The sequence below is a fragment of the Callithrix jacchus genome, chromosome 19 (assembly GCF_049354715.1).
Source record: "Callithrix jacchus isolate 240 chromosome 19, calJac240_pri, whole genome shotgun sequence".
NCBI classification, from domain to species: Eukaryota; Metazoa; Chordata; class Mammalia; order Primates; family Cebidae; genus Callithrix; species Callithrix jacchus.
The window spans coordinates 15,729,252-16,223,471 of NC_133520.1; the positions used below are offsets into that span (position 1 = coordinate 15,729,252).

Consider the following 494,220-nt stretch of genomic DNA (forward strand, 5'->3'; position numbering starts at 1 on the left):
CCGCCCGACCACCGCCACCGCAGCAGCAGCAGCAGGGATGGCAATCCTGAACAGACCCCAAAAACTCCGACTAATTAAAGACAAATAATTAAACACATTCAGGCGGGGGAAGGTTGGCAAAGCCCTCCTGCATTGTGTGGCCACCTTGGCACTGAAATGGTTAGAGACCAGATCCCTCCACGTCGCCTCCTCTCATTGTGGTGGAGAGCTCTTGAGAACGTTATTAGCTGGGTGTGCGCCTTGCCGTTTTTCCACACGAGGCAGATGGGTAATTACGAAGCTAATAGTCTGATTGAGAGAAATCAGATGCAGTGGTTTGCCCAATTAGATGATACATTAGCTTCCTTCTTTGTAAGCAGCTAATGTGTGAAGCAAAGTGGTATTTTCGAGGGTCAGAATCCTTAAACAAGTGCCGAGTTGCAGATTATTGTATCTCTTTTTTTTTTTTCTAATGGAGGAAAAGTGCTAAGTCTTCATTACTAAAAGCATAGAAAATGCAAATCAGCTTCTGAAACAAAAGAGAGAAGGGACAGGCGAGAATATTTGGTGTCCGATGTGTCAACCTACAACATCAATTACATTGAAATGCAATGCATGGCAGCCTAATCAAGGATAGTATAATTGTAATAATTGCGTGCTTTTGTTGGAGAGCTGCTGCTGTTGTTATTTGTCAACCATTTGTTCCTCTCTATTGTTAAGGGGGGGAAAGATTTTTTTTTAATGTAACTGAGAGATTGTGTAGGTAATGGGTGAGCGGGCGGCCATCCTCAGAATGTGGATGAGGGGTCCTGCTTCCCTGCTACATGGCGGCTCCTCCGCGGCCCTGGTGAGTTGCTACAACAGTGACATGAGCTTAGGGCAGGAAGGGACAAAGTGTCTGGCCATGAAAGGGTGGGCTTCAGTCTCTATCCAAATCCCAGTGCCCTGGGGCAGAGGCAAGCTGAGGGACAGGCCTGAGGAAACTGGGAAGAGAGCAGCGGTGGCAGAGGAAGCCTCTCATAACATCCTTCTCCTAGCAAATATCACAGGCGGGGAAGAAAGAAGGGATGGGGCTGCTACACCTCATCCTGCTTCTTGAAGTTCGGGCCTACAAAAGATCTTGGTTTATTTTGGTAAATGACCATTGCCTGCAAAATGCCCAAGAGAAAGAGGGTGGAAATCCTGGATAAAAGGACAATAAAATGAGAGTCGCGGTAGCTGGTATTCCAGCCAGGAGAGCACTGTCCATCGGGGTGCAGATGGGAGCATGGGCACTGACACTCAAATGCACCTTGACCACTCACTGGCCGGTGCCAGGCCCATGGCCTCATTACCCTCTGTAGTAACACAAGGGCACCAGCCATCCTGAGCAGAGCCGTGAGGAGAGACACAGACCTCCGACGCTCTGGAGCCTTTGGCAGCTGGAAAGAGCTCTCGAAACACGTCTAAGTTACCTAAGCCCATTTCTTCCCCTCTCCCTTCCTGCCGTCCACTTTTTTTTTTTTTTTCATGTATATAGTTGTCCCCTAAAATGTACTCATAGAGAAGGGGAAGGAGAGAAAGCCAGCTTAACAGCCACCTTTGGAAAGAACAAGAAAAGAAAACCCAAAACAAAAACAAAACAGGGATGTTCGTAGAAAGCCGAAGTTGAGTTGGAAAATTCTTCTTAGGAGCAGCTCTCAGCATTCAGATCAGATAAGAGGTTTATTTTCTCACTTCAATTGGTCTTGCCAATAGGTTGAAACAGAGGCACAATGGAAATGGGCTAAAACATTTAACAGAGCTGTTAAATCTCATTCTCCACAGCTAAAAAAGAACAATCCCGGACCGTCTTTACCAAGGGGAGGCTTCATGGGCTGTAGGAGGCTTTGCATGTATCCCTGACAATCCTGTACATACTCCAAAACTCACACTAATTAAAAGCAAATAATCAAATACATTCAATTTGAAAAGTTGGCAAACTCGAGTGTATTATTGCGTTAGCACCTTGGCATGGAAATGCTCACATCGCGCTAATCTCGTTGTGCAGAAGAGCTCTTGAGCTCACTATTCAGCGAGCCCGTGCCCCCTCCTCCTGCCGCCTCCCTTCTGGACCTGCCCTCCCCACCAGCCCCCTGCCGCTCCCCCTCCAAGGCTCCCACTTTAACAGCAAAATAAGGAAAGAAACTGTGCCTCAAGATGAGCATTTGCTAACACTTGGCGCTAACAGAGGCTTGATATAGAAAAGAAGTCCTTTCCTCTTGCTGGCTTCTTAGCTACCTAGAGAGAGAAGGTCGGCGCGATGCTGCAGTTTTTAAATAAAGTTTTCAGCAGTGAGCCTTGGCTGAGCTATTTGCAGTCAACATCCTCACCCCCCAGTGCCACCCTCCCGGGTACTCTCCTTGTCAAACTGGTGGCCAAATCTGGGCGATGAGCTGACAAAATGAGAAGAAAGCCTCAGATCTGATGCTGCCGCCTCTGGGACTTGAGTTTCTTAGGGGCTGGTTGAAGGATGAGAGGAGGGAGTTGCCCAGAGAAATACAAAACTCCTGCCATCAAGAATGGGGTGAAATGAGCCCAGACTGGCCAGAATTATTTTGGCAGATCTGCTACCTGAGGCACATTTCTCTTTCATCCTGGGCTGCTGCCAATCACAGCCTCCCAGCATCCAGGGCTCGGAGGAAGATGGGCAGCTTGTCCTCAGCTCCGAACAAAAGAAAAACAAATAAAGTCACATTCAGCCACATGACATTCATGTCAGTTGGAAAAGGAGCAGGTCATGTGGGCAGTGCATGTAGCTGGTTCCGCAAGGCCAAGAATAAACACATGAAGGAGGCACAGGTCTGCAGAGCTCCTGGGAGTAGGTGCCTGAAGAAGTCACAGGGCTGCCCTGATGGTGAAACTCCAGGTTTGTCTGTGGCTGGAAAGGCCCTCAGGGCTGTAAGTCTCACATTTCAGACCGATTTCTAACGTGTCCTGGGTCACTGTAGTAATTAAGCCAGAGCATCAACTTATTATTGGCACTTCAGTTACTTCTGGAAGAATTTTTGAGGAAAGCATTAGGCAGGTGTCTTGGTTGAATCTTTGAAGGTGTAATAAGGAGTCAATATGAACAATGTGTTGGACAGCTCCTGCAAAATCTCATCACTCCATTCTCCGTCCTTCTCATACTGTCCATGGACTGCATGGCACCCGCTGTAGGATGTCTCCCTCTCTCCTTGCCTGGTTCATTGTTTCATTCCTCATTCAACAACTCATCCAATCACTCACTGCTTAATGTATTCATTCAACAAACACTTAATAAGGTTTTATAGATACTATAATCAACCCTTAGAATACAAAGGTGAATAATGTTAACTCCAACAATTCCACTTGTGCGTATTTCCAGAATTGAAAGCAGGGACTCAAATAGACAAATAGACATTTGTACACCAATATTCAGAGTAGTCTTTTTCCAAATAGCCAAAAGGTGAAAACAAACCTGACATCCATTGACAGATGAGTGGATAAACAAAATGTGGCATATACATACCATAGAATATTCAGTCTTAAAAGGAATATAATTCTGACACATGCTACAACGTGGATGAACATTTGAAGACATTATGCTAAGTGAAATAAGCTAGTCATATAAGGACAAATACTGTGTGATTCCACTTATATGCAGTGCCTAGAAAGGTTAAATTCATAGAGACGAGGGCCAGAGGAAGGAGGGAATGGGAGTTGGTGTTTAATGGGTAGAGAGTTTCTGTCTGGGCAGATGAAAAACTTCTGGGGCTGAACAGTGGTGATGGTCACTGATTAGTGACACTGAACTGTACGCTTTCAAATGGTTTCAATGGTAACCAATAAGTATATTTTGCCACCATAAAAATAATACCCCAAAAAGTGAGTAACTTTAGTCACAGTCCTCAAGGAACTTGGTGTCTAGCAAGGGAAGAAGCAAGATTAAAACACATACATAGGAAATGCAGTCCCACGAGGTTGGCACTATCCCCACACTACGCAGAGGGTCGGCCAGAGACAGCTATGACGCTGCCTCCAGGTCAGGTCATCTCCCAGCCTGAGTGCCCAATCTGCAAGCAGAGATGGTAACAACCTTCTTTGCCTCACTGTAGTGTTGGGAGCATCTACCACACGGCAGGCAGCACACCAGGCCCTTTAGTTTATTCAACCTCGTACTCAACCAACGAAAGAGAGACTTGACCAGTCAGGGGTAAGACAGGCTGTGGGGTGGGGGTTCCACCATCACATATCTGACAAAGTGGAACCCCAGGGTTTGAACACAGCCCTGTATGAATGTCAAACCCATGTTTTTCTCACTATACTGTTTGGGGTTACATTCAAATTTTACAGGGTCTAATTGAAAAACATATGCCTAATGAAGAGACAGACTATTAGGATTTAATTGTGTCCTCCTTATAAAATAGATATTGGAGGGCTGGGCACAGTGGCTCATGCCTGTAATCCTAGCACTTTGGGAGGCTGAGGCAGGTGGATCTCCTGAGGTCAGGAGTTCAAGATCAGCCTGGCCAACATGGAAAAACCCCATCTCTACTAAAAATACAAAACATTAGCCAGGCTTCATGGTACATGCCTGTAATCCCAGGTACTCAGGAGGCTGAGGCAGAAGTGGAGGTTGCAGAGAGCTGAGATCACACCACTGCACTCCAGCCTGGGCAACAAGAGCAAACTCCATCTCAAAAAAAAAAAAAAAGATATGTTGGATTCGTAACCCCTAGTACCTCAGAATGTGACCTTGTTTGGAGACTGGGTTTTGAAGAGGCGATTAAGTGAAAACCAATCATGATTAAGTCATGAGGATGGTCCCTAATCCAATATGACTGGTGTCCTTAGCAAAGGGGGAAACTTGCACACACAGACATTGCCCAGGGGTAAAGCTGGCCGGAGACTGGGGTGATGCTGCCGTAAAGCCAACGAAGCACCAGACGCCAGGAGAGAGCCTGCATCGGGCCTGCCCTGCACGTGCAGAGGGAGCCTGGCCCTGCCAGCACCTGGATCTCAGAATTCCAGCCTCCAGGAGTGTGACCGGAAACCGCTGAGCCACCCAGTTCATGGTACTTTGTCATGGCAGCCCAAACAAACTAACTCAACGAAGGGAAACTGAGCAGGAGCCCTCTTTAAGGCTTTGAGGACATCGACCTGTGGGCCTTGGGGATTCTCGTGGACCCCAGGAGGGGGCCCTGGAGCAGAGAGCTGGGTTTACAGTTTTCCTCTCTCCTGCCATGCCTGCTCCTACTCATACCCCTCACTACCCTCTGCCAGGGTAGGTCTCCTTAAGAACCTGATCCATGATGCCTTGCTTTTGTCTTTTTGTCTTGTAAGCACTGCTGGAGCTTCATGGGCACTCCTGACAGCTGTTTCACAGTGTAAAGTTGTTTCCATCGTAAATTACAGGTGGGAGTGCACCCCTGCTCTGGACCTCACATCACATCCATACCCCACACCACATGGCTGTCCCACTTTCCCCGACATTTTCCTTCTGGGGACCTAGAACTCTAACCTGAAGGCTATGTGCTCTCTGAGAAAACCAGGACAGCTCTGGGGCTATGGTTTCAGAACATGGGTTTAAACAGAGCAGGGGCCGAGCTGCCCAGCTTAAACAGACCTGAAAGCCAAGGCACCCGGGATGCCATATTTCCTCTTCCAATCCCCCATGCAGTGGCGAGATTAAGCAGAGGGCTTTGCAAAGGAACTCCAGGAAAATACTGATAAATTGAAGAGCAATCGACAAGGCACTCAGGCTCCCTCCCCGAGCTCCACCCAGCCCCCAAATTTGTGTCAAATCTATTCTCTTCTCTGCATCAACTAAGCTCATGTGTGAATGGAAATGTTTCTGTGCATTAAAGAAAATCAATGAAAATATCTCAAAAACAATTTCAAGCTCCTCTTCCTCCCACAGGGTGGCAAAGCCAGACCCTGCCGTGCTGTGCAGGGGTGCCAAGGACAGCCAAACCCATGTAGGTGGCAGAGTTCCACTGGAACAAAACCACAGACCCTGACACATGCGGCTCCCTTTCTCTCTCCCGACACAGGACAGCATTCTACAAAGCTAGCCAGCCTAGAAAAATTCTAACTCTCTTCTTTATCCCTTTTTAGCTTCAGTCTTCAGCTCTATTTGTGTACAGTTTTTGCCCCGACCCCTGGGTAGAGCATCTTTGGTTTCAGTTGAATGTCACCTATAAGACAGGCAGGGGCAGTAGGCTGAAGGAAATTGCGTAGATTTGGGGTCCGTAGATCTGGGTTTGAACATCAGCTCTGCCACTAACTAATTGTGCCAATCACTTAACCTCTCTGCCTCTCAGGTTCCTTCTCCTTAAAGTCAGGATAGTTAGGCCGGGCGCAGTGGCTCACGCCTCCCAGCACTTTGGGAGGCTGAGGCAGGTGGATCATGAGGTCAGGAGTTCAAGACCAGCCTGGCCAAGATGATGAAACCCTGTCTCTACTAAAAATACAAAAATCAGCTGGGCATGGTGGCAGGTGCCTGTAATCCCAGCTACTCAGGAAGCTGAGGCAGGAGAATCACTTGAACCTGGGAGGCAGCAGTTGCAGTGAGCTGAGATCACACCTCAACAAATAATAATAAATAAAAATAAAGTCAGGATAGTTACACAGATCATGCCTGGTTACTGAGAGCAGAAAATGGGTCGGACCCAGCACATAGTCAGTGCTCAATCGACGGCTCGTTATCCCCATTATTTTTGTCACCAAGGAAAGAGTTGAGGCCCAACAAATTGCGCACTGATCCCAGCTAACTGCAGCTCCTTTGAGAGCAGACAAAGCCGGACAATGTGGACAACTTGGAAGGTACCTTGTGCTGCTGGCTGAGGGGGAGCGCCTGCAGGAGGGGCATCTGGGAGAAGAATGGCACACTTCAGCCTCCAGAAGACACATGGAGAGGCTGATTCAATAGCTGAAGTCGCTGCAGAGGCAGGGAAGCCGGCGGGCATACAGGAAGGATAGGGAGGCACACATGGCAGATGTCTTGGCTGAGAGAGAAGGTTCCAGAGAATGTGTCATGGGTTGGGGAACTGGGGGCTTGGGCTCTATTCAGAACAGCCCAGCTCCTTCCAGACAGGAAACGCAACACGAGAGCAGCATCCAGAGGGAGCCCCGGGAGACCCCGGCGAGCCGGGCCTGGCAGCCGGGCAGCCGAGCCGCCTGCAGCTGGGGAGAGCCGGGCGCACTCCGCCTGGACTTGGAAGCAAAGCTGTTTCACCTGAGAGGGCTAGAAAACACTTGCCCCCGGGGAGGAAAAAGAAGATGGGATTTCTCCTGGGATCGGAACGGGACCCCGCCGGCCAGAGACAAAGGCTCCAAGAGCCTCAACAACTCCACCCCTGTTGACGAGGGAACTCAACACCCTGGAGATCGGCGTGTGAAATCTGTACTGGGGAAGAGAGTCCTCATTTAGCAGAGAGAGTGCTGCGCTATCTATGTGTGAAAGCTTTTTTAACACTGTTCCCTGCTCTCCATATGGTGAACTTCACCCAAATTGGGAGGAACTAATGAACAAAGCTCCAACGACTTGAAAACGGGAGCAAGTTCCAGAAGCCCATCCCAGAGGCAGCCGCGGCCCTGCGCCCAGAGTGGGTCTAGCAGGCCAGAGCACCCAGACACCTCTCCTTGCACCCACCTTTGGTTCCCAAACACCTCCCTCAGGGTGAAGCTGTGTTCCCTCTCAGTGAATCCGGTCACCATCACCAGTAATTAAATAGTAAGAGTCACTACCTCCATTTAGTGTGCACCCACTGTGTTACACACAACACCTTGCACCTGGTCACCTTGTGCCTATTATTTAATGCACACTCATCACTTAATCCTCACAAAAACCCTGTGAATAGGTGTCTTTATGCCTACTTAAAGCTGGCAAAACCCAAGTTCCCACAGGAAGATTCCAATGCACACTGGTCCCTCAGTCAAGGTCACGGCCACATTTCTCAGCATCACCCTCCTGCTCCAAGAGTAGGCCCAGGAGCAGGAGCTGGGGGTTTGCTCCGAAGGAAGCTGGGGGAATAGGGCACTCTGTCCTTTCATCTCAGTCAGACGGCATGTGGCCAGGTCCGCTGACAGTGTCACATCGTGGGGATTTGTGGGGGCTACAAAATCAATGACCATCAGGTCTGGAAGGGAATTCAATGACCGGTATCACCTGCCTCACAGAAAAATTAAGGTGGAGAAACAACACTGAGTCATAAAGTATGTTAATAAAACAGCCAAGACCCAACCCATCCGTGTGTGTTCTTTTTTTTTTTTGAGACGGAGTTTCGCTGTTGTTACCCAGGTGCGATCTCGGCTCACTGCAACCTCCGCCTCCTGGGTTCGGGCAATTCTCCTGCCTCAGCCTCCTGAGTAGCTGGGATTACAGGCACGCGCCACCATGCCCAGCTAATTCCATGTGTGTTCTATGACACCACAAAGACATCCAGAGAAAGAGCAGCCTCCCCTGTTCATCCTTTACCTGACCTCCTCCTATCCTGGCCAAATGAGGGAGCCCGCCAAAAGCAGGTTTACTTGGAGCTACCCGCCACCTGCCTCTCCGCTGGTCTCACTCATCACCTGACCCCATGAAACGCAGCTGTTTCTGACTACAGTTCCCACCACCTCCCCTCCCACGCTGCCTCCCTCCAGCCGCACCCCGAGCCCCCACTGGCTTCCCCCCAGGGTCTGGGGGCTGCACTTTCCCCATCTCTTTCCTTCCAGCCTCCCTGGCTGAGTATAGCAGGACAAAATGAAGCTCGATGCAAAGATTTTTAGCATGTTTATCTCGGTTATTGTATTATTTACAGCAACTCCACGCTGTGCCCGGGGCATTGCGTGGTTTGAAAGACGCTATACAAACTAAAATTGTGTGGCATTGTTCCTCCACATTCTGTGAGAGAGAACCAATCTAGTAATCACTGTTTTTGCTCCTCAAATCAGGGACGCTCCATTTTGTGTGCATGGTGACTAATCTGGAAATAAAGATTCGTAGCAAATGTATAAGGAGCTCTGGAAGCAGTTGGGGCCTGGCAAATGAAAGAAAGGCAGCGAGGAGGAGGAGGAAAGACAGTGGGGGTGACGTTGACGAGGGCCTGATGATGTCCCTCCAAGGAGGGACAGCAGCCTGTCCCTGGGGTGGTGGGAAGTGCCACGCCACATATCTGTTCCTGGCAGACAGAACCGACTCCAGGGAGCACTTTGCCCCAAAGTGCACCGGGCCAGCGGCAGTCCACCTGCAAACCTCCCTGCCACTGGGTCTTCACCCCAAGGTCAGATTCTCTGGAGCTGGGGCAGCCCTTAGTCAGGGGAGGTGAGCAGGGAGGAGAGGAGAAGCTCACACCATGGATAGGAATGACCATGCACAGACAGGGCATGGCAGGAAGCGGGGAGCAGAGGGGCAGTGCCCAGGGGCTCTGGAGCCAGTCAGCTGGTTTCCAGAACCATCCTTCTGCTCTCAGGCCCTTGCCCAGCATGGCAGACCCAGCCTGACCAGCTTGTGTTCAGTCCCAGCTGGGGTAGTGTGGCAGTGGGACTGTGACAGTGAATTCACTGGAAGCATTTCCTTGGGAAAAGGGTGAATCTGGCCTCACAGCCCAGCCCGCCTTACCACCCCAGTGCCCTCTGCTCTTTTACACTCCCCTTTCCCTGCCCTCCCACAGTGCGATCCAGCCACACTGCTCACAGCTGCCTTTGCAGGCCAAGCCAGGCCTCTTGGTCACTCTGTAGCTTTGCCCTTCAGCCTGCCCAAGGCTTATACATTCTCTAATGTCCAGTTCAGAGGTCACTTTCTCCGTTATGCTTCCATCATCCCCCCAGCCCGTGGCAAGATGACTCTGTCACCACATAGCCCCAGATCTTCAATCTGAAGGTCCGCAGAACTTAGCCCAGAGTGACCTGTGAAACAGAGGTCAATGGGTTTGCTCCCGTGGGTGCACATTCCTGCAGGACAGAGACGGGCGCCCTCTTGCCTTCAGCGTTCTTCCCTTCAGCATCCAGCAGAGTATGGATTCATGCATGGGAGCCTGGAAGATCACCCCTGGCACTCTCACACCCAACTCAACACCCTCACCCCGGGCGACACAAGGCCAAGGTCCGAAGCAAAGGGGAGGTGGTCATGAGGAATCAGCTCGTGGTCCAAGATTTTGCCGACTTCTCCCTTCCAGAGCTTCTCCAACAGTTTCCAGGTTGTGCTGTAAGTTAACTATTCCCAAATAGTTCACATTCTCTCCCTTTGCCAAGTTTGACTGTGTCATCCACCGAGTTAAATTGCGACCAAGTCACATAGCAATTTAACTGGTCTGATGCATGAGGCCTCATCATCCATTACCGTGAGCATTTAGAAGCGAGGTAATTACAGGCTGCATTCCTGAAGCCTGAGGCTCCACAGCTACCGGCCTGGAGTTGATTTCAATAATGGTGATAGGGAGGGGTCCCAGGGATTCCATTTTCAGAATGTTCAGATCGGCATTAAAGAATCCCACAGGAAGGGACCGGGAACACTGCTGCCCCTCTCAAGGTCAACTCCACCCCAAGAAGAAGCCCTGGGCTGAGCTAACGGGTCTGGAAGTGAAGCTGCCCAAGGACAGGGATGTTTCCTTCAGTTTCCCTTGTTCCCAACCCCAGTCCCGCCCCACCTCACATTGTACAGAGAAGCGACCCCTTGGTCTTGTCACCAACTGACTCAAAGCAGAACCGAGTCCTCATTGCTCCAGGAATGAGGAGCTGTAGGGAAGACGGAGACTTAACCTCAACACAGCAAAGCTGAAGCCCCAGCACTGGAGAGCTGTTGTGGAGCTTTCCAGACCCCACTTTCAAAATGCAGATACCTCTGGAGAAATCCATTTGGTGATCAGTAATAATACGATTAAGTTGGAATGAATTGGGATAGCAGGTCCTTTCCACTTCCCTGGAACAGTATCAGCTTTAGGAAAAGGAGTAGGCTCAGTGAAGAAAGGGGAAGAAATCAATGGCACAGCTTCGCTCATAGTAAACCTTAAGTTAATAATGAGTTCATTGATCAGTGGATGACTCGTTAAGTCAACGAACGGGTCCCTGAAAAGAACAAGTCCCGTTTTGGCACTCTACCTTTTCCCCTGCCCCCACCTCAAAGCATCAGCAATCGTCAGCAATCACAGGGGCCTCACTGCGCAGAGCACCACTGTGTAGGGGAGGCAGGAAGGTCTGGTCGTGAACACGCTGTCCTGAGGTTTTCCAAGCTATAGAAAAAGACCACCTCTGCTTCCACCCCACCCCTCCTTCTAAGCCCTCCTCCTGCTTCCAGTTACCTATCTAAATCATGGCTGGCCTTAGAAGATCTTTCAAAGATTGTATTTGTACTCCATTTATCCATCAGTTTCCTAGGGCTCCCATAACAAATGACCAGAAACCAGGTGGCCCAAAACAATGGAAATTTATTCTCTCACAGTTCAGAAGACAAGAAGTATGACATGCAGGTGGTGAGAAGGAGCTGGTCCGTCGCGGAGGCTCTGTGGGACAAGGTGATCTGTACCTCTCTCCTGCCTTCCTGTGGCTGTTGGCAACCCTTGGTGCTCCTCGGCTGGTAGAGGCATCACCCCAGTCTCTGCCTCCTCTTCACATACCTCCTGCCCTATGTCTCTCTGTTCTATCTCTTGTGAGGACACTCTCATGGGATTTAGGGCTCACTCCAACCCAGTATGTTCTCATTTTGATTCTCACTTTATTTATATCTACAAAGACCCTATTTCCTTTCCAAATAAGGTCACATGGGCAGCCGACCTCCAGATGCACATGAATTTTGAGGGAGGACACTATTCAATCCACTCACCTTCTTAAAGCCAACCAGCAAGAGATGAACTTGGCGCCATCATAACAAGAGGGGTAAATGATAAGGAAAGTTTCTTGGGAGTGAAAGGTGTTGGTAAGGTCCCTCTGGCAGAAGCCTCCCAACTCTGCTCAGCTCACCTTTCCGCATCCCCACCTCCCGGCCTGTCAAAACCAGAGTATGAATGGCAGGGGTGAGGGGAGGTGGTCATTTGGTCTCACCAGACCCCTGGGTAAGGTCAACCACAAATAACAGACGGAGCTCCTGGCTTCCATCCTCAGAGCCATCCAGGCCAACATCATTTTTAGCTTCCCCTGTGATCTCCTAAGTATATCACTAAGCTATGCCCTGATCCTGCAACTCCATTTCTGGCTGTCTTTGCGAGTCATGCTGTGGTAGACAGCCTCCAAGATGGCCTCAGTGACTCTGACCTCCTAGTCTGTATGCACCGTGTGGTCTTTTTCACTGATAGAGCTGACCTGTGTAACCAATAGGATAGTGCAGAAATGAAGAAGGATGACTTCTGAAGCTAGATACTAAAAGACACCAACTTCTGCTTTGCACTCTCTTGGTTTACAGGCTCCGGGGGAAGTCAGCCACCATGTTATAATGATACTCAAGTAGCCCAGTGAGGATGTACACATAGAAAGAAACTCAGGGCACCTGCCAACAGACAGCACTCATTGTTGCCAGACACATGAGAGAACTATTTTGGTAGTAGATTCTCTAAATCTAGTGCAGCCTTCATAAGCCTGCAATCCCAGCCAACATGAGTGCAACCATGTGAATGAGCCACCCAGGTAAGCCACTCCAAACTCCAGCTCCTAGAAATTGTGTGAGATAATGTGCTTATTTTAAGACACTAAGTTCTAGGGTATTTGTTGTACCTCAACAGACAACTAAGGTGACTATAATTAACAATAATTTGTTATATATTTCAAGATAACTAAGAGAGTGAAATTGGAATATTTCTAATACAAGAAAATGATAAATGCTTGAGGTGATGGATACCCCATTACCCTGATCTGATCATTACATGTATACTTGTATAAAATATCACATATATCCCCTATATATGCATAACTGATCCATGAAAATTTTGAAAACATAACGAATACACATACTCTGCCACATTGTCATTCATTCATTCAATAAATATTTACAGAGCAAACAAAATGAGACAGACATTCTTGAGAAAAAAAATTTAACATGTTTGAGATCATCAAGGATCTTGAAACATAGTTAAGAAGAAAATATAACAGACCCAATTCACTCAAAGAACATTGGCCAAAGCCTGCTGAATTCAAGAATATGGAGAAAGGGCACTGTGGCAGGGGGAGGGGTGCTTCTCAGTTAGTGTTCTCAGCTGCCAACAGAACACAGTGGCTTCAATAGAAAAGACATTTGTGGGAAGGAACATGGGAGGCTCACAGAGGTTATGGGAATAACAGAAGCAGCCAACCCACAGAGCAGGAGGCAGGGAGCTGAGGATGCTGCCACCCCATCCCTGGATACAGTCAGGCCAGTGGCCCCGGGTCACTCCTGTCATATACTGGACATGCATAGACTCTACTGGATGCTCATTGCTCTCTCCAGATTGAAAGTCCACCAAACAGGCCAAGACTGCACTTGCTGTGCATGGATACCAGGAGAGAGGCAGGACACATCTTCAGCTTCTGAGGGGAGAAGCAGGGACCTCTACAAAATGTGTGAATTACCCCTAGGCAAGAAACATACAGAAGTGTGAAGAAGCCAATGCAGAGAAGGAAGGGTCATTTGGGGCATGACGTAAGGTGGTCAGGAGCTAGACCAATCTTCTGCTTCCTCGGGCTGGTCCCCCAGCATGCTGTTTCCTCATCAAAGAAATGGCACAAAAGTGTTTCCTCCCCCTCTCCTTTTCTACTTCCTTGCCCTAATTGTGAAGCCTTCTTTCTCTACTAAAGAAGGATGGATCTAAGATGGATGACTTAAACTAGAATTTGTTTCTGCAGATGAAACTTAATAGGCCTCCCTGACAGACAGGAATCCCACACCACGGCCTGTCAAGTACATAAAAAGGGAACTTAGTGGTCTCAACAGGAATCAGTGATGCTGACAATATAATAGGGAGCAGACCAGGCCCACCCTCTGCCCACCCAGGCTTCCGGGAGTCGTTGGTTGTAGCAGCCATTCTGTGCCTGCTATAAAAACAAGTGGGAACGTTGGAAGTGAGCAAAAAGACTGTGAACACCCCCAAAATATGCAAGGAGGCCAATATGATACCCTGGGCCAATCTGCAGTGTAACCAACTCACCAGGCCTGTTGCTATTCCCAGAGGAGGGCTGCCACACTCTCACCCCATGCCCATTGGTGCAGCAGCCAGAAGCCAGAAAGGAGCCCTTAGGTCTAATGCAGTCCCTGACTTCTCTGAAGCGCTGCCCCCAGCTGTGCCCATCCTACTCCACCTCCACTCCCAGGCTGTAGAAATGCACCCATGTTTAATGGCCCAGCTCCCCCAGGAACTCTTCTTTGACCACTTCAGCCTGAGAGCCCACAGCACTATCCATCTGTGCCACTCGCTTCAGCAATTAATTACACGCCACCTTGGTTTGCTGCATCATCAGCTAACCCACCCAGCCACTCAAGACCAATCTCCATCAGCCTCGATGCCCAGGCGTACCCATCCTCCATCAGGACAAATGCCAATCACATCTTCCCTCTCCACTCAGTGATAATGTCAGCCGATGTCAGAAAGCCTTGAGAATCCCAGTGTCTCCCATCCAATTCACGCCACAACAAACCCTCCAGCCCGGCAAGTCTGAACTCTACAAAGGCCCAAAGCAGTACTTCTAATGTTCTCTATGCAACTTCGAGCAAAAGCCCAGTGGCCTACTGTATCACAAGAGATGAGATACCACCTCCCAAGGGTCTGCAGCAACTCAGAAACGACTTCATGCCACAGCTCCTCCCTCTCGGCCAGGTGAGCCTTCACCTCTGCCAGCCACCTGTGCTCACAGCTGCTATGTGCTTCTTCCTTGTGTGACTTCCCTCACCTTCTAAAGTCTGGAAATCTTTACCATTATATTAAGAAGGCCTTCCGTAAAGACAGGACTAGAGAGCCAAACAGCAGGTGAATGAGCAGGGCGGAAAAAGAGACGAGTGGATGGCAGCCATCAGGATGGAGGCTGCGTGCTCTGACCTCCTATCGCCTCTCCTTGCTTATCTGGCACCTTCCTCTCCAACCTGGTCCTCCCATCATCATCCTGGGGGACTTCACAGTTCCAAGGCCAACTCTTCAGTGCTACAGCCTCATATCCCTTGACCGTCTTCATCCCATTGACTCTGACCCCTTCCAATTCTCAACTCATCCTTTCAACATCTTCAGTCTGAAAAGTCAGGCCCCTGCTCTAATCAGAGTCTTTAATTCTTTTCCTCGATTTCCCTTTAAAAAAAAATAACTGGCACTTTCTGTCCCTGACGAGTTATTTTCTCTCCATCTATCAGCTCCCTTCCAGCTTCACATCATTCCCTTTCTGAGAACTCACAGTCCATCCCTTCAATCACTTCCTCACCATTCTCTGTGCCGCCTGCATCCGTGACTTAAAGTCTGAACTGGGATCCATCAGACTGCCCTGCTTCTGCAGCCAGTTTGCTGAGGCTGGAGAAACTCACACCGTCTTTTGAGCTGGACTCATCATTGAATCTGTGGCCTCCAAATTCAATCCTACCACCAAGACCTCCCTCTCCATCTTCTTCAACAACCTTTCTTGATATTTTCTCTCTACTCAAAACCCCTGCTCTACCACTTTCCCCTCCCTGGATCTTAGCCTCGTCTCCTTCACAGAGACTTTGGCGGCCCCAGAACAAGCACTCCCTAAGCTTCCTCCCCATCACTGACCCTCCTCCACCTCAGCCTGGCCTTTCTCCTTGCTTCTGCTTCCCTCCTCCCATCCGAGGCAGACCCTTCCCCTGGGCTCTGGATTTCACCCCCCTCATCTCCTCAGGGGCCACATTCGTCTCATTTCCCCCCTCTCTTCTCTCTTTGGTCCCTTTCTGCTGCCTCTTTTCCATTGATATGCATCCTAAACGTGCTCAAGTGTCTCCATTGTTTTGTCTTGTTTGAGTCAGAGTCTCACTCTGTTTCCCAGCTGGAGTGCAGTGGCATGATCATAGCTCACTGTAGCCTCAAACTCCTGGGCTCAAGCGATCCTCCCAGTTCAGCCTCCCAAGTAGATGAGACTACAGCCACATTTGGCTAGTACTTTTCATCTCTTTAGAGATGGGGCTCCCACCATGTGGCACAGGCTGGTCTCCAACTCTTGGCCTCAAGTGATCATCCCGCCTCAGTCTCCCAGCTGGGTAGGATTTACAGGCAGGAGCCACTGCACCCAGCTCAGCAATTATAACACTGTAGTATAACAAACAATTCACCTCTCTGTCTTTCCCTGTTGGCTTATAAGCTCCTTGAAGGTAGGGCACCATATAAATTCAATTTTATATATTTCAACAGTTCCTCAAGCATGACAGACCCAGCCCTATGACACAGAGCATGCACTGAACACGTTGGAGCCATGAGCAGACTGAACCGACATGGAAAACAGCATCCATTCACAAAGCGTTGACATTCTGCTTTGCACGTGATCCCAACTCCCAACTTGCAGTTCGACTCTTTTCTTATTCAGGTCCACGTGCACTTGGTGCTCCTTTTCTTTCAACCACAGATCAGCGAAGTTGAATACTAAACATACTTTCAGAGCTGCCTGAACCTGCCTCATGCTTTTCTTCTACCTCTGTGCCTCCCTCACCACTAGGTCTCCACACCCCGGTCTTTGCCCCTCTGACCAAACGTGAGTTTTCATCCAAAACCAACTGAAACAGAGGCTCTGAAAAGGCCTGGCCCTCCCCGGCCAGAACCACCTCCCCTTCCTCGCATTCCTTAGCACTTTGCCCCTGGTCTCTCCCAGCATCCCACAACGTAGTAGGTTGGTGCAAAAGTAATTGCAGTCTTTACCATTGACTGTTACGGCAAAAACCACAATTACTTTTGCACCAATCTAACACTTTGTATTTGGTTGATTGCATGAATTTCTAGAGGACAAGCGTGGGTCTTGCCCTGGAGAGGCAGTAATAATTGCGTGGCACCAGGTTGGACGGAAAGCGGAGGTGAATCGACTCCAACACACTCTTTACATCGTCACCCCCTCCGCTCTGCACCTCCTCGAGCAGCTCTAGGCGGCCTCTAAAGAGGCCTTGAAGGACAATTCACCTCTTGAGCAGAGGAAGACCTTCCAGTGAAAATACCAGTGCTATGAGGGGATACGCCAAAGAACAGGAGAAACGAGGCGTGGTATTTCTCCACCATTCTGTAAGGCCCTGAGAGGGAGAGCCGTGGTTTTTCCTCCTTTCCCTCTGCAGCATATGGCACAGCGCAGATTACGCCTTCACTAGATTTCACACTGCGTGCTCCACAATGTGATCATTAAGCAATGATAGTAATATAATCCCTCCCTAAGAAATTATGAAAACATGTGTGTATGTGTGTGCCTGTGTGCATATGGAGAAACAGAGATTTCAGTGAATTGGCTTATGCAATGCCAGGAGCCAACAAGTTCAAAATCCACACAGCAGGTAAGTCGGAAATTTGTAGTTGAGGTCAGCAAGCTGGAAGCTCAGGCAGTAGCTGGTGCTACAGTCTTGAGGTAGAATTCCTCCTCCAGGAGACCTCAGTTTCTCCTTAGGGTCTTCCACTGATTAGACGAGGCCCATGCAAATTTTCAAGAGTAATACCCTCTATTTTAGATGCTAATCACATCTATGAAATACTTACACAACAATACCTAGATTCATATTTGATGAAATCACTAGATAGCGCAGCCTAACCAAGTTGATATGTAAAACTAACCCTCACACCATGGAAGAAGATGAGATGATTAATGGAAGCATCCAGAAGGATATAGGGACATGCTACCAACCTTGCCCATCAGCAGTGAAGAGGTGCGAGGCCCTGCATCATGGCAAGCTACACGAGGGCACCATTTTTTCCTCACATATGGACCATCTACAGAGTTTGACTTTTTTTTTTTTGAGACCAAGTTTCGCTCTTGTTACCCAGGCTGGAGTGCAATGGTGCGATCTTGGCTCACCGCAACCTCTGCCTCCTGGGTTCAGGCAATTCTCCTGCCTCAGCCTCCTGAGTAGCTGGGACTACAGGCACGTGCCACCATGCCCAGCTAATTTTTTGTATTTTGAGTAGAGACAGGGTTTCACCATGTTGACCAGGATGGTCTCGATCTCTTGACCTTGTGATCCATTAGCCTCGGCCTCCCGAAGTGCTGGAGTTACAGGTTTGAGCTACCGTGCCTGGCCCAGAGTGTGACTTTAACCTTGAGTTTTCCACTAGCCATTGTCACCCAGCCTGTTTGTGGCTAGACTGGGGAAAGATCCCCAAGTTTAAGAAAGAGACAGGCAGGTTGTCACATCATAAGAACAGAAGAATGAATGTCCTCGTGTCTCCCAGTGCTTCCAGCAGTAAGGTGAGTCCTTGAGGACACTCAGACTCAGGTCACTGATGGAGCTTCCACATCTGTAGTTACAGAAATTCATTCAATGAATTTTTATTAAGCATCTATTATGTGCCAGGCTCTACTCTAAGGGTCAGGTATACAACCATGAACAAAACTGACAAAGTCCTGACCTCATGGAGGTTATATTGTAGCAGGTCCGGTTTCACTTGCCTGAATAATGCATCATATGGAGAGTCCAGCCATAACACATATTATCTCTTTCATGCAGCCCATAGGACCTTTCTCATCTTGAAAGGCGAAACTCACACAGACCAACACGAGGCAAGAAGAGCCCCATTTTGAAAATGGGATGTTCAGAAAGAAGACTCCAAAACACTAGAACAAAAATGTATATGAGAAGAGCAATGTTAAATGCACAGTATGTTTGCCATAATCTAAAATAGTCAGTCAATGAATCAAAGGGTACTTATTAAGCATCTTGAATGTCTCAGAAAAAATAAAGTTCCCATAGTCTGCTTTCATTTCGGATACCTGTCAAAGCCCTGCACAACAACAGGCAAGCTATCTCAGGTAGTGCTAAGACCCTTCCAAATTGTGGTTGTGGATGTCAGGGATGATTTCCGCTCACTCTCAGTCCCTTCCTCTACCTCCGTTAGTCCTTTGCTTTCACTTTTATGTGAAGCGAATGAGCAAAACCTAGGGCTCCTTTAATCCATTCCATAGGGGTCCAGGGGCTTCCCAAGCAACTTATTCCAAAACACCACACCACTCTTTGTGCCCTCTCTCACTTGCTCTCTCTCTCACTCTGTGTGCATGCATGTGTGCGTGTGTGTGTGTGTGTGTGTGTGTGTGTTATGTATACATACACTCTATATTCCAGAAGCCCCAAATCCAGTGCAAAACCCAGATATAGTCCTGGGATTCAACCGCTGGCACTTGGTAGAGCAAGCCCACCTGTAGGATATCAGGCCTCCGGGTAGGACCTTGGGGGCTGGGGCCCCGGCTCCTTTCTCCCTCACCTGGGCCAGCAGAGGCACCTCAGCACCAGGACTCCCTCATTCTCTGAGGTGCTCCAGCCAGGCCTCGCAACTGAATGAACTGGGTTGAAGTCCCAGCCCTACGTGACTTTGGGAAGGTAAGGTCAAGCCTCAGCACTCTCATTTGTGAAATGAAGATAGTCATGCCCTCTCAGGATCAGCTGAGGACTCAGAGTGACAATATGGCACGACACTCAACCCAATGCGAAGTGCCGCAGGAAGGACTCCACCAGCAGAGCTGCTCCATCATCACTCCTAAGTCACCCCCATCACAATAGCTTAGTGCTGGGTTAAAGGGCTGTCAGGTATTTGGGGGGTAGAGGGTGAAGGGGTTGCTGTGCTGGCTGTTTGTTTTTATATAACCCCTTCAACACTTGCAATCCATTAGAAGAGTTGTGATTAACCAGATAAGTCAGGGAAGTAATTAATTCAACAGTGCCCTCTCTCTAGGGGAGATCAAACAAGGAGCTCTTTACACATGAGCAATTCCACCTCTCCAGGGGCCTCCCATCCCACCTTTCCTCCGACCTCCAGGCAAAGGCCGGTGGCCCTTTCATTAGTTCATGTGGCTAGTCACATGCTCATCAATCCTCCCAGTTCTATAAAGTTTCCGACCACAATCTAAAAAAAAAAGGAAAGAAAAATCTTAAAAAAAAAAAGGGCGGGGGGAAACAAATGTAGCTAAAACATAAACTGAGCAAACAGCCGTTCATCTACCACCTTCATGAAACTTCAGCTCCAGCTGTCAGGCCCATGCCCATGAGCGGGCATCTCGGGGTCATATCCCTCCTGCAGCCTGCTCACCAGACTCCTAAATATTCCAGGTGGGTCACATACACGCCGATCCCACTGCGGAGCCAGTGGAAATTCACCAGCGCCATTCCTGCTCACTCCGGGTCACTGGCCCCTCCATCTGCGTCAGCTTTTCTGACCGAGCAGCTCCTGTTTTCCAGGCAGTGTGCTGCGACCCCAGAGGGCAGACACCTCGGGACTCACCCTGTGGTCTCACTTTCCAGCACCAGGCCCCTTGGATGCTCTCCAGCCCCAGCAGGTGAGGAGTGACCCTTGACTCCTCCCTTAGCCAGGTTGGAGGAGGCTTCACTGGCATGCCTCCACACAGCCCATTTCTTCCACATCCTTACCCCCTCAGAGCCCTCCTATGCTCCCACCTACTTACGGCATGCCACCAGCTCATGTGCCTGTCATTCTATCTGGCCACATGTTCCTATTGAAGAGGAAAGATGGGCAGAAAGAGCTTACGCTTTCACTGAAAAAGACCCTGCAAGTCTCCCGAACCTCACTCCTGGCCATTCTTGTCAAACATTCGTGCGAGAGAACCAGATTGCTGCTGCTACTGCTGCTGCTGAAATTAATGGAATCTGGCAGGAAAAGCTTTTGTTTTTCCAATCCTGGATTTTGCCAAGCAAACACAGGGATCTTGTTGAAAATGGCTGCCGTTGAGGCGTCGATTTCAGTGCGGTATGGAGGCTCCCCCCACTCCGCCCTAACCCATGCACACCATATACGCAGGCACTGAATCCTGTCCTGGGAAACGCTGGTGAATTTTTTTTTAATGCAAATAAAATGTTAAACAGGAAACCTTTCAGGATCTCTGCCATGGACAATAAGCAAGTGCCAATTCCCCTTCTCTCCAATGGCAGCAGCTCCAACCCGACATTTTGTGACTTGGAGATGCTGATTACAGGTTCAGCGGATTCGAGCCAGGGAACCTGGAGAAAATCCTGTTGCCTTGAAGGATTTCTATTCTCCATATCCCAGTGCCTATCAAGCTGGCCTGAGGTTCTAGTACCCAAATGGGCAGCCCTTCTGGCACTAAAAAGATAGATAGACATGGATTGCATCAAAAGTGCACACTGATTTCCCAGGTGAAGAAAGAATCCTTTCTCCACATGCCTTGAATAGGTCAAAACTGCCATGATCTCCTCCCCCTCGCTTTTCCACCTGGTTTCATCCCACAGATAGAGCCGAAAGAGGGATTGGGTTACGCCACGGAATTGAAAGGTGGCGTTTGTGCCTCCACCTCACTCCACCACAATCTGTCCCCACCCCATTGTTTTACGGGATCTGCAGAGTCACCCCTATGGAGGCTTTTGTTGAAACAGAAACTCTGCATGGCTTAAAAGGAACTGAATTAAGTAGGAGTGTGAACTGAACACGGCATTTGTTTTCCATCGGTATCATTCTGGAAGAAAGAAAGAATCCAGCGAAGGGGAAATGGGAGGGCCTGGGTGCCATCTTTGGCACCCAGTCAGTTCACAGGTGGCTTTGGAAATGTGCTTTTACCTTTAAATCCCCTGAAATAACCCCAGTCCTCACTGATCTCTAGGTATGGCCACAAAAGTGAATAGTCAATTAAACACTGCTTCACCCGTCACCTGGTGTGGCAGGTCACAACATCCCGATGAGACAGAAAGAGGCTCCTAGAAGGAGACAATGCCTTCCGTTCCTCTTGAATGTCCCATTGGGCCTCATGTAGCATGGATTCACTGAATGTTTGTGGAAGGAAGAAAGGAAAAGAGGGAGGGGAGGAGGGATCTAAGAATAAAAAAAAGATAAAAAATATTTGTTGATTTGTCAAATGAAAATAGTGGTAATTATCTTTTGCTGAGCATGGCTAAGGCGAGTCCTGCAGTGTCCACACTCTTGGGGCTCTCCCCTAGGTCTCCTCTACTTGGCCAGTGAGTGCTCCCATCCCCCTGCTGCTATGACTGTTGGCCCACAGCTGTCTCCTTGTTCAAAGAACTTCTCTCAACTAAATAGCAGTCAGCTCACCCCCAGTGTACACCCCTCCCTGAAGGCAGCCCGTGGCCAATAACTGACTGGAGTGAAGGTGCAAAGGCAGCCCCCTTCCTCAAGGTGGGCCCCACTCACTGGGGTGATCCTGCCACCCAGGCTAAGGCAGGACTCCAGCTGAGATCATCCTAGCCCCGTGGCCATCCACATCCTTGCTTAGGGCCTACGCAGCTCTACCAGCCTCCCTCACCTGCTTTCTCAGAGGACTCTAATTAGCCAGGTGTACCCCAATCCCTGTTGCAAGCTCTGCCTCATGGGAACCCTGACAAAGACAGAAAGGTCCAGTTAGGAGAGAGCAGAAGGGAGCTCTCTCCTCCAGTTCAGTTTTCTCATGATAGAAAGGGCAGGTCTCACCCTTACATGGATTATTTCTAAATTAATTAATTTTGGGTGTGACGGTGTGTGTCTGAATGATAGAACGGCCGCTTTTCCCCCAGATTAGCGTTTATACATCTATAAAAATGAACTGGCACCTCCATCTTGACATATTTGGTGGAACCAACTAGCTCACCTACTATTAAGAACAGTCAGAAACAGGGGAGGAGCACATGGGCAAGGGTGAGCTAGGAGAAACCCTCCATGAGTGAGTGTTCACGCTGTGGGGAGCCGCACCTACCTTATCAAGGCTGCAAACCAGAAACAGATGTCGCATTCAAGTCAGCCTAATTCGATGAAGGTCTAATATAGGAACCATTTTAAAAGTGTGGGCAAGGTATAGGGAAGTCACATGGCATTGGTGTCATAGTCAGGGCTTGTAACAGAAGGGCTGTTACTATCCCTAGCCTGAAGGCATGAAGTGAGGGGAGTAGCCACAAGAAAAAAGGAGTGTCGTAAACACAGCCTGAGCGCACCCCTCGGGGAGACAGCCAGGAAAAATGCCCAGATCTCACCCACGTTTTTCCCTCTGTCTCCCAGCAGGACACCCCAGTGAGAGGCCAGTAAGCCCAAAAAGTCTCCTGAGGCTGAGGGGGGAGTTGAAAGGGTGGAGAGTGGATCTAGAAGAACAGGCAGAAGATAGCCACTTCTTTCATGTTAGATATTTTGAAAATATTTTTAATTAAAAATATTTTTTAATTACCCCATGATCTGTTCTCAAATCCAGAATGATCTCAAGTGCATTCTGTTCTTTTCTGAGCTGTCCATATTCAACTCTTTAGACACCTGTAGATCTCCTTATGAGTTTATTGGGAAGAACCCATTTAATCAATCCACTCTTAGGCACGCACCTGTTCATTCAGCGTCATACATATTTGCCATGTGCCAGAGCAAGAGCTGGGGATATAAAAATGAACAAGACAGCTCCACCTCTTAACCCCATGGAACTTAGGGCTTTCCTTCTCCTATTCTACCTGGAACCTCCATACCTGTGAAAAATTAGATCTCAGTTCTCATCATTCCCAGAGTCAGTTTAGGACCTTCAATATCATCAGGATTCTAAATGGGATGTTGGAATCTGTGTGCAATGGGTAAGTTACAGGTGCTAGACAAAGCCTAATGTGGAAGCCTGTGCCATCTGAAGAGGCTGCGGAGGGAGTGTGTGAGTGTCTCTTGGGACTTGGAGGTACCACTGGGTTGCAGTGGGGCTGGGCCCCATGGAGCGGCTTAAGGCAGTGTCAGCTCCTGCACCACCAGTTGGCGGCATCTGGGAGGCCTGGTCACCAGGATCCTTGTCTCCCTCCCTTACTAGACTGTCAACACATCGAGGCTGCCTGGAACCATGTTTGCTAAAAGAATCAGTGAGTGGCTCAAGGCTCCATCCTGTCATGAGATCTGACGACCCATGTCTGTGACACTGCTCCTGGATCCTTGGGAGGAATTTGATAAATACTCATTTGATTATAGTAACCTGAATTAAAAAAAAAATACACTCAGGCCAGATGTGGTGGCCTACACCTGAAATCCCACCCCTTTGGGAGGCTGAGGCCAGAATTCCAGACCAGCCTAAGCTAGTCTAGTGAGACCTCATCTTTGCAAAATTTTTAAAAATTAGCCAAACATAGTAGCACACACTTGTAATCCCAGCTACTTGGGAGGCTGAGGTGGGAGGATCGCTTGAGCCCAGAAGATAGAGGCTACAATGAATTATGAGCACACCCACGCCTGTAATCCCAGCACTTTGGGAGGCCAAGGTGGGTGGATCACGAGGTCAAGAAATCGAGACCATCCTGGTCAACATGGTGAAACCCATCTCTACCAAAAATACAAAAAATTCGTTGGGCATGGTGGTGCATGCCTGTAATCCCAGCTACTTGGGAGGTTGAGGCAGGAGAATTGCCTGAACCCAGGAGGCGGAGGTTACAATGAGCCAAGATCGCACCATTGCACTCCAGCCTGGGTAACAAGAGTGAAACTCCATCTCAAAAAAAAAAAAGAATTATGAGCATACCACTGCACTCCAGCCTGGGCAGCAGAGTGAGACCCTGTCTCAAAAAATAAACAAACAAATAAATAAATAAAATAAGTAAAAATAAAAATACCCTCAGGAGACAAAATATACACAGAAAGAGCTCTGAGACAAAGGTGAGAGCCCAGGAATGCCGTCGCAGCTATAAAGCAACGTTGACGGCCTAAGGAGGGAGGTGGCAGGACAGGCTGGGCCTGCTCAAGACCATTCTGGTGGGGAAAGGAGACATTTCATTTGTTAGTAATTTAAGAGTGTGATGGAGCACACATCTCCCACACTTCCATCTTCAGGATCTGTGAAAATTCAGATTGCAAGAGAATGCAGATAGCTCATTGCACCAGTCAGGGGCCCACCATAGTGACCACACCTCCAAACAACTCAGCCTTAAAAGTACTGTGAAAACATCTGGGTGTCAGTGGAAAGTGTCCTGGTCTTTGTGGCAGACAGACCTGGCTTTACATTCTGGCTCTGCCACTTGGCTGGCATTGACCTTGAGCAAACCCCCTTAGCCCCTCTGCACCTCAGTCTTCAGATCTCAAAAGGCAGGTCTGATGCCTTCCTTGCAGGTTGTTGTGAGTAATTCATAAAATAATCCATGTAAATGTACCCAGCACATGCCTTTCATGTAGTAGGTACTCAATAAATACCTAGCCAAGCAGAGGGAAACCAAAAAAGATAGCCAAGAAGGCAGTCTAAAAAACTCTCACAGCTCCAAGACTCTAAACATGGCCCTGGACCCAACCCTCAGCCCACTCCCCATCTCAGGCTGTCTGTTAAGTTCTTATTTTGTTTTGTTCATTAAGGTAAGAACAAAAGGGGCCAGGCACGATGGCTCATGCCTGTAATACCAGCACTTTGGGAGGCCAAGGTGGGTAGACCACTTAAGGTCAGGAGTTAGAGACAAGCCTGGCCAACATGGTGAAACCCCATCTCTACTAAAAACACAAAAATTAGCCAGGCATGGTGGTGTGTGCCTGTAATTCCAGCTACTCAGGAGGCTGAGGCAAGAGGATTGCTTGAACCTGGGAGGCAGAGGTTGCAGTGAGCCAAGATCACGCCACTGTACTCTAGCCTGGGTGACAGAGACAGACTCTGTCTCAAAAAATAAAAATAAAAAAAGGCAGGCAATGTAGATGTTTCCAACAATGTAAATATAGAACAACGGGGCACTTGGTGTCAGGATACCTGGGTTCCAATCCCAAAACTACTGCTAATTAGTATGACCTTGGGCAAGGTCACCTGATCTCTCTGGGCTTCAGTTTCCTCATCTCTGGAAGAGGGAGGGACGGGGTGGCGGGCAGGGAAGAGAACTAGGGAACTGGATTAAGCTGGATGATCCATATATCTTCCAGACCAAAAATTATACATTGCTGAAGCTTCAATGAATAAACGGATGGGAAAACATTTGTTCATTCAGTCATTCCTTTGAATTAATCAAAAATATATATAACTACAAATTGATTTCAAGCTTAAGAGAAAAGTTGCAACTTTCATTTCACTGCCACCTGTTCTATTCTGGTGGAGCTCAATAAATGTGGTTTTGTGGCTGGTGAGTTTCTCTTTAGTAGGTCTTCAATCTCCAGGCAATTTCCCTCCTGCCTGCCCTTCCTTCCTTCCTGGGATCAGCAGTCAGTTCTGAGGAGGAACAAGGAAACAAGATTAAAATAAAAATAAAATAAAATAAACCCCACAGGACCTGAGGGTTCTGGTTATGCAGCCCCGCCCACCTCTTTTTTCTACGAATTTCTCAGCTGAGCGTGCTGATCTTTCAAGTAATTCGGCGCCCAGCCCTCCTCGGCCATGCCTGTAATTGGAAGAACACGATGCCTCTGCCTGAAGCAGAATCTCTTCGCTAAAAATACCCTGCATTCCTGAGTGACAACAAAAGGTCTCTTGTCAAGCCAAGCTAAAAACAGTAACCGGTAGCTTCAAATGGCACAGCCTACAAAGGTAGAGGGCCTGAAAACAGCATGCCGCTCCAAGCCATCTGCCATCTTGGCCCGCCCCAGCTCCCTTCTTCCAACAGTGATGGACATCTTAGTGCCTGCCATTCATCGCCAGGCTTCTACAGCGGTGGGCACCAGGCAGTGAGCTCAGCTCCTTGGACTGAAAGAGCAGGATGGTCTGGTGCGGGGTGGGGAGGGTGGGTGATTTCATGCACCCGTTGGCCCACGTGCTGTTAGTTTGAGGTCTGTGTATCTTTTAAGAAGAAGTGACGGGGCAGGGGAGGCTCTCAGGCAACTAGAGAAAGCCATGCTACCCTCAAGCAGGGAAGTCAGGGAGTTTTAGCAGTTTTGGAGTCAACATTCTCCTCCTTAAGTAAAGCAAGAATCCACCTGTGGTAGGTGAGGAGAAACTGCTGGATTCAGTAGAGGGCAGGTAGATCTTTTAAGAGGAAGCAAATGCTCAAGGCACAACAGCTAAGGCTCACATCTTTCTGGAAGAGGTCAGGGATCTACCCGACTCTACATTTGTCTGCTAGCACAGTCTTACCAGTGTTCTCCTCCAGAGAGCTGCTCCAGTCCACTCCCTCCCAGGACTGAGTTGCATCCTGCCTGTGTGGACCAATGGCTTTATCACACGTATTGTAACTGCCTTCTGGCTTGTTTTCCCTACTACGTTGAACTCCTGGAAGGCAGGGACTATATCTTGCTCAACACTGCTGCGTAGGGAATAACCAGTGCTTCATGCACAGTCAGGACTCAGTAACGTTTCTTGGATGAATGAAGAACTAAGTGGAGCCTTTCCATTGATAATGCCTCTATAATTTTGTAGCTAAGCAGTTCTCTGAACTTGAATCTACCTGTTTTGTCTGTGACTTGGGACTAGAATCTCCTTGAGAACAGCCACTTGTTCTTTCTTTAGTAAACAGCCATATATAACCCTTAGGGCCCAAGGTTGGTTGAGATTGCATGCATTGGTTTGCAAACCATCCTGGAGACTCCAAATGGACATTTATTCAGTGAAGAGGCAGAATATTATGGGGATCACTTTTATTTAACTCTAAGTCTGATGTCTCAAAGAATTGAGGAGGATTATACACACAGAGAGATTAGGAAAAATAAGTGAGGAAATTAGAGTGAAGAAAACATAAGAGAAAAAATAGGATAAAGCTAAGGGTGAATGATAAACAAAATGGTGCCCTAATAGGCATACGTTTAGAAATTGACTACAATTTGGTTCTGAGCTTCCAAGGAAAAGAGAAAACATAAACAATTACACAAATTGCAATGCCAAAAGTAAAGTAAATAAACAAAGGAGGTCCTTTGAGTCCAGCATGACAAACATGCATCTGGGATCACAATCCAGGTGAAGAGGAAGTGTGACAGGCTCAGCAAAACCCACTCCCACGAATGAAAACACAGGCCAGAGTGTCTGTCCTCACCACCATTACATAGGTCATGCCATGTTTCTGTTTGAAGCATGGCACGTTACTATAAAAAATGTTCAGTCACCCACCGACCTGAAAAGAAGGTCTGAAACGAAAGTCAAAGGTGATGAAGCCAGGCACCGTGGCTCACGCTTGTAACGCCAGCAGTTTGGGAGGCTGAGGCAGGCAGATTGCTAGCCTGGGCAACATGGCGCCTGCAGTCCCAGCTACTCAGGAGGCTGAGGCAGGAGAATTACTTGAATCCACGAGGCAGGAGTTGCCGTGAGCCAAGATGTTGCCACTGCACTCCAGCTTGGGCAACAGAGCAAGATTCCATCTCAAAAAAAAAGGACAGTCAAAGCTGATAAAAATTTCTCTGCACCCCTGTCAATTTTGTCATTGTGTTCCATTCATGTGTCCCCTCTGGCCTAGCGCTGCCCAGGCCCTTCTGTCTCCATGGCCTGAGCAACGTGACTCCAGCAAGAAACAGAGGAAGCTTCGCTGGGATGGGAATGGCCTGGTATGAAAGACTCCCCAGAGTGTATATTCCAAACGGTGTCCTCTCCTGCTCCTGACCCGACCCCATTGGCTGTAATTACCCATGAGTTGCTCCCCTACCTAGCTCTTTGAAGCTTGAGTCCATTTGCATTTTAAATATCTATTGGGTTTCTTCTCTACCATTTTGCCTTGACCTCCGGCATTTCAGATCATCTACTAGCCTTCCTGGATTCTGATTGCCCTAACTCCAAGAGTCAAAAAGAGAGAGAGAGAGAGAGAGAGAGAGAGAGAGTGTGTGTGTGTGTTCCTGACTCCTGAGCTAGCCTCAGCACCCCTCACACCCCAGATTCCCCACCCTTTCAGGACTACCCTTGGTGCTGATAGATCCTCCTTCTTGGTGGAATGCAAGCTACCGGCAAATTGGAACTAATGCTTTGTTCTACAAGCTGAAAACAGTGCAAAAAAATTTTAACTAGGAATGAGCAATGAGTCCCCAAGAACCACTGGGGACTGAGTGGTGCCTAGAAGAGTCCTTTGAAGGTTTCTGGGGAGAAGAATTTTTTTTTACAAAAAGAAGGAAAATGGGACAAAGCATAAGAAAAGCAGGAGAAAGGAGAAGAAAGACAAGGGACACAGTCTTCGGCCAAATGCTAACTCATGTCAGAGTCGGGTCACCTGAGCAATGGGCTTCCCGGTGCTTACATGGAGCAGAATGAGCCACGATGTGGGACAGGGGAACCTGCTGCACCGAGAGAATTCTCAACCATTTAATAGCATCAATCTCTGATCTGACGTGTTGGACACTTTTAGTAAACATTTCTCAAAAGATGCAGACAGATTTGACACATGGATTTTCTTGAAAGGACTTATGTTTTGAGAATTTAGAAAGGGCTTTATGGAAGCCTCTACAAAGAGAGGCAGGAGACCCTGGCACGACCCATAAACTGGCACAATGCCCAGGCCCACATGGAGCCTGTGCCCAGGTTGGCCATGGCATGGATGCATGCCTCTATCATGGCACATAAACACTGCTTTATAACTGAGGCCCCACCCCACTTTTAGCTGAAACCTTAGGGATGTCTGTGTCACACTCCTCGTGCTACCCAGTGATGAGCACAGTTCCAGGTGCAGGGGCTCCACAAACACGTATGGAACAAGCAAAAGGACCTCCGCATGGCAGCCCCTTCCCTAACGCTGCTGCATAGAGGAGAGCATGCGCAGACAAGGAAGGGGCTGGGGAGCAGCAGCCTCCCAGGAACGCACAAAGTAACAGGCTCCACCATACCTTCACCTTCTTTTGAAGGTAGTGAGCCCAAAGCTTTCAGAGCTGCCCCCTGACACCAGTGCAGGGAAGGGCAGGGAGGGGAGGCCGTCCACACGTGCCCAGTGGCCCAGCCTCGGCACAGAGATGGGTCCTCAGTCAGAGGAGGTAGACACCCAGAATGTGCCACACCCTGTGCCAGGTGTGAAGAAGAAAGAAATGGAAGAGGCATGAAAGAAATGGTCTTGAGGTCACTGAAGCCTAGAGAGGGGGACACTGGGCAGATGGCAGTAGTAACGGCCCCACTTCATGGAGCTTCACTGACTCCAGACACCACCATGCCCACATTCTGCATCGTTACCTCATTCAATCCTCACAACAGCACTAAAGAGGAAATTGCATCTCCCCTCCATGGCACTAGGGAACAGAGGCCCAGAGAGGTGAAAACTTCCTAGCTAGAAATGATGCAACCAAGATTCAAAACTGCCTTTCTCAGGCTGAAGAGTCCAAGATTTAAGCCCCCAACTCTTAGAACCATCTAAGCATGTATGGTCTTTCTCCATGCTATTCCCATCCCACCCCTAAGCCTGACTCCAGATTTCTCCTGCAAGCCTTTGCCGATGCCATTTGGCTCCTCTTAAAAATCCAGAAGCCTTTCGCATCTGAAATGCCAGCCCAGACTCCGTCCTGAGCCTTCCTTTTATGGAATGCCATCCAATGCAAATGGTTTCTTTGCACTGCCTTGTGCCACCTTGCAACTATTCTGAAATGTTTGAGTGCTGGTTGTCATTGCTATTTGCCGTGTGTGTTCCTGGAGCCCGCCCACAAACCTGGTCTGCAGGCTCCCTGTGAACAAGTGTCTTTTCTAGGGCTTTTCTGGATCCAGCACAGGCTTGCACCAATTATTCAATCTTTAGAAAGTTTGCAAGCCAGGTATGAAACCATTGGTAGCTGAAATCAGACATGGTAAGAGAGTATTTACACTACAGAAATTGGCAATGGCTACAAACTGGGGCCATTTTTCCCCTGGGATGCTGGTTGTTAGACATTTAGCAGAAAACCGCTGCTTTTAACTCTTGCTCCCAGCTCACTCCATGCCCAGTTTCTTCTTTTTTTTTTTTTTAAACAAAAGCACACTCTGTCACCCAGGCTAGAGTGCAGTGGAGCGATCTTGGCTCACTGCAACAACCTCCACCTCTCGGGTTCAAGCGATTTTCGTGCCTCAGTCTCCTAAGTAGCTAGAATTACAGGCGCCCACCACCATGTCCAGCTAATTTTTGTATTTTTAGTAGAGACAGGGTTTCACCATGTTGGCCAGGCTGGTCTCAAACACCTGACTTCAAGTGATCCACCCACCTCAGCCTCCCAAAGTACTGGGATTACAGGTGTGAGCCACTGTGCCTGGCCTGCTCAGTTTCTTATACCACAAAATGCGTTAGGCTTTGAGCGTAATCATACAATGAAGCAGATGGACAAGGTCATTGTCAGAGGTATCAAGTGACCAGTAAGCAGGGAGAGGTAGCAAAAGTCTGGGAAGGTTTCCTGAAGAAACGCAATATCGAATTTCATAATTAATTTTCCCCATTGACCCTTCACCCAACACTCTGAGATCCTACCATGCGCCAGACTCTTTACAAACATGATCACATCTAATCTTTCACTACACAGAGCAGAACCCTGCAACTGGATATTTAAATACCTTGCACGAGCATACTGGAAAATCATCCATCAGAGCCCAAACTCAATCCCAGACCTGTGGGGCTCCAAAACTGGGTTCCTCCACCATCCCCCCAGGACTACAGACCCATGACATTTCATGTTCCACGTTCCCAACACTTGCTATTGGCCAATGGCAGCCAGGGCAAGAGCAGCTGTGGGAAGCTGTGGGAGGGGAGGGAGGGTGAGAAAGTGGGCACAGCTGCTCTGCTAGAGAAGAACTGGGAAGAAGAGAGACATTTCTAGAAGCCCACGCCAGCACTCTGTCATTAAGTTCCATGCTGCCACTGCACTGAAGGTGCTCTGAGCCTCAGCACAAGGGGCAGCTGCACTCCTTGCTTCTGTGTGTACAGTTCGGGGAGCTGGGAAGTGTGGGGAAAATCCCTCTTCCTCCAACATGCAAGTCCAGAAAGAAAACAAGCCAAAGTTTCCTAGACTTGCCAGTGGGTGGAGAGAGTAGGTGCATCCATAGAGGAGAATTTCTTCCAGAAAAGCACCCACGAACACAGCCATTCCCCCTGTGATGTTCATCCAACCCCTCGCAGAGACCAGACTCGGCTGCACGCATGGCCCAGTTCCACCTGACTTCCCAGGCTGCAAAGACCTAGGGCAAGAGAGGAAGCAGAGGCACAGGAGAGCAAAGCCATCGCACGCAGTCTAAGAGGTGTAGAGCAGCAAACGCAGGGAGGTAGGGGAACGAGTGGAAAGCAGCGCTGAGCGCTGAATGGAGGCGGGGTGGGGGTGGCAGGGGGCGGGGGTGCATTCACAGTGGGAAGGCCCTAGTTTGCAGCCATGGCCAATTTCTGTAGTATAAATACTCCCTCCCCAGGGCTGGTTTCAAACGAATAATGGTTTAATTCCTGACTTGCAAACTTCCTAAAGATTTTATCATTGGCATGAGCATGAGCTGGATCCAGAAAACCCCTGGAAAAGATGCTAGTTCACAGGGAGCGCGCAGACCAGGATTCTAGGAATCCACACGGTGAATAGCAGTGACAACGGCCAACAGCATAGCCCCATCCTGGACAGAACCTCGGCCCGCACTCAGCTAAGTGGCCATGAGGTCACCCAGCCTCCTCTGTACCCGCTTCATCCTCCTCAGCCTCGCAGCCAACCTATCCACAGCCCCGTGTCCCTTGGCCTCCCTCCCATTACATCTGTCTTCAGCCATGGCTAATCCCTACTCTAAACCACATGCCCTCGTCCTTCTCAGAGGTTAATCCTCAGCCTCTCTCTGTCTCTCTCTCTCTCTCTCTCTCTCTCTCTCTCTCTCTCTCTCTCTGCTCCTCCCCATGAGGATTTGAACATGCCTTGGGATCTTCCTTTTTTATTAAACAAGCTTCTCTTGACCTTCCATCCCACTCCCAAGTCCCCCTCCTTCTCCTCCCTTTCACAAGCAAACTTCCTGAAACCACTGTCTGTCCTTACTCAATCCTGTTCATTCCCCATCTCCAACCTTCCGGCTCCTGCCTCACCATTCCCCTGAATGCTCAGGGAAAAAAGGGTAGCAAGGACTTTCTGCAGATACAATCATCTCTTAGTCATTTCAAGGACCAAATAGAAAAAGCATAAACAAACGCTTGGCTCATCAGCATGGAAATGGCGATTATCCAAGCCCTTCCAGAAGGAATGCTAGTCAAGTCAAAAAAGAGAGTTGGTCTTTTTGGCTGAGAAGGTCTTTAAATTCCCTGTGAGCAGCAGCGTGCACGATGGTGATCATTGAGAGTGAGATTAAAAACTCCATAACTGCAAGGGGAGGAATTTGAACTTGGGAGTGAAGGGAGAAAAGACACAGGGTTAAAATTTATTGATCCAGGTAGACCAAGAGAGAAAGAAAAAGGGATTATTGGTGTAATGGCAGCACAGATACCTCCAAGAAACTGTTTGTGGACCCCAAGAGATATTTAAGAGGGTGACTATGAAGAGGCAATGTCAGCCCTCTCTATGTCTCTCCCATGAGACCCTCAGTAAATGCCATGAGGCTCACTAATGCATCAGTATGAGGGGGTTGAGGGAGGGGACACTCAAAGAGAAAAATAAGGGACAGCTGACATCTGGGTTACACCAGCTACAGCAGGGAGGAATGACAAGTGAGTTCAGCAAAAATGTTTTATTTCCACATCTATTGTCAAGTCTAATTATTGGTTGAAATTAGAGGTTCTGCCCTGATCATGGCCATGAATAAATAAAAATATGTTTGAATTTCAGCAGATGTCGTTGAATTTCACACATATTTCTCTTTCCAGAAATGAAAAAGAAAGAGCCAGCTAGCCCCCTCATACACCAATATCCACACTTTTGGTGCAGAAATGCTCTAGAAATGATTTAACTGCCCAAATAAATATCAGTGAAATCAGGATTCCTGAACTTTCCTCCAGGCTGTGGAAGATGCACACACTGGTGTTGCATCCTCAGCAAGAGAAGGTCAGTCTGTGGAAGCAGTTTTCCTTGGCACCCTACACATGTGCAATACTCACATAGTCAAGCATTTAATCACATATAGCAGGAGCAGACTCTGGGCCAGGGAAGGCAAGTGGCATTGAAATAAATACAAAGATGAATAAGATGCGGCTTTTGTTCTTGAGAAGTTCATGAGTTGATGCCCATCCACATTTTGGAAGCTATAATGCCATGTGTGACAAGATAATGTCGACATCTAAGTTGGGAATAAGGAGTACTCCATTCCTTTGCCCCCCGTAATCTGCCGTGAAGTTTTACTTGACACAAGCAGTACAGCAGTATCCCCAGCCCTGACCTCTTCCTCCCGCCTGCCAATCATCTCTGCTCACACCGCGCTACCCTGGTGCTTTTGCTGCCACTATTTGCCAGCCTCTACCACTTGAGACCAGGCTGTAGGTGCTGTGTTAACTATTTCTCCTGCCTTCCCTAGTCACACTCTTCAGCAGCTGTGCATGTGCAGTGCTGCCTGCATAGGGTGGTAAGTTTCAACAGCACCAGGAGCAGACCATCGGTTCTGCTAATAAAATTGCTTTAAAAACTGCATGTAATGACTCAACAGAACCAGACTCCCAGCTACATCCTGGGTAGGACGTTTTCTGCCTACCAATTCACCAAAAGGCATAACTGCCGCATGGCCAAGCCCTGCTAAGGCTCTTGAAGTAGAAGAATTCCAAAGATTCAAAAACCAAATTGCTAAGAGTGACAATGAGAAGTCATGCAGCCCAGCTTCCTGTCCTCAGCTGCATCATTGGAAGCAGACCTCCCTTTTAGTGGAAAGACAAGACTCTTCCTTGTCAAGGGTGATCTTAAGTAGGACAATTGACACATATTTGGCCCTGCATCTTAGACAGGAATAGAAGCAGAAATGAAGAAAAAAGCTATCAAGAATAAAAATAATTCTTTGCATGAACACTTTTGGGCACATACTTGGTTTGGTGCTAGGTACTGTGATATATTCTTTCATCTAATCTCTAAGGTAAAATTCAAAATAGGTGCCATGATTCTACCTATTTCACAGATTTGAAAACTGAGGCACTAACAGATTAAAGCCAAAGATGTCTGAATGGTGAGTGGCGGAGCCAAGACCTGATCCATGCCCAGAGCCTCTTTACCATCTGTAATTCCTCTACTAGGCCTACCAGACAGGTCTGAACTGCACAGCCCCCTGACCGAAAAATTATTCCAATGTGTCAGTCAAACCAGAAGCTAGTCACCCAAGGTCTGACACGTTTAACAAATGTTCCATGTGCACGGATTTCCGTCTCCTCTGCTTGTTTAGTTTACTCGTCAGGGTTTGATCAGTCCATCAGCAAGTTGTACTGATCTCTTGCCCCAGCACTGCATGGGGAGATGCAGCCACAATCAACCTCCCCCTAGAGCCATGGTCTCACCTCACGTCTCACTCATCAACTCCCATGGGCATGGCGCTAGCTGGCTGTTTGTCTTTCTGCATATTTAATTATTCCCATCCAGTCTCCACCAGGAAGTTTTTAAGCTACACAAGGCAAAGACCATGTTTCTGCCTTTCTCTGTTTCCTTTTGTTACTCCCAGACTGCAAACAGGTGATGGTCAATAAATACGCACAAAACTACGGAATCTACATGACCCCAAATCCCAGTGAATTCAGGAGTTGCGTATAGGCATGAGGTGACATCAGACAGTCTGATGGGGAAAAAAAACTAGAATGATACATAAATGTTATAGATAGATCAGTATCACATATACCCAATAAAGCTCACTTGGACTTCCTTTTTCCTCTATATCCAGTTGTTTAAGCAGTATGGAATTATGGTCCTTCACCCCCATACATGCTATAAACCCCTTTGTCTCCCCAGAACATAATGTATTTGGCTGCAAAATAAAGATCAAGGTCAATCCAGCTTTGCTCTGGGTCTGTAATTCCCAGGAGGGGAGGAAGCACTATATCCAGGCAAAATATAGAGCCCTCAAAACACGAGGTCCATAGATCCTTTGCAAAGTGCTTGTTTGTGTCGAGAAAATTCCAGCCCAATGAGAAACCAGATGGGTAGATGCACCGAATACTGAATGCAGGCCTCAAGGCAGAGCAGATACATGCTCTCTCTGGTGTGCACTAAACTCAGGAGCGATCCTCCAGCCGTTACAAGCAGAGAAATGTCCCACCAGAGTTTCCCAAATAGCAAACTCTTAGTCCGATGATTGTTTCTATCATTTGCCATATTTTCTGTCCAAAAGCCTCTCTAGTTCCTACATGGTTAGCAGCTTTTATAGCCCAAGATAAGTGTCCATCCCTTTTAATTTTCATTGTTGCATCTGTTTTGCCATTTCTCTGCAGCAGGTTGTATTACAACCGAAGGATTAATGAGGAAATAGATGCAAACATTTTTATTTCAAATAGCAGCTCTCAGACAAGATCTGGAAAACGGAATCAAAGCCATATGATTGTAAAAGAAAAAACCCTCGCCATCCAACTATTGGGCATTTTGCCATTATTTGTGAATAGCATGTAAATACAAACAACTTAACTGGGGTGGGGGAGAGATGTACATTTTTCATTTGTGTCTGGCTAATCATTTTTTTTATTATTAATTTGGTCCCTTTTATTTCACATAAATGTCATCTCAAGCAGCAAACATCAACAAATAAGATCGTTTATCTTGCTGGGGAAAGCAAAACATTGCATTGCCATTCAGAGAAGGCAGCTGACGTCCCTACCGCACCACTAATAAAGAAGGCCTTCAGTACGAAAAATAATCATTTTCTATTACTTTCCACCATGCCTCCTCCATAAACACAGGGCCACTGGTAATTACATTTAGCGAAGAGGCATGCTCTGTGTATTACAATTTCCTGAGATGAAAAAAAAAAAAATGAAAGAACACCCCAGACTGAGGGCTAAGATGATGAACAGGAGAGAACCCAGATTGCCCTTTGCTCGTGTGCTACTGATGGGCAGAGGACTGGAAAAGAGGGAAGCAAGGGCAGCGTTTCTGCAAGATTTTCTCTTTCCTCTTCTTGGCCTGGGTAAAAAGAAAGGGAAAGGAGCCATGGATGTTCAGGAGAGAGCAGAGACTCAGAGCACACGGGGACCTGGAGCCCAGGCCTCGGGGATGACACTGGTCTAGCTGCGGCTGCCAGCATGCCCAATCCGCCATCCGTGCACACGGATGCAGACACACGAGACGGCCACATCCACACGCGTGTGCATGCAAGCCTCTTGTCAGCGAGCAGAGAGGTGGCATGGCTGCGCTGATAAATCCGCTGCAAGCCCGCAGACTCCACGCTTCCCTGTCGCCCAAGCATTTGGCTGGCCTGCCCGCGCTGCCTCCTCTGCCAAGCAAGGCACTGACTCCACAGGAGAACCGTCCTGTCGATCTCTGCAGGAATATAAGACCTTTTTTTTCCAAGTAAAATGTTCCCCAACTCTGCAAGGGAGGTTGGCAGTACATCTCCAACTCTGGCCTGTCTTTCTAATACCCTACAATAGCTCGGTTGGACTGAGACCAGCTGTTGGTACATTACCATTTGTAAATGCTTAAAACAGCTACTCCTTGTTTTCTTGGCAACACTGACAGTGGAAAAAAAAAAAGCTAGCTCCAGCCACTTCCATTCAAACATTAAGAACCACTGACTGCCAGCTTTGGCATGCACCAGCCATTGTTTGCACAGCTCTCTTCAACAAGTTTCTTGTCACCCCACTATTCCTCCCCACACCCCCTCCCTATGAAAAGAAAGAGAGAGAAAATCAGCAGACAGCAGTCCAGTCCCTTGCACCTTCATCTTCACTCTAGCTCCCACCACCCATGTAGTCAGCCCTCATCTGAAAGAAGACAGAGGAGCCAAAGTGAACTCCCTTTGTTCAGGTCTTGTGTTTTATCTAACAGGCCCCCACTGAAGATCAGCATCTCCTGATGCCCATGGGAAGTGACTCCCAGGGTGATCTCCTCCCCATCATCCTGCCGTGTGACTGCACCTTGCCTGAACTAGTGTAGGATCCCAGTGAGGGTGATGAAAAATGGCCAAGGTCCAACTTTCCTCTCTGGATGGGGCCACCCTGAAAAGAGACTCTTGTTCCTGGTGCATCCGTCACCTCACCAAAGCCCTCAGGTTTTCATTTGCCACCGAGCCAGGTTCCCGAAGTCGATACTTGGCTATGCAAAACAGATGAAGAATTGCTTGCAGAATGTGGGAGGCTCTTTCCTGCCCCCCACCAGGCCCCCACCTGAGTGGGTGTTGGCAGGGGCAGTGTCCAGGGCCACGTGCCATCCAGCTCCTGTGCTCCAAATGCCTCGAGCAGTAGCAGCCCAGGAGAAGAGGCACTGAGGTGCCCAGCATGGCCACAGCAGGGACAATAGGCTTCGTGTGCCATGTCTCCTCTCTCGTGCCCTTCTGTTCAATGACTTCCCCCACCAAGGGCAGTGGTGGCTGCATCTGTCCTTGCTCCTTTAGTGGGATTTCCGGGCACAAGAGGGAGAGGTCTGTCAGCGTCATGCATGCTCTTGGAGATCAGTGAATCTGACTAGCCAAATGTCGCAGCAGGATTGGAATTCCACACACAAGCTCCAAGAGGAAGGTGACTGCCCAAAGTGGGGCCCGGGAGGACCAGCAGTTAGGGGACAACTCGGCCTGAGATTAAAAACTCCCCACACTGGTTTTATGCAAATATGATAGAGTCAGTTTCTCGTACTGAGATTAGGAACCCGGAACAGGTAAGGCAAACCAACAGATAACCCAGACCGACTAGAGCTGGTTTAGGAGCAGGGCACGCAGGAAGGAGTGACAGACAAAGAGCCTGACCCTGCCTCTTGCCAGCTCAGCCACCAGAAATATCCATGTCTTGAGTCAAGATCTACATCGCCTCATCTGTAAAAATCCAGAAGTTGAGTCAGATCATTGCCTGGGTCCCTCCGCTTCTAGAATGCCATGTCATTGTCTTCCCAATTTTCTTTAGCTTCTGCCAATAGGAATGCATGTATGCCCCACTCTAAAAACACCAAAGGTACAGAAAGTCAAACACTGAATTCGAAGGTTCCTTTAAAAACTACACTCTCTAGTACATTAGATATCAGAGTTACAAAAACCAACATATGCTCAACTTTTCAGGAAAAGATAGTAAGTTTCTTGGAACTGAAGCTTTCAATTTCCAGGCCTGGTACACAATAGGCTCAGTATGAACAATGTGTGTTGAATGGGACAAATTTGATGTGCAAAGTGGAATCCCAGGAAGCCTGCACAGGTGACTGAAGAAAACGGAAGTGGGAGGCCGAGGCAGGTGGATCATGAGGTCAAGAGATCGAGACCCTCTGGCCAATGTGGTGAAACCCCATCTCTACTAAAAATACCAAAATTAGCCAGGCATGGTGGCGCGTGCCTGTAATCCCAGCTACTCAGGAGGCTGAGGCAGAAGAATCGCTTGAACGGGAGAAGCAGAGATTGCAGTGAGTTGAGATCGCACCACTGCACTTCAGCCTGGTGACAGAGCAAGAGTCTGTCTCAAAAAAAAAAAAAAAAAAGAAAGAATGAAAGAAAGAAAAGAAAAAGAAAAAACAAATAAAACGGAAGTGATGGCGATAGGTCAGTCTTGGACTAAAAATTGGCCACTGGCCACTGAAAGCAATTACATTACAAATAAAAACCTTAAACCTATGGGTTTTATAAAACCTTGCAATGTGCTTATTATTACTCAGACAGAAAATGTCTAAGATTCCCTCGAACATGAGTCGGTCTGGCACATTGAATACAACTCCCTCTAGCAACCCTGCTACAGATAAAGTCTCAGTAGAGCTTTGTCTGGGATACCCTGATTAACTCTCTAAACCCTCTTCGTGGTTGCTGAACTGTCTTCCCTACTGGGTGGAAAGCTCTTTGTGGGCTGGGGCTACGTCCAGCCTGTCCATATTGTGTTCTTAGCACCTCGCACAAAAGGCACTCCAGCAATAGTTGGTTGGTACTAAGGTAGTTTGAGAGAAAAAGATGCAAGAGCTGACTCTCTGCCCTCAGATCCCTTCCTCTCATTGTGTCTAAAGGCCTTGATGACTTTACTTGTAACATCTATGGAGATGGTTTAAAAAATGTCAGAGACACCTTCTGACACCAGAGAAAACAAGCGACTCCACAGTCATTAAGAGCCAGAGGTGAACTGAAGGACCAGGCTAGGCAGGGTCTCTGACCTCAGCTCTGACATACGGCAGCCGGCCACTGATCCCTCAGCTGGTTCCATCTCAGCTCCACAGAACCATATAGGAGACCTAAGGGAGATGACTTCGCTGGATTTGAAATCCCCACCAAGACCCCCAACATCTGCCAGCAGTGATGAAGAGGCTGCATGAAAGAGGACAGGTGAGTCAGAGGCATCCCTCCCAGATGTGGAAGGAAGACCTGCAAAGCCTTCAAGCCCCAGTGGTGACTCAGCCATAAACACAAGACAGGCAGCCCCACTGGATACAAACAGCAATGAGAATGATCATACAGGCACTGTGTGCAAAGCGAGGCTCCAAGCACTTCGTCCATCTCGTCCTCATCGCAGCCCTGAGAGGGAGCTGTGCTAACAACACGCACTGCACAGATGAGGAAACTGAGTGTCTTTGTCCATTTGTTTGCCATAAAGGGACACCTGAGGCTGGGCAATCTATAAAGAAAAATGGTTTCTTTGGCTGGCGATTCTGCTGGCTGGAAAACTGGGCATCTGGTGAAAGCCTCAGGCCGCTTCCACTCATGGGGAGAATGAAGGAGAGCCAGCACATGCAGAGATCCCACAGCGAGAGAGAAAGCAAGAGAGAGTGGGACATTGCCAGTTGCTTTTTAACAACCAGCTCTTCAGGGAACAATTGGAGTGAGAACTCCTCCCTCCCTCAAGGTCATCACCAAGCCATTCACGAGGAATCCGCCCCCAAGACCCAAGCACCTCCCACAGGCCCCTCCTCCAATATTGAGGATCAAACTTCAACATGAGGTTTAGGGGCACAAAAATTCAAACTACCACACTAAGACACAGAGAGATTAGTAACCTGCCCACAATTCGGCAGCCAGCAAATAAATACCTGAGCAGATTCAAATCCTAGCAGCCTTCACTCTTAACCGCAGTGTCTTCCTGGAAGGCCACCAGCCGAGCTCAGCACCTGTGAAGAGTATCAGCCCTGAAGGCCTTGTTCGCAGCACACATAGTCCTGTAGCGTCTAAGGAAGTGAAATAGAGGCCTCAGGAAAACGCCCCAAATTGTCCCCTCTGTGCACCTGTACTGGTGAGGTCTATAATCATCAATAGCAATCTATTTGGTCAGCATGAAGCTAAGAAGAATCCTCTCTCCAAGACAGTACACATGTCCAGAATGCCACCAGCTTCTTGGACACACAGGACATATGCGTTCTACAAATCTCCACTCTGTCAAGTCCTCAGCTAGTGAGGAGAAAGGCAATATCATCCTCTTTATTTCGCCTATAGAATCCTCCACCAGGTCAGTGTTTTCATATATTATCAAATCTCCACTGAAGGCAGCATGGTATAATGGCTAGGAGGATGGAGTCAGGAGCCAGACCACCTTGGTTCAAATCCTGGCTTTACCACTTACTAGCTGTGTGGCCCTGTGCAAGCTTCTTCACATGGGAAGAATAATAGCACCAACCTCCAAGGATGTTGCAGGTATTAACCCACAAGCTTCCCCTGCAAACGCTGCCGTGCTCTTCTGCGCCCAATTTGTTGCTGCACAGTCACAGCCCTGCCACCAAAAGGCCCGGACACCACCTCTTTCCTATGTCAAGTCCCTTGTCCTCATCTTTCACCTTCACTTTTTAATGTTACTGCTGCTGTCATTGCAGCAGACCCCCACTGTTAAGAATTACATTCCTGGCTGGGCAGAGGGGCTCACACCTGTAATCCCAGCGCTTTGGGAAGCTGAGACAGGTGGATCACAAGGTCAGGAGTTCAAGACCAGCCTGCCCAACATGGTGAAACCCCTTCTCTACTAAAAATACAAAAATTAGCTGGGCATTGTGGCGTGAGCCTGCACTCCCAGCTACTCGGGAGGCTGAGGCAGGAGAATTGCTTGAGCCCAGGAGGCGGAGGTTGCAGTGAGCTGAGATCATGCCACTGCACTCCAACTTGGGTGACAGAGACTCTGTCTCAAAAAAAAAAAAGAATTACATTCCTGTCTCCAGAGCAGTATAACATCATGGGAAGTTTTGGAATCCAAGTAGAACCCAGTTCAAACCCCAGTCCAGCAATGTGGGATCTGGACCCATTATTTAGAACTGAGCACAGGCTGCAAAGTCATCTGCCTGGGTTTAAATCCCTGCGCCAGCACCACTAACGAGGTGACTCTGAGCAAGTTACTTAAAAGCACCCTGCTTCAGTGTCCTCACCTGTGAAATCAGGGCTGCTGTGAGAACTGAGTGAGAATATACCTGTAACTGGACACCTGCGAGTGGGAAGTGACTATCAGCTCTCCTCATTTGAAACCCAAGTCATTGCCTTGTCTGTAGAATGGAGATGGGGTGGCCTCCTGGGGGAGGGGGAGTGGAGAGCCAGGCAGGGGCATCTGTGTGAGGCTCTGGGCAAAGGCCTGGCGACAGTTGGCCCTTGATAAACCACAGTCCCCTCCTGCCCTCCACGCCCTCCTGTGGTGGAGCCCAGATCATAAAGGCTTCAGTTCACCTGTGCCCGCCACAGACCTCCTCACCATCATGCAAGCTTCCAACCACCCGCCTCCTCCACAGCCTGCCAAGATTCATCTAAGACATTCTAGCCCTTCCCCACTACAGACCTGGAAGCTCCTCAGTCACTCACCCCACTTCCTCCCAGCTACATGCCTTTGACCTCCCAGACCACAAATACTCGAGAAAAACGTCAAACCCTCATGATTTTCTTTATTATATGCCGAACACCACGCAGAGATTTATATTTTTATATGGATTAATTCCCCTGTCTTAGCTCAGTCTTCATAACGAAATACCATACTGGACAGCTTCAACAAAGGACATTATTTCTCATTGTTCTAGAGGCTGGGAAGTCCAATATCAAGGTACCAATTGACTCAGTTTCCCATGAGGGCTATCTTTCTGGCTTGCAGACAGTCGCCTTCTCACTCTGTCCTCAGAAGGCCTTTCCCTGTGTGTGCATGCAGGGAAGGGTGGGGGTGGGGTGGAGAGGAGTGTTCTGGTGTCTCTTCTTATAACCTCACTAATGCCCTGAGATCAGGGACACATCCACAAGGCTGCATTTCACCTTAATTCCTTCCTGAGAGGCTCCATCTCCAAATATAGTCATACTGAAGGTTTGGACTTCAACATATGACTTTGGAGTAGGGGACACAAATATTTAGTCCATAAAACCTCCCAATAATTCTCTGAAGTGGGTGTAGAGTTTACTGATGAGGATATGAAATTCTTGCCCCAGAGCTCACAACCGGCAAATGAGCAGCCATCCCAAAGGTCTACTTCCAAGGGAAGGGCCTCACACAGGCCATGTTCCCTGGGCATAGAACTCCCAAAGAGCTCCTCAAGGGCTGCGGAGATCCAGGATAAAGGGGGCTTCTGGTGGGATGGAAGGCACCAAGGAAACACCCCTCTCACCTCAGACTTTCAAGAAGCTTGCACATGACACTGTGAAAGCCTATTTTAATTTTGAAAATATCCTTTCACATTGCATCGACAGTGAACAATGCCAACCTAGTCCCCGTTCTCAGGGGACTTTTAGTATAGTTGAGGGTCACTGATGAAAAAGCAAACGCAGTACAGGGCAGACGGCATTGTGGGGGATGGCAGCAACCCAGCTTGGAGGCTCTGTGGGGCTAGAAGGAGGAACTTCACTCTTCCACAAGAGGTTTGCCTTTTGCATTGGCAAGCCTGAATGCCAATCTAACCCGTGAAGACAAAACGGGCCAATCCGTTATTCGATTGATTTGACCATCATAACAGAGGTTAAGAGTACCGAGTTGTGCCTCCCCCCAAAATGGTCTCAACTCAGTCCATTTTGCCAGACAGTCATTATCTACCAGGGACAAAGTCCCAAGCCAGGCACCAGGCAAGCACTCAGGGATACTGAAAAGAGAGTCCCTCCCCACAGGAAAATGGCTGGAACCGGTGTCCAACACAGCCATGAAAATGGCCTATGCCCTTCGGCGCCCTTTGATGGCCAAACTCTGAGATGAAAACCGAACTCAAACCTCAGGCTTGACCTTGGTTTGGACTGCTGAAGGTCAGCAACCCCTGCTGCCCTCCCAGTCTGAGCTGGAAAGGTGAGAGGAAGACAGAAGGTTTTATTATACCACCCAGGCCACGCCTGCCAAGTTCTCCCCACAACAGCTTCAAAAAAAAAAAAAAAAAAAACATGGAGTGAAAGGGAATTGGAAAAATGGAACCCCCTACATCCCAGAAATATTACTTTCATGAGCCATATGAATTATTTAACAGACAGCTGAAAAGACCAAACTCAACAGAAGAATACAAAAAACCAGCTCGCCGTACCGACACCTTCCCCGAAGCCCATGACAATGAAATGTATTTTATGCCACAGATCAACTTGCCAGAGAAGGAGGCTTCGGAGACAGATGCCCACAGGGATCATTAGCCCCTTATCTCTCAGCCCTTTGCCACCAGCATCCAGATCTCTGAGCCTGGGCAACCCAGAGGAGGGGAGAAAAGCTGAAAAGTGTGTATATTGTAAGTGTTGGTTAAACAACCCCACCGTATTCTTATTTGCTGGAGGTTTTAGGGAGCAGATGCAGGACTGGCAGAGCTTGGAGCTGGCGATATTGTTCTAGCTCAATCGGAGCCAACACGGAAGGGAAAAAAGCCACACACACACACACACAAAGCTGCATTTCGTGTGTGCGTCTCGGTGTGCACACTCGCCTCTGTGCCATCCCCTTGTCCAAGGTTCCTTGGAGTCGAGCTGACCGATGCAAAACCAGGCTGGGGCCCGGCCAAGAAAAACACAACTTCTCACAGAAGCTGCGCGAGGGGGTCTCTCTCTCCATGCGGGCTCGCTGCAAGTCTTGCCTCCTGCAGACACGAGGGGGCTGGGGCGGCGACTCGCCCACTGCAGGCTTGGTGCTAGAGAAAGGGCAAACAAATGGAGAACCAACCATAAAGGCGGCCAGCAGCAGCGAGGCAGGGCTGCAGCTGCCAGGCAATAACTTAGATAGTTACAGCTGCCATCACCTAGTTCATGCAAGCTTTTTAATATCTTTTGGCAGCTCTCGGTGTCACAGCACAAAGGGAGAGTTGGCACTTCGCAGCACACTTTGTTCGACATAACTGTAGGCAGGACCCAGCTGATACCTTCAGTAATGTGGATGGGTTTGCTCTTAAGGTGAGTTTCAGCAGATCAAACAGGGGTTTCTCCCCACCGCTGCCTCTCTCCCCACTCCTGCCACCCCCCTGCTCTCATTCAGGGCACGCAACACCCCTAAATCACATGTTGGGAACTAGATTACGTTAATGGGAGGACTCGGCAGATGCAACATAAGGTTGGCCCCGTAAGCACCCAGCTAAGGAGGAGAGGAGAGCTATGCACAGAGGACAGGAAGCAAAGGAAGGAAGGAGCGGGGAGGAGAGAGAAATACTGTGCTCCAGGACTCAACCCAAACCTCAACAGGAGATGCACTGTCTGCTCTCCCACTCCTCCACACAGAAATTTGAATAAATCAGAATCCCACCACCTTGCTTCCTGCTCGTCACTCTTTAAAGTTATTCATCAGTTGGCCACACACCCTCTTCCCAGTCCCACAAGAACCCAGCCCATTCCAGGTATCTCTCTGCCCTGTCGTGACTGTTCTGAGGGCCAATCGCGGCATCCTTGTTTGGTGGATCCGGGCGCCTTGCTGGGGCTAGAAATGGTCTTTCCTAAGACCCCACGGCACAGGTGGACATGAAGAGAACATGTGGGCAGAGGAGGAGAATAGGAGCCCCAAGATATGAGAGGGAGAGAGGTGGGCAGACGCGGTGCCCGGGCTGAGCTGCAGGTGGCAGAAACACTGCCGTGAGGAGGGATACTCATCACTGGTCTGGTCTCGGAACCCAGTCCTTTCACCCCGCGGCGCATTTTCTTTTGTTTTTCTTTTCCAGCTTCATCAAGGAATAATTAACAAATACAAATTATATATTTTCAAGGTGTACAATGTAATAATTTGATAAATATATACATTGTATAATTATCACAATTAAATTAATTAATACACCCATCACAGTACTCAGTTACCCTTTGTATGTATTTGGGTGTGTGTGTGTGTCTGTGTGTGTGTGTGTGTGTGTGTGTGTGTTTCTGGTGAAGGCACTTAAGATTTACTATTTTAGCAAATTTCTTTTTTTTTTAACTTTTAAGCTCGGGGTACATGTGCAGGATGTGCAGGTTCGTTACACAGGTAAGCATGTGTCTCATGGGGGTTTGTTGCATACATGATTTCATCGCCGAGTATTAAGCCTAGCATCTATTAGTTATTTTTCCTGATCCTCTCCCTCCTCCCACCCTCCATTCTCCAGTAGGCCCCATGTGTGTTGTTCCCCTCCCTGTGTCCACGTGTTTTCATCATTTAGCTCCCATTTACAAGTGAGAACATACAGTGTTTTTTGTTGTTGTTGTTTCTGCAATAGTTTGCTAAAGATAATGGCCTCCAGCCCCATCCATGTTTCCACAAAGGACATGATCTTATTCCTTTTTGTGGCCGCATAGTATTCCATGGTGTATCTGTACCACAGTTTCTTTATCCAGTCTACCACTGATGGGCATTTAGGGCGATTCCATGTCTTGGCTATTGTGAATAGCGTTGCAATAAACATACACAGGCATGTATCTTTATAACAGAATGATTTATATTCCTTGGGTATATGCCCAGTCACGGGATCAAATGGTATTTGGGTCAAATGGTATTTCTGTCTTTAGGTCTTTGAGGAGTTGCCACACTACCTAGTAGATTAACCACATATTTTTTTGGTCCAACCACAATGGTTGAGTTACACTCCCACCAAGAGTGTGAAAGCGTTCCTTTTTCTCTACAACCTCGCCAGCACCTGTTAGTTTTGACCCTCTAATAATAGATATTGTAACTGGTGTGAGATGGGTTTTGGCATTTCCTTCGTGCATCCCTCCAAGCAGCTGCTCCGGCTGCCTGTGGGATACTCTTGAAGGAAGGCACTAGGAAGACACAGAGAGGAGGAGCCACAGGGCGATCAAAGATGACAATGGTTATGTGTGTTTGCTAGAGCTGCCATAACAGAGTACCACAGACTGGGAGGTCCAAACAACAGAAACTCATTGTCTCACAGTTCTGGAGGGTGGAAGTCCACGGTCATGGTGTCCGCAGCAGGGGTTCCTTCTGGGGCTGAGGCAGCATCCGTCCCAGGCCTCTCCCCAAGCTCTGGTTGGCTGGCAATCTTTACCGCCTTCCTTGTAGTTACATCACTTCAATCTCTGCTTTCATCTTCAAGTGGTGCCCTCCCTGTGTGTCCATCTCCAATTTTCCCCTTTTTATAAGAATATGGATCATACTGGATTAGGGGCCTACCGTCCAATATGACTTCATCTTAACTAATTATCTCTGTAATGACTCTATATCCAAATAAGGTCACATTAAGAGGTACCAGGGATTAGGATTTCATCCTATGAATTTGGGAGAGACATAATTCAATCTAGAACAATTGAGTATCTACACGTACCAAACCTTTAATAGTCCTGTGAGGTAGGTGTTCTCATTCCCATTTCACAGAGAATGAAATCAGGGCTCAGAAAGATCAAGGGTCTTGCCTGCAGTTAGACAACAATAGGACAATCTGAACACAACCACCCAACCCTTGCTGAAAACCTGGGTGTTGGCCACTGCCACACTTCTCCCCTAGGACCCTCGCAGGGAACTCTCTCCCCCTCAGCTTCTCTTGATGAGCCACCCTGTCTAGCATAGCCCAGCCTAGGAGCTCTACTGGATCCCAGCATAAATCACTCATTGAGCTCTGTTTTCTCCAGAATGAGCATGGCAGGTGGCCTGCGAGTGTGCAGCCTTGGATGGACGTGGGAGGAAGGGTGTGTTGGGCTAGGGCCTGGTTCTCTAACGCACATGCTGCCCTTGCTGGCAAGATTCTTCACTTCTCCTCAGCTCTAAAGGAAACAAAATATTCTGTCCTTTATTCTCACATATTTATTTCATATTCAGTATGCAAGATTATTGATTAAAGAGTAAAATAATGGTGGAACAGTACCTGCTACAAAGTTTGGGCTTAGTAATCAGTTTCCTCTTTCCTTTTCAACATACCTCCATGCATTCTCTCCCCACTCTCCCTGCCCTCTGCTCAGGAAGCACAAGCTTGATGTTCTATCAAGATGAGAAAAACATGAATGCAATTTAGCAGGCAAAAGCTATGTGCCTGCCCATCTCAAAACAAATAACAAAATGTATTTACTGATCACTTCATGCCAGGTTCTAACCAATGAGTTTAATTCATCCTCATCGTCTTTGCTTTACAGATGGGGAAACAGAACAAAAAGGCAAAGTCATGTGCCATAACTCCTTGAACAAAGCCAGTTACTCTAGAACTCTATTTTTATTGTACTAACTACAGTTTTCCTTATTCAGAGGGAGAGCTAAATTAGGAGAAAGTCATAGTTGTGGCTGTCTGGTAGGAACTGCAGTTATCAGCTTACGACCACGTTCCTCAGCTCCTCAGATGGCAATGCCTCCATTAACCAAGGTTGTGGGTGGACGGCCCTCAGAGCTGCCCTAACAGGAGCTGGGGAAACAGATCTCTGAAGGGGCTTAAACCGTGTTCCTGCTCTGCTATTTGCATCATTCCTCACTTGCAAAACCCTTCCTCCCTAGATGTTGTCAAGGTATAAATCAGTATACCCAAATGCCAAGTTTTAGGACTAACATCCAAATGTGTAGGATTTTCCTATTTGTTCAAGATTTGTCGAGATGCTCTCAAGCTCAGAGACGGGGCCTCCCCACGAAGGTAAGCAGCATATTCAGCTGCCAGTTCCCTTCCTCCCAAACTGAGCAGGAGTATTTTTATTTCCTATTTTCCCACCACCAATCAGAAATGTAGCACCTCTTAGCCTTGTTGTATTGAATGATTTTAGCAGTTTCCAAAACAAAATTAAATACAGCTCCAGCTTGAGAAATGTTCCACCTCCTGGAGTCATGGCGTTTAGTATTATTATTCACTTATTACTATTCAAAACAAATAAGAATGATAAAACATCAGTTGGAGCCACTCCAGGACAGAAGGAACTGGAATATCTAATAAAAAACATAGGATTCCACAAATAGAAAGTGTTAGAAAATGCAGAAAAACAATGACAGAGGACATTCTGCCCCTTCTTCCCAAAACACAGCTCACCTGAAACAATAGAGCAGCTCTAAATGACCAGTCAATCCCACATGGAAAGAACTGTTTACGGTACCCCCAGTTAACAGGAATTCTTCGCTCTCCACTAGAAAACATCCAATGACCCCCACATTCAGGAAGTCTTGAGACCTTTAAAGCACATTTCAGCCTGAGCAGACGTTTAACTCCAACTTGGGAAAAATCACAGGATGTTGAAAACCACCAGCATCCCAAGGCTGACCTTCCCAGAGGAGAATGTGGCAGGTTAGTGGTTGGGCGACTCTTACTTGGTCCCCAGAGCAAGGTGGTTAGGAATGTCACACAGACTGAGAAGCCAATCTTTGCCGAGGTGCCCCACCCCCCACCCCCAACCCTGAGCACAAGCCCGCCACCTCGTTCCTCTTCTCCCTGAGTGTCGCCAGCCCCAGATTCTCTGGTATGACTTCCTCAGCCTCATCTGAAGAGAGCCTCATTCCTGAGATGCCTAACTTTGAGAGTGCTGAATGTTCATTCCAAGGTAGCAGAGTTTATGCGTATGGTTCACTTTACCTAGATCTATTTCCAGAAAGAAAACGCAGCAACAAGGCAAGCCTGGGGCCCCAGGGGACTCCCCGCAATTATCTGCCTGCCCATTCTCTGCAGTGCTCAGCCATCAACTCCCACTGCCATTTGTGAAGTAGGGAAGGAGAGAAAGGGAAAGAGAAGCAGAGCAGGAGGTGAAATCCGGGGAACAGTTCACATCATTGAAACAGGATGGGGAACTGTGGGGTCAAATCCTTTTTTTTTTTCACTTCGCAATAATGTACCGAATTCTTGCATGGAATCAGGAAAATTGTCTTCCACCATCGCATTACTAGCGATAGCTGAAATTTTTTCAACACCTCAAGATCATTAAGTGTGCAATTTTTTAAAAAATGGAAACCACCAAAATATGTAACAGTTGGGAATTTGCTAAGTAAATCCAAATTATTGAATATAATGCAATAATCCAAAATGCAATTTGCAAACATTTTGGGGACTGGGGAAATGCTAATGACATAACATAAAAACAAGATACATTTACATACAGTATAATGGCAGTTATGCAAATATGGAAGACATATACAGTACTAGATATTGTTTTGTCTGTCAGTGTCTACTTTCCCTGTCCTTGTTTCCAGCTTTTCTGGAAACTTCACACACAAATACACACACACACACACACACACACACACACACAAACACAGTTGTCACAAGAGGAGCCATTATATACAATATGGCTGGCCTCTGGCCATAGCTGATTGGTCCAGGGTAGCCATCTGACCCAAGCCAGGACCATTCTCTCCTTTCCCAGTAAATCTGGAATTGGAACTGAGGGGATCTTTCTCTTTCCAGCAGCAGAAATGATAGGACAGCATGCCTAGTAGTTGCAGCTGTGGGCCCATGTGTCTGGCCCTGTGGGCCAGAGACCCCTGGGCAGCCAATCCATAAAAGTAGAGCAGGGAGGAAGCAAATGCAGAGAAAGAAAGAGTTAGGGAAGGAGTGTCCTGACAACACATGGGTCCCCCCATCTTGCTGTTTCTGAGCCCTGGCCACATTTCCACCCTTGGGGTCCATGAGACAGACAACCCCAGATCCTTACAATCAAGCCACCATTTTACCTAGGCCCTTTGAATTGGATTTCTGTTGCTTATCACCAAAAGAATCCTAACCAGTAGGTGCTCCCTCAAATGCCCAATTACTTATACAACCTCCTACATCCCTCAACTTCTTCTTGGGGGTAGGGAGCCGATGGCAAGTAATTTCTTTTTGCTTTTCTGTGTTTTCCCCAAATTTTCTATTATGAACACTTTTATTATCTGGCATTTCGCCTTCACCTCTAAATTCTACCACCTTAAATCACTTACAACAGATACACACAGTTTGCACAAGGTTAAGAGAAAAACTTAGGTTATCAGAAAACATGTATTTATTAAATATGTGTGTATTTATGTGTGTGGACTGTGTATATATGTTTGTGCATGTCTATGTGTGAATGTGTGTATATGTGTGTGTGTATATGTGTATATGTGTATGCCTATGTATACATGTGTGTATATCGGTATGTATATGTGTGTATATATTTGTGTGTATGTGTGTATATGTGTGTGTATGTGTGTATATATGTATGGGTATATCCATATGTATATGTGTGTATATATTTGTGTGTATGTGTATATGTGTGTGTATGTGTGTATATATGTGTATATATGTGTGTATGCATACGTATATATGTGTGTGTATATCCGTAATGTATATGTGTGTATATATTTGTGTGTATGTGTGAATATGTGTGTGTATGTGTGTATATATGTGTGTATATCCATATGTATATGTGTGTATATATTTGTGTGTATGTGTGTATATATGTGTATATGTGTATATATGTGTGTATATCCGTATGTATATGTGTGTATATATTTGTGTGCATGTGTGTATATGTGTGTGTGTGTGTATATATGTGTGTATGTGTGTGTGTGTAGTAGTTGTCGTTGTAGTAGTAAATATATGAGACACAGAAACCAAAAATCCTGGACACGGTTCATCTTTGAAATGTTCCCTCCCCATCACATGGGTTCCTGGAGGTCCAGAGCCAAGACCTCCCTCCCAGAGGCCTCCGGAGCTCCGTTGCAGGCCCTTCCCTTGCTGTCCCCCAACCTAGTCCTGGCCTGGTCTTCGGGCCACATTTCTCATTCCAGCCACTCTGAGATTGGAAGGTTAGCCATTCGTACATCTAAACAGAAAGGGCAAGAAAAGTTCTCCCAGCTTTCCACATGGTGTGACCGCGTCTCTTTTCTTCCCTTGCTCCTCAAAGCCATTGCCATTTTGGAATTTTGGACTCTCCCGGCCTGCCGTCCCTCTCCACTGAAGCTTTCAAAAGCTCTATTCTTTGGAAGCCTAGAGCAAACCCTCTTTTCTCACAGAGAATCGGAAAACTTGGCTGGCACACCCCCTAGTGGTGGCCTAATGAATCCCCCTCAATTACTATAAGGTACAACCCCTGGGGTTTCTCAAAGTGTGTGCCATTGAACCTTAGTTCTGCAGAAAACTACCCTAAGAGAAAAGTATCACATGATAAGTCAGATTTGAAAACACTGGGATAAATGAAAGTAATCAGTTTGCTTTAGTGGAGGACACCTTCAAGTCTCCAATATACTAATGAACACTGTGACTCTCACTGATCCAGATTTATTTAATTGAACTTTTGTGAAATAATAGGATAACTATCATTTATCGAGCATTGACTATCAACCATAGTGTTCTCATTTATAAATGGGGAAATTGATACATAAAGCGGTCAAATAACTTGCTCCAGTTAGGTTTACATGATACCAAGATCCATGCTCTTAACCATTACAAGATCCTGGCTTTATGTCTGCTTCAGGATGGAGCTCTGCAAATTCTACTTACACACGCCATTCTTATTCATTGCATTACCAGTCATGCAATACTCCAGTTTCCTCTATGAAACAGGAAAAGCAGGAGCCTTCAGAGGATACAGAGGTTTCCTTCACTGCCCTTGGGAGGATTCTGGTTTCGGTGGCAATAAAGGGAAATTCAGTGTCTAAATGCCACAGACAGATCCTTCCTGAAATTCTCAGCAAAGGGAACCATGTTATGGATCCAGTGAAATCATGGAAGGTGCAATTGGCTACTTTTTATTCTAAGAGAAGCTTGCTTTCTTTTGAGCCCTAAATACTTGTTGGCCTGCTCTTTTAAGCAATAGGATATTCTACATGGATATCTGTTTTTATATCTGTTAAGATATGGAGACGATAATATGCCCCCTCACATTGTTTTAAATTTTTAAGTTGAAGTAGGTAATATGTTGTAACGCTTAACTCTTGATAGTATAGGTTACTTATGGATGGGTTTTTTTATTTGTTTTTTGATTTTTGATTTCATGTAACAGAAATCCAAAAGTAGTTTATTGACATACATAACTGAAAAACTAGGCTTCAGGAACAGCTGGATCCAAGGGCTCAGATAAGACCACCATTAAACCTGAATGCATCATGCTGTACTTACACTTTTAGAGAAAGGAAACAGCACATAGTGCTCTAATTATGTCCTGGGACCTTGTCCTGATTAACTTAAGGAGATCTTCAGATAATTGCATGGATGTCAGGCTTTGGGGATGGACCCCCACCTCCAACACTGGCCCTCCAGCTACCCTTGTTAAATATCTGTGTAAAGACTTTGATTTTTCCATCTGTAAAAATGGGCACACTACCCTTCCAGTTCCACCTCAGTGGAAGCTGAAAGATGTTGTAAAGTTTTCAAATGCTTTTTCTTTAGAGGAGTAGATATTGTGATAATTATTTTGCTATTAATGTTCACAGAGATAACACTTCACACTGGCAAATGATTTTCTAAGTATTTATTTAACAAATTTATCATTTAAAGCTCCATAATTAGTCTGTCAAACATACTCCCTGAACATTACAACCACAGTTTAAAGCCAGTCAAGCCACAAGGGGAGAGAGGGGAATATACATATTTATTTTTATATATTAAATATGTATATATTTGTATGTATATCCTTCCATATTTAAATTCACATTGTGTGTGTGTGTGTGTGTGTTTGCAAGACTCATATAAATGGCAAATAAAGAAACTTAAAAAAAAAGAAAAGGCCAATAGATGGATGGTCCCAGATTTTAATACCACCCCCAAGGTGGAACAGGTGGTGAAAATATAATAAAACATGTTGCAAGGAACTTGTCATGAATTTTAAAAACAAAAACGCCTACAGATCAAATAAACTGCTCTGACACTGGGCTAAATCTGAAGTTCCCAAACTATTTTAAATGACAAGGCAGAAGTTCCCAGGAGAAGGAGTTCAACAGAAATGGTTCGAGGGCAATTGCTGCCAAACTCACACACAGAAAAAAGCTAGGATCAACAGGCAGACACTCAGCCCGCTCCCCCTCCACAGGACAGCCACACGCAGATATGTGCCCAGTCCCCGGGGGGCCGGGCCTATCTGGGTTCAGGACCAAAGGGCCTGTTGACAAAGGCTTCAGGGAGCCTCCTGCACCTACATCCCACCTGATCGGTGGTTTCTCAGTGGATCTGAAGGCAAATATTTGGGGCATTTGCCCAGAAGCTGGGCTTGTCAACAACCACTTCCAGGTGCCCTGTTAGAAGGTGGGCTGGAGGCCCCAGCCCAGGTGGTGCAGACAGACACCCCTCTCTCAGCAGCACCCAGCTGCACAGGCTCCACCCATTTCTCCATCACCACAATCAGCGGATCCTTTATTTTCAGTCCAAGAGTTTATGAAGAGCTTGCGTTTCCGCTGCCTGTCTCCATTACCACAGACTTGCTAGGAGCTGCACAGCAAGCATGGCAGGACTGCATTTTCAGTAACGAAGAGGTGAAGTGATTGGCCCCAAATCACAGAGATGGAATGACAGACAGCTCAAGATTTCTGACTCCTGTCCGGTCCTGTGACTACTGGAGTATGTTCATGAAGACCCTCCAGGATGATGGTGAGCAGGAAGAGGGCATTCTGGTCCCCCGCCCCCGAGGCTCACAAGTTTGAATGCCTGGAGAGGTCAGGTTGGGAGTAGAGGAAGTGAGTGTGCTCTGCAGGTAACTGGAAAGTCTGTGCCCCGTTTCAATGCAGGCCACCACTGCGGCCCAGCAGACTATATTATGCAGAAGTGGCAGGGATTCTTATTTTGTCAAGTGAAGCCAGAGATCTGAATCATTATGTAAAACATCTTCATTTCTAAATATTTGCGAACCACTAGGATAGCTACTATTAAAAACAAACTACAGCAACAACCAGAAAGTAACAAGAAGACACGGAGAAACTGGAAATCTTGTGCGCTGTTGGTGGGACTGCAAAGTGGGGCAGCCACCGTGGAAAACAGCTTGGCAATTTCTCAAACCAGTCAACACAAAATTACCATAGGATCCGGCAATGCCACCATGGGGTATATACCCAAAAGAATTAAAAGCAGGCACTCAAGCAGACATTTGCACACCCATGTTCATCACAGCAGCCAAAAGATGGTTCATCACGGCTACCAAAGGTCCCACTGACAGATGAATCGATCTACAAAACGTGGTGTCTACGTAACGGCGAAATACCACTCAGCCTTAAAAAGGAAGGAAATTTTGACACGCGACAACATGATGAGCCTCGAGGACATTATAATAAGTGAAGTGAGTCAGACACAAGAAGACAAACACTCTGGTTCCTACCCGATAGGAGGTACCTAGAGGAGTCAAATTCACAGGGCCAGCAGGTAGATATGGCCGTTGACAAGGGCTGAGGGTAGGGAGGAATGGGGAGTCGTTGTTTAATGGGTATAGCTGCAGTTGTGCAAGAAGAAAAAGTTCTGGAGATTGGCTGCACAGCAGTGTGAGTAGACGTAACACTGCTGAAAGGTACGCTCAAAACAGTTAAAGTGATCAACATTATGTGTATTTTACTACAATTAAAAACAACAACACTGTAGGACTCTAACAAACCCATCTGTAGACTGCTTCAGGTCATGGGGCACAAGTTTGACATCTCTGCCCCATTCTGGCACTCAGTGCCACCGCCCTGTCCCCAACTCCGAAGGCCATGATGCAATCCATTAAAAGAGGATCAGTCTAGAGTAGAGTCTCTCTGCAAAGACAGTCAGCAAACCTGAGTTTAAATCCTGGTTCCAGCTCACACTAGCAGCAAGACCTTGAGCAAGTCAGTCATTTAATCCCTTCGACCTCAGTTTTCTCATCTATTGAATGGGACTAATAACACCTCCCTTATTTCCGCAGCCCTCTCCGGGGTCTGGCTCAGTCAGAGCGTGTTGGCCTCCAACCGCATTTAATACCCCATATCTCTCTCCTATTGAAAGCTATTTTCTCTTTTCCCATACCGCACTGCGATCATGTGTTGCCCTGTGAAGCAGGAGCCTTTCAGTTTAGGCCTGGCCATTTTATGCTTCCCAGAGTGCACAAGCCTGTCAGTGCTCAACGGTTCTCACTGAATCACGCAGTGAACCAGCCAGCTCACTGAGCACTGATCATGTGCCACAGGTTCCACTAGGTGCTGAGGAGACCCACAAAAGATCATGTTCTTAAAGACGTATCCTGGTTGTGGAGACAAGATGCATGCAAAACAACCAGAGAAACAGGTCAGGTCCAAAGTGTCTTAGTACGAGCTAGAGCCTGGGGTCTCACCACCCCTGAGAAGGAGGTAACACAAAGGAGAGCTCTTTCTCTGTCTTTTACACAGCATCTTTTTGAGCTTTGCTTGGCCCTAGAGGTAAGAAACTCACCTTCCCACATTGCAATTGGTTAGAGATAAGACTATCCTATGTCTTCAACACAGGCACCTGTGGGGTGGGGGGGGCAGTGAGAGCAGAATTAGGGCAGCTCTCCTAGATAGATTTGGCACCGTCTTCCACGCTGGTCTAGAGGGTTTCTTCAGGAAAATGCAGGCTGCGCCACTGTGGCACCTTTCTGCCTGTAACGTCAGGAGGGCCAAAGCTCTCACCTTCCCTAAACCCAGGCCCTCAATTCTCACCCTGATTAAATGGACAGTTCCCTAGGTCAACCAGGTCGCAAATATGTGCTAATTCTCTAATCTGGCTTGTCCTTGGAGGTTCCCTCCCCATCCTGCTGGCCGCACCAGCTGCCTAAGGGAGCACAACTGAGAAGAGATTTGGCAATTATCCAGTTAATTTGATCAGTGGAGACAGCCAAACAAATAATCCAGGCCAAAAATGTCCAGATCAGCTGTCTACATGGATCAAATTCCACTTCACTGACACCACGCAGGTTCAGCCCTAAAGAATGGGTTTCACTGAGAAACATCCCAGTATCCCGGCATGCCAGGCTGCACCAGCCTTTAGTGGAATTGTGAGCTTGGCTGCATTTCTCTGTGACATCTCTTTGATTCCCGCCCAGTGCCCTTCCCACCCAGAGGAGCTTGGCCCCATAGGGCCAGGGGTCTTTGGTAGCTGTCAGGGGCTAGAATATTATTGTGTCCATCTCCTACTCTGGGTATTTGAAACTCATTAGGAAGAGACTTTCAACATCTGAAATGCCTTTGAAAAGGCACTGAAAATTAAAGGAATTGGAAGGTAATGGTAGAATGTCAGGATCCCAACAAGCCAAGGTGCAGGAAGGTATGAGAAAAGAAACCTCGCTCATACCCTATAACCTTGACCATCTTAGAAGCTGCCTACTCCTTACCTCCCCCAACCCACTCTTCTCAGGTCTTATCTGTAATGTGCAGACTCCTCAGCATGACAGAAGAAAACTTTGTGTCAATTAAGATCAAGTTCCACTATAGAAACAGAAAACCCCAAATCTCAGAAGCTTAAAGACAAGGATTTAATCTCTAACATAAAGTAAGTTCAGAGGCAGACAGTACGCAACTGTGGAAGGTAACGCGCCTAATTCTGACTTTGCCATGGTGAGCCTCCACCTTATTTCCTTCTATTTTTTTTTTGAGATGGAGTTTCACTCTTGTTACCCAGGCTGGAGTGGCGCAATCTCGGCTCACCACAACCTCTGCCTCCTGGGTTCAGGCAATTCTCCTGCCTGAGTAGCTGGGATTACAGGCACACGCCACCATGCCCAGCTAATTTTTTGTATTTTTAGTAGAGACGGGGTTTCACCATGTTGATCAGTATGGTCTCGATCTCTTGACCTCGTGATCCACCCACCTCGGCCTCCCAAAGTGCTGGGATTACAGGCTTGAGCCACCGCGCCCGGCCATTTCCTTCTAAGGTGCTGGTTTGGAGATACTACAGATTAATAACTCCTGCTTCATCTTGCAGCATAAAAACCGACAAAGCTTCAAATTATAGGAATCTCAATAAACTTAGATTGCAGGCCGCAGGCTGAGAACACCTTCTGAGCAAAGCAGCATTTCTCTCCATATCTGTCACAGACTGGCCAGCTCTCTTTTGCAGGACTTTGCTAGAAGTAGCAAGAAGGAGACAGCAAGCCAACACTCTTGCTGTCACTATGAATTTTTGCTGCCATTTCCCCTAAAGCTACAGCTTCAGTCAACTTATGGTTTGTTTTCCCAGTTACAATAGGCAACAATTCAATCGAATGCTCTAACAATGCACAGCAAGAGTCATCAGATTTCCAATTTGCAAAATCTGAGCTCTAAATACCTGCCTTCCCACCTCCTCCCCTGAGTCAATAGCATATTTTAAGTTCCGTTTCTTGTAGGAGGCCGCTCCCTACAAATCAAATTCTCTATCACTTTAGGATGAGGTTTGGCTTTGCATAGCAGGAGCAGCACTCACAAGGATCTACCCTCTTGTGTAAAAGAAGCCCACAGGTAGACAGTCATCAGAGATCTGGGTTCCTTCCATCCTTCTGCCCCAAAACCCCTACAGCATAAAACCCCCGTCATTAAAGCCCCTTCGTGCTGTGAGATGATTACTGGAAATCACATGATTAAGTCTAACTGCAAAGGAGTCTGAACTATGTGGTCTTTTATCTGAGGACATGGCTGCTGTGAATACCATCAGCCTTCTGTTCCTAAGGTGAAAGCAAAGAATTACGTAGGAGGAAGCCACTAGCAGCCTCCGCCACAATTTGTTATTCGTTTGCATTTAAGGCTCTCCAGCCAGGACTCCCGCCATATCTTATTTAAATTTGTAACCCCTTACTCGGTTCCAAGCTCAATGCTTCTCACAGATTAAGAGATCAACAGATGTGCATTGAATAATCACTGAAATCGAGCCCTCATTTTAGAAATAAAAGAAACTGAAGAGGTTTTCCATTAGGTTCCTAACTTAGAATGAATCTCAAGGCTAATTTTCATCTAATCACCATAATCCTTTCTACTGCTTTTGAAGATGTTTTTTTCTTCCTATCTACCCTCCCTAAGCCAGTTAGAGTTTCGATCAAGAACTTAGCCATTTAGAGCCCTGCTAGTCAAAATGCGTGGTCTGAGAGGCCCTGCTTACCTGCCCGCTGCAAATCAGCTATGCCACAAAGCACCACGTTTAGTTCAGCTGACATTTTATTCATACCAAGACTTTCTCAAGGAAGGAAACAACGCTTTTATTTGCATTCTGGAGTAAGTGCCTTATCTTTTCGTAGACTAGTAAAAACTGAGTAGCACTGATTTAGAGGCTATATCTTCAACCACGGCAGGATTCATGGTAGGCTGTGTGAAGACATGTGGTTGATTTTACATCGCAGTCACATTCTCATTAAGTCACAGACTACCCAAAGATTGAAAAGAAGTGTAATCTCAATTCAAAAGGATTTTGACCTTGAATACAAAGCAGCCAAAGGATTTTTGCTGGAAATCCAAGTAATCCTTACTTGCACTAGTCAGGATGGGGCAGCCATAACTTTGTAGTATGAAAGAAAAGGACTTAAAAGTCTCAGTCAACATCAACTCAGTAAAATCCAGCATTGTGACGTATTCACCCAAAGAGCACACGTGACCTCAGGCTGCATGAACAGAAGCACCGAGTCTAGAACAAAGGAGGCTATGCTCCTGCTCTATATTAGTCAGAACATGCATGCAATAGTGTGCCCAATACTGGATATGCCATTTAGGAGGGAAGCTGAGAAACTGCGACTTGTGCGGAGGAGAGCAACCTGAACGGTGAAAGGTTCAAAACCATGTCATACAGAAACAGTTCCAGGAGCTGCTGATGTTCAGCCTGGTGAGGAGAAGACTTGAAGACTACGACCTCCATCTTCAAATATTCAAAGAACTGTCATATGAAGAAGAGATTAATCTGAAAGTTCTGGAAAATGCTGAGGCATAGAACTAGGACAAATGGGGGAAAGATACAGAAAGACAGATTTTGGTTGAGAATCAGCAAGAAATTTCTGACAACCAAAACTGTATGAAGATGGATCAGCCAAGAAGATCATGAACTTGACCACTGGAAGAATTAAAACTCAAGGTGGACAGTTTCCCAGAAGGGTGGTAAAGGGTAGGCTCTCTTGAGATGCCAGGTGGACTAACACCTGAAGGGGTCATTCCCATTCTGCAACTCTGGTTGCTCTATAGTTCAGCCTACTGCCTGTTTTTATAAATAAAGTTTCATTGAAACACAGCCACGCCCATTTATTTATGTGTTGTCTATGGTTACTTTTGTGCTACAATGAAGAGTTGAACAGGAATGATGGAGACTGTGTGGCCCACAAAGCCTAAAATATTTACTATCTGCCCTTCACCAAAAACATTTGCCAATCCCTGCACTAAACAGCCATATTCTGATCCACCTATGCCTTGACTTCCTCTGCTATGGGGCCCAGAAAGCAAATACTCAACTTATCAAGCAACATCTTAGTAGCTGTTATGGTTCTATGCTTTGGCGGTTTACAGTTCACAGAGTCCTTTCCCATGCATTATCTCCGTGTGTCTCGCAGCTCTTTGGGGCAGGTGGTAGAGACCATTACAGATGAGAAAATGTCATCCAGTTAAGCATCCAAGTCAGGACCTACTCCAGGTTACCTGGTTCCCTAGTCCACCCCTCTATGCGGGGGATCACTGTGAGAAACCACCCCTCTTAATGAGAGATTGAAAAGCAGGGAGAGACCACCCCCGCCCAAATAGCCCAGTAGGAGCTCCTGGTGGCTCATGGTGGCTCATCCAGCCTTCTCCCATACTGCAGGGGGCCCAATTACAAGTTAACTCCCTACCCTTTGAGACCAAGGCTCTAGATAGATGTCTACAAACTTTAATCCACAGGCCAAATCTGACCTGCCACCCGTTTATATAAAGTTTTATCAGGATACAACTTCACGCATTCATTACGTATTGTCAATTGCTATTTTCCAGCCATAAAAGGCAGAGTCCAGTAGTTAGGACAGAGTACTTATGGCTTACAAATCTAAATTACTTACGGTATGGCCCTTCACAGAAAAAGGTGGCAGACTTCTGCTCTAGAACGTCGGTGTGGAATGTGGGTTTTAGTTCATGTTCTCTATTATAATAGACAACAAAAAAATGAGGAAAAGCCTGTTGGACTGGGAACCCCATCCAGGAAGCAAAATTCCTTTCACAACTACTTCCTAACACTAGAGAAAGGGCACAAGTCTTTTGTAGGCCAAAAGTTTTTATCTTCTGTCTGTTGGGTTTTAATACACCACTGCCCTGAGAAACAGCTATTATGACTATTTAAAACAAATAATAAACCAATTGTTCCATCACATGCCTATTTTTAATAAGCACAGACAATGCACTACAGCATAGTTATGGAAAAGAACAGTGTAATTCTATGAATCAATATTAGGACCTAATTAGCCACTGAGCCCAGGCTGATAACAGCTTATCATACCTTTCAGCCCAAAGAAAGCTCAGGTGGGGGTGGGGGGAGAGAGAAAGAAGAGGGAATAAATAGCTAATTATGATAAACTGGTTTCCTTGGTAACTCTGTTTATGACTGCAATGATGTTGCCACATTTTTAATGATAAATACAAAGGTTTGATGTGAGATTATACAATGCATACTGTCTTCATACTGGTCTGCACTTGCAAAGGTAAAGTGTTGTGAAATTTTGTGAGGCTAGGAAAATTCTAGAAGATTTCTCTAACTCTAAACCCAGACATGTTATTGGTGTACTGTCTGGGTACCAAAGCACTCAAGAATATGGAAACAGATATTTATGATGCTCAACGAATCCTATGTGCCCATTCAACCCTGAGATTTTTATTGTTTTATTTTTTCAAGATAGAGTCTCACTCTATTGCCCAGGCTGGAGTGCAGTGGTGCGATCTGGGCTCACTACAACCTCCACCTCCTGGGTTCAAGTGATTCTGCTGCCTCAGCCTCCTGAGTAGCTGGGATGATAGGTGCCCACCACCATGCCCAACTAATTTTTATAATTTTTTAATAAAGACAGGGTTTTACCATGTTGGCCAGGCTGGTCTCGAACTCCTGACCTCAGGTGATCAGCCCTCCTTGACCTCTCAAAGTGCTGAGATTACAGGTGTGAGCCACTGCACTTGGCCTGATTTTCTTCTCCTGCCAAGGGATAGCTATGGTTTGAATATTTTTCTCCTCCAAAATTTATGTTAAAATTTAATCCCCAATGTGGCAATCTTGAGAAGAGGAGGCTTTAAGAAGTGATTGGGTCATGAGGCAAAGCCCTAATAGAATAGATTAATCCATCTGTGGATTAATGAGTTAATGAATTAATGGGTTATCACGGGCATGAGACTGGTAGCTTTATAGGAAAAGGATGGAAGAACTGAGCTAGTACACTCAGCCCCCTTGCCATGCGATGGACTACACTGCAATGAAGGCCCTCACCAGATGCAGCCCCTTGACCTTGGACTCTCAGCCTCTATAAGAAATAAATTTCTTTTCTTCATATATTACCCAGGTTCAGTTATTATGTTATAAGAAACAGAAAATGCCCGTTATTGTTCACTTCAGCCTGAATTGACTCATCAGAATAAAAAATATCTCTTGGGGAAAGAAGTAACAAAATGATTTTCCCAGGTCAGGGCAGGTGGGCAGTTGTGAAGTTCCAACGAGTTCATACATATGAGAGGGCTCTAATCCCTGAGCTCTACAGAAGTGGAGGGATCATTACCATCGGCACCTGTCAGCACTCAGACAACTAGGGTGGGTCAGAGCAGCAAGGTTATTAAGCATTCATTGTGCCAGGTGATGCGAAGACCTTTGTCTATTTGACCACCTTGGATTCTTCCAACAAACCCTTAGGGTAGATCCTATTAGCTTTGGTTTTACAAATGAAGAAACTGAGGCTCAGGGTAGCTTGACAATGGGCCCCAGATAGGAACGGTGCCAACAGGTAAGGGTCTCAGAACTCATGTGCTAGACACGCTCTTAGATTGCCAAAAGGGCAGATACACCAGCACTTAATGGGCTTTCTGTCAGTCCATGGGAGAAAGGGTTCCGGCTGTGAGGGACTCTGAGCAGCAGCTAACAAGGGGCCCTTTTAGCGGGCCCTCTGTACCTTTCAGGCTATTCCGTCTGCCTTTCCAGGTCATTTTCCCATGTCTCTTAACCCAACATAGGGAAGCAATAGGACCTTCCTCTGAATTTCCATATATCGATGGAAAGCTAATACGTAAGCCTGACTCATCATAAGAGCTCAGCCCTCAGAAAGGCTGATTACGCAGTCAGGCTAAAAGAGACATTAAAAGCAACCTCCTGAGTAGAAAGAGCCAGAAAGGACTAGGCCAGTTCACTTTGCTGTTTCACAGCCACAGGATGCACCTTTATGCTGAGCAGACACCTTGGACCCAAGTCCTAGAGAAGGAAAACGAAGTGATAGTGAAGATACGGATGCCAGAGCCAGGCTGCCTGGTTAGAATCTCTTTCAGCACCTGCTGGCTGGGTCACCACAGGTAAATTACTTACTCCTCTGCTTCTCTTTGCTTCAGTTGCCTCATCTATAAAATTAGAATGATAATACTAGTAGTTACATCAGAGGATTGAGCAAATGAATAAGATATGTTTAGGGCGGGAACAGTGCCTGGTGCATTTTTAGTGAGATATAGGTGTACTTATCTGTGTCAGTACAAAGGGATGGGCATTCCTGGAGAAGCACCACCAGCATTTGTTTGCTCAACAGATACTCAATGGATACTGAAACCAACTCTAGGCCAAGTATTGCTCAAGACCCTGGGAGGAAAACAAGGCAAAGATCTTCACCCTGCTGAACTTACATTCTAGCTGGTGGAGACAGAAAATACACACAGCACATTAGTAAATCCTACCGTATGAGTGAGTGTATCTGATACTTTAGAAGTCCCAGTGATGTTGTCTTGTAAATGCCTGAGGACAGTCCTCCCCTCTCACACCGTTCTGATTTCTCCCCATGCATTCACCTGGGGTCTTGAAGGGGGCTCAGCAAATAGAAGTTGGTTGACTGATTTTTAAATAGATAGCCTAAGTTCCTAGCAGTACATACCTTGCGCACCTTCTTGCATACTTTGTCAACGCCGTGGGCATTGATCTTAGGCAGAAGCGTCCATAGGTCCAGCATTGCATTTGCCTACCCCCAGTTGAGTACTGGAATCTGCCCAGGGTTAGCTTCCTGCTGTTGTTCTTGTTGTTGTCATCCGTGTCTCTTTAATCATCCAAATAGGCTTTCTGTTTCTGGCAGTGGTACCAAAGGATGGAGGTGAGAATGAGGAGTAAACTTAGTGAGGCTTTCAGCAATAGAGAATTTCTCTATAGATATAGATGATATAGATATAGACATGGATATAGAGAAATAGATCTAGATGATATAGATACAGATGGGTCTCACTGTGTTTGCCTGGCTGGTCTCGAACTCCTGGCCTCAAATAATCCTCCTCCCTTGGCCTCCCAATGCTAACATGACAGGTATGAGCCACTACACCCAGCCAAGAGTTAATATTAATCATAGATTAATCTTAAGGAGACCTCATAGTCAAACACAACTGGGTTAAACTCGGATTGACAGTCGCCTTTTGGATCTGTGTTCTTGCCCAATCTCAGACAGAAGTTGTAGAAGCCTCCTTCCAACTGAGCACCTTCAAAGAGCCGATCTTTACAGTACGAGTTTCCTTTACCTTCTATGATTACTGCATCTAATTTTCTGGGAAAAAAGACCTTCACTTCCCTTGTCTCCTAAAATATTTTGGTTCCTGAGAAACTCTCCATTCCCAGAGCCCCAGCCTTACCACCAGCACCCCCTCCAACAAGGTAGAAAATTTAGAGGATAAATTTTAAGGCAAACATATTTAATATTTCATCATTTGCATCTTTCAATTAATCATTCATACTTAGTAATTGATATGCAGCTATTATAATATTTTATTTTTAAAAACAGATTTTTCTAAATTTTAGAATCATGGTAGAGAATATTGAAGGAAGCCTCAGTTCATTTTGTACCTTTTGCAGCACTTCCACACACACTGTTTGGCTCATCAATGAAACAACACATTGTTTATTACACTGAAAATTTTTCTTGCACCTGGAGTTAAAAATTAAATAAAGGAAGGAGGGAATGGAGACACTGATATTCAATACTAAAACAATTTCAACAAATTTGGAGCTGATTTTTCCTTGCTTCTTTTCTCCATAGCCCTTTTACCAAAAACTTTATCTCCCAACCCTTAAGGGAAAGTTACCAATCTCATCATTTAAAAAAAAAAAAAAAATCCTGAAGTGTCCTCCCACCACCTCCAGCCTAGAATAGTATTTGATATTATTAAACAGAATACTCAGCATGCCCATATATACATTTGGTTCAGTTAGCCCTAAGAAAATCAGGTAGATACTTAAATCCCTTTACATGGCTAAGAAGACTCACAAAAGTGATGCCCCCACCCAAAATAAGAGAGAAGAATCTCTCCCAGAGATCAATCTCTGCTTCCATCTTTAGAGTTCCAGAAGTCACCTCGGGCAATTTGAAGAGCCCTTTTGTCACAGTTTCCAGGTACCAAGGCTTCAGAGATCCTGTGATCCCTGCTCTCAGCCCCATGCCACACAGTCAGAACACACATTCATCGCCATGTGTCACGACTGTAACATTCAGTTCTGGGCACTTGATGATACTACTTCACAATGACAAAACTCCATTCACATAGCCATTATCTAAAATCTTACAGAATCTGTCTATATTTTTAGCCAGTTGCCACTTTTCAAGGCAAAGAAGCACACAGATCTCTCTACCCAGTAAATCTCACCTTCTTTGCATGGCTCCAAAGCTACTCTCATGGAATTCCAAAAATTGCTGTGTATTTGCAATATTTCTGGATTTGGTTAGCAAATCTCTACGTGACCAATTAAAGTCCTCTGCACTTTTACAGACTTCATCTATGCCTCCATTCAGCATGCAGCTTTTCATGCTGAAAAATTTTCAGCTTCTAAACTCATTTCGTGTGTCTACTAAAATCCAGCCACAACTTTAAAAGTGTTCAAACCTAGCCCTATAATTTGACTTCTAAGAATTGATCCTAGGGAAATAATCAGAAATACCCATGAGGATTCTGGCGGAAAACATTCCATTTTAGTGTTAATTATGAAAGTAAATATGTACATGTACTTAATTAAATATAAGCTAAAAATAAGCTAAATCTAAATAAGATAAAAATAAAAAAATAAGATAAATAAGATATAAAAAAGTATGTTTTTGTAGACCTATCAATTGCTACATTAGTCATTAAAATGTTTAGAAAACATTTGATGACAAGAAAATATATACACAATCATATACAAAACCTGTACCAAATAGGATACCAAACTTAATATATGTGTGTGAATAAGTATATGTGAATATAAATATATACACTAGACATACATATATATGATACCAATTTTGTAACACATATGGTTATGTTCTAAGAAAAAGGACTAAAAGGCAATACAATAAAATGTTAAATTATCTCTGGGTAGGATAACATATCATTTCATTTGATTGTTCGCCTTGAATATCTTCCAAATTTTCTATAATGAATACGTATTACTTTTATAATCTGAAAAACAAAGTGTTTTTTAACAATCATTCCAACTCTTTAATTAATTCCGCTGCCCTATCCTGGATCTTTTCCAGCTCCATTATGTCATCCTTAAGAAGCAATAGCCAATATGGCACAGGATTTTCCAGGTGAACACTTTTGGGAAATCTGATCCTAACATTCTCAGAGGCAGTGCCCCACACTCCCGCCTCTCATGCACACGCAGATACACACACATTACCACATCTGCCCCAGAAGTGTCCGTCCTATTTACCAGGACTCCTCAATAGCTCTTTTCCTGGTAAAAGAGATTTCTGTATTTACACAAAAACACTCTGATTTTCAAAATATCAGAATACCACCCACTGCACATGCATGTGACGAACAAAAAGAACCAGGTCAGTTCCCGTTGCAAGGCTGCAAGATTCATCTCTTATTCGCTATCCATCCACATGCGACCTGAGAGGTGTAGGGCTTTAATTAGTGAGAGAGCAAGAGAGCCAGGAACTTTGTGAGTCATACGTCATCCCATGCTTCTGCAAGGGAACAGAATCCAGGATCAAGGTTTTAGCCAGGTAGAATGAAGTAACATGCCATCCTATGACTTCTCCTGGGAAGTCTAAATCCATGCCTCCCAAGTTGCTTAGTTCCCAAAGCCCTGGGGACTTAAAAAGAGTATTCAGACCACCCAGTGGTTGGCCATGAGTTGGGTGAGATAGGATATGGGGAAAGGCAGGATATAGAGTCACAGCCTTCAATATGAAACAGTCTGACATACAGCATAAATGCTGATCTTTACCATGTTAAATTCCCTGTCTCTGGGAACAGAAACGTTAATAATCCCATTCTTTAGCACATGCTCATGCCCTGTCAAGTTCCATCACCACTTCCGGGTCCAGTAGCACAACACATCCTAAGCAACTGTGCTCCCAAGGACAGGAGGCCTGTTTTTCCCATTTTATTTTTGGAATGCTGAAATACAATGTTGATTTGTTTCTCGTGTGGTCTGTGTTTTTGTGTTTGAGATGGTTTTCAGTTCTGACAAATTTCGGTTCAAACAGGACGTAACTATGAATTACCCTCCTGCTCTTCAACACCTATTTGCCCATCTATGATCCTTCTAAGCATCTGATGACCTTTAGCATTTGACTTCAGTCTGAGTTCTGCCTGTTGCAACTACAGCAAGTGGCAAAGTGTCCAGCAATCCATGCAAACCAAGGGCGTGGAAAGCGAGGATGCTCCCTAAGCATCGTGAAGATGCACCCAAGCATCACTCATATAGCCTGATCCATACCACTCTTTACTGCCCTGAATTGCCCCAGCGGTCACGCGTTACTGTCCCCCAGGACAGCCCTGGCAGTGACTAGTGAGAGAGGGTAAGGGCAGAGGGTTAGGAAAACAAGAGGGGAGAGGAAACTACTTTGAAATGTCAATAATATTTTTGGGTTATGTTCAAAGTGTGTTTGCGTAGTTTTCATAAAAGTAAAATAATTGATTCTTCTCTACTTAAAAATGAAAAAACATTCATGAGACCTGTATTTGTTTACTAAAAATATATAAACAAATAAGCAAATACTTCTTTTTTCCTAAGCTGATAGAAATTTATTTTTAAATGAGTAATGATTAGCAACAGGATGGTTTCCAAAGAAAGCCAGTGATCTTCACTCCTGATTTGAGAAAGAGACACCTAGAAATGAAAACCAGTATGTGGTTATGTTACTTCCATGTTTACCTACAGCCTTTCAACAAATTCGATCACCCATTCACTCATTCATTCAATTCAAGGAGTACTTATTAAACACTGACTCCGTCTAGACACTGTGCTAAGCACTTTAAAGATTATCTCATTGAATCCATAGGGTTTATTGTTATACAGAGGAGGAAAGAAGCCAGGAGCTATAGCTCTCTTCTTTTACCCAGGAGAATATGAAGCAGCTTGGGAAAGCTATAACCCATTCTTGCCACGTCATTTAGGAATGGTTCAGCTGCAACTTGTGGAATTCCAACCCAAATTACCTTAAAAACTATGGGAATTTATTATTTCTCTTAACAGATCATCCAAAGATATGTGAATTCAGAATAGGTTAATTCAGTCACTTAATAATGCTAAGTCCCACTTCTTTTGCATAGTCTCTCTGCGCTCCTTGGTATCCTCAAGATGGTAGAATGACAGCCGCAATAACCCAGATAGTTTTCCTTTTTAGAGCAAGAATGGTTTTGTGGAAGCAACCCTGAAAGACTTCTCTCTATGTTCCATTGACCAGAATTAGGTCGCCTGCCTTCTCCAAAATGAGGCAATGGCAAGATGAATGCCATAGAGATAAAGAAGAATTGGAAGTTTTCTTATGTTTATTATTACAGTTCTCTGTGTCATTTTCATCTACTGCAAGTAGCCATGGGCTGTAGCTTGTTCTCACCGCAATCATCTGGGATGCTTTAGAGAACATCTTGTCTCTGGGGCGTTTCCTCACAGTCATTAAATCAAATGTACATTTCAATAAGCTCCCAGTTGATTCTCATGTTCAGTGACTTTGAGCATTTTAAAACCCACCCGTGGGCCCAGTAAAGAGATGACTGAGGTCATTAGTAGGGTCTATCAAGCCCTTCATGAGCAGCTCCCATTTTCCTCTCTCATTCCAGCCACAAGGACCTCCTTGAATATGCCAATCACATTCTCACCTCAGGGTCTTTGCACTGATGTTCCTGGAGAAGGCTGAATAACCCCCAAGGATGGCCGTATTCTACTGCCATACTGCGAATATGTTTACTCCATGGTAAAACGGACTCTGCAGATGGGGTTAAGTCATGCCTGCCTTCTTCTCTTTCTCATTTCCCACCTTCACCAAGTTTTCTTTACTCTTTCATTTTTTTCTGTTGATTTGAAAGCTAGGCTTTCATTTATACTATTATTCTAATTACCCACACATTTTATTTGTTTATGTTTTAAGGACACAGTCTCACTCTGTTGCCCAGGATGGAGCACAGTGCTGTGATCATAGCTCACTGTAACCTTGAACTCCTGGGCTCAACTGATCCTCTTGCCTCAGCCTCCCAAGCACTCAGGACTGCAGGTGCATGCCCCCACACCCGGCTAATTTTTTTAAATGTTTGTGATGACAGGGTTCACTATGTTGACGGAGCTGGTCTCAAACTCCTGGTTTCAAGTGAGCCTCCTGTCTCAGCATCTCAAAGTGCTGGGATTACAGGCATAAGCCACTGTGCCCAGCCAATCCATACATTTTAATATACATGCATAACTATGTTTACCTAATTCTGAAGTTGTTTACTGTCTCTATCTCCTCCAAGATAAAGCAAGAACTGTTTATCTCCTGAAAACCGGTAACAATTATTTTCAGCTCTTTTGTAAAGAAAAAAAGAGTTTATAATAATTAATCTTATTACCAATCAATATTAATTTCATTTTAACCACCTGTTTTGTATCCAGCTCCTTGCAAGGTCACTCTTTTTCCTTTGAAATATATTTATTAATTTATTCTGGAAAGGTCTTGGAGGGTTAATTCTCCTAGTTTTTGTACCTATGAAAAGGTCTATATGTCACTTCAAATCTCAAATATCAGGGGATTTGGCTATGGAAACTGGATTAATGCCTATTGTCAGTGAGCCCTTTGAAGATATTATTCCTCTGTTTTCTGGTATTTATTGTTAGTTATGAGAAACTTGTCATCACTAAAATTATTCTTAACTTCCAGTAGTGGTAAGAGAGAACTAGGCAATTCCGATTCAGCCTGAATTTCCTGAAAGGAAGGAGGCCCTGTTCCATGTGCCTCTCATCCTCTTCCTGAGACAAACAGGCTAAACTTAAAGGATGAGAGAGCACTGTTTTCATAAGAAAGAAGCACACGGGTGCGGACACGTTTGTAAAATCTCACTGCGTATTTACATGTGCACATAGAGGTTTTATGTAAACAGTATCATATTTGTCATTTAAAATGTATTAAAGGTATTATACTATGTCGGTACACACAGACCTTACTTCATATGGTTAAAAAAAACCTAACAAAGCAGCCCGAATGTAAGAGAAGCAGAATTTGTGTCCCCTCACCATCTTCTATCCCATTACTCAGACATAACCACTTGCATTTCTTCCTGTTATGATCATTTCATCATAATTCCTATACGTCTGTATCTTGATTTATGAACTTGACAATTGCCTCTCCTCTATGAAAAAAATGGAAAAAATTAACTCCCTAATACTACTTCCTACCTCACATTTATTTCTGGAGTTTTATTGGTGATATTGTTTTTTATTATTCTACCAGTTACCTTTAGAATGTTGAATGTCCAATTTTAAGTCTTCTTTGCCTTATCTATGGGTTAATGATTTATAATTTTAAAACAACTAAATAGTAGTTCTGTTTCTAGCTGTGGTATATTAGCTTCTAATACATCAGCCCTCTTGCCAAACGTAACCAAAAAGCTGGACTTTAGGAAAAAATACATTTGTTAAATGAAATGCAAAAATTGAGGAAATCAGAATAAAGTGTGAAATTGTATTAAGAGGAATGTAGTAGTGTACGAATGTTGACTTCTTAGCCTTGACCAGTGTGCCCATGATAGTGTTACCTTTAGGGTGAGATGCATATGGGAGCTCCCTATCTCATTTCTGCAACTTTATTGTAAAGCCAAAATTATTACACAGTGAAATATTTCTTTAAAAAATTGAAGGCGCTAGACAGCTGCTAAGACAGGAGGATGTGAGAAGCCAAGATCTCAAAAAGAAAAGAAGTGCAGAAGAAAGGCCAGACCACTTTTAGCCTCAAAGTATCTGCCAATTCTTAAAGCTGCAGGTAAGAGGCCAAGGAGCAGAGTGTCAAAGGAGCAGAACAGAAAGTGCCAGCCCTAAGTCTGAGAATCTAAGCAGAGTTTTAAGCACCTCACATGGCTAAAAGAATAAAATTGGAGTTCAGGGCCCATCAAAACGGAGGAGCCCTGGAAAACATCCCAGTCATTCAAGACATCTGAAAGACAATTCCTTAGAAGTTAAGGCAAACCAAAATAGACTTGCCTTTACCGATACCGAAGCCCAGCTTCTGACAAACTTCATTCCAGCCTGAATTCAGGTGAACTGCCTGCCATCTCTGGAGGAAGAAACCACAGAGCCGCAGACGATCTGTACAATTGTTCATTTGCAACATTCAGGATTCAATAAAAAAATTACTTGATATAACAACAGGTAAGCCCAAATGACCAAAGCTACAAGAAAAAGCAAACGATAAAGTCAGACTCAAAGGAAGTTTAAATATTGGAGTTATCCAAAAGGAACTTTGAAGTAACTAAGATTATTTTGTTTGAGAAAATAAAAGAAAAGATGAATAACTTCATTACACTGAGAAGGTAATTGGGACATTTTTAAGATGCCAGTAATGTTTTGTTTCTTCACCGGGGTGTAAATATTCATCAAACTGTATCCTTATGATTTATGAATGTAGATTATATTTCAATAAAATAATGTATTCTTGAATAAATAAATGGTATTTACAATATTAACTTGAGACAAATATTATTCACTGCAGGAAGATAGATGACCCTCTGTCATTACACATGTACAACTTGAAGAAAAATACACTAAAAGTCAGGTCAAGAGAATTTGCATTTTCTTAATACACTCATTTATTCAACAAATATTGGAGTGGTCACCGTGTGCTAAGCACTCTTCCAGGTGCACAAATACAACAAGGAATGCAATAGGCTAAACTCTCTGCCCTCATGGAGCATACATTCTAGTTGGGGTATAAAAAACAAGCATAGACCGGTGCAGTGGCTCATGCCTGTAATCCCAGCACTCTGGGAGGCCGAGGTGGGTGGATTACTGAGGTCAGGAGTTCAAAACCAGCCTGGCCAATATGGCAAAACCCTGTCTCTACTAAAAATACAAAAATCAGTCAGGCGTGATATTGCATGCCTGTGGTCTCAGCAACTCGGGAGGCTGAGGATGAGAATCGCTTGTACCTGGGAGGCAGAGGTTCCAGTGAGCCTGAGATCACACCACTGCACTCCAGCCTGGGTGACAGAATGAGACTCTGTCTCAAAAAAAACAAAAAACAAAAACAAAAAGCAAGCATAATAAGTAAATAACTTACAAAGAATGTTAAAAGATGCTAAGTACCATGACAAAAAGTTGTACCTAGAATAATTCAAAATGATGCCATCTTTTAGCCAATATCATATTTGGGCCATGATTTTTAAGACAGCTTTTTATGTTTTGTGATATTTCTAAATTCTTTCACCTTCTGAGAAGAAATGCACATTTTAAAACTCATATCCATAGGGTATTACAGGCTTACAATCATACTACTTAGTAAATAAATTTACTTTTTTCTTAAAATCATTCTTCTTGGAGTTATGTGACTTCCTTTTTCTAACTTGAACTGATTGCTTTTTTCGGTGTGTTGCACAGCTGGCAAACTGGGATTTGTTCCTGATGCTGTCTATGAATTGGGTTTTGTATCTTCCTCCTCCTTCAATTTTTTACTTAAGTTTATGGATCACATGCTGAAGGTTTTGTTTGTTTGTTTTATTTTGTTTAGAAAAGCTATGTGGGAGATAAATTTCTAAATCCTTCCATCTCTGAAAATTGCTTTTATTTAGAACTCACACTTGAATGATAGTTTGTCTAGGTATAGAAACCTTGGTTCTAAATTATTTTCCCTTAGAAGCAGAAAGGTACCACGCCATCTTCATCCAGCAATTAGTGCTGTGAGGAGAAGGAGATAGAATGTGATTCTTTTTCCTTCATTAACAATACTTTTCCTCTCAAACAAATAAACAAACAAAAAAACCAGTTCTCTTTTTATCGTTTTCATTTTGTATTTATTTCTGTTGGTTTTTGGGGAAGAGGTAGTGTTTTGTTACTTGAATAAGTTCTTTAGTGGTGATTTCTGAGATTTTGGTTCACCCATCACTCAAGCAGTGTACACTGTGCCCAATGTGTAGTCTTTTACACCTCACCCCATCTCACCCTTTCCCTTGAGACACCAACCTCCACTGTATCATTTTTATGCCTTTGCATCCTCATAGCTTAGCTCCCACTTATGAGTGAGACCATACAATGTTTAGTTTCTCATTCCTTTCACTTAGGATACTGGTCCCCAATTCCATCCAGGTGGATGTGAACACCATTATTTTGTTCCTTTTTATGGTTGAGTAGTATTCCATGGTGTATATATATATATATATATATATATGATATATATGATATATGTATATATATATATATATATCACTGAAAAAAAAAGTTTAACTTCCTCTCTTTAGCCTTCATTATTTTTTTCTTGATTTCTCTGTTGTTTGTTTCTGGAATTTTTAATGAGTGGAGGCTACATTTATTGGTTTCATCATCCCTACCTCTTAACTTGTCACTGTGTCTTTACACGTTTTTCTTTTTGCTCTGTAAATAGGGAGATTTTTTCAACTTTATCTTCCAGATATCCTATTGAAATGTTTATTTCAGTATTCATATTTTTTTAAATCCAAAAATTATTTCTTGTTCTTTGGTTTCTCCTTTTTTTGGGTCCTTTTTCTTTGTTTGTTTGATTTTTTGGTTTCTCCTTATTTTTTTAAGCACTAGTTACTTTGCAATATAACATTGTCTTGTATTTCAACTAAAAATAACTAAGATCAGAGAACTGAAGGAGATAGAGACACAAAAAAACCCTTCAAAAAAATCAATAAATCCAGGAGCTGGGTTTTTGAAAAGATCAACACAATAGACCACTAGCCAGATTTATAAAAAAGAAAAGAGAAGAATCAACTAGATGCAATAAAAAACGATAAAGGGGATATCACCACTGATCCCACAGAAATACAAACTACCATAAGAGATTAATATATACAACTCTATGCATATAAACCAGTAAACCTGGAAGAAATCGATAAATTCCTGGACACTTGCACTTATCCCAAGCCTAAACCAGGAAGAAGTCAAAACCCTGAATAGACCAATAACAAGGGCTGAAGTTGAAGCAGCAATTTAAGAGCCTACCAATCAAAAAAAGCCCAGGTCCAGATGGGTTCACAGCGAAATTCTACCAGACATACAAAAAGGAGCTGGTACCACTCCTTCCGAAACTATTCTAATCAATCCAAAAAGAGGGAATCCTTCTCAAATCATTTTATGAGACCAACATCATCCTGACACCAAAACCTGGCAGAGACTCAACAAAAAAAGAAAACTTCAGGCCAATATCCATGATAACATAGATGCAAAAATCTTCAATAAAATACTGGCAAACTGATTGCAACAGCACATCAAAAAGCTTATCCTTCATGACCAGGTAGCCTGCATCCCGGGGATGCAAGGCTGGTTCAACATTCGCAAGTCTGTAAATGTAATCCACCACATAAACAGAACCAAAGACGAAACCACGTGTTTATCTCAATTGATGCAGAGAAGGCCTTTGACAAAATTCAACAGCCCTTTATGCTGAAAACTCTCAATAAACTCGGTATTGATGAAACGTATCTCAAAATAATAAAAGCTATTTACAAAAAACCTACAGCCAATATCATACTGAATGGGCAAAAACTAGAAACACTCCCTCTGAAATCTGGAACTAGACAAGGATGCCCTCTCTCACAACTCCTATTCGATATATTATTGGAAGTTCTAACCAGAGCAATCAGGCAAGAAAAAGAAATAAAGTGTATTCCATTAGGAAAGGTGGAAGTCAAACTGTCTCTATTTGCAGACAACATGATTGTATATTTAGAAGATCCCATCATCTCAGCTCAAAATCTCCTGAAACTGATAGGCAACTTCATCAAAGTCTCAGGATACAAAATCAATGCACAGAAATCACAAGTATTCCTATACACCAATAACAGACTTAAAGAGAGCCAAATCAAAAAAGAACTCCCATTCACAATTACTACAAAGAGAATAAAATACCTAAGAATATAACTAACAAAGGATGTAAAGGACCTCTTCAAGGAGAACTACAAACCACTGCTCAAGGAAATAAGAGAGAACACAAACAGATGAAGAAACATTCCATGTTCATGGTTAGGAAGAGTCAATATCGTGAAAATGACCATACTGCCCAAAGTAATTTATAGATTCAATGCTATCCCCATCCAGCTACCTATAACCCTCTTCACAGAACTGGAAAAAACCACCTTAAACTTCATATGGAACCAAAAGAGAGCCCACATAGCCAAGACAATCCTAAGCAAAAAGAACAACACTGGAGGCATCACGCTACCTGACTTCAAACTATACTACATGGCTACAGTAACCAAAACAGCATGGTACTGGTACTAAAACAGAGATATAGACCAATAGGATAGAACAGAGGTCTCGGAGGCACCACCACACGTCTAAAACCATCTGATCTTTGACAAACCTAACAAAAACAAGCAATGGGGAAAGGATTCCCTGTTTAATAAACAGTGTCACAAAAACTGGCTAACCATGTGCAGAAAGCAGAAACTGGACCCCTTCCTGACACCTTATGCTAAAATTAACTCCAGATGGATTAAAGACTTAAACATAAGACCTAACACCACTAAAAACCCTAGAAGAAAACCTAGGCAAAACCATTCAGGACATAGGCATAGGCAAGGACTTCATGATTAAAACATCAAAAGCGTTGGCAACAAAAGCCAAAATAGACAAATGGGATCTAACTAAGCTCCAGAGCTTCTGCACAGCAAAAGAAACAATCATTAGAGTGAACTAGCAACCAACAGAATGGGGAAAAATTTTTGCAATCTACCCATCTGACAAAGGGCTAACATCCAGAATCTACAAAGAAGTAAAACAGATATACAAGAGAAAAAAAAAAACCTATTCAAAAGTGGGCGAAGGATATGAACAGACACTTTTCAAAACAAGACATATATGAGGCCAACAAACATATGAAAAAATGCTCATCATCACTCGTCAAGAGAAATGCAAATCAAAACCACATTGAGATACCATCTCATGCCAGTTAGAATGGCGATCATTAAAAAATCTAGAGACAACAGATGCTGGAGAAGATGTGGAGAAATAGGAACACTTTTACACTGTTGGTGGGAGTGTAAATTAGTTCAACCATTGTGGAAGACAGTGTGGTGATTCTTCAAGGATCTAAAAATAGAAATTCCATTTGACCCAGCAATCCCATTACTTGGTATATATCCAAAGGATTATAAATCACTCTATTATAAAGACACATGCACATGTATGTTCATTGCGGCACTGTTTACAATAGCAAAGACCTGGAACCAACCCAAATGCCTATCAATGATAGACTGGACAAGGAAAATGAGGCACATATACACCAAGGAATACTATGCAGCCATAAAAAATGATGAGTTTGTGTCTTTGTGGGGACATGGATGAATCTGGAAGCCATCATTCTCAGCAAACTGACACAAGAACAGAAAATCAAACACCACATGTTCTCACTCATAAGCAGGTGTTGAACAATGAGAACACATGGACTCAGGGAGGGGAACATCACACACCGGGGTCTGTTGCAGGGAAATAGGAGAGGGACAGTGTGGGGTAGGGAGGTTGGGGAGGGATAATATGGGGAGAAATGCCAGATACAGGTGATGGGAGGATGGAGGCAGCAAACCATATTGCCATGTAGGTACCTATGCAACAATCCTGCAGGTCTCAATACAGATATATCTTTGAGACAAGGTCTCACTCTGTTGCCCAGGCTGGAGTTCAGTGGTGCAATCACAGCTCACTGCAGTCATGACCTCCTGGACTCAAGCCATCCTCACACTTCCAACTCCTGAGTTCCTGGGGCCACAGGTGTACACCACCAGGCTTGACTAATTTTTGTATTTTTCTGTAGAGACAGGGTTTCACTATGTTGCCCAGGCTGGTCTCAAACTCCTGAGCTTAAGAAGTCTGCTCACCTCAGCCTCCCAAAGTGCTAGGATTACAGATGTCAGTCACTGTGCCAAGCCAAAAAAATTTTCAAGTCCTCTTCTGTTCTCTAAATTATCTCTGTGTTCTCTGGGATCATCTCTATTTGTTGATTCTTCTCTTTTGTGCTTTATGATTTTTCTCAAATATACAGAGATTGTCTGGTGTCTCATTATTCATTTATGAATAATGGAATCACATAGACTTTTGTGTTAAAAGTCAAATATAAGTGAATGAGGCAACTTTCTTCTGATATCGTTAAAAAAAAAAAGGTTGCAAACAGTGACCATATGGAAAGGCTGCCCAATGGCTATAGTTAGGGTACATGGATGGGAGCATACAAACAGGCTGGTCCTCAACCCATTCCAAATTAAGAAAGGCTTCACTCTGAGTCACCAAGAGGCACACTAAGAACTTTTTCCTATTCCAAACAGACCATCCCCATGTCTTAAGAGAACAAGTTGTGGCCGGGCGCGGTGGCTCAAGCCTGTAATCCCAGCACTTTGGGAGGCCGAGGCGGGTGGATCACGAGGTCAAGATATCGAGACCATCCTGGTCAACATGGTGAAACCCCGTCTCTACTAAAGATACAAAAAATTAGCTGGGCATGGTGGCGCATGCCTGTAATCCCAGCTACTCAGGAGGCTGAGGCAGGAGAATTGCCTGAACCCAGGAGGCGGAGGTTGCGGTGAGCCGAGATCGCGCCATTGCACTCCCGCCTGGGTAACAAGAGCGAAACTCCGTCTCAAAAAAAAAAAAAAAAAAAGAGAACAAGTTGCTATATACCAAATATTGTTGTTGCCTACCATGCTGGAAAAGGTCCATTTTATTTTCTCAAAAGAGTTAAAAGCAATTCATATATAAATCTGCTCAATACATGAGATGATGAGACTTCTCCAGTAGAAACTGATGTGTGAATTCCAAGAAATCAACAAAATATGGCAGGAGGGGACATGTCAGTCAGACTTTGGGCAATGGCAGTATTGTCAGATCAAGTAGGTGGCTTCCCTTTTGAACGTCTTTGAAAGGGCACCACTGGTCTGATAGATCAGGTGGAATCTGACTCACCCCTCATGTCTACATCCCACATAAGCAGGAAACGCAACTTGGTGAGAAATTGACCAAGCTCTAAACCATGGAAGGTAATGGGCAATGAGGAGCATGGGAGACACTGCCTGGCCAAGAGAAGAATCAGAGAAATGAACATGCACTGACACTTGGGGCAAGAGGCAAAGTTTGATAGAATAGAGTACTTACAATGTGCTAGCAATGAGCTAAGCACTCTACCCAAGCTATCTCACATACTACCACAGCCCCATGGAGTACTATGATGATTGCCACCATCTTCATTTGAAGATGGCAGAAAACTCAGGCTGTAGAGCCAAGCATCGACATTCAAATCCAAGCTCCTCCTCTTTCTTCTATGCGACCTGGGATAGACAAGTTACTTAATATCCCTGTGCTTAAATTTTCTTATCCGTAAGACAAAGACAATAACAGCATGTACCTTGCAGAACTGTCATGAAGATTAAATATTAATACAGGTAAGGTCCTGAAGCCAGTGCCTACAACATAGTAACTGATCAATACATGCTGGCATTTTAATTCTTATTAGAAGGGCTAAGTAGCCTGTCAGTGCTAGAGCCAAGAGCTTAACCCCAGCTGTCTGGGACTCCTATTCCCACCACTCTATGTGGCTTCTCTCATGTGAAAGAACAAAGTCCTACACGGTGAGATACCATGAGTGCCCAGAAGTGCTCCTGGAGCCCAAACATTTCATTAACTACCAGTTACCTGGGAATTTTATCGGCAGGGCAGTAGTTGAAGACTTTGCTTCCTATACTCAATCATCCACCTGCTCCCAATCCTTGGAGTCATCAGTCACACTTGAGTGTGAATGAGCTCCAGATCATTTTATAAATGCTGTTCTTAATTGAGAAGATGGTATAGGCAGCTTGGTGGGTATCTGAGAGCCCTGAAGATAAAAGGGGCATGCTGAGAGGAGCAAAAGGCACAGAGATCTATGAGCAGGAGCTTAAAAGACAAACTGTGGCCAGTTACACAGGATGGCATTTGACGGTTTTACATCTGCTGTCCATAAAAGCCCTGGCATGCGAGGATTACTCTTATCCCCATTTGATACAATGAGGAAACTGAGGCCCAGCAATGCTAAGTGACTCCTCTGAGGTGGTTCAACTACCTAATAAAGGGCAGGGCAGAACTGGAGTCAGCTTGACTCTGACCGTGGCCCCACCTTGCCCCTCTCCAGCCACTGCACGACTTGGCTCTGCTGTATTCCTGCCCCCAATCACACAGGTGGAATCAGGCAGGCCCCGCCGGCCCTCACATCTCACGCTTCTGTCCATTCACGGGAAGTTTCCACAGCAGGCCCAGCATTGTCAACATAGAGGAAAGAAGAGGAAAGGTCATTGTTCCCAACCATTTGCAAGAATATCTGAGTTAAAAATGAAAGACTTGCCATTTGCATGGTGAAGGGAGGCGGGGGAGAGGAAGCATTGTTAGGTGTTGGTAATGTAAAAACATAAGTATGCTGTTATTTATGTAATTAGTTATTGCTTTCATTATGGGTGCAGTCTTAATGGTTATAGTATTTATGTATAATTACCTTAATATTCACTGAAATTTCCAAGTAGCTCCCTAATTAACTGTCTCAAATATATAATTACATTGCATCTTTACGCAAGACTTGCCTAATTAATGTAGTTACACCACTTCTTTTGTGAATGTGCATTATTAAATGCTCTTTGCATCATTCTTCTGACTTCTTGTAATTCACGCTTTACAAAAATTAAGACCCCGAATTAGAAACCTTCACAAGCAACCCAATCCAGCAGCAAAGCAGAGGCTCAGAGCTACTCTGGAAAAAACAAGGACTTGCTAAGCCTCATTATGAGTTTCTCATTATGCAACCTTCCTACATGGAGGTGAGAGAAGCCCTGGGTCACAGAGCTCATGAAAACAGGCAGCCTCAGCCGGCACAGTGGCTGATGCCTGTAATCCCAGCATTTTGGGAGGCTGAGGTGGGTAGATCACCTGAGGTCAGGAGTTTGAGACCCACCCGTCCAACATGGCGAAACCTCTTCTCTACTAAAAATTTTAAAAATTAGCTGGGCGTGGTGGCGCACACCTGTAATCCCAGCTACTCAGGAGGCTGAGGCAGGAGAATCACTTGAACTCAGGAGGTGGAGGTTGCAGTGAGCCAAGATTGTGTAACTCTAGCCTGGGTGACAGAGCAAGACTCTATCTCGAGGAAAAAAAAAAAAAAAAAAACAGGCAGCCTGAGAGTGAGACCTTCAGCTCTAACCCTCAGGGCTCAGGGCTCAGGCCCTCCGGGCTAACCTGCCCTCAACAGAGAAGCCACCATGAGTCCTAGGACCTCCATATCACAGTAGGCTGAATCCTACATCCTCTTCCAAGTAGTACATCTGAGGCAGCCTCTGTGAGCCTTAATTTCCTAACCTGTAAAATAGGCATGCTAATGATTGCTTGTCTTCTCAAAAAATCCGGCAAGAATTAAATGAGGTGATGAACATGAAAGAGATCTGAAGTGTATTACTCATACAATCAGAGTTCAAGAGATTATTTCTAGAACAACTTTGCCATGCTACCAGAATGGTCTCACTGAATGCTTATTCCATGCTGCAGAGAAAACCACCCCAAACCAGTTGCTTAAAACAACACTATTCTGTTTAGCTCAAAACTGTGTGGATGGACAATTTGGATGAGGCTTAGCTAGGTTATCTTTCTGGTCTGAACCAGGGTCAACTGTTCTTAAAGAGCATCCCTCACATGTCTGGGGCCACAGCTGTGATGGCCAAGATTTGTCTCCATGTGGTCTCTCATCTTCTTTATTTTATTTTATTTTATTTATTTATTTTATTATTTTTTGAGACAGAGTTTTGCTGTTGTCACCCAGGCTGGAGTGCAATGTGTGGTCTCAGCTCACTGCAACCTCCACCTCCCTGTTTCAAGCGATTCTCCTGTCTCAGCTGCCTGAGTAGCTGGGATTACAGGCATGTGCCACCATACCCAGCTAAGTTTTGTATTTTTAGTAGGAATGGGGTTGTACCATGTTGGAAAGAACTCCTGACCTCAGGTGATCCACCCACCTCGGCTTCCCAAAGTGCTGAGATTACAAGCGTGAGCCACCATGCCTGGCCCTGGTCTCTCATCTTCCAGGCTAGACTTGGTATGCGCAGGGTGAGAAGCATTTCCAGCCCAAGTTCAAAAGGTACAAGGAGCCAGACACAGGAGCACACATCTGTACTCTACACTACTTGCTGACACAAGTGGATCCCTTGAGCCGTGCCCTGAAGTTCAAATCCAGCCTGGGCGACATAGTGAGCCCTTGTCTCTCAGGAAAATAAAAAAAAAGAAGAAAAGAAAAAAGCAACAAGACTTCTAGACCAGAACTTGCACGTCACTTCTACCACACATTCTATTAGTCAAAACATGTCACAAAGCCAGTCCAAATTCAAGGACTGGGAAGATAGATGCCAGATCTTGATGGTAGACGTCTGTGCCGTTGTTCCCAATGTACCACATCAGGTTTACCTCCAATCTACTTTTTTGGAGAAGAAAATAATTCTTCATTAGTCAATATCCAAGGGTTTACTGAGTACCTGCTATGAACCTACCTTTGTGTAGGCCCCGTAGAAGATCCAACAGAACTTGAATACATAGCTCACTTCAAAACTACTAAGTCTCAGTTGAAGAGGCAAATCCAAGAAACATGAATGAAAAAGAAAGAAAGAATGTACGAACTATGAAGTGCAGGCCCTAAGTACAACAGGAATGCCCCGGAAAATGAGATGAGTGGAGCATGAAGCAGACAGGACTGGAGAGGCCAAGGGCAGGAGGGAATCAGCATCCAGGCCCCACAGTGCGGTGAGATAATCCCATGAAGGTGAGAGTGAAGTTCATGCGGAAAGGCCCTTGGAGGTGTTTGGACTTGATGTGAGGATCGATGTGAAAGCAAAGTGAGATTTAGGCAGAGTAGGCTCAAGATTCATTAATAATTATTTGTTTAACATTAAGCAAACATTTCCCAAGAACCTAGGAATTCAGCTTTTCCCCCAGTAACTGCAGAGTCCACTCCTCTTGGTTCAGGTCACCTCTGAGGGAGGCCTTCCCAATGATCCTACATTCACTCTCACACGTACATACACACATGCACATGCAGACACACACGCCACTCCTACACATCCGCACAGCCTCACCCCTCCCTAGCCCTGCTTCACTGTCTTCAGAGAAATTGTAACTGCCCTATGTTACTGTATTACCTACTTTTGTGTTTCTTTGTTTCTTGTATCTCTCTCCTTCTTTCCCCTAGAAGGCAATGACTTAGCCCATTTTGTGTGGAGCTGTATCATCCCTAACCCTTTGAATATACCTGGTACACAGCAGACGATAAATATCTGTTGAATGAATAAATGAGTAAATAGATATATACAATATACCAAGAACCAACCAGCTGGGTCCAGTCATCACCAAGAACAGCACCAACATTAATAACCACAGTGACCATGAGATACTGGAAGAAATGCCATGGAATTTAATGATCACTCCCTGAGTGCATTAACATGGGGCAAATCAATCAACCTCACCCATCTGCTGCCCCTACCACCTGTGTCCTCCAGAAGCCAACAGAGTGGGGTTCATATAGCATGTGATCAATGTTGTCTAGAGGCACAGAACTGGACACACACAATCTAGTAAGATAACTATACACAGTGGTAGAGCACCTCCTTCATTTACAGAGCAGAGAATGGAGAGGAGAGAACTATCCCCAAGACCATGTATCTTCATGATGAAACAGAGACTGAAATACAGGTCTTCTGGCCATATTCAGATCTAAGCCCACCACTGCAGATGCTGCTGAAATAACACAGGCTGGCTAAGTGAGAACTCTGAGCCTTAGCCTGTAGTAAGCCTGGAAGAATGAGGAGGGCGGGACTTAGGATGCAGGGGAGAGGGCAAGGTTTAACCCCTTGTCCTTTCCAGGCCTATGGTCTGGTTAAGGAGACAAAAGGAACACAAATTATTGGAACACCTACTGTACTCTGTAGTCATGCAGTGCAATTCGTTCAACAACATCAATTGATATCCCTGGCCAGGTTCCTGGGATACAGAGATAAAGAAATCATAATGCCTTCACTCAAAGAACTCCCAATGTCGAGAGAGATACTGTCACCCCTTTGCACAACGCCAAAGATACCACTGTGCTCTATGTAGATAGCCCACAACATAACTCCCTACTTTACAGTGGTAATAGTGCCCCCCAGAGTTGTGTAATACAGGAAGGGCCTAAATATGTGTATGAAAACTCAATGAGTCGGGTGACAACAAAGAACAGAGATCTGGATTTGGAACCAGAAAACACAGATTTAGCTTCAGGCCCCGCCGCTCAGTTGCCTTGTATTCTCGGGCAAGTCACTCAATTCCTTGAACTTCAGTGTCCTCACCTGTAACATGGGAATAAGAATAACATCTGCTCTAATTATTTAATAGGTTTTGAAAGGATTAAATTGGAAAAGGTATGTGATCGCACTTTCTGAATATATGAAGAGCCAAACAAATGTTAGGTATTGTTATTCCCTCCGTACCAAATAATGACTCTGTGACCCATAGGGCCCCTGTTCTCCTTCAGTAGACATACCCCATCATCAAGAAAAAGCCTTTCTATTATCAACAAATATTTAGTGAGCATCCTGTCTGCACCCAGAGTCTTCTAGGCAACACAGAGGGATTGAATAAGAAGTGTTTGCCACCTGTGCAGTGTTGGTGACTCCTAAACTTGATGTCAGCCTCATTCCACTGCCGCCTAGCTCTGGGATGCTGACCAAATCACCTCACCACTTTGGGCCTCACAATACTTGCTGTACAACGAGAAGTCTGAGTGACATTGGCTGTTTTCAAGCTCAAGTTTGAAGGGGTTCTGAAGCTATTGTATTGAATTTCATTATTAGAAGTGAACTTTAAGCTATTTATAAATCGGTGGAAACACACACACTCAAATGTATTGTGCGCAAATATTAGCACGTTAGACCCTTTAAGTTGACTCCATGTTGATTTTAAAAGAAGAAAATGCTGTGACTTTGAACTCATGAAATTCTTTTAATAATATATTGCTTTCATGTCTTACATATTGGAGTCTCCTAAAAAATTTTCTTTAAAAAATGAAATATACTGATAAAAAGAAGTTTAAAAATCACTAAGCTGGATCACCTCTTTGGCCTTTTCACATTCTCTAATTCTCTAATTCAGTGGATGAATGCAGAATAGAATCCGAACCTTCAAAGAGAATGCAATACTCTTGAGAAGATAATAAGCAAAGTATGATGAGATACAGCACATGGCAATTGTGCTAGCTATCTTCCTTTTTTACAGTGTTATCTGTGCACATGGTTGCCTTGAATAAAACCTATATTTCCCAATCTCCTTGTATCTTGGTGTGGCCACATGACCAAGTTCTTTCTGGCCAGTGGGGTTGTAGATAGGAGTGGCAGGTGTGTGCATATATGCCTGTGAATGCACACACGTACACAGTTCTCAGTAAGCGCAGTTAAAGAGAAGAAATTTGTCCTCTTTTGCCCTTCTCTCCTTTCTGCTGGTTAGAACATAGACCTCATGGTTGGAGCTATAGCAGCCACTTTGGCCCATGAGTTAGAAGTACGTGTTGAGGATGGCAGAGCAATAAAATAGATGTTGACTCCGGATGACAGTGGACCAGCTACCTGGACATTCACATTAGTGAGAAATCAGTATCCATATGATTTAAACCACTGTTATTCAGGGACTTCTGCCACTCACAGCCCCAACTAATCCTAACTAATACAACAACCTATCATTATGTACTTAACTTCCCTAAGGAGCTATAAGCTTTCTGCCATCCTATCCTCTTGAGGCCATGAAATGTGATCCTTATTTGTGCTTTTTCTACAAGCCATCATTAGTTCATATGAGTGAAAAATGACTCTCAGAGCTGGTTCTTCCCCCTGGGTGCTTCTCTAAGCCTTAGCTCCCATGAGTGCAAAATGGGAATAATAATTCCAGTCTAACAGGATTGTTATGGGGAGGGATGGCGTGAAGAAGTCATTTGATTTAAGCCTTAACATCACAAAGGGTTTCACATTATTTCCATGTGAGGTTTTATCTCTGTCACAGCAATACTCGACAGGCTGGCAGACATCCATCCAACAGCTCCAGTCTGCATCCTGTTACCATATACAGAGAGAGAGAGAGATGTATAGATAGATATGTAGATACATCTATCTCTAGCTAGATACAAGAAATGGATAGATATAGATGTCTATACTTATGATGAATAAAGGAGAGAAAGAGAGAGAAAGATCTATATCTCCCATATATACCTTAGGGCCAGGAGCAAATTTAGTGTACAGTTAATTAACAGAAGCTTCGGAGTCCCACCCTCATGCAGACCCTTGCAAAGGCCCTGGGAGGAGCCCTTGCGATGTGTTCACATGAGCAAATGTGTTTATAAAATGTGCAAAAGTAAGCAATTTTAGACTGAGTTGGTTAAGACCTCTCTCTCGTTCCACTCTGACTTCGATGGTACAGGAATGACTGCAGGTGTCTTGGGGATTCAGCTAAGGAAAAGCTGAGTTGGTGATACATTTTGTTGGATTTTGCAGGGTATATTTGTATGGTCCATGATCCTGTGAGTACGTACTACTGGTGGTCCTCGTGTTGAAATGGCTGCCAGGAGTTCTCTTAATATCATCGATTTATGGAGTCATTAAGAATAATATGAGAAAAATGTAATAAAGTTGTTCCCAAATTTGACAAAATTTGGAAGCATCTGTATGTCCTGGGAGAAACTAATCAACCTTTCTGTGCCTCAGTTTCCTCATCCATGGCATGAAGATTATAGACTGTACTTTATAGCGTTGTTGTGAAGACTACATGCGTTCATTTAAGTGAAGCATTATCAACATGGGCCTGACCTCAGTGAATGCTACCATTGTTATTATCATCCTGAAACTAGGAGAGTTTTCTAGCTGCTGCCCCCTTGGAGCCCAAGAAGTACCAATCCTGTTCTTGAAGTTCTCCACTGAGTGCCTCTTCTAAGTACTATTTAAAAACCAGTCCTGGCCAGGCATGCTGGCTCACCCCTGTAATCCCAGCACTTTGGGAGGTTGAGGAGGGCAGATCACCTGAGGTCAGGAGTTTGAGATCAGCCTGGCCAACATGGTAAAACCCCTTCTCTACTAAAAATACAAAAATTAGCCAGGTGTGGTGGTGGGTGCCTATAATCCCAGCCAGCTATTTGGGAGGCTAAGGCAGGAGAATTGCTTGAATCCAGGAGGCAGAGGTTGCAGTGAGACGAGATGGTGCCACTGTACTCCAGCCTGGGTGACAGAGCAAGACTCCGTCTAAAAAAAACTAAAATATAAAATAAAAGCCAGTGCCTCTTGTTATTGAAATGTCCCTGAACTGCAACATGCAGCGCCACAGGTACAGAGGAAAGAGCTTAGGAACAGTCCCCCAGCTCCAGCATACCTGAAGCATCACAACCTTTCCCTGAGCACCTCACAATACAATTCGACACAGCTGGAGAAATCACTGGGCTTGATTGTTCTGCAGATCCACTTGCGTCTCTAGGAAAGAACATGAGTGTTTCCACTAAACGTGAAACAATCACCACATGGGTACGTCTTATTTGCTTAACATAGTGATACGTCAGGGCTCTCCCTTAACTCACGACACACATTCCATTCCACCACATCCAGCTTTTCATTTTTAAAAACTATAGATCCCCATGTAGCAAAAGAAACACCAGGAACTATGGTCATAAAAATGACAATGTACAAGAGCGGCTGGCCGGCTCCTTCCTGTTGTAGAGACTTGATGGTTTACACCCGTTCACAAGAGAAATGCCGGAACAGCTCTTTCTCCTTAAACATGTAACTGTTAGCCCAAGACTTGCCGATGGATAGAACAGAAAGAAAAGAAACGCATTTGAGAAATCGTTTAGAAGGTGGAAACAATAAGGTTTTCTCATTGATTGGATGTGGAGTCGGGTGTTGACGAACAAGAAGAGACCTGGTGAGAAGCCCCGTGCCCTGATGTCTAGCCCACTGCTCTGCCAGCTATGCCACTTGGCCCCTAGGAACGCTGAGTTTCTTTCCAACCAAGTAACGTCTCCTCCTCCTAACCCTGCAGTAGTCAGAACAGCCTCTGAGGGGCTTGTATCATTTTCATCAATTGTCATGAGCCAGTAGTTATGCCTGGATCTGTCCTGGTGGGTATGAAAAGGTGTTATATGAGCAAGAAGTTGTCCTGCCAGCACTGTCTGAGGTGTGCCTTCTGGGCAGAAGTGTGATCTGTGGTCAGGGCAGAGAAGACACCCCCTCCACTCTAGAAGGAACCCATGACCCAGCTGTGCCTCTGCCACAGCCGCCAGCCGAGGAGCTGACTAAATGGTGTTGAAGCAAACAGTTTACCTGCCTGCAGGATCTGGCCCATGCAGAATTAACTAATGAGACTCTTCCTATAGGCCTCTCTCAGGCCAAATTCCTGGGCACTGCTGGCCGTCCCGCTGCCAGAGATGGATTAGAGTCCCCATCGGAGCAGCATATGTCTTCTGTGGCATTTCTTTTATTTTTGCATATACACACAAGCATGCCCTCCACTGCCATTTGATTGGAGCGCTGTACCATGGCTTTTTCAAAACAACAGCTAGCAGAGAAAGGGTATTTAAAAAGGACTGTGAACGCTCTTACCTAGAAATTCATCTCTGGGGAGGGTAGAACACTTAAGACACTGAATTCAACCAAAGTTTGGTGGCGCCAGCGATGTACAGTGTGCCGTGCTGGGCCCTGGGAAGGTGCCACAAAATGGTAGAATTGCATGCTTTAACGGAATTGACTACATTTCAGGTGGTTGGCTCTGTCCTTGTGATAAAACCCAAGCTATGCCTCTGAAACATTGGGACTGTCCATTATCCAACCTGCGACACATGTATGGAAATTTTTTTCCAATATAGGATTTTTCCATTGTCTTTATTTTTTTTTTAAAGATCTTGTGATGCCCAGATAGTTACCAAAATAACCAGTGGCCACACATCTGGGAGTCCAAACAGACACAGGAAAAATACAGCAGAAGGGGAAGATCCACGAAAACAGGAAACGTGGAGAGGAGAGTAAAAAGATGTCAAAACAAACGCAGCCTGGGCGGGCAGAGGGAGGAGGCCAGCAGAGAGGCCACCAGCTCAGCTGCGGGCACGAGTTCCTCAGGAGTCTTCAGAGAATTGCAGGGTGACGTAGGCCCTGGCCCACACAAAAGGACCCTGGCCTCTTCACCTCTGTTTTACACATAAAGTCATGGCCTCCTTCAAAACTAAATAACAGCCACGCTACCGACTTCCTTGTGCAGGCAGGTTTCCCAGCCCCCAAACATCAGCAGACCTGGAGTGACAGACAAGTAGCACACGGGATGCAGGTGCAAGGCCTGGCTCTACCTCGACCCGGCCTCCTCACATGCCCCATTCATCTCCTGCATCCCTGTACCTCTGCACCGGCACTGGCCAGGCCCATTCATACTGGTGGCTCAATTCACCATTGACCCATCCGAACTAAAATGGCTTTGACCCCATCACCCAATACTCTTACCACACCACTTTCATCTCTTGATCTAGGTTTTCAGTCCCAAAGATGAAAAGTACTCACGCACAGCTGAGAGGGCCAGCACGAGGAGACCCCTCTGGCACAGAGTGGGCGCCCAGTGTTGTTGATTAACTCATAAACCAGCAGAACTTTAAGACTCAGCAAGGGACCTAGAATTCACCAAGTCCCACCTTCTTCTTGAATATGAATCCTCCATAAATCACAAAATCAACAGATAGAAAAGTTTTAGCTCACAAGTCTCCTGTGCCAGGACATTGGCAGTCAGAAAGGGGCACTGGCTCGCCTCCAACCATGTACAATGCAATAGCTAAATGCTTATTTCTCTCTTTATTTTTTTTTTAACTAACAAAAGCCAACTATCACCACCTCTTCACTCTTCCTTCTTTCATGCACCAGGATAAAACGGAAGCTTCTCTTTCTGCTTTTCCAGTAGATTCGCTGGGTTGTAAATGGCTCAGCAGAAATCTGATCTCCTCTTACTTTAGTGATCACCTTCAGTGCCATGAAAGGTTCTGGTCACCTTTAGCCCCCAGTGCCATGAAAAGTTCTCCTTCTAGGAGAAAATGAAGACATTTAAACCCAAGAGCTGGTCACTCAAACCATGGAGTCCTTACCCTTCACCTTCTCAAGAAAAGTAGTGATCATGGGGAGCAAAGTGGACAGCACCCTGCTCCCGTGAGTTTGTGGAAGTTTCCTTCTCATGTTTCAAGGTGGTTTTTACCTTGTACAAGTAAAAGAAGAAGGAGCTCAGGGTGGTTCTCTATTGTTCCAATGATCATACTCAGTTTCCACACCAACTTCCCTACCCCTGAGCCCAGGGGGAGGCGGGGGCATTGCTCACCATCAGTCACCAAGATCAATGAGCCTTTGACAACACTGATTGCACAGGGTCTAGACTAGGGGCTGTACAGAGGGGAGATTCTCTCAGGGAGCTGCTGGTGTAAGCCACAGACATCCAGCCACCTGTCTCAGGCACTGTAAGCTCGTTGTTCACATCTCTTTCTTCCCTACTAGACTCCAACAGAACACTGGTTGAATTCTCTGATATCCCAGTACCCAGCAATAAATGTTTATTTGTGCTAAAGAAATACCAACCTGAGACACATACAGAGAAGCCAGTCGGTTATGGCGTTTCCAGAGAGAAGGTCAGTAACCCAACATGGAAATGAGGGGAAATAAACCCTTTCGGAACTAAAATCTTGAGTCTGTATCACAGATGGATGGGAGGGGAGATGGGAATAGGTTTCTCCTGTATCCCATGGGAATCTTTTTCTTTGGGCTGTTTAAAGTAATGGCTAAGGAGCCAGGATGGACACAATGCCCAGTGTGAATGGGCTTCCATCTCTCCGGTGCCCCTGCGGGAGGCCCTCCGCCAGGCTGGTGGAAAGGTCTGTGGCAGGAGCTTTTCCGCACAAAGCGACCTCCCTCTTGAACCCTTCTCACTTCAGGTTTCTTTGAGAGGGTGCCAAGATTTCACTTGCCGGCTCAGAGAGCAGCTCCTTCCTATGTGAAAGGCAGGGTAGGAGGAGCTTTGCCTGTGTGACTGGGAGGGGCTGGGGGGGGGCCCAACGGTGAGACCCCAATAGAAGAAGGACCCCGGACAGCTGTCTGCCAAGGCACAGAAGAATGTCTCTCTTACTTTACGAGAAAGAAAACAAATAAACAAACAAAAAGATCTAAGGAAATGGGAAAGAAAGGTAACCATGGAGCTTTTTCCAAGGAGCCTAAGACAGCAATCTCTGCCAGCCGGGAAAGTTCGGCTTTGTTCTGATGAAGGGATATGAGGCTTATTTGGACCAGAAAAAAAAAATCAACTGAATAATCAGATGCCTCTGGACGGGCTACAGAAGGCTCTATCTGGTGGTGTCCATTCTGCCTGCTGGCTTCCTGCAGAGATGAGAGCCTCCCCCAAGACAACTGCCATTCTCCAAAAGTTGAGTTCTTGGCATGGAGCTGGGGCCCTCATGATAAGGGATTAGATGGTCTGGGGCCTGGTCTGGCCTTCTTCTCCCTGCCAGCTCCACATGGAATTAAAATGCCCAGAGCCTAGCTGCTCACCCAGAACCTGCGCCTCACTCCACTTTCCACTCCCAATAAACCTGTGACTCCATGGGTCCCCTGAAGTTGGAAATAGGATCAAGGTCGTCAGGAGATGCCTCGCTGAGTTTTCTGGGAGAAAAGAGTTGTTCGATGGTAAGACTGAGGAAAATAATAAGCCCCAAGATGAATTTAATTTCCTTTTATTTCAGTCCTGGAAGTTCCAAAAAAAGAATAATTTGATTTATTTTGTTATAAAATAAAATCAAGGTGATATGCTAACCAGCAGAAAAGAACGTCTTCACTTCTCTGAAGAAAGCTACCCCTAACACCATGCCCTGGTTAGGGGGCTTGGGGCTGGAGAGGAAACTCTGAACAGCTGGCGTCTTGACTTATATAATACGCACTTTAAAAGGGCATGAGCAAACCTGTGCGACCCTCTGTTTACTCGGCTCCCAGAAAAACCAGTTAACCCGTGTCCATGCTCTGAATAGGGATCACCCTAGCATTTCACTCCATATTTAAGCCATTGTGGGGTCCTCCCCTTCTCTCGTCCCACTTTTCTCACACTGCTGAGACCTCCCAGTGGTTCCTACCCCCACCCAAAGGACTATACAGAAATATAAAGCTGACTTTACAGATGTATGTGTGTGTGTGTGTGTGTGTATATACACACACACACACACACACATATATATATATATGTGTGTGTGTGTGTGTGTGTGTGTGTGTGTGTGTGTAATGGCTTACTCTTAGCTCCCACTAGGTTGACAGAACATAGATGATGAATTCAGGAAAAGAAGTGTCTTTCCTATCTACAAAGTCAGTATCAAACTCATCCAACCAATGAGGAACAAACTTAGAAAAGTGAATTGGGGCCGGGCACGGTAGCTCACGCCTGTAATGCCAGCACTTTGGGAGGCCGAGGCGGGTGGATCACGAGGTCAAGAGATCAAGACCATCCTGGTCAACATGGTAAAACCCCATCTCTACTAAAAATACAAAAAATTAGCTGGGCACGGTGGCACGTGCCTGTAATCACAGCTACTCAGGAGGCTGAGGCAGGAGAATTGCCTGAACCCAGGAGGCGGAGGCTGCGGTGAGCCGAGATCGCGCCATTGCATTCCAGCCTGGGTAATGAGAGCGAAACTCCATCTCAAAAAAGAAAAAAAGAAAAAAAAAAAGTAAATTGGGCAAAATGTCTTTGTAATTTAAGGATAACAACGGCCTACATTTTGACCTCCAGCAAATGTTGTTATGGCATCGCAGCATAGCAAAGCGACTTGGGTAACCTTTCAGAGTCCACCATTAATGTGGCAGGACACTTAGGCAGCATTAGATTTCAGAAATAATTTGTTTAAACAACAAAAATGTCTGCATCCCTATTGAAAGCCAGATAGAAATGTAGATGGGGATATGGAGTTGAAATATTCAGGCAATGTTTCCCTGCTCTCAAGAAACCTACCTTCTAACATGGACTACAGCTACCACACATGTAAATTTAAAAAATAAATAATACTATAAAAATAAATTTTAGTTATTAGGAAGAGTTATAATAAAAATGTAGTAGCAAGAATCAGGTGGGGTGAACAGGTGACCATCAGCTAAACTTTGGTGGGCAGAGCTGGCCTCTTGAGGACATGGGACTGATGAGGAGACACGACTGATGAGACGATCAAGACTTGGAAAGATCTGGGGAAGCGATTGTCCGGCAGAGGGAACAGCAAAGCAAAGGGAGGCGGGATGGAGAAATGTCAGAACAAACCTGGGTGAATCCGCTTAGCCAATTACTTTTCAGTTTCAGTACTGGAAAAGTTACCTCTCTAAATGCTTTTTCTTCCCAAACAGAAATCAATTATAATAATTTATTTCCCAATTTCTTTCCTGTCAGTGCCTCTTGTCTTGTACTGAACCTTCCCCTCCCTCTTCCCACCCCACCCCCAAAATACACACACGCACACCCACAGGCACACACCCATGCACACCCACAGGCACACACACATGCACACCCACAGGCACACACACGCACACATACACAGGCACACACACGCACACCCACAGGCACACACACAGGCACACCCACAGGCGCACACACGCACACACACAGGCACACACACAGGCACACACACACGCACACCCACAGGCACACACAGCTAGTAGCTAGTAGCAATGCAGCAACTTCACAGAGAAAATGAAGTTCCATCTTCGAGACCTTAAGACCACCCGCAAGTCGGGCACATGACCAAAGACCTGAGTGGAATGTGTGAGTCAGAGGCCCCATGGCTGGAGGGACATGCCACAGTGCCAGAGAAAAGAGAAGGGAGCGTTTGTGAGATTGCTCTGCGTGGTTTGGTTTCTTCTTCCCTGGTTGTGTATGAACAACACTGATTAATACTGTGCTTTTTTTTTTTAATGGATTAAGAGTTAGTTTGAGGCAAGGAAGGTATCCCTGTGGTTAGAAAATAGAGCTTCTTTCTTTCTTTCTTTTCTTCCCCATTTGAGCAGCTCCTCCCTCCTCCTCCCTCCAATCTAGGGCTCACACCCCCGCACTGCAGGCCTGTGCAATCTTCCCATTTCCTGCATTTCATGTGAAGGAGCATTCAAGAGTTGGACAACAAGGGTTTAATTCAACTTGACCATCTTCTCAAAAAAGAAAATTTAAAAAAAAAGAAAAAGAAAAAAGAGGAAGAACAAAAGTTGGGAGAGGCCAGACTAAATGGATATGATCTGAATGCATATTTGTGTTACAACTAATACAACCAGCATCAGAGAGGGACCAAGATCAAATAAATGGTAAAACCTGACAAAGAGAAGAATAGATGGTATGTGGAGCCATCTGTTTTGGAGGACACCCAAATCTGTCTGAATCTGTGAGGCCAAACTACCAGCTATTCTAAGACACCCCATTCCAAGAGTGGCCTAATGCGTATCTACACAATCAGTTTCTCTCACCATCACTTTGGCTGCAACTTTTTTGTGCAATTAAGTAATTTATTCCTTTCTTCAGCCTCCTGATTCTAATGAATCCGAGCCACAAACAAGCCTCAGTTGCTCGTATTCAAGGCGTCTGATTGCATCTGGCAGTGATTGCTGCAAATCCTGAAGAGGAAACAGGGAAGGGAAGCATATTGTTTGGGGGGGTAATAGGTGAAGACCTGCCTCTCTTGACCTATAATACATTAGTGTCAGTGAACATTTGGCAGCCTTCAGATGATTAGCAATGAAGATGAATCAAGCAAAAAAGAGGTAGAAATCTGCCTCATCTGAATCACCAGAACTGCATACATTTGCATGCTGATTAGCTGTTCTTTTGTCTGTGTTCCTAATTATTATGACACATTATGTCTTCATCATGCAAGATTCTGATCTGTCTTGTTCAAAATGCATGTAGAAAAAAGTGCTGTTTATTGATTCAACATGTAACTTTTATTTTTATGTTTGCTTTAATTAAATACATATTTGATTGCCTTTGACTGCTGTCTTTTTTTTTCTTTTTTCTCTTTTTTTTTCTCTTATTTATTTCGTCTTGTTGACAAACACACAGGTAACCTTCCTCTATCACGCTCAGATCATTTGGTGCTCACAGTCTCTCTTCCCCCTCTGCCTCTCGCTCTCTCTCAGGTGCTCACTTTTATTTTCTTGAATGGGCAAAACAGAAGAGGAAAAGAAAACAAAACAGCATCCCTAGTAACACTGAAGATGAGGGAGCTGAGGGGTGGGAAAAGCCCTGAGGACGGAGGGGAAATGGCCAGTCTTAACAAGAGCAAACAAATGTTTCTGACTCTGGAGAAGGGCTTTCCAGGGGAACACGGCAGCAGAAGGGGGTGGAAGATAACACGATCCTGTGAAGAAAGAGGCCCTCTGTCATTCCCAGTTGTCTTCACACCTTACTGATGACCACGGTTTGCGAGCAGAACAGGAATATGCCTGTCTCCCAGGTCAGACCTCCAGTTCTCCCGCAGGGCCCCGTAGCGCTGACGGAACTTCCAGTAAGGAGGGGGCCTGCTTTTCCAGCGGACTCTTCTTAGAGCCACTTCCTTCCTCTTTCCCAGAAGAGGAAGTGGTAGGGGAAACTTACCATCTACCTGTGCCAGACCCCACAGGCCTCCCAGAGCAGTGGAGAATCCAACATCTCCAGGGTCAAGGGCACCAGAGAGAGAACTCTGAGAGGAAAACTTCCCCAAAAGATGCAAAGTGCATGGCCCGGGTACCCTACAGCCTGCTGGGGCTATTCCCTGCAAACCACTGCGGATTCTTTCAGTAGGAGGGTGGAAGGCAGCGTGGGCAGCAAGGGAAAGGTATTTGTTTCTGCAGGTTACAGCCAACCCAAGCCCTGCCGTCCTTATCACCCTCCACCCAGGGATATGCTAAACAGCTGTAGTTAGCACCAAGCTATTTGGACAATCCAATCAACACACTTAGAAAGCGAAAGAGGAAGGGCCGGATGCCGGAGTAATTGAGTGCGCTGAGGGTCCGTCGATGCTCAGAAAGAAAGCGGGGGCCCAACCAAATGCAAATGGCTCCTCGCTGAAGAGGCATAATGCCCACCGCTCTTCCCTGCTAATGGGCAATGATTGGCTGGAAATGTAATCAACAGCTCTGCCCCCAACATCTATCCCTACAGTGAGGGATGATGGAAATCCATATTCATGAGGGCAGGCCGGCACTGTTTACTGGGTGCAGAAAGCGGGCAGGGCTGGCCTGGGTGAGATCGAGGTCCTCGAAGAGCGATAATGAGGCTGGGAGCAGGGAAAACGGTACTGTTAAAGCCCCCACCCCACGGCAGCCCTCCCCTCACATATCTGCCCTCGCATGTGTACACATGTCCTCTGAACCTGAGACTCAAGAGAACTCTCAATGTGGCAAATCCATAATTCACCTAAGCAGAATGTCTAGCTGGGTGCCGCCATCTCACAGCTTCCTATGTGAAAGCACTCACTATCCCCCAGCCCCCTCCCCGCCAAGCCTGGCAAGATTAGTAGGAATAGAGATAAAGCAAATGGTAACAAAAGGTAGTACAGGTATAACACGGACATCTTGAAATCCATCTTGGAATTCCTCCATCATATGTTGGGTTATCTAAGCCCTTTTTTTAAAAAAGTGTATCAAGCATTACAGTGGGTTGAATAGTGTCTGTATTAGTATGCTAGGGCTGCCATAACAAAATACCACAGAGCAGTATTTTCCAATAGACCTACATTTATTTTCTCACAGTCTGGAAGCTTGGAGTCCAATATCAAGGACTTTCCATTCTGAGATCATGTCCTTTTTCTATCTTGGATGTTTAAATGCCCCACCTAAAATGAAATAAAGGCAGTAGGATATGGTAAGAATTATTCTCATTAATGCCCATTCTTAGCAAAATTAAAAGCTGACAATCTTCTGACTGGCCCCAATTAAAAAATAAAAATCCACAATCTGTTACTTCCTCCAAAAAGCTTCTCCACATTCCTCACTCCCTTAGTACTGATGCATAAATCTTAACATTTGATTTTGTACTCACTTACATTTGGCTCTATAATTGTGCTCTGATTCCAAATACACTGCAAGCTCCCAGAGACAAAGACCATGACTCTTACATCTTTTTATTTCTGCTTTTATAACACAGAGCAGTGAACTCAGCAGATGCCCAGTACATGCTAAATGAATGAATAAAAGAATAAACTGATAAAGTTAGTAAAAAGTTTCCCACAGAGGATTTTTAGGGTGATGGAAATATTCTGTATGATACTATAATGGTGGGTGCAAGTCAATAAACATTTGTCCAAACCCACAGAATGTACAACACCAAGAGTGAACCCCTATGATGATGATGGTGATGATGATGATGATGATGATGATGATGATGTGTTGACGTAGGTTCATTGATTGCAAAAAATTTGTCACTCTGGTGGGGGATATTGATGATGGAGGAGACTATGCATGGATAGGGTCATGGGGTAAATGAAAATATCTCTGTACCTGCCTCTCAAGTTTGCTGTGTGAACCTAAGACTGCTCTAAAAAAATAAAATCTTGAAAAAAGAACAACTCCCAACAAGTTTTCAATGGGCCCAGGAAAAAAGTAGGAATTTATAAAGGGGTAATAGGGACTTGATAGCTTCCATGGTCCCTTCCCACTCCAGCTGTCCAAAGTTCCTTAGCTTGTGCACGAACTATTGGGATGAGGAACAGGCACTAAATCAGTTGAAGTGATCATGGAAAGGGGGATGCCTTTGCCACAGGCCCAGCTAATTCGGAAGATTCTATACTGAAACTGGTCCAAGATGTGTGGCAGCTGGATACATCACCAGGATCCAACGGTTTCTCACCATCTTTGCCCCTGCCACCTTCATCCTTCAGCTGCATTCGTGCTTCCACCTCTGTGCTAGTCTGAATGATGGCCTCACAAAGATGTTCCCCGCCAAATCCCCAAAACTTGTGAATATGTTACCCTATGCAGCAAAAGGGACTTTGCAAATGTGATTAAGGATCTTAAAATAGGGAATGATCCTAGATTATGTGGGTCAGTCTAGTATAATCACAAAGGTCTCTATATGGGAAAGAGGAGGGTCAGAGTCAGAGAAGGCAATGGAATGACAGAAGCAGAAGTCAGAGAAAGAGATTTAAAGATGCTATTTTGCTGCCTTTGAAAATAGAGGAAGGAGTCCCAGCACAGTGGCTCATGCCTGTAATCCCGGCACTTGGGGAGGCTGAGGCGGGTGGATCACCTGAGGCCAGGAATTCGAGACCAGCCTGGCCAACATGGTGAAACTCCATCTCTACTACTACTACTACTACTACTACTAAAAAAATACAAAAAAATTTAGCCAGGCATGGTGCTAGGCAACTGAAATCCCAGTTACTTGGGAGGCTGAGGCAGGAGAGTCACTTGAACCCAGGAGGAAGAGGTTGCAGTGAGCCGAGATGGCACCATTGCACTCCATCCTGGGCAACAAGAACAAAACTCTGTCTCAAAAAAGAAAAAAGAAAGGAAGAACAAAACAAAAGGAAAGGAGAGAGAGGGAGGAAGGAAAAAAGGAAGGGAAGGGAAGGGAAGGGAAAAGGGGAGGGAAGGGGAGGGGAGGGGAGAGGAGGGGAGGGGAGGGGAGGGGAGGGAAGGGAAGGGGAGGGAAGGAAGAAAGGGAAGGGAAGGAAGAAACGGAATGGAGGAAGAAACCAGAAGCTGAGGAATTCTGGCAGTCTTTGGAAGGTGGAAAAGTCGAGAAAATTGACCCTTCTCTAGAGCCTTCAGAAGAAACACAAACTTGCTGATACCTTGATATTAAGACTTTGATCTTGAGAACAGTAAAATAGTAAATGAGTGTTGTTTTTAAGCTACTATATTTGGGGTAATTTGTTAATAGTGGCAATTAGAAGCTAATACACCCTCCTTACTGATCTCCCAGCTCTGCCCTTGTCTTCTGTGGTCTATTTCTAAAACAAAACCCAGAGTGATCCTTTAAAAACCTAAGTCACATTATGTACCTGCTCTGCCCAAAATCTTCCTATGGCACCCTATCTTATCATGAACTACAAAGTTGTTAAAATCTCCCACTAGGCCTACCTGACCTAGCCCTCGTAACGTTTTTCCTTTTCTGAGACCGAGTCTTGCTCTGTCTCCCAGGCTGGAATGCAGTGGCACCATCTTGGATCACTGCAACTTATACCTCCTGAGTTCAAGCAATTCTCCCTCCTCAGCCTCCTAAGTAGCTGGAATCACAGGCATGCACCACCACACCTGGCTAATTCTTGTATTTTTAGTAGAGATGGGATTTCACCATATTGGCCAGGCTGGTCTCAAACTCCTGACCTCAAGTGATCCTCCCACCTCAGCCTCCCAAAGGGCTGGAATTGCAGGCATGAGCCATTGTGCCTGGCCAGCCCTCATAACTTCTGAGTCTTTCTCTCCCACCACCGCCTCTCACTCATTCCACTCTGGCCCTATTGGCCTCCCTGGGGCCCTCGACATCCTTCTGTCTCAGGGCCTTCACACTTGCCTCTGTCTAGAAAGCTCTTTCTCCAGACATCCCACAGCTAGCTTCCTCAGCTCCTTCATGTCTTTGCTCAAATGGCATCTTCTCAGTAAGGCTTTCCTTAAATGTCCCATTTCAAACAGAAACCCCTTCCACTTCCTGTCTTTCTTCCCTACCTCATGTCTCTATGGCACTCAAACTCTCTGACATACTACATATCTTCCTCCCCGCTTATTTATTTCGTGTCTTCGATAGAATGCATACTTCATTAAGACTAGGATTTTTGTCTATTTTATCAGCAGCATCAAATCAGTGCCTGGCCCATAGTAGGTACTCAGTAAATATCTGCTAGAATTAATAAAGGATCACTCTGCCAGCCTTTCCCTATGGGAACAATACTAATATTGCTCCTAGGTCCCATGAAATGAGAGAACCAATACTGATAAGAACGACAATCGTATCAATCACGGATAGGTCACTGGGTGCTGACTAAGTGCTAGGCATTGTGGTAGGTGCTTTACATGGATTAACTCGGTTAACATCACAGTCGTTCTTCTCATGGGATCCTCAAGGGAACACCTCAAGGAGCAACAAAATTCAGAATACAGGGGGGAATTGCTGATTTCTGATTAAGATCTCAGATGATTCAGGGCAAAAGGGAGAAACTGTCTACCCAGAAAAACTGATACCATTACAGGAGCTTTGATAAAATAAGTTTGAGCCCATCGCCCTCTGAAAGGCTCTGAAAACTGTCTGGTCCATCATTGATGTGTAGTCAAAATTTGCTAATTAGGGTTTTTTTTTTTTACAGGAGATTCTAATATCACCTGCCAATATGGAGAAAGAGGACACAAGTTGAGAAATGGAGAAAACCTCACAAAAAATGGGCCTTCTGCTCAACACTCCACCCGTGTCCAAAGTCCCCAGGTCCTACCCACACCGTCAGGGGCCCAAATGGCACAGACTGGGCAGCTAAAACTGTAATGAGAAACAATATGGGAAAGGGGGCCGAAATGAAGATTAGGACAGGCTGCTCTAAAGGAGCCTGTACAATCTCTCGCTCCCCAAAGATTCACAGATGGAGAAATGTGCCTAACGCTGCATAAGTGAGTGAGGCTGAGGTCAGATAGGGTTAGCTCCCCATTCCTAACGCTACACTCATGGGTCTCATCTAGAAAATGCTTTCTAAAGCAACTTCACTCACTGGCCTGATGATCGGGGAGGGAGAAGAAAAGGAATCCCCGTAGAGGCTACATTAAGGGTGGGGATTTTCCTTTGTTTGCAATTGTAATCTCAGTAGTTGCTCCAGTCGATAAACAAACAAGTGAAAAGACTCAGTGAGGTGTAAAAATAGATTTGCACAGGGCAGACAACTGCGCATTCCATTTATTTACCTCTTCTAACAAACCAATACCTGGGGTGACATTTATTAATAAACGGCATTACCAGGTGCCTGATACGTGGCTCACAGAAATTAATTACCCAGCCCATGGTAAAACCATAACAAGCCTGCAGTGCTGTAACATTTGTGCTAATTGAAAATGAGATAAGTGCTGTGGGTGCAATTTGCATTCAATGCAGTGTATTAATTATCTGCAGTTCTCTTCGTGATAAATATACCTGACTGAATCACTCTCCTAATTTGCTGGGTAATAGAGTCGTAAGTGCATTCCCTTAGGTAACCAAGGGAAGGCTTTGAGTTGTAGGCAAGATGGAGGCCTTCTGCTTTTTCAGGTTCTTCAACCAGGTTAGCTCCAGTACTTTCCAGTGTTCTTAAAAATACAGTGAACTTGTTATACTCATCAAAACTCCCAGCCTCGTGCCCTTATCCTTCCCTCTTCATCTATCACACAGGCTGACTGTGCTACAAGCTCAGAGAGTGCTCAAAACATTAAGTTAGAGGGGCTATATTTCTATTTAATGACTCTACTGTACATGGAATATAATCTCTGCAAAGCAGGGCCTTTGGCTATACATTGCCCCCAATTAATTATGGATTTAATTGCATTAGGTTCTGAATGAACATGAATTGAAACTTGTATTACAATAACAATCAGGAAAACCCAGATTTAAAGATACCGGGCAGGTGCAGCAGATTAATGATTGAAGATGATGGTTTGGAGAGAGGGCTCAAATTAGGAGACGCAGAGATCTGATATGAGAGGCACAGCAAAGTTCCAGAGTTCCACCCAACAAGCAAGTCTGTCTTTCGAGAAGGAAAGCGTTAAATTCAGTGATTACGAACTGAAATTTCCCAACCACGCAGTGCTGGTACATCTGCGAAGTCTTCATCATTTCTTCAAAATTCTGGCAATGTGTTCGTCTTCCCTTCACACATTGTGCAGCATATAATAAGGGAAAGGTGACAATGGCATTAATAACAATAGTAACTATTACGAATTGAAAGCTGACCACATTTTCCCAGACCAGTCTATCATCGATGGGCATTCTGGGAAAATGTGGCACATATACACCATGGAATATTACACAGCAATCAAAAATGATGAGTTCGTGTCCTTTGTAGGGACATGGATGAATCTGGAGAACATCATTCTCAGCAAACTGACACAAGAACAGAAAATGAAACACCGCATATTCTCACTCATAGGCGGGTGAAGAACAATGAGAACACATGGACACAGGGAAGGGGGTACTACACACTGGGGTCTATTGGGGGGAATAGGGGAGGGACAGGGGGGAGTTGGGAAGGAATAGCATGGGGAGAAATGCCAAATGTGGGTGAGGGGGCGGAAGGCAGCAAAACACACTGCCATGTGTGTACCTATGCAACTATCTTATATGTTCTGCACATGTACCCCAAAACCTAAAACGCAATAAAAAATAAAAAATTAAAAAAAAAAAAAGCTGACCACATATCAGGGATCACACTAAGGACTTCATTTACATTATGTAAAGTAATTCTCTTCTTAGCTGTCTTCCTTGCCTACTCTGTCTAAAGAGCCTCCTTTCCTTCAACACATATCCAGTTACTCTGCATTATAGCACCTTGCTTGCTAATTTTTTTTCTTTTTTTTTGAGACAGTCTTGCTCTGTCACCCAAGCTGGAGTGAGGTGGTGCAATCATGGCTCACTGCAGCCTCCACCTCCTGGATTCAAGCATCAAGCTATGTAGCTGGGATTACAGGTGCCCAGCTAATTTTTGTATTTTTAGTAGAGATGGGGTTTCACCATGCAGGCCAGGCTGGTCTTGAACTCCTGACCTCAGGTGATCCACCCACCTCGGCCTTGTGTTGGGCTTACAGGCGTGAGCCACCACATCCAGCCACCTTGCTTGCTTCTTGTATGACACTTGTCCTAACTTCTAACTATCCTGCTGGTTGTTTACCTGAGAAATGTCTGAGCGTCCTTAATTAGCATGCAGACTCCTGGGGAGAGAGCCCTCGCCTGTCGGCTTCATCCCTACAACGGGCACTGATATGGTTTGGCTGTGTCCCCACCCAAAACTCATCTGGAATTGCCACATGTTGAGGGAGGGACCCAGTAGGAGGTAATTGAATCATGGAGGCAGGTCTTTTTTCTGCTGTTCTCATGATAGTGAATAAGTCTCATTAGATCTGATCGTTCTATAAGGGGGAGTTTCCCTGCACAAGCTCTCTCTTTGCCAGCTGCCATCCATATAAGACATGACTTGCTCCTCCTTGCCTTCCACTTGCTCCCCAGCCATATGGAACTGTAAGTCCATTAAACCTCTTTTCCTTCCCATCTTGGGTATGTCTTTATTAGCAGCATGAAAACAGAGTAGGAAATGCAACACATATTTGTGGAATGAATACAAATTTATTATAATTCCCCAAAATAAGGAGACCAAAACTCAATTTATGATGCAGTCCAGGCAGCACATCAAATTAATAAATTTACAAAGTATCTGAGACCACCTACAGCACTTCAGGAGGCCAGGAATCCTGCAAGACAAGGGCCTTTAGCCTAGATAATGCCTACCATGAACTTCCATCTACTTGCTAGAGGGAGGCTCTAATTTAGTTCTAAGCTAACAGTCCATAGGAAGAGGAAAGTACAGCTGTAAATATTCATAAGACAAAACAAACAAGGGGTCCAAAGGAAACAAAATGATGTCTGATACTCACACTGGAGAGAAATTTCTTCTGAGGACAAAGAAGACATTATTTGATGTTCAACTACACACTTGCAGTAAGGAAACAGCTGTTGGCCCACGGGCACTTTTGTGAATCAGAAAAGCACATCATTCTCCAGAAGAACATGGCCCCTGCCCTGCAGGTAGGCACAAAGCTGGCCAAGAGGCACCGAGGCTGGATTTTCTACCCTGCTTTCCCCGTGAGGCAGGTGCCTCTGTGTCATGCACAGCTGCCTGGGGCAGCCCTGCTCAGGGGATGCAGGTGACTGTTTCCTCCTAAAGCCCTTCGTGTTGAAGTGAAATCTGGTAAATCATCTCATGGAGACCCATGGGATGCGCTCCTGGCCCCCAGCTCTCAGTCCCCTGGTAGGTGCTACCACATCTGGCACAACTCTACTACTAGGTTATTCCTCAGTATGACCAACGATGGTGACTGCTGGGCTTCTCCTAAGAGAAAGGTTGTAGATTTCATTTTAGCTCAATGACCACACTCTTCATTGTGGGAAAAAGAACTGAACTTATTTAATATGGCACTTCCTACCTGCTATAGACTGAATGCTTTTGTCTCCCTCCCAAATTCATACATCGAAGCCCAACCCCCAATGTAACTATATTTGGAGATGGGGTCTTTATGGAAGTAATGAAGGTTAAGGAGGGTCGTCAGGGTGGACCCCTGAGCCCAGACAGGATCCCTGATAGGATTTGTGTCCTTGAGACGTGAGAGAGGTTGCGCCTTCTCTCTCTGCCATGTGCGGACAAAGTAAACAGGCAGCCATCTCCAAACCAAAAGAAGCTTCAGAGTGGACCTACCTTGCTGGCATCTTGATATTGGACTTCTGATATCCAAAATGTGAGAACTAAACATCTGTGATTTAAGGGTCTCTGTCTGCGGTGTTTTCTTACGGCAGCCTGAGCTGACTATGATACTGTTCTCAATATCAGTGATGCTGAGTGGCCCTGGGACATGGGCAGCTACAGGTGGAGAATATACAATAGGTAACTGAAGGTAAGGGCTAGGGAAAGGAGAAAAAGGCAAGCAGTGAATCAGAGAACGCCTTCTTCAGAAAGTTTTGTTTGAGAGCCTGTTATCTCAATTTACATGGACCCCAAATTACATTTGTATGTTAATATCTTATATTCTCAATACAGTAGCGAGGTTGATCTTTCTGAAATATAAGTCCATTTTATCGCTTCTCTGCTGGAAATTCACCAATGGCTCCCTTTCCCTCAGAATAAAAGCCCCAGTCTACTCTGGCTCCTGCAAGACACCCTCACCTGGCAGGCTCCTTCTCTGACGTCACCCCCCACACAATCTCCCCTTGGTTCACTCTGCCCCAGCCATGCTGGCTTTGTGTAGTTTCTCAGATAACAGCAAGCACATACCTACCACAGCACCCTTGCATTCCCTGCTCCCTGTGCCTGAAATTTATTTCCTCATTTCCTTTCTGTGTCTACTCCAATGTCACATTATTAGTGAGTCCCCCACAATCATTCTGCGTAAAATAACCCAGACCTACACACACACACACACACACACACACACACACTCTCTCTCTCTCTCTCTGTCTCTCTCTCTCTCTGCATGCCCTATCTTCCTTGTCCTGTTTTATTTTTCTCTGTAGCCATCCTCAGAACCTGACACTCTGTTTGTTCATTAATTTGTTCATCATCTGCCTCTCCCTAAATGAAAGCTTTACAACACCAGGAGCTTACTTGTTCTCTCTTATAACCCTAGCAGTTCCAGTAGTGTCTAGCACATAATAGACACTCAGTAACAATTTCTTAAAATCATCAGATTCACCAGAAAACATCTTTTAAAAATCATCCCGATTAGGTAATATAGTTATAATCTAGGCATGGCTTAACTTCCCTTGGCAATTATTCTCTTCCTCAGACTAAACACCCTACTTGAGTGGAAACTTACTGTACTAGTCCATTTCCACATTGCTATAAAGAACTGCCTGAGACTGAGTAATTTACAAAGAAAAGAGGTTTAATCAACTCCATTCAGCATGGCAGGGGAGGCCTCAGGAAACTTACAATGGTGGCAGAAGGGGAAGCAAGCACATCTTACATGGTGGCAGGTGAGAGAGGAAAGCAGGGGAAACTGCCACTTATAAACCATCAGATCTCATGAGAACTCAGTCACGATCACAAGAGCAGCATGGGTGAAACGCCCCAATATCCAATCACCTCCCGCCAGATCTCTCGCTCAACATGTGGGGATTATGTGGATTACATTTCCAGATGAGATTTGTGTGGCTACACAGAGCCTGATGATATCACTTCCTGAATAAAGAAGTAATGCCACCTTTGTCATAAAAATATAAGTATTTCTTAAATGAATTAAAAATGTGAACGAATATAAGGTAGCAGATAACAATGGTGAATGATATTTATGCTGGGCATTAAGCTAAAATCTTTACATATCAGGAACAGAGTTTAAAATACATTATCTCATTAGTTCTCACAATAACCATTTGAGGAAGGTATCATGATTCCCATTTTACAGATAAAAAAACTGAGGCTCATAGAGCAAGTTGTCTGTACAAGCCCTTAGGGGGCAGCAAGGAGTGAAGCCAGTCAGGACTTAAACTCAGGTCTGCCTGACTTAAAAGCCCATAACCACTCTCTCCCATATACTAATATAGATCTGAAAATTGGTGCTAATATCAAATATTAAAGTTTAACTGCAATATGCCAGGAGTATTTGCTATTTAAAGGGAACCTGCACCAAGGTGTATATTTTAAAAAACAAATCATGCTTCTTGTGAAATAGCTCCTAATATCTATGTGTGACAAATAAATCAGTTTTCTGTTAAACTAGGAAACATCCATGATTTTTACTTGGCTTTATGATATAAGCTGCGGCATTTTTGTCAGGAGATTGACCTTCCTAATTAGATTTTGCTCAGGCTAATGCCCAAATAAATTTGTCCCCCCAAATCATACCAATGCACAGAAAGGGAAGGGAAACAACCTCACAGGTTTGCTAAGAAGTCCACCTGGGATTCAACTTTTGCCAAAAAAAAAACACATGAAGAACTCACCTGGTGTTGAAAGGGTCAAAAAGAATATTTTGTTGTTGGTGGAAAATTATCAGTGTTATGTTCCTTTTAATGTAAGCAGAAAACCAACTTTTCCCCAGGCAGCTTGCTATTTATTCTATCACATCATTTAAAACCATCGTGATTGAAAGCACAGAATAGCACAAGGACTCACTGACTTTACTGATTTTCCTAGTTGAATTACAGAGCTCGAATGATAATGACGCGCTGCCCATTTTTAAGACCTATGCTTGTCTCCACTTTCAAGCAAGAAAGCACACCATACAGGGTCAGGAGAGGAAGCTGCGTGTGGGGAACTCACAGCTGTTCTACCTACCTTCTGGCTGAACTGGAGTATCTCTCAGAATTAAATCTTTAAAGAAATCCCTCCTATTCTTTAGCATCCATTTATGCTATAAAAAAAATACTCAACTAAATGTCATATTATCCTGTTTACCTCATTTTGGGCAATTCATACGGCAGAAAGAGCATTCAGTGGGCCTATTTCCCCCGAAGTATGTTCATTGCTGTTAATGGAGAAAACTCAGAAGGAAAAAAAAAGCCACTGTGGTCCAAAAAGCTAGTGAAGATCAGCTTAACTTAAGTGTCTTCATAACAGGATTTCTCAGAGCCTTTAACAGACTAGTGGGCATCTCAAGTCCCCAGGTCAGGGCATAGGAACAGTGTTTCTCTAATTCATTTGACAATCAGACACTCTTTTTTAAAAAGAACCTCAGGATTCCATTCCTTGCTGTTCCATAGTCAAGGTGTTAGGAAATGCTACCTACAGGGGTTCACCAAACACTCCAGGCTTCGAGAATATTCCAATTTACTGGCAGGGTGGATGGGGTATGATTGAATTGGGTCCCTCAAAAAGATATGCTGAAGTCCTAACCTGTGAATGTGGTTTGATTTGGAAATAGGGCTTTTACAGATGTAATCAAGTTAAGATGAGGTCATTAGAATGGGACGTAACCCAATATGAGTGGTGTCCTTTATAAGAAAAGGAAAATGACACAAGAAGACACAGACCAGCAGATGCCATGTGACGGCAGAGGCAGAGATGGGAGAGTATGGCCACAAGCCAAGGAAGGCCAAGGACCAGCGACCATCCCCAGAAGCTGGAAGAGGCAAGGAAGAACCTTCCCTGCCAGAGTCTCGGAGGAAGCAGCGTCCTGCCAACACCTTGACTGTGAACTTCCAGCCTCCAGAACTGAGAGAGAATAAGTTTGTGTTATGCTAAACCACCCACTTTGTGATACTTTGTCACAGCAGGATTATCAAACTAACATAAAGGACTAACATAAACCACCCATACTTTGTGATACTTTGTCACAGCAGGATTATCAAACTAACATAAAGGACTAACATAAACCACCCATACTTTGTGATACTTTGTCACAGCAGGATTATCAAACTAACATAAAGGACTAAGACCTATGAATGACTGACTGCAAAATGGACACAACGAAACCAAACAACTGAGTAGAAAACAACAGGAGAAAAGACGAGACTGGAAGGAGGTGGCATACAGGGAAGTGTCGAGAAAGGGAGATCCACAATGAAAACGCAGGGCTTGAGAGAAGAGCTCCTGCTTCCTGGGGTCCTTAGAGGTGGCTTCAAGGAGGAGAAGGGGAGGTAGGGAGGAGTGAATACACAATTCTTCTGTATCATTAGGGGGAGTTAAAAAAAAAAACAACCCACACACCTCAACTGAGTAACTAGAACAGACTGATACCTCCCTTCTGAGAGCTGCCTTCCCTGGGCACATCGGTGGCCACCTGTCTGCCTGGAAGCCTGAAGCCATCGTGTAGAACCTGGTCATCTCTCACAGACTCTTGCATGAGTTTTAGAAAATACGTGTATTTTTCATTTTTGTGAGCTTTGGATTTCTGGGTCACCTTGCAGGTCATGAAAAGAACAGATACATAAGAACAACAAAACAATTAATGATTCTAGATTGACCCAGAAACACAACCATCCTGTTTCAATAGGAAGACCCAGAAAAAGAAAAATATTTCTGAAACTTTGGAGTAAAAATCTTCATTGAATAAAACCAGTTAGGGGTTTATGTGGGGGAAGGGAAAGGAATCATGAGGACCTTAACTTTTAGCATGAAATGCATCTGTTAAATAGAACCAACTAATGGTGTTATTGTAGCTAAAAACAGCGACTTGAAAATGTTGTGTACATTATTACAGTCATTATCCACCAACTGTAAGAATGCTACGTTAAAACTAACTCAAAACACCTCGAGAAAGGTAATTGCTACTAATGGATCTGAAGTGTGCAAAATTGGACATCATTACCCTGTCCTCTATATTGTGGAGCCGGGGAAGCTGCCGGAGATGGCAGTGAGTAGGCTCACTCATCTTTCAATCAGGACTGAGGTTTGAGGAAAGGGCCAGGCTCGTTTTCATTCCACAGTGCAAGAGAAATGCCACACTGCACAATATTACAGGCAAGTGTTTACAGGACTGAGCCCAGGGCAGGAGATGGAGTTGCAGCCCCACTCCCCGAACTCTCCAAGTCAGTTCTGCTGTGGAGGAGGGGACTGGAGCTAGGATGGAGCTACCCGCCCGAAAATGCCCTTCCAGCTGCCAGTTTCTCAGATCAATTGCCACTAAACTGAGTTGTCTTGCTGACTCTGAAATTAAGGATATAACCCAGAATCAAAGAATTATAAAAGTCAAACAGGTCACCTAAAGTTGTTTTCTGCTCCCAGACACCTAAATGTCCCTGGGAAGAGAGCTACTCAGCCTGCCCATAGGGTACAGTGGCTTCCCCGCACTGGGCGGTGCCCTAAGTCTCTCTTGGTGTGCAGAATCAGAAGCTCCTCCTGAGGGCCAGGCACGGTGACTCATGCCTGTAATCCCAGCACTTTGGGAGGCCAATGCAGGTGAATGGTTTGCGGTTAGGAGTTTAAGAGCAGCCTGGCCAACATGGTGAAACCCCATCTCTACTAAAAATAAAAAAATTAGCCTGGCAAGGTGGTACATGCCTGTAGTCCCAGCTACTTGGGAGGCTCAGGCAGGAGAATCACTTGAACCCAGGAGGCAGAGATTGCAGTGAGCTGAGATCACACCACTGCACTTCAATACTCCAGCCCGAGTGACAGAGCAAGTCCCCAGCTCAAGAAAAGGAAGCTCCTCCCGAGGCTTGGCCTAACTTCCCTCATCATTAAGAACTGCTCTTACTGTGGGCTGAGTTCCCCATCTCCCCACCTCACATAACCCCAAAATTTCCTTTCTCTAGTGCTAATTGATAATAATGTTTAAAATTATTTAAAGACTTTTAAATGTTTTCAGACTTTCAAAACTAATATCCCCAAACAGCATAGCCCTTTCCATGGAGGCATCTGTTTTCTGCACATCTCTCTATACCTCCAAACATTCACCCCGTCTTCTACCCCCAACATGTACACACCAAAAAATTCCAAGAAGGCTTTGTCCAGGAGATTCCTCTTTTCCCACTGTGGGTCTGATGACTTAGACCAAATTTCTGCCCTCCCTTCTGGCCACAATACAGAAGTATGACCAGAGGGACCGAAAGACCAGAAATCAGATATGTGTAAGCCCTGATACAAAGAGCACTGCCTAAATCTAAATCTAGAATTCAAACAAACAAACAAAAACTAGTCCTTCTCCCATGTCAGGCATTTCTTCTCAGCCCCAATGGCTCTTGTTAAGGGACACTCCCAGCACCCTCCTAACCCTGAGATCCTGAGGCTCTGAACAAATGGCTTTGCCCCACTGAGTCACAAACAGGCTGCGAAGCAGGACCCAAATGGTCTGGTTCCCTGTGTGAGGCTTCACCCTAACAGAGGGGGACAGGAGCAGAGCGCAGGACGGATGGACGCAATGCTCGGTGATGTGCTGGTGTGGAGGAGGGCCAGAAACACGTGCCACCACTGCACTGGGCAAAACAGTCTGCCTCTAAGACAAATTCTTACATGAAACCTCAATATACATAACAAAATTTATTCATTTCCCTATGAATGCTATTTCTTTGTTTTTTCAAGAATTACTTATTTAACATTGACTATGTTCGTGTTCAAACAATGCATGTAAACAAAAAAGAAAGAATACCTGATGAATACATGGAAAACACATGATGAATGCAGAACTCAGACTGAAAAGGGAAGGCAGGTAATAAACACAAATATCGATCATGTCAGGTACTGATGATTTTTGTTATGAAGAAAAATTAAGTAGAAAGGGTGACAGAGTAGGGTATTCTTTTGTTTTTTATTTTATTTTTGAGATGGAGTTTTGCTGTTGTTTCCCAGACTGGAGTGCAATAGGGCGATCTCGGCTCACCACAACCTCCTCCTCCTGGGTTCAGGCAATTCTCCTGCCTCAGCCTCCTGAGTAGCTGGGATTACAGGCACGCGCCACCATGCCCAGCTAATTTTTGTATTTTTAGTAGAGATGGGGTTTCACCTTGTTGACCAGCATGGTCTTGATCTCTTGACCTCGTGATCCACCCACCTCAGCCTCCCAAAGTGCTGGGATTATAGGCGTGAGCCACCGCTCCCGGCCGTAGGGTACTCTTTTAAATAGCTTAGGTACCTGTGAAAGAACCCTTTCTCTACTAAAAATACAAAAATAAGCCAGGCATGGTGGTGGGCACCTGTAATCCTAGTTACTGGCGAGGCTGAGGCAGGAGAATTGCTTGAACCCAGGAGGTGGAGGTTGCAGTGAGCTGAGATCTCACCATGTCACTCCAGCCTGGGCAACAAAAGCAAGACTCCATCTCAAGAAAAAAAATAAATAAGAAGGGAATCAAGCACAACTTTGGCTGGAATTACCAGAAAATTAGCAAAGCAGACAGACTTGCCCAGCTCCAGTCGTGCCCATCACTAGCTTGTGACCTTGTGCAACAGCTTCAACCTCTCCGAGTCTTCTTCATCTCCAAAGTGAGATCACTGGACTAACGATTTCTAAAGTTTCTGGGAACTCTGACCCTTCTCACATTTTTGCCATGGAGTAAGATAACACAGCAGATTTTTTTTTAAATACTTGGGTACAAAAAAAAAAAAATACTTGGGTACTACATCAGTATTGTTAGGGCTCAGATATTTCTCTTGGAAAACATCTGTACTGTCCTGACCCATTCCCATCTCTCTTCTTCAGTTTTTAACTCATCCAGCTGTGCTCGATCTCCAGCCGCCAAAGGCTTTGCCCATGGCTGGAGCAGTTCTCTAATCACTACCGACGACTTTATGAAAGCTTGGGTCTTCTGCAAGATTTGCAGTTTTACGTTTTCATCCATTTACATTTTATTTGTCCTAGTGTTGTCAAATGTGCCCACACCCTGAAATTATCTGAGATCCAAAGATGTAACAGATATTGACCCAATGGGCAGGGTTAAAACTCAGTGTGAAGCAGGGAGAGATGCTCCAGTAGGGCTGACTTTATAAGTGGTCGCTTGTTAGAATGACTTTTCCTTCCATGTGCAAGTGGGGACTCAGATAATGAATACTTACAGAATAAAAGGATCCTTAAGCCCATGAAACAGTCAGCTTCAAAAAGTTTCCCATAATTGGCCTGAAATAGCTTTTAGAAGATAGACATTGATGTTTTACCATCCAGAGCCAAATATGATTGTATACATTATTGTAATTATAAATGCTAAATATTCAGTGGGCCTCAATGGAGAAAACGTTTGTATAACCTGTTCCTGGACTTGTCATATTTATCACGTGGTCACAGACCGTGACTTGCTGCCCATTGCAGACCATGAGAAGGTACCAAGCAAGTACTGTGCTCTCTGGAATGAGGGAGATGGGGGAGCCAAGAAAGGTAAGCTGATGAGAGCAGAGAAAGACAGGAGACCCGGGAGTTGACGGCGTCAGTCCTGGTGAGGCCCTGTCTGTGCAGTGTACCATTCCATTTGAGTTTCAATGTACAGATCCTATGAAGAAGCCACTCCAGGGCCCAGGCTGAGAACATGCCCCTTGGGAGACCCCACTGGTCTTTATATCACTTCTGCTGAAGGAACTGAAAAGGAAAGGTGGCATTTCTCCTGCTCCTGTCCTGGGACGGGTGAAACAATCATACTGATATCATTTCCATTTGCTAGCTGAAGTTTTCAAGAAAAGAGAAAATTCTGTGTGAGGAAATGGGATACGAGACTTTAAAAATGAGAATACACAAAGTTTTACATAGAAGCTAGAGAAATGAGCTAAGCAGAGAGAAACATAAAGGGAGATGGTACTCCCTTACGCCTTCAGTTTTCTGGAAAACATATGTCACAGGGAAGGAGCATATGGTTAGTTCTATGGGACTCATCCTGACAAGGGGGAAATCCTTCAAAACTTGCATCCTTCTTATGGGACCACATGTGAAAGACAGCAGATTAGCAATTACTTCTCTTACTTAGATCTGGCACCAACTGGCCATTGCACAGTCAAATTAGCCCAGGGATGGAAATGATGTAAATAACGCACCTCTACTTTGCTAAACCTACGCGCGCGCGCGCACACACACACACACACGCACACACACACGCACACACACACGCACGCACACACGCACACACACACACGCACGCACACACGCACACGCACACACGCACACGCACACGCACACACACGCGCGCGCACACACACACACGCACACACACACACGCACACACACACGCACACATGTCCCATGACAGACCCTGCTAAGTGATATTGATACTGTAAGTTCCATGTGGCCTGGAAGTATCAGCATTTGGTATAGAGCCTACTACTTAGTAAGTGCTTTGTAAATACTCTTTGAATGAATGGACTCTCCACTGCACTCTTCCCCGCTGAGCCTAGATGCTTCTGTAGAGTCTTTCGCAACACAGCAGTTGAGTTCCAAGCAGTCTACAACCAATCAAGCAGAGGTGGCGTGCAAATCAAAACTTACTCACCATTCTTTCCCAATGAGCTAAATCATAACATTCTCCCCTGAACTGATGCGATTTGTATCTCAAAATGTAAGTTAATGCCTGGGTTACCTTGAGCTGCATTATGACATCCAGGTTAATTTGATGCCGTGTTTCACCAGGAGGTGTATAGCTTCACATATTCGAAAACAAATTCTGTTGGAAACATACACCCTATCGAATGGATGCTCTCATCATTCCCTATTTATTAATGCTGCTTGCATATATTTAATAATGATGTTTTTCTTTAGTTACTGTGTTTAGAATATATTTTAAGGGTGGTTTTTGGTTTTTTTTTTGATAATTCAGGTAGACATAATGCTTACCAACATGTCCAGCTCTCTTTCCTTCCTGGACACACAGAGAATCAGATTTTCCTGATCCCCGGCAATTAAGTGAGGCCATATGCTTAGTTTTGACAAGACTGTGTCACTTCCAAGGTGAAGCACTTAAGAGAATGTTAATTTTCTGTACTCTCATCACCTGCTATGGTAATCCCAAAATCACATCTTAAGATCAAGGTACCCGGAAACCCAAGCAGACTGGATCACCAAGCCACTCTCCACCGAAGGAGAGCTGCCTGAATGAGAAATAAACTCGATTTATGTCAAGGTACTAAAATTTGAGTGTGTTTTGTTACCGTAGCATTACCTAGCTTATCCTGACTAATAAATACAGTAATGAATGAGGTCTGTCGGTTGTAATGGAGTACCTGTCTCCTGACCTCAGCCAAGAGTAATTTAGGAGTGGTGACTAGATTCTCAGAAGTTACAGGGTCAAGACAGTTGATGAAAAATCAGATCAACTGGTACAAAACAGAGGTGGAAATGGAGAGGGCATGGCACATGGGAGAGATGAGCTGGCAAGGACAAGGAAACATGGACAGAGAAACCTATTACTGGGAGCTTTATAGTAATATGCTTGGCCAGTGGGATTTGTTGTTATTTTAGACACTAGAAACGGTTGCCATCTAATTGAATCCCTAGCTTTTACTCCTAGCTCTTTCCCACTCTTCTACTCTGTGTTCTGATACCTCCCTCCTGCCCAGCCATGGGCACCATCTGCCTTCCACTGAGTGAAAATGAGCTAGGCAGAACACTCAGCTAAACTCAGCAGTTGGGATTTTTGACACTGCACTTTTCAAAGAACTGGTCCCATGAAGCCAGAGCAAACTGGAAACTTATTTCAGATACTGGCTGGACAAATATACAGCAAAAGTCTTAAGTTTAAATCCCCACTTGATTCAGTAATAATGATTTTGCATGTGGCCAGGCACAGTGGCTCATGCCTGTAATCCCAGCACTTTGGGAGGCTGAGGCAGGTGGATCACCTGAGGTCGGGAGTTCAAGACCAGCCTGCCCAACATGGTGAAACCCCGTCTCTACTAATAATAATTTAGCTGGGTGTGGTGTTGAGCACCTGTAATCCCAGCCACTCAGGAGGCTGAGGCAGAAGAATCACTGGAACCTGAGAGGTAGAGGTTGCAACCAGCCGACATCGCGCCACTGCACTCCAGCCTGGGCGACAGAGCAAGACTCACACACAGAGAAAGATTTCGCATGAATCTCAGACTGTTTCCCAGAGACAGTTTCTGAGAAAGGTTATTGTAGCATGACTTGTAAAAGCAAAAACTGAAAATGATCTCAGTGATGAGCAAAAGAGGAGTCATTGCAAAACAACAAAAACAGAGGACATCCATGTGATAGAACATTACAGGTAAAGCAAAGTGACATTTTCAAAGAATATTTAGTGGCACATGGAAATGTTTGTCATAATGTTAGGTGAATAAAAAGATGCAAAATTTTCTATACATAATAATTTTAATTTTATATAATAATACATACCATACATGGAAAAACTAAAAGAAAATAGATTGAAAGTGTTACCAACACTTCTCTTGGAGTGGTCAGTTATGGTGATTTTTGCTTCCTCTTTAAAAGTTGCTATATTTTTCAAATTCTTTATTTTTTTTTTTTTGAGATGGAGTCTTGCTCTGTTGCCAGGCTGGAGTGCAGTGGTGCAATCTTGGCTCACTGCTACCTCTGCCTCCTGGGTTCAAGTGATTCTTCTGCCTCAGCCTCCCGAGTAGCTGGGACCACAGGTGCGTGCCACCATGCCCGGCTAATTTTTGTATTTTTAGTAGAGACAGGGTTTCACCATATTGGCCAGGATGGTCTCGATCTCTTGACCTCGTGATCCGCCCACCTCGGCCTCCCAAAGTGCTGGGATTACAGGCGTGAGCCACCGCACCCGGCTCAAATTCTTTTTAATTAATACGTATTATTTTAAATTAGAGAAAGTGTTTTTATTCTAAGCAAAATACATTTGTATTGAGGCTTCAGTGATTTTAATTATCCCAGAGTATGTCCTGGGTTAAGGAAGGTTTTGGCTCAAGCATCTATACCTTCTACACAATTCAGGCAATGGCCATTAACGTTCAGTACAATGGCTCTATTGAGAGGATATTTTATTTTTATATTTCTCAGTTGATATATTATTAATAAAATAAAATATTATTATAACACTATTCAGAGCCTCATTGTTCAATTATTTATAAAAACTTTTCGTAATACAAAGTTATCCTCAAGTTGGCTCATTCTAAATCCTGAGGAGAAAAAAACCATGGGGATTCTTAAAATAATTCAGCAGGGCTGGGAGGAAGGTGCTGGACTCCTGGGGTTTTGGTGCATCCTACACTCGCGCCTGTGTCGGAAGAAGCACAGCCAGGGTGTGGACTGTGCTTGGGGAAGAGCCAGGTCCCACGTTCCAATCCCCACAAACAGCTCCTGCCCCACCAGAGAGAACAGACCAGCGGAGAAAGCCCTGGAGTCCAGGCAGCCACACAGCCATGACATCTGCTCTCATGTCCAAGTCACCTCAGAGCTGGGAGGAGTCTCTGATGGTGTCAAGTTTCCACGATCACGAAAGGAAAGGAGAGATCGCAAAGGCCAGTTTCAGATGGAAAAATCCTAAGATGAATATTGGAGGGAATACTAGTTTCACTATCTCAGTTTCCAAATAAGCTACAGATCCCAGGCACAAGCAAGGATGTCTTTATCCTCTCCTCTCCCCACCCATCCTGAAACTGCCGTGTTGATCCCTTTCTTCCTGCTGCAGCCTGGCTGGCCGAAGACCTAAGACGATAACCAGCAGTCAGCCAGTCCACAAATACCAAACAGCCGGCATCCACCAGGCACTGCACGACACTGACAAAGCTCTGTGGTAACAAAGCAGAAAGGCACACAGTTGAGTGCTACTCACATCTTTAGTGTGCACACACACTACCCAAGGATCCTGTTAAAAATGCAAATTCTGCTTCTGCAGACCTGGGGTAGGAACTGAGATTCTCTCAAGCTGTCAGATGATGTTGATGTTTCTGGCACATGGGCAATGTTTTAGGTATCGAAGGTCCAGTGGATGAAATATACACAAAATATATAGAACAATATATACAAAAAATACAAAATAAGCTCCTGAACACTTACAGTGTGCCAAGCACCAAGAAGCATGTTACATGGAGTCCATCCCTGAGTTTCTCCCAGTCTTGATTTTAGTGACACACGTCTGTAAGGACACTGAAGCCACTAGGACAGATAGGGGTTGCCTAGGGTTAAATCCGTGCCCACATGCGGATGAGCTACAGTTAGACCGATGGACACAGTAATCTTCCATAACACGTCAACCCCACCTTTGGGCTCTCCACATGAAGAAAATGGTCCAGTAAGCTTGGGAAGTGATGCTTAACCCATAGGAATATAAGTATTACAAATGGTACTTTGGACTACATAACTTTATTATTATTATTATCATTTGGAAAAACAGTCTCACTATGTTGCCCAGGCTGGTCTCAAACTCCTGGGCTCAAAGGATCCTCCCACATTGGCCTTGCAAAGTGTTGTGATTATGGGCGTGAGTTGCCATACCTGGTCTAGACTAGGTAACTTCTTGGGTCTCTTTCATTCCTGAGATTCTAGGAGCAAATGAACACAACAGGTGCAGAAACCTACAAAAGGCTATTAGCCAACTTCTGGCCAAGTAAAAACATTTCAGAAGCATAGACAGGCAGGGCATATTAGTAAGGGTTGCAATACAATTCATTTTCCCCTGTTCACATTGAGAGTGAAGCACTCAGAGACTGGGTTAACTCTGGGGGGAATAAAGGGGAAAGGCTTCTCTATAGGTAGAATCTCGGGCCCTATCCCAGATTTACTGAAACAGAATTACATATTCTTCTATTTTTATTTTTATAAATGGGGTCTTGGCCGGACACAGTGGTTCATGCCTATAATCCCAGCACTTAGAGAGGCCAAGGCAGGCAGATCACTTGAGGCCAGGAGTTGGAGACTTGCCTGGCTGACATGGTGAAACCCCATCTCTACTAAACATACAAAAGTTAGCAGGGCATGGTGGTGCACGCCTGTAATCTCAGCTATTCAGGAGGCTGAGGCATGAGAATTGCTTGAACTTGGGAGGTGGAGGTTGCAGTGAGCCGAGATCGTGCCACTGCACCATAGTAGCCTGGGTGATGGAGCAAGACTCTGTCTCAAAAATAAATAAATAAAATTAATAAGTAAATGAGTCTTGTCTGTCACCTAGGCTGGAGTTCAGTGGTGTGATCATAGCTCACTGCAGCCTCGAACTTCTGGGCTCAAGCAATCCTCTCACCTCAGCCTCCTGAGTAGCTGGGACTACAGGCATGTGCCACCATAACCACCTACAGAATTTGCACTTTTAACAAATCTCCAGATGACATGAGAAGCACTGGACTATAAGCCTTTTCTCCCTTGTTTACCACTGTATCCCCAGAACCTTGACAACGCTAGCATATACTAGCTGCTCACTAAATATCGACTGGCTGACTGTTGCCCACTGTCTGTAGTGAGTAATGTGTAATGCATAGTGAAATTTCACGTTAAGTTTTTATCTTAAAAGCAGCACAATTGTTGACCTAAACAGTTAGAAGTCCTAGGGCATGAAATGGCCTTGACATTCCTTCTGGTGGGCATTGTCATATTGGGCTAACTCTGCTTTCTCTTAGAATCTCACTAAAATAATAAGCAAAGACATATGCAAAGGACTAAAGAAACAGGAAAGGGGAAGACAACCGACAACAGATGTCTCCAAATATTTGGGGGGTGGAAAGTGGATATATGAGTTAGGCATAGCAGAGTAGAGAACATGTGAAACCTGAGAGCCTGTGGAGAGGACATCCCTGACATGGGATCGTATCACAGTAGAGAGCCCAGAAAGTCTCAGGACGCTTCTCAGGAAGTAGGATGAGGGTGGAGAGTGAAGAGGATCGGCTGGTTCCGCACCCTCCCTGTGGCAGTCAGGAGACCACTTCTTCCAACCCAGCAAGCCCTGGGAGCTCGATTCTTTGCATAATTAGATCAGAGAGTCTCTGGTAGAGACACCAGAAAGTTGTTCTACTGAAATGATGACATTTGGTGAATATTTAAACTATCTCTGCCTCCCCCACTGCCTCCAGAACATCCAGCCAGGTTTATATATCCTGAGGAGACCGGCTGAGCCTTCTCAGAAGAATCTGACCTAAGAGAAACAACCAGCAGATGGTGACCTGAGGTGAGTTCCCAGCAAGATGACCTGGACCCTGTCAATCACCCTTCAGTGAAGCTTTCCAAAGACAGACTTCCCCTGCACACAGAGCCTCCAATCAACCTCAAAGAGCTTCAGTCTTAATGTGAACACATTAGAATAAAGTCTCTGCCCTGAAACCTAGAGACTAAAGCAAATAAACCAGGGGAAAAGGAAACTCAGAGGGTGTGGCAGATTGCATTTTCCAAAAACAGCCACAGTGCTTCTGATTCCTTCCATATTCTCTTTAAAACATTGTCCCTTCTCCCATTAAAAGCTAGAGTTTGTCTTCTCTCCCCTTAAATCTAGGTGGGACTTCAACTAACAGAGTCACACCGTTCAATATGGATGCCAGGGGCCATTAGGCATGTGTGGCTGTTGAGTTAGTGAAAAGTAGCTATTACAACTGAAGACCTGAAGTAATAATTTTATTCAATTCTTTTTTTTTTTGGACATAGTTTTGCTCTGTCACCAAGCTGGAGTGCAGTGGCACAATCTTGGTTCACTGCAACCTCAGCCACCCGGGTTCAAGTAATTCCCCTGCCTCAGCCTCTCTAGTAGTTGGGACTATAGGTTCATGCCACCCCTAACTGGCTAATTTTTTGTATTTTTAGTAGAGATAAGGTTTAACCACATTGGCCAGGATGGTCTTGATCTCCTGACCTCATGATCTGCCCGCCTCAGCCTTCCCAAGTGCTGGGGTTACAGGCGTGAGCCACCACGTCCCACCAATTTTATTCAATTCTAAATAATTTAAATTTTAAAATTGCAACAATTGAAGTGTTTTTCTTCTAGCTTTATTATTTTGGCAGGACTATATTTCACATTAACTTTTGGAAATTCAGCATTGGAAAAAAAGAATTTATCTGATTTGAGCTGTGTTGTAAGTATGAAAATTACACTGGACTTTAAAGATAGTATGAGAAAAGAATGTAAACTAGCTCATTAACCATTTCCCATTGATTACATGTTTCAGTGATATTAGGTTAAATAAGATATATTATTCAAATTAACTTTATCTGTTTCTTTTTATATTTTTAATGTGGCTACTAGAAAGCTTGAAATTGCACATGTGGCTCGCAATTTTTTTTTTTTTTTTGAGATGGAGTCTTTCTCTGTTGCCCAGGCTGGAGTGCTGTGGTGCCATCTCAGCTCACAGCAACCTCTGCCTCCTGGGTTCAAGCGATTCTCCTGCCTCAGCCTACCAAGTAGCTGGGACCACAGGCACCCTGCCACCACGCCCAGCTAATTTTTGTATTTTTAGTAGAGACGGGGTTTCACCATGTTGGCCAGGCTGGTCTCAAACTCCTAATCGCAGGTGATCCACCCGCCTCTGCCTCCCGAAGTGCTGGGATTGCAGGTGTGAGCCACCGCCCCCAGCCACAATATATTTTAATTGGACAGCACTGCAATACAGAAAAAGGGAAATGGCAGGATGTGACTTCCGCAGCTAGGTCTTACAAAGAATGCAGCTTTCACTCGACACTTGCCCTCCTGGGATACACATCTTGGGAGCCCTGGATCATCAAATTAGAAGTCTGATTCCCGTGAAGCTTCCACGCTTGAGAGACCACATGTTGCTAGAGACAGATGCCCCAGCTGTTTGAATTGGTCCAACCCGAACACCAGACATGAGTGAAGAGGCCTTCAGGTGATTCCAGCCCTAGGGGGCACTGAATAGATCAAAGACGACCTGAACCTGCTGAGCCCTGCTCTGGTTGAAAGTTCATGAGCAGAATAAATGCTATTGTACATCATGAAGTTTGGGGAAAAAGGGGGAGAAATTTGTTACACAGCACTTGATAACCACAATAGGAGGAATCACGCTGGAAATGGAAAAAATAAAAACTAAAACTGTGGTTTCTCTCTCCTGAAGAAGATAAAAAGATTACATTAGTAAAACAAGAAAAAGATGCTATAAAATTAGCATATTCAAAGAAAAAGAATCATTGAAATTAAAAACATAATTGCTGAAAGAAAACTTTATAGAAAAACCAGAGATGAAGTTGAAGAAATTTCCAAGGAACAACGAAAGAGCAGAGATAAAAAACAGAAAAGAAAAACATTTAAAGATTATTCCAAAAGGCCCAAACTTAGCTAATAGAAATGCTCAAAAGAACAGCAAACACAACAAGTAATACGACAAACAGCCTCTAGGCTGAAGAACGTGAGAGTTCAGGTTGAAAGGGCCTACCAAGGGCTCCTGATTGGGAAATTTAGAATAATGAGCATTGAGAACAAATACTAGAAGCTTTCGCAGAGGAAAAAAAGGGTTGGCCAAAGGGTCAGAAATAGAAATGGAATCCAAAACCATTGTCGTAAAATTCTGAGTGAAACAGTTATAATTTAAATGCTGTACTGAGCCAAACTATTACATCTGAAGGAAATATATACATTTAGGCAAATACACACACAAAAATATATCTCCTACGCACCCTTATTCAAGAATTTACTAGAGGCGAGGTGCGGTGGCTCACGCCTGTAATCCCAGCACTTTGGGAGGCCAAGGCAGGCGGATCACCTAAGGTCAGGAGTTCAAGACCAGCCTAGTGAAACCCTGTCTCTGAAAAAAAAAAAAAGAAGTTCCTAGAACGTAGAAGATGAAGGCATGGGATGCCAAAATTCAAGAATTCCCAGCCTGATGTTGAAGCAAAGTCTCAGAAAAGTGGCTGGGCTCTAGCAGGCAGGCTGAAGATGCCCCCAGGTTGAACCTCACCCTGTGGCTGCCGGTCCGGGGGCACTCAGCTTGGAGCAGGGACGGCAGTGCTCAGTGGAGATCAGTAATCAAAGCCTACGAAAGAAGCAGTTTCTTAGCTAGGGAGTTAATGAAGAAGAAGAGGAAATTAACATCAAAACCAAACCTTAAGCCCTGCATGGTGGCTCATACCTGTAATCCCAGGCCTTTGGGAGGCGAAAAGATTATTTGAGGCCAGGTGTCTGAGACTAGACTAGCCTGGGCAATGTAGTGAGACCCTGTCCCTACCAAAAAAATTTTATTTTTTGTAAATTAGCTGGGTGTGGTGGTACGAGCCTGTAGTCCTAGTTACTTGGGAGGCTGAGGAGGGAGGATTACGTAAGCCCAGGAGCTTGGTTACCACTGCATTCCAGGCTGAATGACAGAGTGAGATCCTGTCTCTAAAAAAAAATACACATTAAAATAAAAACCCAAACCACATAAGTTTTTCTAGGTATATATGCTTAGGCTTAAATTACTTATTCATTAAATGGCATGCAGTTCCTTCCATAATGTGAACTCAAGTATTTTCAGCTAATCCTTTGCATTTAATTTATCCTAAGAAAGGTAAAGAGACTGTTTCCAGACCCTGTAAGCAGAGGTACCTGGACTGGGTAGTCACAATGGATGTTTGTGTTCAGATTCGCGTACTCTGAGTACTGGGCCACGGTTCACACACAGATGCATGAACAAGGCCTGTTCCTGTTTGTGTTTCTCACATTCCATGAGCAAATGCTCACGTGGCCCTAGTAGTACAGCCAAACAATGCAGACGCGTTCTCAGGCATCATTTAAGTGCAGCTCCATGCTCAGTCTGTGGAGTTCAGTCCTCTGTCCGCAAGGGCGTGGGCTCTTCTGGTTCGTTACTGTGGCATTCTGGAAGCTAAAGGAGGCGTGGTCCTGCCCAATGCCCTCTTGAATGCTTTGCACGCTGTTGTCATCTGTGGCTGCTTAGATACCACTGCATTTCTCCCTGCTGCTCTGGTTGGTTTGTGAGACGAGCAGGGTAGAGATGGGGATAGCGCATCAGGAAGAAAGGGAGATAACAACTTCCTCTGCTTTTGTAAAGAAAACAACCTCTGAGCAGAGGGCGGCCTGGAAGATTCTTCCCCCGCTTTCTCCTTACTTATCACACAGTAGTAAGCAACTTTGTTTTAAAAAAAAAAAAAAAAACTCTAAAGAACTAAAAATGTTCACTCTGACCCTCACTTGACCTTAGTCCATAAGAGTCTTCCCAATGGATCCCTTTTGATAAACCTGAACTGCCCAACCAATGGCTGCTAAACCACCAGAATGATCCCTCCTGCTTCTGAGACCCATCTCTGACCAGTTAGCCCCCAAACCAGCTGAGCTTCAGCTGGCTGTTCTTCCTCTGACTCTATAGAAATACTACCCTTCCTCCCCAAGACAGAACATCCTTTAAAGTCTTCTCATGCTGTAGCATTCAGAACAAAGGTTTATGCTAATCATGCTCTGGCCGATTATCTTCTACAGTTTCTGATGCCAAGACACTAATCACTGCCTGGACCCACTGCTGAACAGCTTAGCCACTCTGATGAGGACAGAGAATGCAAGAGACCCCCAAGTCTCTTCTGGAAGGTCCCAGGGACGGGACAGTAAAGTCCTGCCCCCACCTAATACTTGGCTCTCTGTGCATTGAAGCTCCACCTAAGCCTTTGTTCTCCCTCTGAATTATCCTTGGTGAAAAACTTTCATTCACTTTGTTTTTTAACTCAGGGCTCTCTACAATAATACGGGTGTGTATTGTCAAGATTCTGAGGGCCATTGTGAGCCATTCAATGAAACTGCCAAGTCTTTGGCTTCTTCCATGCACAAACATGATGCCAATAGCACCAAATATTTGAAGCTTTGATGGAATTTTACCAAGAACAATTTAGAGCTTCAGTGGCCACTCCGATCGGTTTGGGATATGAGTAAGACAATCCACTTGCATGACACTTAACAAACCATTCAAAGATTCCAAATACTCAATGATTGGCATTTCTTTTTACTGGCATAAAAAAGCCTTTGAAAGACAGAAATATTCCAAAATTCTTCCTTTAAGGCCTCCTTAAGAAAGGCTAATAAAAACCTGGATGATCTAAAATCCAAACTTAGGACCATCTCCTCCCTCTCCTAACAAAATCAGTTGCACACTGGCCTCCCCGCAGTCCCCTAAACCTCGACTTCCTCTTCCCTCTTGCTGTTCCTCCTTCTCCAGATCCTCCTTCCTCTCCTCCATTGCGCCTTCCTAAACATGTTCCACTCACTGGACAATATATCCGCACAATGTTTGCCTAATGTAGGTAGGAGCAAAGATCACCTTCAAGGTCAGTGACTTGGTAACTTTAATTCTTGGTCAAGATCAGATGTGCATGATCTACTTAAGGACTTACCCCTAGTTAGGAAAAACAAAACTTCACTTAAGAATTGTCCTTGAAACAAACATTCTGAGCTCCTTAGTCTCTAGCAAATAATTTCATCTCTAAAACTATATCTAATATATGAATCAAAATTTGACCATGATGGATATAAAAAGAACAGAAACCTAAGACAAGGTGTCTTGGCAGCTCTCCCTGAGATCCTTCACATCAAAAATCCAGTCTTATAAACTGGGAAAGAAAGAAGACATCCCAATCTTAGAGATCATTAACTACCTTACCTTCCGGGGTTATTCTGATCTTTCTATGACAATATGACAGTTGCCTTATCTACTTCCTGTTGGTCACAGTCTTATACCTGAGGGGTACCTCTTGGAAGAAACATTATCAGGTAGCATAAAATACAAATACTGCCATGAAATTCCAAGAAATCATCCCATTGGATTCCTGTTTCCCAAGATATCCTACACCCTCATCCTGAACTTCCATATTGACAGGATATCTTTTTTTTTTTTTTTTTTTTTTTGAGACGGAGTTTCGCTGTTGTTACCCAGGCTGGAGTGCAATGGCACAATCTCGGCTCACCGCAACCTCCACCTCCTGGATTCAATCAATTATCCTGCCTCAGCCTCCTGAGTAGCTGGGACTACAGGTGCGCACCACCGTGCCCAGCTAATTTTTGTATTTTTAGTAGAGATGGGGTTTCACCTTGTTGACCAGGATGGTCTCGATCTCTTGACCTCGTGATCCACCCGCCTCGGCCTCCCAAAGTGCTGGGATTATAGGTGTGAGCCACCGCGCCCGGCCCATATTGACAGGATATCTAAAACTGATTTCAGAATTCTTCTGAAACAAATAGCATCACAAAGGAAACAGCTTCCCAAGGAATTTCAAACCAAGTAGCAGACAGCTAGACATGGAACGCTTTTGCTCAGACCCCCCAGTCACAGGGAGCCGCTGAGTACCACACCCTTAATTGTCTTTCTTCTCCTTCTTTTCAAAACTATCTTTTCCCTTCTCCATTGGTTTAGCATTATACCAATGCCTTCAAAAAGATAGTTTTGAAGAAAAGCAGAAAGAGTAATTTTGAAAAGGAGAAGAATCGTTTTTGAAAAAAGAAGAACCTTGTTCTAACAAATGAGATTCTTAAAATTCCTTCCTATTATGATGCAATCCTGGATATCAGATATTAAACCTCGTTAAGTCAAGAAGATGAACAAAGTGGTAGGTGAGTTTACCGACATCAAACGTCTCTTCTCTCTGGGTTGGGTATGGAACTGCTCTGGCTGATCCCAGGTAGAGCAGGATTTTTACTATGGGCATTATCTGAGGCCTTCTGGTAACTCTTTCTACAGGTGTTGTCCCACAGTCACTCACTGTGCTCTCTCCAGAGTCTTAAATGCTCTGGTCAGCTACTCACTCAAAAATGACCGAAATTCAACTGTGAAGGCAGAAATCACAAGCGCATCCAATAGGAGTCATTGCCAATGAGTCTGAGACTGCAGCTGACTTGGTTATGTATTTGGAGGAGTGAACAAACCAAAAGCTGATCAAATTATGAGACTCGGCCTCTCTATTGACCAAGAGATAAGAGGCCCTAAATGGCTGACAGTATTCTACTGTGACCCCTTGCAGCTGTTTCTTCCACCCTCCTCAGCAAAACCCAGATTTCTCATCCAATGGATGGTTAACTGCGAGAACAATTCTTCCTCTTGTGAGAGCCATCTTTGATCACCTGTTACCAAAATTAACTGAGCCTCGGCTGACTTTTCTTGCTAAAGGTCTATAAAAACTTTGCCCTTCTTCCCCAAGGCAGAGTACTCACTCTCTCAAGGTCTTCTCATGCTTTGGCATTCTGAATAAAGTGCTCTGCTGTTTCACGGTGCCCAGGTTGATGTCCTTCCACACCAGCTGTGGTTTCACTCATTAGCAATTTCATGCCAAATAAAGACAAAGAATGCAAGGGGATTATGAAAAATTAAAACTTTCACTGTGCTATGGGAGTTAGATTATTAAGAATTGTTTCTCATTTTCCTAATTTTCTGTAAGGTAGTTATAGTATCTCAGTAGTAATTGAATCTCCTACTGAAAAAGGAGTAGGATGCATCACTCAGTTCCTACATAATTGCAGCCGACTCCAAGAAAAGATTTCCAAGATCTTTAAAATTTGATATTTTCCAAGAAGATACTCAAGATAAGCCTTGAGTCACCTGGGGTACAGTTTCTATAAACTTTCTTTTCTTTACTTTTAGAGACAGCATCTCCTTCTGTCACTCAGGCTGGAATGCGGTGGTGCAATCATAGCTTACTTACTGCAGCCTCGAACTCCTGGGCTCAAGCAGGAAACTTTTTCTTTACTTAAAAAAAGAGAAGAAAGAAAAATAGTCTATTTCCCCAGGAGATATGTGGTATTGGATTTAGAAATGACCAACGTCTCAAAAGGCTTTGATTCCCTGCCACCCACTCTTCTCAAAAATGCCAAATTAATGGCATCTGATCCTAACAAAGTGAGGCATCCACAGCTAAAAATGTCTCTATAATGGGGGTAGAGAGAAAGGGGGAAAAAGCAGGGGTAATTTTTTCCCAATATGTTTGTCATTATTATAGGTTATATATACAGAAGGAAAGTTAATTAAGCTTTAAAAAAATCCATCACACATCAATGGCTGCATTTTAATGAGTACAAAAAGTTGAGGTGTTTACTACCAATTAAAGTGGTTTTTAAATAAGCATTAATTAACACAGAAATTCAGAAGAAAGTTATACCTTGTCAAAGAAAGGCCAGTGTAGGCTATGCCCACTTCTGCTCCCATTCATATTCAGATAGTAATTACCACCAACCCTATATTTTCCATAATAATGAGGAGATGCTGTCATGTCTATCAAACAACAACACACACGCACGCGCACACACACACACACACACAAGCGCGCGCACAAAAGTGGTGGAATTAGAAATTCTAAACCTGAAGTAAACTTTTCACATATTTTTCCTTCTGGGTTTTTCCCTCATCCACGTCAGAGTGATTCAAAACGGTTTGCCTGATTTTAACAGTGACTTTCTTTCTTTTTCCCCTTTTGTAGAAAACATTGTGGGGGATCCCTCATTGGTCAGAGAGGTGTTATTCAAGTCTACACCAACAAATCAGAACAATTATTGGATCACGGTTTAAGAGGGCCTGCAGTTCTCCCTTTGTTTCTTAATAATCACGTGAATTTGCATAATCCTACCACTTCTATTCCACTTCCTTTTAGAAAATCACTATGATAAGTGATAAGGAGGAAAAAAACATAAAATCTTTAACACCCTCAACCTAACCAGCACACAGTCTGATGCACGGTCTCCTCCTGGAGTGAAAGGTAATGGGAAATTGCTGGAATCTGGGGAGGCACCTGTGAAGATGCCAGGCGTATCACAGGAAAGGGTTTCCCCAGCACCTCGAAGCAACGGGGCCCAGATGCTCAACCTTACTAATCAGACACCGGATTTTCTTAGTGAAAATCCTTTTTCTAACCAAATTCACATATGATTAAACAATAAATCAGCATATTAACTTCTAATTTATAATGAAGGGGTTCAGTGTTCCCTTGCTAGAGCATGGAGTTCCCAGGCTCCCTATCAAAGGGATCTTCCCAATGTCAACATGTTTAAGAAAGGAAGCTGGGTTATTAATCAGAAGTCTCCTTGGTGAACACAAAATCAGAAGAGGGAAGCAGAATGGTGTGGGAGGATTCTGCCCTAAGGAATATCCTCCATGCATTAGAGGGAGCTTCTTTGTGGTTAGCAAGCCTCCCTTCCTTATGCAGTGCTGCAAACACACTGACTTTGGTCTCTCTGGGCTCCAGTTTTCAGTGTGGATTCCTCCGCATTTCACTAACACATATTTTTCTTTACCTGACGGTACAGCACCCCTGTTGTGGTCATTTAATTAGTCAACTTCTCACCACGCACGTAACCCTGTGCAGTCACAGTCTTTAAGGATCCAAGGATAGAACAGACAAGAAAGATCCATTCCAGGAGTCTGCATCAGAAATATTTCAAAGGATCAAGTTAGCTAAGTTGCTGTAAGGTCAATTCTTGAAGATAAAGTGTGAGAGGCAGCAGGTGAAGAGACTTCATCCTCTTGCAGAGAGGGGCGGTTTCTCCTCAAAGTACAAAAAGGTGGTAGGATGCTTCCAGAACCTCACACAAAGAAGCTGGAGGGAATCTACCCTTCTTCTCAGCCTGAATTGAAACCCTGCATCATGCATGACCAAAGAGATGGATGAAGAGATGGTTTGATTATGTGGTCTTTTAGTTGCCAGAGTACCTTTTCAATGTACACTGGGAAAGCTGTGGTAGCTTCAGAGTTGCTATTCAAGTCAGGCTTAGGGAGCAATCTAGTTGGAAAGGGCTTAGAGAAATTGCCTCAAAGCCACATGTGCAAGAAAAACATCCCATTTTTACTTAGGTTAAGTGTTTCTTAGAGTGGCCTGGAGTGCTGGTGGAAACTGAAGGAGGTAAACACTGCCATTCGCAGTCAGATTACAGAAGGGTGTGGGGCGCAGCTGTAATTTATCTTTGAATCATCTACGCTGCCTAACCAGATGAGTGGTACAAGACAGGTGGTCAAATGTTTAAGTGAATGACAAGCAGGTTTTCGTGTCCCACCAGTAAGTTCATGCCTGCGTTTGGGTCCCTCACACAACCCCTGGCTTTCCTCTGTTTCTTGACTAGTGACCAGGCTCTTCCTTTGGAGCAAGCAGCTTGCACGTCTGCCCTTGTCACAACTAGACCTAGGAAAAGACTGCAAGTGGACCAGCAAAAAACCACAAACAAAAATCTAAAAACCTAAACTAAACAACAACAACAACAAAGCCCTAGGAATTTAGTCTGGAAAGAGAATAGGCTGAATTGACATACCAGAGAAGGAAGGGCTGGAAATCAATGTGGAGTCGGAAGCAGAGGCTTCCACATCTCTGAGGAGCCACAGAACACATCCTGCCATCCCAGGTGCAGGCACTCCGTGTCATTCCTTCCTCCCCGCCTTTTAAAAATATAGCTGTTCACTGCTGAACCTCACCTCAGTCTTAACCTATCCATTTGTACAGAAATAAACAGCCCGGTGGCTCACGCCTATAATCCCAGCACTTTGGGAGGCCGAGACGGGTGGATCACGAGGTCAAGAGATCAAGACCATCCTGGTCAACAAGGTGAAACCCCCTCTCTACTAAAAATACAAAAATTAGCTGGGCATGGTGGTGCACGCCTGTAGTACCAGCTACTTGGGCGGCTGAGGCAGGAGAATTGCTTGAACCCAGGAGGCAAAGGTTGCAGTGAGCCAAGATCGCGCCATTGTACTCCAGCCTGGGCAACAAGAGCGAAACTCCGTCTCAAAAAAGAAAAAAAAAAGAACAGTTAAGTACCAGTGTGCTTCTCAGGAGAGAACAGTAAAAGGTTGGCAACTTCCACATTCCAGAAGCATGAAATGAAGATCTACTGCCTAACATGGCTCACCTTGGCCTTTGCCTCTCATCCCTGTCACTGCTATTGCCTTTACAGGAAAATGCCCATTGAGGCATGATTGATTGATCGATTGATTGGTTTTTTTTGAGACGGAGTGTCGCTTTTGTCACCCAGGCTGGAGTGCAATGGTGCGATCTCAGCTCACTGCAACCTCCACCTACTGTGTTCAAGCGATTCTCCTGCCTCAGCCTCCTGCCTCCTGAGTAGCTGGGATTTACAGGCAAACACCATCATGCCTGGTTAATTTTTGTACTTTCAGTAGGGATTGGGTTTCACCAAGTTGGCCGGGCTGGTCTCAAACTCCTGATCTCAAGTGATCCACCTGCCTCAGCCTCCCTAAGTGCTGTAATTACAAGCATGAGCCGCTGCACCTGGCCAGAGGCATGATTTAAATATGCAGTCCATTGTAATTCTTTTTGGAAAAGCACATTTTTCCCAGAAAGTAGATAGAAGTAACATGCTTCCTTGGTCAAATCTGGCAAAATGAAACATCCCTTTCTCTGAAATTCTTCAGTTATGCTACACCCATTATCTTGCCTTATTAAAATGGAAAGAACTTTCCCCTCTGTGTGTCCCATTCTGCCATTTATCTGAATTGGGATAGATTGTGCCTTTCCACTCAATTTGGACAATGAAATGAGTTTCATTTTTATTTATGGGCTTCATAAATCCGTTTCACTTGCTGCTTTTCATGCCCCAGTTCCACGCTGTTGTATTGGGATTTCCCACCCTGCCAGGCAATTAAACCAAAAAGTCGTGGAAAAAAAATTTTCTTTACAAAACTCTTTTAAATCAAAAATATACATAAATCATCTCCATTCCAGGTCCAATATAGTTAAGGGATGGGATCTTTAAGTCCTTTTTTTTATGTTTTTGAGCATCCAACTCCACAGATGAATTCTTTTGCTGTCATCACCCAGTCTTCACCTGAGTTCTGAAAGCTCAAAATTCCAGGATGGAAAGAACTCTTTAATTTTAGGTTCTAAGTTTCCAGACCTGGTGCCAGGCATGTGAGAAGATGATACAGTGGCCCTGTAGCTGGGGGGGGCCTGAGGAACAGCAGGGGCCTCACAGACCAGCATTGCCCAAGTTCAGAGCAGGATGCGCTTTGTAAACCTGAAGCAGCAGCACTAAGAGTTCCATGTTCCGTGCCAGACTGAAAAAACAGACAAACAGACAAACAACCAGCCAGTCCTAATCACGCAGACCTACGGCACTAAAGGAAGGGTGGACAGATGAAGCCCGGTCGCTCTGTACTTTACCACTCTCACAGGAAGTTTCTGCTGTTTCTCTAAATACAGAACTGAATGTGGGCTTCTACTTGATAAGGCTGCATGCAGCAGGATCCAGTCCAATCTGATAAAGCTCAGGGGCTGAGTTCAGGTATAGTTCAGTCCTGTTCTACAACCACCCAAGGAAAGAAACTCAGTGAAACTTCACTTAGACAGAAACGCAGTAATATGAATTTTGTGATAGTCCAGACACAAGCCAAGCCAAGGTTTACTTTAAGGCTTTCTCTGATTCAATCACACCATGTATCTATAGGTATCAACTAGCGGAAGCAAGCAAGGAATGTTTAAATCTGGCCCTACTGGGTTATAAGTTAAGAGCAGGAACCTAATGGAAATGGGAAAGGAATGTTTGAATCTGTCCCTTCTAGAATGTAAGCTACTTAAGATCAGAAAACATTGTTGGTTCCTCCTTATATCTAGTCTACAGAAAGTGCTCCATGTGCGCTAGATTCATGTGTCTGATTCTTTGTATGCAAGGTGAGCTGGTTGCTTCAATTGTCACGCCGCTAATCACTAGGGTTGACCCAGATGCTCAGGCTGACTGGGATGGGATTCCCTTCCTTCCCCAATGTGAAGTCTGGGAAGATCAGCTAGCAAGTAAGAATGTGTAAGTGTGTGCATTGCACAATGTGACACGGTTGACACAAGTGTTTTGGTCCAGCTGGCAGGTATCTCCCTGGAGTGGAGATGGGTGGATCAGAATATGATGAGAATGTCACCAACCATTAGGATCATCCACCTTCCTTTGCAAATCACACAACCTCCTGGCTTCAAAGGTACCTGCCTATTACAGAGAGAATAGGGCTAGCATGAGCACTCCAATTCGCTTAGCAGTTACTATGATTATGAAAGATTAATAGACAGATATTCTTATTTATAGCACATCTTTTGAACTTTGGTTAATGTGGGTCAGTCTCACTGAATCTGATTAATTATGGTGAATCAAGTTCTGGACTTAGCCAAGGTGAGGTCTAGAGCCTCAGTGGTGCTACCCATAGCCGGGTACGCCATGGAACTTCCTGCCTCAGCAGACGGCCAGCCTTCTTAAACATTTTTAATACTACATAACTTCTCAGGAGTTACTTAATTCTACCTCAGGGATACTGCATGCTAAAATGAGCAAGAGAAATATTAGCTAGAAGAGCGCTTTCTGTGTCCCACTGGATTGCAAAATTGCATTGCAGTAAAATTCTTCAAAGAACAAAATGGTGCTTGCAAAAAAATATTCCTTTCCTTGATAACACTGAACAGAGATGAGCTTGAACCAGAGACCCAAGTCCGTTTTATAAAGTTGTACATGTTATACACTGGACAAGGACACCATCAAAGAGGCACTTGTTACATCCTAGGCATTGTAGATTTATTTTTACTAGGCCAATAGCAGCAAATGCCTTGAGGAATGGTGGCCGTTTCTAAGTTGCTCCAAGATACTAATACACACACACACACACATTGTATAGGCACCTTAGAAGTTCCTTCATGTGCCCCAATCAATCATAACCTCCCTTCACCCAAAGTACCAATTATCCTGTTACAGTTCTTACTTCTTTGGTTTTTTTTTTTTTTTTTTTTGGTTTGTTTGTTTGGTTTTCGAGAGAGTCTAGCTCTATCACCCAGGCTAGAGTGCAGTGATGTGATTTTGGCTCATTGCAACCTCCACCCACTGGTTAAAGAGATTCTCCTGCCTCAGGCTCCTGAGTACCTTGGATTACAAGAGCCTGCCACCATGCTCAGCTAATTTTTGTATTTTTAGTAGAGACAGCGTTTCACTGTGTTGGCCAGGCTAGTCTCAAACTCCTAACCTCGTGATCCACCCACCTTGGCCTCCCAAAGTGCTGGGATGACAAGCATAAGCCAACACACCCAACCATTTCTTTTTTGCATTTAAAAAATCATTTTATCACCCAAATGTGCATGTCTAGACACTATAGTCTTTCACTTCTTAAACATTTTTATATCTTTTAATTCATTTTTAATCTATTGGTTTCTCTTACATACTTTTCATTTCTTTACGCATTATCTGTTGAAGAGCCCAGACTATTTGCCCTATAGTTGCCCACAGTGTCTGTCACTAACTGCATATACATGGTGGCAGTCAACATGTTTCTGTGCCTTCTGTATTTCCTACAAGCTCGCAGCTCAATCCACCTCAGTTTCAAACCCAGATTGTATCCCTTTAGCAAGACCCGGGGCGGTGTCTGGTGATACTATAGGAGGCTCCTGTCTGATTGTCTTTCTTTTTGTTATCTTACCAACCATTGATGCTTAATGCCTGTACCCATCCATTGAAGACTGCAAAAATGGTAGTCTTCTATCACTTCTTTTTCATTCTGGAGCTGGAAGTTTTACAAAGACACTCTATCTCTCATTATTTGGATACTCAGTGACATGGTTCACATAAAAATCAGGATAAATGCTTGAGTCCCTTTATTTCCCAGATTTCAAGATAATGAATTGGTTCCATGTAATTCTCCAAAGGTGATCAATTCTTTTTAATATCATTATCAAATATATAGGATGTATCCATTCTTATTATTTTTGAAGGTCAAATTGTCCCATCTGTGGCCAGTAGGAGGCTCTGAGTCTTTTTGCCATGCCCCCAAAAGCTTTTGATAGTTTCTGTGTTATCTCTTATGAAATGTTTCATCTTCATTTTGTAAAATTCCTGCACCACACTTATGGCTCCAAGAAGCCCTAATTTCTTTTAGAATAAAACAGTTATTTCAAAACCACAATCTGGGTTCTAGACACTCTGCTAAGTTGGACATTGTTTCTAAGGGCTTTCAGTAGGATAAACTAGAAAATATTGATTCAAAGATAAATATATCTCATACATTTATATTGAGACTTGCTATTCAAATTCAGTACTCAGTTTTTACATAACTACTTCTCAACAACATGAGACTTTCTTTCATTCTGGTTCTTAAAAGCAGAAGAAATGGCAGAATTCAACGTTCCAATATTACTTAGCTGTTTTGTCCCAGATGTCAGACTGTTCCGCTGAGGGCTGGGTAATTTACAAACGACTTAATTCTTTTGCTCACAGTTCTGGAGGATGGGAAGCCCAGAACCAAGATACCAGTGGATTCAGGGTCTGGTGAAGGCTCACTCTCTGCTTCAGAGAGGATGCTCTCTTGCTGCATCCTCACGTGGTGGAAGGGGCAAGGCAGCTTTCTTCAGTCTCCTTTATTAGAGCATTAGTCCCATTTATCACCTAATCACTTCGCCCAAAGCCCCACATCTTAATACTATTGCATTGGGTATTAGGTTCCAACATAGGAATTTTGTGAGGACACCAAGTTTCAGATCATAGCACCATGACACAGTAAGTCTCAGAATGGCAATGCCACCAACACCAAGATTACCAAAAACATTCCAAATTGTTTGCATATACTCTTGCTACTTTCTCCACTAAGAAAAGCAGTTCTATTACACGGTCAGAACATAGAGCCATTACACACTATACTGTCTCCTTCTTAGTCCTCCTTTAGTCATAGTTCTACAGGTAACTCTTTATTTCTTGAGTTTTTATGTTGATGTCTTTCTCATTTCAGTTGTCTACAATACATTCTCCACTAGGTTTCTTAGGAAGAACTCGTGGGAACTGCAGTAGACTGACTGTTAATGTTCTCCCAAAATTCATGTTGAAATCCTACCACCCAGTATGACAGTATTAGGAGATGGGGCCTTTAAGAGGTAATAGGATAGATGAGGTCATAAGGGTAGAGCCCCAGGAATGGGATTAGTGTCCTTGTAAGAGTCACAGGGAGCTTGCTTTCTCTCTCTGCTCTCCCCTAGGTGAGGACACAGCAAGTCGGCAGTTTACAACCCAGAAGAGGGACCTCACCAGAACCCAACAAGGTTGGCCCCTTTATCTGACTTGCAGCCTGTGCAACTGTGAGAAAGAAATTTTTGTTTATAAGTCATCCAGTCTATGGCACCTTGTTATACCACTAAAGGCTTGCAGTCGCCCTGCAGAAATGCTGTCTGGTGAAAGAACAAAATAGCCCAGCATCTGATGCTTTTATTTTTTCCACTTAAAAAAAAATACACACACACACACACACACACACACACACACACACACACACACACTGTATAGGCACACCAGAAGTTCCTTTAGGTGCCCCAACCAATCATAACCTTCCTTCCCCCAAAGTACCAGTTATCCTGTTATAGTTCTTATTTCTTTGCTTTTTTTGTTGTTGTTGATACAGAGTCTAGGTCTGTCACCCAGGCTGGAATCTGAATGTCTGTGTTCTCCCAAAATTCATGTTCAAATCCTACATAGTCCAAACTAAGAGAAAAATACTTTCTGAGTTTTTGCATGTTGATAACCACATGTGCCCTTTATATGTAAGTCAGTTTTGCTGGATATAAAATCGTTGGCTCTCTCTTTCATTATGTATTTTAAATGTGTTTTTACTTTTTCCCATCTTTAAAATGCTGCTGTTGAGAAGTTTAACTATAAACATTTTCCCTTGTAAATTACGTTCTTTTTTTCTTCTAGAAGCTCAAAGTACCTTTTCCTTTTCTTAGTATTAGTCATGCTGTAAACACTCTCAGGTATGCAGTGTGCTTTTTCATATGGCGCCTTTTTTAAATTTCAGAAAAGTTTTTTTGAGTAAGTTTTTATTAGTTCAGATCCTTTGCTTTGGTTTTCTTTGTGATCTCCAAGTTCCATGTTCTTTGCCTACTACAATATCTGGCACTTTCTCCTGAATCCTTTTTTTTGAGACAGAGTCTCACTCTGTTGCCAGGCGCCAGGCTGGAGTGCAGTGGCGCGATCTCAGCTCACTGCAACCTCCACTTCCCGGGTTCAAGCAATTCTTCTGCCTCAGCTTCCCAAGTAGCTGGGACCACAGGTGCGCGCCACCACCCCCAGTTAATTTTTGTATTTTTTAGTAGAGACAGGGTTTCATCAGGGCTCGATCTTTTGACCTTGTGATCTGCCCACCTTGGCCTCCCAAAGTGCTGGGATTACAGGCTTGAGCTACCACGCCCCGCAAATCCTTTTTATTTAAAAAATTTTTTTCACCCAGCACTTTGGGAGGCCAAGGCAGGTGGATCATGAGGTCAAGAGATCAAGACCATCCTGGCCAACATGGTGAAACCCCATCTCTACTAAAAATACAAAGATGAGCTGGGTGTGGTGGCACACGCTTGTGGTCCCAGCTACTCGGGAGGCTGAAGTGGAAGAATCGCTTGAACCCAGGAGGCGGAGGTTGCAGTGAGCCGAGATTGTGCCACTGCTATCCAGCCTGGGTGACAAAGCAAGCCTCTGTCTCAAAAAAAAAAAAATTCAAATTCCTTTTTAATTTATATTTTTTAAGGTTTATTTCTGTTGTGCTTATTCACATTTCTGTTGCGATTATTATTATTATTATTTTTTGGAGACCAAGTCTGGCTCTGTCACCCAGGCTGGAGTGCAGTGCGAGATCTCGGCTCACTGCAACCTCCATCTTCTTTGCTCAAGTGATTCTCATGCTTCAGTCTCCTGAGTAGCTGAGTTTACAGGTGTGCACCACCACGCTCAGCTGTTTTTTTGTACTTCAGCAGAGACAGGGTTTTGCCATGTTGGCCATGCTGGTCTCAAACTTTTGACCCAAGTGATCCACTGGTTTCAGGCTCCCAACGTGTTGATATTACAGGTGTGAGCCACTGTTTCCAGCCTATTCACTCTTTTGGCTTCTAATTTAGTCTCCACTTCTGAAATAATAGTTTTCTTTAATTTCTAATTATTTCCTGCATTAACTCATTTCTAAGCTAATTCTAATTTTCGTTGGTTCATGTCTTCTATAATTTTTTATGTCTTTCAGCTCATTTGGAAATTGTTTCTGTTTTATTCTGTTTTGTGAACCCATCTTTCTGGAATGCTCCCATTGTTTGTAAAGATATTCTGTTCCTAATTGTCTTTTCTCTTATCTTTGAGTGGCACTTGATGCTGATTCTTTTCTGTTGTGCATTTTTACGTGAAATTAGTTTTCCTAAACTGTAAAAATAAAGTGGGTAAAGTAAAGAAAAGTTTCTAACTTCCCCGAGCTCCCTCTTCTGTTGTTGTTTTGGTGTTTCTTTAAAGCATGGCATCTTGCTTTCGGAAATTTCCCGACTGCTCTTCCCTTCCTTTGCTCTGGACCCTTCTCTTGTTGCTAGACTATTCACATTTATTCCACTCCCAGCAATCTCTCCTAAGTGTAGGATCTGGTATTAGAAGGCAGTGCTGGCAGGTCAATTTTGAGAGTTCAAAGGCCAGTCCTCTAATTCCCCCTATCTTTAGGTCTTCGCACTTAGCAGGTGTTAGAGTGGGGACAACACCTTCCGCTTTCAGCTGCTGTCCTCAAACTGGCCCACTGAGCTTCCCAGTGAATACCAGTTGGCTATTTGGGGTTCTCCTGTCCTCAGGTCAAGTTAGAAGCTACACTATTGCTTCCTTTTCACTCTCACATATCATGCAAGTCTTGTAGCTACAGGTATTTTGTCCCAAACTGCTTGTACTTTTGGGATTCATGGTTTGTCACCTAGTTTTGTTGGAAATGTTGTCAATGAATTTATTTTGCTATCCAGTTTCTCCGTATGCTGCTGCCATCTTCACTCTCTCTCCAGCGGCAGCAGTACCTCGTCTAATTCAAGCGAATTTTTCTTCCTCTTGGTTCCTTCCCTCAGCCTGACACAGGCTCAGTTCCGCTGAGTCCCCGTATTATAGCATGTATGTGTTTGGGAAGGGAGATGTACAAAGCGAGTAGAGGTTGCTAATTGTGAGTAGAGTTGCAGAAAGTTAGACACAGTTCCTGCCCTTAGCAATTTATAACCAAGACTCCAACATACATCCACTTAGTGAAGCAGAACTACAACCACGGAGTTTCCAGTCACAGCTCTTATTAGCTGGCCATGCCAACTGGAACAAGTCAACCTCCTAGGACCTTAGTTTCTCCATTTGTAAAACACAGAGCACATCACTTGCCCTAATTGTACAGGTTGTATAGAAATGAAATAAGGAAAGCATATGAAATCTGGTCCCCAGTAACCTGCATCCTTGAAGGCAGAAACCCTGTGTTCTTCATCTGTCTCTACCCCTCCATGCCTTGGACAGTGTTTGACACATTTCAGAGCACTCAGTGTTTGCACCTTGAAAAAAGTATTTAAAGCCTTATTATGTGCTCATTAATTTTAAAAGCTCCAGAGCCTCATCAATGGTGACAAGAGTTAATATGGCCATGCTTGAGGGCTAGAGAGGCTAGCCTCGAAAAGACCCTTCGCATGGAAGAAATGGCCTTCACTCCAAAAGTCAACCATCAGAAGACACGGAAGAGCTGAGTTTTTAAAATGCATTTTTTATTATTCAGCCTTCAGCAGAAATGTCACCTTTCTAAAGCAAGCTGTTATCATGCGCTCCCTGTGCCAAGCAGGCGCCTCTGAGGAGCAGGATTTTATCTCAACATTTTTAGTGATTTGTGTTTCTCTTTCAAGGAGTTCCATGCCTTAAGGCACCTGAAACACTAACAGCACAAGAAGGTAAGGTTACACAAGGAGTCGTCTCCACAACATGAAACGGAAATTTTTTTGCAAAACAGGTCCAGGATCAGCATCAAAGCTATAGTCCGCAGTCACCCTGCCCAATAATTCATGTCCTCTCCGCGCAGCTCATTGTTTTCTGGTGGGCTCCTTGGTTGAAACCATATTCTCAGAGAAACTCCGTTTTGTGGCAGGGCCCCCGTCAGCAGGCTCAGCCACATGACAGGCCTAGGAGCAGGCAGCACAACTGCCGGCAATGCTTGCCAATAAGCCAGATGCTGCCACATATTGGCATCTGGGTCCTGGAATAGCAACCATGTTCTCAGTCTGGCTAGGGATTCTGACCCTAGCTATGGAAGGAGACAAAGGAAGGAAAGAAAGAGACGGAGCAAGGGGAGGGAGGGCAGACTGTGGAAGAGTCTCTTGGTAATTTCCCTACCATGGATTTAGAGCTTCCACAACAAAAGACTCGTTGGAAAGCTGCTACCAATGCTGCAATGGGCGGGAGAGGTAGAGACGGGAGCATTCTAAACCCAGCGAGTTGTTTTGGCACCTGGGGAGTGGGGGTAGTTGATTCAAAAGGAGACAGCTGCAGCAGGCAGCAACTGCTCTCCCCTCCTTTCCCTCCAACCATGATAGCCCACAGTGGAGATAAGCTACGGGATATAGCTTAAATCTGCAGCAGAGGGACAGAGGGTGGCAACATCAGGATGGCTGTCGCTCCCCGCTCTCTGGGTGCCAAGATTTTACCAGTGCCAGCGAGGCCAACTAAATGGCAAAAGCGAGATGCAGATCGCCATCTATAATCAGGAAAGGTATGATCAGGGTGTTCTGATCACAGGAATGGCGTGCAGGCAAAAGGCAGCCCTGTGCCTTGCTGTGACTTCTGCTGCTAAGGAAGTACCAGCCTGACAGAGGCTTCAGGCCCTGCTCTAATCATATTAGGTGGAGGCATGGCCCAAAAGGGGTGGGCTGAACCCCAGTTTAAGGTTTGAAAGAAGAGATGACAATAAAAAGCATGCAGCAGTTCTTTCTCAAAATAGCAAACTGTATCCAATGTCCCCTTTCTCCCACATCACGTTTATGAAGAATTAGTCTTACGTTTGAAAGAAAGGTATATGCGCAAGGGAGAATAAGAGACAGACTACATGGTGAAAAGCACCCTAGCTCTGCTGTCAGAAGATTGAAATCATAGCCACTAAGGTAATTTACCAGCTGGAGGGTAGATTCTCCTGAGTCAAACCGGCTTCTCTCTGTTCACCAGATACTACGTTTCCTAACCAGAAACACTTGAGTGTGCCTCTGGTCATAATCAGTGTGTGGGTCGGGTCAGGAGGGGAAGGACATTTAGTGGCAATCCCTGCCCACCACTGGAAAAAAAGCAGTGCAAAGCCTGTTCTGTCAAATGGTGATTTTGGCAACAGTGTCACTTCAAAAAAAGAGCAGCACATTATCATTAATACTGAGTCCAGGCACAGGAGACCAAAGAACTGCTGACCCTGAAGTCCCACCTATTGAAGATACAACATTATCTAAACATTTTGCAGGCCCCATTGAGAGGTCAAAATACACTTTATTAAAAATCTCATCTAATAATCTTGGCCCTTTATAAACAAAAGATCCATAATTTAAAGTGAAAGACAATCACCTACGTTCCCCTCGCCCCACACATACACACTTAACTTTCAGCAAACATCTGACATCCAATTTCACTTTACTACTATGAAGACTGATGCCCATTTTTAAAAGGTAAAACCAAGCCTATCCAAAACCATCCCCAGCTGAGTTCCCCAGTTTTAAAGAGAACACAGAACAGCTCGGCTACAAGGTCAGAATCCAATGAGAACATTCTGGTATCTTTCCCAAACTTGGTTTTGAGTCTTTGCATTCAGATTTTGAACAATGCAGGGACCAAATACCGAATTTCCACTGTGGTTTTGCTTAAGAAGGAGCAAAAAACCCAAAAGTATACAAGTAACCAAAGGAATTATAACTATAATTTGATGTTTATGCCATCTATTTCTAAAATGGATAACAGAAGCTGTCTATATAGGGTGAGTTATTTGTGCCTGAATCTCTTTGGGGGAACTAAACCACTGCCCACACACGCTCGTCATTTTGCCCCCATCCCCTTGCCTTTTCCCTTCTTCCTTGTCTTCATTGTCTGTCGTCTCCTATCACTCTTTCCCCTTGATCCAAGGACTCCTGGGCTAGGATCCTAGGAAATATGATAAACACTGAGAATGTCTTCAAACTCAAAACATATACCGCAGGATAGGATGCCCACGATCAGGCATGGCAGAGGCGATAACCTGAATTGAAACAACGCCAGTAGTTCCCAAACTTGAGCAAGCATCAGAATCATCTGAAGGGGCTTGTTAAAACACAGACTGCTGTGCCCGCCCCCGGAGTTCCAATTCAGTGGGTTTGGGATGAGGAAAGAATTTGCATTTCTAACTAATTCCCAGGTAATCCTCATGTTGCCTGTCTGGGGATCACTTTTTAGAATCATTTTCCTAAAGCTTTTATTTGGAAACAATTTCAAATGTAAAGAAAAGTTGCAACAAGAGGAAAAATTATCCATATTCCCTTGACCCAGATTGGGGACCAGTTTTTGAGAACCACTGAGCTAAGTTAAATGTATGTCAGAGGTCTGGTACAAAGAGAGAAGTCACCTGGCAGGATGTAATGTCTTCTAAGAGCAAAGATCAGAACACTATCCAAATAGAAAGCAAACCAACTATTTAAAGCAAAATGTGGGAAAAAGTGCCACAAAATGATCAAAGAGTGAGTTGGGACCCAGGGGTTTAAGCTCTGAATAGTGAATATCATTATCAACCAATGGGGGAACGTGTATAAGCTTTCCTGGTTTGTCTCTCTCTGGTGATTCCTTGGGGGTGATTTTATAAACAACAGTCCATAATCTCCTAGTATAAACTGACTTCAGGAAAAAGGGAAAGCAATTATTTGATAGGAACACTCTACCTCTATACACTTGAGAGAAACAGACGAGGATGATTAAGTACCCCCTCATTTATATTCTACCACCTTAACTGCAGACTTTATCTCTTGCCTGAATTTCTGCAATAACTCCAAACTGCTTTCCCTGCCTCTAATCTCTCTTTCTCCAATTTATTATCCATTCTAACCCTAAAATTATCTTTTTAACTGTAGGCTGCAATAATGCCAGCTCTCCAAGAACCTTCACTAGTTCCCTGCAACCTAGAGAATGAAGTCCAATGTCTCAGCATGGCATTTAACCTGGCCCCAACCTACCTTTTAAATTCACGTTATCTACGAACCAGCCTAAACAGAATACGCACAGCTTTCCATTTTCCCATCTCCATGCCTTTATACACAACAGCCTTTTTGTCCCCCTGAGAACTTTCCTTCTCTCCAAACAAAATATAAAGAAAGGAAAAAAAATTCTTATGTTTAAAAATCCTATCTACACTTCAAGGTCCTGCTCCTATACAGGAAGGCTTCCTGCAGCTCCTCAGATCTCTCCTTTGTATGCTCACCATACTCTAGTTGTACTTTATAACACTTGCCACATTCTGCCCTACTTATTATTTATGCTTCTTTCTTTCCCCTGTGTTTTATAAGATCCTTGAAGGCAGGGGCCGTATCTTTTGTTCAGAGACCAGAGAGGCCTGTAATGGGAGGGAGGGGTAGATGAAGAGAGAAAGAAGAAATGAGAGGGCAGTAGAAGCACATGGTCAGGGGAAGAGTTCAATTTTAAAGAAGTTTTCTTAGTCATTTAGAATCTTTTTGCTAAAGACAAACCTTCAAATAGCTAACACATTTTCTTCTTATAACAATCCTGAGAGACTCAACTGTTCTACAAATTATCTTAAATGTCTTGCAAACATGACATCTCCTTTTCTTCTTCTTTTCTGTTGGGTCAATTTTATATGTATACCCACATGATAAGGGCAACAACACATTGCAGTCATTATATCGGCAGTGAAACAGGCTCAAATTCTTCTACAGTCCCCTTTGACATCTGCCTCTTGGGAGGGCTAATCAAATACCTGTCTTGTGATTCCTACTCAAATACTCAAATTGTAGGAAGATTTTTTCTTTAAGTCTGGATCTCACTCTGTTGCGCAGGCTGGAATACAGTGGTGTGATCATGGTTAACTGCATTCTCAACCTCCCAGGCTCAAGCGATTCTCCCACCTCAGCCTCCCAAGTCGCTGAGACTACAGCTTGCGCCACCGTGCCCAAACTAATTTTTGTATTTTTTGTAGAGACAGGGTTTCAACATGTTGCCCAGACTGGCCTCGAACTCCTGGACTCAATCAATCCGCCTACCTCAGCCTCTCAAAGTGCTGGGATTACAAGCGTGAACCACTGTGCCCAGCTTTAGGAAGAATTTGATCAACAGAGTTGATATAAAATTTTCGATATGAAACTTTTTGAGATTTACAAAGGCAAGATGCCAGCAATTCTAAATGTGCCCCAAAGCTGGCTCATTTGTCATTCTTTCCTACCACATTCAGCAAGAGGCATTCCTGCCCAAAAGAAATCACAGCAGCCCCTTACAAATACTCACGGTCTCTGCCTTAACTACCAGCCATAGCAGCTGTCTTTAGCAAGGAGATGGAAATAGAACTGACTCAGGATAAGCATGTCACTTAATTCTTTCCTAACAGGCAGGTGGGCCATCTCTTTTCCTGGGATAGTAGAAATCGTTTCAGTTTTGGCCTCACTCTTCCTTGGGGAAGAACAAGGAATTATACTTTAAGTCCAGATCGACAGAGAAGGCTCTCTATTATCCAAGGAACTGGGCAAACATGCCTGCCAAGTGCTCTGCTGCCTCTCCCTAACCCACCTCACTGGCTCAGGTTACTTTTTCACACCACCACAAATTCTCTCTGCCTCCATTTCTCCCTGAGATGAGACAGCTAGATCAAGGGGGGAAATCATGTGATAGGTACCAAAAATACAAGGCCATACCATCTACCTACATAACACAACCAGGATCATAAATCTTACCAAAAAGGAAGCTTCTCTCTGGTTTCCTATTTACTGTCCTTGAGAGAGTAAGTGATGCTGAGTCACAAAAACCTGTAGTACTTTGCTTTCCATTTCCCTACTGCTATTCTGTTTACAACTTTATTTAGAAATAGCTGACTTCACAGATTCTGCCAATTGGTAACCCTTCAATATGAGGGCTTAATATGAAATCCTTAAATTAGCCTAGTAGACATAAAATACTCAAAAATCTAAATTACCTAGACTGGTAGAAGTTAATGTTCTGCACTAAATAGGAACAAAAAGTATCAATTTTTTACTCTGATTATGCCTGTCAAGGGACAGAGTTAAATAAACACACAAAATACGATACATCAGGGCAACAGGAATAGGAATACCACCATAGTTACTGAGAAAGGTCTACGAAATAGGCAAATGTAGGTGTGCCTAACCTCCTTTCACCTCTATGTACTGCTATCTGGACCTTCAAATCTCCTTTTCCAGTATAGAACTAAATGAGAAATAACCTTTCAATGTCTAATTTTATTTTTTTTATAACCATATAACTACCAAGGGCTATGCCACTGAGCGGGTGTACGGCAGCAACCCAAGCATCTGGGACTACTAGAAAACAGTAAGAAAACAGCTAAGAACCCTTGCCTTCCCTATAATGCTGTTTTATCAAACTAGCTCACTCTGAAAAACAGAAAAGCCATCATATGCTTGTAGAGCTTAGAACTTACCTACCCTCTCACTCTACAGGTGAGGGAACAGGTCCAGAATAGTGTTATTTGATTAAGGTTGCATGGGTAATTAGTCACAGAGACATGACCAGGACACCATTCTAAGACTTTCCATTATGGCAGAATTCTCAAACAAAGAGTGAAATACCAGGCTCCCTTACACAGAGCATTTAGATATACCAGAGTTTAAATTGACTCCTCTAAAGAAAAAAAGCTGATCAGCTTTATGCTTGGTCTTTACCAGAAAGATATCCCTAAGTGAATCTAATAAATATGTTCTGAGACCTTGGGAGGCAGAGTTTTTGGGGCTACATACCTCTTTCTATTTGGATTCCAAACTTGTGGGCAGGTAAATTCAATCAAGGCATACTAGGTGTGGAGCTCTAATATACTGTTACTAGTTATAGCATGAGTATACAATTTATGCTCTTCAGTACATGCACCACAGGAAAACAGGTCAATCGTGGTTCACACTGACCTTGAAATAAGTGAGGACGAGAAAAGCGTGAAGGTCAAAACACAATGGGTATCGTAGCTGTTTAAAAGACAGGTTTAACTATATTATCAACAGTTCAGTTAATTAACAGAAGTAGAAAGTAAAATGGTGGTTACCAGGGGGGGGCAGAATGAAGGAAGGGGAGATATTGGTCAAAGGGCAAAAGTTTCAATTAGACAGGAAGAATAGATTCTGGCAATCTATTGCATAGCATGGTGACTAGTTAACAATGTATTGTCTTTTTCTATTAATTAATTAATTATTTGTTTGTTTGTTTGAGACGGAGTTTCGCTCTTGTTACCCAGGCTGGAGTGCAATGGCGCGATCTCGGCTCACCGCAACCTCCACCTCCTGGGTTCAGGCAATTCTCCTGCCTCAGCCTCCTGAGTAGCTGGGATTACAGGCACGCGCCACCATGCCCAGCTAATTTTTTGTATTTTTAGTAGAGACGGGGTTTCACCATGTTGACCAGGATGGTCTCGATCTCTTGACCTCGTGATCCACCCGCCTCGACCTTCCAAAGTGTTGGGATTACAGGCGTGAGCCACCGCACCCGGCCCTGTATTGTCTTTTTCAAAACAGCTGAAAGAGTGGACTTTACCCTCAGCACAAAGAAATGAAAAGTATTTGAGCTGATGGATGAGTTAATTAGCCTGATTTGATCATTCTACAATGCATACATGTATAGAAACATCACACTGTATACCATAAATATACATAATTATGTCAATTAAAACAAAAAATCCTTATTATAGCAAGTTGAAAAGGTCCATGTATCAAATAGTATTATTTCGTGTCATAAATTGCTAAAATAATGACATTCTCTTTACTCTTGAGAAGCTTAATTTATCCATGTTTGATATAGAAACATTTTTATATCATGTCTTAGGATAAGTGGCACTGCACCATAATGATATTTGCAATCTATCTGGAAAAACCTTTCTATAAAAAGCATGGTGGAATAATGGTCAATGATATTGGTAATTTCATATAAAAATAAAACGCAAAATTGAGAGAAAGCAGAGACTCAAACACGTATCTGTACATCAATATTCATAATGACATTATTCATAACAGCCAAAAGGTAGAAACAACCCAAATGTCTACTGACAGATGAATGGCTAAACAAATGTGGCAATACATACAATGGGATATTATTCAGCCTTAAAAGGGAGGAAACTCTGATAAATGCTACAGCATGGATAAACCTTGAAAACATTTTGCTAAGTGAAATAAGCCAGGACAAAAAAGCAAATATTGTATGATTCTGCTTAGGTGAAGTACCTAGAATAGCCAAATTCAAGTTCATAGAGACAGAAAATAGAATAGTGGTTGCTAGGAGCTGGAGTGTGGAATGGGGAGGAGTTATTGTTTACCGGTACAGAGTTTCCATTTGAGATGATGAAGTAGTCCTGGAGATGGACAGTGGTGATGCTGCATGAAAACATGAATGTACTTAATGCCACTACCAAAGTATATATTTTAAAATGGTTAAAATGGTCAATTTTATGTTATGCATATTTTAGCAAATAAAAAAATTAAATGAGAAACACTCATGGCAACTTCTTTTATGATTTTGACCCCATATTCTACTCCTCTGCTTAAACAAACAAAATATTAAAAACCAACCAGAAAAATCAGTATCATTCACAGAATTACAGCTTAAAATATGTACACATCATTAAAAAAAAAAAAAACAAAAAAAAAACTTTGGTTCATCACCCCAAAGCCAGTTATCCCATGTTTATTACTAAAATAATTCATGTCCATTATAATTATGAATGATGTATTTACATTAAGCACAAGCTCCAATCAAACATACAGAGAGAAAGGGGGAGAAACTGAAGCAATGCAATTGTGTCAACAGACTGACATAGCAACCATCTGTTGACATTGATGTCCTTTGAATCCAAGAGACTCAAATCATGTGGTAGGACAGGATCTTCACCTTAGTTGTGAAGTCCTACTTTCATGTCACAGGGCACTTCTGGAAGGAAGTTCTGTCATGGCCAGCTCTAAGTACTTGCAGATTTCCTACTAGTCCTACACAGGAAGTCATTCTTGTGTCTCACCTGCATAAGTTCCTGTTATGAGGCCAGGGGACTAGTGAGTTGAAATCTAGTTCCAGGGAGTGATGTCATCTTGACTGAACTATGATCCTGGTGACCTGTTCCCCAACCTGGTGTTGTTGCAGCCTTTCAGATGGGGTTTGGGTTATAAGGGGGCCAAAAAGGAAAAAGGGAAGTAGAATAATAGAAAAAACAAAAAGAAAAAGGGAAAATGCTTGCACATTTCCTTTGTTTCACTAGAGCATTTTCTGTTCCATTTAATTAGATGGGAGGACCTGGTTGATGGCAGATGGTAGTTGTATAGATGATCCTGGAGTGGGGGTGGGCTCTCACCCAGATCTCAAAAATACAAAGAAAATTAAAACACTTCGAAAATTTCTATTATTTCTTTTGGTTTCTAAACTGGAAATAGTGACTTCTTCTTTGGTGACAGTTTAAAAAAAAAACAGATGTTAACACTTTTAAAACAATTGTACATTTTTGCAACAATGCATAACTACAGGAGCTACCGTAGCAACAAAAAGAAGTAACAAATACAAATGTTTGGAGATGTGTGAATACTTACATTCTTTCTATAGCATGTCCAATAAGTTAGTTCAAATCTGAGAATCTTATCACCATAAGTAACAACTAGGACTGCCATTCAATTCTATTTAGATGAAATCCTTTGCTTCTTAGCATTCCAAACCAAAAAGTAAAACAAAGTCAAGCATAAGAAGCAATGGTAGAAATGTATAATATTTCACAAGGAAAGGAACAGAGGTATTTCTTTAAAAAAAAAAAAAGGTTGGGGGGGAGGGGATATTAGTTAGAAGAGGAGATCTAATGTTTCACTATGTTTATTTGACATCATGATTTCTTAGTCCTCACACAATTTGGAAAAATAAGAACTTCCTTCCCTTTTTTGTTGCATATGTGTTAGCAGGTGTAGGAAGAATGGAATATGAAGGAACAAGCAGAGGGTGCAGAAAATGGAAAGATGGCGAAAGAAAGATGCTGTTAAAAGAGAGTGAGTGTTTATATGAACCATTCTCTAAATAAGTAGTATCAACCAAGAGTACAAAGCTGACAACATGGAGTGTCTTCTCACAGAAATAATCCGGGACCACATTCAACATACATTAATTACACAGCATCAGGGTATAGGTTTTCCATCAGAAACTATGTGTATATTCTTTTTTTCCCTCACTTTCAAGTTGCATTGATAACATTATTCATGAAGTACTTTTAGTGTATTATTAAGCAAATATTTATTTGATCATATAAACCAATCCTGGTCAGCAAAAAGCACTGTTAGCTGCCATGTAAAGGTCCTTCTTTCAAGTAAAACTTCATTCTACACCCACAGCTTCCTATCAGAGGAACTTCTTGAAGAACTCTTTCAGTTGGCTTTACAACTCATCTGCAACACCAAATGTGGATTAAATTCAGATCACACCTTGGTTGAAGATATGTATATCATCGCCTCTTGCAAAATTAGCTGATATCCAGTAACTGTAAACAAATTGTTCTCTTTTAGCCATTTCCCTCCCCGTTTCCTCTAATGGTCTTTATCCAAATGCTTTGGTGCTCCATAAGTGACTGTGAGGAAGAGGTGCCTCAGTGCTGGAGATGCCCATCATGGAGAAGATCAGAATGTGTGAAAATAACCCTGCACTACATTCATCTCATCAGTTCTGCCCAATCCACAGGGGTAAAAAATGGATGAGATTTGATATCTTCAACACCAGCAACTCCAGCACCAAGTCGTTCCAGAGGATTGAACTGTAAGAGCTAAAAAAGACAGACTTAGTGAGTAACAAGAATCTAACCAGCAAATCAAAAGAAAACCAATATTTGAAAGGAAACAACTTCTAAATTCAACCCTGATAACAAATAGTCTTAATAGCCAAGTTACCATGTTTTCTTGAAAGGGAGCTATGTCTAATACCACTCTAGCTGTGGGGTATAAGAGATACCTGAACTGAGTTTACAGCTTTTCAACTGATGGGAAACATGGCCTTGAGTAAATCACTTTGTTTCCCTCATCCTCATGTATGTAGTATAATAGGATAGTTACACCTATCAATTTCCTACTCCAAAAGTACACCATGACATTAATTAGATCTTGCACTAGATTCTGAGAAGCCAGTTACTTCCTTCATGATTAGGACATTTGGGAAGCACAGTAAGTCTTTAGACCCCTAGTGAACTATGTATGTATTGAGACTAAACTTTACCTAAAGTGTGAATAAGCTGATTCGTATTCCAAAAATCACTAGTCTTTGGCATAGTCGACACAAATGAAATAATTTAATCTAATGAGTGAAACAAGTTTTGGTTTCTTCAGAAATGGGAATCATGTGTAAAATAAGTGAAAATTTTTTGTGGCTTAATAATGTTACATGTAACAGTTATTAAAAATGTGGGAAAACAGCAGTGGTCATATAACAATTACATAGGAACTCAAGGCATGCTGGAAGAATATGCCTTGTGACATTCAGGCACCCTCAAATTTTTGTGTTCAGGCACCCTCAAATTTTTGTGTTCAGGTACCCTCAAATTTTTGTGTTAACAGCTTTACTGAGAGATAGTTTACATAGCATATAATTCATCCGTTATAAGTGTACAATTTGATGCCTTTTAGTAAATTTAAAGTGTTGTACGACAATCGTTTTAGAACATTTTGATTACCCTAAATAGTTTCCTCATGCCATCTACAGTTAATCTCCACTCCCATCCCCAGTCCTAGGCAACCACTAACCTGCCTTTTGTCTCTATAAAGTTGCCCTTTCTGAACATTTCATATAAGTCCAGTCATAAAATATGCAGTCTTTTGCTGTGGCCTTCTTTCGCTCATCATACTGTTACTGAGAGTCATCCACGTTGTAGAAGGTATCAACCGTCCATTCCTTTTTCTTAGTATTCCATTGTTTGGACGCACCAGACTTCATTAATCCACTCACTAGTTTTTAGACACTTGGACTTTCTCCATTCGGGGCTATAATTAATAATGTTGCTATTAACGTTCATGTATATGTCTTTGTGTAGACATATATTTTCATTTTTGTTGATTATGTTCCTAGAAGTAGAATTGCTGGGTTACACAATGAGTTTATGTTTAACTTTTTATAAAACTGCCTAACTTTTCCAAAGCAGTTGTGCCATGTTACAGTCCCACAAACATTTATGTACGAGGGTTTCTATTTCTCTACATCCTCAGCTCTCGGTACTGTCCATCATTTTGATAATAGCCCTTCTCTCAGTATTAGTAGTATCTTATTAAGGTTTTAATTTACATCCCCAAACAACTAATAATGTTGAGCATCTTATTGTGTGCTCGTTAGCCATTCAAATAGCTTTCTTGGTGAAAATCTAACTTTCTGCCCATTTTAAAACTGAATTGTCTATCTTACTGAATTACAAGAGTTCTTTATATAAGGTCTGAATGTAAGTCCTTAATCAGATACATGATTTGCAAATATTTTCTACCAGTCTGTGGCTTGTCTCCATTTTCCTTCTTTAAAATTTTTATATTTTTATTATTTATTCATAGAGGCGGGGCCTCACTACACTGACAAGGCTAGTCTCAAACTCCGGTACTCAAGAGATCCTCCTGCCATGGCCTCCCAAAGGGCTGGGATTACAGGCATGAGCTATCCACACCCAGCCTATTGTCTTCATTTTCTTAATGGTGACTTTTGAATGCACAAGTTTTTCATTTTAAGGAAGCCTAGTTTATCAATTTTTCCTTTTGAGGACCATGCTTTTGGTATCACATTTAATTCTTCTTTGCCTAATCCAACAGCAAAGATTGCCTCCTTTGTTTTCTTCTACAAGTTTGATGGCTCTAACTCTTATATACAAGTATATGAACTACTCTGAGTTAAGTTTTGTATGTAGTATGAGGGTCTAAGTTCATTTTGTTTTTAGCATGTGCATATTCAACTTCCCAGTGCCATTTGTTAGAAAAACACTGGTCTTACAACTATTGTGGTTTTATAACTAATGTGGAAATCAGGTAGTATAAGTTCTCCAACTTTGTTATCTTGAAAATTGTTTTGGACATTACAGGTCCTTTGCCTTTTTACACACAGTTTGGAATCAGCTAAAGGTTTCCCAACTTTGCTGATCTTTACAAAGAACTACCGTGTGTGTGTGTGTGTGTGTGTGTGTTTTAATTTTACTCTTCTTCTGTTTTCTATCTTATCTGCTTTCTTTCTTCTCCTTGCTTTGGATTCACTTTGCTCTTTATAGTTTCTTTTCATAATTTCTTTCTTTTTTAAATTTAGAGGCACTATGTTGCCAGGGCTGGTCTTGAACTCCTGGCCCCAAGTGATCCTCATGCCTCAGCCTCCTAAGTAGCTGGGACTACAGTAGCACAAAACCACATCTAGCTTTGTTTCATAGTTTCTTAAGGTGCAAGCTGAGACTTTGATTTGAAACCTTCCTTTTTTTTCCTAAAACAGTTAAAGCCACAAATTTCCCTCAATAATTAATTTAGCTGCATCCTATTCATTTTGATATACTGTATTTTCCTTTTTGTTCCATTTAAAAATCTTTCTTAGCTTTTCTTGATATTTCTTCTTTGACCTATACATAACTTAGAAGTATACTGTTTAATCCTCAAACATCTGTAGGTTTAGTAGATCTCCTCTTGTTATTTCTACTTTATTTCTGTTATAGTTACTGTAATCAGTGTACAGTGTAGTTCAGAATACACTCTATGAATTCAATCCCTTTAAATGCTGAAACCTGTTTTATGGCCTAGCATGTGATATACCTTGGAGATTGTTTTGTGTATACTTGATAAGAATGTGTATTCTGTGGTTACTGGGTGAAATGTTCTAAACATGTCAGTTAGGCCTTCAATGTCCTTACTAGTTTTCCATAAACTATGGAGAATGGGGTATTGAACCTCCACTTACTATTATTAAATTGCCTATTTTTCCTTTCAATTCAGTTCAATTTTTTTCCTCTATTTTGAGGCCATTATTAGTGCATATACATTTGTAATTGTTACAGTTACCCATGTGCTGACAATCATTATAAAACATGTCTCTAATAAAACTATCTTAATATCCATTTTGTCTGATATTTAATATTGTCCCTCTAGCTCTTTTGTGGTTACTGTTGGTATGGTTTTTCCATCCTTTGCCTTTCGATCTGTGTTTTTTAATTGAAGGTGCGCCTCTCATAAACAGAAGATAGCTGGAAATCCAGCTTAACAGAATCTGCCTTTTGTTTGGCACGTTTAGATACTCAGTTTGTTGATCATCGTGGGTTTGTATTTGCTATTTTGCTACTTGTTTCCTAGATTTACTGTCTTATCTTCCTTTACTGCCTTCTTTTGTGTTAAATGCTTTTTGCTATACCATTTTAGTTTCTTTACTAGTTTCCATTTAGTATTTTGTTTTTAGGATTTTTTTTAAAGTGGTTGCTGTATCCTTACAATATGCATCTTATCACTTAACATATCACTTATCTTATAACATCATTTATCTACTTCAAAATAATAATCGAGCAAAAGGTAGAAATTTGCTCTACCACATTCCCCTTCCTTTGTCTATTATTGTCATACATATTTAGATTTTGCTTTTATATATGTTAAACCCAATAGCATGGTTTATAATTGTTGCTATATGCAATCTTTTATCTTTTAAATAAGAAAAATATATTTAGTCATTTCTATGAACTCACAGCCACAACTTTTAGTGTTCCTCATTTCCTCCTTGGACTTAAGTTACTACCTGGTATCATTTCTTTCCAGCCTGAAGAAATTACTGTGATATTTCTTATAAGGCAGTTCTGCTAGCAATAAATCCTTCCAATCTTTCTGTATTTGGGAATGTCTTTCTGCACCTTCGTTTTTGAAGGATAATTTTGCTGAATTCTTAGTTTACTGCTACTTCTTGATTTCAGTACTGACTGTGTCATTCCACTGTCTTCTGTCCTCCACTGCTTTTGATAATTAGACATTAATGCTTCCTTCTATGTAAGTTATTTTCCTTTTACTGCTTCCAAAATTTTCCTGTTTTCATCTTTCAACAATCTGTCTAAATCTGTCTAAATGTAGACCTCTTTGTATTTTCCTACATAAGGTCTGTTGAGTTTCTTGGAAGCATAAGTTAATGTTTTTCATCAAATTTGGACAGTTTTTAGCCATTATTTCTTTTTGCTGTCCCTTTCCCTTTCTTCTCTCTTTCTGGGACTACCACTATATATATATTGGTACATTTGCTATTGTCTTACAGATTTCCACAGTTCCATTCATTTTTTTTCAATTTTTGTCTATTTTTCTAATTCAATAATTTCTATTAAGTTCACTTATTCTGTCTTCTTCTATCTCAAATTTGCTGTTAGCTGCTGCAGTCATTTTTTTCCAGTGAATTTTTCATGTCAGTGATTGCATTTTTCAACTTGTGACTTCTACTTAGTTCTGTTTTTTGAACATATACTTTCTATCTCCTTATTACATAACTTTTTATTGATTGTTGTCATATTTTCCCTTAATTCTTTAAACACAGTTTCATTTAGTTCTTTGGAAATATTTATAATAGTTGCTTTAAAGTCTTTGTAAATCCAGTGTCTAGCTATACTCAGAGACAATTTCTACTCATGGCTTTTTTTTCCCCTGAATATGGGAATACTTTTTTGTTTTTGTGTATGTCTTACATTACACTTCACTGAAAACTGGACATTTTAGACAGTATATTTTAGCAACTCTGGAGTCTGATTTTTCCCCATGAAGTTTATCACTGCTGTTGAATAGTTTATTCTTTGTTAACTTGTTTCAGTTCGATCTGTAATGCTAAGTCCCCTTCCAAATGCACTGTAATGTGCAGCTGCTGACAACTTTGCACATATGTTTTTCTTTTTAAAGTTAGCTTTCTGGGGGTCACCCCTGTGTCTGCATAGCTTAGTGGTCAACCAATGACTGAACAGAGGTTGTATTCAAATATCTCAGCCCTTCAAAATTCTGTCCTCTGCCAATGCATAGGAGAATACGTTCAAAGTTTAGGTCACAAAACCATGTCTGCCCTGGCTTTTACTTTCTGCTGAGCCCATTCCCTGTTCCTGTGTACCTTTATGCAGCCTCAGGATCAGTCCTCATGGCTTAACCCACCCTAGCAGAACCTTTGCACCAGATCAAGCAAAGAGGGGAGGCTGAGAGCAGCCCTGGTCAAGAAAGCCAGAGAGTACCACTGTTCTTTCCCAGAGTTCAGCTGGTTTGTTTTTTTTTTTTTTGGTTGTTTTGTTTTTTGAGATGAAGTCTCCCTCTGTCCCCCAGGCTGGAGTGCAGTGAGTGACATGATCTTGGCTCATCGCAACCTCTACCTCCCAGGTTCAAGCAATTCTCCTGCCTCAGCCTCCTCAGTAGCTGGAACTACAGGCACCCATCACAACACCCAGCTGATTTTTGTATTTTTAGTAGAGACAGGGTTTCACCATATTGGTCAGGCTGCTCTCGAACTCCTGACCTCAGATCATCCACCCACCTTGGCCTCCCAAAGTGCTAGGATTACAGGCATGTGCCACTCACTGTGCCTGGCCAGTTCAGCTGTTTTTTTAAACATAAACACCTTTCAGATTGTTGTATCCTTCGATCCATTTCCAAAGCACTAAAATGACTGGTTTTTCAACAAATCTCTCTAACTTCATACATTTTGGGGGAAAGAAACTCTGCCAACTAACTCATAAAGCCACAGCCACTCAAATTTGAGAAGACTCACAGTAAATATTTTTTTCCATAGAATGTAGTCAAGTGCAACTGACATATTAAATTATTTATTTACAACATTTGTTGTCTAATATGTAGGAAATTCCACTCTTGGACTTTAACCAAAACTTCTATGTCTTCTCTTTGTTTTTTCATTGTTTCTAATTTTTCTTTCAATCATGATTAATTAATTCAATTATTTGTATGATAAATATCAATTGATTGCCTTTTATATGCCAGTCCACTACTTTTTTTAGAATTTTTCACCTGTGTCAACAGCAGTAGCCTCATTCTTCATCAGTAGCCCTATAATTCCAATATATGCTTCATCAAATTGCAAATTACTGTGTCATAAATGTTCATCATTGACTATCAATAATAATAACATAGCTATACATGATATCACATGCCAGGCATTATTCTAAGTGCTTACGATAGGTTAACTCATTTAACTCGCAACTCTATGAATAGCTACCGTTATCTCCACTTTATAAATGAGAAAACAGAAGCTCAGGGAAATTAAGTAACGTGATTAAGATCATACAAGTAGTAAGTAGCAAAAACAGTATTTGAATCAAGAACTCTGACTCTGGAATCCATCCTTAACAACAACAGTACACTGCCTCATGAAAGTGAGATCTGCAGATGCTAAGAATCTGTTACTTCACTTGGATAAGCATACATTTCAAAAGACTATACTAAGAGTCTTTTACTTGAAATTATGTCTAGCACTCAAATTGAACCATACTACTTTTATTAAAGCTAATTTTCAAAGAATTTTTATATTAGCAGTTGTGATCATTTGTTAGGAAAAGTTATTGTTAAAAACAAATGTCATAGGAATATCCTACAGGCACCCAATCCATTTTCACAATCAGACAAATTATGTCTACTGACTGAAAGGTGGATGGCATCAAACATTTTAATATAAATCTAATATTTCAAATATTTTAAGAATTAACTCCAATGACAGCATTACATTTTAGTATTTCAGGAAACATATAAACACGTAAGTTCTTTTTTCATTATAAACAACTGGCTTCTTTCTAAAACACTGATTTAAATGTGAAATTCCAAAGGTTCATATTTTGACTTTTACTAAAGTTAATTAGTTCATGAACTCCTCTATATATTTGCAAGTATAAATCTATAGGCAAAAGTATAATTGTTTTATCCATGACTATCTTGCTTATTCTGCCATTTTAAAGGCTGGAACACGACTCAAGAGAGGTTACACAAAGATTCTATTGCTTAAGAAAATGTCAGCCAGTAGCACATCCAAGATAATGAATCCAAGACAGTAGCTGCCAACCTCCTTTCTCCTGAAGAAGAGGCAACAGAGCCGAGCAATGAGGGCACAAAAATTTGTTTTGGTCTTTTCCTCACATAATTTCTTAAAACTGACGAAGCAACTGTGTCATAATTAACTAAATGTACTTGCTAAAGCACAAACATACATGCTCTGAGGGATTTGTTTTAAGACTGCATTATGTTTACTTTAGCACCATTCACTTAATTCAGACGGATGACTGAACCAGGGGTACAGGAGATTATGAAATCTAAGAACAAACAAGGAGCTAAAAGACCAAAGAGGAGAAAATTTCCCCCAAGTAGAATAATTATTTCCATATAAATCATTTTGTGACTTTGTTTAAAGTGACCTCTATGACCTGTGAGGTAGTGGAAAAGGAAAGTCAAAATGACAAATTGCTAATCATGCCAAGAGCCCCCTTTTCCCTTTCCTGATGATATTTCCTCAACATGAGTGGTAGTTTCCTCAGGCAGACCAATGACATAATGCTGATTTACTGCACAAGCTATACATATCTGAGTTTGGGGACTCAGCATAGCTTAAGCCTAGACTCCTTCACAGTATAACTTCTAATAAAGATGAAAGCAGAACTTGATAACTCATTATGGGGAATTCTATTTTTAATATTATGTAATAATTACTTCTTTAAGGAAGAGAAACAAAAAATAGCAGTTGCCAGTTTTTCCTAAATTATTTACTAAAAAATAATTTGATTTATCTCATGCCACAACAAATAAGATGAAATCTAATGAATAGGTGCTCTTTTTTTCCCATTAGAATGAAATGTTTTATGTATTGTGTCATTATCTCTCTTAATCTGAAGTACTCTAGGTATTCTCATCTCAGCATTTCCAACCTGACTGCTTCCTTATAGTTTACATACTCTGGGCAAATTAATCTCTCTGAAGTACAACTCTGAACCTTTTATTCTTATCCACAAATTCCAAATCTCCAATTTTAATGAATTAAATACTATCACTCTACTCTTGTATTTGTGATGATAGAAGCCCATAAGAGAAACCCAACTTACTTTTTATACTCACGTACTACCCCTTCCTCTATTTACCTCTCTACTCCAGATAAATCAAACTTTGGTTTTCTAAACTGCGTCTTTAAGACTCCTTCCTTGCCTTCGTTCAAGCCATTCATTACACTAAGACTGTTCTTCCCACATCCTACCTTGCCATGCTGAAATTCTAAGGCCCAGCAAAAGTAACACCCATTCCACAAAAACCTTCCCTAATACTACCACTGCATGGATTCTATCCGCCTCCTTCTTTCACTTGCCACAGTATTTTTTAAAACTCTTTGACAGCCTTGATCAATTTCCATGTGGTATGGTTATTTACATGTCCTACCGATACAGCTTATAGCACTGTGCCTTGTATACAATATTTGTTGAATAAAAGCAAAAATCACTCTTCAAGAGAATACTAGTTAATTATCTTCTTAATATATTCCCCCCTGCTTTTTTTTTGTTTTCCCTGATTTAAAAAAAAAACGCGTGTTTCGTCACATAGTTTTAGTTCTTGATCTTTTTCAAAGAACTTTATCCATTCTATTTTTCATAAAAGTATAAGGATCCCAGGCCTGCTTTTTCCTGCTGATAGCCCAGCAAGTGGCCTGTCACACCACAGTACTAACAACCCTCAATATACTCAGCAAAAATTCACTACACACAACTAGAGGAGTAATTTAATTATGGGGAATCAATCTAAGAAGCTCACTGGGGTTCCAAACCTGTCTCTGGGATACTGAACTTTAATTATCAATGGTCTCTTTCTTCAAAGCCACCAGAAATGTAATCACTGACACCAATGCCCAAGTTCCACCAATGATGAAGTATCTAACTTGACAAGATCTTCAATATGTCTCTCCTAAGCAACCTGAGTGTCCATTACTGTTTATAAATAAGAATTAAAAATTGAAAATAGCCATTCATATAGGGCTACAAAATGTGACTGCAAAATTAGAGAAGCCCCAGACAAGCTAAAAGCAATATTCAAATCACACATTTACACAAATATACAGAACTGACTAAATGTGAGCCCTGAATTTTGGGGAAAAAAATTAACCAAGAAGTTTTAACTATACTCTCTGATCCCATCAATAGTTTGATGATAGCAAAAACCTGAAAATATACAATATTAATTCTGAATGCATCTTTGCTTTAGGTTAAGTGGGTTATTCTTGCCTCAAACTAATCTCTTTTACAGGTGTTGGAGGTATGGGCTCTGCTAATCTGCATGCTTGATAAACCTAGCCAATAGGTCAACTAAATTACCTGTTGAATGAGTGAGCGAGCCTCTTCAGAGACACATTCTGGCATGTTCAAAGTAGTGTGAGTATTTATTCCTGCTGGATGGCATTCAACCAGAGTCTGAAACAATCAATCAGGTAAACTTCTTATCCCAAATAACATCATATTTTGTTCTATCAAAGGATTTATGGACAGCAAGTATAGAGAGCTCAACAAATGTTTTACTTGGAGGTGCAGTAATCAATACAGCGCTGCCTAAGCAGTTTAGGATGAGGGCTATGAGCCTATAGAACTTTCAACTGAAATGAAGACAATCACCATGATCACATCATAAGCTTATGCTACTGTCCCGTTGGCCTTGGTTATAAAATTAATAGCTCGGAATATTATAGAAAAGCTTAAATTATATGCAAAACTAAAAAGGAATTTGATATCTTGAAAATGTTTTAATGTTTTTAAAATCCTTCAAAGTTTAGAATTTGTTATTTGTAACACTTTACATATGTATACACTTTACAGTTTAAATGTATGTAAAGGTGATTTGTAAACTCCACAACAATCTTAGGACAGTATTATCTACAAACGTAGATAGACGACTATTTACAAAAGTATAACTGTTCACTTCCTCTGTTTTCTTCCCAAAAGGCAATCTGCACAATACTTTATTAAAATGTGCTAACTCAAACATCATAATCAAAAGTTATTGATCTGAGAGTATAATTTCTGTCCTTAAGCTAGGATAGGAAAAATGTATGGGACTGAGAAAAAGATAATGTTAATTTTAATATCTATGTTAATTTTCTTAAATAAGAATTCTCTCCTGGTTTCAGTCAAGACGTTTAAAACACCCAGGGAATTTTAATACATCCTTACATAAACCTTATAGATTTAACCCTGTTAAAGCGGAATCATGGAAAATTAAGAGGAAAAAAGGTTTAATCATATTTCACTATGAAACACTGTGACATAAAGTAATTTACCATCAATTTATTCAATGTAATGAGAGCCAACTTTTAAAAGTATCTGGAATCTTGATAAACTTGCATTTCTCTGCTTGCTTTTTGTATCGAAGTTTTTGTTGCTTGGTCCCTGATTAAAAACGAAGGTGAAGGCTGATGTTCTCAATTAGAAATCAGGGTAGCATCTGGGTAAATCTATTAAACATCCAGGTCACTGCGTACCTTGCCAGTGAGAAGTTCAAAGAGGACAGCACCCAAACTCCACCAATCACAGGCTTCAGTTTCTTCAGTGATTGCTCCAACCTCTAAACACACCAAAAAAGGTTGATATTAAAATTCCAAAGGTCAATTAAACTTTCAAAATTAACATGTATCAGCAAGGTGACCTTTTTAATGCTGAGAGAGCATATACTAAATACTACTGGGCTTTCAAAATTCCTGAAAGTTACTTATCCCTTTGGTCACCTACTGTGGCTGCATTTTTTTTTTTTTTTGATGCAGTCATATATTAAACTGAGACATTTGTTCTTCAGTTGATAGAGGGACACCTTCAAGATGTTTTACTTAAAAGTTACATGAACCTACTAGATCAGCATTTTGCTTAATTTTTTAAATTTGAGAAAGTATAGCCAATTCTACCTCATGAGTGATTTTTTTGTTTTAGAAATAGACTCTTCAGCTTCTGAAGTAACTTAAAAAATTATCTAAACCAATATTAATTATCCTTTTACATACAGGTTAGAAACCAGAGAAGTGAAATACCTTGTCCAATGTCATATTGTGGCAGAACAAAGACTTATAGTATCATCCTCCCTCTCCTATGTAATCAATTGTTTTCAACCAAAGGAGGAGCATGTGAAATGCAAATCCACCCATTTTGCTAAAGTACAGATAGATACCTTGTTTTAAGCCACAACTGAAACTATTGGGTAAGATAAGGGATTTCAGAATATCTACAAATTACTTTTATCTCTGTTATCCCTATCTCTTGCCAGCACAAGTTCCTGAAATGTAATTTGAGTTTTTAGGTGTCGTCTTTCAGGTTCCTGCACAAATCAGCACCAACTCCTCATTTCATCTTTTTTTTTTTTTTTGAGGCTTTTAGTCCTTAAGTTATCTTGTGCTTTCCTAATGGCATTAAATTAGTCCCTAAGCCTTGTCAATATCTGCCCTTTCATTTCCGTTTGACTGAAAAAACAAAAAAACTACAATTCAACTATAAGTAACCCACAATCCATAACTATTTTCAGAAGTTTGTTAAGTAGTTAGGTTGGAACTTGGAAAGTAAAACATGTAAGGGGTACTCAGGTGTCCAGCCTTTTAACCAATGCTTGGTCAATCTACTTGTGTGGGAGAATCCCCAAACTCACAAAATAGCTTGAGCAACAGTTTTAAAGCAAAGGTTATATGTACCAGAAAAAGAAAAGAGCCATCACTGCAAAACACTGAAATTACTCCATTCAGCAAACTTTTTCTACATCCCTTTTTCTGAGGTTCAAACAGCCTAAATAGAACTATATAGAACTCTACCCCTTAACAGCCCTTCCCCAGCCCACCCTCTTCCCAAAGTGCTTCATGCCAAATCAGTTTTCATTCTCCAACTAGCTCTCCAACCACCTCTCAACTATGTAATAAAAAGAAACCAGATATTAACTAATTCAAACTAGTAAATTAATGACTCAAAGTCTCCTAATTTTCTTAGAACTATTTATATTTATAAAACGCTTGTTTGAAAAATTGATAACTAACAATAAAGATTTAATCATATATGTTGTGGCACATCTATATGATGGATTACTATTACAGAAACATTTTAAAAAGGGTGGCTTACGCCTGTAATCCCAGACTTTGGGAGGCCGAAGCCAGGAGTTCAAGACCAGCCTGGCCAATGTGGCGAAGCCTCATCTCTATTAAAAATACAAAAATTAGCTGGGCATGGTGGTGGGTGCCTGTAACCCCAGCTACTCAGGAGGCTGAGGCAGGAGAATCACTGGAACCCAGGAGTCAAGAGTTTGGAGTGAGCTGAGATCACACCATTGCACTCCAGCCTGGGCAACAAGAACAAAACTCCATCTCTAAAAATAAAATAAAATAACACCTACATATACTTAAGTGAATGTTTGCATACATAATGTTTCTTAAAAAGCTGTAAAATACAATTCTAATTTTAAAAGTACACATTTACTAAAAAGACTGGTAAGAAAATATAACAAGATATTTTACTGATTTGCCTCTGGGATGGTGAATTTTTTTTTTTTTTTTTTTGAGTCGGAGTCTCACTCTGTAGCCCAAGCTGGAGTGCAGCGGCACAATCTCGGCTCACTGCAACCTTCACCACTGGGGCTCCAGTGATTCTCCTGCCTTGGCCTCCTAAGTAGTTGACAAGCAAGCAATCACTGTAAATAAAGTGTTTATGGAATACTCAAATTAAACCAACAGTTAGATGCTGGAAGAATTTGTCACATAAATAACAACACTTTATCCAAATATCAGAATGACAGGCCAATTTTAAAGCCACAGATGCATACAATGCATTAAAATGAGAATCCGTAGTTAAATATCCCGAAGTAGTCCAGAAGTAGTTGGGACTGAGGCAGGAGAATCACTTGAGCCCCAGAGGCAAAGGCTGCAGTGAGCAGAGACACTCAGTTAATTTTTTTTTTTTTTTTTAGTAGAGGCAGAGTTTCACCATGTTGCCCTGGGTGGTCTCAAACTCCTGAGCTCAAGTTATGCACCTGCCTCAGCTTCCCAAAGTACTGGGATTACAGGCATGAGCCACCATGCCTGGCTGGTGAGTTTTTTCACTATCTACATGAATATGTAATTGACACAAATTTTTAAAGTAGAGCAAGATGATATGAAAACATTCAGGCTTGTTGGAAAAGTTACTCTGGAGCAGAGAAGACAAAACTATGTAAACCAATCCTCTCTTCTGTTCATCTGGATAGTTTTTTCCACAACTTTAATGCATGAGAAAGAACGTGGAAGAAGGAGTCCTGGGTTGAGTCAAGGAATTCACTTGATCTCATCTATAACATGAGGGTTAGAGCTGAGGATCTCTACGTTAACTTCCGCTTTAAATTCTGTTCATCTGCATAGTTTTTTCCATAACTTTAATGCATGAGAAAGAACATGGAATCAGAAGTCCTAGGTTGAGTCAAGGAATTCACTTGATCTCATCTGTAACATTAGGATTAGAGCTGAAGGTCTCTAGGTCAACTTTAGCTTTAAATTCTATGATTTGATACTCAAGGATTCTCTAAAACAGTGATACTCATGAAGGACATATCCCTGAGTGCTCTCTTTCCAAGTACATACGCTACCCTTTCCAGATCAAATACACTGCCCTCACCCCCATTCCCCATTTCACAGGAAGCCACTATCACCGTTGGAAGTATACTCTTAGACTTTAGAAAGTGTGTGTGTTCTTAGAAATGTTAGGAAAGTAATAGGGAAATTTATCATAGTTCTATCATAAAATGTAAGCTTTTGTACATTTACTTCCAGTCATAGCAAGCGATGAATTACATCATGTCCCTGCTCAAAATTCTCACTGACCATTAGATAACATTCAAACTTCTTGCTTAATTAGGTATGAATATACAATTCGGCCTCCATAATAAGGTCTCAACCTATCGAATTCATTCAACCAACATACATGAAGCAGCACAAACTAGGCACTGTACTAGGCACTACTCCTCCACAGAATTCTCTGTGTTGGCCCCACTGTTAAATAATGTGAAGCAAAAATCAGTTTTCTCACCAATGTAGTTAGTGATTTTGTTTCTTAAGTATCCTTTTGTTCAAGAATGTCATTTAATCCATTTTCTTTAATCGTATCACAAGCAGTGTATATTTCTCAGTATTATAAGGATCACCTGAGGTCAGGAGTTCGAGACCAGCTTGGCCAACATGGTGAAACCCCATCTCAACTAAAAATACAAAAATTAGCTGGGTGTGGTGGTGTGGGCCTGTAGTCCCAGCTACTTTTAGAGGCTGAGACAGGAGAACTGCTTGAACCAGAAAGCAAGGGTTGCAGTGAGCTGAGATTGCACCACTGCACTCCAGCCTGGGTGACAGAGTGAGACTCTATCTCAAAAAAAAAAGTTTATGCATTTGCAATTCAAGATCCAAAGTTATCGGTCAACTATCCATTTTGAATGTGCCACTAACCAGCTTCACTTTCCATTTAGAATGTTGCTTTGTTCACAGTAGATACACACTGCATAATGATCGTAGCAATAATAAAATAGCAGCTATCATTTCCTGACTGCTCACTACAGGTAAGAAATCATGTTTAACACTTTACAAGAATTATTTGCAATTTCTAAGCAAACTTATGGAAGAACTAATTTAGGCATGGTGACTTTGGGAGAGTATTGTATGTGTGTGTCCAGGAAGAAGCAGGACATCTGATCCAGTTAGCTTAGAGAAATGTGAAAGTTAATGAGATGGTTTATAGGGTCTAACAACATGTGCGCAGGAGCTCTAGACTGAAGCCACACTCTAAGTCTCTGCTCCCTGTTAAAACTGAGCAGAGGACTGCTGAGATGGGTCTGCCTAATCAATGGCTAACATATTTACAAAGGTGCCTTTTGCCTTTTAAATTCAGCAAAAGTGCCATCCACAATGTAGCCTAGATCCTCAAAAACTACATGCTATGTTTGTTTTCCACACTACTGGGGGGAATGCCCACCCCAGATGAAATATGTTAGTGGGGAGGCATAGGGGGAGTGTGTTCTTGAAGCCACAAGATAAGCACAGGCCATGTTCCTGAGCCTCAGAGACTTCTGTATGCGGGGAGAGGATGGAGTATTGTTTTACTATTACTATTTTTTAAAAGAAACAGACCTATTACAAAACATAATGTAAAATTTGCATGGATTTGCAAGATAAAAAGACTTCAAAGAAACCTCAGAATCATATTTCACTTGTCCCCTGGGATACTCATTTCACATCACCTCCACAGTCAAGTACATAAGCAGAAAAATGTGAGAGGCTCTTCATGAGACAGACAAGGTGGATTACTTTATTGGTTTCTGTAAATTTGCTCAACTGAGGAGTCTAAGAACTAGGTTTACTGGCTTTATGCTGCTTTGAAATCCCTAGTAATAACGACCAATGTACTGCTTCAAATGTGGATTGCCACAATGTCTGATGAACCCCAATCTGAATGGGAGTTAACAGAGACAGCAGCAAGAGATCTAAAAATCCCCTAAAGGAAGCCCAGGAGGGGTCTGAATGCCACCCAATGCAAATTCGTAAACTTTCTTAAAACATTATAGATTTTTAAGCTCATCAGCTATCATTAGTGTATTTTATGTGGCCCAAGACAATTCTTCCAATGTGGCCCAGGGAAGCCAAAAGATTGGACACCTCTGCAAAGCTTACTCACATTCCCACTCTTCAGTGGGCTTGCTAGCTAGGCCAGGACACTGAGTGGCACCTGAGATAACTACCGGAGACACTTTAGTGCTGTCAACCGCAGGCTACCTCTTTCACTCCATTTCTTTTTCCATTTCCTGGATCTTCATCTCTTCTCTCTTCCACAGACAGCCTGCTTCATTTCCTCCTCATTGTCCTTCTTTCCTTCCTCCACTTTTATATGATTAATTCAGCTTTCTAACGGCGCTTAGGCCTAAGAAGACTGCTGGTCCCAACTAAGACAAACTGCTTCTGAAACCATGAAGGCACAGCTAGGCTGAATGTCATCTTTAATTTGATTGTAATAGTAGAGAAGGATAAGAACTGTAAAAAGGTAAATTGGTTTTTCATGGAGACCAGGAAAGAAGACACTGAACAATGTTTAAGTCCACCCCCTTAACAATGCAGCTTGAAACTGTTCAAAATGACTTTATACCAAGGAGGAATTCATTAATTAATGTGAAATTGATATCATGACCAACTGTCCTTGATTTTCATACATGACTCTAAGCTACAACAAAGAGTTCTGTATTTAGGTAAGATATGAAGGAGAACTTCCTAACAGCTAGGAAGCTTAACTATTAGAACAAGTGAAGGTAAGTGCTTGTAGAATTTCTTCTGTATGGGTGTTAAAACCGAAAAAAAAATTTTTTTCAATTATCAGAACAAAGGACTTTATTTGGTTGACCTTCTAACATCCTTAAATATCACTAATTCTTGGATTAAAAATCTTAAGATATACACTGAAAAACTGTATTGCCAAAAAGAAGCCTGACATTGTGTCAGGTCAAAAACCACTAAACTGAAACTACTTTACTTGTAAAATCTACCAAAAAAAGTCTAAGCATAAACCAAGGACAATGATTTATATATAAAGTGACATGATAGTTACTACAACCATCAGGTGTATGTGGCTAAAGTGACATGATAGTTACTACAACCATCAGGTGTATGTGCCTAAAGTCAAAAATAGAGAATGAAAAGAAATCCCAAGTAAGTCTCTGAGGCTATTTTGAAAGAATAACAGTGAAGTTGAGAAATCCCCTTTAACTCCTCTGCAAAGAAAAATCTCTGAACACAAGCAGAAAAACATTGTGTTTTTTCTTTTCTGTTTTTTTTAAGACAGGTTCTCATTCTGTCACATAGGCTGGAGGGCAGTGGCAGGATGATGGCTCGCTGCAGCCCCGACCTCCTGGGCTCAAGCAGTCCTCCCACCTCAGCCTCCCAAGTAGCTGAGACCACAGGCATGAACATGCAGAGCTGGCTAATTTTTAGTTTAATTTTTTGTAGACAAGAGGATTTCATCATATTGTTCAGGCTGGTCTCAAACTCCTGGGCTCAAGTAATTCTCCCACCTGGGCCCTCCAATCATTCTCATGATTACAGATATGAGCTACCATGTCTGGCCTAGAAAAATATTTTAAAGGATAAATTCTACCACGTTTTTTGCCAATTTTCAAAATATTTTTCCTAAAAAACACAAGGTATTAAGTTTCTGGACATGCCCCATTCCCTACCACAACATTCTATAATTGCAATTTCTAGGCTTGGTAAAACAGTACCCTTATTCTCCACAAGTACAGTGGCACACTACAGGCATTAAGAAACGTGATCAGAGAAAAATAAAAACTATTCCCTCAGAAAACAATTTCTTAGTTTATTCCCACAAAAACTTAAAAAGAGATGGTGATATCAAAGAATCCTGGATTTTTGTCCTTAAGTCAATCAGATGTATTGCCAGGGCTCTGTTATGCTGCTGTTTGAGCTTGGCTGAGCATATCACTATGCGTCTCTGAAAATGAGAACAGCAAGACCACTAACATTCTTTCAACCTCTTATAATCTGTAATTTTATGATCCTGAAACTGTTTTCAAAAGCACTCATGAGCCTTTCTCACAACTTCTTCTCCCTTCATTAACCTAAGATGCCCAAAGAGTGGATTATGCTAAGATGAGCAAGCATTCCTCAATCTTCTTCCTTTTCCCTTTTTCTACACAGCCACTCCTCTCTTTCCCTAAAAGACTAATGACCTGTTGGTAAGTAATCTAATCATTATCATCTTTTAATGTAATGGAGACACAGAATCAGCTCCTGATTAGATTTCAACTCATCCATAAATTTTTAAGGACATCAAACATGTGCAAACTGTTTAGTAAAATTCTAGAACTTTCTCTTCAGTACTATCAATTCTGATACTCTAACTACAATATAGAATCTTACTGATTCATACTAAGAATTCAAACTGTCATATTTTACAAGTGAATAAAGATTAAATAAAACAAAGATGTCACAACATAAAATGTGCTTTGCCTCCCTTTGCTTTACTCATGTTTAACAACTCACAGAACACTCTTCAATAAGACAGATATTTTTTAGAAAAATAATGCTGTCTTGGTAGCCCATATTGCCAAAGAGCTTGCAAAAAAAGAGAATAACCAAGTTTTACAGTCCTTATGATATTCAGAGTCTTCCAAGTCTCCCTCTTACAGCCAAAATAATGTTTACCCTAAATCCAGAACTGCAACTATAATAAGCTTAGCTCCTGAAAAGTAAAGGAGCAAAAAAGCAGAAAGCTTGGACTCAAGACAACCATAAGATATATGTATGGGAAGGGAAGGGAAAGAACAGTAGGCAGACTTGAGGAAGTCTGAAAGACATTGGAGAGACTATGTGATTCCAACATACTAAAATCATGACGTATGCTTTATGACACATGCTTACCTAAGCATGTAGGCCCTGCCTTTTAAGACTATGCAATTTAAACTGCATGGATTTGTCAAAGACATATGCAAAAAAAACCGAAGACATATCTAACATCATGCTGGAAATTGTACAGAAAATCGAAAAAACTAGAAACCGCAAGTGAAACTCAAGCTTTAAAGAAAAACTTGAGTTTCATAAACATGAAACATCTTGCATTTTAAGTAATTGTGGGGCCTTCAACATCCCAAATTCAGAATTCACTTTTCTTTAAAAGACATCACACTGTTAAAATGCTTACTAGGGGAATCTGATATTCCACATTTACAGCTATGTGTTGAGACGCACCTTCAGACTGGTGAGCCATTTGATTCACTTCCCTGGCTTTTCCACTAACGGAGATTCCACACAGGTCATCTCATTCTTCACCTTACCTTTACTAACAATATAGTTACCCATCCCCATTCCAAAAATTCCCAGAAACAAGTCCATAACCTCCCTCTGGCAATACGTTTGTTGCTGTGCTATCTTCCCTCCCCCTGATATAGCAGGAAATATAGTATGTTCAGAATTTTCTTAAAAGAGAATTTCACTTATAAAGAAATTCTATTGCAATTTAGAACTCCTACATTATTTTTATTAACTAGGTTTTTTTTTAAAATGAATAGAATCTTAACAGCCTCAACTCTTTTCACTTTTAAAGTTATAGCAACTGTGGAACTGTTATTAAGAAGTCATATAAAATTTAATTAAAAAGCAGCAATCATTGTAAATAAACTGTTTACGTAATACTCAAACCAACAGTTAGATGCTGGAAGAATCTGTCACATAAATAACAACACTTTATCCAAATATCAGAATGACAGGCCAATTTTAAAGCCACAGACGCATACAATACATTAAAACGATAATCAGTAGTAAACATACTAGGGAAGGAGGAAGATAAATAGTTTTTTAATGCCACAGGATTTTTTTTCTCAAAATAATAAAAAATTTCCCTTTGAATATCTGACCTTAAGGATTCCAAAGCTCTCTTTAGGGGTGGGGAGGGGAAACATAAGTACAAAAACATATTAACATCTAGGATCAAAGAAAGATCCCTGGTAAATTAGACAACATAAGAACAAAGGCAAATTCTTTTTTTTTTTCTTTTTCAATGATTATGCCATGAGGCAAATTGTTATAAACCTTAACATTAAGCACAATGTATACCTTTATGTATCAGAAAGCTGGAATGTCTAAACTCTCTATAAATTCTTTAAGTGTTCAATAAGATTATTAAGTAGAAATGCTGCTACAATTGGTCAAGAATTTAACTTTCTTCCAAGGGAGTCAGACTTCATTAATGGACTTAGGAGTAGTGAAAGGTTAAACAAAAATCTAATCTGTCATTAGTGACAACTTCGACCAAGGAAAAGAACATCTTTCTTTTGCAATGAGCATTCCATGTCAGCTAGGGCACAGAAACATTAGTACTGTGTTCCTACACAGACAATCTTTCCCTGCAGCATCTGTTGCTAATTGAAAGGGACTAGAATTACAAAATCCTAGTCAATTTCTCTCACCAGCTCTTGCTGTGTATAAAGATTTTCTATGCAGGGGCTGAGCATTAGTCTTCCACTGCAGCTGATAACTAAAGAGCAAAGAGAAAGAAATACAGAAGAAAGCATTTTTTTGTATCCAACAATATATGGAACTAAACTGTGGGATGGGGGACAGCTAATCATGTCTTTTGTTAGCTCAGAAAATTACCATTCTATAAACACAACTATTCACCTATAAAGGTCTATTAACATCCTAGTTAACCAATTGTATATTTCTTCTGTTTGGGTAGACTCCTTTTCATGTAAATCTTCAGAAGTAACTGTCAATATTATACCAATTATGTCTTTTATTTCTGGTTCCTAGGCACATTGCCTGGGATACAGGGGGCATTTAATAAATGTTTGTTGAATAAATATATCAATCTTGTATTTTGTAGCAATGTCCATTCAAGCCATTCAAAGCACCTCCAAAGCCTTCATCACATTTGTTTTCTTCAAGTTCCATTCAGCATGCAGATCTACATCAAGTCCTTTCGCAATCCTACAACTTGTGGGCTAAAAAGTTTAAAACATTATCTAAAGCATACTCAGCTGCAGGAAGAAATAATGATTAGAAGATTAAGAGTGGAGGCCGGTCAGCTGCCTACACTATTCCAAGCAAGAGATGAAGGCAGCCTAAACTCAGGTGGTGGAATGGACGCCTTCCAACGCTCCCCATGCAGAGCACATGACTGCCTCTGGATGGTACAGTTTGCTCTAGCAGAGGTGGCGTGTGCTACATCAAGAAAAGAAAGCTGGGCTGGGCGCGATGGTTCATGCCTGTAATCCCAGCACTTTGGGAGACTCAGGCGGGTAGATCACCTGAGGTCAGGAGTTCAAGACCAGCCTGGCCAACATAGCGAAACTCTGTCTCTACTAAAAATACAAAAAATTAGCCGGGCATGGTGGTGGGTGCCTATAATCCCAGCTACTTCAGAGGCTGAGGCAGGAGAACTGCTTGAACCCAGGAGATGGAGGTGGAGGTGGCAGTGAGCTAAGATCACCCCATCCAGCCTGGGTGACAGAACAAGACTGTGAAAAGAGAAAAAGAGGGGAGGGAGGGGAGAGGCGGGAAGGAGAGAGAGAAGGGAAGGGAAGGGAGAAGGGAAAAGAGGGGAAGGGAAGGGAGAAGGGAGGAGAAGGGAGAAGAAAGAAGAGAAGAGAAGAGAGAACAAAGGAGAAGAGGAGAAGAGAAGGCTGAAAAATCCTGGGGGAATAAAGAAGACAGGACTGGGAGATAACTCAACAGTTTTTTTTTGTCCCTGTTCAATTAAAGGAATTTAGGCAGCTAATTCCATAAAATGTGTCACAAATTTGTAAGCTGGCTATAATACCTTGCTGGTGGGCTGGTGAGATCATTTGTATCAATTAGAAATATTTTTTAAAGGTTATCAAAAACAAACTCATTTAAGTACATTTTAGGACAACTATGCTACCTAGCTGGGGTATTATTTTAGCTATAGAGACAATTTTTTTTAAGTCTTTGTGTATGACAATAGAAAACGTTACAACAAAAGCAAAACTAAAAGCCACAGCAACTATAATAAAATTTCATTTTAATTCCAGGTTTGGAATGGTCCTCTTAATAGTTATAAACTAAAATATCAAAGTTTAATAGCTTAAAGTATACAAGCTCAAAGGCGCAAAGCTGTTCACCTTTGCTTTGTATTTGAAATGAGTCACACTAGACATAAAAAACTTCCCTACAGTCTCACATCCCTGAGGCAGATCTGCATTCTTAGGTGACAGACTAACTAGAGCCTGGAATTTTCATTTGCTAGCCCATCCTTTCAAAATGGCATTTTTCTCCTTTTTTCTTATTTTATACTATTTCAGAAAACATTGACTGCCTAATTATCCATTCTATATTCCATAAAGTCCTCCAACATTGTACTCAATTGCGTATTCAAACGCTGTATTTGTTGAGCAGGGTATATGAACTGTTTGAAAGTTCCTGCAATCACATTACTCTAATTAGCCTATTATCCAGAGAAGACCAATGACAGAGACTGGCACTTGCCAGAGAGAGAAGTCTGTAGCAGCTGGGGCCCTGCTCTTCTCCCAGTGCCGCAAGGTGGCAGGGAGATGTGGTGCTGCTCCACCCTATATACACATTCGCTTTTTTGGCTCATCTCAGTCTCTAGCCTCGCTTCCTGCCACCACCTCATTATTTATTCAGTTGGTTTTCAGGTAATTCAATTACCTGAACCCCTGGGCCTGCTGTATTGTGGGGAACGGGACGTGAGTGCAGACCACACTCAGCTACTTCAGGCTAGTCTTGGCTACATACCTAATTCCGCTTTTCTCCCACTACCTAGCTCTGAATTTCTTGTTGTCGTGGTGACCTGGCAACCATGTTCTGAGCTTTCCTGCAATTATCTGTACAACTTGAGTCAAAACTCTTTAATTTCACTTGATTCAGCACTCCAGAGCCAAGAATTACTTGTTAACGGAGTTTATAGGTATCATTACTATACGGTTTTCTTGTGAGATAAAATACGAAACAGGTAACTACCACATGACTTCTGGTTGACTGACTGTAATGATAATTCTGAGCTCTATACAATCTTGCTTACTCTCTCACCCCATATTTCTAATAGGAAAGAAACCAACAGCATGCTCCATTTTCCATTGATCATATCACAACAACTCCATTCTGAATAGCCATTGGGTGTCACAGTGTTACCCAACCAAAGCCATTACAGTTGATTGATGAGCAAAAGGCTAACTGGAAATCGTGGGAATGACAGGCATAGCTCTCTCTCTCTCTCTGCTGCTCTGTTAGGCAGAGAGCTACATGCACCGCTACTAAAGAAGCTTCAGAAATCCTACTTGCATAATCCTCATTGATTTTTAAAACCTTAGCATTTTTAAACATTTATTTGAAGGAAGAATTTGTGAAGAATTGCTTAGAAGGAGTAAGTCCTGGTGACCTAAAGGAAATTAAAATTTACAAAATTTGACGGGATACAGAAACTGATGATTTGATAAAAGTAGTTAGCTAATTGTTCTGGTATATAACGTTTAAGACTCAGCATTCCATCTTTGTGTTAAATATCAGAGGCAAAAGACAGTTCATTTGCTTCTTTATAATAATGCAATAGTGAGGCCAATTACTGAAAAGTTGACAGAAGTCAACTGACATATGCAAAATAATAAGCATTAATACTGTAGCAAATACTTAAAATTCTATGTAGTCTTATGTTCCTCTTCTGTAAAAGAAATTTGCCCAAGATCATCAAGAAAAGGTTTGGTGTAAATAAAAGGTTAAAATTAACTTAATTTTAATAATCTAATCTACAGCTTGCATTAACTCTCCACTCCAAATATCAGGTGGTATTATGAAATGTACGGAGATACTGTTTTTCACCTTTTCTGTATCAAAACATGATCAATTCATTGAACTTCTCTTGGGATGTGTTAATGTGTCATTCACTAAGATGCCAAATAACAGGGACTGAACTCTTTGTTCTTACTTTGTCTCATTCTCACCACTAGAGATAAACCACATTCTGGTCTGGTAAGAGAATCATGATTTCAGAATAGTCTGTCTCAATATGGAGCAACCTTAACCAAGATGTGACCGTGACTGGCTCATGGATTCCAGGGTTCCAGACCTTCAAGTTCTCCTAAAGCGATCCTTTAATCTTCTTTGCATCAAAAGGGCCTTACCTAGACAATGTAAGACTTGTTAACTTGAAGCCTTTCTTGCTTATCCTCTATACTCATGTCACAAGCTTCATGGATAGACAGACGTGAGGTGTATCAAGAAATTTTCTTCAATGGAAAAGTCTCACTACTCTAGGGCAAACTGAAAAAATTTACTGATTCTCCTAAAGAAGAAATAGATTTGATTTTTATGACAAGAAGAATTGAGGGCAGAGGACTAAACATACTTGCTAATCATTCAAGGAAAACATTAAAATACTATGTACAAGAGGGCTAGTTATTGCTGAAGTTTTGCTTAAGAGTAAATCAAACAGTTACTGTCTGAAACATAATATTTAAATATTAACCATAAATATTTTGCTCTGAAGTTCCCTCTTGCCACCACCTTCTTTCTGTTTTAGGAAAAAAAGTCCTATCTCCTGGTTATGTCATTATTTTGAAATACACATCTATATTTATTTGCTTTCTCTATCAATCTCATATTCTTAAAATTTGATTTCTCATGTTTGCTGAAGTTATCCAGGTCCTATAAATTCTCGTATCTAAATAATTCTTTCTTCTTTAAACAATTTTGTTTGTTGAGAATCTTGACATTCTTCCACAGTGATACTAAGTTAAAAAAAAAAAAAGAGAGAGAATCTTGACATTCAACTTTCACCCCAAACAAAAGTTATTTTGGCTTCATTCCACTAAATGAAAGTATTTTCCATAAATCCCTTACTTCCACATGATATACTTCATGCACAAACTCCATAAATGAGTAAAAAATATATACTCAGAAGGTCCTCCAAATGAAATGATTTTTTAACTCTACTAACATTAGATAAGAAATCAATATTTACCCTTGAGGGGAAAACCCTGCCTTAATAAGACAAACTTCAATTTTGACTACATTTTGTTTAAGGAGGATGTCTGATGATTTGACATCTGTGATTTTATTTATACCCAACTAATCTATTTTACTACTCTTAAATTGAGGCCTAGAAAGTCTTCAATAAATTTGCTGAGATCTAGCAATGATTGTCCCCTGATCTGGGACAAATATGCAGGTTTGGCAGTTCTCAATTCCGTCTAAATGTTCTAAATCCTAAAAACTTCTGATAGCCTCAAGATATTTTAAACCATCCACAGTCTGAGTCCTAGTTTTAATTATCAGATACACAACTATTACACAGAGCTCCACGCCTAAAAAGAAACAAATGGCATGGGAAGCATGTTTATGGAGAAAGGCAGGGGAAACCACTCCCCAAAATATATTCATGGATTATTTGATAAAGTCAGGCTAGTAGAGCAAAGAAAGGTAGTCAGTAAATGGCATGCTCTAAAACTGAACTTTTACAGATAGTTTTCAGCATGATTTTTCTGTTTCACTTTTCACCGTCAGCTGTGAGCTGTTTCCAAGTGTGAAATCGCCTAAGAGAGGAAGCAAAGCTGTCATTTGACATCTGGGAGCGTGGAGATTGGGCGGCACTGAAAAGCCATTTTGGACTTCTTCAATTTACGCACATATTCACCTATACATTCTGAAGTCTGAAAAGTATTCAATGATAGATATCAATGTAAATTTCAAGCATTTAAAATTAAAGACTCAGAATGGGGCAGAAAAGTGAAGAACTCACATTGATAGGATACCGTATCAACTTAAGACTAGAATGAGAAACTTAAATGATTATATTAGGTCAACTAACACAAATAATTTTACGCACTTGTCTCAGATCATATGCTAAACTTTCAAATATCGTTTTCTTGTATTTTTGTTGAAGAGACAAGGTCTTGCTATGTTGGCCTGGCTGGAGTGCAGCAGCTATTCACAAGCATGATCATCGCACACTGCAGTTTCAAACTCAGCCTCAAGCAATCCTCCCACCTCAGACTCAGGTGTTCTTGTTGTTGTTGTTTGTATTTTATATGCTTAGTAGTACAGCTTCTATTATAGCTCTTTTTGAATAATCAAATCAAAGGAAAAAAGTGATAAGAAAAATTATCTTCTTGAAATTTTATTTCTCCTTTATACTTAAAACACTATAAACAAAAGTTTATTCTTTATTTTCATATGTTAATAGATCAAATGATAAAGTAAATAAAATCCTTTGGCTAAACTTTTGTGTATATGTGTAAAACGATATAAAATCAGAGTAACCACAAGAAAGTCATCTGGAGATTAACCAATTTACTCCAGTTTTTATTCTCTAATCTCTCACAACAAAAAAAATAGAAGAACCTGCGCAAAAGTATCCTGATAAAGTATCTAAAAGTCTCCTAATGTGGAAAGTAGACACGTTATATTTATATTGTCATGCTACACAACTGTTCCTACTGCGTGGACTATTTCTTTTGCTTTTTCTCTTCCTGAACCCCATTCTATGTTTCTATGGTATGAAAGAAACCCATTTACCACGAATGATGTTTATTTAAAATAAAACCTTTCTAGAGAATCATCCTAGATAATCTAAGGATACAAAGTGAACCTAAAAGGAATGGCTTCTACTCTGAAAACAGGGCTGGGTTTGATCAGTGAATTCGTATTCTCAAGACCCTCTTGATGGGTCTGCAGCTGCAGCCATTTATGCGCTGGCTTTTTCACAGATGTAGACAGAGAAAGCTCCATGGTTTTTGTCTTTTTGTTGTTGGATTTGTTTTCTTTAACATAAAAAAATTGGCAACTTTTTAAAAAGTTCTCCATTTCGTTATAGAAACTTGCGAATCTTGGACATCCTTGGGAGTTTACGTTGTTGAAATAATTATGACTTTTTAAAATCTAAGATCACAAAGCTGGCAGAGACTATACTTAAATAACAGAAGGTGATCATTTGCATTTCAAAATTTATCTGTCTTGCTTTTCCCCTCAATTAAACCAAAACATGTTGATTCACAGGTTTCTGTGTGTGTTTTTTCTTTTTAAAACTTATTTATAGAGCAGAATAACGGCCCCCCTGCTAGTTTGGCATTTGCTCAAGTTTCTGTCCATGCAAATCAAATCTGTTACTGGAAATTTTTCTCAAAATATAAAGGCACATCATCCACAAGATAAAAGGATACACTGCTGCTATTATAAAGTACAGGGCAGGTGGATAATGTTTTCAGGACAAATATGTGATAAGGGTTCCCAGGAGGTGAAGTGGCAGGGGTAGACGGTGCATACTGTTTAAACAGAAGTGAGTCGCTCTCATCATAATCTTGTGACAACTTTACTTTCTAACCAAACATCAGCTGCTTAGACTTGGGAAGTAAGAGGGAGGGGATCATGTGAGAAGGAATTACTTCAATCCTTAGTGTTCCTAGGGATAGATCCGAAGGTGGCTAAACACTCTATGTCCCATGCAGTTACTGATTTCTATTTTTAAGCATTGAAATATTAACATATTATCATTGCTTCCACCCTTTGAGGAGAGGAAAACCTATTTGTAGTTTTGATTTATCTGTAGCACTGCTATAAACTTTTGAGGCAAACAGTAATTCACAAATTTTTGCTCCAATTCCCCTTAATTATAAATGAGGGGTGAGAGCACGTAGACCTAACCAAGTTCTATAACTCTCTAGATTTAAGGTCATCTTAATTTGAACATTGGTATTACTTTTTTGTTGGGGCCATTACTGGTTTTGTTTTACCTGGTTGGTAAAATTAACAGGCCAAAGAAATGGAAAGCCTTTCCACATTGTTGAAAGCATGCCATAACACTAGAACACTTTCGAAACTCACAAAGCTTGAAAGTACAATTCTTTTATGTAAATAATGACAACAAAGCCCCTCTTCAGACTACAGCTTTTCTCAAATGCTAGTGAAGGACAACCTGGAAGAGGACAGCAAAAATCCATTAATGGTAGACTGCCACCTGCTGGTAAACTAAGAGAAGTGTAATTTCTGGGACAAGGCTTAAAAATTAGAACTTGGAAACTGATCTGTATTAAATTCAGTATTTCAGTATATGACACTGAAAGTATATATCTGTTGATGAATGTAATATGGTTCTGTTCCACATATATTAAAACTCTCAGAATACCAACATGTTATGGATATTAAAGTAAATGTGACTGCTTGAAAATAAAGAAAAATAATCTGCTAGAATGCCAAAGTACAGACCTACAGAGTTTCCAGTAAGTAACAATATGTATACTTATTAGGAACCAGGACAAAAGAGAAAGTAACAACAAAAGTAAGAAATAAGGAGCTAGTGACAAATATTAAACAATATTCCATAAATGTTTGGTTTTGTTACATGGTTCCTACTGTACTTCACTTGAGGATGTAACAAGCTTGACTCAAAAAAAAAACTCCCAAATTAAATTTGATTCTAAAACTGTCAAATTCATCAGAATTAACAAATATATTTCTAAGTACCCTGGAACCTAAAATGTTATTTCTTATCAAATTAGAAAGTGGGGAGGATTTGTTTTTTTAATCAAGTAACTATAATAAAGTGAATTCAACATGAAATTTTTTATCCTATCAACTAATATGATTTCAAAACATAGCATCACATAATCTACTTGACAGAAAAAATGCAGGTGTGCTCTATTGTCTCTAAGAAGAAACAAAAAACAGTCTTAATTTGAAGGAAGAAGGAGGAAAGGAAAGAAGACCCTAATGGCTGCTTTCAAGAATGTTTTAGGATATTTATTTTATAGGTTGGAAAATTTCTATTCTCTACTATGAAAATAATTCTTAACAATGAAGGTTGTAACTAGAAACAATACAGCTCTTTTAATCCTTATGATCAGCACTTCACATTATGCAGAGAAACAAGGTTAGCGTCAACACACTGGTTAAGCTGGTAAGTATTAAATACTACATTGATCAACAACTAAGCAGATTATGTCAACAACATCAGCTTCATACTCCTTTGAAGGCCAGTGGGGTGGCAGGTGAAGTAACTCTAGCCATCCAAAGAGGCTAAATGGTAAGCAAAAGGTGAACAAACCTAACAGCCCCATCTGCACTGATGAGTGAGAAAAACTAGCTCAAACGCAATTCACATGTTTATGCTACCTGTAAAAAATCTAAAACTCGCAAAAGAAATCTCTAATTTTTAAAAAACAAAAACAATTCAGGAAGGGTAAGATAAAACTGCTGTATCTAAAAACATTTGTTCTAAAATGCTAGGCTGGCACATCACTAAAATCATATTGCATTTTTTAAAATCTCCATTTTGCCAGGCACTGTGGCTCGCGCCTGTAATCTCAGCTATTCCAGGGGCTGGGGTGGGAGGATTGCTTGAGGCCAGGAATTCAGGATCAGTCTGAGCAACACAGCAAGGCCCCGTATCTACAAAAAAAAAAACAATTAAATTAGCCAGGAGTAGTGGCATGTACCTGTAATCCCAGCAACTTGTGAGGCTGAGATGGGAGAATTGCTTGAGCCCAGCAGTTCTAGACCAGCCTGAGCAACACAGAAAGACCTCATCTCTACAAAAAAAAAATGCTTTTAAAAAAAATTAACCAGGCATGGTGGTGTCCACCTGTAGTCCCAGCTACTTGGAAGCTGAGACAAGAGGACTGCTTGAGCCTAAGAATTGGAGGCTGTAGTAAGCCATAACAGCAGCACTGCACTCCAGCCCATGTGACAGAGTGAGACCTGTCTCAAAAAGAAAAAGAACAAAATCATGCATCTAAAACAGGTCAGGATATTTAAAGGTCCTTGTAAACACTAAGAAGTTAAGACATTTCTAAGAATTCACTGCAGTTCTTACTGAGATATAAACTCATTCAACAATAATAAATATGTAAACACACACATACATATATACACATATATACCTATGAATTATTTAATAAGCTTAGCCCCAAAATTTGTTTTTTGAGGGGTTAAACAGATAACCAAATCCAACACATACATAAACTGCTAGTGAAAAATACAACTTATATAGAGAAATGAGAGCTGCCGAACCACTCTTTCAAGTGAAACATTTTAGGAGATGGCTCTAACCTGGGGCACAGTACATTCTCTCTATGGCATCGCTGTCACAGGAATCTTCAACCTCACTCCACCTGCTAAAATACGTTAGCTGAATGTGTCCTAAAAACAAAACGACAGGAGAAATCAAAACATTTTTCTCTTCCATTTTCTGCAGAAGTGAACTGTAATTACTCCTTTTGTAGCTAAAAACAGTATCATTAAGAATAATGGCATCATTAAGTACTAGAAGCTATTACTGGGGGTGAATTTGCTGCACTGATAATGAAGCTCTAGACAGGAAATGAAGATACTAATTACAAGATAAAACGCCTACTCAGTTAATTGGAAGCAACAGCGAATAAAAAGAAATGCATTTGCAAAAGTTCCTGACCTCTATCATTCAATAAGATGTTGTTTGGGTTCAAATCGCGGCACACAATTCCCTCTCTATGTAAAGCATCAAGGGCTACCACCATTTCAGCTGCCCATCTTTGAATGCAGCCCTCTGGGATGTAAAACCTGGACGTTAGTGCTAATTTTTTATCAAGGTCCTCAAAAATCTGATGTATTTCCTTGTCTCCTTCTAGCGCTAAACCACTTTCTTCCTTAGTCTCAGAGTCTCTCTGGAATAAAGAAGTTGGTTCCTCTTTAGCCAAATCATCAGTTTGATCTGTAAACAGCAGTACTTCTTCTGTTTTTAAAGTGTCTGTGCTTGCAATATATTCATTAGCACCTGAGAGTGGACTGCAAATATGGAATAAGCTTTCTTCTGTGTTGTTTGCAGTTACTGCTGACTCAGCCACTCCAAGTCCTTGAAACTTAGGATCTGAGCTGGGTAACAAAGACATATCTCCCGAACTGCTATGATCAACGGCTGCTACAAATAACATCCTGGGATCCTCCTGTGCACAGTGTTTCTCTGTTACACTATGGGATTTGGGACCAGAGAGATCACTCAGTTCCTCTGTGCCTTTCTCCTCATGTGTTTGGCATTGTTCAGTACTAAGCCTGAGGCATACAACATCAGGGGTTTCTAAGAGTTTACTTTCTATTATCCCTGTATTAGTTTGTGTAAACTTAGCAGGTCCCATTGCTGCAGCTTCTCTTGTTGGCTCCAATTCACCAGGTAAATTTACAAGAAGATCAGGTCTTCCTTCATCAGTACCACTGACATCATCAAAAGCAGCATCTTTAAATGAAATAACTGGCACTGAGTCATCTGAGCCCCTGCTAATGGTGTCCTGAGCTTTAAACTCTACTTTGCTTTCACTAGTATTAAAACTCCTAGATGCACTGTCTCCATCTGGAATAGTAAAGAATGGTTTCAAAGGTTCTGATTTTAGACTATACAATTTTTCTCCAAAGTCAAGTCCCAGGAGTTCACTTGCACTATCCTTACTGTCTATCCTAAAGAATTCCATGGGGCTACTTTTTGATCTACTGAGGGAATCTGATGTTCTTGGAGAACTAACTGCTTCTGGGTCATCGTTGGGGAAGAGCTTCAGCTCGTGAGCTCTCAGCTGTGTGCTGGGTCTGTCACTGTCAGCAGCAAGGTATGTTGGGAAGCTTTTAACAGCTTTAGTATCAACACCATTCCCTTCAGTGTTCATGAAGGGCTCCTCATTCAAAGACCCTGGTTCAATCTTTTCTTGCCCATATTCATTGCATAATGTTAAATAACTAGTAGTACATTCTTCTTCTGAACTTGAACCAGAATCTGGCCATTTTGGAGAGCTATCTTGGCCATCATCTTCCTGGTTGCTGTCCTCTTGAGAACTTGGAGTAAGACTACTCTTCAAAGGCAGAGCTTTAAGCATGCTTCCACCATCACTTCCTCTGGATTCAAAGCTACTGCTGTCCTGAGGACTAGAAGCTGGCTGTTGCAGGTGAACTTTTGCAAGTGTAGATTTTTTCACTTCCTTGATGTCAATGCTTTCTTCAGGACTTCTGTTTAGAAATTTACTGACATATGACCACAGTTTGCCACCTGTGAACAAGTATAACAAAACAAACAAAATAATTAAGCGCTCCAAATTAATAGTTATTTATTAAGCCATTAGAAAAAGAAAAACTATTTTAAAAGTCAATCAAAACAAGTCACTAATACCCATTAATATCAAGTGTGCCTTAAGATAAGCATGTTTAATAAAATGCTTGTTACTGCTGACTTGGTGAGTATGGTTTCAAGCATATTTCCTGAAATCAATTATTTTTTTGAATGCCAACCTATTTCTTCCTTTGAAGAGAAATTAGTTATAACAAATACTAATATGAAATTTCATAATTAAAATTCTACTCTAAAGTTAAATATCATTTAGTTTTAGAAACATCTGATTATGTTCTGTTCTGTTTATATAATGTTTTCAAGCATGGCCCCTTGGTCAAGTGGAAATACATAAATAAGTGCTGTTTAAAATCGTATACTACAATGAGGGGAAAAAATCAACAATATTATTCTATTTTGAAAATGTCCAGTCCAGGATTGGAGGAATTTGGCATGTGGTACATAATTATGCCTTTATTAATGACATATTAATAATATATTTCCCCTTTTATGCCCTGCCATACATGTTAATACATTACATAAGTAAAGCTATTGAGGAAGATTAATTGGGCATCCCTTAATAAACAAAGCTATTGAAATTCTGACCATGTATTCTGACATATTATCTATGAAACTAAAATCCAAAAAATCAATTTTATACAAATCAGAGAAATAAAAAAAATCCAGTATTTCACCAGCAATACTTGTTACAGTTATTTTTTAACCATAGTTTTAACCATTAAAACACCTCAACCTCTTTTGTCAATTAGAATTTTTACATTAAAAAATTATAGCTAAGTATCAAAAATCTGCTATAATAGTAGTGACTAGAAACAGTTTTATAAGAAAGAATAATTCATTAAATTTGATCCACATATCTTAAAAGCAGTAACTGCATAAGTATACTTTGTGGAGACAGAATTGTAATTGCAAAAACTTGAAAATTAAGAATGATGTGTTAAAAATAAATCCCTCTATTCATATAAAGCAGGCAGTTTTTCAGCACATTTTTAGTGTAATCATTAAGCATTATATATCAAGGGCACCTAAACCTTAAGGAAAACAACCATTGACAGTCAATTGCATGTGTAAAAAAGTCAATTGAAACATTGAAAATACCTCTTCCTACTTCACATTTCATTTTAAGAAATTCAATAAATTCATATAGCACCTCACATGGTACCTAGCATAGAATAAATGCTCAATAAAGGCTAATTGTCATAACATTAATCCTAGGATTCTCATACACCTCTTTGTAGCAGCAATCTCGTAAACCATCTTCCCTATTTTACTTATTACTTATTAATTTAATTTTTTTTTTTTTTGAGACAGAGTCTCACTCTGTAGCCCAGGCTGGAGTGCAGTGGTGGGATCCGAACTCACTGCAGCCTCCACCTCCTAGGTTCAAGTGATCCTCCTGCCTCAGCCACCCAAGTATTTGGGATCAGAGGCGTGTGCCACCACAGCCGGCTAATTTTTGTATCATCTTCCCCATTTTGATAACAGTTAGTGGTACAGGACGTTATGGCATTTAGCTTTTTCCTCTCATTTTTTTCTTAGCTAATATTTTCGGTCCACTTTAGAGTATACTCAGTGTTTCACATTTCCCCATATTTCAACTGAAGTTTAAAAGGAGCTACGCATTGAGTCTATATTCTTTAGTCTGCTGACAACAATACTCACATTCCTCTTACAACAAATACCTACATTGTAGCAGTCTAACAATAATGCCTGAACCTAAAACTAAGTTTCTGGTATGCAATCCAAATAAAATAACTTGAGTGGTTTTCAATTATCCCAGATGATGAATACTTTGAGGAAAGGGCCACATCTTTTTCATCTTTGTATGCCTACTGCCTACACAATGTGCAGGACATCAAAGTCAATGCTTGTTAAATCAGATGATGAGATGTACCATACAAGCAGTACCTGCATCTGCAAAGTTCCACTGATCAGCAAGAAACAGTACCTAATGAAGTTATAAGAAAAGCATCATTCATTCCTAGGCCAATTCCACCTGAGTAAGCTACCGAACTCTAAAATTCAATGTACTTAAAGTCTCCTTTTTTGGGGATAATGCTATAGCTACAACTAGATCCTTACTTTAAGTCCCTCCAGTATCACCCTATCCTACTAATTGCTGCCTAATTAATCTTCTATTTTAGCACAGATCTTATGCCATCTCCGCATTCAAGAAGTCAAATTCCCTCCACCTACTGAATCATGTACCAACTCTGCATAGGCAATTGAACTCCTGAGTAATACAGCTATCAACCCATGATTTGGTCCTCTCTCCTTATTCAACACGAAATTCATGCTGGGCTTTTTCCTCATACCATACTTAATCTTAGAATGTTTTTTTCCTACTAGTTTCCCCAGTATCTGCTTGTGAAAATCTTACCTATTCTTGAAGGTCTCTCAGAATCTGTCCTCTTTTACTAATTTCTTTGTATCCCTTAACTGGACACAATACATATCTTCTCTGAGTCCTCTATCAACCGCCTTCATCTCGTTATGACATTTACAACATCATATTAATATTACTTTTATGCTGTTATTATCCCCTTTACCAGACTGCAAAATCTTAATAGCTGCTGGCAGAGGATTCTATCTAGCACGGAAAATAGGTATTAAATAAATATAACTGAGTTATTTTAAAAAAACTTTATAAAATAACATCTTTACAAATTTTTTGAAAACTTTTCAAGTAAAAGAATCTATAAGTACCAATAATGTCATTTTTGGGATCATATGTTCTTCCAAAGATATATATTAACCTTAAAAACAAAAAAACCTGTTATTGCTAAAGATAAAGTACCTAAAATTTGTCTAACTTTTAACACACTGACTGTAAATGATACTTTTCTAAGTCATTTTGAAGCACATAAAATTACAGATATTGAACCATTTTAAGATATAAAAATAACAATTCTTAATGTTTAATTAAAACTCTTTGTCTCTTCTCAGATTTTAAATCTATTGGTTTTCTATAAGATTGCAAAATAAGTGTGTTAATTTGCTTGGTCAAAATTAGGACTTAAATTTATATGTATGATAAAAACACTGCTATCTCAGTAATCAAAATCATCTTTTGATCAAGCAATTCAACTTGAAAAAATCTGTCCTACATATGATTCTCAAAAAATACAACCAACAAAAACATGTATGTATAAATATGTATGTTGAGCACTGGAAACAATTTAAACTCAGTAATAGCTATTTGCAAATGCATAGTGCTTACCATGTACCAGGTACTATTAAGCATTTTACATATACAACTATTTAATCCTCACATCAACCCTATAAGGTAGGTGATTAATATTATCTCTATTTTACAGATGAGGAAACTGAGGCAGAGAAAGGCTAAATAACTTGCTCAAAGTCACACTAGTAATGATGAGCCAGCATTTATATTCACACAGCATTGCTCCACAGTCCTTATTTTTAATGACTATACCGTACTGCCTCTCTTAATATAGACCCAAATATACTGATAAGGATATACTAAAGGCATCCAAGGCACACTGTTGAGATGGGGAAAAAAATGCAAGCTCAAGGCAACATGTAACACCCATTTAAGTTTTTTGAAAACAGACAGGTAGGGGGTGAATGTTTATAAACATAGAAAGTTTTTGGAAGATACATAATAAACTGTTAAAAGAGTGCCTGCTTCTGGGGATACTAGGTCTGGGCAATAAAGTGAACAGGGAGTGATAATTTTTATTTTGACTTGATACATTTTTATTTTGTTTGAATTTATTTTATTAATTAGTTTTATAATTTTTAAAAACTAATTAATAAAAGGGGTATAATTTCATTCCTTGGGGCCTTAAGTAACTTACAAATTCTTTTCCACCTCCTTTCTATTTTGTGTATCCACAGTCAGAGGCTTTTGCAACTTCTGTCTTTTAATTTGGTCTTTCATCTTTTCTCTGATTGACCCAGTATTAAACAATTATACACTAAGCATCTTCTAAATACCAAGTAGTCTGTTAATTCATCTTAAATATGATGAAAACATAATCCCTCATCTTAGAAACTTAAACACTCATGGCCTTGACTGAATACATTTTGTTTCCCCACCTTTCTTTCTCAAATAGTTTAAGAAAGAGATTAATTAAAAGGAATAGTAGACATTTTAAACCTCTCTCCTAAAATCCTGCCTGATAGATCCCAACTGTCTACTCACCATCACCTGAATATTTAATAAGCATCTCAAATTCACATGTCTAAAACGGAATCCCTGATTTTCCTCCTAAATTTACTTCTTCCACACCTCAGTAAATAGAAACTCCATTATTTGAATTATTTGAGCCAAGAACTTTGGAATCATGCAAGACAGAATCAGGACTGTTCTATCCTCAAAGTATATTCAGACTCTAATAAACATTCTTCGCCACCTATGCCAGCAGTTCCCAACTTTGTTGGTACCAGGAACCAGTTTCATGGAAGGCAATTTTTCCATGGACAAGGATGGGGTGGGGATGGGGTGGAAACGGTTTTAGGGTGAAACTACTCCACCTCAGATCATCAGGCATTAGATTCTCGTAAGGAGTGTGCGACCTAGATCCCTCGCATGTGCAGTTCACAATAGGGTTTACGTTCCTATGAGAATCTAATGCCACCCTAATCTGAGAGGAGGTGGAGCTCAGGCAGTAATGTTCACTTGTCCGCCGCTCACCTCCTGGTACCTCTCTGTGGCCTGGGGACCCCTGACCTGTACCACTTATGTCTTGTCCAAGCCATCAGCATTTTCAACTGGGGTGCTGCAACAACTTCCAAACTGGTCTCCCTGCTTTTCCTTCTGCTCTCCTACATTCTGTTTTCCATGAAGTGGCCAGTGATCCCTATCACATCACAGCTTTGCTCAGCAGGCCCCAATAACATCTTATCTCGTTCAAAATAAAAGTCCAGTTCTTAACATGGCCTACAATGCTATACAGGATCTGCCTGCCTGCCTCCTAATTTCTCTAAGCAATCTTCCTACTGATTGCCCTTTCTGTTTGGCTCCAGCTACACTGATCCTGCTGTTTCTTGTACACCAAGCACACCCCTGCCTCTAGGCCTGTGGACCTATTTGTTTTCTCTTGCCAAGACATCCTTTTCTCACATATCCACAATGCTCCCTCTCTTGCTTCCGGAAGGACTCTGGTCAAATGTCCCTTCTCAATAAGGTGGCCACCCTATATAAAATAGCAAACCACCCTTCTCACCCCTTTGGCATTCCCTTCCCCTTTCCTTTAATTTTTCTCCATGACATATTTATCCCCATCTGTCATATATTTACTTAAATATTTGCTTATTGTCCGTTCTGCTACTATAATGTAATGTATTGTAAGCTCCATGTGGGTAAGGTCTTGTTTTGTTCGTTGCTAAATTAGAACTATGCCTGTGTCTCAGCAAGCACTGAATAAATTTCTAATGAAATGAATTACAAATGCAAAGAGACTTACAGAAATCGTGAATAGTTCTGTAAGCCATAGAAAGCTAAAGCTACAAATCATATTCAAAGCATTCATGTTATGGAGAAAACAACTGTTCAAGGTTTGCTTTCTCATTAATAACTATACACACATACAAAAGTTACTTTTCTATGACACAGGCCAACTTCCTAATTTATGGAGGTGCCACAGAAAGTACCATGATGTATAAATGACAACACACTGTTTATCACCCAGTTCACACCATTGCTCAAGCCAAATCTGAGAAATTGCCGTCGATTTTCCTCTTCCTAATCTCAAATCCATCACAGGTCCCACTGACTTTCCCTCAAACATCTCCACTGGTGCCCCAGAAGGCCAAGCCAGCAGCACCTTTTGACTAGCCTCCTGTAGTCACCTTTTTACTGCATCTATTCTTGCCTTTCTACAACCCATTCCCCACACAAGAGTGGATGACCTTTTTAAAATGTAAATCAGATTCTGTCACTCCTTAAGATGTCCAATGGCTTCCCAATGCACAGGAATAAAAGCCAAAGTCCTTGCTCTGCTGTACGAGCTCCTGCCTTCTTCTCCAATAGCCTCGTACCAACATGTGTCTCATGTTGCCCTCATTCTGCTCCATTCCAACCAAAGGATGCCTTTCTTGGTTATGAAACATTCCAAGTCTGTTTTTACACTCATCCCTGTACCTGTATCTTACATTCAAATGGTTCTTCTGCCGTTCAGAACTCCTCCTAAATGCCACCTTCTCAGATAGGGCTCCCTTGGCTACCAATTCAACATAGTCCCCAGTTGTTATTTGTTAGATCTCCCTGTATTAAAGATCTGTATAGTTCCTTTTATTATCCAATGTTCTCTTGCTTTCTGATTTTCTGTTTGACTTTTCACAACGAGAATTAAAGTTTCAGGCCTGGCGTGGTGGCTCAGAGCTGCAATCCCAACATTGTGGGAGGCCAAGGTGGGAGGATCACTAGAGGCCAGGAGTTTGAGACCAACCTGGGCAACATACAGAGAACCAATCTCCACAAAACATTTAAAACTTAGCCAGATGTATTGGTGCACACATGTAGTCCGAGCTGAGGCGGGATATCACTTGAGTCCAAGAGTTGAAAGTTACAGTGAGCTATAATTGTACCACAGCCCTCCAACCTAGGAGACAGAGCAAGACTCTGACCACCATCCTTACAAAAAAATAGAATCTGAATTTTACAAGGGGAAGCTCTTTCCTTGTTTTGTTCATGTAAAAAGGAGCCTACGGTATAGTACAGGCCCAAGAAATTTGCTGAATATTTAATTAATTCAGAGTTATTTGTACTATAATTTACTATTTTTATATTATAAAACTGTCTTAAAATTACACAAGAGACACCTAAAATGAATGGTCAAAAGAGACAAATTTTATGGTCACGTGACCATTCAAAGTCAGGTATGGTCAATAGTAAAGGAAGAATCTAAAACAGTTTAAAAGTACTAAGTCTATGACTTTAAGAGATTATAAAAATTTTCTACACTATTTAAGTACAATCAATTGAAACATCAGCTTCAAGAGGTATAAGGGAAGGTGAGAAGATGGTAGAAAAAAAAACGAAAAATGATTTGGAGAAGGAACAGGAAGAAGAAGATAAAGCTACAAATAACAGGAGTAACCTAAGATTGAAAATTTTGCCATAGATAATCTCCAACATGAATAATCCACATTGGGTAATAGAATATTGACTATAATTACATTCATCCTACTGACCTTGTTCTAAATTATTATGGATTATTACTACGCAAGTTATTTTGTTCCACACCAGAGGTGGCTGTATTTCGCTATCAGATGACATGACCTCTAATTCAATAATGTCTGTAATGCACTGGTATCCTCAGATAAAAGCTGTCTATAATGTCTGAACAAAGGTGAATTAGTTATCCAATTCACACACACAATTAACTCTCTTAATACCTGAGAGACCACAGAGCCCCTTCTGAATTTCCTATTAAATACTGCATATGGAGGTCTTCCCTCCATCTGTAGTTATCTTGTGCTGTACTTCACAATAAACAATATTAATAGTTTATTGCCCCCATCAAAAATCTTGCATTTGTTATCATATAAGACCTCATTCCAGAAAGCAATGACTCCTTTTCCTAAAAAAATTGTATTAAATACAAATGTTATGCCTATTAGAAAAGTGCATTAGTTTTATAAAAATCATAATGCCTTCATGAAATATGGAAAACAATTAAATTTTTTTTTACTATTTTATGAACACCTCTTAAAAGCCAAATGGCAATATATATTAAGTGAATTCATATTTATAGGCTGTTTTCAGTCATTCTAAATAAAAGACTATTTATTTAAATTTAGGTATTAAAGGGCAAACACAAATCAAAACATAATATTTTTTGCCACCTGCTCCCTGTACAAAGTTGAAATTTCATAAATAGTTTGAAGGCAGAGAATAGCTTTGTACCCATATGTGATGCCAATGGCTATATTCATAAAAACTCAGATCAGAATAACTAGGTAATGTCAAATGTTAAACAAACACCCTTGCCTTCTAAAAGAAGGAGGTAATTAATTAATTCTTCAGGGGATGCTTTTCATTTTACTCATCTAACATAAATGTATCTTTTTAGCAGAGAACAAGCGAACAAAATATCCCTAAAATAAAATCTAGCTCTCTTAATACACATTCACATTAAAGTTCTCATTATATTAGGTAAATTCTATGAAAAAGTAAGCAGTGAAGTAAATCTACAAATGGTACCATAGTTCAAATGAAATCTGCTGTTCACCTGGGTTTTCATTTTCCCTCACAACATAAAGTAGGGAGGTAGAGCAGAGGAACAGAAAATGGTTTCTTCCAAGTGTTTCACATATTCTATCTGCTCATGAAATGACAGAGATGCTGGAAAGCTAAGTAGGTGATATTCTTCACTGCATAAACAATGCAAACTACAAACCAACCTTCCGCATACTGCAGCACAAGAAATACCGACTCCTCAGAGATGATGTACTTATGCAGACACACCATGTTGGGCACACAGCGGGGGATGATGGTCTTTCTGTTCCTGCTGTATTCACTGCTTTTCCTTAGACCCTGACAGAGAACAAAAAGGTCAGTTGTATCCTCAGTTGCCTTTGGAGCCTGCTGTGCTCTGTGTTTATCAACCAAACTAATCTATCCGAGTTACTCTGGGCTTCAGAGAAACCACTCATCTGCTGCTCTATGCCCCCCAGTCCCTGGAGGCTCTGCTGATGGCATCTGGCGTGAATCCAGAGAAGGAAGATGCCACAAAGCTGCCATTAAAATCAATTATGTGGGTCAGTGTTTTTATTAGAGATGCTCTCAAACTAAGTCATCAGGATGACACACAGTTATTTCTCTGTGACCTTTTCTTAAGTTTTATTTTACTTATCTACATCTCTAAAGCAGTAGACATTGTTAGATCCATGCAAACTCCTGAGACACAAAAGGTATTCTTAGATTAACCAGGCAAATTTAAAATCCTATCCCCAAAAAGTACAAAAAATATTAAGTCTTCTGACAAGGAACAAAGTTTGTCTGTTTACTGGTGTCATACTCTGTTTTTAAAAACTGGGGAAGTATCAGTGATAAAGTATATTTACCAAAAAAAAATGTGTTTCAGTATGTGTCAATGTGACCTGCCATGCCTTATCAGCAAAATAAAAAAGCATCAGAAAAAGAAATATAAAATTAATGAATTCACCTTCTGAATGCTTTGGAAATGCTTAAATTAGGATATTTTCAGAAATATGTATGATCACAGTCCATTCCAAATACAATTTCAAAATTATAAAATTGAGGGGATTTTTCTCTTATTCATTTGGTTACAAATTGGGTTCTGTATAGAACCAAAATTGAATTTAGATCAAAAAGAGGACTAGGAATGTAGGTAACACTTTCCCAAAATACCTCTAACAAGACTTTAAGGCAAAATTTTAGCTCTTAAGAACCGTAGTGATAATCCAAGATGAGATTGTGTGTAGTCTTTACAATTATACAAAAGGGTCCTGACGTATTTAAACTACACACTACACATTCAAACAACATGAGATTGTTCTTCACTTCGTCCAAATTATTTCCTCCATACTCTGTATCAAAAATCTTTTTAAATGCGTGCTATCAACTGTGATGAAAGGATAGAAAGAAAAGTAAATAAAATCACCACAAACATAAAAGAACATTCATAATCTAGGGAGGAAAAATATTAACTAAATATTAACTAAAATCTTAACTTTTCTTTCAGAAGCATAATCTGAAATTGAAATTTTAAATTCATTAAGCATACAAATTTTACTTACTTCTTGGAGACAGGGTTTGGCTCTTGTTGCCTAGGTTGGAGTGCAATGGCGTGATCTTGGCTCACTGCAATCTCCACCTCCCAGCTTCGAGTGATCCTCCTGCCTAAGCCTCCCAAGTAGCTGGGATTGTAAGTGCCCACTACCATATCCGGCTAATTTTTGTATTTTCAGTAGAGACAGGGTTTCACCATGTTGGCCAGGCTGGTCTTGAACTCCTGACCTCAGGTGATCCACCCACCTAAGCCTCCCAAAGTGCTAAAATTATAGCATAAGCCACCACGCCTGGTCACAAATTTTACTTACTTTTAAAATGAAGGTCTGTTCTGTCCTTGTGTCCATTACAAGTAAAACCTACATAAAAACAGGAGTAATAACTTCTTAACGATACAATGAAACATTAACTCTTAGCTTTAAACTAAACTTTAAAAGGTGGGAGCTGAAATTTAACCCCCTCCCCCAAATTGTTCATTTCTGAATAAATTTTTTAAGTCAGCAAATTACAGGACCAAAATAATCTTATCCAAATTAGGTTTTATTACGGTTTCCTTTTCTAAAAATGCCATATTTTAAAAACATTACTGTTTCCTAAAATATTTTAAAGTGTTATTTCTTATAAGTAAAGGAAGTATTATTTTAAACAATGAATTTTTCCTCTTGGAACATACATGGCCAAAAGGAAGTGATTCAAGAAAAATTATTCAAGTCTCAATTTTCTTCCTAAAATCTCCCATGTAGCAACTTGCTATAATGTGATCTCAGTAACTCAGGCTCTAGCCTAAGGCACCCTCTTTTGGTACCACTTACCCTGGACTCACCCTTAACACCTCTTTCCACCATCAGCAAATCCTGTCAGCTCTGTTTTCAAAATGTATCCAAATCTGAACTCACCTTACCACTTCCACAGTTATTACTCTGATTCAAGCAAAGATCAACTCTTACCTAACTTGTAACTATGGTGTCCCAACTGATCTCCCTGCTTCCATCTTTGCTGCCTGCCCTGTGATCTATCCTCAAAACAGCAGCCAGGGTTTTCTTTTTAAAACATAAGCCAGAACATGGCACTCTTCTTATCTCATTGAGAGAAAAAGCTTAAGCCCATAAAATGACCTCATGACCTCTCACATACGGCCCCCTTAAACAACTCATTCCTACCCCTCATCTTGATGGATAAAATAAGTTAACAGTAAGTATGAAATTATCCTACCCTATTAAAGGTTTATTATTTTGGAAATACTATAGCAAAGATTGGTAAACTTTTTCTTTAAAGGGCCAAACTGTAAATATTTTAGGCTCTGCAGGCCTATGCAGTCTCTATTGCAGCTTTTGAACTCTATCATTGTAGAACAAAAGCAGCCACAGACTGAAACTGGCCATGGGAGGAAGACTTGTACCACAGAAATCAGCAAACACTGCAAATGAGGCTTCTTCCCCCTACCAGAGAGCTGACTGTCAAACATTTACCAGCCCCACACCTTTTCCCTGGGTAAGGAAAGACAGAAATTAAGGATGAGAAAAAGATGTTAAGCTTGAAAAAATAAAAGAATTTTTAAAAGGTGAGAAGAAACAGGAAAGTTGAGATAGGAAACCGGTTTGAGAAGATGGAAAATTCCATTTTAGATAATAAAGTTGAAAAAATAGTTACAACTTCATCTTTGGCTCTCTTCTGAGTGTTTGACCTACACTATTTAAATTTCCATTTAATTTCAATATAATATCCTCACATGTACCTCATATCCTCTTCCCAAAGCCCTGCCTTCATCAAACAAACAAATGACCTGCTCCTCCTGTAGTACTGAATAAGATCATCTTCCATGCATGCTCCGAAACCAAACAGTGGCCTAAGTTACTCTGAACTCTCTCCTGTCTCCCACTTTCAGAACAAGTGACCAAATCAGTTCTACCTCCTAAGCACTTCTCTTATCCACCCTCTATCTGCCATGTTTTAAGCATTTCCTATGTGAAATACTTTACCCATGTGTAATCAATGTTAATCCTCTCAACAAGCCAATGATTTTTATTTTATTTTATTTCATTTTGACTGGGTCTCACTCTGCTGCCCAAGCTAGAATGCTGTGTTGTGATTTTAGCTCACTGCAGCCTCAACCTCCCATGTTCAAACAACCCAACCACTTCGGCCTCCCAAGTAGCTGGTACTATAGGCATGTGCTACCATTTTTCCCCCCAAAAAAGACAGAGGTCTCACTATATTGTCTAGGCTGATCTTGAAATCCTGGGCTCAAGAGCTCCTGCTGCCTTGGCTTCTCAAAGTGCTGGGATTACAGGGATAAGCCACCATGCCTAGCCCAAGAAATAATTTTACCACTCCTATTCTACATTAGAAGACATTACAGATATATCTTCTTATAGACATAAGACATTCTTATCATGTAGAAGCTATAATGGTCAATAATGTATCTAACACTTGTGAGGACTGCAGTAAGATAATCCTACAGAAGGACAGGCAGTTGCTATTATCGCTATCACTGTCATTGCTTCTTTTTCCCTGAAATGTTCCCCCAGCCACTTACCAAACAAGTACACATCTTTCCATACTCAGCGCAAATGTCACTCTATCTCTCAGTAACACTGACTACTTTCTTCCTTTCTTCTGCTGTTTTACACAGCACCAACTTTTATTATAGCATCTCTAACCCTTTGATTTCGGGGTCTATCTCCCAAACAAGACTTCGAGCTCTTTCTTTATGGGCATGCAGTAAGGCAGGATAATGGGAGCCAAAGATGCTCATACCCGAGGAACCCTCAGAATTTATGAATGTGTCATGTTACTGGCAAAAAAGCCTTTGCAGATGTAATTAAGGTACAGACCCTAAAACAGAGAGATTACACTGGATTACCTGGGTGGGTTCCAAAATATCACATGAATCCATTTTAAAAAACAGAAACTACCTTTATTAGAAGAAAGGCAAAGCACAGAAATGATATGGATGAAGGGGAAATCATATTCAAAGCATGAAAGGAATGCACGATTGCTGGCTCTCAAGTGCAAAGGCCCACATGCAAAAACTGGAGAGAGATTTCTAGGATCTCATAGCAAGCCTAAGAAGGAACCTAGGCAACTTCTAGGAGTATAGAACAGTCCGTGGCTGACAGCCAGCAGAGAAACACGGAGTTCAGTCCTACAACTCTATGAAAAGAACAGAGTTCAGCCAACAACCTGAATGAGCTTGGAAGCAGCTTCCTCTCCCAAGCCTCCAGTAAGGAATACAGCCTTGCCAGCACCTTGATTTCAACCCAGTAACTGTGTCAGACTTCTGACCTATAGAATTTTAATAACTTCGTTATTACAGGCTGCCAACTTTGTGATAATTTATGACAGCAACAGAAAACCAATAGCAAAAAAAATTATTCTATCACATAAACACAGTTCTTACACAGTAAATGTTCAATAAACATATGATTAGTGAGTTCAAGCCTAAAATTTTGTAAAGTAGATGATAACATGGGAATGGAGCTTAGAAAATAAGTGAGTTCTAAAGATTTATATTTGGGCATTCTCCATAAAGATAAAAACTAAAGACACAAGAATGAATCCCAGTGGAACACTTCCTTCATAGCAGGCACTGTGCTGGGCTTTAAGGAATTAAATCATGTAATTCTGTCCACATTCCAAAGAGGTAGGTATCTTTTATAAATCAAGTTTACAGATGATGAAACAAACAGAAAGCGGCTTGTACCTCTCTGGAGTGTGCTCTGAAACAGCGGGACTTCTTTAACCGCAGGACTTTCCCATACTTACAAAGCTAAGAAGTGGTAGAGGGTAGTCTGGCTCCAGGTTTCTCCCTCTTTAACTGCTAAGCTATACTATTTATTTCTGAATTTTGAAAATTATACATAGTTGGAATATCGTGAGTAAATAAGACAACAACCAAAAGTGTAGTACAAAGAGAAAACATAGCTGTTCAGATGTCAGAGAAAGAGAATGTTTAAGATGAGTGTAACCTATGCCAAACAATAGAGAGAAGCCATGAAGGATGAGGACTGAGAAACTATCACTGATTAGGGCAGTTAGGAAGTCCTGAGTAACTTCAATACAGCACTGTCCAGTAAACTGCTGAGGACAGAAGGCAGACTGCACAGAGTCAATGAGTGATGGCCAGGAGCAGTGGCTCACACCTGTATTACCAGCACTTTGGGAGGCCAAGGTGGGTGGATCACAAGGTCAAGAGGTTGAGACATTCTGGCCAACCCCATCTCTACTAAAAAACAATAATAATAATAATAATAATAATAAATACAAAAATTAGCTGGGCATGGTGGTGCACGCCTGTAGGCCCAGCTACTCCAGAGGCTGAGGCAGGAGAATGGCTTGAACCCGGGAGACGGAGGTTGCAGTGAGCCACGATCACTCCGCTGCACTCCAGCCTGGTGACAGAGTGAGACTTCATTTCAAAAAAAAAAGCAAGCAAGCAAGAAAGAAGTGATAAAAAAAAAATAGAGGGGAGGTGACATATGTAGGTCTTTCAATAGTACAGTATGTCAGAAGAAGGAAAAACACTAAAATGAAATAATGGGATCATTAGTTGAAACAAAGGTTTTGATGTTTTTAATTTTTCAGATAGGACAGACTTATTCTCTCCATAACTGCCCTTTGAGTTATAATCAACACAAATCTTGAGCCACCAAAACATAAAAACACATTTGTGAACTTTAAGAGTTAAATCAACATTTCAAGAATGTAAAAGGAGGCACTCTTTCTGCAAAGGAGAGCTCAGCAAACATCTGTTGAAATCTGTTGAATCTGTGAAGATATTTAGTGTTCCTTAAGTCTCATTTGTTTTTGTATCAGCTGTGGCTTTGAAGTTACTTACCAGAAAGTCAATTCTATTTGTGTAAGATACACCTATGTGAAGTAGAACACATCTCACTAGGTAAAAGGGATGGAAGCCATGTAATCAGAGGAAAGAACTTCTCCCTATTAATAGCCTCTTAATTGACTCAACAAAATGTATAAATCAGGAATGATATCTCTTTACTGATCTCGCTTAGCCATGAAGCACCAAGCAGATCAGATAAAAAGGTCAAATTGGCTGGGTGTGGTGGCTCACGCCTATAATCGCAGCATTTTGGGAGGCTGAGATCAGGAGTTCTAGACCAGTCTGACCAACAGGGTGAAACCTCATCTCTACTAAAAATACAAAAATTAGCTGGGCATGGTGGCGGGCACCTGTAATCCCAGCTACTCGGGAGGTGAAAGCAGGAGAATTGCTTGAACCCAGGAGGAGGAGGTTGCAGTGAGCCGAGATCACAACACTGCACTCCAGCCTGGGCAAGACAGTGAGACTCTGTCTCAAAAAAAAAAAAAAAAAAAGCCAAATTACGATGGATAAACATGGCTGGGAAATGCTGCTTTGTTTATATTTACTTTCTTCTCCTATGAAGTTTTCGTGCAACTAGACAACGTTCACATTGAGGCAATAAACACAAGAACATATGTGATTTTTTTAAATGTGCCCTTTGACTGTCAATTTCTCCCAAACAGGTGTTGGCTAAATGATTATAAATTGGCCTCTGGATACACCTCTTCAACTGAGCCGTACAGGGCTGGTGATAATATAATTAGACCCAAAAACATCAGGCTGGTGAATGCTTTCCATCTGTTTGGCAATAATATTTAGTTAACAATAGTCTTTAAAAGAAGCACCTTCAACTTGAGTTCTTGAAGTTATTTATAGAGCTATTCTTAACACACCAGCACCCCTGCTAACTAGAGCTTTAGCCACTTGGAAATTATTAGCCATACAGCTGTACACAAAGAGAAACGACTGCATTTAACATCTGTATCTTTCCAAATTTACGCGCTTCACCCTCATTTAAAGTCACTTCTTAATGAACAGTGCTATGGTGCTGCATTAATATTATAGTTGCATGCACAAAGATCATAAGGAGCCAAACATTTTTTTTAATGCTAACAGTAGGCCAATCTATAATGAAGCTGTCAGCATAAAGGACAAAATAATAGCTTCTTTAACCCTCAAACAGAATTTGTTCATTTGTAGACTAGAACACATCAATTTAAAAACTGCTCATGGGTTTGCTCACCTTTATAAAGACAAAAATCTAATTTGTACTAGCTTGATACAATTGTTTTTCCAATGAAAGGCTCCTAAAACCATCTTTTATTTCATGATAAAGCAAGTACTATAACTAAAGCTGTCATGAAATAATCACCTTGGATAGCACACCTTATACAATTAATGTATCTCTCTCTTTCATTTTTCACACTTACTTATCAGCCCTATATTAGCATATGGTCTAACAGAAGCGATTACTTCATCTTTGCCCATACTAATACATGAAATAACTGTTTCCAACTGGGTGGGGAATAAAAAAGCAGACAACTTATTCCTTAAGGATTAGCCTCATCTGTTCTTCAATTCCACCAGCATAGTGAAACTTGCCCGTGTCTCTTTCATAATAATAGTAGGAAAAGCTCCAACTGATTACAAGTTTGAGTCTTTTTGTTAACTAGAATTAAGAAAGGACTAATATTTAAGTAGGTAACCATCTTTGCAAAGAAAGGAGGGAGAAGGAGTACACCAAAAGCATCAAATATGATTATTTTTAAGCATATAAAGAAAAGTGATATGGAGAAAAGAAAAGAGATATGCTACTATGAAAACACTACAACTGTGGTGAAGAAGTATGGAGAGTTCCCTTCAGTGGAAATTAAGTGTCTCCCCATTCATGAATTTTTTTAGATATTTAATTTAAATGTTGACAATGGAAATCTAGAAGTCCCTGAAAATATGTCACCTAGGCTGGAGTGCAATGGCGTGATCTCAGCTCACTGCAACCTCCACTTCCAAGATTCAAGTGATTCTGTTGCCTCAGCCTCCTGAGTAGTTGGGTTTACAGGTACCCATCACCATGGCCAGCTAATTTTTTTCTATTTTTAGTAGAGACAGGGTTTCACCATGTTAGTCAGCCTGGTCTTGAACTCCTGACCTCAGGTGATCCGCCCACCTTGGCCTCCCAAAGTGCTGGGATCACAGGTGTGAGCCACCGAGCCCAACCCTCAATTCCTTTTAAAAGAAAAATTACTTGGATAATTTCAGGGAATGTCTGTCCCTACTTTGGTGACATTTACTTTATGGGACTCCAGAACAATTAATAGAAGTTAAAATAATGCTTAAGAAAAGTCTACAGAAAATTAGTACAACCACTATGGAAAACATTACAGAGATTCCTTAAAGAACTAAAAGTAGACCTACCATTTGATCCAGCAATCCCACTGCTGGGTAGCTACCCAAGGAAAAAGAAGTCATTATATGAAAAAGACACATGCATATACATGTTTATAGCAGCACAGTTAGCAATTGCAAAGATATGCAACCAACCTAAGTGCCCAGCGACCACTGAATGGATAAAGAAAATGTGGTATATATATACTCCATAGAATACTACTCAGCCATAAAAAGGAATGAAATAATATCTTTTGCAGCAACTTGGATGAAGGCGGAAGCCATTACTCTAAGTGAAGTAACTCAGGAATGGAAAACCAAATGTCATGTTCTCATAAGTGAGAGCTAAGCTATGAGGATGCAAAGGCCTCAGAGTGATATAATGGACTTTGGGGAACTGAAGGCAGATTGGGAGGTGGGTGAGGGATAAAAGACTATATATTGGGCACAGTGTACATTGCTAGAGTAATTGATGCACTTAAATCTCAGAAATCACCACTAAACAGTTTATTGTTTAACCAAAGCACCAGTACCCTAAAAACTAATGAAAAAAAAAAAAGAAAAGAAAAGAAACAAAAAGAGTAAAGGACAAATACAGAGCATCACTTAATGGTATCGCATATAATCTGATCTGTGTTTGCTGCATATAATCTAAATGAGATGTCAACTTGTGCAAGTTATGCTGCTGGTAATTCACATATAAATAATCATACCAGAAAGAATGATATCAACACAATAAAGAAGGTAGAGAAAATATACAAGCCCAATTTTGCAAATAAGACAGTTTTTCTCAACATACTTTCACATGAACATGATTGCACTTACTATACTCTTTCAAAAATAGTCCATACTTGACTAGTATTATATCGGAGTTTTTAACTAGATTGGGAAATTTACAAGAGCTGGTAATGTTATCCTTCTGTAGAAATGGTTTTGAACAACAAACCTAGAGTATTAAAACTTTGCTTTCCTCCCCTAACACCATACATGATTATCAAATGTTACTCATATTTTTTGCTAAAATGCATCTCATCTTTTATTCTGAAAATATTCACTGGGCATGGTGGCTCACACCTGTAATCCCAGCACTTTGAGAGGCCGAGGAGGGTGGATCACTTGAGGTCAGGAGTTCGAGACCAGCCTGGCCAACATGGTGAAACCCCATCTCTACTAAAAATACAAATTAGCTGGGTGTGGTGGCAGGTGCCTGTAATCCCAGCTACTCAGGAGGCTAAGGCAGGGGAATCGCTTGAACCTGGGAGGCAGAGGTTGCTGTGAGCCGAGACTGTGCCACTGCACTACAGCCTGGGCAACAGAGTGAGAATCTGTCTAATAAATAAATAAATAAAATATTCAAAATGTGTTTCTACTCTTAATTGTTAATTCCATACCTTATTCTCATGAGGCATCCTTACAAAAATTCAACTGCTAGAAAACAAAGAATAGTACTAGGTGACCTTTAATATCAACAATTCTCCCAACTGGGGTCTAACTTCTCTTTCTTTGTCAGCAGAAGGCCAACAATGTTCCCTGTACCATTGCCCAGCAACTCCAAAAGCAAAAGATGTTGTGGCTACAGCTTTAGTTCATCAGAAGCTGCACCATCAAGAGCATCAGCATGAACAGACTAAACAGAGACACTTCTCTCATGTTATGCCATGAACCCAATGTGTCCTTGGTTTCATAAATGTTTTCACTGATGAGAATTTAAGCATAAAGAGTAAAATTTGACATGGATACTTGTAACTCTAGTCTCAAGGATACATTTTCAAATGAGAAAAGTATAAAAAGGTACCCCTAAGATTTATGAGTAACAAACAAAATCCTTTGGAGTCTTACCAGTGTTTTATTTGTGCTAGAACTTGCAACATAGCAGATCATCATGAAATGAACGAATAATCCAAAAAGGCTAGTAATGTTCCCTATACCCACTGCCCAGTAACTCCAAAGCAAAATATGTTGCGCCTACAGCTTTAGCTCGTCAGAAGTTGCTGCATCAATTTCTGCAAAGTTAATAACGTTAAGAACAGCAGAGTCAAGAAGCACCAACTAATTTAGAACAAAATGAAATCCTCTCTGAAGCAGGTTGAGTTACTCTGGCTTCTATTTGATCAGAAATACCTTCAAAGGTACAAAAAAAACAGACCAAATCTATCAGAATTACATGAAGACTGTAGTTAAAATCCACATCTCTTCTTAGTTATTAAAATCCAGAATGCCATAATTGAAAATATACTTGTTTATCCAAACACCTGGGACTCCTAAGAATGTCCCATATTTCAATTTACATAGTTATCTTATATATCTTAACTACCAATGAAATGGGGTAGGAACGGAGGAAAAAGAACCAGGTTAGGAAGAGCAAGTAGCGTAAGACTAAACTGGGAAATAACTACTTCATCTATAAGAACACAACTAATTGTAGATTTCTTTAAATGCCCAGACATTTGCAAAGGTTTTAGTATGCTAATTTTTAATTAAAAGATATTTCAGCAGTGAAAGCTCTTTCATATGCACTACTGATTCTTCATCAAACGTTAACTTTCCAACTTAACACCAGTATAGCCGGTGGCAGCCTGAAGGTTTACCATCTGCTGCTACCCAAAGTCACTGTGGCCACCTTCAGAACATATGCATCAAAGCCCCAAGATAAGAGACTGAAGAAATATTGCCTAAGTCAGCATAAGGGGGATGACGCACCCAGAGGCAGGCAACAGGCAAGCTACCAGAAAATACAGAATATCCATCGGTTACCTTATGGAAAAAGTCCCAAGGTCACAGGGGACTCCAATGGCTGAACAAAAAGACAAGAGAAATGCTACGCCTAATGGAATATACTTAAGTCATTATGTGATCTTTCTATTAAAAAAAAAGTCTAGTCATATTTAAAATCACATGTAATTTTATTCAAAAAAAGCATTCTGATCAATAAAATGAAACGTAAACTTGAAGGTGTTTGATTCAGTCTATAGATAATAATAAAGATTGTATTTTTGATGGAGTCACAAAAATAGAGTATTTTGTTTTGAAAGGCTTGTTTTTCTGCTACTAACATACTCATACTTCAAACATAACGTAAGAAAATGAGACAGATTTAACAAAATCCACAAAATACCATGTTAAAAATCTGATGCCGTATATTTAAAATAATGATTGTGTTTACCATAATACATCATATAAAAACAACCTACTGTGGTGTCTTTTCAAAACAGAATCTCAAGAACCTAACTATATTCAATTATAACCCTGAATAACTGGCCTATATTCATCATAAATGAAACGTATTCATAGAAAATTTTCTTAGACTTCATCTTTGCTTTCTGCTTTTTAAAATGTATTTTAAATGTAGAAGAAAATAAATACGAAAGATATTTTCTAGAAAATTATAGAAAAGCATCTTTTAATTCTGGGTTTTAAAATGGCAACAGTGACTCACATCTATAATCCCAGCACTTTGGGAGGCCATGGCAGGCGGATTGCTTGAGGCCAGGAGTGTGAGACCAACCTGGCCAACATGTCGAAACCCTCTCTCTATAAAAATATAAAAATTAGGCCAGGCACAGTGGCTCATCCTGGTCAACAAGGTGAAACCCCGTCTCTACTAAAAATACAAAAATTAGCTGGGCATGTTGGTGCGCGCCTGTAGTCCCAGCTACTCGGGAGGCTGAGGCAGGAGAATTGCTTGAACCCAGGAGGTGGAGGTTGCAGTGAGCCAAGATCGCGCCATTGCACTCCATCCTGGGTAACAAAAGCGAAACTCCATCTCAAAAAAAACAAAAATTAGGCCGGGTGCGGTGGCTCGCGCCTGTAATCTCAGCACTTTGGGAGGCCAAGGCAGGCAGATCACAAGGTCAAGAGATCGAGACCATCCTGGCCAACATGGTGAAACTCCATCCCCATTAAAAATACAAAAAATAGCCGGTCATGGCGGCACATGCCTGTGGTCCCAGCTACTCCGGAGGCTGAGGCAGAAGAATCCTTTTAACCCAGGAGGCTGAGGTTGCAGTGAGCCGAGATTGTGCCACTGCACTCCAGCCTGGTGACAGAGCAAGATTCCATCTCAAAAAAAAAAAAATACAAAAATTAGTGGGGTGAGGTGGCGCATGCCTGTAACCCCAGTTATTTGGGAGGCTGAGGCAGAAGAATCACTTGAAGTTTGGAGGCAGAGGCTGCAGTGAGGTGAGACCACAGCACTGCACTCCACCCTGGGTGACAGAGCAAGACTCCAACTCAAAAAATAAAATAAAATTAAATGGCAGCAGATGCATTTTTTGCATTAATTCTAATCTTAATCCAGATTTTTAAAGATTCTTCAATATTTCCACCAAGAACTAATTACAAATTAATTTTAAAATAGGGCATTATTAAACATTTACATAACATAAAAACTGTTATAATAAAGCACATTTGTCTTACCTATATTTAAGTTTGATTAATAAAACCATAAACTTTTAAATGCCAATATCAAGAGTTTCTATAACACAATACTGTATTGTGTGTGTATATTCCATGTGAATTCAATGTATACCTATAAATACTTAGTAATTTGGATAAGCATGATGGTTTTTAAAAAAATCATAGTTTGTTACTGTGATAACAGTTGAAAACAGGGCAAATGCTACCAGAGTAAGTTTATCTTCTAAAATATGAATAAATTATGAATATTATTAGAAAAAGAAAATAAGCATATTTTAATAGTACTAAAACAGATTTACAAATAAAATTTCACAAAATTCAGAAGCTAGTCATTCCTACATTGTTTCGTTCCTCCAAAGGCCAGTGAAATATAATTAGCAAAGTTCTTCTTTGACAGATTAATATCAGGGTCATTGAAGACAAAGAACAAATTTAAACGCTTTTTAGTGGATATCAACAAACTGATTCTAAAATTTAAACGGAAATGCAAAAGACCCAGAATAGCTAACACAATACTGAAGAACAAAGCTGGAGGACTGACATTACCTGACCCCAAAGTTTACTATAAAACCACAGTAATCAAGATAGTGTGGTATTGGCTAAAGAACAGACAAATCAGCCGGGCACGGTGGCTCATGCCTATAATCGCAGCACTTTGGTGAGCCGAGGCTGGCGGATCACAAGATCAGGAGATCGAGACCATCCTGGCTAACATGGTGAAACCCTGTCTCTATTAAACACAAAACATTAGCCAGGTGTGATGGCGGGCGCTTGTAATCCCAGCTACTCAGGAGGCTGAGGCAGAAGAATTGCTTGAACCAAGGAGGCAGAAGTTGCAGTGAGCCGAGATGGTGGCTGGCACTGCACTCCAGCCTGGACAGAGCAAGACTTGTCTCAACAACAACAATAAAAAGAACAGACAATGGAACAGAACAGAGAGCCCAGAAGGAGACCCACATAAATAACTCACTTTTGACAAAAGAGCAAAAGGAATACAATGGAGCAAAGACAGGCCTTTCAAAAATGGTGCTAGACATCCACAAGCAAAAATGTGAATCTAGAACAGAACTTAGACTCTTAACAAAAATCAACAAAATGGATCATAGACCTAAATGTAAAACATAAGATTATTAAAACCCTAGAAAATAATGCAGGAGAAAACCTAGATAGCTTCAAATATGGTGAGGACTTTTTAGATATAATGTCAAAGGCAGAACCCACTCATGAAAGAAACAATTGATAAGACGGACTTCATTAAAATTAAAACTTATGCTCCATGAAAGACAATGTCAAGAGAATGAGAAAACAACCCACTACCAGAGAGAAAATATTTATAAAAGATACATCTGATAATGAACTATTAGCCAAAACATACAAAGAACTCTTAAAACAGTAATTTTTAAAACCTAATTTAAAAATGGGCCAAAGACTAACAGACACTTCACCAAACAAGACACAGGTGGCAAACAAGCACATAAAAAGATACTCAACATTGTATGTCATCAGGAAAGTGCAAATTAAAACAAGATATCACTACATACCTACCCGAAATGCCAAAATCCAGAACACTGACACCTCCAAATGCTGGCAAAGATACAGAGCAACAGAAACTTTCGTTCATTGCTGGTGGAAATACAAAATAACACATCCACTTTGGAAGACAGTTTAGCAGTTTCTTACAAAACTAAACAGATTCTCACCATAAATGAACCAGCAATTACATTCCTTGGTGTCTATTCAGGAGCTGAAAATGCACATCCACAAAACCCCTGCACATGGATGTTTACAGAAGCTTCATTCATAAGTGCCAAAACTAGAAAAAAAGACCAGTGGTTACCAGATGTTGGCATGGAATGAATAGGCAGAGGACAAAGATTTTTAGGGTGGTGAAAATACTCTATATGATACTATAATGGTGGATACACGTCATTACACATTTGTCCAAACCCACAGAATGTACAACACCAAGAATGACCTTAACATAAACTGTGAACTGTGAGTGATTATGATGTGTCAATGAAGGGTCATCGATCGTAACCAATGTACCACTCAGGTGGGTGTTGTTGGCAACAGGGGAGGCTATGCATGGGTGAGGTCAATGGGCACATGGAAAAACTGTATCTTTCCCTCAATTTTGATATGACCCTAAAACTGCCCTCAATAAATAGTCTTAAAAATGAAAATGCTTCTCCACTTCCCATCTAAGAATCACTTGGCTGGATGCTTGGATTACACATCTGTAGACAAATAACTAAATCAAGTCTTGCAGTAAAGCAATGCAAAATCCAGGTTATTCTCCAATATATAAACTACAAACACAAATTTAAAATCTCTCATATTCATACGAGCCAAAGTCAATGAACGTGAGCCATTCCTCAATGATGTCTCATACTGAAGGGTGTGAAGTTAATGGTTCAGTGAACAATAAACTTACCAAAGAAATCACTTTTCTATGTATGTAAAAGGAATTTCACTTTGTATAATTTTTCAAGTTCTAGGCCTATACATCTATTACTTCATAAAACCTGCTTCCAAAGGACATGGTTATCTTTGTAAGGAAAATGGATATAAATATAGCAGAAGGCAGAATATAAAAGACAGAGAAACTGCGTTTAAAACAGAATCGCTAAAGAACTAGGAAAAACAACCACTTAGGAGGCTCTTTTCAGATCCAAATGCTTTAAAAGCTAGATCTCTCCACACCTTTGTCATTCTCATTTTGATTGTCTATTTTCTGTTTTTGTGAAGAATCTGCCCAAGGCCATAAAGGGATTATGCTAAAGAGAGGTTAAAACTCTAAAGTTCTGGGTTTATAGGCCCAAGTTCAGCTCACGCTATTCAATCCCATAATGAATCCATTAATTCTATCTTTCTAGTTTGAATTCTGAAGTTCACTTGGGATAACTTGACACTGTTAAATTTAGATGAAAATTAATTCAATTAAAAGTATGGTCTATTGTATTTAGCTTTAGTTCCTTATTTGCATTTGCTAGAAAAACTCAATACTCTGATACAACTATTTCACTGTCCATTCATACCCTGGTTTAATATTTTCTGTGTGCTGCTAGATATGCTCTATAAATATGCTTAAAATAAGTCCCTAAAAAGCACCAAATACATCCACATAGTTCTCTTTTATAGAATCAGGGCAGTATGTAGTCAGACAGTTAATAACAGACACAGAGGCAACATTCTCAAGTCAACCAATATATATTCAACTAAGCTGCCAATGTCAAAGGTAGCCTGATTCCAATTCAGAAGGAAATGCCTGTAGGGCAAGGAAGCTTTAATGCTATTATTTTAAAATGTTTTTAATGAGTTTGTACTTTTGTAGCAGATGGAGCCAAACTTCTGGTATTGATTAAAATTTAACAGCATTTTTAAATAACCGTTTATTTAGTATAAGAACACAATGTGTTCATGTTCTGAAAAATTCCAAAATGTTTTAAAGCACATATGAAACACAAAGGCACAATATTCATTCTCAAATTGACAAGTTCACCGACTGCAACAAAGTACTCTGACAATAACCTACAGGTATACTCTGTAAGAAAAGGTAGAAATGTTTTGATAGTTTTCAGTTCATAATATCCTCTTGCTCTGATGCTGCAAGTATAATATCTTTTGAGGCACAGATTTACAGATTATTTGAAATTTTTAAGACACATGTTTTGTCTCTTTTTATTACCTTCAAACTTACTCAACAAGTATACTTGGTCATTAAGAAATCTGAAGGCTTATTGGGAAAGGCACAGAAGTAACATCAAAAACTACCGTATAATATAGATACATGTTGTTGTCAGGTGTTCAAACCAGAGCAACTCCATCTTGAACAGGGGTTGGATAGAATAAGCCTGAGACCAACTGGGGGGCATTCTCAGGAGGTCAGACATTCTCAGTCACAGATGAGATAGGAGGTTGGTACAACATACAAGTCACAGGGTCCCCACTGATAAAACAGGATGCAGTAAAGAAGCCAGCCAAAACCCACCAAAACCACTATGACAAAAGTCACCTCTGTTCGTCCTCACTGCTCATTACACACTAATTATAATGTATTCAAATGCTAAAAGACACTCTCACCAGCACCATGACAGTTTACAAATGCCATGGCAAAGTCTGCAAGTTGCCCTATATAGTCTAAAAAGGATAGGAACCTTCAATTCTGAAAAATTCCCATCCCTTTCCCAAAAAAGTCATGAATAGACTATCCCTTGTTTAGTTTCTATAATCAAGAAATAACCATAAGTATCCTCAGTCAGGCAGCCCAAGCTCCAACGCTGCATATGGAGTAGAATTCTTCTATTCCTTTACAAGCTTTTTTTTTTTAAGACAGAGTTTCGCTCTTATTGCCCAGGCTGGAGTACAGTGGCGTGTGATCTCAGTTCAATGCAACTTCACCTCCCAAGTTCAATCCAAGTAGCTGGGATTACAGGCATGTGCCACCATGCCCAGCTAATTTTGTATTTTTAGTAGAAATGGGGTTTCACCATGTTGGCCAGGCTGGTCTTGAACTCCACACCTCAGGCGATCCACCCATCTTGGCCTCCCAAAGAGCTGATATTACAAACATGAGCCACCACACCCGGCCTTCCTTACATTCTTAATAAACTTGCTTTCACTTTACTCTGTGGACTTACCCAAAATTCTTTCTTACACAAAATCCAAGAACCCTCTGTTGGGGTTTGGATCAGGATTTTTTTCAGGTAATATCATGAAAGGTAAGTTTGAGGTAGTAAAAGAATACAGGCAAAAGGTATTTAAATCAGACAGTAGATGAAAGCAAGGGGGGCTTCTAAGCGAAGACAACAATTAAGAATAAGAAATTGAGGAAGAAAAGGAAAGGAAGGCACCCCAGGTAGAGAGGTACACGACATGTGGAATGTGATGCATTTGTATCCCTCCAAGTTCAGAAGGACTGGAGCCAGATAATATGTTGTGGTGTGGTCTCAATTCATCCAGAAGGGGAAGAATCAAATTAAGAAGCAATAGAGAAAGGAAGGACTAGATCAGAAAGATCTTTAGGCTTAGCTTGGAACTTTACCTTTAAAACTATAAAAAGCTTTTAGATTTTAAGTATATCCTGAAATTACCTCCTGAAAACAGGAGGACATGAAAATAGTATATATACCTATGCCACTGCACAGCCAGTGAGACAGCCACCCTTTTCCACACAGGCAGAAGACTAAAGGTTCAACCCCCTGAAGACGTGGAATGAGACAGGTATGACAAACAGCTGAAGGTGAGACTGAGGAATGGTACTGAAAACAGGCATTATGTGAAAACCTGTACAACCAAATGGTGAGGACACCAGTCCTGTTTCCTCCACTGGGCTCCCACAATGACACTGGTCTTATACTAACTCCCTAAGTAGATTATGAGGTTCTTCTCTAAGAAAACCAATTGGTCCAAGAGATAAAATATACGGATACTGACATTTGTTTGATCTCCCAACAAAACATCTAGATTGTTACCCAAATGGAAAAAAGATGAGGAAAAGCATAGCTCAAAATATGAAAAAGAGTTCCACACTGCAACATCACTGTGAAATTACAGAACACTAAGGATAAAGGGAAAATACCATAGGCCTCCAAAGAGAAAGGCAGAGGAGGAGAAAAACAAGCCACATACAAGAATCAGTAATTGAAAAGTAATACAGAAGACTAAGAGATTCCCAGAATAACAAAAAGTGGAAATATAAAGAGGATAACTGGGTTGTATGCCAACAGAAGAAACTAATGCAGACTTGAGCAGAATAATGAAATAATTCAGAAGAGGAGGCTCTGAGGAAATCACATATATGATGGATTATTTGAGGTGTTTGTATTTGAGAGATATTTTATTTTATTTTATTTTTATTATTATTATTTTTGAGACGGAGTTTCGCTCTTATTACCCAGGCTGGAGTGCAATGGCGCAATCTCGGCTCACTGCAACCTCCGCCTCCTGGGTTCAAGCAATTCTCCTGCGTCCCCCTCCTGAGTAGCTGGGATTACAGGCACGCGTCACCATGCCCAGCTAATTTTTTTTGTATTTTTAGTAGAGATGGGGTTTCACCATGTTCACCAGGATGGTCTCGATCAGTTGACATCGTGATCCACCTGCCTCAGCCTCCCAAAGTACTGGAATTTGAGCCACCGCGCCCGGCCTTGAGAGATATTTTAAAGTTCCATCAGAGGGTTTGAGAATAGAGATTAAATACACACAAAAAATGCAACCAATGGGGGGAAAATTAAGGTATAGGAGCAAAGGGAATTTTTGTTCCTCCCTTCTGAAGGTTTGATCATTTGAATCTATAAAACAAACTGACAATAGATTAGCAGAAGAAAAGGCATACAAAGCTGGGTGCAGTGGCTTACGCCTGTAATCCCAGCACTTTGAGAGACTGAGGTGGGCAGATCACTTGAGGTAAGGAGTCCAAGACCAGCCTGGCCAACATGGTGAAACTCTGTCTCTACTAAAAAAACAAAAAAAAATTATCTGGGCATGGTGGTAGGCACCTGTAATCCCAGCTACTTGGGAGGCTGAGACAGGACAATCACTTGAACTCAGCAGGCAGAAGTTGCAATGAGCTAAAAAAAAAAAAAGGAAAGAAAAAAAAGAAAAGGTATATAAATTTATAAACATGCACACGTGCAGGGGAGCCACACAAAATACGAGACTCTAGGAAGGGCCAAACGACGGAAGTTTTTATGCCAGACAGAAAACAATCAGGGGCTTGGAGCTCCAGGGTAGCGGAAGGTAGTTTCCAGGTTGTGGAAGCATGAGGGGAGGAAATGCATGCTGAACAAAAGCTATTTTGTATTGCAAATGAGGTCTCTCAGGTAGCAGCCCTCAGAAAGAATAGATGGTAGCCTGCCAAAAAGGTTTCTGTCACACCTTTAACAGTGTCTCTTGAGAGTTATTTTTTTTTTTCTAAATCCAAATAAGGTAGATAAGGGATTCTCAAAGTCCATTTCCATCTGCTGTTTACTTTCCTAGCGTGGATTTCTACCATAGATGCAAATCTCCTCCACAAATGGACAGCTTTTCAGAGCTACTCCTCTTTCTGCAGCTTTTCTGAATAGTCATCTCAAAATATGCCAAAGCAGTATATTTTGGGGTGGTGTATTTATTCCACAGAAAAAAAAATATGTGCGTGTATGTGTGTATATATATATATATATATATATATATATATTTTTTTTTTTTTTTTTTTGAGACGGAGTCTCGCTCTGTTGCCCAGGCTGGAGTGTATTGGTGTGATCTTAGCTCACTGCAACCTCGGCTCACTGCAACCACCAGCTCCTGAAGTCAAGCGATTCTCCTTTCTCAGCCTCCCAAGTAGCTGGGATTACAGGCATGCACCACCATGCCCAGCTAATTTTGTATTTTTAGTAGAGACGGCGTTTCACCATGCTCGTCAGGCTGGTCTCAAACTCCTGACCTCATGATCACGCCTGGGATTATAGGTGTGAGCCACCACACCCAGCCCTAGAAGCAATATATTAACCCCAAGATAAAAAACTTTGTACAAAGAAGATCCAAAAATATTTAACCAACTGTAATTCAGGTCAATTTTAAGCAAAATAAAATTTTAAAGAAATTAGCATACAAACAATACAAATCAGAATGACAACCAAACTATCTGAAATAACTGAAAGATGGTCACGGCAGAAAGGCAGTATTTAGACCTAAAGAAGCAGTATTTGGCTCAAGAGAAAAAAGGACTTTCCAAGGCTTTGAACTGTGTAAAATGAAATGACTTTGTGACATTAAGTGGCTCTGTCTTTTTTCATGCTTTTTTATGGTCTCTGCTGTGCTGCTTTACAATTTATGTATTTACTTATATCTTTCCTAGACTAAAAAGAAGAACCAGGTCTGATACATTGTAGTATGGCCAGCAACTAACACAGTGCCTGCCCCAGGGCAGCATTCAAAAGGTATTTGTTAAACTGATAAATAAAAGGCCCTGAAGCTGAAGAGCCATTTAATGGGGCACTGTAGATAGACCACAAGATCTGTAATGCACTGGTTCAGATAACCTTAAAGCCCTTTCTAATCCTAAGATTATAAAACCCAAGCCATAGGAGGTAAAAGGAAACTAGTCCTTTTATTTCAAAATTACTTAAAGTTTGTCCTGTTATAAAATTGTCCATACAACACTGTCTCTAAAAAATGTTAGGAAGCCATGCTTTAAATACTAAGAGAATTTGGACTTTTTTGGAACAAAAATACCCACAAATCCAAATATAGTATCCAAATGCAAGTATAGAACGCACTGTATATACAAGTTGAGCATCTCAAATCTAAAAATCCAAAATGAAAAGAAATGTTCCAAAATCTAAAACATTTTGAGCACCAAGATGATACTCAAAGGAAATGCTCATTGGAGATTTTGGATTTGGGATGCTTAACTGGTAAATATAATGCAAACATTCCAAAAAAAGAAAACACACACACACACACACACACACACCTGAAACACTTTTGGTCCCAAGCATTTTGAATAAGAGATATTCAACTTGTATACTCTTGATTTTAAATAATATGTACATTTAACTGATAGAGATACAGATAAACATCAAAGCATTAAATATGAAGAAACATAAGTATAATTTATGTCTAAAATATAGGCTGCATTGTATTTTCTAAATAAGTATATTAGATGTAGTCCCTAAGATGATATCATTAATTATAATCAAATACTATATTGATTCTAAATATAAATCCAATGGGAATGCTACATTCTTTTGAAATATATATATACATACATATATACATAAATTAGTTTGTTATTATTAACATTATCTGCATAATCTGGTACTACAAGTAACATTTCTTAGGTTCTTGGTCATTCTTAAAGCTTTGATTAAGGGAGCTACCTCCCACCATCCACATCACAGCGATTCAAACTGCTTCGTGCATTACCTTATCACTTTCCTCACATCACAATGACTGATGCTCCATAGGACTCCTAAAAACATGACTTATCTCTATCTAACTTGCTGTCCTTCCCGAATCTCAATATGTAACAATTGTCTTCAGCAGAGCATCTCACGTGTCTCATCATGGCTGTCTAGTAATGAATAAGTAGAGTATATTAAAAAGTAGAAAGTACATTCTGACAACAACTCTATTGATCCTCAAACAGGTAAAAATTTAATGGATTAAGCAAGGTATTTAAACCACACAATTCTTCATAAAGCATGGATCCAAAAAGAGATATCCGATACTGTAACATACCATAAGCAGCCTAGGATTGGTAAAATGCTCACAATGCCAAAAACAACTTCGGGCACTAATCAAAATGAGATGTATTCATGTGCTGAATGTTAGGTTACTTTAAAAATAACCAAACTCATGTAAGTCTATTATAAAAAGTAAGGCCAGGTATGACGGTTCATGCCTGTGATCCTAGCACTTTGGGAAGTCAAAGTGGAAAAATCTCCTTGAGCCCAGGAGATTGAAGACTACCCTGGATAACAAAGCGAGATGCCATCTCTACAAAAAAAATTTAAAAATTAGCCAGCCATGGTGGCATGCACCTGTGCTCCTAGCTACACAGGAGGCTGAGGTAGGAGGATTCCTTGAGCCCAAGAGATTGAGGCTGCAGTGAGCCATAATCATGCCACTGTATTCCAGCCTGGGTGACAAAGTGAGATCCTGTCTCGAAAAATAAAAATAAAAAATGACAATTAAATTAGAAGTTGCTTAATGGTGAATTATTTAAAAATGTCTTCTTTACAACATGTGCAGATTTAGGCTGCTATAAGAGAGTTTAGAGGTGTTCATATCATCCATTCCAGTACACTCTGACAATATTGAGATTTTTCAGAAATACCAACCTGGAAAACAAACTTTATCATACTGCAAATAAATAAAGGATACCAAAACTTATCTTCTCTCTTAAAAAGACACTAATTAAGAGCACCAAAGGCAAACCATAAAGGAAAAACATAAAAAGATAAAAGAAAAAATTAACATCATATATACTGGGATGTATGATGGGAAAGAGTGCAAATTGATGGGAAGGTGTCTAACCCTCCAATCAAGTATTAAAATTCAACAAAAGTCAATTTAACACATATTTACTGAATGTCTGTTATGTACACACATTGTATTAGATATAAAGAAAGAAAAACCACGAACACAACAGATAGGGTCTGTGCTCTGCAAGAGCTTAAAATTTAGCATGGAAGAGAGGCAATTTAAAACAGTTTAAGAAGTGCTATGCAGAAGAATTGCAGGTGCAACTGGAACAAAGAAGAGGAGTGTCTAATTCAGACATGGGACCGTCAGGAAACTTCTGGAGGACTGGAAAATAGCAGAAGAACAGGAGTTGCCAGCAGACGCACATTCATTCTCAAACTTATTTGAGACCATACGCTCAGAAATACTTCCAGGGTGCGAAAGGTAGAAAAGGAGATTCCACTATTAACAGGTAAAAGCTATCAAGTCTTTATAATTTATATATTAATGTCATCATGACCTCATGTGAAAACACAGGCTAACAGAGGCTGAAAGTGTATACATGCACAGAAAGAAGACAGTAGGATTATACATCAAAATGAAAAAATAATTCTCTGAGGTAGCAGGGTTATAGGTGAATTATATCCATTTTTTTAGCTTATTGTTTGATTTTTCTACAATGAACATGCAAGAAATAGAAATAGAAAATTTCTGCCTTGAAGGAAAATGGAAAAAATAACTCCTATATATTCAAGACAAAAGTTTATATATTCTTATAAAGAGAGAGCTCCTGAAAATTCAGTAAAAAAACATAAACCTCTAAAAAAAAATTTAGGAAAAGGACTTGAAACAGGCATTTCATAAAAGAAGAAACACAGTCCATAAAAATTTGGAAAACTGCATCCTTGGCCAGGCACAGTGGCTTACGCCTGTAATCCCAGCACTTTGGAAAGCTGAGGCGGGCAGATTGCCCCAGGTCAGGAGTTCGAGACCAATCTGGCCAACCTGGTGAAACGCTGTCTCTACTAAAAATATAAAAAAATTTGCTGGGCATGGTGGCGTGCGCCTGTAATTCCAGCTACTCAGGAGGCTGAGGCAGGGAAATCGGTTGAATAAGGGAAGTGGAGGTTGCAGTGAGCCAAGATTGTGCCACTGCACTCCAGCCTCGTCAACAGAGCGAGATTCCATCTCCAAAAAAAAAGAAAAGAGAAGAAAAGAAAATTACATCCTCATTAGCAATTAAAATTGCACATTAAAATCACAGTGAAATCCAAATTTTCATCAGCAAATGGCAGATGGTGTTAGTAAGTATATGAGGAAGTAAATCTTCTCACATATATAGGTTGAGCATCCCAAATCCGAAAAATCCAAAATCCAAAACGCTCCAAAATTGGAAACTTTCTGAGCACTGACATGACGCCAACATTTATTGTAGCATTTCTAATTACAAATTTTTGGATTTGGAATGCTCAACCAGTAGGTATATATAAATATTAAATTTATATATTAAATTTATACATAATAATGAATAGAAATATCCCTAAGTCTGAAAGAATTCAAAATCTGAAACACTTCTGGTCCTAAGCACTTTGGATTAAAAAAACTCAATCTGGGCCAGGCGCGGTGGCTCAAGCCTGTAATCCCAGCACTTTGGGAGGCCGAGGTGGGTGGATCATGAGGTCAAGAGATAAAGACCATCCTGGTCAACATGGTGAAACCCAGTCTCTACTAAAAAAAAAATACAAAAAATTAGCTGGGCATAGTGGAGCGTGCCTGTAATCCCAGCTACTCTGGAGGCTGAGGCAGGAAAACTGCCTGAACCCAGGAGGTGGAGGTTGCAGTGAGCCGAGATCGCGCCATTGCACTCCAGCCTGGGTAACGAGCGAAATTTCATCTCAAAAAAAAAAAAAAAAATCTGTACTACTAGTAGGAGTTTAAAATAGTATATTATTTCTGGAGAGGTTAAAATATGTATATATACCATTTGACCCATGATCTCCAACTCTAAAAAAAAATAATAAAGAAAACATAACAGAAGATGATTTACCTCTAAGAATATTAATCACAGGCAGAAAAATCATTATAGTCACTACCATGTTTGGTGAAAGGCATGTGGCATCTTCAATAGTGTGCCTTTATCCAAAATTGTAATACTATAATTGATGCTAAAATTTTAAGAGATATAGGAGAACTTTTGAGCTGAGTGTCACAGACAGCTAGTTAGCTATTCCAGATGAAGGACAAAATCACTGTAAGTTTCTGAGTGGTTTTTAGTTTTCTTGGGGTCAAAGTCTTAGGATTACATACTACCTGTACACCACGCATGATTCTAAGCTCTCTACATAAATTATTTAATGCTCTCAAACAGTTTGCAGATAAAGAACCAGAAGCCAGAGAGCTTAAGTGTTTTGTATACACACACACTAAGTTACAGAACAAGGACTTGAACTCAGGTCTGTCTCTTTCCAAAACCATAGCTGTTTATCGTTATTTAGAATTGAATTTCTGTGATGATTATACCATTTATATTTCTCAACTTACTGTATTTCGGTATCATTATTCATTAAACTTCTTTAAAAAAATCACTGTGCCCTAATTAACAAATTTGCAATATGAATAATAGCATTCAAAAAACTATAGCAGCCCGGCATGGTGGCTCACGCCTGTAATCCCAGCACTTTGGGAGGCTGAGGTGGATAAATCACTTGAGGTCAGTAGTTTGAGACTGGCCATGTCAACATGGTAAAACCAATGGAACGTCAAGATAAAGAAAACATGGTACGTATACCACATTTGCAGGGACACAGATGGAACTGGAGGCCACTATCCTTAGTAAAGTAACGGAGGAATAGAACACCAGATACTGCATGTTCTTACTCATAAGTGGGAGCTAAAGGATGAGAACACTCAGACACATAGAGCGGAACAACAGATACTGGGGCCTGTTGGAGGCTGGAGGGTGGGAGGAGGAAGAGGCTCAAGAACAATAACTAATGGGTACTAGGCTTAAGACCTGGATGATTAAATAATCTATACAACAAATCCCCATGACACAAGTTTGCCTATGTAACAAACCTGCACATGTGCCCCTGAACTTAAAAGTTTAAAAAACCAAACTTACGTTCATACGATATCCTACACAAGGACGTTTACAGCCACTTTCTTCATAATTGCCAAAATGTGGAAACAACCAAGTTGTTCTTTGGTGGATGAATAGGTAAATCAATTGTGGTACATTTAGACAATGTCAATGTTATTCAGCAGTAAAAAAGAAATGAGCTATGAAGCCCTAAAACATGGAGAAACCTGAAATGCATATTACTAACTGAAAGATGACAGCATGAAGACGCTTTATATTATATAATTCTAATTGTATGACATTATGGAAAAGGCAAATCCATGGAGACAGTAAAGAAGTTAGTGGTTAGCAGATATTGGGCAGGAGATAGGAATGAATGGTGGAGTACAGAGGATTTTTAGGGCAGTATAACTATTCTGTATACTAGAATGGTGGACTGACCAAACCTATAGAATGTACTACAGCAAGATGGAACTCTAATAGAAACTATGAACTTCAGATGGATAATGAGGCATTGGTGTAGGTTCATCAATTGCAACGCATGTGCCACTCTGTTACAGAATGTTCCTAGTTGTGAAGGTTGTGTGTGTTTGAGGCCAAAGGAACTTTTTATTTTCTGCTCAACATTTGTATAAATCCAAAACTGTTCTTAAAAATGAAGTCTATTTAAAAGGAGAAAAATTTGAGCAGTGGTTTGCACTTGTCCTTGAAGAGGTCCTTTACATCCTTTGTTAGTTGTATTCCTAGGTCTTTTATTCTCTTTGTAGCAATTATGAATGGGAGTTTGCTCTTGATTTGGCTGTTTGGCTGTTATTGGTGTATAGGAATGCTTCTGATTTCTGCACATTGATTTTGTATCCTAAGACTTCACTGAAGTTGCTTATCAACGTAAGGAGATTTTGGGCTGAGGCAATGGGGTCTTCTAAATATACAATCATGTCATCTGCAAATAGAGACAATTTGACTTCCTCCTCTCCTAATTGAATACCCTTTATTTCTTTTTCTTGCCTGATTGTTCTGGCTAAAACTTCCAATATTATATTGAATAGGAGTGGTGAGAGGGGGCAACCTTGTCTAGTGCCAGATTTCAAAGGGAATGCTTCCAGCTTTTGCCCGTTCAGTATGATATTGGCTGTAGGTTTGTCGTAAATAGCTTTTATTATTTTGAGATATGTTCCATCTATACCTAGCTTGTTGAGAGTTTTTAGCATAAAGGGCTGTTGAATTTTGTCGAAGGCCTTCTCTGCATCTATTGAGATAATCATGGTTTTTGTCTTTGGTTCTATTTTATTTTATTTTATTTTGAAAGAAAGAGAAAGGGGGAGAGAGAACAGGAGTCTCGCTCTATTACCCAGGCTGGAATGCAATCTAAAAATAGGTATTAAAAACCTCTTTTATGCCAATAATTGTACTTAACAGCGGAGACAGGAAAGAATAAGGGAAGAAAACAACAAACAAACAGCCAACCAATATTTCATTTAAGTCTGTGAAGTGCTATGCAAATGCAGAAGAGTGATTTACTTCCAATTATGTGGTCACTTTCAAAATTGGTGTAATGTGATAGTGAGAAAAATGTATGTTCTGTGGGCCTGGGGTGAAGAATTCTATAAATATTCACTGAGTTTACTTGTTCCAGGTCTGAGTTCAAATCATAGATACCCCTGTTAATTTTCTATCTCGTTGATCTGTCAAATATTAACAACGTGGTGTCAAAGTCTCCCGCTATTATTGTGCGGGGGAGTCCAAGTCTCTTTATAAGTCATTAAGAACTTGTCTTATGTATCTGGGTGTTCCTATATTGAGTGCATATATATTTATGATCATTGACTCCTGTTGTTGCATTGATCCTTTTACCATAACGTAATGTCCTTCTTTGTTTCTTTTAGTCTTTGTTATAATTAAAGTCTATTTCGTCAGAGACAAAAGTTACAACTCCTGTTTGCTTTGTTGTTTTGTTTTGTTTTTTGGGTTTTTTTTTTGCTCTCCATTTGATAGGTAAGTCTTCCACCAACCCTTTGTTTTGAGTCTTTGCATGTCCTTGCTCATGAGATGGATCTGGACACAGCATACCGATGGGTTTTGACTTTTTATTCAATTTGCCTTTGTGTCTTTGATTGGGGCATTTAATCCATTTAAATTTAGGACTAATATTGATATTTGTGTGTTTAATATTGTCATTTAATGCTAGCTGGCTATTTTGCCCATTAGTTGATATAGATTCTTCATTATGGAGATACTCTTTACCTTTTGGTAAGTTTTTGAGATGAATGATACTGGTTGTTCCTTTCTGTGCATAGTGCTTCTTTCAGAAGCTCTTGTAAAGCAGGCCTGGTGGTGATGAAATCTCTGAGTGCTTGCTTGTTCATGAAAAAATTTTATTTTTCCTTCATTTATGAAGCTTAATTTGGCTGGATATGAGATTCTGGGTTGAAAATTCTTTGAGGCTTTTGAATATTGACTAGTCTGTAGGGTTTCAGCTGAGAGATCTGAAGTGAGTCTGACAGGCTTCCCTTTAGGGGTAACCTGACATTTCTCTCTAGCTGCCCTTAAAATTTTCTCCTTTATTTCAACCCTCGTGAATCTAACGATTATACGTCTTGGAGTTGCTCTACTTGAGGAATACCTTTGTGGTGTTCTCTGTATTACCTGGAGTTGAGTATTCTCCTGCCCTACTAGGTTAGGAAAGTTTTCCTGAATAATATCCTGAAGAATATTTTCCAGCTTGGATTCATTCTCTTCATGACATTCAGGTACACCTATCAAACGTAAATTAGGTCTTTTCACATAGTCCCATATTTCTTGGAGACTTTGCTCATTCCTTTTTAACTCTTTCTTCTCTAATCTTGTCTTCTCATTTCATTTCATTTAGTTGGTCTTCAACCTCTGATATCCTCTCTTCTGCTTGATCAATTAAGACTGTTAAAACCTGTGCATACTTCACGGAGTTCTCGTATTGTATTCTTCGGTTCCATTAATTCACTTATATTCCTCTCTAGATTGTCTATTCTCATTAGGATTTCATCAAACCTTTTTTCAAAGTTCTCAGTTTCTTTACATTGGGCTAGAACATGTTCTTTTAACTCACAGAAGTTTCTTATTATCCACCTTCTGAAGCCTAATTCTGTCAATGGAATGCACTTGTTCTCCATCAGGCCTTGTTCCCTTATGGATGAGGAACTGTGATCCCCTGTAGAGGGAGAGGCATTCTGATTTTGGGTATTCTCAGCCTTTTTACACTGGTTTCTTCCCATCATTGTAAATTTATCCACCTGTCATCTTTGTAATTACTGACTTTCAAATTAGGTCTCTGAGTGGATGTCCAACTTGTTGATTCCCAGCGCCGGAATCTGAGCAACCCACTGCACCGGCTAAAACAGTGGCGTTAAGATTGATGGTGCTTTTCTGCCCAGGAATCTCCAGTCTGGCTTCCTTCTTGAGTCCCTTTTTCAATCAGCTGAATAGGCGACTCTGCCTTCCCGGAGTTCCAAACATCGACCAAAAGGGGACCCAGTCCCATTTACTCTGCACCAAGAACCGCCACGCCGGGGCGCCAGCAAAACTGCCGCGCCAGCCACAAGAGTCACACTGGCGACCTGTGGGGCTCCTCCACTGGGTCTGTGAGCAACAAAATTCATCTGAAAGTGTGGCGTTCTCTGGTTCTCTGCACTTTCATTGGGAGCTACAATACTGAGCTGCTAGTAATCAGCAATCTTGGATCTCTCTCCTCCGTCTTTGGTTCTATTTATGTGATTAATTACATTTATAGACTTCTGTATGTTGAACCAGCCTTGCATCTCTGGGATGAAGCTTACTTGGTTGTGATGGATAAGCTTTTTGATGTGCTGTTACAATCAGTTTGCCAGTATTTTCTTCAAGATTTTTGCATCTATGTTCATCGTGGATATTGGCCTGAAATTTTCTTTTTTTGTCAAATCTCTGCCAGGTTTTGGTATCAGGACGATGTTGGTTTCGTAGAATGAGTTGGGGAGGATTCCCTCTTTTTGTATTGCTTGGAATAGTTTCAGAAGGTGTGAAACCAGCTCCTCTTTGTACTTCTGGTAAAATTCGGCTGTGAACCCATCTGGACCTGGACTTTTTTTGGTTGGTAGCTTATTAATTTCTGCCTCAACTTCAGCCCTTTTTATTGGTCTATTGAAGGTTTCAACTTCTTCCTGGTTTAGGCTTGGGAGGATGCAAGTGTCCAGGAATTTATCCATTTCTTCCACATTTACTGGCTTATGTGCATAGAGTTGTTTGTTTGTAGTAATCTCCGACGGTGGTTTATATTTCTGTGGTATTGGTGGTGATATCCCCTTTATCATTTTTTATCGCATCTATTTAATTCTTCTCTCTTTTCTTTTTTATTAATCTGGCTAGTGGTCTATTTTGTTGATCTTTTCAAAAAACCAGCTCCTGAATTTACTGATTTTTTGAAGGGTTTTTGTGTCTCTATCACCTTTATTTCTGCTCTGATCTTAGTTATTTCTTGTCTTCTGCTAGCTTTTGAGTTTTGTTTTTATCTTGCTCCTCTAGCTCTTTCAATTTTGATGATAGGGTATTGATTTTCAATCTTTCCTAGCTTCTCATGTGGGCATTATTGTTATAAATTTACCTCTAGACACTGCTTTGAATGTGTCCCAGAGATTCTGGTACATTGTGTCCTCATTCTCATTGGTTTCAAAGAACATCTTTATTTCTGCCTTCACTTCATTGTTTATCCATTTGACATTCAGGAGGCAGATGTTCAGTATTGGGTGCATATATATTTAGGATAGTTAGCTCTTCTTGTTGTATTGATTCTTTTACCGTTATGTAATACCCTTCTTTGTCTCTTTTGATCTTTGTTAAAGTCCATATTATCAGAGACTAGGATCACAACTCCTGCTTTTTTTTTTTTTTGCTCTCCATCTGCTTGGTAGATTTTCTTCCATCCCTTCATTTTGAGTCTATGTGTGTCTTTGCATGTGAGATGGGTCTCCTGAATATGGCACACTGATGAGTCTTGACTTTTTATACAGTTTGCCAGTCTGTGTCTTTCAATTGGGGCATGTAGGCTGTTTACGTTTATCGTTAATATTGCTGTGTGTGAATCTGATCCTGCCATTTTGTTACTGGTTGTTTGTTTTTCCCATTGGTCGACACAGTTTCCTCATTGTATTGTTGGTCTTTACTATTTGGTTTGTTTTTGCAGTGGCTGGTACTGGTTGTTCCTCTCCATGTTTAGTGCTTCCTTCAGGAGCTCTTGTAGGCAGGTCTGGTGGCAATGAAATCTCTCAGTAATTGCTTGTCTGTAAAGGATTTTATTTCTCCTTCACTTATGAAGCTTAGTTTGGCCAGATATAAAATTCTGGGTTGAAAGTTCTTCTCTTTAAAGATGTTGAATATTGGCCCCACTCTCTTCTGGTTTGTAGGGTTTCTGCTGCGAGATCTGCTGGGAGTCTGATGGGCTTCCCTTTGTGGGTGACCTGACCTTTCTCTCTGGCTGCCCTTAGCATTTTTTCCTTCATTTCAACCCTGGTAAATCTGATGATTATGTGCCTTGGTGTTGCTCTTCTTGAGGAATATCTTTGTGGTGTTCTTTGTATTTCCTATATATTGGCCTGCTTTGCTAGGTTGGGGAAGTTCTCCAGAGTGTTTTCCAGCTTTGATTCATTCTCCCCATCCTCTTCAGGTAGGCCAGTCAAGCACAGATTAGGTCTTTTCACATAATCCCATATTTCTCGAAGACTTTGTTCATTTCTTTTCACTCTTTTTTCTCTTTTCTTGCCTTCTCTTTTTATTTCATTGAGTTGATCTTCAATCTCTGATATCCTCTCTCCTGCTTGATCTTTTCAGTTATTGAAACTTGTGTATGCTTCACGATGTTCTCGTGCTGTTTTTCAGCTCCATCAAGTCGTTTATGTTCTTCTCTAGGCTGGTGATTCTAGTTAGCATTTCGTCTAAACTTTTTTCAAGGTTCTTAGTTTCTTTGCATTGAGTTAGAATATGATCTTTTTTTTTTTTTTTTTTTTTTTTTTGAGACGAAGTTTCACTCCTGTTACTCAGGCTGGAGTGCAATGGTGCGATCTCGGCTCACCACAACCTCCGCCTCCTGGGTTCAGGCAATTCTCCTGCCTCAGCCTCCCGAGTAGCTGGGATTACAGGCGCGCGCCACCATGCTCAGCTAACTTTTTGTATTTTTAGTAGAGATGGGGTTTCACCATGTTGACCAGGATGGTCTTGATCTCTTGACCTCGTGATCTACCCACCTCAGCCTCCCAAAGTGCTGGGATTACAGGCTTGAGCCACTGCACCCAGCAGAACATGATCTTTTAGCTCAGAGAAGTTTGTTATTACTTCTGAAGCCTGCTTCTGTCAGTTCATCAAATTCATTCTCCAACCTGTTCTGATCCCTTGCTGGGGGATCAGATCTCTCCACAGAGGAGAGGCATTCTGGAGTTTGGTGATTTCATCCTTTTTGCGCTGGTTTCTTCCCATGTTCGTGGATTTATCTATCTTTGATCTTTGAAGTTGGTGATTTTGGGTGGAATCTCTTGAGTAGACGTCCTTTTTGTTAAAGTTGGGGTTATTTCTCCTGTATGAGGCTTTTGATTTTTTTTTTTTACACAGGGGTCAGTGTGCTGCTTAAGACACTCTGTTTGTTGTCTGCCTGTGGAGGCACTGCTGCTGGGCTGCCTCAGTCTCAGCCAGGCTGCTGTTTATTTTTCTTCTGGTTTCTGCATATACAGGTGAGATTAGCCCTGCCTTCCCAACGGCGGGCGTCTTTCCCTCCACCAAGGCCACTCGGCTCGGAGAGAGCTCAGTCTGATGTGTTAACTGCGAAACTCTCCCACAACAAGGTTTCCACTTGCTGGATCTTGTGGGGGTGGCACCTGTCTTGCTGTGTCATCCAACTCCCCACTTTCAACTCTCCCTCCTTCTGTGGGACGGGCAGTTCCTTCCTGCAAGCCTTCTTGGTGTTAGTCAAAGTCTCCACCCTGGTCTGGACTGACAATTTGTGGTGCTGTCCAGCAGGGGCTGTCGACTGGGTCTGCAACTCCTGGCAGTTCTAAGCCAGGAAGCATTTTCCTGGACTGTGGGCTGCCAAAGTCACAGTAAAGTGCAGTATCTTAAGTGGAGTACCAAGAAGGTGAAGCGCCTCCATCCTCCATGCCAGATGCACTTCCCAGGTGGGGCAGTGCCCCTCCTTGCCTCAGCTCACCCTCTTTGGGCTGCTTTTGCCGCCTTTTTGGGTTAATCCCACTGGTTCCTTTCAAACCAGTCCCTTTGGAACAAACCCCAGTATCTCGTTCGGAGACGTGGATATCGCTCTAGTTCTGTGTCTCACTTGCTGGGAATTGCACTCTGGAGAAGCTCCCTTTTGGTCATCTTGGTGGAACCCCTCACTGATCTTTTCTGAAATTTTTATAATAGCCATTCTGATTGGTGTCAGATGATATCTCATTGTGGTTTTGATTTACATTTCTCTAATGATCAGTGATGTTGAGCTTTTTATCATAAGATTGTTGGCTGCATGTATGTTTTCTTTTAAAAAGTGTCTGTTCATGTCCTCTGCCCACTTTTTAATGGTTTTTTTCTTCTTGTAAATTTTTTTTTTTTATTGGATTTTAGGTTTTGGGGTTGTGAGCACTGCTGAGTACCAAGCTTGGATTTTCTAATCTTTTCAGGCAGATTCGTGGGAAGGAAAACACCAGCCGAGGTATATAGAGAAAAAGAGTTTATTTACAAAGAAAGAAAAAGAATTTATTTACAAGGATACCTAGAGACGCTCACAAACTTCAACACTGGCAATAAAGCAGCACGGGTTTTCGCAAGTCCAGACCAAATCACCATCGAAGCACAGTTCGGCTTCTGCTAAACAATCTTTTATACTTTTTAAAACAAAGAAGGGTCAAGTCAGGACACTGTCCATGTCTTCATCATGTAACTAACATCCTTGAGGTGTTTACCAAAAACTGGATCAGGGAACTGGCCAGGTTCCCAGCTCCAGCTCTTCAGAGCCTTTTTTTGCATTGGGAAAATTCTGAGCTCGGAATACTCCCAATGATAAGGAAATGAAGACAACATAAAAGTCTGTCCATGACTTGTAAACTTAATTAACTCCTTCTGTTCCATTACAGGGGTACATGAGCAGAGCATGTAAGACAGTTGCGTAGGAACACACATGGCAGTGTGCTTTTCTTTCCTTCTCCCCTTCACCCACATTTGGAATTTCTCCCCAGGCTATACCTCCCCACCCCCCCTCCCACTGGCCCTCCCCTTTTCCCCCCAATAGACCCCAGTGTTTAGTACTCCCCTTTCTGTGTCCATGTGTTCTCATTTTTCATCACCCACCTATGAGTGAGAATATGTGGTGTTTCATTTTCTGTTCTTGTGTCAGTTTGCTGAGGATGACGTTCTCCAGATTCATCCATGTCCCTACAAACGACACAAACTCATCATTTCTGATTGCTGCATAATATTCCATGGTGTATATGTGCCACATTTTTCCAATCCAGTCTATTATCAATGGGCATTTGGGTTGATTCCAGGTCTTTGCTATTGTAAACAGTGCTGCAATGAACATTCATGTACATGTGTCCTCATAGTAGAACGATTTATAGTCTTTTGGATATATACCCAGTAATGGGATTGCTGGGTCAAATAGAATTTCTATTTCTAAGGCCTTGAGGAATCGCCACACTGTCTTCCACAATGGTTGAACTAATTTACACTCCCACCAACAGTGTAAAAGTGTTCCTTTTTCTCCACATCCTCTCCAGCATCTGTTGTCTCCAGATTTTTTAATGATCGCCATTCTAACTGGCATGAGATGGTATCTCAATGTGGTTTTGATTTGCATCTCTCTGATGACCAGTGACGATGAGCATTTTTTCATATGACTGTTGGCCTCATATATGTCTTCTTTTGTAAAGTGTCTGTTCATATCCTTTGCCCACTTTTGAATGGGCTTGTTTGTTTTTTTCCTGTAAATCCGTTCTTTGTAAATTCTGGATATCAGCCCTTTGTCAGATGGGTAAACTGCAAACATTTTTTCCCATTCTGTTGGTTGCTGATCCACTCTAGTGACTGTTTCTTTTGCCGTGCAGAAGCTGTGGAGTTTCATTAGGTCCCATTTGTCTATTTTGGCTTTTGTTGCCAATGCTTTTGGTGTTTTGTTCATAAAGTCCTTGCCTACTCCTATGTCCTGGGTAGTTTTGCCTAGATTTCCTTCTAGGGTTTTTATGGTGCCAGGTCTTATGTTTAAGTCTTTAATCCATCTGGAGTTAATTTTAGTGTAAGGTGTCAGGAAGGGGTCCAGTTTCTGCTTTCTGCACATGGCTAGCCAGTTTTCCCAACCCCATTTGTTAAACAGGGAATCCTTTCCCCCTTGCTTGTTTTTGTCAGGTTTATCAAAGATTGTATAGTTGTGGATATGTTGTGTTGCCTCCGGTGCCTCTGTTTTGTTCCATTAGTCTATATCTCTGTTTTGGTACCAGTACGATGCTGTTTTGATTACTGTAGCCTTGTAGTATAGTTTGAAATATAACATATTTGTGTGATGCCCCCCGCTATGTTATTTTTGCTAAGAATTGACTTGGCTATGCGGGCTCTCTTTTGGTTCCATATGAAGTTCATGGTGGTTTTTTCCAGTTCTGTGAAGAAAGTCAATGGTAGCTTGATGGGGATAGCGTTGATTCTGTAAATTACTTTGGGCAGTATAGCCATTTTCACGATATTAATTCTTCCTAACCATGAACATGGAATGTTTCTCCATCTGTTTGTGTCCTCTCTGATTTCGTTGAGCAGTGGTTTGTAGTTCTCCTTGAAGAGGTCCCTTACGTTCCTTGTGAGTTGTATTCCAAGGTATTTTATTCTTTTTGTAGCAATTGTGAATGGCAGTTCGTTCTTGATTTGGCTCTCTTTAAGTCTGTTATTGGTGTAGACGAATGCTTGTGATTTTTGCACATTGATTTTATATCCTGAGACTTTGCTGAAGTTGCTTATCAGTTTCAGGAGTTTTTGGGCTGAGGTGATGGGGTCTTCTAGGTATACTATCATGTCGTCGGCAAATAGAGACAATTTGGCTTCCACCTTTCCTATTTGAATACCCTTTATTTCTTTTTCTTGCCTGATTGCTCTGGCTAGAACTTCCAGAACTATATTGAATAGGAGTGGTGAAAGAGGGCATCCTTGTCTAGTGCCAGATTTCAAAGGGAATGCTTCCAGTTTTTGCCCATTCAGTATGATATTGGCTGTTGGTTTGTCATAAATAGCTTTTATTACTTTGAGATACGTTCCATCGATACCGAGTTTATTGAGGGTTTTTAGCATAAAGGGCTGTTGAATTTTGTCAAATGCCTTCTCTGTGTCAATTGAGATAATCATGTGGTTTTTGTTTTTGGTTCTGTTTATGTGGTGAATTACGTTGATAGACTTGCGTATGTTGAACCAGCCTTGCATCCCCGGGATGAATCCTAATTGATCATGGTGAATAAGTTTTTTGATTTGCTGTTGCATTCGGCTTGCCAATATTTTATTGAAGATTTTTGCATCTATGTTCATCATGGATATTGGCCTGAAGTTTTCTTTTCTTGTTGGGTCTCTGCCGGGTTTTGGTATCAGGATGATGTTGGTCTCATAAAATGATTTGGGAAGTATTCCCTCTTTTTGGATTGTTTGAAATAGTTTTAGAAGGAATGGTACCAGCTCCTCTTTGTGTGTCTGGTAGAATTCGGCTGTGAACCCGTCTGGACCTGGGCTTTTTTTGTGTGGTAGGCTCTTAATTGTTGCCTCGACTTCTGACCTTGTTATTGGTCTATTCATAGTTTCAGCTTCCTCCTGGTTTAGGCTTGGGAGGACACAGGAGTCCAGGAATTTATCCATTTCTTCCAGGTTTACTAGTTTATGTGCATAGAGTTGTTTGTAATATTCTCTGATGATGGTTTGAATTTCTGTGGAATCTGTGGTGATTTCCCCTTTATCATTTTTTATTGCATCTATTTGGTTGTTCTCTCTTTTATTTTTAATCAATCTGGCTAGTGGTCTGTCTATTTTGTTGATCTTTTCAAAAAACCAGCTCTTGGATTTATTGATTTTTTGAAGGGTTTTTCGTATCTCAATCTCCTTCAGTTCAGCTCTGATCTTAGTTATTTCTTGTCTTCTGCTGGGTTTTGAGTTTTGATCTTGCTCCTCTAGCTCTTTCAATTTTGACAATAGGGTGTCAATTTTGGATCTCTCCATTCTCCTCATATGGGCACTTATTGCTATATACTTTCCTCTAGAGACTGCTTTAAATGTGTCCCAGAGGTTCTGGCACGTTGTATGTTCGTTCTCATTGGTTTCGAAGAACTTCTTTATTTCTGCCTTCATTTCGTTGCTTAGCCAGTCAACATTCAAGAGCCAGCTGTTCAGTTTCCATGAAGCTGTGCGGTTCTGGGTCGGTTTCTGAATTCTGAGTTCTAACTTGATTGCACTATGGTCTGAGAGGCTGTTTGTTATGATTTCAGTTGTTTTGCATTTGTTGAGCAGTGCTTTACTTCCAATTATGTGGTCAATTTTAGAGTAGGTGTGATGTGGTACTGAGAAGAATGTAGATTCTGTGGATTTGGGGTGGAGAGTTCTGTAAATGTCTATCAGGTTTGCTTGCTCCAGGTCTGAGTTCAAGCCCTGGATATCCTTGTTGATTTTCTGTCTGGTTGATCTGTCTAATATTGACAGTGGAGTGTTAAAGTCTCCCACTATTATTGTGTGGGAGTCTAAGTCTCTTTGTAAGTCATTAAGAACTTGCCTTATGTATCTGGGTGCTCCTGCGTTGGGTCCATATATGTTTAGGATCGTTAGCTCTTCTTGTTTTATCGATCCTTTTACCAGTATGTAATGGCCTTCTTTGTCTCTTTTGATCTTTGTTGCTTTAAAGTCTATTTTATCAGAGATGAGAATTGCAACTCCTGCTTTTTTTTGCTCTCCATTTGCTTGGTAAATCTTCCTCCATCCCTTTATTTTGAGCCTTTGTGTGTCCTTGCATGTGAGATGGGTTTCCTGGATACAGCACACTGATGGGTTTTGGATTTTTATCCAATTTGCCAGTCTGTGTCTTTTGATTGGTGCATTTAGTCCATTTACATTTAGGGTTAATATTGTTATGTGTGAATTTGATACTGCCATTTTGATGCTAAGTGGCTGTTTTGCCTGTTAGTTGTTTTAGATTCTACATTATGTTGATGCTCTTTAACTTTTAGTGTGATTTTGGAATGGCTGGTACTGGTTATTCCTTTCTATGTGTAGTACCTCTTTTAGGAGCTCTTGTAAACCTGGCCTGGTGGTGACAAAATCTCAGTTCTCGCTTGTTGGCAAAGGATTTTATTTTTCCTTCACTTCTGAAGCTCAGTTTGGCTGGATATGAAATTCTGGGTTGAAAGTTCTTTTCTTTAAGAATGTTGAATATTGGCCCCCACTCTCTTCTGGCTTGTAGTGTTTCTGCCGAGAGATCTGCTGTGAGTCTGATGGGCTTTCCTTTGTGGGTAACTCGACCTTTCTCTCTGGCTGCCCTTAGTATTTTCTCCTTTATTTCAACCTTGTTGAATCTTACTATTATGTGCCTTGGGGTTGCTCTTCTTGCAGAATATCTTTGTGGTGTTCTCTGTATTTCCTGCATTTGAGTGTTGGCCTGTCTTGCTAGGTGGGGGAAGTTTTCCTGCATGATGTCCTGAAGAGTATTTTCCAGCTTGGATTCATTCTCTTCGTCCCCTTCTGGTACACCTATCAAACGTAGATTAGGTCTTTTCACATAGTCCCACATTTCTTGGAGACTTTGTTCATTCCTTTTTGCGCTTTTTTCTCTAATCTTGGTTTCTCGTTTTATTTCATTGAGTTGGTCTTCGACTTCAGATATTCTTTCCTCTGCTTGGTCAATTCGGCTATTGAAACTTGTGCATGCTTCGTGAAGTTCTCGTATTGTGTTTTTCAGCTCCTTTATTTCATTCATATTCCTCTCTAAGTTATCCATTCTTGTTATCATTTCCTCATATCTTTTTTTAAGTTCCTTAGTTTCTTTGCATTGATTTAATACATGTTCTTTTAGCTCACAAAAGTTTCTCATTATCCACCTTCTGAAGTCTAATTCCGTCATTTCGTCACAGTCATTCTCCGTCCAGCTTTGCTCCCTTGCTGGTGAGGAGTTTTGGTCCTTTCTAGGAAGCGAGGTGTTCTGGTTTCGGGTGTTTTCCTCCTTTTTTCGCTGGTTTCTTCCCATCTTTGTGGGTTTATCCGCTTGTCGTCTGCGTAGTTGCTGACTTTTCTATTGGGTCTCTGAGTGGACACCCAGATTGTTGATGATGAAGTATTTCTGTTACTTGGTTTTCCTTCTACCAGCCTAGCCCCTTCGCTGTACGACTGCTGAGGTCCACTCCAGGCCCTGCTTGTCTGGGGTGCACCTCTAGCAGCTGTGGCACAGCGAGGGATGCTACCCGTTTCTTTTTCTGCTATCTTTGTCCCAGGATGATGCCTGCCAAATGTCAGTCTTTTGGAATATAGAGGGGTCAGGGAGCTGCTTGAGGAGACAGTCTGTACTTTTTTGGAGCTCAATTGCTGAGCTGTGAGCTCTGTTGTTCATTCAGGGCTGTTAAGCTGCTATGTTTGATTCTGCTGCAACAGAGCTCATTTAAAAAAAACCTTTTTTTCTCAAATGCTCTGTGTTGGGGGGTTCGGGCTTTATTTTTCGAGGTCCGATGAGGTGTCCTGCCCAGCTAGAAGGCAGACTAGCCACTGTTTGGCTGCCGAGGCTCCGCCCTGCTGTTTGTGATTCGCCCTGTTCCTGCAGGCTCTGCTGTGGTCTCCGCCACGCCCTGCGGTGGAGTCTCTTTGTTGTAGCGTGTTGCCTCGGCAACGGCAGGCTGCGTCAGCAGTGGGCATGTATGTCAGTAGGGACGGGTTGCCTCGGCAACGGGAGGCTGCATCAGCAGTGGGCGTGTATCTCAGTAGGGACGGGTTGCCTCGGCAACGGCTGGCTGCATCAGCAGTGGGCGTGTATCTCAGTTGGGGTGGGTTGCCTCGGTAGTGGTGGACGCCCCTCCCCCACAGAGCGTCTCGGACCGTCTGCTTGGCATAGTTTGAAATCGCGGTTTTGTTCGTCCCACTGGGTCCCCCAAACGCTCTGTCCCTGCAATCCCCTGGGCTGGCCTACTGTCCAAGTCTCATTCAGTCTCAAGTCCAGCCCTCTAAAGTCTCAGGTTGCCGGTTCAACAGGGCACCCGGACAAGTGCGCCCTGTGGGGATTGCTGGGTAGGGCCGGCCGCCGCCGCCCCGGCTGCCGGCTTCGCCAGGCAGACCTACTGCCTGGCATCCTGTGTCTTTTTTATACTTGGGAGTTTCCCCGTTCTGTGGGCAACAAAGATCAGTCTGGAAATGCAGCTCCAACTCACCGTTTGCGGATTCAACGAGAGCTCCAATCCTGGGTTGTTCTCACAGCGCCATCTTGAGTCCGCCATCTCTTCTTGTAAATTTAAGTTCCTTATAGATACTGGATATTAGACCTTTACTGGATGCCTAGTTTCCAAAATTTTCTCCCATTCCACAGGTTGTCTGTTTGTTGACAGTTTCTTTTGCTGTGCAGAAGCTCTTCAATTTAAATAGATCCCATTTGTTAATTTTTGCTTTTGTTGCTATTGCTTTTGGAATCTTTGACATAAAATCATTGTCAGTGCCTATGTCCTTACTGGTATTGCCTAGGTTGTCTTCCAGGGTTTTTATAGTTTTGTGTTTTACATTTACGTCTTTAATCCATCTTGAGTTAATTTTTGAAAATGGTATAAGAAAGGAAGCTAATTTCAATCTTCTGCATGTGGCTAGCCAGTTATCCTAGCACCATTTATTGAATAGGGAATCCTTTCCCCATTGCTTTTGTCAGGTATGTAAAAGATCAGATAGTTGTAGGCATGTAATCTTATTTCTGGGTTCTCTATTCTGTTCCATTGGTCTACGTACCTGTTTTTGTACCAGTACCATGTTGTTTTGGTTACTGTAGACTTGTAGTATAGTTTGAAGTAATGTAGCACAATGCCTACCTATAGCTTTGTTCTCTTTTCTTAGGATTGCCTTAGCTATTTCGGCTCCTTGTTGGTTTCATATTAATTTTAAAATAGTTTTTTTTCTAGTTCTGTGAAGAATCTCAATGGTAGTTTAATAGAAATAGCATTATCTATAAATTGCTTTGAGCAGAATGGCCATTTAACAATATCGATTCTTCCTATCCATGAGCATGTAACATTTTCCCATTTGTTTGCATCATCTGATTTATTTATGCAGTGGTTTACAGTTCTACTTGTAAAGATCTTTCAACTCCCTGGTTAGCTTTATTTCTAGGTATCTTATTCTTTTTGTGGCAATTGTGAATGGGATTACATTCCTGATTTGGCTTGTGACTTGACTGTTATTGGTGTATAGGAATGCTAGTGATTTTTGCACAATGATTGTGTAACCTGTGACTTTGCTGAAGTTGTTTATTGACTTAAGAAACTTTCAGGCTGAGACTGAGACTATGGGGTTTTCTATATATAGTACTGTGCAGACAGGCATAGTATGACTTCCTCTCTTTGTATTTGGATGCCCTTTATTTCTTTCTCTTGCCTGATTACCCTGACCAAGACTTCTAATACTGTATTGAGTGTGGCAAGAGAAGGCATCCTTGTCTTCCGCCAATTTTCAAGGGGAATGCTTCCAGCTTTTGCCCATTCAGTACAAGGTTGGCTGTGAGTTTGTCATGGATGGCTCTTATCATTTTGAGGTATGTTCCTTCAATACCTAGTTTGTTGAAAGTTTTTAACATGAAGGAATGCTGAATTTTATCAAAAGTATTTTCTGCATGTATTGAGATAATCATGTAGTTTTTGTCCTTTAGTTTTGTTTATGTGATGAATCAATCACGTTTATTCCTTTGTATATGTTAAACCAACCTTATATCCCAGAGATAATGCCTACTTGATTGTGGTGAATAGCTTTTTAATGTGGTGCTGGATTTGGTTTGCCAGTATTTTGTTGAGGATTTTTGCACTGATATTCATCAAAAATAATGACCCGAAGTTTTCCTTCTTGTTTTACCTTGTTGTTTGGTATAAGGATGATGCTAGCCTCATAAAATGAGTTACAGAAGAGTCCCTCCTCCTCAATTTTTTGAAATAGTTTCAGTAGGAATGGTACTAGCTCTTCTTTGTATATCTGTAGAATTTAGCTGTGAATCTATCTGATCCTGGGCTTTTCTTAGCAGGGGAGGTAGGGTAGGCTATTTATTACAGCCTCAATTTCAGGACCTGCTACTGGTCTGTTCACAAATTCGATTTCTTCCTGGTTCAGTCTTGGGTGGGTATATGTTGAGGGGACTTAAGTTTTATTTTCATTTGGGTAAATTTAAAAATTGGCAATAGAATAATGCTGGACTCATGGGATTAGTTAGAAGTATCCCTCTACCTCTGTCTTCTAAAAGAGATTGTAGAGAGCTGGTATAATTTATTCTGTAAAATGTTCTGTAAAATTCAACAATGAAACCATCTGGTTCTGGTGCTTTCTATTTTGGAAGGTTATTAATTGTTGATTTGGTTTCTTGAAAAGATATACACTTACTCAGTCTATTCTTCCCAATTATTTTGCAAGTTTGTATCTTTTCTTCCTTCCTCCCCGCTACTCTCTCTGGCATTCCCAAGGAAGAAGAGAAGTTTGAAAAACTTGTTTGAGGGAATAATCCAGGAAAACCTACCCAGGCTTACTAGAGCTCTGGACATCCAAATACAAGTAGCTCAAAGAACACCTGGGAAATTCATTGCAAAAGATCATCACATAGACACATAGTTATCAGATTACCTAAAGTCAAGACAAAGGAAACAATCTTTTTTTTTAAATTTTTTTTATTATACTTTAAGTTCTGGAGTACACGTGCAGTGCATGCAGGTTTGTCACATAGGTATACATGTGCCTTGGTGGTTTGCTGCATCCATCACCCCATCATCTACATTAGGTATTTCTCCTAATGTTATCCCTCCCCTAGCCCCCCACCCCCCAACAGGCCCTGGTGTGTGTGATGTTCCCCTCCCTGTGTCCATGTGTTCTCATTGTTCAACACCCACTTATAAGTGAGAACATAATGGTGTCTGGTTTTCTGTTCTTGTGTGACAAAGAAGCAATCTTAAGAGCTGTGAGGCAAACACATCAAGTAACCTGTAAAAGAAAATCTATTAAACTAACAGCAGATAGCTTAGCAGAAATTCTATTAGACAGAAGGAACTGGGCCAAGAATTCTGTATCCAGCAAAACTAAGCTTCATAAATGAAGGAGAAATAAAGTATTTTTCAGACAAACAAATGCTGAGAGAATGTGCCACTACCAAGCCAGCACTACAAGAAATGCTATAAGGAGTTCTAAATCTTAAAACAAAACATCCAAATACACGCAAACACAACCTTCTTAAAGCATAAACCTCACAGGGCCTATAAAACAACACAATTTTTTTAAAAGGCCATGGTATTCAGGCAACAACTAACATGAGAAACAGAATAACACCTCATAGCTCAATACTAACACTGAATGTAAATGACCTAAATGCTCCATGTACAAGATACAGAATGGCAGAATTAATAAAAATCCACTAAGTATCTGTTGTCTTCAAGAGAACTCACCTAACAAAAAATTTAAGAAAAGGGGGTGGAAAAAGATATTCCATGCAAATGAAAACCAAAAGTAAGCAGGAGTAGCTACTCATATATCAGACAAAACAGACAGATTGTATACCTAGAAAAACCTAAAGACTCATTCAAAAAGCTCCTAGATCTGATAAATGAATTCAGTAAAGTTCTAGGATACAAAATCAATGTACATAAATCAGTAGCACTGCAACATGCTAACAGTGACTAAGCCGAGAATCAAATCAAGAAGTCAACCCCTTTTACAATGGCTGCAAAAAATAAACACATATATACATACATACATACTCAAGGATATATCTAATCACGGAGATGAAAGGTCTCTACAAGGAAAACTACAAAACACTGTTGAAAGAAATCATAGATGACATGAACAACTGGAAACACATCCTATCCTGATGGATGGGTAGAATGAATACTGAGAAAATAACCATATTGCCAAAAGCAATCTATAAATTCAGTGCAATTCCCATCAAAACACCATCAACATTCTTCACAGAACTAGAAAAAAGAATCCTAAAATTCATAGGGAATCAAAAAAGAATTCACATAGCCAAAGCAAGACTATGCAAAGAGAACAAATCCGGAGGCATCAAATTACCCAACTTCAAACTGTACTAAGAGAATATAGTTAACAACACAGAATAATACTGGTATAAAAATACGCATGTAGACCAATGGAATCCAGAAATAAAGCCAAATACTTACAGTCAACTTATCTTCAATAAAACAAACAAAAACAAAGTGGGTAAAGGACATGCTAGTCAACAAACGGCGCTGGGATAATTGACAAACAACATATAGAAGAATGAAACTGGATCCTCAGATCTCTCACCTTACACAGAAGTCAACTTGAGATGCATCAAAGACTTAAATCGAAGACCCAAAACCATAAAAATTCTAGAAGATAACATCAGAAAAACTCTTCTAGACATTAGCTTAGGCAGAGTTCATGATCAAGTACCCAAAAGTAAATGCAACAAAAACAAAGATAAATAGATGGGATGTAAACTAAAAATTTCTGCACAAAGAAATAATCAGGAGAGTAAACAGACAACCCACAGAGTAGAACATATTCTCAAACTATGCAACCAACAAAGGACTAATATGCTGAATCTACAAGGAAGTCAAACAAATCAGCAAGAAAAAATAAATAATCCCATCAAAAAGTGGGCTAACGGCATGAATAGACAATTCTCAAAAGCAGATATACAAATGGCCAGCAAACATATGAAAAAATGGTCAACATCACAAATTGTCAGGGAAATGCAAATCAAAACCACAATGCAATACCACCTTACTCCTGAAAGAATAACCATAATTAAAAATCTTAAAAAAATGTTTTTGGTGTGGATGTGGTGAAAAGAGAATACTTTATACTGCTAATGGAAATGTAAATTAGTATAACCACTATGGAGATTCTTTAAAGAACTAAAACTGCCATTTGATCCAGCAATCCCAGTACTGGGTATCTACCCAGAAGAAAAGAAGTCATTATATAAAAAAGATACTTGCACACACATTTGTAGCAGCACAATTTGCCACTGCAAAAATATGAAACCAGCCCATATGTCCATTACCAACAAGTGGATAAAGAAAATATGGGTGTGTGTGTGATTTCTCTTGGGTGTGGGGGTACATGTAGGGCATGGTTTTGAGATGAAACTGTTCTACCTCAGATCATCAGGCATTAGTCTCATAAACAGCAGGCAACCTAGATCCCTTGCATTCACAGTTCACAATAGGGTTTGCGCTCCTGTGAGAATCTAATACCACTGCTGATCAGGCAGGAGGCAGAGCTCAGGTAGTAAATGCTCACTTGCCTGCTGTTCATCTCCTACTGTGTGGCCCAGTTCCTAACAGGTGATGGAGTGACACCTAATAGATGTCCTATTAAGAACCAGTCTGTGGCCCAGGGATCAGGGACCCCTGGGTTATAAGACAGTACTTGCAAGCCTCATGGTAACTTCAAATCCAAAAACATACAACAGATACGCAAAAGATAAGAAAAAATTAAATCATACCACCAGAGAAAATCACTTTCACTAATGGGAATACAGGAAGGAAGGAAAAGAAGACCACCAAACTATAGTCCTAAACTATCAATAATAACACTGAACATAAACAGACTAAACTCTCCAATGAGAAGATGTAGAGTGGCTGAATAGATTTTAAAAGACCCAATGATTGTTTTGCCTACAGGAAACCTAATTCACCTATAAAGACACACAGGTGGAAAATAAAGAGATGGAAAAAGATATTCCATGCCAATGGAAACAATGCAGAGCAAAAGTAGCTGTATTTGTATCAGACAAAATAGATTTCAAGACAAAATTATAAAAAGACACAAAGGTTATTATATAATGATAAAGGAGTTAATTCAGCAAGAGAATATAAAATTATAAATATATGCACCCAGCACTGAAGCACCTACATATATAAAGTGAATATTATTAGAGCTGAAGAAATAGACCCCAAAACAATAATAGCAGTAGACTGAGCATGGCGGCTCACTCCTGCAATCCCAGCACATGGGGAGGCTGAGGTGGGCAGATCGCTTGAATCTAAGAGTTGGAGACCATCCTAGGCAACACGGCAAAACCCCATGTCTAAAAGTACAAAATCTAGTTGGGCATGGTGGTGCACACCTGTAGTCTCAACTACTCAGGAGGCTGAGGTGGGAGAATCACTTGAGCCAGAGAAGTGGAGGCTGCAATGAACCAAGATCTTGCCACCACACTCCAGCCTGGGTGACACTGTGAGACTCCATCACAAAAAGTAAAGTAAACTATAGACCTCAATATCCACTTTCAGTATCGGACAAATATTTCAGACAGAAAATCAACAAAGAGGCCAGGCATGGTGGCTCATGCTTATAAGCTGAGCACTTTGGGAGGCTGAGGCAGGCAGATCACTTGAGGTGAGGAGTTCAAGGCCAGCCTGGCCAACATTGTGAAACCTCATCTCTACTAAAAATACAAAATAATTAACCAGGTGTGGTGACACATGCTTGTGCCTGTAATCCCAACTACTCATGAGGCTGAGGAAGGAGAATTGCTTGAACCCAGGAGGCAGAGGTTGTAGAGAGCCAAGATCGTGCCACTGCACTGCAGCCTGGGTGACAGAGCAAGTCTCTGACTCAAAAAAAAAAAATCAAATTTAATCTGTGCTATAGACCAAATGAACCTAACAAAACACTCCTTCCAATGTCTACAGAAAATGCATTCTTTGCCTCTCAGCACATGAATTATTTTCAAGGACAGACCATATTTCACAAAACAAGTCTTAAAACAGTTTTAAAAAAAAACTGGAATAATATGAAGCATCTTCTCCGACCTCAGTGGAATAAAACTAGAAATCAGTGGCCGGGTGGGGTGGCTCACACCTATAATCCAGGCACTTTGGGAGGCCGAGGCGGGTGGATCACGAGGTCAAGAGATTGAGCCCATCCTGGTCAACAAGGTGAAACCCCGTCTCTACTAAAAATACAAAAATTAGCTGGGCATGGTGGCATGCGCCTGTAGTCCCAGCTACTCGGGAGGCTGAGGCAGGAGAATTGCTTGAACCCAGAAGGCGGAAGTTGCAGTGAGCCGAGATCGCGCCATTGCACTCCAGCCTGGGTAACAAGAGCGAAACTCCGTCTCAGAAAAAAAAAAAAAAACAAAACTAGAAATCGGTAACCACAAAAATTCTGCAAACTACAGAAGTATATGGAAATTAAGAAAATGCTTCTGAATGACCAGTGGGTAACTGAAGATATTGAGAAAAAAACTGAAAAATGTCTTGACACAAATGATAATGGAAACACAACATCCCAAAATCTAGGGGGCAAGCAAATGCAGTATTGAGGGAAGTTTATACCTGTAAGTGCCTCCATCAAAAAAGAAGAAAAATGTAAAATAAACCACCTAATGATGTATCTTAATCAGAAAAGAGCAAACCAAATCCATATTCAGAAGAAAATAAATAATAAAGACTGGAGCAGAAATAAATAAACCTGAAATAAGGAAAACAATATAAGTGATCAACAAAACAAAAAGTTGGTGTTTTGAAAAGGTAAACAAAATTGACAAACCTTTAGCCAGACTGAAAAAAAAAAAAAAGAGAGAGATGACCCAAAGAAATAATACTAGAGATGCAAAAGAAGACATAACAAATGATACCACAGAAATTCAAAGGATCATTGGTGGCTACTAGGAATACCTATGTGCCCATAAATTGAAAAATCTAGTAGAAATGGATAACTTCCTAGAGACATACAACTACCAAGATTGAACCATGAAGAAATCCAAAATCTGAAGAGATCAATAGCAAGTAATGAGATTGAAAGCATAATAAAGTCCCCAGGCAAACAGAAGCTCAGGTCCCAATGGCTTCACTGCTGAATTCTCCCAAACATTTAAAGAACTAACACCAAGCCTATTGAAACTACTCTGAAAAACAGAGGTGAGAATACTTCCAAACTCAGTCTATGAGGCTAGTATTACCCAGATATGAAAATCAAAGATAAATCAAAAAAAGAAAACATCTCTGATGAATACTGATGGAAAAATCCTCAACAAAACACTACCAAAGCAAATTCAATACATTAAAAAGATTATTCATCATGCCCAAGTGGGATTTATCCCAAGGAAGCAAGGATGATTGAACATATATGCAAATAAATGAACGTCATACATCATACCAACAGAATGAAAGACAAAACCCATATTATCATTTCAACTGATGCTGAAAATCGTTTGACAAAATTCAACACCCCTCCATGATAAAAAGCCTCAAAAAACTGGGGATAGAAGAAACTTACTTCAACATAATAACCATGTAGGACAGAACCACATCTAGTATCACACTGAATGGGGAAAAACTGAAAGTCTTTCCTCTAAGATCAAGAACATGACAAGGATGCCCATTTCACCACTATTATTCAACGTAGTACTGGAATCTTCACTCGAGCAATCAGACAAGACAACAATCTGAAGAAGAAATCAAGAAAGTAACCTCATTTATAATAGCTACAAATAAAATTAAATACTTAGGAATTAACCAAAGAAGTGAAAGATACCTGCAATGAAAACTATAAAACACTGATGCAAGAAAATTGAAGACACACAAAAAAGGGAAAGATATTTCATGTTTATGAATTTGAAGACTCAACATTGTTAAAATGACCACACTACCTAAAGGAATCTCAAGATTTAATGCAATCCTTATCAAAATACTAATGGCATTCCTCATAGAAACAGAAAAGGTGATCCTAAAATTTATATGAAACAAAGACCCAGAATAGCCAACGCAATCCTAAGCAAAAAGAATAAAACTAGAAGAATTACATTATGTGACTTTAAATTACACTAAAGAGCTACAGTAACCAAAATGGCATGGTACTGGCATAAACACAGACACAAAGATCAGTGAAACAGAATAGAGAACCCAGACATAAACTCATACATCTACAGTGAACTTATTTTTGACCAAGGTGCCAAGGAAATACACTGGAGAAAGGACAGTCTCTTCAATAAATGGTGTTGGGAAAATCAAATATCCATATGCAAAAGAGTGAAACTAGATCCCTATCTCTCACCATATACAAGAATCAAATCAAAATTGATGATTAAAGATTTAACTCTAATCCCTCAAGCTATGAAACTACTAAAATAAAACATTGGAGAAACTCTCCAGGACACTGGAATAGGCAAAAATTTCTTGAGTAATATATAGAGAGAGAGCCAATATTTTCACCAGTAACAACCTGGAACTCAAATATGAATAAGATATTCCTGGAGCCATAGAGAAGTTAAAAAAAAAAAAAAAAGAAAAGAAAAAGAAGAAAAAAGAAAACAACTCTGAACAGATGGTAAGGGAATAAGACTTCCACATCTGCAACACCCCTCCCCCTCCATGCTGCCTGGCACCAAGCAGAAAATCTCCCCTCCAACTCACATTTCTATATTGGAACAGGTAAGACTGAGGTGGTCAGCCAGATTCCCCAACATCTTGAGTTCTCAAGCAGGGGACCTTCCCCCACCTTAATCCATGGGAAGCATCGTGACTGCCTAAAGAGAGACATATTCCTGAGGATACACAGAAACAAAGACAGGAGATGGGACTATCATTCTCAACCCTGAAAAATCTGAGTGGCTGCTCAGCAGAGGAAGTATGTTCCTCAGGTCTCTGGGGCACAAACCTCTAGCTAGCCTTAACACACTACCAGCCTAATCCCTTTGGTACCTCTCACCTCCAGAGTGAGCATCACTCTGATCATTTAACAGAGCTGAGGTCAACCCAAGCTTAAGGTACCTCCTAGAGCTGAAAAGAGGCAGTGACCTAGACATAAAGATTCATTAAGCAAATGTATCCAACAGAAACCAAAACAAGATGGACAGAAAAAAACTAGAATATTCTGTAAATAACTATCCTTCAATGCTAAGACATAAAATACACCCACAAGAAACCACAGCAAACAGGGAACCATAACCTCCACAAAAGGACAAAACAAAAATCCAGCAACCGATCCTAAGAAGAAGGCAATTTGTGAGTTCTCCACACAAATTCAAAATAGTAGTTATAAGGAAAGTCAGCAACCTCCAAGATAACACAACTAAAAAATTCATCGAAGAAATTTTAAAAAGAAATTAGACTGGGCACAGTGGTTCATGCTTGTAATCCCAATACTTTGGGAGGCCAAGACAGGCGGATCACTTGAGGTCATGAGTTCAAGACCAGCCAGGCCAATAGAAACCCCGTATCTACTAAAATGCCAAACATTAGCTGGGCATGGTGGCACTCGCCTGTGTTCCCAGCTACTCGGGAGGTTGAGGCAGGAGAATCACTTTTAACCTGAAAGGTGGGGCTGCAGTGAGCCAAGATCACACCACTGCACTCCAGCCTAGGTGACAGAGTGAGACCCTGTCTTAAAAAAAAAAAAAGAACAAGAAAGAAATTTTAAAAAGAAATTGAAACAATTTTTTTAAATCAAACAGAGACTAGGTATGGTATAATCCTGGCCCTTTGGGACACCAATGCAGGAGAACTGCTTGAACCCAGGAGTTCAAGACCAGTCTGGGAAACATAGGAAGACCCCATTTCTATGAAATAATTCAAAAAAATAGCCAGGCATGGTGGCACAAGCCTGTGGTTCCAGGTATTCAGGAGGCTGACATGGGAGAATCACTTGATCCTAGGCGATAAAGGCTGAAACGAGCCATGATTGTGCCACTGCAGTCCAGCCTGAGCAATATGGCATCTTTGTTGGCTGAGTGGCATAGCAGATTTTATTTCATTCCACCTGCTTGCTTTAGGTTTATTTTGTTCTTTTTCTAGTTCTTTGAGTTAGGAACCTACATCTGACTTTTCGTGTTTTCTGATATAACCGTTCAGTGCTGTAAGTGTGTCTCTGAACACTGGCTTTAGCTGTGTCTCATAAATTCCGATATGTTCTGCTTTTGTTGTCATTCAACTATATGAGTTTTTTAAATATCCTTTGAGATTTCTTCTTTAACCCATGAATTACTTAGTAGTATACTGTTTGTTTCTAGGTATTTGGAGTTTTCTATTATCTTTGTTACTGATTAATAATTTGATTCATCTACGGTCAGAGAACACACCCAGTATGACTTCAATACTTTCAAAATCGTTGAGGTTTGTTTTTTGGCCCTGGAAATGGTCTGTCTTGTACAAGTTCCATAGGCACTGAAAAAGAATGTGTAGTCTGCTGTTGTTGGATGGAGTGTTCTATAAAAGTCAGTTACATTTTGTGGACTGACAGTATTCTGGAGTTCTTTATGGTTGCTGATTTTCTGTCTATCAGTTTTTGAGAAGGAGTGTTGAAGTCTCCAACTGCAACTGCCGATTTCTCCTTTCACTTTCTATCAGCTTTTGCTTCATGTATTTTACAGCTTTGATGTCTGGTATATACATTTGTAGGATTGCTATGTCTTCTTGGTAGATTGCCCTTTTGTCATTATCTAATGTCCTCCCTGTCTCTCGTTAACTTTCTTTGGTATGAAGCATACTTTATCTTGTGTTAATATGGTCACTCCTGTGTTCTTTGATTAATGTTTGCATACGTCATTTCCACCCTTTAACTACACACACACACACACACACACACACACACACACACACACACATCACTATATTATGTTTGAAGTTTCTTATAAATACTATAAAGTTGGGTCATATATTTAATCCAATATCAATCTCTGTATTTTTTAACTGGTATATTTATAATGTGTTAGGTGTTAAGTTTGCATGTTATTTTTTACATTCTGTTTGTTCTCTTTGTTTCTGTTTTCCTGCTTTTTTGTGGGTCATTTGAACATTTTTTAGAATTCCGTTTTGGTTTATCTATAGTATTGTTTGTTTGTTTGTTTGAGGTAGAGTCTCACTCTGTTGCCCCAGCTTGAGTACAATGGCAAAATCTGGGCTCACTATAACCTCTGCCTCCCAGGTTCAAGAGATTCTCATGCCTCAGCCTCCCAAGTAGCTGGGACTACAAGCATGCACCACCATGCTGGTTAATTTTTGTATTTTTAATAGAGACAGGGTTTTACCATGTTGGTCAGACTGGTCTCAAACTCCTGACCTCAGGTGATCTGCCCACCTTGGCCTCCCAAAGTGCTGGAATTACAGGCATGGGCCACCACACTTGGCCTGTATAGTATTTTTGAGTGGATAAAAAGTTTTTTAGTGGTTGTTCTTGTTATATGATATATACATAACTTACTGCAGTCTACTGGTGTCATTTTACCATTTCAAGCTAAGCATAAAAACCTTATCTTCCTTTATATCCCTTTACTCTCCCTCATTATGGTTGCCTTAAATATTTTCTCTGCATGAACTCAGAACTACATCAGACTGTATTAGAATTTTTGCTTCAACCATAAAAGATAATTTACAAAACTAAAGAGAAAGAAAGTCCATTGTATTTACTTATATTTAACTCTTTCCAGTGTTCTTTCTTTCTTCCTAATGTGACAAGATTCTTGCATTTATTGTTTCCATTTTGTTTAGAGAATGCACTTTATTCTTTTAGGGTAGGCTTGCCAGTAACAAATTCTCTTTGTATTTTTCATCTGAGAATACCGTTATTTTCTCTTAATTCTTGGAAGATATTTTCACAGGATATGGAATTCTGGGTTGATAGATCTTTCCTTTTAGCACTTAAAAAATGTTGTGTCATGTCCTCTTGATTTAACCCAGTGTTCCCTTAATGAGCAAATACCCAAATATTGATGCTTCAGTGTTCCAAATACAGACGGTTTTTCCATGTATTATCAGAGAAGACAAATTTAGGTACCCTAGAAAATAAGTATCAATATTTCAACAGCTATTCAATTTGAGCAATTTCCCCACATTTTCTCAGTCATATTTTAGCTACAAAATAGAACTGCCTACATTTTTCCAACAGCAAGTCAACTTAAGAATTCTGCCTGGCAGGCATCACATAAAGTTTGGAAGCTATCTTGATTACAAAATGCCAAGGCATTTGACCTAGCAAATAGAGACTTACAAAGTGTGTGGTATCTTGTATCACAATGACTTGCAAAGCATCATATTTAAGGTGTTTCTCACAGTGACTAATATAAATTTGGGCAATCCAGATATATGATCTTCACTGATTTTCCTTGTGAATACCATACATGCACGTACACACAGAATGATTCAGGCTATACACAAACCAGAAGAGTTAACTGGCCATGAGGAAATCAAATCTTAGTACTATTACCCTGGGCTTCAAATAAGCAATATTCCCCTCACCCTTTTCTTTTTTTAACTCACAGGAGGCTGCAAAAACAGTATAAAAAGCCTCATGTACCCTTCACCCAGCTTCCCCCAATGGTGACACCTTATACAGTTCTAAATCGATATCAAAAGCAGGAAACTAACACCGGTACATTACAGTATACTAAACTATGGGCTCCTTTATACTTTTTATAGGTAAGTTATACAACAGTGACATTTCTCAGAAACTCTCTTAGCACTGGGCATTCTACTACCAGTCAAACTACCAATCTAGACTTCTGACACAATTACAAATTACCATATATAAGCAATATTTATACACATACAAATATAAGCACATCCCATATATTCATACCACACACATACAACAAGAATTGCATCCATGTCTGTAAAAACTTATATGGAAATAATAGTAATCCATCTTCCTCATCCCATAATTTTTCCACTAACTTCTACTCTCCCCTCCTATTGCTATACAAAGATTGTGTAAATAAACCTGTGAGATCAAAGAAATATTTAAAAATTATCTAATAAAATTCCACACAGTTCACTCTACAGCATCCCAATGATTAATCTTTCAGCCTTCACTTGAATATCTCAAATGACAGGAAACTCATCAGATATAAAGGAATCCAGTATGCCTTTGGTCAAAAATTATTTCTTATCATGAGCAAAAACCTGTTTCTCTTGAATTTGTACTAATGTGGTTCTAGTTATATGCTATGATGATATTCACATGCAATCTCTCCCCTAACTACCTTTTTCACAGAGAAGCCAGACATCCTGGTTTATCTGAGATAATTTTAGTTTGCACTTGCTGTTCTGACACAATTAATAGCCATTTTTACTCTCAAGATTTGAAAAAACATTACACAATTCCCCTATTCAGGACAGCCCTCAACTGTTTAAGGACCACACATGGCTTTTTAAAATCAAGTTAAATATCTCCTTGTTTTCGAGCTGTTCTTCATATATGATTTTTGCATACCTATGTTAATGAGGGAGTTTATAATCCCAATTCAAAAGCAGAAAGTCATTTACTTCTCTTTGAAAACTAGATCAACATACAGCATCCCTCTGGATAATGAGTAGTCACCTCATATAATGGTACCAGGTAGCAGTCTCATATTATACCAGTAGGTGTCACTCTGTATATATTTAATATTACTTAAGTTTCAATTCATTTATTCAACAATTATTTATTTAGTACCCATTATGTGCCAAGCATGATTCTAGGTACTGAGAACATAGTGGTGAACAAAAAAAGACACAATCTTGTTTTCATAGAGCTTACAGTCCAGATATTAATGAACAAATCTGCTTTATTTTTTTTCTACATAAAAAAATTGTGAAATACTAATCCTAATGCAGTTCAGTTCAGAACTGTATTTTCCTAGGTTAATATATAACACTCAAAAATAACTCATAAAAAAACCAAATACTATAATGAAACAGAATCAAAGAAACTGTTCTGCAGGACTAGATCAATACATCCTGTGTATTTTCTAGCCTTTTAAATTTATTCAACATTTCTATTTCATACTTCAAGTTTCTAAAACCCAAATTGTAAGTCGTCCTCAGTACAATGGAAAGTAACTTACCTTTAAAAACAGTTCAGCTTTCAAAAAATATACCTACTTATGTTTTTTTTTTATTTTTGAGACAGTCTGGCTCTGTTGCCTAGGCTCATTGCAACCTCCACCTCCCAGGTTCAAGCAATTCTCCCACCTCCTGAGTAGCTGGGATTACAGGCACCCGCAGCCATACCTGGTTAATTTTCGTATTTTTAGTAGATATGGGGTTTCACCATGTTGGCTAGGCTGGTCTCTAATTCCTGACCTCAGGTGATCTGCCCACCTCAGTCTCCCAAAGTGCTGGGATTACAGGCAAGGGCCACAGCTCCCACACTATACCTACTTATGTTTTTACAGGAATATGCTCTAAATTTTAAAAGACTTATTAATTCCCAAAGCTTCTTAATGTCCAAAATACATATTTCCTATCTTTACTAAGAAAAGTTAGGCCAAGTACCATGGCTCACATCTGTAATCCCAGCACTTTGGTTTGGGAGGCAGAGACTGGCAGATCACCTGAAGTCAGGAATTCAAAACCAGCCTGGCCAACATGGTACAACCCTGTCTCTACTAAAAATACAAAAAAAAAAAAAAGCCAAGTGTGGTGGTGCATGCCTTTAAGTCTTAGCTACTTGGGAGGCTGACATAGGAGAATCACTTGAACCCGGGAGGTGGAGGCTGCAGTGAGATTGTGCCACTGCACTCCAGCCTGGGTGACAGAGCAAGATTCTGTCTCCAAAGGAAAAAAGGGAAGGAAGGAAGGAAGGGAGGGAGGGAGGGAGGGAGGGAGGGAGGGAGGGAGGAAGTTAAGTGTCACTTTCTAAACAGCAAACACATTTCCCAACTAAACAGAGTAAGTAAAGACAGTACCAAATTATGCCTCTGCAGAGCTCAGCAACTCTTCCACTGTCAAGTCTTTCTACTTTATTATTTTTTTTCTTTTCGAGATGGAGTCTCAGTCTGTCATCTGGAGTGCAGTGGTGAAATCTCAGCTGACTGCAACCTCTGCCTCCCAGGTTCAAATGATTCTCCTGCCTCAACCTCCCCAAAAGCTGGGATTACAGATATGTGCCACCATGGCCAGCTAATTTTTTGTATTTTTGGTAGAGACGGGGTTTTACCATGTTGCCCAAGTTGGTCTTGAACTCCTGGCCTCAAGAGATCCACCCACCTTGGCCTCCAGAGAGCTGGGATTACAGGTATGAGCCACTGTACCCAGTTTTTTCTTTTTTTGGGAGACCTGATTTCTGTTTTTATTTTTATTTGTTTTATTTTTTGAGGTAGAGTCTCACTCTGTTTCCCAGACTGGAGTGTAGTGGTGTGATCACAGCTCACTGCAGCCTCAAACTCCCCAGGCTCAGGGGATCTTTTCACCTCAGCCTCCTGAGTAGCTGGGACTACATGCCCAGCTAATTTTTCTATTTTTTGTAGAGGCAGGTTCTCACCATGTTGCCCAGGATAGTCTCAAATTCCTGGGCTCAAGTGATTTGTCCGCCTTGGTCTCCCAAAGTGCTGGGATTTCAGGTATAAACCACCATATCTGGCAAAAGCCCTTATTTAAACAAACCTGTAAGACTCATAGCTATTACTAGGACTTCAAGGTAACTTACTTACAACATAGCAATGAAAGGCCATACTTTGTCAAAGAAATAGATCTAAGGGCGAGGGCAGACACTGTACATCAAGAAGGTATACCTGCCTGCAAAGAAATCTGAGAATGTAGGAACTACTCAATTACTATATTGTCTTCAGCTACTCTCAAATCGAATGTTTTCCAAACTGGAAAAGCCACAGAAAACACAGTTATGGAAATATTTTAGGCTCGTAAAAAAAGAAAGATCCTACTGCTTAGAAATTTATAAGTGCAAAATTCAGTAATATGAATTTGAGAAAAATGATCCTTGCCAGAACTAAGACACCAACAGCTTTATATAATCTTCAACTTCATTTTCACTTTGGAATACTTCAAACTATTAGTTACTGTCTAAATTGCTAGAGAATACTACATGTTGTTCAATTTTAGCATGAAATCACACACATACTTTACAAATACTCAATGAATATTAAGTTAAAAATGAACATTAAGGTGCTTCATAAAAAAATGGTTAATGGTGAAAAAATATCTAAATTAACTTATCTCTTAATAGTAAATAAAGCATTTTCTTTTACTTTGAATGCTAAAGTAGTAGTGAGCAACTATATTTAAAACATGGTTTGTTGTCTGTGGCTTTTAAATTACACTGTAAAGCATCTGATAGGACCAGTACTGTTAATATTTGACATATTGAGATGTCACCAAATTTGCACATACACAATGGGAGATTCTCTGTGAGGTCAGTATTTTTATCTCAAATATTAAATGTATGTGTGTGTGAAGTGAGGGGTTAGTGTACTGGAAAAAGCACAGCTTTTGAGTCACAAAAATTAATGTTCAAATCCCAGCACCTCCCTAAACTAGCTAGGTGACTTTGGGCCAAGTTATTTAATCTGCTTTAAACAAAACTTTTCCACTAAGATGCAAATAAAATTGTAAGAAAGATTAAGTTGTTCTATATAAAATGCCTAATGTAGGGTCTTCCACATAGTAGGTGCTCAATAAATGACAGTTACAGGGAGATTCCACTTTAATTTTGGACCATTAAAATGACTGTATTAATTAATGTTAAACAACGACTGCCTCATAATTAACACAAAGTACATCTTTACCCTGCTGTAACACCTAGAAAACCAAATCCCTTACTCAACTGAATGCCAACAAATATGCACCTTCTCCTTTAGCTCAAATATATTTTGCATGACCTTACATGAATTGCTTAGATAAAAGCTTTTTCTCTTCTGCTTTTGTTATTTTAAAGTACAGATGCATTTGAGTCATTTTCTCCTTTTGTTTCATATCCTTAAGATCCAAAGCTTCAAAGACAGAATGTCAGCATGCAGTCGATTTATAACTGAACTCTTGAAGAGACACTGAAGAATTACCTTGTCAATCACCCCAAGGACTCTGAAGGCCTTCAGCTCCTCGGCAGGGCTTCTTAGGTTCCAAGGGGGCCTTGAACTTAGTGATCCTGGAGGCTAATGGAAGATATCAAAGATTATACATCAATCAGGGAGGTACTTGAAGGAAGGCTGCCTGCTGAAGCAAATGCCAGGCCAAAGGAAACTAAATCATCATAAATCAGAGAATGGAAAGATGAAAGGAAGAAGTTTCTGTTTGTCGGTAATATAAGATTTTAAAAAATAAAAAATAAAGAAAAGCAAAAAGAAAAAGCAAGAAAAAAGTTGCAAGTAAATAAATCATAACATTGAAAACAAAATTTTAAAAAGAAAAATTAATGAGCTGATACAGTTTCTACAGCAATAATTCAGACCATACAGCTATCATAAAACTTTGTTACAAATGGATAACTGGCCAATAATCAATCACAGTCTTATATTTAGCCCAGACACCTCAAAACTAATTTGGAAGTAGGGGAACTAAAAAATAATATAATAATAAGCACACATGGAGAGGGAGGGGCACAAGCCATTTCCTCTCATCATGAAGCTACAGTCCTATAATTGTTACTTTATAGATGATGTGTTTTCAGAGGTACTGATCCATTCAAATTCAGCTAGAAAAATTACCAATAATGGTGAAAAATTAAGAAGCTTCATCATATAACCAATAATTACTAAAACTAAGCCTGCTTACGGAATGATTTACAAGAGAAAGAAATTTTTCTTCAAATATCTGAATATCTGTGATGGGGAAAACTATCTGTTAGCTACAAAAAAAAATCAGTGAACACGGGGGAACATTTAAATTCTGCACACAATTTTAAAATAACCCTAACTACCGCTTATTAGTTTTAGTGTTTCCCTATCAGTAAAATAAGCCATCAAATTAGATAAATTCTAAGGGGACCTCCATATGGCATTTACAACAATAAAGTATTGCTACGTGAACGCTTACATTAAAATGGTGATGCTGCAAAGGACAACAGGAGACATAAAGCCTTATTACTTAGAGCAGACCTTACTGCTATCAAAAATCTATTAGAATACAGAGGAAACATTCTGCCCTATGAAGGGAAGGTAAAATATCCTGATCAAACATCATGGTAAGAGAATTACTGAGATACCATTTTGGATCCTTTAAGTCTCTACAGACCAACATCACTAGACAGACATCTCCTTGAGAATAGAAAATGTGCCTTATTCATTTCTATATTCACAGTGTCTAGCATATTGCTAGTGTTTAGTTAGTTGGAAGATGTGAGGAAGATCAGAAATGAGGAGAGGCGGGAGGAAGGAGGTAATGTAGGGAGACAGGTTACTTGGAAAATTAGGTGTCATTTACAACTGAGAAAACCACTTACGAAATTTTCTAAAAGCAGCAATTCTAACTGCTTTCAATTTTTGATTTAGCACGCAAACAATAATTTAAATGTACCCGAAATGAGATTTAAGTTTTAAAGGAGACTTATTTCTTAAAGATACTTGAGAAAGTTGGTGATAGTGACAATTAGACTAGATAACCTTTAAAATTGATTTAATTTATACCTCTTAGATACATTTTTAAAATATTTATTTAATATCTCAGTTCATGAGGTGTTGAGCTAGGTGCCATTAAAAACAGGTATTTCTGCCTTCCTATGAGCTTAAAAACTAAGGGAAACCTTTTTAGGGCCATAAAAACATCTGGCAAGGTATTTTAGTGTTATAATATGTAAACAGACGCATAACAGAAATAATCTCTTCTGTTTTTGGGGTTTTTTTTTTTTTTTTTTTTTGAGATGGAGTTTCACTCTTGTCACCCAGGCTGGAGTGCAGTGGCATGATCTTGGCTTACTGCAACCTCTGCCTCCCAAGTTCAAGCAATCCTCCTGCCTCAGCCTCCTGAGTAGCTGGGATTATAGGTGCCTAACACCATGCCCAGCTAATTTTTTTATTTTTAGTAGAGATGTGGTTTCACCATGTTGGTCAAGCTGGTTTCAAACTCCTGACCTTAGGTGACTCACCCACCTCAGCCTCCCAAAGTGCTGGGATTACAGGCAAAGGATTACAGCCACAGCACCCAGCCAGTAGAAACAGTCTTTTCTATCTTCATTTATATTGTTTCATCTCTATTCCTCCCCCATACCAGGTGATACACTTATAGGAAGTTAGTATTACATAATTCCTACTTTACAGATGAATAAAGGGATTCTCAGAATGCTGGAGTGTTTATCTCAGGAAGAGAGACAGTGGAAGAACTCTAACTACTTACTCTAAAGCTTGCAGTCCTTTTACTAACCAACACATTCTGATAATTAAAAATTCCTGGGCCGGGCGCGGTAGCTCACACCTGTAATCCCAGCACTTTGGGAGGCCGAGGCGGGTAAATCACGAGGTCAAGAGATCGAGACCATCCTGGTCAACATGGTGAAACCCCGTCTCTACTAAAAATACAAAAAAATTGGCTGGGCATGGTGGCGCATGCCTTTAATCCAAGCTACTCAGGAGGCAGAGGGAGGAGAATTGCCTGAACCCAGGAGGCGGAGGTTGCAGTGAGCTGAGATCGCACCATTGCACTCCAGCCTGGGTCACAAGAGTGAAACTCTGTCTCAAAAAAAAAAAAAAAAAAAAAAATTCCTTTTCTGCTGCTGCTTCTTGCTACAAGAACGAGTAAGAACTGCCTGTGATTTTGTCAAAAGGAATGCTAAGGAAAAGTGATAAGGGGGAAAAATAATACTTGAAATGATATTTTATCCATTACATTTGTCTTTGAAAATATGGCCAAGTATCTCCAACATCCCTACCTCCTATTTATACCTTCTTATTCACAGATGTCACTGGACCTTTCAGTTTCCAAAGAAAGTTATTAGTTCACTTTGGCAATCTGAAGAGCAAAGAAAGCAAGCTGCAAAATCTCTACTGCATCTTTCAAGGAATAATTTCTGTGCACCTACTACGTGCATGATAACTGAAAGGGTTCAGTCTAACCTCAAGAAGTTCACCATTTATTTGAGGAGATAAGACAAATAAATGAAAAGTTAAATAACAATAAAATATTATCTTAAAAATACGGGACTACACAGATACACCATTAGTATAAAAAATCATGGTCTCAGAAAGATGGGGACTACAGGTGATTTTAAATGCTATGTGGAAATTAGATTAGGAAAAGGACAGTCTATACTGTATACAATTGGAAAGCATTAGCTTGGAGAGGAAAAGTTGTTCAAATTGGAGAACAGAGGAAAATATATACTTAGGGTCAGTTTTCACAGGCCTTGAATGTCAACAAGAAAAGTCTTGACTATATATGTTCTCCAAAGTCTAGATAACAAGTTTTTAAATGAGAAATACCCAATGAACACAGTCATTTAGTAAGGTGACTCTTACAAAGATGGGAATGGGGAAATTGAAGGGGGAATGACCAAAGGCAAAGAGATCATTAAAGTTCTCTTTCTACTTTAACCATCTGTAAAAGTTTGAGATCACAGAAATGAACAAAGAAAGATCATGAAATAAAATCATCAATAAAAAAACTGTATTTCTCATATGTAGTGCTTAAATTGGGTAGAATCCTATAGATCTAATCCTTTCTTCAGATGGCAAAAGGACATACAAATCCACATAATTTTAAGAGCAAAAAGAGACCTTATAGATCAAGTCCAATTTTTGTTTTCAGGTAAGAAAACTGAGATGCATCAAGGTTAGCAAAAGTAGGTAATAGATAAGAGGGGATTCAATCCTACTTACAAAATAATAGCATGTTGTTATGGGAAACTCAGTCCATTGTGCTATGAAGCGCAATGGGGGAAAGCAGTGTATTTCTAGGTAACATGACTGAGTTCCTTGATGGAAAAGTAACATTTTCCCTTACATTTATTAGCTCTTATAGCAGAAGATGCCTCAAGAGGCAAAGAGTAGTTGTATTTGTCTACACCAGGACTAAAGACAAAGGAAGAGAGGCAAGAATACATGATGACCCAACAATCTTCAAAAGCAGAGGTGGCAAGCACATATCAATCAACTGGTCAAGCCCATGGCAGGCATCTCTGTTAATCCCACAGCCTCACAACTCTTCTCAACACAATGTTCCTGGCAGCCAATACTCATGGATTAGAAATGGCACACTAGTTAAAATCTACTTACTATTCCTGTTCTCACTCTGTCACTGAGGCTGGAGTGCAGTGACATGATCTCAGCTCACTTCAACCTCAGCCTCCCAGGTTCAAATGATAACCTCATGTCTCAGCCTCCTGAGTAGCTGGGATTACAGGCATGTGCCATCACACCTAGATAATTTTGTTTTGTATTTTTAGTAGAGATGGAGTTTCACCATGTTGGCTAGGCTGGTCTTGAACTCCTGACCTCAAGTGATCCGCCTGCCTCAGCCTTCCAAAGTGCTGGGATTATAGGCCAGTTGTACATTCTTTAAACAGCTTTGTTCTGTTTGAGGACTTGTTTTCAAAGTTGCTGTTCAGCCTGCCCACAGTCTTTTTCACTTGATATTATTTCCTGTTCTCAATGAGATGTCTCTCTTTTCTTCCCAATCTGTTGGTGCAGTACTTCTTAAATTTTAACGTGTATGTGTCATCTGATGATCTTGTTAAAAAGAAGATTCTGATTGAGTAGGTCTGATATTCTGCATTTCCACCAAGCTCTCAGGTGATGCTGAGGCCGCTGGTTCACCAACCACATTTAGAATAGGGTTACTTACTCTTCCTCAAATAGCTTAAGAGAGAGTAATCATTACTGTGGGAAAATAAGTAATCAAGGATAAAAGGAAAGCACCACAAAGAATGTATCAAGAAATCACACTGAACTCTGATGTCTAACTGTGCCAGAGCTCCTGAATTTGGCTTCATCCATGAATGTTTACATGGCTTTACAAAGACTTTCATGGGCAATCTACCAAACCTAATACCCAGTCTTCTGAGCAGCACTAGGTCACATCTCAAGCCTGACACTTAATTGCAGGCCTATTACTGACTTAAGCACATGTCTCACTGAGGGTAAATTTAAAGTATTTTCTAAGGAATAATGGAAAAATATCAACTAATAATACAAGCAAACAAAATGCACAATAGAAAAATACTTTCAATATTATTATATCAGTTGTATTCAAAATCTACAAATATTCAGATAAGTCATATATTCTACATATTAATTTTCATTCACATCTTACTTTTTCTAAATTTGATCTTGAGTTTAAATTCCTATACCTAAAAAAAGTAAAAAAAACTATTTTCCAGGGAGATCCTCTTTGAACATTAATTCTTAAATCATTCAATGTTGTCTACAATTTTTTTTAAAGAAAGAAATCTGTCTCCTTCAGTTAAGATTTCACCTTTACTTAAAAAAACTCATTTCCTTTTTATCTGAAACCTGCTCCTAAATTTTCTTGGAGCCTTTTAATAACAAAGCAATGAAGAAAAGAGTAATAGAGTGCTTTTTTTCCTTTCTGTGCTTTTGTGAAAGGATATTAACATGAATGACTGGGAAACTTAGGACTTTTATATTTACTATATAAGAATCTCTAAAGTCCAATAAAGCAAACACTTAAAACATCAAAGAAAACCTGACTGGATGGAGTCATGGCTTACTGTACCAAAGAAGAAAACTATAATTAACAAAAATTTAAAAACCAAAAAAGGGTTCCTTCATTGTCTTCATCAACTAGGCTAGAAAGAAATGTTTGCACACTAATTTCAGAGATAAATAATATCTGCTTTGCACTGAATTTGAGCTAAAGGGGACTTTGAAATCATTTATACAAATCCTCTCATCATGTTGGTTGAAATTTAGGCCCAGTGATGGTTAAAGAAGAGAAATAATGAATTCACCAAACTAATCACAACCCTCTGGAAGACATTTAACTTGAATTATACATAAGAAAATAAGCATGCTCTTGGCCAGAAAGGGCCAGGCTTAACAAAATCACATACAAAAGGAAAATTTAAAAACAAATGTTTACCATAACAGAAAAATACTGTGCCTACTCTCTTCTAGCCTCCTTGCCTAAGAACTGAAAAAATCCTACATAACAAATGAGATTCAGAAGGCAACACTTTTTATCCTTTCTGATAGAATTTCCCATTATTCTACATGGCTCTTACCAGTCTAACTTTGTTTGCTCAACTATGTACATATATGGGTCCTCAACTATGCTACAGGATTTTCAAGAGCAGAAATCGTGCCATCATCTTTTGTATAACTTCAAAGTATATCTAGTTTGATTCTACATACAGTCTCAACACATGCTTAATGAATTACTGTATAATCAAATGTAATCAGCATTCCTACATTAGATCTCTTCTGTTTTATTTTCATTAGAAGTTATGCTTGGGCCAGGCACAGTGGCTTACACCTGTAATCTCACCATTTTGGGAGGTCGAGGTGGGTGGATCTCGAGGTCAAGAGATCGAGACCATCCTGGCCAACATGGTGAAACCCTGTCTGTACTAAAGATACAAAAGTTGGGGAGGAGTCAAGATGGCGCTGTGAGAACAACCCAGGATTGGAGCTCTTCTCGTGGAATCTGCAAAAGGTGAGTCAGAGCGGATCTCCAGACTGATCTTTGTTGCCCACAGAACGGGGAAACTCCCAAGTATAAAAAAGACACGGGACGCCAGGCAGTAGGTCTGCCTGGCGAAGCCGGCAGCCAGGGCAGCGGCCGGCCCTACCCAGCAATACCCGCAGGGCGCGCTTGTCCGGGTGCCCTGTTGAACCGGCAACCTGAGACTTGAGAGGGCTGGACTTGAGACTGAACGAGACTTGGACAATAGGCCAGCCCAGGGGATTGCAGGGATTGGGATACCCAGTGGGACAAACAAAACCGCGATTTCAAACTATCCTGAGCAGACAGTCCGAGACGCTCTGTGGGGGAGGGGCGTCCACCACTACCGAGGCAACCCGCCCCAACTGAGATACACGCCCACTGCTGACGCAGCCAGCCGTTGCCGAGGCAACCCGTCCCAACTGAGATACACGCCCAGCAGCCAGCCATTGCCGAGGCAACCCGCCCCAACTGAGATACACGCCCACTGCTGACGCAGCCAGCCGTTGCCGAGGCAACCCATCCCTACTGAGATACACGCCCACTGCTGACGCAGCCTGCCGTTGCTGAGGCAACACGCTACAACGAAGAGACTCCGCCGCAGGGCGTGGCGGAGACCACAGCAGAGCCGGCAGGAACAGCGCGAATCACACAACAGTAGGGCGGAGCCTCGGCAGCCAAACAGTGGCTAGTCTGCCTTCTAGCTGGGCAGGACACCTGATCGGTCATCCAAAAATAAAGCCCAAACCCCTCAACACAGAGCATTTGAGAAAAAAAAAAAAAAAAAGGGTTTTTTAATGAGCTCTGTTGCAGCAGAATCAAACATAGCAGCATAACAGCCCTGAATGAACAACAGAGTGCACAGCTCAGCAATTAAACCCCTATAAAGTACAAACTGTCTCCTCAAGCAGCTCCCTGACCCCTCTATATCCAAAAGACTGACATTAGGCAGGCATCATCCTGGACAAAGAGAGCAGAAAAAGAAACTGGTAGCATCCCTCGCTGTGCCACGGCTACTAGAGGTGCACCCCAGACAAGCAGGGTCTGGAGCGGACCTCAGCAGTCGTACAGTGAAGGGGCTAGACTGGTAGAAGGAAAACCAAGCAACAGAAATACTTCATCATCAACATTCTGGGTGTCCACTCAGAGACCCAAACGAAAAGTCAGCAACTACACAGACGACCAGCGGACAAATCCACAAAGATGGGAACAAACCAGCGCAAAAAGGAGGAAAACACCCAAAACCAGAACACCTCACCTCCTAGAAAGGACCAAAACTCCTCACCAGCAAGGGAGCAAAGCTGGACGGAGAATGACTGTGACGAAATGACGGAATTAGACTTCAGAAGATGGATAATGAGAAACTTTTGTGAGCTAAAAGATCATGTATTAAATCAATGCAAAGAAACTAAGAACCTTGAAAAAAGATTCGAGGAAATGATAACAAGAATGGATACCTTAGAGAGGAATATGAATGAATTAAAGGAGCTGAAAAACACAATACGAGAACTTCGCGAAGCAAACACAAGTTTCAATAGCCGAATTGACCAAGCAGAAGAAAGAATATCTGAAGTCGAAGACCAACTCAATGAAATAAAACGAGAAACCAAGATCAGAGAAAAAAGCGCAAAAAGGAATGAACAAAGTCTCCAAGAAATGTGGGACTATGTGAAAAGACCTAACCTACGTTTGATAGGTGTACCAGAAGGGGACGAAGAGAATGAATCCAAGCTGGAAAATACTCTTCAGGACATCATCCAGGAAAATTTCCCCCACCTAGCAAGACAAGCCAACACTCAATTGCAGGAAATACAGAGAACACCACAAAGATATTCCGCAAGAAGAGCAACCCCAAGGCATATAATCGTCAGATTCAACAGGGTTGAAATAAAGGAGAGAATACTAAGGGCAGCCAGAGAGAAAGGTCGGGTCACCCACAAAGGGAAGCCCATCAGACTCACAGCAGATCTCTCGGCAGAAACACTACAAGCCAGAAGAGAGTGGGGGCCAATATTCAACATTCTTAAAGAAAAGAACTTTCAACCCAGAATTTCATATCCAGCCAAACTGAGCTTCAGAAGTGAAGGAAGAATAAAATCCTTTGTGAACAAGCAAGTACTCAGAGATTTTGTCACCACCAGGCCTGCTTTACAAGAGCTCCTAAAAGAGGCACTTCACATAGAAAGGATCAATCAGTACCAGCCATTCCAAAATCACACTGAATGCTAAAGAGCTTCAACATAATGAAGAATCTACAACAACTAACAGGCAAAACAGCCACTTAGCATCAAAATCGCAGTATCAAATTCACACATAACAATATTAACCCTAAATGTAAATGGACTAAATGCACCAATCAAAAGACACAGACTGGCAAATTGGATAAAAATCCAAAACCCATCAGTGTGCTGTATCCAGGAAACCCATCTCACATGCAAGGATACACAAAGGCTCAAAATAAAGGAATGGAGGAAGATTTACCAAGCTAATGGAAAGCAAAAAAAAGCAGGAGTTGCAATTCTCATCTCTGATAAAATAGACTTTAAAGCAACAAAGATCAAAAGAGACAAAGAAGGCCATTACATAATGGTAAAAGGATCGATACAACAAGAAGAGCTAACGATCCTAAACATATATGGACCCAACACAGGAGCACCCAGATACATAAGGCAAGTTCTTAATGACTTACAAAAGGACTTAGACTCCCACACAATAATAGTGGGAGACTTTAACACTCCACTGTCAATACTAGACAGATCAACCAGACAGAAAATCAACAAGGATATCCAGGGCTTGAACTCAGACCTGGAGCAAGCAAACCTGGTGGACATTTACAGAACTCTCCACCCCAAATCCACAGAATACACATTCTTCTCAGCACCACATCACACCTACTCTAAAATTGACCACATAATTGGAAGTAAAGCACTGCTCAACAAATGCAAAACAACTGAAATCATAACAAACAGCCTCTCAGACCATAGTGCAATCAAGTTAGAACTCAGAATTCAGAAACCGACCCAGAACTGCACAGCTTCATGGAAACTGAACAACTGGCTCTTGAATGTTGACTGGGTAAACAACGAAATGAAGGCAGAAATAAAGAAGTTCTTCAAAACCAATGAGAACGAAGACACAACGTGCCAGAACCTCTGGGACACATTTAAAGCAGTCTCTAGAGGAAAGTATATAGCAATAAGTGCCCATATGAGGAGAATGGAGAGATCCAAAATTGACACCCTATCGTCAAAATTGAAAGAGCTAGAGGAGCAAGATCAAAAAAACTCAAAACCCAGCAGAAGACAAGAAATTACTAAGATCAGAGCTGAGCTGAAGGAGATTGAGACACGAAAAACCCTTCAAAAAATCAATAAATCCAAGAGCTGGTTTTTTGAAAAGATCAACAAAATAGACAGACCACTAGCCAGATTGATTAAAAAAAAGAGAGAGAACAACCAAATAGATGCAATAAAAAATGATAAAGGGGAAATCACCACAGATTCCACAGAAATTCAAACCATCATCAGAGAATATTACAAACAACTATATGCGCATAAACTAGTAAACCTGGAAGAAATGGATAAATTCCTGGACTCCTGTGTCCTCCCAAGCCTAAACCAGGAGGAAGCAGAAACTATGAATAGACCAATAACAAGGTCTGAAGTCGAGGCAGCAATTAAGAGCCTACCTCACAAAAAAAGCCCAGGTCCAGACGGGTTCACAGCCGAATTCTACCAGACACACAAGGAGGAGCTGGTACCATTCCTTCTAAAACTATTTCAAACAATCCAAAAAGAGGGAATCCTTCCCAAATCATTTTACGAGACCAACATCATCCTGATACCAAAACCCGGCAGAGACCCAACGAGAAAAGAAAACTTCAGGCCAATATCCATGATGAACATAGATGCAAAAATCTTCAATAAAATATTGGCAAGCCGATTGCAACAGCAAATCAAAAAACTAATTCATCATGATCAAGTAGGATTCATCCCAGGGATGCAAGGCTGGTTCAACATACGCAAGTCTATCAACATAATTCACCACATAAACAGAACCAAAAACAAAAACCACATGATTATCTCAATTGACGCAGAGAAGGCATTTGACAAAATTCAACAGCCCTTTATGCTAAAAACCCTCAATAAACTCGGTATCGATGGAACGTATCTCAAAGTAATAAAAGCTATTTATGACAAACCAACAGCCAATATCATACTGAATGGGCAAAAACTGGAAGCATTCCCTTTGAAATCTGGCACTAGACAAGGATGCCCTCTCTCACCACTCCTATTCAATATAGTACTGGAAGTTCTAGCCAGAGCAATCAGGCAAGAAAAAGAAATAAAGGGTATTCAAATAGGAAAGGTGGAAGCCAAATTGTCTCTATTTGCAGACGACATGATAGTATACCTAGAAGACCCCATTGCCTCAGCCCAAAAACTCCTGAAACTGATAAACAACTTCAGCAAAGTCTCAGGATATAAAATCAATGTGCAAAAATCACAAGCATTCGTCTACACCAATAACAGACTTAAAGAGAGCCAAATCAAGAGCGAACTGCCATTCGCAATTGCTACAAAAAGAATAAAATACCTTGGAATACAACTCACAAGGAACGTAAGGGACCTCTTCAAGGAGAACTACAAACCACTGCTCAACGAAATCAGAGACGACACAAACAGATGGAGAAACATTCCATGTTCATGGTTAGGAAGAATTAATATCGTGAAAATGGCTATACTGCCCAAAGTAATTTACAGAATCAACGCTATCCCCATCAAGCTACCATTGACTTTCTTCACAGAACTGGAAAAAACCACCATGAACTTCATATGGAACCAAAAGAGAGCCCGCATAGCCAAGTCAATTCTAAGCAAAAAGAACACAGCGGGGGGCATCACACTACCGGATTTCAAACTATACTACAAGGCTACAGTAATCAAAACAGCATGGTACTGGTACCAAAACAGAGATATAGACCAATGGAACAAAACAGAGGCACCGGAGGCAACACAACATACATACAACTATACAATCTTTGATAAACCTGACAAAAACAAGCAATGGGGCAAGGATTCCCTGTTTAACAAACGGTGTTGGGAAAACTGGCTAGCCATGTGCAGAAAGCAGAAACTGGACCCCTTCCTGACACCTTACACTAAAATTAACTCCAGATGGATTAAAGACTTAAACATAAGACCTGGCACCATAAAAACCCTAGAAGGAAATCTAGGCAAAACTATCCAGGACATAGGAGTAGGCAAGGACTTCATGAACAAAACACCAAAAGCATTGGCAACAAAAGCCAAAATAGACAAATGGGACCTAATGAAACTCCACAGCTTCTGCACGGCAAAAGAAACAGTCACTAGAGTGGATCGGCAACCAACAGAATGGGAAAAAATTTTCGCAGTCTACCCATCTGACAAAGGGCTGATATCCAGAATTTACAAAGAACTCAAGCAGATTCACAGGAAAAAAACAAACAAGCCCATTCAAAAGTGGGCAAAGGATACGAACAGATACTTTACGAAAGAAGACATATATGAGGCCAACAATCATATGAAAAAATGCTCATCGTCACTGGTCATCAGAGAGATGCAAATCAAAACCACATTGAGATACCATCTCACGCCAGTTAGAATGGCGATCATTAAAAAATCTGGAGACAACAGATGCTGGAGAGGATGTGGAGAAAAAGGAACACTTTTACACTGTTGGTGGGAGTGTAAATTAGTTCAACCATTGTGGAAGACAGTGTGGCGATTCCTCAAGGCCTTAGAAATAGAAATTCCATTTGACCCAGCAATCCCATTACTGGGTATATACCCAAAAGACTATAAATCGTTCTACTATAAGGACACATGTACATGAATGTTCATTGCAGCACTGTTTACAATAGCAAAGACCTGGAATCAACCCAAATGCCCATTGATAATAGACTGGATTGGAAAAATGTGGCACATATACACCATGGAATATTATGCAGCAATCAGAAATGATGAGTTCATGTTGTTTGTAGGGACATGGATGAATCTGGAGAACATTATCCTCAGCAAACTGACACAAGAACAGAAAATGAAACACCGCATATTCTCACTCATAGGTGGGTGATGAAAAATGAGAACACATGGACACAGAAAGGGGAGTACTAAACACTGGGGTCTATTGGGGGGAAAAGGGGAGGGCCAGTGGGAGGGGGAGGTGGGGAGGGATAGCCTGGGGAGAAATGCCAAATGTGGGTGAAGGGGAGAAGAAAAGCAAAGCACACTGCCATGTGTGTACCTACGCAACTGTCTCACATGCTCTGCTCATGTACCCCAAAACCTATAATCAAATAAAAAATTAAAAAAAAAAAAAAAAAAAGTTATGTGGGCATTGGTGGCATGTTCCTGGAGTCCCAGCTACTAGGGAGGCTGAGGCAGAATTGCTTGAACCCAGGAGATGGAGGTTGCAGTGAGCCGAGATCACTCCACTGTACTCCAGCCTGGTGACAGAGCAAGACTTCATCTCAAAAAAAAAGGGGGGCCAGGCATCATGGCTCACACCTGTAATCCCAGTTCTTTGGGAGGTTGAGGCGGGTGAATCACAAGGTCCAAAGTTTGAGACGAGCCTGACCAATGTGGTGAAACCTCATCTCTATTAAAAATACAAAAATTAGCCAGGCGTAGTGGTGCACACCTGTAATGCCAGCTACTCAGGAGACTGGGGCAGGAGAATCACTTGAACCTGGGAGGCAGAAGTTGCAGTGAGCCAAGATTGCATCACTGCACTCCAGCCTGGGTGACAGAGCGAGATTCTGTCTCAAAAAAAAAAAAAAAAAAAAGTTACACTTGAAGAAATTCTGACTGATGTATACTTCATGGTTCTATTCTTCTTGTCAAAATGATACAAGAGGCTCAACATATTCATTTACCTAAGAAATTACTGCTTCATAGACATGCCTACAGGAAACTAACAGAAACGCAAAAGTAGGAGGATTACATGAATAAATATAGGTAGACCATTCAAATTTAATGTTATAAGAATGAATAGAATATTGGTAATTTTAAATCCCTAAAACTTTTAGAATATATACAAGATGGATTTAGTAAAACAAGTTCACAGGGAATTATGTTAATGCTTTTATCAGTGCCACCCCCAAAATGAAATTGAGCATAACACATTAGTACTCCATAGGAGGAAGGTTGCCAATCCCATGGAAAATGGGAATTGAATCAAAGTAATGTTTACAGAAATATTCCACTTAAAAAGATAAAATTCAATGTCAAAAAGGTAAAGGAAATAAATTTAATAATATAATTACAAGAACAAATAACAGAGAATAAAATAAGATTACCAAACAGAATACAGACTAGAAGAGTCACAGTAATTCACAATCTGAAAATGAATCAGTTGAATAATGTCATTTGAAACATAATCATTATGTTCTAATAATATATTACCTGCAAGATGAAATACAATCTTTCTGTCCTATAAGAAATGGTCAGACACTTGACATCAGAATGTCTCAGAGTGTCTTACACTGATTAGCACAGTGCTAATAGCTGTTATCATTTTCAAAAAGCATACCAATCATAAAAAGAGGTGGGAAAAAGTATATAAGCAGCATATAAAGGAGAAATGAAGAATGAGGCTAAAACTTAAGTCTTTGGTTTATGGGCTGATCTTTGTGCTAGAGAGGCACTTGATTTATGTGTATATGTATAATCCACATGAGTGCTTTTTTTTTTTTTTTTTTGACACAGAGTTTCACTCCTGTTACCCAGGCTGGAGTGCAATGGGGCAATCTCAACTCACCACAACTGCTGCCTCCCAGGTTCAAGCAATTCTTCTCAGCCTCCCGAGTATCTGGGATTACAGACATGCGCCATCACACCCAGCTAATTTTGTATTTTTAGTAGAGACGGGGTTTCTCCATGTTGGTCAGGCTGGTCTTGAACTCCTGACCTCAGGTGATCCGCCCACCTCAGCCTCCCAAAATTCTGGGATTATAGGCGTGAGCCACTGCAACCAGCCTGAGCGATTTTTTTTTAACTTCATTTAATCCTAATAACTACCCAGCAAAAAATTATTATATCCTCTGACATTCAGAGTGGGATTAAGTATCTTGTCCAATCTTCTATGACTCCGAGTGGCAGAGTTGGATATAAACAAGCCTGCCTGACTCTTAGATCAATTAAGAAAGTATATACTTTTCCCATCTCCAGAAGACATAATTCTTAAATTGCATTAGAAAAACTTAGTTTGATATAAAGAAAAAATAACAGAAGTTTCCTCCAGAAATTTGTCAAATCCAAGTTGATATGGCATAAAACAAAAATAATCTTCAATGTTTCTAATGTTTTCAGCATTCATCTATATTTTAGACAAGTCTAGGGGAAGTCCCAAATAACCTTAACCATCCTTGCTAGGATTATGCTTTTATAATTCCAGGTGACCAACAGTAGAATTTACGCTTAAAATGAATAGTTTTAAGAAGAATCAATAAGACTAGAGAACAGTTGTACAAGAATCCCAATCTAACTTTAAAAATATAAATAGGTATCATAACAGTATAAATCACTGTCAATCTACAGAAGAGAGGATTAAGGGTAGAGTAAGGAACTAATGAAAGGCCAAAAAAAGGAGAAAGCAAGTCCCACTTTATTCCACTTTTGGTGGTTTGCTATAAAGCTTTTCCTTCTACCACCAACCTTTATGAAAATTATTAATAAAATTCCAAAAATAAAATCCTGTAACATTTTAATTAGAAATAAAGCGGAGACACCACACAGCAAAAAAAATCACTGACTACACAACAGACTATAGGACATACCTGAGATACATCATCAAGCTGAGGTTTCCCATAAAGACCAGAGATACTTTCTGCCCGCATGAGATACTCAGCTGTTCTTCTCTTCACAGCTTCTCGACGAGTAGGGCTTGACTCTCCTTAAAAAAAAAAAAAAAAAAAAAAAGGTCTGGGCATGTGAAAAATACACTTTCTTCAATACATTCTGAAAATTAACTTCCTTCTACCCAATACACTGCTTATTCACATTCCTAACTGAAAAGAAGAGATATTCAAAATTGGAAAAGCCATGCAAGTTAACATCAACCAAGTCTAAATATTACCCAATTAATCTCAGGTATCCGAATTCTAACATTCTCCTATTTAAATATGTATTGATAATTTGATGTATTTTAGTAGGAGTAAAATGTATAAGAAATGTGTATTTGTAAAAAGCCCTGAAGACAAAAAGTCTAGTCACAGTCCAGACATGATACAGCTAAGCAACTCAACAAATAGGACCAAATGCAACAGATGTTTGTGTGTGTGTGTGTGTGTGTGTGTGTGTGTGTGTGTGTGTGTGTGTTCAACCTTGGTTTTTCTCAAAAAAACAAATCCTTCAAAATAATGTTTCCTGGTTTGCTGAATTGAAGAGAACTGACTTATAATAAAGAAGATAATTTCCCTCAAGACCACTAGTAGAACCTTCTTCTTATTTCTGCCTGGAACAGCATCTTCTGCTTCTGGGAAATGTCCCTTTCTTCTTCCCATCATACCCTTCTACCCCTTCTCCCCATCACTAACCAGGTGGTTTAAATGAAAGCTGCTTTCTTGCTTCAGATGTCAGTCCCTCTAATCACCAATGTCCATTAGCCGATGGTGGGCCCCCCTAGTCACGAGCTGAGCCAATCACAGAACCCTATCCTCCTGGCCACAGTTGAAGAAGGGAGGAATTGTCACAACACAAACTGGACCTTCTCTGTTATTCAAGCTGTAAATAAGAGGAGTAGAAACTGCCAACATCTGGTTTCTGACAATGCAAAAAAAAAAAAAAAAAAAGTCAATCTGAAAGAATGACCTTGACACAGAAAGTAGATATGGGAGACTTAAAAAAAAAAATAGGAGGAAATTCCAGTGTTTTCAGGTGAACCTACATTCCTCTAGTGTAAATGGCATCCCTGATGTCAGGTGAAGCTATATTCCTGCCCTTCTTTCCCTGAGATAGTTCAAATTCAGATTTTGGCACATAAAAAACAAAGACTTCCGACTAAATACAGACCTCAACGAAAAGCTGCAACAAAGTCGGGACTGCAATTTTGCTAAATAACTCTCCTTCCACAGCTTGATATTACTATTTCATCTCTTCTCTACTCCATGAGGAATTCACAAATATAACATCTTGGTGTGGAAAACAATTCTATTGCTTTTTAATTGTGGAACCATGTACATTTATTAATTCTCCAACTGCTCAACCCGCAAGTAAAATGTCAGTGTACTTCTGCCTCTACTCTTACAATTTACTTCCTAAATGCAAGGTTTTAGAAGACCTTTCTACTCAGTTGAAAAATGAGTATATTCTATGAAAATCACTTAAATAACTAAACATACCTTGAGGATAAAACATGCCACATAAATAACAGCTATTCACTATTTCTACACAATACTAGTCCTTTGGTTTAGAGTTTACTGTGTCTGGAGTCTGCTATTTCCATTTTCACTAGCTCTTCTAATTTCAGATTATGCCTTCCAAGTCCTAATTTAAATCCCCCTTTTAATTCAGTGTGTTTAAGCTTTAATAAAGTTTCAAAATTTGCTTTGTTAAAGAAAATCATCTCACAAAATAATCTGGAATTCGAAAATGTCAAGATATGAAACACCTTTAACTAGCCATATTTTGTAATCTAATTATTATTTTTTAGACTTGGTTTTTCTGCAACTTTCTAGGCAGTCTACACAGTAACAGAGAAATAAGAACCAGAAGTCAGAAGTTGAAATGGACTCCTGCTGAGTATGATGGCTCCACTTCCAAGGCAACTAACAATGAAGTGATGGAAATACTGAAAGGCTTTTTAAATGCAACCTTATATATAGGCCAAGTGTGGTGGCTCACACCTATGATCCCAACACTTTGGGAGGCCGAGACAGGTGGATTACCTGAGGTCAGGAGTTTGAGACCAGCCTGGCCAATGTGGTGAAACCCCATCTCACCTAAAGATACAAAATTAGTCAGGTGTGGTGCCAGGCATGTGTAATCCTAGCTACTCACGAGGCTGAGGCAGGAGAATCATTTGAACCCGGGAGGCAGATGTTGCAGTGAGCTGAGATTGTACCACTGCACTCCAGCCTGGACAACAGAGCAAGACTCTGTCTCAAAAAAAAAAAAAAAAACCAATAACCTTACACATCAATACTATGGTTCCTTCCATATCAGTCCCTTAAAAGGAAGTTACAATCACCGCTGATCAATAGCAGCATCCAAAAATAAAAACTATGTCTTGAAGATTTCTGCTCCTGGATGCTTATTCAGGTTTGTCAGTACCAGGGGAAAAAAGAAAAAAAAGATGATTCTATAGATTTCCAGGATATTTCTAGCTAGTCAAATTATTGACAAATGTGACTTTAAACAGATTTTAATAGACTAAAAGTGTTTAATTAACTAACCTGCTTGATTTCTTGTTCTCCATTTTAAAATACACACAGACAGTCCACAATGATTATCTGTTAATCATTCATCTAGAGCAAGAATTTTCATTGGGCTTAGACATTCAAAAAAGAAAAATTAGGCTGGGCACAGTGGCTTACTCCTATAATCCCACCACTTTGGGAGGCCAAGGTGAGAGAACTGCTTGATCCCAAGAGTCCAACATCAGCCTGGGCAACATGGGAAAGACCCCATGTTTGTCTCTACTGAAAATACAAAAATCAGCCAGGCATGTTGGCATGCACCTGTGGTTCCAGCTACTTGGGAGGCTGAGGCAGGAGGATCACTTAAACCCAGGAAATGATGCATGCAGTGAACCATGTTCATGCCACTGCATAAACCACTGTGCTCCAGCCTGGGGAACAGAGCAAGACTCTATCTTTAAAGAAAAAAGGAAAGAAAAACTGTTCCCATTATTCAATAACCTTTATTTTAAAAGTTCTGGTGTACCATAAAAGATGTCTTAATGTGGACTGAGACAACCTGTGTTTCTTCACCTTCTCAATTTCTGATCAGGAGGGAGGAAAGATACCGGATGATTAGTGTGATCTCTGATAGGGAATATCTGAGTAGATATAAGGAGAAAATCCAAAGTTGTTGATGAAATTTACAGAAACACTCAACTACCCATCCTGTGTTTCTCAGGGCACCATCTCTGACTTCAGTCACTAAGAAAAGTTTTATAAGAAGGCATGGTATACAGATAATGGAATCCAGAAATTCTAACTTATCCAAGGAGCCAGCACCATTTGGTACCCTTCATTATATCATATTCTATTTATAAGAAATATATTTCATGGCCAGGCGTGGTGGCTCATGCCTGTAATCCCAGAACTTTGGGAGGCCGAGGCAGGTGGATCATGAGGTCAAGAAATCGAGACCATCCTGGCCAACATGGTGAAACCCTGTCTCTACCAAAAATACAAAAATTAGCTGGGTGTGGTGGTGTGCGCCTATAGTCCCAGCTTCTCAGGAGGCTAAGGCAGGAGAATCGCTTGAACCTGGGAAGCAGAGGTTGCAGTGAGCCAAGATCATGTCACTGCACTCAAGTGCATGCCACTGCACTCGGTCTCAAAAAAAAAAAAAAAGAGAAAAAGAAATCTATTTCCTCTCTTTCATAAGTAAGAAAATTAAGTTTCAGGAATGTGAAATGTCTTTCTCAGTTACACAGTTACTATAAGAGCCTGAACCTAAACCATGTCTTAGACTATACTTCAGGGTACTTGCCACTATCCTAAGCTACCTTTTAATACAAAGTATCATAACAGAATTTGAATTTGATTATTTTACTGTTTCTGAGTAGAACAAGAAAAATACAGAGCGCAGGAGAAGTACAGGTGAGTATGGAAACAAAGATACAGAGCAACAAACCTAGGAATCTGAGGAAGGTGCCTGTCAGGCAACAAAGCAGAGCAGAATCAGAATGGAAAGACAACAGACACAAATACAGGAAAACTGCAGCGACAAAGAGGCATATGTCACACCACGTAGAAGAGAACAAGCCTTTCTGAGAAAAACTGGTCTCTTGAACATCCTCATTACTCAAAGATTTATTTGAAAAACAATGACCTTTCCTCATTTACCCATTAAAAAAAAAAATCTGGCTGGGCACAGTGGCTCATGCCTGTAATCCCAACACTTTGGGAGGCCAAGGCAGGTGGATTACCTGAGGTCAGGAGTTTGACACCAGCCTGGCCAACCTAACGAAACCCATCTCTACTAAAAATAAAAATATTAGCCAGGCTATAATTATAGTGCCTGTAATCCCAGCTACTCGGGAGGCTGAGGCAGGAGAATTGCACTCCAGCCTATACAACAAGAGCAAAAGTCCACCTAAAACAAATAAAAAAATAATGAAAAATAAAAATCAAGAGGCATTTTTACTCATGGAACTCATAAATTCAGTTTTGCAACCTAGAATAAAAAATAGTTCTTCCAATTCTACCCTTTCTCACTAAGAAGAATATAACTAATAGCTTCATCATTTGTTCAACGAGAGAAAAGTCGTGCTAGAGGAAGAACAAGCCAATTGAAATATCTGGAAAGACAGTGTGTCTATATCTATGTTTCATAGGAAATTTTAAGGGTTATTAAGAGTATTTTGACTCTGTTTGATTTTTGCCACAAGCACAGAACTTAATTCCCACATGAGACTCTAGTTAGTCACATTTTATTATATTCTTATCTTTATTTCTCTACACTACAAATACCCTCCCAGTGGGCTCTATACCACTGTGCTTAGTCAAGCATGCTTGATTTCATTCAGATTTATCACATTAGAAAGAACATCCAAATCAAACTGGGTTTGAGTTTTTGCCTGTTGCTGTTTTTTGCTTTTTTTTTTTTTTTTTAACAACTTTAGTCACATAAAAGAAAACTCACATTTGAGATGGCCTTGGTAGTTTTTTTTTAAGAGCTGATTTATTATGTTTAATGGTGTTTTGTTCTTTTCAGGTACAGCCTACCATTCCTGCCTTATGCTAAGTGTTCTGACAACAAAAGGCAACGTTGAGAAGAACAGTAATTTATGGTTCTACACGTCTACTACAACTCTGAAGCCATCAGCCTTTCCATGTATAACATGAACCAGTCAGGGAATCTGCTTTCCATTTGCATTTAGTCAACCCCCATTAATGTTTTTTTCAAAATCAATTTTATGTGACCCCTAGAAATTCAGAGTCACCAAAGAATAAAAAAAGCAAAAGTCATAATGATATTGATGTGCAGGCAATGCCTCAATTATGATTGTTTTCAATGCTGTTCAGCAGTTTTTCTACTATCAGTAACACTAAATGAATGATATTATACATCATTATATCATAGAGTGTTAAATACCTACAGAGACAGTATTCTCTTAGATTCAACAATTTCTTCCTGCTCCCTAACCTATTTTTCCTTGTTATGCAATTTTAAACGAGGGGAATCCAAAGGACTTATTTACTCCCTTCAAAATAACATTGCTGACCAAGTATGATGACTCATACCTGTAATCTCAGCACTTTGAAAGGCTGAGGCAGGAAGATGGCTTGAGCCCAGGAGTTTGAGACCAAGCTGGGCAACACAGTGGGACCCCATCTCTACCAAAAAAAAATTTTTTTTAATTAGCCAGGCCTAGTGATACACACCTGTAGTCCCAGCTACTGGGGAGGCTGAGATGTGAAGATTGATTGAGTCCAGGAGTCCAAGGCTGCAATAAGCCATGATGGCACCACTGCACTCCAGCCAGAGACACTGGCCAGGCAATAAAAATGGTCAGTGTCTTAATGATAAGAAACTCTTATCCAAATAATAATAGCAGTCCCCTAAGTTCTCTTATGTTCTAAAGTCAAATGGCTTATAAAAAGTTAAGATTCAAACATCACAAAGAGCTAATGAGAGACGCCAAAAGAAAAAGAAACAAAGAGGCAAAACTAAGAAACTAAAATTTTTCCTTATGAGAAGGAATAAAATATAATCAGGGAAAATTTGGAAATGAAACTCCACATAAATTATGAATTTTTTAATCTGCCATACTGGTAGGCATGGAAAGTCTCCTGACCCCCATAAAGGAATACAGGGGAATAGTCCAATAAAGAATTTTGGTCATTCTTTCACTAGCCATAAGATACATCTTAAGAGAAGTAGCAAATCTATGGAAGAATCTAGAGTCCAATAGTTGTTTTCTTGATGCCATGATATTAATTCCCATTTTTTTTGAAATAATACAAAGTGATCAAGACAATTACTGATATCAATCAGTGTATTATTCTCAACCCATGAAGTTTCAGACTCCTTTAATGCATTTCTGAAAAATTAAATTGACTTTGTGTATTAATACATCAGAATTACAACAGACTCCATTCCATCTTTCTTCAGACTGCTGTAACACAAACAGATAGTCTCCATATTGAAATGATTCAAAGAATGAGGACAGGTGTGGTGGCTCACAGCTGTAATCCCAGCACTTTGGGAGGCCAAGGTGGGTGGATCATTTGAGGTCAGGAGTTCAAGGCCAGCCTGGCCAACATGGTGAAACTCTATCTCTACTAAAAATACAAAAATTAGCCAGGCATGGTGGCACACACCTGTAATCCCAGCTACTCAGGTGTTTGAGGCAGGAGAATCATTTGAACTGGGAGGCAGAAGCTGCAGTAAACAAAGATGGTGCCACTGCACTCCACCCTGGGTGATACAGTAAGACTCTGTCTTAAAAAAAAAAATTGAATGATTCAAGTAATAGTCTCAGACTACATCACATTTGAAAACTATTTCAGAGTAACAGAGAAAATCTCCCCCAGCAATTAACTTTCTTTATATAAGCCACCAGAGTTTAAATGTTCTCTATCATTTACTCCTGCCCCTCCTATCCCCTTTAAGAGATGCCTAATAGTTATCCACTATGTTCCAGGCACATGGTCATCTCAGCACTGTCATAAAACAGTACATGCAGAAGACCTTCAATAAAATTCTGTTAAACATCACACCTGTAATCCCAGCACTTTGGGAGGCTGAGGCAGGCGGATCACTGGAGGTCAGGAGTTCAAGACCAGCCTGGACAACAGGGTGAAACCCTGTCTTTACTGAAAATACAAAAATTAGCCAGGTGTGGTGGCAGTCGCCTATACTAGCTACTTGGGAAGTTGAGGCAAGAGAATCACTTGAACCCAGGAGGTGGGGGTTGCAGTGAGCCGACGTCGCACCACCGCACTCTAGCCTGTCACCTGGCAACAGCGAGACCCTGTCTCAAAAAAAAAAATAGTTATATAAAATGCATGTCAGGGAAACAGGGAAAGTATTTTTAATTATGGTCTTCATCATCTGTGTGGCTGAAATGCACACAAAAAGAATACAGGGGAACACAGTTAAAAAGAAGCACAATTGGACTTAAAAGAGAATCTATATTTTGATTTAATTTTATGAAAAATTGTCATAACATGAGGAAAATATAGCACAAATATTCTAAGTAAGTATAAATGCTGTGTAAATAGAATGATATCTACAAAAGTATCTTTTTATTGTTTGACAGTTACAATTTTGAAAGATGTGCTCCTTAATATTTTATAAAGGTAAAATATCTCTATACAATGACCTGGCTCTTTTTCAGATGAAACCCATTTTGAGAACACTAATGACAACATGGCATGCTTCTGAGAAAAAGCAGATTTACGGTTTTAATACTTCATAAGAGAGAACAAATAAGCTGAACAATTTACACATGACAAATGATAAAGCTACAGCAAGCTGTAAGTAATATAAAACTGCATAACTCAAGTAATTACAAAATAATGATTAACCCTTTCTCAAGGCACCTAATAACCTGTCAGTACTAAAATAATAGCTTTTCTTTTTGGATTTTTTTGTTTCATTTGGTTTACTCTAAAATAATCACAGATATCTACATTTCTTCTGAGCAGAATCAAAGATTTTTCAGTAATCACAGGGAATAAACCAGCCCTCTCAAATGTTTTTAAACTGCATTGCTAAAGATATAAAAATGTGGTGATACTGATGCCAGAGCTCGGGAAATAAAAAACACTTCGAGAATCCTCATCTATCTCTCTGCTTTTGCTATAGAGCAGCTGTGCCTCACAGATTCACATGAATGAAAATATTTAGATGAGAAACCACCCACTTAGTTTATTTTCCATATGACTTTCCTGTAATTATTTTGTAAACTGTTCATACAACAATACATAAAAACATCTGCAAAAACAGGTAATTAATGTGTCAAGCCAAACTAATGCATTTTTTATGGTGTCCATGCTTCGTCAACTGTAATTATAACTCTTTTTTAAGCAAATGATGATGTGTTTGTTGCAATGTGCAAGTGGTTATTTTAGATGCTCTGTTTACTGTTCATACAATCTGAATATAAAACTCCACAGCTACTTTACCCCACATCAATGCTTTACCTAGCTTTCTACTGAAGCAGGAAAGTGGCTCTCTTTTCCAAGCTATAATTTCCAGTAAACAATGTCATTAAAACAGGAAACTCTCAACATAAAATTTGACACCAAAATAGTCAACAATTTAAGAAACATATGCCAGGAAACTACTCGTCCAGACTTTCTTCCTTCAGTGGTGACCCTGTGGGAAATTCAGCGCTTTATGCCAACAGGCTATATTACACTAAGCTTCCTAAGTACCAACAGAAGTTTAAGGGTTCACTGCTGTTTTAATTGTATAAAATCCATTCCACCTAGATCCACCAAACATATATCTTGAAATGGCAAATTAAGAACCAAATCCTTTCCAAAATAAACTGTTTTGCATGTGAACTCTGGCCTTCTCGAGCTCTCACTACAGGAGAAACCATTATAACCATTATTATTACTACTACTACTATATAATAAGTAATAGTGTACACCAGTAATCATTCCCAGATGGACATCCTGAAGGCCCCAGGTAAGTAATCTCTAAAGTTCTATGTTTCCAGAGCAAATTAAATCTAAGATTAAGGAAGAACCACAAGCCTGTACTAGTTTTCTGGGTTCCTTCTCTTCCTTAAAACAGGAGGGCAAATTTTAATCAAACACAGGGTGAGATTAGCAACAAGTTACAAAACTGACTTACATGGCTTATACAGCTACAAATGTATTTAACTAATGCCATTTCAAATGGTTGAATTCCATACATTGTCCAACATTAAGTGTACATAAATCAAACATGTTAATCAAAAAGTGGAGATTATTTCAAGACTGGATTTAAAAAAAAAAACTACACAGAATTCAACTGTATCCTGGCTATAGAAGATACACATTGAATCAAAGAAACAACAGGATTGTAAATAAAAAATGGAAACATACCGTGCAAAAAGTAACCATAAGAGAGGACAGCTATACCAATATCTGACAAGATCTATTTTAAGAAAAAAAAAAAAAAAATGTTACCACAGACAGTAACATTTTATAATGTTAAAACATTGTATTAACCAGGAAGCTATAACAAGGATAAACATATCTGCATCTACTAACAGATCTCCAAAATACAGGAAGCAAAAAAAAAAAATGACAGAAATAAGGAAATAGACAATTCAACAATATTCATCAGAGATGTCTCGATAATTGCCAGAACAAGTGACAGAAAATCAGTAATACTGTAGAAAACTTGAGGAGTATTAAAAACCAAACTGAATTCTGAATTTACAGACTATTCCACACAAAAACAGCAGAATATGTGCTCCTTATAAGCACACAAAGAACACTCTCCAGGCAGACCATGTACTAGGCCTCAAAACAAGTCTCAATAAACGTAAAATAATTAAAATCATGCAAACTATATTCATCAACAATAACAATTAACTAGACATCAACAATAAAAAAATGGAAAATTCACATATATTTGAAAACTAAAGTATGCACATCTAAATAATACATGAATCAAAGAAGAAACAAAGATAACTGGAAATTATTTCAAGCTGAATGAAAATCAAAGGAATATATCTAAATTCATGGGATGTGAAAGCAGCGCTTAGAGGGACACTAACAGTTTTAAACACCTACACTGAGAACAAGATACCAAATCAATAACCTAAGCTTTCACTTCTTAAGATAAATTCTAAAAAATAAAAAGCAAACCATATAAAAGAAAACAGAGAAAGGAGAAAAAAATGAAACAGAAATAGAAAAAATATAGAGAAAACATAGGAAATTTTAAAACAAATTAGTATCAGGAGTTTGAGACCAGGCTGACCAACATGGAGAAACCCCGTTTCTCCTAAAAACACAAAAAATTAGCCAGGCATGGTGGTACATGCCTGTAATCCCAGCTACTCAGGAGGCTGAGGCAGGAGAATCACTTGAAGCTGGGAGGCGGAGGTTGCCATGAGCCGAGATCGCGCGATTGCACTCCAGCCTGGGTAACAAGAGCGAAACTCTGTCTCAAAAATAAATAAATCAATAAATAATAAAAATTTTAAAAATAAGTTCTTCAAAAAGAGCAACAAAATTGGCAAATCTTCAGGCAGGCTGACAAAAAAAAAATCAAAGTGAAAACAGAACATACTCATCATTCCCAATTAACAATTCCTTATTTTAAAGATATTTTCACTGGGTATAGAAATCTCAACTGACAGGTTTTTTTCCACCTTTTTCTCTACTCAAATATATCGATCAATTGTCATCTTGCTTACATTGTTTTCAATAGGAAATCTGATGACATTCACATTCTTGTTCATACATGAATTGTCTTTTTTCTTCTGCCTGCTGTTAATTTTCAGGTTTTTCCCTGTATCACTGGTTTTGAGCAATTCGATTATCATGTGCCTTGGTGTAGTCAGTATTCATGTTGCTTTGCTTAGAGTTTATCGAACTTCTTGGACTTATGAACTGTTTTTATCAAATGTGGAAAGCTTTCAGGCATTATTTCTTCAAATATTTTGTTTCCCCCATCCACTTTCACATGTCCCAGTTCCAAACACAGAAATTGTTCTATAGTTCAGTTAAGTCTTTTTTTTTTTTAAAAGAAAAAAAAATAATAAGTAAAGGAGAGGAAGAAAGAGGAAGAGAAAGAGGGAGAGTAAATGGAAATATTGCTTTATTTTGAAAAAAATTGGGTATTAATAATGGCCAATCAATGTTTCATTTAAACTTATGGGTAGGTGTGATGTGGTATTGACAAGAATGTATATTTTGTGTATTTGAAGTGGAGAGCTCTATAAATATTTATTAAGTTTACTTGTTCTGGATCTGAGTTCGAGTCCTTGATATCCTTATTAATTTTCTGTCTCATTGAATCTAAGTCTCCTATCTGGGTGTTAGGATCGTTAGCTCTTGTTGTTGCATTGATCCTTTTACCACTATATCTTTGTTGCTTTAAAATCTATTTTATCCGATACAAGAATTGCAACTCCTGCTTTTTATTTATTTATTATTTATTTTTGCTCTCCATTTGGTTGGTAAATCTTTCTCCATCCCTTTGATTTGAGTCTTTGTGTATCCTTGCCTGTGAAACAGGTCTGGATGTAACATGCCGTTGGGTTTTGGCTGTGTCTTTTGATTGGGAATTTAGTCAATTTAAATTTAGGGTTACTGCCATTTGATGTTGACTGGCTGTTTTATCCATGTGTTGGTGTAAATTCTTCTTTATGTTGGTGCTCTTTACTTTTTGGTGTATTTTTAGAAAGGCTAATACTGGTTGTTTCTTTCTGTGTGTAATGCTTCTTTCAGAAGCTCTTGTAAAGCAGGCCTGGTGGTAATAAAATCTCTGAGTTCTTGCTTGTTCATAAAAGATTTTATTTTTCCTTCAGTTGTGAAGCTTAGTTTGGCTGGATATGAAATTCTGGGCCGAAGGTTCTGTTCTTTGAGGATGTTGAATATTGGCCCCCACTCTCTTCTGGCCTGTAGAGTTTCTGCTGAGAGATCTGCTGTAAGTCTGATAGGCTTGCCTTTGTGGGTTATCTGACCTTTCTCTCTGGCTGCCCTTAGTATCCTCTCCTTCGTTTCAACCCTGGTGAATCTAACGATTATGTGCCTTGGGGTTGCTCTTCTTGAGGAATATCTTTGTGGTGTTCTCTGTATTACCTGGGGTTGAATACTAACCTGCTTTGCTAGTTTAGGAAAATTTTCCTGAATAATATCCTGAAGGGTATTTTCCAGCTTGGATTCATTCTCTCCGTCGCATTCAGGTACACCTATCAAACGTAAATTTGGTCTTTTCACATAGTCCCACATTTCTTGGAGACTTTGCTCATTCCTTTTTATCCTTTTTTCTCTAATCTTGTCTTCTTGTTTTATTTCATTAAGTTGGACTTTGACCTCTGATATCCCTTCTTCTGCTTGAACAATTCGAGTGTTTAAACCTGTGCATACTTCTCGGAGTTCCTGTATTGTATTCTTCAGTTCCATTAATTCACTCATACTCCTCTCTAAGTTGTCTATTCTCAATAGGATTTCATCAAACCTTTTTTCAAAGTTCCTAGTTTCTTTACGTTGGGCTACAACATGTTCTTTTAACTCACCAAAGTTTGTTATTATCCATTCCTTGAAGAGTGATTCTGTCATCAGGATGCGCTTGTTCTCCATCAAGCCTTGTTCCATTGTCGATGTGGAACTGTGATCATCTTTAGAGGGAGAGGCGTTCTGACTTTGAGTATTCTCAGCTTTTTTACGCTGGTTTCTTCCCGTCATTTTAAATTTACCCTCCTGTCGTCTTTGAAATTACCAACTTTCAGATTAGGTCTCTTGAGTGGACGTCCACGTTGTTAGTTCCCAGGGCCAGAGCAGCGGCGTTAAAACTGATGGTGCTTTTCTGCCCAGGATTCTTCTGTCGGGCTTCCTTCTTGTTTCCATAGTAGGCGACTCTGCCTTCCCGGGGCTCCAAACCTCGGTCAGAAGGGGAACCGGTCCCGTTTACTCTGCGCCGAGCACTACCGCGCCGAGGTGCCGGCGGAACCGCTGCGCCGACCACGAGAGTCGCGCTGGCGACTCATGTGTTTCCACCACTGGGGGATCTTCTGCTCCGTGAGCAACCAGACTTTGTCTGAAAGTGTGGCGTCCTCTAGTTCTCTGCGCCTTCCCTGAGAGCTGCAATCCCGGGATGTTAGCGATCGGCCATCTTGGATCGTCAAGTCTTTTTTTTTTTTTTTAAGTGTTTAAAAATACTTTTCTCTCCTTTTCATTTTGGATAGTTTCTATTGCTATGTCCTCAAGTTCATTAATCTGTCCTTATGCAAAATCTAATCTACCACAGATCAGAACCCTTGTATATTTCATTTCTGATCCTGTGGCTACTATCTGTAGAAGTTCAGTTTGGTCTTTAGTAATCGTTCTATGTCTTTACTTAACTTTTTCAAGATAATGAATAAAGTTGTAATAACTCTTAAAGTCCTTATCTGATAATTCTAACATCTCTGTCAATTCCATGTGGGATTAGACTGATTAATTTTCCCTCAGTGAAGAGGATAATTTTCCTGCTTCTATGCATGAATGGTAGCATTTTATTTCATGCCAGCCATTTGAATTTGATCCTATTGGGTGGTGGATGTTTTTCTAACTATTATCAACATTTTTGAGCTTTGTTCTAGGATACAGTAGTTTGAACATAATTTGATCCTTTCGGTCTTGCATTTAAGATTTGAGAGAGTGGGGGCAGTGGAACAAGATAGCAGAAGAGAAAGCTCTACCAAGCATCCGCAGGCCCACAAGAACACCAAGTTAACCACTATCTGCACAGATAAAAACAGCTTTATAAGAACCAAAAATCAGGTGAGCACTCACAGTACCTATCTGCACAGATAAAAACAGCTTTATAAGAACCAAAATCAGGTGAGCACTCATAGTACCTGGTTTTAACTTCATATCGCTGAAAGAGGTACTGAAAAGACACAAAAAAGGAGCCCTGAATTGCTGATGTCGCCCCCAGCAGCAGCAGCAGCATGGTACAGAGAGCATCTATGGATGCTGGGGGAGGGAGAACACAGCAACTATGAGGTACTGAACAGCAACTGCTGTCCTGTTAGAACAGAAAGGAAAACTGGACGAAACTCAACTAACGCCCACCAGGACGGGAGCATTTAAACCAACTCTATCAAGAGGGGAACTGCCAATCCTAGTGGTCAGAAATGAAGTCCCTAGAAGCCTTTCCAACAAAGGCTACAGCACTCTGTGTCTCCAAATACATTTGAAAGGTGGTTGAGGCCCTAAGGAATGCAACTTGTAGGCGAGTCCTGATACTGAACTAGGCCCAGAGACAGTGAACTGGCAGGGCACATGACATACTGAGACACCAGCTGAGGCAGCCAAGGGAGGGCTGGCCTCACCACTCCCTTAACCCCAGGCTGCACCACTCATAGCTGCAAAAGAGGTGCCATTCTTCCACTTGAGGAAAGGAAAGTGGGGAGGGCTTCGTCTTGCATCTTGGATATGACCTCAGCCACAGCAAGACAGGGCCTACATCAAAAAAGAGGAAATAACTTCAAATGAACAATCTAACAATGCATCTTAAAGAACTAGAAAAGGAAGAGCAAACCAAACCCAAATGAGTAGAAAAAGATAATAAAGATCAGGCCGAGCACAGTGGCTCACACCTATAATCCCAGCACTTTGGGAGGCCAAGGTGGGCGGATCACGAGGTCAGGACATTGAGACTATCCTGGCCAGCATGGTGAAACCCCATCTCTACTAAAATACAAAAAACTGGCCAGGCGTGGTGGCGTGCACCTGTAGTCCCAGCTTCCGAGGAGGCTGAGGCAGGAGAATTGCTTGAATCCAGGACACAGACGTTGCAGTGAGCCAAGATCATGCCATTAGCACTCCAGCCTGGTTGACAGAGTCAGACTCTATCTCAAAGTAATAATAATTATAATAACAATAAAGATCAGAGTAGTGATAAATGAACTGAAATGAAAAAAATAATACAAAAGATGAATGAAACAAAAAGTTGGTTTTCTGAAAACATAAGCAAAATTGACAGACCTTTAGCCAAACTAAGAAAAAGGAGAATATACATATAAAATCAGAAATCTAACAGAAGACATCACAACTGTTACTGCAGAAATTCAAAGGATCATTGATAGCTGCAAAGTGCAACCATATGTCAATAAATTGGAAAGTGTAGAAGAAATGAACAAATTCCATACAACCTACCAAGATTGAACCAGCAAAAAACACAAAACCTGAACAGACCAATAACAGAAAATTAGATTGAAGCCATGGTCAAAAGTTTCCCAGTAAAGAAAAGCCCAGGGCCTGATGGCTTCACTGCTGAATTCTATCAAACATTTAAGGAAGAATCAATACCAATCCTACTCAAACTATTCTGAAATATAGAGGAGGAGGGAATACTTACAAACTCATCCTATGAGGCCAGTATTACCCTGATATGAAAACCAGACAAAGATATATCAAAAAAAAAGAAAACCATAGGCCAATATCTGCTATGTATTGATGCAAAAATCCTCAACAAAATACTAACAAACTGAATTCAACAATAATTAGAAAGATAATACATACATCATGACCAAGGGATTTATCCCTTGAAATGCAAAGATGGCTCAACATATGCAAATCAATCAATGTGACACATCATATCAACAAAATGAAGGATAAAAACCATATAATTATTTCAACTGATGCTGAAAAAGTATTTGATAAAATTCGATGGCCCTTCACGATAAAACCCCTCAAAACATGGGGTATAGAAGGAACACACCTCAACCTAATAAAAGCCATATATCACAGACCTAAAGCTAGTATACTAAATGCAGAAAAATTGAAGCCTTTCCTCTAAGATCAGAAACATGACAAAGATGCCCACTCTCACCACTGTTATTCAACACAGTCTTAGCTACAGAAATCAGACAAGAGAAAGACATAAACGGCATCCAAACCGGAAAGGAAGAAGTCAAATTATCCTTGTTTGCAGATGATATAGCTGTGTATTTGGAAAAACTCAGACTCCACAAGAAAATTATTAGAACTGATAATAAATTCAGTAAAGTTGCAGGATACAAAATCAACGTACAAAAATTAGTAGCATTTCTATATGCCAACAGTGAACAATCTGAAAAAGAAACTTAAAAAGTAATCCCATTTGTAACAGTCACATATAAAATCCAATACCTACGAATTAACCAAAGAAGTGAAAGAGCTCTACAATAAAAACTATAAAACACTGATGAAAAAAACTGAAAAGGAAATCAAAATATGGAAAAATATTCCATTTTCATGGATTGGTAGAATCAACATTATTAAAATGTCCATTGACCCAAAGCAATCTACAGATCCTATGGAATCTTGATCAAAATACCAATGACATTCTTCACACACACACACACAAAAAAAAACCTAAAATTTATATGGACCCACAAAAGATCCAGAATAGCCAAAGCGATCCTAAGCAAAAAGAAGACAACTGGAGGAATCACATAACCTGACTTCAAATTATGCTACAGAGCCATTGTAACCAAAACAGCACGGTACTGGCATCAAACAGACACACAGATCAATGAAATAGAATAGAGAGCTATCATGGCCGGGCACAGTGGCTCAAGCCTGTAATCCCAGCACTTTGGGAGGCCAAGGCGGGTAGATCACGAGGTCAAGAGATCGAGACCATCCTGGTCAACATGGTGAAACCCCGTCTCTACTAAAAATACAAAAAATTAGCTGGGCATGGTGGCGCGTACCTGTAATCCCAGCTACTCAGGAGGCTGAGGCAGGAGAATTGCCTGAACCCAGGAGGTGGAGGTTGCGGTGAGCCGAGATCACGCCATTGCACTCCAGTCTGGGTAACAAGACTGAAACTCCATCTCAAAAAAAAAAAAGAATAGAGAGCTATCCACACACCTACATTGAACTGTAGAAACAAATCTACACACCTACAGTGAACTCATTTTCAACAAAGGTGCCAAGAACATGCCCTAAGGAAAAGACAGTTTCTTCAATAAATGGTACTGGGAAAACTGAATACCCATATGCAGAAGAATGCAATTACACCCCTATCTCTTGCCATATGCAAAAATCAAATCAAAATGGATTGAAGACTTAAAGTCTAAGAACTCAAACTATAAAACAACTAGAAAAAATATTGGGGAAATCTCCAGGATCCTGGTTTGGGTAAAGACTTCTTGAGCTATACTCCACAAGCACAAGCAACCAAAGCAAAAATGGAGAAGTGGGATCACATCAAGTTAAAAAGCTTCTGCATAGCAAAGGATACAAAAGAGTGAAGAGACAAACCACAGAAAGGGAGGAAATATTTACAAACTATCCATCTTACAAGGGATTAATAACCAGAATATATAAGATGCTCAAAGAACTCTATAGGGAAAAATCTAATAATCTGATTTTAAAAATGGGCATAAGATATAAACAGACATTTCTCAAAAGAAGATATACGCATGGCAAACAGGCAAAGGAAAAGGTGGTCAACATCACTGTTCAGAGAAACACAAATCAAAACTACAATGAGATATTATCCCAGCCCAGTTAAAATGGCTTATATCCAAAAGATGGTCAATAACAAACACAGGTGACTATGTGAGGAAAAGGGAACCCTGGTACATTGTTGGTAGGAATGCAAATTAGTACAACCACCATGTTGTACACAGTCGAACAGTTTGGAGGTTCCTCAAAAAAACTAAAAATTGCAATCCCACTGCTAGGTATACACTGCAAAGAAAGGAAATCAAAGAGCTATCTGCATTCCCATGTTTACCACAGCACTATTCACAATAGCCGGGATTTGGAAGCAACCTAAGTGTCCACTGACAGATGAACAGATAAAGAAAAAATGGTACATATACACAACAGAGTACCATTGAGCCATAAAAAAGAATGAGATCTTGTCATATGCAACACCATGGATGGAACTGAAAATCATCGTGCTAAGTGAAATAAGTCAAGCACAGAAAGACAAACATTACATGTTCTCACTTATTTGTGGGATCTAAATATAAAAAAAAAATTGAATTCATGAGCATAGAAAGTAGAAGAATGATTACCAGAGTCTGGGAAGGGTAGTGGGGGATTGCGGGGAGGTGGGGATGGTTACGTGTACAAAAAGAAGAACAGAATGAATTAATAAGACCTACTATTTGATAGCACAACAGGGTGACTATAGTCAATAATAACTTAATTATACATTTTTTTAAAATGTAGAGTGTAACTGGACTGTTTGTAACTCAAAGGATAAATGTTTGAGGGGATGGATACCCCATTTTCCATGATGTACTTATATGACATTACATGCCTGTATCAAAACATCTCATGCATCCCTTAAATACACGTCTACTATGTACCAAAACGATTAAAAAATAAAAATTATATATATTTTAAAAAGACTTGTGAGAGTGAGCCTAATGATTATTCTACAGTATTACTATTCCTTCTAAGTATTCTAGCCAATGCCACATGATTGAGGTTTCTGAGACTACTTCTTGGGAAGACACTATTCCCAGCCCTGTGTGAGCAACCAGAATTGTGTCCCCTAATCCTCTTGGTATATCTTTTTTTGGTCTTGAATAGTTTCCCCGCATCCATACACTAATGAGTACTCTGCTATATATTCCAGGAGACACTGCCAATCTCTGTACCATTTTCTAGACAAGACAGTGGACATCAGGCAACAATTGTAAATATCGTATCCTGCAAGCTCTAACTACAAACTCTAGCTTCATTCTTCCTTAGCCTCTCGACTTCATCTTCTTAACTCAGAGGCTCTACCAGGATCCAAATGGCTCCCTGCTCCCTGCACCACAACCTAGAAATTCAAGACAACAATCTGGGACAATCATGAGCCTCACTTCATTTGTTTCCTCTCAGAAATCACCGTCTTTCATTACCTAATGCCCAGAGTTCTGAAAATCATCGTTAAATATATTGTCTGGTATCTTTAGTTGCTCCAGGAAAGAAGGTTAATATAGTCCCTGTTACCCACCTTGGTCAGCAGCATTAATCTTTTTTTTTTAACGTTGCTACTAGAAAATTCAAGATTACATATGTATCTGATGTGATACTTCTATGGTACACTGCTGTTGTAAATGGTTATTAAAGTATGTAATCCTGAAATCACCTACGGAGAATAGGGTAAAGAGCATAAGAAGGTTGAAAACCAAGTCACAAAGAATCTCAGCATTTAAAGATCAAGTGAAGAAGCAGCTGGCAAAGTAGACTTAGAAAGGTCAACAAAGGGCCAGGTGCAGTGGCTCATGCCTGTAATAGCAACACTAGGCTGGGGCTAGAGTTCAAGACCAGCCTAGGCAACACAGTGAGCTACTCATATAAATGTTTTCACAGCTACAATCCCAGCTACTCTGAAGGCTGAGGTGGGAGGATCTCTTGAGTTCAGGAGTTTGATGCTGCAGTGAACTATGATCATGCCTCTGCCCTCCGGCCTGAGCAACAAGGCAAGACCCTATCTATAAAAAATAAAAATAAAAAAACTGAAGAACTCCAACTGCCAGAAAAGTAAACAATATGCTTATGCTATTTATGACGTGCTTCTAAGTAATTCACAGGTACAAGAGGCAGAAAAATGAGTGGACTCTTAAAGATGTTCATGCTCTAAGCCCAGAACCTGTGACTATGTTATTGTATGTGGCTAAAGAAACCTTACAAATGTGATTAAGGTTAAGGTCTTGATATAGGGCAATTATCCTAGATTATTTCATTAGCCCAACCCAATCATATAGCTTTTTAAAATCAGATAACCTTTCCTGGCTGAGAATCACTGTGAAATGTAACTATGAAAGAATGGTCAGAGCAGTGCAAAACTGCTGGCTTTGAGATGGACAAAGGGGACCATATGCAAAGGCATGTAGGTGGCCTCCAGAAGCTAGAAAACAGATATTTTTGAGTGCAGTTTCCAGGTGGGGAGAAAAAAAAGGTGCTACTCACACTTTGATTTTTCCCAGTGTGATTCATGTCAGATTTCTAACCTACAAAACCATAAAATTAAAAATTTGTTTTGAAAATCATTAAAGTCTGTGGTAAGTTGTTATGGCACCAATAGAAGACTAATAAAATGAGACTTAAAAATCAAAACGAAAAATAAAAAATATTTTGAACTGATAATAACTGAGGTTTAACATAACCAAATCTATAGAAGATAGCTAAACAAATACTTAATGGAACACTTAATAATCCTAAATATATATGGGGGGAAAAGGCCGAAACTCAAAGATGTAATCTTCTAACTCAAAAATAAAAATAATAATCAGACTTCAAGTAAGTAGAAGGAGAGAAAGGAATACAAATCTATAAAGCAGAAAACATAGAACAGCAAAATAAAAGTTAAAAGTTGATTCTTTTGAATATTTAAAAAAACTGATAAAATGCTAACATGAGTAATTAAGAAAAAATATATGTAACAAATAACCAAAATCTAGAAAAACCCAACAGACATCCAAGAGATTAGGAGATATTATTAACAATTCTACAATTAAATTTCACCTTTTATGTTAAATAGACAAATTTCTTAAAAAATGAGATTTGCTGAGGTTCATGAAAAAAGAAATATATACAACTTTAATAGTTGGATATCTACTAAAGAAACTGAACCTACTATTTTAAAACTCTTCCCATAGAATATGTTAAGTATGATAAATATATTGTTGATACAAAGAAGAATGGCTCTATATTCTATAGATATAAACTACACATTAGTAAAGGCCATGATGGCTTTAATTTACTTTTAAATTTGCCAAATATATATAATCTATGAAAATTAAAAATACATATACAGGCATATCTTTGGAGATATTGTGGGTTCTGATCCAGACCACTGCAAAAAAGTGAAAATGATAATAAAGCAAGTCACATATTGTTTCCCAGTGCATATAATTGTGTTTACACAATCCATAGTGTACCTGTGCAATAGCATTATGTCTTTAAAAACAATATACATACACCTTAATTTAAAAATAATTTATTGCTAAAAAATGCTAATGATCATCTGAGCCTTCATTAAGTGGCGATCTTTTTGCTGGTAAAGGAGTACTGCCTTTATGTTGATGGCTGCTAACTCATCAGGGTAGTGGTTGCTTAAGCGCCATCTACTGGATGGCAACGCAAACTTCAATATGAAAAATACTTTGCAACCCTGTGAAACCAATGCCAAGAACTCAGCCACAAGCAAAGACCCTGTACAAAGTTTCATCCCTCCCAACACATCCAGATATAAAGCCAACTGACTATACTCAAATTACACCACAATTAAAGGAAGATCAGCCCACACAGATGAGAAAGAACCAGTGCAAGAACTCTGGCAACTCTAGGAGCCAGAGTGCCTCCTTACATCCAAAGGACTGCACTAGCTCCCCAGCAGCAGTTCATAACCAGAAAAACATAAAGAGATTAAATGCCCCAATTAAAAGGCACAGAGTGTCAAGTTGGATAAAGAGCTAGACCCAACGATATGCTGTCTTCAAGACCCTTGTCACATGCAGTAACACCCACAGGCACAAAGTAAAGGGATGAAGAAAGATCTATCAAGCAAATGGAAAACAAAAAAGAGCAGGTTGCCATTCTCATTCCAGACAAAACTGACTTTAAATCAACAATGATCAAGAAGGACAAGGAAAGGTATTGCATAACGACAGAGGGTTCGAGTCAACAAGAAAACTTAACTCTCCTAAATATACATGCACCCAACACTGGAGCACCCAGATTCACAAAATGAGTTCTTAGAGACCAAAGAGATCTAAATAATCACACTATAATACTGGGACACTTTAACATCCCACTGACAGAACTAGACAGATAATTGAGGCAGAATACCAGCAAAGATAATCAGAACCAAAACTCAACATTTGACCAAACAGACCTAACAGATATCTACAGAATATTCAACCCAACAAAACTAATGAAAAAAAAAGATACAACATACCAAAATTTCTGGGACATAGATAGAGCAGTGTTAAAAGTGTCAAAGTTATTAGTGCTAAACATCCACATTAACCGATCTCAAATTAGCAACCTCATGTCATACCTAGAGGAACCTGAAAAACAAGAGCTAACCAATCCCAAAGGTAGCAAAAGAAAAGAAATAACCAAAATCAGAAGAGTACTGACAAGGATGCCATCTCTCACCCCTCCTATTCAACGTAGTACTTACTGGAAGTCCCAGCTAGAGCAATCAGCTAAGAGAAAGAAATAAAAAGCATCAAATAGGAAGAGAAGTCATCAAATTAGCTTTCTTCACAAGATACTATACCTAGAAAGCCCCAAAGTCTTTGCTCAAAGCCTCCTAGATTTTATGAACAGCTTCAGCAAAGTTTCAGAATACAAAAATCAGTAGCATTTCTATACACCAATCGTGTCTAAGCTGAGAGCCAAATCAAAAAGGCAGTCCCATTCACAACAGCCACAAAAATAATAAAATGCCTAGGAATACAGCTAACCAGGGAGGTAAATTATCTCTACAATGAGAATTAAAAAACGCTGCTGAAAGAAATCAGATATGACACAAACAAATAGAAAAGCATTCCATGTTCATGGATAGAAGAGTCAATATTATTAAAATTACCACACTGCCCAAAGCTATTTACAGATTCAATGCTATCCTTATTAAACTATTAATGAGATTTTTCACACAATTAGAAAAAAAAATTCTAAAACTCATTTGGAATAATAAAAGAGCCTGAATAGCCAAAGCAATTCTAAGCAAAAAGAACAAACCTGGAGGCATCACACTACCCAACTTCATATACTACAAGGCTACAGTAACAAAAACACCATGGTACTGTACAAAGACAGATACACAGACCAATGAAACTATCTGATTCACATACCTACAACTATCTGATCTTCACACACCTATAACTCTCTGATCCTGGACAAAATCAACAAGAGCAAGCAATGGGGAAAGGACTGCCTCTTCAGAAAATGGTGCTGGGAAATCTAGCCTTGTCTCCTACTTTTTACCATATATAAAATCAACTAAAGATAAATTAAAGACTTAAATGTAATATCTAAAACACCAAAGACCCTAGAAGAAAACCTAGGAAATACCATTCCACACATCAGCCCAGGCAAATACTTTATAACAAAGTCTCCAAAACAATTTGCAACAAAAACATTGACAAGTGCCTAATTAAACTCAAGAGGTTCTGCAAAGCAAAACAAACTATCAACATAATAAACAGACAACCCATAGAATATGATAAAATATTTGCACACTATGTATCTGACAAAGGTCTAATATACAGAATCTATAAGGAACTCAAATAAGTCAACAAATAAAAAACAACCCCATTTGGCCGGGTGTGGTGGCTCACACTGATAATCCCAGCACTTTGGGAGGCTGAGGCAGGTGTATCACGAGGTCAAGAGATCGAGACCATCCTGGTCAACAAGGTGAAACCCCGTCTCTACTAAAAATACAAAAATTAGCTGGGCATGGTGGTGCATGCCTGTAGTTCCAGCTACTCGGGAGGCTGAGGCAGGAGAATTGCTTGAACCCAGGAGGCGGAGGTTGTGGTGAGCCGAGATTGTGCCATTGCACTCCAGTCTGGGTAACAATAACAGAAGTCCATCTCAAAAAAAAAAAAAAAAACATTTAAAAATGGGCAAGGATGAGGCCAGGCGCAGTGGCTCACCCCTGTAATCCCAGCACTTTGGGAGGCTGAGGTGGGTGGATCACAAGGTCAGGAGTTCGAAACCAGTCTGGCCAAGATGGTGAAACCTCATCTCTACTAAAAATACAAAAATTAGCCAGGTGTAGTGGTGAGAACCTGTAATTCCAGCTACTCGGGAGGCTGAGGGAAAAGAATCACTTGAACACGGGAGGCAGAGATTGCAGTGAGCCAAGATCAGGCCACTGACCTCTAGCCTGGGCAACAGAGCAAGACTCCATCTCAAATTTAAAAAAAAATGGGCAAGGACAGGAACAGACACTTCTCAAAAGCAGCCAACAAATATACAAAAACAGGCTCCATACAGCTAATCATTAGGGAAATGCAAATCAAAACCACAATGAGACAGCATCTCATATCAGTCAGAATGGTTGTTATTACAAAGTCAAAAAATAACAGATGCAGGTGACATCACAGAAAAAAGGGAATGCTTATACACTGCTGGTGGGAATGTAATTTAGTTCAGCCACTGTGGAAAGCAGTCTGGAGATTTCTCTAAGAATGTAAAATAGAACTACCATTCAATCCAGTATAACCATTACAGGTTATATGCCCAAAGAAATATAAATTATTCTACCATAAAGACACATGTACACATGTTTATCACAACATTATTTACAATAACAAAGACATAGAATCAAGCTAAATGCCCATCAACGGTGAACTAGATAAAGAAAATATGGTGCAGATATGCTATAGAATGCTATGAAGCTATTTTTAAAAAAATGAGATTATGGCCTTTGCAACAATAAAGATGGAACTGACGGCCATCATCTAAGCAAATTAACACAGGAACAGAAAACCAACCACCACATGTTCTCACTTACAAGTGGAAGTTAAACATTCAGTACACATGGACACAGAAGGGAACAATAGACACTGAGGCCTATTTGAAGGTGGAGCGGGGGAGGAAGGTGAGGACTGGAAAACTACCTACCAAATATTATACTAGTTACCTGGGTGACAAAATTATCTGTACCCCAACCTCTGCAACACACAATTTACCCATGTAATGAACCTGCACATGTACCCCTTGAACCTAAAATGAAAGTTGTAAAGAAAAAAATGAAAAATGAAAATGGCCCCAAAAGACTTGTTCAATACAGTGTTGCCACAAAACTTCTATTTGGTTTTAAAAAAACACATAATTATCTGCAAAGTGCCATAAAGTAAAGCACAACAAAACAACGTAAGCCTGAACATAAATGAATATTGGCAATTAAATCCAATAATATAAAAAGGATCATGCATATCACAGCCAGGTCAGGTTTATTTCAGGCATACAAAAGTTGCTGAACATTCTGAAATCAATCTGTGTGAAGTCTTGGGCCTAGATGACAACAGTGGCCACCAAATTTCCAATCTCTCCACATAACCTCTCAAGAAACAAACAAAAAAACCAAGAGAGCAAATAAATCCATTTATGACTCACATTTTCAGCACCACTAGGAAACAAAGATATCATGACCTTTGGACTATCTGTAAATAGAAAAACAAATCAAATGACAACAGCACTCCCAGGGCCCCCCATTACAGACTAATGGATGCAGTGACCAGAGGAAGAAAAGCTTAAGGGGTTCCTGGCTGGGTGTGCTGGCTCATGCCTATAATCCCAGCACGTTGGGAGGCCGAGACTGGTGGAACATGCCTGTAATCCCAGCTACTTGGGAGGAAAAGGCAGGAGAATCATTTGAACCCAGGAGGCTGAGGTTGCAGTGAGCCGAGATTGTGCCATTGCACTCCAGCCTGGACAAGAAGAGCAAAACTCTGTCTCAAGAAAAAAAAAAAAAAAAAAAAGAGATTCCTTGGGAAGAAAAAAAAAAGTACATATATTGGGGTGGGAGCAAACTGGTCTTAAACCAAAGCACAGGATAAAACAAACAGAAAATGGAAGCCTAACTAAATGCCAAACACAGGTTGGCATTTGATAGTTAAAAAACAGGCTTTAGAGGGTTGAAAGTAAGGACAATCAAAAGTGAGAGCCTTGGTAAAGCCTTCCTACTGGGGAAGAATCAGATATATAGAAAATGAATGATACCTCTTCAAGACATGGCAGTGAAAGTCCAAAGAGAAAGAAGAAAAATGAGAGAAAGGTCAGGATCCTACAGAAATAAGAGAAACAAGACCCCAACGCATTCCCCATCATCATCCATAACGGAAATTGCAGAGAAGAGGGTGGAAACAACAGAAAGCAGGCTCTCAAAGCTGGAACCCTGCCCTTGTAAGGAATGGGAATAGGAAAAAGCAGACCTGAACCAGGTGCCATGGCTCACACCAGTCCCGGCTATTTAGGAAGCTGAGGCGGAAGGATTGCTTGAGGCCAGGAGTTCAAAACGGTCTGGGGAACATGGTGAGACTCCTTCTCCAAAATATTTTTTAAAAGAAAAAAGCAGACCTCCTCCACTCAACACTATTAATGATGAGGATAATAATTATCCTTGAAAAGGGGAGATGAGGAAGCTTCTAGGGTGCTGGCCAAATTCTGCTCCTTGATCTGGATGCCAGTCACATAGAAGTGTTCCATGTGTGAAAATACATTCACAGCTATATGGTTATGATACTTTCTTTTCTGTGTATATAATATACTTCCATTAAAAGTTTAAAAAACAGATACCATGCCGGTTCTCTAAAGAATTATCATCTAAGAAACACATAAGAGAACACACAGGAACAACCAAAACAATCATTTTTGTTTTTTAAGGCGAGGGGAGAAAGGATAATAAATGGCCCTATTGGGCCATGACAGATAAGCAGAAATAACATTTCAATGTGTTTTGTTCGTTTGTTTCTAGCTAACATCCCTTCCTGGTTTGGATCCACTCCTTCCACATTCCACGGTCATGCTGTTCAGTTCATGTGGTTTATCAGGGATAGCTCTGTCCGCCTTCCCAGGGATGACCAGATAACCTATGCCTAATCAGGTTACAAAGACAGAAGTGAAAGTTATGTGACTCAGGCCAGGTCTCCCTGGGGTTTTTATTGGAGTTATGGGGGAAAATGCCCTCTTCCTCTAGGATCCTGAGGACAAAGTCTTTATAAAGTTGGAGCTAGTTGGGGGTTATCTTTCATGCCATGAAGATAAAATCAAGTAAGAGAAAGGGGATGATAGCAAGTACAGGGTGTGAACAGAGACAGGGAAACAAAAAGACAGATCTGTTGGCATTTCTTGAACACCTGAATTGAGCTGTATGCAACTATTTATGAGGAATAAAACACTCTTTTTCAGATGGACTAAAACAATGTTTTCTATGTGAGCCTCTTTGAGTTGGTTAGGTTTTTGTTACCTGGAGCTGAAAATCTAGTCTTATTACAAAACTTGAAAGAGAATTACCTGAGTATAGGACAATTTAAAAAGCAACTCTCTTTTCATTTGTGAATATCAAGAACAGAGAATCTAAAGTCTTCTCTCTAAACCTATGAAATCGTTCCTTCTGAGTTCAATGCATTAGTGACTGATTTCTCCTGTTGGCAGGCACTTCCTGGATCAACTAAAGAAAGGAAAAAAACAGAATGCTGATGAGGAGGGAAGACAGAAGGCTAGGCAGCATATTTAAATCATTTTAAATCTCTTTTTAAAATCTGAGACTGTTTTAAAATGCTTCCTTCTAGCCAGTTTCAAAACAATTAAGATCTGAAAAATTCTCAACTAAGGCAATGTATTAAATCATAGTGAAAAGTACACATTTTATTTTAAAATAGAAAAGGCTGTGAAGATGTTCACGACATTCAGGTCACAGGTCACACCTGAAGGAAAAAATTTAATAAAAAGAAGAAATATTCTGTATTTGTTTAATACTGCTCCTTCTTGAAAAGTAAGATGTCAACTTCCAGACTGAGATGGACAGAAGGCTCATACTTCAATAAGCAGCCCCTCTCTTCCAACTTTATTACAATGATAAACAAAACATACAAGTGATACCAAAAGCCACAACTGGGTTCAAACTTAAGATAAAAATCTCTATGGCAAGTGGTATTTATCCTAGGAACTCAAGAAGGGTTCAATATAAGAAAATCAATGTAATATATCACACGAATAGAACAAAGAAGAAAAAAAGCACATGACTGATTCAAGTGATGCAGAAAAAGCATTTGTAAGAATCCAACACCCTTGCACGATAATAACATCCAGAAAACCAAAAACAGAACAGAACTTCCTCAACATGATAAAGGGCATCTGTGAAAAACCAACAATAACATCATATTCCACAATAAGAGTGAAATCTTTCCCCCTAAGACATCAGGAACAAGACAAGAATGCCTGCTTTCCCAATGTTATTGTACACTATACTGGAAGTTCTAGCCAGAGTATTAAGTGAGAAACAGAAATAAAAGCCATCCAAATTGAAAAGAAAGACGTTCTCAGAATCTATAATCTGTTCTCAAAATCTATGATCTTACACAGTTGCACTTCAGTATCCACAGGGTATTGGTTCCAAGACCCCCTAAATGCCAAAATCACATGACCTGTTTCCCTTTATCAACCCTCAACTTACTACCTTTTTCATATATCCATCTATTTCCAAAGGCAAAAACTTTATCCTTTGAGTTTCCAAATAGTTGAGTAACTCTGCACACAAGGTCATGGTGTTTGAAATATGTCTGGACATCCCTGAGAGCCTCGCACACATCTACCCAAGGAAAAGCTATGAAAAATGCTTTGCTGCTTATCATACCATTTACCAGATTGAAAATGGCAGAATAAAAATGTTTCCATCTCTTGTCTGAGTATTAACATGAAAAATAGTCTCTTTGGTCAAAAATATCAATAAAATCTTCAAAGAAAAATTGGATATTAACAATATCCAGAAATACATTATGAAATTTCACTCATAATGTATGCAAGAGAAGAGAAGGGGAAAGAAGGGAAGGAGAGAAGAAGGGAGAAAATGAGAGATGAAGGAAAGAAAAAGAATGAGAAGGGCAAGGGGAAAGAATGGATCATTTTTTAAGTGTGGCATCAACATCAAGTGAAAAGCCACAGGTATGACTATAGCAGCAAACCTACCAGACATTTTCAACAAGATACACACTACAAAATCATGGGTCATATTAGCATGCTATTAAGGTGACAGAAACATCTCATCTTGAAGGGCCATTGTTCAATTTTATTTTATATATTTAGAAAATAACCATTTTATATTCCCTATTACAGGGCCTGGTGCATACAAGTAGCAAATGCTTGTTGAAGGATCAACTAGATGAATTGATGACTGACTGAAAACAAACAAATGGGTAGAAGGAAAAATGATGAATACTCAAAATAAAAAAGTTTTCAAATATTCAATAATGGAGAAGATTTCCTGCTTCTCCATTTTAAAATGCTATCTAATTAGGGGGAACACGTGAGAGGTAGTATAGCACAATATGAAGGAGACACCATTTAGGTTCAGAGAGACCAAGGTTAAAATCCTAGCTCAACTCTTACTGGCTTGTGCCCTTGAGCAAATTGCTTAATTTATGTAAGGCTTACTTTCCTCCACCTATAAAGCAGGGATCACAATATCTACCTTATAAAGACATCAAACCAGCACTTTTGGCACCTGGAACCAACTACACAAAACCAGCTCTCAAATCAACTCTGTAATTCATAATGTAGCCCACAGATGGGTGTTACTAACAATGCTCGCCATCTGGTAGCTTCCTGTTTTAAATAATTATTCTTGCTAACTAGGTGCCAAGCTTTTAGAATCATTATATTAAATGTCTGCACCCTCTAAATTTTGGTGTCCTTAGACAAAGTCCAGTATGGCCAGTCATAGTTCAACTTATGGGGTCGTTTTGAAGATTAAAAATAATGTAAGAAAAGTACCTTGTACAGTGGCAGGCATGTAATAAATTGTTATTACTTAAATATTTTATTAATACCTTTATATAAACCACATGCCACTCTATATTATCACAACTACTCCAATAAGCCCACACACAGATTAATCATAACCACTTTCAGTAATATATAAACAAGATGGACAGGAAAGGGTGACATATGTTGCAACATCCTTTTCAAAAATTCGAGTTGATTCCTTCTACTCTGACTTTTGGATTTTCTCTCTTAAATCCATAAAGACATGAGAATTTAGAAGAGAGACAGTACTTTCATTCCAAGAGCCATTTCTGAAAGGGAGTAAGTAAAGTGTCAGGTTCAAAGAGAATTCAAAGTTACCACTACCAGGGTATACTTATTCTCTGCTGGATGGGCAAACAGAGCTGTTGCTATTGTGTTTTGCATGTGGTCTCAGCTGTGCAAATACCAGTTAAATAAGAAAAACATCAAGCCATCTTTATCAGACCTACTAACAACCCAGAAAAACTCCTTCAGGATGAATAGTTTAGTAACAAAATAACAAAATTTGCCAACCCTGAGTCTCTGTATAAAGCACTACTTAGCTCTGAAAGATTATTTTCTCTGAATTATCAGATATCCAGAAATACTTATTTTATTATAAGACATGCCAATCCATGCCAATAAAAGTCACAAGAACAAATGTTATGAAGAGTTCAATTTAAATGATTTATAGGTTTTACTGGTTATAGAGATCTTTCACTAACAGTTTTGTCAACCTGGAACAAACCTTGTCCAAGGAAACATCTCTTCTAAGCAAAAAAGTCAAATCAAGCTCACAACTAGAGCTCCCAGTTTCCCCACAAATTGAAGGATAATATCCATATGTCTGTTGGGTGGTGACCAATTGAAGGATAATATCCACATGTCTGTTGGGTGGTGACCAGCATGCTAGTACAGAATCCATGGACTGGAAGTACTGTCCCGGCCTTACATTTGACACTGGGTCAAATGTGTAAACAAGAGGGCTGAAACGAAGGTTCCTTTACATATTGGTTAAAAATGACAGTTCTATGACTGTGGTTCCCATAGTTAGTAGGAATAAAAATGGATCGCATTATGAATAAACAATAAAAGACTAAAATCAGTGTAATCAGTTACTAACTTTCTGGAATTGATGTCATATTAACAAGAGAAACCACTCCAGAGCAGGAATGGATATTGTGGTTTTAAAAGGACAAACATGCATTAAATACAAGATACATGTTTAAACGGAAACATTCCTTAAGATAGTAGTCTAGTAGGTTTGGTATAAAGTTCTAGTGGAGAAATAATTCACCATCATAATCAGCAAAGTAACTAACCAAACGACATATTCTTTGTTATTTTCTGACAAATATCTATAATTCTCATTCTGAAGCACAGATTTTTATTTTTCTGGTGCCATCAAGTGGTAACATTATGAAATGTTCTAAGATTAAATGCAAATAACTTAGAAAAATGTCACACTGACAACCCTGATGTGGTTTATCTATGTCAATTAAACTCCAGTGATGTTTTAGCACATAATTCTCTGAAAAGAAACAGAAAAATATCAGAGCCGATTTTTTAAATAATTCATATCCATTTTAAACTCCCAACTCAAAGTGAGAGTTAAGGCAAAGAATAAACATGAATAGATCTTTAAGATCATAATGCTCCACCAGCAAACAAAAAACCCAACAGTGGCTCACGCCTGTAATTCCAGCACTTTGGGAGGCCGAAGCAGGTGGATCACCTGAGGTCAAGACTTTGAGAACAGCCTGGCAAACATGGTGAAACCCCATCTCTACAAAAACTACAAAAATTAGCCAGGTGTGGTGGTGCACACCTGTAGTTCCAGCAACTGAGGAGGGCAAGACAGGAGAATTGCTCGAACTCCCAGAGGCAGAGGTTGCAGTGAGCTGACATTGTGCCACTGCTCCAGCCTGGGTAACAGAGTGAGACTGGGTCTCAAAAAAAAAAAAAAACCCTAACATTATAAAACCATTTGAAAAATAAAATTAGGATGAAAATGATCTTTCCAACAAAGCATGAAAACAAGTAACTTCGAAATTAGACTATCAGTTAGAAACCTTAAATGTGATAACCTATATTATATAATGATATCAAGATGACAAAATTAATGAGAAATGAATTTAGAATCAATTATTTGAAACTGTGTTAACAGATTCCAAATGGTTATATCAGCACTTCAGAAAGACAAAAACTAGTGAAAAAGGAAACAAGACTCCAGCTCCTCTTGTTGCTATACACACAAAATATTAATAGCTGTTTGATCCTCAGGCCCACCAAAATAAGTAGCAATTGTGAAATCTGAATTCCCAGTTGAAGATGGCAAATTGAACAAATTTTCTGAGCTAGTCTCCCTACTGAAACCCTATTAACATGGTAGTCAAAAAATTTCTTTAAGACAAAAATCCCACAAGGACAAAGAAACTGAGAAGATAACAGCAACAAAATTTTAGAAGATAAAAAGATATAAAACGTAAACTGCCATGGGAATATAATTAAAAAAAAAAAAAGAAAGGTAGATGGATGAGAGGTTACTAAAAGGAAACTCAGGAAAGTTGCCAAATTTACGGTAAAACTCTCCAAAAATTCAAGAATTTGGTGGGATTAGGAAGCGGGAGTGAAAGCTAAAAACAAGAAAAATGGTCAAAATCCTGGTTAAGAAGCAGTTAGGATCCTCCATATACAGGCAGGTACACCGTATTAAAAACTGAAAGTTTATACTATTTCTGGAGCCTAACAAAAGGCTTCTGGACAGCAGGATACTAGGCACAGTGAGAAGTACTGTAGTAAAAAGTGTTAGTAATACAGGCGACCGGTAATCTGAATGCTACTGACAAACCCAAGACCACAGAACAATGAAAATGGTAACCTTTTGTAAATAAAACCACTGGAAGAACGCCAATATCAATCTTTGATTACTGTATCCAAAGTCATGTAACTAAATGCAGGATGCTTCATTCTACTTCTATATAGAAAAATTAAAGGGCTAAAATGAGAGCTAATACTTCAGAAGAGTAAGCTCTACATATAGACATTCAATTACATTCAGCTCTACACGTCCCACATCACGTCCACTAATTAAATGAGAATTTACAACAGCTACAAAGAACAAAATAGTAGGCAAACCCAAGAACCTTTTATGCTCTTAGTTTAAAATCCATTTTATTTTGTCTTTCAGGTCATCGAGAATCTCTGTGAATTACTCCTGAGAGAGATGAAGGCGAGTAAAACACGGCCTTTTCAAGTCAGAAATGAAAGACTATTATTCATACAAGAGACTTGAAGATGTGCTGACTTTTTTTTAATCCTGTTTTTGTGGATTAATTGATGAAAAGCAGAGGATTAAGTACCTCCAATAATGTCTAATATCCAATATATATCCATATATAGGTCTTTAAAGCTTCAGTAATTTATCATTTTCAGTATTATCTCCATAAGACTATACAGAAGATATATGTATGTACTTTTCCCATATACCAACAAAAGACCATGCCAAAACATATCAATATATATAAAACCATACCTTGAACACCTTCTAGGAGTAAATCAACTCCCTTCCTATAAAAATCAGAAGCAGCTTCATAGTCGTCTTCTTCTTCCTTTTTTAAAGCCAGCTTTATTAATTCTCCTGCTTTCTCCAAATAATCTCTCTTGCCAAGCTTGGGTTTTAAACTGCCAGGAAAGAGGCTACGACTTTCCCGTTCTTCTGTTTTGTTCTGTTCACTCTCAGAAGCAACAGCTCCTAGTGCTGAAGAATCCAAAGAAAGACTGAGACCAAAAGTTCTAATGGGAGAATCTTGATTGGAAGCCATTCCATCATCTAACTCAGCAAGAGAATCCACATCAACAGTAAGAGATATCAGATCACTGTCACTGGAGAAGCCTAGAAATATGATCACAATAGTAAACAGATATTAAATTGAGAATCAGCCAAATGAATACAAATCATGCTAATTATTCATTTTTCATATTATCCAAGTCAATTTGGAAGGCTGTAATTTACTGATGGAAGTCAGTGTCTAGCAATTTGTTTCGGCTTAGTCCATTCATTTTATTCTCTCTATAGAACTCTGCAAGACAGCTTCCTTGACTTAAGCATCGAACTAAAATTGAAAACACATTTTCATCTAGTTTGGATGTCAAAAAGAGCCTTTACCACAAGATCCTGTAAGCAATTTACAGAAAACTGTTGCCTGTACAGAGAGTTGCTACAAACAACAGCATTTTGATAAAGGAAAAAGTACTTGAATCTTAGCTCTTTTTTTCTTTTTAAGACATCATCTTGCTATGTTGCCCAGCTGCACTCCAACTCCTGGGCTCAAGCAATCCTCTCACTTCAGCCTCCTGAGTAGCTCAGATTACAAGCATGGGCCACCATACCCAGCTGCACTCCAACTCCTGGGCTCAAGCAATCCTCTCACTTCAGCCTCCTGAGTAGCTCAGATTACAAGCATGGGCCACCATACCCAGCTGCACTCCCAACTCCGGGGCTCAAGCAATCCTCTCACTTCAGCCTCCTGAGTAGCTCAGATTACAAGCATGGGCCACCATACCCAGCTGCACTCCAACTCCTGGGCTCAAGCAATCCTCTCACTTCAGCCTCCTGAGTAGCTCAGATTACAAGCATGGGCCACCATACCCAGCTGCACTCCAACTCCTGGGCTCAAGCAATCCTCTCACTTCAGCCTCCTGAGTAGCTTAGATTACAAGCATGGGCCACCATACCCAGCTTCAGCTCTTAAAACTTACTGCGTGACCAACAGCAGGTTACTTCATAGTATTACTTACTATGTAAGACTTTAAATGAGGAATAGACTTAATGCATATAAAGCAAAAGAGACTACCATTATTTTATAACTTTTATAACAATTATATAATACAAGTTGAATATCCCTCATCTGAAATGAGGGACCAGAAGTGTTTCAGATTTCAGATTTTAGGTTAGGGATACTCAACCTGTAACTATATAACAATTATCCAATGTGTCCTCAGAAGTGTGCTTTTTGGTAACTATCCATATCTGGAAAATGTATGCTATTTAGCATTTGTTAAAGTCAGAATTATTAGACATTTTTGTCTCAGCCTCTTCCACAAGCTTTTGGAAAGGTATATTTGCACTTATGTTTTCAGACAAAAAACAAAGTAATAGGTGCTACTGACTTATTTAGCAGTGAAAATTCCTTCTCATAGTTCATGTAACTGACATCTGGTAAATGAGCATAATCCACAATACATACCAAATTTTCTGCTCTCAGGACTGCCTTTCAAAATGATTGTGGATTCTAAAAAGCTTTTGTTCATGTGAATTGAATCTGTGAATATTTATTAAATACCAATACTGACATTTAGAAAATACGTCTAGAATTGCATAAAATAAAGCATTAAGCCCCATTATATAGTAACATAATTTTTATGAAAATAACTATATTTTTCAAAACAAAAAAAGTGGCATTGTTTTACATTTTTGCAAATCTTGTTAATGTCTGGCTTAACAGAAGATGCTAGACAATCATATCTGATTCTGCTCACAATCTGTTGTCATATGTTGTTTTGGATGAAAGATACGAAGGAAATGTCACACAGATAATGTAATTCAAAGAAAAACAAGTATTAGCCTTTTCAGATAATTATGAATATGGTTCTTTGATACTACACCAAAACTCTACAATTGATAGTTTTTTAAAGCTCAGTTGTACTGTGGAATATAAAATCCTATGAATGAAATTTCTGTTTCTGTTACATTCGAAGCCATTGGTCTCTCTTGCACACTGAATAAATCTTTTACCTGTGCATGAATTTATAACATCATACATTGGTCGTCCTGAAAGTAGTGGTTCCCTTAGTTACAAAGATCTTTCAAATGTTGACAGTACATTTCATTATCCCAAAAAAATCGTATGTCAACATTTCATTATCCACCAGTCTCATCAGAAACTTTTTAAGTATTGGGAAACTGCCAAACCCAAAGTGGCAGACAGATGTGATCTAAAAATCCTGATTTTGAATTGAAAACTCCAATTTTGTTATTGGCAACAAGTAATATCAGTTGTTTTCCTTGAAGTGTCAGCTTACTTCACTCCATTTCAAAGAAAAATGTGTCAAACACAAATGTGTGAATAATGACAGTTTGGCAATTGTTCTTTTTTTTTTTTGAGACAGAGTTTCGCTCTTGTTACCCAGGCTGGAGTGCAATGGCGCAATCTCGGCTCACCGCAACCTCCGTCCCCTGGATTCAGGCAATTCTCCTGCCCCAGCCTCCTGAGTAGCTGGGATTACAGGCACGCGCCACCGTGCCCAGCTAATTTTTTGTATTTTTAGTAGAGACGGGGTTTCACCATGTTGACCAGGATGGTCTCGATCCCTTGACCTCGTGATCCACCCGCCTCGGCCTCCCAAAGTGCTGGGATTACAGGCTTGAGCCACCGCGCCCGGCCCGGCAATTGTTCTTTCAAGCAAAATGGTGTCCCATGAAAAAAGCAGCTAGTTCAACTAATGGCTCAAACAACTGAACAAGTGCTTTTCCTCAAGACAACCATGGTAGTTCAGTATGCAGAGTGCTTTACACGTAAATCTCATCTCTTCACGCAGCATATTAAAAAGACAAGTAACAAGGGTTAAGATTTAACAAAATTAACAGTGTCTACTACTTAGGAAAAATTAGCATTGGCTTTATAAGTATATGCAATGAGTTCTGTTACAGTTTGGTGTCATTGTCTTGATTCCTGCCCAACACAGCAGTTTCACCTACCATCGCTTTTGTATCATCAGGGCAAATGTCAACATGGTGAAAAGGCAAAGAATGTCCTGGTATTATTATCAAAATAGTTTTGTTTTATGGACCTCCTGAAAACATCTCAGCAACACCCAGAGATTTGAAAGCCACTGATCTAGATCATTAAATAAGACTGACAACAGGGTTATCTAAAAACTAGTTTGGAAATAACTATGAGATCTGCATCACCACTGAACATTAACTACCAAGTTTCTCAGAAAAAATTGAAAAGAAAATTATTTCCTCAACATTATATACTAAATAAAAATGAAAAATGGATTAGACTATACAATTCTAGATCAGGGATCAGTACGATCTTTCTATAAAGGGCCAAAAAGTAAATATTCTAGGCTTTGCAGGCCATATGTGGTCTCTGCCACGACTACTCAACACTGCTGCTCTAGCGCAAAAGCAGCCGCAGACAATGTATAAATGAATGAGCATGGCTATATTCCAGTAAAACTTTACGAACGTTCAAGTGTGGATTCCTTATAATTTTCCCATCACAAAAATCACAAAATCATATCCTTTTAATTTTTTAACCATTTAAAAATGTAGAAACCATTCTTAGTCTGCAGGCCATAAAAAACAGGTGGCAGGCCAGACTCAGTCCATGGACCATAGTTTTGCCAACCCCTATTTTAAATTCAAATTGCTTACTTCATATCAAATAAAGTAAGTTAGGGTAAAAACATGTTACTGGCCACTAAGCTCAAATTTCTAATCAGCTTTAGATGCTGCCTTGGCACCCTGTCAATACATATCGTCATTTTCAACCTTTTTTCAAGCCCTTAGAACGTCCAAAAAGAAGAAATTCTATTCCCAAAAAGCAAAAGATTTCATTAAACTGACAATCTCAAATGAGATTCATAGAACCTAGAGAAAATCTTTTCAATTCTCTGACATATGAGTCATACAGACAGTACGTCATAATAAGAATCTTTCATAGCAATCTACAAAGGTATTTACTATCCTATGAAATATATATAAATTTTGGGAGGTTTTTCTTAAAAATTTATGAGATTTTTCTTAATTTTAGTATATGTGCTGCAGAGGTGAGCACGATTTTTCTTAATTTTAAAATATTTTATGTATTTCAATGCAAACTTATTTCCTTAAATGATGCCAGTATATAACCTAGCCCATTGAAACTGATAAACAAATAGATAAGGTTGAAAAAAGTTCTAGTTTATACAGCTAATCACAAAAGAAAGGAAATGCTGTATTAGAGATCTCTTTTGTCTGTTCTCTGGTGTCCTGTCACTATAACCTTCACATCATCTATCACATTGTTCTGTTTCATCTTTTGCCCCATTTTCCTTTTTAACAATAACAATAACACCGAAGAGCAAGAGGGCAACGTTATATATACTCTGTTTCTTGGCTTTTGACTACAACAAACCAGTACCACAGTCATATTTCCTCTTACCTTTCAAATCACATTTTTTTTTTTTTTTTTTTTTTTTGAGACAGAGTTTCACTCTTGTGACCCAGGCTGGAGTGCAATGGCGCGACCTCAGCTCACCACAATCTCCGCCTCCTGGGTTCAGGCAATTCTCCTGCCTCAGCCTCCCGAGTAGCTGGGATTACAGGCACGCGCCACCATACCCAGCTAATTTTTTGTATCTTTAGTAGAGACGGGGTCTCACCATGTTGACCAGGATGGTCTCGATCTCTTGACCTCATGATCCACCCGCCTCGGCCTCCCAAAGTGCTGGGATTACAGGCGTGAGCCACCGCGCCCGGCCTTCAAATCACATTTTATTAGCAATGAGAATCATAAATAAATGATATTAGATCAAAAAAGTAAGACCATTTAAAATACCTAGAGACAAAGATAATAAAATTAAATAAATAAACATTCTGTAGAAAATGTTTCCTTTTCAAATTCTAATTTCTTAATTAAGCATCTTTAAAAGCAAGCAAACATACCCACATACACATACACATACACCCCAGCAGGTAAAAAAGAGAAATTTATTTAGCCAAACCGGAAGAAGAAAAGAGAAATAAAAAGATTTCCAGTTAAGCCTTTTAGAAGACAATTTGGCAATGCATATCAAAAGCACAAAACTGCTTCTTTCTCCCAGAAATTTAGCAATTTATACCAAAACCAATCAACGGTGTACAAAAAAGATCTACATACAAGAATGCCCATCACAAAAATCAGTAAAAATGTGGCAATAAATTCCTAATAGATTAGAATACCTCCTTATGATAAAATATTATACAGCTATTAAAATCACTCTATAGAAGAATATTTAATGCTAAAGTCTTATATTATGCAAAAACAACCAACTACAAATGAGTATGTATATTATAATTCTACTTTAAAAACAAACACAGAAAAAGGGCTAGAAAGATACACTATTAACAGTGATTTTCTGCGTTTGGTAGGATTACAGGTAATTCTATAATACAAAACTTAATCATATCCTTTGTGTATGGTAAACCCTTGAGCTCAGTATCTGAAACATATCAAAGGAGATGCATCAGGGGCCAACACTGGGAATGGATTTGAGTAAAAGGAAGTTATACAGACATCATTTGTGAAATATAAACCTATATGGAGCAACCAGCAGCTAGTGCCAAGAATTCCAAACTCAAAAAAGGAGTTAGATATGAGTATAGAGACAGATCTGTTTAAAGCAGGCAAACCCCTGACACCTCTTCCTTGCCCACCTTATTCCTTTAATTCTCCTCTGGAAGTTGCACCTGGCCATGCCTGGAAAGCCTAACCCTACCATATCTCCTCGACCTTATAAGGCAACTAATCATCTTCTAGTACTCACTGATGTCTTTCTCTTCCATATTTAAGCAGTTTCTAAATTCCCTTCTTCTCAATGAAGTATTCTCCAGCCAGCTCGAGGAAAATAACATTTAGAAACTCCCTTCACCACCAGAGCAATGACTCTTATTTATAAATATATTATCTGTAAATACTCAATGCCTAGTTTATTTTTACTATATACTTAACATATCTGCTTAATACAGTGCTTGTTCAACTCCCAGAAATCACACAATTTAACTTATTTTATACAAAGTGCCATATAAATATCACACAAAGCAGAAACTAGCTCCCTAAAGCCCAGAAAGGAAGTTACCAAGTAAGACACAGAGTGCAACAAGCAAGTGACAGGTTCTCAGTTTAGGTAGGAAGGACGTTGTGGATAAGGCAGGGCAACCACTGACTTTTCATATAATATAGAGACTATTTGTCAAAAGTTAAACCAACCTGAAGTCAACCCATACTTAAAGAGGCCCTCTGGGCCATCGCAAGAGTAAAAGGTGCATCCTTCACCAACACCATCAAGGCAAAAACCTAAGCTTTTTTTGGAAGTAATACAAGGGGAAAAAGTCAAAGGTTCTATGAAAGCATTCTGCCTCCAGGTTCGTATCACAGAAATTCAAGTCTCAGGGCTATTAGAGGGCCCCAGGTGACTTGTTAAAAAGCAGCTACAGACATAAGGCGTTTATTTAGCATCCCAGTTCACCTACCTACCCTTACCTCTGTGCTTTGAACTGCTCAGAGTAGGGCAGTATAGTGAAATCTGTCTAGGACACCATCTCTGAAAGACAGGCCCCAGGGGAACAGGTTGAGTTACCATAGAATAAATCTTTATACTATAAACTATCAGAAATCTGTATTTGAAGACCATCAGTAAAAAGAGATCGGTTTCCTTTAGAACAACAGGTGGTCTCTCATGGGTGACTATATATAAAATACATGGCCTCATTATTATTAGCTGATAGCTTTCACTGAGCCCTGAGGTTCAAATATTGCCATAGTCAACAAAAAGGAATTTCTATGTTTCCTAGTAGCAATGACTCATGCTCCATGCACAAAGCAAGTTATCTAGCCAGCAGAACAAAGGTTACCCTAAGGCAGAAGACATACATATCAGTTTCCATTAAGAAACAAGCACTTACAAATAAGATTTTTAAGTGAATACCTAAATTTAAAGCTTAATGCTAGTTAAGATTCCTGTATGTGATTTCCTATTCATCATTTAGTAATAGCTGTTGTGACAAAAAAGAACCTTTCCTTTAATGTTCTACATTTTTATAACGTTCTTGGGTCATGTCTATGCTTCATGCTTGAAAATGTATGAAAAGAACATCAGAATACCTCGTACAGATTTGGTAAAACAACAGAATAAGCCCAGAAAACAACAGAGCAATCTCAATTACAACCCTAATACTGCTATCTTATCATAATAAAGACCCATCATTATTTTCATTTTTTACCAAATGACCTTACTCTGCCACTCTCCAAAACTTTCTCTCGGCTCCAGGATATCAAGCCCATTACCAGTATGCAAGTAGCTCATGCTGAGTTTTCTATACAAAGTATGTCCTCTTCCTGCCTCCACTCCATAAAATAAAATCTCTTCATTTCAAAATATATTTCTGTGAGTGCTATGAAATACCTAGAGTACCTTAGGCACATGGCTTAACTTCTCTGAAATTCCAACTCTCTAATTGTAAAATAAGAGATCTGAGTCTATCATTTCTAATGTTTCCCATGGCATATCATGAATTTTCTGTTATTTGTCCCACGCTATCCCTAAACTCCTAATTTCCAACCAATATCATCCTCAACAACTCTAGAGTTTTTAAGAGTCACTATTTATCATCAGTGTCATACATATCACGTACACACACTGGTACATTCTCATTTGTGGTTATCTTGGGGGGAAAAAATGACCTGTTCTTTTCTGTCAAACTCAACTACCAAAGAAAAGTCAATTAGGGCAGAGAATAAAATTAAGTTGAGTAAACAAGCATATAACAGAAAAAAGACTCTCTTGGAGCTGAGTATGCAAGAGATATTCTAACATACATAATACCAAAGGGCCTAGAAAAATACCAGTAACAAGATTTAGAGTTCTCATGGTGCCACCTAGTGGACATTTGCACTTAATTTTACTTCAAATTACTTGTACTTTCTATAAATTTATATTTAAATTAATATTTAATACTTTCTATATTTTGTCATCTTACACCTATACTATGTAGCAAACAGACTTTAAGTTTATCTTGGAAACAGATTTAGGTTATTAAGTAGCCAATCATCTAAAAAATACTCCTATTTAAAATGCTGTTGTCTCAAAGCGTCAAGTTTAAATCTATTAAATGAAAACAACATAAATAAGATAAAACAAATGGTATTTTGATACAGAAAATTTTTTTCAAACTTAAATAACTATACACCTTTCCAATTAGACCAACCAGTCCTTTAAATATAATCAACACCATTCAATTTAACACAGTTTAATCACAATCTTCATGTCAGTCTACATATGGGAAAGAATTATTACCCTGCCATCGAATAAACATACAAACTTGAGCTTAATGTCATTTCAGGGATCTGCTACAAAGACAGCAATACAGGCTATCCTCAAACATGCTAGCCTCAAAATCTGGATGAGGTATTCTCATGTTCTTTTCATATATGTTCATACATGCTTTCCTCAAAATGTACATTTCATTTACTTTAAAATGGCTAATTCAAGACAGTTTAATAGACCCTTTCGTCTCTACAACTGTTCCAATAAGCTTTCCAGCCAAAAAAAGGTGGGGGTAGATTTTGTTTTGCCAGGAGACATTTAAGAATATTCACTCTTAAGATCTAATATATACATACAATAAGCTGATCACTTAATTTGTCTTTGTGGTTACAATCACCTAATTATTTTCTCTCATTTACTGTATAAACCAGAAAAAAAAAAAGTCCCTCCCAAAACTGAAAAGTGATGTATCAGGAAGAGGAAATGACACAGGTTACCAGATGAGACTATCCCAACATCCAAATCTCTGATATCAAGGCCAGCATGGCAGTAAAGCAATCTACACCCTTCAAAAAGGCCAAGAAGTGAGAGAAATCTACCAAGAGCTCAAGTGATATGCACAAATTTGGGCAGGTTTCCAAAAATGTCCTAGTAACTTCATGGCTAAATTTAATTCAAGAAAAAGATGTAAGTTGAAATAGACATAATGTAAATAAGATTTTAGCAACCAATTACATCTTCTTTCATCTTTGAAAATACATAGTTTAACTTCTTTGAACAAAGGAGACAAAGAGTAACCAGGATTTCATTTTTAAAATGTAAAACGATATTAACTTTTCATCTAAAAACCTACTAATTTCCTAATTTTCAATTTCATAGTAAACAAAATATATTTACCAGTTTATCACTAAATTATTTTTTACAAAACCTTAAAGGGGTTTCTCTATCCCGTGCTAGAACAAAGTAACTGTAATTTAAAAAACCAGGCCAGGCACAGTGGCTCACACCTATAATGCCAGCACTTTGGGAGGCCGAGGCAGGAGAATCACTTGCACCCAAGAATTCGAGACCAGCCTAGGCAGCAAAGTGAGATCCCATTTCTACAAAAAAAAATTTAGAAAGAAACATTAGCTAGGCATGGTTGTGCCTGTCTATAGTCCCAGCTACTCAGGAGGCTGAGGAAGGAGAATCACTCAAGCCCAGGACATCAAGGCTACAGTGAGCTGTGTTTGTGCCACTGCGTGGATAACAGACTGAGACTCCATCGCAAAATACAAAGAAATCCAGATCTTCATATTTTCCTCAGAAAACTTTCATTTCATATGAGGATCTGTTCACTGCATTTTTAAGGTTTTAAGAAAAATAATGATCACTTCACCTCTACATCTGTTCTCTGAGAAGTGATCAACTTGCCATGTCATTCTAACCGTAACTGAAGAACGCTGAAACAGCATACTCTATATCATGATTTACCCTCTCCGGCTCATTCCACCAGCTAGCTAATTCACAAATATGAAAAATGGCAATCCACCTTTAAAACGTGGTTTAAAATAGCACATTTAGAGAAGTTTTCATGGGATGAATCACTTCCTCACATTTTAGCTCTAAATCCAAAACACAAGTCTTTGTCACCACGATCCCTCTAACAACCCTCCATTTTACTGCATACCCTGACTGGCTGCTGGCTTTCCTGCTCTTTTGCTACTAGATGTCCCTCTCCCTGGTTGTCTCCAGAGTTTGCAGACCTTTTGGTATGAAGTAAATAATCCACTTTCCCACTATTACAAACAATCTCAGGATATTTAAAAGCCATTTTCCCTCTCAAATAACAATCAATTTACAAGATGTCTGACACTTTGATCTATCTGTATTTATCAACCTACTAACTTTCAGCAGGATTAATTTGCCAGGCATACAACCTTTAAAGGGAGGGGAGAAAAACAACATAACCATTAACAGCATTTCCAGTTCCACGTTTTTCATTCTTTGTGGATCACAGTGTGTTTCAGAGATGGTAATGTAATTGAAAAACTAAACTGCACTGACGGGATAAAATGTCAATATTCCTTTCAGATGTCACAGTCCTTTTCTGTGTTTCTAAGAGAAATGTTGGCCCCAATTTCTCTCATAAAAGCACATTCCCAAAAGAGAAATCCTTCCAAAGAAAATACATCTTTTGGAAAGTTCATAAACTCTGAAACAACTGCTTTCAGAAGGGTCACCCTTACAGCTCAGTTTGCCTGGGGCTGTCCTGTGTCATGTTTGTGGTCTTGGTATAATTATTAATAGCACTGTCTATAATTCTCAGAAGTGTCCCATTATGGACAATAAACCCACATGCTCACCCTAGCTTTAGGTTGTATCTCCTTTAGCATTAATATAGCAATCCATTCACCTCTAATGGCCATTAATATTTCAGAATACTATCTCAAGAAAACTCGTTCCTAATAATCATGCCGCTCCCCTTCTGTCCTAGACTATAGCAAAGAACAGAAAGATCTCTGCAGATCTTGACTGCCTTGTACTAAAGTAGGCTCCTAAGATACCCTTCTCTCACCATTGCTGAGTCCCACCTAGTAACAGAAGCTTATTAAAGATATCAGAAGAATAGAACTACTCCCATATCCCACAACCTTTGATTCTTGTATCAAAAAAATAGAGAAAAGAAACATTCTGCATTTCTGACTGTCGTACTCCTCATTGAATACTTCATACAATTCTTTTTTTTTTTTCCGAGACGGAGTCTCACTCTGTTGCCCAGGCTGGAGTGCAGTGGCATAATCTTGGCTCACTGCAATCTCTGCCCCCCTAGTTCAGGCAATTCTCATGCCTCAGCCTCCAGAGTAGCTAGGATTACAGATGCTGGCCACCTCATCTGGCTAATTTTTGTATTTTTAGTAGAGACAGGGTTTTACCACGTTGGCCAGGTTGGTCTCAAACTCCTCACCTCAAGTGATCCACCCGCCTGGGCCTCCCAAAGTGCTAGGATTCCAAGCATGAGCCACCATGCCCAGCCTCTCCTACAAATCTTTCGGACTCTCCTACTAGTCCTCTATTGGGTGTCACAGAATCAGTATATATTGCAGGTGGAAAACGTGTACTCCTCTTTCTCAAGAGTAGGGAAACTGAGGCAACAGTCAGCTTAGGTTATCTCAGAAAATTCATCTTTCAAGGAAACTAGTTCTGTAATTAGAATCACATTGGGATCCCAAGCAGGGGCAAGATTTTCCAAACCTTCGCAAGGATCTCTGATTAAAATAGGTCACCAAGACCAGACATCCCCTCCCCGGCAAAAAAAAATAACAGATTAAAGTTAAATTACTGTCAACCATGTTTTTCTATGAGCCTGCAGAATTCAAGTGGAGTCAAAGGTACTGAGAACCCAATGAAGACCCTTGGGCATGTTGCCCCCTGCATTACACACGACACTAAGTTTAAATTAATGGACCTTAAGTCAATGGGAAGCACAATGAAAAAAAATAAAAGCTAACCACTTCTCAATGTGGTAGTACCAAAAGAAAAAAAATTTAAATGCATCAGCCCTCATAATAGATAAGAACATGTTGCTCTTACCAAATCAAAACGGAAATTTACTGCAATAGATTTATGTCAGTGTGGCTGTTGCTATATGACAGCAGTATATACCCTCACAAAAACAGCACTACAGTGAGATGATAGCTACCTCTTCCTCAGAAAGCAGCCTCCTCCACCATAAACTCTTACTCATGAAAAAGATAAGAAATATTATTTAGTCTACTATTTTAACTTTAATAAACCAAATCTAAGCCACCTAAAACATCTAATTATCTGTTTTGAAAGGCCCTTCCTACCTCTGCCCCCAAATCTTTCTTTAATTCTGTAATCTCTGAAAAATAAAGTTACAGAAATCCAAAGGCTGAAATGTACATATTTAAATTTTCCTATAATTTCAAGTGTGGCTTAATAGAGGAATAAAACAAGAAATTAAGCATTTTTGAATTAAAGTGATTAAAACTTGATTCAGACTCATTTTATTTAAAAATGTATCAAAAAACACTAAAACTACCTTAGGGTTTATTCTTTCAGGTAAATGACTAACTCCCTAAAGCCAGTCTTGAAATTAATTGTCTAAAAGTCAGATGCACTAAAGAAATGAGTAAGGCATTCTTTTTTTGAGACAAAGCTTCGCTCTGTCACCCAGGCTGGAGTGCAGTGAAGCAATCTCGGCTCACTGCAACCTCTGCCTCCCCAGGTTCAAGTGATTCTCGTGCCTCAGCCTCCCCAGTAGCTGGGATTACGGGTGTGTGAGCCAGGCTGGTCTCAAACTCCTGACCTCAAGTATCTACCCGCCTCAGCCTCCCAAAGTGCTGGGATTACAGGTGTGAGCCACCGCGCCTAGCCGAGTAAGGCATGCTTACACTAGATAATACAAACTCCAAACTGCTCATTATACCATATTTCATCAACTCTAAGATGCCACTAATTGCAGGATCAATCATTATTTTGTATTCCACTAAGAAAAGAAAAGCTGCCAATGAAATGTGAGATGTCATGGACCTAATATCATGCACGCAATATCAGTGATAGCAAAATGTGAAGAAAAAAATGTATCTTAGAATCAGTGAAATACCCTCAGATTCCTATATACATCTGTCTTTTTGCAATGCAGATATGATTTATAGACTTCTGCAATCAAAAACTTTGCAATGCAAAAAAATTAAAATCTCTTACCTTCTGTACTACACTCAGGAAAGGTATCAGTGAGGGAATCTGAGTGAGCTTCAGCAGGACCAATTAATTCAGAACTATCATTAATTATTCCACCCTAAAAAGATAAGAGCAATTGCGATTCATTAGCATTAAGAGAATGAACAATACTACATAAAAAATAGTTGTCTCAACTAAGCATGTATAAAGATTTACAGAAACAACTATATTAATCTATTAAACTAGATGACAAGTGTTTTCAAAAAAATCGATAACTATGTCAGTATTGGTTCATCAACTGTAACAAATGTACTATACAAATCCGAGATATTTAACGAAAGAAACAGGGTTGGGAGGAAGAAGAGATATATGAGAAAACTATACTTTCTGCAGTTTTTCTATAAACCTAAATTGCTCTAGAAATAGACTATTGTTTTTAAAATTCAATAGGAATCTTAACATTTAGAATCCTATGTGGTTTCTTATAAAAGTATATTATTTTAATTCTGCCCAAGTACCCATTAAGCAAATGCAGAAGAAAAAAACCATGAACTAAAGAATACTGTGGCCAGGCGCAGTGGCTCATGCCTATAATCCCAGCACTTTGGGAGGCCGAAGCGGGTGGATCACAAGGTCAAGAGATCGAGACCATCCTGGTCAACATGGTGAAACCCCGTCTCTACTAAAAATACAAAAATTAGCTGGGCATGGTGGCACACGCCTGTAATCCTAGCTACTCAGGAGGCTGAGGCAGGAGAATTGCTTGAACCCAGGAGGCGAAGGTTAAGGTGAGCCGAGATCGCGCCATTGCACTCCAGCCTGGGTAACAAGAGCGAAACTCCGTCTCAAAAAAAAAAAAAAAAAAAAAAAAGAATATTGTTCAGTATCCTTAGGGACTGGTCATTTTAATTAGTGATAAATGATGGCCCATCAGGAATTCATTGAATTTTATCAAATTATACCCTACAACATACCACACAGTACCTCAGGTGATCTGAGAAGCCTTTTAAAGTTTGAGGACCACTTGCATACAATTTAAGTAAAACTAAAAATATTTAAGGTACTTTTAGTAGAGGTATTTTTTTAAATATAAAAAATAAATAAATAATTGATTTCTCTCTGTGGTTATTATTTTAATTCCCTATTGAGGTTTGTAAATTCATGCCTCAAAAAGTCATCTTACTCTACATGCAGCTAGAGAATGTTATCAGCAGACAGTAGTGGTGGGATGAGGTTGTGCTATGGCTTTGTGAAATGAATGCTCCAATCACAGATGTAAGAGCTTATTATCCTTAAATAATTAAAACAATAGCTCTTCTGCTCTTTAATATCTTCCTTTCTACCTTCCACCAACAGTTCTATGCCTCCAAACACTACTAACAGAGTAAGAAAGCTCAAAGGAATTACAAACCCACATTTTCTCTCTACTTCAGCCCAAAAAAATTCAATGACTACCTTTACCTAATCAGAAGTCTCTCCCTGTCCATTTATTTTTAAGGAATGAAATTTGAAATGGTCCTTCTCAAATTACCAAAGTTTACTTCCCTGAGTGTTACGTGAACTAAAACTTTGAAAATGATTATTCTCTTTAGGAGTAAGAATTTGTATTCTTATACTTTATTCTACCCTTTATTACAATATTCAGATTACAGCTTCTATTTAAATTTTTTTCCAAAAAGAATATCTAGTCTCGATTAAGCCATCCTTTAACAACATCCAAACCAAATCAAGATTTTCAAGTATAATAGAAAATATTAAAAGACAAAGTTAATTTTAGAAGAAAGTATCTTTCAACTATTAACTGCCTCTTCTACCACTAGGTGTGTGATTTAAGTTACCTACCTATAAAATGTCTTCTAAGACATTATTTTATTTTACATATTTCATGCAAAATAAAAAATACAAAGTATTCAGAATAGTGTAAGCACTCAATAAATGTATATTATTAGTTGACATAAGATCTTGTAAGATAAAATTCAAAATGTAAAATCTTTTACCTCATAATCCTAAATATTTTATGTATCTAGTTTAACAAACACCGTTATAAAAAATAAATGGTAAAGAACAAATCTTTAATGAAACAAAAAGTGTTACATAGGAACTAGAGGGAGGTAGCAGTAAACTAATGCCACAATCCTAATTTTTAATTCCTAATTCAAAAATAACCATTTGGGTATTTCTGGTATGCAGTATAAAAATTTCATAGAAATTTTGAGACACTATGTATCTCAAAGTTTTTTGATAATGAAGAGTCTAGCAGGGAAGGACTTCTGATATAGTGGAGTGAGAAAATCAGCAAATCTTTCCCCAAAAAGCAATTATAAATCTTTAGAAAACTGTCGAAACCACCACTGAGGGCTCTGGAAATTGACTAAAAGCATAAAGCAAATGAAACGGTGGTTACTGAGAAACCACAGAACCACAGGTAAGAACTATGAAAATCCATGATGTTCTTGCCTCGGTTCCTTCCATCCCCCAACCCAGCTGGGTGGCCACAGTAGTTCTACAAGGGCCAGGCAAGTCTTGAAAACCAGCAGGTCCACTTTTGAGGAGGCTAACATGATTTGGATTGAAGCACAGAAAAAAATAAAAAAATCCACCCCAAATATTACTGTCAATAATAATGGCAATCTCAAGGCCAAATATATGGCAAGGAAAAGTGATGGCTCAGCACACCTGAAGCTGCAGTCAGCAAAAGATCAGACAGCAGGGAGATCCAGAAAATAATATCGCCATAGGGAGTCTTAGTAAAGCTCACTACCCATCCATGTAATAGAGAACAGAGAGGGGTCAAGCTATCCACCAATACCTTGCAAACCATGAGACAGTGCACAGACATAGAGGAAATTCAAGACTTCAGAGGAAAGTAAAAGCCAGGGCAAATTTTAAAACAGCTGAGACTTTGAGAACACATTTAAAAATCACCAGCATTAAAAGAAAAGCATATAATGAATGGCACAGGTGTTTAAGCACAAGCAATGACCGAAGACTGGCTGACCACAAAGCTATGCTGACACAGGGCTAACCTCTACAGAGCCTGCCTTAAAAATAAAATTAAAATTAAATATAGGGCATGGATATCAGCAGTCACACACTTAACAGGAAACGGACTCCACAGATTGACTACAGACTAAATACACTAACAGAAAATGTTAGTTACTAAACAAACTAACGTAAAATGGCAAGAACCCACAGGGAGAAAAAAAAAATCAGAACCTAGAGTTCTATAGTATATTATCCATAATGTTCAATTTCCAACCAATAAAAAAAATTAAAAGACATGCAAAGGCACAGAAAAGCATGTGACCCAAACATGGGGGTAACCAGTCAATTGGAACTATCTGTGAGGGGACAAAGATGTTGGACTTGGCAAAAACTTCAAAGCAGCTATTATAAGTATGTTCAAATTATCAAAGGAAAACATGATTAAAGAGTTAATAGGACTATGACTCATGAAACAGCATATATAAATAAATCTAAATTATTAAAAAAGGATCAAATGAAGCATTTTTCGTAACAGCCATAAGCAACGACAATTTGAATGACTATCAACCAATGAAGAGACTAGTAAAATGTGGTATATTCATACCCATTCCATGAAATATTATTTAGTCACAATAAGAAATAAACTACTGATACATGCTACAACCTGGATGAACCTTGAAAACATAAATATATGTATACACATACATATCCTCTAAATCTAATTAAAAAAAACTTCCCACCTAAATTCCACTCCTAGATATGTATCTAAGAAAACAAAAATACATGTCTGCACAAAAACGTGTATGTCGATATTCATAACAGCACCATTCCTAACAGCCAAAAGGAGAACAACCCAAGTATGTACCAACACACACTGTAGCTAAACAAAATGTGGTATATCCATAGCCCATACACAGGAATATTATACAATCAGAAAAAGGAATAAAGCACTGATGTATGCCACAACAGGAATAAACCCTTGAAGCATAATACTATGTGAAAAGAAAACACAGTTTCATTCAAAATAGCATAAGATTAAAATGCTTACAACTAAATTTAAGGCAAGAAGCCCCAGACTTATACCCTGAAAACTACAAAACATTGCTTAAAGAATTTAGAGAATATCTGAATAAATGTAGTCATTTCATTTTCATGGATTGCAAGATAATATTGTTAAAATGACAATTTTCCCCAAACTGAACTACAGAGTCAATACAATTCCAATCAGAAATCTGAGGAGGAAGCCAAAACAGCTCAGCTGGGAGAGAATCAAACTGGAGGATTTTAGCAGGTGTTTCCAATACCTTTGGCCAGGTGTGGTGACTCACACCTGTAATCCCAGCACTTTGGGAGACTGAGGCAAGAGAATTAATTGAGGCCAGGAGTTCAAGACCAGCCTGAGAAACCAGTGAGACCCTGTCTCTCTGGGTGTGGTGGTGCATGTCCCAGCTACTTGGGAGGCTAAGGCAGGAGAATCCCTTGAGCCCAAGAGTTTGAGGTTAAAGTGAGCTATAATTGTACTACTGCATCCCTGCTTGGGTGACAAAAGCGAGACCCCAATTCTTTAAATAAATAAATAAAATAATTTTAAAATTCTATGAGAATTTTTTGTTCACATAGATAAACTGATGCTAAAAATTTTTATGGAAGTTGAAAAGTTGAAAGAACTCAAAATTGCCATAACAATTTTGAAAAAGTGGAGTAAGCAAACTTACACTAGCTGACTTCAGTACTTAAAAAGCTACAGTAATCAAGACAGTATGGTACTGGCATAAGAACAGGCACACAGATTAATAGAACACATCAACAGTCCAGAAATAAGTCATCATATTTACAGTCAACTTATTTTCAGCAAGTATGCCAAGGTGATTCAATAAGGATAATCTTTTCAACGAATGATGCTCAGAATATTAGATACACACATACCATAAGATGAATTTAAACTATTACTTCACACCCTATATAAAATGAACTAAAAAAGAATCATAGACCTAACTGTAACATTAAAACTTCCAGAAATCTAAAAATAAACACAGAAGAAAATCTTCATGATCTTGGGTTACTCGAAAAGTTCCTGGGTACGACAGGTATAACCCAAAAAAGAAAAAAATATTATAAATTATATATCATCAAAGCTAAAAGCTTTTGCACCTCAAATGACACCATTAAGAAAATTAAAAGGCTACAGATTGGGGAGAATATATTTACAAATCACTTATCCAATAAGATTGTTTATCCAGAATATATTCAGAACCCTTACAACTCAATGACAACCCAATCAAAAAAATGGGTAGATTTTAATGGACATTCTACCAAAGATATACATGAAAAAAAGCAAAGGAAAACACTTTCAACATCATTAGCCATTTGGAAACTGAAATTAATTCTACAATGAAATACCTCTGCATACATTCGAGAAGAGCTATAGTTAAAAAATCAGACAATACTAAGTGTTGGTGATTTTGTGAAAAAACCAGTAAGTTCAGACATTACTGGCTGAATACAAAATGGTACAGTCCATTTAAAAAACTGTTTAGCAATTTCTTAAAAACATGAACTTACCATAAGACCCAGCAATTCCTCTCCTCAGGAATCACCCAAGAGAAATGAAAACATATATCCACACAAAGATTTGTATGCAAATATTCACAGTAGCATTAGTCATAACAGCCAAAACTTAGAAACATCCAAGTATGTCCATCGATTTATCAACTATTGAAAAAAATGTGGTATCATCTATATAATGAAATACATTTCAGCTATACAAAGGAATGAAATACTGATATATAATATAACATGACTGAAGCTCAAAAACATTATGCTAAGTATAAGAAAACTACATACATATATTGTGAACAAAACACTACATATATTATGTAGTTCCATGTATTTAAAATGGGGAGGAAAGGCAAATCTACAGACAGAACCAGGTGGTTGCCCCAGGGTAGGGATGGAAAAGGGGATCACCATAGGGAGCTTACACAGCAGTGAGGTAATGGAAATGATCTAAAATTGAATGTTGGCTGGGCACAGTGGCTCACACCTGTAATCCCAGAATTTTGGGAAGCTGAGGCAGGTGGATCACTTGAGGTCAGGAATTCAAGACCAGACTGGCCAACACTGTGAAACCCTGTCTCTACTAAAACTACAAAAAGTGCTAGGTATGCTGGCACACACCTGTATTCCCAGCTACTCAGGAGGCAAAGGCAAGAGAATCACTGAACCCGAGAGACAAGAGGTTGCAGTGAGCCAAGATCACACCACTGCACTCCAGCCTGGACAACAGAGCAAAACTCCATCTCAGAAAAAAAAATAAAGTAAAATTGGATGTTGGTGATAGGTGCAAAACTCTATAAATTTACTGAAAATCAGTGAATTGTATACTTACAATTAATAACTGTACCAATACTAATGAACAACCAACCACTCAGTAGAGTATGAGATGGAAAGATGTAGATAAAACAAGTTTGGCAACATACCAATAACTTCTGAAACCAAGCAATGGGTCATAGAGGTTCATAATACTATTCCTTCTACTCTTAGGTATGTGTTTTTTTAAAGTCAATGTAAGCAAGTGGCTACATAGTCACTTGCATGTGGCAGCATTAATGTTTCTAAAGAGAAAAATAAACTATGATACTATAGCACACCCTGTGAATTAGCTACGCCAAAATCTTCCCACCCCACCACCTTCATCCATGATCAGAACTAGAAAGCTAAGAGTCACCTTCCCAGACTCCTTCAAATTAAGGATGGGCATGTGACCCAGTTCTGGCCAATGAGATGTAAGAAGGACTATCTCTAGATCATGTTTCTAGGAAAGCTTTTAAAAACTGACATATTTCTTTTGGCCTTTTGGCCTTAAGCCTTTTTTTGTTGTTGTTGTTCAAGTTAATGTAACAAGTTTCTTTTTCCTGCTTGGTTTCTCTTATTTAAAATGACTGAAGGCCACTGTTGTGATATTCCCAAATCGTATCCTGCTCCTGCCTAGTACACTGTTGAAGATAGTTCTAAGATACTTTCCAAGATTAGCTTGACTTCTCTTAAACTGTCCAATCTTTCAAAAACCCTGAACATGACAGTCTTGTTTCCCAGTGACTTCCAGCAACAGTTACAATCAGGAAGAAATATAATAAACAAGTAACTTTTACTTAAACTGTTTAAAGTCTTCAATCTGACTTCCATAATCCCTAATTTTTTTTTTAGCTGTATGGCATGTGGTAATTTGCATGACAGCTTTTCACAATTTCCATAAAACAATATTCTTGTTTAATAATAATGTATTTTTCCATAAAAAACAGACTCCTTGACACATAGAAACAATTATAACAAAGCACAGCAAAGAGCTAAATAGTCTATCATTTTAACTTGGCCTTTATCCTAAAGATCTGCATTGGGCCATATGCAGAAACCAAATTTATTATCTCAGTCTAATTTGCAGAATGGTGAAAAATTAAGCAACATGGTCGATCATCAGGAATGTTATTGTTACTACAAATTCTTCTATCACTTTATTTCTATTACAATGTCTTTCAACAGAACTTTCTTCAGTAGATAAAATAGATCATAAAAAATAAATTCCTGGATGACAAAGCGCTGGCAGAAAAAATACATAAAATAACTGTGTGTAGATCCAGTAGGATCAGAAGAACCAAATATCCCACTATGCATATATATCACTGGTTATATAGTCTAAGAAATTTAACTTACACAAGTGAGTAGATTTTAGTTAAAGAAGCAAAAACAATTATGGCACAATAACTTAGGTTTCTTGTTTTTAGAAGGCTAATTCAATGCAACAGGAAAAAGGTGATGATTAAATACAATGATATCAACTGTCAACATGTACAGATTCAGTTCAAAATAAATTAGAAAATTATTATTTAAAATGGTAAAAAAAACTTAAAATGAAAGCATTACATGTCTACAAACTTAAAACACTAACACCCAATGATCTCCAGTAATATAATTTGCACTGGCCTGCTCTCTTAAGCTGTGCAGTGTTATATATCTTTACAAACAAGTCAATATAATTATAACAAATTTAATATAGACTTACAATGGCTTATATTCCGAGAGGAATCTGCCACTGAAACAGACACCTCAAAAAGTAAAGGCAAGTACTGGAGTTTCTTGATACTTAACTTTTTTAATGTATTTCAATTATGACAGAGAGAGTTAAATAATCTCTAAGCTCTTCACATCAATTTTTAAAGATCTATGAATCAAAAACACTCAGGAATGTGAGGCAAGAGGAGGCTTGAAGCCAGGAAGTCAAGGCTGTAGTACGCCATGATTACACCTGTCAATGACCACTGAACAACAGCCTAAGCAACACAGCAGAACCAGTTCCAAAAAAAACAAAAAAGCATACATTTCTACATTAAAAACAGGAGCTATGCCATAAACATTATTATATAAATAATTATAATAAATATAATTATTATTATTTATTAAATTAATAAATTTCTATTTTTAAAGTAAATAACAAAATTCAAAAGTAAATGACATTTTCTATATTACTTTACTACAAATTACAAAAGTACCAAACCTTGAAGAAATCTTCAAGCTGTTTACTATTGTAAAGAGCAGGAATATTGGCAGAGAACTGTAGCAGGTCTTCAGCACACTGTCTTCTCTCTTCAATAACAGTTTCATCAAATCGCCCTACAATTAAATAAGAATCAACACTTTAAGGAAGGAATGACCAAACACTGGCTTATGATAGTTTATGTACATAGATAAGAAAGCAGCAGCAAGCCTATCACTTAGTTGTTTTGCTTGTTATGCAACCTGAAGTCAAATCTAATCTCTACAATTAGAATCAGCAGTACTCTCACTAGAAAAGAAAATGTTTCTAATCAAACAAGAGGCAGAGGTGTCAACTGATAAATAAATGGTACATTCATAATTTAGAGCCTGTCAATATAAGAAAGTTGCAATTTTAAGAAGCTGGTGATTTGAAACTAAAGTTGAAAAGAGAATTTTAGGCCGGGCGCGGTGGCTCAAGCCTGTAATCCCAGCACTTTGGGAGGCCGAGGCGGGTGGATCACGAGGTCAAGAGATCGAGACCATCCTGGTCAACATGGTGAAACCCCGTCTCTACTAAAAATTACAAAAAATTAGCTGGGCATGGTGGCGCGTGCCTGTAATCCCAGCTACTCAGGAGGCTGAGGCAGGAGAATTGCCTGAACCCAGGGGGCGGAGGTTGCGGTGAGCCGAAGCCGAGATTGCGCCATTGCACTCCAGCCTGGGTAACAAGAGCGAAACTCCGTCTCAAAAAAAAAAAAAAAAAAAAAAGAAAAAAGAAAAGAGAATTTTAAAGAACTGAAATGGTTTTCTATAGTAATCTAATACTGTAATTACTCATGTAATTTTTCCCTTTTCTACTTTTTTTGATTTATAAAGGGGCTGAAGAGAGGAAATTATGAGAACATCTGTATTATCAGTGGGGTCAAAAACCTCAGCTTGAAGCAAAAAGCTTTTATGCTAAATTCCATGTGTGATGCTGTCAGCATACATAACAGCATGCTTGTGAGAAAAAAGAACACAAACACAGTACCAGTGAGTTCTGCTTTACAAGGTGATCAAAAGGTGGTTTCCATAGAATTTTTAAATGATATATACAGTTTGAATGCTGATAAGACATTTCAAATATGATCATTTTGTATTACTCTTAGATTACCAGTTGACATTTATCATATGCCATGTATCATACTGATTGCAATGAAAAAATACAAAATCAGAAAAGTAGCATCATCACATACTTAAACATTTTAAGTGCCTTTTCGGAGTATTAACAGAAAACTGAGGCAAAAAGAGATTCCTAGTTACACAGGCACGTGCCTAAATGACTGGCAAGTGAAACTGAACCACCAAAACATCCTCTGCCCAGCGTGTCTCATGCTTATGGTTAAGTGTCTATTTCATGATAACTAACAGGACCTGAGTTCAAATACTAGCTCTATCATTCACTAGCTGTAAAATCTTAGGCAGATTATTTCCTCATTTGTAAAATGTAAGAAATGAATAATGTACTTAAGGTTCCAATTCCATGCCAGGCACACAGTAAGCACTTAATAGAATACTATGGTTCTTTGAATCTTCAAGTTCCATCATAGTGACTAAAAACAGAGCAAACTTTGACTGTGTGAGTGAATAACAAAACTTTTAAAAGCCATGTAAAAATACATAAATAACTGTCTTGCAGTGAAACACTATCACAGGTAATCTTTTTTTTTTTTTTCCAGACAGAGTTTTACTCTGTCACTCAGAGTCACAAGCTCGCTGCAGCCTCAATCTTCCAGGCTCAAGCAATCCTTCCACTTCAGTCTCCCAAGGAGCTTGGACTACAGGCACATGCCACCACAGCCAGCTAATTTTTTTGTAGAGGGAGGGTCTCACTATGCTGCCCAGGCTAGTGTCGAATTCCTCGATGCAAGTGATCCTCCCATCTAGGCCTCCCAAAGTGCTGGAATTGCAGGCATGAGCCATAGTACCCAGCCTATAACAGGAAATCTTAATAGTGGGTCCGTACACAACCTCTTAGGCAATGGTTCATGGATGGGCTCCAAAGACAACAATCCCACAGAACTCCATGCATATGTACACACAGGTGCACTTTTCTTAGGATAGGGTCTCTAACTTTTATCAGCTTCCTGAAAGAGCCCAGGACCAAATAACGGTCAGCGGGCAAGTGGTATGGTAGTCAATTAGAGGGTTCCTAACTTTCTGTATGCTGCTTTACTTACTATGGAATAGGCTATCCACTGCTATCCAAATATTTGTTCTTGCTTTCTTCCCCAATTTTTATTCAAATGGGTACATGACAGCCAGGGGTAAAAAAAAAAAACAAAAACTATAATTGCCAGCTTGCTTGGCACTTAGGTATAGATATAAACTAAGTTCTGGCAAATAGCACATAAACAAGTTATACTGTAGCTTCCCAGAAATCTTTTTAAAAGACAAATGATATACAACCTCTCTCTCCTTCTCTTCTTTGTCCCTTCTCCCTTCCAAGAAGGATCAAGAAGTGAAAGGTTAAAAATGACAGAAGCAGGGTGCAGTGGCACAAACCTATAATCCCAGCTTCTCTGGAAGCTGAGGCCAGAAGGCTCACTGGAGCTTAGGAGTTCAAGTCAGCCTAGGTAACACAGCGAGACTAAATCTCATTTAAAAAAATGACAGAGCAACAAGACAGGGGCTTAGATTCTGGATCACTGTGCAGCTGCCACTGTCCAGCTACCTCTAAACATTTTGCCATGAGGAAGAAATTGACTTCTATCTTAAGTTTTCTCACAAATAACCAAACCCAACATAATCTATTACGTTTTTGTTAGTTCTCAGTTCAAGTGTAACAATTAAACTCAACCTTCCCAATAACAATACCACACCTAAAATGACACTACTTGCTTACGTATCACTAATATTATCTAGAAACAAATTTGCAAGAACCGCAATAGGTAAAACCAATTATCTGGCTTGAAAATAATCTAAATGACTTAATCTTAGGAAAAAATCTACTGGCCAACTAGATTAAATGTTCATTATTCCTTACTTTGCATAAATAAGAAAGTATGAATCAGTGCTTATGATTATAGTCCAAGACATTTATCCCTTAAAGAAAAAAGTAAATTCGACTGCCTATAAATTAGTATTAGTAATTCTGTAAACATCTATAAGCTTAGAACAATAACTCAGAAAATGCACACATTATTTTATGTATCAATCCATTAGACGACCTGAGAATATCTTTGAATGCATTAACTGCTTGTTGAGAAATTTTAATGGAAGTCTTAATATTTGATAGTACCCTAAAAAGATCTTATTGCTATCTGAAACAAATACAAAAAAATTGGAGGCTTTTATCTTCCCCATTAAGCTAAAATAAAATGCTTAAGCAATGGAATAAATGCCAAAAGCACATCTTATTGTACTTCTATTGATTTATTGTTTCTATTCCACTAAACTTTGACAAGCAGATATGAATTAAGACATTTTTTCAGAATAGTGCACAACCAAAAATAAAGGGTTATGCATTAAAAGCTTCAATCACATTTAATCCTATTATCAGAACAAAACGATAAAGGAACATGCTCATTTCTTTGTTCCTAAAATACGTCAGAATATCAAAAGAAGAATGGTATTAAGTGGGCAAAGGACATAAACAGGAACTTCTCAAAAGAAGACATACAAGCAGCCAACATGAAAATATGCTCAACATCACTGTTCATTAGAAAAATGCAAATCAAAACCATAATGAGATACCAACTCACGCCAGTGAGAATGGCTATTATTAAAAAGGCAAAAAATAACAGATGCTAGCGAGGTTGTACAGAATAGGCAATGCTCATATGCTATTGGTGGGAGTGTAAATTAGTTCAGCCCCTGTGGAAGGCATGTTGGAGATCTCTCAAAGAACTAAAAATAAAATTACCATTTGACCCAGCAATCCCATTACTGGGTATATACCCAAAGGAAAATGAATCATTCTACCAAAAAGACAGCTGTACTCTCATGTTTATCGTAGCACTATGCACAATAGTAAAGACATAGAATCAACCTAGGTGCCCATCAACAGTGCACTGGATAAAAGAAAATATGGTACATATACATAGTACATGGAATACTACACAGCCATAAAAAAAGAACAAAATAATGTCCTTTGCAGCAACATGGATGCAGGTGGAGGCCATTATCCTAAGTGAATTAACACAAGAACAGAAAACCAAATATCACATGTTCTCACTTTAAGTAGAAGCTATACATTGGGTACACATGGACATTAAAATGGGCATAACAGACACTGGGATCTCCAAAAGTGGGGATGGAAGGAGGGAGACAACTGTTAAGAAACTATCTATTGGATGCTATATTCACTATTTGGGTGGCAAGTTCATTTGAAGCCCAGATCTCAACACCACACAATATACCCAAGTAACAAACCTTCACATGTACCCACTGAATCTCAAATAAAATAATTTTTTCCCATTTCCTGATAAGAATACAATTTTTAGAAATATATTTTTAGGAGACCATTAACACATGAACAGACAAACCACTGACTGGGAGAAAACATTTGCAAAACATCAAAGTATCTAAGATATACAAAGAATTCCAGCCCCACAAATAGGTAAAACATGGAAACAGATACTCCATAAAAATGATATATCAGTGTATAATAAACACAGGAAAAAATGTTCAGCCCATTAGTCATCAAGGAACTGAAGGTTAAAACCACAATGAAATACCATTACACACTCCCCAGACAGGCTAAAATTAAAAAGACTGATAATGCCCCATGTTGGTGAGAGTGTGAAGCTGCCAGAAATTTCATACATTGTTGATGGGAATATAAAATGATACAAGCACTTTTGGAAAGAGTCGCTTAGTTTCTTATGAAAGTAAACACATACCTATCTTATCATCCAGATATTATATTCCTAGGTATTTACCCAAGAGAACTATATGTCCATATAAAGATGTTTATAGTAATAGATTTTATAATCATGCTGAACTGGAAACATTCTAGGTGCCCGTTCACAGGACAGTGAATAAACAGACTGTGATACATTTAAACTAAACAGCAGTAAAAAGGAATGAACCCCTGATGAACACAATAGCATGGATGAATCGCAAAAACCTGCTGCATGAGGGAAGCCAGACACGAAAAGTCTGTACAGCGTGATTCCACTTATGGGAAAATCCAGGGTGTACAAAACTAACATCCAGTGGAAAAAGTTCCTTCTGGGGAGCCTGAGAGCAGGGATTGACAGGGAAGGGGCAAGAATAAATTTTAGGTGGTAATAATGCTCTATATCTTGATAGGAGTTTGGGTTATACAGGTATATGTCACATATACAATGGGACACTTAAGATTTGTCCATTTAACTGTATGTAATCTTATCTAAAAGCTGTAAACAAATACTGAACTCTTATTAATGATAATATGCTAAAATATTTATGGGCCAAGGACACTGGTATCTGCACTTTATGCTGAAATGCCTAAAAACAAGACAGATTATGGAGAGATAAAGGATAAAGAAAATATAGGAAAATGTCACTTGTACATAAACTCGTCTACATACTTGAAAATTTTGATAATAAAATGTTTCATAAATAAAGCCCACCATAAAGAAAAAAAAAAGTACTGGTAGCATAAATGAAAAAACACAGATGAATTTTAACGAAATAACTTCTAGAACTAATATATTTAATAAAGACAACCTAATTTGAAAATTTTCAAAAAAGTAGCAGCAAGATTCAATAGTCATCCTAATGGCAGACAATAATTCTCTACTTGTGCATCCTTCAACATAATCAAATTTTCACTTGAAAGGCTGTAAACAACATGAGAAATCATAATCAGGTGCTTCTTCTACTACAGCTTTGAATTTCCATTCACAGTACCAATGTTTATTTTCCTGTGAACAGAGTAGAAAAATTACAGGTAAACATAGAAAATGCAAAACAAATTTTTCCCGAGGTTTACTGTGCAATATTATATACCTCATCTTATTGAACTTCTATTTACTGCTCTTCACAGATACTGCATTTTTTACAAATTGAAGATTTGTGGCAACATCTTTCCAATAGCATGTGTTCACTTTATGTCTCTGTGTCACATTTTGGGAAATGTCACAATCGAACTTTTTCATTATTATTATATCTGTTTTAGTGATCTATGATCAGTAATCTTTGGTATGGGCATTTGTAATACAATTATAATGTTTTGAGGCACCACAAACCACAAGAATGTAAAAGGCAAACTTAATTGAAAGGTGTTGAGTGTATTCTGACTGCTCCACTAACCAGCTGTACCCAATCTCCTTTTCCTCAGTCCTCTGTATTCCCTGAGACACAGCAATATTGAAAGTACAACAATTAACCTCTACAATGGCCTCTGAATATTCAAGTGAAAGGAAAAGTTATAGGTGTCTCACTTTAAATCAAAAGCTAGAAATACGGCAGGGTGTTGTGGCTCATGCCTAAAATCCCAATACTCTGAGAGGCTGAGGTGGGCTGATTAGTTGAGCCCAGGAGTTTGAGATCAACCTAAGTAAAATCGTGAAACCCCATCTCTACAAAAAAAAAAAAAAAAAAAAAGAATTAGCTAGGCATAGTGAAACATGCCTGTAGTCCCAGATATTCAGGAGGCTGAGCTGGGAGGACTGCTTGAATCCCAGAGGTCAAGGGTGCAGTGAGCCATAATTGCGTCACTACACTCTAGCCTCAGAAACAGAGCGAGACTCTTGGTAAGGAAGGTATAACACAAACCAAGATATGCTGAAAATTAGGCCTCTTGCACCAGTTAGCCAAGTTGTGAATACAAAAAACAAGTTCTTAAAAGAAATTAAAAGTGTTACTCCAGTGAACATGTAAATGAAAAGAAAGTGAAGCAGCCTTATTGCTGACATGGATAAAGTAAACCAGCCCCAACACTCCATTAAACCAAACCCTCCTCCAGAGCAAGGCCCTAACTCTCTAATTCTATGAAGGCTGAGAGAGGTGAGGAAGCTGCAAAAGAAAAGTTGAAAGCTAGCAGAGGTTGGTACATGAGGTTTAAGGAGTGAAGCCATCACCATTAACATAAAACTGCAAGGTGAAGCAGCAAGGGCTGATCTGCAGAGGCTGCAGCAAGTTACACAGAAGATCTAGAAAAGATCATTGATAAAGACAGCTCCACTAAATAACAGATTTTTAATGGAGACAAAACAGCCTTCTTTTGGGAGAAAATGCTATCCAACACTTACATACCTAAAGAGGAGAAGTTGTACTTGGTTTCAACACTTCAAAGGACAGGCTGATTCTTTTGTCAAAAGTTAATGCAGCTGGTGACTTTTAAGTTGAAGCCAATGCTTACTGACCATTCTGAAAATCCTAGGGCCCTTAAGAAGTAGACTAAATCCACTCTGCCTGTGTTCCATCGGTGGAAAAACAAAGTCTGGATGACAGTACATCTGTTAATAGCACAGTCTATTGAATATTTTAAGACCACTGTTGAGACCTATTGCATAGAAAAAAAAAAAAGATTCCTTTAAAAAATTTTTCTTTTTTTGTTTTGAGACGGAGGCTTGCTCTGCCCCAGGCTGGAGTGCAGTGGCATTATCTCAGCTCACTGCAACCTCAGTAGCTGAGGATTACAGGCGCATGCTACCACACCCCACTAATTTTTATATTTTTAGTAGAGACAGGTTTTCACCACATTGGCCAGGCTAGTCTCGAACTCCTGACCCTGTGATCCATCTCCCTCAACCTCCCAAAGTGCTGGGATTATAGGCATGAGCCACTGTGCCCAGCCCTTTCAAAATATTATTGCTCATTGACAATGAATCTGGCTGGTTCACTTGAAACTCTGATGGAGATGTATAAGGAGATTAACATTGTTTTCATCAGCTAACACAATATCTATTCTGCAGTCCATGGGATCAAGGAGTCATTTTGTACTTTCAATTCTCCTTAAGAAATGCATTTCATAGGCTATAGATGCCATACAAGTGATTCCTCTCACGGATCTAAGCAAAGTAAGCTGAAAATCTTCTGGAAAGGATTCACCATCCTAGATGCCATGGAGAACATCTGTGATTCACAGGGGAAGGTAAAACTATCCACTTTTTTTTTTTTTTTTTTTTTTGAGACAGTGTCTCATGCTGTCACCCAGGCTGGAGTGCAGAAACACGATCTCAGCTCACTGCAACCTCCGCCTCCTGGATTCAAGTGATTCTCATGTCTCAGCCTCCCGAGTAGCTGGGATTACAGGTGTGCACTACCATGTCCAGCTAATTTTTGTATTTTTAGTATATATGGGGTTTCACCATGTTGGCCAGGCTGGTCTTGAACCCCTGACCTCAAGTGATCCACCTACCCTAGCCTCCCAAAGTGTTGGGATTAGAGGCATGATAATCCACCATGCCCGGCCTACATTAGTAAGATTTTTGAAGCTAATTCTAACCCTCATGTATGACTTTGAGAGGTTCAGGACTTCAGTGGAGGAAATAACTGCAGATGTGGTAGAAATAGCAAGAAAACTAAAACCAGAAGAGGAGCCTGAAGATGTGATTGAATTGCTGCAATCTCATGATAAAAGTTAAATGAACAAGGAGTTGCTTCTTATGGATAAGCAAAGAAAGTGGTTTCTTGAGGAGTCTACTCCTGGTGAAGATGCTGTTAATACTGTTGAAACGACAACAAAGGATTCTGAATGTCACATACACTTAGTTGATAAAGCAGTCAGGATTTGAGAACTGACTCCAATATTGAAAGAAGTTCTATGCAGGTAAAATGTTATCAAACAGCATCACATGCTACAGAGAAATCTTCTGTGAAAGGAAGAGTCAGTGAGTCAAAGAATCTTTTGTGAAAGGAAGAGCAAATCTCATTATTGTCATATTTTAAGGAATTGCCACAAACACCCCAACTTTCAGCAACCACCACTCTGATCAGACAGCAGTCATCAACATGGAGACAAGATCCTCCACCAGCAGAAAGATTACTAATATTGAAGGCTCAGATGATCACTAGCATTTTTAGCAATATAGTATTTCTTAATTAAGGTATGTACATTTTTAAAGACATAGTGCTACTGCACACTTAATAGACTACAGTATAGTGTAAACATAACCTTTATATGCACCGGGAAACCAAAATATTATGTGAGACTCACTTTATTGTAATGGTCTGAAACCAAATCTTCAACATCTCTGAGGTATACCTATATTATGTATATATATATATATATATATATTGTGTAGGTGTATTTCTGCGAGTGTGTAATACGTATAAGCTACTCCCCTACCCCCAATTACCCAACAATGGTTTATTAAAAGCTGTAGAAGGGAGGTGATTAAATCCAAACATTCTAACTAAGCTCATTAATCACTAGAAATAAAGCCTCTGTTTGATTTATAAGCTGTCTTTAATCTTCCCCATGTTGTTTTCATTACTTAGAACAACTCCTAGATAGCAGAGTTTACAACTTTTTTAAAACACGTATTAGTCATCAAAAGCTAGTTCACAGAAATAAAATTTATCCTTGACCAATATGAAATTATCTTTTAGCTTAATGCTGATGATTCTTAACTACATCAAAAATTCATTCACAGAATAAAAATAAAAAGAGAGGTCAAGATTCTGCGGATTAAATTCTCTCTGGCCAAAAGCACCAGGAACACACTTGTAGTTAAATAAGCTGAATTTATTACTTCTTTCAACTAATAAAAATACATACCATTGGGAACACTGGGGCATTTCACCGGAGGGTATCAGAAAGGACTTACAGAGTTTGGGCTTGTGTTAGGTACTTTTGGGAAAGGTTCAAGGAAGTGGGGTTCTGCCCTGGATTGGATGCTGTCAGGAAGTGGAGGTAATTCTATGACTCTCTCAATTCTAATTCTATGATTCTATGATTTTTTAATAACTCTCACTATGAGACAGGAAAAATGAAGGCTAAGGCTATAATTAGAAGGGGAAGTCATTCACTATAACCAGGATGACGATATCTGATCATTTTTGACTTGAAAAATGTTTATGTTTTCATCTGTGTTCAGACATGATTACAGGATGGTCTTGTTTTTGTCCTATATCCAGGGACACAGAGTGACCTTTTCTAATGTTCGTGTTCTATGAAATTGTATATGTTCAATAGGAGAATAACGCAGCCTAATTGCAAATTCCAACTCGAAAAAACACCAAGGTCAAACCAACATAGTGCCTGGCCAGTTCTTGGCTATCAGGGGCTGCCTTTCTCTTTCTCATAGGAAGTCATACTGATGATAGATACAATAAAACAAACAACAAACAATGATCTATTCATGAGAAAACAATCAGACAGATATAGCTTGTGAAACCTACAAAACTATTGTCCTACACTCTTTAAAAATGTCAATGTCATAAAAGACCAAAAAATAATAATAATAATGACTATTCTAGATTAAAGAAACAAACCAAGAGAGGCATGATTATGAATGAAAAAAAAAAAAGCTAAAAAGGACATTTCAAGGACAACTACAGAAATCTGAACATGGACTGCATTGTATCAATGTTAAATTTCATAGGTGTAATATGGTTACAGTCATAGCAGAAATATTGGAAGTAGGAATGAACCACCATAATATCTGCAATTTATTCTCAAATCATTCAGGAAAAAAATGAGAGAGACATATACACACAGAGAGAAATGCAGGAAATGTGGCAAATGTTAACAATCCATCAACTTCAAAAAAAAAAGGTATAGAAGTGTTCACTATACTATTCTCTTGGTGGGGCAGGGGTCTGTAAATTTGAAATTTTGTCAATTTAAAAAAAATGGAGAAAAATACATGAGTTGGGTGCTATACTGATGAGATGAAGAACCAAGAAAGGTGAACAACTAACTCAGATGAAAAGAAGCATGGCAAACTTCCTAGAAGAGACATCTTCTGAAAGGCTACCCAGAACTCCACAGCGAAGCAGCACAAAACTAAAGGAGACACAAGAGAGTAAGGTATGTTAGAGGACTGGCAAACTCACCGAGTAACAGAAAATAGCTAACACTAGCTGATATGCATTTAGCATGGAGCTAAATATAATAGATATAACTGTCAGAACAGTAGGTTATTATTCTTACCTTACCAATAAGAAAACTAGACTCAGATGTTAATCTGTATAAGATCACACTGGGAGTAAACAGTGAACAGAAGTTGTGGGTCTAAATCTATCTGACTGCAAAAAATATGTACTTCTCATCATACCACTACAACAATAACTACATCAGCTCTGATGACAGGTAAATTACAAGGGAACGCCTTTGCTTACTAAAAATGTGAGAGGACCTATAAAACGGTAGATGACTGGCCAGGTGCGGTGGCTCACACCTGTAATCCCAGCACTTTGGGAGGCTGAGGCAGGCAGATCACCTGAGATCAGGAGTTCGAAACCAGCCTGGCCAACATGGCAAAACCCCATCTCTATTAAAAATACAAAAAGTAGCCGGGAGTGGTGGTGAGCACCTGTAATCCTAGGTACTTGGGAGGCTGAGGCAGGAGAATCAGTTGAATCTGGGAGGCAGAGGTTGCAGTGAGTGGAGATGGCACCACTGCTCTCTAGCCTGGGCAACCAAGCAAGACTCCACCTCATTAAAAAAAAAAAAAAGTAGATTATTAACCAACAATTCCTTCTACATAACCACAGCTGCTGCCTACAAGGTTCATTACAGCTATCAAATATTATAAATGGACTGTACCATTTATTGAAAGAGATAAACTGCTTACTTATTAAGCTTAATTAGAAACTTTCATTATATACATGGAAGGATGTGGAGAAAAGTTTAAGATAATTCATTAGCAGTTGATAATAACAGCTAAGAACGTCAACCAATTTAAAAGCCACTCTCTTTCACCCAGTGACAAGCTTCTTTTTTAAGACGCCAGCTATGTAACCTCCAACATTAAAGACAGATGTGTTAAATTTCACAGTATAGAAATGCAAGGCAAAAAGTAAAAATATCCCTCCCACCACTCCTTCAGAGGTTACATACACTACACAAATGTATATAGCTATGATTCATATATGTTTATTTACACATACAAAGGATCTTATTAAACGTGATTATATGCAATATTCATTTTGTTTAGCTTAAAAACATATCTTGGACATCTTTCTATACAACTGTATTTCAAACAGCCCCATAATCCTGTTACTTGGCTAAATTATGGCACATCCATATAATCATAGATTGAGAAACATTCAATTTTCAGTTTTCTTCTACTGAATATAATGTTGCAATGAACACCCTTGTGTATGTGTATATATGTGCACATGTGTGTTCTCTATGAGTCATCCACAGACTGCAGGTGGTCCCTAAAGGGTCTTTCAGGCAATCAACAAAGTCAAACCATTTTCATAATCCTACAAAAGCCGTTGCATTTTTTTTTTTTTTACTGCACTGACATTTGCACTGATGGTCTAAAAGCAATGGTAATAAAACTGCTGACCTCTTAGCATGAAATCAAGGCAACACCACCGAACTACACTTACATGTAATCATATTCCTTACTGCCACTCACTCATATTTAAAAAAAGAAAAAGAAATTTAATGCCAGTTTCACTTAGAATGTCTTGATAAAGCAGTAAAAATCATTAACTTTATTAAATCTCAATCCTTGAGAACATTTCTTTTTTAAATTCTGTGAAATGAAACAAACTATAACTATTCAGATTTAGATATCTGACAGACATTTTCTCAAACATAAACAACGTGGGCCTAACAATGCCAGGAAAATAACCAAGAGTACTGTCATCAGCGATAAAATTCAAGCTGTCAAGCCATTGTGAGCTTAACAGCTTCCCAATACTTTAAAATTTTTTCCTTGGAACTCTGTGATATTAATGATTTAACACTGTATAATAAGATGGGTAAACATTTACAAAATATGCATAATTCAGGAAACCAATATTTTTCAAATGACCAATTCAGGATGTTACAAACTCATGTCCAGGTAAAAGATATATTCAAATCTAAGACAGACCAATGGATTATAATGTAACAAAGTACAAAAGGTTCATTTATACAGTTCTGATTTGCAACTAACCTTTAAGAAATTACCACACATCAAGTTTTGGTGTATCAAAGAATACCTTCAATTATCTGCAAAAGGTATTAAAACACTCCTCCCTTTTTCGCCTGTATTATCTGTGTGATCCTGAATTTTACTCATATACTTCAACCAAAACGACCTATCTCTACAGACTGAATACAAAAACAGATACAATCATCCAGTTATCTCCTATTAAGCCAGACATTAGAGATTTGTAAAAACACAAACCAACACTACCCTTCTTGCTATTTCTTTTTTGCTTTGGAAGAATCATTTTTCATAAAAATGTCCTTTTATGTTAACATGTAGTGTATTTTTTAATTTAATACAATTTTTAAAATTTCTAGCATGGTAAATATTAATAGTTATAACCCACATAAACCACAGTCCTTTGAAGTCCTCAATAATTTTTAAGAATATAAAGAAGAGAGATGTGCCACGGCTTCGGTAGCAACAGCAGCTCAAGCTTTGACTGAGCAGTGCTAGCACCTCCTCCAGGAGACTGTTGCTGTCAGCCAGCCCCCTTCTCCACAGTAACCATGTGCGACCGAAAGGCCGTGATCAAAAATGCGGACATGTCGGAAGAGATGCAACAGGACTCGGTGGAGTGCGCTACTCAGGCGCTAGAGAAATACAACATAGAGAAGGACATTGCGGCTCATATCAAGAAGGAATTTGATAAGAAGTACAATCCTACCTGGCATTGCATCGTGGGGAGGAACTTCGGTAGTTACGTGACACATGAAACCAAACACTTCATCTACTTCTACCTGGGCCAAGTGGCCATTCTTCTGTTCAAATCTGGTTAAAGGCATGGACTGAAAAGGCCGGGCGTGGTGGCTCATGCCTGTAATCCCAGCACTTTGGGAGGCCAAGGCAGGCGGATCACCTGAGGTCAGGAGTTCAAGACCAGCCTGGCCAACATGGTGAAACCCCATCTCTACTAAAAATACAAAAATTAGCCGGGCGTGGTGGTGCACACCTATAATCCCAGCTACTCGGGAGGCTGAGGCAGGAGAATCACTTGAACCTGGGAGGTGGAGGTTGCACTGAGCTGAGATCAGGCCATTGTACTCCAATCTGGGCAAAAGAGTGAGACTCCATCTCATTAAAAAAAAAAAAAGCATGGACTGTTGTGCCACACACCCAGTGATCCATCCAAAAACAAGGACTGCAGCCTAAATTCCAAATACCAGAGACTGAAATTTTCAGCCTTGCTAAGGGAACACCTTGATGTTTGAAACTTTGTGTTTTGTACAGGGCATTCTCTGTTCTAGCTTGTTGTGCTTATAAAACAATTAGCAAAAAAAAAAAGAATATAAAGAAGAATTCTAAGACCAAAACATCTAATACTCATTCATATATATCTCTCACGTAGACATGAAAATAGATGTGTAGAAAAATTAATTAAAAACAAAATAGAAAAGTTTTATTTCAAATTGCCCTCCAAAAAAACAATGTGAATTTATACTCTTCCTGTTGTATATCTATTACTCCATACTAGATATAATCAAACATTTTAATTTTGGCGTTGAGATTGACTTTCAATGACATCATTACCTATCTTTTAAATCTTAACTCATATTTTGATTTCAACTTATTTTTCAAGTATTTATATGTCAGGCACAGTCCCACATGCTGAAGATACATTCATAAGACTGAAGCAGTCTTTGGATCACACAGCTTAGGGCCTTGTCAAGGAATCAAAGAGAAAGGGAGAAAATTATAATTAAAGGGCAAGGGAGAGTTCTTACTTTTAGAACACAAGAAAACAATACTGGCTATAGGTTTAGAGGCACGATTCTTAAAACTCCTCAGATTGATGACTTTGTAAAATTGTCTTCATATTTCCAGTGCCACAAGTCTTAAAAACTTGACAGTGAGGATACCACATCCTAAAACAGTCCTCTTTCTCAACTCTGGATCGTAATGCTCACTTCTTCAACCATAAGACTCTTAAGTTTCTTAGAGGGGCTGTTTGCATCATGATATCCTCAGTGCCAGTTTTTAAAAGCTTCTTGAATTAAATGTGCCAATAAAATTTCTAGATAATTGATAGCTGGACTGAAATTAGTCAAAGAAGATATGACTGGCAATAGATTTCTGGCATGTAAACATGCTTGCCATTAACAGCAAAATGGGACTGGGCACGGTGGCTCATGCCTGTAATCCCAGCACTTTGGGAGGCCAAGGTGGGTGGATCACCTGAGGTCAGGAGTTTGAGGCCAGCCTGGTCAACATCGTGAAACCCGATCTCTACTAAAAATACAAAAATTAGCCACGCATGGTGGCACATGCCTGTAATCCCAGCTACTCAGGAGGCTGAGGCAGGAGATGGCTTGAAACCAGGAGGCAGAGGTTGCAGTGAGCTGAGATTCAGCCACTGTACTCCAACATGGACAACAAGAATGAAACTCCATCTCAAAAAAACAGAAAAGAACAGCAAAATGGTGGTCAAAAGAGGTAGTAGTTGCAATGGCAAAGAGCACATACATCTTTGAATGGGAAAGATATCAAGAAAACAGAGGAACCGCTGATTTTGGACAGTAACTGTGAACAGAAAACAGAAATGTGAAGCACCATGGCCAAAGCAGGCCAAAGATCCAAGGCCAAAAGGAGGCAGTCACATGCTAACAGCAGCCTACAATAGTAAGAGTTCATGAACTCACTAATGCTTGGTCGGGGAACAGAATAGATTGAAAACCCCATCAGAAACTAATCGTTCTATTGCTATTGACCTGTTGTTGCCCACATACCTCAATTGCTTTCAACCAAGAAAATATAAATGTATTTCTTTTTATTATGTGCCCAAGTTACTTCTATTATGTATATCTCAAGATATTAAAAATCATAAATTGTTACTATTAAATATTTGTTAAAATTAAAGAATCATAGCAACAAGCTTTTGATGATCACTTCATTCTGGCACAAATGCCACTGATGTTGCTATACTACGTGAGATTCTCTATATCTTGTCCCCAGATCTCAAGGAGGTGTAAAGCATAGAACATTCTGAAAAAGCACGTGTCAAGTTCAGTGAATACTACAGTCCTGCCATCAGCCTGGAAAAATCCTCCTTCCATGTAGATACAAGCCAATGGAAATAGGTCATTCAGAATCACTTCCCAATCATTCAGAACTCTTCCTAAATCAGAGTATCAATATAGGGTTCAATTAAGAGACAGAAAGCACACAGTAATTTGAACATGGAAAAGTTTAATATAAAAAATTATTAGCCTTGAGGCCAGGTGCAGTGGCTCATGCCTGTAATACCAGCACAGCACTTTGGGAGGCTGAGACAGGTGGATTACTTTGAGCTCAATTTGAGAACAGCCTGAGCAACATGGTGAAACCCCATCTCTACTAAAAATACAAAAATTAGTCGGGCATGGTAGCCTGTAATCCCAGCTACTCGGGAGACTAAGGCTAGAGAATCGCTTGAACCCAGAGGTGGAGGTTGCAGTAAGCCAAGATCACACCACTGCACTCCAGCCTGAGCAACAGAGCAAGACTCCATCTCAAAAAAAAATTATTAGCCATGAGAGTGGAGTAACAATAAAGGTAAAAAGAGAACACTGAAGAATATCCTAGGGTAAGGGAGAACCCTGAAGAATACCCTAGGATGAGCGAGAAGACCCAAAGAAGGAACAACTTAGAAGGAGCAACTCTTCCCCAAAGCTGGGATTCAGATCTCTGTGGAGAAGGTGTGGCTGCAGCCACTGGATGGGAAAAAAAAAGTCTGCTAGGTTACCTGAGCCATTGCCAGAAAAGCCACCGCAGTTGCCAGAAAAGCAGGAAAGACTCCTCCAGAATTCCAGCATGCCAAGGCTGGCAGGTGAGCACACAGTCATGGTGTGAGGAACCAACTCACCAGCAAGGTAATGCAAGGTGTGGGATACCTAGTATCTGCACCGGGAAGGCCATAGGAAACAAGTTTCTGGGGTTAAAGCAGGAAAGACAGCAGACAGGCATGCAGAAGGAGAGAAAGTTATTAGGAGCCCACGCTCCAGAAGGGCAACCAGGCCTAGAGTCCAAAATGTATTGGCAGGGAGAGGGAACATGGGACACAGCAAACAACTCTGCAGGGTACTAGCAGGCCAAAGCTAAGGGCAGATACACAGACGAATTCCTGGTACACAGGAGTCAGAGAGTTAGAAGCCCGGTCCCCAAGAGGCCTGTGGCACCTTGGTATCCTTAGCTAGATGCTCACCAAACTGGCTGAGCCTGCAAGCTTATCAAGAGATTACATGGCCGAAGCAGAATGGCTCTGACAACAATGCAAAAAGAGCAAGACAAAACAAAATCCACAGGACACTGGAAGGAGGGAGACAAGCCCCTACACTCCTGCAACAAGAACCCTCCACTGCTGAGCTTAACAGTGCATTCACCATAAAGAAAAAAACACTGAAAGAGTCCTACCCATTAACCAAGTGGGAAATGCAGAAAGAGATTTCAAACTAAGAAGCAATAAAGGAATAACTGGCAAGGCCTCTTAGAACCAAGAATTATCACTGTACGAGCCCCAGGAACTCCAGGCTGATCTTGAAAGGCAACAATTTTTCCAATGTTGATGAGAAATACAGCTGGTACTAGCTATCAGAACATACTCTGTAAAGCCACTGGACAAAAATCAGTGTGATATAAAAACAGGTATTTATATAAGAATAGACAAATAAATGCCACAAAAGAGAAAATCTTTAATTATTTAAAACTCATATGAGGTCTATACATAATATAGATAATAGTTCAACTTCATTGAGAAAAAGGTGGGTTATCTAACAAGTGATCTTATAAGTTCATCTGTAAAAACAAGTAAAACATCATCTGACATCCTGTTCAAATAAATTCCTCAATAATTATTTTTTAAACTTTTTTTAACCTATTACTATAATAATCATGTTGTAAAACATGTAGACATTAGGAGAAATTTCTAGTCAAGACCAGAAACCTAAAACCAGGGGGTTGGAGGAAAGTACAAAGAACGAAACATATAACTGAACATAGAAAACTCTGATTCACTAAAGCTATTATAAACAATTCTAAAATATATGTATGCTTATATAATATATACACATACATATATATATATATGCAGGCTTGCAAATGATTAGAGGTATGTGTAAATGTGTGCATTACACCTATGCACATAGATAAATGTATTTCATTTCCTAACTCTGGCTGGTAAAAATGTTTAGAAGCAAGTTGCAAGGAGCATACCTACTGTCCAGGTAGTGATTTCTATAGCAGCCAAGGTCCAGACAGAAAATGAAATCCACACAGTGACTTGAATAAGGAGTCTTATAAAGAATTATTAACTATTTACGAAGTATTAATTACTAAGAGGAAATAAAAGACAACTCTTAGGAATGCCTGGGTTGAGGAGGAGAACCAAAGGAAATACTTGAAACAGGTGCCTCCTCTCCAAGGCTGGAATTCAGATCTCACTGGAGACAATGTGGCTGTAACCCACTGGTTGCCCCAGACATAGCTGTTCTAGTAATAGGAGGGTCAAGCTTCATGGGCAAGGAACTACAGGCCGAGAGTGGCAAGCAGGAAAGTCTGCTGTGGTGTGACCAGGTCCAGACTGGAAGGCAAAGAGCCACAGGCAATATCTGACAACAAAATTTCCTAGGGGATGAGTAGCACTGGGCATCCCACATACACCACTGGCAACACAGAGCAAACAGGAATGGAAGCACACACCAAAACCCTGCTTCCTACGATGTCCTTCCAACACCCTCTACTGACTAAGCTCATCCATGACAGCTGGAAAAGGAGGTCTGAAAAGGCCATGAAGGGTGGATTTGAGCTGAAGTATCATAAACTGATAAGTGGCACAGTTTTCAACACCATTATCCACAAAAAGAAACCAGGGCTCCTTGACGAAATGGAAGATTTCAGGGCAGGAGCAGAATAAATTCATGAGCACTGAACATTTTGTTATTCCTTAAGAGAAGAAGTGCTAAAATAAAAAAAGAAAATAGGATGGGGTGAAATTACAAAGATATAGAATCCAGCTTAAAAGGGCTCCTACTGATCAAAGCTGGGACAATTTGTGCATTAAGATAATTAAAAACGTTAATGAATTCTGATGAGTCTAGATCAATTAGGGATAGATGGACAGATTCATGGATACAATAAATAGATACATAGATACAGTTACACAGCTGCACAGATAGATATGCAGAGAAACATAGATGCATAAACACAGAGACACAGATAAAGAGAGAAGGAAGGGTATAGCAAAGGTGGAGGGGTACAAGAATTGAAAATCATTATTTTGTAACTATCATATATACACATTGGATCAGGCAAGAATCATTAATGGATATTAAATCCAAGGGACAATTTTGCAGAAAAGCAAGACGTTTTCATAAACTCACAAATGTCTCCTCAAAGGTCACTTATTAGCTTTGAGAAAGAAAAGAAAAATTAATACACATTTTGGAGTAGTCTGAAAAATGGTCCCCCAAAGCTAACCCCCGGAACCTGTAAACATTATCTTATTTGGAAAAAGAGTCTTTGCAGATATGATGAAGGATCCTGAGATGGGTATATTATCCTGGATTATCTGGATGGGCACTAAATGTCTCACAAGTGTCCTAATGAAAGAGTCAGAGGGAAATTTCACAAAGAGGGAAATATGATAATGGAGCAGAGTGAGGTTTGAAGTTGAGGGCCCTGTAGACTGAAGTAATGCTGCCACAAGCAAGGAACATGGACAACTACTAAATGCTGAAAGAGGCAAGGAACAGTGTCACTCTTCTGAAAAGAGCATATCCCTGCCAACACCTTGATTTCAGCGCAGTGATACTGATTTCAGACTTCTGGCCTTCATAACTGTGAGAAAATAAATTTCCATTGTTTTACACTACCAAGTATATGGTAATCTGTTACAGCAGCCACAGGAAACTAGCACAGTGAAAAAGCTAGATAATACCTTGACCAAGTGACACAAATTCATATCACTAATGAGGGGCAGAAAGGGGCAGACAGACATCCCACGCCTTCAGATGAGATACTCTGAGGACACCTATGTAGTATCCAACCAGGAAGAATTCATAACCTAGAAGTAAACATGAGAAAACATCAAGGAACCTAAACTGAGGATTGCTCTCTTTAAAAAGACGTAAGGGGGCTTGGATAGAGAGGGGAGAAGGTATTCTTCAAAAATGCCAGTATAATGAAAAACGAAAAAAAAATAGCTATATTAAATTCCAGATTAAAGGAGACTAAAGACAGTGACTAAATAAAATACCAATCCTACAATGGATCCTATACCAGAGAGAAGAAAAATGACATTAAAAGGTCAACTGACAAAACTGGAATACAGATGGTAGATTATATCAAAGTATTGTATCAACATTAAATTTACTCAAATTGATAACTCTAATACACTGATGTAATAGAATATCCCTATTCTTAGTGAAGAACTTAAGTGCTTAGGAGTAAAGGGACATGAAGTTTGGAATAGCTCATCAAAAAATTACAGCCAGGTGTGGTAGCTCACACCTATAATCCCAGCACTTAGGGAGACTGAAGTGGGAGGATCACTTGAGCCCTGGAGGTCAAGACTGCAGTAAACCATGACTGTGACACTGCACTCCATCCTGGATAACAAAGTCAGACCCTGTCTCAAAAAAAGAAGAGTTAAAAACTTAAAATAATGTAAAATTATGTGCATATATTTTATATGTGTGCACTGGGGGAGAGAGGGGCAGAGGGAGAGAGGGGGAGATAGAGGAAAAGAGACAGAGGGAAAGAGAAAGAAGACAGGCACTAGCAAATGATAAAGTAAATGCTTCACAATAAAAGCTTAACAATAAGTGAATCTGGTTGAAAAGTATACAGGTGTTCTTGTACTATTCTTCCTCTTGCAATTTTCTGTAAGTTTGAAACATCCCTCAACTCCACAGGCAGCCTGAGTGTTGGCACCATACAGCAACCAGTTTACCCCAAAACATGTAAAGACACATGGAGGGGAGTTGGGAGCATGAGCACACAAGATGGAAGCTACATTCTTTTTTATAACTTAATCCTGGAAGTGACATACCATCCCTTCTGCATATGTCACTAGTCATACAGACTAATCCTGGTTCAATGTGGGAGGGGACTTGACAAGGACATAAATACCAGGAGACAGGAACCACTGGGGACCATCTTGGAAACTGGCCACCACAGACCACTCTTTGGCCCTCAAAGATTCACACCTCACCCACATACAAGATCTACTCACCCTCCTCACAAGGTACCCAAAAGTCTCATTCTATTATGGCAGCAACTCAAAGTCCAGAACCCGATCATGTAAGTCAGATCCATGTGTGATTCAGGTTTTCAGGTGTCATTCCTTAAGTGTAGCTCCTAAAGTACAATCTTCCTAACTTGTGAAACTATAGACAAGTTACCTCCCCTCTACCCACTCAATATACAATAGTGGGACAGTCATGGGATAACTGCTACAGACATTCCTGTATAAAAGAGCGGGTAAATGGGAGACCCAAAGAAGTCAGTGGGTCCATAGTAATTCTGAAATCCAGGAGGCAAATGTTGGAAGTTTCTGATTAAGGTTCACAGGCTGGGAATAAATTCTCCAAGGCTCTGGCTCCGTCCTCTGGGCTACTGGTTCCACCCTCTGAGTCATACCTCCTTTTCGATGAAAAACAGCAAGGTTTGTGGCTTCACAGTTGTTTTTAGCCTTCCTGCCAGTACAATTTGGGGGAGACGAAAGTCTGTTTTCACTTCGTACTGTTTTTGTGCTTGTCAGTCCAATCCAAGCTAACAATGTTTCTGCATATATAATTACCTTTAACTTTTCTGGGGGGAGTCACCTGTGACTTATTGGGGGTTTACTCAGCTAGACAAAAGTGATAGCCACAGATCTCAAGTTAAACCCTTCTGTAGCTTTGGCTGAGGCTTACTTACACTTCCACAAAGCCCTACTATTTGAGAGGATATGTAAGGCACAACCTTAATCTCTGGAGAGCTTTTGTCTGACTCAATCTTTCTGAGGCCTTAAGAAAGATTTGAGCTCACACTGAGCTTCATCTTCAGGCCACATTTGATCAGAAGTCCTTTCTTAATTTTAGTACTCTCTGCTGTCCAGAAAGACAGCATTTCCAAAACAAGACCTAGGTCTTTTTGGTTTAACAATCCTTCCTTTAGTTTCTCTCTCTCCTTTCACATTTTACTATGAACAGCAAGAAGCACCATATACTATAAACACTCTGGGTAGAAATCTCTTCAGCTAGCTTACCCAGTTCATTTGATACATTTTCAACCTTCCACATAACTTTAGGTAACAGTGTTGCTAAACTTTCTGGAACTACACAAGAGAAATCTTCCCTCCAGTTTCCAGTAACACTTACCTAACTTGCAAATCCTCACTTGCAGTCTTACCAAATACCACCAGGCTCCAATTAATCACATCTTAGAGGCACTTCAGGCACTCACCGACACTCTCCTTAAAGCTCACAGCTCATTTCAAAACCACTCTCCATATTTTCAGCTTTGTTATGAAGTCTATTAAGTAGGTATTGCTGTGTAACAAACAAATTATCTGAAAACATGGCGGCCTACAACAAACATTTACTATCTCACTCAGTCCCTGAGGGTCAGGAATTCAAAAGTGGCTTGGCTGGGTGGCTCTAGCTCCGGCCTCTCCTGAGATTGCTGTTAATTGTCAGTCAACACTGCTGTCATCTCAAAGTCCGACTGGGACTGCAGAATCTGCTCCTAAGTTTATTTACGTGGCTGTGACAAGCTTTGTGCTTACTAGGTTTTGGCTGGATGCCCCTGTTCCTCACCATGTGGGCCTCTCCATAGCCTACCAGAATGTTCTTATCATAGGAAAAGCTGGTATCCCTCAGAGTAAATTATGAGAGAAAGAGAAAGGCGGTGGGGGGGGGCGGGGGGGGAATACCTTAAGAGAGATGCCACAGTCTTTGATAAAAAAGTCTCAGGAATGAGACATAACATCATTTTTGCTATTAGTCACATAGACCAACCCTGGTACAATCTGGGAGGGTATTATGGTTTGGATATGGTTTGTTTGGTCCCACCAAGTCTGATGTTGAAATTCGGTCCCCAGTATTCAAGGTGAGGCCTGGTGTAAGGTGTTTGAATCATGGGAATGGATGCCCCATGAGTGGCTTGCTTGTTCTCACTCTTAGAGAGAACTGGTTGTGGGAAAAAGCCTGGCACCTCCTCCTCTCTCTCTTGCTTTGTTCTCTCACCATATAGTAGGTGAGTTCTCTCACCTCCCATTCCCCTTCTGCCATGAGTGGAAGCAATCTGAGGCCCTTCCTAGATGCAGATGGCAGCCCCATGCATCTTTTACCTCCTGTAGAGCCACGAATGAAATAAACCTCTTTTTTTTGTAAATCACCCAGCCCCAGGTATTCCTTTGTAGCAACACTACACAGACTTAGACAGAAGGGAATACACAAAGGTGTGAATACCAGGAGACAAGAATCATAGGAGGCCATCTTGGAGGCTGGCTATTACAAAAGGTATGGTCCAAATATTCAGCAAACTAAAACGTGGCATGATTTCAGTTCCCTGGTGTAGCATAAGGAAAACAGACGGGAAACTTCACTTAAACATTTTTCTTATGTTGGCAAAGTAACTGTAACAATTGAACCTCACAGAACAAAATGTGATTGTGGTACACGACCTGACTTTATATTGAACGATATTTGCTCTGTCATAATAATGTTATAAGGCCAGGCGCAATGGCTCATGCTTATAGTCCCAGCACCGAGGGAGGCTGAGGCAAGAGGATTGCCCAAGCTCAGGAATTCAAGACCAGCCTGGGCAATACGGTGAAAACCTGTCACTATAAAAATTAGACAGGCATGGTGGCATGCGCCTGTAGTCCCAGCTCCTCGGGGAGCTGAGAAGGGAGGACTGCTTGAACCCAGGTGATCGCAGCTGTGTGATCACACCACTGCACCCCACCCAGCGTGGCAGAGTGAGACTCTATCTCAAAAAATAATAATGTTATAAGTGATGCTTATTAAATTCCAGCTTTGAGAATTATTCTGTACATTACATATGGGAGCTTAATTACGACTACTGAAGATAATATAAATATTATCACCTTTGACAAATGTTAAAATACAAGTACAGATTTCAAATGTTAAGTGGTGAAAAGAGCCGAAGAGGCAGGAAGAAGATCAAAAATGCTATCAGAATCATTTTACAAAGACAAACGATATTGTCCATAGTTACAGAATAAGAAATAGAGTCAACAGAAGAACTAAAAGTATTATGTAGTAATACACAGAAACAGGGTAAACAAGCTAAATCCTTACTCACCAGAGCAGTGAGTCAATAGGTATGTAAAAGTTGTTAAATCAAGAAGTAATGGGCCAGGTGCAGTGGCTCATGCCTGTAATCCCAGCACTTTGGGAGGCCAAAGTGGGTGGATCACTTGAGGTCAGGAGTTTGAGACCAGCCTGCTCAACATGGCATAACCCCACATCTACTAAGAATACAAAAAATTAGTTGGGTGTGGTGGTGGGCGCCTGTAATCCCAGCTACTCAGGAGGCTGAGGCAGGAGAATCACTTGAACCCAGGAGGCGGAGGTTGCAGTGAACCGAGACCACGCCACTGCACTCCAGCCTGGGTAACAACAGAAAATTCTGTCTCAAAAGAAAAAATGGTATAAATTTATTAAACATACAGAAATAAATACCCGAAAAACAAAACAGTTATATCTAGAAGGAAACTGGTTGGTGGGAAGGAGTAAGAAACTTGTTTTTATTGTACACTCTTCGATACTACCTTTGTTTCGTGTTTTGTTTTTATTTTACATTGCCATGCCTCTTTAAAAAAGAATTTTAGAACTATAAAACTTTAAAAGTTTTCTGCCAGGCACAGTGGCTCACACCTGTAATCCCAACACTTCGGGAGGCTGAGGAAGGCAGATTGCTTAACCCCAGGAGTTCAAGACCAGCCTAGGAAATGTGGTGAAACTCCATTTCTACAAAAAACAGAAAAATTAGCCAGGCATGTGGCGTGCGCCTATAGTCCCAGCTACTTGGGAAGCCAAAGTAGGAGAATCACCTGAGCCCAGGGAGTCAAGGCTACAGTGAGTAAAATCAGGCCACTGTACTCCAGCCTGGGTGACAGAGTGATACTCTATCTCAAAAAATAATAATAATAGTTTAAAAGTTATTCCAATGTATAAAGGACAACAATGTTACAATTATTTAAAACATGAGACAATATGCATCAAAAGTCACAAAAATTACAGCAGGGACTTCTTAGGCAAAAAATAAAAATTTAAAAAGTCACAAAAATATGCAGACCCCTTAACTAATTCTCCTCTCAGCAATGTCTGAATAATGATATTAACTATGGTGTTATTTATAACAGCCAGAGGCCAAAAGTAATATACCAGTAAAAGACCGGTTACTAAATCAGTTCATATAAAAACTGGAAGATTATGTACATATTAAAATTAGTAATGTAGATCTTTTTATTGACATGAAAAGACAATCATAATATGCTATTATATAAAAAATAAAGAAACAATATACATATACTGTTATATAAAACCAGGTTACAAAACCATACATAGCAAGATTCCATTTTTGAGGTTTCTATATAGAGATGGGTAAAAAGGCATACACATATTCATAAGCACAAAAATACACCACAGACACACTCACACGGAGTCTAGAATAATATGCCAAAATATTACACTATCTAGGAGATGGTATTACTGTTGAATTTCTATTTACTTTTTAAGTATTTTCCTGTAGCATCTGAGTTATTTGCATATACTACTTTCACAATCTGAAAAAAATTGTCTAGTTTGAAAAATAAATGTGCATATACATTGAATCTGCAATTCCATATGCAGAAATTGGTTGCAAAGAATAATAGATAAAATGTTCTGGCTGGGTAAAGTGGCTCATGCCTATAATCCCAGCACTTTGGGAGGCCGAGGCGGGTGGATCACTTGAGGTCAGGAGTTCGAGATCAGCCTGGTCAACATGATGAAACCTCATCTCTACTAAATATACAAAAATTAGCTGGGCGTGGTGGGAGGCACCTGTAATCTCAACTACTCAGGAGGCTGAGGCAGGAGAATCACTTGAACCTAGGAGGTGGAAGTTGCAGTGAGCCAAGATTGTGCCACTGTACTCCAGCCTACATGACACAGCAAGACTCCATTTCAAAAAAAAAATAAAGTCCTATCCATATAAGAACACTTATGTTAGAGTTATAGAAAAACAAAAACATTAATAATATTCTACAGTCCCAGGCAAAATCCAGACAGGGGACAGAAACCACACCAATTATTTTGACACAGAAATTTAATATAAAAAACTGTTACCTAGGTATTTGAAAACTAATGAGATTTTAAAAAAGAATACTAAGGTATGAAAAAGAAGTTGCAAGAAGCAAATACTAGAAAATTACACCATTCATACTATAAGCACAGTATCGGAAAATTTATACAAAATGAGACAATTTTTTAAAAAAAAGAAATTTAGAACTATAAGAATAATTGAATATCACCTTTTCTTATGTTCCTACAGGGTTTTTATTTGGTTGGTTGGAACTGAAGTTGTTTTGTTTCATTGATGGGAAAACTAAATATATTCTGGGTATACAAAACTATACCAAGAACAAGAAAAGAAAAATTCCAGTGCTTACTGAACAATATCAATTATCTCGATAAGTAAAGAGGCTTCTGATTTCATACTGTAGTTATGTTAGAGTTCAGTATATTAATCATCACTTTTTAAAACTATAATTTCAAAAGAATCACTTACCAAACACTATTCCTTTAGCAAATGGAGGAAATAATTCTGAATGTCGGAATAAGTTTTTGTGAATTTGCCATAGTTCTTTGTGTAGTTTCTTAAAATCACTGTATCTCTTCCATACAATTATCTAAAAAGAGAATAAAATTAGACATGTATCTAGGTTCAGATATCTGAACAACAAATAATCTTTTCACTCAAGTGTTCAAAATTGTCATGCAAAGGCAAATGCACGTCCTAACCAATATGATTAACTGACTGAAATTAACTAATAATATTTACTTTAAAAATATAAAGCAGATTCCTGCTGACCAGGAGCATAGAAAAAAATAAAGTAAAAATATATTACACATAAAGCAATAATCCTTTAAACTATTCTGTTTTGGTTTCAAATTTTCATTTTAAACAAGTATGGTTTTATTCATAATGGAAAAATATTCAATCCAGAAGATTTACACTACATAAAATGTCACTTCACCTCTTAGAAAACCAATTACAATTGGCTTGCAAATGAGTTCGATGTCAAAACATATATTCTTTCTCAAAATAATACATTTATAAAGACAAAATAATTAATTTAGGCAATTTTTAAACAAAAGCACATTCTCAGTCTTTGCCTAAAAGGATAAAGACTGAAGAAAAAGTAGCTGTGCAGCAAGCAATTAACATGAACCTTCACGTCGTAAATCTTTTTTCATAAACCATAATTTATACGAGTAATAAGATTTCTATAGGCAAGCTGAATCCTGACCAGAACATCATTAAAATTAGTACAATTTTAAAAAGCAAAGTAACAATCACCTAGATGAGACAACATGTAAAAGTGTGTTTTCTTTCATTAGTCTGAATTATTGTTTAACATTACTCAGATTAAACCAAAAAAAAAACAAAAAACACTTTGTAAAGATTGTAAAGAAAAAGGATTTGAAGCATGGCCTTGATATCAGATTCAGCCCCTCAATCTCCACAGAGCAGAATAAAGCTGAGTTTTAAATCCCATTACTTCAGATACTGGGGTCTTTACTTCGGAAAAGCTTAATCATCTCAGTTTTAACAAACTTTTCTACAAGTTTTTCATAAACAACAGAGTGTAATGCTAATGAGCAAACACCAGGTCAAGCAGTTAACAGATGTGATTTAAGAGACTCTTGCCAAAAAACCTACTCTCTGCATGTATAAAATTCTTCAGCAAACTTTTTCATACTGCCCAAAATTCTACCTTAATTAATAAATTTATTGTTAACAGTTATAATCTTAGGAGGCGAGACAGACTACAACATGAATTAATTTTTAAAAATCTGCTTCCTCGTGATGCTTCCCTTGTATTTACTGACTCAACAACAAAAAGAGTCACTGAAACAAATATGTTTATGGCCCTACTTTGCACTAAGCATCATACTGTCACAAAGTGTGAAGAGAAGGGAAAAACAGGCCCTGCCCTCAAAGAGTTCACATTCTAATTAGGAAGAATAAGCCAACACATCATAAAACAACAACATGGTAAGACAGCTTGAAAAATGTTCAAAGGGGCAGCCCAAGAGAGCTATAGAAGTAGTACCTAAATCCGCCTTGCATATCTGAGAAGGCTTCACAAAAAGTACTACCTTAGAGAATCCTGAAGGGAAGTGGTCAGTAGACCCACAACAATAAAATAAAAGGGGAGGGAATTGAGGATGACGTTTTTAAAAGGAGAGTGAATTGCCAAGTATATATTACTAAACGAAGACAAAATAATTAATTTAGGCAATTTTCAAACAAAAGTACATACTCAGTATTTGCCTAAGATGATAAATAAACTGAGTAACACTGAAGAAGAAATAGCTGTGTAGCAAGTTCTGCTACAGATTTTTGGTTTTCAACATATTTATTTAGGAGCTCATGAGGGAGCTACTTGGAGCTGTTTAATGAGATAGATAGCTTTAAGAGCAAGAACTAAGCAGGATCTATTAACCTGTAGATTAAAAGATCAGTAGCAGACAGGCGGTAATCACTCAGGAAAGGTTTCTCAGCATGTGTAATGAGATGTGAGGATTCTAACAACAGAATGATGTGAACAAAAAATTGCTATTTTTATATTTTAAAAATATATCAAATTACAATCATACTACATTGCCAATGAATTAAGGGAGAAATGGGTGATTGGCTTTTGAAAGCAGTACCTTATATAAGGTAAATGACATTATAAACTGGACATTACATAAGGTTAAGGCCAGTATGACCTGGATGTGAAAGTTATTCAAAAGATTGTAGTTCATGGAAATACTTAAGATTTGCAAATAAAATTTTTATTCTAGTTAGGGTCATTTTTAAATAATGTAAGAGAAAAGGAGCAAAATTTAACAATTTAATTATAATAACTATTAAAATACCATGGTATATAAATCAGCAGACAGTCTGTCAGAGCAAGAATTAGAACCCTCAAGGTGAGAATCTGTGTTTCTTCACCATGCCCTAATTTATTCATTCTCATATTCCTTCTTCTCAACCCTAGGGCTGTAGAACCAAAATGCCTAACAGATATTGCAAAAATATCACATCCACTGCCTCCTTTTCTTCTTACTCCTTCTAAGTTTTGAGGTTTCCAGAAATCTTCAAAATACAAAAGTGAACAAAGGTATGTATACTTCCACTACAACAATAAGTACTGATCTTCATATCTGGACTACGCGAAGTCCTCAAAGACACATACAGAAATTATTTCCTCTAATTAATGTTAGTTACTTTCCCATTGGAAAAAATAGGTCTAAAACACCTATTTCTTTATTGAACCAAATTTGCATACATTTCTTATTTATTAAAGTCATTCTGAAGAAAATGTAGCAATGAAATATAATTTAGTGACAACCATATAAAAAATACAAATTCAGCCGGGCGCGGTGGCTCAAGCCTGTAATCCCAGCACTTTGGGAGGCCGAGAAGGGTGGATCACCAGGTGAAGAGATCGAGACCATCCTGGTCAACATGGTGAAACCCCGTCTCTACTAAAAATACAAAAAATTAGCTGGGCATGGTGGTGCGTGCCTGTAATCCCAGCTACTCAGGAGGCTGAGGCAGGAGAATTGCCTGAACCCAGGAGGTGGAGGTTGCGGTGAGCCGAGATGGCACCATTGCACTCCAGCCTAAGTAACAAGAGCGAAACTCCGTCTCAAAAAAAAAATAATAATAAAAAAATAAAATACAAAAATTAGCCGGGCATGGTGGTGTATGTCTATAATCCTAGCTACTCAGGAGGCTGAGGCAAGAGAATTGCTTGAGCCCGGGAGGCAGAGGTTGCAGTTGAGCTGAGATCGCGCCATGGCAATCCAGCCTGGGTGATAGAGTGAGACTCCATCTCGAAAAATAAATAAAAATAATAATAATAATAAATAAAATTATTTTTTAAAGAAAGGATTTAACAGAGATTTCTAATATAATACATAGAAAGTCCTATTTCAGTTATTTTCCCTTCCCAAATCTCACCAGTGAAATATCCTACCTGTAGAGAGAAATAGGAATAGGTTAATTTGTTTAAAAAACGGTGAGGGAAAGCAAAACCATCTCTTTCTTCACTTTTCTGCTCATGTTCTACATGATCTACTGAATAAGAGGCCACAGATTTTTTTCACATTCTTAGGAAGAAAACACTGATATCTGGTGGCATGTGCTAAAGTATATATAAAAGAAAAACAACAAAATTTCTCCCACTGTGTAAGGCTAGCATATTACTAGCCCTACATTTGGTTGAACTATCAGTACATCTAGTTTCAAAGAGCACTTGTGAAGCCTTACTATAGTCTAAAGCAGTAACAAATGAATAAATTAATGGAGAAGGAAAGTGAAAGGAAGTGAAAAACAAACTTTAAGTGGTAAATTCCTCTCCCAAATGAGAATTCTAATATTTAAATAAACTAAATGGGAAACTTAAAAAAGTACTGTTATAATTTCAAGGTTATTCTATATTTTAAGAAGCCAACTAAATAGAAGACTTTTTTTAAAATTTATGCCACTTCTAACAACGGACCATGCAATTGTCTAACTAAAAGACACTTACAAGAGTTTTCTGATGAATGGTTCACCAACAGTTGTTATTATAAAAGAGTTTTCCCGAAAAAAGGATTAAGAAAATGGCAGAGAGTATGTTCATGGATAGGTTGGTTCAGGATTCTTCCTGGAAAATGGGAACATCAGGCTACAAACTACAGCACAGCAATCAGACAATGCATTCAAAGGAAATACACCCATTTCAATTTTAAGAGTTGTAAACTAGAAATCTAAAGAATAGTTCATACTCATCAACTGACACAAGTAAACACAGAAAAGTACTTTAATCACGGTGCAAATTACTTTCACTGGGATATATATAAATTAATGGTACATATACATAAACACACACACAACACACCAGTGAAAATAATATATATATATATATATATATATATATATATATATATGAAGGTATGTTATATCTTTCAAAATAACAATATCATATATTCTTCCTGACTACTGGTGGGGGGGAGGGGTTGTCTTAAAACCCATCAGGAAAATAGTATTAAATCTTTCTTAAATGTATCTGTTTTTGTTTTTTGTTTTTTTTTTTTGAGACAGATTCTTACTCTGTCTCCCAGGCTAGAGTGCCGTGGCGCAATCTAGGCTCACTGCAACCTCCCCGTCCCAGGTTCAAGCAATTCTCCTGCCTCAGCCTCCTAAGTAGCTGGGATTACAGGTGCCTGCCACCACACCTGGCTAATTTTTGTATAAAATGTATCTTTTTTAAATCATAGGACAAAAACAACTATAAGATCAGACATAGCCAGAAATGATAATGTATAAAATTTAAATACTATCTAAACCTGGGGCGATACACTCAAACCAACCAGTACCAGTCAGCTTAAATGTATGAATCAAGCCAGGTATTTCTGTAGAGTGGTGGGGCCTGTGGCTAAATAGAAGAACCTACTGCCCAAAGACTTTCATATTTAATTGTGGGGGGGAAAAAAAATACTGTTGCAGCAGAATGAGGACTGTAAACTTAAAGTATCTGTTTTAAACACACATTAATAAGGGAGAAAAAAACAATCCCAATATATGTCTTTCTAGTCTTAGTGAAAATGAGTAGGGACTAGAATAAAAGTCAATCGAGAAACACTAAAAGCAGCAAGCTCCTCAGTAAGGATTCCTAAAGATATACAACAAGCATGAAGTAAATACAAATAGAGAATTTCGCAATTTTAAGCAAAACATAACAGGCTGGTATCATTTTAGAAAGAAGGAAGAAGTGCACAGAAGAATCTGCAAAAGAACCTATTAACTTAAAAAGTTAAAAAAGAAACATCTGTACCTAAAACAGTTTTCCAAGATGTCAACATGTCAACTCAATATAAAAGTGAAAGTAGGTGGAGACCCATTATATATCGTTAGAATCTTTGAAATAAATACTAGTTACCAAATACTTTTTATTACATAGGTGTTGTGATCTTGAAATGGGTAAACAGGGGGCCCTTAACTGATACTGAAATCTTGTAAACACTGGTTACCGGACCAATTATCATTTAGTAAACCGCACTATATATAATTCATTAAATTCTTATTTCTATAACTTAACACCTACTAAAACTTAACACTTACATAATAGGTCTCGAATAGGACACTTCAGCTACTGTTTTGTGAACTGAAGACAATCTTCACGCAAACATATAAAGACTTGATATACAAGCTGGGCACAGTGGCTCACGCCTATAATCCCAGCACTTTGGGAGGCCAAGGCAGGTGGATCACCTGAGGTCAGGAGTTCGAGACCAGCCTAGCCAACATGGTGAAACCCCGTGTCTACTAAAAATACAAAAATTAGCTGGGTGTGGTGGTGGTGGATGCCTGTAATCCCTGTACTCGGGAGGCTGACCAGGAGAATCGCTTGAACCCAGGAGGCAGAGGTTGCAGTGAGCTGAGATTAAGCCATTGCACTCCAACCTGAGCTACAAGAGTGAAACTCCATCTCAAAAAAAAAAAAATTTGATGTACAAATGATTCAGGCAATTTCCTCAAAAAAGCATTTAATTAAATTTTTATCAAATACATAAAATAAAATCTTCATATGGATGTTACCTCCTGGACATCCTCTGGATTTCTTCGTGAAACAACCTAAAACAAAACATACATAGAAATCTCTAATCATTATCAAATTTAAGATTTCATATTTGTATAATTCACTTTCAATAGTATTTGTATGAAAAATTCAATTTGCTTAAAAGAAAATAAACACTATATCATTTATCCAAAACTCAGTTATATAATAAGTTCACTACCTGAAATACATACTGTTACATCAAGTTTAACCTAAAGTTACCTCCTTTAGGCTACATATTTTAAGTTTGGCCTAAAAGTTTCTCTGTACATAATAGAGAAACAGATGTATAAATAGATATATAAACAGACTGTAACCTACTCTGGCGGCAGTCGCCAAGTTTTGACCGAAAGGGGCCAACTGTTCAAATGATGTTCAACTAAAGCAAACGCTTAGCTGGAACTAATGCAGCTGTTTGAACAGTTCCTTTTCTGTATATCACTTTCCTTTTTCTGTCCATAAATCTTCCACCACATGCCTGTGCTGAAGTCTCTCTGGGCCTATACTGGCTGAGGAGGCTGACCAATTCGTGAACCATTCTCCGCTCAATTAAACTCTGTTAAATTTAATTTGGCTAAAAATTTTCATTCAACAATACTAAAAATTAAGCAAAAAAGCAGCTAAAAGTCCACCTGCTAATGTTCATATATTCATTACATTCATAAGAAAAAGCTTCCAGCCTTTACTCTTAACATAATTCTAACAAGCTTGTCTACATCTCCCCTTCCCAGCAAGCCTACATATAAATTAGAAGCATAAAAAGCAGCTGTGCTTAGGCAACACATACAAGGGCCCTCTCTACATTATTTCTTACAACTGTATATGAATCTACAATTAGCCCAATAAAAATTTCAATTAAAAAAAGCAGACACAATGCTCAGACACACCGTGTGAGAAGTACGAGAAGTAATCACGGGCTGCATAATGACGAAGAAAATAAAAGTAATATAAATTATATACAAACATTCAGGGACAAATAATCCTCCAGCAATACTCGCTAAGGAAAGAGGAAAATGGAGATTCTTTCAGGCTTCTCTGATTACAAAGGCCAAAAAGTCTAACACCAGGTAGAAAGATTTTTTTTCGCAAAACTTTTGAAAAGGCTAGCTGCTTAAATCATCAAACACATCATAAACTAGGAAAATCTCACATTATATAATACAGCAACATCCATGTAAACATCAAATTAACAGATTTGAAGCTACAACGCTGTATTTTGCAAAAACAAACAAAAAGATAAATCAGGCTGTTCTGTCTACGGAATAGCTATTCTTTATTCCTTTACTTTCTTAATAAACTTGCTTTCACTTTAAAAAAAAAAAAGATAAATCAAACACAGATTAAAATAGTTGCCTATGAGTGTGAGGAAGAAAAGGGTCTTCAATAGCCAATGATTGATTACACACTATGAACTAGGGATTATAATCCATTCAGCACCACTCCTAAAGTCTGACACCAGAACAAAAAATGGAGGATTTTAAAGTCTGACAAACTTTGGTTCAAACTACAGTTCAATTTACAGGTTTGATCTCATCTATAAAATGGAGATAATACTAACTGCCTTGCCTGGTTGTTGTGAACAAATAACACAGCAAGAACGCTATAATTTAAAAGCCTCCTTTTCCCCCACCAGACAGGTTAACCATTGTAAAAGCTCCCACCTAAGAATTCCAGAGAACAAATATCTTGCACTCTATTCTCCAACTTTCACAATACATAAACTTGGTGAAATCCTGTAGCAATTTTCATTAATTCATACAACACTGCTACGCAATAGAACTTTCTGTGATGACGGAAAAAATGCTCTCTATGTGCAGTGTTCAACACAGTCACCACTAACCACATGTGTGTGGCTACTGAGACACTGAAATATGGCTGCTTTGGGAAACTACTTTTTCATTTAAATTAATTCAAAAAAAATTTGTTTTCAAGACAGGGTCTCACTCTGTCACCCAGGCTGGAGTGCCACGGCGTGGACCACAGTTCACTGCAGCCTCAAACTCCTGGGCTCAACTGATCCTCCCACCTCAGCCTCTTGTGTAGCTGGGACTACAGGCACAGAACACCACAGTCAGCATATATATAGGTATATATATATTTTTTATATATTTATATATTTTCTTTGGTAGAGACAGGGTCTCTACAACAGGCACACAACACCACAGTCAGCATAGATATAGTTACATACATATATAAATATTTATGTGTGTGTGTGTGTGTGTGTATTTTTTTTTTGGGGGTACAGATGGGGTCTCCCTATGTTGCTCAGGCTGGTCTCAATCTCCCGGGCTCAAGCAATCCTCCTGCCTCAGCCTCCCACAGTGCTAGGAGTCTAAGTGTAAGCCACTGCAGGCCTTAATTTAAATTTAAATCAAAATAGCTACAGGGGTTAATGTCTACCAAATTAGACAACACAGATTTAGTATCAAAGAGACTGTAACAGGTAACTAACAACCAGACATTATTCAAATATTTGATTTTAGCTATTACTTTCAAATATCAGCCTGTCCCCTCACACACACCTTTCCAAAAGTATAATATTTCACATAGTTTAATGACTGACTTTGTTTCTTACATTTTTATGAAATGTATTGAGAAGTAGTAGATAACCAATCCACTAATAATTCACCGACCAAAAATAACACACTATCACTCACTACAAGGTCTATTCAATTGTAACTTATATTTTACAATGTATATTTTTCTCAATGTAATAGATTTCCTAAATTTATAAATATATGAAGGTGTCTTAACTACTTTAAATAATCTTCTTTAAAACATGCAAATGATCTTTTTGAGAAAGAAGAACTTATTTCTTTTTTCTATCACCCAGGCTGGAATGCAGTGGCATGATCTCAGCTCTGTCACCTAGGCTGGAGTGCAGTGGCACGATCTCGGCTCACTGCAACCCCCCACCTCCTGGGTTCAAGTGATTCTCCTGCCTCAGCCTCCTGAGTAGCTGGGATTATAAGCATGCGCCACCACGCCCAGCTAATTTTTGTATTTTTAGTAGAGACAGGGCTTTACCATGTTGGTCAGGCTGGTCTTGAACTCCTGACCTCATGATCTGCCTGCCTCAGGCTCCCAAAGTGCTGGGATTACAGGCAGGAGCCACTGTGCCCACCCTAGAAGAACTTATTTCTTAGTGTACATATTAGAAGTATCACAGGTACTCGTGGAAATCAAATACATATGTACTACATAAACAAAAACACATTAGCCATCCCCTAACAATAGCCACAATATTAAAGCCATCTTATCAGAAATAACCAATTTGATTACTATTTATCAGCCATCCTCTTAGTGGTCTACATACTTCTATGTGCTGGAGTACAACAGTAAGCAAAACAAAGTCCCTTTCTTCCTGGAGCTCACAGTCCAGTGGTACACAACGGTGGGGTGGGAGGGGAGCGCAGAGTGAAGGAGGGTGTATTTCTCTAACATATTTCCATAACTCAGATAACAGTAGTGTGCTAAGCAACAGACTGGTAAACATTTCATCTGAGATCCTTCCCATGATACTGAATCCTCGCTGTTCAGAGCAAAGTGACATCCCAAAGCAGTCAACCAGTCATGGTTTAGTGATGTAAGACTTTTAGTGGTTTCATAATAAATTTACTGAATTTTTTGGCATATTGGTTTTCTACTAAACAATATTACAAGTCAAAAACAAAGGAACAGTAGTATAAACTAGAGTCTAGAAAACACAGGACACCTTAAGAGCTATTTTTCAAACATTTTAAGCATAAATATATTTTACAACAAACTAATTACCCTCCATATCGCTATGATTATTTTGTTTGTTGAAAATATCTCCAGATTAAGCTAATACTAAGTATTTATTCAAGAAATCTTCAAGGAGCTACTGATTTAACAACTGAAATCTCCCACTGCTTTCATACCAGACATTTGTAAAAGTCAAACAGGTTAAGGATTTAAAATTTAGTAGGTTCTCTTTTTTCTTGACTTAAATGATTACTTGAAATGTGTGTGACTATACATTACTTTCAAATAAAAAAGCTAACAAAGCTAAAAATTAAAACATGCAGGCCAGGCACAGTGGCTCACACCTGCAATCCCACCACTTTGGAAGGCTGAGGAGGACAGATCACCTGAGGCCCGGAGTTCAAGACCAGCCTGGCCAACACGGCAAAACCCCATCTCTACTAAAAATACAAAAAAATTAGCTGGGCGTAGTGGCTCGCATCTGTGGTCCCAGCTACTCAGGAAGCTGAGGCAGGAGAATTGCTTGAACCCAGGAGGCGGAGGGTGCAGTGAGCCGAGATTGCGCCACTGCACTCCAGCCTGGGTGACAGAGCGAGACTCTGTCTCAAGAAAATAAATAAAACATGCAGCCTCTTACATACAAAAACTCTACCATGAAAATTATACTAGAGGATAAAAGACTGAATGCTTTCCTCCTAATATCAGGAACAGGGCAAGGAAGCCTACTCTCAACACTCCTAATCAAGACTGTAGTCTACAAGTCCTAGCCAAGCAATAAAGCAAGAAAAAGAAATAAAAGTCATACAGATTGGAAAGAATAAATAAAACTATGCCTTTTGGCAGACAACATGGATTGTCTATGCAAGAAAAAAAACAAGTATTCTTCTAAAAAGTGTTAGACTAATAAGTCAGTTTGAAAGGTGACATGTAATAAGGGCAACACAAAAATGAACCTAATTTCTATAGACCAGCAAAGAAAAGCTGAAAACCAAAATTTTTTAAAACACTATTGACAATAGCTATGAAAATATGAAACAGTGAGGAATAAATCTAACAAAACATATGAAGAATCTATTTGCTCAAAACTACAAAATGCTGATGGAAGGGATCAAAGAACACAAATAAATGGCAAGACATATTGTGTTCATAGATTTGAAGATTCAACATAGTAAAGATATCCATTTTTCCCCAAAATGATCTACAGATTTAATGCACTCCTAATCAAAATCCCAACAGGCTTTTTGTAGCTATAGATAAACTTATTATAAAATATATATGAAAAAGCAAAGGAACTAGAGTAGTCAAAATATTTTTGAAAAAGAATAAAATTGGAGGAATAATATTGCCTAATTCTAAGATTTAGTATAACGCTACAATAATCACGATAGTATGGTATGGAACAAAATAAGAGAATGCAGAAACAGAACCACACATAAACGGTCAATTGATTTTTGGCAAAGGAGTAAAAGCAATTCAATGAAGAAAGGTTAGTCTCTTCAACAAATGGTGTTTTGGTGCAATTGGACATCCAAAGGCAAAAACAGAACGTTCACTCAAACCTTACATCTTACACACACAAAAAAACCCTCAAAATGAATCATAGAGCAAAATATAAAATGCAAAACAATAAGATATCTAGAAGAAAACATCAGGAGAAACATTTGTAACCTGAAGTTGGGCAGCGTTTTTAGGTATGACATTAAAAGTATGGTTCATAAAAGAAAGAAATGATAAACTGGACTTCACCAAAATTACAAATTTTGCTTTGCAAAAGACACTGTCTGGGTGCAGTGCCATACCTGTAGTCCCAGCTACGTGGAAGACTGAGGTGGGCATCGCCTGAGCATAGGAGACCAAAGCTGTAGCACACTATGATCACACTTCTGAATAACTACTGCATTCCAGCCTTGGAAACATAGCAAGATCTCTTAAAAAAAAAAAACAGGTACAATGGTTCACGTCTGTAATCCCAGCACTTTGGAAGGCCAAATCAGGCAGATTGCTTGACACCAGTACTTTGAGACCAGCCTGGGCAACATGGGGAAACTGGGTCTCTATTTTAAAAATACAAAAATTAGCCAGGCATGTAGTCCCAGCCTCTCAGGAGACTGAGACATGGGAGGACTGCTTCAGCTCAAGAGGTTAAGGCTACAGTGGGCTACAATGGTGCCACTGCACTCTAGCCTGGACAACAGAGGGAGACCCTGTCTCAAAGAAAAAAAACAGACACTTAACAGAATGAAAAGATAGGCTCTAGATCAGAGAAAATATTTGGAAATGTCATATCCAACCCAAAAAAAAAAAGCGATACCCAGAACATAAAGAACTCTCAAAACTCAAGAACAAGAAAACAACCCAAAGAAAAAAATTAAGCAAACATCAGTCTCAAAATCATACTATATGATTCCATCTATATGACACTCTCAAAAAGACAACAGCATAATAGTGGAGATAGATCACTGCTTGCCAGGGTATAAGGGGTGGGAGGAAGGGTGTGAAAAAGAGAGAGCATGAAGGAGTCTTTGGGATGATGAAACTTGTTTCTTGATTATGGTGGTAGATAAATGAATTTATACTCATGCTAAGATTCAAAGAATTCTACAACAGAATAAGTCAATTTCATTGTGTGTTAATTTAAAAATCAACACTTGAAAAGCAAAGTGCTGCCTCCTTCCAGCCTACCCTCAAATCCCTACTATTGTCCAGGCTCTGTGCTAGGCATCAAGAATACACAGTTAAAGACAGTCTGGCCAGGTACAGTGGCTCACGCCTGTAATCCCTACACTTTGGGAGGCCGAGGTCAGTGGATCGCTTGAGCTCAGGAGTTCAAGATCAGCCTGGGCAACATAATGAAAGCCTATCTCTTAAAAAAACACAAAAATTAGGCAGGCAGGGTGGCATGTGCCTGTAGTTCCAGCTACTAGGAGGCTGAGGTGGGAGGACTGCTTGAGCCTGCAAAGTCAGGGCTGCAGTGATCCATGATCATGCCACAACACTCCGTCCTGGGCAACAGAATGAGACCCTCTCTCAAAAAATACAGCCTGCCATCAGAAGAAGAGTCAAACAAGTACATTATGATAAAGGCTTTAATGGAGGAGATACAAGACACATAGAGAGCAATGTCTTAAAAAAAAAGCTTCCTGGAGAACACAGGGCATAGCTGACACTTGAGATGAGCAGGGATTGCCAAGACAAAAAAGAGTATTCTAGACAGACAAAATAGCAACTAAATGAGAGATATGAAAGAATGTAATGTTCTAGCCTAGTTTGGAAACTACATATATTTCCTTTCCTAGGCACAAGCAGGCTAATCAAGAATATGGTCAGGAACTGAGGACAGGTTCCCTCCAAGCAATATAAACAGTGTTTTGATTTGAAGCTTTGGAAATGGTAATTTTCCGACTTATGTCAAGCTCAGTACTTCCCATTAATTCCCTTACTCAGCTTTGTTCACATTATCACAGTCACTTATTATTCATGTATCCATCACTTTTGCCAAAATACAGTAATGCCCTTATGAGGACACATAGGTGTCCCCAAATGTACACTCACAGCACCTAACAAAAAGAGTTTTACAATACAGGTATCCGGCAGCACAGCACTGGGATTAAAGGCACTGTGATTGGGACCAGTCTACCTGGGTTCAAATGTAGACTCTACCACTTGCTGGCTATATGACCCTGGACAAGTTACTAAACGTGTCTGTCCCTCAATTTCCTCATGGAAAATGAGAAAATGATAATGGTACCTACTCACTGGGCTGCTGTGACAAATGTGTTGTTTTTATTTATTTTTTATTAATTTTTTTTTTTTTTTAGACAGAGTCTAGCTCTGTTGCCCAGGCTAGAGTACAGCATGATCTTGGCTCACTGCAACCTCCACCTCCCGGGTTCAAGCGATTCTCCTGCCTCAGCCTCCTGAGTAGCTGGGACTACAGGCACCCACCACCATGCCCAGATAATTTTGGTATTTTTAGTAGAGATGGGGTTTCACCATATTGGCCAGGTTGGTCTCGAACTCCTGATCTTGCAATCCCCTGCCTCAGCCTCCCAAACTGCTGGGATCACAGGCATAAACCACTGTGCCTGGCCCAAATGTGTTAATTTAATATAAAGTTCTTGACTCCTAGTAAGCACCATGTAAGTGTTTGCTGTTATTAGTCAACAAACATTAGCCACATATAAAAATGAGAATTTATACATTCTCATAGTTTGAAAATAAACCCAAACAACTTTAAATATATGCAAAGTCAATGGGGTAACTTGTGCCTACAATCCCAGCTAGGCAAAAGACTGAGGAGGGAGTAACACTTGAGCCCAAGAGTTCAACCTGCAGTAAGCTATGATTGTGACACTGCACTCAAGCCTGGATGATACAGTGAAACCCCCATCTGTAAAAGAGATCAATAAATAAAAATAAATATGTGCAAAACTAAACTCTGAGAATTACACAGCACTGCTCAAACTGAAGAGCTAAATAAATGGGGAGATATGTATGTTCATGGATCAGAAGACAGTATTTTTAAGACATCAATTCTTCTGAAATTGATCTACATTCTCAATATAATCCCAATCTAAATCTGGGCAGGCATTTTTGTAGAAACCAGACAAGCTGATTCTAAATTTTATATGCAAATGCGAATGATCTAGAATAGCTAAAACAATTTTGAGAAAGAACATTAAAGCTACAGTAAACAAAGCAGTGTGGTATCAAGAGAAATAAAACCATATATCCATACAAAGATTTGTATGTGAGTGTTCATAATAGCTGTATTCATGATATCCAAAACCTGGAAACCCAAATATCCATCAACAGGTGAATAGATAAAATGTAGTATGACCATACAGTGGAATATGAGTCAGCAATAAAAGGGAATGAAACACATGAAAACATGGATAAATCTCAAATAATCATACTTAATAGAAGAAGCCAGACAAAAAAAAAAGTGCATACTATATGATTCCTTGTATACAAAATTCTATAAAATGCAACCCAATCTATAATGACACAAAGCAAAGCAGTGGTTGCCGAGGGACGGGGGTGAGGAGGAGTGACTGACTGTAAAGGAGCATGAGGGAACTTGCGCAGGGATGAACATGGTGTAGTTACACAACTGGATACACTTCTCAAAACTCACCAAATTAGACACTTAAAATGGGTGAATCTTACTGTATGCAGATTATGACTAAATATAACAAAATACGTTATAAGGCAGCACTGTCTTTTGAAAATAAAAACATACTTTTTATACTGATGGAAAGAATATGGGTAAGAACTGCCATTCGCCTCCTGTTGCTGAGAAATCTGTATTACAATATGAGAATTTTGCAAACTTAGCATGATGACATGACTGAAAACACTGCTGACAGTTCTTTTATACTTGTGTCTCCTTCAACTAAAGAATCAAACAGAATGTATGAAAGAATTTTCCAAGTCTGAATACAGGTACTTATTCTAGATAGAAATCAAGAAACATCACAGAGTTTAACTGTGGAATCTGTTAACATGCTTGTAACTGACCTCAAAATCATCTAAGCTTACCAGGTTTCAGAGAAATGCAAAAAAGCACAAAGGAGATTTAAGAAGATGAAAAGGCCCTTTTGCTATCCAAAAGTTAACACTGGTACTTCCAATGATTAAAACTCTACTGCTACGGAAATAACCCTGCAAGGATCAAAAATAGAGAAAATTGTTCCTTGAAGCTAGAAGTAAATCAGTAGCAGAAACACACAGAAGACATTCCTAATTTCTATCTCCTGAAGTTCTCTCAGAAGAACACTATTTACCTGGTTAATTATCCTGAGAAAAGGTGTTTTTCTCCTTAACTTTCAAAAAACATTTTATAATACTAAACACCATTATTTTAAAAGTACGTCTCCATGTTGACTCAGACCTTATATTTTAAAAACAAAATCTGTAACATAAGCGAGAAATGAAGACAAACATTTGCAGGGAGAAAAAAGGCAATGCAATTTTCAAGTTCAAATGACCACAGCAATATGTAACATGCATATATGTAAATTTGGTTAGTTCTAAGGCAATGTGTTACTTTATCATCTAGTTTATATTGTCAAAACTTAGTTCAGTAAATAAGTCACGGCTTCAGATATTTAAGATCTGAATTTGGCCAGGAGTGGTGGCTCACACCTGTAATCCCAGCACTTTGGGAGGCAAAGGCAGGTGGATCTCCTGAGGTCAGGAGCTCCAGACCAGACTGGCCAACATGGCAAAACCTCCTTTCTACTAAAAATATATAAATTCTCCAGGCATAGTGGCAGGCACCTGTAATCCCAGCTATTTGAGAGGGTGAGACAGGAGAATTGCTTGAACCTGGGAGGCGAGGTAGCAGTGAGCCAAGATCACACCACTGCACTCCAGCCTGGGCAACAGAGCAAGACTACATCTGGGGGAAGGTGGGAGATCTGGCCGGGCGCAGTGGCTCATGCCTGTAATCCCAGCACTTCAGGAGGCCAAGGCGGGCAGATCATGAAGTCAACAGATTGAGACCATCCTGGCCAACCCTGTCTGTACCAAAAATACAAAAATTAGCTGGGCATGGTGGTGTGCGCTCGTAGTCCCAGCTACTCAGGAGGCTGAGGCAGGAAAACCACTTGAACTTGGGAGGCAGAGGTTGCAGTGAGCTGAGATCATACCACTGCACTCCAGCCTGGCGACATAGCAAGACTTTGTCTCAAAAATAAAAAAAAAAAAAGGACCGGAATTTGGTTAACCTTTCCTTTTGTAAAGCAACAGTACAAATAATTATACTCAGTGCTTCCTATTCAAGTTCCACACACATTCACACCTCCAAGTCTTTATGGACTCTACTCCTTCAACTGTCTACCTTTTTATACCCTCTCCTTTTCTGGATTCTTCCCCTTTCACCTATCTTGATTGGAACATATTCCCTGATTTCTTGGTCCAGAAGCAATCTGTTTTCCCACAGCTTTTTTCTGTAGTATCTGCTGGAACTTCTTGTGTTATATTACACCTGTTTAAGTATAGTAAACTCTCTTCTACTATGAGTATCCTTGAAAGGAAGATCCATGCTTTATTCAGGTTTATGTCTCTCAGATTATTTAGTACCTAGATCATTTATTGGGTGTGCTGAATACAATGAAAACATTCAACAATGGTTTTCAGGCTCTGTGTGCCATGCACATGTATGTTCTTATATCTATTAGTTAATATAAGCAGAAACAAATGCCAGTGATAGAGAACTGCTCTGAATCCACTAAGAGACCTAGACATGCAACTAGATTAATTCAATATAACTATCTTGTTAAATTAAGGGATAAGCAGGATGCTGTGAACGAAATATTATGTATGTTGAAAACTGTTCTGATTCCATACCCTACATGTTAGGAAACTAAGTCTAGATTTTTGAAGGGCCAATGACTAAAAAGGTTTCAAGAGTGGCATAATAAGGGCCCCTTAATCTCACAAAATTTCTTACACAGCCTGAAATTAACACTCCACCCATATAGCAACCTTACATGCAAACAGCGAGTAACAAGCTTCCCTCTATTCTCAGTACGGCAATTGCCAATAGCAGGTCAGCTCTTCTCATTATCTTTAAACAGACATGTTCATCCGTCCCTCCTCACATTTATCTGAATTGTGCACCATTTCCATACATCACGTGCACTCCCATGCCCCAACCTGATCTAAATTTCTTAACCTTTAAGATTCTTCTCAAGGCCTACTCGACATGATTACTACATTCTCCAAATGTATATTGAACTATTCTTAATCTGTACCTATCTTCTTTAAAAATTAATAATGATAAAGTTAATTCTTCACATTTAATGTAACCTGGAGTTAGGCAAAACTGCTTTCAGATCCCAGACGGATCTGCCACTGCCTTGCAATGTAAAGTTGGGCAAGTTACTAAACTTCCTTTCATCTCTTTCCTCATCATTAAAATGAGAATTAAATCGGGTGATACGTGCAAAATGCCTACTATACACACAAATTCATGCACACATACGTCACATACTTTTGTAATTGAAGATGCAGATTCTCTAAAACATAAAGTGGTACCAAAAGTTGGACCAGTTAGTTGATGTAAAGGAGCCTCCGAACTTTAAAATATGCCTTCATGGTAGCTCACACAAGCCACCCTCAGCAGATTTTTCTCATGTCTCCTACTGAAAACCACGAAAAACTCAAGGGTTTGACAAAACCCAGATCCACAGCTCCTAGGTTAATGGCCTAACACTGACATCTTCCCCAAGTCTGTCTTCCTCAGAGCAAATCTGGTACTAAATAAAGGTCAAGAGAAAAAATAACTTCTATTACATAAGCCAAACAATACATAAATTAACATTTTTTTAATGTGCATTATCCTCCTGCAGCAAGCAAAACCACTTCTGCAAATTGCCAACTCAGTAAAGTCCAAACGGGATGGGAACTGAGTCAACAATTTTAAACCATCAACCACTGACTGCCCCACCCCCAGAAAGAGGACTCTACCACGACCCACTACAGTGAAGCCCCAGGCATACCACACTCTGCCACTAACCTAGAAATCCCTACCTCCGACACGCAAGTCCCGCCACTAGGCGCAGCACCCAGTCCCACCCTCGGCTCTGGGCCAGTCAAGTACCCTCACACCAGGGTCCCCACCCCAAACTCTCAGGTCCCAATCCAAGCTCCTATCCTAGCCCGACACGGGCACTCACCCGGGCGGTGACCTTATATACCGTGTAGCCCCTCGGGTGTCGCTGGGGCTCCGTGACAGTGTAGAAACGAGCCAGGTCGGCACTCCGCTCCCTGTAAGAGGTCATCCTCCCGCCGCCTATGCCGCCGCCGCCGCCGCCCGCCCGGGATCATGAGGGCAACCCCGCGCCGCTGCGGTCCAGGTTTCCCAACGCAGCGGCAAAGCGGCGAGGGGGCGGTGGCTCTAAGGCGGCTCCAAGGCGGCGCCTCCGCTGCACAAATCTGCTTCCGGGTTGGCAAAGAAACTTCCGGGTCAGGCCGTCCCCTGCTTTCAGCGGAAGGGGAGACTCCACCTAAGATTCAGCGCCTTTGGGCCACCTGAGACTGGCCTGTAGTTGAAAATTAAGGGGTCGCACTGCCACCCCCGTCACTGCGGATACCTCAGGCCTCTCCACTAAAGACGACTCCTTGTAGGCTAGCTCCGTCACCTTCTAGATTTTGTGAGAGCTGGTATAGCCACGCCACACCGGTGAGAGCTTTGTCCTCCCTGCCTCCGCCTCGCAGTCATACAAACTTTCGTGGAGTGGTGAAAGGATGGAGAGATACCCTAACCTAGCACCTTCTTTGCTTACCTATTCACGGGCTATCATTTTAAATACCCGCAGCAACATCGCCCTCTCTGGGACATATCCTTTCTTTCTAAGATGAATTTCCTTTCATTGTGCGCCTTTCTGTAACACATCTGTACAGCAAGCCCCCAAGCCAATATCAATCTTTTCTTTTTTTTTTTTTTTTTTTGAGACGGAGTTTCGCTCTTGTTACCCAGGCTGGAATGCAATGGCGCGATCTCGGCTCACTGCAACCTCCGCCTCCTGGGTTCAGGCAATTCTCCTGCCTCAGCCTCCTGAGTAGGCGGGATTACAGGCACGTGCCACCATGCCCAGCTAATTATTTTTTTGTATTTTTAGTAGAGACGGGGTTTCACCATGTTGAGCAGGATAGTCTCGAGCTCTTGACCTCGTGATCCACCCGCTTCGGCCTCCCAAAGTGCTGGGATTACAAGCTTGAGCCACCGCGCCCGGCTTTTTAAATCCCCTCAGATTCGAAAATCTGGAGTCCGCCTCTGGCTGGAAGAAAGAAGAAAAAAAACTTACTCGACCGCTCCAGGCCATTCACTACAGTTTGCAATTTCAACCAACTGTTAGCCACTCTTGGCAATTCCTTTATCTTGTGATCAGGGTTCTTTCTCATTCCCCAAAATAATCATTCCAAGTATTTGCCATTATCCTAAAGACTCTGTTCCTTTTCTTTTTGCCTCCCTACATTATGCAACACCACCCTTTGCAGGAAAAAAGAAGAGGAAGAAGCAGTTATGGCACTTAGTACCGATTCCTTCATCTTCTCACATTTCCATGCCAACCTGAGACGTACGCATATCACTTCCTCATTTTTACAACTGACTTCTCATGTAAGCTGAATGCCATCCTCTTTGGCAGACCTTAAGACACTGTTTCAATGACATTACAAATCTCCTTTCTGTATGTTTAATGTCTTTCTCACCACTGGCCCCTTTTCAACCTACACATACCTAATTCTGTCTATCTGTCATTCATTAAACTGAATTCACCACGCACTATTTGTCAGACATGATGCTGATTTGGCATTGCAGTTACAAAGATAGTCTGTAATTCAATTGTTTAGAAAAATACCGCAAACCCAATTTTTTGGAAAATGAGAAAGAACTAATGTTCGTTTCACTAACAATGAAATGCAAGAGGTAAATAAGCACACAAAGATATTATATATTTGTGTTTAAGAAAATAACTACTGAGGTCAGGCGCCGTGGCTCGTGCCTGTCATTCCAGCACTTTGGAAGGCCAAGGTGGGCCGGTCAACTGAGGTCAAAAGTTCAAGACCAGCCTGGCCAACTTGGTGAAACCCAGTCTCTACCAAAAAAACAAAAATTAGCAGAGTGTGGGGGTAGGCACCAGTAATCCCAGATACTCAGGAGGCTGAGGCAGGAGAATCACTTGAACCCGAGAGGCAGAGATTGCAGTGAGCCAAGAAACACAACTGCACAAAAAATAAAAATAATCTCCTAAAACCACACAGGAAAAGAGTGGAGTCAGAAACTCCAAAAGTTCACTGCTCCGAATTGACTGTGAAAAAAACTAACAAAAACTCTCAGTATTAGCTCTTTCAGAACTCTGGAAACGAACCAAAAGCTTACAGCAACCCAGGAACACTTAAGAAAATAGGCTGAATCTCTAAGAACAGTAAACATTCTGGCATTTTAACTTACCCTAGGCCTATTCCCTGCTCCTCAGCTCAGGGATATCCTTGGAAATAACAGCCAACATTCTTAGAACCAGTAGATGAGACCTCATTTTTATAGAATAGTAATTATTACTATAAATGAGGAAGTATTTGGTCGTACTTGTCTGATGGCTCCCAGAAGACCAACTCAAAAGGCTTGCCTTCACCTTGTCCCAATGCTAAAGCCATTAACCAGGGGACATATTTCCACAATATTTATAAGTAAATGTGTTTGCCATTGCTGCCTGAAGTAATGGATAACAGCTGAGCAAACAACAGACTGCCCAAGAAGCTTGAGAGAAAAGGCCGGAGAATGAGAAGCTTTGGAAGAATAAGGGCCTTGAAAAGTTCCAGTATATTCCTAAGAATCTAGAAGACCATGCACATGACCAGAGCTATGCAAATACTCCGGAAAGACTTGAGAAGGCTTTAAACTTCCCCATCTGGCCAACCGTGAAGCTTTATACAAGCAAAATGAGAAGGCTAAGGCAGGGTTGTAAACTGCCTAACTGAGTGTTGAAGATGTACACCTGTATAAAAACAGGGCCTCTGCTGGGTGCAGTGGCTCACACCTATAATCCCAGCACTTTGAGAAGCCAAGGCAGGTGGATCACTTGAGCCCAAGAGTTCAAGACCAGCCTGGGAAACATGGTGAAGCCCCATCTCTACAAAAAAATGCAAAAAAAAATTTAGCAGGGCATGGTGTTGTACACCTGTAGTCCCAGCTACTCAGGAGGCTGAAGCAGGAGAAGTGCTGGAGCCTCGGAGGCAGAGGTTGTGGTGAGTCAAGATCATGCCATTTCATGCCTATCTGGACGATTAAAGCAAGACTGTGTCTCAAATAAGTAAATAAAAATAAAATAAGCCTGGTGTGGTGACTCACGCCTGTAATCCCAGCACTTTGGAGGCTGAGGTGGGTGGATAACTTTGGATAACTTGAGCCCAAGAGGCTGGGCAACATAGTAAAAACCTGTCTGTACATAAAATAAAAATAAAAACAGCCTCTCTGCAAAGACTGGGAGCTATTTTTTTGTTTCAGCATCTAAGGAAATTACTATCTGATCAATTGCATCTATGGATATTTTGTACCCCAATTAGTATTAGTAAGCTAGTAAATTAAAAAGCCAGGAAGAGAGGCCCTCAGAAGAAAACAGCCCTGCTGATACCTTGATCTTGAATTTCTTTTTCTTTTTTTTTTTTTTTTTTTTGAGGCATAGTCTTGCACTCTCGCCCGGGGATGGAGTGCAGTGGCACGATGTTGGCTCACTGCAACTTCCACCTCCCAAGGTCAAGCAATTCTACCTCAGCCTCCTGAGTATCTGGAATTATAGGCACCTGTCACCATGCCCAGCTAATTTTTTAAATATTTTTAGTAGAGGTGAGGTTTCACTATGTTGTCCAGGCTGGTCTCGAACTCCTGACCTCATGATCTGCCTACCTCGCCTGAAAGTACAGGCATAAGCCACCATGCCAGGCCTTGATCTTTAACTTCTTATGCTCCAGAATCATGAGAAAGTTAAGTTCTGTTGTTTAAGACACCCAGTCTGCGGTACAGGTGGCTTTTTCTTTTCCTTTCTTTTTTTTTGAAAAAAAATGAGGCTGTCTGTCACCCAGGCTGGAATGTAGTGGTGCAATCTCGACTCACTGCAACCTCTGCTTTCCAGGTTCAAGCAATTCTTCTGCCTCAGCCTCTCGAGTGGCTAGGATTACTGGTACCCACTACCATACCCACCTAATTTTTGTAGTTTTAGTAGAGACGGGGTTTCACCATGTTGGCCAGGCTGGTCTCAAACTCCTGACCTCAGGTGATTTGCCCACCTAGGTCCCCCAAAGTACTGGGATTACAGGCATGAGCCACCGCACCTGGTTTTTCAGCCTCCCGAGTAGCTGGGATTCCAGGCACTACACCACCACGCCTGGCTAATTTTTGTATTTTTAGTGGAGACAGGTTTCACCATGTTGGTCAGGCTGGTTTCAAACTCCTGGCCTGAAGTGATCAGCCCACCTCTGCCTCCTAAAATGCTGGAATTACAGGTATGAGCCCCTGCACCTGGCCCAGATGGCTATTTTTTTTTTAATGGACACTTGTAACAAGTGTTGACAAGGATGTGGAGAAATTGGTCTCATACATTGCTTGTGGGAATTTAAAATGGTACAGCTCCTGTGGAAAACAATTGGCAATTCCTCAAAAACTTAAACATAGTTTCCATATGACACAGCAACTACACCCCAAAATATAAAGCTAAATGAACTGAAAAAATGTCTCCACAATAAAACTTGTGCATGACTGTCCATAGCAACATTATGCACAATCAATAAAAACTGGAAACCACTCTAATGTCCATGAATTGATGAATAAATAAAATGTAGTATATCCATATAATGAGATATTCAGTCATTTAAAAAACTGAAATACTAATACATGATACGATACAAATAAACCTTGAGGCTGGGCACAATGGCTCACACCTGTAATCCCAGCACTTTGGGAGGCCAAGGTGGGTGGATCACCTGAGGTCAGGAGTTTGAGAACAGTCTAGCCAACATGGCAAAACCCCATCTCTACTAAAAATACAAAAATTAGCTGGGTTTGGTGGCATCCGCCTGTAGTTCCAGCTACTCAGGGGGCTGAGGCAAGAGAATCGCTTGAACCTGGGAGGTGGAGGTTGCAGTAAGCCGAGATCACAGCACTGCACTCCAGCCTGGGTGACAGGGTGAGACTCTGTCTCAAAGAAACAAAAAACGAAAAAAGAAAAAAAACAGAGAGAGAGAGAGGAAGGAAGAGAGGGAGGGAGAGAGGGAGGGAGGGGACATAAACCTTGAAAACATTGTACCATGTGAAAGAAGCCAGACACTTTCTTCTTTGAAGAAGTTCAAAAACCTTCCTATTATATAATTTAATTTATATGAAATGTCCAGAATAGAATAATCCATCGAAGAAAAATATTCCTGGAGAAAGAAAAGTGATTCATGATTGCCAAGGGAGGGGGAGGGGGAAATGAAGGAATTGGGAGGTACAGGGTTTCTTGGGGAATGATGGAAATGTTCTGGAATTAGATAGTGGTGATGGCTGTACAACCTTGCGAATATAATAAAAACCACTGAATTGTACACATTAAAATGGTCAAAACATTATATTATATTAATAGTATTTATTTAGTTTTTTTATTGTAATTTAGGTTCTGGGGTACATGTGCAGATCATGCAGGATTGTTGCATAGGTACATATGTGGCAAAGTGGTTTGCAGCCTTCATCCCCCCATCACCTATATCTGGTATTTCTCCCCTCATTATCCCTCCCCACCCAGCTGTTCCTCCCCTAGCTCCACTGACCGCAGTGTGTGATCCTCCCCTGCCTGTGTCCACGTGTTCTAATTGTTCAATACCCACCTATGAGTGATAACGTGGTGTTTGGTTTTCCGTTTTTGTATCAGTTTGCTGATAATTATGGTTTCCAGATTCATCCATGTCCCTATGAAGGACACGAATTCATCGTTTTTTTTATGGCTGCATAGTATTCCATAGTGTATATGTGCCACATTTTCTTTATCCGGTCTATCAATGATGGAAATTTGGGTTGGTTCCAGGTCTTTGCTATTGTAAACAGTGTTGCAGTGAACATAATCTGAACATATGTGTGTCTTTATAATAGAACAATTTATAATTCTTTGGGTATATATCCAGTAATGGGATTGCTGGGTCAAATGGAATTTCTATTTCTAGGTCCTTGAGGAATCGCCACACTGTCTTCCACAATGTTTGAACTAATTTACACTCCCACCAGCAGTGTAAAAGTCTTCCTATTTCTCCACATCCTCTCCCGCATCTATTGTCTCCAGACTTTTTAATGATCGCCATTCTAACTGGCGTGAGATGGTACCTCAATGTAGTTTTGATTTGCATTTCTCTAATGACCAGTGATGATGAGCATTTTTTCATGTTTGTTGGCCTCATCAGTGTCTTTTGTAAAGCGTCTGTTCATATCCTTCACCCGCTTTTGAATGGTTTTTTTTTCTTGTAATATATTAATTTTATCTCAATTTTTAAAAAACTACAATGAGATCCCACCTTACAACTACAACAGTGGCTAAAATGTTTTAAACTTAAAATACCCAGTGTTGATTGCCAGTAGAAATTCAAAATGATACAGCCACTTTAGGAAAGTTTGGTAGTTTCTTATAAAGTTAAATACATCATATATCCCAGCAATCTCATTTGTCCTTATTACCAGTCCATTTTGCTGGATATATGGTGTATTTAACTTTATAAGAAACTGCCAAACTTTTCCCAGGAGAAGTAAAAACACATGTCCATGTAAAGACCTATATGTGAATATTTATTTATAGTGACTGTATTCATAATGGCCCCCAAATGTCCACCTAACAGACTGTGGTAGCAGAATGACTAATGGTAAAAACACTAATTTAGCAATTTTCTCTCTGGATCTGTAGTCAAGAAAAGTGATTGAGTATATCCATTTAAAAAGACATTGCCTGGGTGTGGTGGTTCAAGCACTTTGGGAGGCCTAGGTGGATAGATAATTTGAGGTCAGGAGTTTGAGACCAGCCTGGCCAACATGGTGAAATCCCATCTCAACTAAAAATACAAAAATTAGCCAGGCAGCAGTGGTGTGCACCTGTTATCCCAGCTACTCAAGAGGCTGAGGCAGGAGGTTCACTTGAGCCTGGGAGGCTGGGTTCGGTGACCTGAGATTGAACCACTGCACGCCAGTCTGAGTGACAGAGTGAGACCCTGACTCAGAATAAACAAATAAATCAATAAAAATCAAAAGATATGCATGAGAAAGTTCATAGCACCATTAGTCATAAATGTCCAAATATTTGACACAACCTAATGTTTATCAGTGGTAAAATGTGTAACTTAAATGTGGTATAAAATCATACAATGGCTGGGTACGATGGCTCACACTTGTAACCCCAGGACTTTGGGAGCCCAAGGCAGATGGATCACGAGGTCAGGAATTCGAGACCAGCCTGGCCAACATAGTGAAACCCCGTCTCTTCTAAAAATACAAAAAAAAATTAGTGGGGCATAGTAGCATGCACCTGTATTTCCAGCTACTTGGGAGGCTGAGGCAGGAGAATTGCTTGAACCCAGGAAGCAGAGGCTGCAGTGAGCGCAGATCTCGCCATTGCACTCCAGGCAACAGAGTGAGACTCTGTCTCAAAAAAAAAAACAAAAACATACAATGGAATTTTATACAGCAGTTAATGATGCTACATGCATCAAGGATGAATCTTAGAATTTTGAACAAAAGAAGCCAGACATAAGAGAACATATTCTATTATTCCACTTACATGAAATTCAAAAACTATTAAAATTAATCTATGATGGGCCGGGTGTGGTGGTTCACACTTGCAATCCCTGCACTTTGGGAGGCTAAGGCAGGCAGATCACATGTGCCCAGGAGTTCCTGACCAGCCTGAGCAACATAGCGAGACCCTGTCTCTATACAAAACAAAACAAACAGAAACCTAATCTATGGTAAAGAAGTCAGAATAGTAGCTATCCCAAGGGTAGGAAGTGGAGGTTGAAATGAGTATTGCCTGGGAAGAACATGAGGAAATCGTCTGAGATGCTGGAAAATTCATAGTCTGATTAGTAGTTATAAAAGTGTATACATACGAAAACAAGCTGAACATTTAAGATTTATGCGCTGGGCGCGGTGGCTCAAGCCTGTAATCCCAGCACTTTGGGAGGCCAAGGCGGGTGGATCACGAGGTCAAGAGATTGAGACCATCCTGGTCAACATGGTGAAACCCCGTCTCTACTAAAAATACAAAAAATTAGCTGGACATGGTGGCGCGTGCCTGTAATCCCAGCTACTCAGGAGAATTGCCTGAACCCAGGAGGCGGAGGTTGCAGTGAGCCGAGATCGCGCCATTGCACTCCAGCCTGGGTAACAAGAGCGAAACTCCGTCTCAAAAAAAAAAAGGATTTATGCACTTTACTGTGTGTTTGTTTTACCTCAGTTAGTATTAGTAATTTAAATATTGTGTTCTCGAGGTAGGAAATAAAAACTACCCTTCCTAGCTCCCTCCAATCTATCCTCCATATTTCCATTAAAATTATCCATTTTAAAAGCACATCCAATTATGTAAATCCTCTGTAAAAGTCTTCAGTTGGTCCTACTGCCATGATGTCTCTCTGTCACAGCTCTTCAGACTCATCAGGTCTGGTCCTTGCTCACCAGTCAGTCTCATTTCTCTGGGCCTCAGGCAAACTTGTAATTTCACCCCTCCAGCTGTTCACACCACCTCAAAGAGCATTTCTGGTTTTTTGTTATTTCCCTACTAAAAGAGTTGGAGAAAGAAACATGAAAAGTGGATCAACAGTCAAAGACACGTTTATTATGGAGAATAAACCTGAAAGGGGCTTCTGGCTAATTTTTTTTTCTTTTTTTTTTTTTTGGTCAACGTTCTCTCTTACAGACTAAGGGCATTTAAAAGTTTAAGAAGTGGGAGCTTATCGCAGGTTCAGAATGTTTCTATGTGAGGGAAAGTTTATTGCAGGACTGACATGTCTCTAGTTAGTGGGGAGTTTATCTTGGGGTTGGCATGTTTCTGGTCAGAGGGGGATTTATCTTAGGGTTGGAACGTTTCTGGTTATGCTAATGTTAGCCATTAAGCTGACGTTTTGGGGCTGGGTTTAGGCAGTTTTTAATCAAGAAGAACTTAAAATGGTGGTGTTTGTCCAAGATGCCAGTGCTCCTGCTCTGTCACTTACCTCATCTACCCACACCCAGCCTTCAGGAAGCAGCTCATTCAAGGACTACTGTCTCCCTGAAGGCCTCTTTTACAGTCCTAATCCTCACCTTCAAAAGCATGTAGATGCTCCTTCCTCTCAGCCACCACATCTCTCATCTACATCTGTACTACAGCCTCAATTACAGGGTAATGGTATGTTGCATTGGCTAATTAAAGCATGGCACTAAACTGTGAGCTCTTTAAATGCAGAGGCTGTTCCTCCAATGGCTAGAAGATAAGAGGTGTTAATATTTGCTGAATGCATGAACTTCAAGGCTCTAAAGATTATTTTTCCTGCCAAATCAATTAAATATATTATCATTATTTATTTTTCCTTCTTGCCAAAGTCATTAACATATGACCACTAATCTGAGACTCTGACCAGAATAAAATAACAAATATAATAATATTAAGTTAGTATGTGTTTAATGAAATTATGGGAGGCCATTGCTTTGAACTGAGCTCTTGCACTTTGCCCTAACGAACCAGATGAAACCGAAATGAAGTCACAAGTGCTAAATGCCACATAACAAAACTGAAACTTTAAGGAAGCAGATAGATTTCAAAACAGATTAAGTTTCTCAGAACAAGTGAGTGCAGTCCACCTGAGTTAGCATAATAAAGAAGTCTCCTCCGCTTTAGCCCTTACAATCACAGTAACCCGATGTTAACCAATCAGGATTTTTTTCAATTTTTCTGTTTGCTTGTTCTCACAATACCCACTGTTCTGCTATTACTCAGTGGAAGTTCTAAGTCTGTTTTGTAGAATAAAGGTTGCCCCAAATTGTGAATTACAAATAAAAGCCAATTCAATCTGTAACTAAATGTATTGTAATTTTGCCTGTGACTGTTCCAATAACTGACAAAGGAACCAGAGAATACTGTTGGTGACTCCCAAGACCCCTTGAGGAATGCTGACCCTTTTGAAGGTCCCCCGTCTTCTCCACAGAATCTGGGAGTTGTTTCTCTCAGATTGGACTCCGTTCTTTTTTTACATTGATCCCCTCAATCTTTTTGGGTTTTGAAATTCAGGTCTGTTTGGGTTGTGAAAGAGCATATAACATTTTGGGGTTTGTGGTGGCTGACAGTCACCAGCAAGAGCTGCAGTTTTTCTTTTCTTTTCTTTTCTTTTTTTGAGATGGAGTTTCGCTCTTGTTACCCAGACTGGAGTGCAATGGCATGATCTCGGCTCACCGCAACCTCCGCCTCCTGGGTTCAGGCAGTTCTCCTGCCTCAGCCTCCCGAGTAGCTGGGATTACAGGCACGCGCCACCATGCCCAGCTAATTTTTGTATTTTTAGTAGAGACGGGGTTTCACCATGTTGACCAGGATGGTCTCGATCTCTTGACCTCGTGATCCACCCTCCTCGGCCTCCCAAAGTGCTGGGATTACAGGCGTGAGCCACGGCGCCCGGCCAAGAGCTGCAGTTTTAAAAGTAACTGACTGAATGTCATTAATGAAAGTAAAAATAGAGGAAAAAATCATACTTAACTTTTTCATTTATTTGCTTCTGTGGTATTTTTGATACTTGTCTGACTTGATAAAAAGTAACTTCAGATGATGGCAAGCCTTGTTTGCCATGAGCAATTCAAACATAATTGCTAAGAATGAGTTGGCCAGGGCAATGGCTCATGCTTGTAAGCCTAGCCCTTTGGGAAGCCAAGATGGGCAGATCATGAGGTCAGGAGATTGAAACCATTCAGCTAACACCATGAAACCCCATCTCTACTAAAAATACAAAAAAAAAAAAAAAAATTAGCTGGGCATGGTGGCACATGCCTGTAGTCCAGCTACTTGAGAGGCTGAGGCAGGAGAATTGCAGTGAACCGAGATTGTGCCTCCGCACTCTCTAGCCTGGGCAACAGGACAAGTCTCTGTCTCAAAAAAAAAAAAGTGAGTAAATTAGGTGAATGTAAGTAGCATAAATATTTATAAATTAACATTACATAGTTTCAGAATTCTTTTTTATAACTTGAAATCGTAGCTATATTATATGAGAGATAGATATTCATGAAATGTCTGAGTCATTTCTAAGTAAGTAAAAATACTGAAACATTAATTGTTGAACTTCATTTAAAAATATATGTTGGTATCTTGTTTTTGTACAGTACAAAGAAGCGAAATATAGTTGGATCTGTAATTAACATGGAAAATGGAGGAAACATATTTCTAGAAATTACGAAATGGTGAATGCTGATACAAGACAGTTTACTGTTAAATGAAAATTACAGAAGGTCATGGGAAGTTGACGACTTTATGCTTTGGACAGCTTTTCCCAAGACATCACAACGAGACTCCCCATCATAATGAGACTCTTCCCTCTCTCAAGTTTTCTTTGTTTATGCCCACTTCTTTCACTTGGCAGGATAATGCTGTAATTAGAATTTCACACTCAGTAGTTTCTGCAGGGAACTTGAAGTGTTTGATCCATCATGTCAAACCTGAATCTTTACATGGCTTTAGAGATCCTTTAGCTCACCCACTGGCTAACTTTAGCAATATCCCTAATGCCACTGTTTTTTCAAATTGTACTCATGGTCCCTTTTATAGAGTTAAACTTCTAGATCCACTTGTTCTCATTCCCTGTTTTAATTTAACCCCATCATGGGATGCTACATTATCCGCTAACCTAATAGAATGAATCAGTGCGGTGCCCACATTTCTTGTTGCACATGGATACATATATCAGATATTGTAAAGTCTCATTTGCAAAAATTAACAAACAGGCTACTTGGTTAAAATAAGTAGACTCCTTGGCCGGGCGCGGTGGCTCACGCCTGTAATCCCAGCACTTTGGGAGGCCGAGGCGGGTGGATCACGAGGTCAAGAGATCAAGACCATCTTGGTCAACATGGTGAAACTCCGTCTCGACTAAAAATACAAAAATTAGCTGGGCACAGTGGCACGTGCCTGTAATCCCAGCTACTCAGGAGGCTGAGGCAGGAGAATTGCTTGAACCCAGGAGGCGGAGGTTGCGGTGAGCCGAGATCCCGCCATTGCACTCCAGCCTGGGTAACAAGAGCGAAACTCCGTCTCAAAAAAAAAAAAAAAAAGAATTGTTGACCAAGATTCTGAAAGGTCATTGTTTGAACTGAGCTCCTGGAATGGGCCCCAACAAACCAAACCAAACCAAAATGAAGTCACTCATCCTAAATACCACCTAAACAAACTGATACTTTAAGGAAGCAGATAGGTCCCAAACAACACCAGTTTCTTTTCTGAAAACAAGAGATTTCAGTCTAATTGAGTCATCATAATTAGGAAGTCTCTGCTGCTTTATCCCTTACAAAAAAGTAACCTGATGTTAAGCAATTAGTTTTTATTTTTGTTCCAAGACGGAGTTTTGCTCGTTGCCCAGGCTGGATTACAATGACGCGATCTTGGCTTACTGCAACCTCTGCCTCCCGGGTTCAAGCGATTGGCCTGCCTCAGCCTCCCAAGTAGTTGGGATTACAAGCATGTACCACCATGCCAGGCTAATTTTTGCATTTTTAGTAGAGATGGTGTTTCACCATGCTGGTCAGGCCAGCCTTGAACTCCTGAACTCAGGTGATCCACCCACCTTGACTTCCCAAACTGCTGGGATTACAGGCGTAAGCCACCCCGACCAGCCAGGATTTTTTTTTTTCTATTGTTCTGTTTCCTTGTTTCCATCTTACAAAATCCATCTTTCTATTATTGGGCAATAGGAGTTCTAATTCTGTTTTGTAGAATGGAGGGTGTCCAGATTCATGAATCACAAATAAAAGGAAATTAACATATAACTAAATTAAATATATTAAATATTAATATAACAACAATAATAATATCATCTTCTTTTTGGTCCTTTTTGTCAATTGAAGTCATTGACAGACCTAAGTTTCTGACCAGAATAAAAAATCTTACCATATTAAGTTTATGAATTATCAATCAGAAACAAAGACACTTGAGGTTTTGGTGAACTTGTGCTTTCTTGCCATGAATTTTTCTTCAATTTCCACTAGATTTCTTTTTAATATTATAATAGCTCAAAGAGTCGCTTAAATTATTTTTTTTACCTCCTGTATTCCAGACACTCAAGGTTTAGATATCAATGAATGAAACATTCATTAAAGGGAACAAAAGGATACATACCTTACTCCTTGATGTTAGTCATCCTCAAGAACACACACTACTTCCAGATCAATGTTTAGTTTTGGCATGAGCAAGGGCAGAATATGTGATCACCAAATAGCCATTTATTTGTTCATTATTTAACAAACAATAAACGTAGTTTATCTCCTCAAATGGGTATCAGACAATCACAGAAAACACTTTTGCTCTTTCTTTTCTTTCTTTCTTTTTTTTTTTTTGAGGCCAAGTTTTGCTCTTGTTGCCCAGGCTGGAGTGCAGTAGCACAATCTCAGCTCACCACAACCTCCACCTCCTGGGTTCAAGCAAATCTCCTGCCTCAGCCTCCCAAATAGCTATGATTACAGGCATGCGCCACCACACCTGGCTAATGTTGTATTTTTAGTAGAGATGGGGTTTCTCCATGTTGATTGGGCTGGTCTTGAACTCCTGACCTCAGGTGATCTGCTTGCCTCAGCCTCCCAAAGTGCTGGGATTACAGGTGTGAGCCACGGTGCCCAACTGCACTTTTGCTCCTTCTTACATGCAGTTTTCTCATTTCTCCTCTGACTTTCCATTTCTCAGCCTCTTCATTCTTTCCTAGGTCTAAGGAGCCCCTTAGGTTGGCTCCTGCTCCTTAATACCTTCCTAGAAAAACAATTCTAGGAGCCCTAAAACAAACCAGGCCAGGCACCAAGATCATCTAGAAATGAGCTCAATTACATAACGTCCATGAGTCTCCGTAGTATAAGTTCTCACAAATCTGCAAAGCCCTATTCTAGGGCTGAAAGGTAGAAATAAGAAAGGGTTAGCCAGGAGCGGTGGCTCATGCCTGTAATCCCAAAACTTTGGGAGGCTGAGGCAGGAAGATCACGTGATGTCAGGAGTTTGAGACCAGCCTGGCTAACATGGTGAAACCCCGTCTCTATTAAAAATACAAAAATTAGCTGGGTGTGGTGGCACACACCCGTAGTCTCAGGAGGTTGAGGCAGGAAAATTGCCTGAACCTGGGAAGTGGAGGTTGCAGTGAGCCAAGACCATGCCACTGCACTCCAGCCTGGGTAACAGAGTGAGATTCTGTCTCAAAAAAAAAAAAAAAATGGTTTAGGGATGGAGGAAAGAGAAGGGCTAACTTAAATTTTATATCCTGACTACCAAATTCCTATTATTGTTCTTCTGTTTTAAAAGTCTGGACATCAGAAATTCTTAGTCTATGCAGGTTAGAGAAAGAAATTAGAAATTCTAGCAAGGGCTGAGTGCTATGATGTTTTCATCAAGGACCACTGCAGAACACATACTAATGGAGGACTCTGTCGGCATTATAGACTGACTGACTGACTATAAGACCATTAGTTAAATCTGATCATTAGTTAAATGAAATTAAATCAATAATTTGCTACCACTTCAGCAAGCCCACATACAATATTCAGCTGGAAAAGTGAGAAACAGCACCAAAAAGAAAGAAAAGATTCCATAACCATAAAAAATTAGGCAACTATCATACCAGACTGTAAGGTTCTGCAGGAGAAAAATTATGTCACCATGACAACCTGGGATATTTTTATTGAGAGGGTTGGTAGGTTATACAGAAACATTTTCCAGAATTTGGAGGCTGAGAGTGAAGTACAAGAACATGTGTGGGAGTTGAGAGACATTCTGAATGGGCTTTTCATCCTTATTTTTTTTAGCTTTTCCTTGCAATCTATGTTTTGCCAAATTCTGCTTTATAAGAGGCACCATGGTTTGACTTTGTCCCCTCCAAAACTCATGCTGAAATTTGATTCCCATAGCCAGGCACAGTGACTCACAAATCCCAGCATTTTGGGAGACCAAGGCAGGCAGATGGCTTGAGCTCAGAAGTTTGAGACCAGCCTGGGCAACAAAGTGAAACCTCATCTCTCCAAAAAACACAATTAGCCTGGTATGGTGATGTGTGCCTGTAGTCCCAGCTACTTGGGAGGGTGAGGCAAGAAAATCGCTTAAGCCCGGGAGGCGGAGGTTGCAGTGACCCAAGATCGTGCCATTGCACTCCAGCTTGGGCAACGGGAGTGAAGTCCTGTCTCAAACAATAAATAATTAAAATTTTTTTTTTAAAACTAGAGAAAAGAAATTCAATTCCCAATGTGGTGGTATTTGAAGGTGGATTCCAGTGGGAGGTGTTTGGGTCATGGGGATGGATCCTTCATGAACAGCTCGGTGCAGTTCTTCAGTATTGAGTGACTTCACAGTTTTACAAGACTGGATTAACTTTCATGGGTAGGTCCCATGGGAGTGAATTGCTGTAAAGCCAGTATGCCCCTCGGAATTTGCACATGTTCCCTTCCCCTTTGACCTTCTCTGCCACGTCTTGAGCCAACATAAAAGCCCTCACCAGAAGCTGAGTAAATGCTGGTGCCACGCTTTTTTAACAGAGCCTGCAGAACTGTGAGCTAAATAAACCTCTTTTCTTTATAATAAACTACCCATAGGTATTCTGTTATAGCAATACAAAACAGACTAAGACAGAAGAAAAGGGCAAAGTAATTTTTATACCCTGTAATTATGTATACATGTTATCAGCATGTATATATGTAACTGCTAATTAGGGAGATTTTTATTTAACAGAGGATACCCTTTCCTGAGGGACAGGAAGATTAACAGATTAACATCAATCTTCCAAAGGAGTATGCTAATGTACAATAACCAAAACAGATAATTTTCTTTTCTTTCTTTTTAAGACAGAGTCTTGCTCTGTCGCCCAGGCTGGAGTGCAATGGCACAATCTCAGCTCACCGCAGCCTCCGCCTCCCAGATTCAAGCGATTCTCCTGCCTCAGCCTCCCGAGTAGTTGGGATTACAGGCGCCCACCACCATGCCTGGCTAATTTTTTGTATTTTTAGTGGAGGCGGGGTTTCACCATCTTGGCCAGGCTGGTCTTGAACTCCTGACCCTGTAATCCACCCACCTCAGCCTCCCAAAATGCTGGGATTACAGGCATGAGATACTGCACCCAGCCAAAACAGATAATTGTTTAGAAAAGTCTGAAAGTGTCAGATAGCCACTTCTCTTATGTTTTGAATCTATACTGTATTACTTTTCATTTTTTATTTTTGCCTTGTTTTTAATTTTTTGTACTATTTTCCAAAGGAACAGAACAGCACAAAGTTCTGTTACATGTATATTATCTACTCAGTATATGCTACTTTATTAATCAAGTTTATGTGTTGAAAAAATTTGCATAGCAATGTGATGAAAAAGCAAAATATTTCTGCCCCTCTGTGTCTTTTGACAGGTACTTTTTATCTATCATTTTATTTATCTTCATAATATTTTATAAGTACTATTATCCCCATTTTGCAGATAAATGTGACCAAAGAGGTGATATGTTTGCTCAATGCCACAACTGACAAGTGTCAGAGTCTGTGTTAAAACCCAGGTATATTTGACTCAAGAGTCCTCCAGCCAGGTGTGGTGGCTCATGCCTATAATTCCAGCACTTTGGGAGGCTGAGGTGGGAGGCATGAACCCAGGAGTTCAAGACCAGCCTGGGCAATATAGCAAGACTCTGTCTCTACAAAAAGTAAAAAATTAGTCAAGCATAGTGGTGCTCAGCTACTAGGGAGGCTGAGACAGGAAGATCATTTTAGCCCAGGAGGTTAAGGTTGTAGTGAGCTGAGATCATACCACTGGCACTCCAGCTCTGAGACTGTTTCAAAGAAAAAAAAAACCTTCCCATTTTACTGTCCTATACTATATCTCAATAATTCTTGAGGAATAGACTTTGAGTTTATAAAGAAATTTTTTTGTAGATATTATATAATACTGTATATTTGTATTTCTAGTGAAGATAGTATTTAAGTTCTTGTACTGAAGATATTCTCTGCTCCAAACATGTAGCAGTGAGAGAGAAAATATAAAAAGAGAAATCATAACAAAACAGAACTGGAAAATACCAACATGCTCAAAAGCAATATTAACTTTTTTGAGGCCCAGAAACACCAAAGCTGAGATGCTGGGCCTCCCTTCTAGGAATTTTGCTACTGAAGGGTAACAGGAACTAAAGATCTTTTCAAGAAAGAGACGGGATGGATTCAGGCTCAGTGTTGAAACTAAGGGTCACATTACCCATGAAGAAAGGCTGAAAGGTGCTGCAATTACTACTTCCATAGCCATGGCCTAGGGAGGCAGGAGAGAAGGGACACAGCTTCATATCCAGGACCTGGGCCAAGCTATCCACTAGCTCACAGACTGGAAATGTAACATCTTTAATAGCATAGGTAGACAGACCCAAGCCACCAATATAAGACCTGATTCTCGTCTAGAAGTCCTGTGAGGGGAAATGGAGCGATTAAGACAAACAGGGTCAACAGAGAGAAAATATAAAAATCTCTTCATCAGGATGTTTGTACGTGAAAATCACAAAACACGTGAAGAAATTCACACTTAGAATAGCCACCAACAAAATCTAAATAGGGAAGATAAATTTACTCCAGACAAAATGAATGTTAACAGAATAATCAGAAAATGAGCTTTAAATAAGCATGTTTAGTACTGTTTGAGAGAATTGAAGGAAAAAATGACTAAGGGATTATAAAAGCAAGCAGAAATAAAACAAAAAAGGGAATGCAGAAAAAAATCAACAAAGAATTCCTGGAAATAGAAAAACATGTAGCAGTTGAAATAAATGCTGAATAGACAAAATACACTGTAGACTGGTCTCAGTTAACGAAAAAATTAGTAAATTAGTAGAACTGAGGAAATCACTGAGATGTCAGCATAGAAAGCATGAGAAGGAGGAGGCAGAGAAATACTAAATGTGTATCAGCGGAATAAAGGATTAATACATTGTGATTTTCATTTGGAATATAGTACAGTAGTGAAAATGAATCAACCAGAATTGCAGGTATAAACATAGTTAAATCTTAAAACATAATACTGAGACTGAAAAGCAAGTTGGAGAAAGATACAGAGTATGATACCAGCTACATATGGTTCTAAAATATGTTCTGTAAAGTTATTATATGTTGTCTATAACACATACACTTATAAAAATACATAATGGCATACATGAGAATGAAAAATACTGAATTTAGAACGGTAGTTTCATCTACCGTGAAAGGGTTTGTAGGTGGAATGCCAAGGCTTCAACTGTATTTGTAATATTTTATTTCTTAAACTAGGTATGGAGATAAGTAAATAAATGAATGAGTGAATAAATTTTGAATTCATAAATGCCATTTGGCATTTATCTGGTATAGAGATAGAACTTTAATAGCATCTGGAAAGATTTTTTAAAATTGGAATTTAACAAATTGCAAAGTGCTCTTGTTATGGTTTTTCTGGTGGGGAGAAGGAGCAGGGACAGGGTCTCACTTTGTCACTCAGGCTAGAGTGAAGTGGCATGATCATAGCTCACTGCAGCCTCGATCTCCCAGGCTCAAGTGATCCTCTTGCTTTAGACTCCTCAGTAGCTGGGACCACAGGTGTGCACTACAGTGCTCAGCTTATTTTTACTTACTTTTCATCTTTTTAGAGACGGGTCCCACTGTTGCTCAGGCTGGTCTCGAACTCCTGGGCTCAAGGGACCCTCTCCCTCGGCCTCCCGAAGTGCTGGGATTATAGGCGTGAGGCACTGTACCCAGCCTCTTGTTCCACTATTAATATTAACTTGTGATTTCTGCCCTCCAGAAACTAATGAAAGGCCTTATATAGGCATGGCAAAGTAAAATGTTTCTTTTCTAGTCTGTTCTGGATTTTTCCTCCATCATAACCCAGGCTCTGCCTTGTTTGCTGAGCCAATCTGAATGTTCCAGACCAGATAGCTGAAATGGTTACTCTCCTGCTCAGGGATCTGAAAAACAATCAATTTTCAGATAATTCTAAGGGTCTCTGCTATTGCTGAAAATTCATATGCTGAGTTTCACCCTCTGTCACATTTCAGTAGCTCTAGCCATCTCGATTTGTACAGTCCTTAATGAGGTTCCCTGTATCTTAGTCACACTCTGAAAAGTACCTGCACTAGAAACTTATTCCTCGGGAGGGGAAACACACTGACTTCATTCCACTGTACCTTTTAGTCCTCCTCTCTTTTCTGTAATTAGCTCTGGCAGTATCAGTAGAAGAGAGGACAGTTTTACCTACTTCAGTTTTTGGCAGGGAGAACCACTTCCAGAGAGTGTCCAAGCTCTCTCCATTTTATAGAAATGTGAATTCTGAAGGATTTCCATTTTCTTTCAAACTTCAGTCCTTCTGGGTGAGGTTTAACTCATACTTTTGTTATACTGGCTCCGCACACCCCAGCCAATTCAAGTTCCTGAGTCCCATCCATAGTACATGAATCTCTGTGTGCTTGTCCAAAATACTTGGTTTCTCTTTAGCAGAGACCCCTGGCTAGGTATGCAAGGCTAGGTGGGATGGTATTCTAAAATCAATAAAAATTTCTCCCTAACCATTTCTTATTAACATTAAACAACTTCAAAAAAAGAAATCACATTTCACTGCAGATTGACCTTAATGATGTAAGCTTGAATTCTTAAAATATTTCTGAGTTAGTTTCTATATGAATGATATAATTTTTTTTTGAGACGGAGTCTCACTCTGCCGCACATGCTGGAGTGCAGTCACACATTCTTAGCTCACTGCAACCTCCGACCCTCAAGTTCAAGTGATTCTCCTGCCTCAGCCTCCCAAATAGTTGGGACTACAGGTATGTGCCACCACCCCGGTTAATTTTTTGTATTTTTAGTAGAGACAGGATTTCACCTTGTTAGCCAGGATGGTTTTGATCTCCTGACCTCATGATCCACCCACCTCAGCCTCCCAAAGTGTTGAGATTACAGGCATGAGCCACCGCATCCAGCCCTATATTTTTCTTTAAAATATATTACATTTGGTGTATCTTGATTTACTTACTTTCAGGTAATTTTAGGAATTAAATTTATATAAGTGCTTATTTATTCTTTGATAAAAAATAAACTCGAATTTAATTAGTAATATCTTACAGAGGTAAGACAATATCTTACACTCACATAGTGAGGTATAATGATGTCTATATATTACAGACACAAAGACAGATACATGGAGAATTTATGGTTTCAATTCTATCATTTCAACCATGGATCAAGAGTAAATGCAGGAACACCAAAACTCACCAGTCCAAATAGAAATGAGTTGTTATTCTTCCAAGTGGGCACAAAATTATTGAGTCAACCTCAGAATAGACAGACAAATAAATAAAAAGAACATACCAGGTTTTCTGTTGTCTCTCACTCAACAGAATTTATCTCTGTATAAACCACTAGTCCTTTTTTTTTTTTTCTTGCTCTGCCGCCCAGGCTGGAGTGCAATGGACTGATCTCAGCTCACTGCAACCTCTGCCTCCAGGGCTCAAACGATTCTCCTGCCTTGGCCTCCTGAGTAGCTGGGATTATAGGCACTTGCCACCACAACTTGCTAATTTTTGTGTTTTTAATAGAGACGGGGTCTCATAATGTTGGTCAGGCTGGTCTCAAACTCCTGACCTTGTGATCCACCTACCTCGGCCTCCCAAAGTGCTGGGATTATGGGCATGAGCCACCACGCCCGGCCTCACTAGTCCTTTTATAGAGATCACCAAATGGTTAGACCACATAACCAAACTCCTAATCATCGTGGCCAACAGAGGAAAATAACTTATTGGCCATGTACGGTCATATCTCAAAAATATTTTGGGTTTGGTTCCCGACCACTGCAATAAACCAAATATTGCAATAAACTAAGTCATGCAAAATTTTTGGTTTCCAAGTACATATAAAAGTTATGTTCACACTATACTGTAGCCTACTAAGTGTATAATAACATTCCGTCTAATAACAAAGTATGCATCGTTTTTTTTTTTTTGAGACCAAGTTTTACTCTCATTGCCCAGGCTGGAGTGCAATGACGTGATCTTGGCTCACTGCAACCTCTGCCTCCTGTCTCAGCCTCCCAAGTAGCTGGGATTATGGGATTACAGGCGCATGCCACCACGCCTGGCTAATTTTTGTATTTTTAGTTGAGGTGGGGTTTCATCATATTGGTCAGGCTGGTTTCAAACTCTTGACCTCAGGTGATCTGCCCACTTTGCCTCCCAAAGTGCTGGGATTACAGGTGTGAGCCACGGTGCCCCGCCCAAAGTATGTAATTTAAAAATGCAAATGATAAACTAAGCCTATAGCAAGTTGAAAATTTTTGCTGGTGGAGGGTCTTGCCTTTATGTTAATGGCTACTGACTGATCAGATTTGTGGTTGCTGAAGGTTGGGGTGGTTGTGAAAATTTCTTAGGAAAAAACAGCGAAGGCAGGGAACAGTGGCTCATGCCTGTAATCCCAGCACTTTGGGAGGCAAAAGTGGGCAGATCACCTGAGGTTGAGAGTCAGAGACCAGCCTGACCAACATGGAGAAACCCCGTCTCTACTGAAAATACAAAATTAGCTGGGCATGGTGGTGCATGCCTGTAATCCCAGCTACTCGGGAGGCTGAGGCAGGAGGATTGCTTGAACCCGGGAGGTAGAGTTTACAGCGAGCCGAGATCGCGCCACTGCATTCCAGCCTGGGCGACAGAACAAAACTGTCTCAAAAAACAGAAAAAAAAAATGAAGTTTGCTAACTAGATTGACACTTCCTTTCAGGAACGATGTCTCTGTACATGTGATGCTGTTTGATAGCATTTTATACACAGTAGAAAACGTCTTTCAAAACTGGAGTCAATTCTCTCAAATGCTCATTCTGCTTTATCAACTAAGTTTATGTAATATTCTAAATCTATTGCTGTCATTTCAACAATGTTCAGAGCATTTATAACAGGAGTAGATTCTGTTTTAAGAAACTACTTTCTTTGCTCATCCATAAGAAGCAACTCCTCATTTGTTCAAGTTTTATCATAAGACTGTAGCAATTCAGTCACCTCTTCAAACTCTAATTATAGTTCCTTTGCTATTCCACTACATCTGTTGTTACTGCCACCAACCATGAGGGCTTGAATAAGCTTCTTTCAAGCTCCTGTTAATGTGGAAATTTTGACCTCCTTCCATGAATCAAAATGTTCTGAAAGGCACCTAACGTGGTAAATCTTTTCCAGAAGATTTGCATCTAAGATGATGACTCCTTTCTAGAAGTCTTTTAATTTACTTTCCCCAGATCCTTCAGAGGAATCACTTCTGTGGCAGCTGTAACCTTAGAATATGTTATTTCTTAAATAAGAGGACTTGAAAGTCAAAATTATTCCCTGATCCCATGGGCTGCAAAATGGATGTTGTGTTAGCAGGCATGAAATAATATTCAACTGCTTGTACATCTTCATCAGAGGTCCTGGGTGACCAAGTGCATTGTTAATGAGCAGTAATGTTTTGAAAAGAGTCTTTTTTTCTTTTTTCTTTTTTTTTGAGACGGAGTTTCGCTCTTGTTACCCAGGCTGGAGTGCAATGGCGCGATCTCGGCTCATCGCAACCTCCGCCTCCTGGGTTCAGGCAATTCTCCTGCCTCAGCCTCCCGAGTAGCTGGGATTACAGGCACGCGTCACCTTGCCCAGCTAATTTTTGTATTTTTTAGTAGAGACGGGGTTTCACCATGTTGACCAGGATGGTCTCGATCTCTTGACTTCGTGATCCACCCGCCTCGGCCTCCCAAAGTGCTGGGATTACAGGCTTGAGCCACCACGCCCAGCCCTAAAGAGTCTTTTTTTCTAAGCAGTGAGTCTCAAATGTGTGCTTAAAATAGTCAGAAGATTATGGTATAAACAGATGTGCTGTTGTCCAGGCTTTGTCTTCCATTGACAGAGCACAGACGGAGTAGATTTAACATAATTCTTTTTTTTTTTTTTGAGACAGAGTCTCACTCTGGCACCCAGGCTGGACTGCAATGGTACAATCTTGTCTCACTGCAACCTCCGCCTCCTGGGTTCAATCAATTCTTCCCTCTCAGCCTCCTGAGTAGCGGGTTTACAGGTGCATGCCATGATGCCTGGCCAATTTTTGTATTTTTGTGGAGACAGGGTTTCATTATGTTGGCCAGGCTGGTCTTGAACTCCTGACCTCAAGTGACTGCCTACCTCAGCCTCCCAAAGTTCTGGGATCATAGGTGTGAGTCACCTCACCCAGCCAACATAATTCTTAAGGGTCCTAGGATTTTCAGAATGATCAATGAACATTGGCTTCAACTTAAAGTCACCAGCTGTATTAGCCCCTAACAAGAGAGTCAGCCTGTCCTTCGAAGCGCTGAGGCCAGTCATTAACTTCTTTCTAGCTGTGAAAGTCCTAGATGGCATCTTCTCCCAGTAGAACCTGTTTCATCTGCACAGAAAATCTGTTGTTTATTGCAATCACCTTCGTCAGTCATCAAAGCTAGATCTTCCAGATAACTTGCCGCAGCTTCTCCAACAGTACTTTCTGCTTCACTATGCATTTTTATGTTACAGAGACAGCTTCTTTCCTTAAACCTCACGAACCAACTTCTGCTAACTTCCAACTTCTCTTCAGCAGCTTCCTCTTCCTCATTTCTCTCAGCCTTCACAGAATTGAAGATAGTTAGGGCCTGGCTCTGGATTAGGCTTTGATTTAAGGGAATGTTGCAGCTGGTTTGATCTTCTTGGTTTTTTTGTTTGTTTGTTTTTTGAGATGAAGTCCCACTCTGTGGCCCAGGCTGGAGTGCAGTGGCATGATCTCGGCTCACTGCAGCCTCTGCCTCCTGGGTTCAAGAGATTCTTCTTCCTCGGCTTCCTAAGTAGCTGGGACTGCAGGCACATGCCACCACACCCAGCTAATATTTTGTATTTTTAGTAAAGATGGAGTTTCACTGTGTTAGCCAGGATGGTCTCCATTTCCAGACCTCGTGATCCGCCTGCTGCGGCCTCCCAAAGTGCTGGGATTATAGGCTTGAGCCCCCACGCCCGGCTGATCATCTATAGAGATCACTCAGATGTTCTCCATATCAGTAATAAGACTGTTTTGCTTTCTTATCACGCCTTCATACACTGGAGTAGCACTTTTAATTTCCTTCAGTAACTTTTGCTTTGCATTCCCAGCTTGGTTAACTGGTGCAAGATGCCTGGCTTTTGGCCTGTCTCAGCTTCTGTCATGTCTTCATGAAGCTTAATAATTCCGAGATTTGGTTTAAAGGTGTGTGACTCCTCCTTTTCCGTGAACACTTAGACATCGTCGTAGGGTTATTAACTGGCCTAATTTCAGTACTGTGTAGGGGATACGGAGGCCTGAGGAGAGGGAAAGAGACAGGGAACGGTTGGTCAGTCAGGAGAGCAGTCAGAACACACACAATTTTGTTAAGTCTGCCATATTGAATGGGTGCGGTTTGCGGTGCCCCAAGACAATTACAGTAGTAACATCAAAGATCACTGATCACAGATCACCATAATAGATAGAAGAATGATGAAGAAGTTGAAATATGTGAGAATCACCAAAATATCATACAGAGAAAGGAAGTGTGAGCGCACGCTGTTGGAAAAATCGTTATCAATGGACTGGCACCAGGGAGCGTTGCCACAAGCCTTCTATTTGTAAAAAACGGAGTTTCTGTGAAGCACAATAAAACAAGCTATGCCTGTACAAGCCAAAGAAAAACACAAAATCAGTGGAGAAGAAAATAAAAATTAGAAAACCAAAGACTCAGCAACATTCTTTTGCCGTTTTAGATTTATCTCTGAGAGCAAGAAAATTGTGGCAGGACACAGGCAATTCATGAAATGTGCTTTTCTAGTGATAAAATTTACCTGGCTCTGTCAGATAAACACATTGGGCATCTTGGTGGGAACTATTGAACTTTAAAAGGGTAATTTTCCAAAAAAAAAAAAAAAAAAGGTAAAATCATGACTCTCAAACAGATATAAAATGAACACATCAATCATTCTATTTATTCATTCATTTAGAGACAGAGTCTCACTCTGTCGCCCAGGTTGGAGTTCAGTGGTGTGATCTTGGCTCTCTGCAACTTCTGCCTCCCAGGTATAAGCGATTCTCGTGTCTCAGCCTCCCAAGAAGCTGGGATTACAGGCATGCACCACCAAGCCTGGCTAACTTTTATACTTTTTGTAGAGACTGGGTTTCACCATGTTGGCCAGGCTGGTCTCGAACTCCTGACCTCAACACCTGCCTTGGCCTCCCAGAGTGCTGGGATTATAGCCCCTGCACCCAGCCATTTTATTTAACTCATTAAATAGATGAACCAGACAGATGTTATTACCTGTTCAAAGGAGAATACAAAGAGCAGACAGGTTTACAGATCAGAAATATTGAACTTGCAAATGGATGCAAAACTGGCTTTGTTTTTGTGGTTGGTGTTTAATTTTTTTTCTTTAAAGAAAAAATAAAGACAGGGTTTCACCATGTTGGCCAGGCTGGTCTGGAACTCTTGATCTCAAGTGATCTGCCTGCCTCCATTTCCCAAAGTGCTGAGATTACGGGCATGAGCCACTATGCCTGGCCACAACTAGCTTTTCCATAGAGGTGGACAGTTCATTCCCTAACCGGGTAGAATTCTTTCACAAGTCCACAGACAAGAATCATTTGCATTGCCGTGAGCTCCCTGCAAGTTAACTTTAATATTTACCATAGTCTAGGCCCAGATAAAGGCAAGTATCTTTTAGGATCAGATGACCTCCCAAATTCCAACACTGCATGAAAGGATATCTATTAATTTCTTTTACTTATTTCAAAATATTACATTTCTCCTTACCTTTTAGGGTCTGCTAAAGGAAAAAGTTTCTGGTCATTAACAAGCTCTAAGTTCTGGCCCACTGTTAACCATTCATTCAAAAATATTTTTACTACTACATGTTGTGTTCTTACCACAGCACTAGGTCAAATAAATTTAGGAAATAATGAGTCATGGTCTTTCCTCAGAAGTTATTTACAATCTCATTAGAGAGACAAGACACACAGAAAACAACTAGTCAATTAATTTAATGAACAACTAAATTGTGAGTACAACTAAAAAAACAGGGCAGTATAAAACAGAAATACAGTCGATCTCCATTATTTGTGGATTCCGTATTTGCAAATTTGCCTACTTACTAAAATTTACCTGTAACCTCCATGTATTCTGTAACCCCCATGTACAGAGAAGTGAAAATTTTTAATTGTCCCAAGTGCACATTCCCAGCTGAGGCTGAACAAGGCATCCTCTGCCTTTTTGTTTTAGCTCTCATACTATACCATAAACAACGGCCTCTGTTACCTGGCTGGAGACCAGGCACCATCTTAGCTCATTGCAGCCTCACCCTCTCAGGCTAAGCAATCCTCCCATCTCAAACTCCAGAGTAGCTGGGACTACAGGCAAAAGCCACTATGCCTAGCTAAATTTTGTATTAGCTAGAGGGACAGGGTTTTGCCATGTTGTTCCATCTGGTCTTGAACTCCTGGGCTCAGGCGATCCAGCCACCTTGGCCTCCCAAAGTGCTGGGATTTCATCAGGCCAAAGTATCTTTTTCACATTCCATTTAGTGATATGTTTTTCACGTTTTTTACTTTTTGTTGATGTTGCTGTTTAAATGGTCCCCAAGCATAGTGCTGTAGAGTGCTCCTAAGCACAAGAAGGGTGCCATGAGCCTTGCAGGCAGATAGGCTTTGTTGAGGTAAGAATTATAGTGCTTTTTACTGCGTTGAATGTAAATGAATCAACAATATATATTAAAGAAGATATGTTTAAATGGAAACACACATATAAGAAGATTATGTATTGATAAGTTGATGAAAATGTGACCAGAGGCTTACAAGATCCCAATCCTGTATTTCCCCTAGGAGCAACAATTCAGTATTTACTAATTCAGTGTTTCCAGCAACTTTACAGGACCTAAATACTGCAAATAACAGGAATCAATTACATACTGAGGGAAAGTGTTTTTTTCAAATACACTTGATTTCCTTATAAGCACAAGGGGGAAAAATGCCTTCCCAAGAAACGACCACTGTTTCAAAGAGCCTGTAAAAGCAGTGCTCCTATCTTCCAGTATCCTTTTCCCTTCTTCTCTCTCCATTTTACTCTTTCTCGTTTTCTCTTTCTGTTTCTTGCAGGTCTCTACTTAAATAATGTCTTCCAACAATCTACAGTCCTATACTACATTTGATCAAGTTGGACACACAAGACACACATGTACATTTTAAAGTGACAGCTATGTATGGCTGTGCTTCCGCAAAATTAATTTCAAAATTCTGTTGTTCCTCAGTTCCATGGGCACCCAGAGGATACGTTGTTGAGCCTCAGATGGGAATGTGCACTTTGGCAACTAAAGTGCCACTACTCTGTACACGTACGTAGGGTGCCAGCCCTCAGACACCACTCGTGGGTACCCCGAATTCAGTGATGACAAAGGAATGAGAAAAAGACAGGTTAAGAATTCATTAAGTGGGACCGGGGGCCAGTGCAAAACTGGAGGCTGCAAAGGCCCCGAGCTCTGGTTTTCCACAGTATTTGTTGAATATAATCACTTTTATCTATAGTACAGGTGGTGGGGTGAATTGGTGAAAGGGAGGCTGTGCATCAAACATAAGATTGATAAAAGTGGCAGTTTATGTGAGTTTCTCAAGAGCTAAAAGCTATGCTTATCCATAGGTAATGCGGCTGGTGGGAGCAGGCTTAGCAAGAAGCCTACAAGTCTGGTTACATTCCAGTGCTTCAAGGGAGTGTTACGTCCTTGGGCACTATGTTTAAAATATCAGAGCTGAGGTCACTCTGTAGTTGGGAACATGCTGGCAATAGAGAGGCCTTCCTCCCCAGAGGCCTCCTGTGGCCTTCTGGAGTTCATTGTTTCTGATTTCTTTTACACATTACTTATAACCAGTTTATGTAGGCACACTGTAAATCCTTCCTCCATTGCTGCTTGCCCAACACACGTATTTCCTCGGCTTGGGCATCCACCTTTCAAATCTCACCAAGTACATAAAAATACTCTAAAATAATAATTTTTTCTCTTAGCACTACACCCGGCACCTGTCAATAGCTGTCTAGCCCTGTTAAGAAAGTTTATTTCAGCCAGGCGCTGTGGCTCTCACCTGTAATCCCAGCACTTTGGGAGGCTGAGGCGAGTGAATCACCTGAGATCAGGAGTTCAAGACCAGACTGACAAGCATGGTGAAACCCCATCTCTTTAAAAAAAAAAAAAAAAAGTTATTTCTGCCGGGCGTGGTGGCTCACGCCTGTAATCCCAGCACTTTCGGAAGCCGAGGCAGGTGGATCACTTGAGGTCAGGAGTTCGAGACCAGCCTTAACAGGGTTAAACATGGCAAAACCCTGTCTCTACTAAAAATACAAAAATTAGCCGGGTGTGGTGGCTCATCCCCTCTACTTTAGAGGCTGAGGCAGGAGAATCGCTTGGACCCGGGAGGCGAAGGTTGCAGTGAGTCGAGATCGTGTCATTGCGCTACATCCTGGGCGACAAGAGCAAAACTCCATCTCAACAACAACAACAAAAGTTTATGTCTTTCTGTTCCTTTATTTTATTTTATTTTTTAAGGCTAGTGAAGGGAAGCAGTGGGAGTGGAGAAGGAATAAAGAAATCTGTAACTGGATGTGATCAATTAGTTGTAAACACCACTGCACTCGGGCTAGCCTCTGTTTCTTTAAGACGAAGGTCAGGTGTCTTGCCCTCTTCAGAAATGGCTCCTCGCGCTTCCCATGCTCTGCGCATGCTCCCTGAGCAGAATTCGGGATTAAGGCAATTCTTGAACTCTCACTGCGCAAGATGGAGAGTAGGCCGACCAGCGACGAGACTGCACCTCCCAGCATGCCTTGCAGCCGGGCCGGGAGTCGGTACTTCGAGTGATGGGATCCCCTAGGCGCTTTAGGCCGCCGCTTCGGTTATAGAGATTGAGGTGGAACCCCGGGCTTGGGAACTGGACGCACGCAAAGGGGGAAGATGGAAGCCTGGCGCTGTGTGAGGAAGGGCTACGGCCACTGTGTGGTGGGAAGAGGCCGGTCAGTAGGGATTGGGTACTTGGAGGGAGGAGAGAGGGGCGGGCGGCCTCAGGGCGCGGGCGGGTGTCCGGGACTAACCCGGGGCGGGGCAGAGCGGGTTAGGGGAAGGGAGGAAGAGGAAGAGGGTCTGGGCGATGGTGCATCCGGGACGAGCCTCCGGAGACCAAAAGGGATAGGTAAACCCGGCGCGCAGCCAGCTGGACGCTGGGCCGACGAGGTCTGGGGTCTTGGCGCGGAGTTCATGGGCCTCCGGCCAGGCTTATGCCAGTGGCTTTGGATTCCTGGCCCTCTTCCCCCAACCCAGCCTCCAGACCAGCGCTGGCCTGCTCCCCACACTCCGCAGCACCGTCCCAGGAGCCGATCGTCGGCGGGGAGGCGGCCTCTCCGCAGTAGGTCTCGGCGGGCCTGATTGCCTGGAGGCACGCATGTGGCACAGCCCAGGAGGGGCTTGATTTTTGTTGATGTGTTTGTGTCTCAAACTTTAGTCACTTGTATGTCATCCCTTATTGTTATGGCCAAGTTCTCGTTCCACGTGTATTATTTACTGGAAATTATTCTTTAAATTGACTCGGTTTTTTAAAAAAGCACTTCAGTAGGTGCTGCCCACATTAGCTTCGCCTAGTGTCTGCAGAGTCTTGGATTTGATGTGCGATTATGTTTCTTCGTAATAAACTAACATAAACATTTAGATATTGCAATCAAGTAATTTAACTGTGTACGCTATGAAACCGACTCGTGTACCACTCACCACGCTTGGGAATCACAGCATGTATTATTGCATAAGTGATGGGGATTTGGTTTTGGCTCCCATAGGCCTGAGATTTGGTGGTAATTTAGTTCAACAGTGTTTCCTGAGTACCAGCTGTATGCCAGGCACTGTGCTAGGCACTTGTGAAGAGAACGGAATTAAAATGAATAAGACGGTTTTGGCCCTGAAGGAGCTTAACATCCTTTTTTTTTTTTGAGATGACATCGCTCTGTCGCCCAGGCTGGAGTGCAGTGGCATGATCTCCGCTCACTGCAACCTCCGCCTCCCGGGTTCAAGCAGTTCTCTGCTTCAGCCTCTGGAGTAGCTGGGATTACAGGCGCCTGCCACCATGCCCGGCTAATTTTTGTATTTTTAGTAAAGATGGGGTTTCATCATCTTGGCCAGTCTGGTCTTGAACTTGTGACCTCGTGATCCACCCACCTTGGCATCCCAAAGTGTTGGGATTACAGGCGTGAGCCACCACGCCCGGCCTAAGAGCTTAACATCTTAAGAGAAAAAAAAGTCTAAATAATTGTAAATATAGAAAATAACTGTTGTAATACAAGTATTATATTTCAATACAGTGGCTTATTAGGATAGAAAAATGTGTGGACCAACTGCCCAAATTCCTATGGCTTTCAGAGTTATCACAAAGCAGTATAGAATGCCTATGTTATGCCTTTAAAGATTTACAATTAAGTTGATTTTAAAGAACAACTAGAGAATACGTAAACTGTAAAAATATAAAATTTTAATGCTGTTAAAATGAAAATAACAGCATATAAAGTTAAATAACAGTAAATGCAAGTTAAACAAAATTCCCCTAGTGATGGGAGGGGACATTACTGATGCTGTAGTAGAAATGTAGCTGTTAAGAATTTTGGAGGAAAGAAGTCCTTCTCTGAATCTTAACAAAGTATAGTGAGAAGAAAATGGTGCTGAAGTGTTTCTTCACAGCCTGAGAGCAACATATCTTTTAAAAATGTTAGTGCCACTTTGGAGATACTTTGGTTGGTGGGTTAAATGGAAGCTGTTGGGTTTGCAGTGTTGGTGCATTCTTAGTAATCCCCATTCTCTTTCATTTCCCCTGAGGAGAATCATGCTTGAAAAAGAATGGAGAAATAAATTATCCACCCATTGATTAGCAAGAGTAGTAGTTTTGTGAATTTATGAAGTTGTGGATAGGCTTTTGATTTCTTAGCTATACAGGCGTTTGGAAAAATCTACCCTTGGTATAAAAAACTTCAGAAACTTGTTATTACTCCAAGTGGGAGGTGAGATTTACTTTAATTGTAGTCTGAGTTCCTTTTTTGATGTTAGTGTAAATATTTGTTGTGTATTTTATTTTTTCATTGAGTTTTTTTTAGGTATTTGAAAGCTACTCTGAATATCATTTTGATAGTTGATTCATCTCTCAGTTGAACGAACTATGGATGCTTTGAGGGGTATGAGGTATTTTGGGAGCCTGGGAGACATCCTGTGTTAAGTATTCAGAATACCTTTCATGGTTTTTTAGGACAAGAGTATTGAGATACTAGTGTTAATAGGTAAATCATGGGTGTTTTCCCCTTCATCCTTCATAGATTTAGGAGTCAGATTTTAAATATTAGACTTTATCTTCTCTTGAGGAAGTAGGTTTAGATTTTTATACCGCAGCTGAACAAAAAGTGGTGCCTCAAGGAGTGTATTTATTTCTTTTAGATACCCCATGTTTTCCCATCACTCGAGGAGTCTGGGCAGAGACTGGACTACACCGTGGGAGAATCTGCAAAGGTGTTGCTGGAACAGACATATTTCTAGTTGTATGAGGTGGCCTGGACATTACTCTCAAGTTCCTTACCCATACTTCAGTAGTAGGCATTTTTCACTAAATTGGAGACCACCCTGTTGGTCTGAGTCTAGAACTCAGTTCCAGTACTGTAACTGGAGACCTGACAACCTGAGCCAGACATCTTTGATTCATCTCTCTAGTTACGTCATGAATGCTGAGGGAGATGAGCCTTCATCAAAACGAAGAAAACACCAAGGTAAAGGTGACATGTATCTTGGTGTAGAAATAGACATAACTGATAGACTAAATTGAAACTTTCATATCTAGTCCTTTAAACCTCCTAAGGTTTTAGAGGTGTTTTGTGTTGATTTTTTAACCAGTAGTTTTATGTTAGAAAGAAATGAATTCTTCCTTAAATGAAGTCTTTATTTTTATCTTCAACTAATTGTGTATTTCTGGCTGTAAAAATAGAAATGAGTCTACAGATAGAATAAGATTGGCAAAGAAAGGAGAAATAGATTACAAAAGTAAGTTTTATTTAAGGATAATTTTTAAATCTAATGTTTTTGAAACAAAGGCCCTTAGACTTCTTAGAAATTGATGGCTCTATGCTTAGAAGACTACAGATCTAAAAAAATCTTAGTGTTTTCATTTTCAAGCCAACATTTTTATGTAAGACAGAAGGACTCATAAATAGAAGCAATCATAAATGAAAGACATGGTCTTATAGAATAAGATTTTCATTTATTAAATCTGTATTTCTCAAATTGGGCTTCTATAGATTCAATCTTTAGAGTTTGTCAGAAGTATTACCTTTTAGAAAGGGAACCACATCTCATTCCATTTTGAGAAACAGTTTTTTTGGAACGTGTTAATCACTTCTATTTTTTCATATTCTTTCTACTCTGAACAAGTCACTAGACTCCCTCTGTGCTGCCGGTCTTACCCTACCACAACCCCGTCTTCTGAAAGTACAAATGAGGTGTCTAGGTAGAATTTGGAATTGTCTTTCTTACTGAAACATAATTTTCAGTGAAGATAATTTCTGTGAAGGTAATTTGAGAGAAGGCTGTGTGGGTGTTAATGTTTAGGAAGCTGACATGAGTTTATGAAAAGAAGACATTCAAGGTGAGTCTTGTCTGGAAGTCAAAGCTAGAAGAATTAGTGCTCTTCAGGTTCCCTCTGGTTTTATTATCAGAAAGTAGTCTACAGGCTTCAGCTGGGTTCCAATCAGCTTTGCTAAGCTAATATTCAAATACATGTGTAACTTATTGCTACACAATTACAAAGAACCTAGTCAGAAAAAAAAAAAACCACTTGTAGAAATTCTAACCAAAAGTGAAAATCTACTTGTGTATGGTACTTAACCATAGCATATGGAGATAAACAAGAAATATCTGAATATTTGAGTGAATGAAAGGTGTATTTAGAGGCATTAAAATTAGGTTCCTGAGAACAATCCTAAGATCTATAAATCTCGGGCTGTATGATGATATCAGATTGCTTTTCACTCCTGTATTTGTTCATCAGGTTAGCACACTCCTCTTTTGTTTAACCTCTTATAAATCTGGGATACTCTCAGATGAAGCTGTGGCATAGTGACATAAGCGTTGATGTAGTAACCACTCCCTGCTTTCTTTTCCTCCTCCACCACTAATTATATGAACTTGGACAGCTTACTTAACCTCTTTGCTCCTTGATTTTTTCGTGTAAAATAATGTCTACTTGAAAGTCTGTTGAATGAAATGAGATACTACTGTATGTCAAAGTGCCTAACACACTGTTGGCTTCATAGTAGGTACTCAGAAAATTGTGGTGTTGTTTTCCCTTGATGGATGGGGAATTACATTGACATACTGATAAAGCTTGATTACAACCTGACTCTCTATATGTCCATTCTTCCTAGGTGTTGTGAATAAGGAAAATGCTCTTCGTTAAGCCATATTTGTGACTTCCGATATTTCACTAATACTTTTCAATCAAGAAAACAGCATTGCTAACTTGCCTATCACTTTAAAGTGGTATTTGAAGGATTTGTGTGATACAATTATGACTTTGTAATTAGGCACCCTAGAAACTCGATCAGGCCTATTGCTTACTTTCTTTGATTCATCTGTCTTCTCTGCTGTGATCACCTTGTTCCTCCTGATATGGAAGGTATATAAGCTTTTGTAGTGTGAATTTTTGTTGTGAAGCGTATGAAGGCCAGAGACCTTCCACTCTATCAGTGGTTTTCAAATTGTTTTCCATGGAACCCTCACATTTGAACACATTTCTGTAAGTTTATTAAAAGCAAATGTGGTCATTATAAAATGTGTATTCACCCTATCATCCCAGCCCCAGTCCCGGCATGCCAGGGATTGGTGTTTCATGACATGAAAAGTAATGCAGACGGGTTCAACAAGCTATAGAAGTTTGAAAGCCACTGTATTAACCAGATAATCTAATGGCCCTGGTTGTTTAAAAAATGAAATTGCCAATAGAATTGGTTACAAACTTTCATGACCAGGACAATACAAATCTTAATGCATTTATAGGCCATTACATGTACATGTTTTATAAGGAAATATGAATAAGGTTTTTAGACCTTCATTTTCGTATTTTAATATGGCAGTGACACCAGGGTAGCGCTCCAGCTATGATGATAGCTTATATATTGTTTGCATGACTAGAACCCTTTTCATCTCGTATACATGAGAAGACTTTGATTTCTCTAAAACCATCATAGACAGTCTCCAATTTATGAATGAATTGTGTTCTACACATGATCAGTTCTGTTTTCCCCATAGAAATTGTGTTACAAATCTGAGTGGTTCTGCAGAGCCAGAACAATTAGCCTTAGTTCTGAGCTGTTGGGGGTAGGATTCCCTTCTTTATTGAATGACAGGGAAGGGGATAGTTTCCTTTCCTTTCGTGAGCATAGGACAAGCTCTACGCAAAATTCTTCATAGTTGAAGACTTGAGTTTAGTTTGGTTTTATTTCTTTGCACCTGTTTTTTTTTTTTTTTTTTTGAGACAGAGTCTCACCCTTGTTGCCCAGGCTGGAGTGCAGTGGTGCGATCTCGGCTCACTGCAGCCTCTGTCTGCCAGGTTACAGCACCTGCTTCAGCCTCCCAAGTAGCTGGGATTACAGGCACATGCCAGCACGACTGGCTAATTTTTGTATTTTTTAGTAGAGACAGGGTTTCGCCATATTGGCCAGGTTGGTCTTGAACTCCTGACCTCGGGTGATCTGCGCCCGCCTCAGCCTCCTAAAGTGCTGGGATTATAGGCATGAGCCACTGCACCTGGCCTAATCATACTTTAAAATGATTACTTCATTGGCATTTTTACATAGCATATTGATATTTTGGTTATAAATGTATTGTGCAGAAGATTTGCAAAAATATTCCACAGTCCTAACACTCAGAGATAACTACTCTTAAAAATACTGGTGTATTTCTTTTAGTCTTTCTTTTACCCCATGTGTAAGTGTGTAGGATATTTTAACTTCAATTTAATTTTTGATTGGTGAAATTTTAGGCATTGTAATCCCTCGAAGGGAAAACCTTTGCAGGATAGAGGATAGAGGGAGGTATTCTAGGGCTGAAATTTTTAATGTAATTTAATCATACTTGGAAGTCCATTTCCAAATCTGTTTTCCCATGTTCTTCCCATTTTTTGTTTTCTCTTTATTTTGAGCTCATAAATTCTCTAAAAATTGGTTTCTATTCATGGCTTCCATGGCAGTAAGAGCATACTCTTTAATGATAGGGTGTAGGAGACAAGATCAAAGGTGAATATACCCACACACACCACACACATGATAATTTCCAAGTCAGGGACTGCCTATGATTGCAGAATCTCATGTTTTTTTATTCTCCTTTCATCCCTTTTGCAGAATGGATGATGTGTTTGCAGAGTATGAACTATGACACACTCCTGGTTGTTGCATGCTAGGTTCGTCAGTTAGTCATCATTTACTAGCATTCTGTAGCTATGTCATATTTAACTTTTCTTTGTTGTACATAAAAGGATTTCTTTTGTTTATTTTGTTTGCATGTTCCACTCTACTGTTTTCAACACTAAAACTTCTTCCATATATTGCCATTATATACCCTTCTTTCGTGTATAAACTAGAATTCTGAACTGAGGATTGCTTCTGGAACTTAATCATTTTATGATCTTATCCCACTATTAGAGAATAAAACACAATGTAAAATCATCTTATTGAAAAGCCAACTTTGACATACAAATATGTTGTTATAGTTATAAAACTGCCAATCACATCTGTGGCAGAGCCACTTTTTAACCATAGAGAAGTGAAAAGCCACAACCTCTGTATAGTCTTAGCTTTATTAGCACATACTCTCAGCCTCCAAAATGACTTGCAAGATTCTTTTAAATCTGTTTAAAACCTGTTGGTCAGTCCATATGTTATGTGACCTCATTTGTAACCAATTTGGTAACAGTTCTAATTATTCAGGGCTATATTGCCACTTCCCGGGGGAAAAGCATGCTATTTGTTGCTTATGGGAATTTTTAAGAGGCTGAAAAATACATATTTGTGGGAAACTGTATGGTCTTCTTTTGACTGATTCTTTCTATTTGTGCAATATATTTTAACAGGCATGATAAAGCGGAATTGGGAATATATGTGCAGCCATGATAAAGAAAAAACGAAGATCCTAGGAGACAAAAATGTTGATCCCAAATGTGAAGACAGTGAGAACAAGTTTGACTTTTCAGTGATGTCCTATAATATACTTTCACAAGATTTATTGGAAGATAATTCTCACCTTTATAGACATTGCCGGCGGCCAGTATTACACTGGAGTTTTAGGTTTCCCAATATTCTGAAAGAAATTAAACACTTTGATGCAGACGTAAGTGCAAAATATTATTGAAATTCTTCATATCAGAACACGTTGGGTTAAATGTTTCATTTGTGCATTTATGAACTGAATGATTTTATCCATCTTGTTTGATCCACCATACCTGGCTAATTATTTAATTTTTTGTAGAAGCAAGAAGGGAATATGTTTAAGAATAATGTGATGGAGTCAGTCTTAATAAGGTGTCATGACTTTCAGAGAGGCATTTGTTAGTGGTTGTTAGTATAAATAATCATCTAACTTTTTAAAAGGGTCCAAAGTATGGGTCAGTTTTGAGACAGAAACTGGCAACCTATTAAGTATTCAGTAAATATTAACTTCGAATTGAAGTTTCAGTAATTCACCCAAAAATGTCACCTACCTCATAGCATTCAAAGAAATCAGCCTCTTAAGACTTGAAAGATAGTACTAATGAACATGTAAAACCAGGAGAAATATCCTGACATGTAAGCTAAGAATATTTCCTTTGGGAAATAATACCTTTGAATACTAAAGGAGCTCCACGTGATTGACGGCCAGAGTTTTGAGATTGATCAAATTTAGAAACATTAATTTAATAGATCTATAACAAGAAAAAAGGATAAGTCTTTTATTTTAATTCTTACCAAGTATGGAATTTTAGAAGCCTGCTTTTAGATATTTTGAGATAAAACCACCAGGAAATTTATGTTTGCGTCTCTGTGTTTTAATTCAAGCTATTTTTTTTCTTCCAAGGTACTTTGTTTGCAAGAAGTTCAAGAAGATCATTATGGAGCAGAGATCAGGCCAAGTTTGGAATCACTGGGTACAATGTAACTTTTTTTTTCCCTCTTTTGAGACAGAGTCAACACTCTGTGGCCCAAGCTGGAGGTCAGTGGCATAGTCATGGCTCACTGCAGCCTCAACCTCCTGGGCTCAAGTGATCCTCTCATCCCAGCTTCCTGAGTAGCTGGGACTAGAGATGTGTACCATCATGCTGGCAATATAACTTTTATCTTAGCCAAATTTACTTTTGAAAATTCTTGTGTCATTAAAATATAACTTGCTAACAAAAATGTGTGGCATATTTAGGCTAAAAATCTTAATTTGAAAAACTAAATTTCAAAAGGTCAGGAAAAGATTGAGGTATTCAACTGGAAAGTTTTATGTTGGTATATAATTTTAATTCAAACAAAACATGTATTAGAATCTCTTAGTAGTTCCCTTTCCTAGGAGTTGTTTGGCCCACCTCTAGACCTATAAGATTCTGAGCTCCATGAGATCAGGGACCATTCTGTCTTGTTCATCATTACAATACCAGTGCCTACCACTGTATACCTAATGGATAAATGCCAAAAACCTGTTTGATAAATAAACGCTTCTAGAAACAAGTTATCTCTCTGGTCACATATCCTTGAGAAATGTGCCTACTTTGCATTTATTCATTCAGCAATTTTTTTTTTTTGAGTGCCTGCTATATACCATGCACTATTCTAAGGCGTGAGGATATAGCATTGGATGAAAAAGATTTTTAAAAATTTCTCCCTCTAGTGGGGTGTACATTCTAGTGGAAAAAGGCTAACCAAATAAAATAGCATATTAAGTAATTACATTTTTCTGGAGAAAAGCAGGAAAGTGGAATGGGGGAGGTTTACATTTTAAACAAAATGATCAGACAAGGTGACATTTGAACAAAGATTTGAAGGAGATAAAGGACTAAGCCATGCCTAGAACATTCTACATAGCAGAAATTGCAAGGGAAAGGCCCTGAGTTTGGAGTGTATTAAGGGAAATGAGGAGGCCAGTGAGGTTGAAATGAAGTGAGGGGAAAGGCGTTATAGGCAAAAAGATCAGGGATGTAGGATGTAGAGAGTGAGAGAATAGATTATTATAAGGCTTTACTGTTTTTACCAGTACTGAGTTTTACTAGGATGGCAGTGGGAGAGTGATAATACACAGTAGCATATCAAGGGCTGAAGTCTGCTCATAAAGAGGCCTGTTAGACCCACTGTCACATGCTTTTTATTCCAATACTTGTTGACATCTTACATTACTAATATTTGCAGAATATAGTTTGGTAAACATTGTTCAAACGTATTAGGTGAGCTGTGTTTTGACAAATATGTAAAATAGTTGTTTTAAATTCATTTGTTTCTTATAGGTTATCACTGTGAATATAAGATGCGGACAGGAAGGAAACCTGATGGCTGTGCTATTTGCTTCAAACATTCCAAATTTTCACTCTTGTCAGTGAACCCAGTGGAATTCTACCGCCCTGATATTTCTCTGTTGGACAGAGACAATGTTGGATTAGTTTTACTCTTACAGCCCAAAATTCCATGTGCTGCCTCTCCTGCGATCTGCGTAGCAAATACGCATCTATTGTATAATCCAAGGCGAGGTGATATTAAGCTGACCCAATTGGCAATGCTACTGGCAGAGATTTCCAGTGTTGCCCACCAGAAAGATGGCAGCTTCTGCCCTATTGTTATGTGTGGTGACTTTAATTCTGTTCCTGGTTCTCCACTATATAGTTTCATAAAGGAAGGAAAATTGAATTATGAAGGACTTGCCATAGGAAAGGTAAGTGCTTGTTTCATTGGTATTAGGAGGTGGACATAGTTGCTCTGCTCATGATTGTGTGAAGTTAGTCATTACACGGCTGTTTGAAAACCTTGGATGATTCAGTACCCTCAGTTTATCAAACTATGATGAATTTCCATGACTTCTTTTTAAATTTTTTTTTTGAGACAGAGTGTCGCTCTGTCGCCCATACTGGAGGCTAGAGAGTATCGTGATCTCAACTCACTGCAACCTCCACCTCCTGGGTTCCAGTGATTCTCTTGCCTTAGCCTCCCGAGAAGCTGGGATTACAAGCACCTGCACCACGCCTGGCTAATTTTTGTATTTTTAGTATCGACGGGGTTTCACCATGTTGGCCAGGCTGGTCTCAAACTCCTTACTTCAAGTGATCCACCCACCTCAGCCTCCCAAAGTACTGGGATTACAGGCGTAAGCCATTGTGCCCGGCCACTTCTGATAAGTAATTATTTTCACTTGGTTGATTTTCATCTTTTTCAACTATCTGTGGCAACGTACTGCTTGGAGGGATTAACAGGCAGCGCCCCCCCCCCCCCACCCCACCAAAAAAAAAAGAGGTATTGCTAGACATGGATACTTAAATAAGTAATTATTCACAAGGTGGCAGTATAGAATTTTGAATGCTGGATGTGGGCAAAATAGTCATTTAACATTTATTATATAAGCTTCCCTTGCATAATAAATATTTTATTTAGCTTAGCACAATTTATCTCATGTAATTATTTTTATTGTGCTTTCCTCTCCTTACTTTAGATTATTTGATCTTTAGTATATTTGCCAAAATAAGCTCTCCACCAGTGGAGTTTTGAGTGATAGTTTAAAATATTATAAGAGCTGATCTCTCTTAGTACAGGTGTACCTTGTTTTATTGTGCTTTGCTTTATCAAGCTTCACTGCATTTTACAAAATGGAGGCTTTGTATCAACCCTGCCTTAAGCAGCTCTGTCGGCGCCATTTTTCCAACAGCATGTGCTCAGTTCCTGTCTCTGTCACATTTTGGTAACTCTTGCATTACTCAAACATTTTCATTATTATTATATCTGTTATGTTGATCTAGGATTAGTAATCTTTGATAGTACTGTTATAATGGCTTTGGGGTGTTATGACCTGTACCCATGTAAAATGATGAACTTAATCGATAAATGTGTTCTGACTGCTCCACTAATCATCTCTCTCCCTCTACCTGGGCCTCTGTATTCCCTGAAGCACAACAATATTGAAACTAGGCCAAGTAATAGCCCTGCAGCGCTAAGTGTTCAAGTAAACAGTAAGAGTCACATGTCTCACTTTGAATCAAAAGCTAGAAATGATTAAATTTAGAAGGAAGGCATTTTGAAAGCCAAGACAGGCCAAAAGCTAGGCCTCTAGCACCAAACAGCAAAGTTGCGAATGCAAAGGAAATGTTCTTGAAGAAAATTGAAAGTGCTGCTCCAGTGTGTGAAGGCATAAGAAAGTCAAACAGCCTTATTGCCGATATGGGGAAAGTGCGAGTGTTCTGGATAGAAGGTCAAAGCAGCCACAGCGTCCCCTTCAGTCAAAGCCTAGTCCAGAGCAAGGCCCTACATCTCTTCGATTTTATGAAGACAGAGAGATGAGGAAGCGGCAGGAGACAAGTTAGAAATTAATAGAGGTTAGTTTGTGAGGCTGAAGGAATGAAGCCATCTCCATAACATAACAAGTACAGGGAGAGCAACAAGTGCTGCCGCTGTTACAGCTGCAGTAGACTGTCCAGAATGCCGAGAAGATCTAGCTAAGATCAGTGATGAAGGTTGCTAAAACTAAACAATACTTTTTTTTTCTTCTTTTTTTAAGATAGGTTCTTGCTCTGTTTCCCAGGCTGTAGTGCAGTGACATGATCTCAGTTCACTACAACCTTACCTCCTGGGTTCAAACGATTCTGCCTCAGCCTCCCAAGTATCTGGGATTATAGGTGTGTGCCTCCTTGCTGGGCTAATTTTAAAATATTTTTTGGTAGAGATAGGGTTTCACCATGTTGCCCAGGCTGGTCTCGAACTCCCGGGCTTAAGCAATCCTCCTGCCTCTCAAAGTGCTGGGATTACAGGCATGAGCCACTACACCTGGCCAAAAATAGATTTTTAATTTGGATGAAACCACTTTCTATTGCAAGGAGATGTCATCTAGGACTTTCATAGCTAGAAAGAAGTCAGTGCCTGGTTTCAAAGGACAGGCTGACCTTCGTTAGGAGCTAATGTAGGTTGTTACTTTAAAGTCAGCATTTGTTGACCATTCTGAAAATCCTAGGGCACTTAAAAATTATGTTAAATCTACTCTGCCTCTGCTCTGTCAATGGAAAAACAAAGCTTGGGGATGACCATGCATCTGTTAATGGCGCAGAATATTTTAAGCACACTGTTGAGACTACTACTCAGGAAAACAGATTCTTTTCCAAAGATTAGTGTTTATTGACAAGGCACCTAGGTTACCCAGGAGCTCTGATGAAGATGTACAAGGAAATGAATATTGTTTCATGCCTGCTAACACAGCATCTATTCTGCAGCCTATTGAATCAAGGAGTAAGTTTGTACTTACAGGTCCCCTTACTTAAGAGATACACTTCATAGGCTATAGCTGCCATAGAAGTGATTTCTCTGATGGATCTGGGGAAAGTAAATTGAAAACCTGGAGAGGATTCAGCATCCTAAGTGCTATTCAAAACAATTTGTGATTCGTGGGAGGAGGTCAAAATATCGCCATTTAAAGGAGTTTGGAAGAAGTAAATTCCAGCCTTCATGGATGACTTTTAGAGGTTCAAGACTTCAGTGGAGAAAGCAACTGTAGATGTGGTAGAAACAGCAAGAGAACCAGAATTAGAAGTGGAGCCTAAAGAAGTAGCTGAATTGCTTCACTCTCATGATAAAACCTAAATAGGTAAGGAGTTGCTTCTTAGAGACGAGCAAAGTATTTTCTTGAGATGGAATCTACTTCTGATGAAGATGCTATGAACGTTGCTGAAATGACAACAAATGATTTTAAATGTTACATAAATTTAGTTGATAAAACATTGGCAAGGTTTCTGACTTTGAAAAAAAGTTCTACTGTGTATAAAGTGCTGTCAAACAGCATCACATGCTACAGAAAAATCTTTTATGAAAGGAAGCATCAATGGCTGCTGTAAATTTTATTATTGTCTTATTTTAAGAAATTGCCACAGCCAACCCTCAACCTTCCAGCAGCCATCATACTGATCAGCCGGTAGCCATTAATATCTAGTCAAGACCCTCCACCCATAAAAAGATGATGACTAACTGAAGGCTCAGATGATTGTTAGCATATTTAACAATAAAGTATTTTTAAATTAAGGTATGTATTTTCTTAGGCATAATGCTATTGCGTATTTAGTTAACTACAGTATAGTATAAACACAACTTTTATATGCACTGGGAAACCGAAGAAATTATGTGACTTGCTTTATTGAGATACTTTATTGTGGTGGCCTGCAACCAAACTGCAGTGTCTCTGAGTATGCCTGTATTTGATACAGTAAGAACTGTATTACAGGTAGTAAAAATGAATGGGCAGTATTAGTCCAAAGCGATAGATCATTTGTATGTCCAAATTAGAGAAAAACATGCATGGGAAAAAGATTGTCATTTTATGTAAATGATAATTGTATTTGAAGAAAAGAAGATTTTATGAAGTCAAATAATCACTTAATAAAATGAATAAAGGGTAATATTTACCACTTTTGGATTACCTTTTATTTAAGACATAAACTTTTCAATTTATAAGCTATTTAAAATCTATTCACTTAAGACACCTGTTGAAATTTTGTTTAGGTATCTGGCCAGGAACAGTCTTCACGGGGACAAAGAATTTTATCTATTCCAATTTGGCCCCCAAACCTAGGTATCTCACAGAACTGTGTGTATGAGGTACAGCAGGTACCAAAAGTAGAAAAGACAGGTAAGTGTTTGTAATACATTTTGGCAGTCTGCTGGGTAATCATGTTCCCTTTGAAGACATAAAACTAAGTTTTTAAAAAGACAGAATCTCAGGGATGAATATTCATATATAAAAATACATAGTTATTCATTCTTTTTCTTAAGACCTCTAAATTTACCTTTTTAAAGTTGAACTTCCAGAATTATCTGTGCATGATTTACTTGCATGTTGCTTTGGAATTGTTTGCATTTTATTTTTCCTAATTATGGAGTCCATCGAAATATATAGATTCCAGAATGAAACATGTAACTAGGCATCTTTCTAACCTAGATAAGTCTTAAATATTGTTTCTAGAGTAAGATGATGCTACTAAGGCAAACTAGAACAAAACTCTATTAATAACATATTTTCCTCTATTCTTACAGATAGTGATCTCACACAAACACAGCTGAAGCAAACAGAGGTCCTAGTGACGGCTGAAAAGTGAGTTCTGAAAAGCAAAAGTAAACATTTGCTAACTTCAGTTGAATAAAAAACTCATTTCTCAAAAATCACTTGGATAAAAAAATGAAGGTGATAATATTCCGTGCTGGTGAAGAGTGCTGGCCCTTAGGTCAAATAGGCCCGAGTTCCAGTCCTGACTCTACTGTGTTTTAGCTGAATGATTTTGGGCAAGAAACTTTACATTTCTTTGTGTATAGTTTGAGTTGTTTTGAGGATTAGATGAGACAAAGCATATAAAGCACAATGTTTGAAACATCGTTAAGTGCCTAGGTAGTGTTAGGAAGGGAAACAGCCTGTCTGTTTCAAAGAGCTCAAATACTCTTTGAAGTTCACATATTTACGCAAAGGTCAAGATCACAGAAAAATATCTTTCAGATATCAAGAGGATCTTTAGTTGTCTTTGATTTACCAAATCTCAAAATAGTCTATAAGAGAATTGATCCAAAAATGAATATGCCAGTTGAAAAGATGATCGTTTTAATTTATCTCTTGAACGATAGGAAAAGATTGTCAGAGGGGTAAAGATGCTGGGATTCTTCATTAAAGAAATATGAATATTTGGGGCTATGGTTGAAAATGGATACATGTCAATACAACAGGACAGAGACTTAAATCTATCTCTGGGAGATGCTTGAAATATCTTGATTGTTTTATATTGTAACTCTTTTACAGTTTTTTGTTTTAACATTTAAATTTAGGAACCAAATTTCATTTTATTTGCTTCTTAATCTTACTTTATTTTGTATACCTTGTTTTGAGAAAATATTATTGCACAAATAAGAACTAGTAAGAATGGAAGCAATTAAAAATTTTTTTAATGAATATTTAAAAATTCGTAATTAAACCTTTCGATCTAGTATAAACTTATTTGAGTATGATTAATGAAGGAGGCTAATCTAACAAATACTTAGTTTGGAGTAATTCTTAAATCTTTTTATAACAATATAGGATATAAAAAAGATACTGGCTGGGCATGTTGGCTTACGCCTGTAATCTCAGCACTTTGGGATGCCAGGGCGGGAGGATTGCTTGAGCCCAGGAGTTTGAGATCGTCCTGGACAACACAGTGAGAACCTGCCTCTGTTTAAAAAAAAAAATAAATTAAAAATAAAACAATCTGACCAGGCACAGTGACTCACACGTGTAATCCCAGAACTTTGGTAGGCTGAGGCCGGTGGATCACCAGGTCAGGAGTTCAAGACCAACCTGGCCAAGATGGTGAAACCCTGTCTCTACTGAAAATACAAAAAAATTAGCCAGGCGTGGTGGCAAGTACCTGTAATCCCAGCTACTCAGGAGGCTGAGGCAGAGAATTGCTTGAACCGGGGAGGTGGAGGTTGCAGTAAGCCAAGATCGCGCCACGGCACTACAGCCTGGACTGGGCGACAGAGCAAGACTCCATCTCAAAATAAATACATAAAAATAAAACAGATATCTTGCCCTTCATGTCTAAAAATTAAAAGAAAAAACATACTTTTTAGCATCTATATATAAATGCAGAGTATTCATATGCATAGCTTATATCTATAAAAGGAAAAATTGATAGTAAAGAGTTTGCAGAAGACCTGTTTGTGTTTATTATTTTTATTTTTGAGAGTCGCTCACTCTGTCATCCAGGATAGAGTGCAGTAGCATGATCTTGGCTCACTGCAGCCTTGACTTCACAGGCACAAGAAATTCTCCTACCTTATTTTCTTAAGTAGCTGGGACTATAGGCATGTGCCACCATGCACAGCTAATTTTCTTGATTTTTGGTGGAGCGTAGAGATGAGGTTTCACTGTGTTGCCTAGACTGGTCTTGAACTCCTGAGCTCAAGCAGTCTTCCCGCCTTGGCCTCTCAAAGTGCTGGGATTACAGGTGTGAGCCACTGCACCTGGCCCTATTTATGTTTAATATTATAAATATAAGTTCTTAAGACATAAAAAGTTGCTGAAACTTAGAGGGCATTTTTAAGGATTTACCTTTGTTCTTGACATATGAACACTTTAAAAGCAAGGGAAACATCTTCATTTGTGTATTCTCAGCACCTGAGATAGTACCTAGAACTTAGAAGATGTTTGGTAAATGTTTGTCGTATAAATTTTTTAAATTTTTAAGTATTTTATTTTCCTTCTAGGTATAAAAGATCCTTAAGATTCATAAAGTCTCACTAGAAAATGATATTTAAACCCTTTACTCATAACATTACATGTATTATATTTGTGCATAGGGCAAATGTAATAAACCATTAGAGTATCTCATAAGTCATAGCAAGAAAAATTAGAAAAGAATATGACCTCTCTGTCATCAGAAGTCTGGGGAGTTCCAAATAGCATTCCTGAAGACCACTTTGATTCTCTTTTCTAAAAACACAAACTTGTAAGTCGTTTTAGAATACATGTTCTTTAGTAAGTGGATGCATTCAAACATATTATAAATAATGAAAACATGCATTAGTATGTTAATTATTGAGCTTTTTTTAAATCCACAAGTATGATGGCCTTATTGATGGGTTTTAGATATCACTGCATAAGTAAATAAGTACTAAATTACGATATGGTCTATTTAAATAAATGTCTGGTCTTAATCTAGAAAATAAATGAAAAAGAACTTCAGATGGGAGGAATTCTAGAAGTTACAAAAAACATGGATACTAAACACTCCTTTTTTCCGATTTAGATTGTCTTCAAATTTACAGCACCGCTTCAGCTTGTCATCTGTTTATTCACATTTCTTTCCTGACACTGGAGTTCCAGAAGTGACCACCTGTCACTCCCGAAGTGCCATAACTGTGGATTATATTTTCTACTCTGCAGAAAAGGAAGATGTCGCTGGGCACCCAGGTAAGGAATGCATGTCATCTTAAATTCTGCTAGAGAGCACAGTAGCTAAAACCTCAAGGTTAAAATTAAGAAAGCTCTCTAAACATCAGTTCTAGATCTAGAAGGTAAAAATATTTTGAAATAGACAGATTGGTAATATATTCAAATAAATCAGTTGATTACTTGCATATGAGGGAGGCAATAAAACATATCCAAGCAATTATTACCCATGAATTACATTCTTGATCCTACCCTCCAGTTTAAGTCAGCCTCTGAGTTACAGGTCTTTCATATTGCCCTTTCTTTTTACTTACCATAAATTTACTGCTTTTTCCTGTGACGGAAACTGAATATGTTAATGGTCATCATAGTTTTGTGCTTAAATTTTACTGAGGCGTGCTGCTAGCAACACAGCTTATGCTGTTACGTTGACTCTGAAATACTGGATTTTTCTGAGGAGGAAATGTATATATATGCATATATGGTTTTTAAATATATATTTTTAAAAAATACACACACACACACACTTTTTTTTTTTTTTGAGACAGAGTCTCATTGTGTTACCAGGCTGGAATACAGTGACTTGATTCTCGTCTCACTGCAACCTCTGCCTCCCAGGTTCAAGTGATCTTCCCTCCTCAGCTTCCCTAGTAGCTAGGACTACAGGCATAAGCTACCATGTCCGCCTAATTTTTTTATTTTTTGGTAGAGACAGGGTTTCACCATGTTGCCCAGACTGGTCTCTAACTCCTGGGCTCAAGTGATCCACCTGCCTCAGCCTCCCAAAGTGACCTGGATTGCAGGCATGAGCCACCACATTTGGTCAGAAAAATCTATATTGTATTACTAGGTGTTTTCAAAAAGTGAAGGTGCTAAAAAGGTTTTCTTTGTGTGCATCAATGAAAATCAGGGTTTAAACATTAACCAAAGGATTTAAAGTGGAGAAGAAAATGCAGTTTAAGATTATTGGAAGTAAAAAGAAAACTTTGGAATGTGAGCAGCTGTTTTTTTCTTTTCTGATTTTTTTTTTTTCATTTTTTTCTCTTCCTTTTTTTTGATGCTTCTTTTCCTTTACCCTTTTCCCTATTATTTGTTCCTCCCTCCTTTCTTCTGGGAATAACCTTATTGGTAACACTCAGAAGATGGCTTACTCATGCCACTAGCACAAGATACTCCTGCTGCTTTGAATTTATAGTAAGGTTTTGATAGTTGTCATGCTGAAGAAGTTCACTAGGTGGCGGGAGAGTGTTACGGATCAGCATTTCAAATCTCTTACCGATAAGAGCCTGTTGTCTTTTCCTCTACTTCTGTGGGTGCTGACTCTCTGGGACTCAATTATACTCATTTATTCTCCACCCACCCTAATCAGCTTTTACCTGTGGCCAGGTGCCTCTGGCTTAATGCAGCTACACAATGGCTGCTGGATGAATTTCTTATGTAGTTGTCAAGCACAAATTTTACTCTTAATATTCTTTTTTTGTTTTGTTTGTTTTTTGGGTTTTTTTGAGATGGAGTCATTCTGTCGCCCAACCTGGAGTGCAGTGGCATAATCTCAGCTCACTGCAGCCTCTGCCTCCCGGGTTCAAGCGATTCTCCTGCCTCAGCCTCCTGGGTAGCTGGGATTACAGATGCCTGCCACCACACCTGGCTAATTTTTGTTGTTTCAGTAGAGATGAGGTTTTACTGTGTTGGCCAGGCTGGTCCCAAACTCCTGACCTTGTGATCCACGAGGTGGATCCTTGGCCTCCCAAAGTGCTGGGATTTCAAGGGTGAGCCACTGCTCCTGGCCTCTAAACATTCTTAAGTATTACATTTATGTTTTCTTCTAAAGATTGTTTGCAGAGCTTGAAATAGAAAAAATATCTCAAACTGCTGTGTGTTTGGTAATTATAATTAGGTTATAACTCAGTAAAGCTTAAATATTCTGAAAACTGTTTTGTGGTTTTTTAGTCTTTTGGAGAGGCATCAAGTTCTGTGTTTGGAGAAAAGACCTGTATGGTTAATTTACGATAACCTGTTGACAGTTTTACTAAATAGGTATTTGCCTCTTTAATATAGGAGCTGAAGATGCTTTGGTTGGTGGCTTGAAACTTCTAGCTAGACTGTCACTTCTTACAGAGCAAGACTTATGGACTGTTAATGGACTTCCAAATGAAAATAACTCTTCAGATCATCTGCCATTATTGGCAAAGTTCAGACTTGAACTCTGACTCTGCTTTGATCACATACTAATTTTCTTTCCAATTTGTATTGTTTTTAAAAGAATGTAAAGTTCTTAAGTGTATGCATGTTGTTTATTTTTGCACCGTGGAGTTTCTGAAGAGGTTATCTTAGATGCTTTGAAACTCTGTATCAGAAGAAACAACTTTATAACCATTTTTTTTAATAATGAAAAATATTTTCCTGACAACTGAGATCTAAATACTCTTTATTGTAAAAGAGCTGTAAAAGTTTTGTATTCTAAATCCTAGTAAAATTGACAGTGATTTTTAATTATAATGCATCTTCCTTTGTCTGCTTAGTAAAAAGTTTTGTTTCATAATTTTGGCAAGCTCTATAGTAGATCCAGAGTATCTTTGAGCTCTTGCAAGCTACAAGTTGTTTCCTTCCCAGAAGGCTTGATTTCATTAGGAGTACCTTCTACTGAGTTCTCAATAGTTTATCTTAGAAATCCTTGGGTCATTCACAGGTATCCAACCAGCCATCATTTACTTTGTTTTTTGAAGGGGTTTGATAATGCTTTTTAAGTTGTACAGAATGCTTAATCCATCATATTATCGTCCTAAGCCATGTAAATATGCCTGCATTTTGTTGGGGAAATGTTTGGGAACCGTATGTCAGCATAACGTGTAATGCCCCCACTCTTTCACCCTGGAACAGACAGAGATGGGCTTAACAGAGGCAGAGACTGGGGATATGCCTTTGTTTCACTGGCGTTTTAATTTTATTTATTTATTTATTTTTTGAGATGGAGTTTCGCTTTTGTTACCCAGGTTGGAATGCAATGGCGCAATCTCGGCTCACCATAAACCCTGTCTGTATTTTTAGTGCAGACAGGGTTTCACCATGTTGATCAGGCTGGTCTTGAACCCTTGACCTCAGGTGATGGGATTACAGGCGTGAGCCACTGCACCCAGCCGCATTTTTTAAAATTCAGTTTTAAGATCTCTGGGTTAGGGGAGAAATTTTATTTTACTGAACCAGTTCTGTAGAAATTTATTTTATTAGGAAATTTGTCTTTGGAACAAGGTGGCAGCTATAAAATTATTTTTGTTATCCTCAGAAATATGAGGAAGCCTGTGAAACCCTAGTGGGGAGATATTAACTTGAAGACTTAATACTCTGTAAATAGTCATTTAAACTGTTGGTTTTAGTGGTTTTTGTTTCTAAAATGTTTTCTTTTACAGCGATGCATCAGTGTGAGACGATGCTGACACTTTCTATGAAGTGGTTATGAGCAGGTTTAACCCTTTATACAAGTGTTTGAATCAATTTTAAAACTTAAAAAGTGGAAATTCCCTCTTTTGTAGACAGTAGGAACAAGGAATTGTATGCGTTTTTACTAAGTAGTAATTTTACACTGAATTATAAAGTTTTTACAATGAGTTTTATTAATAGAATGCTTCATCTTAAGTTGGAAAACAATAATAGTCTTGAACTAAGTCTTTGTACTAAAGCATTTGCTCTAATTATTTTTTAAAAAACAAACAGGTGAAAGCCTCAAAGAAGGCCTGTGGATTATAAGATTTACCTAGTAAAAATTGTAATTGAATATGTTTAAATATTTAATTTCTCACTTTTCAGGGGGGTTTACTTTTTTATTTTTTAGATGGAGTCTCATGCCATCACCCAGGCTGGAGTGCAGTGGTGGGATCTTGGCTCGCTGCAACCTCCTCCTCCTGGGTTCAAGCAGTTCTCCTGCCTCAACCTCCCAAGTAGCTGGGGTTACAGGTGTGTGCCATCACACCCAGCTAATTTTTGTATGTTTAGTAGTGATGGGGTTTCGCCATGTTGGGCAGTCTGGTCTTGAACTCCTGACCTGAATTGATCCACCTGCCTCAGTCTCCCAAAGTGGTGGGATTACAGGCATGAGCCACCACACCCGGCCTTTGGGGCATTTTTCATTACAGTATTAACTATAGTTCCAGGATTCCCCACATTTTATAATAATAGTTTGTAGAATATTATATGCCCTAATTAGCAGATACATATATTATCAAATTACAATGGTAGTATAATTATCCCTTTTTAGTATTGGGGGGAAAAAATGAAAATTCATTAGTTAATTACTGCTTTTTGTTGTGTGAATTTATTAACAAATAGCATTATTATATATAGGCCACTGTTAACAAATGAGCATCCCTGAAAACCTCTGAAAATTTAATTTTTTATATCCTGATTAATATATTGTGACTTTAGGCCCAGTTTTCATGTGCTTCACCTTGATAGAGGTTAATCCATAAAATTGCTCTCTACTTTAGCTTATCAAATGAAGTATTATTTTGTGGACTGGAGGCCAAAAAGTCAATGTGAACTTCTCATGGGTTTTTAAATCTCCACTAAAAATAATTATCCATTTGTCTTTACTATTGTTGACCAGAATAGTTGGTAACTCTGCCGGAGTCTGTACTTACCTGCCAAAAACAATTAAATCTGGTTAACTCCTGAAATCAAATCTTTCCAACTCAAGTGTTATTTTTTTTTTTTTTGAGACGGAGTCTCACTCTGTTGCCAGGCTGGAGTGCAGTGGCTCGATCTTGGCGCACTGCAACCTCTGCCTCCCAGCTTCAAGCAATTCTCCTCCCTCAGCCTCCCAAGTAGTTGGGACTACAGGGGCATGCCACCATACCCGGCTAATTTTTGTATTTTTTAGTAGAGACAGGGTTTCACCATGTTGGCTAGGATAGTCTTGATCTCTTGACCTGGTGATCTGCCTACCTGGGCCTCCCAAAGTGCTGGAATTAGAGGCATGAGCCACCGCGCCCAGCCAACTATTCAAGTTTTAAATGGAAAGGCAAACTGTGGAGTAATGAAATTTTGGTTTTACTGTACCTTTTGCTATCAAAATAATATGCATGTTTGGAATCTTGTCTTTATTTGGAATTTAGCTAGTGTCTGCGTTTAACCATTTGCTTTCCTAAAGAAAGTTAGTGATCCAGAGAGTTCAAAGGATTGGGGAAACGGAGGTGTCAAGTCACTTGCACTTTATACCTGTAAGTTATGTAATAAATTATTATACTCCTACTTCTGTGCCTGAAGGTTTTGTGGTAGGTATACTGAGCTGTATAAGCCGTCCTGTAGCCTGTACTAAACTGTTGCATTTAGTACTTTTCAGCCATTTTTACTTAGTGATGCTACAAGATAAGTGAATTAAGATGTGTCAAAATAGAGTAATAGAGGAGTTTTAATAGAGAGCCTGCAGATTGTGAAAGAAGGGTGAAAGAATCATAAATAGGTTCACTAGAATAAGTATATAATCAGAGGACCAAAAAACTCACACCATCTTCCATATTTAGAAGCAAAACAATCCTTAAGTTTCCAAGATGGTTTTATTCAAGTCCCATGCTGTGTTAGAAACATACAAGTGATGAGAAAAACATTAACTTGAAGCATGCAGTTATCTGGCATTCTCTAAAATACCATTATACAAGTTTTCATTTACTTAGAAAAATACCCACTAAAACAATCACAGTTCTTTTTAAAGATTTAAAAAAAATGTATTGGCCAAACAAAGTCCAAGAGATAAACAAAGTTCTGAATTGTATGTCAAAAAAACTGTACAGGGTTGTACATAAAACTATAGCTTACAAAAGCCTCAGGTATAGTAAGAATTCTGAATTAAGATTTCCAAAGTTCTATTTACCAATATCTATTAATAAAATCCTTATGAAATAATTGACTTAGAAAAAGTGAAATGCTCATGATTTCAGAGTGTATAGAAAATACTAAATATCACTTTCTGAAATAAAGTGTACTCAAAACAGCACAACATATAGTCTAAAATCAAGATTTCTGTCATTCATTTAAACTTTGCATGTATTGCCATGATGGCCTAAACATAAAATTTCACCTGCACTAATAACTTTTTAAAAATGATTTCAAATCACTTCACAGTTTTATATTTTGAATTCTAGCCAGTCTTAAAATCAGCTTTGGGATGGGGTGCATAAAACATGTTGGGGTTTTCTTTCCCTTAATTAAATCATTGCACTAGAATTTAGGGGTTTGGTGCCTTTCCCATATTTTTTAGAAATTAACATATTCCATAGGCAATAAAAGTAGAATGACAACTAAGAACATTTTTTTTTTTTTGAGACGGAGTTTCGCTCTTTTTACCCGGGCTGGAGTGCAATGGCGCGATCTCGGCTCACTGCAACCCCCGCCTCCTGGGTTCAGGCAATTCTCCTGCCTCAGCCTCCCGAGTAGCTGAGATTACAGGCACGCGCCACCAGGCCCAGCTAATTTTTCTTACATATTTAGTAGAGACGGGGTTTCACCATGTTGACCAGGATGGTCTCGATCTCTTGACCTTTTGATCCACCCGCCTCGGCCTCCCACATTGCTGGGATTACAGGCATGAGCCACCGCGCCCGGCCAAGAACGTTTTAAATATACTTTCATGTTTGTGTGACTAAACCTTGCTTTGGGAAAATGGGTCTGAAAATCAAGAATCGGGGGTGGAAGAAATTAGCTTACCAATTGAACCATCAAGCCCGTCGGCAATTTTAAGGCTTCTATATCAGCGTATTCCAGAGTTTACATTCCCGTTATTTTCCTCCTTGTGGGAAACAAGTCATGCAACCGTTTGACATTCTGTATTTTAGATGTGACAGGACTTAATACTTGGTAAAAATAAATTCCAACTTTTAGAATGGTTTCAGTGTTATGAGAGTTCTACTTATTAGATGTAATCAAATTTCAGAATGATAAACAGAAGGTACATGGCTAAAACAGTACTGTTTTAGAATAAAATGAAATGATTCACTAACTATTTCAAATGTGAATACATCTGGCCAAGAGGCCGCAAATGGGTTTGCTGTGTGAAGATAAATGGATTTTAAACTCTGATAATACTGTTCTTGAAGAGATTAAACAGAATTTTTAACTCTGTGCTGCATTTTTTTTTTTTTTTTTTTTTTTTTGAGACAGTCTTGCTCTGTTGCCAAGCTGGAGTGCAGTGGCTCAATCTCGGCTCACTGCAACCGCCACCTCCTGGGTTCAAGTGATTCTTCCGCTTCAGCCTCCTGAGTAGCGGGGACCACAGGCGTGTGCCACCACACCCGGCAAATTTTTGTATTTTTAGTAGAGACAGGGTTTCACCATGGCCAGGATGGTCTCGATCTCTAGACCTCGTGATCCGTCACCCTCGGCCTCCCAAAGTGCTAGGATTACAGGCATGAGCTACGGCGCCCGGCCTGTGCTGCGTTTTAATCAAATGAAGATGTATAGTTGGTCTCGTTCATCTCAATGACATTAGACTTCTTTTTTTTAAGAAAACAGTGTTTTTCATTAATACTGATTTTTAGGGTGAAGTAAGCCCTTGTGCACATAGCTGAAGGATGAAGTCCTTTTGTTTTCCAGGTCACCTCCAGAAATCTTGTAAAGAATTGGTAAGGACGGTGGCTCAAGCCTGTAATCCCAGCACTTTGGGAGGCCGAGGCGGGCGGATTTACGAGGTCAAGAGATTGAGACCATCCTGGTCAACATGGTGAAACCCGTCTCTACTAAAAATACAAAAAATTAGCTGGGCATGGTGGCACATGCCTGTAATCCCAGCTACTCAGGAGGCTGAGGCAAGGAGAATTGCCTGAACCCAGGAGGCGGAGGTTGTGGTGAGCCAAGATCGCATCATTGCACTCCAGCCTGGGTAACAACAGTGAAACTCCATCTCAAAAAAAAAAAAAAAAAATTGGTAAAGAATCTCAATAAGCAGATTTTTTTAAACTCCCTTCTTATAAACACCTTCAGTTAAAGCCAGAGGAGATGCACTAAGACTAAAAAAAACATTTGTTGACTCCCAGACTTCACTTAAGTCGGCCATTTGGTCTCAGGAGTTGGCACTGTTGCTAAGATAAAGCAAATGAAATTGAAGCTGTACTCTTGATATTTATACCATACCAGACTATGCGGGTAGGGCCGTCCTGTGTGGTCTGCAGCCAGAGGTTACACTGTAACTACCATATGCAGGCCAGACATTCGTTCTGTGCTTAGGGACTGAATCACACTATAAGGTGTAACACTGGATTGGAAGACTTTTCCATTAAAAAAAAAAAATTCTGCTTTTCTAATTCATTATATTTTCCAATATTTGTTCCTAAAATATCATGAAGTGGTACCTAAAAGCAAGGTACTGGAAGATCATCACAGCATGTCACATTTGGTCTTAATATAAGACATCAGAACGCATCTTTAACATTGAACCTTCCCTTAGTTGGATTCTTTGTGTCCTTCAGGAGAATCAAAGCCTGCCTCAGTTGAAAATCAGATGAAATGTGAACAGAAAGGTTATTTGGTTCTGAAGACCTGCTGATCACTCCTGGTCTCTTTGCCTGAGTGTGTTACTGTCAGAGGTAATCCAGTAGTGCCAAATTTGTGTAATAGTGCATGACCTCTTGTGCTTTTTGCTAGATTCTGCAAAGTTTAAATGTTAGTGACAGAACATAGACCAGCTTCTCAATATGATATTTTTGTTTCGTTTTGAAAAAACAAAAACATCTGAATGCCTTAAAAAAGATTAAGGAGGAAGTAACTCCAAGATCCTGAAAGTGATTCTTGTATTGCCAGAAGAATTTCAGTGCCTTTAGTAAAACGCTTGTGTATAATACCTTAAATCTCATCGTGTGTGTGCACCAGGAAAAACTCCCAGCTTGGGAGATCCCCATGGGAAATACTGGGGAAAGAATACAAATAGAATATAAAAAAACAAAAACCACCGTTAACTTTGCATATCTGATGTCAAAATGCTGAGGTAATATTAACTGCTTTAAAAAAACCCACCCATTTTTGCTTTCTGTTATTGCTGAAAAAGACAGTAATACTGTTTGAGTTACCTTACTATACCAAAAGTTCAAGAGATGATTTCGTGAACATTTACTATTGGTGAGGCATAGTGTTCCAAGCAAGGACAAGAAAGTAGGTAAATGGAAAAACATAAAACAACGGTTATGGTTGTTATCCTTAAGATCTCGAGTGAGGGACGTAGTCCAACCCCAGTGGGGTTTATTACTTCAGCCTTTTCATGGTGCCTCTTAGTGAATTTTTTAAAGCTAATGGTTACCACCCACTCAGATTCTATTTCCAGGTGAATCCTTAAAAATAAAATTCACAAGTTCTTAATAAATAGTTGCAGTTCCTCCTGAAGATGCTGGGTAAAGTGCAGAGAGAAGCACCACAGAAACCCTCTTGCTGGCCGGTATGGCTTGGCTAAATTCGGATTTGATAGCCCACTTCATTCAGAGTGCTCAGATCAGCCACCTTCTTTTCAGGCAGTGCAGGCCTAAGAGTGAACACAGAGATATGGTGGAGAGGGGATGGGACAAAGAAAGGTAATTGAGCACTTTCAAGGGCCTCTCCTCGTTTTTACTAACACTTCTCATATCGGTCTCATCCTCCCATTTCCCCACCCTGCCAGCCACAGCTCGCAACTCTACTTCCTGTTCTCAAATCCACCTTTAAAGGTTTTAAGGAACATTTTTACAGACTTTCAGTGTAGAGTTCAGAAAAGTTTTCAGGGTGTTGAATGAGCTTTTGCAGCTTTAAGCCTGAATTTGGTCACACTGTAACTCTTGAAACCCAGTACCCTTGAACCTTGCAAGGGTCTAAAAGTCACATACACTACAGTAGAGCCAACAATCTGAGTCAAATTCTCCTTGAAACGCTGGCTTCCCGGTGTTTGTGCCTTGGAGGAAGCCCAGGAGTCAAAGGTGACTCAGGTTCCCAGGGAGAGGGTTAATGTTCTAGGCTTGAATGTATAAAATCAAGGTGAATCTTATTATTCATCTGAAAGCAGGTCAGTGTGGAAAATCACTCAGTGGCAAATCATCTCTTCCCTAAAAACGTGCTAAAGTCATTTCCAACATAAAGCTACAACTGAGCAATCATGTAAAGTCACGTGAGAAAGTACCTTAAACTGGGAATAAAAACATTTGGTAGCACATCATCCGTCTTCAATAAAGACGCATCCTAAATGACTTCTAATATACAACTATGCCTAAACAATCTCACAATTTATCTTACAAGTTTTTTTTTTTGAGGTGGAGTCTCACTCTGTTGCCCAGGCTGGAGTGGAGTGGCATGATCTCAGCTCACTGCAACCTCTGCCTCCTGAGTTGAAGCAATTATCCTGCCTTAGCCTCTCGAGTAGCTTGGATTACAGGCACCTGACACCCCGCTTGGCTAATTTTTGTATTTTTAGTAGAGATAAGATTTCAGCATGTTGGCCAGGCTGGTCTTGAACTCTTGGCCTCAAGTCTGCCTGCCTCAGCCCCCCCAAAGTGCTGGGATTACAGGCATGAGCTACCGCGTGGATTACAGGCCATTAAGAAATGGCCTAACTTTTCCATTTCTTAATAAGCCTCTTCTCACCTTTGATAAGAGAGCACTGAGATCATGAATCAAGTTTAGGATGTTCAATATGGCTAGTGAGCTCTAATTCAAAAGTTTCACATCCATTTTTGCAAGAAAATCAAAGACCTGTTAGTTTATATATGAACCTTGTGTTTATTTTTTTGAGATGGAGTTTTGCGTTTGTTGCCCAGGCTGGAGTGCAATGGTGCAATCTCTGCTCACTGCAACCTCTGCCTGCCAGATTCAAACAATTCTCCTGCCTCAACCTCCTGAGTATCTGGGATTACAGGCGTACCCAACTAATTTTTTATTTTTAGTAGACATGGGGTTTCACCATGTTGGTCAGGCTGGTCTCAAATTCCTGACCTCGAGTGATCCACCCGCCTCGGCCTCCCAAAGTGCTAGGATTACAGGCATGAGCCACCGCGCCCAGCTCAACCTTGTTCTTAAAATATAAAAATTTAAATTTAAAAAAGGCCAGGCCGGGTGCAGTGGCTCATACCTGTAATCCCAGCACTTTGGGAGGCTGAGGCTGGATCAACTTGAGGCCAGAGGTTCAAGACCAGCCTGGCCAGCATGGTGAAACCCCATCTATACTAAAAATACAAAAAATTAGCCGGACATGGTGGTGGACACCTGTAGTCCCAGCTGAGGCAGGAGAATCACTTGAACCTGGTAGACGGAGGTTGCAGTGAGCCAAGATTGTACCACTGCACTCCAGCCTGGGATACAGAGCAAGACGGTCTCAAAAAAAAAAAAAAAAAAAAAATAGACCAAATGAAAATATTATTGTCAGAAGGTTTCGTAGTTTATGCCCTTGAAAGATTTCCTAAACAGCGAATGGTTTTTCCCTGGCATAAAAGTGGTGCAACTCATTCAATGTTGATAGAACTAGAAATCAACAGCTATCTTGTATCTAAAGCACAGGTCAGTGAATGGCATTAATCTCTGCCACCAATTCCACTACCCCTTTCTCTCTCTCTCTCTCTGAAATGGGAAGGAACAGTCATCAACAGTCTGATCGTCCCCTCTGAAACCTGACTAATTAACTATTCAAGGTGGTCAAGAAATCGTCCCTGACTAGGCACTACATAAATAACTTGTAACCTTACTTCTCTGTTGCATGGGCCTCATTTCTCAGCTTGCCCATGCGCCCTCCTTTATCGGTCAGGAATTATCCTTCTTATTTCTTTGTGTCTCTTCCCATGGAGCCTGGGACACACACATGATGCTAATCAACACCGTCAACTGCCAGTAGAAATCCCAGCACTTCTGTGTGTAGACTCTGGCTCATTGTTTCAGAGCTCAAGGCTTCCAGCCTTCAGGGCATGGTGTCCTCCAGTCTCCGCAGGACCTAGAGATGAGGCGTTCCCTTAAACAAACCCACTGCTACAGGTCTGGAGGAGTGGCCCCCAGAGGACACTATGAGGATCATTCTTGGTTGATAGCAAAAGGAACACACTTTTGCTTGGGGATTGAAACCTAAAATTCTATTCCTACCCTAGCCCTCAGCGCACTAATGTGGAGAGAACCAGGGTTCTTACACACAAGTCAGGTTTAGAGAGTCCGTGTGCAGCGTATGCAGTTCGTTCTCTCCTAAAGCCTTAAGTGAAGCCTCGATTTCCTCTCCTTGCCTGAGGTGGTGTCATCTTTACAAATAGCTAATTCGAGACTTTCTCTCTCAAGTAGACTCCCCATAAATTAGTATCAGCCTGATGCAAATGTGGTTAGAAAGGTAAATCACTTCAGTGTGCCTCACTTTTAGAAAATTCAGCAATCAAAAATTCAGTTTGCCTGCAGGAAAAGGCAAAAGGATAAGCCTGCAGTACCTATATGCATTACGCTTTAGAAAAAGATTAAATGCGGGTCATTTCTTTTTATATCTATATACCTCTCTGATGCCTGGGAATGCGGGTCATTTCTTAGAGCTAGTAAAATATGATTTCCATACTACCTTTCTGGTTTTGTAACTAGGTAGGCATATATTTCTTATCCAAATATAAACTACATTTGTATGAGATGATTTTCATAACTGATGTATCTAACGATCTGTGTGTGGCAGGGTCTATTAGTTGCCCCTCAACATCCACTCTTTCCTTCTTTGGTAAACACCCCTCTCCCATCCCTGATTGTTAGCCAGGTGCACAGCTGCGTTGAATACAAAGTACATCTTCCAGCCGCCCTGTGCCCAGGCACCGCCTCGGACTAAGTTGTAGCCAGTGAGATTTAAATGGAAGTGCAGTGTGGCAGTTAGCAGGACACCTCTTCAAAAGACAACTGGCATGTGCCCTTCATCTTTTTCTTTCCTTTGTTCTTCCTGCTGATGGGAACATGGAAGTGACGGCTGGAGTGGGGACCATAAGATGGTCTGAAAGGCTGGGCACAGTGGCTCATGCCTGTAATCCCAGCACTTTGGGAGGCTGAGGCAAGCAGATCATTTGAGGTCAGGAGTTCAAGACCAGCCTGACCAACATGGCAAAACCTCATTTCTTTCTTTTTTTTTTTTTTTTGAGACGGAGTTTCGCTCTTGTTACCCAGGCTGGAGTGCAATGGCGCGATCTTGGCTCACCGCAACCTCTGCCTCCTGGGTTCAGGCAATTCTCCTGCCTCAGCCTCCTGAGTAGCTGGGATTACAGGCACATGCCACCGTGCCCAGCTAATTTTTTTTTGTATTTTTAGTAGAGATTGGGGTTTCACCATGTGTTGACCAGAATGGTCCTGATCTCTTGACCTCGTGATCCACCCTCCTCGGCCTCCCAAAGTGCTGGGATTACAGGCTTGAGCCACCGCGCCCGGCCTGCAAAACCTCATTTCTACTAAAAATACAAAAAATAGCTGGGTGTGGTGGCACATGCCTGTACTCCCAGCTACTTGGGAGGCTGAGACAGAAGAATCGCTGGAAAGGCGGAGGTTGCAGTGAGCCAAGATCTCACTGCTGCACTCCAGCCTGAGCGACAGAGTGTGATTCTGTCTCAAAAAACAAAAAAAAATGATGATCTCTTAAGATGGCAGAGCAGCAGGAAGCCCCTTTCCACCTCTGTTAAGCTGTTTTTGCATAAAAGTGAATCATGGCCAAGCACAATGGGTCATGCTTGTAGTCCCAGCACTTTGGGAAGCTAAGAAGGGAGGATCACTTGAGCCCAGGAGTTTCAGACCACGGTGAAACCTCATCTCTACAAAAAAAAAAAAAAAAAAAAAAAAAAACAGACATGGTGGCATGTGCCTGTAGTCCCAGCTACTTGGAAGGCTGAGATGGGAGGATTGCTTGAACCCAGGAGGTGGAGGTTGCAGTGAGCTGAGATCCCACTACTGCACTCCAGCCTGGCCAAAAAAGCAAGACCTATTTCAAAAAAGGGAGAAAAAAGGGAATTATTTTTAAGCTACAACTTACACCGAGCCTTAGCCAAACCTGACCCACTAACAGTGGGTGTGCAGCCAACCTGAGGAAGGTTACTGTGTGGAGTATGGAGACTGTGTTCCTAGCAAGTTCTAACTCGGGAGGAATGACGTCAGGATCATACTCACGTCTAACAGTCAACCTTCTTCCCGTAACCCTGCAAACTACGTGGGACCTAAGCCACGGTAGCTCTTTAGATCTCCTGTGGTCCGAAAATTAAGCAGTGCATGTGCTTAACAAGAGACTCTTGTTCGATGGTCCTTGTAGGACCTACCAGGTCGCTCAGCCCAGTTTCTGAAGCTTTCTTACACTAGCTCCCTTCCTGGCCCGGTGTCTTCCTCAACACCAAGTCACACCGCTCCTTCTAAAACTCTAAATATGCTGCCCTTAATGTAGGAAAATAAGACACGGCCGGGTGTGGGGGCTCACGCCTGTAATCCCAGCACTTTGGGAGGCCAAGGCAGACAGGTCACAAGGTCAAGAGATTGAAACCATCTTGGCCAACATGGTAAAACCCATCTCTACTAAAAATACAAAAATCAGCTGGATGTGGTAGCAAGTGCCTGCAGTCCCAGCTGTTCAGGAGGCTGAAACAGGAGAATTGCATGAACCCAGGAGGTGGAGGTTGCAGTGAGCCAAGATCGCGCCATTGCACTCCAGCCTGGAGATGGAGCAAGACTCCATCTCAAAAAAAAAAAAAGAAAAAAAGAAAAACACTAACTTCATAGTATTTTCAAGGTGTTGGACTAGATCTGCACTGACCTGTTTTGTCTCCCTCAGTCCTATGCCTGACAACCTCTCCTGGAAAGTCACTGTCCAGGACAACCTACGGGGTAGGCTCAGGGAGAAAACAAAGCCCACTTACTCATCCCGTCATGGAGGCTCACTAGGATCGCTGTAGCTAACTAGCCACCTCCTGAGAGAAGCCACTTTTTGGCCACTTGCCTTAATTCCTTACTTTGGAGCCCCTCAGCCCAGACATGTTTTGTAGTTCGTGTGTTTCCTAAACTTCACTCTTTACCATTACCTGTGTTCTGCTATTGGCACATTTGAAAATAGGTGAAATTTAATGTGACTCCTTTTTTCAGTCTTTTCCCTGCACTTCCACCAGTTTTCCCATGCCTTTCAGGCGCCAGGAAATCACCATTATAAATAGCTCATAAAAGCTATATTAGGCAATTAACGATGTGCTCGGCATTGTTCTAAGAGGTTTCCATTGACTAATTAATCCTCAACATAACCCATGGGGCTGATACTGGTATTGTGTATGTCATAGAAAAGAAAATGGAGGCACTGAAAGGTAGGGAACTTGCTCAAAGCAAAGTCACACAGTTAGCAAGTGCTGGAGCCAGAGTTGGTCCCCAGAATCTAGAGCCCACACCCTTAACCACGATGCCAACTTCCCCCTTCCTCTGCCACCTCAAAGCATCTTTCCAAGCATCTGAAAAGGACACCATGGCCACTCCTGCCGCTGCACCTTGGCTTATGCTGTCTCCTGTCTAGAATGCCCTCCCCCACATCTCTTTATCCTTAGAGGGCCAACCCGATGTCACTTATCCCAGGAAGTATTTTCTGACTCCCTCCGTCACAGTCCACTACTTGCTCTGTGAGCTCTGGCACTTTCTTTGGTACATTTTCTATGGCTTAAATGTGTCTCCCCAGAGTTCATGGGTTTGGAAACTTGATGCACTGGGGTTGGGAGGCAGGGCTTAATGAGAGGTGTGTGTATCCTGGCACCACCCTCAGGAATAGATTAGTGTGTTTTCTCAGGGGTGTTTGGCCCCTTTGCACACTCATGCTTGCTCTCTTTCATTGACTCTCTCTCCCTCTCTTTGCCCTTCTGTCATGGGACAGTGCAACAAGAAGGCTCTCAGCAGGTGTCAGTCACTTGATCTTGGGTTCCTCAGCCTGCAGAACCGTGGGCCAATACATTTCTGTTCATTATAAAGTACCCAGTGTCAGATATTCTGTTATGGCAATACAGAATGGACTAAGACAACATCTGTTCAAGAATCCTGCCAATTTACAGTCCTTGTGCCTGCCTCAGAGATGACAAACAGTATGAAAGCAGGGAACCTTGAAATTCATATATGGATCCCACTGTGGAATAGGTACCTATCAATCAATTTCTCACTAACATGTAAATGGCTGATAGGGAATCATCTGTTACTTTTATCATGGGATATTTTATTTTAGAGACAAAGTCCTAAGCCAGGGATTCAAGTTACCATGACAACATTTTCAGAATTAACAAGCAGGAAGAACATTTATTTTCTGTATTGGAGCAAGTTTGCTTTACCCCTGAAAGCTATGTAGGGAACCTGCTTACTCATTAAGCTGAATGCATCAAGAGCTTGAGTGCTTCCAAAGGAAAGGGACTGGGTCATCTCCTTCAGTGTCCCCACACCTGCCACCTCCTACTAGGTACCCAGAACCCAGGAGAAGAAAAGGGCTAATACTGGGAGAAAAGGAGCTAAACTGAGATTCCTGGTGAACTGCCCAAAAGATGAGAAACTCTTTTCTTTTCCAGCAGCAGTGGCTGCAATTTCCTTGCCTGGCAGAGGGCAGAAGTAGGTTATCACAGCGTGCCACCTGCCTGTGGGGCCCAGCCAGAAATGCTGTTCAGTCCTTGCCAGCTCATCTCAGGGCCAGAGCTGGGTGAGCTATTGTGTGTAAAGAGGCCTGTTCCAAGTGCTCTCCCAGCTATAATTAGAATATTCCAAGGGGGGTTATTTTTAAGAAACACGAGCACCAGGATGATGATTCAGCCGGGTCTGCACTTGCCCAGAACCTCTCATCGGATCCAGGGTTATTATTTTAAATGGAAGAATATATTTCTCCAACCCCCTCCCCCATCCTCCTCCAAACAAGGCAAAGAAATGCAAGAATTTTCCTTTTCCAAGGTTCTCAGGCAACATTTTGTTTTAGGGGAAAAAGAGCAGAAAACTTTCCTTTGACTCACTTTGCAGGAGGAAGGATATCCACATGCATGGATAGTCCCAGCCTCACCTGTTGTGATGTCAGTGGACTCAGAGTGAACTCGGGTGAAAGCTTGACGGCCTGGCCTCAAGGCTATGCTTAACCCCAAGGGCAGGTCTGCATCCCAGGAGCCAGCTGGACAGAGGCTGCCCAAAGCAGGAGGCAGGCTGGGAGAGCAGAGTGGTGGTTCCATCGAGAAGTTACTCTGTGAAAAATCCTACTACTCTCCATCATTGCTACCTCAACTTTGACAGCTGAACACCAAGTCCTTCACGCTCTGAGGCAGCCTGGGTGCAGAGGAAGAGCTCGGCCTGAGCAAAGGTTGCCATCTGTGCAGCCACAAGAAGGCTCAGAAGCCTCCGTATAGAAAGTGATAGAGTGAAGACATCACCACCTCCTAAGGCTGAACAGGCAAAGGCGTGTGTCTGGGAGAAATGAGGTTTAAGAAAAGAAATAGAAGGCCAGGTGCGGTGGCTCACACCTGTAATCCCAGCACTTTGTGAGACTGAGGCAGGCGGATCACCTGAGGTTAGGAGTTTGAGACCAGCCTGACCAATAGAGAGAAACCCTGTCTCTACTAAAAATACAAAATTAGCTGGGCATGGTGGCATGTGCCTGTAATCCCAGCTACTCCAGAGGCTGAGGCAGGAGAATCGCTTGAACCCGGGTGGCAGAGGTTGCGGTGAGCTGAGATCGCACCATTGCACTCCACCTTAGGCAACAAGAGCAAAACTCTGTCTCAAATAAATAAATAAATAAAGGAATAGGAAGTGGAAGGGAAGTTTGCCGGGTTTCCTGAACCACCCAGTCTCTCTTCTGCACCTCTGACCGAGTGACCGAAGACCATGTCTGGGCACACATACTGGCACACGCCCACACTCACACACAAACACAAAGGCGAGCTTGGCAGGACAGCCTGCGGGCTCAGGAGTCTAGGAAGGGATGTGTGGGAAAGGTGCCACTCTGACGTTAGCCTCTTAATCCCAGATGTTAAGAGATTAAGCCAGGGGTGCTCTCAGTCCAGCATTTACAAGTTTAAGCAAAAACCCCAGGGCCCCCTTTCTTGTGGAGTCTGGGAGGAATCCGGCCCAGATTTAGGATTGCTGGCCAGTCTGGGTAGGCCACAGAGGCAGAGCATGGCCTCAGTTGGATGAACGCAGGGATGAGAGCAGGTTCATTCACACCTGTCACCCTCATTCCAGGCCAGTCCGACTCCTCCCTCACATTCCTTCCTCCCCGGACAGAAGGCAGAAGGCACCACTGCTGGCAGCTGACGTTGCTGTGTAAACAGAGGCCTCAGCCAAGACGGATTCGGCCCAGAAGAGATTTTTCAGCCAGTGCCCATCCCTTTGAGCCCTCCGCAGGCAGGAGGCTCTGGCCATAGGCCAACTGGTGGAGATTCCAGGGCACTGTTTCCAGGCTCTGATGTCACTTCTCCTTTCTGGGACAAGAACCCCTCAGCTCTAGGAAACCTCACCCTGCCTGCCCCTGTCTGCCCCTGCGTGACCCTGGGGAGCTCACAGAGGCTCCTGACTCCCTCTGCCTGAGATGGTCTTTTCTGATGAGGCCCATCATTCTATACTGGCTTCTCCAAGCATCCCTGGGAACTCTGGGCCATAGGAATTCCCCTGGGGGAACTGACCAGCAGTCATTGGAGCAGAAACTGCCCCTCACCATCTTGGAGGTTTCGCTTTTCCCTCCGTAGTCTTTTAGTGTTCTTTTCTTTGTTTCTCTCTGCTTTCCACCCTAAGGAAATCTCCTTTTCACATTGGGACTATTTCTCATTTGGGATCTAACAGAATTACCTGTTGGGCACCAGTCAATGTGATTAGACCATGGAATCGACTTTACTCTCTATGACTTCGCTAAACAACCTCTGCCCTCACTCAACCAGAGGTCTGGACATACATAATCCCTCCTGACAGAAGGGAGCAGGAATTCCCTTGTCCAGCTCGAGGCCCTGCAGCACAAGGAGACGGGCTTTCAGGGCTAACCAACCTCTGGGACCCTCAAGGTGTCCAGCAGGGCAGGCAGAGCCCACTGGGGCCATGAACAGCCACAGAGATCGGTGATGAAGGGAAATCAAAGAGGAAGAAAAGGGGAGGCAAAGAAAGATGACCAGCAAAGAACACAGGAGGGACAGCAGGAAAAAGCAGCCACACAGGGGAGAGAAAGGGGTTCTCATGGGACACTGGCCCCAATTGAGAAGAATGTTCCACGTGGTCACTCTGGCGGCAAAAGCAGAAAATCACTATCTGCTCACTCCAATTCGCCCAGGCCCACATCACAGGCACCAAGCCGAGTCATGAACTGTCGGAAAGGGAAAGGACCTCAGAGAGCGCTGCTGCTTCCCTGTGAGGGCGCTGCTGGCATTTGAGGTGGGACAGTTCTTTATTGGACAGGGTGGTTCTGGGCTTCGGAGGGCATTTACCATCTCAGGCCCCCAACCCTAACAGGGAGCTTCCTCACTTACCACGATGTGAGAAGCAAAAACCTCCACCTCCCACCACATTTGTAACCTCCTCTCCCAGAGCTGACCCGGTTGAGAACCCCTGGGACACACCTCAGTGAAGAGCTGCAAGGGTTCTGAGGCCCAGGGCTGGAAAGGAGTTGGTTTAAGTTCACAGATGGCCTTTGAAACATGAATCTCAACCTCCCTCTCCCTTTCTCTTTAAAAACCACAGGCTGGCCGGATGTGGTGGCTCACGCCTGTAATCCCAGCAGTTTGGGAGCCTGAGGCGGGCAGATCACAAGGTCAGGAGATTGAGACCATCCTGGCTAACATGGTGAAAACCTGTCTCTACTAAAAATACAAAAAAAAAAAAAATTAGCTGGGCGTAGTGGCACATGCCTGTAGTCCCAGCTCCTCGGGAGGCTGAAGCAGGAGAATCACTTGAACCTGGGAGGTAGAGGTTGCAGTGAGCCCAGATTGTGCCATTGCACTCCAGCCCAGGAGATAGTGTGAGATTCCATCTCAAAAAAAAAAAAAAAAGCACAGGAAAAAACTTGACAATTCAGTGTAGTAGGCGCTTTAAACACTCCCAGGGGAGCAGAGTGTGAGAAAGGACCCGTGAGTGGAAGGGTGGGGAAGTCCCAGTTTCCCTCTTGAAATTTGGTCTCAGCGGATGCTACACAATCATCTTCACCTGCCCTCCCACTCACCTGATTCTTGTCAACCCAGTGACACTGATCCTCCTTTTGAAAGGGATTATTTAGGCAAGTGCAAAAATGGAGAGGAGTTCAAAGCTGGAAGTCGCTCCAGCTGGAGGGAGGAGGTGGATGGGGATATGACGGCACTAAAATTATCCATGGCAGACAGGGGCTGGGACCCCACAGCTGATGGGCCTCTCGCCTGTTATGGTAATTTTCCACCCTTTGGGTCCCTCCCAAGCTTCCTTATGACACCCAACACATTTAGAAATGACGCGATGGCCTTATGTAATGCTGAAAGAATAGCACAGCGACCGTCACCAAACCCTAGTCCTGGCCATCTCACGGTAGGATTCCCGGAGTTTGTGGAGTGACTGGGTCAAGACCATATTTGTCACTTTCTCCTTTCCTTGCCAAAAGCAAGATTAGCTGGAGAAAAGCCTGCTTGGCGAAGGCCATGGGTGGAAGCCGAGGAGCTGCTTCTCTCTAAACCTACCTCCAGGAACCCGGCTGTCCTGGGTCCTGGTGTGTCAGAATGGCGAGAGCTGAAATCTGGAGAGGGGAGCTGAGGCTTGTGCTCCAGTTCTCGTGGCCCCTACCTCTCCCAGCCCTTTTATTCTCATGTTCTGCACCTCTCCTCCCCCTCTTTCTACACGGTAGGTCCCTTCCCCAGCCCTGCAACTCAGAAGTCAAGGTTTTGGAGGTATTAGGGAGAGAATTCTTCCCTTCTTGAACACCTCAATCCAACTGAAACTTCAGCTGAGATATCTGCCCTCTAGAGTGCCCTCCCAACCTCAAAGCACTGGAGAAAGAGAAGTGGCAAGGGTTTCTGCCACCAAGAATAACCGTGGCCTTCCTGGATATGCTCACACTAAATTGTCCACGGGCACCTGCGAGCCAGCTGGGCTCTGTGGATGGTCAACCTGCTCCATGGCCACCTGGCCCTCGCTGTAGGGAAAAAATCCCAAAGACTCTGACTTACTGGGAGAAGTTTAGGAAGGAGGACTTTTGGGAATCGATGTCTACCTGGGAGGAAGGGCTGTGGGGCAGAGGCGTGAGTCAGGGGGATTTGGAGGCAGGCTAAAGTCATGCTTCACCTTTTTTGAAAAGTTTATGATTTCACTGAACCATGAGCCATCACCTCTGTGCTCCTGGGACTTTCCCCACTGGGGCTCGGATCGACTTTGGGGAATGGAGGGAGGAGAGTGATGGAAGAGAATTCCCCTCTTCCTGCAGGTCTTCCTTCCTGACCTTGAGTGACCGACCACTCTCTTCCCCTGGTCTTTCTCCCCATTCCCAGGCCCACTCTGATGTGCCATTGGGTAGGAGGCGAGCAGGACAGCTTTGCACTCACAACTGACGTGGTCTAACAGCTGTCCTCTGCAGGTGCAGGGGTGGTCACCTGCCTTGGCTGCATGACAAAGTAGTTAGAGATTAGGGTAGGGGCATGGCTTAGGGGATGAAAAACCGGAGGCCCTTTCTGGCCCCCAGGAGAGTGACCAGTTGGGACCCTTCCAGAATGACTTCACTGGGGCCCAAACATGGGAGCCAGCCCAGGGTCAGACCCCCCTAACTTTGCCTCCATGAGTTATCCAGAGGTCCAGGCGACACTGAACAAGGCTGAGCCCCTAAATCACATCCAGTAGTTTTATCTGACCTCTCAGCAGACCCTGTACCCTCAGGTAGTGACTGTTATATTTTAGGGTCCACCGCCAACTCAGATTTCCCATTCGGATTCATCAAACCCAGGTGGAGGCCTGCCACTGACGCAAACGGTATACGTCAAAGTGTGGTCCCCGGACCAGCAGGATCAGCGTCATTAGAAATGCAGGTTCTCAGGCTCCATCCCACATCTGCTGAATCAGAAGCTCTGGTAAAGGGGCCCAGCAATCTGTTTCAGCAGACCCTCCAGGTGATGCTGGTGATCTCAGGGTTGAGAACAGGACTGGAGGACCCATCTGTCCTCAGCTGAGCCCTTTCTTCACTGGCAAGATAAAGGCCACTTAAGGTACAGTCCTTCAATTTCCACCTCCTCATGTATGTCAAGCTCTCCCTAGTGTCCCCGCTTCCTTTGCTCCTAGCCTCTCCCCCACCCACCACCTGCTAAGCCCTCTCTGAAGCCTTCCATCCTATCTGAACCCAGCTGCTCATAAACCTTTTGCTCCGAGCCTCTCCCCCGCCACCACCTGCTAAGCCCTCTCTGAAGCCTTCCATCCTATCTGAACCCAGCTGCTCATAAACCTTTTGCTCCATTAATCTCTTTGTTCTTGAACATTCATTTCTTTCTCCTGGTTATTTTCTCTTTGTGTCCAAAGACACTCTGGTATCTTCCAATTCTAGAAAGCCAAAAGCTGCAGGGTTTACAGTTTACAAACTACAAGATTAATCAGCTCCAAGTCTCCTGTCCCCTTACACAGGTAAGGCACAGAGAAGCAGCTTGCCCAAAGCCACAAGCTGGTTCATGGCAGAGCTGGAGTCAGAAATCAGATTTGCCGTAGGCCGGGTGTGGCGGCTCATGCCTGTAATCCCAACACCTTAGAAGGCCAAGGCAGGCAGATCATGAGGTCAGGAGTTCGAGACCAGCCTGCTCAATGTGGTGAAATTCCATCTCTACTAAAAATACAAAAAAATTAGCTGGGCACAGGTGTGGTGGCAGGAACCTGTAATCCCAGCTACTTGGGAAGCTGAGGCAGGAGAGTCACTTGAGCCCGGGAGGCAGAGGTTACAGTGAGCCGAGATCGTGCCATTGCACTCTAGCCTGGGCGACAGTGCAAGAGACTCCGTCTCAAAGAAAGAAAGAAAGAAAGAAAGAAAGAAAGAAAGAAAGAAAGAAAGAAAGAAAGAAAGAGAAAGAAAGAAGGAAGGAAGGAAGGAAGGAAGGAAGGAAGGAAGGAAGGAAGGAAGGAAATAAAGAAATAAATAAATCAGGTTTGCTGCATCTCCGTTCAGTGTTCCTTCTTGATAATGAATCCTGGCCTTCATCAGCTCCATCAGCTCTCACTCTCACCGCCTTTCCACGGCTGGTTCCAGCCCCTCAGCCCTCTCAACACTGCCTCTCTAAATGTCACCCCAGGCCATAGCACTTCTTCCCCCACCACCTTCTCTCCTCCCGCTCGAAACCCACCCTCCTCACCTTGCTGCAGCCACTTCTCATCATTCCGAAAAGCTTACCTTTTCACTGCTGAACCATGAGCCATCACCGCTGTGCTCCTGGGATTCCCCCAGTGGAGCTGGGATTGACTTTGGGGCATGTAGGGCAGAAGGTAATGGAGGAGAATCACCCTCTGCCTGCTGATCTTCCTTCCTGACCTCCGGCCACCACTCCCTTTCCCTGGTCTTTCTCCCCATTCTCAGGCCCACTCTGGTGTGCCAGACTGGCAGGAGGGCAGAGGGCAAGTGGTGCCCCAACACTAGAAGGTGGCTTTGCACTCATGGCTGAGGTGCCCTGACAGCTGTTCTCTGCAGGCTGCGCTCATGGTCCTGATCCATCCTCTCCCTCTCTGACTGTTCCTTTTCCGTCTTCTGTTCTGGCTCTTTTTCTTGGGCTTCCTCAGGGACTTGCCATCACTTTTTTTTTTTTTTTTTTGACAGGGCCTCACTCAGTCGCCCAGACTGGAGCGCAGTGGCACTATCAAGTCTCGACTTGCCAGGCTCAAGTGATCCTCCCATCTCAGCCTCCCAAGAAGCTGGGACTACAGGCATGCACCACCACCATGCCTAGCTAATTTTTTTGTTGTTGCTGTATAAACAGGGTCTCCCTATGTTGCCTAGGCTGGTCTCGAACACCTGGGATTGCTTAAGCAATCCTCTCTCCTCGGCTCCCCAAAGTGTTGGGATTACAGGCATGAGCCACCACGCCCATTTCTTTTTCTCTACTGTCTTTGCTCACAGACTTACCCGGCTGTCATTTCAACTGGCAATTCTAAGTAGATGGCGCCAATATGGCCTTTATCCCCCAGCTTCCTCAAACTCCAGGTCTGCATTTTCAGCAGCTCACATTTCATCATCCAAATCAAGCTCTCCTTCCTCCTCCACATTTCTCAAAGAACGGCCACCACCTTCTGACTCCTGACATCATCCCGTTACCATGGTTTCTCATCTGTACCATTCCCTTGCAATTACGGTCACATTTCCGGTTGAAAACTCAACATGCCCCGTGAATTCAAAGTCCCTGTGGATTGAAGTACAACGGATCACCAGGACTAGTCTTCAAAGTCAATGGCGGCCATTCTGTGCGGGAATCCAATGCCAGGCGGAATGTTTGGGCCTTCCTGTGCTCTGGATTCTAGAGTCTATCGGGAAAGGCAGGCTTTTATAGACTGTCCGACATTTGCTGAAGATTGGGAGCTCCTCAGGGAATGACTCAGCCCTCCTTGGGCAAAAAGGATAATAAATCAGACACAATCAGAATCATAGAGGGTCACTAACTCTATGCTAAATGACCCTCCGGGAAGGGTTTCCATGTTCATAATCCTCTGAGACAATGGCTACTTTGTGCAGTGACAGCAAGTAATGGATGTTTGAATCAGAGAGAGAGAGAGAGAGAGAGAGAGATAGGGTAAGGGCTAAGGTAAGGGTCAAGGGCAGTGGCCAGCATCAGGGAGAGGATTGGGGTCAGGAGGACATGTGTGAAAAGTTGGAAGCCATCCTGCTCCCTATAAGGACAAACCTAGGCTGACACTATTCTCATCTTTAGCTTCTCTTGCTACTGGGAACAACTGACCTCTCACTTTTTCACCCCCGACCTTCCGACCCAGAACCACAACCCTTGTAGCCAAGGCACTCATGGCAGCACCTGCTGAACCCTGGACTGGTTCTAGAACATGGAATGGGACAAGTAAAGAGCCTTCCTTGGAAGTGAATATACTTAGTCCTGTCCTGTTCTTCTGAAAACAGAACACTCCTGCCACTCTGCCCTGCCACCTCCCAGGATCAGGGGACCTGGGTTCCAGCCCCAGTTCTCATTGACCAGCTACAGCACTTAGTACAAGATAAAAAACCCTTTTTGTGTCCTGGTTTCTTCATCTGAAAACAAAACTTGTAAAACGTACTCTGCTCACTGTACAGGGTTGATGTGACGATGATACCGTGCTTGTGTGAAATTCACGGCTGACATATCACTCTCATTACATCGTCGACTTGAATCTTTACAAATCACCCCGTCAGACAGGTGAGGAAAGCATTTTGCTATTTTTTTTATGGATGAGGAAATCAAGCCTCCCCAGGGAGGAAGGATGTGCCTGGCAGCAGAGCTAACATGTGGCAGAGCTGGGATTCCACCGAGCCCCCTATGCACTGTGCCACATGGTCCCAGCATGACAAGAGGCTGGGTGACACAGCATGCTGCTATTATTAAGAAAGGCAGTATTTTTTTTCCAGGATGGCTAGAGCTCAAATATTTGCCAGCGGATTATCACTGGCGAATTTGGGCATCCCCAGGTCTCCAATCTGTCGTTGCTTAAGTGGGTTATTTTGACCTGAGAAGTAGATGTGGAATCATTGGCCTCAGGGCTGAAATGGAGAGGGTAGAGTTAGGTAAGGAAGAAAATGAGTCAGTGGGTGTCTCTGACGCCACCATCCACTGATGGCAATCACACTCTGCTGGTACAGAGGACTATGGAATTGCAGGAAAGTTCATAAATTCTAACAATCCCGTTTTATGGGTGAGAAAACTTATGCCCAGGAAGATAACAAAGACACGTCCAACGTCGCACAGCTCATAAGCATGCAGCTGGCTCCAGCCCCAGGTTTCCTAACTCCATGCTGCCTGCATTCCAGGCTATTCTTCATCTCATTCTGCCTGGGGCTTATCCCTCCATTCGTGTATGCGACTGAGTCAGCAGAGAGTGGCAATGGGGGTGACATGCATAGTGGATCCTTTACCACAGATGTCCCCTGAATGAGGGGCAGTCCTGTCTGAAAACAGAACCGTCCCCCCTCTCTGCCCTATCACCTCCCAGAATCAGGGAACCTGGGTTCCAGCCCCAGTTCTCACCGACCAGCTACAGAACTTAGTACAAGATAACAAACCCTTGGTCAAATGCCAGGCCCAAGACACAACTTTGTCTCCATGATCCAGGATAATCCCTTGAATGTATTTGTTGGGCTTTGAGTTGGGGAAGAGGAAATATTACTCACGACTTGTCTCGCCTGCCGAGCCTTCTCGGGGGGCTTGCCTGTCTCCTTCTGGGGGACAGGGATTTTCCCCGGGTTCTCACTTGGGTCGGAGAGTGGGCACTTGCAGGTTTCAGGATCTGAAGGAGATGCGAGGAGTTAATCGCCCTGGTTCCTAAAAGATCTCTACCCTCACATCTTCTTCCAGCACCACATCCCAGTCCCCAGCTCGATCATGATGCCATGGTTTAGAAGGCATTGAGCGGGAAGACTTCTAAAACAAGGAGGCTGAAGACATGCATTCCTCTCTTGCCCTGTACTGTCAAGGAGCAAGGGCACCACTTCCAAGACAGATATGCGGTTGGTCACATCGTGCCCCCTGTGCGGCGTGGAGAAAGGAACTCAACCCAGTGCCTCAGCCCCCTGGGGCTGTGCTTGTTTGCTTGGCAATTCCTCTCCTCACAAAGACAAAGTCCCATCTACATTGCCCCAGAAACCAGCTTGTTCTTCTTCTGATGCTCCCATCCCACATCTAACAGAGTGGTTTTAACTATCAGGAATCTCACTCCAGGTCCTGCGGAGTGAAGATGATGACAAGGCCACAGTGAAACCTAGCTGGGCCTGGAGTCAGCATAATCCTTTTCTCTTAGTGACTGCACAAACCCTAGAGGGACATGGACAAGTGGGTATCATATCACTTTGGAGGCAAAACTGAGAGAGGGAAGGAGGACCTATGAGTATAGTCTGTGTAAAGCCAGCATATAAGGTTTTCCAGGTTTTAATACTGAAAATTTCATATCCTTGGGAGCCCGCAGTTCCAGGCAAACTGGAACAATTGGTCACCCTATTATATAGACCAAACAGAACAAACTAGAGCTTCAATAGAAAATGATTGACGCTTTAGATCTGATTTCATAGAGGGAATTGCAGGACAATTTTAACTGTCACATCTAAATTGATTTTTTTTTTTTTTTTTTTGAGATGGAGTTTTGCTGTTGTTACCCAGACTGGAGTGCAATGGCACGATCTCGGCTCACTGCAACCTCTGCTTTCTGGGTTCAAGCAATTCTCCTGCCTCAGCCTCCCAAGTAGCTGAGACTACAGGTGCGCACCACCATGCCCACCTAATTTTTGTATTTTTAGTAGAGACAGGGTTTCACCATGTTGACCAGGATGGTCTCAATCTCTTGACCTCGTGATCCACCCGCCTCGGCCTCCCAAAGTGCTGGGATTATAGGCGTGAGCCACCGCGCCTGGCCAATTTTTTTTTTTTCAGTAGTAGGTGCAAAGAGAAACTTTAACCTCAAGAAATTTCTGACCATCCTAGAAGAATGAGGTTTGGAGCAAGAGGCAGTCAGAAAGGAATGGGAACAGAGCTCTCTTGCCTGGCTTCCTTGTCTTCCCAGCACCCACCTTCATTCTCATGTCTCTGGCGTATTTCTCCAGCTCCTTCCTTATGTCAGCCCTCAGCATCTTTGAGACATTGAGGACCAGCTGCTTCCACTCAATGGGTTGGAAGCTATGAGGCTCATGGGGGACGTACAGCCCAATCTTGACCTTCTTGACTGTGTGCAGGTATTTCTTGTAGGAGTCCTCAAAGTCAAAGATGAGGTCACTCAGAGTCCGAAAGGTCAATGGCTTGTCCATCAGCTCAGCCCTTCGGCTCATGCCCAGTGAGCCATAGCGGCCATTGCAGTAAATCCCCAGCACAACATGGTGAAAGTAGTTTCCTGAGAAGTAGGTTTTAAAGCTGATGGGGAAGCGCTCGATGGAAGGCTGTCCATTGGTTAAGTAGCTTAGGCAATCTGAGTCAAGGAAGCGAAAGAAGGCCTTGAAAATTCAGAGCCTGGACGCACAGGAAGGGAAAGTGTCTCATAGGGGTCAGTGAGTCCATGCCCCTGCGGCTGAGCAGGCCCACAGCTAACTTTTCCAGACTAATCCTTTCATAAAGGATTCACTTGATATCTTTGACTATCTACTATATGCTGTATACTCAAACCAAGTTCATATGAGACAAAAAGAAAAACTTGTCATTTTCTTCAGTAATTACAAACGTGCAAAACGAAACAACAACAAGGCACTTTTTCCTCTGCTCCTGGGGCTCACACAGGCTGCACTCTGGCCTGGAACAGTCTCACGACTGTCTTTCCCCTTCCTGGGTGTCGGGTGTCATGCCTCCCTGACCTTCCTCTTCCTAGCTTATTCTTGCTTCCCTCCTCCTACCCCCGCCAAGTCAATTGGTAAAGTCTTGGGACCTGGAGCAGTTGGGAATGCAAAGAGTGGTGGCAAGGAAGTGTGGATGCAGGCAGGGGAGTGTAACCTGAGCTTTTCCAGGGAGGGGGAGCAGCAGGGCCAAACCCGGGATCATCTTTCCAAAATACGCAAGAACCCCCCCCACCACCGCATTTGGTGCCTACCCATCCTGTATTGTAACTGTATCTTGTGACGGCAGGGGTCGGGTCTCACTTCCTGGCATTCCCTGGATACAGCGCAGACCTGGTACACAGACAGCTTTGTTTAAAGCTTACAGAAAGAATTAACCTTAGACTGTGGATGCCCACTGCCTTACACTTACAAGGGCAGCACTCGGTGCGGAGCTAATCCAGGTGTCCCACAGAGAAGGATGCTGACACAACCATCCATGGCAATGGCCACAGCCTTGTCCTCTGCCCTCAGCTTAATCACGGATGGCTCCACTCTCTAAAAATGTTTTCTACCTGCTTTCTCTTCACTTTATCATGTGAGATCAACTGGCAGTTAGGAGTGAAATCACATCCTTGTGAGTCCTGTTACGTAAATTCCTAGCTGCTTTCTGGGGCAAGTTCTCTGGGGCTGGAACAAGGGCATTCCTTAACTGCTTAAGTCAGTGTAACAAGCACTTATCCTGAGTGTCTGCTGTGCCAGACAGCCTGCCAGGTAGGGCTGTGGAGCCAAAGATAAGGACACAGCCGTTCTCCAGCGGTCTGGTGGGAGGCGGACTCAACGCACACAATGCAATCAGCATGGCAATTCCTCAAATGATTCAACAGGATTACCCAAGGACCCAGCAATTCCACTTCTGGGTGCACACTCAGAAGAATTGAAAGCAGCGACCCCAGCAGATATTTGTACATCTATGTTCTCAGCAGCATTATTAACAATAGCCAAAAGGTGGAAACAACCCAAATATCCATCGACGGATAAATGGTTGAGGAAAATGCAGTGTATACATGCCGTAGAATTGAATCAGCCTCATAAGGGAAGGAAATTCTGCACTGTGCAAGATGAGCCTTGAAGACATGCTGAGTGAAAGCAGCCAAATACAAAAGGACAAATACTGCATGATCCTACTCATCAGCACCTAGAGTAGCAAGTGCACGGAGACAGAAGGTAGAGCGGCGGTGGGCAGGGGCTGGAGGGAGGAAACGGGGAGTCCTGTTTAATGGGTATGGGGTTTCATTTCCGGGGAGGAATGGTGGTCTTTTTTTTTTTTTTGAGACAGACTCTGTTGCCCAGGCTGGAGTGCAGAGGTATGATCTTGGCTCACTACAGCCTCTGCCTCTTGAGTTCAAGCGATTTTCCTGCCTCAGCTTCCTGAGTAGCTGGGATTACAGGTGCCCGACACCACACCTGGCTAATTTGTTGGCCAGGCTGGTCTCGAACTCCTGACCTCAGGCGATCTGCCCTCCTCAGCCTCCCAAACTGTTCGGATTACAGGCATGAGCCACCCTGCCTGACCGGAATGATGGTCAGTTTGCAGAGCATTATGAATGTACTTAACATCACTGAACTGTGCATTTAAAAATAGTTAAAATGGTAAATTGTGGGCCGGGAGCGGTGGCTCAAGCCTGTAATCCCAGCACTTTGGGAGGCCGAGGCAGGTGGATCACAAGGTCAAGAGATCGAGACCATCCTGGTCAACATAATAAAACCCCATCTCTCTAAAAATACAAATTAGCTGGGTGTGGTGGCGCGTGCCTGTAATCCCAGCTACTCAGGAGGCTGAGGCAGGAGAATTGCCTGAACCCAGGAGGCGGAGGTTGCGGTGAGCCGAGATGGCACCATTGCACTCCAGCCTGGGTAACAAGAGCGAAACTCCGTCTCAAAAAAAAAAAAATGGTTAATTGTGTTATAAATATTTTACCACAATAAAAACCAAACACAATGTGATGTGCGCCATAAGAAAGGCAAGCCCAGCAATCTCTGGGTGGAAAGAGGAGGGGCCTCACAGGGTAATACTGGAATTTGTCTTACAGGAGAAGTAGAGTCAGCCAGGTGGAGAAGTGGGGAGGAGACAAGAGAGAGCACCAGTCCCTCATGTCACGAGTCACTGATCTCGAGGATTTGTCCCATCATAACTTTGACTGGTAAAGCCTTGGGACCTGGAGCAATTGGGAATGGAGAGGGAGGTGGCAAGGTAGTATAGATGCCGGCAGGAGAGTAACCTGAGCTTTTCCAGGGAAGCGGGAGTGGCAGCGCCAAGCCAGGGATCATCTTTCCAGCACCCAGCCCCAGGGCTATTCCTCACCTGCCTCTCATACTGAACCTGTTACTTTAATAAACCATAGTGCTTTAGTATCGCAAGCAAGCCCCACCATGGCCAGTGAGGCCCCCCAAAATACCTGCCATCCTTCACAAGATAATTTGGGTGCAAAGATCTACCTCTCTAGCATGCATGTAAAAGCATGGGCATGCCCTCAAACAAAATAAAAAGAAGTGGCTCAGCACTAATGAATCCTGAACTCTGGGCTAAAGTCAAAAAAGAGAAAGCAAGGAAGGACAGGCTGATGGACACAGGCGTCAATGCAGCCAAGCCAACCAGTTTCAAAGTTGTGGAGCCAAGACCTGCAGAAGGCCTGTGGGAGACACAGACGGATGACTCCGTTCATATCCTTCACTAGCCCCAAGTGGAAAGCAGGACCCGGGGATGCTGACCAGAGCAAAGAGAAAAGACAAAGATGCTGTAACTTTCAGAATCCAGGTCTGTTTGGGAGGCAGAGGGAGGCAGATCACCTGAGGTCAAGAGTTTGAGATCAGCTTGGTCAACATGGTGAAACCTCATCTCTACTAAAAATACAAAAAATTAGCCAGGTGCGGTGGTAAATGCTTGTAATCCCAACTACTCCGGAGGCTGAGGCAGGAGAATCACTGGAATTCAGGAGGCAGAGATTGCAGTGAGCTGAAATCATGCCATTGCACTCCAGCCTGGATTACAGAGCCAGACTCTGTCTCAAAAAAAGATTCGGATCTGTGTTTCCTGTCTGTGTGCAAGAGTCAAATTTCCCTGAGTTCAGCAGTGTGAACTAAGGCTCTCCACCTTTCCCACACTCTTCTGAAATGTCAGATGAATAAGAACAAAGGAAACCACGCTCACGATCTCTGATTTGGACAGGCTCACAGGCTGTTCCTGGGTCCATCCCCACAATTCCAAAAGGTTGTAGGTGATTCCAATGGCATAGATGCTAGGATGTATAAAATTGTGCAGGGATGAAACTATTGTGTAAGGGAAGTGGTCATTTCGATGACCTAAAAACAAAAGCACTCAGACACCCCTCAACAAAGAGTCTGAAGTTAACTTGTCCACCCTGTGAAGGGCCTGGGCTTGTGTTCTCCTTCATTGATCGCTTCCACCAGCAATTTCCCAGCCAATCATCTGCCCCCATTAAACTTGCAGGAGGCTTCGCTGAACAGCTGTGGCTGACTCCCACCACTGAAGAGTTGGGGCCCTGAGCCATCTGCCGCCCCAACCCCCATTCCCAGCCTCCTGCTGGGTTCCCCAAGCACACGTTTCATCTCCTTTGTGGGAAACAGGGAGGAGGATGACAGGAGGGTTGGAAAGGGGCCTCAGTAAGGGTCAAGTTTCCATTTTTTAAATGTCAGCCAAGGCATCTGTGGTCAATCTTGTTTCAGATCAGGCCTGCAAGTGTTCCCCAGACTCCAGAGTGGCACAGAGATTCCCCTTCCCACAAAAATCTCCAGGAGACCCAGAAAACAGACCAGATCAATCCTCCTGTCCCCAGTCTGATTCTGAGCCACATGTCCTTCCGCCGGCCTCTCCGTCTCCTTTCTCTCCTGGTTTTCCTTCTAACTCTCTGACCTTCCTTCTCAAGTCTCTTTCTTGGGCTCTTTGTACCCAACTAAACCAAAAAATATCAATTTCATCTTTGATCTTTTTCCTTCTCACTTCTTGAACAGTAAGCATAACTCCCTAATCACAGCTCCTAAATTCACATTTCCAGTGCAAGTTCCCCTGTGAGCTCCACACTGAAATACCTCATCCCAACATCTCACAGGGCACCTCAAATTTAACATGTCCAAATCTGAGCTCATCGCACCGTAAATCTGATCCTCCCCTTGAAGTCCTTCCCTTGGACTGTGGCATTATCACACAAGCCAGAAATGTGGAGTCACTGCCTTTCTCCAATAACTCCTCCCATCTAAGCAGTCCCCAAGTGGTGGTGATGATATATGCCACCATCCCTTCCCTCCTCCTTCACTGCCACTGTCTCAGTCCAGGTCTATATTGACGCAGCTCATTTCTCTGCCACTCTCATTCCTCCAGCTTATCCTGCAGTCTATTGCCCAGTTGGGAAACCTGTAGTCGTTGACTCCTTCCTCAACTCCTGCATCTAGTTGGCCTGCAAGTCCGGTACATTCTATCTCCTTGATCGCTCTTAAAACAATTCCCTGAAATCCATTCCCATGCCCGGGGCCATGAGTCTAGTGTCACCATTCCCTCATGTAACAGCTCCCAATGGGCTTTGCTGATCCAGCCCAGCCTTCCCCACTCTGTGCTTCAGCCTGTCCTTTGGAGAACTACCTCTCTAGAGCATATACCTGAGCACGCCACACCTCTGCTTCAGAGCTTTCATCTGGGTTGCCTATTGCCTTTTGGAAAAGTCATTTCTCAGCACAGCACTCAAGGACCTAACTAGTCTTGCTTGGAACCGCCTCTCAAGCTCCTGTATTGCAGTGCTTCCTTTTCCACTGTCCCTTCCAGCCATTCATCCCATAGGACTTGGGAGTGCCTTTGCTCTTCTATCTGATCATGTTCAATTACCATCACCACCAATATGCTGATGCCATCACAGTTTCCCTGAACCATATTCCTCTCAGGCTGAAGAGCCAGGAGTTCGGTGGAAAATGGATAAGAAAGTGTGGGAGAAGCTAGACCCTTGTTTAGCTGGAGGTTCTTTCAAATCAGGATACACAGAGACCACTGCTTGGTCTCCTCCACACACCACTCTTAGAATTTTCCCTGGCAGGCCGGGCACAATGGCTCCTGCCTGTAATCTCAGCACTTTGGGAGGCTCAGGCAGGCAGATCGCTCGAGCTCAGGAGTTTGAGACCAGCCTGAACAACATGGTGAAACCCCATCTCTACCAAAAATACAAAACAAAACAAAACAAAAAAATTAGCCAGGCATGGTGGCATGCGCCTGTAGTCCCAGCTACTCAAGAGGTTGAGGTCAGAGGATCACTTAATCCTGGGAGGCAGGGGTTGCAGCGAGCTGAGGTCACGTCACTGAATTTTCAAAGAATTTCCCTGGAGATGGGTTTGGATACCAGCACTCTTGGCTCTGGTTGCATTTCCCCTTGAGTGTCTTTCCTGCTGCAATGTCATGTTAATGCAAAGAACAGCCGCATACACTCTCTCTAGTCCCTCCGAGTTAGAATTCTCCCAGTGAATCTGCAAGGTCCCTGGCCTGAGAGCTGGGCCTGATAGGTGCCGCAGCTCACAGGTTAAACTAATATTGGTCCAAGAAGCCAAGCATTGATTTGGTTTAATTCTACATGGTGAAAGTTGAAGACACGAACCAGAGGAGTTTAACCCTTTCCTCAAAGGAGATAATGGGCATCATCTCTGTGAACTTACAATGTGAAAGGCACAGCCAGCCCCATTGTGAAGCCACCATTTATGGAGTAAACTTAAGCATACATAACTTAAAGGATACATGCCCAGGATGACAGCTTCAAGGCATTTGATAGGCAAGGACTCTCGGGTCATTTCTTTTGCTGTTTCCATTAACCTGTAGGATAGAGCACAGCGGAGGATCTCAGAACCTGTTTAATTGTACACTCAGTCTGTCAGTCCTTCAGCATGCCTATCCCCACACCAGGAACCACACAGGACCACAGAGGGAAAAGGGAAAACTCACCTCACAGAAGGCACCAAAGCACAAGAGTTAATTCCTGGGGTTAGTGCCAGTATTCCATAGCACCCTCCTGCTATAACACCAGGACAGGGGGCATTACCATAGAACAAGTAGAGGAGACCTCATGAAGCAGAGTTTACAAGCCTCCTCCATCCTGGGTGTTAGATTTCACCACTGAACTCAGCTGTCAGAGTGGCCCGGTCCTCAGTCCCACCTCCAACCTAGCCCTGGGGCACCCTCCACCTCCACCCCTGACGGACTAGGATATCTGAGCCCTGGGCTACTGGAATAGAGGTTGGGAGAGGGAGCTGGCAGCTTGAGGGTAGGAGAGAGATATCTGGCCACAGATCATGCACCACTTACCCACTCAGCGGTCTCATTTTCCTAATTTCAAAGAACTGGGTCCCTGTGTGATTGTATCTGTGTAAAGTATGTAAAGGGAAAGTGACAGAAAACTTCAAGGTCCCAGTAATGCAGCAGAGAAAGCTATGCATTCTGATTTGTCAATGAGATAAGGATGTGAGGGCTTTTCAGAAGTTGCCAGCACCTGGAAGGTAGCCAGTAGCCTCTAACTCCTCACTATCCTGCCCTGCAAATCCAATTTCTAACTTAGGCTGCAAAGTACCATGGTCCTTTATAATGGCTCTTTTCAATTTGCTCTGTATTCTGGGTAGTTGAATATTTGTCTTAATTCACCTGCTAGACTACAAGCTCTTTGAGAGTTGGTACTATTCTTTTTTTAAAAAAAAATTTTTTTTTAAAGACATAGTCTTGCTATGTTGCCCAGGCTGGTCTTGAACTTCTGGGCTCAAGTGATTTTCCTGCCTCAGCCTCCCAAGTAGCTGGGACCTCAGGTATGTACCACCATACCTAACTGGAGCGATTCTTTTATTATCTTTATATCACCCATAAAACCTGGCAGAAGGCCGGGTGCAGTGACTCATGCCTGTAATCCCAGCACTTTGGAAGGCTGAGGTGGGTGGATCACCTGAGGTCAGGAGTTCAATACCAGCCTGGGCAACATGGTGAAACCCAACCTCTACTAAAAATACTAAAATTAGCCAGGTGTAGTAGCACGGGCCTGATTCCAGCTACTCAGGAGGGTGAGGCAGGAGAATCACTTGAACCCAGGGTGCAGAGGTTGCAGTGAGCCGAGATCATGCTACTGCACTCCAGCCTGGGAAACAAAGCAATATTCTGTCTCAAAAAAAAAAACAAAAAAAAAAAAACTCCTGGCAGAAACCCAACATATGCAAGTTTAGCAAATATTATTAAATGAATAAGGAATACATGAATGGATGGATATGTGGATGGATGGAAAGGTGGATGGATGAATGCGTGGATGGATGGAATGGGAGGGTGGATGGAGATGGAGGGAAGCAAGGTTGAAAGGGCGGATGAATAGCAGTAGGGTTTTTCAGTAGCGCACAGACTCTGCAGCAGGTCTTACTGTGGAGATGCCACTTTTTTTCATGCCTGTGCTGGCACTTGGCATTGATTACTAAATCTGAGAAGCTGCACCATTATTCACTATCTGGGATTTAGCTGACTACCCAGAAGGTCTCAGGGACTGGCAAGCTTGCCCCAGGCTGTTCTGAAGGAGATGAGACGTTCACTAACGCAATGCTCTCTGACTGGGTTTTGACTTTTCTGAGCCTAATGAGAAGTTGCTTTGTAGGTTTTGCTCTTCTCCTCGAACAAAATCCTATAGGAAAAGTGCACTTTGGGAACATGCTAATGAAGCCTGAACTTCTATACCCAGAGCTGCTGCAGGCCAGGTGAGTGTGGGAGAGTCAATGGGTGCCCCACAGTGACAGCGGCGCCTAGAGGCACCTTGCACCCTCCTAAGAAGGGCTGGGATTCCTCTCCTGGCACAGCCGTGCTTGGTCACTCAGACACGGGCACACATAACCCCCTGCAGAGCTCGGTATAAGCAGATTCTAGGCTCCAGCCCTGGAGAGCCTGATTTCAGGCCATGTTTCATAACCCCGGATGCCACTCAGAGTCACCTCACCTCAGATGACTAAACTGGAAGCTCCAGGGTGAGGGCTGGGGAGCCTCTCAAGATCAGGGTTTTGAGAGTTACTGACCTGGGGGGCCTCTCAACATCAGGGGTTTGAGAGTTACTGACCTGGGCCGTAAGAATAACAACTAACCACACAGGCTTGCCCAGTTTTTAAAACATGCAACATACAAAATCCTAGAGGTAAAAGAGAAAAACGAAGGGCTGAATATTCTTACTGTGAAGTGCTTTTTTTTTTTTTTTTTGAGACGGAGTTTCGCTCTTGTTACCCAGGCTGGAGTGCAATGGTGCAATCTTGGCTCACCACAACATCTGCCTCCTGGGTTCAGGCAATTCTCCTGCCTCAGCCTCCCGAGTAGCTGGAATTACAGGCACATGCCACCATGACCAGCTAATTTTTTGTATGTTTGGTAGAGACAGGGGTTTCACCATGTTGACCAGGATGGTCTCGATCTCCTGACCTCATGATCCACCCACCTCGGCCTCCCAAAGTGCTGGGATTACAGGCATGAGCCACTGCGCCCAGCCGAAGTGCTTTCTTTACCTCACCAAACATTGTATTCAAGCAAAGAGGTTCCTGGTACATGAGGTAGAATTCAATGGGCAAAAATTCAGTTCTATGCCCAGCTTTCCTTCACTTGCATACCTCATTAACACATCTAGTATATCAAGTGAGACAAACACATAGCAAAACAACAAAAAAATTGTACCTGAACATCTTTTTTCAGCTCCTTAGAGTTAATCATTGAGCCCCTGAAAGTGGGCTGGGAGAAGTCTGCTCTACACACGCCCTGAGGGGGAGATCTCACTAAGCCCGAGTTCGAGTTCGCTGTTAGAAGCTTCTCCCCCATCCAGCACACCAGCACTCCTGTTGGCTGTTGCTTGAGGATGTCTGAGAGGAAGGCAGGAGTTGTCCTTTCCTATCCCCACTGCCAGCTGAGCACATCCACAGTCAGGACTGATGCCAAGCAGTCCCCATCCCCTGCCACCTGTCACTGTGTCCAGGACAAAGCAGTAGGGAGTCCCAAGGAACTAAATAAAAGGCAGAAGGTAGAAGAGTTGATGCCCTGCCTTCCTCGTGCAATGGCTCCAGGGTGCAGGTGGCCGGAAGCATGTCCCCACAGCCTGCTTGTGCTTCCCTTCTGTGGCCCTCTCTGCAGTCACTGATGCTGTCGGTCACTGACCTTCGCAGTCATAATGGGTCAGAGAAGAGAAAGATGGAAAAGCAGATCCTTCAGGGCAACCATGAAAATGTGGCTGAGAATGTGCTGTCAGGTTTACAGCAGTGTGAGCAAATGATATGTAAAGCACATGCAAATTTGCCCCTATCAATGCTTTCCCAGCCAGGCTAATTTCTCTTCACTCTCAGCCAGATGATCCTCATGAAGACCATGTCCTAGATAGAAGTGGGGAGCCTTAAAGCCTATAATCAGTTGACTTTAAGTTAAAAAAAATGTGAAGAGGCATTCTAATTGCTGTCACCTTCTAGAATAGTCTATGAGGAGTCAGTCACATCCAGAAAGGGCCAGCTCTTGGGGTCCAGGTCTGCTCTGGCAAGAGTTTGTGCCTCGGGACCACGTGGAACATTCCCATGCAGGTCGTAGAGTGAGGATCAGCACAAACACCAGATAACCTTCCAAGGGCTAGGGCTGCCAGCCTCTGTCTTGGAGAATGGGGCTACCTCTTCCTTCTGATATTGCCTTAGGGTTTTACTGGGAAGATGCCATGTTGGGGAGTTGACGATCCGTGAAGTGAAGACAGAGAAGCCAGTCAAGTAATCTCCCTACCCAAATGAGCAGACATTGGTGTTTTCCGATCTAGTAATACCAAGCCCTGTGGGGGAGGTGCTAACGTTTTGTCCCAGCAGGAAAGACACAAAAATCCACCAGAAAGATTCTTGCTATAACACAGAGCAGAGGGGCTTTCCCGGGATGCGTGGAGCATGTGTGCAGTGCCCTCTGAAACCCCTTCTGCTTCAGGGCTGGGTATGGACAAACACAAAGCCGGTCCACATGCCTGGAACCTTGCAGAACAGGCTATGTGTTATACATTTACGGAGGACGAACAGAAGCTTGACCTCCTGGACAACATGCTGGGGTTCAGCTTCCCATCTGACTCCTCTCCATATAAAATACCAGAAGGGGCAGGTGGACCATCCACTCCTGCCCCTCTGTTCCTATAGTGTTGTTCGTGGAAGTTCTCAGAACTGATCTAATCCTGACTGCAAACACCTGCGGGTGTGGAGGAGCAATGTACCAAATCAGCTCGTCTGAATTCACACTGAAGCCAGTGAGTTTCTTAGCTCTTCCTCAAGCTCGAGTTGGGGGAGAGGGTCCCCAATTCCAGAACCCCAAACATTCATGCAGAACCAAGCAGCTCACCAGCCTGGCTCACCTGGGGAAAACAAAGGCAGCACCAGGTGGGCCTACTGTAGATCATGAGCAGTCAGGGATGAGGGCAAAACAGAGAAAGAGAAAAGGAATGGAAGAGTAGGAGGGAAGAAGGCAATAGACAGGGGAGGGCTGGGTGTGGGGGCTCAGGCCTGTAATCCCAGCACTTCGGAAGCTGAGGTGGGCGGATCACTTGAGGTCAGTTCGAGACCAGCCTGACCAACATAGTGGAGACTCTGTCTCACTAAAAACACAAGAATTAGTGTGGTGTGGCAGCGGGTGCCTGTAATCCCAGCTACTCGGGAGGCTGAAGCAGGAGAAGTGCTTGTACCCAGGAGGTGGAGGTTGTAGTGAGTCGAAAGTATACTAACACACCCCAGCCTGGGTGACAGAGCAAGTCTTCATCTCAAAAAAAAAAAAAAGAAAGAAAGAAAAGAAAAAGAAAAAGAAAGACTGTGAAGGAGAACAGGATGAGGGGAACAAAGATGACCAAGAAGAAGTGGAGAAAGAGAAGGTAGAAGGAAGAGGAGTGCTCAGGGGAAAAAGGACAGGGACAGGGAAGAGGAGGGAGAAAGAGAAGCCGGAGGGACTCAAGGTGGACCAGCCTGCCCCACTGGATCACTGCAATGACATCCTCCATGCACACTCTTTCTAGACTCCCACCTGGAGCATCCTCCACACCTTGCCTCACCAACCTTAAAGAGCTTTTGATGACCAACTGGGGACAGATCAGCCACCAGGCTTGCGATCACCTTGCCCGTCCCCTGGCTGGGTGTGCTCAGACCTTGGTTGGAAGGATACTGTAGTGTTTTCATGTAATTCTGGATCGCCTGGAGCCAGTCTGGGATCGTCATCGACAGCCTGTAGTTTGGGACCTGGGGTATTGAAGGCTGCAGAGAAATGGAGAAGAGGAAGTGTTTATTGAGGAGGCGCTCTGGGGCCCAGCTTCTGGGGGCAGGCACAGGGCTGAAGCCAGCAGAGAAAGAGGTGCTCCTGAGAGCTGATGACAGCATGGTCACCCTGGGGTGGTCACCTGATTGAGCAGTGCCTCCTCATTGAGGTCTCCTGGGAACAGTGGGTCCCTCATGGAAGTTCTCCCTTTTTGAGTTCCCTCTGAGTCATGGTGGTTCTCTATGGGCCTCTGGGTGCTGTGTGATCCAGCCTTCTTCCCTGCAGGAGCCTAACGCCTCCTAGAGGGGAAGAACCATGTTCTATCACGTCCCCCCACCGAGCCTGGCCTGGGATGGACACAAAGGCAGTCCATCAATGACTGTGTAACGCCTTTTGCGGCATGGCAAATGGTGATCCACTACAAGTGCTCTACTGCCGGGCAACATTTACACAGAATAGAAAGTGAATGGATGCCGGGTGCCGTGACCACGCCTGTAATCCCAGCACTTTGGGAGGCTGAGGTGGGTGGATCACATGAGCCCAGGAGTTTGAGACCACCCTGGGCGACATGGTGAAATCCCCTCTCTAAAATTAAAATATATACATACCTACATAAAGTGAATGAATGGTGCCCTGGAGAATTACAACATGGCACTACGTGTGCCACATCTGAATACCACCCTCCCTGCCATGCCCATTGTGTCCCTTTCCCGGAGTCCCACCCCAGATGGATTAGGGAAGATCCCTCCTCTTGCCTTGACTCTCTCCAGGCAAGTGCAGCTCCTGTGACTCACAAGCCGTCTGCCTCTCAGTCAACACTCCCTGAATGTCTATAATCGAGCAAACGAAGTCCTAATCCTTGCCAGGAGGGGAAAGGGCCAAAGGCAGGCAAGGACTGGAAAGGGGGAAGCAGGTCCTTCTTCTCGGGAATTTGGAGCTGAGACACCCCCTCGGCTCTGAGCAGCCCTACCCTGAAGGCCAAGAGCAAGAACGGACAGGGACATCCAATCAAGTTACTGCTGAAGAGCCAGGTGTGGGGTTTTCTTGGTTGGTTTTGGTTTTTGCTTTATTTCCCCTGTGTTTCTGGGTCTCCTGACCTCTGTCTCTCTGGGGGTTGGGGTCCTTGGTAACAGAGAATCTCAGCCCACGTGGGTGGGGCTCTGGCTTTTGCTGCACTGGGAAGGAGAAAGGAGACTCCTCCAGGCCAAGCCACTTAGGGAGAAGTGGAAAGGGCCTGAGGACAGGTGAGACCCATCCACAGAGAAAACAGGGCAAGGGCGGCCCTGGGGATTTGGTGCTCCACTGATGGAAGGGGACGCTGCTGGGGAGACGTGGGGATGGCCCTGGGCAGCCAGGCCAGGCAGCAGAGCCAGACGCTGCCTAAGGCCGTTCGTGGCTCTCTCCCTGGCTCTCCAGGCACGAGCCCAGTGTGAGGCTGAGGGCACACTGCCCTCCCCCCCCACCTGGGCCTCGGGCTCTTTGCATACTTCCAGCCCACTGGCTGCATTTACTGCAAATACTCCTCGACATTCCTTTCCTCTCACTGCCTCATTTCTCTCTTGGCTTTGAAATGTCCTACTTCACAGCAACTGCCTCCTCCGCTGGAAGGAAACTCATCAGAATCACATTTCCTACATTACAGCCAAGGTGTTAGGTGTGTGTGTGTGCATGTGTGTGTGAAGTGTGTGTGCACATGCAGGCACAACTATTCTGCAAGCTACATTTTGTTTACAACATGTCAACCCGAATCACATTTCTGTCTGAGAGAGTCATTTTGGGGGGCAAAGTATTCCATATGTTCCCGTGACTCACACACGCACGTGCGTGCACACACACACAAAGTCAAAATGTAAAGTGTATCCTGTGTTTCTGCTCTAACATGTGTTCTATGTAAAAAAAAAGTGTGGCAGAGATTTCACAAAGTGAAGAGAGAAGGGGAGACGTGAACAAATCTGTCTTTAGCACCTCAGGAGAGAAAGCCCAGGAGCAGAGGCAGGGAGGAGGGGAATGGAATTCCAGTTTATTAAGACATACGCAGGCCAGGCACAGTGGCTGACACCTATAATCCCAACACTTTGGGAGGTCAAGGTGGGCAAATTGCTTGAGCCCAGAAGTTGGAGACCAGCCTGGGCAACATGGCGAGACTCCATTACTACAAAAAAAAAAAAAAAATTAACAAAGCATGGTGGCATGTGCCTGTAGTTTCAGCTACTCAGGAGGCTGAGGTAGGAAGATGGCTTGAGTCCAGCAGCTCAAGGCTGCATCAGCCGTAAATGAGCCACTGCACTCCAGCCTGGGTGACAGAGCAAGAAGCTGTCTCCAAAAAAAAAACCAGACATAAACATTTCTGCACAGAAAAGCTCAGTCTGAACCTCCTTAATAGAAAGCTGGTAATCGTAGGACAATACCCGAGTCACCCAAGAGACCCCCAGAGGGGTATCCCTAGGCCCGAGCTTTGCTGTAGCCAGTGACTTGATTGAAGAATCTGCTGAGGGGGCTGAGCACCAAATTATTTCAACCCCTCTCAAGCCCAACAGAGCCCATGAGAGCTGGATGGCAGGGTGAGGGCAGCTGGTCCTCAGAATAGCAGCCTGATGGTGTCCAAGGGCTTTTAAAAACAGCTGCATGGTTACCTCAGCCTGGCTGTGAGCAGAGTACAGGAGCTGTGGCCACACTTCCTCCCCAATGGGAGGACAAAAGTACACATTCCCCAAGTCCCAGCCAGGGGCAGGGGTGTCAGGGAGAGGCCTGGAGACTGCAGAGGGAATGATGTCATAGGCTGCAGATCGCTCTGAGGTCTGGGGGAGCTGGCTAGGCTCAGCTTGGGGGTTCCACTTCCAACTAGCACCTCAGGCTGCCAACATTCCCACTGGCATGGACTATAAACCAGGTGGGCTTCCTGGAGAAGGAAGATATTAGGAGACACACACAACGAGGTCCAAAGCCCTGGTCTGCCACCTACTAGCTGTGGGCCCTGTCAAGCTGCATGACCTCTCTAAGCCTCTGTTTTCTTCCTGATAAAATGAGCATAGTATCACCTACTTCCAACCTTCCAAGCTGGTTGTAAGCGTTACATGACCTAATGCAAAAGTAGGCAGCTTGGGGCTTGGCACACAGTGCTCATTAAGTGTAAGCCGTGTTGGCCAGGTGCCATGGCTCATGCCTGTAGTTCCAGCATTTTGGGAGGCCAAGGTGAGTGGATTGCTTGAGGTCAAGGGTTTGAGACCAGCCTGGCCAACATGGTGAAGCCCCGGTTCTACTAAAAATACGAAAATTAACTGGGCATGGTGGCATGTGCCTATAATCCCAGCTACTCAAGAGGCTGAGGCAGGAGAATTGCTTGAACCTGGGAAGTGGAGGTGGCAGTGATTGAGCCACTGCACTCCAGCCTGGGTGACAGAGCAAGATTCTATCTCAAAAAAAAAAGACAAAGTGTAAGCTGTGTGATTATTCATCACCAATATATTGTCAGGGGTCCAGGTTGGGGAAACCTGAATGACCCATACTTTTCTGGAACTGAAAAACAGAATCAACAGCAGTAGAGTCCCTAGACATTCAACTTGGGAGCTTCATATCATGAAGACACACTCTCACCTTGATGGAAGAGGATGAAAATGTTCACTTCTCCCTGGGGATGCATTGGTGACAATGAGTTAATATCCTTAATTCATGAAGAATTCATGCAAAGTAACAAGAAAACTCTTTAGGACTCAGTGAAAATAAAAATGGTCCCCAAAGGTGGAAGCCACCCAAGGGCGCATTGACAGACGAATAAACAAAATGTGGCCTACAACGGAATATACAATGGTATACAGTGGAATATTATTCGGCCTTTAAAAACAAAGGCATTCTGACACATTATCACATGGATGAAGCTTGATGGCATTTAGCTAAATGAAATAAGCCAATCACAAAAGGAAAAACACTGAATAATTCCCCTTATATGAGGCTCCTAGGGTCGGCAAAGTCACAGAGACAGGAAGTAGAATGGTGGTTGCCAGGGCTGGGGAGAGGGGATGGACAGTTAGTGCTGAATGGGTACACAGTTCCAGTCAAGACGATGATAAACTTCTAGAGATGGATGGTGGTGAGATGGATGGTGTGAGGCTGCACAGCAGTGGGAATGTACTCAATGCCACAGGGTTGCACACTTAAAAATGGTGAAAATGGCAAATTATATGGGGTGTGTGTGTGTGTGTGTGTGTGTGTGTGTGTATATATATATATATATATATATATATATATATATATCTCCACAATTTAAAAAGTCATGAAAAGACAATTCACAAAAGAAGAAAAGCAAATAGTAAGAAACTATTTGAAAAAAATGGTTTGTCTCTAATTATATAAGAAATGCAAATTAAAGCTACTGCAGAATGTCATTTTTCACCTCTCCAATTAGCAAAAACATGCTGAAATGCAGATACCCAATGCTGGTGAGGATGCTCTCCTGCAGGACGGAAGCAAACATAAATTGGTGCAACCTTCTTAGGAAAAGCCCAGGGCACGTCCCTTTCTTTCTGTTCGAGACTGGGGTCCGCAGAGTCCCTCTCATACTGTTTTCCTGCCAGATTTCATCAATTACTGTACTACCTGAAACTCCAACTTTGATTTTCTGTAACCCTTCCCCTCAAGGGTCTCACCACCTGCTGTCTACATCAGCCCCACAGCTGTAGCCACACTGATGAAGGCAGAATCTAGAGGAAACAGATCAAAACCAACCTCTTCACACAGGCATTGCACCTGTGTTCTAGGGGTCGGGTCCCTAGAAAACTTGGGGGATAGGGGGGTCAGAGGAGGGAGTGGAGTGAAGAAGGATCAAGAAGAAGAATCATGAAACAAACCACAGGCAAGGCTCTTATGGGCAGCCTCTCTTCCACTCTGTTCTTGTCAAGCACAGTTGACCTGTCGGAAGACTGCAAGGAAAGTGATATGGATGGACACAGCTGTGTAACTGACATTGCCACGTGGAAGAGAAGGGAAAGGCTAGGAAAGGAGCCAGGGAGGCAGCAAGAACCCCAGGCACTAGGAATCTTTAACAAGAAACTCAAAACCTTTTGTCATCCCTATGTGAAAACACTATGCAGGCACCAGGCAGAACAATCTTCTTTGACAACTTGGGAAGAGAAACACAAAACAGCACCACGAGTCCAGGATGAGTCCCAGGCTCCTGCAACAGAGGCAGCCAGGAATCTGTGAATGGCCTGGGACAGAGGTGCAGGATGGACAGACAGACAGAAGGTTCTGAACCCAGGACTGGGGAGGGAAGAAGCTGCCCACAAGAGGCAGCAGCAGGCAGGGATGGCCCTGGACCGCAGCCAGGTCTCCAGTACCAAACACTCACATGTCTTCACTCAGGTGAAGCTCAGGCCTCTAAACGTGAATTATTTTCCAGTTGGGAATTAACATGCGAATAAGGCGTACAAAGTGGGGTCTGGAAGAAACCCACTGCTGTTTCTTGCTGAAACCATCCTGGTTTTCTGCCCCAATGAGAGTCCAGTTCCAGGCTGTCAAGAAACAGGAGGATTGTCCTAGAATTTCCCTAGAATGCCCGCTGTTTTCTTGTGGGCTGGCCACTCTCTCTGACCCTCCCTTCCCATCTGCTATGATCCTCCAACTGATTCTTGCTGTTTCCTTAAAGTCTCCCTGAAAAATCCTGCCTTTGACTTGGTCAACTGCTAACTTCAGTCCCAGCAGCCAGCAGGGTAGAGGCCTGCAGTCACAAATTTAGGAGGAGGATCTCAAAGCAGGGAACATCTGCAAGGTGGAGACATCTGGACCTTCAGACAGAAGTTACCATGGCTGCTAAGGGAATGTCCTGTAGTCAAAGGAAATGTCATTTAGTCCTCCACATAGGCCCTTGAAAACTTTCCCCATCCCCTTCTTTTGGTTCTTTATCTATATTCAGTGGCCAAAAATGGTTAATCTCCCTGAAGCCTTCTAAACTTTTACCACCACCGCTACCCTACCACCCTGCTTCTGTACAAATTCCTCAGTAAGATATTGATTTGGTTGATGGAGAAAAGGACTTGGTCCCAGAGGAAAGAGTCTGCCATGCTGAGCACAAGAACAACCCTCTAATCCAAGAGGAGTGGTCCCTGGAAAAGGGAGCTTTTGAGGCTCAGGCCTTGGGGAATGTCGGGGCCAGGGGAGACACCAAGATGGGATTGGGGATAGAGGACCAACCATCAAAATGCAATGTGAGAGAAATGTTAAGTTCTTTATATTTAGGGCCAAACGCTGACTGTCCACGTTTGAGCTGGTGATTCCTGGCTTGGAAGCAGTTTTCGTGTGACCTTCTGGTTACTACGAAAAGTACAATATGATGTGGCCACAGTACAAAAAAGGGAACACTTAAGAACACAGCATTCAGCTACAATAACGGAAATATCAGGTCCAGGTCTTGAGAAGTACTAGTCTGTGTTCTGAGCTGCTCAGGCAAGATTTAGTGTTTCACATGTGCTTGTGAATGACTAATGACAGACTAGGAACTGTCTCAGAGGGAGAAGCAGGGTGAGTTGGTCTGGGAACTATGACACATAAGAAAGGGCAAAAGGCCAGGTATGGTGGCTCACGCCTGTAATCCCAGCACTTTGGGAAGCCAATGCAGGAGAATCACTTGAGCCTAGAAGTTCGAGACCAGTCTGGGCAACACAGTGAGACCTTGTCTCTATAAAAATTTGTTTTAAAATTAGCCAGGTTGGGTGGTACATGTCTGTAGTTCCAGCTATACTTAGGAGGCTGAAGTGGGAGGATTGCTTGAACCTGGGAGGTTGAGACTGCAGTGAGCCATGATCACACACTGCACTCCAGCCTGGGTGACAGAGCAAGACCTTGTCTCCAAAAACAGAAAGAAAGAAAGGGTAAAAGAGCTACCTGTGGACAAAGAAGGCTAAAGGAGGAAGCAGAAGCAGAAGGACAGAAAGTCACAGTCCTCACGGCTCATAGTCCAGCAGACCTCTAACATCATACGGATCAGCATTAGTGACCCGCAGACTCACGGGTCATAAGATCATGAGATTGTTAGAGTTGGAAAGAACTTACGAAATCTGGTCTATTCCCATGTTATAGATAAGAAAACTAAGGGCAGAGATTTTAAGTGAATGACCTCATTTAGGTGAGGCACAAGGCTAGATGTTATCCAACCAAGATTGGGATCTGGTCCCTTGCTGTTTACTCCAAATCCCTAAAAGCACTCTCTCATAACATTCGAGGGTGCTGTGAGTAGCACAGAAAGCTGAAAATGCTTTGCCCTCATTCAAAAGGCAACAATCAGTGATGAAATGTGATTTGGGGGTGGCAGGCGGTGGCAAGGAGAATTTATGTTTGATCTAAGCGCTTTCTAACAGTCAGTTCTGGCCCGGCCTAAGATCAGCTGCCCTGGGAAGCAGCAAGCCCCCCATTCCCAAGAGGTCTTCAGAAAGAGGAGGGGATTCTGTTGAGAGGTGGGAGACTGGTCTCTACCAATAGGAGAATTCCATGATTCCCACATAGAGAAAGCATGCCCGCCCAATACACAGTGGGGAGAAGGATGAAAGCACAATTAGAGACAGTGTTGGTGCTGGTGCTACTAAGAAAGACAGCATGGGGACAGTAGGAATAGTTTTTTCCCTTGTGGTCACTTTTCTTCCAAGCTTAAGGGCTCTCAGCTCCTCACTGGGGGAAACACTTTCAAGTCAGAACTGCAAACCAGGAGCAATGTTGTTCTCACGTTCAAGGAGAACTCAGCAAGGGTAATTATGGTTGACGCTAGAGCAGGCAAGATTCTAGTTGGGCATAATGAAGATCTCTTCAACCAGCTGCATGATAAAACACTGTAACTGACAGCAGCAGGAAGTTTAGAGGCTCTGTCACTTCCCCAGGGACACATACAGTTTTCTGGCCTGAAGGGTCAGATGCTCAGCTGTCACCAGGCTGAGGACTCAACCAGATGGCCTTCCAGGTCTCAAGTCTGGGATTCCTAGATCTGCCCAGGAATCTTGTCAGCCATACCAGTGTCCCCAGGGTCCAGAGGAAACCATCCGCCTGCGATAACCCCAAGGCTTGGCAGCATTTCTTCACACTTTGCATTTTGATCTTTCATATAATGTATCTACTCCCACCAGGGGACATCTCCCTGCCTCAGTAACAATATCCTTGGCCACCAAACCCAAAGGGCTCACTGGCTTCTCTCCAAGGCAAAAAGAGAGTTTCACTCCTCAGCCTCTTTTTCTATCCAGTGAGACTAATTCATCATGTCTACTGGAAAATCCCTTTTAAGTTTCAGCCAAAAGTCTTTCTTTTTTCTTGGAGCCCAAATAAGCTGGGAAGAGAGAGAGAGTTCACTGTTTTGCAAGTTTCAGAGGTGAAAGTCACTGTCATGAAAAAAGAAGAAAAAAATTGGCAAAAAGTCTGGAAATGATTCACACTGAGAAGTCTGACTGGTTGATTTCAAATTCATTCACAGCTTAATACATCATTTGCTGGGGGAAGAGGGGAGCATAAGAGGAGCAAGACACTCCAAAGAGAACATGCAAGGTGGGATCCCTGGGGTCTATGCATTCTTTGGAATCGCTAGTACCTGGTGGCTCTAGCTTTTGCTGAAGCAGGATGTACCTGGGGGGTGAGTAAATAATAGAGTTTGGCTGGCGGTTCAAAGACATCTTGGCACAACCCAGTTGCACAGTCCCAGGATAGCAAGCCTACTACCTCTCCTTTCCCCATTTTTTAGGCTTCCAAGGTAAGCATCTCAATTAGAAAAGGGCTGGCAGGGAGTAATGGGGAGAGGACGGGAGTTTGTAGCAGGAACAGGAAAATGGAGATTGCCTCTATTTGCTATATATAGGTCCCATCGCTGCCCACCTACCCCCAGCCCCCCAACTCCACCCTGGAAGCCACTGACCTTTGCCAAGAAGGTGGCATTCCTGATGGCGCCCACCATTTCTCCTCCCTTGGGGTGCACCTTGGCCACGTGCATCCACATGCGCTCCCAGGTGTGGCTGTCGATGGGGAAGCCGCTCTTGTTAACGTGGAACAGCACCCCACCGTCTTTGTCCTCCTCCTCCGAGCCCCCGCTGGTGGCGAGGCTCACGGGCCGCGCGTGGCTGCTCCGGGACCGGGTGCCTTTGGCGCCTTTCGGGTGGGGGCAGCGGTGAGTGTCGGCCGCGGAGCCGGTCATGGTGGGGCCTGGGCGGGGAGCGAGGTGCTGGGGGCGCGCGGCGGAGGCTGCTGCGGGGTGCGTGCGGGCGCAGCGCGGGGATCAGAGCCCCGCGGGGGCGGCCTTCTCCATGCCTTTCGCTGCGGCAGGACGCGCCAAGGGGGAGCGGCGGCGGGAGCTCCGCGGAGGCTCACTGCCTACCGGCGGTGCCTGAAATCAGCGGAGACACAGCGGACACCACGGCTAAGTGGACGCACAGAGGAACCGAGTAAGGAGCCCCAGAGTGTCCCCCCCACGCTCCCCCATGCACGCTGACAGCCTCCCTGGGAATCGATAACGGGCTTCCAGCTCTGCGACTACCTAGAAAGGCAGCCCAAAATGTGCCACGAAGCTTCTTACACACCTAAACCCCCGGCGGGGGATGGGGATGGAGGGGGCGCAAAGAGCGTAGGGGATGCGGAGTGCAAGGTGTGGGGAGAAGAAAGACAGCTCGTGTAGCGTGAAGGAACAGGAGGTTCCCGCAAGGCTCCACACATTCCTCGGTCCCCCAGCTGTGGCCGATAGAGGAGCGGAGCCACGAACGTAACGGCACGTGAGCGCCCAGGGCTGGCGCGAGGGCGCTGCAGCAGCCTTGGCTTGCAAGGCGGCCCGCTTTCTTCCAGGAAGCCCTCCCGGACCCGGAGGAGTTCTAGTGGAAAGAGCTCCACCCGCCCCCTTTTCCCCGAGTTCCAGCGCCTAGCACCGAGAGGGACTGGCTGCAGGCGGGCGGGGCGCGGGAAGGGCGCGCGGCAGCTCCTGGACCCTACCTCGGGACAGTCCGCTTCATGGCTGCAGAGCCTCTCCGGGAGGCGGGACAGCGGGGGCTGCGGCTGAGGCTGCTGCTGCTGCTGGGCCTGGGGCTGGGGCTGGGGCTGCTGGGGTTTGCTGCGGCCGTCGCCTCATTCCATGTCCCATTCTCGAATGTTATTCTGTGACATATAACCGAGTCACCCGGGCAGCCGCCGATGTTCCGAATGCGTCCATTGGCCACCGCAACAAAGAGGGGCGGGTCCCGGGCTCGGGACTCTACAACCCCGAGCTCCGCGACGCTCTGATTGGCTCCGGGGGTTCCCTGGCGGGAGGGGACAGGAGTAGGGGGAGCAGGGCGGCCACGCGAAATCCGATCGCTGTCGCGTCCCGGGAGCCCCGCGGGCTGGAGCGTTTGGCTATGGGACTTAAGATTGAGTTTCCCCAAGGGTTGTGGCACTTCGAGGTTTGCAACTGTGGAAGCAGAGGAGAAGCAAGACCATCCGAGAAGTGACCCGGAGGAGCAGAGGGTTTGGCATCAGAACGTCATTCCCTGAGTGGCGCTGGACACACTCACCTGCCTCTACCGGGAATGATGAGTGGTTCATCCGCTACTCGGGATGATGAGGGGCTGTTCATACCTATGCATGAAATTAAATTTTTTTTTTAATCCCGCATTTTAAAATTCCTTAGAATTAACAAGTGGGTGCAGCTTTGGATCCTCTGATATTAATCATGGTTAATAAAATCTCTTTAAGCCCAAGCTGAGAGGATACACTAAAACCCAGAAAGTCAGATGGGCCCTGACTGTTCTGCCACGCTGCCGAGTGAGAGGAGGGATGGAGAGATGCTTCCTAGCCATGGTGAAGTGAGTGGCCCTCCCACACTCACTACTAAAACACCTTCCCTTCCCTTTCTTTTTCTTTTTTAGACGGAGTTTCGCTCTTCGCTCTTGTTACCCAGGCTGGAGTGCAATGGCGCGATCTCGGCTCACCGCAACCTCCGCCTCCTGGGTTCAAGCAATTCTCCCGCCTCAGCCTCCTGAGTAGCTGGGATTACAGGCACGCACCACCATGCCCAGCTAATTTTTCGTATTTTTAGTAGAGACGGGGTTTCAGCATGTTGACCAGTATGGTCTCGATCTCTTGACCCCGTGATCCACCCACCTTGGCCTCCCAAAGTGCTGGGATTACAGGCTTGAGCCACCGCGCCCGGCCCCTTTCTTTTTCTTTAAGAAAGAGGCGAGCAGGTTGAGGTGGGAAGAGCAGCCAACTGCTGACCTGCATGCAGGCTGGCTCCAAGTCCAGGTTTGTCACTTTGCTCAGCTGTGTGACCCTGGACAAGCCACTTCCCTGCTCTGAGCCTTATGCTAAGTGAACCTTGATTTAAGAATACAGTTGTCGGCTGGTCGCGGTGGCTCAAGCCCGTAATCCCAGCACTTTGGGAGGCCGAGGCGGGTGGATCACTCACGAGGTCAAAAGATCGAGACCATTCTGATCAACATGGTGAAACCCCGTCTCTACTAAAAATACAACAAATTAGCTGGGCATGGTGGCGCGTGCCTGTAATCCCAGCTACTCAGGAGGCTGAGGCGGGAGAATTGCCTGAACCCAGGAGGCGGAGGTTGCGTTGAGCCGAGATCTTACCATTGCACTCCAGCCTGGGTAACAAGAGCGAAACTCCGTCTCAAAAAATAATAATAATAATAATAAAAGAATACTGTTGTCAAAGAGTCCTGATGGTGGATCCGTTTCTGGATGCTTATCCTGACAAGCTGCCTGTCATGGAACTGGAACGTCTCTTCCACAGAAGGGCAGAGGCCCCCGAGGGGTAGTTGAGAGCCAGGACTTGGGTGAGGAGATCTGGATTCTGGACTTAGCCCTGCGCTACTCCCTAAGACCGAGCCCACGTCTAGGACTTTATAGATTCAACAATAACAGGCCAGGCGCGGTGGCTCACACCTTTAATCTCAGCACTTTGGGAGAAAGAGGAAAGAGGATTATTTGAGGCCAGGAGCTAGAGATTGGACCAATGTAGTGAGACCTCGTCTCTACAAATAAATAATAAATATTTAAAAATTAGTCAGATGTGTTGGTACACACCTGTAGTCTCAGCTACTCAAAAGGCTGAAGCAGACATGTAGTATGAAACTGGATCCTTGTCTCACCTTATGCAAACATCAACTCAAGATGGATCAAAGACTTAAATCTAAGACCTGAAACCATAAAACTTCTAGAAGATAACATCAGAAAAACTCTTCTAGACATTAGCTTAGGCAAAGAATTCATGACTAAGACCCCAAAAGCAAATGCAACAAAAATGAAAATAAATAAATGGGACCTAATTAAACTAAGAAGCTTCTGCATGGCAAAAGAAATAATCAGCAGAGTAAACAGACAACCCACAATAGTGGAATAGTGGAAAAAAATATTCACAAACTGCGCATCTGACAAAGGACTAGTGTCCAGAATCTACAAGGAATTCAAACAGACCAGCAAGATAAAAACAATCCCATTAAAAAGCGAGCAAAGGGACATGAATAGACAACTTTCAAAAGAGGATACAGTCAACAAAAATATGAAAAAACGTTCACCATCACTAATTATCAGAGACATGCACATTGAAACCACAATAAGATACCATCTTACTCTTGCAAGAATTCCCATAATTTTAAAAAGTCAAAAAATAATAGATGTTGGCGTGATGTGGCAAAAAGGGAACAGGTCTAAAACTAGTCTAAAACAGGAATGTAAACTAGTACAACCACTATGGAAAACAGTAATGGAGATTCCTTAAAGAATTAGAAGTAGAGCTAAGACTACCATTTGATCCAGCAATCCCACTGCTGGGTATCTACCCAAAGGAAAAGAAGTAATTATATAAAAGTGACATGTGTGGCCAGGTGCAGTGGCTCATGCCTGTAATCCCAGCACTTTGGGAGACCAAAGCAGGTAGATCACCTGAGGTCGGGAGTTCGAGACCAGGCTGACCAACATGGCAAAACCCCTGTCTCTACTAAAAATACAAAAATTAGCTGGGCATGGTGATGCGTGCCTGTAATCCCAGCTACTCGAGAGGCTGAAGCAAGAGAATCACTTGAACCTGGGAGGCAGAGGTTGCAGTGAGCCAAGATCTCACCACTGCACTCCAGCCTGGGTGATGGAGTGAGACTCTGTCTCAAAAAAAAAAAGGCTACAGATCGGGTACAGTACATACTGCTCAGGTGATGCGTCCACCAAATTCCCAAAAATCATTGCAAAATAACTTATCCATGTAACCAAAAACCATGTTTACACCAAAAACTGTTGAAATAAAAGTTTAAAATTTTTGAAAGGCTGAGGTGAGAGGATTGCTTGAGCCTAGGAGTTCAAGATTATAGTGGGCTATAATCACACCACTGCACTCCAGCCTGGGAGACAGAGCAAAACTCCATTTCTAAACACAAAACAAAAGTAAATAAAGAGAATAATGCCTTAGGTTCATACAGACAAAGCAAATGGGCCAGTTCATGAAATTGACTCATTTGACTGCAGCAAGAACACCTGGAAAAAAGCGAGAAATGAAAGAAAATGATCCCCTCAACACAGAATTGCCTCAGTTTTCATTTCCTGATTAAAAGAAAACACGCCTCAGAGAGTGACCTTGTTTCTCATCTCGAACATTCTTCCTCTCTTCTTTTGGCATTCATTTCTCAAATCTACCCTTTCTTTACATTTCCCAGGAGTTTCAAGTCCAAGAGACTAGAATTTCAGGATGAGGACCTGTATGCAGAGAATGAGGATTTGACCTGACAGTCCCTCGGGAGAAACTGAACTCTCAAAGCTCAGGTGAACAGACCAGTTGGTGAACATCGAAGAATGTCTGGCAAGGATCACCTTCCTTGGAATCACTTCCCAGTGTCCCCACTCAGGTCAAGTCCGAGCTACTTCAATTCCCCTGTTAAGCCAGAACCTGGATCCTGCTTTACCTGAATTAAAGTCCTAGGGACCTGAGAGGGTTATCGGTTCATCTTCCTGCCTCCAAGCACCTCAGGACCCCCTAACAGTTAAGGGGAAGAGCTTTTGTTGGTCTTCTCCAACATTCCCATGATTTTTTCTTCTCTTCCCCAGCAGTGGGTTGGAGTGGAGAGCCAGGTGGCATGGCACATGAATATAGTTAGGAGATTTTGCTACTTCTCCAAAGAGCTGGCAAGGAAGCTTCAGAAGTGAATGGTGCTGCCCCAGCAAGGGCATCGTCAGGCAGAAGGCCCTCTTGTTCAGAATTCCTTCTCATTTGACAGTTGTGCTAGGCTGCATGCACTGGCCAGTTGTGTTCTTCATTTCCTTGTGTATTTTGTGGTATATGGCACTCACGTGAACCTAGGTAAGTTAGATTAAGGATTTTGAATGTTCTGGTAGCCACATATACACAAAGTGGGGCAAGGCCAATTTGCAGTTTGAGCAGGGACATGGTGACTAGATGCTCAGCCTCTGAGAGCCAGGCCACTTCTCTTTGCTGGCATAATTACCGAACAGCAGGGAAGTATAGTGGAAAAGTTTGGAATTAGAAGAACTGGGTTCAGATAATATCTCATTATTCAAGTGCCAGCTGCTGGAATCGTGAAGATAAATAAGACAAACTCCTACCCTGACGGTTCATGTTTCTAGCTCTCCTATTTATAGATGGCGCAATTTTGGGTAAGTTACTCAGCATCTATGAGCTTTATTTTCCTCATGAAGAAGGTCTGACACTACTCTAGACGGATGCTGTGAGGACAGACGGGTAAGGCATGTTAAGTGCCTGGTACATGTAAGTTGGGCCCTCATCTGAATCCGAGACAGTGACACAAACAGATTTGGAGACATCCGTTCCCAGCACATTTTACTGCTGGGGAGTCAAGACTGAGAAATTACTCCAGCTGCCCAGGGAAAGCAATGTATATTTCAAACAAGCCATGAGTGTATGGAGGGGAAGAGAATAAGCTGGAAGGCACAGCAGCAGGCAGGAACAGGAAGAGTTTGTTTCTGCCTCTAATGACAGCACAGAGGAAGATCTACCCAGTTATGGGTTGAATTGTGTGTTCCCATCCTCAAATTCATATGTTGAAGTTCCAACTCCCAGCACCTCAGAATGTACCCTTATTTAAAAATAGAGTCGTTGCAAACATAATTAGTTAAGATGAAATCCTGCCAAAGTAGGTTGGGCTCCTAATCCAATAAAACTGATCTCCTTATAAAAAATAAACTTGGATGCAGAGACAGGCATGTGCGCAGAGAGGACACCATGTGAAGATGGGAGTGATCCTGCCACAAGCCAAGGAACTGCTAGAAGCCAGGAGAGAGGCCTGGAACAGACCCTTCCTGCACCCTCAGAGGGAGCCTGGCCCTGTCAATGCCTTGCTCCCAGCCCCCAGAAGTGTGAGATGATAAATCTGTGTTTAAATCACTCAGTTTGTAGCATTTTTTTTTTCTTGAGACAGTGTCTCGCTCTGTCACGCAGGCTGGAGTGCAGTGGCACAATCTCCAATTACTGCAACCTCTGCCTCTTGGGTTCAAGAGATTCTTCTGCCTCAACCTCCCAAGTAACTGGGATTACAGGCACCCACCACCACGCCCGGCTCATTTTCACATTTTCAGTAGAGATGGGGTTTCACCTTGTTGGCCAGGCTGGTCTCTAACTCATGACCTCAGGTGAACCACCCGCCTAAGCCTCCCAAAGTGCTGGGATTATAGGCATGAGCCACTGCGCCTGGCCACGAGAGATATTTTATGGTGAAAGAGGGAGTGAAAATGGGCTGATGACCGTGGTCTACTGACCTTACCATGTACCACACACACAAGAGCAGCTGACCTGATAATATTGTGGTAAAGCCTGTTGAGACTCAGATAAGGCACAGCTAGGCAACAGCATCTCAGAGTTAAGGCACAGCCCTCCAGGCTATAATACACTTTGAACTAAAGACCAATATATGACACTAATCTGTAATGGCTAGAGAGAATGAATCCAGAAACCAAGGGATGGAAGTACAAGTGGCCCCTTTAACTATTATACCCAGTGATACATCTGAGGAATTGTTTCTTCTTGTTCCCAGAACTTTGGACTTTGTTATGTCAGAAGTTCTGGTTTCCCGGGAAATATGTCTGTGAGGGCACACACTCAGGTTCCACTGACCTGGAAGCTCCAACTACCTACCTGGCTGCCTTGAGCACTGCAAGTCAGTTGGCAAAGAAAGGAGTTAAACTGTAATACTTTTTTTATGTTTTCCTTTTTTTCAAAAATGTATTTATAATATGTTAAGTTCTGGGGTACATGTGCAGATCGTGCAGGTTTGTTACACAGGTATACACATGCCGTAATGGTGGTTTGCTGCATCCATCGCCCCTTCATCTACATTAGGTATTTCTCCTAATACTATGCTTCCCCAGTCCCCCCACCCCCTGCTATTCCTCCCCTAGCCCCCCACAAGCCCCAGTGTGTGATGTTCCCCTCCCTGTGTCCTTGTGTTCTCATTGTTCAACACCCACTTATGAGTGAGAACATGCAGTGTTTGGTTTTCTGTTCTTGTGTCAGTTTGCTGAGAATGATGGTTTCCAGTTCATCCATTTCCCTGCATAGGACATGAACTCATCCTTTTTAATGGCTGCGTAGTATCCCATGGTGTATATATACATGCCACATTTTCTTTACCAGTCTATCATTGATGGGCATTTGGGTTGGTTCCAAGTCTTTGCTATTGTGAACAGTGCCACAATAAACATACATGTACATGTGTCTTTATAATAGAGGATTTATAATCCTCTGGGTATATACCCAGTAATGAGATTGCTGTTAGGACCACTAACAACAGCTTAGGGTCAAATGGAATTTCTATTTCTAGATCCTCGAGGAATCACCACACTGTCTTCCACAATGGTTGAACTAATTTACAATCCCACTAACAGTATAAAAGCATTCCTATGTCTCCACATCCTCTCCAGCATCTGTTGTCTCCTGACTTTTTAATGGTCACCATTCTAAATGGCGTGAGGTGGTATCTCAATGTGGTTTTGATTCGCATTTCTCTAATGACCGGTGGTGATGAGCTTTTTTTCTTGTTTGTTGGCTGCATAAATGTCTTCTTTTGAAAAGTGTCTGTTCCTATCCTTTGCCCACTTTTTGATGGAGTTTGTTTTTTTCTTGTAAATGTGTTTAAGTTCTCCGCAGATTCTGGATGTTAGCCTTTTGTCAGATGGGTAGATTGCAAATTTTTTCCCCCATTCTGTTGGTTGCCAGTTTGCTCTAATGATAGTTTCTTTTTCTGTGCAGAAGCTCTTAAGTTTAATTAGGTCCCATTTGCCTATTTTGGTTTTTGTTGCCAGTGCTTTTGGTGTTTTAGTCATGAAGTCCTTGCCTGTGCCTATGTCCTGAATGGCATTGCCTAGGTTTTCTTCTAGAGTTTTTATGGTGTTAAGCCTCATGTTTAAATCTTTAATCCATCTAGAGTTAATTCTTGTATAAGGTGTAAAGAAAGGATCCAGTTTCAGCTTTCTGCCTAAAAATATGGAATGCTTCACAAATTTGCCTGTTATCCTTGCACAGAAGCCATGCTAATCATTCCAGTTTTAGTATATGTGCTGCTGAAGCGAGCACAAAGTATAATACTTATAATAATTGGCCAGGTGTGGTGGCTCATGAATGAGCCTGTAATTCCGGCACTTTGGGAGGCCAAGATGGGAGCATTGCTTGAGCCTAAGAGTTCGAGACCAGCCTGGGAAACATAGTGAGACCCTGTTTCTATGGAAATTTTAAAAAATTAGCTGGACATGATGGTGCACACCTATAGTCCTAGCCATTCAAGAGGCTGAGGCAGGAAGATCGCTTGAGCACAGGAGTACAAGGCTTCAGGGAGCCATGATCATGCACTCCAACCCAGGCAACAGAGCAAGACCCTGTCTCAAAAAAAATTATAAAATCTTCAGCAGCCTGGATTACTCCTCTTGGATTGCAGGAAATCCAGGGGATTCACTGAGATACCTCTTAGTACTTCCACTCCTGATAAAGCAATTACAACTCAATAAGGGCTGTCTAAGAGTTTCAGATCACCACCTTCTCCCCTAGGTATGAGGATCACCCAATCAGCAACCAGTCTAGATGAATCAGCTGAAGTGCCGGAGTGAGGGAGGTGGTGAAGGGAGATGATGAATATCAATTATAGCCTTAGGACCATAACAGTAGCTTGAATGAATCAAGCAGCCTCTTCCATTAGGCCTTCCAGAATTGCAACTGGCCACAACTTTAAAGGGAACTTTATAAATAAATGGGTTTGTATTTCCTTTCTTAGAAAAGAGGTGAAGATGTTTTTTTTAAGAGAATGGCAGCTGCATATTCTAATGTGGGAGCCATCTATAATGGAAAGGCATGTCTTCTCCTCTGGGGCAGTGATTTATTTTTACCAGAATCAATATGCATGGCATATATGGGTTTGCTTTAACTGTCTGTAAGGCTTCAACCAGCACCACCATCTAAAGCTTACAGAAGGTCCTATCCTTTGGCATGTTCCCCCACACAACTTTTCTGACTGGCGAATGGGTAGGCTGTATTGGATATGTCTTCTGATGTCTTCTCAGATTTCCTTGGCCTTGACTGCTGTTGTAGCCAACCAGCTCCACCCAGTCCCACTACACAGGCCTTTCTCTCTGGCTGCTGTTGTATAACCTGAGTGACTAGCTGGTGGATGTACTCTCTGGCTCCTCCTGCCACTTCCACACTTGCATAAACTACTATGTAACAGATGTGAAATCCGGCTTCTGAATGGCCACCAAAGGGTCTGAGTGACATGTTCCAGAAATATAGGGGTTAACTCTCTGAGGAGCAACCATTGGGAAACAGGAGATGGGAGGTTTGGGGGGTTAATTCCCATACCTGCCTTCATTGCTGGATTTCTCCTGGGAGGGTTTCTGCATACAGCCTGTCCAAACACTCACCACATGGTCAAGTGCACACACCTGCCAAGCAACCTGCAGTGTCTTTTGAGACTCATTATAAAGTAGAGGCGGGAGTAGAAACCCACCGCCATGCATTGCTTCCAGCTTTCTTGCCTCAATTCTCTTTCTTCCTACTCTTGCTATTCTGAGTTACCCCCCAAATAATGCATCAGCACTTAATCCTTGATTCAGGCTCTATTTTGAGGGCAGTGGTTCTCAAATTTTGCATTCCTCAGGAGGCTCATTAAAATGCAGATTCTCATTCAGTGAGTCTGAGGTGAGGCCTAAGCTTCTACATTTTTAATAAGCTCTCCCTGATGCTGCTAGTTGAGGACCCCACTTTGAGAACCAAGTTTTAGGGAACCTGGGTTAAGACCCAGCCTTAAGAAAAAAAATTTAAGGCTAGGTGGGCTCATGCCTGTAATTCCAGCACATTGGGAGGCCAAGGCGGGTGGATCACTGAGGTCAGGAGTTCGAGACCAGCCTGACCAACATGGTGAAACCCCATGTCTACTAAAAATACAAAATTACCCAGGCGTGGTGGCACATGCCTGCAATCCCAGCTATTCAGGAGGCTGAGGCAGGAGATTCACTTGAACCCAGGAGGCAGAAGTTGCAGTGAGCTGAGATCGCACCATTGCACTCAGCCCGGGTGACAAGAGCAAAACTCCATCTCAAAAATAAATAATAAAATTTAAAAATTCCAGGTGAGTTAATTATTTACATGAAAAACAAGGCCGGGTGTGGTGGCTCATGCCTGTAATCCCAACACTTTGGGAAGCCAAGGCAGACACATCACTTGAGCCCAGGAGTTTGAGACCAACCTGGGCAACATGGTGAAACCTTGTCTCTACAAAAAATACAAAAATTAGCTGGGCATGGTAGTACATTCCTGTAGTCCCAGCTACTTGGGAGGTTCAGGTGGGAGGATCATCTGAGCCTGGGGAGGTTGAGGCTATAGTGAGCTGTGATGGTGCCACTGCACTCCAGCCAGGGTGACAGAGTGAGACCCTGTCTCAATGAAAAAAATAATACCAGTAAAATAAAGAAAAACAAATGTAAAATTTTTAGAGGAAAATGACCCAGGATCAGGAAAATTTATGGGTAGAATTCTTCATAATAAGCACCAAAGCTGACTCTATTTGCCCACATAGGGAAAAAACGATTTATTAAAAAATGCTGAGTAGCTCACAGAATACCTGGTAGGACTAGAGAACTATGCTTTAGGCTAAGCTTCCAAGGTCAATATCCAAAACCACATTGCGGAACTGAACCGACGAGGAATTTCCGCTACTATCTTTGATGCTAGACCACACAACTTGCATTGCCTCCAACCCGACTTTGCTGGTGTGGCCCTTGTTGCCACCTCCAATGTCATTTCTGTGTAGAGCTCCACCTAATACACTCAGTGGACTCTGAATTCCAGACTACTCAGCCATCAGCCGCCATTCTCACCAGCGTTTAGTGCACAGCCTGTTCCTCCCATGGCTTTATTGTGGCATCTCACATGGTGAATGTGACTGGTAGAACCCAGGTAACTTACTTGTGTCCTACCTACAAAGAAGACTGGGAAGGGAGTTTTCTAGATTTTATCTTAGGGAAAAAGGATTCACATGGTGGGAAATTCCACAGTGTTCAAAAGAGGTTACATCCCATTACAGGGTTTTTTTATGTTTTTTTGAGATGGAGTTTCTCTCTTGCTACCCAGGCTGGAGTGCAATGGCGCGATCTCCGCCTCCTGGGTTCAGGCAATTCTCCTGCCTCATCATCCTGAATAGCTGGGATTACAGGCACGCGCCACCATGCCCAGCTAATTTTTTGTATTTTTAGTAGAGACGGGGTTTCACCATGTTGACCAGGATGGTCTCGATCTCTTGACCTCGTGATCCACCCGCCTCGGCCTCCCAAAGTGCTGGGATTACAGGCCCGGCCCATTACAGGGTTTTTATATGAAAAAAAAAAAAATACATTTAAAAAAAAAAGGTTGCACAATTCTAAAACTATTTTAGATGTCTTATAAGACTGAACAAAGAAGTGAATATACTGATAGTTTGGAGACAGTGTTCTCACTATGGAAGAGATATACAAATATGGAATGAGGGGGACACAACCCCACAAAAGCCTGTAGCTCTGAGTCAAGCAGCAGAGATAGATATTTTTAAAGGAATTTAAAATTTAGAAAAAAAGGAACCCTGTGGGATGAATTGGAGTTGTAGGTATTGATAAGAACTTATTTCTAAAATATGTGTACGTGCGTGTATATGTGTAGAGATATATGCATGCTTGTATGTATGATATATGTACATTTACTAGTGCCATATGCTGAAAAGGCCAAGAAGTAAAGATGCCCCAGTCGCAATGAGCAAGCCTGGAACCCATATGTTGGTTTTCAAATATCATTCAGAAACCCCCCAAAAACAAACCAGACAAAACCCAGGGATCCTTGGTGAAATGGTCAATTTGATGGCAGGTGCAAGGTACGTACAGGATGAGCCCAGATTGCCTTTGTATTAGGGCTCTCCAGAGAAAAAGAACCTACGGGTTATATAGAGATAATATAGAGGCTATTTATTATAGGAATTGGCTCGAATGGTTGCAGAGGTCAAGAAGTCCCAGGCTCTGTTGTTGCAAGCTGGCAAACTGGTGAAGCGAGTGGTATAATTCAGCCCAAGTCTGAAGGCCTGACAATTGGGGGGGCTGATGGTCTAAGTCCCTAAGCTGATGGTCTGAGTCCAGAAGTCCAGGAACCAGGAGCACTGGCATCCAAGGGCAGGACAAGATGAAAGTCTCAGCTCAAACAGAGAGAGCAGATTCACTTTTCCTCTGCCTTTTTGCTTCATTCAGGCTCTTGGAGGATTGGAGGATGTGACCCACATTAAAAAGGACCATGTGCTTTATTCAGTTCACTGATTTAAATGATCATTTTTCCAGCAATAACTTCATGGACATACCTAGAAATAATATTTTATCAGCTATCTGGGCATCACTTAGCTCGGTCAAATTGGCACCCAAAATTAACTATCACAATCGTATTCTGTCAGAAAGCACCTGCTTAAAAAATAATAATGGCATTTCACAAAGACACAAGGAGAAAGAGTTAGCTTCCACTGCTCAAATCTGAAACACTTTCAGTACAAAATAACAACGCTAATGAATTACAAACCATTGGGAAGCAAAATAGGAATCCATGAGTCCATATTGGTTATAAATAGATAAACAAATAAATCGGGAAGAAGGGAAGATTCTTGCGTAGAGTACAATGCCAGTGTGGAGAGAGTACTAGGGTTAGAAAAATCATCATTTGGCAACCATTGAAATGAAGTCTACTTTAGGCAAGAATCAGAAACAGATCCTAAATCTGGGGGGCGGGGTATTCGGATGAGGAGTAGGCTATGCCTGATATTTAAGTGTCTTCCTCCAGATTTCTTATTAGTTGCAAGGGGAAAAATAGTAACTATTCAGTTGAATAGTAATACAACAGGTGTAACTTTTGACCAGGTGATCAAAATTAACCCCGCTCTTGAAGGACAGATGGGCATCATATGTATTCAGAAGTGATGCCCTGAGAAGGATACAACGTTCCTCATGCAATATTCTGGCCGAGAATCCATAGCATGAATCTAGTCATGAAAAGAACATCAGCCGGGCATGGTGGCTCACGACTATAATCCAAGCACTTTGGAGGCCAAGGCGGGCGGATCACCTGAGGTCAGGAGTTCGAGACCAGCCTGACCAATATGGAGAAACCCCGTCGCTTCTAAAAGTACAAAATTAGCCGGGCATGGTGGTGCATGCCTGTAGTCCCAGCTACTTGGAAAGGCTGAGGCAGGAGAATCACTTGAACCTGGGAGGCAGAGGTTGTGGTGAGCCGAGATTGCACCATTGCCCTCCAGCCTAGGCAACAAAGCAAAACTCTATGAAAGAAGGAAAGAAAGAAAGGAAGGAAGGAAAGAAGGAAGGAAGGAAGGGAGGGAGATCAGACCAATCCAAAATAAAGACGTTTCATATTTTTTTAAAACTGCATATTTGGCCGGGTTCACACCTGTAATCCCAGCACTTTGAGGGGCCAAGGAGAGTGGATTGCGAGATCAGCAGTTCGAGACTAGCCTGACCAATATGATGAAACCCCGTCTCTACTAAAAATACAAAAATCTGCGGGGCATGCCTGTCATCCCAGCTACTCAGGAGGCTGAAGCAGGAGAATCGCTTGAACTTGAGAGGTGGAGGTTGCAGTGAGCCGAGATTGCGCCACTGCACTCTAGCTGGTAACAGAATGAGACTCCATCTCAAAAAAAAAAAAACCCTGCATATTTAAGGTTGGACACAGTGGCTCCCGCCTGTAATCCCAGCACTTTGGGAAGCCGAGGTGGGCAAATCACAAGGTCTGGACATCGAGACCATCCTGGCCAACATGGTGAAACCCCGTCTCTACTAAAAAGACAAAAAAATTAGCTGGGTGTGGTAGCATGCGCCTGTAATTCCAGCTACTCAGGAGGCTAAGGCAGGAGAATCACTTAAACCCTGGAGGCAGAGGTTGCAGTGAGCCAAGAATTTACCACTACAGTCAAGCCTGGTGACAGCAAGACTCCATCTCAAAAAAAAGAAAAAAAACTGCATATTTAAAAACTGTCCAGGCCGGGCACAGTTGCTCACACCTGTAATCCCAGCACTTTGGGAGGCTGAGGCGGGTGGATCTCTAGGTCAAGAGATTGAGACCATCCTGGTCAACATGGTGAAACCCCGTCTCTACTAAAAATATAAAAAATTAGCTGGGCATGGTGGCGCGTGCCTGTAGTCCCAGCTACTCAGGAGGCTGAAGCAGGAGAATTGCCTGAACCCAGGAGGCAGATGTTGCAGTGAGCCAAGATCGCGCCATTGCACTCCAGCCCAGGTAACAAGAGCGAAACTGCGTCTCAAAAAAAAAAACCTGTCAATGCGATAAAAGACAAAAGCTGTAGAAATGTTTCAAATTGAAAAAGACTAAAGAGAGATAATGGTAATAGATAACTATAGACTGGATCTTGACCTGCAGGAAAAAATACAAATTATATTATTGAATCAATTGACAAAAATTGAAATATACATGTTTGATTAGATACAAAGTATTGTTTTCATGTTAACTAATAACTACCCATTTATTAACAACCTTAGTGATAAAAGAAAATATTCTTAGTCATAGGAAATACTAAAATACATAGAGAAAAAGGGGCATAATATTTGCTACTGGTAAAGGGTATATGGGTGTTCTTTGTACTACTCTTATTCTCGCCTCTTTTCTGTAAGTTTTAAATTATTTCTGAATAAAAAGTTTCTTTTTTGGTTGGTTTTTTTTTTTTTTTTTGAGACAGAGACTTGCTCTGTCACCTATCTTGGCTCACTGCAACCTCCGCCTCCCAAGTTCAAGCAATTCTCCTGCCTCAGCCTCCCGAGTAGCTGGGACTACAGGCGTGCACCACCACACCCACCTAATTTTTGTATTTTTAGTAGAGATGGGGTTTCACCATGTTGACCAAGATGGTCTCAATCTCTTGACCTGGTGATCCGCCTGCCTCAGTCTCCCAAAGTGCTGGGATTACAGGAGTGAGCCACCGCGCTCGGCCCCTGAATAAAAGGTTTTTAAGGGTAGGAACTGAAAATACATAATAAATATCCACTATAATAACCCTGTGAGATACATGTTAATATTACAGTTTTACAAAAGAAGAAACAGGATTAAAAAGTTAGGTAACTTGCAAGGTAATGTAACTAGTAAGTGTCAGAACTGGGAATTAGACCTCGATCATTTAAATAAAATTATTTCCTTTTTCCTTTTCTTTCTTTTCCTCTGTAATAGCAGGAAGAACATGGATTTAAATGTTAATCACAGACACTTCCCAGATGTCCCGATGATGAAAGAGTGTGTACTGCCCTGTTGCTTCAAACTTTTGCCTCCAAGGGAAGTGCCTGGAATTTCAGTTATCTCCATCTCCAGCCTATCTCCTGTAGAGGGAGGTGGGGGAGGGATATGGCAGACAATTAGAAACTAAATGACCAAGGCCAGGGGAAAGAACCAAACTAGGATCTGAGTAATCCCCTGGAGAGCCTCAGGCCTAGATAATGGTTCTTCCTGCAGGTTTAGGGTTCTGGGGTGCTTTGAGGACATTTGGTGAGAGGGAGCAGAAATTTAAGCCTTTCTTGGATGACAGCTGCTTTTTGTCCAGAGAAGAGGATCATCTGCTGTAAAATGACTGCGTTCTCTTACAATGGCAGCCTTCAGGGAGAAACCTGCCGTCACCTTCCTAGCATGCGGCTGCAGGCTCTGTGCCTGCCCTTCCTAGGAAAGCAGCCCTCCTTCAGCTACTCAGGGCCCGCCTCTGCGGGGATTTCCCTGACTGATTTATACAGGGAGAAGCTGTTGCCCAGATGCCTTGGGACAGCAGGGATGGTGTGGGGAAGCTCCCCTTTGGGCTCCCTGGCACTTCAGAAAGACAAAAATGGAAAGAGTTTAATAAGATAGCATCTTTACTCCAAGGGAAATGAGAACACACTGCTACAGGCCTGTCCGTCAGATGAGCAAGACTTGAAGCAGTTGAGCTGGAGGCATGGCCCTGGGATAGTACAGGAGCCACATGGGGAGTTTCTTTTTTTTTTTGAGATGGAGTTTCACTCTTGTTACCCAGGCTGGAGTGCGATCTTGGCTCACCACAACCTCACAACCTCCGCCTTCTGGGCTCAAGCAATTCTCCTGCCTCAACCTCCCAAGTAGCTGGTACTACAGGCGCATGCCACCATGCCCAACTAATTTTTGTATTTTTAGTAGAGACAGGGTCTCACCTTGTTGACCAGGATGGTCTCGATCTCTTGACCTCGTGATCCACCCGCCTCGGCCTCCCAAAGTGCTGGGATTATAGGGGTGAGCCACCGCGCCCGGCTGATTGGCAAAGTTCTAAAAGGTAGCAGGGGATGTTCTGTGGAGCTCAAGGGCATGGCTGGGAGGTGAAGAAATGACCAGGAAGGGGTGAGAGCAGCAGTGATCTCACCCCTGGAAGACAGGCATCAAACAGCCTCCTCCTCTGTTCATGAGGAATTGGAAGGCATAATCAGTAAGAGCGTTTGTAATAACACACTCAAAGTCCTACTCAATGCTTAATAGCTGTGTGCAGAAATTCCAGTGGGTCCATTTTTAGTTGGGGCTAATTAGGGTTAAAAACTCTCCAGGCTGCCCAAAATACTCTCAGCAAGGCTCCCCGAGGAGGGTTTATTTACCGCACTGCTGATTAAGGAACAGTTTATCTGCTCTGGGTCATCTTTCACCAAAGCCTTTTATCAGTGTGTTTTTTTGACTGCTGATGGTTTGTTTTATTTTTTAAATAAATGAGAACAGATTATTTGTGTTCCAAGACCATGACTCAAGTTAGCTGTTTGCCAGCTGCGAGGGAGACAGAGCCGGATCCTCTGGGGCCAGCCCTCCCTTTGTAGAGCTGGAGGGAAGTCACAAGGATAAAAGAGTGAAAAATGAGGAGACAAAAATTCACTTATTTCCACGTCTTGCTGGGGAGCAGCGCAGTGGGACAGCGATGATCTGGGGAGGACTAGCCCAAAGAAGAATGAATGGGCTAGAGACTGATATGTTGGTTAAGGTAACAGCAGATGCTGTAACAGGTAGGCCCTGGAGGAGGGAAGGCCAGAAACAAAGTGGCAAGGGACGAAGAGGTAGAGCAGAGGGAGGCATCCAAGGCGGTGCATCGTCGTAGATTTCTCTGAGAAACTGAAGACGTCTGTGTGCAGCATCTTAAAGGGAGGAGCGGAGGAGAGGACCTGAGTGAAGCTGTACTCTCTGCTGGATTCAAACTGGATTCAAACTGGATTCCTTGCTGGATCTGGGCAGATCAAGGAAAAGCTTGAAGGATGTGACTTAAGGAAGAACCTTCTACTGAAAGAACCAGGAGACCCTAAAATGCGTTTTCTGAACAGATAATAGAGATGCCTTTTGTGTAGAGGGTAGCACTCACTGGATTTGGGGTCAGCCCCATCACTAACTCGTGGATACTCCTGGGCATGGCCCCTCCCCCAAAGTGCTGGGATTACAGGCTTGAGCCACCGCCCCCGGCCATTCCTTTTTCTCAAGCTTGGCTGCACGTGAGAATCACCTGGGAGCTGCTAAAAAGCCCGATGCTGAGTCTGCAACCCAGACGGTTCCGATCAGAGTCTTTAGGAGTGGGGTCCACCGCTGGAACACTGTACATGATCGAGTTGGGACCTTGCAGAGCTAGCTGATGTCTAAAGGCCTCCACCAGCCCTGACACTCATTAAGTCTTTATTTTTTCGAAACAGTTTCATTCTGTTGCCCAGGCTGGAATGCAGTGGTGCGATCTGAGCTCACTGCAACCTCTGCCTCCCAGATTCAAGCAATTCTCCTGCCTCAGCCTCCCAAGTGGCTGAGATTACAGGTCCCCGCTAAATTTTGTATTTTTAGTACAGATAGGGTTCACCAGGCTTGTTTCAAACTCCTGACCTCAGGTGATCCACCCGCCTCACCTCCCAAAGTTCTGGGATTACAGGCATGAGCCACTACCTCCGGCTTCATTAAGTCTTTAAGGAAAGAAAAGAGGGGAGTGGTTGGCAGGCAGGCCTCAGTAGAAGCAAAGCATGGATCAGACAGCTTCTTGAGGGTTCCACATTCCATAAAATTCAATGGTTTGAGAGCCCGTGTGAATGGGCACTTGCTGCCAACTGCTTCTTCCCATTAATTTACTCCACAAATATTTATTGAGCATCTACTATGTGCCTGGCGCTGTTGTAGACTCCAGGGATACAACAGGACCCTCTCCTGTGTTCAGTTATTGGGAGAGACCTGAAACCACAAAACTAAAGAAGAGTTCAGGGTGCTGCTGAGAATGGGAAGGAAAGGAAAATTTGGGAATGTGATTCACACAGTTTTTCAAACACATACATTATTTGCTCAAACCCCTAAGATCACTCTGGATCTGTCCTCGTCCCATTAATCTCATCTTCCTTTCCTCCTTCAACTCTGGGATCAGATATATTTGGATTTAGCAAGCAACTGTAGGGTCAAAAAAATTCTGCTCCCTGATTTCAAATCAGCATGAGCTCCCAGGTACATATCGGGTCTTCCCAACTGAAATACGAGCTCCTCACAGTTCAATATTGGGCCTTGCATCTTTGGGGAGCAGATGGTATAGTTTAGAGTGTGAGGGCTGAGACCGATGGCCTCTTACTAGAGACTATTACTGTGTGGCCTTGGGCAGAATACCTAACAGCACCCCAGTCACCTGACAGCTTGCATCTGCAAAATGGGGGTGTAATAAGACCACCTTTTGCTAACTTTTAGATCGTTGTGAAGAGAATTGTCTAAATTAATATAGGCAAAGGAGTTACTAACAAAGGCTGGCACATGATCAGCAATCAGTTCGTGGTGACTGTTGTTATCCTGGAGTAGAAGATGTTAAAAGTGCTTGTTCTGATGAAGCTTATGAAGTATGTCATGGTGGTATCTGCTCTTTCTCATTTCCCATCAAAGCAGGGAGCTGATATGTTGATTAAGGTAACAGCAGATGCTGTAACAGGTAGGCCCTGAAATCCCAGCGGCTTCATTCAATAGGCGTCCACTCTTCTCTCATGTAAAGTCTGATGGGCATGGGGATGGGGTGCTGAGCTCCATACAACCATTTAGGGTGGCAGAGGTGCCATCATCTTCAAGGCATGAATCCCGAGGCATCCCAGGGCTTGACATCCCAGTGACACACCACATGAGGGAGGGAGTGCAGGGTCACATGGAAGGCTCCTGCTGGCCAGGGAGTGGCATCACTGCCACCTGGATTCCACCAGTCAGAACTCAATCGCATGCCACAGGCACCTGGGAAAGGTAGCCTGGAGGAAGTGCAGGAGGGGCTGCCATGGTCTCAATGCTATGTTCCCCCAAAATTCACATGCTCAAATCTAATCCCCAATGTGAAAGTAGGAAGAGGTGGCTTTCTTAGGAGGTCACGAGGGATTAGTGCCCTTATAAGAGGGATCTCAGAGAGCTGGCTCACCCCTTCTACCACGTGAGGATGCAGCAAGAAGCCTCTATGAGGCGTGGGCTGTCGTCAGACACCAAAGCTGCCAGCAACTTGATCTTGGACTTCTCAGTCTCCAGAACTATGAGAAATAAATGTCTTGGGTTTCTAAGCCAGCCAGCTTATGGCATTTTTGTTATAGCAGTTCAAACAGACGAAGGCAGGAGCCTCTAGGACTCGGCCTCCAGGGTCCTCTTAGTGGGCTCGACTGTCTCCTGTCTCAGGTGCCCAGACCTGCAGTGGCTGTCCTGTCTGCGACTTGCGCTAGGGCCACTGTCCATGCATGGGGCTCACTCTTCCCGTCTCCTTCTCTAACCTTCTCCAGTTACTTTCTCCTCTCCAAGGGTTTCTACCCTCTATTGAGTTCCTGTGATTGGAGAAAGGCTCATTGTTAGACCATGGAAGCCTTGGTGGAGAAGTGCCCTAGGAATTTAGCGACAAGGGATGATGAAGGGTGGAGCTGGTAGAGCAACCTTCCAGGGAGGAGAGCCATGGCCACCTCCACCTGCTTCCCGTGAGACCAGGAGAGCACAATCCCAGGCTGCCAGGCTCCCAGGAGCCCGCAAGGGGCTCTGAGCCGCTGATGCTCTCTCTGATCAGCAGCCGGCATACCACCTAGGAACTTAGGAATGCAAACTCTCAGCCCCCTCCCAGACCAGCTAAATCAGAAACTCAGCTCAGAAAAGTCAGTAAACCTGCCCTAAGTCACACAGCAAGTAAGAGACAGGACAAAAGCATTTGAACAAAACTTTCAGGTGATTGTGGTGCACGCAAGTCTGCCAGTCGCTGCTGCAGGGTCCGGGCCCGAGGGAGTGGCGCAAATGGGAAAGTGGTTCTGACTGCCCCCTGTGGCCAACAAAGTGAACAACAGCCAAGCCTCTCGCTCTGGGGACAAACTTTTGGTGTTGAGGTGGCAGCAATGACATGTAGAAAATTAGGAAGCAAATTCTGGAAGGCACTGGGAACCCCACAATGCCCTGCATGGAGCTTACCTGGGTCTGCCTTTTGGATAGTTTTTAAGACTTGAACTAGAGTCCGGCCCAGAGCCAGACCCAAAGTCTGTTTCCAGAAGAGTGAACCCACCTGTATTTACATTTCATAGGGACTAGCCACAGCTGGCTGGAAGAGGCATCTGTGGTTGGACCGATGAACCCATCAGGGATCAGGCTTCAAAATGCTGCCATCATCCTCAGGGGATACCAGGGGAGGCAGAGTCACTTCTTCCCTGGGAGAGCACAGAACTCCAAGCTGGGAGTGCAGAGTAGAGCCTAGGATGTGAGGGAGGAGAAGCAGCAAAGCCACTGCCCAGCTGATCCAGAGGAAGGACAGATGGGGCCCTGGAGCAGCATGCGGCAGCTCGGCCACCACGAGCCCAGATGCCAGTGCCCAGCCCCTCTGAGCCCGAGATGGTGGTCCCCGGATGCCCCACTGTTCTCCTGGATGCACCACATGGGCCAAAGCCCCTGAGTATGGATCACTCAAATGTAACGTGGTTTTTAAAGATACATTTCTGGCCACAGACTTGAAAGTACATAACAGCTGTTAAAATAAACATGAGAAAGCCTGAGTGGATCTGTGCTTTACACTTTATTCAACACAAAACTGTCATCAAAGAGCCTCACAGAGAGAACCTCAGGTTCTTTTTGTTTGCTTGTTTGTTTATTTTGTTTTTTGAGATGAAGTCTCACTCTGTCGCCAGGCTGGAGTGCAGTGGCATGATCTTGGCTCACTGCAACCTCCGTCTCCTGGGTTCAAGCGATCCTCCTGCCTCAGCCTCCTGAGCAGCTGGAACTACAGGCATGCAGCACCGTGCCCAGCTAATTTTTTTTTGTATTTTTAGTAGAGATGGGGTTTCACCATGTTGTCCAGGATGGTCTCAATCTCTTGACCTCGTGATCTGCCTTCCTTGGCCTCCCAAAGTGCTGGGATTACAGGCATGAGCCACTGTACCTAACCTAACCTCTGGTTCTTTCCAGGTATCTGACTCAGGAGTCCGTGGGTATGACTTGCTGGACTTTTGCCATGTCAGAAGACCCCAAGGACCCTCCAATTTAAGAATCACCAGTATGGCTATCATTGTCATTATAACCAGAAGCCCAGAGTGTCCACCTCTCCACCCTGGAAGATAGATATACCTTGGAAGATACACCTTGGCCAGTGACAGGGCCTGGGGATGATACACCAGGAGAGAGTATATACCTATATCAGAGCCCTGATCTGCTGCAGTCCTATCACCCACGTAGAGAAGATACACCTCACTCTGAGGCCCTGAAGATGAGGCTGGTTCAGAACAGGGGGCGCCTTGAAGGCACCAGGGCAGCTGCCCAACAGGCTGGATGTAAAATGTCCCCGGCTCCATGGAATAATCCAGGCAATTGTGCCTCAGGCCTGGGAGGCAGAAAAGCCAGCAGCAGTTCCATGCCAGGTGGAAGACAGCCTATATCTGATGCCCTCAGGTTGGCCATCAGCACAGACTCCTCCTTGGAGATGGCCCTCTGTGTCATGGGGATGGACTGGCACCTGCCTGAGGCTAAGGCTGCTCACAGCCACCCCCTGCTCAAGGTAGATTGACCTTCCCTTTCCCCTGGAAGCTGGATGAGACAGGAAAAGCCTGCCCTGGGAATCTCAACAGTGGGACCCACCGGGGCCTGAGTTTACTTTTCTGCAAAATGGCTGTATGAGTGAGGCTCCAGGCTTCTTTATAGGAGGCGCTTATGAACACCAATGTACCCTAAAGAAGGGGAGCAGGGTGCTAGAAAATGGCCTGGAAACACAGGTACACTCTTTTGGCTTTGCCATTTCTTGTTATTACAGATTGTTTATTATTTTTACGCCAATACATCTGGTACAAGTGAGTCTTCAGTTCTTCACAGAAATAGTATGAACATCAAATGCAAACAGTATTATTCTATTTGTTTTCATAATTGAATTCTGAATTCTAGGTCATGATAAAGTTGCTGACATTCAGTCAAACTCAGTACAAAATTGACATTTCAAACATTTAGGCATAAACCAACAAGATATCTCAGTACAGTTGTCTTTTGCTTAGATTATAGGCTAACTAGAGATGGCTTGGGAGCCTTGGGGACCAGGAACAAGGGCACTACGGAGCTCCTCCCAGACATCTCTTGCTGCTGCCACTGGTTGGGTGACTCAAGCCTGCCTCCCTCAAGGGGTGTTGCAATGTTCAAATGAGATCATGTAGATGAAGATGAAGCCCTTCAGGAACTGTCAAGCTCTCCACAGACGGAGCATGTGCTTAGCCCCTCCTGCAGTAAGACCCAACCCTCTAGCCAAGAGCCTGACCAGCATTGCTTGCCGATGACACAGTTAAGTAATAATTTTTGTATTTTTAGTAGAGATGGGGCTTCACCATGATAATGTCCCCTGGGACCCCTTCTGCACAAGAGCCACCAAGGAGCACTTTCCTAACCCTGGACCATGCACCAGCTGGTTGTCTGGGCATCTTTCCAAGCCAGGGACTTGGTCAGATCTGCCAAGCCCCCTAAAGCACTATTTTCAGGGGGAACCTCCCTACCCATCAACAGCCCAGGTGGTCCTCCAAAGAGGTGGGCAGAGCCTTCAAAGGCTCGAGGGCTTCATTCTAATGGGTCAGTAGTCCTCGAAAGGGGACCACTGCCCAATTATTGCAGGAACATGGGGATGCCTGTGAAAAATGAAATTCCAGGACCCATCCTGGGTCTAAGGAAGCCATTTTTGGGAGTGAGCTTGAGCAATCTGTGTCGTTTTTTTTTTTTTAAATCATAAGCACTTCTGTTTATTGATGTGCACACTAAATTTGAGTTTTGGAAAAGAACTGTCATGAGATCTGGGCCCCTGCCCAGAACAGACTTCTTGTGAACCATTCAAATTCTAGAGAATCTTTCTCATTTCTAAAGAGCCCACCTTGTTTTGGAGGATAAGGAAGTGACAGGAATGCAAAAAACATATCAGCCAAGTGTCCTCTGGGAAGAGTCAGTGGAGACAGTGCAGGAAGAAAACCCGAGATAAAAAGGAGGAGTGGGGAGGTCAGGTTTCAAAGGCACTGGCAGCTTTTGCTAGGGGCAGAAACTCCTGTCCAAGATAGAAAACTAGAGGAGGTCTGACTAGGAGGACAAGTGGGTGCCCCATCAGACTCCGCCCAAACTTCAGCTCCGCCATGCCATTTCCTCCATCACTCCCTCCCCAGCACACTCTTCCCTCTGCAGAGTAGTGCTTGCTACTGTGCCACAGCACACCGTGTGGCCCTCCTTAGCACTTTGTCATCTTTGAAGTTCTCCACGTGTCTGTACTCACTAGGCTAAAAGAGCTACATGAGGTCTTGCTTGGCTCTGCAACCCCAACCCCTGGCCCAAAGTGCTGTTAGATGTGTGTTGAATGAATAAAAGCAAATTCCATAATCAATTTGTGGAACAAACACCCAAAGGAAGGAATTAATTTTAAGAGATAATTTAAAGAGAGAACAAAGGTCGGGTGCAGGGGCTCACACCTGTAATCCCAGCACTTTGGAGGGCCAAGGTGAACAGATCACCTGAGGTCAGGAGTTCGAGACCAGCCTGACCAACATAGTGAAACCCTGTTTCTACTAAAAATAAAAAATTAGCCGGGAGTGGTGATGGGTACCTGTAATCCCAGCTACTTGGGACGCTGAGGCAGGAGAATCACTTGAATCTGGGAGGTGGAAGTTGCTGTGAGCCAAGATTGCGCCATCACACTCCAGTCTGGGCGACAGAGCAAGACTGTCTCAAAAAAAAAAAAGAGAGAGAGCAAAAAAGAAAAAAGAAGTCTTTATTATACAACCATTATCCTTATGAATAACATAGGGAAAAAAATCAAGGAAAGATTAGATGAACCCATCAATAGTTCTAGAAGCGAATAATTCAGGGAAGTGGTGTCCTGTGAGTCTGGCCCAGCGTGGCAGTCCTGGGGATCACTAGGTAATTTCTGGAGAAAAAAAATACGTATCTATATGGCTATGAACGTCCGTCTTTCCTGCTTCTACTCTTTCAGAGGAAGAGGGCTGCGGTGGAGCCTCGGAATGTTCCCTGCTGGCAGCGGGGGATCTCCTGTGCAGTTTGGGGGCAGGGCCTCTTCTCTCCTTCCCTGCGTCATCTCACTTCGCTGCCCTCCTGGGACTGCATGGAGCGGGTGTCAGTGCTGCCTTTACTGGGCACGAAGTCACTTTCACTACCTTGAGGCCAGGTTTTCCAACCCGTACTTCCCCATCCTCCACTCCCTTCTGACATCCGTTTCGTCCTCCTTTTCTGAATTACCCCAGAGGATAGGGGAGGAGGAAGGTAAGTGTAGGGGAGGGAAGAGTGCTAGGCAGGTCCAGCGCCAGCCAGACACGCTGGAGGAATCAGCCAGGCCCGTGAGGGGGCGCCCGTGGGTGGCTGAAGTTTGTTTCTCCACCGAAGCAGACGCCGGTGGCTTGTGGCTTCCCCCGTCTGGAGACGGCCCGCTGCACCATCTGTGTTCTTTCCCCACCACAGTCACAGATGCACCCACGGGCCTGGAACAGCCTGGCTGCCGGAGAAACAGAATCTCTACCTTGTTCCTCTTCGTGGGGAAATACAAAAGCCGTCCGTCTGTAAAGAAAAGAAGAGCCAGGCCGTCTTTCCAATCAGGCCAGAGGGGGTGTTTCTGAGACAGCCCAGGAGCCACAGTGGGGAGAGGCAGAGGCTGTTCTGGGCCGCCCGGGGAAGCTACTGCAGGGCGGTGCCTTCCGGGTGTGGTCCCAAACCAGCAGCTCCAGCAGGAGCCCAGGGTTCTCTGGGACCTTGTTAGGAACACAGTGTCTTGGGTCCCGCCTCAGACCTACTGTGTTCCTACAAGCCTTCCGGGTGATTCGGAGGCAGCTGCAAGTTCGGGAATGTTGGAAATAGATGCTCGTTGCTGCAAAGAAAAATCAGCGCTGAGACGAAGGATCTTTCAGCAATGCGATTTTCACTTCCTAGACTGCAGGAAGGATAACCTCGCTAGAGCGTACAATGAACAAAGGAAAACACACAAATTTATCCCTTAGGCGTTTGGGGTTGTCCTTACTGCTGGGTCTGATCTCCATTGGCTGGAGCCAGACCTCACAATTTAAACTAAAACGCGACTGGCTAATAACTTAAAACTTTTTTTTTTTTTTTTTGCACATAAAACTTAGACTTTAATATCACCAAGTATGTACACATAGTTTACATTTTGCCAATTGTCATTATTTTTTCATGGTGTATTCAAATCAGTATTAAAATAGTCAGGCACTGCAATTGGTTGAAATGATCAAGTCTCTTTTAATCTCTCTAATTTTTCCTTCCAAGTTGTTTGTTAGAGACAGTGAAACATTTGTTTTACAGTTTCCCAGTTTTTACATTGTATTGATTTCATCGTGATAGAGCATTTGTTCATTAGAGGCTGGATAAATGCTTGATTAATTCCTTTTATTTACCAGTATTCAGAGATATTTCCTTAGCATCCTATATAAGTCACCAGTAGAATTTTGCAAAATTATATCATGGGTTCCTGGATTTAGGTATATTTGATGAATTTCAATCCATTTCAGTTATTTTCTTATTGATGATCAAATTATACCGTCTTTGGCCAGTAAAAGCCTTTTTAAATTGATCCTTGAATCTTTTGCAAGTCACTCCAGTTGTCTTGACAACTTTCTTTTCTTTTTTTGTAAAAGGTAAACTGTAATGGTTACTGCCGAGTTTAAAATGAGGAAACTGAGGCCAGTATAAGAACAATCAGATGCCAATTTATTTATCTCCCAGGTGAGCTTCTTTGGTCCTAAAGAAAGGGGGCCAGAGAAGTCGCTCTTGACTTCTCAGGGCAGGGGGTTTTATGGGGGTTGGGGGGGGGCTGGCCTAGGATGCATGGGATGGGCTGCCATTGGGTAAGCCTTGGCGGGATTTTTTCAATTTTTGCGGGTTCAGCTGCATAGTTTAGTGCTGAGGTCCAAACGCATAGCTTGGTGCTGAGAGTGCCTAGTCTAGTGCTGAATGTAGACCTGGGGGCAGAATGCAGAAGTGGGCGAGGGGAGCCGGCATGGAGGGGCCAGATGTTGAGTAACATGTTCTGCCTGATACACTGTTATCAGGCAGAGAGGGCGGTGGTGTTGTTATCTGGCTCTTAGCAAGGCTATCGGCCTTTCATAAACCATCTAGATTGCTATGAATTAATGTGCAGAATCTTCATCCTAGTAGAGTTACTTGTGACATATGGCGGTTGGCAGGAGGCTTCTTTACTTCCTCACACAGCAGCCTCTCCATAGCCTACTTGAATGTCATCATAACTTGTCATCTGTCTTCCCCTAGGGCGAGTGATCCAAGAGAGAGAAAGGCAGAAGCCGCACTGTCTTTTCTGACTTCCTCTCTTAAGTTTCACATGGTCACTTTCTCTTTTTGTATCTTTGGCTTCTTGTGACTACTATTGTAATATTGAGGTTCAGAGTGCCCTCAGCTCCCTTGAGAGGACGTTTCTCCAGATCCTTGGTCTCCTGCCCTCTCAAGAATGAGAGAGGAGACCACGGACCCGGGCGCGGTGGCTCAAGCCTGTAATCCCAGCACTTTGGGAGGCCGAGGCGGGTGGATCACGAGGTCGCAATATCGAGACCATCCTGGTCAACATGGTGAAACCCCGTCTCTACTAAAAATACAAAAAATTAGCTGGGCATGGTGGCGCGTGCCTGTAATCCAGCTACTCAGGAGGCTGAGGCAGGAGAATTGTCTGAATCCAGGAGGCGGAGGTTGCGGTGAGCCGAGATCGCGCCATTGCACTCCAGCCTGGGTAACAAGAGCGAAACTCTGTCTCAAAAAAAAAAAAAAAAGAAAAAAAGTGTTTGTAGAAAGTGATTCATTTAGAGAGAGAGAGAGAAACCTGAGAAGGAGAGATAAAGAAACAGCTAACTCTCAGAGTGATAGAATCCAGAAAGATGGAATCCAGCAGCTTCCACAGAGTGGAAGAGGTCTTAGAGAAGAAAGAGAGAAAGATGGAGTTTAGGAGGGGAAGACAGGTTTCCACTAGAGTGTGGAAGGGGACCCCAGAGGAGAAATCCAGGAGAGAGAAAGATGGCTTCCACGAAGGGAGTGTTGCGGAAGGGGACCCAAACATGGAGTCCAAAGGGGTGTGGAAGAAGGGGACTTTTAACCCACCTTCTCTAAGACCCCGGGCCAATGAAAGGGTTCCCTAGAACTTCCGCTGGAGTGATTTTTTTTTTTTGAGACAGAGTTTCGCTGTTACCCAGGCTGGAGTGCAATAGCACGATCTCGGCTCACCACAACCTCCGCCTCCTGGGTTCAGGCAATTCTCCTGCCTCGGCCTCCCGAGTAGCTGGGATTACAGGCGCGCACCACCATGCCCAGCTAATTTTTGTATTTTAGTAGAAACGGAGTTTCATCTTGTTGACCAAGATGATCTCGATCTCTTGACCTCGTGTCCACCCGCCTCAGAGTGATTGACTCTTGGTTTCTTGCAATTTCCTTTCCTTCAGCCGCACCAGCAAAGGAAAAAAGCCTTTTGCCGCTGTCACTTTAAAAGCCTCATTTGCAGACACTGCTGGGTGGGCCATGAGTTCCCCTGCCCCGGGCTTTTGGTCGCCATGTTGACCCCACCAGAACCACGTGCTCGGCTGGGCCACGCCCCCAGCCGCTGCCCACACAGGGACCCGCAGAGGGCACAGGCCAAGGACCTGGGGAAGCCTTTTTTACACTGCTGCCTGGGACTGAGGAACACCGGAGAGGCCAAAACCATGCGCCAGGCTGCGTGCTCCCTGGACCCCTGCAGGCTGGGGCTGTACCTCGCCTCTTCCTGCCGTTTTCTCCCAGCCAGTGGTGCTGGTGGCTACGGCTTGAGGCAGGCACCTGGGCGCCCCCGCGGGGCTGGGCCGTGGTCTCCGTGGGTCCGCGTTTCCAGCTGACAAGGAGCGAAAGGCCCGGGGGCAGTGCTCGCCTGCTCCGCCCCACTGGAAGAAACTGCGCTTTTGATTCGGGCCAGCCTCGCAGCCGCTTAATACAGGCTGGGTTGTGCCTCCGAGGCGCCACCGCTCAGGTTCCCCTGGGCAAGCTGCCACTGCTTCCGGTGGGACAGGACAGAACGGGGCTGGTTTTACTCACGGTTTTGAAGTGTTTTGCTCCGGCTGTATCCCTTTCCTGGTGTACCCCTCTCCTCCTGGGGTGGGAGGCAGGAGCTGGGGTACTGGGGGATCATGCTGGGGCCTCCAGTCACCTCTCTACTGGCCAGCTCGCCTAATGTAATAATTGGGGTTCAGGATGACCTCAGCTCCCCGAGAGGACGTTTCTCTGGGTTCTTGGTCTCCTGCCTTCCTAAGAATGAAAGAGGGGACCACGGCACAGTGCGCAATAAATGCCGGACTCAAAAGTGTTTGTAGAAAATGATTTATTTATTTAGTGAGAGAGAAACCAGAAGAGAGAGAAACAGCTAACTCACACTGAGTGAGAGAATCCAGAAAGATGGAATCCAGGAGAGAAAAGCAGCTTCCTCACTGAGTGGAAGGGAATAGAGAGAGAGAGAGAGATGGAGTTTACTAGGGGAAGACAGGCTTCCACGAGAGAGTGTGGAAGGGGACTCCCAGAGGAAATCTAGGAGAGAGAAAGATGAATTCCAGGAAGGGAGTGTTCATGGACGGGGACCCAAACATGGAGTCCCAACTTAAAACTTTTCTAAACAGGTAAAAGCAATGGAGAGCTGGGATATGCCTGTGAGCATGTCCAGCACAGATATCTTGGTTAAAGTACAAGGACATAGGACGTACTGTGTGCCTGTAGACACGGCGTGTCTAACAGCTACACTGGATAGGGCTTAACAAAGTTGTTGGCACACTTATTTAACAAGAAAGGAAACTTTAAAAAGGAACTTTCTATTTCCCACAGGGAACCTCTGGGTTTAGGGATGGCATGGAGTCGGCCCTCTGCCCTGGGGTGGGAGGCAGGAGCTGGGGTACTGGGGGATCATGCTGGGGCCTCCAGTCACAGGCTTCACCCGTTTACCCCAGTGTTGCAGAAATACATAGTACTCTTTTGTGTGTGTGGCTGAGGAGTTCCTGTGGAAGGGAGCCCCACATGGGGCCACTGGACAGGGCCTGGAGCAGCACAGCCCGAGGGCACCCAAGGGATTCCATGAAGGAGCAGCCTTTGGAGAAAAACAACGTGCTCTCTTCCATTTGACAGAAGTGATGTCCTGGACAACTTCTACCTCCAGTTAAGCTGAGTTACCCGGCTGTTCTCGCATAGACCATCCCATGATTTGGCTTCATGCGTCCCTAGAAAGGTCATTGATGGCTAATGTTTCACCACTGCCCCATGCAATGCAGCCTTCCATCCAGGCAGTGGGAGGCTTCTGTGTGTGTGTGTGTGTGTGTGTGTGTGTGTGTGTGAAGTGACTGCTCTGCTACAGGTTTGATGATATGGCTGAAATGAACTGTCACATCCCTGTCCCTTATCCTCAACACCTCACTGCAATCCAGTAAATTTCAGTAATGAGTCTGCAACAGTTCCTGAAATGACCGTAGGGAGGGTGCTTTCCCCATCTGTGGAATGGAAATGGCTCTCTCCAGGCACAGTGCCAGGTGAGGGTCTAGCTACCAGATTTTTAGTGCTTAGGAAAAGTCAGATGTACTTGCAAGCCAAAGAGGCACTGGCCTGAGGCAGAGTCATGTTAAGGACACAAGGAGAGCCAAAGCCTCACTCCGTTTGTCTTACCGGATAATGGAGGCTGGCTGAGCTGTATCTATTCAGCCTAGAGCACGTTAAAATGCAAATACAATTGGGATTATATTTAAGGTTGTTGCCTGTCCTTCATATCTCATTGAGATGAAAGGAGAGAGAATATTTTGACAAACTAGAAGGTGAGCATGAGTTCTGGGATGGACAGGGAAGCATAAGGAGCATAAAACAATCAAACTGGGGCCTCCCAGGCAGTGCAATCCTCTGCTCAAACAATCAGAAAAGCTTTGTCTCATTCCAGCACTGAGAACGGAGTCTATTCCTGCGTGACTGTGTCTGGCAGGAAGGGCCACTCCCCACTCCCCACCCCGGAGCTCCCATTTCATTTGCACAACACTGTGGACTGAAATGATTTATTTTCTTGTCCTTGAGCATTTTGAAAGAGGAACACTGTCTTTGCATTTCCAGCTCCAGCCACAAACTGACAAAATTGTAAATGCTCAGTGTTGAGTAAGGGAATGAATAAATGTCCACGAGTAGAGAAGCATTAGATATTATGTTAGCTTATTGCGATATCATGTGGTTCTAAAGGACACATGGAAAATGCTCATGGTCTTATGTTAAATATAGAAATTGCTTTATTCTTATGTAAAATTATGCATCCATATGAACTAAGAGAGAACAAGGAAAAATGAGTTGTGTATGGGTAGTGGGCTTGTTGGTGGCTTCCTTTCTAGTTTGTTTTTTAATTTCCTTTGTTGAAGATGGTGCAATAAACATAGGAACCATTTTTCCTGCTCACAAAAGCAACTCAGTTTTGTTCTTTTGGTGCCCAGATCCCTTGGCTACCACCTCATTTGCTGATATCTCCCCTGAATTCTGATGTCTCCTGAATTCATTTTTATTTCATCTTTGCTCAGTGCCCAGCACTGCACCCACGTGCACATGTAAGTGACAATATTTTGGATAATAATTTTATTGGCAGCTGCTTATAAATAACGTTAGGTTTGAACACTGGTTCTTTCAAATCAGGCTGTTGCTTCTCAAGTGTGTGTTATCAGCAGCAAGTTCCTGTTTACACTGCTTTTTTTAAATGACAGTCGTAATGAATCTGAGTCATTGAGGACCTACTGTGTGCCTTCTGCTTAAATTTAACCCTCACCACAAACCTGCAAAACAGGAAATAATGTCCTATTTAATTGAGGAAGAAACAGAAATTCAGAAAGTTTACGTTACTTCCCCAAGATCATAAATAGGTTCCAAACCTAAGACTGTGGGCCACCCAAGGGTCATGTTTTTATCCTGTAATCCATGATGAATACTTTTTTTTTTTTGAGGCCGAGTTTCACTCTTCTTGCCCAGGCTGGAATGCAATGAAGCCATCTCCGCTCACTGCAACCTCCACCTCCTGGGTTCAAGCAATTCTCCTGCCTCAGCCTCCCGAATAGCTGGGATTACAGATACGTGCCACCATGCCAGGCTAATTTTGTATTTTTAGTAAAGACAGGGTTTCACCATGTTGGTCAGACTGGTCTCGAACTCCCAACCTGAGGTGATCTGCTCACCTCGGCTTCCCAAAGTTCTGGGATTACAGGTGTAAACCAGTGATGAATACTTTCAAAGGGCTCATGGTATAGTTGAGGCTGTGAGATAATGCACAAAAATAACAGAAGAAAACCATTCAAGGAAACTGCCTTATGAATAAGAGTACCCCGTATTGAATAACGTTGCAAAGAATGAGCATGGCTGTGTATAGTTTCTCCAGGGGCATCTTTTAAAATTCTGAGCTCCTGATGACACAATAGAAAGCTCTGGCTGTGGGCAAATTCTGCCCTAGCTGGAATGACCCAGAACATGTCTGTCTTGGTTTGAGGTCAAAGTATGTTTTGAAGGATTCAGCCTTTTCACTGAAAAAGAAAACACTGTCACTCCTATTCATGCTCACTTTTATTTTTATGCATTATGAAACTTTAGAAAAATATAATGTGTCATTTTATCTCAGGGGGTTTGGGGCCGGAAGAATCAAATGTTCTCCTCATGATGGCAATGAGAGGTCTGAGAGGCGTGCTCAAGCAGCATTTGTCAACCAGAACCTACAGGCTCTAACCAGAAATCAAGTTTCTGCTGGTTTCCACCAGGTTGTTGTCTTACGGTTACCATTTCATCAGCGGGTTAAAATAATCAAGATAAAGGGAAAAGTGCACATGGATACATATAACAAGATTAAGCAAAGGCCTAATATACCACTTGTCTAAATGGAAAATGAGGCTCATCTGTCTTATTTTAATGAGTTCTTTCTAAATTTCTCTCCTGTGCTGCCTCTTCTCCTTTCTCAAGGCTATAGGGTCTCCAGGCCCCATCTGCTCTGCCCTCCTATTCAAACCTGCTCGCAGGACAGCTATCAGATACTAGTGCAGATTTAAGATGAGATATTCCCTCTTAGTGGTCTGGTGTGCTTTGAAACCTCATCTCTCTTTAGAAACCCAAAGATATTGTATCTCCTGTGATAGGACATAAAGGCATTTTCCTGTCAAGGGCCCTGAAATTACTTCAGAGCTGGCTTTCACCTACTTCTGGCAGAAAGTGGGGGGCAGTGTAGTGAGGACAGGAAGCTGACACTGGACAGGTGGGTTACAGGAAAGAGTTGACTTCAGAAATGTGTTACTTACCAAGATTTCTTCACCTGCTATTGAAAATAAAATGGTATCTTTTTTTCTGGATGGAAGTAGTTTTTCCCACTGAGAATCTAAATGTAAATTTTAGTGATTCTCAATGGGATCTGAGAAAGGTCTTAGATTTTAAAGTTCCTATTTCTTTTCTTTTCTTTTTTTTTTTTTTTAAAGATGGGGTTTCACCATGATGGTTTTGAACTCCTGACCTCAGGTGATCCACCCACCTTGGCCTCCCAAAGTGCTAGGATTACAGGCCTGAGCCACCATGCCCAGCCTAAAGTTCCTATTTCTTATAGGGTAACTGATAATAGATAAAATGTCATGTATTATTTTATATTTTAAAAACTTTCATGGCTTTTGCCTCAAATATTTAGCCGTTTGTAAAACTAAATAATGCTTGAAACTTTATCCTGAACTATACTAATTATAATTTAGATGGCATGACAACGAACGGTAGTAGGAACTTTTTATTACTTTCTATTTACATAGAGGTTGTATCTTCCTTAAACCGCCCTAATTCTTCTGCCTGTCTTTCCCATAGGCTCCTTCTTTGTCTCCACTAACTCTTTATGTTCCATCCACCTCCTCTCCTTGTTAGAGGCCTTTGATCCTCAATCCTCCCTTACTCTTTATTTGCTCTATATTCTCACTCACGTTGTCAGTCACTGACCAATGTAGTGCTAGTCAGTTTCTCCTTTCTAGAAGCAAGACTCTTTTCAGAGAATCCATAATCCCCAAACTCTTTTCATAATAATACAAAGAAGTTATACCTTTTTCACTGCGCTGACATTTGCTATGATGGTACAAAGGCGGTGGCGGCTAAAATTGCTGCTCTACACTAAAAATGAAGTTCTGCTTGTTTATGTCTGCTTTTGCTGCCTCTGTTTTTGGTGTCATATTAAAAAAAATCACTGCTTACCAATGCCTATGTTTCCTCCTTACATTTTGTGATTTCAGGTCTTATATTTAGGTCTTTGTTATCGGGACAAGGTCTCATTCTGTCACTCAGGCTGGAGTGCAGTGGTGCAAACTCGGCTTACTGCAGCTTTAATCTCATGGGTTCAAATGATCCTTTCAATTCAGCTTTCTGAGTAGCTGAGACTACAGGCATGTGCCACCACACCTGGCTAATTTTTAATTTTTTTTGGTAGAGGCAAGGTCTTAATATGTTGCCCAGGCTGTTCTCAAACTCCCACCTCAAGTAATCCTTCCACCTTGGCCTCCCAGAGTTCTGGGATTACAGGAATGAGCCACCAAATCTGCTGTCTTTAATCCATTTGAGTTGATTTTTGTGTATGATGTAAGATAAGAATCCAATTTCTTTTCTTTTCTTTTTCTTTTTTTTTTGCATGTGGTTATCCAGATTTCCCAATGGTATCTATTGAAGACTATCCCTTCCCCATTGTGTATTCTTGTTATTTTATTGAAGACTAGTTGATGGTATATGTATGAGTTTATTTCTGGGCTTTCTGTTCTATTGGCCTATATGTTTGTTTATACCAGTACCATGCTGTTTTGATTACAGTAGCTTTGTGATATGATTTGAAATCAGGAAGTGTGATACAGCTTTTATCTTTCTCAAGATTGCTTTAGCTATTCTGTTCTTTTGAGGTTCCACACAAATTTTAAGATTGTTTTATTTATTTATTATTCTTTTTTGAGATGGAGTTTCTCTTATTACCCAGGCTGGAGGGCAATGGCGCAATCTTGGCTCACCGCAGCCTCCACCTCCTGGGTTCAAGCAATTCTCCTGCCTCAGCCTCCCGAGTAGCTGAGACTACAGGTGCGCGCCACCACGCCCAGCTAATTTCTGTATTTTTAGTAGAGACGGGGTTTCACCTTGTTGACCAGGATGGTCTCAATCTCTTGACCTCATGATCTACCTGCCTTGGCCTCCCAAAGTACCAGGATTACAGGCTTGAGCCACCACAGCCGACCCAAGATTGTTTTATTTTTGTGAAAAATGCCGTTGGAATTTTGAGAGATTGTGTTTAATCTTAAGGTTGCTTTGGGTAGTACAGACATTTTAACAATAATGATTCTTCTGATCCATGCACTTGGGATATCTTCCCATTAATTTGTCTTCTTCAATTTCTTGCATTAATGCATTATAGTTTTCATTGTACAGATTTTTCACCTCCTGATTAAACTTATTTCTGAGTACTTTATTCTTTTTGATCTTATTGTAAATGAAATATTTTGCTTAGTTTTTCAGATAGTTCATTGGTACTGCAAGTACTAATGCAAGTTTTTAAATGTTGATTTTGTATCCAACAACTTTCCTGAATTTATTATTTTTAAACATTTTTTCATAGACTCTCTATAGAGTTTTCTGTACATAAGATCATGTTATCTGCACACAGAGACAATTTTTATTCTTTTCAGATTTGGAAGTCTTTTATTTCTTTTTCTTGTGTGATTACTCATGTTAGAACTTCCAGTCTTACTAAATAGAAGTGGTAAGAGTGGACCTCTTTGCTTTGTTCTGGATCTTAGCTTTCCACCGAGTGTGATGTTAGGTGTGGGGTTTCCATAAATGGTCTTTATTGTGTTAAGTTCCTTCTATGTCTATTTTTTCTTTTAATCATGAAAGGATGTTGAATTTTGTCAAATACTTTTTCTGCATCTATTGAGGCGATCATATAATTTTTACTCTTATGGTATATCACATTTATGGAATTGTGTATGTTGAACCATCCTTATATCCCAGGGATAAATCTCATTTGATCACAGTGAGTATGAACCCTATAAGGTGTTGTTGAATTTGGTTTGTTAGTATATTGTTGAGGATTTTTGCATGTATATTCATCACAGATACTGGCTTGTAATTTTCTTTTCTTTCTTTCTTTTTTTTTTTTTTTTTGATGGAGTTTCGCTCTTGTTACCCAGGCTGGAGTGCAATGGCACGATCTCAGCTCACCGCAACCTCCGCCTCCTGGGTTCAGGCAATTCTCCAGCCTCAGCCTCCTGAGTAGCTGGGATTACAGGCATGCGCCACCATGCCCAGCTAATTTTTGTATTTTTAGTAGAGACGGGGTTTCACCATGTTGACCAGGATGGTCTCGATCTGTTGATCTTGTGATCCACCTGCCTCGGCCTCCCAAAGTGCTGGGATTACAGGCTTGAGCCACCGCGCCTGCCAATTTTATTTTCTTATCCTGTCCTTGACTGCTTTCGATGTCAGGGTTATGCTGACCATTAGTTCGGAAGTGTTCATTTTCTGCAATTTTATGGAAGACTTTGAGAAGGACTGGTATAAATTTCTTTGTGCAGTAGAATTCACCAGTGAAGCTATCGGGACCTAGGTTTTTTTTTCTATGGACAGCTTTTGATTACTGATTCAATCTACTTACTTGTTATTGGTCTGCTCAGATTTTCTGTCTCTTCATGACTCAGCCTTGGTAGCTTGTACGTTTCTAGAAATTTATCAATTTCTGGGTTATCCAGTTTGTTGAAATACAATTGTTCATAGTAGCCTCTTACGATTCTTTGTATTTCTGTGCTATCGGTTGTAGTCATATCTCCTCTTTTGTTTAAAATTTCATTTGAGACTTCTCTTTTTCTTACTCTAATTTTGTTATTCAAAACATAAAATTTCTAGTTTCATTGTTCATTATTTTTCTAATCTAGATTTCATTTCTGTTTTCATCTTTATTTCCTTCCTTCTACTAATTTTGGGCTTAGTTTGTTCTTCTTTGTCTAATTCTTTCAGGTGTGAAGGTAGGTGATTTATTTAAGACATTTCTTCATGTAGGCATTGATTGCTGTAACCTCCCTTTTTGCTGCATTGCAAAGTTTTAATATGATAATAGAAATAGAAAATATTTCTATTTTCATTTGTCTCAAAATATTCTTTGATTTCCTGTTTGATTTCTTCGACTCATTGGTTGTTCAGAATCTGTTAATTTCTACATATTTTTGAGTTTTCCAGTTTTCCTCCTGTTAGTAATTTTATATCGTTGTGAAATGATATGTAATTGTGTAATTTCATATCATTGTGTCAGAAAAGATGCTTAAGGAATATGTGATTATTGCAATTGTATTTCTTATTTTGATGTCTTTTAAAGACATTTCTTTTGGACCTAAAACATAATCCATCCTGGAGAATGTTGATGTGTTCCTGTGTATTCTGTTGCTGTTGGATGGAATATTCGATATATGTCCATTAAGTCCATTTGGTCTAAAGTGTAACACA

The 494,220-nt window shown here is 41.5% G+C and overlaps 4 protein-coding genes and 1 pseudogene across 33 annotated transcripts; 2 read left to right on the forward strand and 3 right to left on the reverse strand.

The window, feature by feature from the left end:
- Positions 1-25,987: 25,987 nt before the first annotated feature.
- On the reverse strand, positions 25,988-362,141 carry RPS6KC1 (ribosomal protein S6 kinase C1). 19 transcript variants are annotated; one of them, XR_004737002.3, is made up of 17 exons: positions 361,887-362,141; positions 349,458-349,493; positions 343,386-343,506; positions 316,577-316,692; positions 308,065-308,158; positions 294,815-295,174; positions 261,751-261,866; positions 246,380-246,472; positions 190,069-190,116; positions 188,407-188,539; positions 178,360-179,955; positions 177,999-178,088; positions 158,922-159,004; positions 157,765-157,860; positions 125,697-125,782; positions 64,021-64,208; positions 26,033-26,157 (listed from the first exon to the last, which is right to left on the reverse strand). XR_004737002.3 is itself a non-coding variant. In XM_035280945.3 (16 exons), the coding sequence occupies exons 1-16, from the start codon at positions 361,989-361,991 to the stop codon at positions 96,414-96,416; spliced, it is 3,186 nt and encodes a 1,061-aa protein (XP_035136836.1). In that variant the 5' UTR covers positions 361,992-362,141; the 3' UTR covers positions 96,399-96,413. The 19 variants fall into 19 exon arrangements, 14 of the variants coding, with proteins under 14 accessions (XP_035136842.1, XP_035136838.1, XP_035136836.1 ...); XR_013529733.1 differs by lacking the exon at positions 125,697-125,782 and having other exon boundaries at positions 25,988-26,157; XR_004737005.3 differs by lacking the exon at positions 294,815-295,174.
- Positions 330,026-330,555, forward strand: LOC100405332 (dynein light chain 1, cytoplasmic). Its single transcript, XM_008985222.5, has one exon. The coding sequence runs from the start codon at positions 330,137-330,139 to the stop codon at positions 330,404-330,406; it is 270 nt and encodes an 89-aa protein (XP_008983470.1). The 5' UTR covers positions 330,026-330,136; the 3' UTR covers positions 330,407-330,555.
- Positions 362,142-390,769: 28,628 nt separating the features above from the next.
- On the forward strand, positions 390,770-413,358 carry ANGEL2 (angel homolog 2). 8 transcript variants are annotated; one of them, XM_078356598.1, is made up of 10 exons: positions 390,770-390,953; positions 393,403-393,728; positions 395,379-395,629; positions 398,081-398,337; positions 399,061-399,130; positions 400,466-400,887; positions 404,703-404,829; positions 405,234-405,291; positions 407,972-408,135; positions 410,173-413,358. In XM_078356598.1, the coding sequence occupies exons 3-10, from the start codon at positions 395,623-395,625 to the stop codon at positions 410,322-410,324; spliced, it is 1,257 nt and encodes a 418-aa protein (XP_078212724.1). In that variant the 5' UTR covers positions 390,770-390,953; positions 393,403-393,728; positions 395,379-395,622; the 3' UTR covers positions 410,325-413,358. The 8 variants fall into 8 exon arrangements, with proteins under 8 accessions (XP_078212724.1, XP_078212725.1, XP_002760575.4 ...); XM_078356599.1 differs by lacking the exon at positions 393,403-393,728 and adding an exon at positions 397,353-397,411; XM_002760529.5 differs by lacking the exon at positions 395,379-395,629.
- A 286-nt stretch (positions 413,359-413,644) lies between these two features.
- On the reverse strand, positions 413,645-457,856 carry VASH2 (vasohibin 2). Of its 5 annotated transcripts, none has more exons than XM_078356601.1 (9): positions 457,701-457,856; positions 456,640-457,104; positions 447,669-447,757; positions 442,818-442,874; positions 442,555-442,608; positions 442,254-442,328; positions 435,734-436,115; positions 434,345-434,460; positions 413,645-417,610 (listed from the first exon to the last, which is right to left on the reverse strand). In XM_078356601.1, the coding sequence occupies exons 2-9, from the start codon at positions 456,913-456,915 to the stop codon at positions 417,538-417,540; spliced, it is 1,122 nt and encodes a 373-aa protein (XP_078212727.1). In that variant the 5' UTR covers positions 456,916-457,104; positions 457,701-457,856; the 3' UTR covers positions 413,645-417,537. The 5 variants fall into 5 exon arrangements, with proteins under 5 accessions (XP_078212727.1, XP_078212728.1, XP_008983485.2 ...); XM_078356602.1 differs by lacking the exon at positions 457,701-457,856 and adding an exon at positions 447,901-448,057 and having other exon boundaries at positions 456,640-456,867; XM_008985237.5 differs by lacking the exon at positions 442,555-442,608.
- Positions 457,857-465,192: 7,336 nt separating this feature from the next.
- Positions 465,193-465,288, reverse strand: LOC118149588 (U6 spliceosomal RNA; annotated as a pseudogene).
- Positions 465,289-494,220: the final 28,932 nt, after the last annotated feature.

Coding starts and splice junctions, on each gene's coding strand:
- ANGEL2 (XM_008985232.4), top strand. CDS start 391,215: ATGCCAGTGGCTTTGGATTCCTGGCCCTCTTCCCCCAACCCAGCCTCC. Junction 391,343..393,402: donor GGGGAGGCGGCCTCTCCGCA/GTAGGTCTCGGC, acceptor TATTTCTTTTAG/ATACCCCATGTTTTCCCATC. Junction 399,131..400,465: donor GCCAAGTTTGGAATCACTGG/GTACAATGTAAC, acceptor TGTTTCTTATAG/GTTATCACTGTGAATATAAG.
- RPS6KC1 (XM_002760526.6), bottom strand. CDS start 361,991: ATGACCTCTTACAGGGAGCGGAGTGCCGACCTGGCTCGTTTCTACACT. Junction 349,494..361,886: donor TATATAAGGTCACCGCCCGG/GTGAGTGCCCGT, acceptor GTTTTGTTTTAG/GTTGTTTCACGAAGAAATCC. Junction 343,507..349,457: donor ATCCAGAGGATGTCCAGGAG/GTAACATCCATA, acceptor TTCTCTTTTTAG/ATAATTGTATGGAAGAGATA.
- LOC100405332 (XM_008985222.5), top strand. CDS start 330,137: ATGTGCGACCGAAAGGCCGTGATCAAAAATGCGGACATGTCGGAAGAG.
- VASH2 (XM_078356601.1), bottom strand. CDS start 456,915: ATGACCGGCTCCGCGGCCGACACTCACCGCTGCCCCCACCCGAAAGGC. Junction 447,758..456,639: donor ATGCCACCTTCTTGGCAAAG/GTCAGTGGCTTC, acceptor ATTTCTCTGCAG/CCTTCAATACCCCAGGTCCC. Junction 436,116..442,253: donor GAAGCTGTCATCCTGGGCAT/GTATCCTTTAAG, acceptor AGATTGCCTAAG/CTACTTAACCAATGGACAGC.